General features: G+C 41.8%; 10 protein-coding genes across 27 annotated transcripts in view; 6 read left to right on the top strand and 4 right to left on the bottom strand.

Annotated features, from left to right (window-relative positions):
• The window catches only part of LOC138742111 (SID1 transmembrane family member 2-like), a 15,396-nt gene extending 10,888 nt beyond the window's left edge, over positions 1-4,508 (top strand). The window contains exons 6-9 of the mRNA XM_069896296.1: positions 1,497-1,564; positions 1,852-2,066; positions 3,125-3,416; positions 4,378-4,508. Coding sequence (XP_069752397.1) covers positions 1,497-1,564; positions 1,852-2,066; positions 3,125-3,416; positions 4,378-4,508 — 706 coding nt within the window. The remainder of the gene's footprint in view (positions 1-1,496; positions 1,565-1,851; positions 2,067-3,124; positions 3,417-4,377) is intronic.
• On the top strand, positions 3,331-50,522 carry LOC138741224 (SID1 transmembrane family member 2-like). Of its 2 annotated transcripts, XM_069894965.1 has the most exons (21): positions 3,331-3,416; positions 5,080-5,145; positions 5,970-6,066; positions 7,314-7,369; positions 11,049-11,108; positions 14,022-14,093; positions 16,544-16,615; positions 18,729-18,841; positions 20,345-20,418; positions 21,180-21,246; positions 23,332-23,405; positions 24,567-24,690; positions 25,990-26,107; positions 28,302-28,438; positions 29,447-29,555; positions 31,284-31,360; positions 33,470-33,516; positions 35,875-35,980; positions 38,575-38,685; positions 44,557-44,670; positions 46,517-50,522. In XM_069894965.1, the coding sequence occupies exons 2-21, from the start codon at positions 5,088-5,090 to the stop codon at positions 46,577-46,579; spliced, it is 1,749 nt and encodes a 582-aa protein (XP_069751066.1). In that variant the 5' UTR covers positions 3,331-3,416; positions 5,080-5,087; the 3' UTR covers positions 46,580-50,522. The 2 variants fall into 2 exon arrangements, with proteins under 2 accessions (XP_069751066.1, XP_069751067.1); XM_069894966.1 differs by lacking the exon at positions 11,049-11,108.
• A 10,786-nt stretch (positions 50,523-61,308) lies between these two features.
• On the top strand, positions 61,309-130,020 carry LOC138741223 (transgelin-like). 2 transcript variants are annotated; one of them, XM_069894964.1, is made up of 6 exons: positions 61,309-61,425; positions 61,542-61,672; positions 125,410-125,608; positions 126,339-126,513; positions 127,704-127,806; positions 128,802-130,020. In XM_069894964.1, the coding sequence occupies exons 3-6, from the start codon at positions 125,429-125,431 to the stop codon at positions 128,956-128,958; spliced, it is 615 nt and encodes a 204-aa protein (XP_069751065.1). In that variant the 5' UTR covers positions 61,309-61,425; positions 61,542-61,672; positions 125,410-125,428; the 3' UTR covers positions 128,959-130,020. The 2 variants fall into 2 exon arrangements, with proteins under 2 accessions (XP_069751065.1, XP_069751064.1); XM_069894963.1 differs by lacking the exons at positions 61,309-61,425; positions 61,542-61,672 and adding an exon at positions 114,552-114,660.
• LOC138742110 (palmitoyl-protein thioesterase ABHD10, mitochondrial-like) lies at positions 68,203-87,800 on the bottom strand. The gene is made up of 9 exons (XM_069896295.1): positions 87,763-87,800; positions 87,305-87,390; positions 86,413-86,568; positions 84,819-84,960; positions 83,877-83,939; positions 80,966-81,142; positions 75,345-75,456; positions 73,689-73,826; positions 68,203-68,958 (listed from the first exon to the last, which is right to left on the bottom strand). The coding sequence occupies exons 1-9, from the start codon at positions 87,798-87,800 to the stop codon at positions 68,611-68,613; spliced, it is 1,260 nt and encodes a 419-aa protein (XP_069752396.1). The 3' UTR covers positions 68,203-68,610.
• Positions 127,100-339,115, bottom strand: LOC138741221 (proprotein convertase subtilisin/kexin type 7-like). Of its 10 annotated transcripts, none has more exons than XR_011343405.1 (17): positions 338,728-339,104; positions 326,695-327,267; positions 323,704-323,838; positions 320,920-321,082; positions 316,695-316,785; positions 302,690-302,744; positions 279,070-279,208; positions 274,903-275,003; positions 204,469-204,636; positions 199,198-199,305; positions 198,238-198,340; positions 175,643-175,799; positions 162,463-162,557; positions 156,076-156,172; positions 154,586-154,703; positions 149,957-150,490; positions 127,100-128,379 (listed from the first exon to the last, which is right to left on the bottom strand). XR_011343405.1 is itself a non-coding variant. In XM_069894960.1 (16 exons), the coding sequence occupies exons 2-16, from the start codon at positions 326,824-326,826 to the stop codon at positions 150,101-150,103; spliced, it is 2,052 nt and encodes a 683-aa protein (XP_069751061.1). In that variant the 5' UTR covers positions 326,827-326,867; positions 338,728-339,115; the 3' UTR covers positions 143,103-150,100. The 10 variants fall into 10 exon arrangements, 6 of the variants coding, with proteins under 6 accessions (XP_069751061.1, XP_069751056.1, XP_069751059.1 ...); XR_011343402.1 differs by lacking the exon at positions 127,100-128,379 and adding an exon at positions 143,103-145,928 and having other exon boundaries at positions 147,613-150,490; XR_011343403.1 differs by lacking the exon at positions 127,100-128,379 and adding an exon at positions 143,103-145,928 and having other exon boundaries at positions 149,323-150,490.
• Positions 339,116-339,263: 148 nt separating this feature from the next.
• slc37a4a (solute carrier family 37 member 4a) lies at positions 339,264-383,798 on the top strand. Its single transcript, XM_069894962.1, has 9 exons — positions 339,264-339,368; positions 349,458-349,619; positions 351,838-352,070; positions 364,143-364,389; positions 366,266-366,424; positions 375,365-375,450; positions 377,884-377,997; positions 381,149-381,287; positions 382,551-383,798. Exons 2-9 carry the CDS (start codon positions 349,478-349,480, stop codon positions 382,715-382,717), a joined length of 1,287 nt encoding a protein of 428 aa, XP_069751063.1. The 5' UTR covers positions 339,264-339,368; positions 349,458-349,477; the 3' UTR covers positions 382,718-383,798.
• Positions 383,799-392,454: 8,656 nt separating this feature from the next.
• LOC138741220 (E3 ubiquitin-protein ligase DZIP3-like) lies at positions 392,455-475,802 on the bottom strand. 6 transcript variants are annotated; one of them, XM_069894949.1, is made up of 38 exons: positions 475,639-475,799; positions 471,591-471,730; positions 470,498-470,660; positions 461,487-461,577; positions 460,103-460,153; positions 453,928-454,057; positions 452,901-452,983; positions 450,737-450,831; positions 448,372-448,434; positions 445,593-445,647; positions 441,776-441,935; positions 440,496-440,532; positions 440,142-440,247; positions 438,192-438,246; positions 436,739-436,812; positions 434,814-434,845; positions 433,903-433,958; positions 431,341-431,652; positions 428,826-429,131; positions 425,491-426,174; positions 423,798-423,985; positions 420,382-420,453; positions 419,741-419,797; positions 417,400-417,464; positions 413,601-413,652; positions 412,376-412,486; positions 409,241-409,380; positions 408,156-408,224; positions 407,873-407,969; positions 406,626-406,729; positions 403,527-403,617; positions 401,354-401,455; positions 401,062-401,202; positions 399,480-399,616; positions 395,190-395,316; positions 394,851-394,994; positions 393,880-393,972; positions 392,455-392,854 (listed from the first exon to the last, which is right to left on the bottom strand). In XM_069894949.1, the coding sequence occupies exons 2-38, from the start codon at positions 471,610-471,612 to the stop codon at positions 392,774-392,776; spliced, it is 4,446 nt and encodes a 1,481-aa protein (XP_069751050.1). In that variant the 5' UTR covers positions 471,613-471,730; positions 475,639-475,799; the 3' UTR covers positions 392,455-392,773. The 6 variants fall into 6 exon arrangements, with proteins under 6 accessions (XP_069751050.1, XP_069751049.1, XP_069751051.1 ...); XM_069894948.1 differs by having other exon boundaries at positions 475,662-475,799; XM_069894950.1 differs by having other exon boundaries at positions 461,487-461,574; positions 475,662-475,799.
• A 1,861-nt stretch (positions 475,803-477,663) lies between these two features.
• Positions 477,664-501,659, top strand: cenatac (centrosomal AT-AC splicing factor). 2 transcript variants are annotated; one of them, XM_069894946.1, is made up of 12 exons: positions 477,817-477,879; positions 482,518-482,569; positions 488,997-489,163; positions 489,533-489,631; positions 490,372-490,438; positions 492,920-492,982; positions 495,687-495,748; positions 496,755-496,866; positions 498,689-498,728; positions 499,326-499,415; positions 501,148-501,280; positions 501,510-501,659. In XM_069894946.1, exons 2-12 carry the CDS (start codon positions 482,525-482,527, stop codon positions 501,568-501,570), a joined length of 939 nt encoding a protein of 312 aa, XP_069751047.1. In that variant the 5' UTR covers positions 477,817-477,879; positions 482,518-482,524; the 3' UTR covers positions 501,571-501,659. The 2 variants fall into 2 exon arrangements, with proteins under 2 accessions (XP_069751046.1, XP_069751047.1); XM_069894945.1 differs by lacking the exon at positions 482,518-482,569 and having other exon boundaries at positions 477,664-477,879.
• LOC138741218 (small ribosomal subunit protein eS25) lies at positions 500,049-508,695 on the bottom strand. The gene is made up of 5 exons (XM_069894947.1): positions 508,588-508,695; positions 506,968-507,060; positions 504,475-504,658; positions 502,660-502,758; positions 500,049-502,142 (listed from the first exon to the last, which is right to left on the bottom strand). The coding sequence occupies exons 1-4, from the start codon at positions 508,588-508,590 to the stop codon at positions 502,664-502,666; spliced, it is 375 nt and encodes a 124-aa protein (XP_069751048.1). The 5' UTR covers positions 508,591-508,695; the 3' UTR covers positions 500,049-502,142; positions 502,660-502,663.
• A 1,940-nt stretch (positions 508,696-510,635) lies between these two features.
• trappc4 (trafficking protein particle complex subunit 4) lies at positions 510,636-519,179 on the top strand. The gene is made up of 5 exons (XM_069894944.1): positions 510,636-510,848; positions 513,005-513,179; positions 514,493-514,596; positions 515,448-515,574; positions 516,997-519,179. Exons 1-5 carry the CDS (start codon positions 510,674-510,676, stop codon positions 517,073-517,075), a joined length of 660 nt encoding a protein of 219 aa, XP_069751045.1. The 5' UTR covers positions 510,636-510,673; the 3' UTR covers positions 517,076-519,179.
• Positions 519,180-548,450: the final 29,271 nt, after the last annotated feature.

Below are 548,450 nucleotides of genomic sequence, written 5' to 3'. Positions count from 1 at the left end.
CTTCTCCCCTCCCCCTACACACCCCCGGTTCCAAACAGAAGATGGTGGCATGAAGCCCAACCCCTTGCCCCGAGTTCCAATCCTAAAACCTGCGGCATTTGGCAGTGTTAGGAGACCCATCTGACAGTGAGCTGTTGAACCTGAGTCCTCACTGCCTGTTGGTCTAGACATGTAGGATACCATTGAACCATTGCAAGAAGAGCAAGGAATTCTCCCATTTGCTGGAAGGGCATTGCTCCCTCCATCAACTTAATCAAAAGAATTGGACACTCATTCATTTGATGTGAGAGGTAGATTGAGTGCAGTCTTTGGCAAAGTTGTGTATAGTTGAAAGCTACAGTTCACCAGATCAGATGCCAAGTTGATACAGCGGTGTTTTTGAATTTAAATTTAGACATGCAGCATGGTAACTTGCCCTTCCAGCCCATGCTCTCAATTACACCCAATTAACCTACAACCCCGGTACATTTTGAAGGATGAGAGAAAATCTGAGTGCCCAGAGGAAACCCACACAGACACGGGGAGAACGTACAAACTCCTTACAGATAGTGCAGGATTCAAACCCTTGTGGCTGGTAAAGTAACGGAGTTGTGCTATCCGCTATGCTAACTGCGCTGCCTTTCGTGTACAGAAGCAGTGATTGTGTCCAGAATAGACAGTTTTATTTGGAAAAGGCACAGGTCCATTGATGTCTGATGATTTCTTTAAAAAAAATTATTTATTAGAAAACCAATTAATAACCACAATTACATGATTAAAATATTAACAAATTATCAAAAACCTTCGTGGTTACATATTAAAAAAAAACTTAAAAGAAACGACAAGAAATCCTAAAGAGAAAAAAAATCCTAATCACCCCACCCCAAACCTTACCTCTCCCCTGAACCAAATTCTAACCCACTTACCCTCTCCCCCCCATAGCAAAAGAGACTAAAGAAATAGATAAGGAGAATAACTCAGATCATTTGTTTACTATATGATACGGAGATCTAGCAGCACTCATGACCAGCCTCAAATTTTCAGATTGAAATAATTCAAAGATTGGCTCCAAAACTTTTTAAATACATTATATTTATCCCATAAATTATAAGTTACCTTCTCCAATGGTATACAAGACTTTATTTCTGAATGCCATCTTTGTAAATTAAGTTCCATTTGGTCTTTCCATGAAACCCCTATACATTTTCTTGCTACTGCTAAAGCTAATCGCAAGAATGCCATTTGAAATTTATCTAATTTATTATCTAACTTCCCCAATTAAAAAGATCTTTGGATCTAGAAAAAAATTTATTTTCAAGATTTCTTGCAAAATATCTCTTAGTCTAAACACCCTTACCTTTCTCACAAGACCAAACTGAATGCAAAAATTTACCTTTTTGCTCATTGCATCGAAAACACAAATCTGAAGCACTCCGTTTGTATCTTCTCATTAATGTCTGATGATTGGTTTTATTCCTCTGGTCCTGATGGATTGAGTTTAAATCTCCCTCTGCGAGTTTTTGCTTGGCCCTCGTTCTGCGGTGTAATCACACCTGTTTGATCTCGATTGCAAGGAGGTTAAGATGTTAGCAAAAATAGCAGGGAAGTTAGGTGTTAGCCAAGCAGTCTATGTTGATCTAGCTGCCAAAACTTAAAAATTATTCAAATGAGGTGGAGATTCAATCATATTTTTGTACTTGGCAGAAGGTAGACAGTGAGATTTTAAGTGGGAGTCTGCCACTGGCCAATGTCAGTAACCATGTGGCTGGTCTAAGTTCCTGGAAATGGTGACCCTAGAGTGAAGAAGGAAGGGGGAGCTGGTGATGATAGTACCAAAAAAAAGGTGATCAGACTGTCTCTTGTTGGTGACAGTGTGTGGCATGGTGTTTCCTTGCTGCTTAGCAGCTCAAACCACTTCATCCGAGGCCTTGCATACCAATCAAACTCAATGGGCAAAGATCTTGAACGCTACCACAAAATGCTTCTGTATCGAGCAGCCCAAAACTTTCTGCAACAACACTTGGAAAAGTCAAATTTCAGCTGATGCATCACCGGTGTTTACGAAGCTGTCATCCTTGGGTGGCACAGTTAGTGTAGCAGTTAGTGCAATGCTGTTACAGCACCAACGATCTAGACCAGGGTTACAATCCTGTACTGTCTATAAGGAGTTTATATGTTTTCATCATGTCTACGTGGGTTTTCCCCAGGAGCTCTGGTTTCCTCCCACCATTCAAATATGTACCGGGGGTTTTAAGGTAATTGGATGGCACGGTCTCTTGTGCCGAAAGGGCCTGTTACCATGCCCTTTTTTTAAAAAAAAATTAAAAAATTGTGTCACAGCAGATCACTTGATTGACACCCACTCCACAACCTTAAATATTTCCTGCTCTCCACCACTGGTGCTGCAGTGGACACTATCAACAAGATGCACTGTAAGTATCTTTCACAACATCTCCCAGCCCCCCCAAACTCCAGCACTTAGAAGGCCAGGGCAACAGACAAGCAACAGGCAACCCTCTAAGCTGCACCATTATGTTATTGTCATTGGGTTCCATTAATGAACTGTTCTCGTTGTGTGGTGGAGATGAGAGAGCAACAGCAATTCATCACCTTGTCGCAGGCAGTTGGGGATGGGCAATATGATCTGACTTTGCCAGCAACGCCCATATCACCTTGATGAATAAAAACAACCAATAATATATAAACACAAAACTATAGATTTGGAATAAGTATCTAGCTACAAGGAGTGAGGAGACGAAGAAAGGAAAATTTTGACCGGATGAAGTAAAAACAACGCTGGAGAAACACAGCAGGTCAAACAGTGTATTTTATATAGCAAAGATAAAGATACATAACCAACGTATCAGGCTTGAGCCCTTCATCAAGGTATGAGCAAAATGTAGGCAGGCACCTGAAGGAAACTTGTCAGGTCAAATGGTGTACTTTATGTAGCAAAGAAAAAGATGCATGACCAATCCTTTGGGCTTGAGCCCTTCATCAATGTATGAACAAAATGTACATTTTGCTCACACTTTGAGCTCAAGCCTGAAGCGTTGGTTATGTGTGTCTATTATGTAAAGTACACTGTCTGATCTGCTGAGTTTCTCCAGCATTGTGTTTTTTAATTCAATCATGGTGTCTGCAGACTTTCGCGTTTTACTACTTGTTATCAGGTGGAATTCATCTTCAATCGGCGTGCACAAGTGTGAGGCATGGGATCTCACTCTCGCTCGCAAATGCACTTGCATTAATTTCTACGGAAGAAAATGATCAGCAGGCTCAAGACCTGCTCAGCTCTGTCATGATAATCAAGCACTTCCTGTTCTTGTCCCAACAGCGAAAGGATTTCAGGAACAGCAGCTTTTATGTAGTGGTGGTGGTGAAGACTGAGGACGAGGCATGTGGCGGTGCGCTGCCTTTCTACCCATTGAAAGAAGGTATGAATGAGGGAGGTGGTGGGGGGGGGTGGGGGTGGAGTTATGTTCATTAAACACAAGAACACATCTTATGCAAGAAGGTAGAGGACAGCACAGAGCACCTTGGGGTATTAGGATAAGGGATAAGAGGCACCTGGTTAACCCACCTAACCATAGACAAAAGGAGTCACAACCCAGCACTCTGACGAAATCGCACATTCTTCAGCACATCTTTGGTGAAATGCCCACGCCACTCTGCAGGAGTTTTATCAAATAATTTGACAACGTTGACCAGAACTTGAGCAGACCAGCTGCATGATGGTTACACGAGTAGGTCAGAATCTGGGTACTCTCTTCCAAGTGACTCACCTCCTGAAGCTCGAAAGCCTTTCTCTACCTAGAAGACGTGAAACTGGCTCCCACGTGCCTGGATGAGTTTGCTGCCCCTATAGTAAATTCTAACAACAAATTGTGGGATTTTTAAAATAAAAGTGCTCCTATATTAAGAGAATGCATTGATGGGTTTGAAACGCCACTTTCCAATTTTATTTAACTTGTGACTATTCCAGCTGGTGATGTATTTGTCACTGAGGTAGGTAGTTGTTGCCAGGTAGATGTTCTGAGGAGAGGGTTGTGACATCGACCAGTCTGCAGTGGCTTTTTGAAAGTACAGTATCTGGCCCCTATTGGGGATTGATAGATGCCGGATAAGAGAATGTTTAGGTTGCTTGAGATTGCCTTTGCATGGATTGCCAAACTAACTGTGCAGGTGTGCTAATTTTAAACTTTTGTATTTTTAAAAATATTTTTAAATCAACAAGTTTCTGGTATGGGTGCGTGGGTGGGTATGATAATTATAACAGTATCAAATCACAATGTTACAGAGTTTACAATATATGCAGATTATTATATAGTAAAGTTTTCTTAACTTTAGTATTATATATTTTTTGCTGGTTGTGGCTGCCGGTTGCTTGAATTCCAGATAATGGGGATTTTACTGTATTTTCATTAATCGGTCTTCCTCCAAGAGCTGACTGTGCTTTGAACGATTTTGAAGGTCAGTTGCCTTCCCTGGTTGAATGTTACTGTTGCATGGCTGAGAACAGCTTCTGACCTTGAGGAAACCTAGAACTGTGTAACACAAAGATTAAACTGTACCAAGAGCAAATCGGAATGCATGTCTGTGTCCTTTGATTGGAGGCAGTTCAAAGAAGGTTCACCATGATGATTACTGGAAAGGGGAGGAATCTGTGCCTTCTTGCCAGCCCCCTCTCCTCATTCTTTACCACCCACCCTTGCTGTCTGGCTCAATAAGATACATGATAAACTCTGCTTACAATGGAACTGAAATCTGTTTATCTTTCCACAGAGTATTTGCAGCATTTAATCCTTTTATCTCAGATTTCCAACATCACGTTTTTGATTTTATCCTCTGTTTGCTGCTAAACAGATTTCTGTTGCAAGGTTAAAAGACAATTGACCAGGGAAGGTTTGGTTCGAATATGGGTCAAACGCATGACAAGTGGGGTGAACACAGCAAGGCGGAGTCCAACTCAATCAGACCAAATGACCTGCTTCCTTGCTGCATAATTCAATGAATGAAAGAACCTGCAGAATGTTATTCTTGCAGCTCCACTGAAATCTTTGACCTGATGGTTACGCTTTTCCTCTCCTCTCTTTTCAGATGAGCCGATGGGTTTGGGGAATAGAACCAAAATCCTGAATGTGATTGTGGTGCCAGCTGTGAATTGTAAGCACATCAACTTGGACCACTTCCTTGGTTGGATAAAGTTTCTGAATGTAGCATGAGCTCTCTAACATTCAAAATAAGGCAACAGTATCCTTGACAGCCCACGCTTAGAAAATTGCTGCTCTCTAAGCCCTGTTTTGTTGGATACAGCTTTCTGTTTATTTTTCTAACCCATGCGGGATTGCTGGTATTTTCTACCTGACTCTGATTTCCCAGAACTGGGTGACTTTCCAGGTTGTTGGTCTGCTCAAGTTGAGCCCAAACCAGATCAGGAGTGGAACAGAGGGGCAAAATGGTTAGCATAGCGGTTAGCGCAAAGCTGTTGCAACGCCAGTGATCGGGACCAGGGTTTGAATCCCCCATTGTCTATAGGGAGTTTGCATGTTCTTCCAGTGTCTGCATGGATTTTCCCTGGGGCTCAAGTTTCCTCCCATTGTTCGAATTGTCTGGGGGTAATAGGTTAATTGGGTGTAATTGGATGGCACAGGCTTGTGGGCCAAAATGGCCTTTTGCCACTTCCTCCCCTTTAATTTGTATAGGTTCCATGACCTCACTGCTTGTGTTCCTTACTTCCAACAATTCTGTGCTTGTTTCCTGAGGAAAAAAAAAAGATCTCCCCTCCCCCCCCCCCCCCCCCCCCCACCTCACCCCCATCATTTCTTTTTGGCTCCATTCAAAGCTGACCGCTCTGATCTTTAATTATCTTTTCAATAATTAAACTGAGGATGACATGGGTCTTTGTTAATGCAAGAAAATACTATGTAAGATACACCAATTTCTTGGGAATCTTTTCAACCCTACAGTACTCCTATTTCCTCTTACAGCTGTGGCGTATGTTAAAGGAATATTCTTCAGTCTTGGGATTTTCCTTGCGTTTTACCTGCTCACGTTGTTGATTGCATGCTGGGAACATACATGTAGGTAAGAATGTTGGAAGTGCTTCAGATGTTTTGTGGAGACCTCTTTCACAGGAATGATCCAGTAATGACCCTTTTAAATCATCAAGACTGTTACTGGAATAAAAATTTTTTTTTGGCTGCGTTGGTCTATCTGCTGAGTGAGAGTTTGGAAAGGAACATATTCTCGGCTCTGGTTGGGATGGCTATGTTTGCTCTCACCTCTCAATCCATCCTCCCCATTGAACTTCAAACTAATGTCCATGTCTTGAATTTCAAAGAGCTGCACCTGTAACCAGCTACTTAGTACCCCCCACCCCCCCAACTGTGTAGATGTAAGGGAAAATGTAGGGCCAATCAATGCTTTTGGCTGCAGATGAGAGTCCAACATCAGACTCCCTGTAGAGGTCAGGTTGCCATGGAAAAGCAAGTTTGCATGTGGTCTGGTGAGGAGACAGCAGGCATTTAATCTGGAGTCCTACGTTTGACAATTTAAGCTGCCCTGTTTTAGTAAGGACCAGGAGTGATGCTGCCACTCTGGATCATGTTCAAAGAATTCCAGGCTATGTCTGATCATCTGGTTTCACCACCCTTCCTGCCTCCGCCCCCTCTGTCCTACCTCGAGTTAAAGTCTCGCCTCTGCAACTCTCACCCCTTCTGTCACCATCATTCTCTCTGTTCACTTCTGGAGGAGCTTGATGCTAGAAAGCTTCTTGGCTGGGAACTGTCTGGGAAATGCCAGCAGATTTATCCTGCTTCCCCTGGTGTTGATTTGGTGCAGCTTCATCAGCATTACACCAAGGGACTTGGCACTGTCAGGAGAAGAAGGGATGTGTAACAAGTGGGCCACATCCAAAATTGCTGTGGAAAGCTACAATTGGATGGCGCTGACACATCTCCATCACAGGAGGAGACTAGGGCGGATCTGGCTCACCGAAATGGGAAGGGGCTTGCTTGAGCAAAAATCCAAATCTTGACTCGCAAAGTAATTTTTATGCCTCATTTGGAATATGTTTCTGCTCTGCCAGATTACTACTGATTGGGAGCATGTCTGTCTAAATCAGTCTGTTGATCTACAGCACATAATGTAATGAAATGATTGATCATTAATGCTGGTGGGAATATTATCCACCAAGAGGGAGCGGTGGGAGTACATCCTGTTCTGCCCAGACCTGTGTCCATTGTAATGATAGCATGCTTGGCTTTAAAACGAGTGCAATCCGTGCCTCATTACTCTATGTACTGAACCTGTTCTTTAAATCTTCTCCATAGGCAACAAAAGAAAAGGGAGAGACTCCTGGGGAAAATCTCATCACCTGATCAGTGTGGTAACTAATAAAATAATTTTACTCTTTGTAAAATGGATCAATTTTTTTTTTATTAGCAGCTTACACAGAGGAACAATTTGCACCCATGCTTAGATGAAGCCTTCTGTGTAATTCTATACCTGTTAGCAGCAGAGCCTTATAGCATCTCGTGTGTGTGTGTGTGTGTGTGTGTGTGTGTGTGTGTGTGTGTGTGTGTAGGGGTATGGGTGTATGTGTGTGGGTATGGGTGTGTGTGGGTATGGGTGGGTATGGGTGTGTGTGGGTATGGGTGTGTGTGGGTATGGGTGTGTGTGGTTATGGGTGTGTGTGGGTATGGGTGTGTGTGTGGGTATGGGTGTGTGTGTGGGTATGGGTGTGTGTGTGGGTATGGGTGTGTGTGGGGGGTATGGGTGTGTGTGGGGGGTATGGGTGGGTGTGGGGGGTATGGGTGGGTGTGGGGGGTATGGGTGGGTGTGGGTATGGGTGCGTGTGGGGGTATGGGTGCGTGTGGGGGTATGGGTGCGTGTGGGGGTATGGGTGCGTGTGGGGGTATGGGTGCGTGTGGGGGTATGGGTGCGTGTGGGGGTATGGGTGCGTGTGGGGGGTATTGGTGCGTGGGGGGGGTATGGGTGCGTGGGGGGGGTATGGGTGCGTGTGGGGGTATGGGTACGTGGGGGGGGTATGGGTGCGTGGGGGGTATGGGTGCGTGGGGGGTATGGGTGCGTGGGGGGTATGGGTGCGTGGGGGGGGGTATGGGTGCGTGGGGGGGGGTATGGGTGCGTGGGGGGGGTATGGGTGCGTGGGGGGGGGTATGGGTGCGTGGGGGGGGTATGGGTGCGTGGGGGGGGTATGGGTGCGTGGGGGGGTATGGGTGCGTGGGGGGGGTATGGGTGCGTGGGGGGGTATGGGTGCGTGGGGGGGTATGGGTGCGTGGGGGGATGGGTGCGTGGGGGGGAGTATGGGTGCGTGGGGGGATGGGTGCGTGTGGGGGTATGGGTGCGTGTGGGGTATGGGTGCGTGTGGGGGTATGGGTGCGTGTGGGGGTATGGGTGCGTGTGGGGGTATGGGTGCGTGTGGGGGTATGGGTGCGTGTGGGGGTATGGGTGCGTGGGGGGGGTATGGGTGCGTGGGGGGGGTATGGGTGCGTGTGGGGGTATGGGTGCGTGTGGGGGTATGGGTGCGTGTGGGGGTATGGGTGCGTGGGGGGGGTATGGGTGCGTGGGGGGGGTATGGGTACGTGGGGGGGGTATGGGTGCGTGGGGGGTATGGGTGCGTGGGGGGTATGGGTGCGTGGGGGGTATGGGTGCATGGGGGGTATGGGTGCGTGGGGGGGGGTATGGGTGCGTGGGGGGGGTATGGGTGCGTGGGGGGGGTATGGGTGCGTGGGGGGGGGTATGGGTGCGTGGGGGGGGTATGGGTGCGTGGGGGGGTATGGGTGCGTGGGGGGGGTATGGGTGCGTGGGGGGGTATGGGTGCGTGGGGGGGTATGGGTGCGTGGGGGATGGGTGCGTGGGGGGGAGTATGGGTGCGTGGGGGGATGGGTGCGTGGGGGGGAGTATGGGTGCGTGGGGGGGGTATGGGTGCGTGGGGGGGTATGGGTGCGTGGGGGGGTATGGGTGCGTGGGGGGGTATGGGTGCGTGGGGGGGGTATGGGTGCGTGGGGGGGTATGGGTGCGTGGGGGGGGTATGGGTGCGTGGGGGGGGTATGGGTGCGTGGGGGGGGTATGGGTGCGTGGGGGGGGTATGGGTGCGTGGGGGGGGTATGGGTGCGTGGGGGGGGTATGGGTGCGTGGGGGGGGTATGGGTGCGTGGGGGGGGTATGGGTGCGTGGGGGGGGTATGGGTGCGTGGGGGGGGTATGGGTGCGTGGGGGGGGTATGGGTGCGTGGGGGGGGTATGGGTGCGTGGGGGGGGTATGGGTGCGTGGGGGGGGGTATGGGTGCGTGGGGGGGGTATGGGTGCGTGGGGGGGGTATGGGTGCGTGGGGGGGGTATGGGGGTGTGTGTTGTTTGAAATGTTGTTTACTGCAAATAGCAAAGCAGTTAGAGCAATGCTATTCCACCACCAGCGACCCAGGGTTTGAATCCAGTGCTGTATGTAAGGAGTTTGTATGTTCTCCCAGTGTCTGCTTGGATTTTCCCCAGTGCTCAGGTTTCCTCCCACCATTCAAAACATATGGGGTTGTAGGGCTAATTGAGAAGCACACGTTTAAATGGCCAGAAACTATTTCTACTGTGCTGTAAATAAAATTTAAATTAAAAAAAAATCAAATGGTAACAAGTCAGAGCAAGGTGCTTAATGACGAGTACATTCCTCATTGCAGGTTTGAAATGCAAGCATTCTGGTACATTGATAGCCTGGCCAGGTTAAGGATTTTGCAGAAGGACTTCCAAACCATTGGGGTCTGATTGAGCTCTATCTTGGGTTATTTGAGAGACTCTGGTAATCTGCAGATCATGCTGGAGCAGATCATGGATTGTGGTGGCATCCATATGATGAGGCATTTAACGAAAGTCTTTAGTGCATTACTGACGTACTTCCTTTTTAAAGTTGCAAAAGATTCCCAGTCACTAGACAGGAGCCTTGTCATAAAAAGCATATTGCCATAAAGAAGCCTGGTTTTCCACCCTCTGAACATTGTTAATATTTCTCAATTTTGGTAACCTTCTTTCTTCAATATTTTTATTAACTTGGAAATCTCGCATCCAAAAATGCAAAATTCAAGAAGATACATTATGCTTAAATCGTATCATTTCATCCAGGGCACTCCACATTTTAATCAAACAGATTATATTGTATTGATTTTTAAAAAAAAAAGGAAAATCTAAATCCACGACCAAGAAAGAAGGTGTTTGGCCAAAAAAATGACAATTCTTATCAGTGATAAATTATCTCATTAGTCAACATTTCTACCTTCATAATAAATCAAAGATTTATGAAAGTAATTCAAAAAGTGTTTGAAAATTTAAATTCAAATCAGAAATTAAGCATCTAATTTTCTCTAAGTTTAAATATGACATGATGTCATGTGGCCAATGAGCATGACTACGCAGGTAACATCCCTCCATCTGAGCAACACCACCCGTCTAGCCATAAGAGAAATAAAATGTAATATGTGTAGCTCAGAAATTATTAACGTTGTGTCACTCTCTTCAACAATAGCTATAAAGCAGTTAGGGGGGAATTAGGTTTAAAATGAACTTTTAAAAAGTGCAGAGAAAGTTTGAAATACTTTGTTCCAATATTTCTCAAGACTCTGACATGTTCAGAACATATGAATTAATGAAGCATCTCCATTGTTCCATTTATCACAATGAAGAGATACATCTACATAAAAGTAACCTTCTACTTTTATCCCTCTGAGATCTTGACTTTTTTTTCCCCAAGGGAAAGGCACGCCAAAATGCATACTATTCTCTTGTGAGGTTATTAAAATTATTCATCTCGAGTTTTGTAACCAAATAGCCCATATGCATTTTAAAAACCTTCTGAACTTCTATCATCTTCAATGAATGTGTACACACATCCCTGTGTTTCGACATTCCCTTTAAAATTGTACTATTGCTAATGTAATTCTTCCATTTCTCCTGTTCTATTTGTATAAGTCTGCTTCTGTTCCATTCCACTTTGTTCTTGTGACTAAAGGCTTTGGTATGTTTCTGTGTTGCAAGTATGGTTTCTCTTTTTCTTGTGTTTCTTAGCAGTAATCCTTCCCTTTTTGTATTTTCTGGCTGCTGGTCTCAATACAGATCCATTACTAGGTAAGACTCCATTTTCAGTTGCTTTGCAGTAAAGTACAGTGGCTCTAGCGACTGACTTGGGCAGGTAAACTTTCAGCCATCATGTTGGAGAGGTACTGGATTTCAATCTTTATTGCGCCACCTCTTCACCTGTCCTAACACAAACTGGTAGAAGGATTGGGAAGTTGTCAAGGGTGTTTATTTTTAAAAAAAGCTTTCTACTTGTTTGAATTACTGCAGCACCAAGAAGGTTGACAACTACCCATCCACTACCCTAAACATTAATTCCCTCCGTCCTTGTGCACAGTATCTGCAAGGTTTAGACCTACAGAACATTACAACACAGAAACTGGCCCTTTGCCCTTTCTAGTCTGTACTGAACTATTAGTTTGTCAAGTCCCATTGACCTGCACCCAGTGTCTACCATCGACAATGCGCATTGCTGTTACTTGTCCAGGCTAGTGTGACCTGTATCACCAAAGACCAGGCCAGCTCCTATGTGGGAGCATGTCCTTTGCAGGTCACACCCCATCCTGACTTGGATTCGTGTTGTAATTTCTCTATCTGCAATGAGTCTTGATCCTGGAACTCTGCCCTGAATAGCCCTATGGTGGCACCTTCACTGGAAGGGAGATGGCATTTCATTCCCACCTTCTGAATCTGGCAATGAATATTGGTTCCCTGCATCCTGAAAGGTGACTGGAGATGCTCAGTGGCACATTATCATAGGCATTTTTCCCATTTACTCTGGAAGTTATAAGAATGTGTTGGGTGATACCAGAGTCATTAAGTGCTTCCATAACTTTGGTTGCAGGCTGTTATTTTCTGTGCAACACAAATTACATGATGTTAAATCATAAAAATGACTTAAGCTGATTGCATGTTTTCTTTCTCCGCGTCACTGCTGCTTGAGGAGCAAGTGAACGGTGTTGGCCAATGTCAGTTGAATTTGCCATAATTGCTCACTCTCTGGAGCAAAATTGACCAGCTCCATTGATACAGACTGGAGCAGGAAATGGAACCGCTTTACTGGTGCATTACAGGTACTCTCTGGGAGTTAACTAACACGTGGTGTGCGTTCTGGGGCAAGTTGGCATTCACATTCTGGTGTTAAAGAAAGGAGAAATTTTCTACTGTCTTCACTGACAAGAGATCGCTGTTATCCAGTTGACGGTGTGATTGTGATTTAGTGATAATGAAGCTGATTCTTGTGTATGGATGTTGATCCATTCTTGCAAATGCAGTCAATGTATTAAAGGACTCATCCCACACCTTCCCCCCCCACCCCAGTCAGGAGGAAGATTCATGAGAGTGAGATCACGCAGCAACAGATTTGAGAACCGTTTCTTTTCCACTGCTGCCAGACTCCTGAACAAACTTTGCATCAATTAAACAACATTGCCTTTCCTCTGTTCTAACTGAGCCCACGGTGTAACTCTGCGCTTGTACAGCAATAAAAATGCAGTGTAGTGCATGTATGTATTGACAAGCAGGAATGCACGCAAAGTGAACTTTCTCACTGTACTTTGGCGGAGGTGACAATGATGTGAGCTCGATTGTTGTTGATCAATAAGCCCCTCTTACTGTAAATTAGAAGCCTAGTAGTTCATTTATGGAGAGTGCAGTGAATGAGCCCTTTGTTTTTGTACAGTGCCTGATCTTTGAGCATTAACTGCTGTACTTGTATTGCATTAAATCATGTGGAACATTAAGAAACCTATCAGTTGCTACTTGTTTTCGCAATGACTATACTTGGGCCCCATGATGCCAGTGACTATTTAATCTTGCCTTCTATCTCTTTTTAATATAGGATTCAGGATGACAGTACTTTTCATTTATACTTTGATTATTTTATTAAACATTAAATTTCTCCTTGAGAAATAATCAGACAAAAGGGATACCAAGGTGGAGAGGATTAACACCATGCAAATAAAGACAGCCTATTTGATTGGCATTCATTCTATTATCCTAAACATTCAATCCTTCCATTACACTATGGCTGCAATGTGTAGCAACTGTAGAAATGTACTTAAGTTAGTTGCTCGGGCCACCCAGATACCACATCCCAAACCTGTGCTGCCACCAGGGAAAACAGGGGCACCAGACAGATTGTTGCATCTCTGTATGCAAGTTTCACCCCGAGTAGTCCCTGTTGATTTATGCCATTATCTTTAATTTCCCACAAGCACAGGTATCACTTCTGTGTCTCCTGTATCAGAACCTTTAAGCACCTATCAGATCAAGCCTCTGAAGAGACTTGTAGCCAGGCTGAGGAACAAGCTTGGCTGTGTTTGCAAACCTCATTTTAAAGTGTTAATCTAGTTTCTTCTGGTCATGTGCCAGCTTTTTTGCTTTAACAATTCCCCCATTTATGTAAAAACACAGAAATGCGGGAGGTACTCTATCTTTACCTCCTATGGACACTGCCGAGTTCCTCCAGAATCTCTGTTTTTGCTTCATTCACAGCATCTGCAGATTTTAGTGTTTCACTTCCACGTTACATGTCTAGTATCTGAAACCTTGCTAATGAATTATTAGAGACAATTGCATTACATTTGTTGATGAACCAAACATGGACCTCTCAGGTGACCTTTTATCTGTTCCTTCCTGGCAGAGCATCAACACCAATCCTATTTACTGATCAGTTAAATCACTCAATAGAAAATCTGTTGTATGAAAGTCCAACTGGGTGAAGTCGTATACTAATGGGATTTTGGAAGTTTTAAATAATATGAGATTTGTATTTCCAGTTCAATGTTATTTTTGGTTTCAGTGGTGAACTGTTGGGTAGATCGTGCTACTGGTTTAAAAAAAACCGCTGGTAGCTAGAAGATGGAGGACTTCCTGTTATCAGAGACAGGACCATGCTTCCACATAGAATTGTATGTTCACATTCACCTGTTTCTTCTAACTCAGTACGATGTTTCATTTCAGCTGATAGTTATACTCCGCAGAGTCCTGACCTCTACACAGGAAGTTCTGTGCGTCACAACTATGGCTCCTTTGGTAAGTTGAGCTGTCTAATAATGTATAGGAGAGTGTTTGCTGTTTATGTAACCCAGAAACTCGTGGTTATTAATCCAGAGATGCGAGTTCCAATCATAGTGGGAAAATAAGATGGGGAATTTTAGCCAGGAAAATTAGATTCACTGAATTAAATACCTTGATTTAAAAAGCTACCATGAGTGTTGGTGACCGTGAAGCATGTTGTAAATATCCATTAGCTTTACTGCTGTTCAGGGAAGGATACCTGCTGTCTTTATCCAGTCTCGCTCCAGAATCTCTCAGCAAGGTCTACAATGTCCAAGTTTGGGGATTTATGCTTTTTTGAACCATGTTCCCATTGAGAAACCCTGCAAGGTGTCCCATATCAGAGCGCCGCAAAGGATCTCCAATGCAGCGAGGAAACCTGGAGTAAGACTAGACCATTCGGCCCATTGAGTCTTCTCTACTATTCAAATCATGCCTGATGTATTCTTCCTTTCAACTCCATTTTCTTGCCTTGAAGAAGACCTAATGAGTACTCAAGATGCATTTTGCTGATGACACCTACTATGGCCATTAGTCTTTGTATCCTTCTTCAATGCCCAACTTGCAATGAGGCAGAATGGCCATCATGTACCATTCAAGTGTCTTGGGATAAAATTCTACGTGATTGTCAAGTGCCCTGGCTAGAGTCACTCATTAATGGGGTCAAATGGGAAGGATGGCAGACTTTCCTCCATGAAGGTCATGATGAACCATTTGGGTTTTCCAAAATTCCAAGTGTGTCATGTCCATCTCAACTGATGCCAGCTTTTATTCTTGATTCTTAAATAATTGTAAATGCCCTCTCTGTTGTGTTTCGATTTGAGATATCAAATTCAATCTGGATTGGTAGCAAACTCCATGTTAATGATGGTGTTTTTAAATCAGGTTCTCATTAAATGTAATAGATCTTGAATATGAGGAACGCATTTATAAGATGTCTCTAAGTACCTGTGTGCTTATGAAAAGTGTTCAAGATCCACCCAAAATTAGTTGCAATCTCTGCTTTAAATTTGCCCAATGACCTGGTCACCACAGCCGTCTTGTGGCAACATATTCCACAGATTCACCACACTGAGTGAAGAAATTCCTCCTCATCTCGGTTTTGAAGAAAATTCCATATATTCTGAGGCTGTGGCCTCCGGTCCTCAACTCTCCCACTGAGAGGTGGGGTTGGGCTGTATTTGGTCTGTTTGATTTAGTGATTTGACACAATTGGATTCACGCAAAGAATGAAATGCGTTGGTACATGAAACTGGAGTCGCTTATAGATTTCCAACCCCGTAAGAGATTATTTAAAACAACTAAGATGTTAACATTAATCTGAGTTTCATGGTTACTTTTGCAAATAATTTATTGCTTCCAAGTTTTGCATGCTTAAGTAAAATTCTCAAACCAATATTAGATCAGCACTTGGGCCTACCCAGACCAGAAATCCAGTCTAGCTAGATAATGTCTTGAGGCTCATCAATTTATGCAAAGCTGCTCCAATTGTGTCAAACATGTAAATGTTTTTCACTGTAATAATGTATGACAGATTCTTGAGAAATTCTAGCAGGAATTAGATATTTTCTTCAGTTTTATAACATGCAGGGTTAAGTAACAGTGGCACCTTGGATTGGGATAGGCTTGGGCAAGGACTTCCTTCATCTGGAATTTTTGTTCCTCATTATGAAGTTCCCTCCTCAGCGCAACACCATTGTTAAGACAATGACTGCTCCTCACTTCCCCCAAAGAATCTACCAGGTTCATTTCAGCCATTGCAGCTACTGACAAGGTGCTGATGCATTACACCAGGAAATTTCCAAACCATTGGCATGTTTTGGTGTCTTGCATGGGGCAGCGGAATGAATGCATTTGTTGCTTTGGGTGGTGAAAACGGTTCAGATTTCTATTGCTCACCAATGTCTGGTAGGTCTTGAATTAAGTGAATGTCCAGCGAACATAGGGTTAGGGTTCTGACATGTGATTGACGCCACAGTTGGAAAGCCAAAAGATGTTCACCCAGTTGGTTCAGTCATGAAAGGCAGCCAGTGGTGCAGTGGGTAGAACTGCTGCCCCAGTGATCCAGATTTGGCCATGACCTTGGTGCCTTGGTGGAGTTTACTCCCTGTGTGACTGCATGAGCTTCTTTCTACATCTTAAAGACGTACAGGTTGGTGGGTTCATAAATGGTCCCTGGTGTATGTGTGACTGCTAGAATGTGAGGGGAGTTGATGAGAATGTGGAGACAGTTGTTTAAAAATGGATTAGTGTAAGCGGGTGGTTGGTCAGTACAGACTGCGGCTGAAGGATCTGTTTATTTGCCAAATGGTTCTGGAATTAACCCGCATCATTGGGACTCATCGTGGAGATGGGTGGTAGGTAGGGAGGGTTTGCAGTTATTCAAGATTTAATTCTAAGGGACTTATCTTCATTGTGTGTTGCAGAGAATGGCTCCATTCTTGGGTCAGAGGCCATTACAGACAGCGTGGAGTCTGATTCTACCTACGGGTACATGGGTAAGGTGATGATTCTTTATCACAGCAACAAGACAAAGTCCACCTCTTGCCCTAGGTTAACCCCATAACTCTGTCATCATGTACAAGCATGGTCCTGGTGGAAAGACTAATTTACAAGAAGATCACAGTGAGGCAAAAGCAATAAATCCTTTTTTTTCCCAAACAGTTGTGATTGAAAGTTCCAGGAATATTGGAAATGTCAGGGGGAAAATAAAACACAAAGGGCTGACAGTAGCGTGGGATAAGATGGTAGAGCTGCCAATATGACCAAGTTGGGTCAGTGACCTGGGATCTCAGCTGGTTCAGCTGTTACATAGTGTTGACCAGCAAGGTCAGAAAAGTTACTCTCACTCTAAATGTGGAGAGTGGTGTGTGCTCATGCTTAATTATATGCCTGTCACACTAACTTTGAGTTTCCAGCAGCAGTTTTTCATGTCCTGTAATCCTCAGGCAAGGTAACCGATTGTAGTTATTCTAGATTCAAGATTCTTTTATTGTCCTATAATAAACCAGAAAATGCAAGATTACACAAAATTTCCATTATTCTTCCGTAGTGGGGGGGGGGGGGGGTGGAAGCAATTGTAAAGACAGATATTCTCTGTCTTTAAATCGATTCACTTATCTCCATAAAAGGTACAAAGGAGGACTGACTGGTCGAACTCGCTCCATCTTCCATCCACCTGGGAGAGTAGACTCAGAGGTGGAGCAAAGTCGCTCCATCTCCTCTGTAAAAGGATTTCCACAGAATATGGCTCCAAAGGTGAGGGCTGATGATGTCATGATGGCGCAGTCAGCCCGTCACGCAAGAGTGTGAATTTTAAAGAACCCATATAGTCAAAAAAAGTGATTATGTTGCTCAAAAGATCTGCCTGAGTCCTAATTCTGCTTGCACAGATCTCCACTAGAGTTCGTACCTGATCTTTAGTCACCATTTTCAGTATAGGTCGCTTTCCCTTTCCGGCGGGCTGCACTTCTCACCCTGCCTCCTTCAGTTTCGGAAGCCGGCTCACAATTCACCGTTGCATAAAAGAACCACACGATCTGCATTTTTGGTCTTTAGTGTAAAAGGTAAATTCACTTTTTAAAAAAAAACTTGAGCAGGTGATTTTATGTATAAAAACCAAAATTCGCCATCAGCAGAAATTGCCTGGCACCTCTTAGTCAGTGGAAGAAGCAAAAGAGAGTCTCCCCAGAGTCAATACGTGACTATGGATTCACATCTAGTGCTCCACAGGCTCTGGAGCCACACAGCCTTCAGTCTAAACCATTGGCAACCCAATCTCCAGATCCAAACCTCTGACATGATCAGTGCCCTTGGCAGCCTCTTGCATCTCTGTTCCGGTGCCTGGTACTTCTTCAGCCAGTCTGCAGCCTGGTGTGAGTCCGTTGACTGCAATCACCAGTAGCTCACCACTTGTGTGGGTTATGGACTTGAGCTGGGCTGAAATTCATTGTGTGCATGCGAAAATCTGTTTCTGAGGTTGGAGTTGATGGGAAGCCAGATTTCTGATTGTATTAGAAACTTTCTTGACCAGAGTGGTCTACCGGTTTGCAATGTACCTAACAGTGAAGCAAAAGCAAAGGGTATTAAAGTTTCAGACACTGGGAGGTACTGTTTAATGGTAGCGCAGGTCAGTCATTTTTCTACAACAATGCCTCACTCACTCCTCTCCAGCATGTCTCTTGGAGAGAGGAAGAAATCTGTACCACAGAGGAGACTATTCAGACCACGCCAGCTGTGGGAAAGATGCCCAGGCCGATTTTTAGCTCTTGTTCATGACCACCAGTGTACTTTATTTAAGATGTGGATCATTTCTTCAGCTTAAGTTGTCCACACTAACCAAGGTGGCATTCTGTGCTGGTCCATTTACCTGGCATCTTTCTAAACCCTGCCTATCTGTTTCCTCAACCCCTATCAGTTCCTGATCTTGGATATTCCATCAGGTGATAGACTTTCCCCCACATTCCCTGGATTCTTTCTTTCTGTGGCTCCTGCTATTGATGCCATTGCGAATAGCAGACTTTCAGTACCCCATTAATCTGGGCCTCTGAACTTCGTCTCTGGAGTAGGTTGCATTTGCCCTATTTTACTCAACTACCTTGTTCCTTACAGAACGGCCACTGGGGAGCATCCGACCACACCTCGATTCTCTCAGCTCAGTTGAAGAAGATGAGTATGACACTCTGGCAGACATTGATTCCGATAAAAATGTCATCAGAACCAAGGTGCGTGAGTGGAATCAGCAGACTGCTTTAGTTAGATATTCGTTCTCGGGAAGCAGCTATTCTGTACCTGCAGGGGGTATTTGTTATTCAGCTCATCTGAAATAAAATGTAGGAAAATGGATTTTTTTTAAAAATTACCTTCAAACTTTGGGAAAGAGAGAATTTGCAATAAAACTCCTGTTATTTGGAATTCAAGCAACCAGCAAAAAAAAGCAGTTTTAAAAATACAGAAGTTCAAAATTGGTGCACCTCACCATTAGTTCATCAAATCAACTTATCTGGCATCTACCAATTCCCATAGGTGCCGGATACCAAGGGTTTAGGGTATAAGGAAGTGGCAAAGCCTGAGTTACTGTTGTAATGTAGAAAATACAGCAGGCTGTTTTTAGATTTGCTTATTTTAGAGAGTAACCATCATTTTAGACTAGAAATTAGTTTGCTTGTTTTTTCCACTGTAGCTTTACTTTCCTCACCAATATTTAAGTTTACTTGTCATATTATACCTGTTGCAGTGAGGAGGGGTCTTCTGAGTAGCCTAACAGGTAAACTCTAACATTCATAAAGCTATATAAAGCAGAAGAACAAGTAAAATTATAAAATGCAGAGTTAGAATGTGGGGGGGGGGGGGGGGGTGGAGATCAATATGAGGATTTGAGGAGCTGAATTATAGGGAAAGATTAAACAGGTTAGGACTTTATTCCCTGGAGTGTCAGTTGAAGTGGTGACTTTGGTCAGATACATGGATTGGAGGTATATGTAGGACTATGGTCCAGGTGCAGATTAATGGATTGAGGCAGAATAATAGTTAGGCACAGGCTAGATGGGCTGAAGGGCCTGTTTCTGTGCTGAAGTGTTTTATTGTACTTGTACCAAGCAAGAGCCTCCTCCCTGATGGGAGGGGGAAGAGAAGTGCGTGTTGGAGTTGTGCTGGGTCTTTCAGTATGTTGGCTGCCTTTCCTAGGCAGCAGAAGATGTAGATGGAGTCCATGTTGGTGTAATTTCACTACTTACTGCACCACCTTCTGATCTTAAGCAGCTGCCGCTCTGTACTGTGATGTATACTTTCAATGTAGAAATTTAAATTTGAACATAGAGCATGGTAACAGGCCCTTTCGACCCACAAGCCCATGCCACCCAATTACGCACAATTGAACTTCAATTCCAGTATGTTTTGAATGATGGGAGGAAACCAGAGCACCTGGAGGAAGCCCATGCAGACACTGGGAGAACGTACAAACTCCTTGCAGAGAGCGCTGGATTTGAACCCCAGTCATTGGTGCTGCAACAGTGTTACACTAACTGTGCCGTTGTTGAGGAATAGGTTTTAACCAATATATCACATGTTCAAAACACTATACAAACTAACAGACCAAGTGACTGAAATTTTATTTTTCACATTGGGAAAGGCATTACTTGTTGTTTGACGTTCTCAGGACAAGATAAAGGACAAGAAAAGAGCCACAGATACACATTTTTAATATTACTTCTCTTTTCTATTTGCAGAAGTTCCTGTACGTCTCTGATCTTTCCAGGAAGGACAAACGAGTTCTCAGCAAAAAATACAAGATCTATTTCTGGTTCGTCCCTTCTCCAATCTGGGGAATTTACCAAGTCTTTATCTTCTGCTCATTGTTGTAGCACTCCAGTGTTATCTCCCACCCCTCCTAAAGCCCAAGGATAAGTAGGTTGGGTGTATGCCAAGAAGAGGCAGCGAGGTTCACTCTGATTAAGTTTCAGATCAGCGGCGTGTGTGACGCTCAGATGGGGAAATGTCGGGAAAGCCTCTGCCTCCAGGGAAGCAACGCCTCTCTATTGCAGCACCGAAAGGATCCTGGTATTACAAAACAGCAGTGTGAGATCCCAGAGTATTAGGAGGCTTGTGCAAAGATGATGTACCTTGCTCCAGCAACCCTGTACCAAGTAAAATAAAAACAATTCAGCAGATCAGGCAACATCTGTGGACTGAGAAGCAGTTGATATTTTGGGTCTAAGACCCTTCATCGCATGTGACCTTTTGTGGCACCGTTTGCTGTGTGGCTATCCTGTGGCATGTGACTCCACAGATCCTATGCTGTGTGCCTACTGCATCATGTGACCACTGCCTGTGCTGAGCAATTAATGTCACCTTCATTGCATGGCATCTTTGTCTGATTTGATTGACCCTTCGTGATTCTGTGAAGTTTTACTTCAGGCAATATTACAGGTAGGAGATGGGCCCTCATTACGTCATGTTAGATCAGGGTGCTAGCATTAGTACTTCATGGTCTTTGCTCTCAGGATGTTAACAGAATGTGTCGGAGCATAATAATTACTTTATTGTCTTATTTCTATATGCCAGGAATATTGCAACTATTGCAGTTTTCTATGCCCTGCCAGTGATCCAACTAGTCATCACCTATCAGACGGTAAGTGGCTAAATTATGCACATAATTACAGGTCACTTCAATGATGGTATGTTGGAGGGGAGCGTTGGGAGTGCAAGTCATGGGTTGTGGGTTTTCAAGGGTCCAAACATTATTTTAAATGGGTGTTGCAGTTTTAAATCAGATTTTGCCATGGTGTTTGGGATGTCAATGCAAAGGGTTAGTGCATCACAAGTTTCAGAGGTAAAGCACCAACCTCTCTAAATTACCCCACACAGGAATCTGGTGTGTGCTCCAAAGGGCAATAGATGACTTAGAGCAAGCAAAGGGATGTAGCACTAAGACAGAACATTGGGCTCCATCACGTCATGTTCTCAGCACTGACATCAGCGAGGCAGACGATCAGGAGTTCAAACCCATCACTCTGTGTCTAAACATGGTTCTATTTCCTCTCCAGTTAATCCACTGGAGAACAGTAATATCTGGTTGCAACATAAACCAGGCATACTTGGGAAAGACATTAAGCTGAGGCCCCATCGGCTTTCTGAGGCATTTTGGAAAGATCTTCTGATGTCATTTTCAAAAATAAACAAGGAAGTTCTCCCTTTTGCTGGCGAATGTTTATCCTTCAGTTGGCGTCGCTGACGCAGATTATCTGGTCTTTATTGCGTAGAGTATGTGGGAGCTTGCTGTTTATGCTGTGACCACCATATTCCCACATGGGAACAGTGACTGTGCTTCAGGGTGTTACTTACAGACCAGGCAGCATCTTGCGTAAATACAGGTCTGTTGCTCTTTCACTGAGATCCCAAGCCCAACCAAAACTCTATTAGCTGATGGGAGCTGTGAAAAGAAAGTCCTGTTCACGGTGGCATCAAACCCCTGTTTCTGCCCTAAATTGCCTCATTTGCTCATCCTAGGCTGGTGCAGAAGAGAAGATTTGTGTTTATTCCAAAAAGCTAGAATTTATTAATAGTCAATTGTTGACAAAAAAGAAAAACGTTGAGGGTCTCTTCACACCTTTAATGTCATGTCAGTGCATTCCTACTAATGTACACTGTTGTACAAGACTCATCTGTGAAGCTCAAGGTACCTGATTTATGGCCCTTGTGCAATTTGTACAGTTAGTGGAGTTCAAGCTAGTACTCTGGGGTGCCCTATGGAGTGATGTAGAGGCCATGTCCCTGAATATTGGACATGGCTGTATTTTTACATGCAAAAACATTGAGGGGCATGGGGAGAGAGTGAGAATGCGGTATTGAGAGAGCATCCGCATCGATTGTGTTAAATGCAGACTTGAGCTTCAAGAGCCACATGGTTACCCCTGCTTCCAACTATCAGGCTTTCATATTCCATGCAGCCATTCTTGGCTATGGGCCACCACCATGCCCCCCCCCCACCAACAGGACTCTTGTCAAAGTTTATGGGCCCCTTTTCTTGTGAACCAGTCAAGATTAATTGGTTTCTTCTGTACTTCTATTGACTACATAAAAACATATTTATGATTTCAGTCCATGCCCCACTCCCTTAAATGTGCTATGGCCCTTGTTGAGAATGGGTAATGAAGCTGTGAACCATTGTCCATCTTTGACTGGCATGGACGAGTTTAGAACAGCCTTTTCTGTTGATCCATCTCCAACTGTTAAAGTGGACCTGAGGTTGCTTGAAACAAACCTAAATACAGGTGCAAAAACGAACATTTATTCACTTTGCAAAGTGTGAGAACTCCGATTATAGCAAGAAGCACTGCCACAAGTAGTTAGTCCCACTCCAAGAGAGTCTCCTCATGGCTTCCAAATCATTTCTTTTATACCTTCAGGCTCTTAGGTTTCTAGAACATTTGAACATGTAAGTACGAGCTCCTGAGAATTCTCTTGGGATTCATTAATCAGGGCTGTGTCCCTTGCCCAATGGTTTAGTCTTCAACCTTGCTGGATTATCAAAACGTGCCATGGAATGTTCTTCTATGATATTATTTTAGTTACTACTTTAAAACTTGTCATCGCACACCTGCTGTTTTGAAGCTGGATTTGTCAGTGCTGCGTTTAGGGAATTTTTTCGTGTTGCGATTCTGAGGAGCTGGTGTTCCAGTCGAACGATCTGATGTCAATTGTTTTCCTCTGACAGGTTTTCAATATCACGGGGAATCAGGATATCTGCTACTACAACTTCTTGTGTGCTCATCCTTTGGGGGTTCTGAGGTTAGTCATCATACCTACACTGTCATTGATGTGGTATCCTTGCTGAGGTTATGGTGTCAGCGGGAGGCCAGAAAGCAAAGTTTCTTCTGATTGGGTCAGTTGTTCTTTGGTTTTTGTCCTGGACTGCATCACAGGAAATGGTCATTGAGCTAGACAGCTCAAAACAGGCCATTTGGCTTGATGTATCCATGATGACCACCAGGTAGTTATACTAACCCCATTACCAACACCTGATCCATGGCTTTCCGTTTTGGATGCTGAGTGTCCTGGTGAGTTTCTCCAGCATGTTTGTGCATTGCACTGGACCCCAGCATCTGCAGATTTCCTTTTGTCAAGCAGGAAATTGTAAAACTCTGATCATTTGACAGTGTTTACACTTTTAAAATTTATATATACAGCACCAGCATAGTAAGAGGCCTTTTGGCCCAAGAGTCTTTGCCGCCCCAATTGCACCAAATTAATCTACAACCCCGGTGGATTTTGAGTGGTGGGAGGAAACTGGAGCACCTGGAGGAAACCCAGACAAACCTGGGGAAAACGTACAAACTCCTCACACACAGTGCTGCTTTCGAACCCCAGTCACTGGTGCTGTGACAGCGTTTCACTAACCGTGCTGCCCTATCCATGCATGGGATATGGGAAGCGATGGAACTTGCCAGCCAAGCCTAATAATGTGGTGCTGCATCACCTTACTGAGTTGCTGAGGTTGGAGATGTGGGTATTTCCATTGAGACTATAACACTGAAAAAGGCCTTTCAACCAACTGGACCTGTTCTTCCCATCTTCACAAATTCTTTATTGTTTCTACATTTTTGTCAACTTGCACAGACTCTACCACTGCCTGTGCACAGGAGCTAATGAATCCGCTAACCAGCAGGCCTTTGGGATATGAGAAGAAAATGAAGCCCCCCCACCCCACCCCCGGGAAACCCAGTTAGCAGAACGTGAGAGCACCACACAGCAACCCAGGTCTCTGGGTTTAGCTCTGCCAATTGTGGACCTGTACCACCCATTCCTCGTGTTCTTAAAGGGGACAAAGGCTGAATGGGGGACAACAGTCAATAGGATACAATATGATGTAGTCTGGAGTTGTGCCCTGTTTGTGCATCACTTCATCCTGCTTGTTGTCTTCGGATTGACTGTGCACTCTTCCATCAACAGTGCATTTAACAACATCCTGAGCAACCTCGGGTACCTGATGCTGGGTCTGTTGTTCCTGCTCATAGTCCTGCAACGTGAGATTCTACACAAAAGTGCCCTGATGCGGAACGACATCTGTGCTCTGGTACAAATTCAATCAACTTACTCTGTGTGGAACTACTGATTGTGGTTTAATGTGTTGGAAGTAAATGAACAGTTTAGGGAACATGTTGACATTTGGGAAAGCATATTATTCAACCTCCTTGTGGCACTTTTAACACTCAAATACTTAGTCTATTGAATGTCTTTGCAAAGTTACACATTTGTAACACATTTGCTTGAGGCAGCAATATCACACATTACAGAATTATTTATTCCAAGATCATACATTAAGATTCCAAAAAGTGTATCACCGTACCCAGAAAGCATCTAGTCTTGTGTACTGTTTTATAACTACTCCCCAAACACATAACCAGCAAAATGCACACACTATAATACACATAAGTGGCATCAGGATAAGAAATGTGAGCTTAGTAGAGTTCACTGGAATTCTTTTGCCTTTTTAATTCATTTTATTGCAACAAATTGTTCTCCAAATATTTCTTTCTTTCTTGGCCTCTTCAATTGTTTTACAAGCTTGATTATTTTTCTCCAAACTTTTCAGACTACCCCCTATATTTCTTTACTACGGGCTGAACCACTTTCCAGAAATCTACCAACAAAACACATAGCCTGAAGTTGTCTAACCTTGTCTTTTTTTTAGATCCTAAGGACTGCTGGTCTTTGAGGAACTTGTCTAGTATATCTTTCCTGCCCACAACTGCAAGGGCCCACAAACACTTATGAGAAGAGGAGCAGAAAATTTGTTTTAGAATTGCTCGAGTGCAGTTATATTTGAAGTGCATGCATCTCCCAAGGGTGTGGAATCCTTATGTGGAGCTAGTTGCCATGACGGCTGTGTAGCCCAAGTCATTGGGTACATTTGAAACCAAGTAAAAGCACAATGCTGGAGCAACTTGCCAGTCAAATAGTGTACTTTATATAGCAAAGATAAAGATACATAACCAACATTTCAGGCTTGAGCCCTTCATCAAGGTATGAGCAAAATGTAGGCAGTTGTCTTAACTCGGGCACTGTTATGTACTCTTTATCTTGTTATATAAACTGTTTGACCTGCTGAGTTTCTCCACTGTTGTGTTTTTACTTCAATCACTGTGTGCAGACTTTTATGTTTTACTCACATTTAAAACAGAGCTTAATAGATTTTGATTAGGAAGGGTTGAAAGTTGGTTGGAGAAATGGGGTTAAGAGGAAAAATGCAAGGAATTAAACATTACAGGATCAAACCTGATTAATTGAAACTGATTGTGGGGGCAGCAGGACAAGCTAGAGAATGACAGAGTTTATTAAAGTTTAAGCAATACTTTATCTCTCTGACTTGTAGGAATGTGGAATTCCCAAACATTTTGGGCTGTTTTATGCAATGGGAACTGCGCTTATGATGGAAGGTCTCCTCAGTGCCTGTTATCACGTGTGTCCCAACTACACAAACTTCCAGTTTGGTGAGTCTGCACTAAAGCACAAGGAATGTTGTGCTCAAGAGCATTGGGGCTGGACCTGGGACTTGTATTCAGCGCTTCACTTTGTTGATATTGAAAGCCATTTAAAAATCACCAACAACTGCCCATTGAATAGCATAAGATGCAGAAATGAACAGAAAACTGGGGTGGCACAGTTAGCATTAGCCTAGTGGTCAGCACAACGCTGTTACATCGGCAGCGACTGGGACCGGGACCAAGGTTTGAATCCAGAGCTGTCTGTAGGGAGTCTGTATGTTCTCCCCATGTCTGCGTGGGTTTTACCTGGGAAATCTGGTTTACTCCCACACTTCAAAAACGAACTGGGGATTGTAAGTTAATTGGGTAGCAAGGGCTCATGGGCCGAAATGGCCTGTTACTGTGCTGTATGTCTAAATTTTACTTAAAAATTAGAAAATAAATTTAAAATTTAAATTTAAAATTTAAAAACTTAACTGGGTAAACCCCCGTTTTGCATAAAGCAAAAAAAAAAACCTCAGCAGGTCAAGCAGCATCTGTGGAGGCAAAGGGATAGTTGGCCTCTTAGGTCATGACCCAGCACAAGGACAGAATGCTGTTTGACCCACTGAGTTCCTTAAGCAGACGATGAAAACTGGAGGCACTTTGTGGGTCAGGCAGTATCCAAGGCACGAGATGGACAGTCACCATTTTGGGACTCTATCGATACTGCAGCACGAAGAGGTGATATCCAATACATCAAGGGGGAAACTGAAGAAAAGGCTGGGGAGGGGAAAGAGGTTAGAAGATATTGGACTGGAGGTGGAGAGGACATGGATGTGGGTGGGGGGGGGAGGAGGGGGAGTTTGGAGAAAAGAAAGATTAGGAGGGATTAAAGGACCGGAAACTGTAATCAGATCGAAGTGGGGATTGTAGTAAAAGCACAATGCTGGAGAAATTCAACAGGTCAAACAGTGTATTTTCTACAGCAAAGGTAAAGACACATGACCAACGTTTTGGGCTTGAGCCCTTCATCAAAGTATGGAAAAATGTCGGCAGGCCTCCGAACAAAATGGTGGGGGGAGGGAAGCATGGTCATGAAAGCAGGAGGTAATGGTGGATGTGGGGCACAACAGCAAGTGGGGGAGGAGGGGTGGCTCTGTGAATAGAGATGGAAGGGAATTGAGAACTAAGGAAAAGAAGATGAAAGGAGAGGGAAGGGAAGGAGAATGGAGAATGGAGAGTGGGTCAGCAGAAACTGGAGAAATCGATGTTGATGCCATCTGGTTGGAGAGGGCCTAGATAGAAATTGAAGTATAGTTTTTCCAATTTATGATTGGGTCACGGTGGGAATGTACATGAGACCATGGACAGACCTGGGAGGAGAGGTGGGGGTTTCCTAAATTGGAAAGATCAATGTTCATGTCATTGGGTGTAAAGCTATCCAGGAAGATTAAGATGTATTGTTCCTAAAGCTTGGTTTAGGGCACACCCTGGTGATGGATAAGACCAAAGATCGATGTGTCTGTGTGCGAATGGTGAAGGGACTTGAAATGATTGGCCAAGTCGGCGTTTGATCTCACCACTGTTGAGGAGCCTGCTGTTTTTTTGGATTTTTTATGGGGGGCAAAGGCTGAATGGGGAAAAAACAGTCAAGAAGGTACAATATAATGTTAGGTTTATCTTTTGGTCAAGGCCTTCCAGTGATTTTCTTTTGCTGCAGATTCCAGCTTAAAAATGATTGTGGGTAGGGGTGAACACATTGGGGAGGGAGAAGAGAGCATCAAGGCTTCAGCAAGAGAACTGGAATCTGGTTTAGACTGAACTGCTCTCTGACCTCATTAAGCTTGGTAGATGTGTCCTGCCAGTTTGACAAGAAATGGTATATAATTGAAGGGATCAAAATCTAAAGATGACAGGTGAAAGATGAGAGGTAACTTAATCGGGGAATACAAGATTGAGGGGCATAGGAAGGGTGGACAACCAGCACCTTTTTTCCCTAGGGAGAATTTGGCAGGTTGATCAGCATTTGTAGGGACAAAGGGATGGTGATGCTTCAAGCAGAGAACTTTTATCGGGACCAGAGGAATTTCTCCAGCTTCCCAACTTCAGAGGGTCAAGATGGCAGTTAGGATAATGGCCATTGTATAGGCCCATTTGAAGTCTTCGTGGAGCAACCCTTTCTCTGTTGTTCTGAAGCTTCTTGCTTTTTGATATGCAGATACATCCTTCATGTATATGATAGCTGGCCTCTGTATGCTGAAACTCTACCAGAAGCGCCATCCAGACATCAATGCCAGTGCCTACTCCGCCTATGCCAGTCTTGCCTTGGTTATATTCATCTCAGTGTTGGGAGTGGTGAGTTCACCTTCTCTTTGAGAACCTTTTGGGTAAAGGAGTGAAAACAGAGTAATTGATGTAACACATGACAAGGAGGTATTGGATAATCCATGAGATGGTCTATTACAAGCTAAACAACTATGTTTATTGAATGCATTTTACTCTATGAAGGTTCATGTTGATGGAGAAATGTGTTTCATACCTAACAACCTTTCATTCTCATTCTAAGGCTCTTTAACACCATTTGGGTATCCAGGAGCTCAATGTGACCAGGTAGTCCACTTGACTGGGACCCCATATACTATCCTAAACATTCATTTCTTTCATCCCCAGTGCACATTGTCTGCAGCGTGTACCATCTATAAAATGCACTGTAATTGCTCATGCAGGATATTTCACAGGACCTCCCAGACCCATGGGTAGTAAGGGCATAGGAACATGAGCAGGTTTCACTCTCAAGATGCATGTCGTCATGATCTGGATATTGGAATTGCTTCATAGTTGCTGTGAGAATTCCTGTCCAACAGCATTGGGGAATGCTGGCATCCTTGCACTGCAGCAGTTTAAGAGACCTGCTCACCACCCCCTTCTGAAGGGAAATTCAGGATTATCAATGAATGCTAACGATGTCTAGATGCCGAAAAATAAAATGATTAAAAATAATATCACAGGCCCACCCTCAAAGTGGGAAAATGGAGGGAGGAATCTCACAGGAAAGACTGTATAGGAACAGAGACTTGGAGAATGCTGAATAACATTCATGCAAGTGACATTAGCATCACAAATTAAAATGCATTATTATCCCCAGCAGTTCCCCACCATCAATGTACTGAGAGTGACCCCCCCAAAAAAACTGAACTGCATGAGAACACCACCACTTGCTGATTCCCTTGCAGGTTGGAAATTGGAAACGATTCACTGATGCTTGATCAAGAAGTCTGTTTGTCCACCTTCACTGGACCACTGAAGATGAGATCCCCCAAAAAAATCAAACCGTGAAAGTCACTATTTCACTTTTATTTCCAGGTCTTTGGAAAGGATTACATTGTTTTCTGGGCAGTTTTCTCCTTTATTCACATCCTTGCAACCCTTTTGCTCAGCATACAGCTCTATTACGTGGGTCGCTGGAAGCTGGGTAAGTATCACTGCTCAAAGTGTACAGAACAACAAATACTCCCTCTGCTGTCGCCCCTGCTTCACATTTGGGCTCCTTGGGTAATGTCGGGCTCGTATCTGAAGTGGTATCATTGGATAAAGCAGACGGCCAACTCCTTTTTTCCAGATTGGGAGTAGCAAACACCAGAAGATATCTGTACAAAGTAAAGGGAGGAAAGTTTAGGGGTAAGTTTTTAAAACCGAGAGGGTAGTGAGTGCCTGGAATGCCTTGCCAGGGGTGGTGGTGGAGACTGATACAATAGGGGGATTTAAGAGACTCCTAGATAGGTAGATGGATGAAAGAAAATAAAAGGTTATGAGGTAGGGAGGGTTTTTTTTTGGTTGGAATATATAGATCAGCACAACATTGGAGGCCAAAGAGCCTGTACTGTGCTCTAGAGGTTGTATGAACCTCTCTCTCAGAATGGGCCTCTGCTTCAGTGTAAAGAGAGGCAACTGCATTTTTGAATGTCACCCATTGTAGTAAAACCTAGTCCTAACCTGAGATCAGCACCAATTCTGTCTATGGTAAGCTCAGCACTTAGCAATGTGATGAAGATCTGTTTGCTAGTGAAGTCGATCAAAGGTTATTCTGGTGACTAATGCTGGGATCTTTTGTCTCCATCTGAGAGAGCAGAAAGCCCCTCATTTTATTGTCTCATCTGAAAGATGGCGTGTCCGTCAGTGCAGCAATCCCCTGGTAACGCACTGAGGTATCCGCCTGGATGTGGGTGTTTGAGTTTCTGAAGTGGGACTTGAGCCTCCAATCTTCTGCCTGATCAACAAGACAACTATCCTCAAGTCAGCCATTCTCAGCCATGCTTCCCCACCCCACCACCCTCAGCCAGGACTCTGCTCAAAGTTTATGAACCCCCTTCCCTGTGAAGGAATCAAATTTTGGTTTCTCCCATACTTCTCTCCTACAGGCTACATTTTTAAAAAAAAAGAAAAATTATTTGTTGCATGAAACATAAAAGTACAAATAAGGCTTTAAATGTGCTGTGGCCTCCATTGAGAATAGCTGCTCTGAGCCACAGTGACACTGATGGGCAAGTCCTAAATTGACCGTGTAGTTGGGGCTCTACTTTTTAATATCTGACTTTTGAGCAAGTCGAAAACTAACTTCATTGTGGCTATTAAAGGTACAGCCCAGGGTTTGACCTCCCCCATACTTTGGCATGGACTTGAAAACCAGATACTCAGCTAAGTTGGACACTTGTGAGGTTGGACACTCACTTTCTGTACACAATGTTAGTTTAAACAGGAAGAAATGCATGTATTCATTTAACGCTTTATTGCTTCAAATGCTCAAGTGACTCTGCTAAAGTGTAGAGAATATTGTTACTTATACATATTCCCTCCTGAAGTAAACAGTGTAGTCTTGGTGTCCCATAGCATTTAACCTGGCATTTTTGTCAGCACAGATTCGGTAAATGTTCAGCACCCATTTCTAGTAGTCCTAGAGTGACACAGTGTGAAAATGGGTCCTTCAGCCCATTTCTTAAATGCTGACCAAAATATCTATTTGGACTAGTTTGGCCCATATCCTCTAAACAGAGTTGTTACAGCAGTTAAACACCCCTCCCAACATTCTTTTGGATATCACAATTTCGTGGCCCCACACCCAAGCAGTAATTGAAGTCCTGATGAGCACTGGTTCTCTTTGAAATTGGGCAGGATTTTAATTGGTGCACCTTTCCTTTTCCAGATGCTGGAATATGCAGAAGGATAATTCATGTCATTTACACTGATCACATTAGACAGTGCAGTGGACCTGCCTACATCGTAAGTGTTCTTTTGGAGATCTACAGCCACAGGCATTTTGTTTGCATTGAGCCCAGTTGTGCCATTGGTAATGACTTCCAAGTATTTGGTCATGGCTTTTTATGTGTGGCCTGTTGCTCATTGGATCTTCACCTCTGCTTCCCAATCTGCTGTCCCCTCTTCCACCCAGTGTACAGTCAGGTCTCTTGAGCTGCTAAGCATGTGTTTAAGCTTCAATGCAATGTTCCACTGCTCTGAAGGTTGGCAGAACTCCACGAATCTGTTCCATTCCCACTTTATATTTTAAAGTTTTCAACCACAATACGGTCAATTACAAAATTGTAAATGCATACATCAAATATTACTCATACATACTGTACATTGTGATTAATCCCCCACCCCCTCCCTCCTAAAATCCCCAACAGAAAAGAAAATAATAGAAATAGAAAGAATAAAATAGATATAGAGGATTACTTAGAAGTACTCTTCACAACACAATATCGTGTGTGTTTTTCTCTAATTTAATATTTAGTCTATTCAGTTAATTAAATTTAATATAAATAAATTACTTCTATTTATGTTAACTTACTATTCCTTTATATCTACCCAAACTATCCTCCAAAATAACACAAATCTTACTTCTGAGTTACTCCAACTCCTCTTGATATCCAGATATCGAGGAAAAAAGAAATAATAATGAATTAAACCATACTATTGATTAATACATAATTGATAATAAGTAATATATTTAAAATATATTCCCCATATATTTAAAGATTTCATCCACAATACAGTCAATTACAAAATTGTAAATGCATACATCAAATATTACTCATACATACAGTCTTTCTTTGGCTTGGCTTCGCGGACGAAGATTTATGGAGGGGGGTAAATGTCCACGTCAGCTGCAGGCTCGTTTGTGGCTGACAAGTCCGATGCGGGACAGGCAGACACGGTTGCAGCGGTTGCAGGGGAAAATTGGTGGGTTGGGGTTGGGTGTTGGGTTTTTCCTCCTTTGCCTTTTGTCAGTGAGGTGGGCTCTGCGATCTTCTTCAAAGGAGGTTGCTGCCCGCCAAACTGTGAGGCGCCAAGATGCACGGTTTGAGGCGATATCAGCCCACTGGCGGTGGTCAATGTGGCAGGCACCAAGAGATTTCTTTAGGCAGTCCTTGTACCTTTTCTTTGGTGCACCTCTGTCACGGTGGCCAGAGGAGAGCTCGCCATATAACACGATCTTGGGAAGGCGATGGTCCTCCATTCTGGAGACGTGACCCACCCAGCGCAGCTGGATCTTCAGCAGCGTGGACTCGATGCTGTCGACCTCTGCCATCTCGAGTACTTCGACGTTAGGGGTGTAAGCGCTCCAATGGATGTTGAGGATGGAGCGGAGACAACGCTGGTGGAAGCGTTCTAGGAGCCGTAGGTGATGCCGGTAGAGGACCCATGATTCGGAGCCGAACAGGAGTGTGGGTATGACAACAGCTCTGTATACGCTTATCTTTGTGAGGTTTTTCAGTTGGTTGTTTTTCCAGACTCTTTTGTGTAGTCTTCCAAAGGCGCTATTTGCCTTGGCGAGTCTGTTGTCTATCTCATTGTCGATCCTTGCATCTGATGAAATGGTGCAGCCGAGATAGGTAAACTGGTTGACCGTTTTGAGTTTTGTGTGCCCGATGGAGATGTGGGGGGGCTGGTAGTCATGGTGGGGAGCTGGCTGATGGAGGACCTCAGTTTTCTTCAGGCTGACTTCCAGGCCAAACATTTACATACAGTACATTGTGTTTAATTCCCCCACCTCATTTCCACTGCTCTGATGGTCTGCAGAACTCTAGGATTGCTCCAACCATTTTGATTGTTGTATCGTTTACAATTAATTCACAAGATACAGGTGTTAGCGGTAAGAACAGCTGCCACATTCTCTGAACCACTTGCTTGCACACCCCTGCCCCTCCTCTCCCAACTATGTCCAGTCTCCTTGAGCTTGATAAGAGAGAAAAGTGGATCATGGACAAAAGTAGCTAAAACGAGTGAAGTCATATTTTCATATTATTCATAACATTGCAGCTCTCAGTCGTACAGGCTTGTTTAAGATGCGTTGTCATTCTATTAAAGTCCTTTGCTTTCTGCTCACAGGATCGGATGGTGTTGTTGATCATGGGGAATATCATTAACTGGTCATTGTAAGTAAATTTAACGTTTTAAAATTTTATTTACATCATGGTAGAATTCAATTCTGGCTATTTAAACCCATGTCACCCAATTACACCCAAATTGACTGTACGTCTTGAAGGGTGGGAGTAAATCAGAGGTCCCGAGGGGGGAAACCCATGCAGCCACGGGGTGAAAGTACAAACTCTCGATAGACACTCAGATTCCAACCTAGACACTGGCGCTGTAATAACAATGCGCTAACTCTTCTGTTAGGAGACACTTGAGATGCTGGATTATGGTGCAAAAATAATCAGTTCGAGGAACTCAGCAGGTTGAGCAGTCTCCATGGGAAAGAAAAAAAAACTGTTGATGTTTTTAGTGCGAATGAAACGAGTGACCTGAAACATTGACAGTTTCTTTTCTCCCATTGATGTTGTTCGATCTGCTTAATTCTTGTTTTCCACCTATACTTATTTGTGTTTATCCCACCTGTGGGCATGTAGTTCTCCGATATTCCAGTCTATTCCTCTGAAGGGTTGAAGACAATGCCACACAGCAGATAAATGGGCCATTTGGCCCAATACCCACACTGATCAAAATGTCCCACCCCACTTGTCCTACCTGCCTGCGATTTGCCTATATCTCCCCAAGTCTATCCTATCCATTTATCTGTCCAATTTATTTATTTATTTGCTATAGCACCTACCTCAACCACCAGTCTGTTCCATACACCCACCATCTTCTGTGTATAATTTTTTTTTAAAGTTACCTCTCCGGTTACTATTAAATCTCTCCCTCCTCACTTTAAACCTGTAATTTCTTGTTACTATTTCCCAACACTGGGCAAAATACTTGTGTTCACCCAGTCAGTTCCTTTCATGATTTTGTCCACGACTGAGATCACTCCTCATCCTCCTGCACTCTAAGGAATAAAGTCTCCATCTACTCAACTCCTTCTACCTCAGGCCACACCAAGTCCTCGTAAATCTCCTCTGCACCCTCTCCAGCTTGACAACCTCTTTCCTATAGTGCACTGAACCCAGTGCTCCAGTTGGAGGCTCACCAATATCTTACACAACTGCAACATGACCTCCCAACCTCTGTACTGAATGTTGAAGGCCAATATGCCATAATCCTTTTTGATCACACTCTCTACCTGCGATTCTACTGTCAAGGTACTATATCCATACTCCTAGGTCCTTCTGCTCTACAACATTCCCCAGATCCCTACCATTTACTGTGTAGGTCCCAAATTGTAGCAGCTCACATTTTTCTCTGTTAGATTCCACTGCCATACCAATCAAAATCCTGCTGCAAATGTTGGGAACTGTCTTCATTAACTACAATAACACACTTTAGTGTAATCTTCAAACTTGCTAATCATGCCATGTTCGTTTTTAATCTGTTTCATTGATATAGATGACAGCACTGAACCCTGTGGCAACCACTCGTCACAGGCCTCCATTTTGAAAAACAGCCTTTCTACTTTCACCCTCTGCATTCTTCCATGAAGCCAAATTCTCTATCCCATGCAATCTAACCTTCTCCAGCAGCCAGCTGTGCGGAACCTTTCTGAATCCTTTTCTGAATTCCATATATACATCTATATCTCTGTCCTCACCATCCATCAAAAAAAGCTATTCAATTTGTGAGACGTGACTTCTCTGTTGCAAAACCGTGCTGAATATCCCTAATCGGCCCTTGTCCATCCAAGTTCGTGTCTATCTTCTCCCTCCAAATACCCTCCAGTAACTTACCCATCACGGATGTGAAGCTCATCGAACTGCAGTTGCCAGACTTTTCCCTGCAGCCCTACTGGAATAGCAGCACAACAGTCTTCTTTCACCTCAACTGTACTTGGTGAAAACTCATAAATCTCAACAAGGGCATCTACAATTTCCTCTAACTTTTATATCTGATCAGACCCAGATTTGTCTACTTCCATGTGCATCAGGACCTTCAGCACTTGCTCAACTGTAACATTGTCTAGTCCAGGCACAGCCAGTGACTGCTTTAAGTTCCCTCGTCTTTGATCTTGCCCATCTCCTGTGTTTGCTCCTCAGCTCCTGAAACTCCTCCAGGTATACACTTGATCCCAACTGCTTATAGCTATCCTGAGCCACCTCCTTGCTGAGAGTGTGTGATCCTTAAAATTTAAGTATATTGATAAAATGGTGCTTGGAGCTGGCCTGCCATAGCACTTGTTGAAAGGCAGTGATGGATTATCTTCTGACCTCTGGATGGTCGGTGTAATTGTATGGGGGAAAATGTCCAAACTTTAAGGACATGGTTATTCAGCAGCTTGTCCTGTGTTAAGATGCCTGCTCTTCCCTTCCCCTTCTGGTTTAATGAGAGACTAACTGAATTGCGCTGGGTTTATTTTTCAGAGCTGCATATGGACTAATTCTGAGACCCAAAGATTTTGCCTCTTACCTGCTGGCAATTGGGATCTGCAACTTGCTGTTATATTTTGCTTTTTACATCATCATGAAGGTAAGAGCATAGCTTTTATTATAAGGTTTTTGGAGTTCAGAAACCAGTCATTCAGTCAAGAGATATACTCCATGTGCATAAGAAATAGGAGCAGGAGTAGACCATTTGACCCATTGAGCCTACTCTGCCATTCAATGAGATCGTGGCTGATCCGATGATGGACTCAACCCCACCTACCTGTCTTTTCACCAAATCCCTCAATTCCCTTACTATGTAAAAAAAAATCTATCAAATCTTGTCTTAAATATATGAAACCTTCCATCCACCTCTTCATCTGACCTTCTCAACGATTCTCCCATCCCTTTTGCTTCTGGCCTTATCCATTTCCCTTTCATTATTCCTAGCACATTGAGATAGGTTCTTTTGCAAGCAGTCTAACAGGTTATATCTAATATTTGTACAGCTGTGTAACAAGCATAATTAATTTACTGAGCATAGAGTTTGTCTGAACCACTCCAGCTGGGGCCATGTTTCCTTTCCTGCTAACCAAGTTTGACCTGAATTCCCCATTAGATTTATTAATTTTTTTTGGACCTGGGCTTCAGTGGCGAGGCCAGCATTTATTGTCCATCCTGAACTGCTCTTGAGGAAGTGGTGGTGAGGCACCTTCTTGAGCTGCTGCTTGTCCTGGTTAATATTTTTCGCCCCATATCCCTCTGAACCTTTTCTATCCATGTACCTGTCTAAATATTCTTTAAATGTTGAAATTGTACCTACCTCCACTCCCTCTGGTAACTCGTTCCACATACCCACCAACCTCTGTTGGGGTTGGGGCGAAATGAGGGGTCCCTTATAAATCTTTCCCCTTTGACCTTAAATCTTGTACCATCTTGTTTTCTATTCCCCTACTCTGGAGTTGGTGGGGGGAAGAGAAAGGCCATGGCCCTTTATCTTGTATGTACCGCTCATGATTTTATAAACCTCTATAATTACCTCCGTCAGCCTCTGATGTTGCAGGGAGAAAAGCCCAACCTACCCATCCTTTCCTTGTAACTGAAGCCCTACAGTTCTATCAACACTCTCGAGGATCTTTACTGCACACTTTTTACAGGTTAAAATCATTCCTTTAGCTGAGTGACCAATATTCAAGATTCCTTTATTGCCGTGTAATAGTACTGAACACATAATATTACACTAAATTGCCTTTTTCCTGTCTCAAGACAAAGAGTTGCCATTAGTGTCATCGGCACTCCTTACAGAAAGAGAAGAAAAAGAGTTGCTGAGTATTGCACACTGTATTCAGTGTGGTCTCACCTGTACAGTTTAATATAATGTCACTGTGCTCTTGTACTCAGGAACACCTTCACCATCCCATCTGCCTGTGCAGCCACTTTCATGGAACTATGTACCCTGAATTCTTCGGGCAATTGATTTGTGTTGATATTTGCTGTTGAATGTCTGTTTCTGATGATATATTCAGCACTTTATCCAAGATTCCTGGATTTGACTACATCTTCTACACAGTTTATATGTAGATCCAAAGTTTTTCTCTGCTTTCCAAAATGAGGTTAATTTTTTTTGCCTTTATGGGTCCAACTAGCTTCTTAATTTCTTTTCAAGCTTGTCTCACAATATTAATTTTAATCTTGCTCATCTGATGAGAAATTGGTGCCATTGATTATTTGCCCTAGTATTTAGTTTGGACCAATAATATTGGGTTTCAGCATATATCCATTTGCTCACATTTGATCTTTGGCTCAGGAAGGCATCAAGCAGATGATGGACATCTCTCCGAAGTGTGCAGTGCAGTGAAAACCCATCAGCACATGTAAGACCTTTAGCCACTGTGCTACACAAATGGGAGCTTGAGGATCGGGTTTGTTGGAGATCCAATAGTCTGTTGATGTGGTCCATGATAAAGGAAAAGAGTGTCACATGGGACTCCTTGCAGTACGTGAGAAAGAGAACCTTCAGTGCTTCTGTAGCTGCACAGACTCCTGTTTGATTCATCGGCATCCCGTGCTCTAGATCCAAACCTCTGACATCATCAGGAAACCTTCAGTGTCTGAGGCCCTTCTTGCCCTAGGCACCCTCTTGAATACAGGCTCTGATATAGGGTTCCCATGAGCCAGTCTCCAGCAGCCCTCAGCCTGTGCGGGTCCCCTGATAGCGTCGCCTGCAGCTTGTATGGATCCCTCAGTCACTGAGCCCCATGCTGGTCCACTACTGTGGTCACCGTCCGGTAGGATTGGCTCCTCTTCGTCTCAATGGGGGAAAAAGGTCTTAAGCCAGCAGGACAGCGTCTTTAATGAATGAGAGGCCCATTCAATGGTCTGACAGCAGCAAAGAAATTATTCTTGAATCTAGAGATGTGTGTTTTCAGACTTGTGTATCCTCTGCCTGACAGGAGGGGCAGGAAGAGGAGAGTGTGACTGGGCTGGGACGTGTACTTTAAGATGCTGGGTGCATTGCCGAAAATGCTGGAGGTGAGGATAGAATGGCAGGGAACATTGGAAGGCCTGAGCTGAGTTCCCAATACTACAGTATTGGGAAGTATTTCACTACAAAGTGATGTCACAGCAGAGTGAATTTAATTGAGTATTCTCTGTCGAATTGTTGGATATTTTATGGCTGTTTGTTTCTTGTGTCCCCAGTTACGGAGTGGTGAGCACATCCGGCCTATTCCACTGATCTGTATCATCTGCACAGCTGTGGTCTGGGGTTTTGCTCTCTTTTTCTTCTTTCAAGGTCTCAGCACATGGCAGGTAAGATCATTACCTCTTAATCCAGTCGATTGCGATTCAGTTTGTCATTTTATTTCTGCATAACCCTGGAAGCTTCCTTCCTCACCTATGCTATCAGAACTTGATCCTGATGACAAACTACGAATACCACACCCTTCCTATCACAGATTATCTAACTAACTGAATTTTAGAAGCTTATTTTTCAGCACTTCTACAGGAATATAACATAAGTCTTAAAATTTTGAACCTTGTTTCCAAATCGGTCTCACCCATCCTTTTTATTTCCACAATCCCCTTCAATCTTACAACTATTTGTGATCTCCTGTCCCCTTCCAATTCTGCCTCTTGATTATCCCCAAATTTAACCTATCAGTGTCTTGAAGCTACAGTATCAAGAATAAAGGTAGAAAATGCTGGAAGCACTCAGCAGGATGGGCAGTGTTGAGTGAGGAGAGAAACAGAATTAGTGTTTTAGGTCAAGGATCAAAATGAGAAAACAAATGTCTTGAGTTGGAGAGAGAAGGGGAAGGGTGTAGAGAGCAGAGGCAATGGCTGTGATAGGGTGAATTAGATTGTGTCAAGTAAAATATAAATCCAATGAGATATAATTAGCATCCAACCAGAAGTTTAAAAATAGTGCTATGTACAAATAACTGTGTGCAAATAAAAACCAGTGCATTCAGCAAGCAAACAATTATAAAAATACTGACAATATAATTGATTGCAGTACCACTCAGCACTGTGATTTAAGCAGGGTCACAGCCACGGGGGTGGGGGGGGGGGTGGGGTGGAGTTCTTTTTGAGCCTGTTGGTTTGAGAGTGAAGAATCTTTGAGTGCTTATAGGATGGAAGAAGAGTAAAAAGTCCGTAGTTAGTGTGAAATGAATCCTTGATGATCCTCTTTTCCCTGTATTCCTGATATATGGTCTCAATGGTGGGCAATTGGATACTGATAATCAGTTGGGCAGTTTTCACCACCCGCTGAAGTGGTTTACAGTCCAATACAAGACAATTGCCATACCACAATGAGATACCATAGGTAAAGGTGCTCTCAATGGTACAGCAGTAAAAATCCATCAATATCCTGGGACAAAGCTGTACTTTCTCCATGCTCCACAGGAAATAAAGGGGCTGTTGCGATTTTGGATCAGGATGGAGGGGTTCAGGGACCAGGTGAGAACATTTGAAATGTGAACACCAAGGAATTGAAGTTTGATACAAGTTCCACTGCAACTCCATTGACGTAAATAGGAGCATGAGTGTAGCTTCCAGCACGCCTGAAGTCCACAATGATCTCCTTGGTATTCTGAGTGTTAAGTGCCAAGTTGTCGTCACACCAGGCGGCCAGGTGCTGGATCTTGTCCCTATAGGCTGTCTCATCATCATCCCCTCTGATCAGACAACCACCACGGTGTCATCTGCGAACTTGATATATGGAATTAGAATCAATTGCAGGAACGTAGTTATAGGTGAAAAGGGAATACAGGAAAAGGCTCAAGGTGAGAATGGAAGAGAAGAGATTGCCTAATTTAACAGATTGGGCCTTAGACTTTCTGACTAATAGACCCCAATTGCACGAGGATGAGCTGATACCAAGCTGGTGAAGTTTGGAGGGAATCACAGTACTGAATGTCAAACTAAAGTCAAGGAACAGTATTCTGACACAAGAGTTGGAGCTGTCAAGTTAGAGTGAAGTGCCATGGAAATGGCATTCTCAACCTATTGATGAGAGTCCAGAGTGATGGGCAAACAGGATTTCAAATGTGATAGAACCAGTCTCAAAGCACTTTGCAATGATGGGGGTGAGTGCAGTTGGACAGAAGTCATTCAGACTCGTGGCGGGGGGACGCTTCGGCATTGGCATGACGGTGGCAATCTTGAAGCTATCGGGAACAACTGTCTGGGTCAGGGACAGATTGAAAATGCCCATGAAGATCCGGCCAACTGTTCTGCACAGACTCTAAGCACACGGCCAGGTATACCACCTGGACCAGCTCCCTTCTGTACATTCACCCTCCTCAGGATGGCCCAAACATCAGAGGTGGAAAGTAAGAGAGGCAGTTCATCTGGAAGATCCACTTTGAAGCTGGAAGGGGGCACAGTACTAGGTGGTTTATAGTCTGTAATGATCTGTATGCCATGCCACATGCGCCGGGGGTCCGAGGAGATTAAATGCTCTTCACTCTTTTGTTTATATGTATGTTTATCCTGAGAGATTTCCCCTCCTTGGGTTGGCTCTGGCTGAGCTGTAAGTCTTCAAATCTCCAGATCTGAAAGCAAAATCTGTCTTTGAGCAGACCGTGAACCTCACTGTTCATACATGGTTCTTGATTAGCAAAAATTTTTATTTGTTTTTGTGATGTCATGCCATCCACACACTTGAGGACAGAGTTGGAATATAAATCAATATTAATCTGAGAGTTTGTGGTAGCATCTGTAGCAAACACACTTCAATCCGCATGTGAAAATGTTGCTGAAGACCAAAGTCAACTTAATAGGCTTCATTGTGGGTTTTACATATTTAATGACTGGGCTATACTTGGGGAAACAAATAATGAAAGATGGTCAGACTGTCCCAGGTGAGGGATGGTAGTGGTTTTGAAAGCATCAGCCATATTTGTATAAACATGATCTAAAGTTTTATTTCCCCTCATACATGATACATTTTGTTGTCATTGGTAGCAATTACTTTAAATATTGTCATTTGGGAACAGAGAAAGATTAAGAAAATAATAAAGCAAACTGAAACACTGGAGGTATGACAGAGACACAGTACATTCAAAAACTGGTCTAAATGTATTGTACCATGTATGAATGGCTGCAGCATTAGAAACAAGGTGGATGATCTTGGTGTACAGCTACAGGTTGAAGGTACAATGCTGTGGCCACTACGGAATTATGGCTGAAGGATTGATGTCATTGGGAGCTGAATGTTCAAGGATACACGGTGTATTGCAAGGATAAGCGGGGAGGTAGAGGGGGTGGCGTGGCTCTGCTGGTAAGCAACAATATTAAATCATTGGAAAGAAGGGACATTGGATCAGAAAAAGTAGAATCCTTACGGGTTGAGTTAAGGATTGGTAAAGTTAAAAGGACATTAATAGTTATATACAGGCCCCCAAACAGCAGGTGGGATGTGGATTAAAAAATACAACTGGAAATATATAAGGCATGTCAGAAGGACAGCATTACAATAATCATGGGGGATTTCAACATGAAAATAGATTGGGAAAGTCAGGTCGTAACGGGATCTCAGGAGAGCGAGAGTTTGTGGGATGCCTATGGGATGGTTTTTGGAGCAGCTTGTTGATGACCCCACCAGAGAATTGGCAGTTCTGGAATGGGTGCTGTGTAATGAACCAGAGATAATTAGAGAGCTTAAGGTAAAGGAGGAGGCAGTGATCACAATATGATTTAATTCACTTTGAAATTTGAAAGGGAGAGGCTGGGGTCCAATGTGTCAGTATTTTAGTGGAGTAAAGGAAATTGCAGTCACATGAGAGAGGAACTGGCCAAACACACTAATGGGGAAGGTCGTGGATCAGCAATGACTGGAGTTCATGCACAAAATGAGGAAAGTGCAGGAAAGGCATGTACAAAAATAAAGAAATTTGTAAATGGGGAAAAATGAAACAATTATGGCTGACGAAGGAAGTTAAAGCCAAAATAAAAGCAAAAGAGAGGGCATACAGGAAGTAAAAATAAGTGGGAAGATAGAGGTCTGGAAAACCTTTTTAAAAACAGAGAAAATAACTAGGAAGGAAAAGATAAATTATGAAAGGATGTTAGCAAGAAATATCAGAGGATACTAAACATTCTCATTCTTTAAATAAATAAATAGAGTAAAAGAATGACCAAAGTAGATAAAGACCGTTAGAGAATGATGCTGGAAAAATTGTAATGGGAGATGAGAAACTGGCAGAGGAACTGAATGAATATTTTGGATCACTCTTCACCGTGGAAGACATTAGAAGCATACCAGACTCTCATGGCTCTTTCAGAAGAAAAGTGTGACCAAGATCACAAGAATACTTGGGAAGCTAAATGGTCTAAGAGTAGACAAGTCTCCTGGACCAGATGGAATGCACCTTTGGTTCTGAGGGATAGCATTCAAGAGCAGGGATATAATGTTGAGACTCTGTGGAGGCATTTTTAATGATCTTCCAGTAATCAATGGATTCTGGCATGGTTCCGGTGGATTGGAGGATTGCAAATGACACTCCGCTGTTTAAGAAGGAAGTGAGGCAGCAGAAAGGAAATAATAGACCTATTAGCCTGACGACAGTGATTGGAAAACTGTTGGAGTCTATTGTCAGGGATGAGAATATAGAATATGTGGAAGTGCATGAAAAGTGAAGCCAAAGTTAGCATGGTTTCCTTAAGGGAAAAATCATGCCTGATTTTTTTTTTTAAGAGATCACAAGTGGGATAGACAGAGGAAATGCAGTGGACTTTCAAGAGGCCTTTGACAAGGTGCCACACATGACAAGAGTCTATGGAATTACAGGAAGGATAGAACATTGGGTGGTCAGCAAGAAACAGAGAAGGAATAAAGGGATCCTGTTCTGTTTGGCTACCAGTTACCAGTGGTGTTCTGCAAAGGTCAGTGTTGGGGCTGCTTCTTTTTGTATTTATTTAAAAAAAATTATATATATATAAATATAAATAATTTGGATAATTAAATAGATGGATTTGTGCCTAAATTAATGGTAAGGATACCAAAAGACTGTAGAGAGACTTGGATCGGTTAGGAGAATGGGCAAAGTGGTGGCAGATGAAATACAATGTTGGAAAGAGTAGGGTCATGCAATTTGGTAGAAAAAATAGACGGACAAACTTTTATTTAGAAGGGAGAACATTCAAAATTCAGAGATGCAAAGGGACTTGGGCGTCCTCGTGCAGGATACCCTAAAGGTTGACCTCCAGTTTGAGTTGATGGTGAAGAAGGCGAATGCAATGTTGACATTTATTTCTAGAGGGATAGCATTCAAGAGCAGGGATATAATGTTGAGACTCTGTAAAGCACTGGTGAGACCTCACTTGGTTAGTATGTACAGTTTTGGGTGCCTTGTTTGAAAAAAGACGTACTGGCATTGGAGAGGGTTTAGAGAAGTTTTACAAGAATGATACCAGGAATTAAGGAGTTAGCATATGAGGAGTGATTGTTGGCTCTTAGATCGCACTTGTTGGAGTACAGACGATTGCTGGGGGCGGGGGGCGGGGGGGGGGGGGTGGGGGTGTGATGGAGGTGCAATCTCAGAAGCTTTTTGAATGCCAAAAGACAGAGTAAATGTGGTAAGGATGTTTCCCTTGGTAGGGGATTCTAGGACAAGAAGGCATAGTTAAAGGATAAAAGGGCATCAATTTAAAACAGATGCAGAAAAATTTCTTTAGTCAAGAGGGTCATGAGTCTGTGGAATATGTTGCCACAGGTGGCTGTGGAAGCGAGGTTATTAGGTGCATTTAAGGCAGAGTTTGACAGTTTCTTGATTAGTGAGGGCATTAAGGTTTGCAGAGAGTGGGCCGAATGGGTGGATGAATCAGCTCATGATTAGAATGGTGGTGCAGACTGGATGCGCCAATGGGCATACTTCTGCTCCTGTATCTTGTGATGATGGATGAGGCTCTGTTCCTTCAGCTTACATTAGGGTTAGAGCAAATATCCAAGCCACCTTCAGGCTATCTGCATTGCGAACACTGAATGTGGCGCACTAACATCTGGAGTTCCGTGCCAAACCTCTCCCCTTTCTGCAATTGATCATCGTCCCTCCAATGCCGTATTTGGTGTGAATAATCTGCCTGTAAAGCACGTCATGTTGTTGATTAATGTAATATCTATGGTAGTTTCACATAACATTTCTGTGTGAACTTCTGTTTCCTTTCTCGCTGAAGAAAACTCCTGCTGAGTCCAGAGAGCACAACCGAGAATGTATCCTGCTCGAGTTCTTCGACGATCATGACATTTGGCACTTTTTGTCCTCCATTGCACTATTCGGCTCCTTCCTTGTAAGTAAACATCTCGTGATGAAGGGCTCCAGCCCAAATGCTGACATTTTTTTTCCCAACTGATCTGTTCGACCCTCACGCTCCAGGGTATTGGTGCTTCCATACCAGACTGTGATGCATCCGGTCAGCACATTTTCTACCACACCTCTCTGTAGAAATTTGACAGGGTTTTTGATGTTATGCCAAACCTCCTGAGGAAGTAGAGGCACAGACGTGCTTTCTTCACAATGTCATTGGTGTGTTGGGTCCAGGAAAATTTCCCCGAGATGGTGACTCCCAAGAAGTTAAATTTGCTCGCCCTCTCTGATTTTCCCCCCCAGTGATCACTGCATTGTATATCTCCGGCTTTCCTTTCTTGAAGTCAACAATCACCTCCTTAGTTTTGGTGACATTGAGTGCAAGTTTTCAATTTCCATCCTGTAACCTGATTCATTGTCTTCCATTATACAACCCACTATCTTGGTATTCTTTGGCTTGGCTTCGTGGACGAAGATTTATGGAGGGGTATGTCCACGTCTGCTGCAGTCCAGAGAGCACAACCGAGAATGTATCCTGCTCGAGTTCTTCGATGATCATGATCTTGGTATTACCAATCAGAGAAACTCCCAAAAGCAAAGAACAACACAGGCATTATTTACCAACTTTTTCAAACTTTTGAATTTGGTCTCTATGCTGTGCCCACAGATAGTTTGTAATTTTTCAAGGTGAGCAACCTCTGCAGATCGTGGTGCCTCTTCTAGAAATGAAATGGGGGGGGGGGGGTGAGGGGGGGAGAGCCCAGTGTGTCAGAAGTAGTTAATCAGTTACAGAGAGTGGTTGGTGTTTGACACTCTTTGACAGAGCTGCCTCCTCAGATTAGGAGTGTGTCGGCAAACGTTGGGGATCAGCAATTCTGCTGCCATTGAGGCACCTGGAGATGAGTTTGTGAGTTTCTTGCTGTTTAGTGTTCTGTCTCAAATAGGCTACCCAACAAAAACACAAAGCACAGCAGGTCAAACAGTGTCCTTTATATAGCAAAGATAAAAACACATAAGCAATGTTTTGGGCTTGAGCCCTTCATCAGTGTATGAGAGAATGCCAGCAGGCGTCTGAACAAAAGAGTGGGGGGAGGGGTGGTCATAAAGGCAGGAGGTAGAGAGGGAGGGGACAGCAGTGATCAAGGGGAGGAGGGTTAGCAGTGTGAAGGGAAGGAGAACTGGGAGGTGGGGGAGGAGGAAGAGGAGAGCAGGTTAGCAGAAACTGGAAAAGTCCTTGTTAATGCCATCTGGCTGGCTCTTCAGCCAGATGGCATTAACAAGGACTTTTCCAGTTTCTGCTAACCTGCTCTCCTCTTCCCCCTTCCTTACCTCCCAGTTCTCCCTCCCTTCACACTGTTATCCCTCCTCCCCTTGATCTCTGCTAACCCCTCCCTCCCTTTTCCACCTCCTGCCTTTATGACCACCCCTCCCCAATCCCACCCCCCTTGTTTGCATACCTGCCAACGTTGTTCCGTCCCTTGATGAAGGGCTCAAGCCCAGAGTGAGATCTGTTACCCTGGAGTCAAAGGAAGAGAAGCAGGATGCAGAGCAGTTAGGACACTGTTTGACCTGCTGAGTTTCTCCAGTTTCATGTTTTTTACTTCAACCAGGGTGTCTGCAGAATTTTGTGTTTTACTACTACCCAACATAAAGCTAAATAAAATCACAAATCCTGCAAGACTGAAATGAATGCAGAAACTTTTGGAAAGACTCAGCAGGTCAGGCAGTATCTGTGGAGGGAGCTAATGTTTTGGGTTGATTATGTTCTACTTATAACCACCTACCTCTAGTATCATCCTTGCAAATTTCAACATGTACCTCTTCCTCAGATCTTGCTGACCCTGGATGAAGACCTGGACAATGTACCAAGAGACAAAATCTATGTGTTCTAAGCTAGGCGGAGCTGATGTACGGAACAACGGCCACACTGTGGACTTACCTCCTTCACCTGAGTGAGATCTGTTACCCTGGAGTCAAAGGAAGAGAAGCAGGATGCAGAGCAGTTAGGAGTGAGCTCCAGAGGCAGTGGGGTTAATTATAATACTCTTGCCCCAAAGGCTGTCTTGTCCTGCTTTTCAAACATGTTTACTGTTTCTGATCTTTGCCTCAAATCATTACCCTTTGGCTCAAGAAAGACAATGTGATACTGAGATGTTGGGTTCTCCAGTGTTGATTGGTCATCAGTCCTTTAAGACAATGTCATTGCCATCTTGTTTTCCAATTTTACTTCTGCAAGGCTGCTTGTGTTTGAGGGGGAGAAAAAAAAGTTAATTTTATGCAAAGGTTTTAAAATTAAATTAGACTGTAATACTAAAAATGGCAACTATATTCTTCAATGGTAAACACATTTTATCATAATGCCAGTCCAAACCAAAGCCCGATGGCCAAGATGAATGAACGAGACCAGAGAAAGAAGGCATTCCTGGCTTTAGAAACCAAATAGTCCTTTTTGTTGCAGCCTCGCTCAGCGAGTGTTTAGTGGTCCAGGTGCTGGATTGACATTGTATCCTGTTCACTGGAGGTCGCACATCGAGTACAACCCAAAGATTATTTCCCTTCGAGCTCCTGGTGACCAATGGGGGCATCATTAGCTTTAGACACTTTGACAAAACTTGTGGCCAGTTCATTGGACACTGGAAAAAGTGGAATTCAGATCAGAAAAGCTGACTTGAAAGAATGACAGCAGATGATGAACATTGCCCTGCAGTGTTTGCCAGAGATCATTGGTAAAGTCTCAATCCAAAATCTTGCACAAAACTGGCACTCATTTTTTAATTTTTTCAAAAAGAATAATGAAATAATATTTATATGGTGCTTTTATACCATGTTGGTTTAGGATGGAAGTTGGCTTACACTGTATCAGTTCCTTCAAACAGACTAGACTTCTGCAAGTACAGGGTAGGTAAGTTTTAAAATTTGGATGCTGATTGGTAGTTGTTCAGAATTGAATTTCAGCAAATGTTGCTGTACTGTGTGTCATGGCAGTGCTACAGATGAGATTTGAATTTCCAGGCAATTTTACTTTTTGCTGGGTATAATTGGAAAATATTCTCTCCCCTACCTTCATGTTGACCATTTGAAGAATTTTCCCCAGACTTCAGAACTGTGTAAGCTCCTTTGTCGTCTGTTCCAAGGCTTAAAATTTCCCTTTAGCTATTGCGCTAACTTAATGTGGTTTGTCATAGTCATTTTTCGCAAAGTGTTGAGCTTCCCAGAACTTGACTGGGAGATGGTCACACAGATCTGAATGATATTGCACAATGGGCATTTCCAGTGCACTCCCTACGTTGGATTTCAAAACTTGTTTGTATACCCACTCACAAAGCCTCCTCTGTTTAGCTTTCTTGGCCCTACTGTAGTGGTAGGTATGCACCTGATAATTGCATGAGTGCAGCTTTAACCCACAGGCTGTCTTTAAATAGGCATTGACATTAGCAGTGATGACGATGTCCATTTGAGGATCCCTCTGATTGGAAATGTGATTATAGGGCTCCATGATGTTTCAGATGCCTGATTCCCTTTTTTTTTTACTGTAATTGCTCTTTGTGGAGCAAGTGATGTGATTTTGCACAAAATATCCCAAATGCCAATCTTTACAAAGTGTATAATTTATTATCGAAGATGTAAGTTTTCATCATTTGGAATTCTTGCAGCAATTAACTTGTTCTATATATAGTGCACCACCGTGAACTGCATTCATAAAATGCGCATTAGGGTGTTAGAGAATAATTCTTGCAAAGTTTCTGTGTGGTTTTGCAGAACAAGGATAATGGCTGAACCCCTTATTAAATGGATAGCCAGAATTTACTTTTTAGAAAGTAGAAAAGAGCATTTGTTGATATAAATGGAATGAATGCCACTGAATTAAATCTCAGTCCTATGGTTGGAGTTAGAATTACAATGTGCCTAAGTTTTCAGAACATTTTGATCTTGGCTGGTTCAGGAAATTGTTCAATGTTTTGAATGTTTATTTTTTAAGAAAATCCTTTCTTATGAGTTGAACTTTTTTATTTCCTTTTTGGTATTTTATATTTGCAGAGGCTCAGATTTCATTCAAGAGTGTATTGAGACAGTGAAAGAGGTTGCATATGTGGGGTTTAGTGAATCTAAATCTCTAGAAGTATTAGGATTTGGTCACAAGATTACAATTACAAGATTGACATGGCTGATTCCTTTTTTACACTTGAATTGTTCTTTGTGGAGCAAGTGTCCTGCTACCCCTCCCTACTGCCAATGAACCTTTAACTGGGCAAAACGTAGATGGGCAGGTCGACTTCTGGAGTTCATGAGGATGAGCAAACTATACATTTGTGGGGACCGAAGTGGTTATTTTGCTGTTTTTTTGGGAGGGGGGAGAATCACATTTTAGAAAGTTAAATACAAGGCCATCACCCACAAGATCAAAAGAGCATATTTTGGAGAGATGAAAATATGGAACTTGCATCCACAGAAAGGAATTGACTTGATTGGCACTACTGCATAACAGGAAGGTCTGAGAGGACAAGAGTGAGAGGATTGTACCAATTTAACTTGTACCACGGTCCAAGTAATCACTGACTTGAGTGGGTCACTCTGATTGCCCTGGTTTGATGTTGAATTGTATCAAACTTGCTGCTTTCAGCTGGGCTGCTTGGGAATAAAATGTTAGCCAGCCTTAAAACTTCAATGGCCAAATCCCACCCAATGCAGTTGGCAATGTTGGCTGCAGAAATGGCAAATTATGGACAAATGTTGAAGTGCTAATGCTCTGTACTTTTCTGGCTTCATTTCAGAATGGGTTTAGATCCCCTATTGTCTCTCACCTTAATATAGAAGGATGCAGAATAGCAGAGACAAGTTCTCACCTTAGAAAGGCTCTGTGCAAAACTCTAGCCATTGGAACAGGTAACTCACAGTGGAAAAAGTGGACTAGTTAGAATGTGCTGACTGGGATAGAACAAGGAGATGGACTAATGTGCATCCAAGACTACTTTGTATCAATGAGTGTGGCACTGGATCTACACCCACTCTGAGACCTGAACTTTTATCAGCAAAGACGTATTGTTCAGTCTTGTTTACAACCACAATCTTACAGAGATCACCAAATAGGGACAAAAGATGAGGACCTTCTCCATTTCGTTTAATATGCAATGCACATAACTATAGGCTGGGAGATGATGCATTGCTCACGATATTGTTCATGATGCCTTCTTGAACAAAAGTTATCATACCCAGGTTTATGAAACTATTCCAATGCAATCAAGGGAAGACTACTGGGGATCAGCAACTTTCAACAAAAGGTGAAGATTGTGGTGAATGGGTACTTTATTTCCTGCCTATTTCTGTTGTCAAACCATATGGTTTTTATGTTGTATGCCATAGCAGCATGTATGTGTCTGACTCAACAGCAGAGGCATTAAATATTATTGGGGTGGTGAGAGTCAAGATGTAGCTTTGCACTGTTCTATGTTGTTTAATTCCTGGGTGCTTTTCAAATATTTTGCAAAGTGGAGATATTTGATACCTTTTTTCAACAAGGCAATTAATCAGGATTGTGAAAAATTACAGATACATCTCATCCAAAGAACCGTCCATCCAATAGTTCAGACTGTTAATAGGGTTTCTGCACAATGGTCTTTGATCGTCCTGGCCTTTTCAGCCTTGTTAAGGTAAAAGGTTGAGGGGTTCATTTTGTTTACAAAGCACAAAAACAAAATCATGTCTTTGTGGCAAAGCAACCTTTGATTTTCAACCATTACTAAAATTTGTCTGATTAATTTTACTTCTGCTGCGATGTGTTATTTCAATGAAAGAGGTAATGTCACAGAAAATCATTATAATAAAAGTTAAAGTTTATTTTGTGTTTTTTTTTTAGTCTCTTGTTTCAGCTTTCCTACTGAATGTATAGCAGGAGCCACCATCTTGTAGTTTTGGGTTGATTCCGTACATTTATGACCTAGTCACTGAATTTGAAAATAGTAAGGTCTTTGTGTAAATGCAAGAAGCAGCAGCTTTCCAACCTGTTCTCCAGGACACTCACTATTTCTGTTCAATGGACTGGGAACTCGAGCCACTATGTAACTTTTCTGTTTGCCATAGCGAATCTCCACAGGGCAAATGTTCTAAAGGAGAATCAGCTGATTCCAAATAGCCCTTGGATCATATCAACAGGTGCTCTCCTTTGATATGATCAGGAACACATGGTTGCTTTACTGACATGCCAAGGAAGGTCAGATACTTGGGAGAAGTCAAAGGTGCCTTCAACAAACATTGATATGCAGGAATCCTGCAGGCAAGTCTTGTAAGTATTAATTTAAAGCTTTTAAAATTATAGATTATTTCTAATTTTTATAATGTAGAACTTTTATATACCAAATCCATTTGAGAGGTCAGTTAAATTCGACAGTGAGAGAGTTGGTCACCTTCGTACTTTCAGTAGAAATTTCCTTTTGCTTATTTTGCAGGTTTTCCATTCTTCTGCAGTGGAAAGATTTTGAATGTCCAAAATAAATGTACACTTTTTGTTGAATGCCAATCAAAATTATAGACCATAAAGAGCAGCAGAAATGGAACAATTCAGCCCATTGAGTCAGCTTCACCATCCAAATTGTGGCTGGTATATTGTATTCTCAACCCCATACTCCCATCTTTTCCCCCATAACCTTTTACTAATCAAGAACTATCAACCCTTGCCTTAAATATATCCAATGACAGCCTTTACATATTCATCACTTTTCCGCAAAAGAAGTTTCTTCTAGTCCCTTTGCAAAAATGTCATCCTTTTATTCTGACGCTGTGCCCTCTGGTCCTGGGTTCTCCCACTACTGGAAGCATCCTCTCCATGTCGACTCTGCTCAGGCCTTTCAGTATTAGGTCGGTTTCAGAGTTCCCCTCTTGCCCTCCAACGAGTACAGGCCCAGAGCCATCAAACACTCCCCATGTGTTAACCCTTTTATCCTCTGGATCATTCTCATAAGCCTCCTCTGGATCCTCAATGCCACTACATCTTTCCTTAAATAAAGAGCCCAAAATTGCTCACAATGCTTCAAATGAAGTGTGACCAAAACATCCTTGCTTTTATCTCCTGTCCTCTCAAAATGAATGCTAACCTAGCCATTACCTTCCTTACTACCAACTCAACCTGCAAGTTAACCTTGAGTAAATTCTGTACTTGGACTCCCAGTTCCTTTTGGACCTCTGCTTTCTGAATTCTCTCCCCATTTGGAATAGTGTTTTCATACATTTCTTCCTCCAAAGGTCATGACCATGCTGTATATCATCTGCTGCTACTTTTGCCCATTCTCTCACTGTCCAAGTCCCTCTGCAGACTCCCTGCTTCCTCAACAGTACTTTCCCTTCCACCTATCTGAGTATCAAGATAAGGCATATCAATAGATTTTATTTCATTTGCTACCATAACCACCTCCAATGTAAAAGCAAGTATTTCTCTATATACACAGGTAGACATTATGTTCTCTGAAATGGTTAATGTTACAGTAATATTAACAAATGATAAGAAGGTTGTATCCATTCCAGTCAGCTCCCAGGAACCAAATGAGGTACACAGACTTCAGTTTGTGTTGATCTGCTAAACATCCTTTGCAACATATTCAGAATCCAAGTTCCAATCAATCACTCATTTAATTTGTACAGTGTTATAAATGCACCCTGCTTCATAATTAAAATTGATTCCTTCTCCATGAAGCAGTTCACCATCCAATGTGATAACCGCGAACATGAATTTGATTTCATTTTCTGTACCATCCTCGTACTCGTCTTTCTGGATCCTGCACTGCTCCAGGAACAACAAGCTTCCACAACTGTACTTCACCTTTTGAATATGATATTCACTGGGCCACACTAATGGCAACTCTTTGTTAAGTACATTTTCCATTTTATTAAATGACAAAACAATCATGTACATGGTTCAACAATTCTGCCCTTCCTATTTCTTCCCTTCATCAGTTTCATTCCAATGGCATCCACTTTTGACATTTCCTTTAGTCATTTAACCTTTCCTGTTTTCCCTTATCACAAATCCTCTTTTTTTTTTGCATCAATTTAACAGTTGTTTATATTTTTACCACAGATCTAATGAAAAGCCAACTTGAACCTACAAGTGCCTTTTCGCTCTCCACTAACACTGCCCAATTAGTATTTTCAAACATTCATTTCTGATTTTTGCTTTGTGCATGCTCCACTTTCCCAAAGATGTAACTTCATTTGACAAACAAGAATCAGTCACCATCCCTTTATCGTTCTATTCACGCAACACTTTCAGTACAAGGGCAGCACCAGATCAAGGAGGTAGTTTACTGCCACCTTCGAGGATTATTGAGCTGAGAATAAATACTGGCCTTTTCAAATGCTCGAAATAGAATTAGTTTTAACCCATGCTTAGAAAAGGCTAATGTTCCTACTCTTCTGCAGGAACATTAAAGTTTACTCCCACATTTCATTAAACCCTGCACAAAGCTTTTGCAATAGTTTTTGTGTATATTAAAAAAAATTATAAAGCACTTGCATTTAAGGTGAGAGAGTAAAATTTAAAGATGTTCAGGGCAAGGTTTTTTTTTATATACATACAGTGGTGGGTGACTAGAACAGGCTGCCGATGAGTAGTGATGAACCAAATATTAGTAGCATTTAAGAGACTTTTAGATAGACAGATGATGATAGGGAATTGAGGGCCATGCATCATATGCAAACAGCAGTTTTACTTAAACTGGGGCAATGCAGGCAGCAGTTTTACTTAAACTTGGGCATCCTGTTTGTCATTGATACAAGGGTCTGTCATGCATTTGGTTCACAGACATAGGGGGCTGCCTTCTCCACCTGTTTTCTGGAGACAGGTAGTTGAGCCCTATGAAACAGGACTTGAGTCCTGCCTGTTCTTGTGTTGCACTGTTCTACATTCTTGTCAAAGATTGTGGGCAATTTAACATTCTTTTGTGGCATTGTAAAGGATTCTGGGACTTTTGCTGTAAAAAAAAAAAAAAATTCGCCAAGATGGAATGCAAAGGATTATGGGACTGTAGTTGTAGAAGTAACTAAGAGTTTCATTTCCCTAGAAATCAGTTGTAAACCCTCTCTTATCTGTAAGGGAGTACAAACCGCAAAACTTTGCAAGTTTCTGTTGAATTATTAAGGTAACTAACGAATTCCAATTTCATGAATAAATGTAAAGCTGTTTCCAATTAGCAAGAACATGTGAAACATGTAGACATTGATCCAATTTACTATATTAGTTGACCCCTTTTAGACTGGTCTTTGAGAAAGGACAAAGTACTAGAGAAGAGTCACTGACTTTTCCTATTGCCCCTTCTATCCCGCTATAAACTGTTTATATTTTAAACTGGTTCTGTGGTTCTGCAGTATTCTTTATTTACAGTTAAGTTTGCAGCATGGGCAAACATTTATGATAGCCTAGTCAGCAGGATCTAATCCGAGATTTCAGACAGAGTTGAAATGCACCTTCGGAACCCTTGAGCCCGTACTCCATAGCCAATTCCCAGGAACACTCTGGTTCCCTGCTGAGATCTGAAAAAGAACTAGAGAGTGAAGACAAGGTAAAAAGAAAAAAAAAGTGATTTTTGACTTTTTTTTGCATAGATCTGTTAGCCTGGGTAAAAGGTACTGTTAACTAATTTGGAAAGTAGGCTGGGGAAATGGAACAGACTATGGACTAAAGTGATGGGGTACAACAAATTTGTTAAGAATAGAATTCTGCTTATTATTGCATTGTTTGTTACTCTGGTTTAAAAAAAAAAATCTTATTGTGAGAATCATTTAGGAAAGCAGGTGAAGGAAATGGAACCAGCTCTGGACAAAAGTGATGGGGGCACCCCAGTATAGCAAATGTGTTATTTGCATCGAAACCATGGTAAAGACTGCCATTACTTGTCGGCAGTTGTGACTGAGAGACTAGGAAATAAAGTATGGCAGCAGGCAATAGGAGAGAGACCAATGGCAAACATTGATTTTTCTCTTGATGAGGACCATAATTATGATATTGTCCTGATTGGTCAGATTTGTGGGATAGAGAAGCTGCCAGGAAAGGCAGGACTCAAGTCCTGTTTCATAGGGCTCAACTACCTGTCTCCAGAAAACAGGTGGAGAAGGCAGCCCCCTATGTCTGTGAACCAAATGCATGACAGACCCTATGAAAAAAGGAATTATGGCCCACATCCTCTCCCATCTACCAATAACTTTTCAGTGTGTATGTGTTTGGGGGGGGGAGGGGGGAAGAGGATACTGGCATAGGGTCTGCCCTTCTGAACAAAGGAAGTAATTTAGGATATAGAATCAAATGAAGCTAGCCAACAGGATGAAGAATGTGGAACATGAGTGCTATAGCGAAAACAGAGCAATAACAAATGAAGCATGACAAGCAGGAGGAATAACACGTGTGTTATAATGTAGTTTGGGTTCCCAATTAAATGTCTGGCATATCAACCTTGCTTGGTAACCATAGTGAGGTGAATGATTGGCAGCTTCCGCCCTATCTATTGCCCTTTGTGCAGTATTTTTTTTTAAAGATTCTAAAATTAAACTTTTCTCTAGGAGTTACATAAACTAACCCCGCAAAGTAATTTGAATAAGCTGGATATTAAACTAGAAGGTGCTAAATGGAGGCTTTTAAGTATCATAACTGAAGCCCTGTAGTATGCATTACTCAATAATGAATTGATTAATTGTATTGAATTAAAAATTAAATAGGATATTTAAAGATCACAAATGGTTAAAATTAAAATGAGGAACATGGTATGTTGTAATATTTAGCAGTCCAGCAACATCTACAGAATGTGAAACTGAATTTGCATTTCAGATTAAGTCCTGATATTCCCTATAAAAATGGTAGCGAGCGTAGGAAAGTTGCACTGGGTCTGAAATACATACGCAATTTATAGAAAACAAACATGGGAAGATTGCAACTGGGACGGAATGCACACACATACAGGGTGCAAAAATTAAGTTTACACTCTCTGGCCCAACACCAACCCCCCCCCCAATTTTATAGAGAGAGACTTTTTGCTTTCCCTTCATGATTGACTGATCCATTCTTTTGCTTATCTGCTAATCTGTTTGTGCATGTGAAGTAAATTTTGTTGTGCCAGTGGTTGTTAACATGCATAATAGTACTCTATTACTTTACTATTACTATACGACACCGTGAGCAGGAAAGGGCTTTGGCAAATACTAGAGCGCATCGGATGTCCCCCAAAGTTCCTCAACATGATTATCCAACTGCACGAAAACCAACAAGGTCGGGTCAGATACAGCAATGAGCTCTCTGAACCCTTCTCCATTAACAATGGCGTGAAGCAAGGCTGTGTTCTCGCACCAACCCTCTTTTCAATCTTCTTCAGCATGATGCTGAACCAAGCCATGAAAGACCCCAACAATGAAGACGCTGTTTACATCCGGTACTGCACGGATGGCAGTCTCTTCAATCTGAGGCGCCTGCAAGCTCACACCAAGACACAAGAGAAACTTGTCCGTGAACTACTCTTTGCAGACGATGCCGCTTTAGTTGCCCATTCAGAGCCAGCTCTTCAGCGCTTGACGTCCTGCTTTGCGGAAACTGCCAAAATGTTTGGCCTGGAAGTCAGCCTGAAGAAAACTGAGGTCCTCCATCAGCCAGCTCCCCACCATGATTACCAGCCCCCCCACATCTCCATCGGGCACACAAAACTCAAAGCGGTCAACCAGTTTACCTATCTCGGCTGCACCATTTCATCAGATGCAAGGATCGACAATGAGATAGACAACAGACTCGCCAAGGCAAATAGCGCCTTTGGAAGACTACACAAAAGAGTCTGGAAAAACAACCAACTGAAAAACCTCACAAAGATAAGCGTATACAGAGCCGTTGTCATACCCACACTCCTGTTCGGCTCCGAATCATGGGTCCTCTACCGGCACCACCTACGGCTCCTAGAACGCTTCCACCAGCGTTGTCTCCGCTCCATCCTCAACATCCATTGGAGCGCTTACATCCCTAACGACGAAGTACTCGAGATGGCAGAGGTCGACAGCATCGAGTCCACGCTGCTGAAGATCCAGCTGCGCTGGATGGGTCACGTCTCCAGAATGGAGGACCATCGCCTTCCCAAGATCGTGTTATATGGCGAGCTCTCCACTGGCCACCGTGACAGAGGTGCACCAAAGAAAAGGTACAAGGACTGCCTAAAGAAATCTCTTGGTGCCTGCCACATTGACCACCGCCAGTGGGCTGATATCGCCTCAAACCGTGCATCTTGGCGCCTCACAGTTTGGCGGGCAGCAACCTCCTTTGAAGAAGACCGCAGAGCCTACCTCACTGACAAAAGGCAAAGGAGGAAAAACCCAACACCCAACCCCAACCAACCAATTTTCCCCTGCAACCGCTGCAATCGTGTCTGCCTGTCCCGCATCGGACTTGTCAGCCACAAACGAGCCTGCAGCTGACGTGGACTTTTTACCCCCTCCATAAATCTTCGTCCGCGAAGCCAAGCCAAAGAGCCAAAGAAGAAGTACTCTATTAAGAACACTCCTTTGTCATAAATCTGTCAGCTCCTTGTTAAACAGACCGAGAACAGATATATTGCCCACACCAGTGCCACAGATCCTGAATGAAATTTTTTTTGATATTTTGTATTTTTCCAGCCTTTTGAAAATCCGATAACTGAAATATTACATTCTCTTTCCATGTATTGATTTAGAGTCCTTATTTCCCATTCCTTACACCTTCCCCTCCCTATCCATTAAATTGTACAAATACTAAAATATAAAAATACAAACATACAAAAGCCACCTAAATATCAACAAAGACAACTATCCTCTTCGAAGCTAGAGGTCCCCTCTGATATGAAATTAAAAACTGGTTGGGGGGGGGGGGGGGGAATCATATGTCGCCTGCTCTACATTCCCTATTTCATATTCTTAATCCTTTACCTGCTGGGTCAGATTGTTTCTTTTCTCTAATTCAGTGGGGGTGGGGGGAGTTGTGATTTATATCTGGGCACCTCTGTGCCTCAGATATAGTTGCCAAACTTCAACGAATGTGTCATACCTCTTTTGTAAATTGTAGGAAATTTTCTCCAGGGGAATGCATCATTGTATTTCCATATTCCATTGTGCAATATTTAGCTGGGCGTCAGACTTCCACTTCCTGGCTCCTGACAAGGTGACCTTCACAAACTAAATTTGATGTTTCGACAGTCTAAACTGTACTTACCCAATATCCCCTAGAAGGTACATCTCTGGATCCTGTGGAAAATCCACCTTTGTAATTTTTTTCCGGGGTCCCCCAGGTCTTCCCAGAAGGCTCTCACCCTTCTACACAGCCAGGTGGAGTGGACAAAGGTTCCTACCTCCACATTGCACCTGAAGTATATTTCTGAAATGTCTGGCTTTGACTTGTAATTTTTGCAGTGTGAGGTACAACTGATGCAACCAAAAAAAAATTAGCATTCTTCTGGCATTAACAATTCCCATCAGGCTATTCAAACACAAATCTTCCCACCATCGTTGATCAATTGTTATGCCCAAGTCTGACTTCCATCTTTCCCTTGACCGATGTAAGCCTGGCTTGGGCCTTCATTTTGGATTATGGAAACATCCTAGAGAGAAATTGACACACAATCCCTTTTCAAATTAGAGTCTCCATGTCACTACAGTCAGGTAGAGTCATTGTTAGACCCAGTTTGTCCCTTAAGGAAGATCTTAATTGCAGAAAGCAGAAGAATGTTCTATTCGGTAACTCATAATTAGTCCTTGTCTGCTCGAATGGCATGAGCTGCCCTTGATAGTAACAATCCTCTGTACACCTGATCCCCTTCCAGCATCAGGTGGCCAGAATCTTATGCCCAAAGTATTAAATTGTTCTGGGTCAAGGGCATTTTAGGAGATAACCCCACCTGCAATCCAATATATCAATTTATTCTTTGCCACGTCTGGTACACGACTTATTATAGGGTTATGTTTTTTCAAAACAAATTCTCCTGTTATCTTTTCTCCTACTGTATGTAACCCAATTTGTGCCCAAGAAGGGGACCCCCCCATCCCTCAAAAAACCTTGCCTGGGACACCCAGTATTAGTTTTTTTTTAAAATCTGGCAATTTTAAGTCCCCCAAATTTATATTCCCATGTCAACTTTTCCATGATGACTCTAGAAACCTTGCCATTCCACATCCATTGAACATTTTAAAGAAGCACTGGGGCAACAAAATGGGCAGCGTTTGAAGATATTGTAGTCTTGGCATCACCTTAATTTTTTACACAGTTAACTTCCCACACAGGAGACATTTGCCCGTTTGTAATGATTTTAGCCTGGGGTTTCTAATGAAATGTCCTTACCCAGTTGATAAATGTTTGACCCAGTCCAGATTTCTCTAGTATCTTAAACAGAAAATCCCACTCCAATCTATCAAAGGTCTTCACATCCAAGGGTACTGCCATTCCCAGGTCCTCCCCTAACTAGCTTCGTTATTTGCTAATTGTCTCTTTTGAACAAATCCAACCTGATCCAGGTTTGTTAATTTCGGCAGATGTTTTGCCAACCTATTGGCCATTGTTTTTGCTATAATTTTAAAATCTAATATCAATAATGATATAGCCCTTTAGTAGAAGGGTTTCAATGGATCCCTGCCTTATTTTTTGGGATCACCATAATAATTGCTGTTCAAAAAGACTCTGGGAGGGTAAGTGTCTCCACCACCTGATCCACCACCTTAATAAGGAGGACCATTAAAAGGTCTTTGAATTTTATATAAAATTTGATGGGGAAACCGTCCTCTCCCAGCAATTTACCCACCTCAAGAGTGCTCAGAGTATGTATGATCTCTCCTCTAGAGAAGGGAGCGTCTAACTCCTTTCGATCCAAATTTGGTAGTTCCAATGAAAGCAAGAAAACATCTATTTTGGCAGGGTCCCCCCCCGATTCTTCTGATTAATACAGTTCTTTATAGAACTTACTAAATGTATCATTTATTTCTTTTGGCTTGTATAAAAATCTTGCATATATGCAGATGATATGAAAATAGGGGGAGTGGTGGATAGTGAGGTGGATTTTCTTGGATTATAGAAGGATTTGGTTTGTTTGGAAGAGTGGGCTGAAAGATGGCATATGGAATTCAATGTAGACAAGTGTGAGATGTTGCATTTCGGTAAAAATAACCAGAATAGGACATGTACAGTTAAGGGGAGGGCATTGAGGCACACAGAGAAGCAAAAGGACCTGGGGGTTATGGTACAGAGTTCACTGAAGGTGGATTCCCATGCAGACAAGGTGGGTAAGAAGGCATATGGTATGCTGGCCTTCATAAATCATAGCATAGAGTATAGGAGCTGGGAGGTGATGCTGCAGCTGTTAAAGGCATTGGTGAGGCCAGGTTTGGAGTACTGTGCTCAGTTCCGGTCTCCAAATTATAGAAAGGATATAGAAAAGGTGGAGAGGGTGCAGAGAAGGTTTACAAGGATGTTGCCTGGCTTACAGCATCTGAATTACAGGGAGAGATTAAGGAGACTGGGACTTTATTCATTGGAATGTAGACAACTGAGAGGGGACTTGGGAATAGATAGACTAGACATAAACAGACTCTTTCCCCTGAGGGCAGGGGAGGTTGGAACAAGAGGCCATGAGTTAAGGGTAAGGGGGCAACACTTAAGGAGAAATATTAGAGGTGGCATTTTTGCTCAGGGAATGAACTTCTGAATGAGATAGTTGCGTCAGGGACCCTTCTGTCATTTAAGAGAAGGTTGGATGTGTACATGGAGGTGAGAGGATTGGAGGGTTATTGGCGGTGAGCGGGAGGTTTGAGCTAGTGGAGTTGTTCTAGTGAACCAGTGCGGACTCGAATGGCCAACATGGCCTGTTTCCGCTCAGTATATGGTTATATATGTTAACATCTAAGTTGGTCATGAAATGATAAAAGGAGGGAATGTTAAAGTTTATGGGCAATTTAACATTATTTTGTGGCACTGTAAAGAATTCAAGGACTTTTGCTGTAAAAGTTGGACAACATAGAAGCTGTAGAAGTAACCAAGTTTTATTTTTGTAGAAGTAATTAAGAGTTTCATTTCCCTAGAAATGCTGTCATACAATTCAGTTGTAAAGCCTGTCTTATCTATAAGGGCTTATGAACTGCAAAATTCCACATCTGTGAGACATTAACTGTGACAGGTCGAGAATGAGTGATTAGAGGTAAGAATTAATTAAGGGGGGGGGGGTGTGGCGTGATGACGTAGGTAGAAGATGTGCAGAGACACCTCCCCCTGGCAGAACTATTAAAAACCAGTTTTTAAAGTTTTAAAAAATTTTTCAGAAAGTATTGAACACGTTGCTGAAATATCCTATAAGTAACTATGAAGAAAACAAAAGCACAAACAGCTAAAAAATAATTCCTAAACAGCTATCCAGCACAGAAGAATTTTGGGCCTTCCTTTGAAGTGGAACCTTTGGAGTCAATTCCTCCTTATCCCCGTCCATAGCACCAGTCCTCTGATAAGATTCATTCTACACCAGCGCAGACTTGGTGCAGTGCTGCAGAAGATGACGTCATCTTCCTCCAGACCAGGAGGAACAATCACGCATTTGCGAAACTTTGCGCATGTGCGTTACATCGAATGTGACCCGGGGGGGGGACACTCGACCTCTCACGGCCCAGCGATCCTGGACTGCCAGGAGGGGGGTCTGTATCCGCAGTCGGGCTGAAACTGTTTCAACATCAACGGAGGAAGAGGAAGGAGACACTGGAGGACTAGAAGATGATCAAGGTATGGAGGAGGAAGAAACCATTATATATAAGGGTAGGCCCATAGTTAAACAGGCTTTAAAGTTTAAAACTGATCCTCATTCAGATTCAATTTCACAAATTAATTTATCTAAACAGATTGAAAATTTGGCCATTCAGATGGGTCAAGGTTTTTCATCTGAAGGAACATCTTGGTGACATGAAGACATGGATGCAGCAAAGTGGTGGACAAAGTGCAAGATAAATTTAAGAAGATTGAAGAAGATTTGGTGAGAATTGATAATGTTTATTGTTGGAGATTTAATTCTTTACTGTTCAAAAATGTTGAATTTTGTAAATTTATAAGGGAATAATTAGCTTTTTTTGAAAATAAATATGGATTCAGTTGATAGTAAATTTGTTTTATGGGATGCTTTAAAAACTTATTTAAGGGGACAAATTATTAGTTATACTGCCAAAATTAAGAAACAACATGTAGCTGAAGTAAATAGATTGGAGGAGGAGATAGATTTTGGAAAAGAATTTACAGCAAAATTCTACAGAAGCTAAGAAAGTGCGTTTAGTTAATATGAAGTTGTGATGTAATTCATTACAAACTTATAAATTTGATAAATTATTACAGAGAACTAGACAAAGGTATTATGAATTGGGCAAAAGAGCTCAAAGTATTAGCTTAGCAGTTAAAAACAGAACAAGCTTCTAGAACAATAAATGCTATTAGATATGATTCAACAATTACATATAAACCTCAGGAAATTAATGATGTGTTTTGAAAATTTTATTAAAAATTGTATACTTCTGAAGTATTGGAGGATGAGGCCAAAACTGAATTTTTTAAAATCTGATTTGGATCTATCTTTTTTGAGTGATAAGGATATTAGGGATTTGGATGCTTCTCTTACTGTTAAAGAAGTAATAGATGCACTTCAATCTATGCCCAGTGGGAAGTCTCCAGGAATGATGATTTTACTTCTGAATTTTATAAAGAATTTCAGGATTTATTAATCCCTTTACTGATGGATGTACTGAAGCAGGCGACAGAAGTTTTCTTTTCCAGATTCTTTTTATAAAGCAGTTATTAGTTATTCTTAAGAAAGATAGGGATCCATTGAAAACAGTCTGTGGCAAAGGTTCTAGCTAATAGGTTAGCTAAATATTCACCAGGTTTAATTGATGTAGATCAGGCAGGTTTTATATTTAAAAAAAAATCAGTATTCAGCAGATAAAGTTGATTTCTTTAATGAATGTTTCTTGGGAGCAATCTAACCTACCAAAGTTTTTTTTTTCTCTCGACGCAGAGAAGGCCTTCGATAGAACAGAGTTTTTATTTAAAGTTTTTGGAGAAATTTAATTTTGCACCTTTTTTTTATTGGTTGGATAGAAGGCCTTGTATAGAAGTCGTGCTGCTAGAGTTGTGACAAATGGACAGTTATCTTCACCTTTTTATGTTAACTAGATTGACTAAGCAAGGCTACCCTTTGTCACCAGCTCTATCTGCATTATTGAACATTTGGCTCAGATGACTAGACAAGATAGTAATATTAAAGGTATTAAGGTGAAATCTGATGAATTTAAAATAAACTTGTTTGAGAATGATGTTTTGATATATTTAACAAACCCTTTGAATTTTTTTTGGTAATTCTTTATTTATCGCAATATGAACCATTTCAACCAATATATTTACAGATGCATCTCTTTAAATATTCAGTGATATTATCCTCCCTTCCCCCTACAAAAACAGGACATACAAAATACAATAAAACAATATACAAAAGGAATACAAACAAAAAAGATGTATCATCTACTTGTTTACATTAAATCTGATCGTGTTTATCTTCTTACCGTTTTAGGTGGTGGAGGTCCTAGGTCTGCTCATTCTGCCATGTTCCATATATGGTTCCCAGGTTTCCCCAATCATTATAACTTTGTCTTTTAAATTGTATGTGATTTATTTTTTTTCCCCAATGGGATACACTTAAACTTCCATTAATGTTTATAGTCATTTAGTCCAACGTGACCATCTTATATCTTTATTTTCACTTCTTTTCCACCTCCATGCCTTTTCCATTACTGTTTTTTAAGTTTTCCTTTTTAATCTCAATATATGACAACGCATTTAAGACATGAAATACCCCAACAATCCCCACAAGCAATAACCCTTTAACCCCAAATGAACCTCCCCTCCTTGGATTGCCTCCTGTCCCTTGACAGCAACCATAACTCCCCATTCCATTCGGTTTGCGAACTTACTTGGAAGCGTCAACCGATTTCGCAGTGACCCCCGAGAACACTATTTTCCTATGGTTATAACAAAGCTCTCTCTTTTTCCTTCTTCCCTTTCTCTTATCCATCTTTAAATCTTTATATATACATTATCTTTACTTTATATTTTTACATATTTTTGTATATTTTCTTGCCAGTCATTTTTCTTGTCCTGCAAATGTTCAGCAAATTCTTTGGCTTTCTTTGGGTCCGAGAACAGTCTATTCCTTTCCCCAGGAATGAATACCGCTGGATGTCTTAATATAAAGTTATACCCTTTCTTCCATAAGATTGTTTTTGCCGTGTTGAATTCCTTCCTCTTCTTTAAAATGTTCAAAGCTTATCTCTGTGTAAAATAAATAAATATTTTTTTTGGTCCCTTGTATTCCAATGGCTTATTGTCTTCTCTAACCTTCTTTCTTGCCTGCTCCAGTAGGTTTTCTCTTGTTAAATATCTTAGAAGTTTTACCAATATGGATCTCGGTTTTTGATGGGGTGGCAGTTTCGGTACTAGCGCTCTGTGCCCTTTCGATTTCTATTTCTTCATGCAAGTCTGTTATTCCCAGCACCTTCGGGATCCATCCTTTTATAAATTCCTTCTTTGCCTTCTTTCAGGCTCACTATTTTTATATTGTTTCACCTGCTGTAGTTTTCTAATACATCAATTTTTTGTGACAATAAATTTTGTCTCTTTAATTTTTTTTCACTCTCTTCCAACTTCCCTCTTAAATCATTTATCTCCATTTCTACAGCAGCTTCTCGTTCCTCCACATTTTCTACTCATTTCCCTATTTCAGTCATGACCAACTCTAAGCTTTGCATTCTGTCTTCATTTTTCTTTTGATTGAACTAAATTCTAATGATAGCCATTCTTTAATGACCTCATTTGTTCTTCAAAAAAGACTTTATCTAAACTTCGTCCTTCTTTCCTTTGAAATTCTTGGTCTTTTTCCTCCTCTTCTATGTCTGTATCATCTTTTCTTCTCTGAATCTTTGTATCTTCAATCCTTCTCTGGTGAGCTGCTTCTGTATCCTTGCTGGGCCTTCAGCTGGTGTGTCTCCTGTTGTTGGGCCCCCTGCCGCAGGCCGACCCGCTACCAGTCGCCCCATTGCCGCTTGTTCTTTTTCTCACTATTATTTTCTTCTTTACGCCCCGATACTGGGCGTCTCTCAGCTGGCCTCTCTTCAGCTGAGTTCCCTCCAATCGGCATTGACCTTTTCTTTTATTTGTCCACTGCGCATGTGCAGTTGCACACCTCTTCTTGGCTCTGAGAGCCATTTTTGAAGTCCCCCGGTCAGGAGGACATCGCTTCTCCACAGTGGCTCTCTGCTCCGTCGTGCAGGTAAGGCCTTCTTCTTTCTTCTTCACTGATTTTCCTCCTTCCCTTTTCTCTGTTGGGTGCCATCTTCTGTCTCTTCTCTGTAACTTTATATTTCTTTTCCTGTATTTTATGTTTGAGCTCTGTTTCACACTTTTTTTTTCTCTGAAGAGGGTTGTTTCCACCCGACCAGCCACTACTCCATCACGTGACTCCCCTACCCTTTGAATTCTTTGAGGAATTTGCATGATAGATTGGAGCAGAATGGTGAAATATCAGGTTATAAAATTAATTGGGAAAAGAGTGAGATTATGCCTTTATCTGAAATGGATTATTCTTTGTGTAGGCAGATTGTGAAATTTAAATGGTCAGATTGGATTAAGTATTTAGGTGTTTAGGTAGATTGTAATTATAGTCATTTATATGAATCAAATTATTTGTCTTTATTGTCAAAATTAAATACGATTTGAATCGGTGCAAAGATATATCTATTATTAATAGGATAAGTTAATTGTATTAAAATGAATATTTTTCCTCAAATTTAATATCTTTTTCAGTCCATCCCTTGTAAGATTCCTCAATTTTTAAAAAAGATTTAAATGCTTATGTGAGGAAATTTTTGTGGAAGGATAAATGGTAAGGGTGTCATTACAGAAATTAACTTGGAAATATGAATTAGGAGGCTTACAACTCCCTAATTTTCAAAATTATTATGTATCAGCACAATTTAAATTTATTAATATGATGTTTGAAGTGGATAAACCTTTGATATGGGCTAATATTGAATTATCTCAGATAGAGGAGAGGAAGATGGATCAGTTTATAGATAGAGTCCTAAATTAATGAGTAATTATAATTTACCTGTTTTGAAACATTTAATGGATTTATGGCATCGAGTCCACGCTGCTGAAGATCCAGTTGCGCTGGGTGGGTCACGTCTCCAGAATGGAGGACCATTGCCTTCCCAAGATCGTGTTATATGGCGAGCTCTCCACTGGCCACCGTGACAGAGGTGCACCAAAGAAAAGGTACAAGGACTGCCTAAAGAAATCTCTTGGTGCCTGCCACATTGACCACCGCCAGTGGGCTGATATCGCCTCAAACCGTGCATCTTGGCGCCTCACAGTTTGGCGGGCAGCAACCTCCTTTGAAGAAGACCGCAGAGCCCACCTCACTGACAAAAGGCAAAGGAGGAAAAACCCAACACCCAACCCCAACCAACCAATTTTCCCCTGCAACCGCTGCAACCGTGTCTGCCTGTCCCGCATCGGACTTGTCAGCCACAAACGAGCCTGCAGCTGACGTGGACTTTTACCCCCTCCATAAATCTTCGTCCGCGAAGCCAAGCCAAAGAAAAAGAATATTAAAATAAATGGTACTCAAACTTCTTTATCAAAATAAGCTTTTTCCTTTTACACTTAATAATCAACTTTTGAAGTTATGGGATCAAAAGGGTATTAAATTGGTGCAAGATTGTTATGAAGCAGGATATTTTAATTCTTTTTAAAGAATGAAAAAAATATGATATACTCTTTCTTATTATCAAATTAAAGCCTTATTGTCGGATAATTTTGGACGAACCTTACAGTTACTTAGACTAAGTTTGAAATTTTACTTACTGAAGGTGGCAAGAAGGAATTTATATCTGAGATGTATGCTTTATTACAGAATAAAATGGGAAAAATATTTAGCTTTATGTATTTCTCAGGGTGATTGGATGAATTTATGCAAGGATAGTATGACTAAAATTGTAAATGTAAGGTATTGATTGGTTTATTATAATTTTATTCATCAATTATATTTAACTCTGGAGAAATTAAATTTATATTTCCTTATTTCTTTGGATTTATGTTTTAGCTGTCATAAGGAGGTAGGTTCTTTTTTTACATTCTACGTGGTTATGTGAGACGGTGAAACCTTTTTGGAATAGATTTAAGGAACTTTTAGAAGATATTTTTGTTGGGCAATATTAAAAGGTTGAGTTTAGAATTAAAATTGTTTTTTTGAGATTGGCAATTACTTGGACAAATGAGACTAATTTGAGTATTCAGAGATGAGATCTTGTATTCTATTGGAAAAGATAACATATAATTTACATAATAATTATTCCTTTTTGGTAAAACTTGGAGCCCGTATTTGGATTACCTGGGTTGAATTATTAATTTAGTGGTGTTGCTCTGAACCATAGTAATTAATTTATGAATTTTGTGTTATGTGATCTCCTCTTTCTTTTTGAGATATTTTTTATGTATATATAAAGTTGTATCCATTATTGTATGTTTAACATATCTATCATGATTTAATAAACAAAATTTTCAAAAAAAATTAAGCCTTTGTAAGTTTCTGTTGAATGATCAATAACTATAATAAATTCCAATTTAAATGAACAAATGTAAAGCTGTTTCCAATTAGCAAGTGCATGTAGGCATTGATTCAATTTATTATACAAGTTGACCCCTTTTAGACTGATCTTTGAGAAAGGACAATGCATTAGAGAAGAGTTGGTGACTTTTCCTAGTTCTCCCACTAGCATTACTGCAGGTGAAGTAATAAACTGTTTATATTTTAAACTGGTTGTATCGTTCTCTGCTGTATTTATTTACAGGTAAGTTTGCAGCGCAGGCAAACTTTTACTTCCTGCTTCAAGCTTTTTATACTATGAGCTACCTCTTCATTTTAAGAAGGTGGGTATTATTTACCTCCATCCTGTTATTTTCATGCAAGTTAGATAAAATAGATATTATGGCAAATAAAGGGCTTGCCACATCAGAGGCTAAAGACCAAAATTCTGTTCATGGGTTAACATGGCTGCTGTTGGAACTCAACAGAACTCTGGCCCCATTTTGAATAGGAAGTGCAAAATGATTAATGATTCTCCATTTCCCAAAGTTAAACCTACTGTTACCTAGAAACACATTTCAATGAATCAAAACTAATGGCAGAGATAAACTTGTAACTATGTCCAGGGATTGAAGCAAGACAGATTTAATGCTGAGCAAACTCCCAAAACACTTTATGGTCAATTAAGTACTTCGAAGTGAAGTCTTATTAACACACTGTAGAAAACTGCCTCTTTCTTACCTCAGGGCCTCTTCTAAAACACAACAAAGAAATGTTAAAAGCTTTGTAAATATGTGCCATTCCCATTTGTTTGAGGAAGTTTTTCACTGGCTAAGTGAAAAGTGGAAAAACTATTTTGTGCAAGAATTGACCAAAAGTTATTTAAGATTCTGCATGGTGTTTTCATTTTCAACAATGCTCTGTTACACTGTAATAAAGACTTACATAATTTTTGCAGTAAGGTCATCACCGTTAACTAACAGCTTCATTTCCTTGCAGCACAGGAGAAAGACATTGGGTCCAACTATTATGCACCACCTCAAAGCAATCCCATTAATCTCATTCTCACAATTCCCCATGATCTTTTCTTTCTCAGGTGCCCATCAACTCTTCCCCCCCCCCACCGACCCACATTTGGGATAATTTACAGTAGCCAATTAACCTACAGCATGGAAGAAACAGGTGAATGTAAGGGGACTCCACGCAATTCCATAGAGGATGTACGGTGGGGAACTCTGTACAGACAGGACCTGGGGTCACGGGAGCTCAGGACAAGGATCATTAATTCAGTCCTTGCTTTTTGTTAACTTCTGTGCAAGGTCGTCAACAACAGACACAAGCAGGTTCAAGTCCTCAGTCTGCGACATGCGGTGGTCGCCATTCTTCCGTAGTATGATGTCAATGTCGTCACTTGCGAGCTGCTCCGCCACCCTGATGGAGTTCTGCCAAGGGACGAGGTCGTCCTTCATTCCATGGAGGAGCCGCACTGGGCAGGAGATTGGGATACTGCTCTGAAGCACACAGTGCTGCTCCTCTGCCTCCTTTATAAAGTCATGCTTAATGGTGTAGAAGCCATTGGCAGCGTACTTGCTTGGCATCTTGTACTGGCCTGTCGTCTCCACTTCCTTCCTCATCTATAGATCAAACCACAAGTCAGACACATTTAACAAACCCAGGGAAATTCTTTCCCATAAATGTCCAAGTATCTAGGGATCATTCACAAGGCCAGTACTTACAGCTGATTCCCCCAAGGTTTTGAGAGTTGCATTATGTACTTGCTTGAAACACAGCAGCTATTCTCATGAAGAAACTCACACGTTGCTCTTGAACAGGAACTTGTTACTTGCATCCATCAGCAAAAAAGATCCAGTACCATTGTTTCAGTTCAGGGGAACAAACAACATGGAGGGGGCATCTGCATATGATGGACCTTCTGCTCTTCTTGATGGTGGAGTTTTGGTTGGAAAGTTTAGCTTTGAAGATAGATCAACTTCACTGAGATTCTTTTTAGTAGAGCCAAAATTAAAAAACGGTAGGGCAAGAAGAGAGTGAAAAGGATAGGATACCCACCTTAATTGTACACTAATTATATCCAGCATGTATTTAAGGTAATTAAAGTTTCTGAAGGAAATAGTTTCCCCTAAGAGCAGATGGGGTCTGGAACTCACTGCCCAAGAGGCTTTTGAAGGCAGAAACTTTCATTGCATTTAAAAAGTAATTGGATAGGTGCATGGTGAGTTGGGATCTGCAGTATTACAAAACGAGTGCAGGAATATAACTAGGGTGGAAAATAACTCTTACTCCATCTAGGTAGGACGGAAATTGAATTTTCCATTCTCAGGTAGCCGCACACTTTGTGCTCTTTTCCCTCTGATCCATACAGGTTCTCCAAATATTCACTTCCCCCTCCTCTATGATGATTCCATCTGCTTTATTACTCATACAGTTTACTGCCCTTCACCTCTAGATTGATACACAAATATGGAGGGATATCTGTCATGTACAGGCACAGAGTTTTAGTTTGAATATGGGGATCCTGTTCAGCACAGACATAGGCTGAAGGGCCTGCTCCTCTGCTAATACTGTTCTATTTGTAGGATTACCTTTAATTTTAAAGATGGTTCATTTTGCTTTCAGATTTGTATAACTTTTTTTAAATGTTCTTTTTCAGTCAAAATGTGTTTCTTGTAAAAAAGGCAATATCAACTTTTTTTTTTATATATAATTTTCAATCCCCGTACATTAAAAGTTGCAAAATTCAAATTAGACATTTCTTTACCCTAATACATTCTTCACACTATTATAGAATATTGCTCCCCTTGCTAAAAAAAACCCTTGTAAATAAAATAACCCTTCCCCCCTTATATATATATATATATATATATATATATATATATAAAAAAAACCCCAATTAAAAAAAAATCTCAATCACAAACTACAATAATGTGGTAACTCCCTAAAAATCTGGGTGTGGTAAAACCCACTCGTGGCAGATGACTATCAAAAGCTTCAGTGCCATCCACCCCCCACCCCTGTCAAACTATTCCAAAGTACTTAATCAAACACATTCATCCCAATGATTCCAGTCCCAATGACAGTTCCGGATCTTCAATATCAAGAGGACTCTGTGTCAATTCAACCTTCTTCCCATTCCCATTTACCCTCCTTTTGGGTGACGATAATGGTAACCATCCACTTCCTCGTAAATCTGGTAACGAATTAGCAAAAATTTGAGACTGAAAATTTCCATAAAAGACTTTCAAATACAGCAGGATAACGAAAAGCCAATTTATAACCCTTTCTCCACAGTACTTCTTTAGCTGAATTAAATTCTCTACACCTCTTAATAATTTCTTGACTCAAATCATCATTTAAAAAAAAAACACTCTGTTGGCCTGAACCATCATTGGAGTCTGATTTTGTCGAGCCTTTTGAACTGCAATCCGGAATATCATTTCTCTATCCTGGTATCTCAAGCAGCGAATCAAAACTGCACATGGTGGTTGGCCCGGAAATGGCTTCTTCCTCAACGTCCTATGTGCCTGGTCCAATTCCAGACCATCTGGAAAAAAATTCACTACCCAGCACATCAGGAACCCAGTTCTTGAAAAATTTCACCGGATCTGGGCCTTTAATATCTTCTGGAAGAACTTTTTTTAAAAAATATATTATTCCTCCGACCTTGATTTTCTAAAGAATCAATCTTCAACAGTTCCTTCTTCTGAATCCCCCAATCCACAAAAGTATCTTCCACTTTTTCTCTATTTCATTCCACTTGATTTTACATTCATAAAAAGCTTCTTCAATTTTTTTGAAATTATCCTGTACAGTATCCACTGCCTTGAAACATCTATTAACATCACTTTTAACCATCTTCATATCATTCTTCACAGAAGACATTTCTTCACAAATATTATTCATTTTAATTTTCATTTCCATAAATGTCAACTATCTTTTAGCCTCCACGGATGCTGCCTGATCTGCTGAGTTCCTCTATTGTTTGTTTGTTTGTTTGCTCCATGTTCCAGCATCTGTGTTCTCTTTTGCTTCCAATGAGAATGCAAGCCATTTCTGGCTTGACACGTTTATAATGGGATGAATTATCCACGTGTGTGCTGCAGATTTGCCAACAGACACCACTGAGCACCCGAGCAACCACTTAAAAAGACCGAGTCTTCTTAAACAAAAAAGTCTTCAGACATTGCGATTGTAGTTTAATACACAAGAGTATTAGAGAAATTCAGCAGGTCACGCAGTGTTCATAGAAGGCAGATAGCATTTCAGTTCTGAGCCCTTCATCAAGCTTGTGCCAGAATGGAAAAGGTGGAGTGATCACTACAATCCACGTCCATCTGCTCAGCCACCAGATTCCACATCTTTCAAATGGCAGCTTTGTGACACATCACCCTCACCCAAAAATTAAAATTAAATGGTAATCCTACAAATAGAATAGTTTAGCACAGGAGAAAAAAAATCCTTCAGTCTGGGTCTGCGCTGAACATGCCCAAATCAAACTAAAACTCTGCTGCCTGCGCAAGACAAATACCTCTCCATATTCATGTGTCTATCTAGAAGCCTTTTAAACGCTACCTCTGAATTGGTTTCCACTAATACTACTAGCAGTTTGTTCCAGGCAGCCAGCATTCTGTAAAACATTTGTCCTGCACATCTCCCTTAAACTCCCACCACTGCCCCCTAACTTAAACACATCATCCAGTTTGCACCACTTTTACCCTGGGGAAATGATTCTGACGGTCTACCTTGTCAAAGCCTCTGTTTTATAAACTTAAAACTAATGAAAGGCATTACCTAAATGTTATACTGCCTTTTTCCAATTTGGGGAACAAAGGAAAATGATGTGGGTTGGTCTTGGTTGAGAATTTAAGATTGAACTTAACATGTTATTGTCCTATGTCTTGATGAGAAATGCTTTGTTACACAATACAAACACTGTAATGCAAGACTATCTCTGTACAGATTAGTCTTAATAAATAAGCAAGTTGACATGGCATATTATATTTTGAATGTGCGCAATGTCAAAATTTGACTGAAATTGTGCATTTGGAGAAGGTGTCAAGGAGTTCAGCAGACTGTCCATCCGTAATAAGTGTGAGGTACATAATTATACAAACTAAACAGAAATTGGATGAAATCAATCTCATTAAAGAGATATAGATGTAGAAATTTGAGCATCCAGAGGTGTGCTGGAAGACATAATATTGTACACATACAACCAGATTAATTGTGGGCTTGATCTAGCAAAATACTTATCTCCTTACTCATGATGTGTACAACATTAACCATACATTTATTGCCCGTCCCACTTTGCTCCTGAACAGAGAGGTTTAGAAGCCTGTAGTGGCATATTGGCAAACCCAGGTAAGGACCATGAATTTTCTACCCTGAAAATCATTGGTCAAGCAAATGGGTCTGCACAATTTGGTCATTTCTTGGCTAACTTTCCACTGCAAGGTCTATTTACTTAAATTTGTTACCAGGTGCCCTCATAGGATTTGAACTTCAGACTCTTGATTACTGATCCAGGTCTGATGGATGCTGGAAGGCACAAATGCTAGCCCTGAAGACTAACCACAAACCCAGCAGCACTCGTGATCCATGGCATCAGTCATTATTGTGTTTGTTACTTACATTCTTCCCTTCAAATCAGGTTACATCAGGAAGGGCTACGGCAGAGGTGGAACTAGGACATCCATGGGGATAGTGGCTTTGGTCAGGTCGTTAAATCAAGTCTTTGAGAGTGGGAGAGGTGAGGAGAAGCCAGGATCTCTACCCAAGAATGGTAGAACCTCCTTTGGAAACAGCACATCTAAAATATAGTTGTTCGAGGTGCACTCAGAATAAGAGTGGATTCCCAGACCACCCTTTGCAAGGGGAATAACATTATTCCTATGCGTGTGGGACATGGAAATTATTTTGATAGCATCTGTGCAACTTGTGAATGGTACCCAGAGAGGTGAAACCTGATCCATGAAAATCATGATAGTTAATTTTTTTTGACAAGTGGAGCACTGGTTCCAAAAAAATAGAGACATGCACTTGAATTTCTAGATCATGGTGTTTTGGGCACTTAATCTTAAAAATATCCAGAAATTTCTGTGCAATTTCAAATTAAGAAGAAAAGCATGAAAATAAATTAATGGATAAAGATTCTCTTGCACTTCACCTTTATAGTTCCCAAAGCATTTTTCAGGCAATGAAGTGTTGGGGAAATGTAGTCACTGTTGCAACTGAATTGACACTTACCAGAGAATCTGTCTTTCGAATTTATCCTCCAAGCAAAATGCATGGCATTCTGCAATATTCCAACTCCAGACATGCAAGTATTAAATGCAGTTTCTCTTACCTCTGGAGGGAGCTGTCTGAAAGCAGATACAAATTGATCCGCAGCAGTTGCTATGCCGACCATTCCCACCACCTTTTCCGGTCTGGCAAGGGAAGCCAGTAACATAAGCCATCCTCCCATGCTGGAGCCCACGAGAATCTGAAGCATCAAAGGCAGAGGAGACCCAACTGAGACATAAAAAACCTTACTTATATTTCAAAACAAACTTTGTAACAAACTTTAAAGAATCTGCGAAAAATGAAATTTCAGACATCTTCCCCATCAAACTGTGCTTAGGATTTCAACCAGAAATATTAACTGTTTCCCTCCCTGGATGCTGCCTGACTCAATGTTCTCTAGCAGTTTGTCCCTTTAGATTCCAGCACTGCAGATTCTTGTGTCACATTACATACATTGAAAGAGGAAGTGCAAAGGATCAAACAATCCTGCAATTCCTGCGTATTCTAACATACTACACAAATCTCTACACACTTCCAAAGACAGCTAATAAGCGGGCACATTGCTGTAACATAGGGTGCATGCAGCTGTTTATATACAGCGAAGACCCAGGTAATCCAGCTCAATAATGGAATGATGAATGAATATTGTCTCCGTGTCCCCTGGAAGGGTTCTTCTGCCCTCCTTAAAAAGACTGGTGGACAAGGTCTTGGTCAATTCCACCTCTGCACCACTGCAGTGATGGCCTTGATATTTGCAATCAAGTTTCAAGAGCAACAAAGTGCTTCCCACTAATGCATGATTGACAGTTACCAAGTCCATCTTTATCCAGATACAAGGCTGCTTTATTTTATAACCCAAACTTTCTTATCTTGAGACATTATAATTTATTAGAAGACTCTAGATAAATGTAAGCAGTCAAGAGATGGAGGAATGTTGATTAAAAAAACTATAAAGAACATTCAAAATTGGCTACTTAACATGTTCTGGTGAATTGCAATCATCTCCATTCATTATTTTCCACACATTCACTCTATCTGGGTAGTGACAATAACATTTATTGTTCAGCCTGAAGAGCCCAGGAAGTGAATTAAAAATTCATTAGCCACTGTGGTGAGATGTGAACGCAAGTCTGGCGCTTTCTAGTTTGGCTTCAGTTATTGGCTCCAGAACTACTTTAACCCTAAAACTTTGTTTTGTATGTAGTGCGCTCACACACAAAAGCTTCTCCCTCACTGGAGATGCCTTGTAAATTTCCCAGCAATATTATTGGGGGTGGGGGGTGGGGGGGAAGCAGTGATGGCTGTTTTGAGCAAGATGGTTCAAGTGCTATTTTACCCTCTGACCTGTCACATTTGACTAATGGTTACCTACTTCATAAACACAAGTTACTTCCACTGTGAAGATTAAGAAGCTTTCTGTGAAACATCCAAAGGAACAATGTCCCTTTAAGAATTACTGGTATATGTCATTCATGTTTGTTGATATAGAGAAAGGGTTTATCATAAAACAAATAGCACAGAAGCTTGTGCAAATTCACCTCACCAATGACTCTTAATTCAAAGCCCTTAACATTTTTCTTCTTTGTATATTTAGCTTTTGAAAGATCATATTGGAGTATTATTCTCAATTAACATAGGGAAAAGAAAGTTAATTTCAGCTCAGTGAATAAATAAAGTTAATAAAGGAGACCGAACAAAAGGGGTTCCCAATACTGACCTGTGGTCCTGTGGTAAGTTTGTCCAAAACTGACATTGTGTCATTCTTCCAATCTCCCAACAAACAATCCTCGAAATTTCCATCTGAGCTTCCACAGCCTGTATAATCAAACCTGAACAGAGAAACACCCAATATGGCAAATAAATTATTGCCCAATTTAAACAATATCTTTCTTGAAATGCCTCAGACTAAAATAGTTGTTGAATTTGATCCATATTGTAAGCACCTACAATTAAACCAAAAGGGTCAACTTTCTCTATTTAAAATGGCTGCAAAACAGTTGTCAGCTAATAATGGATTTTTTAAGTCAATATCAAAGTTGGAACTGGTAAGTAGGTGGCCTGATGGCACTCTTGCAGTGAAATACTGCACACTTGATTCAGCTGGGAATACTGGATAATTATATTCCATATCCCGCCATCACATTAAATGAAGATCATAAAACTTTTTTTTTGGCAATGCCTTTTGTCCAGTTTGTGAATACAACAATTCATTTAATCTCAGGTGGACAGACATATAACAAAAGATTAATCAAGGATTACCAATTGATAAAATATACATACATCAGTGGGCTGATGGAGGACAGCTGCCCATTTCATAGCACGTGCACCTATTTGGTCCCATGGAAATCAGAGCAAACCATTTTAGCAAATTACCACTGAATGTGAATAGTCTGATTTGACTAAAGCTTGCAGAAATATATTTTTTTAATTCCTTAAAAGGACAAATCAAATGCATTGAACCAATTGGCAACAAACTGCTGAATTACTGGCATCACAAAAAATATTGGGTACTTCTTTCCCCAATAATTAGCAAGTTAAACTTCCTTGCATGTGTCACATTATGCCCATGATGTGGATGGCACAACTATCACCAACCTTCTGCCCATTTTCATACACAGAAAAGCAGCAATTCATCATTAGAGAGAGAAAATAAATCAACCACCTTCCTATTTTATTTACAGGAAAAAGAAATTTCAGTCACTTCTTGGCTTTCAACTTCCATCAGAACCCATTACATAAAGAAAATTATATGTTGCTTGGTGAGGAGTGCACAGGGAAACCTCTCCCACTCATCACCACCTTGTCCCCTTGGGTCTGATTAGTGGCACATAGATGTTTAAAATTTATTAGGCAGATTTTGAACACTGTATGTTCATTTCTTTCTGATATCTACTCTGGTAATAACCTCACAGATGCAGAGTTGTAATGTAGAGTGCAATATAGTTTTCATTACTCTTTATCAGAAATAAACACCAATTTTAAAAGTGATTTGCAAAATGTGAAGTGTTCTGATCTTAACTACACTTTCTAACCACCCATTCATTACACAATAGAAACAAATACAGGCCTTTGGTTAGAGGAGCAGCAAACTCGAGTTCAAATGTGAAGGCACGAGGTTCAAGACCCATTCAAGAGATTTATAAATTTAATCTGGGGTAAATATTTATCTGGTGGGAGGTGCCATCCTGTTGATAAAAATATAAAACCAGGGTCTGACCACGTTCCATGGAGTGAACAGAAGTTCTCTCCTCAAGGAGAAGGACGGTCAACATTTATCCCACAACCATGAAATACAAATCTCAGCATCACTTTTCTGGACTAGATCTCTTTTAAATACTAAAATTCATCAAAGGTAGGTTGACCTGCCCCCCCCCCCTTTTTTTAAGCCTCATATTAACGGTTTTATGATGTATCGGATATACAAGTTGATCTCCCATTTTTGGGCTGTCTGTGCCTCCTACCAACAACCCAAAATTTATTACAACACCCCAATCAACAAAACTGTAAATTAAACAAGTAAAAAAAACACCTCGGCCTACTGGGCAAGAGCGTGGATCTCATTCTCCCAGCAGGAGCAGGAACTTTGGACCTATGGCCACCTTGTTCTCCCTAGCAGGAAGGTTGACCTCAGCCTACGAGGCAGAAGTGGCGACCTCAGGCTCTACAATTGTTTTGCATCAAGGGCTGGAAAACGCTGTTTTGTCAGGTTGTACAGATGATAATCTTTGTGATCAGCGTGTACATTGCCGTTGTCATACCTACGCTCCTGTTCGGCTCCGAATCATGGGTCCTTTACCGGCATCACCTATGGCTCCTAGAATGCTTCCATCAGCGTTGTCTCCGCTCCATCCTCAACATTCATTGGAATGACTTCATCACCAACATCGAAGTACTCGAGCTGGCAGAGTCCACAAGCATCGAATCCATGCTGCTGAAGGTGGGTCACGTCTCCAGAATGGAGGACCATCGCCTTCCCAAGATTGTGTTCTATGGCGAGCTCTCCACTGGCCACCGAGACAGAGGTGCACCAAAGAAGAGGTACAAGGACTGCTTAAAGAAATCTCTTGGTGCCTGCCACATTGACCACCGCCAGTGGGCTGATATCGCCTCCAACCGTGCATCTTGGCACCTCACAGTTCAGCGGGCAGCAACCTCCTTTGAAGAAGACCGCAGAGCCCACCTCACTGACAAAAGACAAAGGAGGAAAAACCCAACACCCAACCCCAACCAACCAATTTTCCCTTGCAACCGCTGCAACCGTGCCTGCCTGTCCCGCATCGGACTTGTCAGTCACCAACGAGCCTGCAGCAGACATGGACATACCCCTCCATAAATCTTCGTCCACGAAGCCAAGCCAAAGAAACAGATGATAATAAACTTACAACTCTCACTGCCATTACAGATAAAGAATTCCAACAGGTTAATTGCTTCCTGAATAAATGTCCCCTCCTTTCTGCCCTGAATAACAACCAATCCTCTATTTTGAGATTGTTATCTCAGTTGCTACACTCCCCAGAGAGAGGAAACACCTCTATATCTACCTGGACAAGTCCTTAAAAAATACTGTATTTTTCTGAAATCACTGAACACAATGCCTTTCAATCTCTCATCAAGAAAAAAAATTATTCTGCCTATTTTTTCCCACCAAAATGTGTTTATTGACTTGGTTTACTCTGATATTCATTCTCATTGAGTAAATTTTACTCTGATGTTCAACAGGATATTTACAGATCAAATATATTGTTGCAAATGCTCAGTAAAGCATGTAGAGTAGATTTAAAAGCAAATAATAAAAATGGTGACAGGCATTAAGTAACTCTCCAACAATTGTAATCAAAAATTATTTTTAATTTAAACGTGAAACATTTTAGACATTAGGTCAGTAAGACTGATGTGGCTGATCTCCATTTATTAGCCAATTTTATTCACAAGATTGGTCTCTTTAATTAAATGAGTTGGATGCAAGAACATCTGAATGTCAAAGGTGCAAGATAGTTCATTGAAATTTATTTCCTTCCACTCTGCAAATTTCTAACAAATTTGACTTTTTAAAAAATCCAATCTTAGTCCTTTTTCATAAAGATCTTTCTGTCTCACATCCCCAAATGCAGTATAGCAGCATGAATAATTCAGACTGATCTGTGCAAATCCAACCAAGACTGCTGGAGAATTTAAATTCTATAAATTTTGTTTAAAAAAGCTTAAGCTGAAAAAACACCAATATCAATAATGTGACCATGAAACTACTCGATGTCATTACCAAACCAAAATTTGATTCAGTAATGACCTTTAGGAAAGGAAATCTAACTTCCTTTCTGAGCCTGTTCTACATCTGAATCCAGACCAACAATAATACTATAATTATACTTGGCCTTGGTGAGACCACACACTTTCAGCATCATGCACTCCTTACCAAAGGGAATACACAGTAAAACACCGATAATCCAACACAACAATAATGCCACACAAAGATTTTTTGGATTACTTGAGATTATTTCAGTAAAGAAAATGGCAGTGTTGCCACTAGTGTAGACCTGGGGAGAGAGGGGAGTGGAAACACAGCACTCGCCAGCAGGGTCCTACAGCTGATGGCTCCGTACAGGCTTTAAAAGGCCGCTAAAGGATCTGATTGGGTTTCATTTAAAATCCTATAACTGCAGGATCCAGGTCCAAGGTCCAGGCAAGTGTTCGGCAGCAGTCTCTAAGGGTTGCAGTCTCTGGGAGAGCAGCAGACTGGGGCAGAGCACCAGCAACGTGGAAAACACCCTCCATTGAGGAATAGCAGAGGAAAGGACTCCAAGGACATTGAACATAGTGGGAGACCAGCGAGGGGCTTTGTGTCTAAAGGACAAGTACAGGCAGCGAGCTGTTGGCAACTTGCGGGCAAGGAACCCACACAGGCTGCTTGTGGTGGTGGCGTGTCAAAGGATCCAAACCAGGCTGCGGGCTGCTGGAGATTGGCTCATGAAAACCAAGTATCGGAACAGGGATGCCGAGAGGATCCTGAGAGGAACTCCTGAAGGCCCCTGGGCACTGAAGATTTCCTCATAATGTCAAGAGGTTTGGTTCTGGGCTCGGGTTGCCAATGCTTTGAACTGGAGTCTTGTGCAGCTGTAGAGGCTGCAGCAGCGCTGGAGGCGAATCCACAGACAGTGACTCTGGGGGGACTCCCTTTTGCTTTTCTTTCTTGATTGTAAAGAGCACCGGGCAATGCTAATGTTGAACCTCTGTCCGCCATAAGGCAATTTCATGTAATATTAGATTTCTGTGTTATTACGACATTAAATAGTACTTGATCTGATAATATGCCAAGATACTTCAAATTCACTTCCACCCAAAAAAAAAAACAAAAATGATTTTATACAATAGTATAGTAAATTTTCCAAACAACAGAGTTTAAAGGGAGTGTGAAACACAGGGTCCCGTAAACTTCAAAGGGAGCTTGGGAAGCAGCTGCTCAGGGAGTCAGATGCCAAACCATTCCAAATATTGGGAGAGCAGATAATCAAATATATACTGTGGAGGAAATGAATTCACCAAACCAATTTCTCTGATGACAGGACTATAAGATTGAGAGAGACTTGGACAACTAGGTCTCCAATTCTCTACAGTTTAGAAGAAGAATGTACAAAATACAGGTACTGACAAGGCTGGATGATTTCCCTTCCACAGAGTCCGGAACCTAGGACCATGTCCTCAGGATATCAATGACAGAAATGATTTAAAAAAAACCTCTTCACTCAGATGGTGGTGTAGCTATGAAATTCTCTCGCAGGAAGGTAGCGGAGGATGGATTGCCGAATATTTTTTATATTCCCAGACACAAAAGCCATCAAAGCGCATGGGAAGGAATACAATAATATGGTGTAGAGAGAGGATTTGCCAAAATCATATTGACAGGCAGAGTAGGCCTACTCGCTACCTTGACGAAAGGCTTAAGCCTGAAACATTGGTTATGTTTTTTTTAATCTTTGCTACATAAAGTAATTTTCCCCATCTTTACGGTTTTACTTCAATCACAGTATCTGGAGACTTTTGTGTTTGACGACTCTCAACCCTATTTTTTATTTAATGCAGATGCTGGAAATCTGAAATAAAATAGCAGAAATGTTTCTCGTCAAGCAGTTCAGTAGAAAAACTTCAAAACAGCAAAATTATGTTGCCTTTGCCCCATACCAACTGACCTCTTCCTGTAACTCTGTACTCCTTTACTGTTATACTTGTATTGCTCATGTCCAACTGGTTGCTTGCAGAACAACCTCTATCACTGTATCATGGTACGCATTACTTGAAAACAGTGTAAAACACATTTGTACTTTCAGAACTTTGAGACTCTACCTGACGAAGGAATAACCCGCTGAAATGCAAAATGCTTCCAAAGCCAACGCTTTCTCCCCGTTCATGTTGGATTTGAATCCCGAAAGGAATACAACTCCAGGATTTCGCCCGGAGATCCTGTGATAGGCCAGGCGTGGCAAGGGTAGCCTCGAGAGAAACTGAATGGATGACATGGCTCTGCAACATGAAAGAGAGAAAAATCAGGAAGTTTGTCATTGCCAAAACAAGGAAAATGTTACTCCTAGCTCAGTGGTGAGGCTCTACATCCCAGTTTCAGCAAGCCGGGTTTGATCCTGACCTCCAACCCTGTCTTTGGAGTTTACATGTTCTCCCTGTGAACACAAGTTTCTCCAGCTGTTCCAGCAAGAGGCACATGGGATGGTAGCTAAACTGGCCACAGTAAATTGCCACTAATATGTAGGCGAGTGATAAGATTCTGAAAAATGATAAGAATGTGGGGAGAATAAAATGGAAATGATGCCAATTAGTTTGAGTGAGTGCTTGCTGAATGATGCTATGATCAACCAATTTACAAGTGTCCAACCTTACTGGTTTTTCAAAAACAATTCCATTACCATCAGCAAGAAAGGAAAACTTCAGATCTTGATTGGCAAAATATCATTGTTAATATTTGCTCTGGTATGGACTGGAGTTTGAATATTTGCTGGGTTCAGATGCAGATGTGGAAGCCATGCAATCCCAACCCTAGATGATTTGATACAAATCTGATTTACCTGACATTTTTTTTTAAAAAAGAGCTCAAACCAAATGGTATGCTCCAAATGCAGTCTCAAAATGCCACAGAGCTTGCAAGTTAAATACCAAATTAATTCAAAACAGCAGGCAAATCAGATTCTTGTCACAAACTGAAAACAAAATAACTGCATTTTGATCCCATTTTTTAAAATATGAAACTATAATAGAATAAATGGATGCCAAATTGTGGTTCACGCTCCTCAAATATCCAGAATGCAAGCACAATAGTTCAAATAGCAGACTTGGTGGTACGAATAACCAGCATTTTCTAAATTTAACTCACAATGAACAGGCTGGTAACTGCCCTTGAGAAGGTGGTATTGAGCTTCCCTCTATTGACGTGATCACCAAATTATTGGAGAAATTATTATCATATATTAAGAAAAATAATAAGACACTATGACCAGTGCTGGTGTCTATAAGACAAATTAAATAATCAACTGCATAAATTTAATGGATTCTCTGAAGAATTTTGGCACAGAAAGAGGATCTGGGGTGTGGGTTGCTGATGGTTTGAACTGGATTCTATGAGGCTGCAGAGGGAGTGGGAGTTCTGAAGGCGAATCCATAAGATGCTCAATAGGCCCTTTCAAACTGCCGTGTGAAATGGGATTAACTGGACAATTTGCCTTGTTAGTTGCCCCAGTTATGTGGCAGTTAGAAAGGGTCCGATCTAGTCATACCTGTCGGAATCCAACTGGGTCCCTGACCTTCCTCAGAGGTAGTCAGGGAACGCAGTTAAACTTACTAGGGCCGACCCGCTTATTCCAGTGACCACGTGTCACCAGGCAGCCAGCATCTGAACATCTGGTAGAACTTCCAGTGAGTGCATGATACCCCTTAAATTGCCGGGTTGGCAATTTAATGGGTTGAACCCCCTGCGATTTAAAAGGTGCTTCTAGCACCTTTGCCCCAGTAATCACCCCAAGGAGGGCTACCCAGGTGCTACAATTTGAATGGGGCTATTGACTCTAAAGGGCCTCTCTTTTGCTTCTCTTCTTCCTATTGTTAGGAATGCTGGGCAATGTTCATGGGCACTCTTTGTTTGCCTTATGTCAGACAAAAGTTGAAATATATCATGTATTATGTGACAATAAAAGGAACCTTGAACAATCATATCTCAAGCATTTAAGGGCGAGCTTTACATTCTAACTTCCTTTCCCAGCTCCCAGTACATAAATTGATCATCCAATATTTTGTCCCTCTCCCTCCACGTAACCACCCCCCACCCCCTAACTCTCCCTCCCACGTCTATCCAACTCCCTTACCCAACATATCTGTCTCTCCAAATTCCCAACCCACAATGACACTCTCTCCCCATTGTTCGCTCCCTCAACTCTCTCCACATATTCGTTTGCCCCCACTCTCCTCCCACATTCGCCCACCCACTCTCTCCCCATTTGTTCGCTCCCACCACGTTTGCTCCCCCACTCTCTTCCCCCCCTCTCTACTAAATCCCTGCTCTACCTCCTCCTCTCCTCGATGCACCAAGCCGCTACTCTTCCCACCGTGGACCCAACCTTCTACTCTTTCCCCTCCCCACCCCGCGCACCCGGCCCTCTACTCGCCCCCCCCGCCCTCTACTCGCCCCCCCCGCCCTCTACTCGCCCCCCCCGCCCTCTACTCGCCCCCCCCGCCCTCTACTCGCCCCCCCGCCCTCTACTCGCCCCCCCGCCCTCTACTCGCCCCCCCCGCCCTCTACTCGCCCCCCCCGCCCTCTACTCGCCCCCCCCGCCCTCTACTCGCCCCCCCCGCCCTCTACTCGCCCCCCCCGCCCTCTACTCGACCCCCCGCCCTCTACTCGCCCCCCCCGCCCTCTACTCGCCCCCCCGCCCTCTACTCGCCCCCCCCGCCCTCTACTCGCCCCCCCCGCCCTCTACTCGCCCCCCCCGCCCTCTACTCGCCCCCCCGCCCTCTACTCGCCCCCCCCGCCCTCTACTCGCCCCCCCCGCCCTCTACTCGCCCCCCCCGCCCTCTACTCGCCCCCCCCCGCCCTCTACTCGCCCCCCCCGCCCTCTACTCGCCCCCCCCGCCCCCTACTCTCCCCCCCGCCCCCTACTCTCCCCCCGCCCCCTACTCTCCCCCCCGCCCCCTACTCTCCCCCCCGCCCCCTACTCTCCCCCCCGCCCCCTACTCTCCCCCCCGCCCTGTGTACCCAGCCGCCTTCTCCCCCACCTGCGGTTCGACCTTTCTGCACTCACACTTCACCAGCTCGCTGCTTCGCAGATCAGTTCCGGCAAGTCAGCGGGGACGCGCCTCCCTTCTCGCGGGGACGCGCCTGCCTTGTTCTGTCATTTCGTGAAGTCTGCTTGAGGTATGTCAATATTCAAAACAACTCATTTAAATTAATGATTCAATAACTAATTGTGAAAGTCAAGTGATTTTAATTCATTTACTTAATTTAGGCAAAGAATTGAATGAAGTTATTTATTTACTGCTGTTAAATTCTCAGATTGAGCATCAGAACTGGTCTGAGTGACATTATCACAGTGAAAGAAGATGCATTTGTGTGAATTGTGAAATGGTACTAAACATCTAACTGAGTATTTGTATCTATGGTGATTTATCAAGTGCAAATTTTGGAAAAGCGTTTCACACATTTGGTTATTCTTTCTGGAGCAGCTGGAAAGGTTCACAAGGAACATTAAGTTAACATCCACTCAATCAGCTTAAAGTTCACCAAATTATAATTTGCACAGCCCAGTCAATCCTTGTGTCACATTTGTGGCCCGAAATGTGAAGTTAATAAAACATCGAACACAAGTTTTATCAGGTAAACTTCTCAGTGTCTTTATTTTCCAGTTTCCTTTGTTCTCCTGCTTGTGCTCTTATCTCTCTCTCATACCACGTGACTTCCGGTACATCTCATACATTTTCATTATCATGACATCCCTCCTTTAATCAGAAATAAACTTTACCTTCACTTACCAATATCCCTCGGAAACCTACAAACATCGTAACTAATGGTAATACTATAACTCAACTACATAAAATTTACTTCCTACAGCACTCATTCATGCACTTTATGATATAAGATTAAATACTGTCCCAAAGTTCTTATTAAAACTATGGCACAAAGTCTTCGTATCGTTTGGGCACTTTCCGGTTTCGTTTCGGCCTGCCTGCGATATTGTCGTCGCTTCTCGGTTGTTCAATCTCAGCGTCGGACATACTGCTCGCCACGGTTTCGGGTGTTTCTGGCGCTCCAGTCACTTCATCAGGAGTGCTGGTAACTGCCTCTGGAACATCATCAGGTCTCTCAGTTTCAGCATCTCATATTGGCCTTTCAACCTCTTCGCTCGATGTATCTCTGGACTGGTACCTTTTTACACCTGATACATTTCTCTTATACAGGACTCCAGTCGGAGACTTGACTGTCACCATACTGCCACTTCTGGATACGACAGTATGGTAATAAGGTGTGTCTAGCTTACCACCAGTTTCATGCCTCACTAGAACATTATCTCGTGGCATGATGTCTGAGTACTTGGCTCCACATTTCGAATCTGTGTACAGCTTTGCTGCACCTTTCTTTTCAGCATCGTGGTCCCTCATCTCCTGGTCGTCTCGGATTTCCTTTATTTCTTGCGCTGTGCTTCTACTCAGCAATGGTTCTCCTCTCTCTTCTATGACCATAAACTCTGCTTCGGTGTACTTATCTCCAGCTTCAACAGTTCCAGTAAAAAATCCAATGGTCTGCAATGGCTTGGTTGCTGTGTATGGATACAGTTTCTTGGAATACTTCTTTGAGGTACAGATGATCTTTTTCCTTTTCAACTTCTCCCATAAATGTCGATCAATCACATTACTGTCACTGCCTGAGTCTACAATGACCTGCATTGTCACTCCACCAGTGATCACTGGGATCTTCTCATGATGCATATCATTCAACGTAAATTGGTAACAACTCTGTTCCTCCTGGGTATCATCATCGTCACCGACTATCTGGCAAATGGTATCTTTCTTTCCAGGATACTTTCCTTTCCCCCAGGCTTTGCCTTTGGAAGTTGTACTCTTCCTCTTCTGGTCTGCATTGGACTTGCTTTTGCACTTCTTTGCAAAGTGGTCCTTACCTCCACACTTTCTGCAAACTTTGCCTTTGGCCGGGCAATATGGGTCTTTTCCAAAGTGACCTCGGTTTCCACATCGATAACACTCCACGTCCTGTGTCGACGTATATCTTGGCTGATTATGGCGATGTGAGAGCCTCTTAATTTGCTGGCTTGAGTTGTCTTTCAGGGTCATGGTATGAAATTGCCCGTCAACAGCCTCTAATGCAGCAGCAATGGTTAAAGCATTGGTGAGTTCCAACTCACTCCCTCTTTCCAGTAGACGTCTTCTGAGTTTATCTGATCTACAGTGCTGTACGACTTGATCCAATAATTGGTTGTCCAAATCAGCTGGCATGTAATTGCATCCAACAGCTAGCTGGCGTAGTCTCGTCACGTACTGAGCAATTTTCTAGCCATCTTCTTGTCTCGTTCTCCAAAACAAATGGCGTTGAAATGTAGCATTCGGTGTCACTACATAGTGTGCATTTAATGCATCTACCGCTTTCCGGTATTCATCCTTTCTTCCAGTATTCAAAAGTGTCTTAAATGTTTCCCGAACTGCAGGTCCCACAGTGAAAAGAAGTAACGCCCTCCTCTGCGCTTTTTGTTCAACTGTACCGGTATCTAGAAATAGGCCACGACTGTCGTCGTAGGATTCAAATTCTTCCAGCCATGCCTTCCACTTCACACTTACAGTGCTTGCATCACCTGTTGGGTCAAAGTGAGCAATTCCACTATGTGTTAGAAAGTCACCGTCTGCCCCAGCCATGAGGAAATATTCCAGCCCCAAAGGTACTGAGTCACAGAGAAAATTCTTATCACCTTGAAGTTCTCTTTAATCCTCTGTAATCTTCTTTAGTCGTTAATTTTCTTCAAGCTTCTTTGATCCTCGTCGCCAATGTCACATTTGTGGCCCGAAATGTGAAGTTAATAAAACATCGAACACAAGTTTTATCAGGTAAACTTCTCAGTGTCTTTATTTTCCAGTTTCCTTTGTTCTCCTGCTTGTGCTCTTATCTCTCTCTCATACCACGTGACTTCCGGTACATCTCATACATATTCATTATCATGACACCTTGGAGTTTAAACTCACAACCTGAGTCAAGTTGACATGTTCACCATGAAACATATTAAACTGTGAATTGGATAATGTTGAAAACACTATTTTCTCAAAAGTTTCTGAACGAGGGTCTCATTTCTGAACACAAAACACAAAGGCACTTGGAGCAAATCTTAAGATATGTTTATGAATATGAAAGAATGGGACTGTAGAAAGAAACAAGCTGTTTCTAGTTATTGCGAAGTCTGCATCAAGGGAATAAGGTTAAGTGTGAGAGATTACCACTCTCAATACTCATTCCTCCCCAGCAATAGCACATTTAAGATTCAAGAATTTTTTATTGTCATGTAATTAAACAGATGAAATATTACATAAAATTTCATTTTTTCTACCACAAGGAAATGATTCCCCATCAGCAGAAATTGCCTGGCATCCCTTTCAATCAGGGAAAGAGAAACAAAAGGAAATCACCAAATGTCCATGGATTCATTTCCTTGCCCTCTGCAGCCACACAGATTAGTTCATCCATCAGCAATCTGAGCTCCAGATCCAAACCTCTAACACGATCAGGAAGCTTTCAGTGACCGAGGTCCCTCAAGCGCTCCTTCCACCCTCGGCATCCTCTCACGTCCCTGTTCCAATACTAGACCTGGTGCCCCTCAGCCATTCTCAAGTCAGTCTCCAGCAGCCCGCAGTCTTTTGTGAGTCATTTGACCACAAGTTACCAGTAGACCACAGCCTGCGTGGGTTCCTCTTCTCAAGTCACCAACAACTCGCTGCCTATGTGTTCTTCAGCCACCAAACCCCTCACTGGATCACCTCATAGTGACCACCCCATAGCATTGTCTCCCGTTTTTCTCCTTCTCATTGGGGGTTGTTTACCCTTGTCGTGGTGCCCTGAACTAGTCTTCTGCTTCTCCGTAGCTTACAACCCCTCGAAGCCACTGCCAAACACAAGCGCCGCCATCTTAGGCCAAGATTTTAAAAAAGCACACCATTGGCTCCTTTAACAGGTCATTTAAAGCCTGTATGGAACCTGCAGAGGAGTGCTGTGCTTCCACTCCCCACTCTACCCAGGCCTTCATCAGTAGCAGCACCACTGTAACATGTTGTAACATGTACCACGCACTATGATCATTCACCTCAGCTGCACTGACAATACTTCTCTTACACTCATGACTCTTCCATCAAGAGTGACAAGGGCCTCAGGCTCCTGGGATCACTGCCACCTTCAGGTTCCACTCTGATCAAAAACAATCCTGGCTGGGAATGATGCCATTCAGTGTTTAATTGTCACTGGGTCGAAACCCTGTTACTTCCTACCCCTTCAGTAGATAGCCCACAATGCATCAAGAAAGCAGTTCGTCACCTCCTTCCAACAGGCAATTCGGGATGTAAAATAAGTCATGATTTGTCAGTTTCAGTCCCATCTGCCAATGAAAGTAAAATAAACTTGAACAGAGAAGAGTTCTTTGTCCAGAGATTTGAAGCCGTGAATCTCACTATTAAAGAAAGTACGTGAATCGGTAGTTTTAGGAAAAATGGAAAGATGAAGGTTGTTTATTTTAAGGTCATTCATGGGGCTTGCAGTGAATATTCCAGACATGGAACATAGTGAAGCCATGGCTCTTGATGGTGCAGCTGTGTTCTCATTGTTTTCTTGTGTACATTTTAAGAAACAATTTAGAAACATGATTTCATTGCAAATGAAATAACTCTAAAGCCACTTTCTCGAGCAAAAACCAATAATTTTCAGCAAGAAACATCAGGGTAATCGGAGAACGTGGAACATGAAAGGATTAATGAACAGGAACTGGAAGGAAAAGAGCCTGGAATCTGGAGCTCCAGAGGAAGGTTACATGAAATCTTCATAAAAAGACTGGTGGAGCTGCACTTGAAGTATTGAATCCAATTCTAGTCCTAGGAAGGATGTGGAAGTTCTTAGGGAAGGTGCAGAAAAGATTCACTGGAATGTTTTCAGAGACAAAGGGGTTTATGGTTCCCCTTGGTCAAAGAAGACTGCTGGAGATCATGATAGATTTATACAGGCAAATAAATGGTAGAGATATCGCTCTCCCCTCCTACCCAATTATTGGATTATTTAAGCAAAAAGTACTCAGATTTTACATGAAGCTGAGAGAAAAGGCTTTGGGGTTTAAGAAGAATGGTAGTAGATCAGGAATGTGGTGCCTCCAGCAGTGATTGAAGCAGTCAATTGGGCTTTTAAAATGAAATCAAATAGGCAGGAGAGTTATAGGGATAGAGACGGAATCAACATGGAACCAACATAGATTCAATGGCTGAATGGTCTGTCTATTAATTCTTCAGAATGGATACAATTTAATTTTTAAAATTTTAGACATACACAATGGTAACAAGCCATTTCGGCCCACAAGTCCGTACTGCCCAATTTATACCCCATTAATCTCCACCGCTGGTACATTTTTGAACAGTGGGAGGAAACCAGAGCCCCTGGAGAAAACCCATGCAGACACAGGGAGAACATATAAACTCCTTACAGGCAGTGTGGGATTTGAACCTCGGTCCAGTCCCGATCACTGGCCTTGTAAAGACGTTGCACTAACCATTATACCAACCATGCCGCCATGATTGGGATTGAATGAAAAGGGAATGTTTCTAAACTCCACTCCTTCCCTTCCTCTTATCGGGCTGCATTTTTAACAGCTCTCCACCCTTCCCCATCATCTCTTTGCTCCTTTCTTCATCCACCTGTACTCATGCATCACCTGCCAGTCTGTGCTCCCCCATCCATTTATTTAGGTCTCCACCTGGTTCTTGCTTTTTCTGAAGAAGGGTTTTGGCCAGAAATTTCCCTGTCCATTGCTTTCCATGGATGCTGCCTGACCTGATAAGTTCTATCTTGTTATCGTCCTAAAGTTTGTTTTGCAGCTGAATTTTGGGAATTAAATATGGTTTTCTGCATTTAAAAAAAACATTTTTCAGGTGTCAGCCCACAATGGTATAAGAATGTAGATACAACCCAGGAAACATTGTACTGGGAACAAAGCAATTAACTGCTATAAGGGGCAAGATAAGATTGGCGTTATGGGTGATTAACAATTTAAGAACTGCTCAGCCTGGAGACAACATAACTCGCTTTTGAAAATATGCAACAATTTCAAATTACTACACTGTGGTCATGAAAGTATTCTCAGCATAAGATTTACTCAGAATGATAAAAATGTACTTGGGTGGGGGAAAGTATGCATGGTATTTTCATGGAAAAGATGGTTCACGTTCAAAAGAATTCCTCTGCAACTTTTTCAGTTAAAAAAAGCATCTACAAAATCAGAATCAGAATTTATTGTCAGGAAGAAGTCACAAAATTTGTTGTCTTGCAGCAGCGTAACAGAGCAAATATTTATATAAATCATCTTACAAAAAAGTCTAGCTTCTCCCAGTTTAAACTTGGCTTTATAAAGTCTAGCATTACAAACATACTAAAAGAAAAACAGAATGGGTCTGTTATTACAAAATAGAACTGGAATATGCTCAGTAATCTCACACATACAGTGATTTATTGATTTTTATATTCAGTGCTATCTTCTAATTATCTTTCCATAAAAACATAACAGATCAGGAGCAAATTGCAAGCGTATCAACCCTTGGAGATAAACAAGGTTTAACCCTTGAAGTTAAACCATTCTTATGTTGTGGAGTAAGTTTATATAGGCTAGCACAATATTGTGGGACAAATAGCCTGTTCTGAGCTGTAATGTTCTATATCTATGCTATTGAACAGCATTTACTCACATTAATCTTCTCATCAGTTTTCCAAGTGGTGGAACCACAAAACCAGAACTTATTATGGTTCATGAGGGTCAAAATGTCGAATTCTAGAAGTTTGGCAACATTAGCCTTTTTTACACTGAAAAGCCATGTACATGACCTGTCTCTGGAAGCCAGCTTGCTTGATCACACAGAACAGAAGAAAATCCGGGTTGAGGAGTCCTTTTACACAGCAAGCTGACTTACCGAAGCAAAAGAGGTGGGATGTGTAGCACAGCAGCTTCACAGCTCCCATGATCTGGGTTCAATAAAGATATAATCACTCTTTCTTTATGTAGGTTGAATGTTCTCCTGGAGAAAAAAATTTGGTTCGGTCATGTACTGAGCCAGTAAGTGGAAGAATCTTGGGGAGCAACTCTGCATTTCACACATGAAACGTCACGACCAACAATTTTATTTGGCTATTTATGGTTTTGTCTTTCTCAGTTCTCACGAAGATTATGCCTTAATCTTTCCCTTAATATGCTGTGACATTCTACCAAACTTCAGAATTCAACTGAGAAGCGGCTGGACCAGAAGCTCTGTGGTCTCTTTGTAGACATTGTTTCAGACAGCACTGCACAGAAATCTGTGGTGTCTGTACATGATGCATTTTAGGCATTTCACCCGCTCCCATCTCCTTGATAAAATATGATTTAAAATATCTCTCCAACAATTACCAGTCACTGACATCCTGAATATTTGTTTCTCTTCTATATTGTTGCATCTTTTGCAACTTCCTTTTGGAATCCTCTCAATCCACTTGCTGTAAAAATTGTGACTTAGTTAATTTGCCACTTGGGTCTGATGAAACCATCTGTAATAATTTATTGATATTGTCCTATATACTGAGATGATGATATATGCTGATTAATGTCCAGTGCAATATTAGTCCCATGTCGGCACTTTTTTTGTTCAATTTAAACAGTCCTAATCTTTGTGTAAAAGGTTACTGCCCTCTGTGTTTCTCAGTATTCCTTTAGAGCTGAACTGTATAGGAAGTAAAAATAAAATAAATATTTGTGTGGTTAGGACAGCACGGTTAAGGTGGCAGTTAACTTTACGGCTTGAGAACAACAGTGACCCAGGTTCTAATCTCGTGCCATTTGAAAGGAGTTTGTATGCTCTACCCGTGACCTGCATTTGCTTTCTCTAGGTCAGGGGTTCCCAACCTGGGGTACATGTACTCTTGCACTCTTCAGGGGGTATGTTGGGTCTGAGAAAATAACCACTACTGTACAATACATGGTGTTGTAATCTGCAGTCAGATTGCACAATGTTGTGTTTTTTTGATCCTTAATTTTTAGGGGTACACGGGAACCTATAAAATGCCCAAGGGGTACAGAGGAACAAAAAGGTTGGGAACCCCTGCTCTAGGTGTTCCGGTTTCTTCCAAAATGTATGGTAACATATTAATTATCAGTGTTCACCTTGCAATGGGACATTTGAGTATTAGTTACTTGTGGAAATCCCAGACCTGAAGTATGAAGTGGATTAGTGTAGTTGAAGTTACAATAACAACCTTTAAGGGAAGGGAAAGTTTGGGAGTGGAATTACATTCTCTGGCGCAGATGCTCCTGACCATGGAAGCTATAATATGTGTCGCTAAACCATGCTTTGTTTCCATCTACACACCATCAACGTAGTCATATTTTAAATTTCAGTTTACACGCTTCAATGCACCAAACAGAAACCGTACGATTTTAAAACTGGAATTACATCTATATAATAGAAACCACCTATCTATAAGTACAGAATATATATGTAAAAACTTGCCAGAGTTGTAAATCAGTAAAAAGAATCAGAAGGGAAAAAGATGACAGCTTCGAGTCTCTGAGGTCCACTAGAATTCACAGAGCAGGCTATATTAATAGCTATCTTTTGTAACCGTGGCCAGAAATGGTTTTTTTTAAACTTTATTTATTCGTTCAAGAAACAAATAGTACATAACATATACAACAATTAACCATAAACATAAATGTTAATTTTTATATATATATATAAAAGAAAAGAAAAGAAAAGGACCGCCCCCCCCCCTTCAGCCAACTCTCCTAAGGAGAGCCATAAAGAAAGAAAAAATATGAAGGAAAAATTAAACACACATATAATCAACATAACTTGAAATGTAAATATTCTGAATATAACAACCACTTATTAATAAAAAAACTATAGTTATCACGCGAAACATATGTAATTTTTTCCATTTTTTTTAACTTTATTTATTCGTTCAAAAAACAAATAGGCCAGAAATGTTAAATGAAGAACCGAACTCCCACTCTTGATTACCCAGAGTAATGAAATGACAGACAAAGAGGTTTCCCTTAACACTGTGCTCTTTACTTCATTTTCTCAAGACATTGACTATTTACACAAAATGGCGTAAACTATTTATAGTATTTACACAAGTGTGTGACTTCAAGTCACAAGGCAATCTCGTGGGTCCTGGTGACTGTGGGTCACTCTGATTAGGACTCACTAGCACCTCCCCCTTTGAGTTGTTACGCATACGAGTGTAGACTTGGGCCCACTTGGAAGGGCTTTACTGGTTTGCGAATTCTTTGTGAAGTTCGTACAGGTTCCTGTGATGCAGCAGGTAAAATCTCGTTTTCCTGTGATGGTTGTTCTTGGTTGGTCACTGGTTTCTGCAGTTCAAAAGTTTCCATCAGAGCATCCAAGTTGAGTTGATCATCTTTGTAGTCGGTTTGCCGTGTAAATTGGAATTCCTTTTTTTGAACTAAATACTGCTAATAGCGGCTTGTGATCTGTCAGAAGAGTGAATTGCTGTCCATAGAGCATTTTATGGAATTTCTTCACCGCAGCAATTGCTAGAGCCTCCTTTTCAATTTGTCCATAGTTACACTCTGCAACGGTTTGAGAGAGTGCTGCATGTGCTATGGGTTTTTGCTTCCCATCTGGAAGTATAGGTGAAATGACTGCACCCACCCCAGACTGTGATGCATATGAAGCTACAACAATCTCCAAGTTTGAATTGTAGTGCATCAAAAGAAGGTTCGATTTTAACATTGTCTTAACTCAATTAAACGACTCTTGACATTTTGAAGTCCAATTCCATTTGCTACCCTGTGTAAGAAGCTTGTTGAGTGGATCATGGAGTTTATGCATCTCCACCAAGAATGAACTATAATGACTTATAAGACCCAAAAATGAACGTAGCGTGATCACATCTTTGGGTGCAGGCAAACGCGTGATGGCATCAGTGTTTTGAGGATCTGGACGCCATCCATCTTCGTCAATGATGAAACTCAGATATTTCACTGATTTCATGAAAAAATACGCATTTTTCTGGACGCACTCAAAACCCATAGTCTCTGATACGGAACAAAACGCAATCAAGACAATCAAACAATTCGCGAGCATGTGCTCCCATGACCAGGATATCATGTAGGTACACTGCAACTCCCAGAACACCATTCAGCATTGTCTCTATGACCTGTTGTTAAATAGCTGGAGCAGTCTTCACTCCGAATGGTAGACGTGTATATCTGAACAGTTCTCAATGCGTGTTGATGGTCAGCAATTCTCTCGATTCGGCATCAACTTCCACCTGTAGATATGCCTCTGCTAAGTCGATCTTTGCAAAGCATTTGCCTCCATTCAGTTTTGCAAAAAGGTCATCAGGCAATGGCAGTGGCTATTAATGGTTGTCCAATGCTGCATTCAAACCAGTTGAAAAATCAGCATACAGACGTATGGATCCATTAGATTTCTTCACCACCACGATAGGTGCAGCCCATGACAAGTTATTGACTGGTTCAATCACTCCTTCATGTTGCAGTCATTCCAATTCATGCTCCACTTCTTGCAGTGCTGCATATGGGACACGTCGTTTTGTCTTGAAAGTTGGTTTCACATTTGGCAAAAGACAGAATTTTGCCTTTGTTTTAGTGCACCGTCCAAGGCCTTCGGAAAATAACTGTGCATGTGCATGAGCTGTTGCTTCAACTGTATCAGCAACTCTTGTGCTGCATTTGCCGCTGTTGGGGTATGTGCCACTTACAACTTTTGACAAATATCATTAAGTGGACCGGTCAAGTAGGTTCAACCTTCCAATCCAGTCGAGGCCCATGAGATCGAGGTTAGGACATTTTACCAAATAGCATGATCCATTCCCTTCTGCGCCGTTTAACCTGATGGAACAGTCAACTGAACCTAACAACTCCAGGATCCCCCCAGAAGTGTTCCGTGCTGTGTTTTTGGTTGGAGTCACCTCCGGCTGACCAATCTGTTTCCATGTTTTCTTTGATATTAGGGTTATAATCAGACCCTGTATCAATTTTCAGCCTCACTGGAATGCCGTTAATGTGCACCTTCGTGTATTTCCTGCATTTGGTGGTTGCCACCTTAAAAGTTGCTTCGGTTGGTTTCACTTTTGTGTGTGAAGCTAACTTAACGGGTGTTTTCCTTCTGTAGCTTTCTGGTTTATGTCCTTGACGCTTGCATTTATTGCAATGCTGCCGTCTGTACGGGCAGTCATGAGCGTAGTGCCAATCATCGCAGTTCCATCTGGCACTGGGTGGTTTGGCTGGGCAGGTCACACTTTTATTTGGTCTAGCAAGGTCTGCTGACTTGACTGTCTGTACACCACTTGAAGATGAATGCGCCGCTTCCACCATTTTGCTGTCATGTTTCAAATTAATTAAGCGTTGGCATTCGACGATTAATTTTCAAATGGTCATGTCAGATTCCTGCTCATCTTCACCAGCATTTGTGTTCTTAGGTCTACATCTTGGTGCGACCACATTCCTGCTGCAAAGACTAGACACTTGAATTGGTCTTCAGTCAGTGTAGAGAGTTTAAAACACTCACATTGTCAATTTACCATACTCACGTATGCCACGAAATCTTCAGTATCTCTCTTGGTCATTTTTAAACACTGATACCGAATGTTGAACAGTGAGATTTGTTCACTGAATATTTCTGCCATTACCTCAAGTGTTTCCCTGAAACTGAGCTACTGGGGAAGTTTTGGCAGAATGAAGTTTATGTAGCGCTTGTGTTCTCAAGTGCCGAACTTCCTCAACAACAGCCTAATCTTCCATGCCTCACTGAACTTGGAAAAATCTACTGAAAGCAAGTCTTCATACTTTCTATACCAAATGTCAAAAGTGCATGACGCCGAGTCATAATTAAACTCTGATAGAGTTAATTAATGCATCTGCAGAATTTGTTTTAGTGCAGGCTCATCTTCCTCAATGATTAAAGCTCCCACTGACATTTCTGCTGCCAGCTGGTCCATTAATTTTGATTGTATGAGCTCAAAACTCTCTTGTTGCTGTTTTAGGATGGCCTTGAGCTGTTCCATTGTAACTGACATTGTTGTTAAATTCAATTATCCAAGGTCCTCGTCGCCAAAATATGTTGTAACCGTAGCCAGAAATGTTAAATGAGGAACCGAACTCCCACTGTTGGTTACCCAGAGTAATGAAATGACAGACAGAGGTTTCCCTTAAAACTGTGCTCTTTACTTCGTTTTCTCAAGACATCAACTATTGACACAAAATGGCATAAACTATTTATAGTATTTACACAAGCTTGTGACTTCAAGTCACAAGGCAATCTCGTGGGTCCTGGTGACTGTGGGTCACTCTGATTGGGACTCCCTAGCACTATCCAATGACCATATTGCCATGTTAATAGTGTAGGGTGGTTGGAGTTAGTCAATCGATGTTGGTATCTACTGTAGCGGGAGTAATAAAATACCTTTTCAGATATACATTGTATCACTGTGTTAAAAAATAGTTTGGATTGGTGCCAAGATGGCCTGTTTAAAAGGACATTTTACCATTTTTCCAAATCAAGATGAATGCAATGATGCAACTGATGACATAATGCCAGGACCACTGGAGACACGATATGACTCCATAACTGCAAGCAAACAATATACAACAGAAACTAACTAGTACATAAGAATGGTGGTTCAGCTTCCAAAGTAAGGTGATTCTCACTATCTATAATCACTTCTCCCTCAATAGTCCTAAAAGATTTCATGAACACTGTGGCCAGCTTAGTTAGGCAGAGATTAATATCTTTAGGTAATTCAGGAAGATGACCTGAAATCTACGTGCTGTGAACTGAAATACAAATGGATGATGTTAATGCATGTTTCTAAAGATTACACCAAACAAGAATTGAGTGCAGTTCTTTCCAACCAATAGATGTAAAATTTGGAGCAAGTTACTGGTCTTGCTACCAGAGAGACATCAGTAATAACTATATTCAAAAATCAGGGGGAAGAAAGGATAATGAGGCCAATCAAAGGTTCAAGGTATGTTGAGCAAGAGGCTTCTTGTGACTTCAAAATTTGTGTGCATTATGGTTAACATCTTAAACTAATTGAAGAGTTTGGGGGGGGGGGAGGGGGAAACTATAAGCCTATCTTATTTTGACTAAAATCTCACAGTTATAATCATGAGTGCAAGGTGCAAAATAAACCAGTGGCCTTCAAAATATATTGTTTTATAGTGTAAAAATAAATCATTACCAACACAAAACTACGTGTGATTTTTGGGATGCCACACTGACCTGAATTTTTAAAGAATAATAACTTTTAAAATCAGGACAAGGCCACTTGTGGATTCACTTTCTTTAACAGCCTTCACACCTCACCACCTTCATTCGATCACTTTTGCTGAAAATCACTTGCAAGGTGCAAAATAAACCAGTGGCCTTCAAAATATATTGTTTTATAGTGTAAAAATAAATCATTACCAACACAAAACTACGTGTGATTTTTGGGATGCCACACTGACCTGAATTTTTAAAGAATAATAACTTTTAAAATCAGGACAAGGCCACTTGTGGATTCACTTTCTTTAACAGCCTTCACACCTCACCACCTTCATTCGATCACTTTTGCTGAAAATCACTTGCAGACATTCTCAGATGTTGAAAAACAAGTGCAATTTTTTTCTCCCTTTTTTTGAACTGCAACCTAAGCAATAAGGCCTCATTTAATTCCTCAATCACTCCCATGAAGAAACCTCTGAAGTGCTAGTTTGGATTTTGTGCTCTGCTCACTTTCAGAGTGGTGCTTGAACCTTTTTCTTTGCGTGATGAGGTTGTAATCTAAGGCAAAATTTGAAAATGAAGATTAGTTTTGGGTAATTTAACTGATCTTAAACTCATCACAAACTCTACCATTCCTGGGAAGGAAAGATCTTTACTTATGAGAGTAAAGAGATACAGAACAGTAGGAAAATGGAATCAAGACACTCATTAATCTTAATCTAATAGAACCACAGTAGCAGGACTGGATTAGTATTTGTAAGGAGATATCCCAATCTGAAAATTTAGGGTGGCTGTTACAGGAATATTATTCTCATGGGATTAGTTCAATTGCAGCAGTCTGTGTAAGGGGTTCGGGAGGGACCTTGAAGGGATAAGGTTTCTACTTTGCATGCAGTCAACTAAACGCAGGGTTGCTGGCATTTCAATAGGACGGGGAATCTTTTTCTCAGCAAACACTTTCACTTCTATTGATGGCATTCAGTGCCGAACTAAACCTTTCCAGAATCACATGGCTCCTGTGCTATTTCTAACACTTAAAGGTTCATCAGAAAACCAAACTAAATCAAATCAGATCAGATACTATTTATTGTCATGTAACAAAGCAGAAATGTCATATTACACAAAATTGCCTTTAGTCTGTCATAAAGCAGATAAAGTTTTGCCATAAGCATTGCCCGGCACTCTTTATGGTCAGAGAAAGAGAAGCAAAAGAGAGTCCCCTTCAGAGTCACCTTGTGTCAGTGGATTCACTTCCTGAGCTTCTGCAGCCTCTGTAGCCACACAAGACTCCAGTTCAGTTCAAACCATTGGCAATCCAAACTTTTGACATGATGATTTCTGATTGTTAGATGTATATTGTAGCCACCACCCTGATTACTCAGTCCTGGAATACTGCAGAAACATGGAAATAAAGAGCATTTAAAATTTGTTCTGCAACATCAATCTTAAAAGAATAAATAATCCAGACTTGGTTTTGAAATCTCCCCAGTTCATTTTCTTTAAGAAACAGCCTTTCTTTAACAAGGTTGTTTCATTCATTCTGGTGCGATTCATGGCAGTGCTGTGAACTATTACCTCCAAAAGGTCCCATTGAATCACTACTGACATAGGACTCCGTAATGGCCATTGATTGGTGTTCATTCCAGACCTCTCTATTCTGCTCTTCAATCCTCCGTTGATAGGGACTTTGTTTCCAGTACAGTTGGTTTGACTGAAGAATGTCTGGCAGTCACAGAAAAAAAAAACAAGATTTCAACCTTCTCACATCTTTCAGTTGAGAAGTTGAATTATCTGACTCTCAGCTGCATGCAAAATGCTTTCAGACTCCTGATGCAGAACCGAACCCTTCCAGTGCCAAATTGGAAGAGGGCATTTTCAATCCAGGTCCTTCCTCCTGTACCTGCTCTCAATTCCCAAGGATCAATCAGAAGATTTACTGAAGACACAAGTCATTAGGGCCTGTTTATTTGGTGCCGTCCCCTTGTTACCACGTCTCACTAATTTTCCAGCTGGTCTGCTTTTACACTTGAAGGGGTTTGTCCTTGTTTCCACGGCTTTAATGTATTTTATCTGGCATGGAAAATTCTTAGAAATATTTCAACCCCATATTAATATAAAGACAAGAATATCTTCCAGAAAGAAATCAGCTCTCAAAAGCCTGGACCAGTAGTTTTGCAAGAGGAAATCTTCTTCAGAAACACCATTAAATATTAAGATGTGAATCTGGCCTCTTTAGCCATCTGCTGGCAAAACAGTCTCCATCAAGACTAAAGACCATGTGATACACTGTGGCTATACATCATAAGCAGGATCAGATTGGATATGGTTTTGAATATTTAACATTGGGGTTCAGATGCCTGGTCCTAAAACATGAAAAGCTTGACTCTTCCAAGAAAGGACTTGACCTCGATATCCGAATCAGGGCATGGTGTACGTGCAACCATCCTTACTTTAAAATTTACAGAACCTCTCCTATTTTCTGGAATTTTATTTAAAAACAATTGGATACATCAGAGGAAAACAAAATATGATGGATCAATCAGTCTGCACATTCTGTTGTTTCATAGCTGATTTACACCCATTCCACTTATGTCATTCGATATCTACTACCATCGTAACTTCCCTTCCACACAACTGAACTTTTTTTCAGTCCTGAGGGATAACCATGGAGACTCTACAGGAAGTTAGCCTTCACGAACTGACGGCTGGGACTGTGTTCAAGGTTCCAAAGGAATGATCCTGGAGCAAAAGAATGCAGCGTTTGGCTGCCCTTTAACTTGCCCGGAATTCAAAACTGTCTGTTAGAAATCTGGACTGAGGCCGGATAATCTCATTTCATGCAGAACTCACACAGCTAATGAGCTGAGAAAACTTTCATTTTGAGTACACACTGGATCTGAGCACAGTCTTTGGTGGTGATTAGTGTCTATCCCACTCCATCTGTAGTACCTCTTCCCAGGTTGGTGTAGCAATTAAATGCACAAACTTTGTCAATTTGCCTATGATTATAAATAGGTTGAGATACTGGGGTAAAAAGAGAATGCTGGAGAAACTCAGCAGGTCAAACAGTAAACTTGATGTAGCAAAGATAAAGATACATAACCAATGTTTTGGGCTTGAGCCCTTCATTAGGTATGAGTAAAATGTAGGCAGTTGCCCAATTTCACTAATAAGTGACAGGAATTGTGCCTCCACTTATTCTCCCCACCTTCTCATCAACTTCTGCCAGATTCTATCACTCAGGTACCATTCAGGCCTGTTAACCAACCATCTGCTTTGGGATGCGGGAGTAAACTAAAGCGATGGTGGCAGACTCATGCAGTCACAGAGTTAGCGTGTACATTTCTCACAGACAGTGCCCAAGGTCAGGATTGGACTTCACTAGCTGCCTTACCCTGCCACCATTTCTTCCACTTTACAGAATTCATTCACTGCTGTCTAACACTTGTCCAAATGCTTCACTGTGATGTTCCAGTTCTTGCTGCCAATCCTGGTTGTATTGCTCAGTTGTCAAGTCTATTTTATTCTAGAAGGATTGCTGCACACTGGGCAGTAATCCTTAAATTATTAGGCTACTCCTGCTCCTATTTCTTATGTTCCGGTGTTCACAACACATTCTCTGCTCCTGACGTACAGCAGAAGTTAGCCTGGATTCCTGGAGGAGGCAATGAGAGTATCAGGAACCAAAATATTGGGCAATTCCCTCAGAGCAATATAAAAACAGCTTAGTCACCAGAGGACAAAAGTTAATGCTAACTCTCCAATTTAGGGGCAGATGTCAAGGTGTTAACTTCTATATAATTCACCCAATATCAAATATTTTCTTTGTTTTTGAATATTTTAGTTTTGACTTTTTTTTCAAAAATATACATACCTGTAGTAAAATGTTTAATATACAATATATTAAACTTATTTTTACAAACAACAACAAACAAAAACAAAAATAAAACTATCCCTCCCTTCATTCCTCCTGTACATACAGATCCGTTCACCTGTCAGAGCTTACATACATTTTAAATATATAGAGTACAACTGGGGCAACTATGTTTTTTCTATATATAACAGTTACTTTTATGGCCTTTTTATTTTTTTTATTACTGTATCTGGGCCCCTATGTGGTCCAGATATGGCTGCCAGACCTTTACAAAAGTGTTATATTTGTTCTTTAAGTTATATGTGATTTTCTTCATATGTATACAGCTGTTCATTTCTGCAGTCCATTGTGCTACAAGTAGAGGGGAGTCGGACTTGCAAGTGATTACAATACATTTTTTTGCTACCGCCAGTGCATTTTTATTGATTCAATTTATTACTTATTTCCATAAAATTACCTAGTAGATATAGCTCAGGATTGCCTGTGAAGGCCACTCCTATTATCCTGGTTAATTTTTCTGTGATTTGCCAAAATGGTCTCACATTCATGCATGACCATGTGGCATTTAGAAATGTTCCTGTCTCAGTCCTACATCTGAAATAGATTTCTGAATGTTCAGCTTCTGATCTTTGTAATTTCTATGAAATAACATATAATTGATGTAAAAAATTATACTAAACCAATTCATATCTTGCATTTATAATTGGTGCCATGCTGTCCTTGCACCAATCTGACCAGCTTCCTTCCAAAATCACCATACCCAAGTCCGACTCCCATCTTTCCCTTGACCTCTGTAATCCTGGTTTTATGCTTTTGCTCTGGAGAACACAGTACATTTTTGTAATAAATTTGCGTGTATATCCCATCCAGACCATTAGTCTCACGAATTTCAAGTGGGGTCAACGTTGGTCTCCATTTTTCTCTTAAGAATGATCTAAACTGGAGAAAACAGAAGGTCCCATTGGGCACTCCATATTTGTGTTTTAACTGTTCAAAGGACATAAGAGTTCCTTCCTTGTAATAGTCCTTAGTATACTTATGCCTTTGACATACCATGAATTTAATATTCTATTGCCTGTCTTCACAGGCAATAACATATTTTTACACAATGGTGCTTTTACTGATATCCCTACTTTTTTTCCTATACATTCATTAATTTCTTGCCATGTTCTGATCATATGTATTAGAATGGGATTATCCATTTTTTTAGTGATTTGACACTCCATTTATAGATAAAGTCCTTTGTTTCCCCCTCCTCCATTGAGTACATTCCCATTTGAACTCAAGACTGTGGGTTGTCTTCAGTGAAGTAGGCTGCGAGAAATCTATGCTGTGCAACTAGGTAATATTTTTTTGTAATCTGGAAGTCTAAGTCCTCCCAGCCTGTAGTCCTTTGTCAGTTTTTTCAATGCAATTCTTCGTATTATTCCATTGGAATTGTTTAATATGATTGTTTAGTAGCTTTAAAAAGTTTTTAGGTAATGGAATAGGCAGCGATTGAAAAAGGTATTTCAGTCTTGGCATCACTTTCATTTTGACGCAGTTAACCCTTCCCACCAAAGTAATCAGTAAGCCTCTCCATTTCTGTAGGTCTCTTTCTATTCTCCCAAGAAGAGGAATATAATTTAGTTTGTAAAGTTTGTAGATTTTGCAAGTTATTGCCAGTTGCTATTCCAAGATATTTTATTCCATTTAAATTTACTTCCTTTTTGGTATCTTTCATATTCAAAATTTGTTAATGGCATTATCTCAGATTTATCCATATTTATTTTGTAGCCTGATATTCTTCCACATTTTTCTAGTGTTCTTTGTAATTTTTCCAAAGATTTAGCTGGGTCTGATCAGCGAATAGACTGATTATGTGTTCTTCTTGCCCGACTTTGAAGCCCTTTATCTCCACCAGCAGTTCAATCGCTAAAATAAAAAGCGCTGGGGACAGGGGGCATCCCTGTCTGCTCAATCTACTCAAGGGGAACACTGCTGACATCTGATTATTTGTTAAAATTTTAGCTTGTGGTTTATGGTATAAAGTTTTTATCCAATTTATAAATGTTCTGTCTATACCAAATTTTTCCAGTGTTTTAAATAAAAAGGGCAATTCCAAACTGTTGAATGCTTTTTCCATGTCTAAGGAGACTGTAATACTTGGATTTCATTCAGATTTTGCTATGTGCATTATATTAAATAATCTTCCTAGACAATTTGAGGAATGACTTCCATTAACAAATCTTGCTTGATCCGTTTCTATCAGTTTTGGCAAGTATTGTCCTAACCTATTAGCCAACATTTTTGCTAGTATCTTGTAGTGAGCATTTAACAGGGATATTGGTCTATATGACAAAGTTTTTAAATGGGTCCTTGAGGTGAATGTCTTCCAAGCTACCTGTCTCCCCTCTGGCGAGCCTTGCTGTACTAACATTGGCTGTGAATTATCTCTGCTGTTAAGGACACTCCCCTTGGGTATAACTGTGTATCCACCTATTGTCTTTCATTATTGTACCATGAGTTTCTGCTAATAAAAGCCATGATTATTGTTTGACCACATTGTCTTCGTCTACTTCATCAACTGGCACTTCAATTTTATTAGCAGAAATGGATGCAGCACTCGAGCCAGAGCGGCTGATAATCGACCAGTCTGCCCCGAGGGCCAGAGAAATTTTCAACCACTGGATTGCTTGTTTCGATTACTACATGGCTCAAAACAACGTGGTCGATGAGGCGATACAGTGGGGCCACCTGAATTCTCTTCTGGGTGAGGTCCCTTTCGCTGTAGTGCAAGGAGCTACCACTCTGGCTATAGCCCGGGTGGATTGCCTGCTTACTCTGCAGCGCCACAGAATGTGGTGCTTGCTCAACACCAGTTGCTGACTAGATGCCAGAAACCCGGGGAAAGTGATGCTGTCTATGCCCTGGCCCTTGACTCGCTGGCAAACGAATGTGATGTCAGGGCAGTCAATGTGCAACAACACCACAATGCCTTGAAGCTGGATGGTTTTGTCAACGGGATTGACTCCAGTTACATCCGACAGAGGCTGCTGGAGACGAAGCCCTTAACCTACGACCGGGCAGTCACTCTAGCCAAAACACTGAGAAGTGCCGAGCGGTCCAGTGAAATGCCAGAAACTGAAAAGGAAACATCCAGGAGTGCTGGAACCCCAAAGGAAAGAAAAAGGCAAACTCCTGAAAAATGCTACTTCTGTGATAATAGCTGGCACCCCAGTCAGAAGTTCCTATTTTTCATATCTCTTTGAACTGTATGTGTTTATAAATTATAATAATAATAAAAAGTTTAGAAAAGAAAAAAAAAAGAAGTTCCTGGCTCGATTTGCTACCTGCAGCTATTGGGGGAAACTCGACCACTTCACTAAAGCGTGTAAGGCAAAAAGTACTCCCATTGATAAGAAGAAGAAGAGAAGAACCAAGAAAATGCACCCTGGAGCTGCAGAAATGGAAGACAATGGTGAAAAGGGGGAATCTTCAGACGAGCAGGCTGAATCGACCTCAAGTGATGGTGAGGTGAGATCCCTTGTGATAGCTCAATTGACTGTAAAGCTTGGGGGATGTTATGAACTGGAACAGTCGACTATGAAGGGGGAGGTAAATGGTGAGACTCTTGATTGTCTAATAGACTTGGGGAGTACTGACAGCTACATCCACAAGAGAGTTGCCAGAGCCTTAAATTTGCGGAGATATCCAGCAAACCGAAAGATATCGGTGGCTTGTAGTGAACTTACAAAAACTGTACAGGATGAGGGTAAAGTTACTTAAAATTTGCAGGGACATTGCCTTGCTGATGTGTGGCTCTTTATTATGCCGGAGCTCTGCGCCCCTGTGTTACTGGAGTTAGATATTCAATCTCAGATGAACAGTGTAGTGTTAAATTTCGGTGGGCCACTACCCACACTTACCATCCCCTGCGCTAGTTACTGTGGTCTGTCCACATTAAAGATCAAAGCTCCTTCCCTTTTCAGTGATTTATCCCGAGTGTCAGTCAATTGCCACTGCCATTCTTACACCAAAGAGGATCGTGAGTTTATCAAAGCAGAGACCCAGAGACTGCTTAAAGAGGGAGTAATTGAATTTAGTAAGAGTCCATGGCGGGCTCAAGTGGTATTTGTGAAAAATCACACTAAGAGACGACTGGCTATTGACTACAGCCAGACAATCAACCGTTACACGAACCTGAATGCCTACCCCCCGCCACGCATCAATGAAATGATTAATCAGATAGCGGAGTACACTTTGTATTGCGCTATCGACCTCAAAGCAGCTGATCACCAAATCCCCATTAAGAAAAGGGAATGGCCCTATAAGGCTTTTGAGGCTGATGGGAGTGGGGGGGGGGGGGAGGTTATACCAGTTTAAAAAGGTACCTTTTGGGGTCACTAATGGTGTGTCCGTGTTTCAGAGGGAAATGGATAAGATTATTAGGATGGATGAGTTACAGGGTACGTTTCCCTATCTGGATAATGTCACTATCTGTGGGAAAACACAGGCTGAGCACGACAACAACTTAAAGAAATTTTTAGCAACAGCTAAAGAACTCAACCTTACATTTAGTGAGGGCAAATGTGTGTTCAACGCAACAGAGCTACATTGTCCGCAAGGGTGAAATCCGCCCCAACCCAGAAAGAATGCCCCCCCTTAAGAAGTTACCACCTCCAGACTCAGCAAAAGCCCTTAAAAGGTGAATGGGATTATTTTCCTACTACTCCAAATGGTTTCGGGACTACGCCACGAAGGCACGCCCTCTGTTTGACACTAAATCTTTTCCTCTCTCTCCAATGGCCTTGAAAGCTTTCGAGAGAATTAAAGCTGATATTGCCAAAACTGCACTCTCGTCCATTGACGAGGATATCCCATTCCAAATGGAAACTGATGCCTCAGATTGTGCCTTGGCTGGAACCCTTAATCAAAAGGGCAGACCTGTGGCATTCTTCTCCCGCATGTTACGCGGACCTGAACTTAAACATCCTGCCATTGAAAAAGAAACCCAGGCTATTATTAAAGCTGTTCGCTACTGGAAACACTTTCTAGCCGGCAGAAAATTTACTCTTGTCACTAATCAGAAATCTGTAGCCTACATGTTCAGTACTAAACACAAAAGTAAAATCAAGAACGATAAGATGGCATGCTGGGGAATAGAACTCTCAATTTATAATTATGAGATCCAGTACAGACCGGGCAGGTTAAATGATCCCTCTGACGCATTGTCATGATCTGCTGCTGGTGCTCAGCTGGAGGGGCTAAAAGAGATCCATAGCAGACTGTGCCACCCAGGAGTCACGAGATTCTTCCACTACATAAGGGCTAACAACCTTCCTTGCTCTCTGGAAGAAGTCAGGAAACCAACTAAAAGCTGTCCCGTTTGCGCAGAATGCAAACCGCAATACTTCAAAGCTCTGGAGGCCACTCTCATCAAGGCAACCCGACCTTTTGAGAGGATTAGCTTAGATTTTAAAGGACCGATACCTTCCAACAACAAAAATGCATATTTCCTTACTGTAATTGATGAATATTCCAGGTTTCCCCTTGCGATACCCTGCCCTGACGTCTCGTCAGCATCTGTCATTAAGTTACTTGACTGAATTTTCAGCATTTTTGGTTTTCCCAATTACATTCATACCGATAGGGGCTCAGCATTCATGAGCACTGAACTGCGGCGAGCCCTGCTATAGAAGGGGATTGCCACCAGCCGTACCACGAGCTACAACACGCAGGGCAATGGGCAGGTCGAAAGGGCTAATGCTACAGTCTGAAAGACTGTTAATCTTGCTTTAAAAACACATGGTTACCCATGTGCTGCCTGAGGCACTACATTCTATTCAGTCTTTATTGTGTACTGCAACAAATCAAACACCTCATGAACGTATGTTTGCCTTTCCTAGGAAATCAGGAACTGTGATGGACTGGCCAGACTGTTTATCTGAGCCTGGAACCGTGCTGCTGAAGAGCCATGCTCGGGCACGTAAAACAGACACCCTAGTCCAACCAGTTCAGCTACTGCATACCAATCCCAACTACGCTCATGTTAAATTCCCAGACGGGTGTACTGACACTGTACCCCTAAGAGATCTGGCCTCGCCTGGTTCGCCCCTTCCTCACACCCCTACTCAGAGTGAGCCTAAGAGATTAGGCTCACCCCCCCCCCACCCAGCTTGTGACTCTTAGTAAGCTTTCAAATGGCCATGCTGAGGCTCCACTGCCTCATGCTGGCGATTCTGGAGTGGGTCCAGAAGTCAGTTCTTCCCACACTACAGACCCAGGAACTGTACCAGTTCCCAAGGTTGCAAAGGAGCCACCTGTTTTGAGAAGAAACACCAGAATTCATAAACAACCTGATAGGATGACATATTCATAAAACATCTCATTATATTTCGATTGCTTGCTTGATACTGGCGTATTTTGGCTGTTAGAGTATTCTCAATGCCAAACATGGTATCCATGTATCGCTTGCTTCAGTCTTTCCTAGCAGCTGTCCTTTTGATTTTAACCCTTCTCTGCCAGGGGGAGACTGTGGTGAATGTCTGCCAAGCTGCCTGTCTCCCCTCTGGCGAGCCTTGCTGTACTAACATTGGCTGTGCATTATCTTTACTGTTAAGGACACTCCCCTTGCGTATAACTGTGTATGCACCTATTGTCTTTCATTATTGTACCATGAGTTTCTGCTAATAAAAGCCACATCGTCTTTGTCTACTTCATCAACTGGCTCTTCAGTCCTTTTTTTATGATAATACTGTAATAATCACAATTGAGAATGATTCTGGGAGGGACTGTGTTTCCTCTGCTTGATCTAGGACATCCATTAACAGAGGCATTAATAATTCTTTGAATTGTCTATAAAACTCAGATAGAAATCCATCTTCCCCAGTGATTTATTAGCCGGTGGGTGTACAAAGCCTTTTTGATTTCTTCCCTTGTATAGGGGGTATCTAATTCTATCCTTTCTCTCTCTTCTAGTGTTTGAAGTTCAATATATGACAAAAATTCTTCCATTTCATTCTCGTCACCTAGTAATTCTGATTTGTATAGTATCATGCAGATTATTCTAAAAATTTCATTGATTTCTTTTTGTTTATATACTAGAGTAGCTGTCTGTTTTTAGGGCATTTATCATTCTTGCTGGCTCCTCTGCTTTAATAAGCCAAGCTAAAACTTTGTGCACTTATTCACCTAACTCATAGTATTGCTGTTTAGTTTTTAATATAGCTTTTTCTGTCCTATATGTTTGTATTGTATTTTATCTTAGCTTTTTATTCTGTATTCCTCTTGTAGTCCTGTTCTTTTATTTTTTTTTTCTAATTCTTTAATATCTTTCTCCAAACTCTTTACTTGTGCCATATGTTCCCTCTTAAGATTCTTTTTATAGGATATAATTTGTCCACTTAATTATGCTTTGAGCATGTCCCATATCAGAAAACTATTATTAGTGACAGCAGAATTGATTGACAAATTATTTCTATCTATCTCTTCATAACTTTGCAGAAGTCTGTTCCTTTAAGCAGTGTAGTATTCAGACGCCATCTGTATACATTCTCTTGCTTTTTCATTATTGCTATAGTTACTATTAGTGGTGAGTGGATTGATAGAAGCCTTGCTAGGTATTCTGTTTTTATCACTCTACTTTTTAACTGGGCAACCATTAAAAATAAGTCAATCCTTGTACGTGAGTCGTGCAGCCTTGAGTAAAAAGAGTAGTCTCTCTCTGTGGGATTTAATTGCCTCCATACATCGATAACATTTAGATCCCCCATATATGAAATTGTGGTTTTTGCTGCTTTCACCCTGCTATTGTTCTTGCAGATTTATCTAGAATTAGGTCTAAGCAAAAATTAAAGTCTCCTCCAACTAATATATTTTGTCTTCCCTCTGCTGTTTTTAAGAAGATATAAATTCTTCATTGTCATAATTTGGAGCATAAATATTCATAAATGTCCATGCTTCTCCATAAATTTTACAATGTACCATTACATACCTTCCGGCTTGATCAGTCAAGTATCTTCTATTAATATTGGTGTATTTTTATTAATTAGAATTGCCACCCCTCTTGCCTTTGAACCAAAGGAAGATAATATTATTTGTCCCATCCATCCTCCTTTTAATTTATCATGTTCCAATTTGGTAAGATGCGTTTTCTGCAAAAAGATTATATCCACTTTTAATTTCTATTGTATGCCAAGACCCTCTTCCTCTTCACCGTCCCATTTATCTCATTGATATTAAGATTAATAAACTTTAGTGTTTTATCCTTACCATTTTTCAAATATTGTATAACAATAAAATCTTTCCAATTTTTAAAATAATGTTGTAATATTTTCCTTTTCAAGAGACATTTTCAACATGTATATTTCCCCTTTAAGAAGCACACACACACACACACACACACACACACACACACACACACACACACACACACACACACACATCCCTAGCTCTGATGGTGATGTTAACAATCGGACCTGGAAGCCTGCAAAAAAAGCTCTCGGAATCTTCCAAAGAAGAAGAACCCCTCCCTTTAACACCATCTTTTAAACCCGCTCCTCTCCCAGCACCATCTCCCCCCCACCCCAAATTGGAGTTCTCACCTTGCTAATTTCCTGACCACCTTTCTATCTTTTCCGAGCTCTCCCTATAAACTACTGCAGTGTCTCACCAAAGGCTTAATCAAACTTGCTCGGGAGGTTCCGAGTGACGTCATGATGTCACAATGCAATGACGTCATTTGGAACGTGCAGGGTTTTTAAAAGCTGCAGGTGACTATTTGAATGAACGTCTTTTACTGAACTTCGACTTGACTATGTCTGATTATTTTCTTGTTCTTCATTTCGCTCTGCGACACAGTTGCTACATTACAATGATTTTTCTTTTGACAGTGAAAACAAGACTGTTCAGTACTACTAAATATAAATTAAAAAGTATGTCTTTCAATTGTCCCGCTTTGAAATGGTTTTTTCAATTTTTTTCAGCTGGAAACTTTAATTCTTTCATAACTTTCTTAAAAATTCTTTCACTTCTTTATTCTTGATTATCTTCTGAGACATCCATCCTCAAAGTTGCTGGGTGAATCATTGAATATTTAAGGTTTTTAGATCTCAGTTGTCTCTTTACCTCATCAAATTTCTTTCTTTGTTTGACCAGGGAAGGGCTAAAGTCCCGAAAAAAAGATTACTTTTGCATTATCCACCACAATTATTTTTTGAATATTCATATGCTGCTCCCAAGATTGCATCTCTCTCCAGGTAACTTAAAAGTCTTACCAGGACTGGTCGTGGTCGCTGTTCGCCAATTCTTCTGGGTCCGTGGGTCCGATGAGCCCTTTCAATTTGCAACTTTGCATTTAACTTATTTTGTCCCTTGTGAGATCCATGATTCAAAGAAACTCACCCCATCTTTTCCCTCTATTCTTTCTCTCAGTCCAATGATTCTTACATTGTTATGTCTGCTAAAGTTCTCTATATCTTGTCCATCAATGCTTTGTTTTGGATTTTTCTTCCAGTGCCTTTAGCCCGTCTGTTGATGTGTCCAGTTCAGCCTCCGAATGAGTCATTTGCTCCTTTAAATCTTCCACGACTTCTTTGATTTCCAATACCTTTTCCAATATGTCTCTCATCACTGATTCCTCACATTGAGAAACAGGCGCACAAAATTTCCATTTTGTTCAAAGATGATGGTTTTATATTGGGGTGACCCCCCCCCCCCCAACTACCAGCTCCGCTGGATTCAGCCGGTCCCAAGGCCCGTCCTGTGCCGCTCCTCATTGGGCTTTCACTCGATGTTCCTGGCTGAGCTGTTGCTTCTTCAGTTTTTGTTTTTGGTTCCCTTGGTCATTTAGGGTCAGTTTTATCCATTTTGGATGCTAAAATTCTGGTTTTGAGCTTTCTAACCATCTTTTTAATACTTTTTGTGGAGATCTCTTTCAAATCATGTCTGCTCGGCTCCTCAGCAAATGTCTTCAAACCAAGCTGGGCAAGATAACTCCTTAATTAAATCAATTAATTACATTTTCTGTGTTTAATAGAAAAGACTGAGCACTGGTCAATCTTTTTTTAAAAAAAGAAAATAATAGAATATTATAGGGTAGATACACATTTCTACAGGGTAGAACTGCCATTCTCAACCTTTTTTAGTCTATGCCCCCCCCCCAAGTACTCTGCTCAAAGTTTATAGGCCCCCTCCCCTGTGAAGCAGTCAAGTTTTAGATTCTTCCTTCTCGCCTACTGACTAAATAAAACACATAAAAATATTTATGTTACATGAAGTGAAAAGAAAACAAGGCTTTTACTTAAACATGTTGTGGCCCCCGTTGAGAATGGCTGGGATAGACATTGATACTTGTGAGGAGTCCAAAACAAGGAGCTGTAAAGACAAAAAGTGCAAGCATAACCCCAAACAAAAATGAGAAAGTGATCTTCTGTCAAACTGATATAAACAAGAATGCCACACAACTTCATATCATCATCCAGTCCAAAATCGGCATCTCACATTTATCATTGTTTAACTTTCCTTTTAACTATTTCTGATTTCCTCTCTTCACCCAATTATTCACCGTTTTTCAACCGATATCACTGCTATATGTCCCATTCACCTTCTCCCAGATCCAACTCCTTCACAGTTCTTTCTTCTGTTCTGCCCCATCCTTTCTACACTGTTTAAAATATATCCATCATGAGTGCTGCCTAACTTACTGCATCCCTTTCACTTTGAAAATATTTAACTTTCCCCAGCTCTGATTGGAAGGTCATCAATCTGAAACACAAACGGCATTTGTCTCGTGTGCCCCCTCTCTATGGATGCTGACTGAGTGTTTTCAGTTTTACTTTCAGATTTACAACATTTGCAGTATTTTACTTTAGGGTTAAAAATCCACTGGGGAGAGAGATCTTAATGAAAGTGTGGTAAGATTATGGAATGCATTTCCAAGGCACAGGAAGGACATGGAAAAGGAGCAGGAGGTGCTGATGGATGAGATGAGCATTTATTGTCATACACATGAGTGCACAAAAAGTTAGCAGTGTCTTTGGTTCATTGATTATTCAGGAATTTGATGGCAGTGGGGGAAAAACTGTCCTTATGCCACTGAGTGCTCATCTTTAGACTCCTGTACTTTTCCCCAATGATAGCAGAGAGAAGAGGGCTTGACCTGGGTGGTGGGGGGTCTTTGGGGATAGAGGCTGTTTTTTTAGCCTCATGTAGATGTCCATGATGGAGTGAAGTCTGGTGCCTGTGATGTCATAGGCTGAGTTAACAAGCCTCTAGAGTTTATTCTTTATTCAGGCAGTAGGCTCTTTCAGGTGGCCAGAATGCCTCAGTGTAAAGCCGCATATTCTACCCCTATGCGGCTGTTGAGGTACCCACCTGAATGTGCCGAACACGCCACCGAGGCACTGACACCAACTCTCCTCCAAGAGGGATAATCGGCGGATTGCGGGCTCCGCCGAGGCACCTGAATATGCAGCTACTGTAAGCGGCTGCCTGGGGGCGGGCTGATAACTCTAGCAGCCGATGACCCAACTCCCCCCACCACACGACCTGACAACCCCCTCCCCACTGCCCGACATCTCCCACCTGCCACCCCTGACCTGACGTTCCCTGTCGACCGCCCCGTCCTGATGTACCGCCAACCTCCCCTCCCCAGAAGGGCAGGGTCTGTCAGGCAAGGGGCCGGGGGGCTCTCAGGCAGTGGGGAGGGGGGATTCAGGCAGCGGGGAGAGGGGCTTCAGGCAGTGGGGAGGGTGACTTCAGGTAGCAGGGAGGGGGCTGTCGGGCAGTGGGGAGGGGGCGGCTGTTAGGCAGCAGGGTGGGGGCGGCCAGCGGGGGACATCGGGGCAAGGGCGGCCAGTGCGGGCTGCCACAGCCTAGCTGGCCACTCCTCAACTGCGGCCACTCTCTGCTGCTCAAAATGCGGTATAGTAATGGCAGTCTTCCCTGCCCATAAACCCCCACGCAGCTGGAACTGTGTGGGACACACAGAGCAGTTCCACCTACATGGGGGATTATGGGTAGGGAAGATGGCCATTGCTCTGCCGCATATTTATGACGGATGGCGCTTCGGCAAGTCACCCCGCCTCCATCAGATGTGGAGGTGCTACAAGGTGCCTCTGGATATCAATATCAGACCTTTTCAGATGGACCAGGCAACGCTGTAGCAGCCTTTTAGGGCTGCCACCTAAAAGGTGTCTTCAGGTTGGGATCCACTCCTGCTGCTGCCCTCAAGGTGTTTGATGCACCTGAAAGCAGCTAGTGATGCAACCAGCCAGTACACGAGAAGTTTAAAAGTGTCTGAACTTCCTCAGACACCTCACGAAGTTTATAGCCGCTGACGAGCCTTCTTTGTGATTGCATCAACGTGGAGGCTCTAGGACAAATCTGAGATGTTGACATCCAGGAATAGTCTTATTCTTCATAATCTTCACTCCATTAAGGACAACTTTAAGAGGTGGTGCCTTAAGAAATCAGCCTCTATCATCAAGGACCCTCATCATCCAGGTCTTTTCCCTTTCTCACTACTACCATCAGGAAGGAGCTACAGGAGCCTGAAGTCACATTCTCAACATTACAAAAACAGTCCCTTCCTCTCTGCCGTGAGTTTGCTGAAAGGACAACGAATCTATGAACACCACCTCACTTTTTTTTCCCCTTTTCGCACAGCTTATTTATTTTTTAAAATCTTGTATTTACAAAATTGAAATTTATCGTAATTTTTGCACAAAATTGCTGCAGCAAAAGCACAAATTTCATTAAACATAGGTGTTCTTTCCAATAAACCTGATTGTGATCGGATCGAGATGGAGGGGAAGGGGTTGGTCTGAGGCGTTAACAACGATTTGACTCAGAGCAACTTGAAAAAATAAAATTTACATTTACCCTCATGTGGAGTTAAATATCGCCTGAATCCAACAGCGGTGTGTGGCAGCAGGATCAACCAGCAGGCGACAGTCTGTCCGCGGATTTATGGCAGTACCAGCGACCCACCCGAAGAGTGGAGAAAGTGGCCACAATATCATCTGGGTCCTGGAAGGACCCAGAAGATACATTTGTTACTCGAAACATTTCAACAGTAAACAGAAAGCCACAACATGTGCTTGATCAGAACTTTAAAAAAAGACTGGTGGCAAACTTTTGCTCCACGTTAAGTGTCTCCTCTTTGAACCCAAGAACAAAACATCAATACAATTGAAGTGTTTCACAGCATGTGCACAGAGAAACACAGCGTCTCAATTGGGAAAAAACATAAACAAAATACTGTCACTCTGGAGAATTAACAAATATTTTTTGGGATACTTTTTTCTGATCAAAGATTGATTTAAAATACCTTCCCCCCCCCAAAAAAAAATCTATTTTCAGCTGTCCATAAATGGGCCTCGATGACACAACTTTCAATGCACTGGCTCAGAAGTGAGCATAAGTTTGGAATCTGGAGAATGTGTCAGTTTAAATGAACCAACCTCTCGCTTATTGAGCCTTTCACCAAATAAGGATTCTGGCCCAATACTCAGAGCCCATGTAAGGCGTTTCTTTCCTTTACTTAATAAACTGACGTCATGACGATAGGGAGACTTTTTAGCCGGTTCCAGGCACAAGCTTCGCACACTGTAGAAGCAGTGAACTCACCAACATCTGTCCGTCCTGTAATACGGTAAGTGTACACATCAGTGATTGAAATTTTGCCTTTTAGTTTCTCAAATGCAATTCGTATCTCGAAGTAGAATTTAATAGGTTTTTTTAAAAAAATCATAGCATTTTAACAGATTTAGCAATTAAAATTCATTAACTGGGCAACTCAGTCGCCTGGAACTTTGTCTCCGATCTTGGGCGTGGCGGACTGTTGGGATCCTTGAGAACACGGAACGTTCGCTGGAGACCTGGCAGTCAAAACCAGTTTATCAACGTGAAACTCTGATTCCAGTATGTATTTTTAGAGATATTTGGTTCTCAACAGGTTGCAAAAGAGAATTGTCAGTATCCCTACCTGAAAACAACTTTCACTGATAATTTGCCAAACAAACTGATTCTGAAAAACTCCTTGAACCAAACGCCTCTGACATCGGTGGGTCTTCGACCTCGACAGGTGGTCCTCTCTCTGCGGATGCCGGCCCACCTGCCCACGTTTCCTATTTCTGATGGGTTGCAATAGCCTGTAGGTTCTCTTTTGTACATTTTTTCTCCCCCATCGGATCTTTTTAATTCATGTTTTTTTTAAATGTTGCCTGACTTATCTTTGGGGTCTCCTGATCTCCCTCGCGTCCCGAGATGCTGGTTGCGACTGTGGGGCGGGTCCCGATGGGTTTGTCCGGTCGGAGTTGGGACATTGTGTGAACAGCGCAACGATCCCGCTTACCACTTATAATGCTTGCGATTGAGCCGGTGGGGATCCACAGGACTTTCTCTTATCCAAGAACCCCGGGGAAGTGCTCTGTGGAACCTCCTGTTTGTGCTAGTCAAAAGTCTCATAATTAGTCGCATCTCCCAACGTCCCCCATCAACTCGCTTTCTATCCCACCAATGCCTTGTAGTGGGACATCTTCATGCTGGGGGCACTACACTTGGCTGGGATTCGTACCCTCGCGCGGCCATCCACGCACATCAAGTGCCCACGCCTTCCTTTTCTCCCCCGAACAGGATTTCCATTGCACCAACACAATCGGTCGGGCAACATCAACCTGCCTCTTGTACACCCAACCTTGGCTCAAGACCCTACCATCAAGTATGCTTCCCAAAGATAGTAAGAACTGACATGAAAGGATCACAAAGGGGTGTCACAAGTTGTTGAATTTAGAGTAGGTGTAGCTGGGAAATTTGTCCAGAAGTCCAAAAAGTTTGAACTTGTAAACTGATACTTGGAATGGTGCATTTACAACCTCTCTTTATTGGGAGTTGAGTATCCACCGATCAAAGTTTACCTTGGTTTTACAACCATGCCCTTTTCTCCCTGAGCAGGGAGGACCCTGTTGCAGGGCAGAATCTATTCATTTCCTTCGACCCAATTGTGTGGGAGGTGTTGCCAAAGCCTCAGACTGCTGAGCCTCTTGGTACCAGGGATGGAGAAGGTTGCTGGTGACTGGTTTCCATGGCAAGTTTCAAGTGTTTGGCAGTCAATGACATGAAGTTGTGGTAATGTGCTGAATGAAGGAGTCCATCTATATATGGCAACTCAAATAGCAGCAAGACCAATCTGTTAGATTTTGACTTGGGCACTAGGATTTTTTTTAAAGTATCTTTAAGAACAGATGGACCTTGGTAAGATAACTTCTCCAAAAGTTGGCTTGGCTTTCCCATTCAAATCTCTGGAGTTTGCCGTGGTTTTTGGTAAGTAGGAAATAACCTCGAGGAGGAGCTACGGTTCAGGGTGGCATCCTCTCGAAAAGATCGTCTGACCTAATTTTGATGTCTGGGCAAAGAATCAAAATTGACAAAAGGAATATTCTTTTTAAAATACCATTAGCAGGGGGATATTGGAATTCATCACTGAAGGGTAATAGAAATTAAATTGTAGTGGTTAAAACAAACTGGATACTGCTATAAAACCTGCAAGGGGGGAGGGATTAATTAGATTTCTCTTGTCTGCAGCTGGTGTGGGCTTGATGGATTGGATTTTGCATGTGCACCATTGTCGAATGTTGTTGTGTTTCGGGCTGAATTAATCTTGGGAGATGTAGGTGATTAAATATACATGTTGTGCGGGGGTTGGGGGGGGTGGGTTGGTTAGGTTGGAGGGAAAGAAGCAGGACTTGCTATTTCCAGCATTTTTCTCCTGCAGTCTCTGGAGATGGCTGGAATGTTAACAGCATTTGAAAAGCTACTTCACAAATCCATGCTTTTTAATGAAAAATAAGCCATATAAATTTACTGTTTATATCATATTGTTGTGGGACCAGTTGATTCCTGACCATTGGAAGCCATGGAGTTTTTTTTTGTTTTTAAAGAATGTTCTTGGTGGAGCTTCATTTGTAAGAATGATTGTGTGGCTTTGACTCCAAATGTTGAGCCTTGAGGGTTTGGTAATGTGCCTTGGCATAAAATTACTAATCAACTTGAAAAGTTGAAAGGAACGGTGAACTGAATTAAGAGATCTGACCTCCAGAGGAAGTGACTCTCCTGGATTGCTGTAAACCAAATTGCACTTTCCCGGTACCATGAGACAGAAAGTCCCCGTTTGAAGCATGATGCCATGAAGTGAATATCACTACTGACCATCAATATTCAGCAAATTCTAAGACTGATACGACTAACATGTTCTTTGGTATCCTGCCACAAGCTGTGATCGTCATTGGGAAAAAAAATGGCTATCTGCTCTCCCAAGAGATATTGCAGGCATGACTTTGCATGTTATTTTGGATTTCCAGCATCTGGAATTTTGAGAAATTTGAAGATTTGCCAGAGGTCAAATAAATCCCACTCATACCAGGTGTGTAGCCATCCAGGCACAAAGGTAAAGGGATGGGCTGATACAGTATAAAAAGGATGGAATTCTGAACACAGATTTAAAATACAAAACATAAATTTTGATCTCCAATGAAAATGTATACTTCCTCCTTTCTCACTACTCTACTTAAAAAAAAAAAACAGAATGAAGAAATTAACCTCTCCAATAGGGGAATACTTGAAAATTCAACTGGACATCATCCAAATTTTTCACCACTTATCAAGGCACAGTTCGTTTCACAGTTAGTGCAGTGCTATTACAGCTCCCAACAACCAGAATCTGGTGCTGTCTATAAGGAGTTTATATTTTCTTCCTATGACCTGCATAGATTTTCCCTAAGTTTCTTTCCATCCTCCCAAAACGTATGGGGGCTTTCAGGTTATTAGGTTGTGAATGGGCAGCATGAGTGTCCATGGCCAGAATCTGCATCCACTGTGTAAGTAATTTAAAATGAAATTGAACACATTTTGCAAAAATGTTTTAATTGCAGTGCATGTTTATGACATGTCTAGGAATTGATCATTAAAATGGCCGTTTGTTATCTCAAGAATAAGCAGGAATATCCAGCAGTATGTATGGTTCAATGTGCATTATTTTTAAGTTTAATGATCTTCCAATGCTTGGGGTGCAGTGACAAATCCTGATTACTGATGCACAATCAATTAACCCAGAGACTGAAGAACAGGAACTAAAGGCTTTTATTAGCTCGAGATGGACAGCATAGCATCCCTTCAGTTGTTGGGTCACACTGACCCTGGCTCAAACTGGGGGCAGGGTCGTGGGGGATAAAGGGGAGGAGTCATGTGACCCGGCCAGTGAGAGCTGGGTCAAACATATAAGATCAAAGTATTTACATGCACAAGTGGTTTCACCACATTCACACCCTCGTTTAAAAAGAAGTCCCAGTGGGGGTGTGGTGCAGTCAGGTGCCATCATAAGTTCAGTCTATCTGGTTCCTTCTTGGTCAGCCCGGCTGGGGTCTTTGGCTTAGCTGGGGAGGTGGGCGCATTTGTGCCGGTAGGAGGGTTGGCTGAGGAGGTGGGAATAGTGATCGGAGGCCCTGGAGCACTAGAAGGGGGTTACTGACTGTTGGCTGAAGGGAAGGGGGGGATCGAGATGCTCCCACGTGTACCAGGTCCTGGATAGATGCTGTGTCCTTGCGTCTGTCCGGGAATGTCACGTAGGTTGGCGTGGAGCAGCTGAACCCTCTCAACTAGTGGGTTGGACTTGTTGGTCCTTGCATGCTTCCGCAGAAATACTGGCCCAGGGGATGTCAGCCAGGTGGGAAGGGCTGTTCCTGATGCCAATCTTCTGGGGAATTAAAGAGTGTCTCATTGATGGCCATACACAGGAGGGACCAGATAATGTGCAGGGCCTCTGGGAGGACTTCATGCCAGAGGAGGATGGGGAGACCCTTGGACTTTAAGGCCAGTGGTACTGCCTTCCAAAGCATGCTGTTTTTCCTCTCCTGGTGGCTCTTTGCGGTTATAGCTGGTGGTACAGCTAGAGGTAACGCCCTTGGACAGCAGGAAATAGTGTAGCTTGTCACTCCTGAAGGATGAACCCCTATCGCTGAGGCTGTAGCAGGGGTATCTGAAAATGCTGAACAGGTTGTTCAGAGCCTTTATGACTGTGGCTGTGACTATGTCCAGGCAGGGGATAATGAAAGGGAACCGCGAGGACTCATTAATGATGGTGAAGTACATGTTGCGGTTCATGGAGGGTAGGGGCTCTTTGAAGTCCATACTTAGGCATTCAAAGGGGTTGGTAGCCTTGATCAGGTGTGACTTGTCAGGCTGGTAGACTCAACAATTTTTGGTCAACGTCCTGTCGTCATCAATGGAATAAGGGAGGTTACGGGCCTTGATGAAATGGAATAAAAGAGTGATCCCAGGGTGGCAGAAACTGTCGTGTAGCAACTGCAGTCAATCCATCTGTGCACTGGCACATTTCCCCCGAGACAGGGTATTAGGAGACTCGTTGAGCTTTCCGGGTCAGTGCATTATGTCATAATTGTAGGTGGAGAGCTCGATTCTCCACTTAAGAATCTTATTGTTTTTGATTTTAGCCTGCTGCTCGTTGTTAAACATGAAGGCGACTGCCCGTTGGTCAGTCAGCAAGGTAAAATGTTTACCAGCGAGGTAATACCTCCAGTGCCATACTGCCTTAATGATGGCCTGAACCTCTTTCTCGATGTAGGAGTGCCAGATCTTGGGGCCCTGGAGAGTACATGAAAAGACGCTATGGGCCTGCCTGCCTGGTTAAGTGTGGCGGCCAGGGCAAAGTCCTGAAATGGGGTGGATTCGTTCACTGCGTGCATCGTGGCCTTTGCAATTCTGTTGAATGCCTCATGGGTTTCTGCCAACAGGGGGAAAACAGTGGCCCTGATGAGGGGACAGGCCTTTTCTGCATAGCTGGGGACTCATTGGGCATAGTAAGAGAAAAACCCCAGGCACCTTTTCAGGGCCTTGAGGCAGTGAGGAAGGGGGAGTTCCAACAGTGGGCGCATGCAGTCAGGGTCGAGGCTGATGACTCCATTCTCCAACCTGTACCCTAGTATAGCCAGGGGACGTGTGCTGAATACACACTTCCCTGTGTCATACGTCAGGTTAAGGAGCTACGCGGTGTGGAGAAATTTCTGGAGATTCCTGTCGTGGCTGCAGATTGTAACATTGTCAAGGTACAAGAAGGTGGCCTGTAACCTATGTTCATCCACCATCCGATCCATCTCGATTTGGAAGACAGACACTCCATTTGTGACCACAAATGGGGCTCTAAGGAAGTGGTACAGTCAACCATCTGCCTGAAGGGCAGTTTAAAGGAGGTCCTCAGGGCCTCCAGCTGGGTGAACCTGTTGAGGGTCTGGGAGTAATCTATGACCATGCGATGTTTCTCCCCGCTCTTTACTACCACTACTCTCCAGGGGTTCGTACTTTGTTCTATCACCCCCCCCACCCCCCCTCCCCCCCGTGAGGAGGTGTCTCACCTCTGACTTGATGAATGCTGCTGTATCGCCAACCTTTAGTGGCGACAGGCTTACAGGCGGGTGAGATTAACGAACAGGATGATGATGAGGTGGGGGGGGGATCCGGAGAGTGGAGAGGCCACATTGTAAGGCTGGCTTGGGGCTGCTGGTCGACCACGTGGGAAGAGGGCAACGTCCGGTTCGCGAATTGCTCGATACAGACTGTAGGGGGGGGGGGGTAGAAGAGAGTTGGGGCCCATCATTCTCCATAGTGACATTCTTTAAGATAGATTGGAAGTCTAACCCCAAGATGACAGGTGCACAGAGCTGTAGCAAAACTCGGACTATAAAATCTGTGTATACAGTACCTTGACCATCAGGGTTATTGTGCAGCTCCCACGAACCTTTGCCGATCATGAGGCTAGGGAAATGCTGAATTTCGCTGCCGTCACTTCCAGGGAGTATAGCTGTACAGTGTTGAGGTGAATGAAGCTCTTGGTGCTTCCACTGTCAAATAGGCACAAGGTGGGGTGGCCATTTATCTGGATGCTCATTGTGGGCCTGAAAAGTTGATGCAGTCAGCGTTGATCCAGGGTTACTGATGCCAACATCAGCTTGTCTGAGGGGTTCTGTCGTCTGACAAGATGGCATTCATAATGGCGGCCCCCATGGCTCACAAATGGCCCTGTCATCGCTCGCCGGAATTGAAGAAGGAGAAAGCGGAGGTGACATTGCCAGAAATGACAAGGGAGAAGTCGGAAGTGACATCATAGCGGTCGGTAGTCTCTGTAAGTGGTGGTCCCTCTTTGCATGTGGTGTTGCTGGGCTTGGGGCTCTGCTTTGACTTACAGACTTTCATAAAGTGCCCCTTTATTCCAGAAATTGGTGCAGGTGGCATCCTTGGCAGGGCAGTGTTTCCTCAGATGCTTGCCATGCCCACAGAAATAACATGCCGGGAGGTCACCGATGGCGGCGGGTCAGGTTGGAACAGGAGGCTTGTGATCCCACCTACTAAGATGGCGTCCCCACAAGGTGGCTGTGTGCTCTCTGGAGAATGATTCAGCATTGTAGATGGCCCCTTCCAGGGTATTCGCTTGCTCGATGGTTTGAGTTAGGCTCAATTATTTCTGTTTGAGTAGCCTTTGCCTCATGTAGTCGGAGCGGGAACCCACCACACAGGCGTCCCTCATCATTAGCTCTGGATGCTGTTCTGCAGTCACAGCTTGGCAGTTTTAGTCTCTTACAAGCTCCTGCAGGGCCCTGACAAAGACATTGAGTGTCTCCCTGGGTTGCTGCCTGCATGAGTGGAGTATGTGCCATGCATAGACCTCATTCACCTATACCTTGTATTGGTCTTTTAAAATGTCCATTGCGTCTCTGTTGTAAGTTTGGCAGTTCTGGACCATCTGGCAGACCCGGTGTCCAATATATGAGAGCAGTAGGTGGGACTTGTCTTCGTTGTCCTGGATCGCATCCGCGGAGTCTGAGAAATCTTTTGAAGCAGTGATGCCAGAGAGCGAATTTATCGGCCACTTCAGGTTCTCTTGGGTTGATTTCCAGGCAATCCAATTTCAGATACATATCCATGTTCTGAGGAAGCAAAAATTCTAGCTAATAAAATTGATGTACGATCAATTAACCCAAAGACTGAAGTACAGGAACTGAAGGCTTTTATTAGCTAGAGATGGACAGTATCCCTTGAGTTGCTGGCTCACACTGACCTGGGCTCGAACTGGGGGCAGGGTTGTGGCATGGCAGCCTTTATGGAGGATAAAGAGGAGGTGCCATGAGCCGGCCAGTGAGAGCAAGGTCGAACATATAAGGTCAAAGTATTTACATACACAGTGGTTTCACCACAATTACAAAACAGGGCATGGGTATGAGTTATTCCCTTTAAGGTATAATGTTGACTACAGTTTCAATGTAATTAATACACTTTTCTTAAATTGTCAATGAAAGGGTATGCCTGAATTCTGATCAACCAACTACACTATGTGACGCATTTGGAGCTTGAAGCCTTCCATTGAGTGCATTGTCGTGGAGTCAAATAAGTACCACGGATATCATTCAGGGCTCTGAACTTCAAAAATAAAGTCCAATGTGATATTTTGCATCCAAATCCTATGCATGTGATCTGTGAATGTACAACATCCAGATGGATGAAATGTTTCTCCATTGGTACACATTTTTGTTTTGAATCTAGCTCCTGTGTTAAGGATTGAAGATGTTTATGTGAAATTTCACCTCAAACTACAATTCAGTAGTCTTGTTTCAATGCACTGCATTAACTAACCTTTTCTGACAAATGCGGCATGGGTTAGACATGGTATTCAAATTAAAGGTTTTCATGGTCATCTGGCAAATGGATGTAAATTGGATGGTTCCACAGATGTCACTAATCTCAGTGAAATCCCATGGACAGTCTGTAGGTTTACAATATAGCTCACAGATTGCATTTAAACCAATCCAGCATTGCCATGAGACTCCAGTCCTTCTGCACCTTTGTTGGTGGGAGGACCGAGTTTTTGAAAAAACCTATTCTCAACTCAATTTATTGACATTAACTCATCCCAGAATCAGTAGCTAGTTTGGACCATTTCCACAGGCTGGTCTGAAATTTCCTGAAGACAAGCTCACTGGCTTCATCCAGGTGGATTCCTTAGCATCTCCCCTTTTTGGAAAACCCTGAAAATAATTTTAACTGGTTTATTCATCATTCATTTTCCAGAGACCTTTATGTCAGCCCTTGAAACACACAGAGTTTGAACCTGTGTCCTAGAATTGGATTCTTGCAGTTCAATTTAAAGAACGATAATGATTTTATTTTTCATGTCCTAGTATTTTTTTCTAACTTGGATCAAACAGATATTGGCATGACAACTGCTCTCTTCTCTGCTTATGAACTGTTGCATTTGTTTCCTACTGACCATATGGAAGTTATGCTCTGTCCAGAGCAAAGCCTTCTGAGACTTGCATGCACAATGCAATTCGACTTGTTGTGCTGTAGCCCCAATCATCTTCAGCTTTTTAATGGCCCCCTTTATATCAATACATTGCAAACAGCGATGTCTAATTATTAGCAAACTGTTCCATTCCATTTGCAACAAATTAGCTTATGAACTTGTGGACGTGCTAATAAATACTTCCTCCCACTTGTGTTACAGAAGGATCAAAGACTCTCCAACAAGCATCTAACTATTAACCATTGACAATGCATTGCCTGTACCCCACCATTAACACCCTGGGAGTTGTCATTTAGCCAGAAACTCAACTGGCAAACCATTGTGCATGAGAGGTGGTTGCAGACTGGGCATCCTGTGACTTACCTTGACTCTAAGTCGGGAAGGTGATGGGAAATTCTCTGCTTGCCTGCATTAATGCCAAGAACACTTGAGTTCAATGCTATGCATGATCACTTGATTGGAACACCATTTACCATCCTAAACATTCTCTCACTCTGCAACCAGTAAACAGTGGCTGAAGTGCCCACAAAATGCACTCATTACTTGCTTGGGCTTTTCAATCTCTCTAATCTGTTACCTCTGTCAAGAGGAAGGACAAGGGCTGTTGGCATTGGAACATGACTTGCCCTCAAGGATGCATAACATCCTGATATGGAAGGATGTAAGTGCTTTCTCATTTTCACTGTCTCCATATCCTGAAGTACCCAACCACCGTGGCTGCAGTGGTTCAATGTGATGACTCACCATCACTTTCTGAGGGTAGTAGGTTATGGGCAAAAAATTCTGACTCTAGAACTGATCCCCAGATATTGGAAAATGAACAAGTAGAAAAATCAGTGAGGTTCTGATCCCAGTCACTCAACAAGGAAATGGCTGGGGGAATTCCAGCTACTTTTGAAACACTTTATTTAAACAATAAATTCTCAAACTTTTAATTCAGTAAAAGATCTTGAACTGCATTAAAACCTCCAGCCAGCATTGTCCAGTGGTGGATTAACCAGTATTACATTGGGATTTTGTGGAATGGATCGGCCTTGTCATACATTGAACTTAAATTATCAGGCAGAAAATTTATCAATACTTATCTGGACCCTGATGCAAATAGGGTACATTGGTTTGAATATCATTGAAAGGAAACTAACTTTATTCAGTTGACTGTTTTCTGGACAAGGAAATATTTTGTTCATAATATAATCCTAATGCAATCTTATAAAAATTGTCTAAGATTTTCTGCAAGTTGCTTTATCCATGAGTGGTCTCATTGGAACCAAATGTTAATCATTTGTATAGTGTTCTGTTAGACAAAGCCATGTGAAATACAATACAGCATAAATCTCTTGGGAAGAGTACTTGTCAAGATGCTATATTACTGATACTAAATGAGCATCTCATTTTAAAGTATTAGGAAGAGGTGATGTTGGATACTGTGCATTGGTCCTTTTAGTATTTCATTCTCAAATTTATAACCTTTTGCCATTTTCCAATTTTAGTGAATCATTAGGTTCCTCCTGAAATATTAGGTTTGATGCAGTTTAAAAAAAAACACTCCACTCATTTGTGGTACATGTACACTTGCCACTCACTTTAACTAGCTAAGAACCTGAATTTTCCAGTACTAATTATTTAAAGACTCCTCTGGCATTTTTGTCAAGGGACTCCCAAAGATTATTTGGGCAAAACAATGTTTTGTCTGGACATTTTTGTGACTTCTTAATTTTTTTTCTTGTGGGCATGGAGCTTGCAGTAGCTCCCTATTTTCATTTTAAAGCTCTGCATTATTCATTGTTTATCCTGATGGAGAACAACTATTTTTAACTATAAAGTGGCAGAGTCCTGAGAAGAATAAATGGTACAGAATGCTGATGTTCTGATTACCATTAATTTTTTTAAAATTTGTGAATAAAATCAAGTTTATTGTTATCACTTAAAGATCTCCTGACTTGTGATCTGCCTAACATTTGTTTCATTGAGCCTTTAATGTAGCAGAGTATTGTACTTTAGTTAATCATGGGTCCCTAACTGTTTCTGTTGCAGACTTGACCAACCTATAAACATGGCCAACCAAGGACCCACATATGGACTTAGTAAATCCATTCAAAGTAAAATTGAGAAGAAGTATGAACCAGAACTGGAGGAGCGGCTAGTGGAATGGATTGTTGCCCAATGTGGGTCAGAAGTGGGTCGACCAGAGGCTGGAAGAGTAGGCTTCCAGGTTTGGCTTAAGGATGGAACTGTGAGTATTCCATTAACTACAATTTACTTGAGGTGATTGAAGGGTAGATCAGATCAGATGTGGCAGAGGATGTTTAAATATTGCATCCTCTACCACATCTAATCTGATCTACCCTTCAGATCCAAGGTAAGAGAAGTAAATAAAAAGTACTTCAGAATTTTAAAGAATTGATGCACATAAAATTGTACATCAACCTCTGATCTTGTGTACTTCATTCAGTAATGCATCGAAACTTTATTTGACCACTTAAGGCAGACGGGTAATTTTGGCCTCCCTTTGAAACTGAGAATGGGAAGGAAAGTTGAAGTCTTAATAAACAATGACTTTTGTTGAATGCCAGATTTTCAAGTAGACTAAGGGTCTACTCCCTTGGTTATAAATCAGTGTGCAAGGAATTAAGTGGGAAATTAGGAGAATTGATGAGAAAATCAATGATTCTTTATTAATTGTGCGGAAAAAATAGATGGACACCTGAGTGTTTCCAGCCTTGATTTTTTTTGTTCAGTTATTCAGACAACTCCTGTGGAAGGAGAAACTAACATTGATCACTCCTTGGATGCTACCCGACTAGTTGTGTATCTTGAGCACTTCCTGATGGCTGGCAATGGAACGTCAGTGCTGGAGTACCTTACCACATTTCAGTTGTTTCAGTTCAGTTTAATTTGTATAACTTGAGTTTGTCTGTTTATGATTCTTATTAACATCAACTGGGGTGTACTACCTTTTGCAGGTACTGAGCCATCTGATAAACAGTCTCTATTCCGAGGACCAGAAACCACTCAAGAAGATTCAGACCAGTGATAAGGCTTTCAAACAAATGGAGCAAGTTTCGCAATTTCTTATAGCTGCTGAAAAATATGGTGTCAATAAAACAGACATCTTCCAGACTGTGGACCTCTGGGAAGGTGAGAACAGTAATCAAACTCCTGAAGCTGAATTCCTTTATATTGATGCCAGTCTGAAAGTTCCTCTAACTATATTTAAGCTGACTATTGGCCATTGGAGTATTGATGGAAGGCAAGGTTATTTGGGACTTGTAGCAATCATTTTCAACCTTTTTTCTCGGCTACGCCCCTCCCTCTTCCAGGACTCAGATGGCCCCCTCATTTTTGTTTTCTTCCATACTTCTCTCCTATTGACTTCTTAAAAAAACTTTAAAAATATTTGTTACATGAGGTGAAAAGAAAATGAGGCTTTTACTTAAATGTGCTGTGGCTCCCAGGGTGGGCTGGAGCCCCCCTCCCCCACCCCATTGAGGATGGCTAATTTACAGCATGAACTTGTTCATGGCTATGGACATCACTCTCCATGTGAGCACTTATTGGTCATCCCAAATTGCTCCTAGCTAATTATTTCTGATTCCTTTATAAAGGGCAGTGAAGCATAGACCCACTAATGATCAACAGTTGGCCTAGGACAGTAATGTTGGTGATCCAAGTAGGGCATTTAAGAATAGTCGAGTGGTTTTGCATTTATACTGTTGATTTATTGCAGATTTAATTACATGGAATACAATTTTCCAGCTAAAATAGAATTTAAACTGATGCTAGTAGATGTGGTCACCAATCTAACATTTTGACCAACATTTTAGTGTATTTATGAATGGTTTCCAACTGGTGAACAACCAATTGTTGGAAATGACACATGGGAGATTAATCTATTAGCCTCAAGTGGTAGGAAGTTGTCTTTCTAAAGAGAATTGGGGTTAGGGGAGGAAGAAACAACACCTGTAGACCATAAATATGTTTGTGATCCATGTAGTCGAGGTTTGGATGTTGTGAGGGGAAACAGGTATTTGGCAGTGGTGTGAATAATCTATGATATTCTTCTGTCATGTGTCCAATAAATAAACATATAAGGCTCCAAATGAAAATGTAAAAACCTCCATTCTGAGCTTGCTTTAGGCAATCAAGGTGATAGCTGCGTGAGAGTTTTGAAGAATAGATCTAGCATGGATCAAGTGATTTGGCAGGTTGTTTGGAATTTTAATAGTTCCATTCATTCAGTGGTGCAGCTTTGCAGTGGAGTGGGCTATCATATTGAATCTTTTGTCCCAATATCAGACTGAAGCCAAACTTTTCCAATTGTCTTGTAGCAAAGGACTTGGCTGGAGTCCAAAGGACCCTCATGGCCTTGGGAAGTATTGCAGTAACAAAGAACGATGGACATTACCACGGTGATCTACAATGGTTTCACAAGTAAGTAGCAGATTTGTGCAGATGAGATATTTGACTAACTGCAAGGTGTGTGCACTTGGGTTGATGGATTTTTCAAAAGGAAATGAATCATAAAATTGATTAAAAAATTTTTGTCATCACTTCAGATTGCCCAAATGTTTGCTTTGTTATCACCAATTTGATATCCAAGGCTAAAGCATGAACCTCAGACCCTCTCCTACATAAACCTGCAACACATCATGCTTTTTATAGAATAAACTTTCACTGTCACTTTGAGTGTTCAACATTAATTTATTGAAATATTCCACAAATCTACTGTCTTCATGATGGGATCTAGCACCCCATAAATTTTGAATTCTGTCCTTGCATAATAATGACTGGCTCCATGACAAAATTCATTCCAGGGACATTTTTCAGGCTTGTTGGAATGTGATTTTGCATCTTTACTGAAGACTTGTTTTAGGGGCTGGTGATGGGTCCTTCTTGACAATTCATCACCTGGTCATCCTTCAAAAAATTGTTTGTGAATGCTTTGTCGTATGAGTTTGTAGACTTCTTGCTCCATGAGTGCTCCTTCATCTTGATGTTGCATCTCTTTTGTGTTAAAGGAGAAGAAAACTGCATAGTTTAGATTTCAATAAGGGTGTCATATGTAACAGTGGCATTTTAAATGTTGATCAGTGAAAGACTGCATAAAGATTGTAAAATGAGATTTGAAATTACGCACAAGTGAAATTTTTATACTTTTATCAAAGCAAAATCAATCTGGTAGGGGAACCCTGTGTGTTCAGCGGGAGGAAAAAGACTGGTTTCTACTTCATTTTTTACTTATTTGACTGTTTTTAACTATCTGCACCATTTATTCCCTGACAGTTTGAAAATTGCTTATGTTTGTTTCTGGGGCCCCGAGTTCCTTCAGCATTTCTGTGCTTTTACGACAATCACCGTATCTGCAAACTTTCACCTTTCACTGAGTTTCCATTGTTTGTTTGTTTCCTGTTTCTCCTCCGCTGCAGAAAAGCACAAGAGAACAAGCGTGAATTTACGGAAGAACAGCTGCGCCAGGGACAGAACATCATCGGCCTACAGATGGGAAGCAACCAGGGAGCATCACAGGCTGAAATGGGTGGCTATGGAAATATCAGGCAGATTATCAGCATGAAGAAAACCTAAACTGACCTCTCTGTAAAGCATGATTTTACCATTTCAAAGTCAAAAGTCCAAATGGCCCAAACACTAAAGCCTTTGAAGTAAATGGTGTGAGTTAGACAGGTAGTATTTATTTGGCAGTTTATTAAGGGTTTTTTTTTGTCCTTTTAAAGTCTTGTAATACTTATTTCTCTCCCCCGTCCTCCATCCAAATATGGGCTGCAATTTGGATAATTAATGTTTTCTCTAGTACCTGGATCTTTTCATCACTCATTTATATCTTTCATTAAAAAAAATTATTAAGGACTGCATGTCACACTGCTAACTTTTCACTTTGACCTTGACGTAGAATTGTATTACAGCATGCTGGCAAAGCTTATTGGTTGTATGGCTGAACCAATCTGCTTTGCAATACTTCAATTTAAATTTCCTCATCACTGTCTGTCTAGTGGATAAAGAAATATACTTTTTATAAAATACTGTATGAAGGTAGTTGGAAATTACTGTCTTTTTTTGAAAGATATCTTTGCAATAATTAGCACATTAATTTGGATCAATTAATGTTTTGTTGAATGGCCAAAAGAATTTGAATGGAACACCTGATCACCATGACGATGACTTCCTAATGGAAAAATCTCTTGCTGTTTGCTTTGGGTATGTTACCCTCGTATGTCGCTACCCTGTCACGTACACCACACTGCTGTGAGGGAAACTTTTTTTTTTAAATGATAAACTTTTTTTTTAAAGCTGCATCTGAAATGTATGTATTAAAAGTAACTTGCACGAGAATTTGACCAAAATTGCTTGTTTTGGCATTTAGACTGCAGTGTTACAACTGTCCTTGTCCTGAGGTCAATACATGGCTGTTGTGGGGTTAGTAATGGCGGGTTACCTTGTGGGAAGAATGTTCTTTGATCAGAAATTTATAATAACAAAACATTCTACTCGTGTCCCTGCTGAAAAATAACTTTTTGTTTCAATGTTGTACATTGATTTTATTTTAAATTGTCATCGGCCCTGTATTTTGTACATTATTTTGCTTGTCAATTGAAACCGTACCAACCTGAATAAAATTTAAGATGGAGATCCGTGGTTGCCACTGATTGGATACAATGAATTGGTTAGAGTTGCAATATATTTTTGTGATGCATACCACTAACTGAGGGGAAGAACGATTAGAGCAATGCTATTAAAGCGCCAACAACACAGGTTCAAATCCAGCCTTGTCTGTAAGGAATTTGTATGTTCTCTCCATGACTGAATGGATGTGATCTGGTTTCTTCCCACCCTTAAACTCTTGTGGGGGGGGGTGGGGTTGTAGGTCAATTGGTGTAGTTGTGAGGCACGAGCTCGTAAGCTGGAACAGCATGTTACTGTGCTAAACATTTGAATTTGATGTTAGGGAGGGGCTGGAGTTGGAAATCCTTTACAACCAGTCCTAGGACCGAATATTTCAATATCACTCCATCAGTCAAGTGGTCTATGGTTAACCAGTGTTGTCATTTAGTGCAGTAAAGTTGACCTCCTGGATGCCCAGGATGAGAGCAAGCTGCGTTTCACATTCAAAACAACATCAAGACCAGAAGAACACAGAAAAATGTCCAAGGGAGTTTTTTTTTAAAGTGTCATGGTGGAGTATTAGTCCATCTTGTGAGAATAAATCATGAGATAAGCAACTGCTGAGGTGAGACTGGAGTGAACAAGGAGCAATCATGAACATCCATATTAAAATGCATGAACCTAAAATCTGTCCTCGCTTTCAAGCAAAAGATTGGTATCTTTCTCCACCCAATTTCCAATTTATTGTGCACAAATTGACTGCCACATTTCTTATCTTGAAGTCCAGGTGTTTCTGATGACCCTAAGGATATGAAAGATGGTTTATAAATACACTTCCTTCACTTGGTGCAAAAAGGAATGAAAGTCAAAAACTAGGTGCTGGAAACTGTAACTTTCTATAGATGCTACCTGATGTGTTTGGTTTTCAGCAAGGAACCTCCGATTTCTATTCCATTTCACAACACGTACTACAAACAATACAGTGCTCCAACCCTCCTGCTGAAACAGCATTGTGCTTTCAGTCGGGAAGATTCCATGTTTGACACAACAAGGAATGGTTAAATGAAATTGATGCTCTCCACTCTCACTGCTACAGAGTTGTTGATGTGTAGTGGAGGGTGGTTGTTCCTGGTTCTCCTGAGTTTGGGCACCTGCTTACATTTTGCTCATGCCTTGATGAAGGGCTCAAGCCTGAAATGTTTATGTAAATTTATTTTTGCTCTATAAAGTACACTGTTTGACCTGCTGAGTTTTTTCAGCTTTGTGTTCTTACTTTTAAGTCTGTTTAAAGAGGCCATTTTGTTCACAGACTACAGATTAACTGGATTTTCCAGAGAAAAGTTAGTTATTAATAGATCCAGGTGCTACCATGGGACTAGGGGGTGGCTGAAATTTACTGTTTGTGCAAATGCTCAAGGCAAATCTTGCCATTAAGCTTAGGTCGATGATGGACGTTTGAAATTTATTTTTCTGTGGGCTGGAGTTTAGACAGGTGTGAGTGAAGAACTATAGAACTTGTGAAATTCAAGAAATGTTGTACAATTTATTCACGCTTGCAGAATTACTAACTTTCCTCGCTGTATTTCTGACCTCACTCCCTCATGATATCTCCATTCTCAGCCACTCTTGGGGTTGCCAATCAATCTTTCCCAGTCCCAGAAATCCCCCTTTCTACTGCAGATACTGCACACCACTTCCCTGGATAGATTATGTGAACCCATAAGGTGTGCTGACAAGGTTATTTGTTACTAAAGTTAACAAAACTACATCTGCAACAATTTTTTTTTAATATGCTATATATTTCAGTGTATGAGTAGAGTCCTGAAACCCCAAAAAAAACTCAAATAATTGGGGTCGACTTCTATGCTGGATATACTTTTGAGACCTTAAATTCAACTCAAAATCCAATCTGCACTAATCCGGTGTAGAAGTCAACCTTTGAAAAACCAAAAAAAAAACCCTGACTGCAACAGATTTTCATTGAGAACACAATTAGCACCCTTCAAAATCGCTATCATTGTCTGAAAACAACACATTTAGAACCCTTCAAAATCACTCTTGCCATCATCGTCTGAAGCAGACAGCAGCAAGCACATCTATACTTGCACTGTTTAAACAGCCATCATATGGGTCCCAGTCTCTATCTGATGAGGCGGTTTCAGCTTCATTGTCAGTGTCCCACAATAAATCACCTTCCATGTCATCAATTGCACAAAAGATACCGCACTTTTTAAATGATTTTATCAGTCTCTAACTTTGTCCCATGCCTTGAACATGAAGTTATATAGCACATCAATCGATGCAGGACTCATTGCCCCACCTTTTGTAAACTACTTTTCTGCACTCGACATCCAAATAGTCCATTTCTTGCATACGAGGTCTTTGAATGGCTTGTTCAAGCAGACATCGAGAGGTTGCAATATGGATGTCAAACCACCTGGGATAACTGCCATGTAAGTATTATGTAGTGCTAATCTACTTTTAGTGTTCTCAGTTAAGCAAACTCCATTCTTTGTGTAAACTGTCTGGCTGCTGGTTCCACTCATTATCTATCCACAGTTTTACACCATTTTTATCCATCCATCCTTTTTCATGAAAATGTACAAAAATACCTACAGGGAATTTCATTTTCAGTTAAATTTTGCATTTGAAGATGACTATGGGTCTTTTTCCCGTCAGCCATGCACGATAACACGGTAAATCTGGTCCTTTCGTGGCCTGTACTTCTGGTTTGCACAGTTTGAATGCCTTTCTGTTGCCTATCATGGGGGTTTTGTCTATGTTTCCAATATTTGCCAATGCAAACTGATGTTTCTGCTGGTTCCATATAATAAACTGGTGAAAACTTAATGATCAAAATCTTTCAGAAGTTTCTGTGCAATATTTGTTTTTTGGCATAATACCAGATTTTTCCTGTTCATGAAACGATTGCACCAGCTGACTGTAGCCTCAAAATCACCACTGAGGTCTAGGTGAGACTTGGCCCACTGCAGAGAAAATTTTCTTTATTTTATTTCAGGCGACTATGTAGCAATCTTACCTCTGTTCACGTACCGATTCTGCAATGTGATTTTCCATCTCTGGCCAATGAGTGATTCCTTTTCTTAACGAACATTGCCTTTTTGGTATGTTTCTTAAAGTCTTCTTTCTTGCAATTTCTACGAACTTCTCATATACATCAAATTTTCTGGTAGCAGCCCAGCTGTTGGTTTTCTTGGCCATTTCTATCACTTTCAACTTGAAGCTCACTTTATATTTTTGTTGTGTGCTGTGTTGTGTTGATGGATCCTCCATGATAGCTATCACCTCCAGCCAACGCCCAACAGATCAATCTGCATGATTTATGGGGTCAATGTATATACTGGTCAATGGCCCTTCTCAGGCATTGCGAGCTTTTGGAGTCAATTTAAATGCCAGTCAACAGGGCACCTCAGGCACCCAGAAAATTGAGGTTGACGTACACCGAATATACCATAAAACCCGTTAAATGAGGCTGAAAAATGGGGATTAACTTATATGGTATATAAAGTTTCTTCTCCTTCCCTCACACACAAAACCAAAGACCTGCTGAATTTATAATCACAAATGTTTTTTTAAAAATACATGTTTATAAGGGTTGTTTACAAATCTGCAGCAATTCTTTGAAATTCAGCTCATAGTTAAGGTTGGACCTCATAAGCTGAAGATATAAGAATGGGATTCTGCAACCTCAATATCAGCAAGGTCAAGTGAAGCCCAGGTGACTATTTCGCTGACCACCTTAAACAGTTGGTTGGTGCCACTTCAACTTCACTCCCCATTCTAACACTGACCCTCCATCCCAGTCTCCCACACTGACCTGAATGTCCCGCGTCTCCCACGTTGACCCGTGCATCCTGCATCTCCCACACTAACATATTCATTCATATCTCCCATACTGACCCGTCCATCCCCATCTGCCACACTCATCCATCCATCCTCACACTGACCCGTCCATCCTGTGACTCCCATGCTGACCCGTTCATCCTGCATCTCTCATACTCCAGGGTGAAGCCAAGCAGTGAGAACAGCACCTCCAAGTTCTTCAATCTTATGGTGTGAACATCAAATTTTTGAATTTCAGGTAACTCACACCTGTGTTCCCTTCTCTCTCCTGATCCGATCCCTTCCCACCAGCTCCTTGTTAGCCAGTTTGTTTGCAGTAATGGGTAAAATACCCCCCCGTGGAGAAGGAGAAGCAGAGATGACCCCAAGGATGGTGACCATGATGGCAGACCAGCAAGAGGCTCTGTGGCAAAAAGACACACAAAGGCAGTGAGTTGTTGATGACTTGCAGCCAAGGAGCTTGCACAGGCTACAGGCTGCTGGGAACTTGGGGGTGAAAGGACTCAGATCAGGCAGCGGGGTGCTGAAGACTGGCTCATAAGAACTGGATTTCGAGAGGGTGCTGAGGGTAAGCTCCCGAAGTGCCCTGGGTGCTGAAGGCTTCCTCATCCCGTCAGAGGTTTGGATCTGGGCTCGGGTTGCCAATGGTTTGAACTGAGCTGAAGTCTTGTGTGACTGCAGAGGCTGTCGAAGTGCTAGAGGAAAAACTACAAACACTCTGTGACTTGGGTGGGTGGGGGGGGGGGGGGACTCTCTTTTGCTTCCCTCTCTGACTGTAAGGGCACTGGTCAATGGTGATAACGAATCTTTGTCTGCCTTATGGAGACTAAAGGCAATTTTGTGTAATATTACATTTGTTTTATTACATGACCATAAATTGTATCTGATCAAATTCAATCATTAGTTATTTATTAGATTCCAGATTCCACTTCTCTTTGTTGTATTCACATCACTTCTGTCACTATCTCCACCTCCACATTGCACTCTAAAGAATATACTGGTATATAAAATTAACAACATCAAGCTTGCAGTGTATACTGTACATATTATACAGTGGATTAAGAGGCCAGTAGTGGTAAATGTGAAACAATTTACCTTGATAACTGCTCATCAGTCAAAAGGGTGGCAAGAAGACTTCTTCGTGAGGTGTGATCCTGTTCTTTGGAGGCATGTATTCTGACATGGATAGACTCAAGTGTTTTGAGATTTGTTTTCTTACCTTCACATTCAGGTCGTGAGCACCACTTTGTGAGCCAATTTTGTACTGATAAGCCAAGCTGACTTACAGTCCCCTCTGGTGCTGTTGTTGGCCTCCTCAGCAACGACGATGGAGAGAAGAGGTGGAAAATCTCGTGAAATGGTGCAAGAGTAACAAACTGTGTCTCAACGTGGACAAGTCTTAGGAGATGATCATGGATGCCAGAAGGACCACTCTCCACTAGACATCAATAACTCTGTAGTGGAGAGAGTGGAGGCCACCAAGTTCCTTGGAGTTCACTTAATTAATGACCTATCATGAACACTCACCTCTTCACTTGCCAGTTAGGAAACTGGAGCTGCAGCTGGATGAAATTCAGATCATTTGGGAGGCAGTGATAGAGAGGAATTTTAGGGAGGCAGTCACCCCTAAGAGCCAAGAGACAGGCAGCTTGGTGACTGTCAGGGGAGGCAAAGGGAAGAGGCAGATGCAGAATACCCCTGTGGCCATTCCTGTCAATAATAAGTATACCATTTTGGATTCTGTTGGTGGGGACGACCTATCAGGGACAAGTTGTAGTGTCATGTCTCTGGCACTGAGACTGGGCCCTCAGATCAGAAGGGAAGGAGGGAGGAGCAGAGTGCAGTAGTGATAGGGGATTCGATAGTTATGGGGGAAAGATAGGAAGTTCTTCAGGAGAGATCGAGTGTCTTGGATGGTCTGTTCCATCCTTGGTGCTAGGGTCCAAGATATCTTGGATTGACCTCTCCCGATTCTAAGGAGGGAGGATGAGCAGCAAGATGTCGTGGTCCATGTAGGGACCAATCATGTGGGTTGGAAAGGTGAGGAGGTCCTGCTAGGAGAGTTTAGGGAGTTAGGTGCAAAGTTGAAGGACCGGACCTCCAGAGTGGTAATCTCAGGATTGCTACCTGTGTGACGTGCTAGTGAGGCTAGAAACGGGAAGGTAACGCAGCTAAATATGTGGCTAAAGAGATGGTACAGGAGGGAGGGCTTCAGGTTTCTGGATAATTGGGCTCTGTTCCAGGGAAGGTGGGACCTGTTCTGATGGGATGGTTTGCACCTGAACTGGAGGGGGAACCAACATCCTTGACGGTAGGTTTGCTCCGGGGGGGGGGGGGGGGTTTAAACTATATTTGCAGGGGGAGGGGAACTAGATTGATAGAGCAGATAGTGAAGTGGAGGACGGTAAGGGTCTTGTGAAGACTGCATGTAAAGGCAGAAAGCAGATGTTTATACATGATAGAAATGATCTCAGGTGTATCTATTTCAATGCGAGGAATATTGTTGGTCAGGCAGATGAGCTTAGGGCATGGATTTGCACGTGGGATTATGACATTATAGCTATTAGTGTGATGGTTGGAGGAGGGGCAGGACTGGCAGCTCCATGTTCTGGGGTTCCAATGTTTCAGATATGATAGAGGGGAGGATGAAAGAGGGAGGAGTGGCATTGCTCATCAGGGAAAATATCACAGCTATGCTTAGACAGGACACCACTGTGAACTCACCTACAGAGGCCATATGGGTGGAGCTAAATCTGAGAGAATTAGAGGCGTAAATCTGTCGGGAGATAGCAGACTATTGTAAGAAACAGAAAGTTGTGATAGTAGGAGATTTTAATTTTCCACATATTGAATGCGACTCCCATACTGTAAAAGGACTGGATGGCTTGGAGTTTGTCGAATGTGTACAGAAAAGTTTTCTAGATCATTATGTAGAGGTACCAATGAGAGAGGATGCAATACTTGATTTCCTATTAGGAAACCAGGCAGGTCAGGTGGCAGAAGTCTGTGTAGATGAGCATTTTGGGTCCAATAACCATAATGTCATTAGTTTCAAGTCATGTCTCCAGAATGGAGGACCATCGCCTTCCCAAGATCGTGTTATATGGCGAGCTCTCCACTGGCCACCGTGACAGAGGTGCACCAAAGAAAAGGTACAAGGACTGCCTAAAGAAATCTCTTGGTGCCTGCCACATTGACCACCGCCAGTGGGCTGATAACGCCTCAAACCGTTCATCTTGGCGCCTACAGTTTGGCGGGCAGCAACCTCCTTGGAAGAAGACCGCAGAGCCCACCTCACTGACAAAAGACAAAGGAGGAAAAACCCAACCCCAACCAACCAATTTTCCCTTGCAACCGCTGCAACCGTGTCTGCCTGTCCCGCATCGGACTTGTCAGCCACAAACGAGCCTGCAGCTGACGTGGACTTTTTACCCCCTCCATAAATCTTCGTCCGCGAAGCCAAGCCAAAGAAAACATATGGATAAGGATAGGTCTGGTCCTCGAGTTGATGTTCTAAATTGGAGAAAGGCCAATTTTGTGGAAATGAAAAAGGATCTCAGAAGAGTCAATTGGAATAAGCTGTTTTCTGGCAAGGATGGATTCAGTAAGTGGAAGGCCTTCAAAGGTGAAATATTGAGGGTGCAGAGTTTGCATGTTCCTACCAGGATTAAAGGCAAAATTAACAGGTACAGGATACCTTGATTTTCAAGGGATATTGGTGATATGATTAAGAAGGTGTATAATCAGTATAGGTAACAAGGAACATGTGAGGTACTTTCGGAGAATAGACAATGTAAGAAAATACTAAAGAAAGAAACCAGGAAGGCATGAGATTGCTTTGGCAGATAATATGAAGGTAAATCTGAAGGGCTTCTACAAGAATATTAAGAGTAAGAGGATAATAATGGGCAAAATTAGTCCCCTAGAGGATCAGAGTGGTCAACTATGTGTGGAGCCTCACGAAATGGCGAGATCTTAAACAGTAATTTTTGCATCAGTATTTACTCAGGAAACTGGCATAGAGCATAAGGAAGGAAGGGAAACAAATAGAAGTGTCATGAAACTTATGGAGATTAAGGAGGAGGAGGTGTTTGCTGTCTTCAGGTAGACAAATCCCCTGGGTCAGATATAATATTCCCTTGGTCTTTGAGGGAGACAAGTGTTGAAATTGCAGGGGGCCTGTCGGAGATATTCAAAATGTCCTTAGCTATGGGAGAGGTGCTGGAGGATTGGAGAGTAGCTCATGTTGTCCCACTGTTTAAGAAAGGCTCAAAAGTAAACCTGATAACTATAGGCCAGTGAGCCTGACATCAGTAGTAGGTAAATTATTGGAAGGAGTTCTGAGAGATAGGATATATAGGTATTTGGACAGCTAATTAACGACAGTCAGCCTGGATTTGTACATGGTAGGTCATGTTTAACAAATCTTGTAGAGTTTTTGAGGAAGTTACCATGAAGGTAGATGAAGGAGAGGCTGTGGATATGGTCTACATGGACTTTAGTAAGGCCTTGGACAAGGTCCAACATGGAAGATTAGTTCAGAATGTTAAGGCATTAGGTATACATAGAGGGATTGTAAACTGGATTCAAAATAGTCTGTGTGGGGGAAAACAAAGAGTGGTAGTGAATGGTTGCTTCTCAGACTTGAGGCCTGTGATGAGTGGTGTGCCTCACAGATCTGTATTGGGACCATTGTTGTTTGTTGTCTATACCAATGACTAAGGTAGGCCGTATTAATGCAGTTAAAATTATAATGTAACCCAAGTTCTTACATCTATTTCAAGCAATTCCAGTTTTCAACCCAAAGTCTTTTTTTTATAATATTGATTCAAAAGTTTCTTCCTTTATTTGGAAGAACAAAAACTCTAGAATTAGTAAATTTCATTTACAAAAATTGGAAAAAAAATGGAGGTATGGCCCTGCCTGATTTTAGATTAACTGGACTGTTAATATTCGTTATCTAACTTTTTGGATTTTTTATTCTGACAAATTATGGGCAGTATTCAGTGGCCTCTTTATTGGGTACCTCTCTTCCATTTATTTTTTCCAAGATCAATAAGGACATATCTAATCCAATACTTAAACATATATCGTGAATCTGGTTCCAATTTAGGAATTTTTTTTATTTAAAAAACTTTGTTTTATTTAGTACTATCTCTCTCATAATTTTTTTTGACCATTCTTTCTCTACATGGAAAATCAAACATAGTTTATTTTTCAAATTTATTTAAGGAAGGTTGTTTAATGTCTTTTGAACAACTGGCAAGTAAACATGACTTACCAAATACTCATTTTTTTTGATATTTACAGTTTAGAAATTTTTTAAATACCATATTACCGAACTTTCCATTTGTATTATCCGCCAGATCTAGTGATAATATTTTTCAATTGAATCCTTCTCAGAAAGGATTAATTGGAATTATATATGATAGATTATTGAAATTACATCCAGTACTTTACAATAAGATTAAAAAGGCTTCGGAATTAGAACTGGCAAGACCCTTATCAGAGGATCTATGGGACAAGATTCTTAAACTGGTGAATAAATCTTCAATATCTGCCCAATATTCATTAATCCAATTCAAAGTGGTGCATCATGTTCACATGTTCAAAAATAATCTGTCTTGTATCTTTTCTAATATTAACTCTACTTGTGACAGATGCAAATCTGATATTGCGACATTGGCACATATGTTTTGGTCTTGTCCACCTTTAGAAATCTATTGGAAAGAAATTTTAAATATCTCTTTAACTATAATTCAGGTGGAGCTACGACCCAATCCAATAACTACTCTTTTTGGGGTTATTGAACCAGACATAGGGAGTTTTTCTGTACCTGTGCAACAGGTTGTGGCCTTCTCTACATTGTTGGCTAGAACAGCAATCTTATTCAAATGGAAATACCCTACACCAGGGGTGGCCAACCTTTTAATTTTAATTTTTTAATTTAGACATACAGCATGGTAACAGGCCATTTCGGCCCATGAGTCCATGCCGGGGGTGAAGGTTAATTGGGTGACACGGACTCATGGGCTGAAATGGCCTGTTACTGGGCTGTATGTCTAAATTTAAAATTTAAAATAAAAAAGTTGGCCACCCCTGCCTTAGACCTTCAACAGTGTTTCAATGGTTCTTTTATATTATGTCCTGTTTTAAGTACAGAAAAAATATTAGATATCATGTATTTGATTCATCGGTGAAATTTGAAGATACATGGTGACTTTATGTCTTATTTTCATTTGATGCAAATGTTTTTAATGTGATTAGATATAGTCACTCTTCCAGATGATATATAGTATCACCTTTAATTTTTGATTCACAGTAGGAACCAAAAGCTACAAAATGTACATAACCCTTGGGATAAGCTGGTTAGTTTTTTTTAAACATAGGGTAGGTTAGGTATATTTTTTTTCTGTCTTCTCCCAGTACAGTAGAGCGGGGACAAAGTTTATACTGTTTGAAGTTTTATCTTGAGGTGTGTGTGTGTGTGTGTGTGTGTGTGTGTGTGTGTGTGTGTGTGTGTGTGTGTGTGTGTGTGTGTGTGTGTGTGTCTATAGATATATATATATCTTTCTTTGGCTTGGCTTCGCGGACGAAGATTTATGGAGGGGGTAAAAAGTCCACGTCAGCTGCAGACTCGTTTGTGGCTGACAAGTCCGATGCGGGACAGGCAGACATGATTGCAGCGGTTGCAGGGGAAAATTGGTTGGTTGGGGATGGGTGTTGGGTTTTTCCTCCTTTGCCTTTTGTCAGTGAGGTAGGCTCTGCGGTCTTCTTCAAAGGAGGTTGCTGCCCGCCAAACTGTAGGCGCCAAGATGAACGGTTTGAGGCGATATCAGCCCACTGGCGGTGGTCAATGTGGCAGGCACCAAGAGATTTCTTTAGGCAGTCCTTGTACCTTTTCTTTGGTGCACCTCTGTCACGGTGGCCAGTGGAGAGCTCGCCATATAACACGATCTTGGGAAGGCGATGGTCCTCCATTCTGGAGACGTGACCCATCCAGCGCAGCTGGATCTTCAGCAGCGTGGACTCGATGCTGTCGACCTCTGCCATCTCGAGTACTTCGATGTTAGGGATGTAAGCGCTCCAATGGATGTTGAGGATGGAGCGGAGACAACGCTGGTGGAAGCGTTCTAGGAGCCGTAGGTGGTGCCGGTAGAGGACCCATGATTCGGAGCCGAACAGGAGTGTGGGTATGACAACGGCTCTGTATACGCTTATCTTTGTGAGGTTTTTCAGTTGGTTGTTTTTCCAGACTCTTTTGTGTAGTCTTCCAAAGGCGCTATTTGCCTTGGCGAGTCTGTTGTCTATCTCATTGTCGATCCTTGCATCTGATGAAATGGTGCAGCCGAGATAGGTAAACTGGTTGACCGTTTTGAGTTTTGTGTGCCTGATGGAGATGTGGGGGGGTGGTAATCATGGTGGGGAGCTGGCTGATGGAGGACCTCAGTTTTCTTCAGGCTGACTTCCAGGCCAAACATTTTGGCAGTTTCCGCAAAGCAGGACGTCAAGCGCTGAAGAGCTGGCTCTGAATGGGCAACTAAAGCGGCATCATCTGCAAAGAGTAGTTCACGGACAAGTTTCTCTTGTGTCTTGGTGTGAGCTTGCAGGCGCCTCAGATTGAAGAGACTGCCATCCGTGCGGTACCGGATGTAAACAGCGTCTTCATTGTTGGGGTCTTTCATGGCTTGGTTCAGCATCATGCTGAAGAAGATTGAAAAGAGGGTTGGTGCGAGAACACAGCCTTGCTTCACGCCATTGTTAATGGAGAAGGGTTCAGAGAGCTCATTGCTGTATCTGACCCGACCTTGTTGGTTTTCGTGCAGTTGGATAATCATGTTGAGGAACTTTGGGGGACATCCGATGCGCTCTAGTATTTGCCAAAGCCCTTTCCTGCTCACGGTGTCGAAGGCTTTGGTGAGGTCAACAAAGGTGATGTAGAGTCCTTTGTTTTGTTCTCTGCATTTTTCTTGGAGCTGTCTGAGGGCAAAGACCACGTCAGTAGTTCCTCTGTTTGCGCGAAAGCCGCACTGTGATTCTGGGAGAATATTCTCGGCGACACTAGGTATTATTCTATTTAGTAGAATCCTAGCGAAGATTTTGCCTGCAATGGAGAGCAACGTGATTCCCCTGTAGTTTGAGCAGTCTGATTTCTCGCCTTTGTTTTTGTACAGGGTGATGATGGTGGCATCACGAAGATCCTGAGGCAGTTTAGACACACATACACACACACACACACACACACACACACACACACACCTATCTGATACTGGTTTTTTTTTTTTTCAGTTTTGTTCCCTTTTATTCATTGTTCTGTATTTATTATTAAAAAAAACATTAAAAGGATTGAAAAGAAATCAAATGGCAGAGAGGATCACTGGTTTCTTCCTTCCTCCTATCGACGTGGTCTACCAGGATCGTCGACTGAAGTGGGTGCGCAAAATCATTGAGAACTTGTTCCACCCTGTACACAGCATTTTTCAGCTGCTCCGGTGGAAAAGAGATACATGAGTATCAGTGCCAGCACCACCAAACAGCTTCTTACCACGGACAGTGAGAACTGCTCACACTAATCACCTGAGACTCTCCTATTCACAAAACAGTATGTATTTAATTATTTGTGTATATGAATACTAGTCCACATTATGTATTGTCTGTCTGTATGTGTCTTGTGTCTGCATGTTTTCCACTGAGAGTCCTGTTACATCAGGTTGCCCTTGTACAATCAGGTGACAATAAATAACTTTCTGAAGGTATACCTATTCATGGAAGTGGAGAGCACTCCTGACTTATACCTTGTGGACAATTTAGGGGCTAGAAGAGATGATTCATTAAACTATTCAGACTCCAACAGGCTTGGCTAAAGGGGTTTCTTGGTCAGGTTACTGATGGGTGTGGGCGGGAATACAACAAAAACAATGCCATTTCATGCCAGAGCAAGGTAATTGGACTCTCCTGTTGGAGATGCCCATTGTCAGGCACTTGCAATCTGTGGTATCAGTTCAACGAAAAATGTAATTTCATTAAAGTCTTGCTTCTGAACACAGAGAAATTATAAACAGGCCTAGTACATGGTTATAAGAGATACATCAAGTCAAACCACCATGAGACAGTGTGGGAAATACTAGTAACAAACAATTTAAAAATTCTGAAGAACCACATACTTGTGCTGCTCTCACAATACATATTTTACATTTTCTTTGTAAACCAATGATTATGGTGATGTGTAAAGATCAGATACTGCATTAATTTTGCTTGAAATAAAAACTTTATTGCCTTTTGTTACTGTCACAGTATCACGGCTAGTACCATGTAATGTCACAGAACCAAAGCGATGAAGCTTTGCTTCTTTCTGAAACTCAATATACAAAATTTAAAGTTGTGAAGACCTCACAGCAAAACACTTTCTTGAACTATAATATCCTGCTACATCTCCTGGAACAAGCAAACATAGATCATAAATATAATTCATTATGATGTACAAGAGAATCAAGTCACTACATCTTAAAATTTATATAAATGACAAATTTTAGGCTTGCACCTTTTATCTGTTTTCCTACCAAAGCTTTTCTGGAAACAAAAAGCTGGCACTGAATTTAACTACGTACCTTCCCCCACCCTTACCCTGTTAAGAAAGAGTCAATGTCAACCTGATAATTTTTTCAGATAAAAGTATGGTCGTGCAGTGAATGGTAGTTGGAGTTCCCATTTCCCACTCCAACCTACATGCTGTGGCTCTTAAGAATTCTGTTAGTTCCCACTAAGTCAAAGGGATAACCTAGGATTAGCGCCTGAGGAACATTAAGCTCTTGGACTGTACAGAAATTCAAAAAGACATTTTGAATGCTGAAAGACCTGGACAGAGCAGATATGGCAAGATTGTTTCCCATGGTAGGGGAGTCTAGGACAAGAGGGCACAACTTCAGGATAAAAGAGTTGCAGAGAAATTTCTTTAGTCTGTGGAACTTGTTGCCACAGGCAGCTGCCAAAGAGAGGTTATTAGGTATATTTAAGGCTGACACTGACAGGTATTTGATTATTAAGGGGATCAAGGGTTACGGGGAGAAGGGTAGGGAGTGGGGTTGAATGGGAGGATGGATCAGATCATGATAGAATGGCAGAGCAGACTCAATGGCCTAATTGGCCTATATTCTGCTCCTATGTCTTGTGATCTTCTGATCCTATCTATAACATCTACTAGACAAGTGAAGACTGCCTCTCCCCAATGTACACCCAATGACCTTGGTTGCTTCTGCCCTATGCCAAGGTTATAAACAAATACGGTCTCATTTCTCCAGGCATGTTACATACCTCAACCATCTCTAGGACAGAGATTGCACAAAACTTTGTTGGCTATTCAATAAATAGATTTCTTAACATTAATCTCAGAGTGGGATGCTCATGTTAAGTTTTAGACATACAATATGTATGTAAAAAGTAATTTTTAAGCAGGATTAAAATGTGGTCAAAAAAATAGTAAAAGATATTTTTATCCCCCCACTGTTAAATTCTCAGTTGTTTTCAATTATAATTTTGATGTATTTACAATTTGATTCTAAGTTATCAGATGATATTATCACTCAGTTGAAACAACAGACCTGTTTAGTTTAACATTTTTTGAACATGCATTGAGCCACAATGTTCGCAATAAAGTGAAGCTCCTTGTTACATCATTTGCTGGCAAGGAACATTGCAGGCTATGGGACTCCCTTGAGGCACAGAATTATGTTTATTCCCCTAACTATGACTACTATATTCCCCTTTTCTCTCTCCAGCTGAATGCCCCCCTGTGCATGGTGCTTTGGACAGTTTGCTCATCCTCTCTTCGGTCCCCACCCTGATCCACATAGAGAACAGGAACCTGGTGCCTGTTGGGTTAGGGTTCAGCTATGTATGTGGGCAGCAGATTTTTACATGAAAATGTTAAGCAATGACTTACATTCATTGATCATCATAAATTTAATTGTCTTTATGAATGGTTTCAACATGACTCATATTCACTCAGGTCAATGTACTGATTGCACAAATTAAAATTTTAAAACATTTAATTTAGACATACATCATGGTAACAGGCCCTTCCGGCCCATAAGTCCGTGCCGTCCAAATACCCCAATTAACTTGCAATCTCCGTATGTTTTGAAAGGTGGGAAGAAACCAGAGCCCCCGGAAGAAACCCACGCAGAGTCAGGCTGTGGATCCTCTGGATCCTTCAATCTGCTGTATACTGAAATCACACTACCTTGACATTTGGCCAATGTAAAGTGGTAAGAGATATGACTATCTCCTGGCATAATGCATCTGGAAAACTCTCCCCCTCCCTGCAGTGTTTGGAGCTTAGACGACAGTTCATCAACCCTAAACCATGTTTCCCCCAGCAGCCAACACATGCTGCTGGTCTGGTCACCTTGCACCACAATGAGATCCACCAGTTCCCACATGCTATAACTACAACACAGTACCTGCCCAGCCATATGTTCCAATTCATTTGTTGTATTTATTAGTTTCAATAATTTGAATTTGTTTTTGTGATTTTATATGTGAAGTAGCTCCCATTGATAAGCAAGAAGTAAAACATGAAAGTTTGTAGACACCTTGGTTGAAGTAAAAACACGATGCTGGAGAAACTCAGCAAGTCAAACAGTGTACTTTATACAGCAAAGATAAAGGTAAATAATCAACATTTCAGGCTTGAGGCCTGCATGAAGTTATCTTCAGGGTGAAACTCTCTATGTTAGTGCACTAATTTCTTAACCATCTTTATGACTACAAGTCGAAGTCTCAGCCTTCCTATAATTTTAAGCAGTCTTTGCTGCTCTCGGTCTCGAATTCTTTGGCATCCCTGTGCCATCTGATATTATTAGTGCCCCTACATACAAATTCCATCCATTTTCACCTTGAATATGGATCGTCCTGCTGTATTTTATACATTTCCATGTTTTTCTCTCTGGCAATTAAAAAAAAATATCTCTGGATCTTACCGCTTCACAATGGCGTAGTGATTGATAGATGGAGATCATTTAGTGCCAGATTAGACAACCACATGATGTCATTTTGAAATATTTACTGATTACCTGAATGAAATAATAAATAAAAATTATGTACAGGCTACATCCTGATTCTATGGGTGCTATGAAAAAAAAATCTTATTGAGAGTCACTTGTACGTTGTTTGCATGCAGAACTGTTCGAACTGTTATAACTTGATTAGCATCTTATTCATTCCTGTGGCTTTGCAACTGCAGTATTACCATCTCCAAATGTGCTGCGGCAGTTCAGCATGGCTTCTCCAGCAATGTCAACACACAACTTCAACTGACTTGTAGGTCAAGGACAGCAATAGCAAGCAAACATAATCAGTTTCATTTCACTGGCCAGGACAAGCGCCATTCCGACTTGGAAAATACATTGCTCTTTCTTTGCTGCCTCATGGTCAAAGACATCTAGGGTTTAATTTACGGCATGGTGAGAATGTCTTCACCACAAATGCTCAGTGCTTTGAGTGGGTGGCTCACTATCAAGAAATGATAATGGGTGACAGACCATAAAGACAACAACCTCCATTTCCCACACAAATAAAGTAAAAGTGCATCTGCCTAAAAGAAGAGATGCCTACAGTTAAATCCACCCAGGCCTCAATGACAGACCATCAAATCACCCAGTGCACTGTCCACAGTCAAATATATCACTCTATGATACAAAGAGAGAGCAGCACAATCAATTGGCCTTCAACATAAAACAGGAGGCCCTGTATTCAATATCAACCTCAGTGCAAAATCAGTATGGCAAAACATATATTCAGTGCACCCAAGACTATTCTCACCTCCTCTATTAAAAAGCTCCTTTGTCTGTCTCTTTAATGTCCTGTTCATAGTGCACTGGTTGACACAGTTTCTTCTGTGTGGTATTTTATTATATTATAAAGCAATGGTTAACAATTCAGCTATATATGTGGGGAGTGGATTTTTACATGAAAATGTTAATCAGTGCATTCATAAAGACTAATGACTTACATTCATTCATGTCAATAAATTGATTGCACAAACTTAATTTAAAAAAAATGTAATTTAGACATATACAGGCCCTTCTGGCCCATGAGCCCGTGCCACCCAAAAACCCCAATTAACCTGCAACCCTCTATGTTTTGAAAGGTGGGAGGAAACTAGAGCACACAGGTGAATGTACAAACTCTTTATCAGCAGCGCCGGATCCAAACAGATTAAAATTTAAACCCCTGAAGAACTCTGCAATTCAGATATCTGGTTCCGCAAAACAACAGGCAACAGCTTAGCTGGTGCACACACTGCAATTACTTTCACAATTCGGTTCACAAAAACTCACAAAAGCAACCCTGAGTAACAGAGCAATGAGTCCAGTTTTCAAGAAGTTAGCAATTTAAAGAGAAATGTAGGCTCTGTAACATGGGCTGCTCAATTCATCAGAGGGCCAGCTGATACGGAAATCTTGGAATATTTCAAATTACCAACTTTCGCTGGCAATGGCAACAAGAAGCAAGTCCAATCTGATTGGCCCTGAATGTCAAGAGCCACGGGGATAAAAGCAGCCAGTGCTGGTAACTGGTTAAAAAAAAAATCACAAAGCTCAAAAACTCTAGGGAGTTTCTCATATCAGAAAATAGATGCCATAATGTATCAAAATAAGACAGGCCAAAAATTAACAGTATATACTTATGTAAAAGTCAAATTATAAAGACAAATTTTTAACGTTAAATTTATAGGGTCGATTATTACACACTTACCACTTTAGACTATGGTAAGTAGCTGCATCGATCGAGGCATGGAGATTTCTGATCGGCATGAGGCCAGCTGGTAACGGGTGGTAAGTCTGCGCTCAAGCTATCAGGAGCACCGACAGGTGGGCGGCTGGGGCCTAGTCGAGAGTCTGTGGTCAAGGCATCGGGAGCTCCAATGAACAGGCAGCCAAGACCAATGTGAGAGAATGCGGTTGAGGCATCAGGAGCTCTGATGGGCGGGCGGCCAGGGCCAAAAATAGGGGGAGGGGTCAACTTCGACATGGCATTGACTTTTATATGAGTATATAAAGTAAATGCATCAAATATGTTATTTGAATAACACCCTCCCTTGGCCTCTAAATTTCACGGCCAGTCTAACAGAAACTTGGAAGATACATTAGAGAATGGAGAGAATAAACCTCCCAGGCTCACTCCATCCTTATGCAACAGTTTCCTGAAGTAACTTCCCTGTGGCACATTGTATAACAATGACTGCACTTCAAAATTAAATCAGTTGTTCACAGCCTGTGTGACATGTTTCAATAGCAGGCCGTGCAGATGTTTCCTTGACTTTCGATGGGGCTCAACTGCCTTAAATCTGGATCAGAAATCCCAAATGATGCTGTGTTGGATCAGGGTGTTCTTTCACAGATGGAACGTTTACAGTTTTGGCAGAAAATGGCTGATTATGTCAGAACCAAAGAAAAACTTTCAGCATGACTTAGCAAAGATGACCATGCTGCTTTGAAACTTCATCCTCCTCCCCCAATAGATTTTCATGTCCTCATTAGTTTGGTCTGGTTCAGTGATAAAAGAGTGATGTTCGCCTGTATAATGCCAAAGTCCAAATCAGCTAGTGAATGGAATGCAATTCTGAAACTAGAAATATTATGGAAGCTCCAAGGACATATTTTTGAAAGCAACGGAAATACAAATCATTGATTCTGACTATCACTATGTCAAAGTTAATTGCAGATTTACCATGGCCCCTGAACAATTCTCACTGCAATCTGAATGTTTCGGTGTGGGTTGTCTTACTGAGGATAGACAAGAGAGACGAGTCATACCATACTAATAAAGTAACCGAATATCTCCTAGAAATTATTGCATTGTCTGATTATTTTGAAGCTAATTTACCTTTTTGTTTGAAAGAAAAAGACAAAAGCAATTGGATTAGGATAATTTCTGCACAATCAACCTGAGTTTTCTGAGGGATCCCATTGACAATTGCCATTTAGAACCCAAACCATATTATATGTGCCATTCTTCTAACTGGGATCAATGTACCAGTAACATTAATCTCAAGTACAGACACAGAACAGGATATTTTGGAACCACATTTCAATTAGACATGCCTGATCAGTAATGTTAAACAGTTTCCTTCTTGGTTAAGAGGATACAAAGTGAATTACTGTACTGACATTGATCGTCAGGGCCCGAATCACGAAGCAGTGCCTGCATTGGCAAGTTCTGTTTCAAATGATCCATTTCTCATTTGTGTATAACAAGTCTAGCAGCGAATATAAACTTCTCAATGCTGATCACAGTGAGAAGGAACGCAGGATTTTCAAGATTAAGTTTCATGGTCCACTGCGGCACCATCTCCAGAGGAGACTTGCATTTACATATCTGGACAACCTCTGCAAATTCATAACCAGCCAATATGCAGTTTTGAGATATCCCCAGATGTGGAAGTAAATACGACGCCTGTCTTACATTTCTGGCAGGGTTCAAAACTTGTCCTTGGCTGATTCTCTCAAACATTTGGAATGAGCCAGAATGAGGTCTCTGTGGATCTTCTACTCTCCTATGCCAACCAGTTTTAAGGTCAATTGCAAGTCTTCAGAAGCCTCCTACCTAAGGGCAAATGAGAGGGAAGCAAAAGACACAGAAGTGGCAAAAGCCACAATAGTGCCCCCAGGATACAATCATTCTCCAGCCATTATATGAATGTCAGAATATTTAACCCAGGAAGCTGCTGGTATAGAGAGAAAGAGAGATTGAGTCAAGGAGGGAGAGAGAAAGAAAAAGGGAAAGTGAAAGATAGAGAGAGAGATAAAAAATGAGGGGAAGGGGAGGGAAAGGAATGAGGAGAGGCAGGATTGAGAAGTGACAGAGAGGTAGGAGAGATGGGAGGAGGTGATGCAGGGACAGTGGGAAGGACAAGTATGAGTGAAGAGGTGGAAGAACAGAGGTTATGTGGGAAGTGCCAGAGGAGAAGCAAGAGAGGGGGGTCAAAGAAAGGGGGGGGGGGGGGAAAGAAGAGAGAGAGCGAGAAAAAAGAGAGAGTTGAGAGATAAGGACACGGTGTGGACAATTCTACATTATTAAATTATTAGTACTAATTCACCTGATGTCATTGGCAAGTAGAGAGTACTGTGGCAGGTAATGTCCAGATCCAATTTGTTGGTTCAGGGGTTCAGTTGCCAGTTTAAAAGCTCACTAAAGATTTTATGCTGCTTTATTTTCATCTGTACCATAAATGTATTGCTTGTTACGTCGTTTCATTGTCAAATGAACAAAGTAAAGAGGTGTTCTCTTTCTGCTCGTCTCGACGATCTGGGATTAACTGACCTTCACTTTGCCCAGTCTCAGTTAGAGTTAAGGCAACATTTTGTGCATTGTAACTGGGGCTCAGTTCCCTCATCTTAATCAGATTTCCTTCCTCGTTGTTTGATAGCTGTTGCTCTCCAGCCTCACTTTGCAATGGGATCGATTCAGATGCGTGCTTATCTGCTTCCACTTCACACAAGGTTCGGTAAGGTCCCCGGGGAGAGTTATTATACAGCAAGTTGAACTTGACGTCCTTCCTGGGGTAGAAAATAACCTCCAGGGTGTAATAAATGGACCAGAAAATGGTAAAGCATCCCAGGAGCAGCAGCATCTGAGAATAAAAACATTTTGTATTGTATTATTTCTTATTTCCCATTTCCCTTGGTTTGTCAATGGATTCATTTTGATATTTTCCTCCGCCACCTCCCCACCCCCCCGCTGATACCCAGATTTGTGTTGGGAGTAATACTTGACAAAGGGACCAGGCCCAAAACATTGGTTACCCTTTGCTTCCTATGGATGTTTGTGTACTGAACTCAACTCCAAAATCTGCAGATTTTCTTGTTTAAATCTGGGACAGACCCCATCCTCACCACCGCAATATCTTTGTGACGGAATCTAGGGAAACCACATTAGTGCAGATACGAGATGTCAAGAAGCCACAAACCGTCTAGAAAGGATCCCAGGTAGGTGTGAGGTAGGGGCACTGGAAACAAGATAAGCACTGCTCATGTGCAAGGTGAGAGAGGACCCACTGGTTGAGCTCCCACCTCAGCTCCAATGATCTGGTTCAATCTCACTGGAGAACCTCACCTGGTCCCTTAACACCAGTTCCATAGCCAAGAAAGCCCAGCAGTGCCTCTATGTCCTGGAAAGGCTGAGGAAAGTTCATCTTCCACCCTCCATCCTCAATACATTCTACAGAGGATGTATTGAGAGCATCCTGTGTAATGACGTCACTGCCTGGTTTGGAAACTATACCATCTCTGACTGCAAAAGGATAGTGAAGTCAGCAGAAAAGATCAGTGGGGGCTCTCTTCCTACCATGAAGATCATCTACCACACTCAATGCAGGTGAAAGCCAATAAACATTGTCAAGGTCTCCACATACCCCTCATGTAAACTGTTCTCCTTTCTGCCATCTGGTAGGCAGTACTGTAGCACTTTGGCCCTTATGTTCATATGAGGCAACACTGTTTACCCCAAGCCATCAGGTTCCTGAACTTCCAGAACATATGTGGATAATGTACCATGGACTTTTACTGTATACATCTTAATAATTTAATATTTCAATCTGTTTAACTTCTATTCTAACTTATATTTATGTAATATGCTCCATGGTCCTGGAGAAACCCTATCTCATCTTTACTGTGCCAGCATGGTATGAACGATAAATAAAGGTGACTTGAGTTCACATCTGTGGATTGCTTTAGAAATTTGTGAGTTTCCTCATGCGGCTCTAGTTTCCCCCCTCAACCCAATGATGCGTGGATTAGGGTTAAGGTGTGGTTGACAGGTTAACTGGCTGCTGTGTCACAGAGCATAGGTAGAAGCTGGGCGAGGTTGATGGGAGCGTGGGCCAAATACAAATAAGTTGAATGCAAATTGGTGCTTGATGGTCAGCAAACTCAATGATCAAAATGGACAATGACACTGCGATTCTATGACACTACAAAAGTGACACTGATTGGTTGAGCTGAACGACCTGTGGCTTTCTTTTTCATCTCATTGCCATTGAACTGTGATTTTGGAGGTCAATTTAGAGACCACTTCAGAGCCAACCACACTATGTTGGATCTGGAATTACATAAAGCAGACCAGCTATGGATGTTGTTCCCTTAGTGACAATAGGGACCTAAAATACATTTTAGGACAGTTTAGTAATTTTTTGGTTTAATTCCAAAATTAATTGAATCTCAACTCTCAAGCTTGTGCTGGAATTTGAACCTCTGGATTGCTAATCGAATAATTTACCCATTGTTCCACATAAGGCTAAGCTGCAGGTCTCACGCCTGCATATATGAGCAGCATTACTGGGGATCATGGACATTGTTTCCTGCAACAGTAGTTCTGAAGTTACAAACATACAAACACACTCTGTATGTGCCCAGGGTGATGAGGGTCATTTATGATGTTGCCTGGCTTATTGGATGGGAGGTCTGAGCCTGTGATTGACCTGGCTACCTTCTGCAACTTTCTGGGTACTCAAATAACCAAACCAGTCTGCGATGCAAATAGTCAGCATACTTTCCACAGTATTTGCCCCAAAACTGAGGAGGCTATTGTGGGTTAGCCATGAAGGGTTAGGGTTAGGTGGCCCTAGAGTTCCATATGGATGGACAGTGTATCATGGAATCATGGAACTGGGAAGCAGGCCATTTGGCCTAATATCCACGCCTACCAATAGGCACCTTTTCTGTATAAACACCATGGAACAGGGAAACAGTCCATTTGGCCCATTGTCCATGCCTACCAGTGGGCACCCTTACGGTATTAACAAACTCCATCGCCCAGCCTTCCTCCCTTCATGACATGAGTGAACCCAATATGAAAGGAAACCACTGGAGATGCTCAAAGCACTTAGTGCATCACAGGGTCCATGCCAGAACGTATGTTAGAGGGGGGCATTAGCGAGTTAGAGGGGGTTAGGGACCAACCTGCCTCTGGGGAGGGGGGTGTGGTGCTGACAGAATCCTGTCAACAGCGGGGGGCAGTGGGGGTGGGGGGGTGCTAGCAGGAACCTACCTGTTGTTGAGGATATCCATCCAATGAGGGACAAGGGGGTGCACTTTTCATTGCATCAAGCTTGTCACACACTAGTGACGGGGCCAGGGGTGGATGAAGAGTCATCAACCTAGATGTTACTGACGCGGGAGGGAGTGGGGTAGGTCTGAAGGCAGGAATGGCCACAATCGTAAGGGGGGGGGAACAGCACCTCATTTTGGGGGGGGGGGAATTCCCGCGGATGCCACCCCTTGGCAACAACCCTAGCTCATCATCAGATGAGAGGTTATTGACCTGAAGCATTCACCTTTAATTCTGTCTCCATAGCTGCTGAACACTTCCAGAATTTTCAGTTTTTATTGAAATTAACTATATAATTTGATGGCAGCACCAGATTTTTAGTCTGGATTTTATTTAATGACTTGAATTTATATTGCTCAGGGCAGGATGGGGGCTTGAACCCGAATCTCTGGATCAATGGTCCAGATCCTGGGGTGCTTACCCAGTAACAGCCACTTGCTGGCACAATACTTATCCATCAATGATGGCTGAAAAAATACTCTGGAAAAAGATAATTACCATGGGAATTACTCCAGTAGAATACTCTTGTCATCCATGGGATCGATAACTAATTTATAGTGTCAAAGATCATTTCCTAGTGATATGCAGACCTGTCACTGAGTTTGTGTGTGAAATATGCCCATTTGGTTGGGGAATGGACAAGCCCATAAAAGTCAAACCAGGATCATTCCAATAGGTCAACGAATGAATGATGTGACTTCAAGCTCCTTTCATAGAAGTACAATCTGACTCGCTAATGCAGGACTGAGCGAGAATCACGCCATTATGGAGACTTGCAATGGCAAATTTGCTTGGGGTCATCATATGCGATGTTGACTGAGATCCAATCCTCCCCCTACGGCCCTGGGAGAAGAGTGGGAGAACTTTTAGGTGTCCTGACTCATATTTTTCCCTTGATTAACCTCACTAAAACCAATTATAATGTTATTAGGTGTTTCAGGAAGCTTGTTGCATGCACGTTAACTGGCATACTTCTGACTTTTCAACAGTTGCTGTGGAGGAAATCAAAATCTTTTCCTTCTATTTTTTACAAAGTGGGGTGAGTTTAGGGAGACGTCAAAGTTAAATTTTGGTTTTACACAGAGAGTGCAAGGTGCCTGAAATGCATTGCTGGGAGTGGTGGCGGAGGCTGATACAATAGGACATTTACATAAGTCTTAGATAGGCACATGGATGTAAGAAAAATAGGGGGATATGGGTATGTGGTTGAGATGGTTACGGAGTAGTTTTATATAGGTTTGTGCTACATTTTAGGACAATGGGCTTGTTTTGTGCTGTAATGTTCTATTATTACAGGAAATGTCTAAACATCTTAAATAACACGGGTACCATCAACAGAAGTAACTGGTTTGTGACCAAATATCCATGAAAATTGGTCTAGAGTGTGATGCACAATGCATGCTGAGCAAAATGCTTCCTAGACAAGAGTACTCATGAAGAGCACATAGGCTGACTGCTCCACCCCAAACGTTAAGAGATAAGATACAGAATACAGAACTGACTCTACTGGTAATTGCCAAAGGATGACATTTTGTTGGACAGAACAATTCCTTTAATGAAGTTTAATGGTGTGAATCCATAAACAGGTGTAGAATGGGGTCTGTACTGTGATAAATGTTACCTTGAGCGTGTTGGGAGTCATATAATTCCATTCCTGGTCTGAGATCTCCAACCCCGGCGGACAAGGCAATGAAAAACTGTCATTCAGGAATTTTCCACTCATTGCTTCTTCAACAGCCCTTTGTAAAGTCAAGGAAACGCACAGTCAATCATGGCGGGATCTCAGCTATTAATGTGTTGAGCACAATTTGGATCAATGAACTCCATGAAGGCAAAACATGCTTTTATCTTTCAAGAATATAAGAGAGGAATGCATCATTCCTGATATTGGCAGGGTTAGCATGACGCTATTAAAGCGCCAGTAAACCAGGTTTGAGTCTGGTGCTGCAGAAAAGAGTTTGTATCTTCTCCTTGTGACCTGCGTGGGGTTTCTCCAGGTGTTCTGGATTTCCTTCCACCCTCCAAAACATACAGGGTTGTAGGTTAATTGGGTGCATGGATTTCAATGGCCAGACTCGGCTTCTACCATGTTAAAAATGAAATTTGTTATTTAGAAATTTAGTTAGGAACATCAATGGGACAACCAGTATTAAAAGTGTATCTGTTCAAGAAAAGATGATGTGATGTTGCAATCTGTAGGGTGGAGGTGCCTCCCATAGTGCTGCAGATACTTGAAGTTCTACAGGAATGCTCTGACCACTGTGCATCCATAGGAAGTAAAAGACAGTCGACGTTCCAGGACAGAGGCCTTCTCCAGGCATTCCAAGAATTAGACAGATGCTTGAATAAAAATGTGGGGGTGGGGAGGGAAGGAGAAGGAACACAGGCCAACAGGCAAGAGGTTATAGGTGAACGTAGGTGGGAAAGTAGAAGAGAAATGATGGGGAGAGGGCAGAGGACCAAGAAAGATAGATCTCTGATAGGAGAAGGAAGGGAAGGGGGTGGGGAAGGGAGACAGAGGAATGAGGAAGAGACTGGGGGAGAGGGTTTAAGGTAAATTAGAAGTCAATATTGATGCTGTCTGGTTGAAGCATGCTGAAACAAAATACAAGGTCTTGTTCCTCTAATTTGAGGGTGGCCTCAACCTGGCAGTACATTAGGCTGTGTACAGACATGTCAATAGGGTGTGGAAATTAAGAAATGGGTGATGGGAGGTCCTTGCTGCTGCAGTGTGCCACTGGGAGGACATGCAGCATCTGTGCAGGCAAAGGGATGCTGGGTGTTTTGAGACAAGACCCTGAATCAGGTATGATCCACTCTCTGTTCACAGAGCCACAAGACACTCATCTCAGTCACTTCTTTGAGAAGAGGAAAGAGGCATCTTTGGTCAACCAATGCCTGACCAAGACAACAGGTTTTGAGAAGGAAGGTCAAATTAGATTCATGATTACAAACAGTGAGATCCATGCAGTCTTCCTGTTTTAATTCATTCCCTCCCTGTTTTAATTCATTCCCTCCCTTTCTTTCTTTTCTTCCATCCACCCTTTGCCAACTGGGCTGGAAAGTCTTGGGTAAGAAAGTTATTCTGTGAACATTTGGAGAAGCATTTACCTCTGCCGTTCCTTGACATCTTCAAATGACCAGGAAGAACCATACAGCGTGAGCTGCCATTGATTGAGGAAGCCATTCTTTCGCTGAGGGTCAGTATCTGAGTAGATAGAGAGAGAGAGGATGACCATAATAATATCTCTTTGGATAAGAGCAATATGTAGATATGCTTAAATATTGTACTGTAGTGGCCGTGTAGTGGGCCGAGTGGGTGCACAGCGTGGCAACGCGAACTGTTGCCAGCGCAGTTCTGCAAGTGTGCAGAACCATAATACGGACGCTGCATATTTACTGCATGCGAGAGATACTGAGTGCCGAGGAACGGCACGTTGAGCTACTGAGTATCCTGCCGGAAGGCGCGGGACACTTACAAGGCTAAATTTAAAGCTGCTGGTCCCGTGGATCGGCAGCAATCTCATAGTGATGTCCCGCCTTGTCCCATAGAGCCCGGGACATGCAGTATATAAAAGAAGCCTGTAAACTCTGAATAAACCAGTCTTCAGTGGACAAGTCTGGTGCGTGTTTTTTGTATTACTTCAGTAGCTCTACCGTAGTAGCCACTACAGTACTTCATTAACAAATTCATGACTAAAAATATCTTCCAATTGTTTTACCTTAACGTATTAATCACCAAAATCCTGCATCTACCCTACTAAATCCCTTCCTACACCATCGGTGGAATTTTTTTGTATTTGTTGTAGTAGGAATTTTTTGAGAATTTTTGTTGTCAAATTGACAATCCTGTTTTACATATTTCTTGTTTATTACATCAGTAATACTTGCGTCCACAGACGACCTACAACAAACTGATGAATCATCTGTAGACTGCGGACCACAGGTTCAGTAATACTGCTTAATCTCTCCTCACATTCTCAGAATCAATTTGGTGAATCCTTGCTACGTTCCCTCTATTGTAACCATACCCTAGTTGCTAGATCACTATGTAATGTTTGAGCCGCAGTCTCACCAGGGTCCTGCGCAATTGTAATAAGGCGCCTTTATTTTTGGGCTCCATTGCTCTTGCAATAAAATCCAACATATTATTTGCCTTCCTGTTTGCTTGTTAAACCTGCATAATAATTGATGTGGTTCCTGTACTAGAACACAAGATCCCTCTGAACAACAAGATCTTTCTAACTCTGTTTTTTTTTACCAAAATTATGATGTAAAATTTTTCCACATTTTTGTCCATCTATCTCATTCTCATGACCTAGTCCCTGAAGCCTCTCCACATTATTCTTACAATGTATGTTGGCACCCAGTTTTGTATCATCGGCAAACCAGAATACATCACAATTAGTCCCCTCATTCAAATCATAGGTCATGAGGGACTGGGACAACAGCAACAATGCTTGTAGAATCCCAACTTGTCATAACCTCCTCACCCTGAAAGTGACCCATTCATTCTTGCCGTTTGTGGGAAGAGGGAATTTTACAAAATTAAAAGTATGACTGAACAGAGTTAAGAATCATTTTAAGAAAAGGAAATGATATTTGACAAATCTGTTACAGGTTTTTGAGACTATAACTGGTAAAACAGAAACAGAGAGATGATTAGAGGGTGTTGCTCTTCAGGGGCCTCAGTGCTTGAATTTGTATCCCTTTTTATTAAAAGTTAACATGCAATTACAGCAAGCAATAAAGAAGATCTCCTCAGGTGTTTGCGAAGGTCAGTATGACATCGTAAATTTTGGCAGATGAGTAATGGAAAGTGTGCTGACCAGCTGCATCACAGCCTGGTATGGGGGCAATAATATCTCTGATTAAAAAGCCCTGCAAAAGGTAGTGAACTTAGCCCAGTGTACCACAGGTAAAACTCTACCCACCACCGAGAAAATCGACAGGGAATGCTGCCCTCGGAGAGCAGCAGCAATCATCAAGGACCCACATCAGGATTTGTTCTCACTGCTGCCATCAGGGAAAAAATTGCAAGTGCCCAAGGCTCACACCACCAGGTTCAGAAACGGTTGCTACCCCTCCACCATCACACTCCAAAACAACAGACTCAATCAGAGACTCGTTTAAGGACTCTTAACTTTGCACATTATTTTTTTTACTGAATATTATTTTCTCTGTGTTTTCACAGTCAGTTTGTTCACATTTCTTTCTTTGTTTACATTTCTCTCATTTGTGTACATTTCTTTTTCTTGAGTACAGTTTGCACTACCAAAAAGTAGAAATTCTGTCTGGCCAACAGGAAAAAGAATCTCAGGGATGTATGTGATGACATGTGCTGTATGTACTCTGACAATAAATTTGAACTTTGGTCTGCTGGGGTGAGAATGCATGTTTTCAATCTGTTGACTAATTATCAAACCATATCACTATGCTATCATGTCCTCTAATTTTGGTGAATAATCTCTTGTATGGCACCCAAATTAAGCTTTCCTTTGGTCCAATATACCACATTCTCTGATCAACCCTCAGTGCCTATATTCTCAATAAAGGGACAGCAGTTTGGACAAACATTTGATGGTCTACTCCCCAGAAGAGGGTCAAAATGGCAGCCCCCAGAGATAAAAGAAAAAAAAGTGCATATCTCTTAATGAAAAAGTAATGGCTTGAGTCATGAGAGCACCAGTCACACACAGAAAGTGCCCGAGACATTTAGTCATTATGAGTTCATTGAAGGGCAGAACTGTCTTGTGATTTCATGTCTGGGAAATCAAATTTACAGCACAGAAGTGATGCATTGTCAGGGGCATTAAAAAGGACAAATCAAACTGAGAATCATCTCTGTGATATCACCAGGAAGAATATGGAATTTCCCCAATGGTTTGCACTCTACAAGATACCCCTGAATTCTTCCTCACTGCCTTTATTCTTCTTGATGTTTGTTCAGACTTCAATTGCCAAGCCAGTGCCATATGTGTTTTATCATCCAATTCATAACATCTCTGATTAGATCTTTGTATCAGTTTTTCAACTCTATATGTTTGTAATGTACTTTATTCCAATTTCAAAGTGAATATTTATTTCTCTTCTCTTTATTTTTACACTCCTTTTGCAATTCCTTTTCCAAAACTCCAATCTCCCATTCCATCCTCTTTGATGTGGCAAAATACTGTTATTTCAACTTTACTGTATAAATTATAATCTACCTTCTCAAAAAAACCTTAAATGCATCCCATAAAATAAACTTACTGGTAACAAAATCCTTATTTATTGAATTTGTTCCTTTATAAACTTACAAAACCCTTTGTCTTTCAATAATGACAAATTAAACCTCTAACGATAAGAAGATTGTTCCACCTCAGTTCCAACATATGTCAATAACATCAAAGAATGATCAAATAAAAGCCTAGGTTTATATTCAGTTTTCACCACGTTATCTATTAATTGCGTTGACATTAAGAAAAAAGTCAATTCTAGAATAAGTATCATATTGTGCCGAATAATACGAATAATCTTTACATTCATTTTCCTCCATACCTCAACTAAATCCAACTCCTTCATCAATAACGATAATTTCTTAACCATTTTTTTCTTATGTAACATTCTACCTGATTTGTCCATCGCTGGATCTAAACAATTAAAATCTCCACCTATTATCGTGTGGTCTTTAGACAAAGACATATTAAGCAAGACATCCTGAAAAAAGATCTCATCATCAATGTTTGGTGCATAAATATTCGCCAATGTCCAAGGTTCGGCAAAAATCTTACAATTAACTATCAATACTCTCCCTACCTTCTCATAAAATAAAAGGTAAATTCTCATGAATTCTCACTCTCTGCCACTGCTAAAGGCACAATAACTGATTACTAATTACCCTCCACCCTATCAACTCCATCTACATTTTCCTCTGCTTTGGAAAAGCAGCCAACATACCAAAAAGATTGATCTTCAAGAGTGTGAGATCACACGTCACCAGATTCAAGGATAGTTTCTTTCTTGCTGTTGTTAGACTTCTAAATGATCCCCTCCAGAATGAAATTATGTTGCCTTTGCTCTGCACTAACTGATCTCTCTCTGTAAATCTGCACTTTTGTGCTGTGTTTTATTTGCTGTTCTATGTATGGGATATCTTTCTGCACTGCTCACAAAGCAAACATTCTCACTGTACCTTGGCACACATTACAATAAACAAACTTGAATTTCCTTTCAGTGGTGGCTGACTGCCATTTTCACTTGTGTATTGGTTAAACTCCAGACCCTGTGAGTTCTCTCAAAAAGGATGCAAAAATTTCCGTGACACTATTTCTAAGGAAGTGCTAATATTTATCCTTTAACATATTATTAGGTCCACAAATTATTTGGTATGTCTCATATTGAGAGTTGTGGCCTCTTCTTGTACATAAAATGGCTGCTGTATTTCTTATATTCTACTAGTGATTAAATTCAAAGTTACTTCACCAGCTGTTAAATGTTGAGATGTCCTGAATTGTTTGTGAAAGATTCTACATTGATGCAGGCTTTCTTTTCTGTGACTTCACTTCATCATCCACCCAGCTGCCAGAATGATCAGTGAACAAAGCATACAATTTCAAATAGTTCCCTTATCTCTCACTAAAGAAAACAAAGGGAACAGGAACATGGGTTCATTAAAGATGAAAAATTACCAGTGAGCTGGGAGCCCACTCTTTATGGTTGAAAGTTCATCACCAAGAAAAGCGAAATAGAGTCTACAAGAGGACCAGGGTATGTAAGTACAGACCATGCCAGAAAATAAACAAAATAAAATAAAAGCTTGAGTAGTGGCCAATTATGTCCGTATCTCCAGAATACGACATGCTAGTGCATCAAATTTCCTCAGTGGAAATAAGGGATGGAGAGAGGACGAGACACAGACACATTTAAGCTCAGATTGCAGCTAGACAGTGTAAGATAAAACTAATGAAGACCAGATAAAAGTATAACAGCCGAAGGAAAGTTTAGCAGGGCCTGCATTTCAGCAAAGCCTGTACTCATGCTGCTCTCTGTAGAAATGGTTACCGTATATACTCATGTAAACGTCGGCAAAAATATCTGGAGTTTTCCATACAACTCGTGTAAAAGTTGATCCAAGACTCTCACCTCGGCACCAGCGTCACAAACACGCCTTGGCCCTAGCCATCTGCCCATTGGAGTTCCCAATGCCTCCGAGGACACAGATACTCACCGCGGACAAAAGTAGTATCCGTGTCATAGTCGACTCTTTAAATTTAAGATTAAAACACAGTCTACAAAATTTGACTTTTACACGAGTATATACGGTATATTCAAACTCACATTGAGGTGTCAATATGTTGCTTCTACAGCAGATTAACATCAACACCTATTTAAGATTTTTAAGAAAACAGATCAATCAACCTCTCCTAATGAGTCATTAGCTTTGGCAGGATTCAAACCTCCAATGCCACAAGAGGCTTAGTTCCCCACGCTAACACCACTGCCGGGAGCTGCATGTTTGTAAAAACACAGAAATGTTGGAGGAATTCAGCAGATCTTGCAACATCCATAGATACAGATATGTAACTGATGTTTTGGACCTGATGCCTTCTTCAACACCATACCTTGAAGGAGGCTCAGTCCTGAAACATCAGTCATCTTTTCACCCAGGGACGCTGCGAAACCTGCTGAGCTCCTCCAGCATTTCTACATTTTTACTACAATCACAGCGTCTCCAGACTTTCATGTTTCCCTGCATGCTTATGTAAGGATTGCAGTCGTGACTTGATTTCATCTCTGGTCGAATAGTTTTATTGAGATTCAAACATTTTCAGTTGTTCACACAAAACCCACACATGCTATCAGTCTTTGCACATTGAGCAGTCTGGTTTCTGCAGGGACTACACCACACAGCGGTCAACACATTACACATTTAGTTGAGGACTCTTTGTACTATGGATATATCTGCCGATGAGTCCCATCCAAAACATTACATTACCTTTGAATTTAATTAGTGTAGTCTGGGGGCATGGGGTGAACTTGGTTTACATGTTATATAGAATTAATAGCATTGGACAAATCTACCACTATCCTTGTCCCTTGTTTGTGGGAATGTACTAATGCTGAAGGCTCTGGGGAACAGGTACAACTGAGCAGTTGTATTGCAGTTTTCACCACTACTTACTCTGGATGTGGGATGAGCCTCACTCTGGCATTCTTCCAGTGAGGGAATAAAACTTCGAGGACATCGTCCTCAGCGGGATTAAGAAATTTCTGAGAACTCAGTGGATTCTGCTGCCTTCACATATCTGGCTGGGAAGTCATCGAGCCCAGTTGGCCATTCTTTCAATTGGTTGGAGCTAGGTCCTTGAAAGAGTTGCCCAGTTGATGCCCCGTTCCAAACTTCTTTCTCCGCTGGAGGAGGAGAATGGGACCTTCCTTTCACTTGGGCGATTCCAAGCCATCAAATGAAAAGCAATTTAATGATTCTATATTAATTTCCTGTGGCCCCACACTTACCCAGATCACGAATGATCAACTTGTAGATGCCTTGCGCCCTCTCACCCCAGCATCGCACGGTGGAATACATCCAGTCAGTGAAACCAGAGGCATCCCTGTAAGGGGGGAAAATAAGATTGTGGAGTCAATCAGCAAGCAGCTTCTACCTTCATCATGGAATGGTTTATCTGAGAGCTTCCTTGGCAAGTCTGTCAACACATCAGGACACAGGCTGTTAATTGGTTGAGTCCTTACTTTTTGTGCACTATTATTTTTATTTTTTATAGTAATGTTGTTAGATATTGAATGAAGATCTACCGGGACCAATGCCTGAAGAGGGCGCACAAAATCAGTGAACCGGTGTGGACTCGAAAGGCCAACATGGCCTGTTTCCGTTCCGTAAATGGTTATATGGTCTCTATGGCTACTGTTGGTACTCATTGAACTAGATTAAGTCCACTTCTTGACAGACATATGGGAATTTTTACACCTGCTTACAATTTGCCTTCTCATTAGGAATCTCGCATCAGACCTAGCAACACTTCCCTTTGCAGATAATATTGCATAGTTCCGTGAATTCTCTTGCTTTCACCATTTTAAATGTTTACTCCCTCAATCTCTGGAAATGGGAACCATCAGTTTTGCTCTGGGTATCATTCAAATTTGTCGAGGTTCCTTTAAAAAAAATCTCGCGTTGAACCCTCCTACACGTAAGTAACAATATTTTCGAATGGGAGAAATGGCATTTTGACCGTCACTATTTCTATCACTCGCTACAACTCTACTAGCCCGTACCATGTTCACCACTGGGCTGCATTAGTGACCTCTTACCGCAGCCAGAGAGAGAGGAAAAAACTAGCCCGTACCACGTTCATCACTGGGCTGCATTAGTGACCTCTTACCGCAGCCAGAGAGGCAAAAACTAGCCCGTACCACGTTCACCACTGGGCTGCATTAGTGACCTCTTACCACAGCCAGAGAGAGAGGCAAAAATTAGCCTATACCTCGTTCACTACTGGGCTGCATTAGTGACCTCTTACCACAGCCAGAGAGAGAGGCAAAAACTAGCCAGTACCACATTCACCACTGGGCTGCATTAGTGACCTCTTACCACAGCCAGAGAAGAGGCAAAAACTAGCCCGTACCACATTCACCACCGGGCTGCATTAGTGACCTCTTACCACAGCCAAAGAGAGAGGCAAAAACTAGCCAATACCACATTCACCACTGGACTGCTTTAGTGACCTCTTACCACAGCCAGAGAAGAGGCAAAAACTAGCCTCTGATAAGAGTTCAGGGGGTGTATGCTTTTGAATTTTTTCAACTGTTGAGTCTGATGTGAGGTGTGAGCAAATCCCAGATCCAATGAGGAAAACTCAAAGCACACCCACACCTTTTCTGTTCAATCCCGCTGGCCCACAGTGGAACATTTTAGCCCCTGCAAAATGTAGACTCCACCTCCATATAGTCATTAAAAGGATCAACAATTTTGTTTGTTTAAAAAAAAAGCAAGGTGTGACGTTGAGGATCCAACGTGAATCATCTCGAAGAATCACTAATGCACTCGAATTTAAACTTTCCCAATATTTGAAGCTTTTTAAAAATTATTTTCACCGCCTCTAATGGGAATTTTAATCAGGTTCTTTGTGATTATGTGTTTCTTTTTATTTCTACTGGCAGTTTTTTTTCTATATTGCCATGCAGCTTAGGAACAGTTTGGGGTTTAGATTAATTTTTTTTCCTTTTCCAATTTACCTATGAAAAATACTGTTGTGTAAGAAAAATATTTTTTCTCTGACATATCGAGCTTGTCTGCTCTAAGACAGTTTGTATTAGTTTTATGCTTCATTTCTTTATGTATGCATGTACTATTATATAAAAATATTGAAAAAGAAGAAATCACTAATACAGAAAGCGGGGCACACACGAGATATTCATCAAGATTTCAAATATCACAGCAAAGGACTGGGTTACAGAGATTGTTAAAATGAGGAATCACCAATTGTTATTGCTGGAACAGCTGGAACCCATGCATTCTAGATCATCATTTCCCATTGTGAAAGCATCCTCTTTTTTATTTCCCTTATATCCCTCTTGTATCTTTTGGCCTACATTTCAGAATCAGAATTTATTGTTATGGACAAGTCATGAAACTCGTTATTTTGCGGAAGCATCACGGTGCAAACATTCCTATTATCACCATCTTACAACATTATTATAAAAAGTACAAATAAAAGTGGATGAAAAGTAAGGCCGTGTCTTTGGTTCATTCTTGATTATTCAAGAATCTGATGGCCGTGGGGAAGAAGCAGTCCTTGTTGTGTTGAGTGCTTATCTTTAGGCGCCCGTACCTTTTTCCTGATGGTAGCAGAGTGAAGAGGGCATCGCCTTGGTGGTGGGGGTCTTTGAGGCTAGAGATTGCTTTTTTAAGCCACCGCCTTGATGGAGTGAAGTCTGGTGCCTGCGATATCACAGGCCGAGGTAACAACCCTCTGGAATTTATTCATGTCCCGAGAGGCATTTCCATACCAGACAGAATGCTCTACACTGTACACCCGTAGAAATTTACGAGAGTCTTCGGTGACATATTGAATCTCCTCAGACATCTCACAAAGAATAGCCGCTGGTGAGCCTTCTTTGTGATTACATTAACATAGAGGCTCCAGGACAGATCTTCGGAGGTGTTGACACCCAGGAATTTGAAGTTCTTGACCTTCTCCACTACTGAGCCCTCAGTGAGAACTGGGTCATGTTCCCCTGCCTTCCTCCGGAAGTCCACAATCAGCTCCTTGGTTTTCCTGACGTTGAGTGCAAGGTTGTGTCATTTCACCATTCAATGAGCTGATCTTTCTCCCTCCTATTTGATTCCTCATTGCCGTCTGTAATTCTGCCGATAACTGTGGTGTCATCTTCAAACTTGTAGATGGCATTGGAATTGTGCCTGATCACACAGTCACGGATGTATAATGAGTAGAGCAGTGGGCTAAGCTCACATCCTTGAAGAGTACCTATGTTGATAATTAGTGAGGAGGAGACATTGTTTCCAATTCATGCTGACTCTGGTCTTCAAATGAGAAAGTCAAGTTTCAGAGTGGGGTACAGAGGCCTAGAGTTTGTAGCTTCTCGACCAGCACTGAGGGAATAATGGTATTGAAGGTCGAGCTGTAGTTGATGAAGAGCAGCCGTAGGTATGAATCACTGTTTTCAATATGATCCAGAGATGCGTGGAGAGCCAACGATATTGCATCTGCTGTGGAGTGATTGTGATGAAAGGCATGAAAGGGTTCAGATCTTTGCTTACGTATGTGTTAATTCTGGCCTCGACCAGCCTCTTGAAGAACTTAATCACAGTAGATGATAGTGTTACTTGGCTTTAGTTGTTGAGGCAGCTCACACTACTCCTCTTGGGTACTGGGCTGATCATGTATCTGTCTCTGTCTCTAGCCTCCTCCAGAATTGCCACTTTGCTTCAGAGATGGCCTTCTACAGGTATTCCTGAACTCCCTGTAAAGATCTCCATCCCCGACCTTAAATGCCCTTGTCTTCAACCTCAGCAGGTTGTGAATTCTCTTATTCATCCAGGACTTTTGCTTGGAGAACACCCAGTATGTGTGCTTGGGCACACCCTCATCCACACAGATGTCAGTGACATCTGTAGCATATTCATTCAAGTCAATGGATGAGTTCTTGAATATGTTCCAGTCTACCAATTCAAAGCTGTCCTGCAGACACTCCTCTGCCTCCCTCGGCCAGTTGTAGTCTTCAGTCTCTGCTTCTACGCTGGGAGTAGAAGTACAGCCAGGTGATCAGACTTGCCATGATATGGCTCAGTATGCATTTTTCATGATGGTGTAGCAGTGGTCTCGCATGCGAATTGTTGGTGGTAGTTTGTCAGAGCCTTCTTCAGGTTGGCCTGACTGAAATCGTCCCTCAGTGATCGGGAAGGCATCAGGATGTGCTGTCTCATGGCTGTTTATCACAGTGCTCTGTTCCTCCAGTGCCTCATGTTAGCCTGGGGCAGAATGTACACTGTGACCAGGATGATGGCAGTGAACTCCCTCGACAGGTAGAATGGGTGGCACTTGATTGCAAGATGTTCCAGATTGGGGGACCAGGACTGGGACATGATCATCATGTCTGTGTACCATGATAAATTGATGATGACGCACATGCCACCTCCCCTGGTTTTTCCATACATCGATCAGCGTGATGGAGGGTGTAGCCCTTGGGCTGTAGCGCCATGTCTGGAATATCTGTGTTTAGCTATGTTTCTGTGAAGCACACCACGCAGTTCTCTCTGATGTTTTGGTCTGGCTTGGAGTTCATCAAGTTTGTTCTCCAAGGATTGTATGTTGGCCAGGAGGATGGTAGGGAGCGGAAGCTTCAGGTCCTGGCATCTCAGCTTGACCTGGAACCACCCCTCTGATTCCATGTGGTTGGGTCTTCCCGCTATGTTTAAATGGTCCATGCATTGCTCCTTTAAATCACCCATCACTTTTAAATGGCCAGATCGCTGGCTGTTTAAAACTTCCACGGAATTGTTGTTGTATGTGCATGAGTTGTTGTTGTACTTGCTTGATTTGTTTAAAACTTCCTTGAACCATCAAATTTGTTTGCCCAGCTCTGTGAACTTCCACTCCTCTGAACATCTTACCCAGGCTCAACCAATCATCACACTTCTGTCAAATCTCTTCTCGCCTTTCTTTGCTCCAAAGTGAACTAGTTCCTCCAGTATGAAAATAATGGAGTCAGAACCACAGACAAGCCGTAGGCCAGTGCTCCAGGGGGGAGCTTACAGTATAAAGTATCCTTCCCACACCAAAGTATGAAAGGATTCATCCCACTCCTGTTGAAGAGATTCACAAGTTTGAGATCACGCACCACTAGACTCCAGTACAGTTTCCTTTCCGACTTTATCACGCTCTACTATTTTTAAATGGTTGTTCTATGTTTGTGTTAACTAGCTGGAATGCTCACAAAACAAACTTTCTCACTGTAATTCTGAACACATAACAACAATTGTGCACTTGATAATGGTGACAGCACCCAGCTGTTATTATTCCCTCCCCTTCCAACCATTCTATTCAATTCAAATGGAGATTGAAGAATCCCATAATAATTCAAATGGAGAATAAAACAGCGATTATCTATGATGGATTAGACCAAACTGATGGCTGGTCACCAGCTCTAGAGAGACACCGATTGGCCGCATTTCCTCTTCTGCTCAGTATGTGTTGTGCTATTGCGTGGAAGCACCGTACTGGAGGTCAGAATGCGGCCCATCCAACCTCCTACTTTGACTCTGGATTTACCAAAGGTCAGTCACATGAGACCTCATCAAGATATTGAACGGACAATTTAATGGTTGTGATTTGTTAGGCAAAGGGTTAAAGGTTTATGGAAAAAGATAGTGTTGTCAAGGATCAAGCCTTAATGACAGAAAAAGAATGATGTGTAAGCAGTTGAATGTAGTCTGAGATTGAGCTGCTAAAAGAAGCACCTGTGTGGTCGACAGCTCAGCAGTGTATTTTGATGATGATGTAAGTAAGAACAAAACTCCTTCAAAGAAAAACAGCAGTGTGTAATTATGGTAAATCAGGCCTGTACGTGCTGCGTGTCTGTGATGTGCCTGTGTCTGTCAGTGGAGAGCTGTGTCTGTTTCAGACAGGACACTCTGCCCATTGTCAATGTTTGTTAATTCTTGTATTACCGCAATTAGCTTGTCTGAAGTACAGAGTAGCCACAGCTGGCCTTCATTTCTGCTTGGGGACTGGACTCTCATTTTCTTTGCCTCCTGGTTCAAACACGACTGTTTCCCAGGAGTGATAGTTCCTGTTCTCTATCATCGAGTGCTTTCTAGATGGTTCGTTGAAAAGTGATTAGTCATTTCAATACCAACAGGATTGCACATGTCAAGGGCCGATCTTTCTGCTCCCCCACCCCTCCCTGCTCTTTCACCACTAAACAATATGTTTACATCACCTTCTGAGTCCAAGTAGTGGCTGGCTTTCACCCTTGAAACATGTAACATAGACAAAAATCTATCCTACCATTGAGTGCAATCTCGTGTTGAAGACTTCTTTTCCATGGGGCAGATCACAGCTGGGCTTAATCCCATTCTTGCCAAAAACATGGACGCTCACCAGCAAAGATTGCTAGAGAACAATTAAGATGTAGAAAAGTTTTATTTATGTGAGGCCAGGGGGCTCCAATCCACTTATTGCCACATCAACAAGTACCATTACTGCCTCTAGTAAAAGTCCGCACCTCAGCTGAATCCATTTACGTAAATGATTGCATAGTGGTTACATTACTAGATTAGTTGGCAGAAATGGGCAGGTTGTGTAATAAGGAAAGATGGAACAAACTACGCTTGAATTTGCTGGAATTTAGAAGAGGGAGAGGAACGTTTGAGCCTGAGGGGGTCTTGAATCGGTGGATAGAGTGAGGATGTATCCACATACAGGCAAATGTCAAATAGACAGATTAAATGGAGGATGAGTTCATTCACTCAAATATCTTTTCAAAATTTTTGTTCAATCTTAATTGGCTTCGACAAGGTACCTGAATATTTGTTCTTGCCCTCACTGGGGAAAAAGGTCTCACAGAACCCAGCACAGGAACATGTCCTTCAGCCCACAAGTCTGTGCCAAATATTCTGTCCAAATTAAATTAAAGCACTGCTGCTTGCACACAATACATGTTCCCATTCATATTTATGTGTCTATCTAAAAACCTCTTAAGCACTTCAATTGTATCCACCATTACCACTGGCAGCCCATTCCAGGCAGCTACCATTCTCTGTATAAAAAAAAAATTGCCCAGTACATCCCATTTAAACTCTATCCCCTTCTCCTTAAAGTCTTCTAGAATGTCTCCTGAACTAATTTATTAAATTTTGGATTAATTTTTCTACAACTCAGATGTGCTTTGATGCATGTGTGCAACTCATGCTGCTACAGAAAGATTTTTTTAAATGGATCTGGCAATACGAATCCTCCAAAAAATTACCATACACTGAATGTTAGATTTTGGCCAACAACAAATCACTTGTCCTAACTTGGTGGGAAAAAGGTGCAAGTTTAAATTGTCATAGATTCTAAAGCAAGGCATTTGGATAGAGATACAGGTCGGAAATGAGCCTTTCGACCAACTGACTCCACGCTGACCATCAAACACTCATTAATCCCATTGTTCTTTTTCCTTGGCGCTTTCTCCCAAATTCTGCCACTCACATCCACACTTGTAATTTGCAGCAGACAAATGACTTCTAACCTGCATGTCTCTGGGATGAAGGAGAAAAAGGAAGCACCCCATGGGCACAGGAAGAATGTGCAGACTCCACACAGACAGCACCCAAGGTCAGGTTTGAACCCGGGTGTAGAGTGCGTCGAAAGAACCAAAGACTTGTTGATCCAAATCAAGTCTTTTATTAACTAAAAGACTGGAGCATATCACAAGGAGGTCGACCAGTCCAGAATGATCTGGTCTGGCTAGGAGCAATCCTTTTAGACCTGCCAGTAGGTGTGTCTACACTCGCAGCCAATCACAGTCATCCTACACTATCATCTGTACATATACACATTGGTGATAGAATCTGTACTATCACACCGGGGTCCTGGCACTGTGAGGCAGCAACTCAATCAGCTGTGCTGCCCAAAGCAAGAAATGGAACAGCAAATTTTGCACTGGAAATACTATAACAGTACTTGGGTTGGAAAAAGTGGTTAATGCATAAAAATCAACATTCAGATAACACCTTTAACTCAATATAAAGGTAGATGGTGTTTCAGACCAAATTCAATGCTCAGTTGCTTAAGAAGACATCATTGAGGACAGCAGAGAACAAGCCCTCTCGTCCATGTATATGGAGGCAGGTAACCAAAATCCAGGTCAATCAGACACAGAGAGGTTAAGGAAAGAAACTCCTGAGCTCAGGAGTTCAAAGGTAAAATCTATGGTAAGATGAAAGGAGAGAAGAATATGCAGAAAAAGGTTCACCCTTGGCAGCCTTCATTTTATGTTAATGCTTATATCTCCTGATTCAGAAACCAGGGGTTAAAAATTCCCCCCAAAATGGTGCTGTTCTGCTGAAAATCAAACTAGTTCTGTAAAAATACAGAAATACTGGAGGAACTCAGCAGATCTCCCAGTGCCCCTAGGAGGTAAAGAGAAGTAACCGTTTCTTCAAGCTATCCTCCAGCATTTTGGTGTTTTTACTACAATCACAGCGTCTGCAGACTTTCGTATTTCACTTATCTCTCAGTGAGTGGAGCAATTTTAAGTACATTGTTGGGGGATGCTTAGCAGAACATTTCATTCTTCATTTCTTAACACGAGTTCTGCTCTTCCCTGCACCATTTGTCTGACGTAGATCAGTGGGGTGACTTGCAAGATTTGTAAGCGGTGAGATTTTCAACCCATGTCTGAAAAATTACTGTTCTTATTTACTCATAGAATCTATGTGTTATCTCAAAGGACAACATTCAAACTCCATTCAAGGCCTTCCTTCTTCGGTTATGCAACCTCATGCTTGCCTGAATTGTTTTGTCTTTGGAAGTCAGGGTCGTCATGGTCCTGGCTTCAGGATCATTTCAGGCTCCTGTTGCTGATCTCCACCACACGTCACGGATTGTGGCGGCTCCACGCTGTGTTGGAGAGGTGCCCCATACTTACAGCGTCAAGGAGAGAAGACTACATCCACTCTTCATTTGGCCCACAGAGGCATTTGCCTTCATTGCAGGCTCCCCCAAATATCAGCTGTTCGGACTCGTGTCCATACAAGGAGCTCCCTGAGAATCCCGCAGAGACTCAGTACCTCCCAGTGACAAAGAGTAAGCATCCAGCGGGCATGGTTCTTCATCAGCTGCTCCAGGTCCCTTTACCCCTTCAGTTACTACAGCACCTGTTCATTCTGTACCCACGCTTCCCAGTGCATTGTGTAATATGTCCCTCAAAGAGATTTCTGCAAAGATCACATCTGTTGTGTTTGATAGAACGAATTGTTGAAAGTATTTATCTAGCAAAGGAAGAAAAATGTGCTCACCAAGCCTGTCTGATCCACTGAGATCCTCCAGTAGATTGTGTTTAGCTTCATATTTCAGCATCTTCAACCTCCTGTGAACCAGGATTCCTGCTGGGCAATATGCTATGCAGCAGAATTTTAGTGGGATATTGTTCACTTTGTGCACACTTTGCACATTGCAATCTTCCTTCCAGGTGCTCAGAAGTAGTGCGCTAATACATGAGCAGTAGTGTTCAAAGGTGTGTAACTCAAGCTCACAGACCAGAGTCCTGCTGCCTCTCAACACTAAGAGGCTGTGCTCAATAAAATAGCCTCTTAAATGTTTTATGGATGCATTGTTTCAGGATTAAACATGAATTGCATTGATGCATTGTAAGACAACATATTGAATTGATGGTACAATAAATGTCTAAAAGCATTCAATGTATATATTATGAATTAGGTATATATTTTTAAGTTAGAAAACAACTAGACACTATTTCCTCCCATCTACCTGGTCAGGGAATAGCATGGACAACTTGACTTTTGGTAGACTGGATGTCTACAATGTTGATTCTATGGTGTGAACTGGATGCAGGTTGGTGTCCTTCTGAGTTCAAAACTTTCTGCTTTCTCACTAATCCAGCATCTTTCTTGGGCTCCACCATCTGTCCCAACGCAGAAATGCTGGAGAAACTCAGCTGGTCTTGCAGCGTCAATGGGAGGTAAAGATATATTACCGATGTTTTGGACCTGAGCCCTTTCTCAATGTATGTGAAAAAATAGACCATCTGTTCAACCCCAGAAAACAATGCCACCCCCCACCTTAAGATTCCGCCCCACATTTAATGGCTCTGCACTCATTTCAAGAAACTGATCGTCCAGACTACAGCCCCAGCTTACCCACTTTCTTCCCCAACATGGCTACACTCTTGCACCAGGCTGCTAGCCAACTTAGTTTCCTTTGCTTGTCCCAATGGTGGAGCAAACAATGTGAAGGGCTTTGAGCATGTTGACTATTCATGGCCTGAAATATTGCACACAATGTTTGTACCTCACGCACAGCCGAATTTGTGGTGACAAGTCTTTAACAAAAGCATTCATTGGCATGCTGCATATTGCCCATCTAAAGGTATTGGAGAAAGTCAGCAGGTCACGCAACATCTATAGTAAAGGATAACCAACGCTTTTGATCTGAGTCCTTCAACAAGGTAGGAGCAAACAACAGGCAGGCACTTGACTTAATGTTTGTCTCAGGACTTAGTGAATATCTGTGCAAGGCCAGCACACTCTGCAATCGTCCCTCACTCTCAATGTGTCTGTTCAAACTAGCAGTCCTCGATATTCACCAGCTGCTAAATCAACATTATACAATGATTCCTCAGAACTGAGGAAGAACAATCCTATTATCACCAGATTGACGCCAACACTAATCTGGAGAAAAGAAAAACAATCCAGACAGACCTCATTTCAACCAATGTTTGGGTTTTGCAGACAATGTTCAAAGGTAGAATTTTGGAGCTCATAAATGAGAGAGAGAGAGAGAGAGAGAGAGAGAGAGAGAGAGAGAGAGAGAGAGTATAAATATGAGAGAGAGAGTGAACTAATATTTAACAGACGTAAAATTATCTCAGGGGAGTAAGAGAATAAGCTAGACAATTTATTTTCACAATGTCGACATTCTTTCAGATAACTTACTGAAACTAATTCGTTAAAACTTTAAGGAGTAAACTAATGAAAATCCCTGAGTGAACATGATCTCAAATCAATCCTCTCAACGTCCAGAGCCTTCAGTGTTGAAGACCTATTATTGCTGACATAAACACATAGTTTAATTAGGCCTAATAATCCCTCTGAAATGTTAGGAAGTAATTCGAGTCCAAAGTGTCAAAGCATTCTCAACCTCCAAAGATGAATGAAACTAACTCTTGAAACAGTTTTAAGGGAGTATCGACTTGCACAGTTCCTGTGAATGAACTGAGCATCCCACCAGCAGCTGAATGGGGATTGCATATCTGGAGATGATGCTGGAGATGAACCTTAATGATAAATGAAAACAGCTCTACAGCAAATGGCCAGATTCACCCCTGGAAATGCAAGCATGTCCTTGATTTGCAGCAGAGACTGCTCACAGAGCCTGTGCCAAATTAAACCTGGTGCACAATGCATTATGTTCTCTTTTCAAAGAGATTTTTACAGCTGTTAGGAAGTGTTTTCATTAAGATTTTTATGACTCTGTTTTGATTTAAACGTGTTTTTGTTCAATTTTTAATTATTTTGAAGATTTCACATCAAAAGGACATTCATGGGTGTTCCAAAGGCTGGAGAGGTGGCAATGACTGGAGGCTTAGCAACCATCTGGAAAAAGTCTCCTCATCTCTTGTGGGCAAGGCTTGCTCTGGCTGCCTTGAGACCTGGTGCTTCCTGACTGGGTTTACTTTCTTTAACCAGCATGTTTGGAGTTTATGAGTCTGAACCAGGCCAATGAGGATCATGATGAGACAGTGGCTTAGAGTTATACAGCACAGAAACAGGCCCTTCGGCACGTGTCCACGTTGGCCAGGTTTTCCACCTGAGCTAGTCCCATTTGCCTGTATTTAGTCCATATCCTTCTCTCCCATCAAGTTCTTGTCCAAATGCCTTCTGGCTGTAATTGTATCCTGCTTCCTCTGCCAGCTTGTTCCTTATATACACCACCCTTGGGGTCCTTAAAATGGTTTCCCTCTCACCTTAAACCCAAGACTTTGCGTTTAGACTCCACTAAAATACAGTGATCATTCTCCTTACCTATGCCCCAAAGATTGTACAAGGTCTCTATAACAAGCCTTTCAAACTCAGTAACATTGTTGTTAAGCTTTTCTGCACCCTTTCCATCTTAATGGTATTATTCCTATAATTAAACAGCCATAACTGCGCACAATACGCCAAATGTGTTCTCACTAAAATCTTGTACAGTCGTAATAAGATGCTCTAATTCCTTGAACTGAATCCTATGACTGATGAAGGTAAGTGAGCCTAATATTTTCTTCATCCCCCACCCCCCCTCTACTCTCTACCTGTCTTGCCACTTTCAAGGTACTGGGCGTGGTATTTAACATTAAAATCTGGGGCCAGGTTGTTTATGTAGATGGGAGATGGAATTGGTAGCTTGGTCTGAAGATACAACTGGCTATTGCATAACCTCATTCTGGTCTTGATGTAGATTCAGGACTAGAAAGAAATTCCCTCAAATCAACTTTTACCTGGTTTAAAGTAGCCCCTTTTAAATTGCAGTACCTGGGTAACCCTCTTGGGACCTGGGTGCAATTACTGGGGCAAAGGTGCTGGAAACATCTTTTAAATTGCAGGGGGATGGTCCCGTTAAATCGCCAACCCAGCAATTTAAGTGGGATCCCGCCTCCGTAATGATGTATCACACACTCACCAGAAGTATTGCCGAATGTTCAGATGTTGGATGCTTGGTTACACATGGACACAAGTGCTGACATCACTGGAATAAGTGGGTCAGCCATTTTCCTTTTCAAATCACCTGTGGACAAGACCTAGGTAAGTTTAACTGGGTTCCCTGACTACCTCTGAGGTAGGTCAGGGACCCGGATGCATTCCAATGGGGTTGACTGGGTCGGACCCTTTCTAATTGCTACATAACTGGGGCACAAATTGCCCAGTTAACCTCATTTTACAAGGCAGTTTGAAAGGACCTAATGACTTATTCAATTCATCAATAAACTAATAATGGACTGTATAAATTCATGAAGCAAACTCCATTTATTAAAGATCTATCTTCCACCATGTCATATTTTAATACAATCCGTGGCAATGAATGCAAATTTCAGAAATGTGTCTTCTGTTCTAGGCCCTAATTAAGAGATGTGGTTATGCATTCATGTTAAAATTTCACCTGGAAATCTATTGACTTCAAAAGATCTGAATTTCAGGAGTCAAAGAGTATACATCGTGTTCCTCAAGCAGAAGACAAATTTAACTTAAGTATACATCTAGATGGTCATCCACCTAGATTTCAAACGTGACCACGTACACCGTTCATTGTATAACACAGAGCAATAACACTCCACTTCCACTGGACCTTTTCACTCGTTGGCTAGCCCACCATTCTGATATTCTGATCCCAGCCCATTTTAGCCAGAGCATGATCCTCCATAATTTCTGGGAAGACTTCTCCACCAGCCCACTTACCTGTCCATGAGGCGCTTTGCTCCAATGAGTGATGACATGCCACTGGGGCAGTGCAGCGTCAGCTCCAGGGCTCCGCGGGCTGGATGCGATATGGTCACAGTCACTGCCACATGTTCGAGAGTCCTCATGCCCGACAAGTGCAAGTCATCGGCGGTTACTGTGGAGAACAAAATCCTTACATATGCAGCATAGTAAAAGGCCAATCAGCCCATTAGATCCATGCTGACACCTAGGAGAGCCAACACATCAGTCTCATTTTCCTTTCCTCTTACTTGACTTTTTATCTCACACTGGTTTAAAAAAAAATGGCGCAGGCACAGTTAACATAGTGGTTAGCACAATGCTGATACAGTGCCAGCGACCCAGGTTTGAATCCGGTGCTGTCTGCAAGTGGTTTGTATACTCTTCCCGTGTCTGTGTGGATTTCCTCCAGGTGCTCCTGTTTCCTCCTATCCTTCAAAAACATATGGGAGCTTGTAGGATAATTGGGTGGCACAGGCTCATGGGCCGGAGGACCGTGTTCCCATGGTGAATGTCTAAATATAAATTAACATACCCCATCAAATTGTATTTGATTGTTTTGCCTCTTACCAACACTAGAGCAATTTACAGCAACCTGTTAACTTTCCAACACAAGCTTTACAACTATAGAATATTACAGCATAGCAACAGGCCCTTCAGCCCTACTAGTCTATTCTGAACTATTTTTCTGCCTAGTCCCACTGACCTGCAACTGGTCCATTGCCCTCCAAATCCCTTCCATCCATGTACCTGTCCAAATTCTACTTAAATGTTAGAATTCAGTCCACATTCCACCCCTTCAGCTGGCAGCTAGTTCCACACTCCCACCACTCTGAGTGAAAAAGCCCCAAACTTCTCCCTTTTCTCACTTAACCCATGTCCTCTGGTTTGTATCTCACGTAACCGCAGTGGAAAAAGCCTGATGATGTGAGGCAGAAACAATAATTGTTGACCCACCATGCCATCTGTATTTAAAACTTGGGCAAGGAGTTACCCTGGTGAGCACAGGGTGTGAAAAGAAAAAAACAAAATGGTCCACATCTACAGCAAAGGGAGAAGACATTTATCCATGTTAACAAAAAGTGGAATGTGGAGTGGGTTTCTGTCCCCATCACCCATTCCTGCAGTCTCCACCACTCATTGAATGACAAACCCTTCTAAAGGAGAGAGTTCCAGGCTTTACATCATTGGTCGGTAATTGAGCCCCTCCCATGGTGGAAGCAGTGAGTGGTACACTTAAGTCTTGGTTGAAGGCTATTGACTTGAAATAGGAAAAATAGAGGGGAAGAAATGCATCTATTGCAATGCTGAATAATTGTCGGGTGTCCTGGCAATGGTCACTGATGTTGAATTGGCATTTTCATGGGAAATCTTTATTGGCATCAACTTTGACTGAATGACATCAGAATAATGCAATACCCATAATTGTGACACTTTCAACCACTTTCTCCATTGGCTCATTCCATATACCCCCGCCATCTTCTGAGTGAAAAAGGTGCCTCTTGAGTTCCCTCTTTCCTTAAACCCATGCCCTCTCATTTGAGACTCCCCCACTCTGGGAAAAACACTTTGACCATTCATTTTATCTATCTTTATCTATGCCCCTCATGATTTTATAAACCTCTAAAAAGAGAATGTGAAGACTCCATACCCGAGGTTGGGATTAAACCCCAATCTCTGGAGCTGTTAAGGTGGCAGCACTGAAATGGCCATTTTGAATTATAAATATTAATGGAATACATAACCAAATTAAACGGAAGAGGCTATTAAATTTACTGCAGGAAACGCATCTAATTGAAGTGGAACATAATAAATTAAAGAAAGACTGGGTTAACACGTAGCAGCAGCATCATATAATTCAAAAGCTAGAGGTGTAGCTATATTAATTAATAAAAATGTACCAATCAAAATAGAGGAGGAAATAATAGATCCAGTAGGGAGGTATGTAATGATAAAGTGGACAAAAGACTAGCAAAAAGAATAAAGTGGTCAAATGTATGGTTAAATCAATGCAGGAAATGAAACTTATGGATAAATGGAGGATGCAGCACCCAAGGGAAAAGGAATACTCATATTATTTGAGTAGGCATAAAACATACTCAAGGATTGATATGCTTTTGTTGTCGGCCCATATTCAAGGGAGAGTTAGGAAAATTGAATATAAAGCTAGATTGCTATCTGATCATTCACCCCTGTTATTAGCAATAGAACTGGAGGACATCCCACCAAGAACATATAGATGGAGATTAAACTCCATGCTACTTAAAAGGCAGGAATTTAGAGAGTTTATTGAACGCCAAATTAAAATGTACTTTGAAATAAATATGGAATCAGTGAAAGACAAATTTATATTATGGGATGCAATGAAAGCTTTCATTAGATGGCAGATAACAACTTATGTAACTAAGATGAAAAAGGACTACAATCAGGAAATAGAACAGTTAGAAAGGGAGATAGTAAGTACAGAAAAGGAACTAGCAACAAGGGATGATATAACAAAAAGAGAATTGGCAGACAAAAAAATATGAAACATTACAAACTTATAAGGTGGAGAAGAACATAATGAAAATAAAGCAAAAGTATTATGAACTAGGAGAAAAAACACACAAAATATTAGCCTGGCAACTTAAAACAGAACAAGGTAAAAGAATTGTATTGGCATCAAGGAAAAAGGACAAACAAATTACATATAATCCAATGGAGATTAATGAGAACTTCAAGGAATTTTATGAATACCAAACTGAGAATTAGGGGAAAGATGGTAAAATAGAAGAGTTTTTAGGTAAAATTGAACTGCCGAAATTGCAAGAAGAACAAAACAAACTGATAAAGCCATTTGAAATAGAGGAAGTACAGGATATATTAAAAAAGCTGCCGACCAATAAATCGCCTGGAGAGGATGAATTCCCAATAGAATTCTATAAAACATTTAAAGAGTTATTAATTCCTCCTCTCCTCGAAGTAATGAACCAGATAGAAGAAACACAAAACTTGCCAGATTCATGTAAGACAGCAATAAATACAGTAATACCAAAGATGGGGAAGGATCCACTAACATCAGTATCATATAGACCAATATCTCTACTTAATTCAGATTATAAGATCATAACAAAAAACAAGATCAAACTGGATTTATTAAGAAAAGACGAACAGTGGATAATGTCTGTAAATTTATTAATCTAATTCATGCAGTTCAAGGAAATAAGAAGCCAACAGTGGCTGTTGCTTTATATGCAGAAAATGCCTTTGACAGGGTAGAATGGAATTATTTATTCAAAGTATTACAGAGTTCAATCTACCAGAAAAATATATTAATTGGATTAAAGCATTATATAATGGACCATTGGCGAAGGTAACAGTAAATGGATATGTATCGAACCAATTAAAATTAAGTAGGTCAACTAGGCAGGGATGTTCATTATCTCCTTCACTGTTCGCTTTAGCAATAGAACCATTGGCAGAACTGATAAGAACACAAAATAAAATAAAAGGGATAAAAATAAAGAAGGAGTATAAAATCAGTTTATTTACAGATGACATCATAGTATACTTAACAGAACCAGAAATATCAATAAAAGAATTACATAAGAAATTGAAGGAATATGGAGAAATATCGGGATACAAGATCAACGCAAATAAAAATGAAGCGATGCCAATGAGTAATGCGGATTATACAGAATTTAAAAAAGAATCACCATTTAAATAGCAAACACAAGCAATTTGGTACCTAGGTATTAGGTTAGATAATAATTTAAGTCACTTTTACAAATTAAATTATCAGCCACTAATAAAGAAACTGCAGGAAGATTTAGAACATTGGAAAGAATTACCGTTAACGTTGATAGGAAGGGTAAATTGCATTAAAATGAATGTCTTCCCAAGGATACAATACTTAATTCAATTGTTAACAATTCCCTTAACAGAGAAATTCTTTAAATGAACTAAAGAGAATAATATGGAAATTTTTATGGAAAGGGGGAAACTGAGGATAGCGTTAGATAAATTAACAGAGAGGTTCAACCAAGGTAGTTTGCAGTTACCAAACTTTAAGAATTATTATAGAGCAGCACAATTAAGATATTTATTAGATTTTTATCAGACAAGGGAAAAACCAGATTGGACTAAGATAGAGCTAGATAAAATAGGAGAGATGGTACCAGAACATATACTTTATAAGTGGGATGAAAAGCTGGTATGATATAAAAGCTCACCAGTATTGCATCATTTACTCAATATATGGAAGAAGATTCATTTAGAAAGGAAAAAAAAAACAAATGACCAAATACCAAAATTATTATTGGTGCAAACTCAGCTAATCCCTTTTACAATAGATAACCTTTCCTTTAGAGAATGGGAGAGAAAAGAAATTTAAAAAATAGAAAATTGTTTTTTGGAAAATAATTTATTAACATTTGAACAAATGAAGTACAAATATGGAATAACTCATGGTACAATGTTTGCATACCATCAACTGAAACCCTACTTAAAGGATAAATTGGGAAACAGACTGAGATTACCAGAAGGAAGCAGCTTTGAATATGTGATTACAGACACAATGATAATTAAGAGATTTATAATGAACATGTACATCAAGCTGCAAGAGAAGGAAAATGATGAAATATGCTATAAACCCAAACAAAAGTGGGAAAAAGATTTAAACATAAAGATAAAAAATGAAACATGGGAAAAGTTATGTTCTGGAACTATGAAGAATATAATTAACACAAGGTTACGCATGATACAGTATAATTGGTTACATGGGTTACACGCCCCAAAAGTTAAAAAAAAATGGGATCCAAATTATCAGATAGATGTTTTCGCTGTAAGAAGGAAATAGGAACAACAGTACATGCAATTTGGGCATGTGAGAAAGTGAAAAAGTTTTGGGAAGATCTAAATCAGGTATTAAATAAAATCACAAAAAACATACCAAAAAATCCAAAGATCTCTCCTCTAAGTAATATAAGAAGTAAGGAATTAGGCCTCAAACTGGATGAAGCGCAAAAAAGACTTATTATAATAGCCTTAGCTATAGCAAAAAAATGTATAATGTCAACTTGGAAATCAGAAGAGAGCCTGAGAACACAGCAATGGTACATGGAAATGAATAAATGTATTCCATTGGAAAAAATAACATATTTTTTAAAAAAGTCACATTATTTGAACAAATTTGGGAACCGTACATGGAACACAACAGAGAGGACTTGCCTCAGACCTCCACCCCCTAAAATGATAAGAAGACAAAATGACTTGATCCAGTGTGTAAAACTAGATGACACATTTTTCTTGTTTATTTTTCATTGTGTGATGACATTGTTTAATGGTTTTATTGTATATGTTGAATGTTTATTGGTTTTGGCGGGGTGGAAAAGGGGGAGGGAAGGTAGGGGGGAGAAAAGGGGAGAAAATGCCACTGTGTATATTTAAGAGGGAAATGTTTTATGTATTTTGGTTGATATGGTTCACAGTGTGAAAAATAAAAAAATTATTTAAAACAAAGGTGGCAGCACTAATTGCTGCATCACTATGTCTCAATCAACACCTCACACACTAGTTTAAATTGTTAAATTTTGACATACAGCACAAAAACAGGCCCTTCTGGCTCACAAACCGATGCCATCCAAATATACAAATCTTTGGAGGGTGGGAGGAAACCAGAGCATTTAGAGGAAACCCATTCAGACATGGGGAGAATGTACAAACTCCTTACCCAACAGCGGCGGATTCGAACATGGGTTGTGCTAACCCAGTGTTTCTCTATCTTTCCACTCACATACCACTTTAAGTGATCCCTATGCCATCGGTGCTCTATGATTAGTAAGGGATTCTTAAGGTGGTATGTGAGTGGGAAGGGAAGGTTGAGAATCACTGCTCTAGACCGAATTGTTAGTGAAATATTTTGCTTGAGAAAAATTGTCATTGGCCCATTTCCTTTGGAGTTAGGAAACCGTGCACATAACGAGTCAATTGGGTACGAATAAAACAATGGTTTTCAAACTTTTTCTTTCCACCCACATACCACCTTAAGCAATCCCTTACTAATCACAGAGTACCTATGGCATAGGGAATATTTAAAGTGGTGAGAGGAAAGAAAAATGTTGAGAACCACTGCACTAATCACAATGCTAACTGTGCTGTTCCTGAAATTTACTTATTTCGGGGCCAAATTAAATGCAATATTCACCTCAATAGCTGGAGTGTCTGCACACCAAACACAATTTACTTGAACAAGCAGCGATGTTCTGAAAGTCCCAAATGCGCCATACAAATGCAGGTTACCCATTTAATGTCTTTTCAGACTGCAGAGGCTCACTTGTCAGGCGTTAGCATGAAGATTAGCCTCTGGTGGAGGATATTGGGCATCCACGAGACTGTACCTCAGTGCTTTGCACAGAAGCAGCAGAACAGGAAAGAAGCTTGGGAACATCCCAAACAAAAGTGAAACAACGGCATCTGAAGAAGTGGCTGAAAAACAAGGGAGGCAGGCAGCAGCCAAGACAAACAGCCATTGCAAAACTCAAAGAAAGCAAGCTCCTTCTCTGTGAAACCCATCTGCCATTTTCCTTGCACTGTTTTTACTCTGCACTAAAGGAGGGCAGCTTTTATAAAGAAGCCCCAAGCATTTGCCTGCAGTGGTTGGAATAATGAGTTGGCAATATCCCACAGATTTTATTTGATAATGCGAGTTCTGGGTGCTCTTTGACAGTCAGCCTCTTTTCTGCCATCCGTGTTTGGAGCAGAATCATTGCCTTAAATGGTCAACAGCCAGAGAGTAAGCTGGCTGACAACCAGCATCAGTGTTGTAGCAGCCTCTTGTTTAATTTAAAAGTTTGCATCACATTTCCTCCTTGATAAACTTTCAATAGAAACATTACTTTCGGCTGCCTTTAAGCCAAAAGTGATAAATTACAATTAGATATTAAAAAAAAACCAGTGGGCGGGCATGAGATCACTTGCCTTCTGGAAGTGATCCATCAAAGAAGGGCTTAGCTTTTACTTCATTCCAGAAGAAGTCAGATGACAGCTTCACTCCTCTGAAGACGTGCTCGGTTCCTGTCGTTGCGAGTTATCCAATGGTACTGCACTGAATTGGCTTATCCCAAGGTATCCTCAAGAAGGTGGTGCTGACCTATAGTCCTTCTGGTGAAGGCCTGACTGCAGAACCATTGGGTGGGGAGATCCATGCTTGAGGCCCAGAGATGGTTAAGGAAATGCAAAACATTTCCTCATCAAGAAGGGTTGAAGATTAAAGAGCAATCAACAGGTCACGGAATTCCCATTTGCCTACTATCCTTTTCCTTCTTAGTGGTACACATTCTGGGTTTGGAATACAGGTGAGAAAATGCAGTACATTTTGGAGATGGTACACATGTCATCACTGTAAGCCAATGGTAAAATATATATTTTTTTAAGAGATGTGTGGTGGAAAGTGTGCTGACTGGCTGTATCATGGTCTGGTATGGTGACACCAATATCCCTGATCTTAAAGTCCTGCAAAAGGTAATGGACTCAGCCCAGGATATCACAGGTAAATCCTTCCCCACCATTGAGAACATAGGGTACGCTTCCGTCGGCGAGTAACAGCCATCATCCACATTGCCCAGTGCACACTCTGTTCTCACTGCTACAATCAGGAAAGAGGAACAAGTGCCACAAGATTTGCACCACCAAGTCCAAAAACCGTCAATCAGGGATTCATTTAAGGAGTCTTACTTTTGCACTTTATTGATTTTTTTTCTCTCTCTCTGTATTACACAGTCAGTTTGCTTACATTTCTTTATTTGTTTACATATGTACACGGAGTACAGATTTTTTTTGCACTACCAATAAGTGGTAATTCTGCCTTGCCCACAGGAAAATTCTCAGGGTTGTATGTGATGTCATGTATGTACTCTGACAATAAATCTGAAATATTTAAGGTAATAGTTGAAATATTTAGGGTAGCAAGGTAGTAGCAGTTGCTTTGCTCCAGATAGTGTGAGGTTGTTGGGCTGAACCAACCTGGGAAAATACAGTGGCTTGAAGATATTGTGGAAGGGCTTTGAGGCTTTGAGACCTCACGTCAAGTATGGTGAGCTGTTTTGGGTTCTTCATTTAAGAAAGGATGTGCTGACATTAGAGAGGGTTCAGAGAAGGTTCACAAGAATGATTCCACAATTGAAAGTGTTATCATTTGAGGGTGACTACTTAGAACAGAGATGTGGAAGAATTTCTTTAGCTAGAGGGTGGAAAACGTGTGGGATTTGGGTGCAGTTGCAGAGGCCAAGTCATTGGGTGTATTTAAGGCAGAGATAGATAGGTTATTGATTAGCCAGGGCATCAAAGGTTATGGGGAGAGGTCAGGGCAGTAAGGCTGAGTGGAAAATAGATCAGGTCATAATTGAATGGTGGGCCAGATTTGTTTGGCTATATAGCCTATTTCTGCTCCTATGTCTTATGGTCACCACAACTATGGTCCAAACATGATCCAAAGAGCAGAGTTCCAGGTGCAAGATTAGATGAACTGCAGAACCTTACTAGGTGCAGTATTGAGGAGCTCTATTGTAACTTAGATTAATGAAGTTCCTCAGGGCAGTCTCCTTGTCATCAACCATCTTCATCTGCTTCATCAGTCATCTTCTTTCATCGTGATCAGAAGAGGTGGTACTAATTGATTGGACAATCTTCAACTCTGTTCTCAACTCCTGAACAATTGGACCACTCTGTGCCAGCAGGATAACATAACTGAGAAGTTGCAATTAACATTGTGCCACAAATATTCCTTCAAATCTCCACCAAGAGATTCCAACCACTTACCCTTGATGTAAATCACCAAGCCTCCCACCATTAATATCCTGAGGATCACCATTCACCAAAAAAAAAGTTGATGAGCCAGCCTTGTAAATACAGTGGCTACCAGTGGATGCAAGCGACCAGGTATCCTGTAGTGACTGGTCCAGCTTCTTACACCTCAAAGCCCTTCCACAACATCTACAAGCCAATGTATTTTCCCAGGTTGGTTCAGCTCAACAACCTCACACTATCTGGAGCAAAGCAGCTGATACTACCTTGCTACCCTAAATATTTCAACTATTACCTTAAATATTTCATACTTATTGTCAGAGTACATATATGACATCACATACAAGCTGGAACATCACATGCCTGCTCTTGTATTCTATTCCTCTTGAAATGAAAGCCAGAATTTTATATGCCTTCTTCACCATCATTTACCTTCAGGCTATCCTGCACGATGACTCACAAGTCCCCTTGCGTCTGGGAATTTTTCAATTTTTTTCCCATTTAGAAAACAGTCTGCCTGTTTATAAAGTGCAGCACCATCCATTTTTTGACTTGTGCCCATTGTCCTAATATGTCAAAGTCCTTCTGCAGTCCCAGTTTCCTCAACACTACCTGCTCCTCCATCTACCTTCATATCATCTGCAAGCTTGGCCTCAAAGCTAAAGATGAGAAGTGGCACCAAGTGGTCTTGGCAAAACCTAAACTAGATATCAATTGGCAGCCATGCCTTTAGCTACCAAGAGCCCAAGCTAGGTATTCCCTTATTTTCCAAGGGATTCCTTGAAACTCACTTAATTTTCTAAGATGGCTTGGTGACTTGTTCTTAAATACCATTCCCTTGGAGGGTCTTGGGACCTTACACATCGATTGTTGTTATTCTTTCCTGACAGTAGCAATAAATTACTAATGTCCATAAATCCATTTCCCATTGGTAGCTTTAAAGTATTAAGTAATGGTCTTTCATTGATTCCAATGGAATGATTCTTGGAAGGCGAGTACTAACATTACAATGTGCTTAGCACCAGGGATGGATTTCTTGGCCTGAATTTTATTCCCCCTAGTGTGCAGTTTAATGTTAACCAACAGTTGGAATCAGAGACAAACCAAACTTGGTAAAGACAGCAAATTTCCTTTTGTAAAGAACATTTGTGAAGCAAGTGGGTTTTTATATTAAGCATTTCATGGTCAACATTACTGATATTTCATTCCAAATTTATTCAATTAACCAAATTTAATTCCCAAACGATTACTCTCTCCACTTTCAGGGTGGACCAGTTTGTGAAGGAGTTAGCACAATGCTGTTACAGTACTAATGACCCAAGTTCGAATCTGGCACTGTCTCTAAGTAATTTGTGTGTACTCCCCATGTCTGCGTGGGTTTCCTCCGGGTGCTCCGGTTTCCTCCTACTGCTCAAAACATACTGGGATCATAGTCAATTGATGTATTTGTTGGGCATGGGATCGTGAGCTGGAAGGGTCTGTTACCTTGCTGTAGGTCTAAATTAAATTAAATTTCACTGAATTTTTAGTTCAGACCTTGAGCTTACGAGCCTGGTAACAATCAATATACAACCATTTCACTTCAACCCCATAACTGAGGATTCAAATAGGTGAGCACCTGGTTTGTTGTTCAATATTATGACTGCTAAATTATCACAGCTCCTTGACTCCTGATAGCCAATGTTATGCATTGGATTTTCTTAGCTCTATTTCACATTGAAAGGATCCATTCTACTGTATTTCACAAAGACAGCAGTAACCTGAAGGGTTAATCACAAAGTCTGCCTGAACTTTTCCAAATGAACAAACAGATGGGATGAATCTAAGCTGCTTTAGATACTTGTGCCAAGCATTTTTCAGATGCGATGAAATGACCACAAGGTTCACCAGAAAGAGAGACAGGGAAGGGAGAGGAAGAACTTCTGAACAAAGCATTAACCACTCGGATACTGACAATATTTTGCAGGAGCTTCTTTGCTATATTATATTGACAGTGGTGACCTGATTACCTCAGCTAGAGTTTGACATTGATTCAAATTTTTTGAATTCAGCCTTCTTTCTGATTCTTCTTGCATGAAGAGTTGAAAGGCTAAGCTGGGTATAAGCCCACCAGCCATGAAGCACCTCAAACCTGTAGTCAAGCTTCAGCCGAGAGCTCAACGGTTACTTTGCCACAGGAGTTTCACAACAGAGCATGACTACGTGTCAGTTGGCCCTGTACAAACCTATTGAGATAGGAGAATAATCTAAATGGGCTGCCTTTACCACATGAAGGGTTGCAGACTCCAGGGAGCAGCGGACTGGGTGCAGAGCAACAGAAACTACCCTTCCCCACCCCATCCCCCCTCCTCCATTGAGAAGGGGAAACAGAGGAGAGGACCTTACAGGGAAGGTGACAACAGCAGGCGGCTAGTGAGGGTCTCAGCAGCTGAGGAACCAAACAGGATGTGGGCGACTTGTGAGCAGATGACCCTCATGGGCTGTGGCCAGCTAGAGACTGGCACATGGGAACCAAGTATTGGAGCCAGGATTTGAGAGAGTGCTAAAGGGTTCCAAAGGGGCTTAGGTGCTGAAGGCTTCCTGATAGATCTGGAGCTCAGGTCTGTGTGGCTGTGGAGGTTGTGGGAGTGCTGAAGGGGAATCCATGGGCACTCAGTGACTCTGAAGGAAGTATCTTTTGCTCTGTTACTTGTACAGTAAGGGTTGCCGGACAACACTAATGGCAACTCTTTGTCTGCCTTATGGCAGGCAGAAAGCAATTTCATGTATTATTACATGTTCTGTACTATAACATGACAATAAAGGAATCTTGACCTTTTTTTCCTCCAATTTAAATCAGGGATAGGGGTTACATCCAAGTCTTCTAACCCCAACATATCCTTTGTCCAACATTCCGTCGTGACAATGAATAAGATTTCACTTTATATCATATGGTTAGATGTAAAAATGATGACATCATCATTGTTCCTGCTGCTCTTTTTTCCAACTGTGGTTAAACAACTACAGCCTTGGGTGTTTGGAAGTTACTTTAAACTCACTGCTCCTAGTCCAGATGAGTCAAAATCTTCAAAAGCAGTTTACCCAAGCCTTTGGCAGCAAGACCAGAGTCCTAACTTCAGCAGCAATCAAGGATCAATGTTCTTGTGAAACTGAGCAATTGCAGAGCTGTGTTAAATCCCAGGAGCTTGTGGCAGGGAGGAACATGCAGACTTTCACAGGCAATTAGTGATTGTTAGCTCCAGCGAATGCGCACATCCTGGCAGCCACACCTTCTGTTCTGGATGTTGGCGACACCAGGTGTAGAGCATGACGATGTTCCACTGGTTCTGTGCCAAAAGAAGATAAGTAGCAAACTTTTCCTAGTTGGTGTCTGCCGGGCAACCAAGTTACCAGTGTCTGTGACCGAGGATCCATGTACTCCAGTATGGAGTGCTAGTTGACATGGTATCTATGTATGTATTAAGCAGGATGGCCATGTATTGATTTTCAATTTATTTTAAAAAAAATTCATAAACATGTGCCATTTGGCCCACAGAGTCTTTACCGACTCACAAGAGCAATCCCCTTCTCTGTAACCAATTCTTCCCATATTCCCATCAATTCTACCAGCACCTACACGCAGGCAATTTGCAGTGGCACATTTATATACCAACCCACATGCTCTGCGGTGTGGAAGATAACCAGACCACTCAGCACATACACAGTTGAAGGGAGAATGCACAAACTCCACAAAGACAGCACCCGAGTTTACAACAGAACCCATGTCATTGGAACTGTCAGGCAGCAACAAGAAGTTTGGACATTTTTGCCAATCCTGTTAAATCCATGGGTTGGGGCCAAAGTCACAAGATAAAGGAACAGAATTAGGCCACTTAGCCCATTGAATCTGTTTTGCTATTCTACCCTAAGCTGAGATATACTCACACCTAGTTCCAATTGCCAGCCTTTTCCTTATATCCCCTGATGCTCCGACCTATTAGATACTTATCAATCTCCTGCTTAAACTCTCTTAGTGATCGGGCCTCCACCACTGTATGGGGCAATGAATTCCACAAATCCATGACCCTCTGACTAAAGAAGTTTTTTTCTCATCTGTTTTAAATGGATAACTAATTTTAAGATTATGCCCTCTTGTCCTTTATTCACCCACCAAAGGAAACATCTTATCTACATCCACTCTGTCAAAATCTTTCAAAATGTCTCTGAGATCCCCTCTCATTCTTCTATATATCAATGAATACAATCCAGAGCTGCCAAGCATTCCTCACACATTAGCCCTTTTATTCCAGGATTCATCCCAGTAAATCTCCTCTTTCAGAACTGCACATAGTACTCCAAATGAGGTCTTACCAGTGCCCCATAAAGCCTCATCAACATCTCTTTACTTTTGAAATGAATGTCAACATAACATTCACTTTCTTTACTACCGATCCAACCTGGTCATTAACTTTTAGGTTTCCTTGCACGAGGATGCCCAAGTCCCTTACGAGGTTTGAATTTTCTCCCCATCCAAATAGTACTCTGGTTGTTTAATTCTACTACCAAAATGTAGAACCATATATTTCTCAAAGTTGTATCTCATCTGCCATTTTTTTGCCCAGTCTCCTAATCTGTCTATATCCTTCTACAACTTTTCAGTTTCTTCAACACTTCCTGCTCTACCACCTATCTTAGTGTCATCTGCAAATTTGGCCACAAACTATTCAATTCACAATCCAAATCATTAATATAAATGGTAAACACTAGCATCTCCTGAAGAACACCACTTGTTACAGGCAGCCATCCTATCCATCTAATATTGTCCCTGTAATTCCATGGGCTCTTTTCTTATTAAAGCAGCCTCACATGCAGCACCTTATCAAAAGCCTTCTGAAAATCCAAATATACAACATCCACAGCCTCCCTTTTGTCCATCCTACCTGAGATTTCTTCAAAAGATTCTAATAGGGTGATCAGGCAGGGTCCACCCTTCAAAAAAAAAACATGCTGGCTTGGACCTATCCTGTCATAAATCTCTAGTCATTTCATATCACATCCTTGAGGATCAACTTGAATACCTTCCCAACCATTGACACCAGACTAATAGGCCTATAGTTCCCTTTTCTCTGTCTCCCACCTTTCTTAAATAGCAGAACCACACTGGCAACCTTCCAAACCTCTGGAATCAAGCCAGAGTCTATTGACCTCTGGAAACTCATCACCAATGGGTCCACGATTTCCACCTCTTTTAGAACCTGTGGGTGCACCTCATCAAGTCTGGGAGATTTATTAACTTTAATCCATTCATCTTGTCTATTCTATTTCTATGCCTCCAAATTGCATCTAATTCTACTCCCCAAAACCTCCGACTGTCAGGTATATTGCTAATGTCTTCCACAGTGAAGACTGATGTAAAATATTGATTAAGTGCCTCTGCCATCTCTTTATACCCGTTATAATTTCCCCAGCATCATTTTCAATCGGTCCTATGTCTATGCGGGTCTCTCTTTCACTCTTTTTTTAAACTCTTAATATCCTTTTTTTATATTGTTTGCCAGTCTCCTTTCATAATTCATCTTTTTTTTCCCCAATGACTTTCTTTGTCTCTTTCTGAAAGTTTCTAAAAGATTTCCAGTCCTCTTTTCCCACTAAATTTAGCTTCCTTGTATGCCCTCCCCTTTGCTTTTATCTTAGCCTTCACAGTTTTTGTTAGCCACATTGGTGCCATCTTTCCATTGACAAATTTCCTTTTCCTTGGAATATATCTATCCTGCATATTTTTAATACTTTAAAAATAGCTTCTAATCCTGCTCTGCCATCCCTCCAACTAGTTTGCTTTTCCAGTCAATTTGAGCCAGTTCATTTCTCATGCCACCGTAATTTCCTTTAGTCCACTGGAGAGAAAAAAAAACAATAACTACGGTGACATCTTTTCCTTTTCAAATTTGAAACTAAATTCAACCATGTTATGATCGCTACTTCCTAGAGGCTCGAATATCTTTCATTCCCTAAAGGCCTCAGGTTCATTGCACATCACCCAATCTAGAACTGCGGATCCCCTGGTTGGCTTATCAACAAGCTGTTCAAAAAAAGCCATCCCTTAAGCTTTCTACAAACTCTCTCTCCTGGGATCCAATAATTTCCTGTCCTTCCCAATTCGCTGTCATGTTAAAATCCCCAATAATTATTTTGGCATTATCCTTGTGACATGCCCTTTCTATTTCCAGCTGTAACTTATAGACCACTTCCCAGCTGATGTTTGGGGGACTGTATACAACTGCTAATATGGTTTTTTGACCCTTGTCATTTCTTAATTCAACCCATAATGATTCTATCACTGCTGACCCTATGTCCCTTCTTTCTATGGATTTAATGTCATTACCTACTGTCAGTCCCACACCTCCACCTCTGTCTGCCTATCTTTCCTATGCACTGTGTACCTTTGGATACTGAGTTCCCAATCGCATGCCTCATTGAGCCATGTAATAGCCACAATATCATATTTTCTAAGCTGAATCTATGCAAGCAGGTTATCTACTTTCTTTCTAATCCTATGTGCATTTAAGTAGTGCCCTTAGACCCACTACGAATATAATTTTTTCTGTATTCCTGTTGAACAGCACTTTCCCCTGCTTGCTCACCTGCCCTTCCTTTTTGTCAACATTGGCTGACTCTTTTCTATTTTTCTCTTTCTCTGTTTTAGCTCCCTGTCTCCCTATTATCCGAATCTCTTCACTCTCATTTTGATTCCCACCCCTTGCCAAATTCATTTAAACCCTCCCCAACATCTATAGCAAACCCTCCTGCCAGGATATCAGTCCCCTTCCAGTTCAGGTGCAGCCCACCCTTTTTGTCTGACCTCCCCCAGAAATGATCCCAATGATCTAGGAATCTGAAGTCCTGCCCCCTGCACCAACTCTTCAGCCACATATTTATCACCCATAACTTCCTATTTGCACCCTGTCTAGTGCATGGCACATGCAGCGCAGCAACCCTTGAGGTCTTACCTTTTAATTTCCTTCCTAACTCCCTAAATTCTCTCGAGAACCTCATCTCTACCCTTATCTATATCATTGTTCCCCATTTGGACCACAACATCCAGCTGCTCCCCCTCCTCTTCCAGAATGCTGTGGAGTCAATCAGCGACATCCCTGACCCTGGCACTTGGAGCAAAATACCAACTGGGAGTCTCAATCCATTCCAACAAACTTCCTAACCAACAAATCTCCTATTGCTAAGGCTCTCCTCTTCTCAGCCCTTCCCTTCTGAGCCAAGGTGTCAGCCTCGGTGCCATAGATTTGATCGCCTTGACTGGTCCTTCGTAGATCATTCCCACCATTTGTCGGTGGAAACGTCCAAAGGGATACTCTACACTACCTGTGCCTTCTTTTTACCTCCCCTGACAGTCACCCTCTGTGTCCTGTCTATTTGGGGTGACTACCTCCCTGTAACTCTTCTCGATGACTGCCTCAGCCTCCAGCTTTAGTTGCCAAACTCGGTCTGTAAGTAGCTGGAGCTAAATGCACTTTCTGCAGGTGTAATGGTCTGGGACAAGTATACCTTCCCAGATCTCCCACATCCCACAGCTGCAGCAATCTACAGCTCTAGATGACTCGATTAACTTGTATGATAAACTTCCTTACCTGGTCTTACCTCCCCAGTTTCAAGCAAGCAGCTCTCCTCAGTGACTGCTCAATAAAGGCACTGAGAGACAAAAGCACGATTTCAATGTCCCACTCTGTCCCTGGCCACTACCAAGACTGTTCCTTCTTTTACGTAACCTTAAGTCTATCAAAACAACTACTGTTCAGCTCTAGACAATTGTCACAATTTCTCAAACCTGCATTCAACTATCCAATCACAGCCTCAACATTTAACAGAAATGTAGGGTGGAGAAATTTACTGCAAGGTGTGTTAGAGTGACATATAGAATGTACATGGTGGAAGAATGCAGGTCAAACAACTGCCAATGCAAAAAAAAAAGTCCCCCAAATTTTATCAAACAAATACTGACATGAAACTACAAGATATTAGGACAAGTGACAAATGCCTTAGTTTTAAGGAATACATAGTGGTTTCAGGAGGGAATTTCAAAGCTTTAAATTTTGGCAGGTGAAGCCAGACAACCAAAAGTGGAGTGAGTAAGTTCAAGGATGATCCTGAATCCAGAACTAGAGGAGCACAAATATCTCAGGGTTGGCCTCTGGAAAGAATCACACAAAGAGGAAGGAGTGTTAACATAGGGGCTCTGATTGAGTCATTAACCTTTTGATATTTAGCACCTGGGTAGCCCTCCTGCGACCCAAGTGCGATTGCTGGAGGCATCTTTCAAATCACAGGGGGAGCGACCTATTAAATTGCCAACCCGGCGATTTAAGGGGGATCCCGCCCCCGTTATAATGCAGTGAATGACGTGTAATGCACACACCAGAAGTACTGCCGGAAGTTAAGAATCGAAGTCAAAATGGCAAACAATGCTGGCTGCCGCAGTGGCGCATGCACGCAAACGGTGACATCGCCGGAATAGGCAGGTCAGCCATTTTCCTTTTCAAATCGGCCATTGACAAGACCTAGGTAAGTTTTACTGGGTTCCCTGACTACTTCTAAGAGTCCCAGTTGGGTTGCGACAGAGTTGATCCGGTTGAACCTTTTCAAATTGCCGCATAACTGGCCGCTAACGTTGACCCTATTTTACATGGCAGCTTGAAAGGGCCTATTATTTACCCAGGAAAGGGAAACAAGAAAACAAAGAGCTTGTGGGGGGGGGTAAAAAGACCAAAAAAAACAAGGTTGAAGAGAGAGTGAACAACTCTATGTGTGTAAACAGCTGACTGTATGTATGTAAATAGGTGAGAGTGTGTATGTGTGTGTGTGTGAGAGAGAGAGAGAGAGAGAGAGAGAGAGAGAGAGAGAGAGATTGAGAAAAACAGAGGGACACAGAGATAAATTGGATAGAGATAGGGATATAAGGATATACAACTCCTACCACTTATTAGATCCACTTTGAAAACTCTAATTACTGGGCATAGTCTAGCAGCAATAAAAAAATGCTCTCAATCAGAATGTCAGAGATGCTAAATACTACCTGATCTTAAACTGAAACTATATACTTCTACAAACATTAGTAATGATACTTATAAATTGTTACAAAAACATTGCTGCTGCCCTCTTGTTGATAGATTGATGAATTAACATCTATCATTCATTCTTGAGAACTATCTTTTAACAGCGCACTTGATGAGATGTTAAGTCATATATTCGTTGATGACATAATGGGTTTTGCACAAAGTATAGATGGAAGCAATTAATTGGAAAAAGTAATTAGTGGATTAAACATCTCGACTTACTAGAGATCATACTGGAAGTAAAAAGAGTAAAACAAAGCACATTTATTTTTAGATATAGCACAACAACAGGCCCTTCCAGTCCACATGCCTGTACTACCCAAATACACCAATTAACCTATCAACACCATTTGTTTTTGAAGGGTAGGAGGAAACCAGATCACCCTGAAGAAACCTACGTAGACACACACACTCTTTACAGATGGTGCTGGTGCTATAATAGTATTGCTCTAACCGCTATGTTAACCATGCCCTCCTATAGTTAATAGTTAAAAACAGTAGTGGTCCAAAAGAATAGAGTTTTGTTTACGTAGATCAATAAAATGTATTTGAAGGGTACAGAACATAACGTAAGTTAGTCTTGGATAGATGCTCTCTTCATCTAGAATATGCAAGGGGGCTATGCTACAGCTAATCAAAGCGTAGCTTTGTCTAGAAAATGCTATAGAGGGGATCTATTAGCTTTGACAGAAAAGCAATGTCGATTCATGAGAATGATACTTTCTTATCAATGATTAAATTGTGAGAACAGATCGTATTGAACCAAAACACAAAAGGGAATTACTGAAAATCCTGGTAAGCTGAAATAAAAACAGAATATGTTGAGAATACTCAGCAGGTCAGATAGCATCAATGGTGAATGTTTCAGGCTAACCCTTAACTTGGTTTCCCCCTCCATTGTGAATACCTCCAGCATTCCATGTTTTAACAGGACAAACTACCATTTATTCACCTGAATTTAGTTATATTTTTAAATAATTAAGGGTGGAGAGCAAAAGCCTATTCCTGCTGCCTGGGGTCTAAACACAGCCATTCTCAATAGGGGCGGTATGGCTTCCCTGAGGGCGGGTAGGAAACGGTACATTTAAGGGGAGATACAGACTGAAATTATAAAATCTTTAAATGTTTTAATGTAGTCCGTAGGAGAGAAGTACGGAGAAACCAACTCAACTTGACTGCTTCACAGGGAAGGGGGGGGGGCAATAAACTTTAAGGGGAGTCCTCAGGAAGCCACAGCCAAAAAAAAAGGTTGAGAATGGTTGGTCTAAAGAATTCAAACCATGATTTTCAGAACCTGCAGTTAGCAAACCCTTCAACACAGAGAAGGTGATAAAGATTTGAAACTCTCTTCCCCAATTGACAAACAACAATAGGTGTATTGTTCATTTCTATGGAGACATTATTAGTTTCCCAAGATGAAAGGCTCAGAGGGAGTTGAATCACAGGTCAGCAATGATCTCACTGAGGGGGTGGAACAGGCTTGAGGGGCTAAATAGCCTCATGGTTCGCCTTTGTTCCAAGATAAATTACATAGGAGAAGTCATCTAAAAAATGCAGACCACAAGAAGAATTTGCTGGAAGTGTTCTCAGACATCAGATTATGTTAATTAAGGACACTTCATTAAATGCACACCATTTAAAGCTTTGAAATTCAACTATCACAGTGGTCTTCAGTCTTTGGGGTAGAGGAGAGGTGGGTGGGATTAGGAAGCTAGAGAAGGGCCAGTTTCCAATTTAACCCATCCCAAACTCCAAAAGAGTTGACTGCTCAGGGCAGGGCTGTGCACAGGAATTGAAATGTGACTGTTTTTGGAAAGATCAGTGAAATACATACTTAGTGCACACAGGTCAAATTATACAGGTGTGCACATTATTGCCAGAGGGATGATCTTCCCTCCCTTCTCACCACCTTGCACTCACCTTGAGCCCATGGATCTCAGTAATGTTGCTCTGAGGAAGTTGAAGACTATTTCCTTGCTCAGACCAGAGATAAAGAGATAAACGTAACAGCAAAATCAAATTCTGAAAATCAATTGACAAAATCTGATCGCACATTTGAAGGAAAGCAAAGAGACTTCAGAAGCTCACATTTCCAGAGCTTCTTTCAAGTCCTCCTGCACTAGCCCAAGAAAGTAGAGGGGGGCCCTCAGTTTAATCTTTCAAGATTAAGAGCCTCCAGTAGGTGACTGGATAATAGGCCAAGGCAACTGGATGGGGCTTAAACCCACAACCCTAACCCAAAAGGGAAACATGCTCCCAACCAAGTCATGGGGTCATAATGATGTAGTGTGAACACTAGACAGGGAATGCCATAACATGGTTGCAAGCTTTGCTGGTGTTTGTGACACAAAAGGAAGGCAAATGGATTAAAGATGGAGATGATGAGTTATTCCTTTTTCGATGGATAATTTATATTTAAAGATGTGGGAGTCTAAAGGTAAAAAGGTGATTGATGATTGTTTTGAAGATGGACAGTTTCTTTCTTTTACTAGACCGGGAAAAATTTGGGATTCCATTTAACTCTTTATTTGTATATTATCAAGTCTAAGCTTTGGTGATAGATAATTTTGGAAGAGAAATGATGTTACCTAAATTGACTAAGTTTGAGCTTTTAATTTTAGATACATTAAAAAGGGGATTTATTTCAGATATGTATGTTTTGTTACAAGACAAGATAAATAAACCAGATTTAAATAAATCTAGAATTAAATAGGAAGAAGATTTATCTTTTGATATATCTCAGGAGGAATGGGAAGATATGTGTCTAGATGGTGTGACTAAATTACTTAATGTAAGATATAGTTTAGCTAATTATAATTTTTTACATCAGTTGTATTTGACTCCTAAGAAGTTAAAAAGGTATGGCTTCAGTAGTTCAGATTTATGTTTTAGATGTGGACTTCATACTGGAACATTTGTACATGCAGTATGGCTTTGCAATAAAGTTCAACCATTTTGGGAAAAAATTAGAGTTTATTTGGAAAAATTATTTAAGATTAAATTATCATTAGATCCATTAATTATTTTGTTGGGTTATGCTGTATCTTTGACTGGTTTAGGGTTGGACAAGTTTCAGATGCTGTTTATTTGTTTAGCATTGGCAGTCGCGCGGAAATGTATTGCGATTACTTGGAAAGATCATCTTGAGTTAAATATAGCCCGTTGGCACAATGAGTTGAGGTATTTATATGGAGAAAATAACATATAATTTGCATGATAATTATTCTTTTTTTTTGTTCAGATGTGGTCACCTTATTTGGAAATTATGGGTTTAGAAGTATCTTGGTTTTTATTTCATATTGTAAGTTTGTAATATCACACAGCGTAAATAAGTAATTAACTGAGCTATGTTTTTTGCTCCCCTTGTGGGGTTTTTTTGTGGGAGAGGGGTGGGAGGGGGGAGGGTGGGTTTTGTTTGTTATTTTATTTTAACTTTGTTTTCTTTTTATATATATATGTATTTTAAAATTAAATTAAAGTTTTCAAAAAAAAAGATGGAGTTGGTGGTCCAATGGATGGGGGAAGCTGCATAAAGTTGCAGAGGGTGGGCGGCACCGTTAGCATAGCGGTCAGTGCAATGCCGTTATAGCGCCAATGATCAGGACCGGGTTTTGAATCCTAGGCTGTCTGTAAGAAGTTTGTACATTCTCTCTGTGTCTGCGTGGGTTTCCTTCCACTGTTCAAAACATATCAGAAGTTGTAGGTTAATTGGGTGTATTTGGATGGCACAGGCTTATAAGCTGAAAGGACCTGTTAACACGGTATATGTCCAAATTTAATATTAAAAGGGTGTAAAAAGGTGGAGGAGTGATGAGAGGAGAGGGCACTGAATTGATATACAAGAATCAGAATCAGAATCAGGATTTATTGTCATGAACAAGTCATGAAATAAAAAGTCACTGTATATGTGTGAAAAGAAATAGTGTATATCATGGCTAATGTGATTTATGGTGTAAAAAAAAACAAACAAGTCATGAAATTTGGTGTTTTGCAGCAGTATCATAGAGCAAACATTCATATTATAACCATCTTACGACATTAGTATAAAAAAATAAAAATAATAATAACAATAAAAGTGCATGAAAAATAAGGCAGTGTCTTCGGTTCATTGATTATTCAGGAATCTGATGGCAGCGGGGAAGAAGCTGTCCTTGTGTTGCTGAGTGTTCGTCTTTAGGCTCCTGCACCTTTTCCCTGATGGTAGCAGAGTGAAGAGGGAAAGTTTGAAATTGTAGAGCAGCAAGGAAAATTGGCTTGGAAAAGCTCAGATACCGTGAATAAGAAAGACGGGGCAGTGATTTAAGTTGATTGCCTCAAAGATTAGAAAGAGTTGGGGACTTTTTATTCACTCAGAGATTATGAGTTGTCTAGAACTCACCATTGTAAAGGACAAGTCAAGCAGAAACCCACATCGAAATGACAAAAGTATCTATCTGAGCACTGGAGCTGGCTACCATGAGCTGGAGAGGTCAATTTAAACTATCAAAGATATGATGGCCTGAACAGTCTTCTGTGGCCCAACATTCCACTACTCTTTAAGACCCAGGTGGGTGGCTATTTCCAGAACAAATTCACAGCAAACAAGGAGAAGAATGAAATGGGGGTGATGGTGAGCAATCAAAATCACAGTGGCCAAATTTTTCACCATTCCAAATACTCAAACAAAAGGTGTAGAGGCTCACTACTTACTGTTCCATGTAATCTCCAGCTTGTCAGGGTGTAAGGGGATGATCTTTTTCTCTTGTTCAATAGGGCTCGCATAAGAGCTGAGGAAGGGTACGGACTCCCAGATCTGCAGCAGAACATAGACACATGATTAAGCATTACCAAACAAAGGCACCTCATTATGTGGGTAAAATTGGTAACATTAGCAAGATATCCTGCCAGTAAGAAATTCCTGAGAGTTCCAAAAATTCAGAACCATTTGAAAGAAGAAAATGTTCCTCCTCTCAGTTTTAAAAGGTGACATCTTAACCTGAGATTAGGCTGTATTTTCAGATTCCCCAGAAGCAATAAGATCACTCCTCAGAATCAATGAGATCACGCAGTTTTGAATAAAATCGCCACTCGGTTTCAATAAGATCAAAGCTCAAAGTTAAAATTTATCGTTAGAGTCCATACATGACATCACATATACCCTGAGATTTTTTTTCCTGTAGGCGAGGCAGAATTACCACTTATTGGTAGTGCATGTAATTAAATGTAAACAAACTGAGTGTGCAATACAGAGAGAAAAATAATCAATAAAGTGCACAAGTAAGACTCCTTAAATGAGTCCCTAATTGAGTTTGTTGTTCAGGAGTCTGATGGTGGAGGGGAGCAACTGTTCCTGAATCTGGTGGTTTGAGTCTTGTGGCACCTTTTTCCTGATGTTGGGTGTTGTGGATCCTTGATGATCTCTCATTCTTTGAACTCCAAAGAGAAAAGGTCCAATCTTCCCAGTACATTTTATCTATTCATTCATCCTGGGAATCAAACTTACTTGTATTACATTCAAGGCAAGGATACCATTCCTTAAATAGGAGACTAGTGCTGAAAGCAGTGCTCCAGGTGTAATCTCATCAAAGCCCTACATAGGGCAAGACTGGCATATTTTTTCTCCACTCAGTCCTTTGCATTCAGAATGACCTCATCACCATAAGTACATACCTTTGCAGCGTTAACCATGCGCCAGGCATTAAGCAGGCCAAAACCATGCTGGTGACTGTGGCTGAATCCAGCTCCATTCACTTCCCATCCTGCAATGAGGTTATCAAACTAAAGGCAAGAAAAAAAAAACAATAAAAAGAATGAGGTTATAAGTGGATTTAAATATCAGACTATCAGTTAATTTATAGAAAGAAGAAGATAAAAAAAAGGACCCTAAAATTGCCAACAAAGAAGTATTCTTTGTAAAATTTAATTCCATTACTACACATGAAAGGGGGTCTTCAACCCAAAACATTAACTCTATTTCTTCTCCACAGATGTTGACTGGATTGCTGAGTGCTTGTATTGCTACTGGAAGGACATTCACCTTGGAATTCTCCTATAATCATGCATATCCATCACCATCCGGAAGGGAGAAGTTAATGAAAATGGGTCACCATTAGCTTAACAAGTGTTATAAATGGGAAGAGAGACTGAAAAGGAGATGAAATGTAAACAGGTGCTCATACTGAGTGTAGTGGTGGTTAAAATAGAGACATGAACCCTCGTTGTATTTAAACAGTTGTTGGATGTGAACTGTAGAGCTAATACTATTGGGTTTAAGCTTGGGAGCTCTTTATTCTTCAGCACAGACCATGGGCCAAGATGCCTTTTTTAATTTCATATATCCCAGCATTGCAGTGATACCCATATCATATGAATAAATAACTAAAAATATATATTTTTGTGGCATAGCCTGCCATCATCTCCTCAAAATATCAGCCTATGGGCCCTGTTCATAGTAGCAGCAACATTTCAGTGTGTCAGACAGCATCTGTGGAGGGAAATGGAGGGTTTGGAGATGGAAATAGTCTGGAGTCAAACTGTCGGCTCTCCACTCTGCAGCTTTCCATCTCCTCACCCCGTACTCTCTCCTTCCCGGCAATGGAGTGATACCCATATCGTATATGTAAATAAATAACTAAAAATATATATTGGTGTGGCACAGCAAGATCAGGACCTGTGTCGACATGGGATTCCTCTGGGTATCAAGTCAAGTTTATTGCACAAGTACAAGCAATGAAACAGTGTTCTCTGGTCCTCAGTGCAAAACATACAGATACACAACCAGACATAGCACACATACAAGCAGACAATAAATATGCAGGACAAAAATTCATGTATATACACATAGAAACAAATAAATAAATAGATAGACAAGTAGATATAGTTTTGTGAATATTAGTATCTCGGAGGATTAGTGTGAGCAGTTCCTTTGGTCGTTCAGCATTCTCATTGCCTGTGGGAAGAAGCTGTTCCTCAGCCTGGTGGTCCTGGCTCTGATACTCTTGTATCTCTTTCCTGACAGGAGCTCCAGTTTCCTACCCTGTTCCAAAGATGTATGGGGTTGGTAGGTTAATTGGTTGCAAGGTTGTCTTTGGGCAATATGGGGTTAGCGACCAGAAGTGTCTAAATCTAAATTAAAAAAATAATAAATCTCATATGCCATTGTTTACTTCCCTCTGAATTAGAAAAGTTATTCAAGTCTCCAAGATACTAAACTTATACTCCAGAGGCATGGTAAGGGAGAGCTGCACAGATGGGGGGGGGGGGTGGTTGTCTTTCAATTAAGACCTGAAAGCAAACTTGCTCCCAACTGAACAAAAAACTTGGCAATTATACATCCGTTAACCATTGTCAGTAAAATAGATGCTGGGGCAAGAGCCAGACTAAATGATATGACCAATAGTGAGCTTCCCATCAATCAAGGATCTGACCTTAGCCTTGGTTCTACTTTGCAGTCTGATCCCTGTAATCTTTGATTCCTTTGCCACCAATAAATCTGTCTCTGCCCCAAATATATCCTTTCCCTCAGCATCCACTGGGATAGAGAATCATGTAATAAAAATGTCAGTATGGGATCTCATTGTGCGATAATTAGATTATGTGTTTCAGGAATTCCAACAGCAAATCATTTCAAAGTGAAGTGGCTGTTAAGGGTATATTGAGGAGTGGAAAGCTGTTGCACGGAAATTTGGGAGATATTTGCTTGCAGCATTAAATGGGCTTAAAAATGAAGTTCCTCTGATGACAACATGCACCAAAACATGCATCAGGATAATGGTGAAAATATTTTTGTACACGAAAACACGATTATTAAAGATGAAATTCTCTCTTTTAATATTTCTTTCTTCTTTCTGAACCATATAAAGTCAGTAACACACAAATGTACTTTCCAAGCCTCCATCTTAGGTGCAGGCATTAAAACCCACAGGGAAACCTTCCATTTCTTCGAATCATTATGATACAAACTCCCCAAATTAAGTTTAAACCTGCACCTTCCAGTAAAAGCTACATACTTTGGTAGTTTTGAAAAAATTCAGGGACAATGACATTATTATGAAAACAAAGCCTTAAATCATGCATTAAAAATGCAGAAGGGTGGCACGGTTGGCATAGTGGTTAGTGCAACACCTTTACAGCGCTAGCAATCAGGACGGGGGTTTGAATCCCGTGCTGTCTGTAAGGAGTTTGTACATTCTCCCTATGTCTGCATGGGTTTTCTCCAGGGGATTCAGTTTCTTCCCACCGTTCGAAATGTACCGGGGGTGTTGTGGAGGTACACCACCGGCCTACTGCAGGGGGCAACACCTGTACCTGCAGGAGTGTACCGCTGGCCTACTCCAGGGGGCAACACCTGTACCTGCAGGAGTGCAAGGGGACAGGACAACACCTGGCCGGCTGTCAATCAGTCAGCCTGAAGGGATCAAGCCCCACCCGGTCAGGTGTCAATCACCCTCCAGGATATAAGCCTACGCCAGGCTCCTGAAGTCTCACTCAGAGTTACTGCAGCTACAGCCAGCCTGGGCCTGTGGAAGCCTTTGTGGATTAAAGCCTGTTGCACAGTCTTTACCTTGTGCATGTCTGATTCTGGCTAACAGCGCCCCACAGGTGTAGGTTAATATGGTGTAAATTGGATGGCACGGACTCATGGGCCGAAATGACCTGTTACCGTGCTGTATGTCTAAATTTAAAAACTAAAATTTAAATTTAAAATTTAAAAGATTACACATTGAGAAGTTTATTAGAAAAGGATTGTGGGAGGGGGTTGCAGTGAGGAAGCTAAAATGTTTGTGACATGTCTGATATTACAATCCTTTAAAGAGATGAAGAGAAAATGACAAAGGGAATATATATTACATATGAGAGAGAGACAGACAGAAAAGAGAAAGAGAGAGATAGATTGGAGAATGATTGAGACAGAAAGGAGAGGTATGGGGAAAGCAAAGAAAGGAAAGAGAAAGAAGTCATTGGGAGAGATGAAAAAGGAGAAAGTACAAGGTGAGGAGACAACAAGCTGCAGAGTGGAGAGTTAACATTTTAGACCGTCTCACACTTGCAAGTGATCCCAGAAATTAACCACCAATCAGCCTTTAAAGTGATAGTGTGAAAGCAAAATCAGCTCAACACCAGCGTCAGATGACGTTATCTCATGCCGGGGATTGACGGCCTCAAACCCAGGAAAATCCCTAGCATCTTCAGATTGCGTTGCAATCAGGCAAGTGTGAAACTGGCAATTGCATTGTGGGATTGAAATAATCCAAGTTTTTGCGTGAGTGCAGGAAAGAAAAGATTAAAATGGTATAATCTTTGCCATGGGAAAGTCGCAGTGGGGGAGAGAAAGAGAGGGCGAGGTAATAAATAGCATTAAACAGCAATAAATAGCAATAGCGGACAATTTTAAAACAGCATGGGAAAACTGTAGCACTATAGCACACAATTTCTAAAGAATGTGGGGATAAAAAACAATGGCGGACCTGACTTCCCAGAATGCCGTGCAGCATACACCCCTTTCTTTGCTGCATGGCATTCTGGGAGGGCAGGTCTGCCATTGCTTTTGCCCACAGTAGTTATAAATTGTACGTGATAGTGCTACCAACTTTTCCACACTATATAAATTGAGCACTATAGCACTAACAACTTTCCCATCCCGTTTAAAAATTGTCTGCTATTGCCACTTATTGCTAACACTTTCCCATGGTCCTTTATTAAGGTTCATATAGCTTGACATAACAACAACAGGGGCTGAGGGCTCATACTGTGCTGTAGATAAAGCTTAATTATGTTATAATTAGGCATGATTAATTTTGTTCAAATATAAGATCATAATACATTGATCAGGATTTAGGGCAGGTGCACCATCACTTGATGCGTCATGCCGTCACCGGTAGAAGGTAGAACCGGGGATGGCTCCTTGCAAGTGTGAAAGCATTCAGTGTCCCAGTTCAGAGTGGTCAAGTATGAAAAACCAAATCCCCATTCCTATCCCAGGACACTGAACAGCCAATTTAGTAGGATACAAATATGAAAGGGGCTTTTGACTCTAGACCATTTCCCTCCACAGATGCTGTCTGACACACTGAAATGCTGCTGTAGCTACTACGATCAGGGCCCATAGGCTGATATTTTGAGGAGATGATGGCAGGCATTAAGGAACTGGGAAGATAATCAATGAGACCAACCAACAGGCACCAGGAAGAGAGGATGGTAGGTCAGCAATGTTGGGGGGGGATGGGGGAGCAGGGGACTTAGAGAGGGCACAAGAAACATAGGGAGAGAACAGAGAATACAGTGGCTGGAGTTGGGTAGCAGAAGCAATTGACTGAAGGAACTCAGTCATAGTTCAGGGTGTTGACCCACATGAAGTCAGCACTTTCCACCCCTGGACTTGGGCCCTATTCATAGTAACTACAGCAACACGTGGCTCATTTACCAGCTGCTCCAAAAGGTTCTCAATGGGGATCATTGACAGGCTTCAACATCAGGCTTCAAGAATTTGGATGGAATGAAAGTTAAATATTACCATCTGTCCCAAAGTCAGTGTGCAGAATGGATTTCCTTGAATGATGTCAGAAATGAGGTGTATTTCTGATCACAAAAGATAAGAGAAGCTTGGTTTCTGTTCTCCCAGTAAAAGAAATCTGAGGACTGATGAGATAGAGGGCTTTAATAACATGAAATGGATTTGTAGGTCTCAGAGAAGGAACATACTGATTTGACTTGAGATGACCAAACTACTAAGTATGTTATAGAATAATGAAAACAGAATACTTCAAATGATTCATATGGATCCATTGTTACGTGCAAGAGTGAGGAAGAAAGGATTGGAAAGATGTGTTAATAGGATGAGATCGTGGGGGAGATTCAAACTGTATAAACACCGTATCAGTTTATTGGGTCAAATGCTGGATCTGAGCTGTAAATACCAAGCGCTGTGTGATCCATTCTTACCCGCATAGCTGTGAAGACAATGATGTGCTGCACATCCCGCCAGGTGAGACACGGACGAACCTGGAGCATCAACGCAACCATTCCCGCAGCCAGTGGTGCAGCAGCTGAGGTTCCAGTGTGACCATCTGTGCAGCCGGTGCCCTCCTGCATGTCCCAGTCAGAGGTTACCTGGACAGACACAGCAACAAAAGCATGGATGAAACATTAACAACAGGTACATCGCAGAGAAACGCAGATGCAGCAATCTTGAGCAAACAATGAGAAGAAGGAGAGTTCATGCCAAGTCCCTCCAGCTTCTCATTGTTTGTATCACAGAGAAAGTTGCGTTGGCTCGAACTAGGAAATCAGGATTTGGCACACCAGCTGCCTCTGATCATTGTATTTGTATCTTCCAAATCAGTAATGCGATCTCCAACTTGGAAGTTTCTGATTATAATCCCTTCTGGAGACAGAGAAAGGTTCTAAAGAAAAATTGGTCATTTGACCCTCAGATCTCTGTAGTCCAAATTCCAGTCTCTATTTAAGGAGATACTCACATTTACAAATCACAGGGCATTTCAAACCTGTGGCTGCTGTTATATAAACAGAGGCTACACCCATTTTGTGTGAGTTTCAACCAACAAAGAGCAAGACTGAAGGTTGTTCCTCATCCAGATAGATTTACAGACATCTTACATCCGTTTATCCAGTGGATTATGGCACTAATGGTTTTAGATGGAACTAATGCCTGCCAGTGGGAATGAATTCACAGACTTGCTGCTAGTGATACTCTGGTGGGTGCCACAAACCAATTTGGTGCCGTGGGGCTTGTCCACAACCAGCCCATAAGGTGCTTCCAACAATTCTATGCTATGAGTTACAAGCCGTGATGTGAGAATCAAGTTTGACAGGTTTGAGAAGTCTGACCACAGGTTGGTTCTAACAAATGACCTTTATTTTCCCATGAGGGAAAATCGCAGCAAGAATTGTGTTCACAGACACACACTCAGACAAGACGCATGCACATTCACATCGGACGCAACAACACTACTGCCATCTATAAAATATAGCCGAAATTTGAAACAACAGAACCCGCCACCCCTCAATCTCGTGCAGGTATGGCACTCCGATTAGCTATGACAGAAAGAAAAAAGTTATGATAGATTAGTACAGGTGCACCATAATAAGCCCCCAACCTATTACTGGCACACACTTTGTAATTGAATCATCTATGACTCATGAGCTAGAATGGAGCTTGGGTTCATCCTCAGGGGAAAAGAGACCCAGCTGCTCCACACGCTGGGCTTTATGCCCCCAGCCAGCCAGTGGCACCAGCTCAGGTATACCCAAAATAGGCAGGTGATTAAAGGAGCCAGTAGCAAGGTGTCTATTCTTTCAAAGGGTCCAATGGCAAGGCCAATGACAAGGTGTGTGCTCGCTGAGTGTGGTCTTGATCTTGACTGACAGATGTGGTGGCTTCCAAGCAGGTTCCTGCTGGAGGGGGTCACATGACCCTCCATACTACACAAGCACACAAAATCCTAGGTCATCCTTGATTTTGTTCCTCTGAAAAACCAATCCACATCTTTTCTCAATAGAGTTCAGCTGAACCACAATCGGAGTCACTATTTCAGAGACCCCATTTCCTGGAGAGCAGCAGCAATCATCAAGGATCCACACTATCCAGAACCTGCTCTGTTCTTGCTGCTGCCATCAGTGGAAGCGACAGGTACCACCAGGTTCAGGAACAGTTTCTCCCCCTTCCACCATCAGACTCCTTGTAGTGCACGTCGAAAGAACCAAAGCCTTGTTGATCCAAACCAAGGCTTTTATTAACTAAAAGACTAGAGCATATCACAAGTAGGTCGACCAGTCCAGAATGACCTGGTCTGGCTAGGAGCAATCCTTTAAGACCTGCCAGTAGGTGTGGCTACACTCTCAGCCAATCACAGTCATCCTACACTACCATCTGTACATATACACATTGGTGATGGAATCTGTACTATCACACTCCTCAACCACAAACTCAATCAGGGACACATTTAAGGCCTCTTACTTTGCACATTATTTATTAGTGAATATTTACTTTCTGTATTGCACAATTTTTTTGCACTGCCTTCTTGTTCACATTTCTCTTTTTTGTATACGTATCTTTTCTTGACTACAGTTTTTTTTTGCACTCCCAATAAGTAGAAGTTCTGCTTGCCCCACAGGAAAAAGAATCTCAGGGTTGTATGTGATGCCATGTATGTACAGATACAGTATCCTGTATCCGAACTGCTTGGCACCAGATATTATTTGGTTTTTAGTTTTTTTCCCCAGTTTTCGGAACAATGGAATCAAACAGCACAGTGGCATCAGCAGAATGCCTGTATCAGTGGTTAAACAACAGCACGCTTTTTAAGCGCCAACATGACACCACAAGTGGAAAATTCACTTGAAATAATGTTCAGTACTTACCAAAATAAAAACTATCTCTGCTTACAAAAGATAAATGCAGCACCAAAGACTAGAAATTCTCCACAAGGGCTAATTCAAACATTTCCTCCAGTGACATCTGCCTCATTAACAATGAAGTATTTGTCTTTTGCTGCCACCAGTCCCCGACCCCTCCCACCGCTGTTGCTGGTCTGCGACACCTCCCCACCGCCGCCGCCAGTCCTGACACCTCCCCATTGCAGCTGCCAGTCCCGACACCTCCCCACTGCAGCCACCAGTCCCGACACCTCCCCACTGCTGCCGGGCCTGACACCTCCCCACTGCTGTCGCTGGTCTGCGACACCTCCCCACCGCCACCACTGGTCCTGACACACTGCAGCCGCCAGTCCCAACACCTCCCTCAGGTTTGTGGAGGTAATACAGATCTTTGTATGTATGAAGTGTGTATGAATCAGAATTTATTGTCAAGAACATGTCATAAAATAAAATAGTGCCAGAAAAAGAAAAAATGACAAAGTGAGGTAGTGTCTGTGGTTCATTGTATGAATGTGTACAGTGTGAAAGGCTATACAACATTAAAAATTCAAAGTTCAGATTTAGAGTATATTCAATGGTATCACATACAACCCTAAGTTTCTTTTAGCTGAGCATGACAGAAAAGCCCTGGGTGAGTATAGGATGGGATGGTAAATGAAGAGAATGAGCTCTAAAGTCAAGGGTTATAAAGTCATAAAGAGTACAGAAATCAGCCTTTCAACTCCCAAGTCCATGATGCCCAACAGGCAACCACCCATTTATGCTAATCCCATTTTATTCTTCCCACATTCCTGTCAGTTCCCACCAGTTTCTGTCATTTATGGACCCACAAGGAACAATTTATAGCAGCAGTTTAACTCTCCAAACCTTGTCTTTAGGATATGGGAGGAAATCAAAGCACCCAGGGAAAACCCACACAGTCCCAGCAGAAGCCAGGATTGAAATCTTGGGCCAAAAGGCCTGCTCTAGAGTCACAGAGTCATACAGCATGGAAAAGGCCCATTGAACCAACTCAACCATGCTGAGCAAGTTGGCATTCTGGGCTAGTCCAATGTGGGCATTTTGTCCATATTCTATCACACAGTAAAACCCCTTGTATCTGGAATTCAAGCAACCGGCAGCCTCTAGCAACTGGCAAAAAACCAAGGAAAATAAATTTTAAAAAAATCAAATAAATACAAATAAAATAACAGGTAAAAAAAACGTACGTTTAAAATTCTCTCTGAAATAACACATAATAAATAACCCTTTGGCAAAGATGGGAACAAATATTCAGCCAGCGGAATCCCTTAGTTGTGCCTTGCTCGTAGCAACTGTTTATATAAAGTTGAGTGAATGGCGTCGTTCAGGATGGCTCTCGACATTGGGGTGACTCTTAAAGTGTTTCCTTATTCCCTGCATAGGAAGAATTGCCCTGGTCTGGGGCTTTAACTGTAAACTTGGAGAAGGGGGGGTGGGGGGTTTAATTATCCATGATGTTATTGTTCTTTTTGAGCGGCTCCATGGAGGGGGAGGAACCTGCAGATGCAGCGACAGTAAAATGTTTCAAAAGAATGTGACCAAAAATAAAATAAAATGCTTTAAGGCTTATATTTTCATGCGAGTGTATTTTCTTGTTAAGTGCAAGTACAGTATAGTAATTTCTTTCTTTTAAACTGTTTATTCTTAATGCAGGTGTATTAGATAGGCATTGTAAGAGTAAGTATCAAGCAACCAGAAAATACGATTATCTGGCATCTTCCAATCCCCAGAGGTGCTGGTTACCAGAGGTATGACAGGATCTTTCCAAATCTATTTTGAATGTCTAATTATAATTGCTCATACAGCTTCTTCTGCCAGCTTGTTTTAAATATAGACCACCCTCTGAGTGAAAAGTTTTCTCCTCAAAAACCTCTTAAATTTCTCCCCTCTCAACTTAAGCCCATGCCCTCTAGTTCTAAGATTTTCGAAGACTCTTGGAAAAAGGCTGTGAGCATTACATAAGAGACCATTGGCGAAGGTGACAGTAAATGGATATATATCGAACCAATTTAAATTAAGTAGGTCAACTAGGCAGGGATGTCCTCTATCTCCCTCACTGTTCACTTTAGCTATAGAACCCTTGGCAGAACTGATAAGAACAGAAAATAAAATAAAAGAGAAGGAATACAAAATCAGTCTCTTTGCAGATGACATCATAGTATACTTAACAGAAACAGAATTATCAATAAAAGAATTACATAAGAAATTGAAGGAATATGGAGAAATATCGGGGTACAAGATCAACGCAAATAAAACTGAAGTGATGCCAATAAATAATGCGGATTTCACAAAGTTTAAGAAAGAATCACCATTTAAATGGCAGACACAAGCAATCCGATACCTAGGTATTACACTAGATAATAATCTAGGCCATCTATACAAATTAAATGATCAGCAATTAATCAAGAAATTAAATTATCAGCAATTAATGGGACCCAACAGTATCAGATAGATCTTTTCGCTATAAGAAGGAAATAGGAACAACAGATGACTTAGAACATTGGAAAGATTTACCACAAACACTGATAGGAAGGGTAAATTGCATTAAAATGAATATCTTCCCAAGGATATTCCCTACTTCAATCGTTACCAATTCCCTATACAGAGAAATTCTTCAATGAGCTAAAGAAAATAATAAGGAAATTCTTATGGAAAGGGGGGAAACCGAAGATAGCGCGAGATAAATTAATAGAATGGTACAAACAAAGGGGCTTACAGCTACCAAACTTTAAGAATTATTATAGAGCAGCACAATTAAGATATTTATCAGATTTTTATCAAACAAGGGAAAAACCAGATTGGACCAAGTTAGAGCTAGATAAAATCGGGGAGAAGGTGCCAGAACATATACTTTATAAATGGGATGAAAAACTGGTGCAATATAGAAGTTTATCAGTACTGCACCATCTGCTCAACATTTGGAAGAAGATTCACGTAGAAAGGAAAAAAACAAATGACCAACTACCAAAATTATTATTGACGCAAAATCAACTAATCCCTTCCACAAAAGATAACCTTTCCTTTAGAGAATGGGAGAGAAAAGGGATTAAAAGAATAGAAAATTGTTGTTTGGGAAATAATTTATTATCTTTTGAACAAATGAAGTACAAATATGGAATAACTCATGGTACAATGTTTGCATACCATTAACTGAGAACCTACTTAAAGGATAAATTGGGAAGCAGGCTGAGGTTACCAGAAGGAAGCAGCTTTGAATATGTGATTACAGACACAATGATAATTAAAATTTTTATAACAAACATGTACATCAAGCTGCAAGAGAAAGAGAATGATGAAATAAGCTGTAAACCCAAACAAAAGTGGGAACAAGATCTAAACATAAAGGTAAAAAATGAAATATGGGAAAAGCTATGCTCCGGAACTATGAGAAATACAATAAAGACAAGGTTACGCATGATACAATATAATTGGTTACACAGGCTATATATCGCGCCTCAAAAGTTAAATAAATGGGACCCAACAGTATCAGATAGATGTTTTCACTGTAAGAAGGAAACGGGAACAACAGTACATGCAATTTGGGCATGTGAGAAAGTGGAAAAGTTTTGGGAAGATCTAAATCAGGTATTAAATAAAATCACAAAAAGCAACATACCAAAAAATCCAGAGATCTTTCTTCTAAGTAATATAAGAAGTAAAGAATTAGGCCTCAAACTGGATGAAGCACAAAAAAGATTTATTATGATAGCCTTAGCTGTTGCAAAAAAATGTATAATGTCAACCTGGAAATCAGAAGAGAGCCTGAGAGTACAGCAATGCTACATAGAAATTAATAAATGTATTCCCTTGGAAAAAATAACATAATTTAAAAAGTAAAGTTACATTATTTGAACAAATTTTGGAGCCGTACATGGAACATAACAGAGAGGGCCTACCATGGACTTCTACTCCCTAAAATGAGAAAATGATAGAATGAGAAGAAGACAAAATGAACTGACCCAGTGTGTAAAAGTAGATGAGACAATTTTCTTGTTTATTTTCATTGTGTGATGACATTGTTTAACGGGTTTATTGTATTGTATATGTTGAACATTTAGTGGGTAGGGAGGGGGTGGGAAGGAGGGAGGGAAGAGAGGGGGGAAAAAGGGGAGAAAATGACACTGTGTATATTCAAGAGGGAAATGTTTTTGTGTATTTTGGTTAATATGGTTCATAGTGTGAAAAATTTAAAAAAAAATTAAAAAGGCTGTGAACATTCAGTTTATCCATATCATGAGGGACATGACAATGATTCCCCAACTATGTAAAAATCTACCTGTAGGGGTGGAGAGCAAAAGTGACGATGGTGTCAATGGAACCACAAGTTTACTTGGGATGGATCATCTCTCATGGGTTTGATGCTACACACCCCACAAAGATTTGGTCTGCAAAATTGGCAAATCAACACCATTTTGCAAAAACCTCTTTGAACAGAGACAAATTAAAAAAAAAGAAATAAAACATATAAATGAAAATTCTCGTTAGGGATATGAAAAATCAAAATTGTGCATAAGTGGTGTTGCCAGGGTGCCCTGCAGTTTCCACCCTTTGAGTGAGACTGTGCAGGCGGGGAATGGATGTCACACCCAGAGCAAACAGCCAATGGAGCTTCACCATTACTCTGCTCCTCTCAATGACTTTTCCACACTGGTTTCCTGGCTCAGCATTCACGGAGAAGGTTCCCAAAAGTCTCATAAAAAACAACGACCAGGAAATTCTCCCTTGATGAGTAAGAGATTGTGCTTAAAATACTAAATATCGTGTGTTCTCTCTGACAATACTAAGGTTTGCTATTAACCTTAACATTAATACTTCATGATATTTGCCAAACAAAATCTAAGATGTGACATTGTTAATTTACAAGAGCACCAGAGTATAAAGAACTAATTTCCATCAAGTCAGCAATAACAATTCTGGCTGAGAAATTAATATTTTGACAGAGGGCCCTTTGTTGAATATCATTCCATCCCCACTGTCAGCTCTATATTAAAATCTTAAGCTTAACTGAATGGTTTTAAGATGCACAAATCAAAAAAATGTTTGGAGAGGATGAGCGGGTGTGGGTTCTTGGGAGTCGCTGTCTCGGGGGATCTTTCCTGGAACCAACACACCAATGGCATCACAAAGAAAGCCTCTACTTCCTCAGGAGTTTGCGGAGGAGCTAGTGGAGTTGTTCAAGTGAACCTGTATGGACTTGAAGGGCCGACATGGCCTGTTTCCGTGCTGTAAACGGTTATCGGTTATATGGTTAGAAAGCAAATGCGCAAAGAGAAAGACAATGTTTAAGATCATGGACATTTCTTCTGAACTATGAGGTTGTTTGGACTCATCCAGGTTATATTCATTTGCCCAATTTTTGTATTATTGTCATTAATATCCACTTTGCTTCCTGTTTAGACGCTAATATTCTAAGCAAGTAAAGAAATAAAGCTTACATTTTGTTGCACTTACTATAGCCACAGCCAAAGGCTCCATGTCCACAGATGCTGCATATCCCCTGCATGTTATGTTTTTAATCCCACGTCAGGCTATTGGGATTTTTTGTTATGCGGAATCTGAATGTGCTTTTAATTCGTTTTAATGTGTGAAAAATGGGTGAAATCCTATTTCAAAGTGAAATTTTTCTGACAGAAAAACGAGGCTTGCTTTTACATGGTGCCTCACTAGCTCTCAGCAAGTCAAAGCATTTTGCAGCTCACGATAGCATGGGCAGGTCAGCAGCCATCAACATGCAGTAAGCCTCCATCTGCTGCAATGTGACAAAGACGCCACCCCCCCCCCCCCACTTCTTTCAGAAGTGACAAGGAGAGATCGCTCTCCTGCTTTTATTTAGAACTTCAACAGGCAGCTGAGGGCATAGACCGGGTCTTGGATGAATACCTCATAAGAACCCCATCTGATATTCTCGCACTCCCTTGTACTACACTGGGTTCCTTGCCTAGAATTCTCTGAAGTAGAATTTGAACCTGCTATTTGAATCATAGATATGTCATTGCAAGGACTTTGATATTTATTGAAGAATCCCTACACTTTGGAAACATTTATTCAACTCCTCGGTACTCTTAACCTCAAACAGGAAATAGCAGAGATCAGAACAGTTTGAATTATGGACTAAAGAAGGAATTATAAAAAATACTCCAGCATTTGGACAACTCAAGAGTAAACATTAGCAGTCATAAGTTAAACAAGTACAGATCTGCAAGTGCATTGGAGGAAGTGCCTACCCTTGTAATTTCCTGTTGAAGGCTACTCAAGATATTGAATGATCTTCTGAGCATTTGGCCACCACTGAGGTGCATAGTATAAATCATATCTGACAACTGCCTGGACAGGATGCCTCAATCAACAGGAGATGATGACACTGGCTTGTGCTGTGCCTGACACAAAAAATTCTTGAGAGACAGAAAATGTAAAGATTTGGGTTCTTCACCTGTTTCACAGCAACAGAGACCATGAACTTTCAATGACTAAATACATACGACCATTTTTTATAGGTGTTAATTATATCTCCCAGTTAAAAAATACTAATCCTGTCTTCAAAGTTTATTGTAGGTGCTCACAGTATGCTTCCCCATTGTCCATCTCCCACATTGTAATGAGGCTGTATTGGCTAATCTTTTCTAATAAGTTCAAAGACCTAATCATCCCCCCCCCCACCCCACTACCCCCACTACACCATCAAATTAACACAGCCTGGCTCTACTTTATCATTGCGATTATGTTCAGCTTGAGTTCTTTTCCTGCATTTGCTGCACCACACCACTCTCATCACTCTTACATGCCATTTCTCCATCTATTAGTTATAGAGCTATTCTCCATTAATTTCTCCTTAAAATCTGAAAATGCTTTTCCAAATATAAACTGTGACCAAGGTTTTGATGTGTGGATAAGGTCATGACTTGGATAATATTTTCTACAATTCAAAACAAAGAAAAGCATTTTCCAAAGCTCTGTGAGGGCTTTATGGGACAGATGTTATGAGAATGTTTTTCTTTAACAATAAACCCTGAACTGGTGTAACGGTTTTATGTTGTTCTTCAGCCTGGAAACCTTCAGCATATAATTGCTGTAAACAGGATGCTTCTTCATTGTTAAAAGGATAATTGACTGCAGGAAACAGCATCTTAATGACCTCTCAGATGCTCCCACAATGTCTCCTGACAGTAAAATGAACAGCGACCAAAAATTAATAATAGTGACTCCATTTAATATGCCTGGGATGGGTAAAAAAAATTGGGATTTTCCTTCTTTTGTGTTACCTTGGCTGTGGGCTCTTCAGATTGAACAGTTTAAATCATTGCCATGGGCTACAAAAAAATGTTAAGAAACAGTGAGGGGAGCAGTGAATAAAGCAACTGTAATTAGATTTCTTTCTAAACCAGAAACTCCTGAATCTCTTAACTATGCTGGGTTGCTCTCTCGGGGTGAGTGGAACAAGCTTTCCTGAACCTTTGAAATGTGATTACTCTGAACATATTAGCTGGTTCATTAGCACAACAGATGCACCAAAGAAAGCATGTTTAATGCCATACTGCGTATGGATTACCTTTATCCTTCTACTGAAATTTAACACTGCTGCAGCTCTCAATTAATATTTTATGGTTCTTTGAAAAAGAATCAAATTCAGGGGTCAAACCCATTTTACTTTGCAGATGCAAGGGAATACTTTTGTCAGTGTTTTGTTCGAATATTCCTCTGCCGATGAAGCTTTAACAAACTCCCAATATTTCACAATGTGTTTTTTATATTACAGTTTGTATTTGGCTTTGGGGCCTCCTGAGTTGCAATTTTTTTTGTATATCTGGAAGTCTTTCCTCTTTTTAAGTACTGACATTAAGTATTCACAATTCTGAGGATCCAGTGTACACTCTGAGATTTCCAAGTGTTTGCCTAATTTTAGGGACCTACTGCAAACATTTACGGACTTCAATGAACCCCTACAAATATTAATGAACTCCTTGAGATCTTTTGCAGATGAAAATACATTTGACATCAACACACTTCCAAGGATCCTTTGCAAATATTTTCATACTCCCAGAATTGCTTTGTACATAATTTCCTGCAATAGCCTCCACTACTCTCTGGGATAGAGAGAATCCAAAGATTCACAATTCTTTAAGAGAAGAAAATGTTCTCCATTTTTGTCTGAAACTAGGGTCCTTAATTCTAGATTCCACCTCTGGGGGAAACACTTTCTCAGCACCAATCCTGTCAATAATCTTCCAGTAAGATCATCTCCCATTCTTCTTTATTCCAATGTGAATGGGGCCAACAGATTAACACCTTCATCCCAAGAACTAATCTAGTGAACCTCCTCTGCACTGTTGCCATTGCAAGAACAGACCTTCTAAAGTGGAGACCAAAACTGCTGGCCTCATTAAAACAGCATTGCCTGAGAGAAATATTCAAACGCCTGCTCTCCTTGAATGATGTAGTTATCGATGTTCTGCTGGATTAAAGAGTCTTTGAAGCAAGTTTTAAAACCTGTGATACAGATAAACATGATCTTTAAATGTGGAAGAAACAAGTCCTTCAACAAACTGTACATGTGCAATGGATTTATCCAGATAATTGCATGAAACATAAAGGGGAGAATATTGTATTGCATTGATAGAAATGAAAAAAAGAATTTCATGCCAAAGGCATAAAGGTTTCACTCAAAGGGACAGACTCTGTTGTGGTAGTTTCTTACCCAATTCTTTTAAAATGAAGCTTTGCCTTCATATATTTCCTGTCACTGCATGCTGACAAAAGATTTGACTGTCCATTTCCTGGCTTTCCCACTCCCACAGGATTGTGTCACTCTCATAACAAATCATCCTATCATAAAGGATGGCCTTTTCTAAACTGTAGGTGAGTTTGAAAATTGCAGAGAACTGGATCAGCGAGGACTTGAATCAAACAGGCGGAACAAGGGATGGTTTAGTGGTGTTGTAATCAGCTCTGAAGCCATCTGTCTCTTTCAATCAGCTGGAGTTTTAAAAACTGGATATGCAGGGAATTGATTAAAACCTTGTGGCATCTTTAGGGATTGGCCCAGATCAGCAGAGCCATTCTGAAAATTCCTGGAGTGTAGAGGAGAACATCAAAAAATAACCAGCATTTGAAGAATTTTACATCCCTCCTGATTATTAAATATATTGGCTAATTATTTGAAATATTTCACATTGCTGTCATTTCCATGCAAGAGATATCTGGACGTGAACTTCAAATCTACGAGGTATTTCTTGGATGCAAAAAAATGGAAATGAGCCAGGGAGTCAGAAAAAAATCTCCTTCCATAGTAGCACGAAATTTCAAAAGTTGTTAATTTACACATTTGTGCTATTTTTGAGCCAAAGAAACATTTAATTTTAATTACCATAACTGGTCTTATTTATAACTGAAAAAAAAACTGCAGATGCTGGAAATATTAAACATTGGAATCACTCAGCATGTCAGGCAGCATTCGAAGAAAGAGAAACAGATGAACCTTCAGGGTCTTTTCTGTTTTTATGATAAATATAGTTCCGCACAGTAGTCCATTTAACCTGCCTGACTCTCTTTGTTGATCATGACTCTGTTTCCCTTCCTTGTCCCATTCACTTTTAAGAAACAGTTTTGATCAGCAGTCTGAATCTGTACTGTGGTACAAGACGTTTTAAGAATAAAAGCTCAAATTATTTCACAGGAATGTAGTCAAACAAAAATAGTAATGCAAGATCACAGCAAGAAATATTTCAGCTGTTGGTCAAAACCTTGGCCAGAAAGATACATTTGGAAGAATTTATTGATGGGAAGAGAGAGAGAGAGCCACCCATTTCAATTTCCCATCCCATTCCCTTGCTGACATATATGCCCATGGTCTCATGTATTGTCAGACTGAGACCACCCGCAAATTGGAGGAACTGGCCACCCTCCAAACGGAGGGCATTAATATCAACTTCTCTGGCTTTCATTAAACCACCCCCCCCCCCCCCTCATTTTTACCCACGTTGCCACCTCCCAGCTTTGTCTCTCCCTTTCCTGTCTCTTTTTGCACAAACATGATCAATTCTTACCTCACCCTTTGTTGTATCCAATGAACACCTTTTGTTGGTCTGGATTCCTCCCCCCAGCCAGATTCTCTGAATTCTGAGATTTCCTGCTTTTGGCTCATTCTGCTTATTCCTTGAAAAAGGGCTCAGGCCCGAAATGTCAGCAATATATCTTTGCTTTTTATGGACACTAAAAAGACCGGCTGAGTTCCTCCAGCATTTTGATGTGTTTTTGCTATAATCACGGTGTCTGCAGACTTTCTTGTTTCATTCAACCAAGTTAGGAGACTGGTTAAATATTTAAAGGACCTAAATTGGAGACTCAGGGAACATGACTGGGCCTGCCATGTCACTCAAATGCCTGATACCAGACTCTCAAAGCTGCAGCACTGCAGGGTCTAAAATCACCTGAAGGATGCTCTCAAAATCCCCTGACGAAAATGTGACATCGTCACCCACTTATAGACCTCCCTCATCTGTAAATTTTAGGTGCAGCAAAAATCTAAAGAAAACAATGGAAGGAACCACACCACCATCCCATACTAATCCCACATGGGACTGGAGTGGATTCAATTCATCCTTAACCTCAAGGACTGCCCAAGAAGAATTCCATTGTGCCTTTATGCTACAACAATTTTACATCAGCATATTTTTATTTTGTATAAACACAAGCTGATCATTGCCAGCTTTCAAATTCCTTCAGTCCTCAACTCCCAAGAAGATAATTCTCATGAACAATTCTTGCAGACACTAGTCTTACTTTCCTTTCTATTTATGTGGTACCTACAAAGCAGGACTAACAATGACATTTATGTAAACATTTAAGAAGTACATTAGTTTGCCTTATTTATTCCAGAATGCCATGAATAATCCAACCCTGACCCATTGCACATAACCAGAAATATATTTACTGTACATACAAAATGTTATGACAAACAAAAAGACAAAGACTTTTACTGATGGTGGGGATATTTGAAAAACAATTAACATGTAAGGGGATTAAAATATTCTTTCTTTTTTTTTTAAATTTTTAAAAATTTTTCACACTATGAACCATATTAACCAAAATACACACAAACATTTCCCTCTTGAATATACACAGTGTCATTTTCTCCCCTTTTTCCCCCCTCCCTTCCTTCCCACCCCCCCTCCCTACCCACTAAATGTTCAACATATACAATGCAATAAACCCATTGAACAATGTCATCACACAATGAAAATAAACAAGAAAATTGTGTAATCTACTTTTAAACATTGGGTCAGTTCATTTCGTCTTCTTCTCATTCTATCATTTAGGGGAAAAGCTATGCTCCGGAACTATGAGAAATACAATAAACACGAGGTTACGCATGTTACAATATAATTGGTTACACAGGCTATATATCACACCCCAAAAGTTAAATAAATGGGACCCAACAGTATCAGATAGATGTTTTCGCTGTAAGAAGGAAACAGGAACAACAGTACATGCAATTTGGGCATGTGAGAAAGTGGAAAAGTTTTGGGAAGATCTAAATCGGGTATTAAATAAAATCACAAAAAGCAACATACCAAAAAATCCAGAGATCTTTCTTCTAAGTAATATAAGAAGTATTATATTATAAGAACTAGGCCTCAAATTGGATAAAGCGCAAAAAAGATTTATTATGATAGCCTTAGCTGTAGCAAAAAAATGTATAATGTCAACCTGGAAATCAGAAGAGAGCCTGAGAGTACAGCAATGGAATAAATTTATTCCATTGGAAAAAATAACATATAATTTAAAAAATAAAGTCACATTATTCGAACAAATTTGGGAACCAAACATGGAACACAACAGAGAGGGCCTACCGCGGACCTCCACCCCCTAAAATATTTTTTCTTGAACACATTTGTGACACTGTTGAATAATATGCTAAACTACAAGATGATCTACATGCACATCTTGGGTTTAAAGCAATGGTGCACCTTAAACATTAAGTAGGGCCAGATAGCAACTAACCAAACTGGAGTTGAGAATTTGATGCATACTTCAGCATCAACAATAATTTCAAAGCACCAATGACAATACAGACTCATTCATGAACAGACCTTCAAGAATGTTCACTATGGGTGAGCCATGAGAAGATGTTATCTACCACTGGCATTGTACTTGCACTGTCCCATGTCAAAGATTTAACATTAATCAACATCCAAGAACAAGTTGTGTTGTTATTACGGGGCATTTCATTTTAGTGGGACTGTCATTTTAAGGGCTAGTATAAGCTGTGACCATTCACAACTGTGGAGAGAACTGAGGTGACAATAACTCGTACTGCATGTACCAACTTTGTTACTTTTGAAGTGAAGCGAGGAAATGTTTTGCTTTTCCAGAGGGAGGTGGGAAGAGTCATGTGAGAGACACACTTAAAGGAACAGGCACTGTGTGATCAGCAGCCATTCTGTTCAAGGAACAGACCTTTCAAGCAACAGTCATCTGAAGGAACACTCGCTCTATGTGGTAAAGGACAATTTGTTTGTTTCTCTCTGTCAGGAGGAGTTTTGATCCCCATCGAGATCAAAATCCATGAGTAAACCAGGCAATTATAGGCCAGTGAACCTAATATCAGTAGTATGTAAATTATTGGAAGGAGTTCTGAGAGAGAGGATATATAGTTATTTGGACTCTCATCAGCTGATTAAGGCCAGTCAGCATGGATTTGTGCATGGTAGGTCATGTTTAACAAATCTTGTAGAGTTTTTTGAAGAAGTTACCAGGAAAGTTGATGAGGGAAAGGCTGTGGATGTTGACTATATGGACTTCAGTAAGGCCTTTGATAAGGTTCTACATGACAAATTGGTTCAGAAGGTTAGGACACTAAGTCTACATAGAGACGTTGCAAACTGGATTTGAAATTGGCTTGGTGGAAGAAAACAGAGAATGGTGGTGGATGGTTGCTTCTCATACTGGAGGTCTGTGTCTAGTGGAGTGCCTCAGGGATCTGTGTTGGGACCATTATTGTTTGTTTATCTATATAAATGATCTAGATAATAATGTGATGAATTGGATCACCAAGTTTGGTGATGACACAAAGATAGGAGACTGTGAGGAAAATTTTCAAAGCTTGCAGAGGGATCTAGACCAGCTGGGAAATTGGGCCAGTTAAAATGGATGATGGAGTTTAATGCATATAAGTGTGAGGTGTGGCTCTTTGGAAGAGCGAATCAGGCTAGGACATACACAATAAATAGTAGGCCATTGAGGAGTGCAGAGGAGCAAAGAGATCTGGGAAAACATATACATTGTTCCTTGAAAGTGGCGTTGCATGTGGACAGGGTTGTAAAGAAAGCTTTTGGCATCTTAGCCTTTATAAATCAAAGCATTGAGTTTAGAAGTTGGAATGTTATGTTGAAGATATTCAAATCATTGGTGAGGCCACACTTAAAATATTGTGTGCAGTTCTGGTCTCCCAGCAGCACGAAAGATATCAATAAGATAGAAAGAGTGCAGAGAAAATTTACTAAGATGTTGTCGGGTCTTCAGGAGTTGAATTACCGGGAAAGATTAAACAGGTTAGGACTATACTCCTTGGAACGAAAAAGAATGAGAGGAGACTTGATAGAGGTTTATAAAATTACGAAGGATATAGACAGAGTAGATGTGATTAGGATGTTTCCACTTAGGTTGGGGGAGATAATTACAAGCAGTCATAACTTTAGGCTAAAAGGGGAGAGGTATAAGGGGAACATTAGGGGAAAGTTTTTCTCTCAGAGAGTGGTAGAAGTGTGGAATGAGCTGCCATCTGATGTAGTGAATGCAGATTCAATCTTGAGTTTTAAAAATAAATTGGATAAATACATGGATAGGAGAGCATGTCAGTGGGACTACCTAGTTTTATTGGTCGGCACAGACCAGAAGGGTCAAATGGTTTGCTTTTTCTGTGCTGTAACGTTCTATAGTTCAAAGGAAGGGTCATTTTGAAGGGGAATTAGTGTACCACACCATGACCAAAAGAAAGGTCACTTTGAAAGGGGATTATTAAATCCCACTGTTACCAAAGGAAAGGGGACTTTGACCCATATTTGGGTATTGGTAGCAGGAGAAATACTGTATTTGGATCGTGACCATTGTGATAGTCATTTTGGGACTGACCCACGTCTGGAAGTATTGTGAAAGTCAATTGTTTTGTTTCCTCTACGAAAAGAAGAGTTGTGACCACCACTTGTCCGAAAGGACATTTGCTCTGAAAGTAACTAGACAAAGTTTTGTGAGTTTTCGGCAATCTGTCACTCATTCTCTCCCACTTCATTCGCAATCACTTCTTTGCATAATTTTAAGAGTCTTCGTGTCAACACTGGATTTCAAAGACAGACTTTGGAATAACTTTTCAGAATCGTGCTTTAGATGTAATGCTTTTGGGTATCTCACACACACATATCTATTTATGCTTAGTTTAGATAAGATGTAATATTATTAGTAATTAATTTTAAAATAAAACTGTCTTAGTGAATTTCTATTGCTGCTGGTCTGTGACGTAACATTATTAACAGAGACAAACATTTTCAATAAAAGAAAATACTTTTGGGTACATATGTATGTTGGCCTCTTCACTGGTGTAGAATAAAGGAAGTCACTCTAAGCTATAGGAATCTGAAAATTATTAACCTGAGCTTTCTTTGCACTAATCTTCAACCCACCTAACTAAAGTGGGCAAGATAATAACTCTAAGGATTAAACTAACCCTTTCAAATACATACCATTTTTGATGGTCTATCAGAATGTTAACCCATTCTTCTGAAGACATTACTGAGATTTTCAGGAGTTTGATCTCACTGTGAGAATTCCTCCTTTATTAAAAAGCAACTTAGCAAAATAAAGCTACTAACATGACATGGGTTATGAAATCTTAAAGGAAGTGACCAGAACAAGATGAAGCAATCAAGATGCCTTTATTATATTGGAAAGCAATGTTAGTTTTTCTCTCAAGCCTATTGCTAGGGCAACAACAACAACAGACCACAATATTACATCATGGTAGCCTTGGTACCAGACTTTGCTCCCTTCCTCTGCACGATGAATCACATTTAAAGGGGCCATCACCAAATCAAAACCTAGTCAGAAACCTCACCTGCTCTCACAAAATATTTTGTTTAATCTCTTTATTTGTTTAGGCAACGAGAAAGCCACACAGGAATTTATTGCCCGTTCTCAATCAGAACTTGACTGGGGCCGTTAAGAGTCTACCACCATAGTGGCTCTGGAGTTGCCAACGGACCAGAATGGGTAATTACCTGAAGGAAAACTGGTAAACCAAATGGTTGCTATTCCCCACACAAACTTTTCTTTAAAAAAATCCAGCCTTTATTTAATTACTTATATCCTACAGCTGATATCTCTAGATCAGTTGTCCAGACCCACTTTGCTGCTGCAGTACTTGCTCTTAGTATTATATGATGTGACACACGACTCTCGCAAAGGATAATGAATGGGTTCTGTTTCTACAGACGTTCTTGGGTCGATTTTATTCATGTGGAAAATACACACAAAAAAAGAATCATTCAACATGCCAATCATATCCTTGTCTCTCTCTTCAAAGTCTCTCTTACAACTCTGCATCTGCAATCCCTGCTGTTCTCAAGCTCTGCGAGGTCACAAATTGGAGGAACAAACTGAGTGCTCTCCAACCAGACGGCATTAATTTTGACTTCTCTGGTTTCCATTAGTTCCCTCCCCTGTCGCTCTCTCTCTTTTCACTCTCCCTGTCTCCTTTCCTCCAGCTCTCCAACTCCTTCCGTGTATGCTACCCCCCCATCACTTTCCATTTTTTTTCTGACCTCCCACCAATATCCACCTATAGCTTCTTGTCTGTGGGCCGATGTTCCCCCTTGCCCCTCCCCCCTCCCACAATGTTTTATTCAAGCACCTGCCTGCTTTTTGCTTATACCTTGATGAAAGGCTCAGGTCTGAAACATTGGTTATGCATCTTTCCCATAAAGAACTCTGTGTGACCTGCTGAACTCCTCCAGCATTTTTGTGTATTAAATGACAATCACAATGTCTGCAGACTTTCTTGCTCAACTCCAATCATACCACTACACTACTGTAATGAATGGCATCAAAAGCGCATTACAACTGTTATAAAAAGTGGAGGGAGAGGAAATTAGTTTTGCCGTTTAATATTCTTCTACCAAAGTAGATCTCACATTACTTTCACTTAACCTGGTCACATCATCTAAAAGCCTCTCTGCATTCACTTCAGATTCCCACTGCCCCTTGGCCTTATCAGCAGACATGAATACAGTAAATCCCCTGATATCCAGCACCTATGGGGATTAGTAGATGCCAGATAAGCAAATTTTATGGTTGCTTCAGACTGTGATGTGTGAATGGAGAACTAACAGCGATGCGCACCAATTTTAAACTTCCGTTATTTTTTACCTATTAATTTTCTGCAATTTTTTTTTCCCAGTTGCTTGAGGTTTCTGGTTGCTTAAATCATGAATACAGAGATTTTACTGTATATGATACTTGATCCCCTTACCCAAAGCAGCAACATAGATTGATAAAACCTGGGGACCCAGCTACTTCCTTGATGCCAGTTTGCTACCCTATACCTGAGAAATACAAAAGCTACAGATGCTGGAATCTTGAGTAAACAATGACAAGCTCCAGGAAATCAGTGGGTCCGGTAGTGTCCATGAATGGTCAGTGATAGGTGGAGCCACAAGGGAAGGGAATGATGAACAGATGGAACCAGGTGTGTGGGGGAGAGGGAAGGGGAAGGAGGAGAAAAGAGAGAAGAAAATTTGGTGGACAGGTAAAAGCTATTGGGTGGTGAGCAGAGGATGTGGTGGGGTTGGGGGATGAATTAGTGGAAACTGGAAAATTCAATGTTCATATCATTGGAGCCTCAGCAAAATTTGAGATGTTCCTCCAATCTCTGTGTGGCCTTTCCATAGCAATGGAGAAGATGGAGGGCAGGGGATCATTAAATTGACATGTGAACAGAAGTTTAAGAAGGCTGACAAAGGCTGATGAGTCATGTGGAATTTTCAGCTCTCCATACAGCCTTGAATCTTCCCTTCACCTCTGTCTAATGCAGTTGGAATCAATCAGTGCACTGTATCAAGATCCAAAAATGGCCATGCCTGAATAAAATCCATCACAAAGCTTCATATTAAGCAGCAAAAGTTTTGAGCCAGAAAATGAGTACGTCCTGTCGACATACCCAATTTAGAAACACAGAAAATAGGTACAGGAGTAGGCCATTTGGTCCTTCAAGCCTACACCACCATTCATTATGATTATGGCTGATAAGTACCCAGTTCCTTCCTTCTCCCCATACCCCCTAATCACCTTGGCCACAAGGGCTAAATCTATCCTACATTTAAATATTGACAAGGAACCAGCCTCAACTACTTCCTGTGGCAAAGAATTCCCCACATTTACCACTCTCTGAGAGAAGAAAATTTTCCTCATCTCAGTCCTAAAAAACTTCCCCCTTATCCTTAAACTATGGCCCTGGTTCTGGTTTTTCCCAGCATTGGAAACAACCTTCCTGCGTCTAGTCTGTCTAAACCCTTAACAATTTTGTACGTTTCTATAAGATCCCCCTCAATCTTCTAAATTCCAGAGAATACAAGCCCAGTCTATCCAACCTTTCTTCATATGCTCCATCCCCGGTGAACCTTCTCTGTACCCCCTCCAAGGCAAGGATATCCTTCCTCAGATAAGGCGACCAAAACTGCATGCAGTAGTACTCCACGTGTGGTCTCACCAAGGCCCAATACAGCTGCAGCAGGATCTCCCTTCTCCTGTACTCAAATTCTCTCGTTAAGAATGCCAACATACCATTCGCCCTCCTCACCGCATGCTGCACCTGCACGCCCACTTTCAACGACTGATGCACAGCAACACCCAAGTCTCGCTGCACCTCCCCTTTTCCTAAACAGATACCATTTAAATAATAATCCTCTTTCCTGTTCTTACGTCCAAAGTGGATAACTTCGCATTTATCCACATTATACTGCATCTGCCACGTCCTGGCCCACTCGCCTAACTTGTCCAAATCACCCTACACTCTCCTAGCATCCTCCACACAGCAACCCTGCCACCCAACTTTGTATCGTCTACAAATTTCGAGATACTGCTATCTATTCCCATATCTACAGTCATTTTTTATGTTCCCTGCCAGCTTCCTCTCATAATCCCTTTTACCTTTCCTAATTAATTATTTTGTCCTCCTCTGCAGAACTTCTCCCATTCATTAGGGATATTATTCTTTTAGGCTAATTTGTAAGCTCCTTCTTTGGATTTGACACTCTCTCGGATCTCCCGTGAGCCATGGATGCGCTACCCTCCTAGATTTATTCTTCGTACAAACTGGGAATTAAATTTTCTGTACTTGCTCCAAGCTATCCTTAGACAATTGCCATTGCATTTCTACCGTTAGCCCTTTAAGTACCATTTGACAATCTATTTTAGTCAATTCACATCTCATACCATTAAAGTTACCCCTCTTCAAGTTCAAAACCTTTATATCCGTATCAACTCTGTCACATTCCATCCTAATGAAGAATTCCATCATAATGTGATCACTCCTGCCCAAGGGGTTCCTCACCACAAGACTGCTAATTAACCCTTCTCCATTACTCAATACCCAGTCTAGAATGGCTCGTTCCCTCGTTGGTTCCTCAACATGCTGATTTAGAAAACAATCCTGCATACTTTGTAAGAAATCCTCTTTAACTTACCAATTTGGTTCACCCAATCTACTTGTAGATTAAAGTCACCCAATACAACTGCTGTCCCTTTGTTGCACACATTACCAATGTCCTTCGTGACTCCTTCACTAACCTCACTGCTCACGTGAAAACAATTATATCTGTTCTGGATCCTTAAATATCCTAAAGGTTAAAAAAAAATCTTTAGGTAGAAGTTTCCTCATTGTTTGTGCTCAACATGTGTTCATTCCACTTCGAAAATTCGTTCTCTTGGAATCAAATTCATAAACCTAGCTCTTCATGCATTTGCTTATTTAGTGCACAGAACTGAGGGAAAATTTCTATCCCACTGAGCATCTCCCAGTATATTCAGCCCATTGCTTTTGGACTAACATCCTGCTAGGTCTTCAGCTGGATCCACGAAGAAAAGGACAGCACGGTTAGCGCAACGCTCGTTACAGAACCAGCAACCCGGGTTGTTGGTAAAGAGTTTGTATGTTCTCCCCGTGTCTGCATGAGTTTCCTCTGCACATCTGCGTGCTCCTGTTGCCTACCACCCTTGAAAACATACCCAGGTTGTTGGTCAATTGAGTGCAATTGGGCGGCACAGGTTGGTGGGCCAAAAGGGACTGTTATTGAGCTGTATGTCTAAATTTTAAAAAAAACAAGACTAACCTGATCCTCCTGTTCCTTTCATGTTTTTTTTAATACAACCCCAATCCCTCACTGCTACTGGACACAGCTCAGAGAAACCCATATGGTTGCATCAACAACTCAACAAATTAACAAGTTTGGGCAGTTACCAAGGAAAAAATTAAATCAAATTAAGCCATGGGTCAGGTTTCAAAGTCCCGGCACCACCTACGGCTCCTAGAACGCTTCCACCAGCGTTGTCTCCGCTCCATCCTCAACATCCATTGGAGCGCTCACACCCCTAACGTCGAGGTACTCGAGATGGCAGAGGTCGACAGCATCGAGTCCACGCTGCTGAAGATCCAGCTGCGCTGGATGGGTCACGTCTCCAGAATGGAGGACCATCGCCTTCCCAAGATCGTATTATATGGCGAGCTCTCCACTGGCCACCGTGACAGAGGTGCACCAAAGAAAAGGTACAAGGACTGCCTAAAGAAATCTCTTGGTGCCTGCCACATTGACCACCGCCAGTGGGCTGATAACGCCTCAAACCGTGCATCTTGGCGCCTCACAGTTTGGCGGGCAGCAGCCTCCTTTGAAGAAGACCGCAGAGCCCACCTCACTGACAAAAGGCAAAGGAGGAAAAACCCAACACCCAACCCCAACCAACCAATTTTCCCTTGCAACCGCTGCAATCGTGTCTGCCTGTCCCGCATCGGACTGGTCAGCCACAAACGAGCCTGCAGCTGACGTGGACTTTTTACCCCCTCCATAAATCTTCGTCCGCGAAGCCAAGCCAAAGAAAGAAAGAAGAGAAGAAAAAAAAAAAAGAAGACATAATCCTGTGTGTGATTCTGCAGGACAACATATTTATCAACTTTCAAATCTTAGATATTCCCATGACAAAACTGTCCCTTCTTTCCCCCAAATAAAAATACATTTTTGAGGAGACTGAGACATAAAAATACACCATCATAGAAGTCACCTACTGACTTTACTGGATCATCGTAGCGACAGATTTAGACAGCAAACCACTAACACAAGGCCAGAGTGGAGGGGGTGCATGATCACCATGCAATCAGAGGATTCTTGGTAGGGGTGGGTATGATTGATAGATACTTTGGAAGGTGGAAGCCTGCAGAATAACAGGGGCTCAAATCCAGTGTTCTTTATTGTAGCTATTTTAGGAGTGCCAAATGCTGCTTGTTCCTGAAACAAAGCAATCTTAATTTTCCATGCAAAGCTCTAGCAGGAAGAAGCATGGGGAGTGGCGCAATTTTCATCTGCATCAGACATGCACATGAACTGAAAAACAAGGAAAATTTTGAGATGCTGGACATCTGAAATGAAACAGAAAAAATGGGAAAAACTCAGCAGGTTAGGCAGCACCCTGTGGAGAGAGAAACGGAGTTAATGTGTCAAGTTGAAAATCCTGATGAATGGTCTGAAACCCAAGAAAAAATTCATCCAAAATATTCCACTGTGTCCTACTGACTATGGTCAATTCGAGTGTTCATCGTCAGCCAGCTAAAAAAAAAACACCAATGTCCCATACCAGAATCCAAATATTCCTCTTTTTGATACGTCTCTCCTACTGCAAACAGGGTTAACGCCAGGAACTGCTCGAGTGAATTTCCAGAATATTTCAAGACAATCTAGAAATCAGATTTCACTTAGAAGCCAATCATATTGTGCTATTTGATGTGTAATCTAATCTTGAGCCAGTCATTCTTAACAGGGGCATAGACTGAAATCAAAATATATTTTAAATACATTTTTTAAATGCAGAAGTGATATACATAACAAGCCAACCAAATGTGACTGCTTCATAGCAAAAGGGACCCATAAAGTCTGAGCAAAGTCATGAGGGCATAGCCAAAAAAGATTGAGAATGACTGCTCGAGACAATAATTTTTTGAGCTATTTTCAGTACACTGCAAGAAAGTCGTGCTCTCAGGTCAACATGACATATCTGGTATCACCGTAGTCTTCACACTTCAAATCTTGTTGAAATGACACCAGAAACCCTGGCAAATTTCTACAGATGTGTGGTGGAAAGTGTGATAATGGACTGCATTGTGGTCTGGTACAGGGACACCAATGAGCATAAAGCCCTCCAAAAGGTAGTAGACACAGCCGAGGACATCACAGGCAAAATCCTCCCCACCATTGAGAACATCTACGGGAAACGCTGCTGTCAGAGAGCAGCAGCAATCATCAAGGACCCACACCACCCAGCACACGCTCTGTTCTCACTGCTGCCATCAGGAAAGAGGTATAGGTGCCACAAGATTCATAGAATAATACAGCACAGTATCGGCCCTTTGGCCCTCGATTTTGTACCGACCCATATATTCCTTCCTAAAAAAATGTACTAAACCCACCCTATGCTATAACCCTCTATTTTTCTTTCATCCATGTGCCTATCTAAGAATTTCTTAAATGCCTCCAATGTTTCAGCTTCCACCACCATCTCTGGCAAAGCATTCCAGGCACCCACAATTCTCTGTGTAAGAAAAAACATACCCCAATGTCTCCCCTAAACTTCCCTCCCTTAACTTTTTACATATATCCTCTGTTGTTTGCTGATCCTGTCCTGGGAAAAAGGTGCTAGCCGACCTCCCTATCTATACCTCTAATAATTTTGTAGACCTCTATCAAGTCTCCTCTCAACCTTCTACGCTCCAAAGAGAAAAGTCCCAGCTCTGCTAACCTTGCCTCATAAGACTTGTTTTCTAATCCAGGCACCCTCTCCGTAGCTTCCACATTCTTCCTATAATGAGGTAACCAAAACGGAACACAAATCTCACCAGAGATTTGTAGAGTTGCAACATGACTTCTCTAATTCTGAATTCAATCCCCCTATTAATGAAGCCCAGCATTCTGTAGGCCTTCTTAACTATCCTATCAACTAGTGTGGCAGCCTTGAGGATGTATGGATTTGAACTCAAGGTCATTCAAGGTTGCCCATTAAGTCCTTTGCTTTTTGATATAGTATTGGAACCATTAGCTGCATCTCTCCTACAGTGTAGAGAATTTAATGGCATAATTAGAGGAGAAAGTGAATATAAAGTATCACTTTACTGGTTTTTATTTCAAATCCTGAAATTTCTATACCAAACATATTCATTCTGTTTGATAGATTCAGTCAGTTCTCGGGTTATGAATTAAATTGACTTAAGAGTAAACTTCTACCCTCAGATTATTTGCAGGTTATTCCAACTTTCTGTTTAAAATAGTGAAAGAATATTTCCCATATTTAGGAATTACAATTATGAAAAGTTATAAAAACTTGTTGAAAGAGATTTTCTGACTATTATGCAATGAGAGTAATCTATCATTATCGGGTTGGTCAACCGTATCTATTACACAATGATGGGAAATATTAACTCTATTAAAATGAATATTTTAACTAAATATTTGTATCTTTTTCAAATGTTACCAATTTTTATGCCCAAATACTTTCTCAGCTTGCTGGATTTGGCTATTTCTACTTGTATATGGCAGGTGGGGGCGGGGGGGGGGGGGGGGGGGGTTGGCGGGGAAACCACGTATGAATAAAGCCCATCTTCAAAAGACCACATTAAATGCAGGATTACCACTTCCAGATTTTAGATTGTACTATAGGGTGATTAACACATGCAATTTACTTATATTTTTACATTTGGATAAGTCAGTGAAATGGAAATGCAGTTCCTTTATGCAGTTCTCCAAAAAAAACATACGTTAGTAATTTTAGGATCTTTTTTTATCATTTTCCTTTTCCAAATTTTCCATTGAGAAATAGATTGAGAATTTGGGTTCAATTTAGGAAATTCATCGGAATTGATGTCTTTTCACTGGCTTGTCCTATTATAGATTTCTTTGGCTTGGCTTCGCGGACGAAGATTTATGGAGGGGGTAAAAAGTCCACGTCAGCTGCAGGCTCGTTTGTGGCTGACAAGTCCGATGCGGGACAGGCAGACACGATTGCAGCGGTTGCACCTTTCTAAACCATCTGTTAGACATAGGTTTCGAGGAATGGCATATTATAGTTATTCAAAGTTTTAATGATCTCTTTACTCAACATAATTTTGCCTCTTTCGAACAATTATCAGCCAAATTTAATCTTTCCAATAGACACTTTTTCCATATATATATATTTACAAATTAGACATTTTGTTCAATCTAATCTTTTGGATTTTCTATGAATTTCCAACACTAATATTCTTGCTGTTTTTTAATTTATGTTTTGTTTCTATGATTGATTAATATCATATAATGATTTATTGGATTTAAGATCAGTCTCAGTGGCTGAGATTAAGAACGATTGGAAACGAGATTTGAACTTAACATTTTCAGATGGAGACTGGTACTCTCAACTTGATTAATGATTCCTCAATTTGTGCAAGACACTGCTTATTACAATTTAAGATGGCACATAAAACACATATGTCCAAACTTAAATGATCTTGTTTTTATGCAGATATTGATGCATTATGTGAGAAATGTAAAATTTTTGAAGCTTCTCTGATCTATACATTTTGGGAGAGCACAAATTTAGAGAGATTCTGGAAAGACATTTTCCAAACTTTATCAATGATTCTTAAGATGAATTTGGAACCTTGCCTATTAATTACTTTGTTTAGTTTTTCTCGTGATTCAGATAAACTTATATCGGCATCTCAGGAAAAAGTTTTAACTTTTACCATGTTGATAGCCAGACAAGTAATTCAGTCCCTACTCATACACAGCAGTTACATGATGTAATGTCCTATTTAAGTTCAGAGAATTCTGGAAAAGGTCTTGTGGACAGATGAGACCAAGATTAACCTGTATCTTTGGCTTGGCTTCGCGGACGAAGATTTATGGAGGGGGTAAAAAGTCCACGTCAGCTGCAGGCTCGTTTGTGGCTGACCAGTCCGATGCGGGACAGGCAGACACGATTGCAGCGGTTGCAAGGGAAAATTGGTTGGTTGGGGTTGGGTGTTGGGTTTTTCCTCCTTTGCCTTTTGTCAGTGAGGTGGGCTCTGCGGTCTTCTTCAAAGGAGGCTGCTGCCCGCCAAACTGTGAGGCGCCAAGATGCACGGTTTGAGGCGTTATCAGCCCACTGGCGGTGGTCAATGTGGCAGGCACCAAGAGATTTCTTTAGGCAGTCCTTGTACCTTTTCTTTGGTGCACCTCTGTCACGGTGGCCAGTGGAGAGCTCGCCATATAATACGATCTTGGGAAGGCGATGGTCCTCCATTCTGGAGACGTGACCCATCCAGCGCAGCTGGATCTTCAGCAGCGTGGACTCGATGCTGTCGACCTCTGCCATCTCGAGTACCTCGACGTTAGGGGTGTGAGCGCTCCAATGGATGTTGAGGATGGAGCAGAGACAACGCTGGTGGAAGCATTCTAGGAGCCGTAGGTGGTGCCGGTAGAGGACCCATGATTCGGAGCCGAACAGGAGTGTGGGTATGACAACGGCTCTGTATACGCTTATCTTTGTGAGGTTTTTCAGTTGGTTGTTTTTCCAGACTCTTTTGTGTAGTCTTCCAAAGGCGCTATTTGCCTTGGCGAGTCTGTTGTCTATCTCATTGTCGATCCTTGCATCTGATGAAATGGTGCAGCCGAGATAGGTAAACTGGTTGACCGTTTTGAGTTTTGTGTGCCCGATGGAGATTTAGTTGCCCATTCAGAGCCAGCTCTTCAGCGCTTGACGTCCTGCTTTGCGGAAACTGCCAAAATGTTTGGCCTGGAAGTCAGCCTGAAGAAAACTGAGGTCCTCCATCAGCCAGCTCCCCACCATGACTACCAGCCCCCCCACATCTCCATCGGGCACACAAAACTCAAAACGGTCAACCAGTTTAACCTGTATCAGAGTGATGGCAAAAGCAAAGTGTGGAGGCATAAAGGAGCTGCCCAAGATCCAAAGCATACCATCTCATCTGTGAAATGTGGTGGTGAAGGTGTTATGGCCTGGGCATGTATAGCTGCCACAGGTACTGGTGGACTTATCTCATTGATGATGTAACTCTTAATGGCAGAAGCAAAATGAATTCTGAGGTGTATAGAAGTATCTTATCTGCTCAAATTCGAGCAAATGCCTCCAAACTTATTCCATCCTACAGCAAGACAATGATCCCAAACATATTGCGAAAGTAGCAAAGGGATTTTCAAACTGGAAAACTGGAAAATTCTTGAATGACCAAGTCAGTCATCCAATCAAAATCCAATTAAGCACACCTTCAATATGTTGAAGAGAAAACTTAAGGGGACAAGCCCCGGAAACAAGCAGGAGCTGAAGATGGCTGCAGAAGAGCCTGGCGGAGCATCACCGGAGAAAATACTCAGCATCTGGTGATGTCTATGAATCACAGATTTTTGTGGCATGCAAAGATATGCAACAAAGTATTAAACAAGACTACTTTAATTACATAACATTGCTATGTCCCAAATATTATGGTGCCCTGAAATGAGTGGTCTATGCATAAAAAGTACTGTAATTTCAACATGGTCAAACCTAAATTTATGCAAATAACCTTGAATTCAATCTGGAATGTGCACTTTAATTACATGTTAATTGCTTGATTAGAAATTTAAAACTGTGGGGCACAAGGGCAAATAAAGGAAAAGAATGTCTTGGTTCCAAACATTATGGAGGGCAGTGTAAATCTGATTGCAACACAATTTCATGAGTGCATTAATAGACATGGCTGCCTTTGCTTTACAACCAGACAGTAAAGTTTCCCTCTGTTCTCCACTTAAATTAATTTTTTTTATATACAGCATGATTACAGGCCTTTCTGGCCCACGAGCCCATACCATCCAATTACACCCAATTGTCCTACAACCTCCAGTACGTTTTGAAGGGTGGGAGGAAACCGGAGCACTCGGAGGAAACCCATGCAGTCACAGGGAGAAAATACAAACTCTTACAGTCAGTCCAGATTCGAACCCTGGTTGTTGGCGCTGTAACATCATTGCACTAACTGCTACGCTAACTTCTAGCATAAGTATATGTAACAGATGGATGGGGAGGAGTGGGTGATGGGCAGGGGAAGGGGAAAGGCAGGCAAAAAGAATTATACAAAGTGAGCGAGCAAGAAAAATGGGGAACTTTTTTCCTTTATCCTCCTGATTCCTTCCCTTTTCTTTCCCCTGCCCATCACCTGCACCCTTCCTCCTGCTTCCCATGCCTTCCCATCCTTCTTTCTTCTAGCTCGCCACCCCTTCCCTTCCTCCCTTCAGCTCCCTACCCTTTCTCTTCCTTTCAGCTCTCCATCCCTTCCCTTCCACACCCCACCTCTTGCTTTCCTCCCTCCAGCTCCCCAATCCCTTCCCTTCAATCCTTCAGTCCACTCCCTTCCCTTCCCTCCTTCAGCTCCCCACCCCTTCCCTTCCTCCCTTCAGCTCCCCACTCCTTCCCTTCCTCCAGCTCCCTACCCCTTCCCTTCCTCCTTTCAGCAACTCCACATCCCTTCCCTTCCTCCGTTCAGCCCACCCCCATCCCTCCTTCAGCTCTCCACCCCTTCCCTTCCTCCCTTCAGCTCCCCACCCCTTCCCTTCCTCCCTCCAGCTCCCCTTCCTCCCTCCAGCTCCCCTTCCTCCCTCCAGCTCCCCACCCCTTTTCTTCCTCCCTCCAGCTCCCCAGCCCCTTCCCTTCCTCCCTCCCCCCCATAGAACCTCTTTCTCTGCCCTCTACCTCCATCCCCTTGCCTGTGTCTGCCTATATTTTGCTCATATCTTGATGAAGCCTGAAATGTTGGTTATGTATCTTTATCTTTGCCATAAAACATACACTGTTTGACCTGCAGAGTTTCTCCTGCATTGGGTTCTTACTTCAATCACCAATGTCTGCAGGCTTTATTTTACTCCAGAAATGGTCATTGGGTCAGGCAGAATCAGGGGAATAAGAAAGAGTTAAGGATGCAGATCGAAGATCCTTTGGCAGAATTTACTCCCAAACAGACCCTGACAGGGCACACAGACTGAAGACCAACTAGATGCTCTTTCCAGTGTAACTTTTCATGAAGTGAGGACAAGCTTGGGGGATCTGTGGGAAATTCTATGCTCCTTTTTGGTGCCAAAGACCTCTTATAACAAATTCTGAAGTGCTTCCCAATCCTTAGGCTTACTGCTTTTATTGGCAACATTTATAATACTATTTTTAAGTTCTCAGTTGCCATGCCTGAACCCAATTTTTTTTTTTTTTTAAATTGATTTTGTGTTTTGGGATTTATTCTTCTTCTTTACTTGTCTTGTCTTTCAGCATTGCTTCCTTGTCTATCAAAGCTCAGTTAACCTTATTCAGTCCTGATCAGCATGTTTGTGAGTATAGATTGGCTTTAAAATAACTTTATAAAAAATGCATTCATTGCAAACCTGAAATAAAAACAGAAAATGATGGAAACATTCAGTAGGTCAGATGATATCTGTGGAAGGAGAAACAATTAATAGTTCAGATGCCGAACTTTTCTCACAAGGCTGGAAAGGAAAAAAACGAAAGCAGCTTTCAATCGGGGAGAAGGTTGGAGAGGGATGGGTTGAATTGAGAGAATACATCTGATATGTTGAGTCCAATTTTGAGCAGTTTCCTGCACATTAAACTTCTTTGTCTGTGTGATGTGCTAGAAAATGCCCAGTGCACAAGTATATTACGTAATATTGGGCCACAGTAATGACAGCAGAAAGAATGGAGAAAAGGGAAACAAAAAAAAACTGCAGATGCCGGAGGAACTCAGTGGGTCAGGCAGTATTGTGACAGAGTATATAGATATGTTTTTGGAAGATAAATTGGGAAAGGTTTGTTAGTGTAGGTCACATACAAACACTTTAAAACAGATCTTATTTGAAATACTGGAGCTCTGCTAATGCTAGACATGTCAGGGCCTCAGAGCCTTTGCAAAAGCTTTGGAGAGTGCCCAAGAGACTTCACTAATGGATTGTTGTTTACAAAAAGACAATAGATGAAAGAGCTTGTTAGAGCTGCCTTCTGTCTGGAGTTGAGCTTGCTATTGTAGGAGGGTCATGTGGTTATGCAAGGTTATGTAAAACAGGCTTTCTTTCTTTCAGAGATAGAGCGAAAGAGACACAGAGATCAGTTCTAGAGTGCTACTGTCAGCAAAAGTAGCTGGGACTGGAATAGGACAAGCTGACAAGCTTGTGGAAAACCCCATTTGGCAGATGGGTTGTGAGTGCTTAGTTCAGCCTGGTCAAAGCCCTTGTAGTTCATGCAAGAGGAGAGGACCTGCTGTTTAGTGATTTACTTGGAATAAGTGAAACAAAAAGGAACTCTGTGGTGACCTGAAATAAAGAGGTTATTATCTGGAGATCCCTGAGGGGGCAAGTTTCTTCGGCAAGACACTGAAGTGGCTGGGTGTCCAACGTACAACAAATCTCGCTCTGAAAACCGACAAGAACCTTCCTGAGCTGTAACCATTTACCTTTCAAGCACCAAAGCCTGGTGAACTTTATAAATGTTAAATTCTGTGCACAGTATAAGAATTGCCTACAACCAGTGAACCTGGAGGAATGAGAAGTGAGAATGGACTGTGAATCAAATAACTTTTCTGAACTTACACACACATTACATACATGTGTGCTTAGAATTAGAAGGGGGTTAAGTTAGGTTAGTTAAGTCAATAGCGATAAGTTAAAGTGCGATTCTGTTTTCATGTTTCAAGATAATTAAAAGCAACTTTTGTTTAAGTAACCATTTGTCTTGGTGAATATCTATTGCTGCTGGGTTTTGGGGTCTTCTGGGCTTGTAACAGTATCCATGGGTAGAAATGGTCAGTCGACAGTTGAAAAGAAGGGTGTCTGACTTGCTGTGTACTTCTAGCATCTCAACTGTTCCAGAAAGAAAGGGTGACCCAAAGTAAGCCTTGTTGTTTAATTGCTTGATAAATCAAGTTCATGGCTTGTAACTGAGTCTTGTTCATACATTTGGTTAACAGCAGTAAAATGAGCAACTTTAGATAAAGAATGTAGGAAACAAGCTGAACTTGAATTGTAGGAGTCTGGACCTTGGGCTACAAAAGCTTGCAAACAGGATCACAAGGCAGTGCTGGTATCCATGACAGAGACAACACATATAACCATATAACCATTTACGGATGTCTGCACAAGTCTCAGATTGCCTATTTAAAATACTGTTAAAGAGGGGCCACATTTTATTCCAAAGCCAGCCTTGTTGGTTCAAGGCTACAAAGCTCCAAATTAAAAATTGTTTCACTTACTTACGGGGTAAATTAAATACAGCTCTGTAAGATTAATGTCTATATAAGGGAGGTTCCTGCAATCTGTCAGAGGCAGAACAAGAGATGAAAGCTGAAGCTACACTGAGCTGTTTGGGGTAACTCCCGTCTACCTAACTCAGACTGATTTTGGGGAGCTACCAATATGTTGAGCTTCTTTGGATGGCATCTTCACAGTAGTTTTGTATTTCTTCAGAGATTATTGCTAGAAGCCCAATGATGCAAGCCAGTAATTGTTAGGATACACATATCTCAGGACAGAGGGGTTCACTGTTTGACTATAAGGGGTAGAGTTCCTTCGAGTCTCTAATGAGACCTCAGCTTTTCATCAGCTTGTCATGCAGGGAGGTTGGGAAACAAAATGAGAGCAAAGCTAAAGCAAATGGTGTTCCAATGTGGGAACATCATGGTAGCTGGAATGCAAAAGTTGCAATGTGTTCATAATGATGCTAAATCCACAAAGGGATAAAGGGTCAAACGGATTTGGGTGTGCAATAATTGTTAAATACCTGTGCCCTGGGAAAAAAAAGGAAATCTAGAAAACTAATGGAATGTCGGTCTTTAATCTAAAGGTGGCGTAAATACAAGGATGAGATCCAATTGTGTTTAAAAATTTGGGCATCAACTTCGGGAAAGATAAATTGTTTTCAGACGGAAATCAGTTAAGGTTTTAAAATATTTCAATCCTGGGGATAATTTGAAAGCTGGCTCATGCATGCAAACAACTGTATGCATGCATGAGCCAGTTGTTTGATTTGATCTGATGGTGATGTTAAAAAGATGCAATGGATTCAATACGGAGAATTGTTTTCCTGGCTGGGAGGGAGACAGGACAAAATAAGAACACAAAATTAGAGCTGGATTATTTACAAGTTAAACTCTGGTGTGTTTTATTGATGTAAAGGGTGTAAAAATCAGGAAGCCAGTCACCCAAAAGGTTGTCAGTTTTGGGCTAACTAAAGTCCCCTAAATTTGAGTTAAACATGAATCAATTTGTTACACCAGGTATCTCTTTTTTTTCTTTCTTTGGCTTGGCTTCGCAGACGAAGATTTATGGAGGGGTAAAGTCCATGTCAGCTGCAAGCTCGTTTGTGGCTGACAAGTCCAATGCGGGACAGACAGACACAGTTGCAGCGGTTGCAAGGGAAAATTGGTTGGTTGGGGTTGGGTGTTGGGTTTTTCCTCCTTTGTCTTTTGACAGTGAGGTGGGCTCTGTGGTCTTCTTCAAAGGAAGTTGCTGCCCACCGAACTGTGAGGCGCCAAGATGCACGGTTTGAGGCGATATCAGCCCACTGGCGGTGGTCAATGTGGCAGGCACCAAGAGCTTTCTTTAGGCAGTCCTGTACCTCTTCTTTGGTGCACCAGGTATCTAATGATATGGGAAATGGCAAATAAATGATTCTGAGGCACAGAGCACCCCATGTCAAACACTAAAATGGAAGGGAATGGCACACTCTTGGCCCATGCAATTCAAAGCTTCAACCTTGGGAAAATCTGCAATTTATGCCTGTGCTTATTCCAGGTAAGTTCCAGTTTCCAGTGCTGGTGTGGGCCCAAGTCAGTGAAGTCCATCACTCAGCCTACTGCAGACCTTCTCCTCTTCTGCTCCAATCAACTCCTCGCAGGCACCACAAAATGCAATAAACCCCATTGCTCTTCAGTGGATCAGATGAATGAGGGATGAACCTCGCTGGTTGTTAGAGCTATTAGTTCAGCCAGATCTCACGCTGAGATAATCCCCACACTCCTGTCAATGGGCTCTCAAGACAGACTATGCCTGGAGCCATAATGATCTGGAATGGACCTAGCATTCTGGGGCAACAATAAGCGATCATGCAAGACTGCCATTTAAACTGAAGATGAGCACCAAACATGGCGACAAGATCTCTGGTGAAAAACACAGCTCTTTGGGATTAAACAGGACCAATATTCCCTCTAATTTTTAGTAGCCAGTGTGCGCAAAAATCTTAGGTTGTACAAACTTTTTTCTGTGACAAAAGTATGTGCACACTGAATGCTTGTGCAAATGAAAACTTGAAATTTTGGCACAGCCTATCTCTCATGGCTAATAAAACTGTATTGGCATGTTTTAATCTAATACAAATATGATTGCATTCTACGAAGTACATATTTAGTTAAGATTTTATTCTGTACTTTGTTCAGTTTGTTGTTCCATTAAATAATTATTTTAGCGAACTAACTTTTGTGTGCACGCTAATTTCCTTTGTGAGCTGGTTGCAAAATGTGTGTGCATGCACACAGCTTAGAGGAACAGTGACCCTTAGACAGACAGCGTGACAAGCAGGCTCTTCCAACTTAACCTGGTGGAGATGACTGCTAACACTGGCTGCTTCTGTCTTGTCACTGCCAAAGCCCAAGCCATCAAAGGTCTTTGTGGGATCACTAATAAACAAGGCTCAAATTTTGTTAACTGTTGCCCAAGATTCAGGAAATTAAAGACCACCGAGTTCAGGAACTGAGGAGCAAGCTCAATGGGAAATCAGGAGGGAAAAGGGGGACAGGAGGTAGCTCTGACGGAACTATTCAATATAGCTTGAGATTTTATGTACATAACAGGTAATCAGAAAAAAAAAAGGATCCCCCCCAGGAATCAATGCATTCAACTCTGTGTGGAGTCACAGATGGGCAAGATAACTAAGAAAGCTATATGGGAAGAAAAAAATGAGGTACGAGAGTAATCTAGCCAATAAGTATGTAAAGAGGAAAAAATTAGTTAAGACCAAAATTGGAACCATAAAAACAGAAAAGGGTGAAATTATTACAGTAAGAAGGAAATGTAATCAATAAGATATTTTGGATCTGTCTTCACCAGGGAAGATACAGGTCAAGGTCAGATGGGAGTAGAGGTCCTGCAGTATCAAAGGATTTGGTAGAAATTCCAACGGTAATGGAGGAATTGATGGAAATCCAGATTCAGAAGCATGTGGTCTGAAGGCTGATAAGTCCTCAGGACCTGATGGACTGCATCCCAGGGTGCTTAGGGTGGTTGCTCTTGAAATTGTGGATGCATTTGGTTGACATTTCCAATGTTCTATAGATTCAGGAGGGTGGATTGGAGGGTGGCTAATGTTGTACCGCTTTTCAAGAAAGGATGGAGGGTGAGAACGGGCAATTACAGACTGGTTAGCCTGACGTCAATGGTAGCAAAGATATTAGAATCTATTATAAAAGAAGAAATAACAGAACACTTAGATAAAAATAACAGCATCATTGCAAGTCAGCATGGATTTCAGAAGGAAAAATCATGCTTGGCTAATCTGAAATTTTTCGAGGATGTGACGAGGAGAGTGGACATTGGAGAGTCAGTGGATGTGGTGTACTTGGACTTTGATAAGGTTCCACATAGGAGATTATTGGGGGTAGGGTGCTGACATGGATAGAAAATTGACCCTGTACTCCTAGATTCCTCTGCTCTACACTACTCCCCAGATTCCCACCATTCACTGTGTAGTTTCTACCCATGTTGGGTAGGAACTGACAGGCAGGAAACAAAGAGCTGGAATTAACTGGTCACTTTCAGGATGGAAGGATGGAAGGCTTGGTGCTGGATCATCAGTTGTTTATCATATATATAAATTATTTAGATAAGGGGATTATAAATAACATTAGCAACTTTGCAGATGACACAAAACTGGGTGGCAGTGTGAAGTGTGGGGAGGATGTTAGAAACATGCAGGGGGACTTGGACAGATTAGGTGAGTGGGCGGATGCATGGAAGATGCAGTTTAATGTGGATAAATGTGAGGTTACCCACTTTGGTGCCAGGAAAAGGAAGGCAGATTATTATTTAAATGGAGTCAAGTTAGAGAGTGCGGAATTACAACGTAATCTAGATGTACTTATACATCAGTCACGAAAACTAGCATGCAGGTTCAACGAGCTGTGAAAAAAAAGCAAATGGCACGTTGGCCTTCATAAAAAGGGAATAGAGTATAGGAGTAAATATGTCCTTCTGCAGTTGTACAGGGCTCTGGTGAGACCACACCTGGAGTATTGTGTCCAGTTCTGGTCTCTTAACTTGAGAAAGGACATTCTCGCTATTGAGGGAGTGCAGAGTAGATTCACAAGGTTAGTTCTCAGGATGGCAGGATTGACGTATGTCGAAAGGTTGGATAAACTGGGGTTGTATACGTTGGAATTTAGAAGGATGAGGGGAGATATGATCGAGGTATATAAGATTATTAAGGGATTGGATGCGATAGAAACTGATTACATGTTTCTGATGTTGGGGAGACTAGGACTAGAGGCTATAGTTTAAGAATATAGGGAAGGCCCTTTAGGTCAGAGATGAGATTTTTTTTACCCAGAGAGTTGTTGGTCTGTGGAATGCTTTTCCACAGATGGTGGTAGAGGCGGGTTCTCTGGATAAATTCAAGAGGGAGTTAGATAAGGTTCTTGTGGACAGGGGAATTAAGGGTTATGGGGAGAAGAAAGGGACAGGGTATTGATAGTGGAAGATCAGCCATGATCTAAATGAATGGCGGTACTGGCTTGATGGGCTGAATGGCCTACTCCAGCATTTATTGTCTACTGTCTCCTTGATGGAAAGACAAGAATTTGGGGGGGGGGGGGGGGAAGAAACGGGGCATGAAAGTAGGGGGAATTCAGGGAATGAACTTGTGTATGACAGACAAACATCCTGGCCTGATCAGATATATCCAAGGACATTGTGGTAAGCTAGAGAGGAAATTACAAGTGCCCTGGCTGGGATTTTTGTACAGGTGAGGTGCCCCAAGACTGAAGGGTGGTAAATGTTGTGCTGCTTTGCAGGAAGGGTTGTAGGGTAGAGACTGGGAACTAAAGGCCAGTAAGCCTGACGTTTGTCGTTGGTAGGTTACTTGAGAGTGTTCAGAGGGAGAAAATATACACACACTTGCATGGACAAGGACTGATTATGGAGAGTCAGCACTGTTTTCTAAGTAGCAGTCCATGTCTTACAAATTAAATAGATTTTTATTTGAAGATGTGAGCAAAAAGTTTAATGAGGACAGATGTAGATATTGTCTATATGGATTTCAGAACAGCTGGCTTCTCTATGTTATAACGCATGGAATCCAAGGTGAGATAGCAGAATGGATAGAAAATTGGCTTCATGGAAGAAAGCAGGGGGTGATGGTAGAAAGTTGTTTTTTGGATTGGAGGCCTGTGACTAGTGGTGTGCATCAGGGTTTGATGCTGGGACCATTGCTGTTTGTCATCTATATCAATGATTTAGCTGAAAACATTCAGGGGATGATGCACAAGTTTGTGGATGACACTGAAGTGTCTGGCATTGTAGAGAGTGAAGATGATTGCCAAAGACTGTAGCAGGATCTTGATTAGTGGGCAGAGAACTGGTTGATGGAATTTAATACAGAGAAATGTGAGGTATTGCATTTCTGGAAGTCCAACATGGGTAGGAACTACACAGTGAATGGTGGGAATCTGGGGAGTAGTGTAGAGCAGAGGAATCTAGGAGTACAGGGACATTGAAAGTGGAATAATGGGTAGATAGGGTAGTCAAAAAGGCTTTTGGCATATTAGCCTTCATTATTCAGAGTTGGGAGGTCATGTTGCAGTTGTACAAGACATTGGTGAGGCCCTATTTGGGCTATTGTGTTCAGTTTTGTAACCATGCTGAAGGAAACATGTATCAAGCTGGATAGGGTGCAGAGAAGATTTACAAGGATGTTGAACCTGAAATGCAAATCTCTACTCATCCCGGGTGACTCTTCATCTTAAGACTTTGCCCCCAAGTTTTTGAATTCATCAGCAAGAAAAGCATTGTATCAGCATCCACCTTCTTAAAATCTTCCACTTTTCAATAACATCACCTCTCATTTTTCTAAACTCCACTAATTATGAACTCAATTTTTCTTCTTAAGACAACCCCTTCCTCAATCTAATCAGCTTTTGTGCCTCACTTCCAAAACAAGGAAGTATTGAAGTTTAGGATTGTATTCGCTCGAGTTCAGAAGAATGAGAGGAGATCTTATAGAAACATATAGGATTATGAAGGGTATGGATAGGATAGATGTAGGAAGGTTTTTTGAGCTGGCCGGGGAAACTAAAATGAGAGGACACAGTCTCAAGATTCGGGGGAGTAGATTTAGGACAGAGATGAGGAAAAATATTTTTTCCCAGAGAGTAGTGAATGTTTGGAATTCTCTAACCAGGGAAGTGGTTGAGGCTACCTCATTAAACATATTTAAAATTCGGTTAGATAAATTTTTACATGATAGAGGAATTAGGGGATATGGGGAGAAGGCAGGTAGGTGGAGTTAGGTCATAAATTAGATCAGCCATGATCATATTGAATGGCGGAGCAGGCTCGATGGGCCATTTTTGGCCTACTCCTGTTCCTACTTCCTATGTTCCTATGTAACTCTATCACTCATTATAGAAAGAAGCCAAAATACAAGAAGCCCTCTGGACCCCAGAGCACTTGTGACAAGAGTTTAACTTGTGGTATGAAGACCAACACCAATACTCCATTACATTCCTAATTACATGCCAGTTTTGCCTCCAAATCTCTCTGAATGTCAACACTTGGCAATACCACAGCATTTAAAGTATGTCGAGTTTCAGTTTCTTTCACCTGTCTCTAATTTTAAGTTCCCATTGATTGGGGCTGTGTGAACTTGAGAACAAGTTACTAAAGAGTTAAAAAAAAACTCAGGCGATCAGTCTGGCTGGGAGAGTGAGCCCCCTGTCCTCAGACAATGATCCATCTCAAATCATCCTGAGCACACTGAACACTGATCAGAATGATATGAAGATATTGTTTACTTAAGTGCAGTAAAAGCTTTAAAAAAATGTTGCTGATAGATCCAAAAAAAACTGGCTATCCGACAACTAAGTTTCAGGGGCTGTTTCGAATGGCAATGTACCAAAACACAGTTGCTGGAATAGTAAACAGCATTTGCTGGGATTTAGTTACAGAAAGTAAAAACCAGAATTGCTGGAGGAATTCAGCCAGTCTCACAGTGCCCATAGGAGGTAAAGATATATTATCGATGTTTCCTCAAGGTGTAAGCAGGCAAGGTGCCTATATTAAAAAGCTGGTGAAAATGGAAGAATGGAAGGGGGAAGGGTACAGACAAACGGTGTTAACTGGATATGATTGGAGGCAAAGAAAAGTGAGAATCGAGAGGGGGAAGGGGGTCATCAGCCAGTCTCACAGTGCCCATAGGAGGTAAAGATATATTATTGATGTTTCCTCAAGGTGTAAGCAGACAAGGTGCCTATATTAAAAAGCTGGTGAAAATGGAAGAATGGAAGGGGGAAGGGTACAGACAAACGGTGTTAACTGGATATGATTGAAGGCAAAGAAATGTGAGAATCGAGAGGGGGAAGGGGTCAGTTTTTGGCTCTATGAAGGAGTCAAAGAGAAAGAAGAGGGAGAGAGAGCTAGAGGAGACGAGGAAAAGATGGGAGGGGAGTGCTAATGGAAACCGGATAAATCAATGTTGATCCCATCTGGTTGGAGGGTGCCCTGACGGAATATGAGGTATTGTTCCTCCAATTTGCAAGTGGTCTCAGTCAGCCAGTGCATGAGACCATGGGCAGACATGTCAGCAAGGGAATGGGAAGGGGAATTAAAATGAGTTGCCACAGAGACAGAGCCGAGGTGATTGGTCACAGAAGGGACTGTTAGGAAACTGGACTGCAACATGCCAGAGAAGTGAGAGACAGGAGGACAATCAATGCAAGCTACAGGGGCAAAATAGAAAACTGTCCCATCTGTGACAAACTGAAAATCTTTAAGGGATTTAGAGTTCTGCAACACAGAAACAGCTACTTTCATACCACTTGTCCACGCTTACTGAGATAGTCCCATCTGCCTGCATTCAGCCTACAGACCGCTAAACCTTTTCTGTTCATGAAACTATCTAAATGTCTTTTTTGTTTCATTATTTCATTTTTGTTTCCATTACTCTTTTCAATAATGGAGCTGAAGTCGACAATACATGGGTCAGGACCATTTTTTTCGGGTTGCTTCTGTGGTTCTGTCTTGGTTTGGAGTGGGTGTTTCATTGTTACTGTTCTAGGAGTCTATACTAACTATGACGATGCAGTTATTTTTTAAATAAATAAATAAAAATAACTGTCTTTAGAACGTTACAACTGTTACCACAACTGTTCCATATACCCACCTCTCTCAGTGAGAAGAAGGTGCCTCTCAGGTCCATATTGTTCAATTAATCCCTCTCCCTTTCCCAACACATCCATTAGGAAAAAGTATCTTTGGTTAATTCCAGCTCTTGTTCAATGGTTCTGCCTCCAAGTTAAAAGGATATGGGATCAAACTCCACCCTGAAGTCCAGAGCAGTGCTGAGGGAGTGTAACACTAATACAATGCTCTTTCAGATGTGGTGCAGTGGAGGAGAGGTTAAATTAGTGGTTTTCAAACTTTTTTCTTTCCACTCATATACCACCCAAGTAATTACTTACTAATCACAGAGCACCTATGGCATGTGAATGGAAAGAAAAAGTTTGAAAAACACTGGGTGAAACCAAAGGCTTTGTTGCTGAATCTGAATAACCTCAAAGAATAGCAACCCTCCTCCCACACCCCCCCTCCCCGCCAATATTCATTCACATGAGGGATAGAGAAGGTGAACGAATGATCAGTTGCTGTTTATGAGATCTTACGTGAAGAGCAATTGCTATTTCCAACATCACAAATGTGACCACACTTTACATATTCTTTATTGTCTTTAGAACAACTGGAGTTATGAAACACAGGAAGCACATCAACCTTTCTTTTTGAGAAGTGGAAATCCTCTATCCTTCAGTTTCTTTCATCTTGGGTCTGGAATGTGATGACAGAGCAATGTGGACGGGCAGGGGATGAAGATATTTTGCTGACAGCAATTTGAGGCAGAAGGTGGTGGGGGGTGGGGGGAAGGAAGTGGTTGAGTTGCATCATGTGGAGAGTTTAAACCCATAGGTTATCAATCACTCACCAAATAGGGTTGGTAATTTCAAACAGCTGCCTTTCTTTCAGACCTGTGGTTTGCCAGAGTTGCCAACTTTCCAGGATTGTCCTGGAGCCTTCAGGAATCCATGATATCTTCACTGTTGCAGTTAACCAGAGGAAAAGCAATGTAGAGGTATTAAAAAGAAATACAGAAAATAATCTGTTGGAGGAACTTAGCAGGTCAGGCATATCCATGGAGGGAAATGGACAATTGACATCTTGGGCAAAATTAATCAATGCAAGTCCTGATTCGTAGGGTTTCGATCCACAACATTGACTGTCCATTTCACTCCACAGATGCTGCTTGGCCTGCTGAGTTCTTCCAGTCATTTGCTTCTCAGACTAGACTCCAGCATCAGCAGTTCTCTTGTGCCTCTATAAACCAACTCTGTGTAATTATTGGCTTTCTTTTATTAGCTATAGAAATAATAGCTGAGAAGGAGGTTGTTAGAGACAGAAGGTCCTGCCATGAAGGATGTGTAACTGGAGTTGGTAATCCATGGTACAGAGGAATAATACACGACGCAAATCAATCTCCAAGCAACAGACCCCCTCTAGTAAACAAATGAGAACAGTTAAAGTGGCAGGTGTACTCACTGCTCCAAGGCTGGTTAGAAAAGACATCATGAGTTATGGATTTTAAAGTTAACTTTGAGGTTTATGAGGATGGTTCAGTAATTTTGACTGAGTACACGAAATTCTAGCTTAAGATAATTTCATCTCATTTTTGTCATGCTCCATTGAATGAAGAATGTATTATATATTTCTTTCCATTACAAGGCCAATAAAGAAAACACATGTGGTCCCAACTCACCACAGAAAGTTCAGTGGTTAATTGTGCAGCCTTGCTTCTGGAGGAATAATATTGTGCTGTGTGTTTTGTTCTATGCCATTGATTAACAAGCCTGGATGGACACATCCCCAACGTGTTCAGATTCTGACCTTTGTGCTTTTGGCCACTGCACTTTACCAAAGTGCCTCATCTGCCAACTGGATATCTCTCACACCCTCAGGACTTAACACTTAAGTTAATAATTTCAGTAAACCACCCTTTCTAGCTTGTGTTACAGCTGGCTGACTGATGGTCATCAACCTACAATGTTAACTTTGTCTTTTTCCACAGATGCTGGCTGGCCTGCTGAGTACTTTCAGTAATTGCAGTGTTCAGTATCTCACGCTTCCAGCATGGTTTTATTTCCTCTCTCTTGTTTCTAGTCATCCATTCATTCCTTGTGCACACAAGCCTTCATTATCCTCAGTCAGCTCCACCTTTGTTGTTTGATCTTTGTTCTCTCCACCCCTACCCTTTTCTGCCACTGAAAAATGTTGGATTTTTTAACTTCTCTGAGTTCTGATAAAAGCTCATTGACTTGTAAGGTCAACTGCTTCTCTTTCCACAGATGCTGTCTGACCTGCTGAGTTTTGCCTCTATTCTATGTTTGCATTTCACACGAGGCTCACACCACAGCATGGAGAGTGCAATCCTGGCATGCGGCATGGAGAGCCCAGTCACCGAATGCGGAACGGAGTGTGCGGTCCCCTCAGAAAGCAGCATGTGATTGCACTGTGCCTGCACACAGCACAGAAAGTACATGGACCCAGTATAGGATACAGTTTATCAACATTTAGATCAATCCTCTCATGTATCCTTCAGCTCTTTGAAATTTTGGGAGGTTCATTTCAAACTACTCTACTGACTAATAAACTGTCCCTGAGGTTGTGCTCTTCTGCTTTTATCTGTTGAACCCTTTTGTAATGATATGTGTACATCGCAAACATCAGAGACAAGAGGAGAGGTTGGAACATCCTCTATGAAAGTAATCAACAAAAGAACAATATTGTGGCTGCAAAAATGTATAAATTAACATTGGTCAAGAATCATATGCCAAGCAACACTAATTAATCAGAACTGGACACTAAGCCACACTTTAGAGATTAACACAGAAAAAGAAAGGACCTCTGGAAAAAGGCTTGCATTTGTAAACAACATTAATGTACGTATAACATTTTTTTGTATAACAAAATGCTGCAAATGCAGAAACTCTGAAATAAAACATAAATTAGGGAAATGCACAGTGGAGCGGATGATAGGGGAAATGAATAATTCCAGGTTCATCAAACCTTCCTGAACTGTCTTTACTATTTGTGCTATTGAAGCATAGCTGCCAATATACAAACAGCAGGCTCCACATGAGCAGTGATACAACACAGGTAACCTGGCTTGGTATTATTGACCAAAGGATGAATATTGTTCCCAGGACTCGGGAACAATACAAGTGAAACTTTTATGTCCACTTCAATGAGCAGACATCAGATTTCAAATAGGATATTTTTTAAAAAGTTGAAGAACTCAGATGGCTAAGCATCAATGGAGGCAAAAACATGCGTCGATATTTTGGATCAAGACCCTGCATCAAGACGAAGAGGAAAGTCTCCCAATATTTGGCAATATAAGAGGGAGAGGCGGATCAGAAGTGGAAAAGGATAGGAACCATTCCTGGATCCATCTGTCCATCATTCTCTCCCAATCTGGTTCCACCCCTCCCTCATACTGCTAATGTTATCCTGTCGCCTCCACAGCTACTCCTTCACTTGCTGGGTTCTTCCAGCATTTTGCTATTAATACCAGATTCCAGCATCTGCAGACTGTTTTGTCTCCATGCCCTCTCTTGGGACTACAGTGGAGTGCCGGAGTAGGCATTTTATGTTCAAGTCTCCAGAGTGAAACGGGCCTACAAACTCTCCGCCAGTTGTGTAAAAATGATGGGCTTTTCCGAGCCTCTTAAAAGGAGAAATGAGAGCCAGACAGAACAAATTCCAGACCTTATTCATAAAGATAAACAGAACATACCTCAGAAACAAGCCAAATGATTTGGCATGGGCAGATGTTTAGTGATGATCCCATCCACTGGATGCTTCAGCGCTACCATCAGTGTTCAAATAGTGTGGCAAGACCCAGCAGTACAAGGCATCCCGTCCAGGGCATCCCGTCCAGGGCATCCCGTCCAGGGCATCCCGTCCAGGGCATCCCGTCCAGGGCATCCCGTCCAGGGAGCCAAGGCCAGCATTCAGGTTTATTGTACAAGTTTGGTATTGAAAGCGTACTGAAACCACTTCACATAAACACTCATATTGATTGAACCATTGCATCCCAGAGCCAGGGGTTTGTGTAAAATCAAGAACCCTGTCGAGGTCAGTGATTTAATTGCACTTTACAAAGATCAAAGTTAACTATGATTCCGACATCAAAGTGAAGGATTTCCTTGTGAGCTTTGGAACAGTGCCACAGAAGACAGTCAGGTCATAATCAGATCAGGTTTGTGGGAGCTTATTGTCTACAATACAGCGTTCCGACTATAAACACCAGGAAAGTCTTTTCAATAGCTATCAGGCTCTTGAACCTCCCCTTGTTACACCACAAAAGGACTGTCTGCACTATTGCAAAGTCACTTTTTTGCATTCGGATAAGAGAATAGTCACTGTATTTTTTTAAAATTTAGACTTAACATGGTAACAGGGCCCTTTTGGCCCATGAGCCTGTGCCGCCCAAAATCCCAATTGACTTACAATCTCCTTATGGTTTGAAGGGTGGGAGGAAACCTGAGAAGCCAGAGGAAATGGCAGACAGGGAAGAATGTTCAAACTTTTTACAGACAGCTCTGGATTCAAAACTGGGTTGCTGGCACCATGATAGGATTGTGGTAACTGCTGCACTAACCGTGCCACCACTGGATAATGGTGAGGTTGGGGAGAGAGAGTGACACCACCTTCCTACAGCCACAGGGGAATGTTCCAGAAGAAGGGATGGGATGGGTGGGAAGAGATAAGTAAACCAAGAAGAGTTCCAAAGAGAGCAAACCAAGAGGGGGAGAGGAAAGACAAATTAATTTAAACGTGCCTGTTGAAGAAGCATATTGTTCTTTGGCTTGGCTTCGTGCACGAAGATTAATGGAGGGGTAATGTCCACGTCAGCTGCAGGCTCGTTTGTGGCTGACAAGTCCGATGCGGGACAGGCAAACACAGTTGCAGCGGTTGCAAGGGAAAATTGGTTGGTTGGGGTTAGGTGTTGGGTCTTTCCTCCTTTGTCTTTTGTCAGTGAGGTGGGCTCTGCGGTCTTCTTCAAAGGAGGTTGCTGCCCACCGAACTGTGAGGCGCCAAGATACGCGGTTTGAAGCGATATCAGCCCACTGGCGGTGGTCAATGTGGCAGGCACCGAGATTTCCTTTTTTTTTTAATGGAAAAAAACACGTGTTTTACATGATAATTATTCTTTTTTTTTTTTTTTAATTTTTTATTTTTCACACCATAAATCACAATAGCCATGATATACATGCAGGCACCGAGATTTCTTTAGGCAGTCCTTGTACCTCTTCCTTGGTGCACCTCTGTCTCGGTGGCCAGTGGAGAGCTCGCCATATAACACGATCTTGGGAAAGCGATGGTCCTCCATTCTGGAGTCGTGACCTACCCAGCGCAGTTGGATCTTCAGCAGCGTGGATTCGATGCTGTTGGCCTCTGCCATCTCGAGTACTTCGATGTTGGTGATGAAGTCGCTCCAATGAATGTTGAGGATGGAGCGGAGACAACGCTGGTGGAAGTGTTCTAGGAGCCGTAGGTGATGCCGGTAGAGGACCCATGATTCGGAGCCGAACAGGAGCGTGGGTATGTATATGTTTATCTTTGTGAGGTTTTTCAGTTGGTTGTTTTTCCAGACTCTTTTGTGTAGTCTTCCAAAGGCGCTATTTGCCTTGGCGAGACTGTTGTCTATCTCGTTGTCGATCCTTGCATCCGATGAAATGGTGCAGCCGAGATAGGTAAACTGGTTGACCGTTTTGAGTTTTGTGTGCCCGATGGAGATTGGGGGGGGGGGGGGGTGGGGTGGTGGTAGTCATGGTGGGGAGCTGGCTGATGGAGGACCTCAGTTTTCTTCAGGCTGACTTCCAGGCCAAACATTTTGGCAGTTTCCGCAAAACAGGACGTCAAGCGCTGAAGAGCTGGCTCTGAATGGGCAACTAAAGCGGCATCGTCTGCAAAGAGTAGTTCACGGACAAGTTGCTCTTGTGTCTTGGTGTGAGCTTGCAGGCGCCTCAGATTGAAGAGACTGCCATCCGTGCGGTACCGGATGTAAACAGCGTCTTCATTGTTGGGGTCTTTCATGGCTTGGTTCAGCATCATGCTGAAGAAGATTGAAAAGAGGGTTGGTGCGAGAACGCAGCCTTGCTTCACGCCATTGTTAATGAAGAAGCATATATTGTCTATACAAATATGATCATCATTTTGCACACCACTTGTGTCACATGCCACCCTGCTGCACTGTATGATTTCAAAACTGACTTGTATCCATACATTCAATGCAAGTAGCTTATTCACTTTCCTGTTAGAGGTTTAAATATTTTAATGTGTCTAAAATGCACCTTAATTCTTGAGCCACATTTTGAGCTTTTTTATACTTACAGTAAAAACCATAGTATCTGGCACCTATGGGATTGGAAGATGCCGGATAAGTGTATTTTCCAGTTGTTTGATACTTTAACAATGCCTAACTAATACACTTGCATTAAAAATAAACAGTTTAACAGACAAAAAATACTATACTGTACTTACATTGAACAAACTACACTTGCATGAATAGACAAACCTCAAAGCTTTGTCGTTTATTTTCAGTCACATTCTTTGAAAACATTTAACCATTGCTGCATCTGCAGGTTCCTCCCCCTCTATGGAGATCCCTGAAGGATGAACAATAACTTTATAGATAATTCCCCTTTCCCCAGTTCACAGATAAAGCCTCTGACTGGAGCAACTTTTGCTAAGCAGGGATAAGGAGACACTTTAAGAGAGTCACCCCAATGGCAAGTGACATTTCAACCAGCTCTTCGCCCTGAGCGATGCCATTGCTATTTCACACAATGTTATTTGAACAACGGCAAGCAGCAAAGTACAACCAAGGCTCCGATCTTCGCCAAAGGTTCATGTGTTACTTCAGAGAGCATTTACTTTTACAATTTCTAACTTGTGTATTTTTTAATTATTATTTTATTCTTTTTAAATTTATTTTCCTTATTTTTTTTGCTGGATGCTTGAGGCTCACCTTGGGGTTTTACTGTATTTGGCAAGTACACTAGATAAAAAGGAAAAGGCCGTAGTGTTGTTCTGCTTGTAATGTGTGGGAAGGCCTTATCCCTCCTCCTCATAGATAATGAGGACAGTATATTTACTAATAGGCAATGAGCAGAGGTCAATGTCATTAATCAGTGCTTCTTGTGTAATGGTGGAGCTGCAGATTCCTGCTATTCCCATGGCACTAATAGACATATTCGTGCAGTTGGATAATCATGTTGAGGAACTTTGGGGGACATCCGATGCGCTCTAGTATTTGCCAAAGCCCTTTCCTGCTCACGGTGTCGAAGGCTTTGGTGAGGTCAACAAAGGTGATGTAGAGTCCTTTGTTTTGTTCTCTGCATTTTTCTTGGAGCTGTCTGAGGGCAAAGACCATGTCAGTAGTTCCTCTGTTTGCGCGAAAGCCGCACTGTGATTCTGGGAGAATATTCTCGGCGACACTAGGTATTATTCTATTTAGTAGAATCCTAGCGAAGATTTTGCCTGCAATGGAGAGCAACGTGATTCCCCTGTAGTTTGAGCAGTCTGATTTCTCGCCTTTGTTTTTGTACAGGGTGATGATGGTGGCATCACGAAGATCCTGAGGCAGTTTACCTTGGTCCCAACAAAGCTTGAAAAACTCATGCAGTTTGGCATGCAGAGTTTTGCCGCCAGCCTTCCAGACTTCTGGGGGGATTCCATCCATACCTGCTGCTTTGCCACTTTTCAGTTGTTCGATTGCCTTATATGTCTCATCCAGGGTGGGAACCTCATCCAGCTCTAGCCTTAGGGGCTGTTGAGGGAGCTGGAGCAGGGCGGAATCTTGGACTGAGCGGTTGGCACTGAAAAGAGATTGGAAGTGTTCTGACCATCGGTTGAGGATGGAGATCTTGTCGCTGAGGAGGACTTTGCCGTCTGAGCTGCGCAGCGGGCTTTGGACTTGGGGTGAGGGGCCGTACACAGCCTTTAGAGCCTCGTAGAAACCCCTGAAGTCGCCAATGTCCGCGCTGAGCTGGGTTCGTTTGGCGAGGCTAGTCCACCACTCATTTTGGATCTCCCGGAGTTTGCGCTGAAGATGGCTGCATGCGCGACGGAAGGCTTGTTTCTTCTCTGGACAGGACGGCTTTGTAAGGTGAGCCTGGTGGGCAGCTCGCTTCTTTGCCAGTAGCTCCTGGATTTCCTGGCTGTTTTCGTCAAACCAGTCCTTGTTTTTCCTGGAGGAGAAGCCCAGTACCTCTTCAGTGGATTGCAGTATGGTAGTCTTCAACTGATCCCAGAGGGTTTCAGGGGACGGGTCCGTGAGGCGGGTTGCATCGTCGAGCTTTGCTTTGAGGTTTGGGTCGGGTCAGATACAGCAATGAGCTCTCTGAACCCTTCTCCATTAACAATGGCGTGAAGCAAGGCTGTGTTCTGGCACCAACCCTCTTTTCAATCTTCTTCAGCATGATGCTGAACCAAGCCATGAAAGACCCCAACAATGAAGACGCTGTTTACATCCGGTACCGCACGGATGGCAGTCTCTTCAATCTGAGGCGCCTGCAAGCTCACACCAAGACACAAGAGAAACTTGTCCGTGAACTACTCTTTGCAGACGATGCCGCTTTAGTTGCCCATTCAGAGCCAGCTCTTCAGCGCTTGACGTCCTGCTTTGCGGAAACTGCCAAAATGTTTGGCCTGGAAGTCAGCCTGAAGAAAACTGAGGTCCTCCATCAGCCAGCTCCCCACCATGATTACAGCCCCCCCACATCTCCATCGGGCACACAAAACTCAAAACGGTCAACCAGTTTACCTATCTCGGCTGCACCATTTCATCAGATGCAAGGATCGACAATGAGATAGACAACAGACTCGCCAAGGCAAATAGCGCCTTTGGAAGACTACACAAAAGAGTCTGGAAAAACAACCAACTGAAAAACCTCACAAAGATTAGCGTATACAGAGCCGTTGTCATACCCACACTCCTGTTCGGCTCCGAATCATGGGTCCTCTACCGGCACCACCTACGGCTCCTAGAACGCTTCCACCAGCGTTGTCTCCGCTCCATCCTCAACATCCATTGGAGCGCTTACATCCCTAACGTCGAAGTACTCGAGATGGCAGAGGTCGACAGCATCGAGTCCACGCTGCTGAAGATCCAGCTGCGCTGGATGGGTCACGTCTCCAGAATGGAGGACCATCGCCTTCCCAAGATCGTGTTATATGGCGAGCTCTCCACTGGCCACCGTGACAGAGGTGCACCAAAGAAAAGGTACAAGGAATGCCTAAAGAAATCTCTTGGTGCCTGCCACATTGACCACCGCCAGTGGGCTGATAACGTCTCAAACCGTGCATCTTGGCGCCTCACAGTTTGGCGGGCAGCAACCTCCTTTGAAGAAGACCGCAGAGCCCACCTCACTGACAAAAGGCAAAGGAGGAAAAACCCAACACCCAACCCCAACCAACCAATTTTCCCCTGCAACCGCTGCAATCGTGTCTGCCCGTCCCGCATCGGACTTGTCAGCCACAAACGAGCCTGCAGCTGACGTGGACTTTTTTACCCCCTCCATAAATCTTCGTCCGCGAAGCCAAGCCAAAGAATAGACATATTACCAGCTGTAAAATGATACTTAGAGCTCAAGGCTGCAACACATGAGAGGTTGTGAACACAGATCACTGAAAGGTCAAGAACAGGTATAGGAACTGATCAAAAGGGCTAAATAATTGATGGTCTGTACATGTGAAACCCCAGCATTTCAGAGGTTGAAGCCAGGAGAAAGATGTCCAGGTCCTGATTAGATCAAACTCAAGTTACAGTGAGCATTTCCAGAGATCACTTGTTGGGTAGGACATGTTGATCTTGGAGAAAGTTCTGCATAGATTCACCAGAAAGAGACACCAAGTGTTAAATTATGAGATAGAATCAGGGCCTGCTGTTCCCTGAAATTTATAAGGATAAGAAGTGATTGGATCAAAGTCTACAAGATAGCAGAGGGAATCAAAAGGGAAGACGAAGAAAACCAGGAAAAAAGGGAAGGGCTCAAGCCCGAAACGTTGTTGATGTATCTTTACCTTTGCTACATAAAGGCACTGTTTGACCTGCTGAGTTTCTCCAGCATTTGTGTGTTTTTCATTTAACCACAGTGTCGACAGAATCCTGTGTTTTACCCAAGAAAACCATTTCTGTTGGTTGGGGAAACGAGGACACAAGCCTGGATATCCTGTTATTACCTTTTAATGGTGTTCAAACAGTATTGTTTGACACCCCAACAATGTTTGTGTAAGTATGATGAAGAGCAAGGACCTCAATTTGAAAAATGCCAGAACCGCTTGTTTTCATATTCCCAGACAAGTACTTCTATCCTCAATTAATGATGATGTGCTTAATTTATGATAATAATCCAATAAATAAAAGTACACTATTGATTCATTCTTAAACCCATCAGAACAATATTCGATTGCCCTTGACTGAAATACTATACAATAAAACCTGTTAAACTGGCAGCTTCAAGCAACTTACACCAAAAAAAAAATCACAGAAAAATATACTGAAGTTTAAAACTGGAGTGCAATCTAAAGCAACTGGAAAATTCACATCTGCCATCTAACAATCCCTATAGGTGCTTTACAGGTGTTTTACTCTAATTGCAGTTAACAATTTGTTGACCTGTTGCTCCACAAATGAGAACAATTTTCTTATATTCAGTCATGATTTATTTTGTTCATGTTTTGTGTTCCTGAGCCTGTGCTTCTCCCCCACCAATTTATTCAGGTATCTGCCCACATTTTGCTCACAGCTCGATGAAAGACTCAGCCCCAGAACATTGGTTGTGTATTTTTTTATCTTTCCTACATAAAGCATGCTGTTTGACCACTGGGTTTCTCCAGCATTGTGTTTTAACTCGACCATCAAACAAAGGCAGACATTTCAGAGCCTTACAGACAGTGCAGTATCTTTGGATCTTTGAAAGGATGTTGAAAGCAGTTCCGTTCATCCTCTGTCAACTCCTTCATTTGACCAGGAAAAACGCTGCAGTTGGAGTTCAACAAATTCAAAGCTTATCTCCCATAAAAACTGGCGCAAATTTGTGATCCAAATGTCTCTAAAGCAGATTTACTAACCATTGTTACATAGTTTTATGCAATTCTGCTGTTGCATTGACCACTTTACAATAATGACACTCAATTGGCTTTGACTTTTTAAGCGTTCGGAGGTCACAAAAGCCAATTTATTTAAAGACACAATCCATTTTTTCAGCTAATTGGATAAAACTATACTCCCATTGTGGATAAAGCAAGTGAATAAGGAGTTACAGTAACTGCCTGGGAGTAATTCAGTTTATTAAAAACTAGAGCAAAAAGATTCTTTTTGCCATCTTTTGAAGATCTTTAAAAGAACTGCATGATTACATTCAAGATGAGTCGAGCAATAATCTGCATGCAAGAATTAAAAGGGTAATGTAATATTCCTGTTGATAAATTGAAGCTCTAGCAATACGCCTCACTAATCCACATAAGGAAAATTTAAACAGTACATCATATAATAATTATTATTATTCAAGCACAAGTCCCAGAGTTGGTTGGCTGTTCAAAATAACATTTCAACATTAACCGTTACATTTCTAATGGCAACAGTACATCAGAATAGTGATGTTGGCACATTATTTAAATTAGTCACCTACAAAAGACTCAGGTTTAATTCCTGCTATTTTACCCTAAGTTTCAGCTCAATTAAACTTCAGAGCCCCAAGTACATCACTAGAAGTGCCACAGAGAAGGTTTTACTTCCAGAAACATCTCAGCAAATAGCATTCTTGTCACCAAATGCAGAGTTTGATTTCAGTGCATTAAACACAAACTCTAGGCAGAAGTTCAAAGACCTTACTGAAGGAAGAGTGCATGGTCAAAGGGTGTCTTGGAAAATACTACACTCACTGAGGGGCAGAGTCCACGCCAGAATGAGTGTTAGCAGGGGGCATTGGATAACCACGTGGAGGCATGCTCTTCTGCACTAAAACTAGCTCAGTGGTGGGTGGCTGGCAGTGCCAACGTGCCTCCGCACACTGTCCAGTCACACGCCACTGCCCCTATTAAATGCAGCACCAAGGTAATGATGTCATGTACATATTGCATGCATTACAACGCAACTTCCCTTCTGATGTCATGAACCTATGTATTTTTCCTTTCCTATTTCTATTTCATTTAAATTCATTTAGAGAACAAATAAGTTGGTAAGTTTTAATGATAAAAATATATTTTAATGAAAAAAAGCTTTGTGTTAAAGGCTTGGCCTGCGGGTGGGTGCGTCATCATGTGTGGTTGGGAGGGGAGTTGCCCGCAAATGCCCCCCCCCTTGGTGCCGACACTGCAGAGGGGAAGTGTCAAGGGAGCAGGCAGTGCAGATAGACTGAACAGAGTGAATACTACACTGTCAGTGGGACAGTCCTGAGAGAATGCAGTACAGAGGAAGCCCAGGACCAATGTGGGTGGGGGAAGAGAAAATAACAAATTAGTGAGGTATCACTGGAGAGAGAGAGAGAGAGAGAGAGAGAGAGAGAGAGAGTGTGAGAGAGAGAGACATCAAAGAGAACTGCAATGACAGAGAGGGTTGTTCTGTTGGAGACCAGTCCTGAGGGGTGGTGCGTGAGCACAGAACTGTACTGAAGGAGTGTGGCACTGTCAGAAATGTTCTATCAATAAGCCATCAAACTAAAGGCTCAGCTGCACTCTCAAGGGATGAGTAAAAGATGCCATGACACAATTTCAAACGAGGAGGAAGGTTTTCCCTGGCACCCTGGAATTTTTTTTTAAATTCTTGCAACTCCCTCAAAGAAATAAAAGATTTTCTAATTATTGTTACATTGCTAGTTGAGGGGGAGGGGGGTTCTGACAGAGATGGACTTCCATTATTCCTCACTTGTGAAGGACTTTGTTGTCATACATTTCAGCTTGGAAACAAGCCCTTCCGCCCAACTTATTCATGCTAACCAAGTTGTGCACCCAAGCTATTCCCATTGGCCTGCATTTAGCCCATTTGCCTCGAAACCCCTTTCTTATCCATTGGCTGTAAAATTCCTTGGTATGGTCATGGTAGATGCTCCATAAACTTAAATCTTTCATTTTATTGGATTTGGAATTTGGAACATCATTCTCATTCACCTTTAAACCAGTATGTGAAACACTACTTCCATTGTCTGAACCACATGCCCTTCCCATGCATTTTAAAAAAGCAATTCTCAGAAGACAGATTGTGGCAAAAATTCAGGTGTCTGACTATACTGTGGAATTAGTGAAAACAGCAAGTCAGCCTTCAGAACTCAAGCATCACTGCCCGAAATTAGAGTGAGTTCCTCAGGTTGGTTTACAGAAATTACTGCAATGGAACAGAGTGCAGCTGGCTCTGAGCTACATGAAGCTTGAGACCAGAAACTATAATCTAGCATCATTTTCCCCGAGAGTCTGTCCTGCATTACTTCGTAAGAGGAGAAAACTAATTTTCAATTGAACTTTTACAACACAAGCCCTCGCTTGAAAAGGTCACACTTGACAACTGGAAGCATAAAATGCAATAACATAAATGCTCAGTTAATAGATGGAGACGGGCCATTTAAATCTTTATGGATGAGATGGCACAAAAGATGACCATAACAAACCGCTACTTAACTTCATCGCAACAGCTTGCATTTCTGCCATAATACTTTCTAGCTGTGTGAATAACCAGCAGAGAGACACAGACCTTGATCAGGACTTCTTAATATGAGGAAAGGGGGTGTGTTATCATCCTAGTACTCTCTCCACAGGGTACAGTAATGACACAATCATGTTAGTGGTCTAATTTATTCAACTGAACCCCTGATCCAGATGTACGAATTTGCATCCCACCGTACCAGGTGGGAATTAATGTTTGAAACCAGCACTCTCCAAGAAATTTCTGTTCCGTGTATTCTTCCTATGATGCTGTTGCACTCAATTCATGGAAAATGCGTGGTAAACTTGCTGCCACTGAATCTCCGGCTTCTAAACATCCTTCCCTCCACTAGATCTTACACCTTTGAGTCTGAAGGTCATGGGTTCACTGCAGAGCCATAAATACAGACTACATTTGAGGTTCCCAAGCTGGATTGTTGGAGGGAGCAGCTCGAGGTGCAATAATAAAACTACTGACTACCCCACCCCCCAACCCAACAGCACATAAAAGATTTCCCCTTGTCGCTGCCTGGTGAGTTGGCCAAGCAACAGCATTAAAGTGAGTCATCCAGCCATTGACCTCCTTGCTAACTGAGGTGCTGAACACACATTGGTTACTGTGCTTTCATGCACTGGAGCAGTTGCCCCATTACAGGAAGGATCTGAAGACTTTGGAAAGGGCACAGGAGAAATTTCAGTGGATGATATCTGGATTAGAGGGTATGAAGGAGAGGTTGGACAAACTTCAGTTGTTTTCTCTGGAGAGGTTGAGGGGTGTAGTCACTGTCTGGTGAATTTGAGTATAGTTTGATAAGTTTATGCAGATACTCCCAGTACAAATGTAAACAGGAGAATTTATTAATGAAGAACAACTGGGACAAAACATGACAAAGAAGAAAACTGGAAAAAAGCACTAAGAGCAGAAGAATACTGAGTTGATTTCAAAATATGCTGCACGAAACCGCATAAGGAAATAATTGTGGAGATATTTTTTCTTCATTAATCAACATTAGCAAACATGCAATGACGAATCTGTGGACCCTCGTGGTGGTATTTTCATTGGTATGAGAGAAAAGTGTGTTGTCAAGCTAGACACATGTCCTAGAAGTACACGATTTATCCCATTTCTTTACTGTTCAACTTTTAATCACAGGAACATGCCGGTAAAAAAAACAGATGCAAAGAGTTCCTAGTTTTCAATTTGGAAAAGAAAGTTAGCACCACCCCACAGGAAAGCAGTAGAGCTGAATGCCCTGTGAGCAGGGATCTCATCTTGAAGGCAAATTATCTGTTATTTCTGTCACAAGAATCAAAGTCATCTTGACATGCTGTACATTCTCACCAGCTGCATCCTTGATAAGTGAATAAGTGTCATGACTTTTGGCAAAAGCTTCACAAAATAATAATGTAAAGTAATGCAGCCTGCAATTCTCTAGCAATGGTTGATAGTGTTCTATAGGAGGAGGAAACTGAGTCAATGATTACGCAGCAAGCATCATGTGTTCCGAAATCGAACAACCATCTAATTGACAAGAGGACTGACATTCAAAATTAGCACCTGATAATTCAACAGTCTGGGCAACTGCTCACTGAGCAAAGACCTCCCAAATTTTGAAAAGGCGGTGGGTGGGGGGTGAAATGTCTCATGGAGGATAGTTGGGGAAGCTATCTTTATCTGGTGAATAGGAGGACAGGCAAAGCTGGAGGAGTGCGATACACAAATGTGCTGGAGAAACTTAGCAGGTGACCCAGCATCCATAGGAGGTAAAGAGTAACCAACGTGGCAGGTTAACACTTTAGGTAAATGTTGGCTACCTTTTATTCCTGTGGATGCTGCGATCTAGCAAGTTTTTCCTGTGTATGCAGATTCTCCTGTTTAACTTCAAAGCCAGAGGCATGGAGGGTGATACAAGTCTCTAAGTGCAGGCAATGGGGAAAAAAAAGAGCTTGCATTTCAGTTGTGCTTTATTGCATCCCCGAAACATTAGAATGCAATTCATTTTACAGCAGTGAAAGTGACACGTACAAACTTTTGAAAGATTTAAAAGTTTCAGGGGAACCAAATACATTTCATAATCAATGAAATGCCTCTGACAAACTATGTAATTGCATCTTGGTGATCTTGACAATATACTAAAACATGATTTGGAATGAAGTTATTGCGACATGTTGGCAAATACTACGGTTAAATATCCCCCACCAGTTCCCACAAAAGGCAATGGAAGCAATGGAAGAGATGCACTGTGGGTTGCCCTGAACATCCAGGAATTCCTTATGCTGCTCTGAAGAAACCATATCAGATTGTTACAACTGGCTCAGAGGGCAGATGGGGTTTCTACATCTCACCCGAGAAAAAAAACAATTGTGAGAGTGCAGAACTCCAAACAGTTCAACACTGGACATTCAATTTAGATGACCGTCCAAGTGTGCAGATGATACTCAAACCCACAAGTTTCCCAGAAAGTGGTGCCCACTGATTTCATGTGAAGAAGAATACTAAACGCAGAAATGAGGTTAAAGATCTGCTAAGTCTGTAAAGGTGATAATTAAGAAAACAACTTCAACAATGTCATCAACTTGAAGTCATGCAAAAAAAAAAGACAAATATTACAGTTGATCCTCCAGCTGATTCTCCCTTCCCTCATCTCCATAGCTGCTGCTCTATAACCTTCAAATCTCTGCACTCTTTCCATTCTGGCCTCTTGAATATCCTCAAGCTTAAATGCTCCAACATTTTAGTCATGCCTTAAGCTGCTGGAACCCGACATTTAAACTTCTCTCCCAGTCCTTCCCACTCTCAGCCCCTCTTCCATTCCGAGACTCCCTAAAACCCAGCTCCACGAAAAACCTTTGATCACCTGTCCTGATATCTTCTAATGTGACTCCATATCAAGTTTTGTTTGATTATGCTCCATGGAAAATTTTGCTTTGTTAAGGCGACCAGATAAATGATAGCTATCCCTGTTGTTGACCACTAAAAAGAAACATCAGCACTCCAGAATGGTTATAAACCCATCCAAAGACTTTTATGTGACGTATGAATCTTGCTACCACATGAGACACGGAAACATTTCGGGAGGAGTCACGTGATGGAGTAGTGGCCGGACGGTGAACTCCAGCCCTCTCCAGAAAAGTCGGGAAAAACAAAGGAAAACACAAAGGCACAGAAATAAAAGTTACAGAAAAGTGAGTATAAAGGTGGAAAGAAGATGGCGACAAAAAAAGAAAAATCGAAAGCAACGGTAAGAAGAGAGGAAGAGAAGACAAAGGAGGAAAAAGGTGAAGGCCTTACCTGTCCGAAGAGGCCCGCGGTGGAGAGAGAAACCCGCTCCCTCAGGTCGGTAGATAATGGACTACAAAAATGGCTCGCTGAGCCGAGAAAAAGTGCGCAACCGCGCATGAAAAAAAACACACCGACGGGAGGGGGGACCAGCTGGGGAGTCGATCTCCACAGCTGGCAACGACAGCTGCAGAACACCTGCAGCAAGAAGGGACCACAGAAGACAATAGAAACAAGAAAGAAGAGAAGGAAAGGGCAACAAAGAAACAACAGATGGCCAACCCAGAGGAAGAAGAAGAGGAAGAGGAAGAGTACAGTGAAATAGAAGAAGAAAAGAAAGGCAAGATAAAGAAGGTACTTTCTCTTATTAAAGGATGCATGGAGTCATTTAAAGAATGGCAAACACAGGAATTTAATGATTTAAGAAAAAGAATAAACAACACAGAAGAGAAAATGAATAAAATAGAGATGACCTTAACAGAAATGGGAAAGAAAATGGACAAGATAGAAGAGCGGGCAGTAGCAGCAGAAATGGAGGTAGAGGACTTAAAAAAGAAATTGGAGGAATCTAATAAAAAAACTAAAGAGACACAAGAACTACTAGCTCAAAAAATAGATACAATGGAAAATTATAACAGAAGAAATAACATAAAGATAGTGGGCCTTAAGGAAGATGAAGAAGGCAAGAATATGAGGGAGTTAATAAAAGAGTGGATCCCTAAGACCCTAGGATGTCCAGAACTACAGCAAGAAATGGAAATAGAAAGGGCACATAGAGTATTGGCCTCTAAACCACAACCACAACAAAAACCAAGATCTATTGTAGTAAAATTCCTAAGATATACTACAAGAGAAAAGGTACTGGAGAAGACAATGGAAAAAGTAAGAGAGGGCAACAAACCACTGGAGTATAAAGGGCAAAAAATCTTCATTTATCCAGATATAAGGTTTGAACTCCTAAAGAAGAGAAAAGAGTTCAATACAGCAAAGGCGATTTTATGGAAGAAAGGGTATAAATTTATACTAAAGCATCCAGCGGTAATGAAAATATTTATTCCAGGACAACAAAACAGACTATTCTCGGATCCAGAAGAAGCACGAAAATTTGCAGAACAATTACAAAAATAGACTGAGGGAGGAAGACGGGTAATGAGAGTAAAAATGATCACGATTGATATGTATGTGGGTAAAGACAAAAATAGACTGAGGGATGAAGACGGGTAATGAGAGTAAAAATGATCACGATTGATATGTATGCGGGTAAAGAGGTATAAGAGTGAATAGAGACAATGTGCATACGTGAATGTATCTGTACTTAGAGGAAAATATAGATAGTATAGACAAGAATTAATAAGGGAAGGTAATGGAATAGAGAGAATAAGGAGGGAATTAAAAGATTGACCTTTGTAACATATGAAAAGTGAAATCTTTTCTGGGGGGGGCGGGGTGGGGGGAAATAGCGGTCACTGCAAAATCAGTTGACGCTTGCGAGTGGATTCGCAAATCCAAATGGAGAGGGGAGATGTGGTTGTCCGACAAGGGATAAAGGACAACTCAGGAGGGGAAGGGGAGATTGGGGATAAATAAGATAGAAATAGGAGAATAAGGAAAATGTTGGATGTTGTAGGAATGTTGTCTTATAAAGAGTTGAAAATAAGAAAACAGAAATGGAAAAGGAGGAAAGGTAATGATGGAAAAACGGAAAGAGAAGATAAACAAAATATAAAAGGGCTACGCTGAACTATATGTCTTTAAATATTAATGGAATACATAACCAAATTAAAAGGAAGAAACTACTAAATTTAAATGAATAAATGTATTCCATTAGAAAAAATAACATTTAGGTTAAGAAATAATATTGAAATATTCGAACAAGTATAGGAGCCTTACATTAAATACAATAGCGAAAACCTACCGGGGACAAACATTACCTAAGTTGATGGAAGGAGAAGGAAAGAAAAGAATGGACTCAGTAGAATTTCTGGTGTATTTTTGTTGAATGACAACATTGTCTGACTGGCTTAATGCAACCTAGATTGTATACCTAAAATGGATGACAGGGGGGGGGTGGGGGGGTGGCTTGGGAGGAGGGAGGGGGGGGAGAAAAAGTCACTGTATATGTGTGAAAAAGAAATAGTGTATATCATGGCTAATGTGATTTATGGTGTGAAAAATAAAAAATTTAAAAAAAAAGACAAGGAAACATTTCCAGAGAAAAGTAATTATGTTCTGCAAATAATGGATTTATTTATTTAGAGCTGTCTTTCTAAAATATTATAGTTTCCATGTGGCTGACAGAATTTAGAATGGGCATTTTCCTAATCTTGATCATGGTTTTATTTCTCAGTTCATCTGAAACCCAGCGTCTGAAGTGGTCAGCTTCCTTTTGCACTGACCTTGAATCTCTTCCAGACTGTTTCTTAACGAGACGACTTATCTCAGTGAATCTCAAGTAATTATCACAGGTGGTGCTGGTAGCACAATCTCCAGCGAGCAGCGGCTTAGAGGAAATTAAATAGTCCTGATTCTTTTCAATTTAGCAGCCCAGAGATTTCAACTTTGTCAGCTCCCCACCAACCATGCGCAGAACCTGGCTCCACTCCACAGATGGAGTTTACTGCCTCCCTTTCATGGAATAAAATGAGAAAGTCCTAGGAATCCTGAGTAGGTCATTCACAATCATGGAGTTTTACAGAACAGCCCTTTGACCCAACTTGTCCTTACTGGCCAAGTTGGCCACCAAAGCTCATCCTATTATCCTACATTTGGGCCATTTCCTCAAAATTTTTCTTATCCACAGACAGCCTAAATGTCTTTCAAATGTGACAATTGTACCCACCCCTACCACTTCCTCTGCAGTTTGTTCCACAAGCTTTTCCACCCTCTGTGTGATGAAGGTGCCCTTCAGGCCCATCAAAAATTATCCAAACATGTAATTAATCTCTCCCTGTGAACAAGGTACACCTTGGGTCCCTTTTAAATCTTTCCCCCTCACCTTAAATCTATGCCCTCTAGGTTTAGATTCTCCATTTTAGGAACAAGACTATGATTAACTAGACACCTAAAAGGTTTCCCCTGGGCCTCCGACAATCCAGGGGAAAAAGTCCCAACCTATCTGTCCTCTCCTTATAACCCAGGCCCCCGATACTAGTAACTTTCTTACGCATCTTTTCTGTGCCCTTTCTAGCTTAAAGCCATCTTTCTTATAGTTGGGACAAGCAGCATCAGTAGAAAGTGAAATAGTTAACAGTTCAGGTCTGAGATCCTTCGACAGAACTGAGAGAGAAACACAAGGTGAAAATTATAACAATTGTAGATGCTGGAAATCCAATTTTTAAAAAAACCCAGAAAATGCTGTAAAATCATGCAGGGCCACATCAGTGGGAAGAGAACTGAAATGTTTCTCAGTTTTTATTCCCCTCAGGTGTGACCTGAATTGTTGAGTATTTCCAGAATTTTCCGTTTTATAAAAGAGGGAAAAAAAAATTTGTTTCTGTTGCAAAGAAGATGAGGGAGGGATGACAAGTGGAACAAAAGGAACTTCTCTGATCAGGTGAAATAATGTGGCCTTTCAGAGTGAATTCACCCTGAAATTCATTATTCACTCATAAATCCAGCAAGGAATTCAGGAAGAACTCTATCCCATGTTTAGAAGATGGAGCCCGATTCCAGTTGCCATTGAGGTGCTGTAACATGCCTGGTACATTCTAATAATTCTACCAGTTGCAAATCTCCCGTCACCTTTATCATCAGTTAGTTTCTTGCTGAATAACGTACTGAAAAGACACTTTCAAATTGCAACACCTGGGAGGCCCTCCTGGGACCCGGGTGAGATTATTGGGTAGTGTGCCTCCTGTATCTTTCAAATAGCAGCCTAACCTACCTGTTAAATCGCCAACCAGCAATTTAAGGGGGATCTCACCCCTTCATTGGCATGGTGAGTGACGCAGGAATCCCCTGTTCCCTGTGTTCTTTCTGTCTGAAGTTCCAGAGTGACTGGGTGAGCCATTTCCCCTTTCGCATAGGCGGAGCAGGACAGCCGGGTAAGTTTTACTGGGTTCCCTGACCACCTCCAAGGTAGGTCTGGGATCCAGGTAGATTTTGACCAGCTTGCCCAGTTCGGCCCTTTCAAATAGCCCTGTACCTGGGTCTTCAACCAAGTAAATTGTCCTGTTAACCCCATTTTACAAAGCATTTTGAATGGGCCTGAAGGGACTGAGAAGTTATGAATGAAAACACATCAGACTACAACCAGAGTGATGATGGTTTGGGTTACTATGTGGAGAAGTACCCCCACTGCTAGCAACTGAGTTTACAATGCATTAACATTGGGGGACATTTATGATCTGATCTATATTCTCCTAAAGCGTGTGGGGTTGGGGGTGGTAAGATTTTACCAGCTTGGCTCAGCACATTATCTGAGTCAGAAAGGTTCGCATTATTGCACACATCCTCTGTACTGCACAATCGTGCACCAGATAGTAGGGTTAGGGTCAGACTGGCTGTGGTCAGATTGGGTCCTGAAAGAGCAGCCTCTTTCTCTGGGGAAATTTTGCCAGCCATTGTCTGTGATAAGGACTCCCACACAAGAGCCAAACTGTTTGATGACTAATCTTGGACAACATCCTATCTTTGCCAGCAGGACAGACTGATTCACTTCATCAGCCTCTCAGGTGGAGCTGACTTAAAGCAATAATTTTATATCTCCATGGAAACTGATAGCACCTTGTTCAAATATTGAACTTCAAATGTAACCTGGGCATGAAACAGAAATGCCTTTGTTCCTCTCAGTCTAGGAGCTGGTATGCACTCTGAGTGCATTTACCCATTACACCTGCGCTGTTAATGAGGAAACCTGCTTCCTCACTGACCTACATCAGAAGTTGTGGTGGTACACCACCAGCCTACTGCAGGGGGAAACCTCTGTACCTGCAGGAGTGTAAGGGGACAAGACAACACCTGGTCGGCTGTCAATCACCCTCCGGGATATAAGCCTGCGCTGGCCTCCCGAGGCCTCAGTCAAGAGTTGCTGCAGCCACAGCCAGCCTGGGTCTGTGGAAGTCTTTGTGGATTAAAGCCTGTTGTACAGTCTTTATCTTTGTGTGTGTCTGATTTTGGCTAACAGTGCACTGGCCAATAAAACTAGCGATCCACACTTCTTTGAGCTGTGCAAATATGCAGGAGCACCTGGGTACAGCACAGGAAGGATGTGCAAATGGTTAACATTCGAATCTGGTGCTGTCTGTAAGGAGTTTGTATGTTCTCCCTGTGTTTGCATGGGTTTTCCCCAGGTGCTCCCACCCATCAAAAACATACAGGGTTGTAGGGTAATTTGTGTGGAGTTGGGCGCCATGGTTTTAAATGGCTGGAATCAGCTTGTACTGTGCTGTAAATAAATTTAAAATTTACATTTAAAACTCCATACAGACAGCACCCGAGTTAAACAAGAAAATCTGCAAATGCTGGCGTCAAGTGCAATGCACAAATGAACTGGAGAAATTCAGCAGGTGACCTGGCATCCATGGGAAGTAAAGGGTAACCAGCATTTCGGGCCTGGCCTCTTAGCTAGGAATCATCAAAAATAAAATTCCAAGCAAGAGTGCTGGCTGGATTGTAATTTTTGTTTTGAAAACCTTCCTTATTTCTAACGCTCGAGCAGGTATAACTTTTTAATTGATCTTTTTTAATATTCTATCCATGCAGTAACTACAATTATTATACTAATACAGATATCAAAGAAAGCAAATTAATTACATACATGATGGTTTTCACCCCACCCCAAAACCCCTCCCTCCTACCCAACCAACCCCCCACCCAAGAAAAAAAAGTATACAAATTGAAAACAATGAAAAAGTTGATATGTATAAAAAGATAAGAAAGAAAAGAGAAAGTTAAAAAAAATCTTTGGATTGTGGTGGCCCCTCGCAGCCCCCTCGGGAAGCCTCACAAAATGGACGAATGCAATGATCCAGCAGTCTGCATGAGGCCTGCGGCACTGCCCTCCAATTAGCCACAACTAAAGGAGCCTAACTGGCCTATCAAGCATATGCACCAATCAGCGCTGAGGGGGCTTTGACCACATCCCTCAGTTTGAGAACAAGAGCAGGGCTGTGAGCCCAATAAAGCTCAGTGTTAACTATACTCAGCTGGGGTTCGTGTCATTCTTTCTGGGGTATAGTGTGTTCTTTCTGAGCTAACCTGCATGCAGCTATAACCTCTCCTATACTATAGGCTCTGCAGAGCCATAGCTTGTAGCAGCTGGGTACAGGATTGCAGAGAGAGAGGTCATGAAGTACAATTCATCAGTTCTAACATAAACATACAGAGGAGGATTCTGCAAGGCTAGTGGGATAAAACTAATTTAATTTAATCCCATTATTTGAGAATACGGTTGCCAGATTTGTAAAAACATAAAATATTTATTTCTTAAATTATAAGCAATTTTTTTTCCAAAGGAATACAACTTTGAATTTCAGCATGCCACCTTGGCATAGTTAAAGATGTATCCGATTTCCAAGTAATTGCAATACATTTTCTTGCTACCGCTAATGCCTATTTAACCAATTTCAATTGATAAACTGATAATTTCAGTTTAGGATTTGAACCTTCAATATTTCCCAATAAAAATAAATCAGGATTTAACAGGAAAAAAACTCCTGTAACTTGTTCCAAAAAGTTACCTATAGTCACCCAAAAGGGACATGCATTGGGACAAGACCACGTTGAATGTATAAAAACTACTACATCTTCACCACACCTAAAACATTGTCCTTTTTAATTAAATCTTTAGATCAGAATCAAGCTTTTGGTGTAATAAAGGAAGTTGGTAAGTACTTTGGCATCGATTGCCTCACTTCTCAAACTCCATCATGCCAAATGACAAATGTAAAAGGGTTTTCACTGGAGTAAGCCCAGCAGTGAAGATCAGCAATATTACAATGCTCTCAATGTGTTATAGGCTCTTGAAGGAGGAACACTAGGAGCTTGGAAACATGCCCACATTCTCCCCATGTTACTTGGTTTTCCTCTGGGTGCTCCAGTTTCCTCCTATATATCTAAAATGTGCTGGTAGTTCAGTGAGCTACTGTAAATTGTATTGTAAATGTAAGTCAAGGGCAAGAAAAATTAAAGAGGAAGCAGTGGGAAATTGAGAAAGTATAGATTGCAAGGGTACAGGGAAATAAGTGGAAGACTAGGGGTAATGTGGTTACTCTATTGCGAGCTGACATGGATCCAGTGAGCTGAAAGGCCACCTTCTGCAACAGAATAAGTAGCCTGCAATGGAGACTATATTCAGGCCAACTCGACAAAGTGATTAAGGTGATATCTTTAACTTTATTAACCAATATAAACAGTGTGTCGCACACTGTCCCTCTTCCTATACATTCTTACTCAAATTCTCAGCCACACTCTGGTCTCCAGATTTGAATCCCAACTATGTTCTGAGATTAAACCAGGCCATGAATCATTGAAAATGCATGTATTAGCAGCCTTGCTCTGGCCCCCCAGGTTCCCAACCTCAGTTCCTCTCCATCTATCAGTCTCTACTCTCTGTCCAGGCTCCTGACCACACACACACCACTCCCCACTTTCTTGACTCCATCACTAGCCATGCTCTGTTCTTTGACTCCAAAGCCACATTTGAGGTGATTAGAAGCCAGCATGATGAAGAACACTGTGAGAATACACAGTTTCCACCATTTGAGGCCTGGACACGACCTGCAGACTGCTCATAACAGCTGTGATAGGAAGTCCTTGAAGCTATTGGGAGTTGCGTGATGACCCAGGGACAGCTTGGTCCTGGGCATGATGGGTGAGGGGACACTCGTGGACGATGCATTTGAGGCACTGACCAACTCAAATAAAATTCAAGCCATTAGTTACCAAGAAAGCTTATCAAGAAGGTGTGGGGTGAATCAAGTCTGCAGACATTATGACTGTTATAAATACACAAAAGTCCTAAAGAAACTCAGCAGATCTCACATCGTCCACAGGAAGCAAAAATATACAACCAATGTTTCAGGCCTAAGCCATTCATCAAGCCCATACCTTGACAAAGGGCTCAGACCTAAAGCATATATCATACATCATTGTCTCCCATGAATGTTGCAGGACATACTAAACTTCTCCATAACTTTTCTGCATTCTCAAGAAAATATTGTTTTACATGAAGAGTGGTGCAGGATTTGGCAGCAGCACATCTTTAGGAATGTTCAGGAAATACACATATGAAAAAAGAATTCAATCGAGTTCAAATCCCCACTTATTCCCCCAAACTCTGCAGAAAAAAAAAAATCATAAAAGTGACTGCTGCAATGAGGCCAGACTGATGTCAGGATTTCCGAAACCACATCTGACAGCAGGAGGATTGAGCAAAGTGGGGGGGAGATTGGCAGTGAAAAAAGAAATCATAGGTCTATTTATCATAATTAAGTTATAAATACATCCACATCCTGCTTATTCAGCCAGTCCCACCTCGATCAGTTAAACTGCAGCACATGTGGAACTTTCATTATATTTGTTCATGATTCGTTTTTGATCCCAGTGTGATTAATGTCGGTGAGAGTGAGGAATCCAGTAGGACCACAAATGGTGATGGTAAAACTGCACACATGCCATTCCAGATGGCCAGACATGGCTTACAAATATTCAGCGTCTCCTTATTCTGCCAGAAACATTTCATCCTTGTACTTTATTCAAATACATGGCCAAATAGTAACAGGGAAGAGAGGGCGGTGAGGAGAAAAGAAGGGGAGGTAGAGGGGGAGAAGGGGGGAGGTAGAGGGGGAGAAGGGGGGAGGTAGAGGGGAGAAGAGGAGGTAGAGGTGGGGTAGAAGGGGGGTAGAGAAGGGGGTAGAAGAAAGAAACCGGAGACTCCAGAGAAAACCAACACAGACCCAGGGAGAATGTACAAACTCTTTACAGATAACGTGGAATTCAAATCCCGGTCCCCATTGCTGTAAAGGCATTGTACTAACTGCCACCCGTGCCATCCCCAAGAAGGAAGAAGAGGGCAGAGGGGGAGAAAGAGATGGGAAGAAAAAAGAGATGGGGAGATGTGGGGATGGGCGGGGGGTGAGATAGCCAAAGAAGAGGAGGATAAATGAGTGCGAGCCGGACAGGGACAGAGAAAGAAACTTTACCCAAAAGATAGAAAAATAATGCTCGGCAAAGATATCTCAAATTCTAACATGAACTATTCAAAATAACCCCGAATCAAAATCGGCATTATGCTCTCTGGGTTACAAAAATAAAACTTTTTTTTTAGTATATACACAATTTCAGTGCCAAACTGGTGATAATCCAGACTAAATGAGCAGCAGTGACGTCATGCTGAAAAGGAGAGACAGTGAAAGGCAGACGTTGTCAAGTGGTGAAGTTCTTCAGATTTTTAAACTGCTTTGACAATTGCACTAGTAGAAAAAAAGCAAATTGCCAGTTTGCTGAATTTTAAATATTAATGACCATTTTTTTTTGGATTGATGGCTTAAAGTGGAGCAAAGAGATGCAGATTGGATAGTTTCTGCTCATAGGTCAGAAAACCAGATTCCACTTGCTCATCTATCCACTTGGACCAATACGGAATCAGGTTGGGAACAGCTACCGATAAATAGCAATTGCAATCCTTGAATCTAAGTAATTCTCTGCCTAAGGAAGCAGTAGAAGCTGCCTCATTATATACATTTAATACCCAGCTGAATAGATTTTTGTATAGTCTGGGAATGGACGGGTTCTAGTAAAAAGACGGACAAGGGGAGCTGTGACCAGGGCGTCACAGATTCCTGCTCCTATTTCATACATTATCTCACATTTCTAACTCCGTTTTTTATTTTCGGTTGCTTACTGGAAATATATATTTGTCATTTCCTACTTGTATCAACCTTCCATCATACTGGACTAGCCCAGAATGCCACCTTGGTCAGTTGGGCCAAAGGGCTTGTTCCATGTGGCAGTTTATGGGGGGTGGGGCGGGGGAAATTAGATCAGCTGACTAAGGGAACCTTCATATAAACCATCTTTCTCTCACCCACCTTGTTCCCTGGAGAGATCACTGAATAACAATTAGTTTGCAAACCCTCCTGGAGTTTCCATACTTCCTTCCAATAATGGAAGGAGGACATTCAGCCCATCCAGTCCCTGCTAGTTTACAGAGTAATCCCACTCCTCCAATAAAATTCCTTCTAAACCAGCCATTCTCCACCTTTTTTTTAAGCTATGGCCCTCTTAGGACTCTCCTCAAAGTTTATTGGCCCACTTCCTTGTGAAGCAGTCGTTTAGTTGACTTCTTCAATAATTCTCTCCTACTGACGACATAAATAAAATACAAAATACTTTGATTTCAGTCTGTGGCCCTCTCCCTAAATCTGCTGTGGCTTCTAGGAGTGAGGGGGGAGGGAAGGAGTGGGGGGTGGGGGTGTACAGCCACCATTGAGAATGGTTGTAATGAACTATCCCCCACCACCAGATTCCACCACTCACTCAGTTACTGGGGAAAGTTGTAGTGACAAATTAACTTGCCAACCTGCACAACTTTTGGAGGTGGTTAAAAAAAATCTGGATCATCCTAGAGAAACCCACTTGGTCACGGAGAAAATATGCAAATTCCACAGGTTCACTGGCAGTATTAAAGCTGAATCTTTGGGCCTTTGAGGAATCAGCTCCACCATTCCTACTCAAATACAGCTTGTGGCAAACCTGGCACAAAACAAGGTCATTGCAGGATAACACTGATTCATGGGATTACTGCAACAGGTTTCGAGACTCCAGTTTTGAATGTGGAAACGAAATGTCTGAAGGGTTGTCCACTGTCAGCAGTGAGGATCCAAGGATTCTCAACAGTGAGCACCGCTGCCAAAAATGGACTTATTCTGGTTGTGAAACAAAGTTTTCAAATTTCAAAGGCAGGCTGCAATGTGAATCACAGCTAATGAACTAGAAATTTTTTTAAAAGTAGGTTGACATCTGAAAAATGGAATTTCAGACTGTCATGCCAAATTCAATTTCTTATTTATACCGTCTTAAATAAATAATATCCTGCTTAATCCACACATTGACCTTTCCAGAAAAATTTGAAATGAGATTTTCCATCCCATTTAACTCTCAGTTAATTCAAGGCCTGAAAGACTGCCAGTGAGGTACACTTTCCAAATCTGTGAAATGGGTGACCATATGACAGTAAACAGACAGTGGCAGAAAAACCTCACGAAGTAAATCTCTGCAATCCAACGCTCCAAAAAACCTTTGCCTAATTAGGCCTGCAGCTGAACTTTAATGACATTATCAAGTTCTAGAGGAATGAGATGGAAGTACAAATGCTTTCGAGTTTAAGAACGCGGCACTGCTTTTGCTTTTATAGAAAGCAAACTCTTGCGCGTAACGTTAAATGTCTGAGTAACCTAACATGAAACCTCTCTGAAGAATCTTAACTTTTTGCTCAGTTGGTGGTAAAACCACGAAGATAACTGTGGGTTGTGGTTACACTTACTTTGGGATCCCAGCCTTACTGAGGGAGTACTGTGTTGTTGGGGAGGACCTTAACCTTGTGCATTTGTCCCACATGGACAAACATTCCTCAGCATTACTCGATCTGTCTAACCCTCCCTCACTCTATCATCAAGTTGGTGCCTTACTGCTCCCCCGCCCAATGAAAAATTAATTCCCAGTGGCTCAACAATACAGCAGGTCGAGCCTGCTGATGCTGCATGGATTCAAATTGTAACCTCTGATAATAATGTCACAGAGTTTCCAAATTCTCCCTGTCACCCACAGGGTTTGTCCCACATCCCAAAGATTATTGTGCTTAAGTTAATTGAACACTGTGGAACATCGTACATTTTCCCTGTTGTGCTGGTAAGTGGCAGAATTGGGGGGGGGGGGGGGATGGGAATGGGAGAAGACGACTTTACAGGAGAACGGTGGAAGTAAGGTGCCACCCCGGACGTATGGGGCTGAAATGGTCCCGTGTTGTCAGGAAAAGGGTAATGATTTTCCCCTTTCGAAGGGCAGAGTAAAAAAAAAAGACAGATTGCTCCATTCCTTTTGTCCTTTATTACAAAAATTTAGAAACATATATAATGTCGGGGTCATTTTTCAAAATAGAAGTAAAAAAGCCAACAAATTGTCAAATATTAAAAACAAATGCTAGATATGAATGGTTAAACAGACAGCAATGTACAAAAGGGCTGGAGAAACTCTACGAAATACAAGGTATTCAGTATTTCAGAAATGACCCCTTCCTTGGGAATGAGGCACCAAAGATTCTTGCAAATTTCTATGATGGAGAGCATTCTGACTGGTTGCATCAATGTCTGGTATGGAGGTGCCAATGCACAAGACAGAAAAAAAAATGCAGACAGTTGTGAACTCATCGTTGGCATCAATCTTCACTCCATCAAGGACATCTACAAGAGGCAGTGTCTTAAGAAAGCACCCTCAATCCTCAAGGATCTTCATTACCCAGTTCATGCCCCTCTTCACTCTGCTACCATCGGGAAGGAGGTACAGGAGCCTAAAGACGAACGCCCAGTGAGACAAGGACAGTTTCTTCCCCTCTGCCATCTGATTTCTGAATGGACAGTGAACTGCAGACACTAGCTCATTTTCTCTTATTTTGTACTAATTCATTTATTTTTAAATGTAATTTATAGCCATATTTACCCTGTTATGCTCCCATAAAAACAACAAATTTCATGTCATGTTCATGACAATAAATTCTGATTCTGATTGGCTGGATACCACACAAAACTAGTCTTCCCGCTGCATTTCCGCGCATGTGGTAAATAGTCAATTCTATTCTATCTGGACTCTGGGCTTCAATGTGAGAATGGTGGAAAGTGGGCAGGGCTTGACTGCCTGCGTCCACCTAAAAGCAAAATTATCACACTTTTCACACAACACTCTCCAAGTATCATGTTGCCTTGAGAATGGAGAAAACCAAACGGAGATACAGAGTACAGAGATCTCACTGAGTTAACTGCATTGATAAACAAGTCGAGACATGCTTCAGAATCTATTCAGGTCATTATTACCGACAAAGTTTAGCTCATTTCAAGCGCTGTGTTCTGATGTAGGCATTGCCAAGAGCTACTGAAGGAAATCCTGGAAAGGAGGGATGCGCTATTTCTCAACTAGTCTGTGACCGACCACTGCAAGAATATTCTTTGCCACACTAACCCAAACAAATCTACTAACCATTATTATTAGCTCCTTTGTTCACTGTATTTCTCTATCAAGGTGGAAGAAATATATCACCCAGTATTAAATATTTGCAATTCCTCCTATCAGTTTATAAAACACAAAGTTCAGTGATCTTGAAAGTGGGACAAGATCTTTCCCTTGAGCTGTTTTAAGGAAGGAGACAGTAACTCTGCGCAAACTTACAATGCTTCTCATCATCTTGTCCCCACTGCTGAAGGTGACTGCCAGCATGGAGGCACATTCTTCTGCATAGAACGGCATGTGACCTTCTTCATCCACCGCCCCTGGAAAGAGACCGAACAGAGATAGATCAGAGCCAAAGAACCTCGGAACACAGTTCTTGACAATAGGCTCAGCACCAGGAGTTAAATCACAGCACCTCAGCTTTTCAAAACAGAGCAATAAATAATAATTACAGGTATATATAGTTTAAACCAAAAATGTGCCTGCAGCAACTAATGATTGCTATTTATCAATTTCATGTAAAAATGTATGAGAATGTTTTGCAGGCACATGGGCTGAAGGGCCTTTTCCTGTCCCACATCCTAATGACAATATAACTATGTTTAAATTTATTTAGACACACAGAACATTAAGATGCCCTTTCAGCACTCGAATCCATGCTACCCAATTACACCTAATTGACCTACTCCCTGTTACTTTTTTTTGAAGGGTAGGAAGAAACTGGTACACCCGGAGGAAATCCATGCAGACATGGGGAGAACGAACAAACTCCTTACAGACAGTGCAGGATTCGAACACGGTCCCAGTAGCTGGCACTGTAACAGCATTGCGCTAACTGCTACGCAACAGTGCTGCCCCTCTATTGAAATTATGGTACCTGTTCCTTCATGTTAACATCAGCTATCAGTATTTACCGTGATCTCCATCTGTGCAGAACCTTTGGAACACACTGCTTTTTAATCAACCCCAAATCCTGATCTTCTACACACCCTATTGAAGGTTGTGTCTTCAAGATTTTAAACTCTGGAAATCCCTCTAAAACCACTCTAACTCTTATTAACATGCTCCCTAAAACCCTCCACTTTGACCAATCTGTTGCCATCAATTTTGGTATCTCTTTATATAGCTGTCTGCCATTTTTTTTTGTTGGATCACATTCCTGTGATGCACCTTGTTTCTGTTGAAATTCAAGTTTATTGAGACATTCACCAAGGTGCAGTGATGAGATTTTGTTTTGCGAGCAGTCCAGTTAGACATTCCATGCCTAGTGCAGCATGCAAGGCACATAAATGCAGTTACAGAGATAGCAAGAAAGAAACTGTCTTGAATCTAGTGGTGTGTGATCTCACACTTATGAATCTTTTTTTCTGATGGGAAAGGGGGGGGGGATATTGGTGAAGAGAGTATGGCCAGGGAGGTATGAGTCTTTCAATATGTTGTCTGCTCTTGCAAGGAAGTGGCAAATATAGATGGAGCCGTTGAAGAGGGCTTGTGTGATGGTCTGAGCTGCACTCACAACTCTCTGCAGTTTCTTGCGGTCTTGGGCAGAGTAGTACCTGTACCAGGCAGCAATGAAGCCTGATAGGATACTTTCACCTGCAGAAGTTGTTAAGGGTTGCAGGTAAAATGGAATATTTCCACAGGTTTTTGAGGAAGTAGATATGCAGGCCCTCACATTGACATGGGTGGATCACGACAGGGTTGAAAATTGTTATTTCATCACTCTAATTTTCTCTCTCTTTCCTAATCTATCGAGTTTAAAGCTCAACGTCCTCTTCAGTAAACCTAAACAGATTGCAGGAAGCACAAGAAAATTCTAATGTAATTTCTTTCATACAAACTGCTTGATCTTCCTTGACATAATTGTATTCTCCACTTATAAGTCTCAATAAATTAATACAGAGCAATTGGGCACCAGAGATTTTTGATGCAAGCAGTTAAAACTACTCTTTTTGCTATTGTTCATTTTCAGTGGATACTTCAATCTGAAATATATGCTTGGATTCAAGGAAAAGACTGAGAAGTTAATTATATTTTCAGTCACTTGGTTCAGTATCTTGTACATTCAAAAAGAGCCAACATTTCAAATATAAAATATAAATACTAAATATAAAAACTGTCAGCATATATGCAAAAGAGATTACATCACTCCATAATGTTCACAATAAAGATCTACTTGCATTTATGTAGCTACTTTCCCATTCATTTCAAAAACCACAAAGTACCCCCTCCAAGTTAGAAAGATATCATTGTTCCTTCATTGCTGTAGGGTCTACATCCTGCAACTCCTTGCCCTGAAGAATGCAGCAACCATCTACTCGAGAAAGACTCCAGTGATAGAAGGTTGCAGCTCTCCACCACCTCCTCCCGGATAATAAATGGCAGTCTGATATCAAAAATGGACAAATGGAAAAAGTCACAGTTGCAGCCTTTGGCAATCGATCTGTGCACTGTAAATCTCACCATCAGGAATGGAATAACAAACAGATTCATTCCTATAAACTTTGGTATACTCCATGGTCACAACAACCACTTCAGCTGTGGTCCCGATACTTCATTTTCCTGCTGCTGCCAAGCTTCTCACAGATCAAGAATGTGCTGCCCAGGATCTTAGGAACTGAAATGGTGAGTTACTTTACACCTATGACTGTGTGGCTCGGAATAACAACAGCATCTACAAATTCAAATTTGTTGTTGATATGACGGTAGTGGGTTGTATAAAAAGGGGTGATGAGTCAGCACACAGGAGGGAGATTGAAAACTTGGCTGAATGGTGCACCACATCACTAAGGTGATGATTATTGACTTCAGGAAGAGAAAACCAGAGTTATACAATCCAGTGATCATTGGGGGATCAGAGGTGGAGAGGGTGAACAAATTTAAGTTCTTGGAAGTCACCATCTCGGAAGATCTTTCCTGGACCCAACACACCAATGGTTTAGTGAAGAAAGCACGTCAGCGTCTCTACTTCCTCAGGAGTTTACGGCGATTTGGTATAATATCGGAAAGCCTGGCAAATTTCTACAGATGTGTGGTGGAAAGTGTACTGACTGGCTGCATCACGGTCGGGTATGGGGACACAAACTGAGCATAAAGTAAAAGGTGGTTGACATAGCCCAGGACATCACTGGCAAAACCCTCCCCACTGCTGAGAACATCTACAGGGAACGCTGCCGTCGGAGAGCAGCAGCAATCATCAAGGATCCGCACCACCTAGCACACGCCCTGTTCTCGCTGCTGCCATCAGGAATGAGGTGTAGATGCCACAGTTGCAACCCTTCCATCATCAGACTCCTCATCAACAAACTTAATCAGGGACGTATTTAAGGACTCGTACTTCGCACTTGATTGTTTTTTCTCTTTCTCTGTATTGCTTAAATTTATTTGTTTACAGGGGCATGTTGTGTACAGTTTTTTTTTTGCACTACCAATAAGAGGTAATTCTACCAAACCCACAAGAAAAAAGAATCTCAGGGTTGTTTGTGATATCATGAATATACTCTGACAATAAATCTGAAAGGGCTAATGGTTGCCAGTTTAATCCAAGGCTAGGGTTGGGTCATCAGATCAGGAGCTGCAGGGAGGGTATGTAAAGTAAAAATTGAAAGGAATTGAAAAGGAGGATTAAAATAAAAATTGGATGGTGATGACAAGAATGACTTCAAAACATGAAGGGATAAATATAGGTTTTAACTTGGTGGAGTTCCACTCCAAAACTGGGTAATAAAGGGAAAGAAAAACACAAAAACTACACACGCTGAAACCTTGAATAATGAGGCACTGAGGAAACTCAGGCCGCACCCTCAGGCAGAAATGGTCAGTCAACATTTCAGGTCAAGACTGTCCTGACCCAAACTATTGACTGTCCCTTTCTATCCATGATGGTTGCCTGACCTGCTGGGTTCCTCCAGCAGCTCATCATTTGCACTGGGTAACAAAGACCCGATTTGTCCCATGAATGCTCAACCGTGGTCATCACTGGGATAACTTGGTCCCATTCCGCCGCACTCCTCCAAATGGTGTCAGATCACTGGGTGTGATGGAAACAACCTGGACATGGATGCCACTACATATCATTTCTCAACAGGTACATTATCAATGCGCGACACTGAAATAAATGACATCACTCAAAGAAAGACCCATGTATTACTCCTCACATTTACATTCTGAAAGTAATCTCAATATTTCATTTTTTGATCACCTTTTATTCTAGTATTTTGCAAGTTTGTACACAAGCATCCTGAACATGCACTCTGCTCCAATCATGCGCCAGACCCATTTGTTAAGTCATTAGAACATTGGCAAAGGAAATCAAGAATACTTTACCAAATGTTCCACTTTCCCTTGGCCTTGTTGTGTGATTCACCCAACATGAATCCAACTTACCAATGGTAACAGTATAGATGGAGTTTGCATAACCATCGTAGTTGCAGTTGTCCTCATACTGCCCTCCATTCCCACTGGCCACCACGAAAATACTTCCAAAGCCCCGGCGACCTGCCATAACACCATGCTGTAAAGCAGCCTATACAAGGGAGACAAGGAGTTATGGATCAACTATTGGCATGGAAAAAATCTCACATGTTAATGTCATCATCTTAAAGGATTAGAAAAACATATGGGATTGTCAATCTATTCTTTCAATAGCTTCTACATTTTCATCCCAATCAAAACTCTAATGGGGGAAGATTCCTGGAGCTCCAGATGACAGACCAGCTTAACCACCCTAAATGAGAAAAGAATGTCTGGTTTTCTTGTAAATGATGCTTTGCACATATATTCCAGTGAAGACTGCACAATGGCATCAAACAGCTAAAAAGGGCAAATGCAATACACAAATGTGTTGGAGGAACTCACCAGGTACCCGACAAAGAGCCCAGGCCCAAAACATTGGTTACCCTTTTAGTTCTTATGGATGCTGTGTGACCTGATAAGTTTCACAAGCACATTTGCGCATTGCATTAAACCCCAGGGCCTGCAGACCTTCCTACTTAACTCTGCTTAAAGGGCAAAATATACTTGGCTAAAAAAAAACAAGTGTGTGCAAAAAAACTCTCTTACAACAAGGCAAAAGGACAACCTGCATCTTTAAAGAAACGTTCATGGCTCTTTAAAATATCGAAGTAATTTACAATGAAGTAATTTAAGTGCAAGTACTTTTAAGTGCAAATAAAACAGCAAGAGTAGTAAACAACAAGCTTTTGCAAAGAGTGGTCTGGGAATTACTAGATAATCTGTTTTGGTGATATTGATAAGTGATAGAAATTGGCCAGGTAAGCTAATAGATAAAAACACACTGATGGAGAGACTCAGCAGGTCAATCTGTACTTTATGAAGCAATGTTTTGGGCTTGAGCCCTATATCAAGGTATGATAAAATGTCAGCAGGCATTCATGTTTTACTCAGGTAGTGTCAGGATCTCTTACTCCCACCTGAGAGAACAGACATGCCTTCTGTTTAATGTCTCATCCACAAGATCTCTGCAGTATGGCACTCCCGAATGACTGCAATGAAGTGTCAGTCTAGGCTTGTCAAAACATTCTTGCCAGAATTTTATCCAGGCAGTGCATCCCTTAGGATTACCAGCAAGACAGTTTGGAGTAACAAGAAGGCTGGAATTGTATTTATCAGATGGTTTTCACTACATCTGTTTGCAGTATGAATTTTTACGCTTCATAGATGCCTGTGGTGTTCGATACATGGCCCACCCTGTACAGGAAACTAGTCCCAATTCTTTCTCCCCCAACACTGCTTTCCTTTCAGTCTTTGTGGTCAAGGTTCCTTCATTGTTATGCAATAATACATTAAAATATTATATCTTCAAACTCCTCAATCAGGTCTTTGCCAGCTCTATGAAGCTCATTTGTGCAAAGTGGCACGTGACAGAATTGCTTGGCAATATACTGAAGATTTATTGAATCAAGACACGCAACTGAAGATTATGGGGAACTGTTTTAGAAGAGGAGATGAAGCATTGTCTGTTAGTTGTTTGTTCAAGGACCACTACAGAGTCACAAAACCAGAGATTTATTGTTAGTGCTAATTACATGACAGGACACAAAGAAAAATCGCAATAAAAATATTTCTTTGACACAGAGAATTTTCTCATACAAAGCACTGTTTGAATATCCCATAAATATTTCATTTTAAAAAAAGTTCAGTAGAATGACTACTCTCCCTTTAATACTGTACTCCAAAACAGACAGAATTTTTTTTAACATATAAAGATATGTGGTTCACTTGCTTGCTCTGATCTTTGATTGTTGGGTTAGATGACGCTGTTCCTATCATTAATGGAATTGATGCCAACACAACATTCCTATCGTTGAACCTCAGCCCTCTCAAAAAGCACACTCACGTAATTTAATCAGAAATGTAAAGCTACTGTTCCAAACCTTATTATGCGACCTTTCAGTTTTTTTTTGCTCAGCTCGCTCTGAAATCCTGCCCTTATACTGCTCCCTTTTCAAATTAGCCCATTTTCCATTCTTCTTTTGAAATGGAAAAATACAGACCTTACAACTTCCATCAGAGGCAGTTCAAAATTCTCCCTCTAATGTAACCAAGCTTGTTAAATAAACTTATCTTGGGGCATTTAATTTAGAACAAATTTCCCAAAAATGAACGTTAGCTCTGCCCTGATGGAATTTAAATTTAGCTATGTAGCACAGTAACAGGCCCTTCCGGCCCATGAGCCTGTGCCGCCCAATTGAACTAGAACCCCTGTATGTTTTGAAGGGTGGGAAGAAAATGAATCACCCAGAGGAATCCCACGCAGACATGCAGACAGCGCCAGAGTCAAACCCTTGTGGCTGGTGCTGGACTATGCTGTCCAAACTGCAGGGACAGCTGCAGAACCATGAAATGTAACCGGCAAATCAGGACGTGGTCCACCAAGCCTGCAGAATTCTTTTTGTCAACCTCGACCCCTTTTGCAAAATGCACCATCTTCCTCGAAACCTACTGACAAATTTTTGTTGGATTCCCTATTGGTCATCTTCCTGAACAGTGTTTCTGCTATCACTGGAACACCAGAGCCAACCTATATTTAAAGTGCTTTCAATGCAGCAATAAAAAAAAAGCTCAAAATTTTTGGTAGAAACAAAACATTGTTGCATGAAGGTACTTCAGGACTGATGGCTAAGGGTTCTTCAAGGAACATTGCAAAGAGAAGTGTAGGTTGGGCAGTATGTTTAGGGAGTGCAACTGGGGAACCTTTGGAATTCAGAATCAGTATTTATTATCATGAACATGTCATGAAATTCATTGCTTCGCGGCAGCGTCACAGGGTAAATGTTACCTTTAAAAATAAATGAATGAATTAGTGCAAAAATAAGAGAAGATGAGGTCGTGGCTGTGGTTCATTAATTGCAGAGGGGAAAAAGCTGTCCTTGTGCTGCTGGGTGTTTCTTCATCCCACACTCTTGTGGTTGAACAAAGAAATATATTCAACAGATATACAGCATAAAACAGGTCCTTTAACCCATCAAGACAGCACTGACCCATCATCCATTTAAACTAATCCTGCACTTAGCTCATTTTTTTTTTTCATTCTCCAGACATTTTATTTAGCTCCTAGATTCCACCACTCACCTACAGGTTAGGGTTAATACACTGTGCACAATTAACCTACCAACCCACACATCTTTGGAATGAGACGCAACCAGAGCACTCAAATTCAACAAACATGTTGCAGGTGAACAGGGAAACTCCATAGGTTAGGATTGAGCCTGGGTCTCTGGAGCGGCAAGGCCATGACTCCATTAGCAGCACCACTGCACCACTCAACTCTGAAATAAATATTTGGGAATAAGAGTATCAGAGGGAATTACAGAACAAGGATGGTAAAATCTTTGAATCCAGTTTCCATTGAACCCCCTCCCCCTTCTTCCCTTTGTCACCTTTCCCCCAGCTCAGTTTTTCTCTCTCTCTCTTCCCTTCATCTCCTTTCACATCTCCTTTCTCACCCTTCCTCTTATATCCAATTAACACCTTTTGGCTATTGGTCTGGACTTCTCCCCCTGCCATTCCTTATAATTTGTGTCTTTATTCAGATGCCTTCCTGCTTTTTGCTTCTACCCTGAAGAGGATCTCAGGCCCAAAATGTCAGTAATACAGTACATCCTCCAGAGGTTGCGTGGATTCCTCCCAGCATTTCTGTGTGCTTTTACTACAATTAAGTCACCTTTATTTATTGTTCATACCATGATGTACGATCATTTTCACAAAGATTGAAGTCATCTAAACTAAAGGCTTTTATTTGCAAGAGATGGACAGCATCCCTGTTATGGTCGCTCACACTGACCCAGACTCTGAGGGCAGGCTTGTGGCATGGCAGCCTTCATGGTGAAGAAAGGGAAGGAGTCATGAGCCAGCCAGTGAGAGCAGGGTCAACCAGGAAAGGTCATATAATTTACATATAATGAATATGCACAATAGCAGTTTCACTACATACCATCCTTGCACAGTAAAGACGAGCTAGCTAGCATATCTCCAGGACCACAGAGCATATTTACATAAACATGTTAGAATAGAAGTTAAACACATTGAAATATTAAGACGTGTACAGTAAAGGCCCACAGTACATTACTCACAAATATTCTGGGAATTCAGGAGCCTGATGGTTTGGGGGGAAAAAACTGTTGCCCAATCTGGACACAAGGGCCCGAGTGCTACAGTGCCTCCTACCAGATGGCAGAATGGAGAACAGTTTATATGAGGCGTGTGTGGAATCCTTCACAATGTCTATTGTTTTTCACCTGTATCGAGTGTTGTAGATGTCCTTCATGGTAGGAAGAGAGCCCGCAATGATTTTTTTCCCCACTGACTTTACTATCCACTCCAGGGCCTTGCGGTCCGAAGAGGTACAGGTTCCAAACTAGGCGGTGATGCAATTGCATGGGATGCTCTCAATACATCCTCGGCAGAATGTAGTGAGGACAGAGGGAGGGAGATTAACTTTCCTCAGCATTCACAAGAAGTAGAGGCGCTGCAGGGCTTTCTTGGCTAGATGAGACTCTCCACCAAGTGCTCTCCAAGGAACTTGATACTCTTGACGACCTCAACACTCGAGCTGTCAATGGTCAGCAGAGTGTGATCTCTCCGGGCCCTCTTGAAGTCAATCATCTCTTTTGTTTTATTAATGTTCAGATCCAGGTTGTTGGCTCTGCAACAGTCTGTTAGCAATTGCACGTCATCTCTGTACGCTGACTCCTCATTCTTACTAATCAGGCCCAGCATCTGCAGACTTTCGTGTTTCACTCAAGGATAATGTATACAGGATTTTAGGTTCCAGGAAAGTGGAGTGATCATATAATAAAGAGCTATACACCATAGAAACTGATCCTTCAGCCCAACTCATCCAACTAAGCTAGTTCTATTTGCCCACATTTTGGCCTTTATTGCCCCAAACCTTTCCTACCCAATCACCTGTCCAAATGTCTTTTAAATGTAAAATAGAAGCTACTTGTACCAAGGAGATGATTGTGGACTTCAGGATGAAGTCAGGGGAACACAACACAGTCCTCATCGAGGGCTCAGTAGTTGAGAGGGTCAAGAGCTTAAATTTCTGGGTGTCAACATCTCTGAGGATCTGTCCTGGAGCCATCAAATTGATGCATTCACAAAGGCGACTTTGTTAGGCATCTGAGATTTGGCATGTCACTGGAGACTCTTATAAACTTCTACAGGTGTAGTGTGGAGAGTATTCTGACCAGTTGCATCACAGCCTGGTATGGAGGCACCCTCTCTCATGAAAAGAATAAACCCCAGAGTGTTGTTAGCTATGTCCTGCGACATCACAGACACCAGACTTCACTCCATTGAGAACATCGACGTGAGGCGGTGTCTTAAAAAAAAAAGCACCTTTTTTCTCAACAATCCCCACAACCTCAGCCACACCCTTTTCACTCTGCTGCTATTTGGAAAAAGGTACGGGAACCCAAAGGCGAGCAACCAGCGGCACAAGGACAGCTTCTTCCCCACTGCCATCAGATTCCTGAATGATCAGTGAACCAAAGACACTGCCTTACTTTTCGTGCTCTATTATTATTATATTTTCTTTTACGATGATGTAGTAAGATTGTATAAAATGAGTATGATGCTGTACAAAACACCAAATTTCATGATTTCCTCATGACAATAAATTCTGAATCTACTTCTATTGTTTCCTCTGGCAGCTTTATCCACATAACCACCATCCTCTGTGTGAAAAGGTTGCCCACTGGGTCTCTTTTAAATGTCCTATCCCTCTCCCCCCCCCTCCTCCTCATATCCCCTCCACCAAGAAAAAAGACTCATGCCCCTCCTGATTTTGCATAGCTCTAAAAGGTCATCCCTTAGACTCCTATGCTCCAGGAAAAACTTAACCTCTCCAGTCCCTGAGACACCTTCATGAAATTTTTCTGCACCCGTTCCAACTTAATGACATCCCTTCTGGAGTTCAGAGACCAGGACTGCAAACAATGCACCAAATGTGGTCTCCCCACCATCTAATCCAGCCGCAATCTTATTGAATGTCAGTAAAAACCACAATGCTGGAGAAATTCAGCAGGCCAAACAATGATTATCTTGTGTTTCCATGATCCAGTTGGAGTGTGGAAGTGTATGCACAAGATGGGAAACAAGAGGAAAACACAAATTTCAGGCCTTTGGCATTCTTGGACGTATAAGAGGAATGCACTCATAGAAACATAGAAGATAGGAGCAGGAGTAGGTCATTCGACCCTTTGAGCCTGCTCCACCATTCAACGAGATCATGGCTGATCTTAAAGTTCAGTACCCCGTCCCCGCCTTCTCTCCGTAACCTTTAATACCCTTATACTGAAGAAATAGATCTAATTCCCTCTTAAATATATTTAATGAACCTGCCTCTACTGCCCTCTGTGGCAATGAATTCCACAGATTTACCACCCTCTGGGTAAAGAAATTCCTCCTCATCTCGGTCCTAAATGGTTTGCCTATTATCCTCGAACCATGGCCCCGGGTTCTGGATTTTCCCATCATTGGAAACATCCCATCTGCATCCATTCTGTCCAGTCCTGCCAGAATTTTATAGGTCTCTATGAGATCCCCTCTCAATCTTCTAAACTCCAGTGAGTACAATCCCAATTTGCGCAATCTTTCCTCATAAGTCATTCCTGCCAATCCAGGTATCAGCCTGGTGAATCGCCTCTGCACTCCCTCCATTGCAAGAACATCCTTCCTTAGATAAGGTGACCAAAACTGCACACAATACTCCAGGTGCGGTCTCACCAAGGCCCTGTACAGCTGCAGTAAGGTATCCTTGTTCCTATACTCAAACCCTCTTGATATGAAGGCCAACATACCATTTGCCTTTTTAACCGCCTGCTGTACCTGCATGCTCGCCTTCAGAGACTGATGTACAAGTACCCCTAGGTCTCTCTGCACTTCCCCATCTCTTAATCTATTGCCATTCAAATAGTAATCTGCCCTCCGGTTTGTATTACCAAAGTGGATAACCTCACATTTATCCACATTGTAGTGCATTTGCCATGTATCTGCCCAGTCCCTCAATTTATCCAAATCACACTGGAGCTTCCTGACCCCCTCTTCCGTGCACACAACCCCTCCTAGCTTAGTGTCATCTGCAAATTTGGAGATATTACATCCAATCCCCTCATCCAGATCATTAATGTAAATTGTGAACAGCTGGGGTCCCAGTACAGATCCCTGTGGCACCCCACTGGTCACCGCCTGCCACTCAGAAAATGAGCCATTTATCCCAACTCTCTGTCTTCTACCTGCCAGCCAGTTCTCAATCCACATCAATACTTTGCCCCCAATCCCATGAGCCTTGATTTTGGAAGCCAGTCGTTTATGTGGGACCTTATCGAAGGCCTTTTGGAAGTCCAGGTACACCACATCCACTGGCTCTCCCCCATCTATTTTACCTGTCACCATCTCAAAGAATTCCAATAGATTTGTCAAGCACGATTTACCTTTTATAAATCCATGTTGACTCCATCCGATCCCTTCTCTGCTAGTCATATGCTCCGCTATTACATCCTTAATAATGGATTCCATCATTTTGCCCACTACTGATGTAAGGCTTACCGGCCGATAATTCCCCGCTTTTTCTCTACCCCCCCCCTTTTTAAATAGTGGGGTAACATTAGCTACCCTCCAATCCATGGGTACTGATCCTGAGTCTATCGAGTTCTGGAAAATAATTCTTAAAGCATCTGCTATTTGAATGGCCACTTCCTTGAGTACCCTAGGATGTAGATTATCAGGCCCTTGGGATTTATCTGCCTTCAATCCCATCAATTTCCCCAAGACCATGTCCTTAGAGATACTGATTTCTTTCAGTTCCTCCCTTGCATTAGTCTCTATGTTCCCCAACATCCTTGGGAAGTTATTTGTATCCTCTCTTGTAAAACAGAACTAAAGTAAGAATTTAATTGGTCTGCCATTTCCTTATTCCCCATTATATATTCCCCTGATTCCGACTGCAAAGGACCTACTCTGGATTTCACCAATCTTTTCCTCTTGACATATTTATAAAAGCTTTTGCAGTCAGTTTTTATATTTGCCGCAAGCTTACTTTCGTAATTTATTTTTCCTCTCTTGATTAATCCCTTTGTCCTCCTTTGCTGCATCTTGAACTGCTCCCAGTCTTCGGTTGCGGTACTTTTTTTGGCCAATTGATATGCTCTCTCTTTGGACCCAATGCTGTCTCTAATTTCCCTTGTTATCCACGGTTGAGTCACCTTTTTTGGTTTATTTTTATGCCAAACTGGTATAAAAACTCCTGGAAAACATGCAAAAATTCATGTATTGTTTGTCTTGTATCTTTATCTTTGCTCTATAAAATAGTAGTAGCTTATCTATATAGTGCATTTAACACAACACATGTTGATTTAAAGTGCTGAATATACAATTAGGAATAAATTGGTTGTTATCTAAATGACAACAAGGCAGCCAAAATACACTGGCGCAGCCATCTTTTTCCAGACTACCCAACTTAGAACATTCATCATTTAAAACCCTAACCCATTCCTCCCGATCTCAGCAGTGAACAACTTCCCAATTTCAAATGAACAACGGTGCTACAAACACCAGACTTCAAAGAACAAGCGGCAAACACAAATAAGTTTGGTCACATTCCATTTGGATGTTACCAAAAGTCCAACAGCAGCCATCTTATGGCTGGTTTGCCAGCATCGACAGGACTTAGATAAAAGGACCCTATTTGACCTGCTGAGTTCCTCTAGAATTGTGTTTTTACCTCAACCACAGTGGCTGCAGACTTTCATGTTTTACTTAATGGACATCAGATTCTACTCAAGGAGCCATGTGATCTACTCATGGCTCCTAACAGGAGTTTGCTGTATACCATGTTGCCTTGCCACATAATAATATCAACTTTTCACAAGTGGCCAAATTGACTACAGAGCCATTTGGACTTGATGTTGCTGAATCAACAAAACTCCTTCCCTTTACAGCAGAGAATGCAGGAGTAACCTCCGTTGAGAAACCTGGTCCCACACCCTGCCAAATCTAATTATCTTCGGTGTAAAGCCTAATCAATGGAGAGAGCGAGCTCTGAAGCCCACCCAGGAGCCACCTCCTTTAGCGTAAACAGCCAGACAGGCAGGTAGGAGCATGTTCAACTACCACTGTGCGAATTTTGAGAGTGCTCATTGTTTAAGCGAAAGAAAATGCTTTGAATAAGAATGAGAGAGTAAGGAATTAGAATGTTTGAGAAAATATTGTGCCTCACAAATTTCTGATCATTGTCTCAAGTTAAACGAATTACAATTCCCTTTAAAAATGACCTAAGAAATAGCTTGTTTCCTTTGTTTCAACCCAATTGTTCAGGTTGGGGGAGGTGGGGGTGATCAGAACCAGCCGTCCAACAGCTGTTTCAATAATTGCCTTAATTATTTCTTTGCAAAAAAGGGAGAATAAATTCCACATAAAACTTCAGTCATGCCAAGTCATGTTCAGTTACAGCCAGCAGTTACTCTGAGAGAACACTGCATTGTAAGCAGACCCATCCAAACTCTCTTCCCTTACACCCACTAATCTGGGGGGAGACTTTTGATTAATATATTTGCCTCTCGACCAGACAGCCCCTCAGGGTCTGAGCACTCAGGAAAACTGCAAGGCCTTCCTTTCTTACTTTTGGCAATGGAGTTATTGATCGATTAATGAAGTGAATCAAATGCACCAAGTTATATGGGCCAAAAAAAAGCCTCCGCTTATTCCAGATTCTGGGCTTGGTTAGCCAAATGTTAGCTATGGTTAACTGCATTCTCACTTTAGAGTCAGAAGACAAGAGATTCAAGTTCAATTCTAGATTGCAGAAATCAGGGCTGGTTCTGAAGAAAAGAGCAAGTGCTGTATCAATTGCGCAAAACATTAAGGCCAATTGCCGGTTGCCCTTGCAAGTGACCAAAATAAATTCCACAGCACTAGGAAGTTATCCTGCCGTCAATACTCATCTTCAAGTCAACATACGTAATAGAAAGCAAATGACACTCATCAGTACCACAGTGCTGTTGCTAGGAGCATGCTCTGTTTAAGAGGCTGACATGATCCCTATTCAAAAAGCCAAGGTTGCCCGAAGATTGCAATGACGTAACGCAAACCTTTAAGATTAGAATTAATCCCAGAATGGAAGAATCAGAGGATAAAATTTGAGAGATTATGGACTTGTCTCAATCCTCCCGCATTGCCATTGCGGGTAGCTCCAGTTCATTGTCGCAGAGACCAAGATGCAGCAAGGATGCACGAGTTTCATCCCTTGGTACTGTATTGAACGTATGTCGGTATTTACTGTTGTCAGCCATGAATATTTTCTAGGGTTCAGCAACAACAGAAATTCCCATGAATGGGCCGTACACACTTTATAATCTGGAATGTACTTTTGCATAATATCTGAAAGGAGGTAGGTAAACATCACAACCTTTCCTCTGGTCTCCACTTCCATGCTTTATTGCTCCATTGTGTGGTTCCTTTGCCACAATCGATATACAAAGCAAGATTCAGGTTTTTGAATCAGCAAGTAGTTTAATTTAAATAGAGTGAATATCAAGTAACTAGACAACCAGGAATTATTGACATTAATAATTAATGATACCCCCACACTGTTATTTTGTCCTGTGTAAATGGATATTTAACAAAAACACTTGTTTGCCACTGTGAGGCATTGTTGTCTGAACCTACCCAGTCCTCCTGACTACAGAACAAGTTTAAGAACAGAGCTCTGCTGTAGCTAGAGAGATGAAGATGCAGTCTCTTAAAAAAAACTTTCCACATCTGAACCAAAAGAAAAAGCTGCAGCTGTTGAAAATCTGAAACAAAATGCCAGAAACCTGCAAAGTGTCGGTCAGCAACTGTGGAGAGAGAAAAAACAGTCGATGTTTCAGGTCAATGAAATATTGACTCTTTCCCCACTCTCCACAGATGCTGCCTGGTCTGCTGAGCATTTGCAGCACTTTCTGTCAGGTTTTTCTCTCTGTTTCACTCCAACTCTTGTGCCTCATTGCTTAGTGTGACCAAGAGGTGACGCAGGGTTTATTATATGGAGTAATACCAGGGCATCAGGATTTGAAGGGACGAAAATGACACTGAGCCAATGCAGACTTTGAAGCAATGAAAACATTCACCGATGTCAAAGCTGACACTTCTGACACATATTTTAAAAAATGAAAACAAAGTTCACAATTTCAGGTGAAAAGAGGAACAAAAAAAAAAATCAGAAAATCGGAAATAAATGCTCAAGGCCTTTACCATCTGGGGTCACAGTCTGATAACTGAGTCTAAATTCTTGATCCAATTAAGTGCTTTTAGTTGAAATTCCAACCAGTTCTTTCTTCTCTTTAGATGTTTGTAGTCAAGAGCTGACTGTTCTCTCTTTTTTTTCAGGATTCTTGGATCAAATCCCTTGGATAGAGTACTATAGATAAGTCACTGGATCAATGTCCATTTAGAACATTGAACAATCATATGGGTTTGAAGTCCACCTTGGCAGCTTGCAAGCAAATAAACCACTATAATGGCAGTGCAACCCTGGGCAGCAAGGAGCTGAGGCACAGTGCTCCTCCTCAGGGTCCGACAGCCCGTTGATTCGGCTGACAGTCCTATACAGGTTTTCAGCCTGTAGGGGGGTAGCAGTGTTTTATCTCAACATTGGCAGATCCATGCAGATCTGTGACCAAAATGGGGGCACCTGTGCTTGGCAGCAGGCCATGATGACTGCAGATTCCAGGGCACCAGAGCAGAAGACAACCACCCCCTTGCTCCGACAAGAAGGAAAAGCATGGGAGAGGATCCTGCAGGCAGGAGACCACAGCAGTGGACCAGTGTGGGGCTCAGTTGCTGAGGGATTTACGCCAGGTTGCTGGAGACTGGTTCATGGGAACCAGTGAAGGTACCAATAGCAAGCAAGGCTCCAACAGGTCCTCGGTTGTTGGCATCTCCTGATCACGTTGACCATTCAGAACCAGGAGCTTGGAGTCACCTCTGGAATGGACATGAGCTCATGTAGCTGCGAATCCACGAACACTGTGTCATTGAGGAGACTCTCTTTTGCTTCTCTTTCTCTTATTGGTGGGGCACCAGGCTAGTGGCATCTCTGTGTGTTTCTCAGCAAGCAAAAGTTAACAAATATTGTCTACTTATGAACATGACAATCAAATAATTTGGGAAACTGTTCCTTTGTCCAGGACTCATTGACCTGTTATAAATCAAGTCCTATTTAAAAGGAGAAGGCAATTTACTAAGGTGGAGTTTAAACAGCAATAGCCTCCAGCTTCCTGGATTTAGCACTGTAAAATTACTTTCCGATGAAGTAATAGTGTTCATTCAGTCCAATAAATGAATTCAAGAATGAAATAATCTGATTATCTTGTATTTCCATAATCCATTTGGAGTGTATGCACGAGATGTGAAATAAGAGAAAAACACAGTATTTCAGGCCTCTGGCATTCCTGAACGTACAAAAGAGACGCATTCCTGGAAAACATGCAGAAGTTCATGTATTGTAAAGGCTGGGTGCACTGCTTTGTAGGAATACCTTGTATTGAAATTCTGTGTGAAAGTGGCCTGTAATTTAGTTCTCGGTTTGTAAATTCAGTGAGAATCCCAAGAAATCAAAAGGAGTTACAGCAAAAAAAAAAATTGATGAATCAAAGATTTATCTTCAAGGGGCAGCACGGTTGGCACGAGGCTATTTCGGCATCAGTGACCCGGATTCAAATCTGGCGCCGTCTGTGTGGAGTTCACCCTGTGTCTGCATGGATTTTCCCCTGGATGCTCCAGTTACCTCTCCACTCCAAAATGTATGGGGTTATAGGTTAATTTGGGTGTAATTGGGAAGCACAGGTTTAATTGGCAGGAGTAAAACATGAAAGTCTACAGACTCTGTGATTGAAGTAAAAACCCTCCTCCCCACCACCATTTTGTTCGGGTGCTGCCTCCATTTTGCTCACACCTGAAATATTGGTTATGTATCTTCATTTTGCTACACAAAGTACACTGTCTGACCTGCTGAGTTTCTCCAGCATTGTGTTTGACCAGAATCACCTTCTACCATGCTGTAAATATATTTTTTAAATTTAAATATGAAGAATATCTATGGGAATAGGATATGGTAATGGACTTGGGCACAGGATTTAATGTGCAATGGAGCAGGCCAGAGGTGATACAAGCCCAGCTTCTGTTACTTGTTCATAGTCATGAGGAAATGAGCCAAGATAGAGGAGGGGGGACATATTTACAGTAGAACTTTGACAGTCTGGCACACTCAGAATGCTGTCATACCCATCACAATTATTTCCAGAATGTTACACAGCGTAAAAGTAAAATTTCCAATCAACCAGGCATGTTTAAAGGGAGGCAGGGAACGAGAACCCTGGTGTGTGACAAACACTGTTTGGTGAGCCATAGCAGAAACATTGGGGTTTCCAAATGATTTTTACTGTACAAATCATTTGTCATCATTTGCAGAGAAGTTACCAGGGGAGAGAGGTTAAAGAAAGACATGGCCACCCCAGCTACCTCAGCACAGCGCTGGAACTGGTGCCTCGAAGACATAGAACACATCAGCACAGTACAGGCCCTTCAGCCTCAATGTCACGTTAGGAAAACCTACTCCACAATGAAGTCCAAGACTGTCTTTACATCCTTTTACTGTGGAATAACTGGACAAATTCAGGTGAAAACTTCACAATTGAAGACATAACTTGCAACAGAAGTGCAGTCTTTTTTTGCTGATGGGAGAACCCACAAGCAGAACAACATTAAATTTTATTTAATGTACAGCAGTTTGTAGTGTCTTGGCAGTTAGAAGCTTTAAAAGTTTGATAAATGTGTCAGTTTGATTGTTGTTAAGTATGTTCTGTCATTTACGACCCAGGGATTCTAGTGCCATCAAATACAAAAGAGGACCTCTCTTTATCGGGTACACTCATTTGTTTTGAAACAACTTGACCTTGTATAACAAGCGTTCCATCTTTGAAATAGTTACTTGTTAATGCACCAGTGTCTCTGTATGCCAGCAGAATAAAACCGCCTTGGGGAACATTTATTAAACACAGGGTACATCACGTTTACTCGGAACTTGTATGTACAGCTTTTCTATAACTGTCTTTAAAAATGAGTATTTGTAAAGGATTGCAAACATCAAGCTGTGTTGCTTGAATGTGGCAAGGATGCACTGAACCTGTACCATCAACCTTGCTGCCGGCGGTCCTTCTCCCAGCTTTACAAGATCATCTGGGAAGAAAATGGAAAACAGCCAAACCATGGTTGTTGCCCCAGCTTGCTCAGACACCTTCTTGTTGGGAAGGCAAAGGCTCCCGGAAATGAAATTGTCAAAGCAACCTGAATACAAAGTCAATAGCAACAGTCAAGTGAAGCAAAGCAACTTAAAAACCTCAACCTTACTCTCATTTACCCACTTTCAACTCTAAAACCCCAATGTCTTTAGATTGCATTTAATTACCATATGAGCTCTTTTCCAATTGGGCTAGCAATTAATTAACATCATTACACCTTTGGTATGCAGCGAGATCATCTCCCTCTCTTAGGGAATATTTCTGGATCTGATCTGGAGAACAGCATCAAATTAAGCACTTTTACAACCAGATTGTAGTTTTTTTTAAGAACCAGACCTATGGCTCAGTTGGAAAGTCTGTGTTTCCGCCATGCAGCATTGAAAGCCACCCTGTGTGAGGTGTCATCTTTTGTACGATGGGTTAAATCAAGTTCCTGGCTGCACTGTCAAAAATAGCAAAGTGCTCTGCCCAAAATCACCAGGGGAGTTCTCCTCAGTGATCCAGCCCAAATCTTAATCAATATCAAGGGGAATAAAAAAGGACATTTGTACACAGTAACTATATTATTGTTTTAGAGGACTTGCGGTGCTCAAATTGGCTGCCATATTTCCTACATTTCAACACTGACTCTACTTCAAAGGTAGTTCATTGGTTAGAAACTAGTTGGAAATCCAAAACCTGCGAATAGTATTTTCCATTTTTGAAGTAAATGAGCTCCACCGCCCCCCCCCCCCCTCCCAGAATTTCACCCCACTTTCCACCCAGGGCTAATTAAGCAAACCAAACATGGCAGGAAGTGAAAGCACACTCTAACCAGGAAACCCCCTTCCTCACGAGTTGAAATAGATGTCATCCACTGTCTCCTTCTGCAAGCAGTGCAAGTGTGCGGCTGTGGCCATGGGAACACCCATGAATAACTATAGGTCAGAGCTCAGGATACCCCAGCATCACTGTTGTGGAGATTGGAGCTACGAGTGGGACAGGTGTGGTGCCTTCAAGGAGCATTGCAGGGGACAAGCCATAATGGGGAAGTTATTAGACCAGTATTTTTCAATCTGTGGTCCATAAACCTGGAAATGAGGTGAAGACAAATATTTGGGAAGGAGCTCAAGTTCACCAGTGCTTGCTCCATGGGTGGTCCATGGGTTTGTACAGGTGGTTCACAGCAAGTAAAGGAATGCTGAAGAGACCCTGCGTGTGAGAAAAGATTGAAAACCACTGTTCTACTCTAATATCTGTAGACTTGGATTAATGATACAGAGACAAATTCAAATCCCACGATGGATTCTGAGGAATTTAAGTTCAAATAAATAAACGTGAAGCTTGGCATCAGAAATGGAGAGTACGAGTTTACTAAATTCCAATTGGTTCATTCATGCTCTGAGGGAAGATAACCTACGGTCCCGAGCCCACATGAATGTATGCAACTCCAGGCACAGAATCAGCTCAACAAGGCACTCAGGGCACCAATGTTGATGAATGAATAACAGATTCACAAAAGGCTTAAATGGGATAAAGTGGACAATTGACTGATCAGGTCTGTATTAGTACAAGTACTCTCATCAAGAAATCCAACTAATCCCATTGGTTCCAACCTCACCCATGATCATACATTTTTTTCCTTTTAGTTGCACCTTTGAATCTGCACCCACAACTCTCCTTGGCAGATCCCAACCACTCACTGAGTTGAATAAAAATTCCTCACGTCACTTTTGGCCAGATTACAAATAGCCCTCAATTCCCCTCTTCCAGTTTTGAGCCCCTACATCAAGAACATCTGGAAATGTCCTGGTTACGGTGACTAGGGGAACCTCCTGTGCCATCTCACACAGCTCCACTCCACTTACTTGATGACACCATCCCATCACACACACCCAAGGTCAGAACCAGAATGAAGCTACCTCTACACTGTCCCATCACACACTCCCAGGTTCTGACCCAGAATTAAGCTACCTCCACATTGTCCCATCACACACTCCCAGGGTCAGACACAGAGGGAAGCTACCTCTACACTGTCCCATCACACACTTTCAGAGTCAGACACGGAGTGAAGCTTCCTCCACACTGACCCATCACACACTCCAAGGGTTAGACACAAAGTGAAGCTCCCTCACTGTCCCATCACACACCATCAGGGGCAGATACAGAATAAAGCTCTGATGACACTCCATTCTGAACATCCAGCACCTTCACTTGGATATTATGAGATCCACAACCACATCCAGAGGAGGGGAACACTCATATAAATGTTTAGTTGAGAAGGACTGGTTCCCCTTCTACATCTGCAAATGGGGTTTTATTCAAGGTTCATCTCCACTACTGGGGCTTCTATGGACAACCCTGAATGGTGCAGACAGGCCTAACACAATGGTGTAAGAGCAATTTAGGAGATTAAGCATCTCAGATAGAAGGTGGACTCCTCCTTTCCCTATTTGGGAAAACTATTTAACAAACATGCAGAGTTCCTGTCAAAACATAGTGCTATCTGCCCACAGACCTCAACAAATTTTTTTCAAAATGTCCAATACTCCAGTCTGGGTCACCCAACATTGTGAATTTAGCATGGAGTTTCAGCCAATTCCATTTAGCTCCCAAAAAAGGATTTTGGGTGTAGTTCAAGAGCACATAAAGGAAATAAATCTAGAGACTGCTGCATGGAACTTGTTAGGAGTCATGCAAGCAGGGTCAGCTGAAGTACAGACCAAATCTTCAGACAAATTTCATATGTTTTGGTCGTTTCCCAGAGGCTGATCATGGAAAAAACCTAATTAAAAAGTAGTAAGTTTTATTCAAAAAGCATTCAATATTGGAGCAATGACAGATTTGATCCCAGCATAACAGCTTTGATGAGGTATTAGACATTCACTGCTTGAATGGAAAGTGGGAGCTTGAGTAAAAACAAAGATGCTGGAGGAACTATCGGAGGATGTAATGCACTGAAGTGACAGGAAGCAGACACAAGATTCAAAGACTGAACAACAGGCTTTATTCAGTTTAAAGTCTCTGCTGTGGCTGTGTCCTGCTCCCAAGTGACTGACTGCGAGAGGGGCCGGATGTGGCTTATATCCCGGGTGGCTGATGGACAGCCGACCGGGTGGGATTTGGTCTATTCAGGTCGACTGATTGATAGCCGGCCAGGTGTTGTCTGTCCTCCAGTGATCTTCCTGCAGGTACAGTGGTCCCCCCCTGCAGTAGGCGAGTGGTGTATCACCACAGAGGAAAAGATATACAGTAAAACCTCATTAGAATGCGGTAGTTGGGGTCGAAGATTTCATATCGTGTTACGGCCGAGTCATGGAACAGATGCATATACGTCATGATTCAGGAAGCAGGAAAACAGAACACTGTGACTCAAACCCTATAATATGACCTTTAAGACCTTTAAACTCCACACAGTCCTTTATCCAAAACCCTTGGGGGACAGTGTGTTCTGAATTTCAGATTTTGGAAAGCCAGATTTAAGCCCACCCAATTTGTGCTGCCGTATCCCACACCCTTCCAGTCGCGCTGCCATTTCCCCACTCCTCGCCCGCCCGACTCATGCTGCCGGTCTCCGACTCATGCTGCCGGTCTCCCCCCTCGCCTGCCCGACGCCCGCTGCTGGTCTCCCTCGCTCGCCCGATGCGCACTGCCGATCTCTCGCCCTGCCAGTCTCCCCCCCCCACCCCCCCGCCCAACTCGCGCTGCCGGTCTCCCCCCTCGTGTGCCTGACTCACGCTGCTGGTCTCCCCCCCTCGCCCATCATAAGGATCCATTTTTGAGTTTGTGGCTGTTAGCCACTGTTAGCCTGGATTCCAAAAATCAATGTTTGGGGTCCACAGACACCCTTCCGCGGATTAATGAATCAGGTTCTAATGAGGTTTCACTGTATAACCGGCGTTTCGGGCCGTAGCCCTTCCTCAAGGAGGTATGGCTATTAATGAAGAATGAGTAGTTTAATTCAGTGTAAATCAAAAGGAAGTTACCTTCCATACATAATGATAAGCATCTATGCAAAGGGGTTGGGAAATTTCTCTGTGGGTACTGGAGGCTGAAACTTGCATCACATTTAACAAGTCACTTAACGTGCCACTGGGATTAACAGTCGAGCCATGCTTTCCTGGGTCACCACAAAGCTTAATGCTCTGACAACAGAGCAGGGCAGCAGGGGCTGCTTCAGAGAAGAGCTGTATCTTGCAGACCAATGCTTCACCTAAAGCGATGATGATGGCTCGGAGCTCAGTCATTAAGCCTGTGTAAGTGCAAGCCTGGTCTGCACCTCGACTATGGAGGTTTGGGTGCCTTTTTCTGAAAAAGCCACTTTTTTCAGAAAAGCTAGTTCTCACTGGTGAAACCCAACTCTGTCTTCAATGCAACAAAGTTGCTTCTGGTTCCGAAAGGAAAAAGCAGCTTGAAAAAGTCGACGATGGACCTGGCACAAAATTAATGGTTTACCTGACATTGAGCACAGGGCCAAGCCTTTCTGTTCCTGATGTCTATGCCATACACCATGCCAAATTAAACTAAACCTCTTCAGCCTTGACATGCGTCGATCTAAAAGCTTCTTAAATGTTACTATCATACCTGCTTCCACCACTACCCCTGGCAGACTGTTTCATATCACAAAACTTGCCTTGCACATCTTCCCTCATTTCTCCTTCTTACCTTAAAGCAGTAAACTCTTCCCTTCTATAGACTTCTGTGTCCCTGGGCAGTGGAATTATACCACCAACAAAGTCTCCATGAGGTTGCTATCCACCTGATCTAAGCCAGATATAATCCAGAACACTTCTCTTAAATCTCTTGCAGCCTACTTTTCTGTAAGGAGAACAAACTCAGCTTCTCCATCCTAACTTGACAAAAGATGCATCGCAGAACCATCGCAGCACGACTTTGTGTAAAAACTATATATAAAGCATCAGACATGAAGCTACTCAGAACAACTTAAACACTGCGAATTTAACCACTAACTCACCCCATCCATCAAGAGGAACACAATTATTTTTAAACTCCATGCTGAATCTTCCTGCTTCTGATATGATAGCAATATTGGTTCTGGTGAGATAACAATCTTCTGTCGATTGCATGAGTTCCATTCAATCCCAATGGGAATTTGGCATTTCACAACTGAAGAGGAATGAATGGCCAGTAAACTAATCAAGGGTAAGATAAGTGCATCACAAGATCTGTTGCAAAGAGACCTGTACTAACAGGCAGCTCTTGATCTCTTAAAGGAATCTTCTGGAGGAACCGAAGAGATCGAGCAGCATCAGCGGCAGGGAAATGTTTCGTGTAGAACCCTTCACTGCGATTCATGATCAAGTCCTGATGATTCGAGGGGTTTGGGTTTCAACCAGAAACATTGACACAATTCCTTCTCCCCACATCCTCACTCCAATTCACTGACGAGGTCCTCCGGCAGATTTTTTTGGGTCCAGATTTCAGCATGTGCAGCCTCTTGCCTCTCAATTTCATAATAAACCTGTTCTACCATTTCAGAAAGGGGGATATTTTGACCAAGCAGAGTGAATGTAATTGGTTAATTCTCCTGCTGATCAAGCTTGACAAAAATCCCACTAAAAGCGACTCAAATCTACTTCATGCCCACAATTTTAAAACAATTATCATTCACTCACTGCAACTTTCATGTGACCTTGCCCAACTTTTACTGTGGAAGGTTGCTGCTTCTATGCTCTTTACATTCATGTTTACTGAATAAACCAGTATGTTGGCATTACAGAAAAAGTTGTTGTGAATCATATCCACAACCCTCTTAAGTTTTCTATACACTCCATCAACATCTGACATGGAGTATCAGATTTTTTTTTAAAGCGCATTTTCAGCACAAGTTGAAATTGGATCAGGCTTTGCATTAAACATTGAATTCCCCATGCAAGCACTCTCTTTAGGTCTCCGTGACTGAAGGTGATGAACCACCCAGTGTCATGTCAGCAGTTCACACAAGAGAGAGAACGACAACAATAAGCACCGTTTAAAGCCACCACACAAATCAAAAATCAGTGAAGTACATCACTACAAGCAAGATGTTTCTTTGATGTTGGTTCAAGGAAAATATTGGGCAACTGAACAAAAAAGATTTTCCATCCTGAATGCTTTTGGACATGTTTTCTGGACTTTGGACTGCTGATCACGAAAATTGCCTTAAAATTTCCTTATCATGTACTTCTTTTAAAAAGATAGAACCTATTTTTGTGATTTCCTGTCACATTTCAAGTCCTCTTCAGATCTTGGTGCAGTCAGTGATGAACATGGTGAAAGGTTTCACCAGGGCACTGTGACCATGTAAAAGCAGTATCAGGGCAACTGGAAACCAACAATACTGGGTGATTATTGTTGGACACTGACACAAGAGGCATCAGATGCTGAGTACAAATGAAAATCAGTGGCAAAACATTTTTATGTCAGTTGAACTAACGCAAAGTCCCAGCATCATTATGTAATTAAACCTGCTAAATTCAATAAAGGTCAATGTAATGTTTTTCCAACTTCCTATGTGACACAACAAATCTGAAATTATCATTGTGTTCAGAATGAAGGTGTCCATCATAATCCCCAAATTTTTTCAGGAAGCAAATCTTTTGAAAAAAAATTGTTGTCCAGTGATAATCGAAACAGCACGATGGAATAACAGTTTCTGTATAAGGAGCCTCAGTTAAAGGCCTCATCTATAATACACTGCAGTACTCCCTCAGTAAGCCAATATGTCATTACTCAAATTTCTGGACTGCCCTTAAACAACAACCTTCTGAGTGCAGCTCAAAGGACTGACTTTGGAATAAAAAGGGGTTATTTTGTGAAACTGGCATTAAGGCAGAAGTGGACAGCTGTTGCCTCCTGCTTGCACCAACTAGAGGGCAGCTCCCTCCTGACTGAGGGCAAACTGCCCCTAGAGAGCAAGATAGGCACAATGTCCATTTTAAACTGCTCAAATTTAGGAAGAGCCTCTTTAATTATTCAGGGTTTCACAAATGCATTTGGCAAGGAGATATTGCTGAAGGTTTGGCTGTGTTCTGGCGCACTTATCAACATGTTTAAACCGGTTTGTGGTGGAGGAAACCAGCTGCTCCTCATAAAACACAAATATTAAGAATGGACTTGGACAGCTCTTGCCCTCCTCTTCCTATTCCCAGACTCAAAAAGGCAAGCTTCAGAAATCCACTCTCTCATGAAAGCAGACGCACAGAAACAAGATCCAGGCATTTGGAACTTGAATCCATCTCAGCCACAGCTTGCATCGATACAGCACACTCATTCCGCAATGCCCCAAAGCACCTTGCATGGGACCAATCCGACAAAATCCTACTCTTCACCAGTACCTACCATCAGTGGAATCTTCACACCTCTCAGATTTCCGTCTCCTTCCTAACATTTAGACCCAAACTCAGATTCACATTACCTCATCAGCACACTGATTTTCTTTCCTCTATTAAAAGTGGGGAATAAAAATTTGGCAAGCACCAGGGTGATCTTGGACAGATACCAGGCAGGCGGTCAACCCTTTGTGGCCATTGTACAATGAAGTGAGCAAGAGTTGGTTACTGCCCTTTATTCATTGTGCATTAAAGAACACAATCAGTTCTTATCTGAAGAAAAATATTGCCAGACCTCTAGACGTGCAAGAATGTTCACTTACTGGATGTGTATCTGATTGAAAAAAATTGTTGGCATGGTAACTCAACTGGACCAGCCATACAAGATGGGGATACAAGGGCAGGTCAGAAGCTGGGCATCCTGTGGTGAGTGGCTCATCATCCAGCCGCCTAATGCCTTTCAATCAGCATCAGAGAATTGCAGGCTATTCAACGCACAGAGACAGTGCTGACCAACAACCATTCATTTACACCACATGGGCGTTAGTCCCATATTTTCTCCCCAGATTACAACACTCACCCATACACGAGGGGAAATTTAGAGTGGCCAATTAACTCACTAGTCTGCACGTCTTTGTGACATGGGAGGAAGCTGAAGGTTGGGGATGAAACCAAGTCAGAGACTCTACTAGCTACACACACTCTGCCGAGCTACTCATCAATTGTCACCAAAGCAAAGCCAGGAGTGTAATAGGAATACCTCCCATCTGCTCGGGTGCACATATCTCCAGCCATGCTTGGAAAAGTCGGCACAACCCAGGAAACTTGATTGCACACCACCCGGTACCCAAAAATCATCATTCTTGCATCATGGCTGCAATGTATACAATCTGACTGCATCTCCTAAACCTGTCCTCTCCTCCAAGGGCAGCAGAAACATGGGTACATTATAAGGCCATAAGACATAGGAGTGGAATTAGGCGATTCGGCCCATCAAGTCTTCTCTGCCATTCCATCACGGCTGACTTAACACTCCACTTCAACCCGATTCTCCTACCTTCTCCCTACAACCCTTGATTTCCTTCACTACCACCCATTTTCTAAGTCACACACCATCCATTGCTGTTCCTTCCATCATCATTGCTTCTAAACTCTGGAAACCCCCCCCAGATAACATAATTCAGGAGTACCTTCACACCTCAAGGGCACAGCTCACTCACCAACTTTCAGGGTTGGGCAATAAATGCTGGCTTTGCCCAGATCCCAAAAAATAAAATGAAAAACAACACAAACAAAATACAATAACACACCCATCCCAAGGCATCATGGGACATGGTCTTCAGCAACATTTACGCTCTCTTGCTCACTAGTTGCCAACTCTTTGGTGCTATGCTGGGGTCTACCAGATCAATATTAAAGGTTTACCCTCCAGAACATTGAAGCAAACAACTTCAAAGAAAGTCTGGATAGAACATTAACACAGTATTTACATTTTCTGTTCAATTTGGCTCCTTTAATCAATTTCTTTTTTAAAATTTAGACATACAGCATGGTAACAGGCCCATGAGTCCGTTCACCCCAAATACACACAATTAACCTACAACCCTGTATGTTTTGAAGGGTGAGAGGAAACCTACACAGACACGGGGAGAACGTACAAACTCCCATACAGATAGTGCTGGATTCAAACCCAGGTCATTGGTGCTGTAGTAATGTTGCAATAACCGTATCTGCAAGTTATCAGAGATGTAAAATAAACATTTGGTGGGTTGATGTCTGGATAGAAGACCCTGCCTGAAGCTCAGCTGGAGAAACAGCACAAGCCAACTGAATCCCAACTTGCCTCTGTTTTGACCTGCTTATCCATTCACACATCCTCTGGGCTCTTACCTTCCCAAGTGGGTGGGGGCCATCCACAGTCTTCCCATCATCGTCTGGACCCCAGCTGTGGGAAACAAGAAATGGGGAATGGGTGACAGACACAAAACCACACCATTGGCAAGAAACCGGACAAGGTGGGAACATCAGAATCCAACTTGGCTTACCCAAGTTTAGTAAAAGCACAGAAATGCTGGAGGAACTCAGCAGGTCTCGTTGAGCTCATATGGACACTGTGAGACCTGCTGAGTTCCTCCAGCATTTCTGTGGTTTTAATATAATCGCAGAGTCTGCAGACTTTTGTGTTTCAATTCCCCAAGTCCAGCCCTTACAATTGTCTTCTTAATCAGAAAGGGAACAAAATTCTGAGGTAATTCCCTCACAGATCCCATCTAGCAAAAGGCATCAGCAGCGCGATGTCGGACGCAGTGGCCTCTCCAGGACACCGGTAGTTTCACTTTGTTTTTCTTTTAATTGCAGTTAAATAATTTAATTAAAGTGTTGTAGTGGCGGCTACACTGCTAACTGAAGGATCGCACAACCAGACGGGTTGAGTTTAGTGAGCAAAACTAATTTATTGCAGGCTGCCTGGCTGGTCTTATACTCCCAGCCCGGACCTGACTGAGAACCGCCCTGGGGGGCCCTGATGTCACCAGGGCATCATGTGGGTCACCAATTGCGGGCTTCTGAGCCCAGTGCCGAAGTTGGGAGGAAACTCCCAATTGCGCCATTTTGGCTGGCTGCCCCGCCACGTGCGTGACAAGTGGGGCTGGTTTGCCTGCCTAATGGCGTACGGCCACACAACCCCCCACCCCAGAACCGGCGCCAATGTCCTTTTTTGCCGGCAGCCCCCGTTTCTTAGGTTGGGCCACAACTACTGGCTCGATGGGGTCGAGGTGGGCTGGCTTTAACCTGTCCACTGTAAACAGTTCCCTCTTACTACCGACGTCCAGTGTGAAAGTGGATCCTGAATGCTGGAAGAGTTTGCACGGCCCTTCGTATGGTCTTTCTAGAGATGCTGTGGACGGACCCCGCCTGATAAAAATGTACTCTGCGGAATACAGCTCGCTGGAGATGTAGGAGGCCCATGTGCGGTGTCTGGGCGGCAGTGGGGGTGTGAGGGAGTCCTATTGGGTCTGGAGGCAGGGAAGTAGACCTTGCGGTGACTGCTGGGTGTTGTGAGGTGCGCTGACGAACTCACCGGGTAGGGCTAGCGGTGCATCGTAGACCAGTTCAGCTGATGACGCCTGTAGGTTTTCTTTGGGTGTCAGGAGCATCCAAGGCAGCTCGTCCACCCAGTCAGAGCCGGTGAGGTGGGCCATCAGTGCCAACTTAAAGTGGCGGTGCAATCGCTCGACTAGCCCATTGGCCTGAGGGTGATAGGCTGTGGTGTGATGTAGCTTGATCCCCAGCATGTTGCGAGCTGTGCCCAGAGCGCAGAGGTGAACTGGGCGCCCTGATTGCTGGTGAGGTGGTTCAGGATGCCAAAAGCACTCGGGAGCAGGAGTCCATGGAGGCGTCCAGCATCGAGTGGTGCGGTCTAGCACAGATAAATGGTAATGGTTACCTTGGGAAATGGGTAAGGGTCCGATGATGTCCACATGTATGTGGCTGAACCGTTCCCGGACGTGTTCAAAATCTTGTACGGGTATTCTGGTGTGCCTGTGCACCTTGGAAAGCTGGCAATGGGTGCAGGTTCTGGCCCAGTCCGCAATCTGCTTCCGAAGCCCATTCCAGACGAAACGTTCTGCCACCATACGGACCATGGACCTGATGAAAGGGTGGGAAAGGTCATGGATATGGTGGAAGACTTGCCTGCGCCACTGCTGGGGAACCACTGGACACAGGGTACCCATGCAGACATCGCACAGGACGGTGCACTCACCGAGAAGAGTCAGGAGGTCCTGGAACTGCAGGCCCGTGATGGCAGTCCTGAAAGCCCTCGTCTCCTCATCGGAATTCTGGTCCCAGGTGAGCTGGTTGAAGTTGAGGCCGGTGTCAGCGCACAAATGGCCAGTTGTGAGAGTGCGTTGGTGACCACGTTGTCTTTCCCCGCCTTGTGCCGAATGTCGATGGTGAACCCCGACATGAAGGAGAGGTGACGCTGCTAGCGGGCTGACGAGGGATCTCTTACCATAGCGAGCGCCTGAGTGAGGAGCTTGTGGTCGGTAAAAATGGTGAAAGGCCTCCCCTTCAAGAAATAGTGGAAATGACGCACTGCCAGGTACATGCCCAGCAACTCATGATTAAAAGCCCTATTCTTCCGCTCTGGCAGGCGAAGAAGTCGGCTAAAGAATGCCAGTGGTTTCCACTGTCCATTCACCTGCTGCTCCAGGATGGCGCCGATGGCTGTGGCAGAGGCATCGACGGAGAGCGCCATATGCAGGTCGGTGCGTGGGTGGACGAGCAGGGTAGCCTTCGCGAGGGCATCTTTCATGACTTTGAATGCCCTGCTGGCCTATAGTCCAGGCGAGTGTCTTGTCTCTGGCTGCGATGAGGGCGAAGAGCAGCTGCATGATGCGCGCAGCACCTGGAATGAAGTGGTTATAGAAATTGACCATACCCACGAACTCCTGTAGCCCCTTGAGGTTGTCCAGGCATGGGAACTCCCTGACTGCAGCGACTTTCATAGTGGCAGGTATAGCTCCTTCAGCTGGGATGATATGGCCCAGGAAATCCATGGACTCTTTCCCGAACTGGCATTTGGCCGGATTGATCGTTAGGCCGAGGTTGGCCAGTCGGGAGAAGAGGGTGCGCAGGTGAGACTTGTGTTGTGCCTGGTCTCTGCTGGTGACAAGAATGTCGTCCAGATAAATAAATACAAAATTCAAATCCCTGCCCACTGTGTCCATGAGGTGCTGGAAGGTCTGGGCGGCGTTCTTGAGCCCGAACGGCATGCATAGAGACTCGAACAAGCCGAAAGGGGTGAGGATGGCCATTTTGGGTATGTCCTCAGAGTGCACCAGGATCTGGTGATACCCACGCACCAGGTCGACCTTGGAGAATACCTTTGTGCCATGCAGGTTGGCCGTAAAGTCCTGGATGTGAGGGATCGGGTAACAGTCAGGTACTGTCGCGTCGTTAAGCCATCGATAATCTCTGCAGAGGTGCCAGCTGCTGGAGGCTTTCTGGACCAGGTGGAATGGTGAGGCCCAAGGACTGTTGGAGCGTCGAATGATCTCCAGCTCCTGCAGATGAGAGAACTCTTCTTTCGCTATCTGGAGCTTATCTGGCGTGAGCTGGTGTGCCTTGGCATGGACCGGCGGGCCTTGGGTAGGGATGTAATGAAATACCCCGTGGCGTAGTGAGGCGGCGGAGAACTGCAGCCTGAGGAGGGTCGGGAACTCATCCTTGGGCGTGTTGACCGTGGCCATCTGCGGCTGCTCTGTGGGGGAGGCATTGAGGCGAACAGATTGGAAGGTACGGGCATCTTCCAGTCGCCTACCTCGAATGTCGACCAGGAGTCCATGGGCAAGGAGGAAGTCGACACCCAGGATGGGCGTTGGGAGGGACAAAATGGTGAACCTCCATGAGAACGTCCGCTGGCCGATCTGGAAGTGAACAGTCTTGTCTCCATACGTTCGGATCTCCATTGAATTAGCTGCATGGAGGGGAGGTTCTCGAGGCCGGTTCCAGGACTCACTGTGGCTGAAATGATGCTGATTTGGGCCCCGGTCTCGACGAGGAAGCATCGGCCACTAACTGAATCCCGCAGTTAGAGAAGGCTGTGTTGTTGACCAGCCGCCGCAGCCATTAATAGCGGCTGGCCTGCTCATTTCCCTGGAATGAGCATGGCTGACGACACTTCCAAGCCTTGGCTCCCTAGCTGTGGTGGAAGGAGAGGCCTGAAGTGGATGGCTTGCTTCTGGCTATGCTCTTTGAGGCCCCCGCAGGGGCTGGGTGTTCCACCGCAGCGCTAGAGGAGGGCTTGGCGTATTCATGCCTGTGACTCGTAACCTGCTGAGCCCTCAGGAATCGTTCGAGCCATAGCTCCTGAGCCTTTTGAGTGACCTTCCTCGAGTCAATTAAGCTCTCCTGGGACAGCAATGGCCGGTTGTCTTCAGGCAAATGGTCGAGGAAGATGCGCTTGAAGAGTGGGCAGTTGGTGTGATCGCCAATGAGCACGAGCATCTCGTTCATCAACTCGGTTGGAGTTCTGTCCCCCAAGGCATCGAGGCACAGCATCTGAGCGGCATGCTGGCGCTTGGAGAGGCAGAGGGAGTCGGTGAGCACCCGCTTGATGGTCCCGTACTTATCTTCCACGATGGATGAGGTGCAGCACTCGTTTGGCAGTGGCCTGGTCCAGGGCGGCGACCACATGGTAGAACTTGGTCGAATCTGATGAAATCTGGCGGAGGTGAAACAGCTTCTGCGTGGCTGAACCAAATCTCCCGCTCCTAAATCCAGAAGTCAGGAAGCTTGATGGCTATAGCGTTGATCAAAGGGTCATTCATGTCGGGTTCAAATATGTTTGAACCTGTCGGGGTCATCAATTGTAGCAGTGGCTACACTACTAACTGAAGGATCGCACAACCAGATGGGTTGAGCTCAGTGAGCAAAACTGATTTATTGCAGGCTGCCTGGCTGGTCTTATACTCCCAGCCTGGACCTGGCTGAGAACCGCGCTGGGGAGCCCTGACGTCTCCGGGGTCTCACATGGGTCACCAAGCGCAGGCTTCTGAGCCCGGTGCCGAGGTCGGGAGGAAATCCCCGAACATCATTTTGGCCACTGCCCTATCGCGTGCGTGACAAGCAGAGCCGATTCGCCTGCCTAATGGCGTACCTCCACAATGTTATATAATTTTAGTTTATAAAGTCATGACTACAGTTTAAAATACTTCAAGTTAGTTAGAAATGTAGCAACTCACCTCTGGGAAGACCTCCAAGTCAAGTTACGCGACCACGGGCTATTGCGGGGACTAGGCCATACAGCCTTGGGATCACGGGGAAGGAAGCCATGTGCGAGGTGGAGAAAGTGCAGTAAGCAAGCAGGGGTCTGTGCTAGAGGCTGAGAGCAAACCCCTGCCACCCAGCTCTCCCATCCATTCTGCTCGCCAGCATCTGCTCCCTGGTGAACACAATGGATGACAGAGGGCCACGTGTGCGAGTACAGGGACTGCTGTCCTTTGGTCTTCACTGAAACATAGCTCAGCGACAGGGTCCCAGACACTGTCATTCAGCTGGACGGGCTCACCTTATTTCGGACCGACAGAGATGCTGCTCTGTGTGGAACAGCCCATGGCGGTGTCATTTGCGTTTACATCAACACGGAATGGTGTAAGGGTTCAGTATGAGTCTCCGGTCACTGCTCAAGGCTGGTGGAATTTGTGATTGTCAGATGCAGACCAATTTATCTACCACGGGAATTCACCACAGTCCTCATAGTAGGTGTGTACATCCCCCCATTACAAACACTAAGGAGGCGATCTGGGAACTGTACGAGGCAATGAACGAACTGCAGGCCATACACCCTGACGGAGTGATCATCATTGCTGGGGACTTCAATCAGGCAAACTTCAAGTCAGGTGTCATGGTCGTTCCACCTGTATCTGGACTTTGCTACGAGAGGGGTGAACATGTTGGACCTTGTGAACACAAACATCTCTGACACATATTGGGTGAAGCCCCAACCCCTCCTCGGATACTCAGACAACATCTCAGTACTGCTAATCCTAGCTCATAGATGCTCCAGACCAGTCCTGAAGCAGATTAAAACCTGGCCAGCCGAGGCCATTCAAGCACTTCAAAACTACTTTGAGCTCACTGACTGCCACATGTTCAAAGAAGCAGCAACTGTTGGTGACTGCATAAATCTGGAGTATACGGCAACAGTGACCAGCTCCATTAGTAAGTGCACTGATGACGTCACTGTCCCCAAGTCCATCACAACTTGCCCTAATCAGAAGCCATGGATGACTGCGGAGCTGTGGGTGCTGCTCAGAAAGCAAGACCCAAACTGTCTAAGACCATCAGGGAGGCAAAGCATGCGCAGTCCCAGTGCATTCAGTCACTTCCTGGACAGCAAGCACAGACGACGCACGTGAAGGGGATCCAAGATACCACAAACTACAAGACTACACCCTCTGTCTGTGCTGGTGATTCCTCCCTCCCAGATGAACTAAACAAATTCTTCGCATGGTTTGAGGCAAAAAACAATGTGGCAGTGGAGAAGAGCACCCCTCCTCCAAACAATCAGGTGCTGTGCCTTACAGTGGCCAATGTTATGAGACAACTAGGCAAAGTTAAACCAAGGAAAGCTGTTGGAACGGATAACATTCCGGGCAGAGTGCTCAGGGTTTGTGCGACACAGCAAGCAGATGTTCTCACTGACATCTTTAACATCTCCCTGGGTAGCGCTGTGGTCCCTACTTGCTTCAAAGCCGCCACCATTGTCCCTGTGCCAAAGAAGCCATCTGTGTCCTGCATTAATGATTATCGCTCTGTCGCACTCATGTCCATCATCATGAATTGCTTGTCATGGGGCACATCAGGCAACTGCTGCCCCCCTCATTGGACCCCCTGCAGTTTACATACAGATCCAACCGCTCCACAGACAATGCTATTGCCACCACCCTTCATCTAGCCCTCGCCCACTTGGAAAATAAAACTCATATGCTCAAATGCTGTTTATTGACTTCAGTTTGGCATTCAACATGATCATACCCAAGTACCTGATAAGGTAGTTGGGCCTGCTGGGTCTAAACACCTCCCTCTATAAATAGATTCTCAGCTTCCTGACAGGGAGACCTCAGGTGGTCTGGATCAGAAACAGCACCTCCAAGACCATCATACTGAGCACGGGGACTCCCCAGGGCAGCGTGCTCGATTCACTGCTGTTCATTCTGCTGACCCACAATTGTTTAGCCGAACACAGCTCGAACCACATCATCAAGTTCACTGACAACAAGACAGTGGTGGCCCTTATCAGTAAGAATGAGGAGGCAGCGTATAGAGACGAAGTGCAGACACTAACGGGCTGGTGCAGAGACTAACAGGCTGGTGCAGAGCAAACAACTTGTATCTGAACGTTTTTTAAAAATAATGGTTTTTGACTTTAGGAGGGCCTGGGGAGATCACGGTTCCCTGACCATTGACGCCTCTACCATTGAGGTCGTCAAGAGTATCGTTCCTTAGAAAATGGGAAAAAAAAGGGATTAAAAGAATAGAAAATTGTTTTTCAGGAAGTAGATTCTTATCCTTTGAACAAATGAGAGATAAGTACAATATAACGGGAGACACAGCGCTGGCATATTACCAACTGAGATCCTACTTGAAAGATAAATTAGGAAGCAACTTGAGTTTACCAGAGGGAAGTAACCTTGAATATGTGATTACAGATACAATGTTAATCAAAAGATTTATAAAAAATATGTATATTAAACTGCAAGAAAAGGAAAATGAGGAAACAAATGGTAAAACTAAACAAAAATGGGAACAAGATTTAAATATAAAGATAAAAAAGGAAACATGGGAGAAGTTATGCTCTGGAACGATGAGAAATACAATAAATACGAGGCTGCGTATGATACAATATAATTGGTTACACAGACTATACATTACACCGCAAAAGTTAAATAAATGGGACCCAACAGTATCTGATAGATGTTTTCGATGTAAAAAAGAAAGGGGAACAACAATTCATGCAATCTGGACATGTGAGAGAGTAGAAAAATTTTGGGATGATCTCAATCAGATATTAAATAAAATAACAGAAAACAATATACCAAAGAATCCAGAGATCTTTCTCCTAAGTAACATAAAAAATAAAGAATTTGGAATTGACTTGGAGGATGCACAAAAAAGATTTGTTAAGATAGCCCTAGCTGTAGCAAAAAAATGTATTATGTCAACCTGGAAATTGGAAGATAATTTGAAAATACAACAATGGTATATAGAAATGAATAAATGTATTCCATTAGAAAAAATAACATATAGTTTAAGAAATAATATTGAAATATTCGAACAAGTATGGGAGCCTTACATTAAATACAATAGCGAAAACCTACCGGGAACAAACATTACCTAAGTTGATGGAAGGAGAAGAGAAGAAAAAAATGGACTCAGTAGAATTTCTGGTGTATTTTTGTTGAATGACAACATTGTCTAACTGAATTAATGCAACCTAGATTGTATAACTAAAATGGATGAGAGGGGGGAGGGATGGGGGGGTGGCTTGGGAGGAGGGAGGGGGGAGGGAGAAAAAGTCACTGTAAATGTGTGGAAAAGAAAAAGTGTATATCATGGCTATTGTGATTTATGGTGTGAAAAATAAAAAATTTAAAAAAAAAAAAAAAAAAAAAAAAAAAAAAAAAAAAAAAGAGTATCGTTCCTTGGAGTGCATCTGGCAGAGAATCTCACCTGGTCCCTTAACACCAGCTCCATAGCCAAGAAAGTCCAGCAGCGCCTCTGCTTCCTGTGAAAGCTGAGGAAAGTTCATCTCCCACCCTCCATCCTCACTAAATTCTACAGAGGATGTATCGAGAGCATCCTGAGCAACTGCATCACTATCTGGTTTGGAAGCTGTCACACTTCGGACCACAAGATCCTGCAGAGGATAGTGAAGTCAGCGGAAAAGACCATTGGGGAACTTCTTCCTATCATGAAGGACACCTACAGCACTTGATGCAGGCAGAAAGCAATAAATATTGTGAAAGACACCGCACATCCCCCATGTAAACTGTTCTCCCTTCTGCCATCTGGAAGGAGGTACTGAAGCAGTCGGGCCCTTATGTTCAAAGTGGGAAACTAATTTTTTTCCCCACACCATCAGGCACCTGAACTACCATTATTGATGTGGATAGTGCACCATAGACTTTCAGTGTATACACCTTAATATTTTCATGTGTTAACTGCTTTCCTAACTTGTATCTATGTAAATATGCTCTGTGGTCCTGGAGAAACGCTACTTCATCCTACCATGTGAGCATGCCATGAACGATACAGAAAGGTGATTTGGCATCAGGAATTCAACTTTTTTTACAAATAGGAAAACTGGGCAAAGTAATGGGAAAGGTGACCAAGATGGCTTCCGAAATAATATCAGGATATTATTTGACGGACTGGGGGTGTTATTTCTCTCCAAGTATTAATCATTTGCCTCAAACACACCTTTTCAATTTGTGGGAGAGGAAAAGCGTGGTTTAAATTTGATCATCCCAAGACTAGACTTGCACACTTCATGAAGGCCAGAAGACTTTTTTTTGATCTCCTGGTTGCAATCCAATCCTCCTTCTGGAAGTTTATTTTTGTGGACAAATCAGGTAGGACACCTCCAGCCAATATTAAACTGGTTGGGTGATAGTGAAGGGTGTCAACTTCAATGACAGTCAAAATGTCAATGGCCCAGATCAGAAGATGAGGGACAGATTTTGTTTTGCTTTTTGATAATGGCCTCACCCTAAGTATTTAGTCAGAACCCTTATAAAATTACTTACAGAAAATGAACTGGCCAGGCTCCAGACAGAACATGTATAACCAAACCCAATGCACTGGAGGAACTCAGCAGGCCAAGCAGCATCTGTTATGTATAGCAAACGACAAGTTCCAGCAAATTGCTTAAACTGGAACGCCCTTATAGTTAAACCAAGGATGACATAACCCGCATAGCAAAAGCTTCCTTTCATGGCCCTAAATTGCCCCCAAGAGATGCTTGCAGGAAATTGAGCTTTGAAGTGGAATTTCTATAACAATGTAGGAAGTCTGACAGTTAACATTTGGAGAGCAAGCTCCCCCTGTTGGTGATATCACAGAGGCTCAATGGTTAAACAGGCCAGGCATGCATTGCCTTGTAGAATGCAATTCAACAATGGAGTTTGGGACAATTCTGGAAGGCAAATGTAGATTGCAGCATTTCCTGCTCATCCTGTGCATCAAGGCCAGTCTGGTTGGAAGTCTGGAGGAGACAGGTTGTGTTGGAGTGAGAGGTGTGGAGAAAAGGCTTGAAACAATGGCCAACCAAGATTCCTTTATTGACATATAATAAAACAAGTGTAATATTACACAAAATTTGCATTAGATTTCAGATTTATTGTTAGAGGACATACATGACATCACATACAACCCTGAGACTCAATTTTCTGTGGGCGAGGCAGAATTACCACTTTGGTAGTGCAAAAAACTGTACATAGCATATACATGAAAACAAAGAACTGTAAACAGATAATGAATGTAAACAAACTGACTGTGCAATAGAGAGAATTTTTAAAAAATCAATAAAGTGCACAAGTAAGAGTCTTTAAACGAGTCCCTGATTGAGTTTGTTGTTGAGGAGTAGCAGCTGTTCCTGAACCTGGTGGTGCGAGTCTTGTGGCACCTAGACCTCTTTCCTGATGGCAGCAGCGAGAGCAGAGCGTGTTCTGGGTAGTTTGGATCCTTGATGATTGCTGCTGCTCTCCAACAGCATCATTCCCAATAGTGGTGAGGGTTTTGCCTGTGATGTCTTGGGCTGTGTCCACTACATTTTAGAGGCCTTTACGCTCAGAGGTAATAGTCTGCCATAAGGTCAGCAGATTAGCCATCAGCAAAAATTGCCAGGCACCTCTTCCCGTCAGAGAAAAAGAAGCAAAAGAGAGTCCCCCAAAAGTCACTAAGTATCCGTGCATTCACCTCCAATACTCCCACATTCTCAACAGACACACAGACTTCAGACCAAACCATTGGAAATCTAATCTCCAGATCCAATCCTCTGACACAATCAGGAAGCCTCAATGCCCTTGGCACCCTCTTGCAACCCAGATTTAATAACTAGTACTCCTTCAGCCAGTATCGAGCAAGTCTGCAGCAGTCCACAGTCTGGTGTGTCCTTTGACTCGTGTCTGCACTGGGATACATTCTGTCTCCGCTTTAGGATAACAGTCGTTTTCCTCACTTCTTCGCTGTGGGGTTGGAAAGGGGAAGGCAATAGATCCTCCACCCAGGCTGGAATCACCGACAGTGACACCTGCAGCTCAGGTTCAACGCTGGAAACAACAGGAGGCCGTGCAGCGGCATCAGAGGTCAAGGGATTTACAGACACGTGATGTCTCTGGAAGGATTCTTTTTTTTCTTTTCCTTCTCTGACAGAGATGCTGGACTAGAGACACCCCATTGTATAGCTTTGCATGGCTGGAGGGCAGGCTTGGCGGATACAGGGGATAGTCCAGAGTCATCAGGCCCCAGCTCATTGGACAACCCACAGGAACAAGTAGAGCCAATCGGTCCTGACCACTCGCCCATCTCAAGGGATGGGCTCTTCTCTTCCTTTTCTCTGCAAAATGGCACCAGAGTGTGATGGCTGTGCCAGCCTTGGAGTTGCACACAAAGTGCATTTCACTGCATCTCAGTGGATGTAATAATTTTTTTAAAAAACCTCCGCAGTCCACCCAAACATTTTTCTGCTGACCTGTGGTAGGTCATTCTATATTCCCATCACCATCTGGGGGAAAATGTTTCCCATCAGATCGCCTTTACACCTTTTCCCCTCATCTTAAATCACCACGGTCTAGTTAGATTTCCCCTACTGTGGGGGGAAAAAAGGCTGAAACCATTCATTTATCTATGGCCCTCATGATTTCATAAACTTCTAGGGTCACCCCTCATTTCTTACACTCATTTGAGGGGGGTGGAGTCATCAAACAAATGAAGGAAAACACCATCTCCTCAATACTAATCCCATAAATGTCCAGACTCACTTCCAAATTCCCCCCCCCCAACCCCAACAAAGCCTCAGAGATGAGCTTAAGGCATGTGGGGGGGGGGAGGGGGTAACAATGGAAAACTTCCCAGCTCTCCTCACAAATAGACCCATGAGAACATAGGGAGTTCTTAGCCACGGAGGAGGGCAGTACACTCTCAGTACTCGACTGAGAGGTTTGAACTGAATTCTGTGATAAGGTTTGAATCCGTAGTCTTCCCCTTCAGGGCTGGAATGCTATCACCAACCGGGTAATGGTTGTATGCTACCAACAAAACTGCTGGATATTTTATTGAGCAGTAACCTCCATGCAACCCAACTTTTGGTGCAAGCCATCGATATTTTACCTGGTTTAGGTAAGGTCGCTCAGGAACCAGTGGCTTGAGCATGTTTGCAAAAGTGATGCCTTGGTTGTAGAAGACAGGTTGAAGACAAAACAGCAAGATAAGAGTAGGCACATCTACTAATTGCTTAAAATTGCTACAACACTTGCACTGCAACAGGATTTTACATTTCAAGGTAAAGAATGCTCTGAGACATTGGGCTTTAAGAAGACAAGTTTATAAAATTCCAGCTAACTCATGAAAACAATTTTGTTACTCTGTGCCTCCTTGGTGAATTTAAAAAGTGTTCAATGCTTAAATTCTGTCTACTGCAAAGGTTTGAGAAAATGCTGTCAATAAATTCTGGCCTATCAAACGCATTGCCGCTACTTTTCATGAATCCTCCTTCCATTTGGGAGAGACTTTGTGCAGTAGGTGCATTTGACCTAAATTTCCTCTCTCAAACTTTGACAAGGTACTACACGAGTAGGTGAACAAACATCAAGTTGAGCACAGGCAGTCTATCGTGACTGCATCAGCTGAACAAATCAAGTTGTCTTGCTAACAAACTGAGTGGTCTTTGCAAGTGGGTTTTCCAATCACTAGGGCAGGAGTAAATGTTTTTAAATAGCACCATCCACATTCCTTTCAGGAAGTCCTGAAGCATTTGGAGGGCAACAAAACCCAAAACAAGTGTACTCACTTATAAATCACTTAATGTGGAAGCCAATTTTTGCATGATGCTCTCACAAAATGCAACAGAAGAACAAGCCGTTAATCAATTGTCAGTGTTGACTGAAGGATTCATTCTATCCAGGTCACCAATTACATTACTGCAGGAACAAGCCATCTGGTCCCACACAGTCACAACACTATGCAATACAATTGTGGATTGATATCTAGAACTCTTTGGTATCCAGGCAAAAGATAAAAGGGTTGAATTTGCACTTCTCAATGCACTCATCCCACTGAAAAGTCCAAGTCTTTGAACACTACAGACAGGAGGGCTGGCCATTTAGTTCCTCAAGCCTTCAGTGTCACTCTATCATTATGGTTGATCTCCAAAACCATATTCTCACCACATCCCAAGACCCCCTCCCCCCCCCCCCCCCACCCCCCAAATATGCTTGGAAGTAAGAGTATAAAGATATGGGTTGGGACATAGTAACTCTACCTGTACTGACACTGATCCAAGCATGACACAAGGTCTGAGCCGTTCACAGAATCACACAGCAGAGAAGCAGGTCTTTCAGCCCAATTCATCCATGCCAGCCACACTGTCTATCTGAGCTAGTCCCATTTGCTTGCATTTGCCCCAAATTCCTCCAAATATTTTCTATCCAAGTACAGTCTTAATGTCTTTCGAATACACGATTGTCCCTGCCTCTACCACTCCACAGTCCCAACACTATGTCCCAAAACAAGGGAGAGCCTCTACAAGTCAGAGGAAAGTGTACATTGTTCCCAAAAGCTTCATATTATTGAAAAAAATCATGTTGGGTTATCAACAGCTGCAAGTCTCTGGCACCTGCCTACATTTTGCTCATACCTTGATGAAGGGCTCAACCCGAAACACTGATTATGCATCTTTAATGTATAAAGTACACTGTTTGACCTGCTGAATTTCTCCAGCTTTGTATTTTTACTCAATCACAGTGTCCATAGACTTTCAGGTTTTACATCCCAAAGACTGGCAGGTTGGTAGGATAATTTGTCACTGTAAGCTGCCCCTAGTGTGAAGGCGAGTTGTAGAATCCAAATATGGTAATTAATACGGCTGGTGTAAGTGTGCAGTGTGTGTAGTGGGCTGAAAGGCCTGTCTCTGTCCTGTACATTTCTCTGCCATCATGAGCCGATGATGACTTCTATAACATCACCATCTCTGTCCTCAAAGCAACACCTTCCAAATATGACATTCTAATTTGGTACTGAATAAACAACATCACTTGGCCCTGGAATATCACTGCCCCGCCCCACCCCCTGCCCCCCAACCACAAAGCTGCCCTTGGTCAGAGACACAAACCTGCAGCTGTAAATGTCGTTGATCTGAAAGTGTTTGTTGAAAGCAACTGCCTCAATACTGTCAGTCAAGGGTCCATCCAGTACACGGATACCTGTGGGAGAAAGGAGATCTCATCAGCAGTTACAAACTGGCAATCAGGCAAGTCTACATGATGAAGGGTCATTGACCTGAAGCATTAGCTTTTGAGAGCCCAACCTGTTGAGGATCCCCAACACCATCTATTTTTATTCCAGAGTTCCACCTGCAGGTTCTTCTTTGTCTATTGAATTAACTAGCACAGTATTTCTTAACCCGTAGTTTTCAATAACATGAAATATTCTGGCCATATTAAATATGTACAAATAGTTTGGAAATTTGACAACAAAACAAACATTCTCAAAAATGTTTCCCACCAAAACAAAAATTCCGGTGTCCTGGGAAGGGGCTCAAATTTTGCCAGCTCCTTCTCATCCACCTCCACCAGCGGTCCATGACTCTGTTATGGGTAGTCCATAGTAGTAAAGGATCCCATCACTCTACCACCTCATCAAGCTTGACAAAAGTCAGCTCTGAACTGCAGGATTTCTGTCTGTCTCTCTTGCCTTGACAGAATTCTGATGAGGGGTTATCGACCTGAACCATTGTCTCTTTTTCTCGGCACAGATGCTGCTCAATCAACTGAGTATCCCCAGGACTTCTGATTGTCATTTCAAAAGAACCTGGAGACTGGCAATAATACACAGGAAGAAACTCACAATAGGCATGGACAGGACGCCTGCAGATGCTGGGGTCTAATTCAGTACACAAACATGCCGAACAATCTCAGCAGGTCGTGCAGTATCCATGGGAAGTTGATGTTTCAGGCCTGAATCCTTCTTCGGGTCTGCCAAAAATCAGGAAGATGAATGTAGAGGGCTAGTACTAATTCTTTGGCTTGGCTTCGCGGACGAAGATTTATGGAGGGGGTAAATGTCCACGTCAGCTGCAGGCTCGTTTGTGGCTGACAAGTCTGATGTGGGACAGGCAGACACAGTTGCAGTGGTTGCAGGGGAAAATTGGTTGGTTGGGGTTGGGTGTTGGGTTTTTCCTCCTTTGTCTTTTGTCAGTGAGGTGGGCTCTGCGGTCTTCTTCAAAGGAGGTTGCTGCCCGCTGAACTGTGAGGCGCCAAGATGTACGGTTTGAGGCGATATCAGCCCACTGGCGATGGTCAATGTGGCAGGCACCAAGAGATTTCTTTAAGCAGTCCTTGTACCTCTTCTTTGGTGCACCTCTGTCACGGTGGCCAGTGGAGAGCTCGCCATATAACACTATCTTGGGAAGGCGATGGTCCTCCATTCTGGAGACGTGACCCACCCAGCGCAGCTGGATCTTCAGCAGCGTGGACTCGATACTGTCGGCCTCTGCCATCTCGAGTACTTCGATGTTAGGGATGAAGGCGTTCCAATGAATGTTGAGGATGGAGCGGAGACAACGCTGGTGGAAGCGTTCTAGGAGCCGTAGGTGATGCCGGTAGAGGACCCATGATTCGGAGCCGAACAGGAGTGTGGGTATGACAACGGCTCTGTATACGTTTATCTTTGTGAGGTTTTTCAGTTGGTTGTTTTTCCAGACTCATTTGTGTAGTCTTCCAAAGGCGCTATTTGCCTTGGCGAGTCTGTTGTCTATCTCGTTGTCGATCCTTGCATCTGATGAAATGGTGCAGCCGAGATAGGTAAACTGGTTGACCGTTTTGAGTTTTGTGTGCCCGATGGAGATGTGGGGGGGCTGGTAGTCATGGTGGAGCTGGCTGATGGAGGACCTCCGTTTTCTTCAGGCTGACTTCCAGGCCAAACATTTTGGCAGTTTCCGCAAAACAGGACGTCATGCGCTGGAGAGCTGGCTCTGAATGGGCAACTAAAGCGGTATCATCTGCAAAGAGTAGTTCACAGACAAGTTTCTCTTGTGTCTTGGTGTGAGCTTGCAGGCGCCTCAGATTGAAGAGACTGCCATCCGTGAGGTACCGGATGTAAACAGCGTCTTCATTGTTGGGGTCTTACACTGCATATAAAGAACTAAATTGTTAAGTGATCAAGCATCCACAGTCCATCAACACTCAAAGAGAGGGAAATCACCATGAATGAAGTATCGAGGTCAGCTTGTCATCAGATTTTGTAGTAAACACCACCACCTCCTGGCCAATCAATGGAATACAGTATTGATAATGCCCAGACACTTGGTGACTTATTTTACCCATTCATTCCACCAGTCCCATTGATTTACTTCATTGGTGAAGACCCTTCTATACACTTCTTCCAGTTCTTGACCTGGTCACACTTTGCCCAGTAACACTGATGTGATCCTCAATGGTGCTTCAGTCCATTTTCTTTCTCTGTTGCCTCACAATCAACTTGGAGCAATTTTTCAGGACTGAATTTTGGAAAAATCACCACACAAGACAATTCAGCTCATGATATCCATGCTAACCAACTTTCACTAGGACTCTGGAAGAACATTCAATCTGATTTTCTCCAGGACTGCACAGAACAGGTAAAAAAAAATGGAGGTGCTGCCAGAGCTGGTGTAATGGCAGCACTGCTGCAGGTGTGGGCCAACAGAGAGCTGGGCCCAAGTTGGCAGTGCCTGTTATTGACTGCGGTCACAAAGGATTACAGACTCCAGGGAAGCAGAGGACTTGTGCAGCACACCAGAAAACGGGGAGAGCACTCCCCGTTTGAGAAGGAAAAGTAGAGGAGATGACCCCCCATGGTGGTGGGTTAGCAAGGGATTCTGAGGCTGAAGAACACACAGGTGGCAGATTGTTGGTGACTCGAAATGAGGAACCCACATAGGCTGGAGGCTCATGGCAGGCTGCAGATCACTGGAGATTGGCTGAAGGGGTACCAGGCATCGGAACTAGGATATGAGAGGGTGCTGGATGCTTCATGATCATGTCAGATCGCATCTGGAGCTTGGGGTTGCTAATAGTTTGGACTGAAGGCTGTGTGGTTGTGAAGGCTGCAGAAACACTGTAGGTGAAGCCATGGACATTCAGTGACTCCGGGGGTGGGGGGAATCTCTTTTGCTTCTCTTTCTCTGGCTGAAGGGGCACTGGGCAATTTTTGCTGGTAGCAAATCTTTGTCTGGCTTACAGTAGACTAAAGGAAATTTTGTGTACTATCACATTTAATGCTTTATTAGATGACAGTAAAATATTCTTGACTACCCCAGCCCATTGGTCTTTCCCATACCCATGTAGTCTCCCAATACCTTGTCAAAATTTTAGCCGATTGCTTTACAACTACATCAGATTCCATGCACTTTCAGCCATATCGCAAAGTACTGCTTAAAAAAAATTATTCATCTCAGCTACTGCAGAATGATACATTGCACAGAACAGTATAGCTCACAATCTCTTTGCTGGCCCTGACACAATCTAAATTCAAACCATCTGTCCAAACAAGGTGTTCCGATTCCCTGCCAATTCATGTGCCAGTTTAAATACTTGTTAAACATTGCTCTGGATCGGCTTCCACCTTTTCTGCTGGCAGCATGTTCCAGGCATCCATCCTTCTTGGTGCAAAATAAAACTACATAAATCTTCTTTAAATCTTCCTGCTTTCATCATTAAGCAAAACCCTCTGGTGTTTGGCATTACTACCATGGGTAAAAGTACCCCATCAATGTCTCATCTTTTTTCTGACTTCTATCAGGCCTCTCTTCAGCCTCTGGAGAACCAGCAAAAACAATTCAAATCTGTCCATCCCTTCTTTAAATCTCAAACTTGAATCCAGGCAACACCCTGTTGAATCTCTTTTGCAGCCTCTCCAAAGCCTCCACAACCTTGCTGCTCACAACTGGAACTGCTCACAAACTCAAAAAGTGGCCTGACCAAAGTTTTACACAACTGTCTTTTGAAACTGTGCAAGTTCCAGTTTATTTCTTTGACTTTCCTTTCCAGCTAATGACAGCAAAGGTCAGGACACTTGTAGGTATGTGCTCTAGTTGCCCCAGTAGGATATCATTTAACTGCAGCATTGCCATCTACTGCTGAAACATGCAATTGCCCAAATCCTTCGGCTCACTCAAACCAAGTGCTCATGGCAAGGTTATCAGCTATTCAACTGCAGCAGACATTTGCAAGAAAACAGTGAGGAAGGTGTGGAGGGAGGAGAGAATAAAGATGGGTGGTGGGGGTGGCGGGGGGGGGGGGGGTTAAGAAAGGAAGAGAAAGCTTGTGCAGAAGCAGCAAACATGGGTACAAGATTACCTGCAATCCGGCTTCCGAAGGCCACACCGACTGCACAGAAGTTATTTGGGGCAGCAGCAATCTCACCAGCGCACCGAGTTCCATGGTGATTATCACTGTGCTCATCTGGGTGAGGCATGGGATCATCATCATTTGAATTCAGATCATAACTCCCTTCGGGAGACTGGCGACGGTTTAAAAGCAAAATACACAGGTTAATTACTTCTTCAGCAACTTCCCATATAAAACATCAAATCAGGTTGCGCAGCTGGGATAGGATGGCCAAAGCCATTTCCTGGTCGCCAGGAAGATCTCCATGACGAGGTACTTCATTCACTGTCTGGCCCAATGGGTATATGTTGCGGAGTGAATTATCATACACGCAGCATACTCTTGCTCAATACTAGTGTGGCTATCCAGTAAGCTACAGAGGTGGACCACCACTCAAAGCACCATGCAAACTTTCCTCCCCTTCCTAGACCATCCACATCTCTCACTGCTTAAGAACAGCAGCCAGCACACTGAAAGACCCACCACACCCCAGACACATTCTCTTCTTCCTCCTTCCATCAGGCAGAAGGATCACGAAGGTGAAAGCATGCACCTACAGGCTTAACAGCAATTTCTTCCCCACAGCCATCAGGCTCCTGAATGAACCCTGCAACATTGCTCTCAGCCTCCCCTTGTACATTGTCTTGTACTGCAACTATCCAATTTTGCTCATTCTTCTACTTTACATGGGCTGTATGAATTTTAGACCACTCACAGGAGAACCCTTCTGACTGCACAAGGTATATAATGTGATGAATACACTTTAACTTTATTCCGCCCTTTATTCAGGCTTTGGATTTTAACTTGGAACCTGTTGACATTCTTGGAAGAGGCACAGAGGGCTCGCTGTCGTGGCCAAGATCTTCCCACAACCACCAGGCAGATTCATTCAGCAGTCTCTCTGCACTCGAGAGCAATCACTCCACTGGAGTTGGGATCTCACAAGGACAAAGAGGAAGAGGTGTACTGTTTTATTATAGAGTAATCCGATTACTCATTTGTCTGAATTCTCGTTGTAGAATCCTACTTTCTCCAATCTCTCCTTAATGTTTAAACTCCCAAGTCTACGGACAGCACCAAGGTCACTCTCAACCTGCCTCACAGCTCCAGTGACCCAGGTTTGACCCCAAACTCTGTCTAGAATTTGCACGTTGTCCCTGTGAGAGTTTCTGCCCAGTGCTCCATTTTCCTCCAACATCCCAAAGACTTGTGGACTGGTAAGGTTTAATCAAGAACCTGGGAGAATGGGCAGAGAAGGAATTATGGGTCTGTGGGGAATAAAATGAGCAAGGGTAGGATTAGGTGGAAAATAAAATGGGTGAGCGATCGTGGGCAAAGATACAGCGAGGTGAAGGGACTGTTTCACTCTCTCTATCTCTCTGACCATATGTCGAGGTGCAGTGCACAAAATAGCTCCAGCTATGCTCTAACCTGGGTTTGCTCAGCCAAAGTACAACTTGTACACATCCACCAACAGGACAGCAAAGCATAAACATGGATCCCACTGTGCAGAATTACTGTGTCCTGAGATCCTGCACTGGGCCAGAGGATGAGGCTATCAGGAAAGACTTTCTTGCTGGAGCTAGAACATAGAACGCATATTATGGAAGATATCTTTCAACCATACTGACCCATAATGATAGGAATACTCTACACTACACATTACCTCCTGTACTTCCTTACAGCATAGGAGGCCATTGAGCCCAGTGAGTCTGTGATAGCTCAATCACATTCCCTTTAGATCCCTATCAACATCTTTCCCCACCCCCCCACCACCTGCCAATCTTACCACTTGCCTATAATCAAGCATTAATTTTCAATGAAAACACAATGATGAAGAAACTCAAGCACCATAATTTATATAGCAAAAGATAAAGATATATAACCAAGATTTCTGGCCTGAGCCCTTCATCAAGGTATGAGAAAAATGTAAGCAGTTGTCTGAAATAAAATGGTGGGGGCGGAGTACAGTGGATAAGGGAAGGAGGGCATGACAGTAAACAGGGGGAGAGGGGATAGCTCTGAGAATGGAGAGGGGAGGGGGGTGGAGAGCTGGAAGAAAGTAGACAGAAGAATGGGGAAGAGAGGGACAACGATTAGTGGTTGAGCATAAACCTGAGAAGTTCATGTTAATGCATCTACTTGGTGATTGCACCCCAGACGGAATATTAGGTGTTGGTCCTCCAATTTACAGATGGCCTTGGTTTAACAGTACCTTTACAATGGCCAAGTCATCTACAAACCAACAGGTCTCTGGAACGCAGAAGGAAGCTGGAGCACCAAGAAATGGATGCAGTTACTGGGAATAACAAGCATCTCCAGACAGACAGTTCCAGTGGTCAGGACTGAACTTGGATCACTGGAGTGTGAGGCAATAGCTGTGCCACGGTTTCCTCCTACCTTATCTAATTTCTTCCCTCATTGGTGATTCAGTATCATCTCCTGTTGATCAAGATTGGCGATTGGACCATTATAAGTGACATGATTTCATGCACACAATCTATATGCAACTATCCTGTGTCCTGGGTAATTTTCCTGGAGTATTGTCTGCTTTTTATGGAGAGAAGTAGATGCAGTTTCTTTTGCATGCTTCCCTGCTCTTTTCTGGATAAACCTTTGAACCATTTGCTTCAAAGGTTGTATTCTTCACCCCTCCTGATCATTCTCTAACAGTATGGTCAAATATGCACATTTCCTTCTTGCTCTCATGCATTTGCAGCCTTCTTTTAAATCCAAATATGTCACTGAACTTACATAATTAGTCTGTATGTCCCGTATTGTATACTGGACACCATCATCGACCACCACCACGGTCACTCCTTTGCCAGTGACATTGCGTTCCCACACTCCAGTGACGTTAATGTCCATTCCTTGCTTCCTGCGATTATGCTGCAAAGGAAGGTGTGTTTCGTCTAAATGCTGTGAAAATTTTATGGGATAGGAGCAGGTCAGCTCGAGATCAGAAGCTATAGCTGGTCGTGAATGCAGGTCAGAGCATCATGCAAACTTCCCTCCCTTCCACGAACTCCATCACCATCTAAAGGCAGCCAACATATTGAAGGACCCATCACACCCCGGACATATCCTATTCTTCCTCCTCCCATCAGGGAGAAGGATCAAGAGAGTGAAAGCTTAACAGGAGATGAGGAAAGATTGTTTTCTTCTCAGCTGGATTTTTAGTGGCCAACTACCTGGTGTCTTACAAGGTCTTTGTATCTCTTCCCACTTCGCCTGGCATCATCCTGTGGGCAAAGAATCTGAATTGGAGGTCATGTTGTGGGAAGGATGCGAACCTCAGTGTTGGTTTGCTGCAAGCATTCAGATAGTTTGAAAACAATTTATCTACTGGCTGCAAACATCACAAGTCTCTGCTGACTGTTTCCAATGGGTTAAGAGGAAAGAGCAATATTATTTTAGATTATTTTGGTGCAGACATCATGAGCTGAAGGGGTGATTGAGTTCTACAATTATGAGCTTTGGGTTGATTATTTTTTAGGTCACAGGCTAATAGGATCCAGATTCCTCTAAAGGCAGGTCTAAATATTGTCTTGAGACTTGTTGCAGGTGACTTGGAAGCCAACAAAAAAAAATTGCATTAATGTAGCACTTATGTGAAAACAGAAAACATGACATTAAATTTGTGTACAGCAATTGCCTATGATTAGCAAGAAAATAAGGTCAGATCATCTGTATTTTAGATATGTTATTTATCCAAGGGTCACATAAACAGCTGAGGAAAATAAAACAATAAACTTGCAGAATACTGCCTGGATTTGTCACAAATCCTCAATGAATAGGAATTAAGAGCTATTGGGCTCCATTTAACCTACTCTACCATTCAACAAGATGACAGGTGATCGGATTGTAATCTCAAGATTGCACACCAGTTTACCCCAGTAATCTTTCACCCCTTGCTTACTTCTGTCTGAAAATCAAAGTGTAAAAATAGAGGGCTATGGGTGTGATGTAGGAAAGGTTAAGATTGTTGGTTAGGTTTACAAAGGTCAGAACAACATCATGGGCTGAAGGACCTGTACTGTGCTGTAATGTTCTATGTCTACCCCCCACCACTCTTTTAGGTTAGATACAAACTATCACATCTTCACCTTAAACGAGTTTGCCCTTATTTTAAATCAGGAGCCTCTCTTTATTATCCTCTCCATGTCTACCCTGTCAACATCCCACAACCCTCTATATCCTATAGGTACATGTCTAGCTGCCTAACCTTTTAGAAGCAACTTACTCATTTTAGACATATAGCTTCTCTCAAATGCCTCCAAAATATTAACATCCTTCTTTAAAGAAAGAGATCAAACCCATTACCCCGGCTCACCAGCAAGGCAGAAGTCTGTCGTGTGTTGAAACAATGTTTAGGTAGGATCCTCAAGGCATTACATTTTCTTTTTGCAATTCAAATAGCTTTTTGAATCCATTTTAATCCAATGTTTAATTGTTTACACAGAGATGTGTGAATCATAGGTCAGCAACTTTCATTGGGCAAGTTTTAAAAGAGAAGAGAGAAAAATAAACTTGGGTTAATTTGTCAATGCTGACATGTGCAGAGAATGGAATGCCATGCATGCACCTCATTCTGTGCAGTGCCCAACGACAGGCATTGCCTCAATTCTCCATTGTGTAGTGTTGGTAACACCTCGCAAATCCAAGAATGTCACTATGTGGCAAGGAATAAGGCACCAGCTGCTTGACGTCATCGTTCAGGACACACATTCCCATTCTTTACCATCACTGGACCAGAACCCTGAAATCTCTCCCACGTGATCAGCACTGGGAGATGACCTGCAATTGGAAGTGCATCACTTGAAGGAGTTTCTGAAGAGATGCTGTTCTCATTATCATATCCCAAAAACAAACAGCATTTTTTTTTAAGTCAAGTCACTACCTTTTCCCACAACAAACCAGATGTCACAAAGGAAGCACCTTGGAATGTTCAAAAAAGTTCATTCTGTTTACCCAGGGAGACTGACCTGTGATTAGGAGAGGGATGGATTTCACCAGCCAAGGGGACACTCTGGAATAGAGTGATGATGAAGAATGGGAAGCCCAGATACGATTAACACTGGGAGGTTGGAGAGGTTTATTCAGCCATTACTTAGTGAGCACACTAACACTAGCCAAAAGGTACAAAAATACAAAAGCAAAATGCAGTAGATCTGAAAGAGAACCAGAAGACTGTGCAGGTTGTCCAAAAGCCTTACCAGCAAGGCCACTGGAATAATGAGAGAAATGAATTTTGAGATTTAGGTTTATTTATTGTCATGTGTACAGAGTGATTCAAAGTCCAGCAAAGAGTCACTGTGCTCCAGTGCCATCTTGGAACAAAAAGAAAGAAAGGGCAGCACAGTTAGCGTATAGGGCGGCATGGTTCAGGTAGCAGTTGGTGAGACGCTATTACAGCGACTCAGATTCGAATCTGGCACAGTATGCAAGTAGTTTCTACATTCTCCTCATGTCAGTGTGGGTTTCCTCGGGGTACTCCTGTTTCCTCCCACCCTTCAAATGTACAAGGGTTGTTGGTTAATTGGTGTATTTGGGAGCACAGGCTCATGGGCCACAAGGGCCTGTTACCATGCTGCAAGTCTAAATCTAAAATTTAGAGTCCCTTGAGAGACTGTGTAGTCAATGTTCACGCCAACTCCTCCGACGTTGCCAATGCCGTCACCCCTGTAACCGCCACAGCTTGTTCCCCCATGTTGTCCAGCAGTGAGGGGTAGGTGAATCACTTACCAGGTGCCACTGGAAAGGGTACTTTGGGTCATTGAAGTGCAGGCTCCGCTTAGACCGCTTCAGCAGCTTCTGCTCAGAATGCCACCTCACACGGTCATGTTGGGCAAGCAAGGCATTGATGGATTTCCTCATCCTCTGCGTCTCCTCCTCCAGGTCACCATGGCTACGTCGATCTGGAGGCAGAGCAAAGAGGTAATGGCCAGCCAGTTCCCCAATCTGCCCCCTGTTCTCCAGTTCCATGAACTCTGCAAGTTCGTCTGCAAGCTGATCCAATGACAATGCCTCACTTGTGCCAGAATCATTTCCAAGTGCTAGATGCACTGCCCAAGTCAAAGTTCCCTTTTTTTCTACATCCAATCCCTCATTCCTTCCCTTGTTAATTCCATCCACGTCATTAGCTTGAGGAGCCAATACCAAAGTCTCAATGTTCAGGGCTCTGGCAAATCCATTCTTTGTAGCCACTGGTAACCAGATGGAAAATATTGAAAAGCTCAAGAAGGTTGACAACAGGATCTCCATCATCACTCTCCATGGTGAGACCTTCCACTTCAGATGCTGCATCAGATCTGATCACTGCAACAAAAAGCAAACAAAACAAATAGAGACCTCATGCAAAAGAGATTGCTGTCAAAAAGACCAGGGAGTGGACTGGTACTGGAATTACTGGAGTCTCCTAACCCCCACCCTTTAAAGTGATCTACCGGGATTGTTATCTGAAGAGGGTTTGCAAGATCATTGAGGACACCTTCCACCCTGCACACTGCATTTTTAGCTGCTCCCGTCAGGAAAGAGATACAGGAATATCAGAGCCAGCACCACCAGGCTGAGGAGGTTTCTTCCCATGGGCAGTCAGAAAGCTGCATGATCAAAGGAACTGCCTACACTAACCATCCATTAGTGTATCTATGAATAATTGTCCAGCCTATGTATTGTTTATCTAAATGTGTGTTATATCTGGCTGTTTATCTGCGTGTTTGGCACCAAAGACCGGAGAACGATGTTTCATCATACTTGTGCAATCAGATGGCAATAAACTTGACTTGAACAACCTGGGATCGAGAGACATACATTCAATGGAACTCCTCCAATTTCTCTTGTGGCTCCTGGCCCCACTGCAGTTTCAGTTCAATCAGGTCATTTGTTAGCCCCAAGAACTTTAGGGGTTGAAGGTTCATGAAAGGTAGTCATGTGGAAAATCCACTCTGACTCCTCCCCCAAGGATGTATCAGAAACTTTAATTTCTCATCCTTCTGCTGCTTCTCAGAAAGTTAGCAAAAATAGCGTCAGGTTTCCAGTGTATACTGGCAACAGCTCACCAACATTTCCAGTCTCTTGCTTTTGTAATATTTTAATTATCATTTTAACATATTTAACAATCAACAATACTAAATGTAAAATGTCAAGAAAACCCTTCCCTCCGCCCTCTCTACAAGTCCTATTAAACAGAGAAAGAACGAAGATAAAGAAAAAAATTCATCCCATTGTCAGTGTCATATAAAACATATGGAGACACAATAATACAACAATGTTAAAATCTTTGCAGAGGTCTGCTGGCTAGCCAGTTCCAATCGTTACTCTATATTGGTGCCAGTGAGGCACCTATATGTTCTAAATAAGGCTGTCAAGATTTTTAGGAAGGTGTTATATCCATTCCTGTGATTGTACGTGACCTTTTCAAATGGGATGCAATCATCGTTATTCACCTCTGAAGATCATTTATCCATGAGTAGATGGGAGACAGACTTCCATGTGACTACTATGCATTTCCTGAACACAAGGCAATTTCTGTGAATTTAATTTGAGAATTAGTTGGTAATCTACCAATCGTGGTAAAGTTCCCCAGAAGATAAAGTCTCTGGATCTACTGGGAAGGTGAATCCCATTATCTTAGTTAGGGTATCACAGTCTTTTGATCCAACCCATAACTCTGCATGTCTGACACCCATTTCAGACAAGTAGAAAATGCCTCCTCAGTAAATGCACTAAATATTGGGAATCATGGTCTTTGCCCCCCACCTCCCCCCCCCCCCACCTGCCACCACTATCTTATCCATCCCTCTCCCTGTCAGAGGCTGAACCAGACAGGACACATCATTGGTGTTTCTGACCTGAGGAGAGGTTCCGCACTCAATTCCACTTGGCTACCAGACTGTCACTTCTCACCTCCAACTCAATGCCTACCTCAGCTCAACTACAATTGCTGAACCAAGTGCTCCCACGGCACCAGTGCCCCCACCAATCCAATCCTCCCACTTCCTCCAGTTTTTTTTGTTTTTTTTTTAAATTTTTTATTTTTTTTCCTCCAGCTTTAACACTTTCACTTTAAACGTCTGTTCTCTCATCTTTCAAAATCTGAACGAATCCAAAATTCTGCATGCTGTAGCCTGACTACCATAGGTCTGATCCACCACCATTCTCAGTGCCCTTCTACATATTATTTCACAGTTTCTTCTGACACAGGAGGTAATTCAGCCCTTTATATCAGTCATTCCCACAATCTAATTTGGCCCACGTTTCTTTGCAACTTATACTCTCTCAAAGAGTCATCAACTTTTTTGATACTCATAGTTAATGGTTAACATGGATGTTGTGGTCTGAAGAGTTTGGCTCTGTGCTTTATTTCTCTACGACTAACTGCTAAAGCCTTAGAAGCACTTGGCAACTCCCAGGTCCTTTCCAAACTTGGTTAGGGTTTGTTCCCTCCTAAGATGAATCCAAAATGAAAGCAAACAAGGAATAAAAATGCTACAAAGACAACAAGCAAATCAAAACATCCTCCACCAAATCATTTCAAACATTATTCTATTTAGCTAGATAAAATAGGGGAGAAGGTACCGGAACATATAGTTTATAAGTGGGTTGAAAAGCTGGTGCAATATAAAAGCTCACCAGCACTGCATCATTTACTCAATATATGGATGAAGATTCACTTAGAAAGGAAAAAAAACAAATTACCAACTACCAATATTATTATTGATGCAAAACCAGCTAATCCCTTTTACAATAGATAACCTTTCCTGTAGAGAATGGGAGAGAAAAGGAATTAAAAGAATAGAAAATTGTTTTTTGGGAAATAATTTATTATCATTTGAACAAATGAAGTACAAATATGGAATAACTCATGGTACAATGTTTGCATACCACCAACTGAAACCCTACTTAAAGGATAAATTGGGAAACAGACTGAGGTTACAAGAAGGAAGCAGCTTTGAATATGTGATTACAGACACAATGATAATTAAAAGATTTATAACGAACATGTACATCAAGCTGCAAGAGAAGAAAATGATGAAATAAGCTATAATCCCAAACAAAAGTGGGAAAAAGATTTAAACATAAAGATAAAAAATGAAACATGGGAAAAGTTATGCTCTGGAACTATGAAGAACATAATAAACTCAAGGTTATGCATGATACAGTATAATTAGTTACACAGGTTATAAATCACACCCCAAAAGTTAAAAAAATGGGACCCAACATTATCAGACAGATGTTTTGACTGTAAGAAGGAAATGGGAACAACAGTACAAGCAATTTGGGCATGTGAGAAAGTGAAAAAGACACAACAGAGACCTCCACCCCCTAAAATGATAGAATGCGAAGAAGACGAAGTGAACTGACCCAGTGTGTAAAAGTAGATGACACAATTTTCTTGTTTATTTTCATTGTGTGATGACATTGTTTAATGGTTTTATTGTATTGTATATTGTTGGAACCAAAGGGTTAAATAATCATGGAAAATATGCCTATGTACTATTCATTATGTATTCATTAATCCATTACTGTGTAACAATTTACTATTCACTTCAATTATACTGTTTAAGGACAAAAATGGGAACAAGATCTAAACATAAAGATAAAGAAGGAAACATGGGAGAAGTTATGCTCAGGAACTATGAGAAATACAATAAATATGAGGTTATGTATGATACAATATAACTGGATACACAGGCTATATATTACACCTCAAAAGTTAAATAAATGGGACCCAACAGTATCTGACAGATGTTTTCGCTGTAAAAAGGAAATGGGAACAACAATTCATACAATATGGACATGTGAGAAAGTGAAAAAATTTTGGGAAGATCTAAACCAGATATTAAATAAAATCACAAAAAGCAATATACCAAAAAACCCAGAGATCTTCCTCCTAAGTAACATAAAAAACAAAGAATTTGGACTTGATTTGGATGGTGCACAAAAAAGATTTGTTAGGATAGCCCTAGCTGTAGCAAAAAAATGTATTATGTCAGCCTGGAAATTAGAAGATAACTTGAGAATACAACAATGGTATATAGAAATGAATAAATGTATTCCATTAGAAAAAATAACATATAATTTAAGAAATAATATTACAATATTTGAACAAATATGGGAGCCATACATGAAACATAATAGAGAAAACCTACCAGGAACATCTACCACCTAAAATGACAGAAGGAGAAGAGAATGAAAAGAACTGACTCAGTGGAATTTCTTGTTTGTTTTTATTGAGTGACAACATTCTTTGATGGGTTTAATGTATCCTATTTTCTGAACTTTAAATGAATGGGAGGGGAGGGAGGGGAAGAGGGAGGGGGGGGGAAGAAAACGACACTGTATATGTTCAAGAGGGAAAATGTATGTATCTTGATCAATGTGGTTTATAGTGTGAAAAATAAAAATTTTTTTTAAATTATACTGTTTAAGGGAAATATTAATGTAATTAAGTAACAGCCACAGTATGTAGAAAAGTTGGCTGATTATAGTATGTGTAGAATTTGCTGCCTCCAAATACAAAGAGAGAAAATACTTTCATCCCCAAGGTTACACTTCTAATTGTAAAGCACACATGGGAGAAAAAGGATAGCAGATAGGAGAAGTTAGACAGGATGAGGTTGGAGGAACAGGGACAGTGATTTAGTCTGAAACAGGCCAATGACAGGAAGATAAGTGTATTGCAAGGATAAGTGATAAGAGTACCATGACTGAGAATGTCAGAGACAAAAAAAATGGATAAATCAATTTAGAAAGAAATAATTAAGTCATAAGGATACACAGGTGGTGTTGATTAGAACAGAAGACTATGGCCAGACGAGAACAAAGAAATAATTAGAAATATCTGGGGTATGAATTGACTTCTGATCAAAACAACAGGATGTTCTGGCCTTGGGGATTAAGATAAGAGGTCTACATCATCGATAAGTGCAGAGCAGGAAATTGCTTGAGATAAATTTTATGCAAGGAGTTTATCAAAGAAAGCCAACTCGTGGTCAATGTAACAATGTTGATCTATATAAACAGAAGAGACTGGACAGTAGGAGCCAGTCTTGGGGAATAGCTCACTGAGCAGGTGACCTATGAACTAACAACTGAACCAGAGCTCTGTAAGCTTTATTCCTGTACTATGTAATAAACTGATTGTGAAACCGAATACCTTCTCCTATCACTTCATTCAACGAGCACGCTGGACTCAGACGACACATAGACCAAATTGAGGGTAGGGTAAAGCCAGAGTCCGACAATATGTTGAACATTTAATGGGTTTGGAGGGGGGTGGGAAGGGAAGGTAGGGGGGAAAAAGGGGAGAAAATGCCACTGTGTATATTTAAGAGGGAAATGTTTGTATGTATTTTGATTGATATGGTTCAGTGTGAAAAATAAAAAAAAACAAAAAACATTACTCTATTTGACCCAACACACCCTCACCTAAAATTATTATAAAACCATTGACACCTTTTTTTCCTGCACAAAAAAAAAGCTTTGAAAGTTTTGGATAGGAATACCACCCAACTAAAAACTGGACCTTGTACTTTCATGTGTGGGTGTAAACTCCCTCGGGTAAATCACACAAGTGACAGTAAATGTACAGCACATGGTTCTGACTTAAATCACGAGTTCATGATAGATATCCCCTGTTTCTGAGTATCAGAAGATGGAGAACATCACACCAAAGGTCAGGATCCATATATGCATTGAAGAGCTCTGCTGAAAGATCAATGTTATTGCTATCGACTCCCCTGTCCTGACTTAAAAGCACTTCCCTTTTGCAGATGGCTGTGGGATCAACACTCATCGACTGCAACAACATTGGTCTGATCATTGTGTCAGAGTTGGTTCCCTACTCTTTGGACCAGTTCGAACATGCCAACCAAATTGACATTCTGGGCTAGTCCCATTTGCCCATATGCATCTAAACCCTTCCAATCCATTCATCAAAGTCATACCCACCTCCAATTTACTCTGGCAGTTTGTTCCAGATATGGCATTCCTCCCCACCCCACCCAGAGTGGAAAAAAAATGTCTCTTAGATCCCTCTCCTCATTAGTGCAGCATGACTTTGATTCTTTACCCTGGGGAAAAGAATCTGATTGTCCACCCCACTGCCCACCTGTTGGGTGTAATTGAGGCAGAGATTGATAGGTTTTTGATAAGCCAGGGGATCAAAGGTTATGGAGAGAAGACTAGGCAGTGGGATTGAGTGGGAAAATGGATCAGCTCAAGATTGAATGGTGGGGCAGACTCAAATGACCTATTTCTGCTCCCATATCTTACAGTCTTATAGAGGTCTTATAAACCCCTATCAGGTCACACCTCAGCCTCCTACACTCCAGAGAAAACAAATTAAGTTTGTCCAATCTCTCCATATAACTCATACCATCTAAACAAGTGGTTCTCAACCCTTCCCCCCCCCCCTCCACTCACATACCACCTTAAGTAATCCCCTACTAACCACAGAGCATCGATGTCACAGGTTAGTAAGGGATCACTTAAGGTGGTATGTGAGTGAAAAAAATAAGGTTGAGAACCACTGCTCTAAACCATACAACATCCTGGTAAATCTCTTCTGTCCCTATTCCAGAGCCTCCACATCCTTCCTGTACTGGGTTGATCAGAACTGTAGACATGATTTCAAGTGCAGCCAAACCAATCCATAATCGCTGCATGATATCCTTACTTGATGCTTGACTTCATTCGAGCACGGCATATCATATGCTTTCTTTATCACCCTATCCATTTACACATCATTACTTTTTAGATCCTTATTGTTAATTTACATTTGCGTTGGCTGCACCAAGTGTGTCCATCAGCACGTACTCCTGCAGGCTGGAATGTATCAATTCGCAGCATTCCCTTACCAACATCTCATTAGGCTGAAAGGCCAACAGGTTTCGGGCAGACCAAAGAGTGTCTTTCACGAGTTGATGGTCCTCCAGCAGTTCCTGACATTGGACACAGAGTATGTCCCTTGGAACAGACCATAAATTAAATCTTCACTGCTTGGAAAAATAGCTGAGTGAGCAGAAACCCACCGCAATCACTTGTGCAATGAGTTACTTGCGATGCTCAGCATTTAAGAGGACATTTTGTTACTTGTACAGGAGGAGGATGAGTCATCTTCCACAAATATTGTACTTGCAGATGCCAAGCTCAACACTATTTATAAATTTATAAATTAATAGTTCTGTTCTGCACCATCTCACAAATTCAGTAGAATTTGGCACATATACTCTACAGGAATAATTGACGAGGGGATATCTTGTCCCAACGTGAGATGGTGTAGAACAGAACAATTAATTTATAAATAGTGTAGAGCTTGGCATCTGCAAGTACAATATTTGTGGAAGATGACTCATCCTCCTCCTGTACAAGTAACAAAATGTCCTCTTAAATGCTGAGCACCGCAAGTAACTCATTGTGCAAAACATTTCACCCATTGCATGTCGTCCTTGAGGAGGAAACCTCTACATTTTCAAAGCCTTCGAGAAGAAATGCCAAGTCCCCAACTGGCTCCTAGTGGTGATAACTCCAAGTGGAGAATCAGCATTTGGATGCCATGCATCTGGAGCCCACTGAGACCCCGTGTAAGTGGCAGAAAATGCACATCACCTCACAAACTCCACCTCCAGCACCATCAGTGGGAGAATCTGTAGTTTCCAAATTGGCCTCATCAACTTCTTTAGAATCCTCAAAACCAGAAGTCTTGCCTTATTTTAATCAGAGGTTTCTAGATGACATTGTCAATGTTCTGTTTTTTTTTTAAATCAAAAAAAACCTCAGGATTTTTGCAAACAGAGAATAGCCTGACTTTTATTTAAATGCAAAAGTCGATGTTTTAATCCAGGATTTTTCCTTGTTTGAGGATTGCGTGCCCCAATTTACACTCATTTCACTTTTAAACCACGAGACCTTGAATCAATTCATTGAAGTTTCCAAAGAGGATGTTGTTACAAGGACAAACAGCTGCAGAGAAAATGTTGGTTTATTTCTTTATTTGGGAGATTTTGCTTTCATTGTCAATGCATTTCAGTTCCCTTTCAGGATCTCCCAGAACTCTACTGCCAATTAAATCACAGTTGTAATATGGGTATCATAGCAGCCAATGTCCAGGACACAACAAAGATCAAATAATCTGTTTCTTCAGCAACATTGTTAAGGGATGAACATTTGCCAGGGTGCAACACAAAAACACAAAACCAAAATACCCCTTTACACATACCAAACGCATACAAGTTCTCCACTGGCTTGTTAAGATGTTTTGACATCAATTTACATTTCTTCAGAGGAATGGAAAATATGTTCTTCCTTGGACAGTATTTTCCCAAATTCCAGAAAAGCACAAACAAGGAACTATATTTTTTCTTTGACTGACTGTGACATGACACCCTGCATTTTTGTCTTATTATTGCACTTCTTGCTTTATTAAATACAAGTTGATTTGTCTGAATTGCATGTGAACAAAAGCTTTTCAGTGACTCTTGGTACACGCAAATTCAAATGATTCAGTTCTTCAGCAATTAGTACCATAACAATTACAAGCAGCAAACCTTCAGACAGAGCATGCGGTGGGGGGGGGTGCACCCTGATGCTCGAGACTCCTGAAGCAAGCACACCGCGTTCAGTCACAGCAAGAGATTTTCAAGAAGAAAGAGAGAACACAGAGGATGTTTCAAGTTATCCTTGAAAGTCATAACCACATCAACTTCCTGACCCATGTATGCCGAAATTGGAACAGCAGCATTTTGGAATGCACTAATAATCTTTATTCATAATTTATAAAGCTGTGCAGAAACCAGGCACAAGCAATGGAATTAACATGAAGTATTCTAATCAACCCACCTATCCCTCATGCATCACCTGATGGATCCTACGTTTGCCACACCATCCACCACAGCACTCAAGGAACTGGAGTGGAAGTAATTTCTCTCTATTCCAAAATCTTATCTATACTGCTCACAATAACTGCTCACAATGCCAAGATACAAAAGGCAACCAATGCCTACATGACCAACAAGGGATATCAGGATCTCTGCAATCATTTTTACATCCAATTAAGTACTAAAGATACAATCACTTACAATGTAGGGACAAGGAGAAAACAAGCATAAATTAAAAGCAGCAATGTTCCACAAATGCAATTAAATAATTATATGATCTTTTTCAACAATCTTTTATAAGTATTAATAACACCAAGAACCATTCATCTGGTCTTCTTTGAAATAGGATTGTGTATCCACTTTAGAGGAGAACCAGGTCACAGTGTAACATGTTACTGCTACAGTTAAAAAAAAACAGCTTCTTCCCCTCCGCCATCAGATATCTCAATGGACAATGAACCACAGACACTTCTTATCTTCCTTTGCTCTAATTTATTTATTTTTAAAATTGTAATTTATAGCAATTTTGCATCAGTAAAATGTTGCCGAAAATGATGGATTTCACGTCACGTACATGACAATAAATTCTGATTCTGATGTTTCTTTTCTTTTGAAAGTGCTTTACCATATATATTGTGGAGATGGCTAAAAATCCTGGCAGAAAAATCAGCTTGGCAGAGTGAGTGACAAAAAAAAAGATAAAGAAGGGTATAATCTAGCAGGAGGTGACAAGAATGAAATGTGTAACAGGTTCATGTACTGAGAGAACAAATTGATAGCTTTGGAAGAGTTCATAAAATTCACTATTTTTACATGCACAAAACATTTTGCAGTAAGTGAAGAGAAACTGGGCCATACAGAAGATAAACTGTTGGAAACATAGAGGTTAACACAGCACTTTTACAGTGCCAGAGACCAGGGTTCAAATCTGGTGTTGTCTGCAAGGAGCTTGTATATTCTCCCCATGTCTGTACGGGTTTCCCCTGGATGCTCCAATTTCCTCCCACTATCCAGAAGTGTACAGGATTTATAGGTTAATTGTTGTATTTGGGTGGCACAGGCTTGTCGGCCGGAAGGACCTGCTACTGTGCTGCATCCCCAAATTAAATAACATAAAGCCTACAGCTCAACTCATCCATGGTAACCAAGATGCCTGATCAAGCTAGTTCCATTTGGCCCAATTTCCTCTAACCTTTCCTTCCCAATTCATGTCTAAATGTCTTACAACCTTTGTAATTGTACCTACTTGTATTACTTCCTCTCATATGTCATCCCATATACCCACTAATCTGTGTGTGGAAAAAGTGATCCCTTCGATCTCCTTTAAAATCTTTCCCCTCTCGCCTTACACCACATACAAATAAAAGGGTACCCTCGAAAATATTCTTTATAAAACTATAAATCAGCAAAGCCAAAAAGTCACACAAAAGAACAAGAGAATAATTTTCAGAAGTAAAACACGAAAGTCCGCAGACACCATCGTTGAAGTAAAAACACAAAGCTGGAGAAACTCAACAGGTCAAACAGTGTACTTTAAACAGCAAAGATACATAACCAACATTTCAGTCTTGAGCCCTTCATCAAGGTATGGAAAAATGTTAGCAGGCATCCAAACCAAGAGAACATAATTTTCAGAGATGTATACCACAGCAGCCGGGCTACTTAATGCAACTAAACAGAAGGCTTTAAATGGGTGGAATAAAGTACTAGTTGTGGATGGGGGGGTGGTTTGAAGAAGGGAATGGTAACCTTGGCATTCAGAGAAATTTAGCACATTAAAAATCAAGTTTTCATTGTATGGTCTCAAAAAAAAAATGCAGTTTAGTAAAACAAGGGTTCGGTTTGACTCGATTTTGCCAAGTTTTCAGTTGTAAAAGTAACCACTGAAGAGAAACTAGAAGTGATTTTTACCAAAATGATTCATTCAACTCGCTCCACTCAGTATTCCAAATTCTAATAAAGTAATTTCAATTTATAGCTAAATAAACAATGTTGTTCAAGGCCAAGAGCCTACCTGATATCACTATAGAGAAAATTTATACCAGAATCAAACAATCACATTTGGGGCCTGTTAAAACAGTCACAAAAACAGCAATAATCATTCTGTGGTGAGAAAAGCACTCTGCTGTGAAGTGATTATAATCGGATTTAATTTAGAATAAAGTTATCACCATCTAACTACAAGACGACAGCTTTCCATTTGCAGTTCCAATGAAGTGATGCACAGCTTTGGTGATGCAAGGGGGTGCATTGGACCAATGGGCAGCACGGTTAGTGCAATTAACGCTGTTACAGAGGTTTCGAATCTGGCACGATCTCCCCGCATTTGCATGGGTTTCTTCCAGCCGCTCCGGTTTCCCAACTTTCAAAATGCACTGGGGTTTTAGGTTAATTGGGGTCTTCGGGCAGCACAGGCTGTGAGCTGGAATGTAGGTCTAAATTTAACATTTGGAAGACTTTTCGATTACAGTTCCATCAACAGCAATGTATCTTGTAACAAATAGGAGCAGGATGGGCATCCAGTCAAACCTGTTCCCCCCCATTCAACAAAAGACCACAGCTGATGTGATAGTGGACTCACAGCTCCACTTACCCATCTGTTCGCAAAACCCTATCGCTTGAAAGTTCTATTTACAACTTAAATACATTCAACGAGCCGACCTCCACTGTTTCAGTTAGTTCCATACATTCACTACCCCCTCTGGGAGAAGCAGTTCTTCCTGATCCAGGTTTTAAAATCTTGTAGCTACAATTCCAGTTTAAAAAAAAACTTGAAACAAATCAACCCCCCCCCCCCCCCCCTCCAATTGCAAACTTTCTAGGGATGCAGGACGGGAGAGAAACTTTCTGGGTCTGGGCCCATGATGGAACTGCAGAGAAGAGGGGAGCTGCTCACCTGCTGCCGGCTCCGTTGCTGCATGGAGGGTGACAGCGAGGCGAAATACAGCCTGCGCAAAGATGTGTGCACTCCAGGGCCCGCCTGTCACCTCCTAGCTCGCCGCGGCTCCTGCTCTCTCCATTGTGTTCCGATGCGGAAGCCACCGCTCTCGTTCTCTCACCGGTCCCCTGCGCCCAGATGCTCCGCTGACAGCGACGTCAATTCCGGTGCAGTCCGGCCTCACTTCCGCCAGTAACAAAGATGGTCCACTCTCTATATTTTGGAGTCCGCTATTGACATAATTTCCGCCGATACCAGCCGTAAATATCAATCGCTTGATTGGTGGCCAGTCAAAAGAGCCTCCACTGTAACTTAGCGAATTAAATCGACGGTTCGCTGTGATGACACTACCATTGTGCAATAGAAGGCGGGTTTCCTCGCTTTCTCCCCCACCCCCCCTCCCTTCCTTGCAATCGAAAGGTGGGCACGAGCTCCTTGGCCTATTGCCACATAGAAGGGTGATTGACGGATTGGGTGGCCAATCATGGGTGGGCATCGGGCTCACTGGCGCAGATGCTGCATGTGAGACGGGAGAGTTGCTGGTGTGGATCCTGCGGGGGCGGACTGCTGCTGCAAGCTTGGGGCGTGCATTCACTCAGGTAGGACAATGTCCACAGAGGGAGGGAGGGGAGGGGAGGGGAGGGGAGGGAGGCTGAGCAAGTGGCTGACCAAGTGGCTGACCTGCAGCCGGCCGGGTTCCCTCTGTATTCCCAATCAGCTTCACTTCACTCGTGGGGTCTAACCTTGCACAAATGATGTGCCACGTAAATCCCTCAGCCCACAGAGGACATACTTAATGGGCTGTGGAGCAGCCTTGAATGAAATAAATGCCCATCTTTCTTGATAACTGAGGCTTAGTTTGGACTTTTGCAGCCGTTTATATAATGCAGTGACTGATCGGATAAAACTATTCCTCAGTTGTAGATTTTTTCTATCGTGAGCATGTAACGCAGTCAACTTTACCACCTATTACAAAACCTAAGTGCTTTGGAACTGAAGTGAAGGCATGCACTCGCTGAGTTGAAGGGGCTGGGGTCATTCCACCCTGCTTCTCAATCTCTGCCCACCACGTTTCGGTCTTCACTTTTTTTCAGACAACAGTGAATTCGTTTACTGTTGGGTTACTTCACCCAAGTAATGCATTAACTTTTTACTACCTGGTGCTTCCTTGCGTTTAATTAATCAGTGCTGTGATAATGAATTGATATTTTGAAAATGATTGTCATTTTGTATGTTTGCCATGTTTTACTAAACATAGACATGTGTATCTTTGTTGAATGTCAGCTATCTGTTACAGGTTATATTGTATATAAAGAGATGGATTGTGTGGGGTTTAGAGTAGGTCACTTCACAAACATACTTACAAACCACATCACATTTACAATGCCAGAGTTTTGTTCAAGCCAGACATCCAGGCTCCCAGTACCTTTGCAAAGACCATGAAATTGCTTTTGGAAGGAATTTTTAAAAGCAGGTGCAAATGGAAGTCAGGGCTCAAGTGCTGATAAAGATCTTTCAAGGATTGGGCTAGGTCTGGGGTTTTTTTGTGGGCAGAAAAAAACAAACCGGATTTTCACTTTTAGAGAGAGAGAGACAGCTTGCAGACTTGTTGAAAACCCTATTTTGAAGATGGGTTGTGAGTCCTCAGTTCAACTTGTTGAAACCCATTGTAGTCCTTACAAGAAGAAAGGGCTGGCTAGAGTGTTTCTCCTGAAATAAGGGGAGCAAGAGGAAATTGTGCGGCACCTTATCAAACGCTTTTTGGATTTCCAGAAACCGTTTGAGAAGGTGCCGCACAAGAGACTTATCAGTAAGTTACAGGAAAGTGGAGTCCGGGGAAGTATATTGACATGGATCGAAAATTGGTTGTCTGACAGGAGGCAGAGAGTCGGGATAAGTGGGAGTTTTTTAGGTTGGCAGAGGGTGGTAAGTGGCGTGCCGCAGGGGTCAGTGCTAGGCCCACAACTGTTCATCATTTACATTGATGACTTGGAGGAGGGGACAAAATGTGGTGTAGCCAAGTTTGGGGATGACACCAAATTGAGTGGAAGAGCAAATTGTAATGAGGATGTGGAGAGTCTGCAGAGGGATATAGTTAAGCTGGATGAGTGGGCAAAGGTCTGGCAGATGGAGTACAATGTTAGTAAGTGTGAGGTTATCCACTTTGGCAAGAAAAATAAAAGAGCTGAATATTATTTAAAGGGTGAAAAACTACAGCAGGCTGTTGTGCAGAGGGACTTGGGAGTGCATGTGCATGAATCGCAAAAAGTTAGGTTACAGGTGCAGCAGGTTATTAAGAAGGCAAATGGAATGTTGGCCTTCATCGCTAGAGGAATTGAATTCAGGAGTAGGGAGGTAATGTTGCAACTGTATAACGAACTGATGAGACTGCACCTGGAGTACTGTGTCCAGTTCTGGTCTCCGTATTTGAGGAAGGATATACTGGCTTTGGAGACGGTCCAGAGGAGGTTTACTAGGTTGATCCCTAGGATGAAGGGGTTGACTTGTGATGAAAGATTAAAACGTCTAGGATTGTATTCACTCGAGTTCAGAAGAATAAGAGGAGATCTTGTAGAAACATATAGGATTATGAAGGGTATGGATAGGATAGATGTAGGAAGGTTTTTTGAGCTGGCTGGGGAAACTAAAACGAGAGGACACAGTCTCAAGATTCGGGGGAGTAGATTTAGGACAGGGATGAGGAAAAATAGTTTTTCCCAGAGAGTAGTGAATGTTTGGAATTCTCTAACCATGGAAGTGGTTGAGGCTGCCTCATTAAACATATTTAAAATTTGGTTAGATAAATTTTTACATGATAGAAGAATTAGGGGATATGGGGAGAAGGCAGGTAGGTGGAGTTAGGTCATAAATTAGATCAGCCATGATCTTATTGAATGGCGGAGCAGGTTCGATGGGCCATTTTTGGCCTACTCCTGTTCCTACTTCCTATGTTCCTATGTTATGGTGACCTGGAAGAAGAGGTTATCATTTACATTAATGATTTGGATGATGGAGTAGTAATTTGGATTAGTAAATATGTAGATGATACAAAGGTAGGGGGAGTTGTGGATAGTGAAGATGGTTTTCAGGGACTGCAGAAGGATTTGGACTGCTTAGAAGGGTGGGCTGAAGGATGGCAGATGGAGTTTAATACTGATAAGTGTAAAGTCTTCATTTTGGGAAGAATAATCAAAACAGGACGTATGCAGTAAAGGGGAGGGCATTGAGGAATACTGAAGAGCAGAGAGATCTTGGAATAACAGTTCATCGTCCTTTGAAAGTGGATTCTCGTGTGGCTAGAGTTGTAAAGAAAGCTTTTGGCATGCTGGCCTTTATAAATCAACGCATCGAATATAGGAGCTGTGAGGTGATGTTGAGACTGTTCAAAGCTTTGGTGAGGCCAAATTTGGAATACTGTGTGCAGTTCTGGTCCCCAAGTTATAGGAAGGATATCAATAAGGTAGAGAGGATGCAGAGAATATTTACTAAAATGTTGCTTGCACTAGAGGAGTCAAGATGGCCTGTTTGCGTACTGTAATTGTTATTATGGAAAACCCATGATTGGGCAAGTTTCTTTGGCAAGACACCGAAGTGACTGATTGGAGGAAATCAGTTTGTGTGTGTCCAACAAGCAACAAATATCTCTCTGAAACCACCGATAACCTTCCTGAGCGATAACCATTTACCTTTAAGCACGAGAACCTGGTGAAATTTCATAAATGTTAAATTCTGTGCATGATACGAGAATTGCCTGATACCGGTGAACTTGGATAAGTGAATGACTGGACTATTAAAGCAAAGAACTTTCCTGAACATGTATACATTATGTACACGTGTGCTTAGAATTAGAAAGGGCTTAAGTTAATAGTAATAAATTAAAGTTTGATCCTGTTTTCATGTTTAAAGAAAATTAAAAGCAACTTTTGTTTAAGTAACCATTTGTGTTGGTGAATTTCTATTGCTGCTGAGTTTTGGGGTCCTCTGGTCTTGTAACATATCAAACAAATTTCAAATTGTGATAACAACCTAAACAATTATATTGCAAGTTGTATGGGTTAATAATTGTGACTAATTGAAGAACCACAAGTAAACAAAACAAGGAATTCAAGCGAAAGCTTTTCCTTGAGAAGTTTGAATGTGGAACTCTGTAAATATACCTGGTTTGGGATGGGGGGAAGTTGAGATGACAACTCTACAAAGGAGGAAATAAAAGGAAGGTTCTACTTTCCTAGCCCAACCAGAGGAAAGATGTAGAGTATTTGGAGGGGAGATGAAGAAAAAAAGTGTTTAGAATTTACTATCTTGTCACATGGAGGAGGCAGATAACCTTTAGTCCATAGAACAGTTTCTTCACCCCAGATGTCTGCACTGAACATGCTGACCAATTTGTATTGAAACTTTGCTGCTTGCACATATAAAGTTTTGGCTTCTTGCTATAAGTATCTGAATGGACGTTTGGTGTGAGGCAATTGACCAAGATCAGGGAACTATGATTAGATTGAATAGATTGTCTGACCAGCATAAGACGGTGGTCTACATAAATTTTTGTGTGTAAAACCTCTGTGATCTTTCTCTGTGGCAGATTAGGCTTGTGTGGAAAACAGAAAGAAGTACCAGCACAGACCACTGGGGTTGAATGGGGTATCAGCACGCTAACCTTTGAAGGTTACATTATTAGAATGTATAACTACATTTAGAGCAGAACATACATGAAGTTTTTTGTCGATTGTAAGGCAGACAGAGAGTTTCCACTTTGTCCAGTGCCCCTCACAGAAACCTACAGCACCTGGTGTTCCTTCCAATACTGGCCAGTCCTGAGCCTGCTTAGCTTCCAAGATCAAACAATCTCAGGCATCCTCAGGCTATGAGGTGCTGTATGTCACTTGTGGTAAGCCACTGTTTGTAGATTTAACTGTCTGACCATGCCAGTTGGCTGACTGTACCTGTGGCTCCTCCCACAGACTCCTGAATAAAGGTGACTGTTCCAGAGCCCCCTCCCCAGTTCAGGATAGACGACCAGCATGGACCTGCCTCCATTCTATTGTGAATAAAAGCCTACGAGTTTTACATAACTTCTTGTCTTTTGGAACTATTGATGGTACATCACTAGTTAAAATCAAAATTAACATATGCACTGGGATTTTAGAGTGTTACTGCTCAGTCAATACTTCTTGTTCATTTTTATTGCCGTTTTTCCTTATTCCTAACTAAAGGCTCAGCCCCGAACCATTGGTTACCTTTTGCTTCCTGTAGATGCTGTATAACCTGCTGAGTTTCTCCATTACGTTTGTGTATTGCCCTTGACTCCACAATCTGCAGATTTTATTCTTTAAAATGGCTTATTTACTTCTGGTGCTGCTGGCTGGGTCAGTATTTATTAGTTTAAGAAGATGGTGGTGAACTGACTCTTTGAATTACCACAGTCCTTGTGTTAAAGGTGATCCATCACTGCCGTTGAGTGGGAGTTCTGAGGTGCAGACCCAAAAGGGCTGAGGGATCTATAATGTATCTCAAAGCTAGAGTGGTGTGTGATTTATAGGGAGATCTATGGGTGATAATGTTTCCATGTGCCTGCTGCCTTGGTCCTTCTTGAGTAGAAGTCTTGGAGGTCCTTTCAGAGTAGGAGGGGTGTGTAACATTGTGTAGAGGGTGCAAACTGGAGCCATAGTGTATTGCTGTTGGAGGAAATGACTGTTTACAGTGTCAGATGGCCTTCCTTGTCCTGGATTACATAGGAAGCAGGCTGTTTGTGAGTCGAGGCGAGATACCCACTTAGAAATCGAACCAGGTTGTGGACTGCTGGAGATTGGCTGAAGGGTGCCGCGTATTGGAACCAAATGTGCCTGATCTTGTCAGAGGTATACATCTGGAGCTCAGGTAGCTGATTGAAGGCTGTGTGGCTGCAGGTGCATTGGACGTTCGGTGACCCTGGGGGACACTCTCTTAGGCTTTTTCTCTTTCTGAAAGGGGGTGCTGGGAAATTTTTGCTAATGGCAAATCTTTGTCTGCCTTACAGTAGACTAAAGGAAACCATGCAATATCACATATTCTGTTTTATTATATGACAATACAATCATCTTGAATTTTGAATTATGTCAAGCTTGGAACTTCATTCATCTAAGCAAGAGGAGAAATATTCAATCAGTCTTCAGACTTGTGCCTTGCGGTTGGGAGATGAGCTGTTTGCAGTTGAATATCCCTCTGTTTAATCTATGTAACAGCTGTGATTGTACAATTTTTAAGTGTACATGAGTGTTAAGACTTTTTACAGTTTTTCATAAATGCAGCTTCTTCCTTGCCTCACAGTTAGTTCCACTTTAAATTTATTGTTTTGAGGATATTGGCATATTCTGTTCCAATACTGTATGCAATAAGCTCTTTTTCTCATTTTAACTAGAAAATAGGTTGACGATGACGATACCCTTATGGTTAACAAAACAAAATGATGTGTCTTGATTAGTGTGCTCAGTCACTGAATCATCCAGATGTATAATACTGAAGCTCTTGATAATGTCTGTCACTCATTGACAGGTACCCTCAAAGCAGTTTGCAGCCCTGTTTTAAATAACCTTGTACCATTTTGAACAGCTGCTGAGGACTGATTGCCTTGTAGTATATCTTCTCATGTGTAACATCATTAAGATAACCAAGAGATCATCTTCTAAGAGCAGAATTAGCCTTCATTTGCATGTAACTCTATCCACTCTCTGGTCTGGTTTTCAACTGAGATAACTCTGTAGAGGTGGGAGCCAATTTGGATTTGATTTCATTTCCAGCCTTCGATTTGCATGGCTCACTGCAAAATCCTTCAGTACTCCAGCATTACATACCTCTTCACTTTATATAGTTGTGTCCATCTTATGGACACTTGATTTTGATACTCGTGATAATCCCACCTCTAGAAGTGACTGCAGCTGTGTAGAAAGGCTTATTTGAAGTTGTACTGTAATTTCTGAATTCTCTCATATGTGATTTTTTTTTTATTGTTTATCTGGAAATTTAAACTGACACAAAACATCTCACTGGTCCTCAAAAATGAACATGAAAATACTGCAGATGCTGGAAATTTGAATTACAAACCAAAAATATATACTGGAAACTCTCAGCAGGTCAGGGGTAGTAGCTGTGAAAAGGGAATCAGAGTTAATATTTCAAGTCCCAGATCCTTCATCACAACTGGGAAAGGGGAAACAATTTGGTTTGAGGTAGCATAAAACGTAGGGAAGGGATCAGTTCATCCAAGTTAAATCAAGTTTATTGTCATCTGTACAAGTACAATCTGACAAAACAGTGTTTGCTGGTCCTCGGTGCAAAGCACACAACCAGAAATAATATGCATACTGACAAACAATACATACTGTATGCAGGACAAGTATTCTTTAATACAAATAAATCAATAAAGATGAGAGTCTCGGATGGTTAGTGTGAGCAGTTCCTTTAGTCGTTCAGCATTTTCACTGCCCATGAGAAGAAACTGTTTCTCAGCCTGACGGTGCTGGCTCTGAGAATCCTGTGTCGCTTTCCTGATGGGAGCAGCCGAATGATTCTGTGTGCAGGGTAGATGGGGTCCTCAATGATTTTGCACACCCTCTTCAGACAACGATCCCGGTAGATCATGTTGATTGGGGGGGGTGGGGGGGGAACAGGCTCCAGTGATCCTCTCTGGCATTCTTATGGTCCTGTTGATAGACCTCCGATCCATTCCTCTGCTGCAACTGTACTGCATGGTAATGCAGCTGGCAAGGATGCTCTCAATAGAGCTCCTATAGAAGGGGAATAAAAAGTTTTATTGATGTTTCTGATTGAGACCCTGCATCCCCACTTCTGCCTGGTTTCAGAGTACTGCAAGGACCAGTGAGATGATATGTGAAAGTTGCTAAAGCATCCCATAGTTTTCAGCTCCCTCTTTCCATATGTGTTCCCACCAAAAATCATTGATTACTCTGCCATGAGGATTGGACAGGCAGGCTATCAGTTGAAACATTCTGAGAACCTCCGAGGAAGCCCCACTTATATAGTTTAGATCAGGGTTTCTTGTACTCCTTATTGTGCAGAGATTCTTGTTGTGGAATATTTCCTACAATTGAAGAAAATCTACAAAGATTAAAAAGGGTAAACAAAAAAAATGTTCGAAGCACATTTTAAGAGCTGTATGAATAGGAAGTGTTAAGTAGGAAATGGGCCAGATGCTGCCAAACGTGACAAGCGCAGAATGCCAGAGTGATCAGCTTGGATGCGTTGGGCTAAGGGTCTGTTTCACACTGGAAGACTCCACAGCCCAGATAAATGCCATTCAGCCCATTGCATTCAAAAGAGTGAAAATTCCACTATCCCAAATTCTGTAGATCATGGCTCCTCAATATGCAGCCTTGTTTTATTTTAAATGTAATGAAGAGTTTCTGCTTGTCCACCAAGGTGTGAGTTGCAAACCCTGACAGCCAGAGGGTTATACATTTTATTTGCCTCCTGCACCCCCCCCCTCCCACCGGCCTTGCTGCCTGCCTCCCCCCCCCCCCCCACCCACTTAACCTCCCTCTCCTGTCCCCGGCCTCGCTGCTCTGGTGAATAAATCAGTAGAGACCCTTGTAATTTTATATGTCTCCCCTCAGCCTCCACTCTTCCAAAGTAAACAGCTTTGGCTCAGCCAAAATATATTTAACTGCTTCTCTTTCCACTGATGTTGTCTAACCTCGCGAGTTTTTCCAGCATTTTCAGTTTTTATTTTATATTTCCAGTGTCTACAGTTTTTTTTGATTGTCCTGGCAAGACTCATAACCAAAGGTTGGACAGGAGATTAAATCTCGTGACAGCTTTAAATTAACAATGTAATTCACACTGGCCAAGGTCATAAAGGTTCTTTGGTTACAGCCAGATTCCTTAACCTTGCCTTCCTTGCCACAAGGTTTGATAAATCTATGTTTAAACACATTAGAATCGCAGGATTAAATGACTTAGCCTCAAATCTACTATAAAATTGATAAAATTATTGCTGTTCTGACTGAAATCTATGTTCCTGCCTACCTTGGATAACCTGGCACTCAGGCCCACAACATTGACTGCCTTTCACTTTCTATGAATGTTGCATAACCTGAGTTTCTTTTGTGTAGTGCTGTAGACACCAGCATCTGCAGGCTCTCTGGTTTACCTTTAAATCCATTGCTTATTCTGAATATATCAACCTCTATCCGAAAAATATTCCATCTTTCTTCCTCAAAGGGCAAGGGAAGCAGAGATCTAAAGGCACAACATTCTTTGAAGAGAAAATTTCCCTTTAGTAGAAACTCCTTTTTTTTCCCCAAAAGGATGCATCCATCCCTCAGAATCTTGTACATTTCAATGAAGTCCCTCCGATGCTTCTAAGCTCCCACAGATTTATTTATGCTCAACCCTCTCCAGTCTTAACTCTGTGAAGCATCCGACCTGGATGGAGTTCCTGGCCGAGTACTAAAGATCTGTGTGGATCAACTTACAAAGGTGTTCACAGATAACTTCAACATCTCAGTTGATAGAGGTTTATAAGATGCATAGATAGGGTGGACAGCCAGCACGTTTTTCCCAGGACAGGATCAACAAACACCAGAGGATGTGGACAAAGTGAAGGGGGTGAAGTTTAGGGGAGACGTCAGACTTGTTATTTATGCAGAAATTTGTGGGTGCCTGGAATGCCTTGCCGGGGATGGTGGTGGAGGCTGAAACATTAGGGGCATTTAAGAGTCTTAGATAGATACATGGATGAAAGGAAAATAGAGGGTTATGGGGTAGGGAGGGTTTAGTATTTTTTTTTGAGGGAATATGTGGGTCAGTACAACATCAAGGGCCAAAGGGCCTGTACTGTATTGTTCTTGTGTTCTAGGAAGGTTGTAGAACCATGTTGACTAAATGCAGACAAATGAGTCTAGGCCAGAATGCCAGTTTGGTCAACATGGACAAGTTGGGCAAAAGGAGCTGTTTCTATGCTGTACGACTTTGTGGAGATGAACTACAGATCAAGGAACAAATAGGCTTGCTCATGGTTCCATGAAGCTCTTCATTGAAATTGGTTGCAATCTCTTGAGCAGATGGTCCCGAATGATTTGGTAAAGCATGGTACCATTCTCAAAAAATGGACAAAATGGTTAACTGTCTCTCCCCCAATATGAGCTCAGTCAAGTGCATTTTGCTGTTGTGTCCCATTATGTAGAGACAGATTGAGTTAAGTTAAATAAGTTGTATTATTGCCCCTGAGCTACACTTTCAATTCTGTTTTATGGGCTCTCTGCTCTGCACTTTCAAACCATCCCATCCACCTCTATTGATCTGGTGTAATCATTAATACATCCTTGGTTTTTGCCATCTCTGCTTGCATTCAACTGCAGTGATTTTGTTATTCTTTCAGAGTAAGAATTCCGTCACTCTCTTGGACCCTTCCAGTTAATGTTTTGCCAGGACAACAAATAAAGAGCTTGTGACAAAATCAGTAACAAAATAAATGGCAGTAACATTGACAGGAATTGGACAGTAGAGTTTGCCTTTGTTTCTTTTGTCTCTTCTCCGTTATAATTTATCCCATTAGCTCTTAAACTGCTTGTTTATGAATCAACAAGCATTAGGTCATCACGTTTGATCGAACTATTGAGATAGAAACTGGTCACTGAATAAATTTTCAACATCACTATTTGGAGTACTTGCTTCTGACTTTTCACTTCCAGTTGGCCAAAGACTGAACAGAATGGCTGCCTATGGCTACTACCGGACAAGTGTCTTCACTGCCATGTTTGTGGGTTACACTCTGTATTACTTCAATCGAAAAACCTTCTCATTTGTGATGCCGTCTATCATGGAGGAAGTGACCTTGGAGAAGGACGATTTGGGTAAGTGTGCGAGCTTCTGGGTGTGAAATAACTGGGAACTAGTGGGGATGTGAGCCCAACATGATGCGAAGAAACATCAGGGTTGGTCGGGATGCGGATGTCCATTAATGGATATCTCTAGAGACAAAGACAGGACTGGCACTGTGGTGTTACAAGGAAAGCTCAGTAAATGGAAGCAAGAGGTTCTTGAGAGGAGCTGTGGAGGGATGGGAGGGACTTGGGAGTAAGTGGAGAGCGGAGGACTACACACCCACAAGGTAACAAGACTTATTGGTAGTAGTGCGGAATACACTTTTCTTTCACTGGACAAGGCACAGATTGAGAGAGCAGTGAGGCCATTGTGGGTATTTGGCAGGGCTAAAACAGGGAGAAGCTACATCACATGGTGAATAATTCATCAAGGTGTGAAGGAAAAATATTTGTACTCGATGAGTGATGTGAGTGTGAAACGGACTCACTGACAGGATGGAGGAGGGAGAAATCCTCATCTCATTTATATTTTTAGACAATGTTGGGGGGCTGGGGGAGAGATTAGCTGGAATAGATTTTTTTCTACCAGCTTGGATGTGATGGGCGAAAAGCTTCCTTGGAGTCGTACATTTTTTAGTGATTCATTCCACTGGGGGAGAGCTGCAATGTTGGAGATGTCATTTTAGATGTTAAACAGAAGTCTCGAATGATGTCTTCATGGTTGTACAGCACAAAATGGCATGTTTTGATGAAGAGCTAGGTTTTTACACACCAGCAAATATGGACATCATGACATGGGAGTCCATCGACTCCAATGTTGTCACTTGAATTATTCCCCTGCCTCTATTAATTTTTGCTTTGTGTAGCTAGAGCAGTCTGCAGAAGGTTCCTGTGTACAAATTGTCTGCTGTATTTCTGATATCAGTGGCAATATTTATGCTGCCTTGAGTCAAGGTGTAAAGGGTGCTATTTAATTTCTGTAATCCAAGTTTACAACCAGGGATTTGTAAGGGAGAAGAAAACTGATATCAGATATATAGCTTGTGTACCTGATGAGGAATAACTATTAGCTGGAAGATGTCTTAGATGTTGAGATGGCCAAGATCTAAGGCTGTAGGACCAGGAGTGTGTTGAGTTTTGTCTGGTCACCTTATTTCAGGAGGGAATGAATGGCTTGAGGATGATGTGGTAAACATTCACAGGAACTCCAGTGGAGGGGTTTGTTCTCCTTAAGCCAGGTGATTCAACAGGTGTCCAAAATCTTGAAAGGCCTATAAAATATAAAGAGACACTGATTATGTTCATGGAGTGATTGAGAAGTGGACTTCTTAGTCTGAAGGCATTTGGCATGAGATGAGGTGCAGAGCTAACAGTTGTGATCTGGAAGTCACTGGCAGGAATGTGTTTTTTAAAAAAAAACATTTGATTTTGGCTTCCTAAATTAAAAAAAAAGTTGCCTGACTCTAAAAGGTCAGCTTGGGACTGACTGACAGGCATCTACAGGATGCAAGCATGACATCAGCATGTCAAATGACTACCTACTTGCAGTACTTGTTCTACAAGATGATTGAGGGATGTGATTTGCATTGAAGCTGATTGCAGTAATTAAAACAGACATATATAGACTGACTGACAGACTGGTAGCAATTAGATCAATGTGATTAGTAATGTATTGTAGATGACAGACTGTTCTGTGCAGATTTATGCATTAATTGTAATGCATTCCCTGCAAACAGCAAGACAGATTTTCTTCCTAAAATGGCCTTTAGAAACACGCCTGAATCAATTTCTCCTGTAACAGCACTTAATATTTTGTCGTGAATTTAGTAATAGCCTGAGCTCAGCAGTTTGTGAGGAAGCAATATCTGAGTGGGTGTAGCAGTAACAAAAATCCATGCTGGCAGCAGGAGACCTCGTGGTTGTTTACTGACCATGAAGGTGAAAAACAGAAAGGAAAGAGAAGAATTTCTGGATTAAACTTTTAAGCCTGATCCTCCTTTGAAACAGTCCTAGGAATTGGAAGTATAGAAACATAAAAATCTTGAACAAGCAATAGATTCTGCCTAACAGGTTGGGTTCCTCCAGCATTTCACTGTTTGCGTGAGGATTTGGAGGTAGCTGTTTATTTGGCATTGCACAATATTCTTAACATAGAGCATGGGAACAACTTTAGTGGTGCTGTGAAATTGAGGAACTGACATTAACAAGGGATATAGGTGCAAACTGATCTTGACTTGTATTCCTTCAGGTATGATAACCAGCAGCCAATCTTTGGCCTATGCCATCAGCAAGTTTATCAGTGGAGTGCTCTCCGATCAGATCAGTGCTCGCCTGCTCTTCTGCACTGGCCTATTCCTAGTGGGAGGAATAAATGTCATCTTCTCCTGGAGTTCCACGGTCACTGCTTTCACTGTGCTCTGGTTCTTTAACGGACTAGCCCAAGGTTTTGGATGGCCACCCTGCGGGAAGATACTGCGCAAGGTACCAAAAAGCTGCTTAAACACCACAGCTTGCTCTTTATCCAGTGTTTTTTTTTGTCTGAGGACTCCAACGTTTAGTGGGGTGTCTGGGCCTCTCCCATGTAAAGGCTTCCATTTTAACAATAATTTGAATTTCTGTAGCACTTTCAAAAATCCAAGATGCTTGACAGAATTGTTATCAACCAAATTCACTTCCAAGGAGATATTTGGGCAGATGTCTAAAAGCTTGTAGTAAAAGGTGGATTTTAAGACCATAAGACATAGGAACAGAAATAAGATATTCAGCCCATTGAGCGCTCTGCCTTTCAATCATGAGCTGATCCATTTTCCCATTCAGCCTCACTGCCCAACTTTCTTACCTAACCTTTGATGCCCTGGCTAATCAAGGACCTATCAACCTCTGCCTTAAATATACCCAATGAGTTGCCCTCCACAACTGCCTGTGGCAACATATTCCTTCCCCCAAGCCTCCCACCTTGCCTTTTTATTCTGATGCCTGTTGACATTTTCCCATACCTTGATGAAGGGCTCAAGCCCAAAACGTTGGTTATGCATTTTTATCTTTGCGATATAAAGGACTCTGTTTGACCTGGTGAATTTCTCCAACATTGTATTTTTACTTCAACCACAGTGTCTGCAGACTTTCATATTTTACTTTTTTAATTTCTCCATATCTCTGTTCTAAGTGGACGTCCTTCAATTGTGAAGTTGAGGAGTGTTATAAAGGAGGAAAAAAGATAGAGAGGTTGAGGAAAGAAATTCTGCAGCTCAAGGCCTCTGGAGTTGGACAACAGTGGTTTAAAAAAAATTGAACTGGTGCTGATATTGCTGAAGTTTATAGGGCCAGGGGAGGAAAGAATGAATGTTTGACAATTATATAAAAAAAAATTTAGACATGCTGTATGGTACCAGGCCTTTCCAACCTATACTGCCCAATTATACCCAATTGACCTACAACCTCCCAGTGGTTTCCATTTTAGATATCCAAAATCAAAATGCTGCAGATGCTAGAAATACGAAATATAGAGAGATGCTCTTTGCCAACTGAAACATTCAATTTATTTCTTTATTTGCAAATGTTGCATATCCACTGAGGATCTCAAGCATTTTCTGCTTCTGTTGCTCTTCCAGGAAACCATGGAGATCTGTGACCATAGGAGTATTTAACAGTACACTGCTGCAGCCAAGTTTGGCACCTTGTATATTGTCCTCACATGTGTACAATGGCTGAGATATGGTTAGGTCACTCACTTGAGTATTACTGGTACCACATAACCCAGTACTACCTGTCACATGGTTGGGTGGTCAGCGACTAAACCGGCTCCCACAACAGGAAAGTGGCTAAACACCCTGCAGGATGAAAAATACCTGTGAAAGGGCGGACGAACCCTCTCGTAGGGTCAACGGCCATCTAACAAACATGTGCTGTGATGCACGGAAAGGACATCCCTTGCATCAAAGCTTGGTCTGGCCATTCACTGCAACAGAACTTCCCCCAGCTGTCTTGGACCTCACCATGCCACTGGATCCGGGAGGGGATGTTGAATGGGTGGATCTGGACTTCTGCAACCCCTACTCACTTAAATCCATTCATATATCCTTGCATCAAATCCCAGAAACTGACTGAAAGTAACCATCATCATCCTATGGGATGGATAGGCAGAAGAAGAAGTCAATGGCTGAGAACAGCAGCCAGTTTTCTTTTTGTCTCTGCTCTTAGCCTGAGCCAGTTGAACTTGCAGCACCTCTTCTATAGCTGTTATTGGCAGAGTTCAGTCAACTCTGCGTACCCAGCTCTCAAATCTACCATCTACCTGAATGTGGTCAACAACAAACTCGTGGGCGGAACCAAAAGCAGGAATTCCTGAAGTGAGAGCAACCCCTTGGTGTTGGTGAGCTGGATCAATTGGATCCATTCTGTAGCTAAAGGCCAATTAGCATGGTGACGGCCCAGCAGGATAGTTCCAAAGGGATTGGCTGATTTTCTTCCAAATTTCTTGGAATGCATCAGTCCATGGGAATGTAAAGAGAAGGCATGCAACCAAGTAGCCTGCCTGTGTCTGGGGAGAGGATAATGCCCTCTGACCCACTGAATTCACGCTATTGCTAATCCTTCATCCATCCAATTTATTCCCTGCAAATTCCCATCAGCCACCCATAGGAGTCTGCCAGGCACCTACCCACAAGAGGCCATGTGGGATGACAGCAAAGAAGTGGGGGAGGCTTGCGTGGACGTGGGGAGCATGCAAACTCCTCACAGTGGAAGAATGGATTGAAGCCAGGTCACTGGCATCATGAAGCAGTAGTTCCACCAGCTGCATCATCCTTTCCATCTGCCATGCCATGTGGTTAGCTCCTCAGTTTAAACTCAATGAAAAGCCTGCAGAATTTGAAGATTTTCTCCCTGTTGCTCCTTTTCCTACCACTCTCCCTGTAATTAACGATAACAAAATGGCCAGATTGGACCCACGCAGACAAGGGGAGAACATACAAACTCCTTACAGAGAAGGCCGAATACCAACCTGGATTGCCAGGCATTGCACTAACTGTGCCACCATTTGGAAAACAGAGCATAACATTGGGGGAAATCTTAAAGGGTTACCTCTAACAAGCAAGACCTGAAACAATACTTAGAACTTGGTCCCTTGACAGGCTCTCAGTGACTGACAGAGAAGGATGTGATTTGTACAAAGCCAGAGATGGAATAAGCATGAGTGGCTAAAAACTCATCTATTTTGTCTTCTTTCCCTTCATTCTCAGTTTGGTATATTTGTTCATAGAATTCCTTAAAGTCTTCATTGATCTCTGTTGGGTTCTATGTAATTTGTTTGTCCTTTTTCCTTGATGCCAATACAGTTCTTTTAGCTTGTTCTGTTTTAAGTTGCCAGGCTAGTATTTTGTGCGTTTTTTCTCCTCGCTCGTAATACTTCTGCTTTATTTTAATTGTTCTTCTCCACCTTGTACGTTTGTAATGTTACGTATTTTATTTTTTTGTCCGCCAATTCTCTTCTTTTCGTTGTATCTTCCCTTATTGCTAGTTCTTTTTCTGTACTTACTATTTCCCTTTCCAACTGTTCTATTTCCCAATTGTAGTCCTTTTTCATCTTAGTTACATAACTTATTATCTGCCCTCTGATAAAGGCTTTCATTGCATCCATAATATAAATTTGTCTTTCACTGATTCCGTAATTATTTCAAAGTACATTTTAATTTGGCGTTCAATAAATTCTCTAAATTCCTGTCTTTTAAGTAGCATGGAGTTTAAATTCCTTTCTTTTAAGTACCATGGAGTTTAATCTCCATCTATATGTTCTTGGTGGGATGTCCTCCAGTGCTATTGCTAATAACAGGGTTGAATGATCAGATAGCAATCTAGCTTTATGTTCAGTTTTCCTAACTCTCCCTAACAACAGGAACAGGTCAATCCTTGAGTATGTTTTATGTCTACTCGAATAATATGAGTATTCCTTCTCCCTTGGGTGCTGCCTCCATATATCCAAAAGTTGCATTTCCTGCATTGATTTAACCATAAATTTGGCCACTTTATTCTTTTTGCTAGTCTTTTGTCCAGTTTTATCCAACTTTGGGTCCAAATTAATGTTTATTGGGTCCAATAAATACCCTCCTATCAATATATTCCCTTGCGTATCTACAATCTTCAAAAAAATATCTTGCATAAACTTTTGATCCTCTTCATTAGGTGCATGTATATTGACCAAATTCCAGAATTCTGAACATATCTGACACTTTATCATTACATACCTCCCTGCTGGATCTATTATTTCCTCCTCTATTTTGACTGGTACATTTTTATTGATTAATATAGCTACACCTCTGGCTTTTGAATTATAAGATGTTGCCGTTACGTGCCCTACCCAGTTTCTCCTCAATTTATTATGTTCCACTTCAGTTAGATGTGTTTCCTGCACGAAAGCTGTATCTTTTCTTTTTTCAGTAAATTTAACAGCCTCTTCCTTTTGATTTGATTATGTATTCCATTAATATTTATAGTCATATAGTTCAACATGGCCATCTCATACTCTGTTTACACCTCATTTCCGCTTCCTCACCACCACCCTTTTCCCCATTTTAATCTCTGTTTTCCTTTTTTGAACTCAATGTATGACAACACTTCTAAAACATAAAATACTTCAATTATTCCCACATCTAAAATTCCCTTAACCCCAAGTGTCCCCCCCCTCCCTCTCTGAGTCGCCCTTTGTCCCTTGCTGGGCAACCACAATTCCCCTCTCCATTTGGATTGCAAACCCGTTGGCAAGTGTCAACTGATTTCGCAGTGACTGTTATTCTCTCCCACCCAGCCCCCTCCAGAAAAGACTTTTATCTTCACATTAAAACAAAGCTCACCCTCTTTTCTTCTCTTTTTTCCCCCTCTCCATTACTTCCCTTTTCTTTCCCTTCTTTAGTTCTTGTACATTATTTTTACATTTTATATGTAGTTTGTCGTCATTCTTTTAATGCTTTCATTTGTTCTTGAAAAAATTTTTTATCTATGTATTGTCCATTCATTTTACCTTCTATTCCTCTGTGCAGAGCTTGGTGTTCTTCTTCTGTGTCTGCTCTTGGGTTTGTGTCTTCTATTTCTCTTCCTTGCATCTGTGTCTCTTCTGACTTTCTTGTTGAGCTACTTGCCTCAGTTTGTTGGGTGTTTTTTTTTCATGGCTTCTTGTTGTTGGTCCTTTCCTGGGCTAGTTATCTGTTGGGCTTCCTGTTGCTGTTTTTCTTTCTTATCATTCCCTTTCCCGTTGCTTTCCTCTTCTTCCAGCTGAGAGCCCTGCTGTCGGGCATCTCTCAGCTGGTCGCACTGTGAACTTATATCCTCCCGTCGGTGTTTTCCTTTTCCTTGTGTGCATTGGTCAAGGAAACGCGCATGCACAGTTGCGCACTTCTGTTTGGCTCAGTGAGCCATTTTTTGCAGTCCCGCAGTCGGGAGGTCGCAACCCTGCAGGGTCTCCACTAACCTCGGGGAGAGGGCTCCTCTGTCCACGGCGGGTCCCTGCCTCTTCATGCAGGTAAGGCCTTCACCTTTCTCTTCCGGCATCTTTCCTTTTTTTTCCTGTTGTTTTTGGTTTTTCCTTCTTAGGTGCCATTTTCTTTCTTTTCTCCACACCTTTATCTTTTATTTGTGTTTTGTGTTTGTTGAACTTTGAGTTTTCTTCACTTTATTTCTTCTTTTCTGGAGAGGGCTGGTATTCTCCTACCGGCCACTACTCCATCACGTGACTCCTCAGCATGAGTGGCTGTGGTGGCACCCATCTAGCTCAGTAATTTGAAGAAATCCAAAACTTCTTTCCCATGATGTCCTGGGAAAACAGTGAGATGTCAGAGAAATTTAGCGGGCTTCTTATTGTTCAGGATTCTAGCACTTGCAGCTTTTGTGTTTGCCTGCGGTGTTTCAGGTGTTTTTTTTTCAAGCTGCCCAGGGCAGTGGGTGTGAGCTAAATGGTTCTAATCAAGGTAATAATGATGCAATCCCAAAATGTTTGGTTTTTCTGCAACATAAATACACTAATTGAACCTTGGAGAGCAGACTATGCTCAAAGGATGGTGAGTGGGGAAATGGTTGGTCTTGCCTCCCAGGTCCTGAAGGTTCAGACTCTTGCTGAGTTTCTCCAGCGCTTTTATGTTTTTACCCAGTGGCCACCCATTTCAGTTCCCCACCCCATTCCCATGCTGACATGTCTGTCCATGGTCTCATGCACTGCACAAATGAGACCACCTGCAAATTGGAGTAACAACACCCCATTTTCCATCTGGGCATCCTCCAACCAGATGGCATTAACTACAACCTATCCAGTTTCCGTTTACCCACCCCCGCCTCTCCCCTTTCCCTATCTCTATGATCTCTATGTCTCCTATCCTCTAGCACCCACCCCTCCAAATCTCCCTCTCTCTCCCTATTACTTTCTCCTTTCTTCCAGCCCTGAATTCACAGAGCTACCCCCTCCCCCGATCAATCATCAGCTTTTTTCCTGCCCCCCCCCCCCCCCCACCGATGTCCACCTATAGCCTCTTGCATGTTGGCCTGTGCTCCTCCGCCTGCCCTTTCTTACCCCCTGTCCCCAACTTTTTATTCAGGCGCCGTCTGCTTTTTGCTCCTCCCTTGACAAAGGGCTCAGACCTGAAAGGTTGGTTATGTATCTTTTTCTCAGATGCTGCGGGACCTGCTGTTGTGCATTTATTTACAGAGAGTTTAATTTCCTGCATTTGCCCTGGTTTCAGCTGGCAGGCTTTTGGAGAGGGTTAGTTTTTAGAATTTAGTTCTACAGAGATTCAAGGGATCACTGTAGAACTAACACAGGAGAAAATAACAGTTGGTGGCTGTGCTTTGCAGAACTATTGCAGAATCTTGAGCCCTGCTTAAAAAATTTCCTTGAAACTTGTTTCTCTAGCCACACATTTTAGCACCCTTGGGTACCCAAAACTCAATCCTGACTCAGTTCAGCACTTTGATCTGAGAACGATTAAAGGGGGGGGGGGGGTGGCGGAGGGGACAAACTCCTTCAGCCTCTGTACCACTCTCTCCTATAACCAGCCATTGTTCAAATGGCAATGGCAAACCTCTCTAGCAATATGTCAGGAGCTGTGATGTGCTTTGAGATGTTTTGAAAGGCATTGGAGAAAAGCAAATATTGCAAGAACTTTTTTCTAGAGTTACTGTCAGATCTATTTAGTTCCCAATCCACAACTGGTCTTTTTATTTTTAAATGGACAGAAGAGATGCTTGTTACAGCTTAACATGAAAATAGTTTTCAGCTAATCCAGGTTGAAGAAAATATTTTAAAAGTGAATTAATTACCCTAGAGATTTTCCGATCATATACCTCATTGACAGTGAAGCCATAGAAAGTCTTGGCTTCTATCCAAAATCACAATTATAGGATAAGAGAAGAAAAACTTCAGCTTTCTGTTTTTGGACCTGATCTAAGTACCCATGTAATTAAAACAGCATTACGCACGGTGGCACGCTTAGCGAAGTGGTTAGCACAATGTTGTGCCAGTGACCCAGGTTCAAATCTGGTGCTGTCTATAAGAAGTTGTATGCTCCCCCTGTGTCTGCGTGGGTTTCTTCCAGATGCTCCAGCTTCCTCCCATGTTCTAAAGGCGTATGGGTTGGTATGTTAATTGATCACATGGGTGCAACTGGGCAATGTGGGCACGTGGTCTTGTTACAATGCTGTATCTCTAAATTATATTAAAATGAAGCTGAGGGGTACAGAAATGTGAACCTTGCAGTCCAGAGAACACAACTTCCCAGTTCTGACGGAGGGTCTGCAATTGGGGATGTTAACTGTGTTTCTTTCCTCAGGTGAAACACCTGATCTGCTGAGAGTTTCCAATAGATTCTGTTTTTATTTTTATTTTATTCTGTCCTAAGCGAGGAACAATTAAAACCAAGTTGATTTATTCTTAACATGCAAAGCCTACACAGCAGTAACTGGCTTCTCCATCAATATTAAAAATAACCCAAGCCAAGTATCCCTATTTAATTTTGGCACCATCGGGACATTCTCTAGGTAACCTTACAGTTCAGGATAAGAGTTCAGAGTGTGACATTTGATGCAGTGGTATATTTAGAGAAAAGCTGTGAGATGCATATTCTTTGGCCCATGAGGAGACGCAATGCCATCCATAATGTTTGGGACAAACAGATTTTTTTTCCTTTATTTGCCCCTGTGCTCCACAGTTTTAAATTTGTGATAAACAAATCATGTGGTTAAAGTGCACATTACAGATTCTATTAAAGGTTATTTGTGTACCTTTTGGTTTGACCATATAGAAATTACAGCTCATTTTATACATAGTCCCCTCATTTCAGGGCACCATAATATTTGGGACATAGTAATGGTAATGCAGTCATGTTTACTACTTTGTTTCATATCACTTCCATGTAATGACTACTTCAAGTCTGTGATTCATTGACATCACTAGGTGCTGAGTGTCTTCTCTGGTGATGCTTTACCAGGCCTCTTCTGCAGCCATCTTCAGGTCCTACTTGTTTCAGCATATGGAAGGCATGTTCATTCAGATTTAGATCTGGTGACTGACTGACTTATCCATTCAAGAATTTTCAGTTTTTCATTTTCAAAAACTCCTTTCTTCCTTTAGCACAATGTTTGGGATCATTGTCTTGCTGTAGGGTGTAGTGCCGTCCAATGAGTTTGGAGGCATTGGTCGAACTTGAGCAGTATTTGCTCGAACTTTAGCAGTCTGTTTGGGATCATTGTCTTGCTGTAGGATGAAGTTCAAGTGCTTGAACTTGAGCAGATAAGATGTTTCTATAAACCTCTTAATTCATTTTGCTTCTGCCATCAGCAGTTACATCATTCGTGAAGATAAGTGCACTAAGGCCTGTAGCCGTCATACGTGCCCAGGCCACAAATGAGGTGGTATACTTTGGATCTTGGGCAGTTCCTTTACACCTCCACATTTTGCTCTTGCCATCGCTCTGGTACATATTGCTGTTGGTCTCATCTGTCCATAAGACCTTTTCCAAAATTCTGCAAGCTTTTTTAAATGCTTCTCGGCAAACTGTAATCTGGCCATCCTGTTTTTGTGGCTAACTAGTGGTTTGCATCTTGTAGTGTAGCCTCTATATTTCTGTTTATGAAGTCTTCTGTGGACAATAGTCATTGACATATCCACACCAACCTCCTGAAGAGTGTTTTTGATTGGCCAGGGAGGTGTTTGGGGATTTTTTTCATTATGATGAGTTTTCTTCTGTCCTCAGCAGAGGAGGTCTTTTGTGGACTATCAGCTCCTTTGCCATTACTGAGCTCACCATTACACTCTTTCTTCTTAATGATGTTCCAAACAGTTGATTTTGATAATCCTAGTGTTTGGGTGATATCTCTTTCTGTTTTGTTCTTGCTTTTCAGTCTCATAATGGCTTCTTTGACTTTCATTGGCACAATATAGCTTTGTTCATGGTAGGTTGTGTTAAACCAAGTGTTTTTCAAGGAGGTTACCAGGAACATTGACAAAGAAAAGGTTGTGGATGTTGTGTACATGGACTTTAATAAGGCCTTTGACAAGGTTCCACATGGGAAGTTAGTCAGGAAAGTTCAGACGTTAGGTATTCATGGTGAAGTAATGAACTGGATTCAACAATGGCTGGACGGGAGAAGCCAGAGAGGAGTGATGGATGATTGATTCTCAGGTTGGAGGCCTGTGGCTAGTGGTGCCTCAGGGACTGGTACTGGGACTATTGTTGTTTGTCATCTATATCAATGATCTGGATAATAATGTGGTAAAAAGGATCAGCAAGTTTGCAGATGACACTGAGATTGGAGGCATTATGGACAATGAAGAAGATTTTCAAAGTTTTCAGTGGAACCTGGACCAGCTGGAAGAATGGGCTGAAAAATGGCAGATGAAACTTAATGCATATAAGTGTGAGGTATTTCATTTTGGAAGGACAAACCAAGAAAGGAGATACACAGTAAATGGTAGGGAACTGAGGGAAACATTAGAACAGAGTGATTTGGGAATAAGATGTATAATTCCTTGAAAATTATGTCACAGGTGGATAGGGTTATAGAGAGCTTTTTGGCATATTGGCCTTCGTAAATCAAAGTATTAATAGGAGTAGGGATGTAATGGTAAAATTGTATAAGACATTGGTGAGGCCAAATTTGGAGTATGGTGTGCAGTTTTGGTCACCGAACACATGAAAGATATCAATAAGATGGAAAAAGTGCAGAGAAAATTTGCTAGGATGTTGTTGGGCCTTGAGGAACTGAGTTACAGGGAAAGATTAAACAGCTAAGGGCTTTATTTCCTAGAGTGTAGAAGAATGAGGGGAGATTTAAAATTATTTAAAATTATGAGAGGGTACACAGAGTAAATGTAGATAGGCTTTTTCCACTGAGGGCAGGTGACATACAAACCAGAGGACATGGGTTAAGAGTGAAAGGGGGAAATGTTTAGGGGAAAATGAGGGGGAACTTCTTCACACAGAGAGTTGTGGGAGTGTGGAACAAGCTGCCAGCTGAAGCGGTGAATGCAAAGTCAATTTTAACATTTAAGAAAAATTTGGGCAGGTACATGGATGGGAGAGGTATGCAGGTCAGTGGGAGTAGGCAAAACAAAAATGGTTCAGCACAGACTAGAGGGACCAAAGGGGCCTGTTTCTGTGCTGTAGTGTTCTCTGGTTCTAAGTCTGGTCCTCATGTTGAAAAATGGAAACTACAGACTCCAAAGATGATCACATGCTTATAAGCATCAATACTTATACCTGCACCAATGAATTAAACATACCTGTGTACTCACAAACACCTGTGAAGCTAAGTGTTCCAAAAACTACGGTGCCCTGAAATGAGGGGACTGTGTACAAAAAAAAAGTAAATTCTACATGGTCAAGCCAAAATGTACACAATAACCTTGAATAAAATCTGGAATATGTACTTTAATCACATGTAAATTGTTTGATTACAAATTTAAAATGGAGCATAGGGGCAAATAAAGGGGGAAAAAAAGTGTCCTTGTCCTGAACATTATGGAGAGCACTATTATGAACCCAGTTTACAGACCTTAATCCTGCAAATCTCTAGCTTGTTTATAAATTGGTGTAACTTGAAATTGCCACCATCCCAGTTGCACAGGCCTGCATCCTGAAGTCTGATCTGAGGCACGTTACCCTTTGGGTATTGCTTGCCAGTAGACCTGTGGGTTTGTATTTATCAATAGCCTCTCCTGTAGGAATTGCTACCTTGAAAAATAAGTCACAAGGTATGGAAGCAAAGTTTGAAGATGAAGGGTATCTTTGAATACGTATAAGGCCAGAAATAGTAAATGGGCCCTTGGGTTAATAATTCACCTGAACACTGGCATCTCTAAAAATACCAGACTCCCTCAGCACTTTTACAGGAGTATTGAGTTCGATTGGGTGACTCAGTTAGTGTAAGTGCAATGCTATTACATCACCAGCTCAATTGTATTATAGCACCAGTAACCCTGTTTGTAAGGAATTTGTACGCTAACCCTGTAACATATGCGGGGGTTACTCCACATGTTCCAGTTTCCTCCCACCCTCCAAAATGTATGGGGTTGGTGGGTTAATTAGACAGCAGGAGTTCTGTGGGCAAGAAGAACCTTCTACACTGCTGTATAATTTAAAAAATTGTGCCAAAGTCTGTGGAATGGGAAGAACCTGAGACCTATTGACTCAATTGTTGATGTGCAATCCACCAAGGTACACCTGGTATGAGAAGCATCAAATAAGATGTGTCAGAGACTGAATCTGACTTTGGAACAACTCTTGGTTCCTTTGTACTTCACGGGGCCTTCCAGTTGTATTGATTCTGGAGGCTAATTTTGCTTTGGTATTTATTCATCTTGAATTTTCTGTTCATTTTGTTACAGCAGAAAGACATCTGTCCAAAGTCTGCAGGAACCATTAGTATTTCAGTAAACAAGTAATATTTTTATGTAGGATATAATATTTATTTCCTGCATGTTACAGTTTTCAAGCAGAATACTGTAATTTATTTTTGACTTGGTAATTGAATTTGTTAACATTATTAAATATTTCATGAAATTTCAATTGCTTCATAAAGTTTGGATTTTGATCTGGAGATCCTCTATTTTGTCTAAAGAAGGTGTGGCCAAACCTTTTTGGTTGTGGGCCACATACTGAAAAATATAAGTAGTCACAAGCCAAACAATATTAAGCCCGATAATTTTTCAACTGCCGTCAGCTCCTTTAACAAGCCGTTTAAAGCCTGTACAGAGCTGACGGCAGTCGGACTGGGTGGTTGGACCCGGTAGAGGAGCAGTGAGACTTCACTCCCCGTGGGTCCACACCAGTGTTTGCAATTCCATTACAGCAGCTCCGGCAGCGCTGCCATTTTTTTCTATAATGAGCCACTTAAAAATGGTGGATAGTGGGTGGGGGGGCATAATTTGGCCAACCCTGGCCTAAAGGATCTCATTTGGAAAGGAAAGGTTGGAAATCAGCTGGAACCTCAGTCAGACCAAAAAGACGAAAACAAAATGCTTGTTTCATTTGTAGACTGGTGCATATTCTTCACTCTCTGCTTGTTTCTCCTCAGTGGTTTGAACCATCGCAGTTTGGAACATGGTGGGCTGTTTTGTCAACCAGCATGAACTTGGCAGGCAGCCTCGGTCCACTTGTCGCCACAACGATGGCTCTGAGCTACAGCTGGCGGGTCACCCTCTCCCTCTCTGGTTCCATCTCCATTGGGGCTGCATTCCTGTGCCTGTTGTTTATAGTCAATGAGCCTAGGGATGTAGGACTGCCCAACATTGAACCAGCGCCAAAGAAAGGAGGCAAGAAAGGTACTATCTTGTTACCCATTGGATCGGGTGGATAGGGGACTGTCACACCTCTCCTGTTATAGGAACATAGGAAGTAGGAACAGGAGTAGGCCAAAATTGGCCCATCGAGCCAAATTATCTAAAGGGTTGGGTGGATAGGGGGCTGTCACACCTATCCTGTTATCTAAAGGGTTGAGTGGATAGGGGGCTGTCACACGTATGCTGTTATCTGAAGGTTTGGGTGGATAGGGGGCTATCACACCTATCCTGGTATCTAAAGGGTTGGGTGGATAGGCGGCTGTCACACCTATCCTGTTATCTAAAGGGTTGGGTGGATAGGGGGCTGTAACACCTATCCTGTTATCTAAAGGGTTGGGTATAAAAGAGGCTGTCACACCTATCCTGTTACCTAAAGGGTTGCATGTATGGGGGACTGTCACACCTATTCTGTTATCTAATGGGTTGGGTGTATTGGTTGCAGTCACACCTATCCTGTTATCTAAATGTTGGGTGTATCGGGGGCTGTCACACCTATCCTGTTATCTTTTGGGTTAGGGTGTATCGGGGGCTGTCACACCTATCCTGTTATTTATAGGAGCAGGTGGATAGAGAATGTCACACCTACCCTCTATCAACTGAAGTTGATCTGAACTCATCTCGATAGAAAAAATAAGATCATGGCTAATAGAGCAACACATCCTAGTGTACTTTAAATGATTTTTTTTTTAAACTTACTAATATGATGTAAATGCTATAGATAAAATATTTATTGTTATAAATACAAGTACAATGTACAAATGCACTGAAATTCTTGCTGCAGCTATACAGGGAGAGAGTAATGTTCTGGTTAGGGTCGTTCCAGAACTTGATAGCTGCAAACCAACTACTGAAGATATGTTATGAAAGACCTACACAATCCAAATATTGTTTCAAACAATTTATTGTTATCTTTTCCTTTTTTTGTTTTGGTGATCACTGAGGAATTTGAATATTTATCGGGAAGAACATTTGTTGAACTATCTTGTAGTCCTGTTGGAAAATTCCTCCCAAAATCAAGGGGAAGTAGACAATGGGCATTCAGACATCTACTGGATGTGATGTGGCAAGGGAAGCTGGCATTGACTGCCCATTATTAATTTCAGTTGAGAGTCAGCAGAACAGTGATTAGAGCTCATGAGATTTGTCACCAGTGTGGGAAATGTAAAACGAATGATACCATCTTAGTTTGTGAAATTTGGAGATGGAGTTTAATTCTGAGTTTGGCCTGATCTGTGTACCTGGCCCTGAAGCTGCTGAATGTTAGCATGATGTCACATGTGTACCTGTTAAATCCCAAGTAATTTCAAGGAGAAAGCTGTGGTTAAAATGTAGCTTTTGGTCTTGATTAGAATAATTTGCAATCCATTTCATTTAACAAAAAAAAGGAAAATTTGAAATGAATGCAGAAAAATGGGACTCGCTTGGGTAGGTGGGACAACTTGAGCACCAGATCATTCTGTAACACACTTGATTGCAAGGTCTTTCCACGATGATCCTCTGGTGACAAACCAGGATAAAAATGTTCTTGTTGCATTTTACCGTATGAAGTGTTGACATGTAGTAAGTCAAAAACACGTACAAGATGAGGCAGATGTCTTGAGCACCAGATGTCCTGCACAAGATGAGGCAGATGTCTTGAGCACCAGATGTCCTGCACAAGATGAGGCAGATGTCTTGAGCACCAGATGTCCTGCACAAGATGAGGCAGATGTCTTGAGCACCAGATGTCCTGCACAAGATGAGGCAGATGTATTTTAAGGAAAAGCAGATTTTGTGAGCGATTACATAGTGAAACCATAATCAAATTTGTAGTTCTTATTGGTGTTTTGGTGTCTAATTATTCCCAATCTCTACACAGAATCCACTGGAGATGAGAGCACTTTGAAGGAACTGTTGCTAACCCCTTATCTGTGGGTCCTGAACTTTGGGTACCTGGTGGTGTTTGGAGTGAAGACCTGTTGCACTGATTGGGGACAGCTTTTCCTCATTCAAGAGAAGGGACAGTCTGCACTTATAGGTAAGCAGAGAGTTAGGGTTTGTATAGTTTGGAGTCACCAATAACACTGGATGATGAATATTTTGTTTCCTGAACACTTTTGGGTATATTTTAGGCTGCTGATCACAAAAATCACCTTAAAATTTTCCTATCACAAAGCGTTTTTTAGGTGTAGCCTATTTTTGTGATTTCCTGTCATAATATAAGTTGACTTCAAGCAGACAAAGCCATGGGAGGAGTCACGTGATGGAGTAGTGGCCGGACGGTGAACTCCAGCTCTCTCCAGAAAAGTCGGAAAAAACAAAGGAAAACACAAAGGCACAAAAATAAAAATTAAAGAAAAGTGAATATAAAGGTGGAAAGAAGATGGCGACGAAAAAAGAAAAATCGAAATCAACGGTAAGAAGAGAGGAAGAGAAGACAACGGAAGAAGGAGGAGAAGGCCTTACCTGTTCGAAGAGGCCCGTGGTGGAGAGAGAAACCCGCTCCCTCAGGTCGGTAGAAAGTGGACTACAAAAATGGCTCGCTGAGCCGAGTAAAAGTGCACAACCGCGCATGCAAAAAAACACACCGACGGGAGGGGTGACCAGCTGGGGAGTCGATCTCCACAGCCGGCAATGACAGCTGCAGAACACCTGCAGCAAGAGGAGAACATAGAAGACAACGAAAACAAGAAAGAAGAGAAGAAAAGGGCAACAAAGAAACAACAGATGGCCAACCCAGAGGAAGAGGAAGAGTACAGTGAAATAGAAGAAGAAGGGAAAGGCAAGATAAAGGATATACTTTCTCTTATTAAAGAATACATGGAGTCATTTAAAGAATGGCAAGCGCAAGAATTTAATGATTTAAGAAGAAGAATAAACAATACAGAAGAGAAAATGAATAAAATAGATATGACCTTAACAGAAATGGGAAAGAGAATGGACAAGATGGAAGAGCGGGAAGCAGCAGTAGAAATGGAGGTAGAGGACTTAAAAAAGAAATTAGAGGAATCTAATAAAAAAGTTATAGAGACACAAGAACTGTTAGCTCAGAAAATAGATATAATGCAAAATTATAACAGAAGAAATAACATAAAGATAGTGGGCCTTAAGGAAGATGAAGAAGGCAAGAATATGAGAGTTTATAAAAGATTGGATCCCAAGGATCCTAGGATGTCCAGAATTACAGCAAGATATGGAAATAGAAAGGGCACATAGAGCATTGGCCTTTAAACCACAACCACAACAAAAGCCAAGATCTATTTTAGTAAAATTCCTAAGATATACTACAAGAGAAAAGGTACTGGAGAAGACAATGGAAAAAGTAAGAGAGGGCAACAAGCCACTGGAGTACAAAGGGCAAAAAATCTTCATTTATCCAGATATAAGTTTTGAACTCCTGAAGAAGAGAAAGGAGTTCAATACAGCAAAGGCGATTTTATGGAAGAAAGGGTATAAATTTATACTAAAGCATCCAGCGGTATTGAAAATATTTATTCCAGGACAACAAAACAGACTACTCTCGGATCCAGAGGAAGCACGAAAATTTGCAGAACAATTACAAAATAGACTGAGGGATGAAGACGTGTAACGAGAGTACAAAAGACTGAGAACTAAAAAGACACATAAGTTTTGAACTCCTGAAGAAGAGAAAGGAGTTCAATACATCGAAAATGATCTTATGGAAAAAAAAAACTATTCTCGGATCCAGAGGAAGCAAGGAAATTTGCAGAACAACTACAAAACAACCAGAGAGACGAAGATATGTAATAAGAGTAAAAATGACCACGATTTATATGTATGTGGGTAAAGAGGTATATGTGTGTGTATGTATAATGTGCATACATGAATGTATCCGTATTTAGAGGAAAATATAGATAGTATAGACAAGAATTAATAAGGGAAGGAAATGGAATAGAGGGAATAAGGAGGGATCTAAAAGAGTGACCTTTGTTACATATGAAAAGTGAAATCTTTTCTGGGGGGGGCTGGGTGGGGAGGAGTTGCGGTCACTGCAAAATCAGCTGACGCTTGCGAGTGAATTCGCAAATCCAAATGGAGAGGGGAGATGTGGTTGTCCGACAAGGGATAAAGGACAACTCAGGAGGGGAAGGGGAGATTGGGGCTAAAGAAGTTTTAAATAGGAGAATAAGGAAAATGTTTGATGTTTTAGGAATGTTGTCTTATAAAGGGTTCAAAACAAGAAAACAGAAATGGATAAGAAGGAAAGGTAATGATGGAAAAACGGAAAGGGAAGATAAACAAAGTATAAAATGGCTACGTTGAACTATATGACTTTAAATATTAATGGAATACATAACCAAATTAAAGGGAAGAAACTGCTAAATTTACTGAAAAAAGAAAAAATTGATATAGCATTTGTGCAAGAAACACATTTAACTGAATTGGAGCACAAGAAATTAAAGAGAGATTGGGTAGGACACGTAACAGCAGCATCATATAATTCAAAAGCAAGAGGAGTAGCTATATTAATTAGTAAAAATGTGCCATTTAAAATAGAAGAGGAAATAATAGATCCAGCAGGGAGATATGTAATGATAAAATGTCAGATATATTCGGAGTTTTGGAATCTACTCAATGTATATTCACCTAACGAAGAAGATCAAAAGTTTATGCAAGATATCTTTTTGAAGGTAGCAGATATGCAAGGGAACATATTAATAGGAGGGGACTTCAACCTGAATTTGGATTCAAATATGGACAAAACTGGGGAAAAAAATTAACAGAAAAAATAAAGTAACCAAATTTATAATTAAATCGATGGAAGAAATGCAACTTTTGGATATATGGAGGAAACAACACCCAAAGGAAAAGGAATATTCATATTACTCGGCTAGACATAAAACATACTCAAGAATAGACCTATTTTTTGTTATCAGCTCGTATGCAAGATAGAGTAAGAAAAACAGAATATAAAGCTAGAATACTATCGGACCATTCACCCTTAATATTGACAGTAAAGTTAGAAGACATCCCTCCAAGAATGTATAGATGGAGATTAAACCCCATGTTACTTAAAAGGCAGGATTTTAGAGAATTTATTGAAAAACAAATAAAAATGTATTTTGAAATAAATATGGAATCAGTGGAAGATAAGTTTATACTATGGGATGCAATGAAAGCATTCATTCGAGGGCAAATAATAAGTTATGTAACCAAGATGAAGAAGGACTATAATCAGGAAACAGAGCAGTTGGAAAGGGAAATAGTAAATAGAGAAAAAGAATTAGCAATGAAGGAAGATACAACTAAAAGAAGAGAATTGGCGGATAAAAAAATAAAATATGAAACACTACAAACATATAAGGTGGAGAAGAATATAATGAAGACAAAACAGAAATATTATGAACTAGGTGAAAAAATGCACAAAATCCTAGCATGGCAGCTTAAGACAGAACAAGCTAAGAAAATGGTATTGGCATCAAGGAAAAAAGACAAACAAATTACATATAATCCAAAAGAAATTAAGGAAAACTTTAGAGAATTCTATGAACAATTATACCGAACTGAAAACGAAGGGAAAGGAGGGAAAATAGATGAATTTCTGACTAAAATTGAACTACCAAAACTACAAATAGAGGAACAAAATAAATTAACAGAGCCATTTGGAATAGTAGAAATACAAGAGATAATAAAAAAATTACCAAATAATAAGACACCAGGAGAGGATGGATTCCCAACAGAATTCTACAAAACATTTAAAGACTTATTAATTCCGCCCCTCCTGGAAGTAATCAACCAGATTGATAAAACACAAAGCTTACCAGATTCATGTAAAACAGCAATAATTACAGTAATACTAAAGCAAGGGAAAGATCCACTCTCACCAGCGTCATATAGACCAATATCTTTACTTAACACAGATTATAAGATAATAGCTAAACTATTAGCAAACAGATTAGCAGAGTATGTACCGAAAATGGTAAATTTAGACCAAACTGGATTTATCAAAAAAAGACTCACAACAGACAATATTTGTAAATTTATTAACTTAATTCATGCAGTAGAAGGGAATAAAGCACCTACAGTAGCAGTTGCTTTAGACGCAGAGAAGGCCTTTGACAGAGTAGAATGGAATTATTTGTTCAAAGTATTGCAAAAATTCAGTTTACCGGAGAAGTATATTAATTGGATTAAAGCATTATATAAAGGACCGTTAGCGAAAGTGACAGTAAATGGACATGTATCAAAGCAATTTAACTTAAGCAGGTCAACACGGCAGGGATGCCCACTATCACCTTTATTGTTTGCGTTAGCTATATAACCACTAGCAGAATTGATAAGAACAGATATTAATATAAAAGGAATAAAAATAAAAGACAAGGAATACAAAATCAGTCTATTTGCGGATGATATTATAGTGTACTTAACAGAACCAGAACTATCAATAAAAGAATTATATAAGAAATTGAAGGAATATGGAGAAGTGTCGGGTTACAAGATAAACGTAAATAAAAGTGAAGCAATGCCTATGAATAATGCGGATTTCTCAAAATTTAAGAAGGAATCACCATTTAGATGGCAAATGCAAGCAATAAGATACCTAGGTGTACAAATAAACAAAAATCTCGGCCAACTATATAAACTCAATTATAATCCACTAATGAAAAAATTACAGGACGATTTAGAGCATTGGAAAGATTTACCACTAACACTAATAGGAAGGATAAACTGTATTAAAATGAACATTTTTCCAAGGATATTATACTTATTTCAGGCATTGCCAATACAACTGACAGAAAAATCCTTCAAGGAGTTAAAGAAAATAATCAGGAAATTTTTATGGAGAGGGGGAAACTGAGGATAGCACTAGATAAATTAACAGAATGGTATAAACAAGGAGGCTTACAACTGCCAAACTTTAAAAATTATTATAGAGCCGCACAATTAAGATACCTATCAGATTTTTATCAAACAAGGGAAAAGCCAGATTGGACGAGATTAGAATTAGATAAAATAGGGGAAAAGATACCTGAACACATATTATATAAATGGGATGAAAAATTGGTACAACATAGAAGTTCTCCAGTATTACATCATCTCCTCAATATTTGGAAGAAGATTCATGTAGAAAGAAATAAAACAAATTATCAATTACCAAAGCTAATATTGACGCAAAACAAGTTACTCCCTTTTACAATAGATAACCTTTCCTTTAGAGAATGGGGAAAAAAAAGGATTAAAAGAATAGAAAATTGTTTTTCAGGAAATAGATTCTTATCCTTTGAACAAATGAAAGATAAGTACAATATAACTCAAGATACAGTGCTGGCATATTACCAATTGAGATCCTACTTTTTTTTTTTAATTTTTTTACATTTTTTATTTTTCACACCATAAATCACAATAGCCATGATATACACTTTTTCTTTAATTGAGATCCTACTTGAAGGATAAATTAGGAAGCAGCTTGAGTTTGCCAGAGGGAAGTAACCTTGAATATGTGATTACAGATACAATGATAATCAAAAGATTTATAACAAATATAATTAAACTGCAAGAAAAGGAGAATGAGGAAACAAATGGTAAAACTAAACAAAAATGGGAACAAGATTTAAATATAAAGATAAAAAAGGAAACATGGGAGAAGTTATGCTCCGGAACGATGAGAAATACAATAAATACGAGGTTGCATATGATACAATATAACTGGATATACAGGCTATACATTACACCTCAAAAGTTAAATAAATGTGACCCAACAGTATCTGATAGATGTTTTCGATGTAAAAAAAGAAATGGGAACAACAATTCATGCAATCTGGACATGTGAGAAAGTAAAAAAATTTTGGTAAGATCTAAATCAGATATTAAATAAAATAACAGAAAACAATATACCAAAGAATCCAGAGATCTTCCTCCTAAGTAACATAAAAAACAAAGAATTTGGAATTGATTTGGAGGATGCACAAAAAAGATTTGTTAAGATAGCTCTAGCCGTAGCAAAAAAATGTATTATGTCAACCTGGAAATTGGAAGATAATTTGAAAATACAACAATGGTATATAGAAATGAATAAATGTATTCCATTAGAAAAAATAACATATAGTTTAAGAAATAATATTGAAATATTCGAACAAATATGGGAGCCTTACATTAAATACAATAGCAAAAACCTACCGGGGACAATCATTACAATCAAGTTAACGGAAGGAAAAGGAAATGAAAAGAATGGACTCAGTAGAATTTCTGGTGTATTTTTATTGAATGACAACATTGTCTGACTGGTTTAATGTATCATAGATTGTATACCTTAAATGGACGGGAGGGGGGAGGTAGGGAGGGTGGGATGGGAGGAGGGAGGGGGGTGGAGAAAATGGCACTGTATGTGTGAAAAGGAAAAAGTGTGTACCATGGTTAATGTGATTTATGGTGTGAAAAATAAAAAAAATTTAAAAAAGCAGACAAAGCCATGAAGCGCAGCATGTCATTGAAAATTCATTTTCTGCATTGGCACTTGGGCTTCTTCCTTGCTGATCTTGGTGCAGTCAGTGACGAACATGGTGAAAGGTTTCACCAGGACACGGCGACCATGGAAAAGTGGTATCCAGCCCGGCATCAATATGTAATTAAACCTGCTAAATTCAATCAAAGTTAATTTATTGTTTCTCTAACTTCATACACGATAGAGCAAATCTGAAATTATCTTTGTGTTCAGATGAAGTTGTCTATAATAATCCCCTTTTGTTTTCAGGAAGCAAACAGTTTTGAAAAATATGTGTTGTACAGTGTAAGTTGTATGTGGTGCCATTTATGAATTCTGACAATAAATTTGAAGTTTTCTGTGCAAATATTTTTTTATTTCCTGTTCATGGTCATCATGTTACTATTGGCATATTTCAATTCCCTTCCAGAGAGTTACAGACTAGTGAAGTGCTCTGGAGGTGTAACCACTGTTGCATATCTCATTTTGTACAGGAAAATATTAACTGATTACTTCCACTTAATATGGAAAGGACAATATTAATGCCTTGCTTTACTGTTGCAGTCGAAAGGTAGCAGGCTGAACTAAACCCCAGGGTTAGTGAAGCAGCTAGTGCAATGCTGTTACAGTGTCAGTGACCAGACTTCAAATCTGCAGCTGTCTGTAAGGAGTTTGTATTTTCTCCCTGTGTCTACTTGGGTTTCCTCCAGGTGCTCTGGTTTTATCTCGCCCTTCAAAACACATGGGAGTTGCAGATTAATTGGGTGTGATTGAGCAGCAAAGCATTGTTACTGTGCTTTATGTCAGGGGAGGGGGGGGGAAAACTCCTTCAGGTTTTCACTGGATGCTGGCCTGAGTTATTATGGATAAATCTAGAGTGACACACACCCTCCTGACTCTGAGGCATGAGTTTGATCGACTTGGCTTCAATTGACACTAGTGCAGAGATGATGGGGGAAAAGTGTTTAAAGACAGCAATTCTGAATTTTAAAACCGTTATATTCCACACTACACACTTCTTCAATCAGCTACCAACACTGGAGTAGCTTGAAGCGCTGTTAATTCATTTGCAAGCAAATAACATTCCCACAATATCCCAATGTGGTCAAATTACCACTTTTCTCTGGTTTGTGGATGGAATATTGGCAAGGGAACTGCAAGTGGAGGCTTGGATCCTTTTAACATTCCCCCCCCCCCCCCACTCAGTTGCGGAAAGTACAAGACTTTCAGCAATGAAGCTCAGACCTTCATGCCAAAAGCATCATGGATTAGGAGCTTTAACTCCCAGCAGGAAGTTTAAACCCACGATTTTCTCACAGAACAGAAGGTGATCGGAATTTTGGGGCACCAACTGAATTCATCATATTGTTGTTGATGGAAACAAGCAGGCACTCCTAAGGTCACTGAAGACTTTCTCCTATATTCTGGGATTAGTGTTTAATTCGTTGGTGAATTGCTGGTCTTGTTTTGACTGCTAATGTATTTATTGGCTGTGGATAACTCATTAAATTTAGACATACAGCACGGTAACAGGCCCTTCCAGCCCATGAGCCTGTGCCACCCAAATACTCCAATTAACCTACCATCCTTGTACATTTTTTTTTGAGGGGTGGGAGGAATTAAGAGCAACCAAAAGAAACCCACACAGACACAGGGAGAACCAACAAACTCCTGACGGACAGCATTGGATATGAACCCAAATTACTGGCACTGTAATAATGTGGTGCTAACTTTGCTGCCCATTTTCCCAGGTCTGAGATTAACTTAATAGTCAGGTGATCACCACAATGAAATGCTGGATGGTCCATCCAGTCTTCCTACTGAAAGGATCAGCAGAGGTGTTAAGATACCAGCACAGAGCATTGGATGCAGTAAAGCCTCTGGTACCAAACAAGTTTTCAGCGTGAGTGCTGAAGACATGCTCCAGAAATACCCACGCCTGTGGCCAAGCAGTTCCAGTACATTTGCAACACATGGACAATTGCCCAGGTCTGATCTGATCACCCATTCCGTCTGCTCACGATCACCAGCAGAACGATGCCACTTGTTCTCTAACCTGCAAAGACAGTATTCCATTAAGGTTTTCCCAGGATCATGCGGCTCCAGCCCTCTCTGCAGTGTTGCTATAAACATGGACTGAAGAGCTGAATTCCAGAGGTGAGGCAAGAATGTCTGCTGTTGACACCCATTTGATCAAGTATGACCTCAAGAGGCCTTATAAAATGGAAGTCAATGTGAGCACTCCAGAACTAAGAATTTATCTTGGTCAAAGTAAAATGGTTGTCATTATTGGAACTCAATCATCCCAACAACAGGATGTCACTGAAGGAATTCCCTTGGACAGTGCCATAGGTTCAAACATCTCGACTTCATCAACTTACACCCTTCTTTCCATCATCATGTCAAAAGTGGGTTGGTAATGATCCCTTCAGGTTCAACCAGTTCATTCCAACCAAACCAAAGAGTGATCTTAAACCTTCCCTTTTTTTTTGGGCAGCCCCAAGCCATTGTTTTAATATCCTTTTGATCTTCCAGGGAGCTCGTTCATGAGTGCACTGGAAGTTGGCGGACTTCTGGGTAGTGTGGTTGCTGGATATCTGTCTGACAGAGCTGTTGCTCGGGTATGTATTGATGGAGCTCCACCGATATATCATGGGTTCATGATAGGAAAGGTGGCTAGCTAGGAAGGGGCAGTCGGCTTAATGCGATCTGTGTGAGTGTACCTTGGTGTCCTTGGATGATTTTAAATATTGGAAGTGTACTCAGCATTTCTCTGACGATCCTTTTCACCTCGTCCCAAGCCCATTGCTTGTTGGGTCTGCATAATAAACTGCATCATGTCCAAGGTTAAATTTAAAATTAGACCCACAGCACGGTAACAGGCCATTTCGGCCCATGAGTCCATGCTGCCAAATTTATACCCAATTAACCCACATCCCCAGTGCATTTCAAATAGCCAGGGAAAACCCACACAGACATGGGGAGAATGTACAAACTCTTGACAGATAGCGTGGGATTCAAACCCAGTCCCGATCACTTATGCTCTAAAGGCCTTCCACTAATCATTATGCCAGCCATGCCACCCTTCTGGCTTTTGAACACTAATTCCTCGAGTGGGGGGCAGAAAATGTTTACACTGGGTTAGAAAGATGGTCTTTGAAGAGCAGGAAACTAAAAAGCCCAGTAATACAAAATGCTGAGAATGCACGGGTCAGGGCCTGCTCGGTAAACTGCAGGCTTAGACAATGGAATCATAGGATCAGGGAAAATGAATGGTGGAGACGGTCAGTCAGCCCATCATGTGGATCCCAGTTGAGAAAGAGCTCTCTCTGTTTGAATCCCACCTTTAAGAATGTTGTCCATGGCCGAGGGGTTTGACATTGAAACTGTGCTATTGATTAATATGCAGTTCAGTTTTATTCACTTTACGAGCAAGAAATTCTGCAACCTTTTTCTTAATGCGATCTTTAGTGTCTGTTTTTGGATATCAGGCAGGCACCCCGTGGCAGAACAGAGATGTCTCTACACTGGGGAGGTTCTAGCTGTTCTCTTGAGTAGACGGGAAAGATTTCATGGCACATTACAAAGATCAGAAGGTAGTTCTTCCTAGTCTCATTGCCAACATTTATCCCTCATTTATTATTAACTTGAATTATTTTTTTGGTTTGTATCAAATTGCTGTGGGAACACAGAAATGCTGGAGGAATTCAGCAGGTGTCAGAAGGTCCATAGCATATAAGTATACATAACCGATGTTTTGGGCCTGAGCCCTTCTTTAAGATCCAAAATGTTGGTAGTATTTCTTTACCACCTATGGACACTGACTGAGTTCTTCTGGCATTCTGTGTTTACATGACAATCACAGTGTCATCAGACTGTTGTGTTTCACTGCATTCAATCTAGCATTGTTCCTACAGCTTTGATTTTTTGTTCCTTGATTTAACTTAAATCCTCGTCACCTTCTTGCCACATAATATCTCATGGTGATATGCTTTAGTTTGTTTTGTGAACTTAACATCCACTTGTTTGAAAGGATGTTCAAGGGGCTGGGTGGGGATTCCAACTGAGCCCAGAATATGGAGCTAAACATTTAATCCCGAAATGGGGCCTTGTGTGAAATGTTGCCATTTGATTGCCATTGTTTCTTCGCCCAAGATTTTCTTAACCTTGGGATACTGGTGCTAAATGTGTTCTTTTCTAGATGGGTAGCTGGTCGACAATCTGATTGAGCAAAAGATGTATAGTAAAATCCCTGATATCTGGCACATATGTGGATTTGTGGATGCCAGATAAGTGTATTTTACAGTTGCTTGAGACTTATAATACCTAACTAATACACCTGCATCAGAAAAAAAGACAAAAATACTATACTGCATGAATATATAAACCTCAAAGCTTTTTAGTTTATTTTCAATCACATTCTTTGAAAACATTGGACTGTCACTCCATCTGCAGGTTCCTTCCCCTCTACGGAGCCAACTAAAATACTAGCAATAACATTATAGATAATTATTCCCCTCATCTAGTTTACAGATAAAGCCTCTGACTGGGGTAGCTCTTACTAAGCAGGGATAAGGAGATGCTTTAGGAGAGTCACCCCAACGGTGAGCGGCATCAACCAGCTCTTCATGCTGGGTGACACGGTTTTATTCAAACACAACTTTATACAAACTTTATTCAAACAGCTGTTGTGAGCAAAGCATGACTAAGGCCCTCTGCTGCTAAATATTTGCTCCCATCTTCACCAAAGGTTTACATGTTACTTTTACTTTTTTAAACTTATGAATTTTTTTACCTATTATATATTTTTTTACTTATTTTCCTCAATTTTTTTTCCAGTTGCTTGAGGCTGTTGGTTGCTTGATTTCTTGATACCAGGATTTTGCAGTATTTCTGGGATATTAATTGCTTTACAACCCCCCAAAAATATTAGATCATCAAAAATTATTAAGCGTTCCATATTAAGCGCCTCTGTCATTTTTGTTAGTGTCCAGTTTCTCATTTTATTTATACAAACAAAGCATGCTATAAAGTTACCTGTCAATCTCCTTCAGAACGGTCTTCGAAGCCATGGCAATCCTCGACATGGACTGTTGCTCTCTATGATGGCAGGAATGGCCATTTCAATGTACCTCTTCAGAGTGACAGTAACTGCAGAGTCATCTAAGGTAACTACAATCATTATTTGTTTTGTTGTTGATAGTGTTCCCATTTCTGCCAGATATAAGTTGCTGTTGGTGGTTTCTCTCCATTGCTGAAGGTTTACTCCACAAACTACCTGACGCATCACAATAAGGGCAAATTCCACTGATGTCGGCCATAATGTAATTTGTATTCCCTGTCACCTTTGCAAAAGTTATGTAGGTGTTTGCTTCCTCAAAAGTAAGCCAATATTGCCCAAGTGAGGCAAACATTTATTTGACTTGAATGATCTAATAAAAACAGGGCAGTAACGGTTAGTGCAATGCTATTATCAGCGACTCTGGGTTCACATCCATCACTGTCTGTAAGGAGTTTCGACATTCTTCCTGTGTCTGCGTGCGTTTTCCCTGGGTGCTCCGGTTTCCTCCCACCTTCCAAAATGTATGGGGTTGTACGTTAATTTGGATGTAATTGGGCAGTAAGGTTTAAATGGCTGGCATCGGCTGAAAATAAAATTTAATTTAAAAATCCTATCTGGCTAGGACTGGTGGAGGGAAGGAATGTTGTTGGTGCTGGACTGTCATCTCCTGTAGCATAAACTTGCAAACCTTTGGCTGCAGTTTGCTTCACAGTAGACAATTGATCAGTGTTTAAAATAGTGAATTTTCTTTGATAGGTTGGATCAGGGCTGAAAAATGAATTTTAAAAATTCATAATCTTAAAAATGAGGTGGTCCATTTGAGTATGGAAATAGGAAGGGTTTCTTTCCTCCAATAATTGAAGAGGTCTAAACTCCTCCGAAAGGGCACGTGAATCTCTCACACTTGTCTTCAGATGAGTTTGCCTAATCTTCTGCAGTAAGCTTGCAGTATTGTATGAGCATGGCGTGGGAAGAAAGCAATATTATTTCCCTGAGTAATTACAGTGTGTGGGTGGCTGTTTTATCATTCAGATGAGATCAGTTGCTCTGAGGATCATAAGTGAAAAGTGAGGTAATATCATTGGGTGTTAGAGAATGGAGCAACTAAAAGGAGCACACAATCCTCCTGGATGAAAGTTGCCTTCCTGTTCTTTCCATGCATGGTCTGACTTTCTCCTTCTTGTTTGTCTTTCCTCGGGCGACTGAGTTCTGGACATTAATTTTCTTGCCTCGGACTCAAATCACTACCTTGACAGAAGATGAGGTCTCTCTCTTGCTCTCATCCTCCCTTGCTTCCCAATCTTGCTATTCCCATTTTTTTCTAAACCTCTCCCTGCAGAATCCTTGAAAATTCCTATTTTTTTTTATATTTGGGTAAACAGCTCTTTAAAAATTGTTCAATTTTCCTCCAAAAATCTGTCAAGATTGATTTGGACTTTCTGTCATTTTAACCTTTGAAATGGTGTGCTGGGATTTGTTCCAAACAATCGGTGTGGGTGAAATGCATTTTTAAAACAAAATAGACAGAATCTAATTGAATTATTAGTGTTCAAATGGATCAGTTGCTTAGAGCTGAATCTTCCCCCTATTTTCTTAAGGCCCCATCAAAGCAAAATGAGACTCTGACCTGACCTGTTTTATAACTTTTTTAATGGCACTAACACTCTTGCTGTTTGTCAAACTACCATAGTGAATATGATGTTCTATTTTTGAGGTTCCCAGAACAGTTCTGCTGGGTTTCCTATGCAGTGTCCAAGTCAGCACTCTGCATTCTATTACGTGTTACAAGGTTATGCAACTAGCTATTGACCCCAGTGGCCAGCTTTTGAAGGAAAGTACTGCAGTACTGGCTGCATTATTCCAGCTGGTAGGTAGTGTTGCTGTTTACACATGGCATGCTGCAATGATGACTCATTTCATTGTGACCTATGGAGTCGATGCGGGGCCCTTGAAGTCTTCACATCCACATGGGGTTTTCCACTTGCCAAGGACTTTTCATGCCCCCTTCTTTAATCATCGAACACTATAGCACAAAAATAGACCTTAATCTGTGCCAACTATAATTCTGTCTCTTCCCATCAACCTTTACCTGGACCATATAGCTCCAACCCTTTTAATCCAAATTTTCTTAAATATCGAAATCTCGCCTACATTCATCACTTTAGCGGGCAGCTCGTTCCACACATTCACCACCGTCTGCATGAAGATGTTCCCACTAATGTTCCATTTAAACGTGTCACCTTTCACCCTTAATCCATGGAAAAAGTCTGCTTGCATTTGCTCTATTCTCAACAGGGTCCCTACAGGTTGCCCAAAGGGCCACAGCACATTTAAGTAAAAGCCTTTTTTTTTTACCTCGGGTAACAAAATATTATGTGAGATGAAACCACTTTTTACCCTGGAACCTGTTCCTTTCTTGCACTCCTGATTTCTGTTTTATTCTTCTATCTGAGAAGTAGTGTACAATACCATTTGAACTACCAGCCAGCTAATCTTTAGGCTCTGGGAGGAGACCAGAGCAAGCGTGGGAAACCCTCGTAAACCCGACACCGAGCTGGCCAGGATTGATCTTGGGATGGTGGAGTGCAATGCAACAGCATCATGTGCTGCACTCCTGTGCAGGGGTGGGCAAGCCCTCGTAAGGGATCTCAGTGACCTGGTTGGGTTGATGAAGTGCTGTGCCGAAGGGGAGCAAATGCAAGTGGATTCCTGTCCATTGTCATGGCAATACTGACTCCCCCCCCCCCAGCTGGAGTAAGTAAGCTGACCTAACAGTCCATCCACTGTCGAGACCAGGACAATGATAGCACCATCACTTTGCAGCAGCACGGTTAGTGTAGTGGTTAGAGCAATGGCTTTATAGCACTGACAACCCAGGTTCGAACCTGGTGCTGTCCGTAAGGAGTTTGTACATTCTCCCAGTGTCTGCGTGGGTTTCCTCTGGGTGATCCGGTTTCTTCCCATCCTGGATTGGTCTTCTGAGGCATGGGTTCATGGGCCAGAAGGGCCTGTTACCGTGTTGTATGTCTAAATTGAAATTTAAAATTTCTAATGGCTTACCATCCTGCCTTGGATTGTGATATGTTCCTTCATGATCATTGGAACAAGGTTCAAGAGAGAGGCTCCCCACCAGTTTTAGGAGGGCATTTACAGGTGGGAAAGTAAATGCTGAACTTCCTATGGTCAATTGAAATATATTTGGGGGCTGTAATATTTAGTCATTTTTCTCCTTCACCCTTTATTTTTTTTTCTTCTAGTTATGGATTCTGTTGTTGGGAGCCGGTTTTGGATTCTGCTCTTACGGGCCCATTGCGCTGTTTGGGGTGATAGCTAATGAGTCTGCACCTTCTAATCTGTGTGGGACATCTCATGCCATTGTAGCTCTCATGGCAAATGGTAGGTCAAGAAGGAGGTATTTATTAAAACGGGTTATCTTGTGCAAGGCGCATTGACACAGTCAGCACTGCGCAATAAACAAATGGGCTTGAGATACTCAGCAGGTCAGGCAGGCCTGGTTACCCTTTATTTCCTATGGATGCTGCTTGAGCTGCTGAGTGTCTCCTGCACATTTGTGTATTGCCCTCGACCCCAGCATCTGCAGATTTTCTTGTTTACCTATAGTCACTGTCATGTGATCATCTTACCGCCAGTGTAGAACTTGGAGTTTCAGGTTGTCTTCTATGCTATGGAGGCCCTTGCATCCAGAGGGAATTTCGAATTGTAACTGACAAAGGGGCTGGAGAAATCCCTAAATAAGCAGCGCATGCTTGTAATCTGCAAAGTCCTCCGGCATCCAGACATCTTGGTGGGTAGGGCATTATCAGCCTTTAATGTCTTCACAGTCCCATCAATTCCCTGAATTATCTATTGACAAACCAAGCCTTGGGGTATGATTGATACCTCTTCAATTAGATGGGTGTGGGAACAAACAAAGAGTGGTGAATATCAGAATCAGAATGTATTGCCATGAACAAGTCATGAAATTCAGAATGTGGAATGAATATTGGCAGATACTAGGGTTTATATTCCTGTCCTACATTGCATTGGTGGATTGGGATCATTGTGTGTGAAAGCAGGCATTTGGGGCCTTGATTTAATATAAGATGTGTCTGATGGTCCAGTGCTCTGTCAGTTTGGAACAGGATGTCCACCTTTTGATTTTTGTTCTCTGGTCTTTGAGTACTCGATCCAACAAAAATGAACAAGAACATTATCAACACATTGCAAGCCACACTTTTACAATCACACAGCATTCTAGGTTTGTTGAACAGAACACCTGAGGTCACGCCCTCCTGTGTGGATGATGAGTTGGCTGATGGCAGGAGCCCAAAACCTACACTGCTCCACAATTTGTTACCAGCTGGCAGCTGCCACTATAATTGAAGCTTATTAAGTGATTTGTTAGTAATGAGGGTGTATTAGAACACATTATTATAAGGTAGAGGAATTTTGCCCTTGTGAAGTCTGGTCTGATGATACCTTCTCATGCTACTGAATGTCAAAACACAGTTGACTACTATATTGTTCAATTCAACTTGTGTTCTCATTCAGAAAGAATAGGTATACAATTCAAGCTGATTTAGTAATTTACATTTGAATTGGAAAATCGGTTTGTTCATTCCTTCACTGACAATCCATTCCTGTTTCTGTGTCCTGCAGTGGGGGGCTTTCTGGCTGGTCTCCCCTTCAGTGCCATCGCGAAGAACTACAGCTGGGACATGGCATTCTGGATTGTTGAGACCACATGCGCTCTCACCACTGTGGCCTTCTTCCTTCTGAGGAATATCCGGACTAAGATGGGCCGTCTTCCCAAGAAGGAAGATTAAAGATTCAGGAGTTCTCCTTCAGTAGCGATCCTTCTGCTTTGATCATAGTGAGAGCCCACAAGTGAGTTCACTTCTGCTCACCATTACTTTAAGTCCGTAGGCACTGGATTCCATTACAAAATTCCCACTTTTCATAAATCTGCGGTAAGGATCCCGAACATGTGGATCTTGGGACTTCTTTTTCTTTTTTTTTTTGAATCTGTAGATTTCTGCTAATTACACATTTATGTACAGAGTGTGCCAAGTTTGTTCAGTTCCTCTGATCTTGTATCTGGCCTGGGAAAGCATCATTTCCTTCCCAGCAGGAAGCCTGTGTAAGACCTTGCAGCAATCCTTTAGTGGAGGTCTTGGCTTATCTGCATTCTATCAGAAATTCCCACTAATAAATTGCTAACCAAGAATTAGTATCCCTCTCCCTGCCACTATTGTGTGCAGAGTTATCCAATCCAAGTCCCTTCACTAAAGTGAGACCTTCATCAGGCTACAGAGAATCGACAGTTGGCATCTGGGTGCAGACTGCGCCACTTCTGAGTTAAAGCAGATGGTGTTGTACTGTTGGTTTTAAATTAAATCCTCCGCCACTGGACTTTTCTTGCAGCACCCAGTGATCCGTGTCTTCTGTTCTTGGCAACACAATAAATGCTTCGCCCCCAATGTTGGACCTTTTAGGGTGAACAGTCTGCACAGCAACTGGCAGTTGCACATGGATGGGACTTGCAACTGTTGCTTTTTGAGCAGAGCCATTTTTAATAAATTCCTAAATTGTAGGCGTGTGTTACATTTTTGCTTCAGAGTCAAAATTGAGAGTTCATCCTCGACCAAAAATAGTGCGGCTTGAAAACGTGGGAATGTCATTCTGCAGAAGTGAATTTTCAATATCTTAACAAACTGAATCCCAATCTACTCAAGTGGACAGTTGAATTTTAAATATTTATCTCAGTCACTTGTCAGAAACTTCTTGGGGGTAATTATGTAAGTTTGCTGTGCACTTTAACTGCATCACAGACACTTTTCATTGGTTGTAAGGCTGTTTGGGATTTCTTGAGGTTATGAAATAATTAAAGAATTGTGTGAGTCTCAATGGTTGATTTGCCTTTCTAACCCCTTGTTCTGAGATGCGACCATGTCCCCGGTTCTAAACAAACTGTTCTCTCGCTATCCTGTCAGGATCAAGATTTTTGTTTCCGTAATCTCATTATTCTAACTCCAGAGAATCTAGAACTCATCTACTCGATCTCTCTTCATCCAGTGGTCCAGCTGATGGTTGGGCCAACTGTCTCTACCCAATGAGATCTCTCTGGTGGGACTGCCTACTGACTCTCAGTGATGCATTGCACAGAAACTATTTGGCATCATCTCGTGAGCTATTAACAATGTGGTACTACAGTGGTTTCCCCATTGCTGAGTTTTATTTCATTAGATCTTCAGTTCCCACTCCGCAGTCCAATGGACTTGAATAACTCTCACCTCCAGCTCTTCTTTCTGCTCAACCAAAAGATCCAAACATTGTCTATGCATTCTTTTTACCTCCCACAGCAAGGGATGATACATGGATAATCCAGGTACATCTTTTCAAAATAACTGTTTACATTGCAATTATAATTAGATTGGGACTTGTATTTGAGATGCCCAGTGCATTTGACAAATGTGGAATTGCTGTCAGAGTGCAATGAACAACACCACCTTTGATCTTTGCTGCCTGCCCTGCCATTTAAAATAATCAGGATTGATCATCTACCTCTGCTTCAATATTCATGGTGACTGAGGAAAGACGACCATTAGAGGTGAAGAATTCCATAGATTAGCTATCCTTTGAGAACCTCAAAGCTGTTTGATTTTTGAATTCTAAAGATGTATGGGATTTGGAGGTTAATACCTCACATGGCTGTAGTTGGGCAGTGTAGGCTCATGGGCCAGAAGGGCCTGTTACCGTGTTGTACACAAGCAGCTTAACGTCCACGTTACTTTCTGTGAAATTGGGTGTTATGCGATGTGGACATTGTGCGAATACCATATTATATACTTAGCAAAACTATATGGGATACTGGACTGTACCTGTAAACTTTTTATTTGTAAATAAGGATCAGTGTGGGGACAAACAGGGCTATGGGCAGAGAATGGGGAAATGGAATCACTGTGGGGACCAATACGGGGCTATGGGCAGGTAGCAGGGCAGTGGGATCAGTGAGTGGATCGACACGGGGCTGTGGGGAGAGAGCGGGACAGTGGGGTTAATGTGGGGACTGATACAGGGCTGTGGGGAGAGTGCAAGGCAGTGGGATTAATATGGGGACTGATACAGGGCTGTGGGGAGAGAGCAGGGCAATGGGATCACTGTGGGGACTGACACTGGGCTGTGGGGAGAATGCGGAGGCAGTGGGATCAATGTAGGGACTGATACAGGGCTGTGGAGAGAGTGGGGCAGTCAAATCAGTTTGGACACAGTACACAATTTCCTGAAGACTTGCGCATGATAACTGAATAATTATGGGACCACAGACATGTATGCTTCAAACCAATCTTCTAATCTGAGGTCATGACCTATGTTCTGGCTACACATCCACTCACTCCATCCTCTCAAGATCAAGAAATTAGTTTCAATTATCTTGTTCATGTGAACTCCATAGAATATAGAAGAGGTCAACTCGATCTTTCTTCATAGGACAATCCTCATCCTGGGAATCGATCGACTAAACCTTCAGTATATTTGCTGACTGGGGTTTTTATACATAAAAGATATGTAATCACCTACTCAAGTTTAAAATAAAAAGGCAAATTTACCTTTTGTGTTGACGTCCAAAAATGCGGATCGCGTGGTTGTTTTATGCAGGGGTGAATCGCAAGCCAGCTTCTGAAGGTGACGGAGGCAGGGCGAGAAGTGCAGTAGCACTGCCCGCCACCATGACATCAAACATGCACACCGGGAAGGGAAAGCAACCCATACAGAAAATGGCGACTGAAAAGCAGGTATGAGTGCTAGTGGAGATCTGTGCAAGCAGAATTTGGACTCGGAGATCTTTTGTGCAATGCAATTGCCTCTTTGACCACATGGGTTCTTTAAAAATTCGTGCTCTTGGGTCACAGGCTGACAGTGTCATCACGATGTCATCAGCTGTCCCCTTTGGAGTCGCATTCAGCGGAAATACTTTTAGGGAGGAGGTGGAGTGACTTCACTCCACCTCTGAGTCTACTCCCCCAGGTGGATGGAAGATGGAATGAGTTCAACCAGTCAGTCCTCCTTTGGACCTTTTATAGAAGGTAAGTGAAGCAATTTAAAGACAGACAATTGCTTTTTTTCCCCCACTATAAAAGGGCCTATAGATACGCTATTTCCACTGAAGGTAGGTAAGATTCAAACCAGAGGACATGTTAAGAGTGAAAGGGGAACAGTTTAGGGGGAATGTGACGGGGAGCTTCACACAGAGAGTGGTGGGGATGTGGAACAAGCTGCCAGCTGAAGTGGTGAACACTGGCTCAATTTTAACATTTAAGAGGAATTTAGACAGGTACAAGGATGGGAGAAGTATTGTGGACTATGGACTGGGTGGAGGTCAGTGGGACTAGGCAAAAAAAAGTTTGGCACAGACAAGGACCAAAGGGGCCTGTTTCTGTACTGTAGTGTTCTATGTTATTAATGGCTGATCATCAGATTCAGGGTTATGGAAAAATGCCCTTCGGCCCAATTCATCTTTACCTATTGATGCTCGTCCCATTTGCCAGCATTTGCCCCATATCCCCTCTAAACCTTTCCTCTCAATGTACCAGTCCAAATGTCATTTAAAGGTACCCATTTCTACCACCACCTCTGGCAGCTCGTTCTGTTAAAACCTCACCTGCAGCATAAACAGATGGGTTAAGTTTAACACAAAAATTATTAACAAATTAACAATAATAGAATTAGCTCAAGAAAGTTAACCCCAAACGTAAGCCTTTATGGCAACTCTACATTAACAGATCATTATAGTCCAAGCTCAAAATGCCTCAAAACAAAACCTCAAGTTAGTTACATCAAGTCCATCATTCAAAAAGGCACAGCTTGCAGAGTCTGGTCTTCAGGCTTGCGATTCTTAGTTTGCTTGCATGCTGGTCTTTTAGTTGGACATCAAGACACAAAGCTGTGATTGCTGTAGACTTGCGACTTCCCTGAGTTTTGAATGTGGCAATGAGCACCTTTTGATTTCATCACACAGGAATTCCCACCAGTGACCTCTTAGTCACTACATGAGATTCACAGAACACCCTGTCTTGGGTCATCAAATAACTCCTGTCACATGAAGTCCTCCTCTTGGAAGGGGACTGGGGAAGCCCATGTTGGACACACACGCACTCTGGGTATAAGACTGGCAAAATGCTATCAGATCAGCATTGCTGGCACCTGCAGACAAAGTAGCTCAGTCTTTCTCCCACTGAAACTACTGGGTGAGCACTCTGATGCTGACTGACTGCCCTCCAACTAAATGACAAACCCTTTCAAAAACTCAGCACGCTGGGCTCTTCAACTGCCCCAGTGCATACCTTCAGCTCCCCCTATTGTGGAGAGAGGTTGACTGCTGTGGGTGTGCTCTCTGTGAGCCCACCAGCTTCGAGTACGTTGTTCTCGTGCTTTTGACTACTTTTGAGCCACTTCAGCTCTTCATGGCAGCACATGATCCTTTCTTTCCCCTGTAGGTTCAGTCCTGTCCCTGGTCCTAAAATAAAATTGTCCAGGGTCCTTAAAAGTTCCATGTACCCACCACTGTGTAGAAAAATGCCCCTTTAAATCTTTCCTCTCACCTTAAATCTTTTCCCTCTAGTTTTACATTCCATTGCCCTGGGGAGGGGGGTGGGTGTACAGAATAAGACCATCTTCCCTGTCTGTGCCTGTCATAATTTATATATCCCCATAGAGTTACCCCTCAGCTTCCTTTGGTCCAGGGAAATTAGTCCCAACCTTTATTTGTCAACTTTATCCTCTGCTGCTAACTTTCACCATGACCTCAAATTCATTTGGTCCATCCCTGGTGACACTTTCCCCTTTCTTGATCTCTCTGTCTCCATCTCAGGAGACAAACTTTTAACAAACATACCAACTCCCACAACTACCTCGACTACACTTCTCACACCTAGTCCCCTGTAAGGATTCTATCCTTTCTCTGAATTCCTTCTCTCATGTCTGCTCCCAAGAGGTCTTCCAGTCCAGTCCACCTCCTTCAGAAAAGGTGGCTTCCACTCTACCACCACCAACTCTACCCTTACCCGCATCTCCTCCATTTCCCACACATCTGCTCTGGCCCCCTCTGCCCCCAGATGCAACAAAAACAGGATTCTTCTTGTCCTCACCTATCCCCTCACCAGGCAATGCATCTAACATATTATCCTCCACAATGTCCATTACCTACAACATAATCCCACCACCTACACATCTTCCCCTCTCCTCTCCTCTCTGCATTCTATAGGGACTGCTTCTTCTGTCACTCCCACGTCCACTCATCCTTTCCCATTAATTCTCCCCCCCACCCCCATCTTCGCACCATCCTCTTTGACCGCAGGGAATGCCACACTTGTGCTCACACCTTCTCACCTTTATTCGGGGCCACAGTCACTTCATATGAATCTACTGCCTCCGGTGCTCCTGTTGTGGCCTTCACTGCATCGGACTGATGACACAGACCAGGAGATCGCTTTGCTGAGCACCTTTGACAGGGATCTCCCAGTGGCCAACCATTTCAATTCTGCACCCCACTCTTGTGCTGATATGTCTGCCCACAGCCTCCTATACTGCCAAATCATGGGCGCCCATTAATTGAAGGAGCAATACCTAATATTCCGTCTGAGCATCCTTCAATTGAATGGCATTAACCAAATTCTCTGGTTTCTGCTAGACCACTCCCCATTCTCCCTCTTTCCTAACCCCGTTTCCTCCAGCTCTCCACTCCCTTCCCTCTATTCATGCAGTTATTTCCCCTCTCACCATTTTCTGCTGTGCCCTCCCTCCCTTATACATACCCATGACCTTTTACCTTTGGGCCTGTGCTCCTCCCCCTCCAACTCTCCCCACTATTTTATTCAGATACTTGCCTATATTTTGCTCCTACCTTAATGAAGGACTCAAGCCTGAAATGTTGGTTATGTATCTTTATCTTTGGTATATAAAGTTAACTGTTTGACCTGCTGAGTTTTTCCAGCATTGTGTTTTTAGAATCTCTATGTAACTCAAGCCCTCCAGTCCAGGCAATATTTCTCCCTAGTTTAAACACATTCTTTATATCATGTGGTGTCTGGAATTGTACACAATGCTCCACTTGTGGTCTAATGATTTGCACACTGTAACATGTCCCCACTGAGTGGTTTGGCCACTTGAAGGCAAGCAGACTGTAAGCCCTCTTCACCAATCTATTTACATACCCCCAATGTCTTGCTCTTCAGTAACACTCCCCAGGGCCCTGAATATCTTAGCAGCCTATACAGTAGAGAAATGAGACAGCAGCCATGTTCAGCATTCACTTTAATACCCAGTAATATTCATCAGGCTATGATTCCCAGATGTTCATTCACTATGTTATTAATATTTCATGTACTACAGCTGATTTTCAAAATACCTTTTTCCCCTTGTTAGTTGTATGACATACATTCAGGATGGTTTTAGCAAGATTAGTATTTCATGAACTTGCCTTCCATATTAATGCTGTAAATTTGTTATTTCCCAGATATTGTAAGATTGAAATGCCTCATGGCTACACTATATGCATTACATGTGCTTTCATAAATATGCAACTAACACTACAGTGAACTACTCCCACCAGTGTTTGCATTCCACATCATTTCTTAGCAGCCAGACTGATGCTACATTCTGGTCTTTCCTTCTCTCCACACACCACGTTCTTACCCCCCACCTCTTCCACTTCATCCACTATTTTTTTCATTTTTCTTGTTTTTCTAAAAGAAAAATGTTCTGGAAATTTTAGTTTTCAATACTGCCTGTTCCACATTTCCATAATTGGAATTAAAATCCAATTTTCATATCTATCAATTCAACGTTGTTCAGATCAAGCTTTTAAACTAGCTCCCATTTTCCTTTTCCATCAATGCCCCTATAACTTTCAAAGTTTGTACCACTCAATCCACTGTTTTTACTGTTCAGCAGTCTTGATATTCACTCTTGGCCTTAAATATCCACTTGCACCCCAACCACCTTTCATTTAAACCCATTCTACAGTTATGGGAGTTTGCTTTGTTTAGACCCAAGGCCCAGGTCTGTTTTGAGGACAGCCTGCTCCTAGAGAACAGCTGTTTTCTGGACATCTTAAAACATTGAGATTTTAATACATCAATTTCAAGGTGAAAATTGGGATTACGTGCTTGATCTGATTAATAACCCTTCATATAGGCACGGTATTATTTACTGCAATATAAATTTGTACATAGAATATATAATGTCGAAAGTTAGATGAGCTAGTTTGATCCACTATGTGACAAATGTAAAATTTTGAGACCCCTCTGATTCGTATGTTAGAAAATTAGATCTAATGTTAGAGGTCCAGGTTGAATTTGACAAGATATGGGGCCCATTCATCGACTATTATCATAATTTGATTACTTAGGCAGGGGGGCTCTGGGGATTTTCTATCCGATGTCAGAGGGCCTATACTCAATTCTTTACAATTTATTTGCTGGTGACTGTGTTTAGTGGGAGGGGTTAGATTAATATGCAATTTTTTTTCTTCTTTTGTTCATACTTTTGTTGGAAGAGATTGGTCTATTTAGATAATCGCAACGTATAATCTCAGTATTAGAATGTGCGGGGAAATTCTCATAAGGAAATTTCACAAGACCATGTGTGGTGGTACGCCATTAGACAGGCGAACCGGCCCCACTTGTCACGCATGTGGTGGTGCAGCCGGCCAAAATGGCGCCGTCGGGTTTCTTCCTGACCTCAGCACCGGGCTCAGAAGCCCGTGCTTGACAACCCACGTGATGCCCCGGTGACGTCGGGGCTCCCCCAGCACGGTTCTCAGCCAGGCAGTCTGCAATAAATCAGTTTTGCTCACTGAACTCAACCTGTCTGGTTGTGCGATCCTTCAGTTAGTAGTGTAGCCACTGCTACAAATGCATAATTTATATGACTCATTCTGCATTATATAAAGCAATATAATTAATATCTAAACAATATATACATGCAATATTTCTTTCAAATAAAAATATTTTTAAAAGGAAAATGTTTATCACATATTAATGTTTTAATTGTAAATGCTGAAGATGTTGCTATTAAAATAGGATGTTGCTACTAAAATCCTACTAGTTCATTTTTCAGTTTGCAGAGGTACTATTTTTCCATATGCAGTCACTTCATTGTATATGGCTTCTGAAACTTCCCTTTCTAAAAGATTGTTTAAGTAAGATGTACCTAAACTTTTACAGCTGTGAGGAGTTGGCTGGACTATCCAGAGATGTGGCTTTTTAAATATTCAATGTGAATAGTAATGAATAAATTTTGCTCTCTTGTTCATTGTTCGACTTCAGAGTGTTGACTGGGAGGATAGAAGGGACTGTCGTTAGTTGGTCCCCAAAAAGCCTAGAGGAGCATGCAGAACTGAAGCTTTCAAATTCTGTGGATTGCATTTGGGAATCAAATGATATTTTTTCCTCTGGAATAAGCAGGCTACAGGACAGAATCTTGGAGCCTGCAGCAGAGCTCAATGCTGACAATACTTTCTAGCTCTTGCAGACTTTGCCCATTAGTGTTTTGGATGGAAAGTGAGCAGATTATGACTGCAAAGGGAGGAAATTAAGGTTTTTAAATTTAGACATACAGCATACCCCAATTAACCTACAACCTCTGTACAACTTGAAGCCACGCAATCATGGGAAGAATGTATAAACTTACTAGTGCCGGATTTGAACCCTGGTCACTATTGGTATAATAGCATTGCACTAACCACTACACTAACCATGCTACCCATTTTTAAAAATGGTTCTCCATCTAGTTCTATTATTAAGAGATGCCAGCTTGCAATAAATTTGGCCACTCTGGGTTTCAATTGCAATTGACTATTTGCTAAGGAAAGAATATTTTCGTGAGTGACTGCACTAGATATCCTTCAATCTTCGATCCAATCTGCATTTTACGTACACCTGTTAAGCACCATTAAATACCAATGAGGTCATGTAAATGGGATCAAATGCATTCAATGGCCCTTTAGTGTAAAATGTAAATGTGGGAATGTGAAATTAATCATGTCTGATGACATTTCTACCTCTTGTAAATGGAGGTTATAGACAGTAAATGGAGCTCCTGGTCCATCTTTTCCTAGCGTTCAAAGAGAAAACCAGATTAAACTGAAGCAATAAATCAGCTGGAGGAACTCAGTGGGTTGAGCAGCATTAGTAGGAGACAAAAAAAAGATCAGTGTTTCAGGTCAGAACCTTCGCTCCTGAAAGGAGTGAAACACGAAAAAGTCTGTAGACACTGATTGTAGTTAAAATGGTGGAGGAACTCAGCTAGTCTGCTCCTCGACCTGCTGAGTTCCTCTGGCAGATTGTTTTGGGTTTTTTTGCTCCATTTTCCAGCAGCCGCAGTCTGTCGTGTCTCCAGATAAAAATGAAAGTGAGGCGCAAAATCTCATTCCTGCTCACAGACAGAGGAGGCTAACAGTGAGGAAACTAGAAGCAGGGGCCTGAAAGTAAATTCTTGTCTTCCTGAAGGAACTTTTTAAACTATGCAGATACATAGGCAGGACTGATGGAATGCAAACACTTAATTAACAATCTTCAACCATCTTTAATTATTAAACTGCATATGATTACTTTCCATCATCCATTATTAAAATACACTTCAGTTGAGGATGGTCGAGGAATCAGCATGCCTTTCACAAAATAATCTCTCCGTAAAGTAGAATGTCCTCTGCTAGGAACAGTCATAAAGTCAGAGGTTTTTTTTGTGTGGGTCCAATGGAATCCAAAAAAATGTCACGAATCACTCTGCTCTCGCCCAGTATCTTCGCAACAGTGTCGCTTCCATCTCAACCCCAGTGACTCGATTCTAAGCTGAGCTGGTCCACAGCCATTTCTGATCTGTGGTTAGGACTGGGAGAAGGAGGTTGCAAAACTGAGGGTGCAACTTGGGCACGTTTTCTGATCCTTCAACCACAAGGAGATGCACTGTATTCAAAAAGAAACATGGGAAATTGTGATGAGATTGAACATAAAAGCACGTATTGAGTATTTTGCAGCAGTTGTCCCAACAGGTGGAAAGACAATGCCTACAAGAGAAAAGTCTTGAGATAAAGATGTTGGTTGTATTTTAGAGCAAAGTACAGACCTTTCATCCCAAATATTCCTCCATCAATCTAACTCTTCCCAACTTTGCAGCCCATAAACATCTTCTTGCATGTAATTGACCATCTTTTAAATGTTCCTATTGTACCAATCTCCACCACTGACAATGCATTTCAGGCACCCAGAACTGTGTATTCATATATTAAAAAAATGCCTCTGAACTTTCCTCAACTCACCTTAATCAGATGTCCTTTGGTATTGACCACTGCTGCCCTGGGAAAAAAGTGCTGGCTATCCACCCAATCTATGCCTCTCATTCTTTGTCACGCTAAAGGTTCCTATTAGGTCAACTTTTCTAATTTTACTGAAAGACAGCAGAAAAAAACTGTTCTAGTAATTGTACAAACTTTTCTTTCTTTTGTGGCATCTCACCGGAGGCTTAATCAAACTGGCTCGGGAGGTTCCGAGTGACGACATTTGGAACGTGTGGGGTTTTCAAAAGTTGCAGGTGGCTGTTTGAGTAACGACTTTTACTGAATTTTGACTCAACTACATCTGATCATTTTCTCGTGTTTTTCTAAACTACCCTGGTTCCTTCCCTACACACCTCCGTGAGACAGTGAGAGTTTGTTGTCATATACATAAAGTCAATGAACAGACAAATTGAAATAGATAGTGAATGTTGGCAAATGGTCAAAGGAGTTTCAATGCCAGTTCTCCTCACCATCAGTCACTAGAAAGATAGAGCAGTGAAGGGCAACACAAACAGGGTTGCGATGGCAGTCATGTAACTGACGTGGGTTCATTGTGTTGGCAGAGACCACCAATGGGCTTTTTGGTCATGCAGCATCTGCTGAGGGGATTGATCCATCAGCAGTTGGAAGAGGAAAAAAAAGAGAATCCTTTACCTCTCGATGGTATTTGTGTCCACACTTCATCACAAAAAGGCGACTGCTGGTCAATTCTTCCTGGCAAATAACACAAGGATCTTCTTCCTCCTTCTAGGAAGCAAGGACAACATTAAACTGGCACTCAAAGGTCAACTCGCACTATAGGTTGGACTAAGATACTCTGCCCACAATGCATTGGACCTGCTCTGCTTGAGCTTGTGATGTAATGTTCATTGACACATCACTGGCAAGGTCAGGCTTTAGTGTTCTATCGCTAAGACCGCTGGATAGAAAGACCGTCAAATTAATGCTGACCTCCATCTTTGCTAGCGTGGTTGGTCAAATATCTGATTTAAAGCAGAGGTTCATAAGGATGTGGAAAGTATAGAGAGAAAGCAGAAAAATGGGGTTGAAAGAAAGAATATATCAGATGTGATTTAAACGGCGGAAAAGACCCAATGGGCAAAATGGCTCAATTCTGCTCCTTCTTCCATCTCTCAATGACTGGAATCCAATGAATCTTCCTTTTTTTTTTCTTTTTCTTTTTTTTTAATTTTTTTTTGTTCACGCCATAAATCACATTAGCCATGATATACACTATTTCTTTTTCAGAATCCAATGAATCTTCCTGATGGATTATTGCACAGTTAACTTTGTTTTTAGAGAACTGCATCTCGATAGTCCATATTCTTGTCTCAACTAAACATTTTGGCAATTGGCTTTTATTTTGGAATTCTGATATTAATATTCAGAAATGCATAACTTTGCATTTATCCTTATGGCTTGGATTTTTAAAAGCCCTATCCTCTCTCTCCTATTTAGATGTGCACATTGACTCAGACTTGCTACACTCCCAATTTGAAGCAGTCAGCACATCATCTTCCTGTTACTATTCCAAGACATTGGGGTAATGTATCTCCAGTGCAGCAATACATTCTCTCACCTCAGTCACATACAGGAGTTTAGAAACAACCCCAAGCCAATGATACCTGATGTCCAGGTTCAACACTGACTCCACCCTGGTGTTGTGAACCAGTCATAAATCCAAGGCGACTGACATGGGGATCCTTTGGGATATTCCTCCAGGAGGCCGTTGATGACGTTGGATCAGTTGCAAAATCCATATTTATATTCTGTGGGAAAACAAAACGATGCAATTAAGTGCAATCCCACATCTCATTACGCCAACTATTCACCAGGTCATCATGGCAATTCACCCCTGATTTCCCCCTCATCTCAATCACAAGGAAACGCAGATACTTTTTATTATTCAAAAGGTAGCGAAGCAGTAACAGGATTTAAAAAAAAAAACAGAACTTTACACTCACGCCAAGGTGTGGCTGTTGGTTCTTGATGAGGACTGATACTTGATTGATGATTTGTTCAAAGGACAGCCCAGACAACGAGTTGTTGTTCATCATCCTGACCTGTCGTAGAAAGATGATCATCATGTCCCTACCGGAAACAGTGAGCAAGTTAGTCCAGACTGACAAGAGCTGGGTAAAGATCCTGAGAAGCAGGGGGGCAAAATTCTGCCTGCATCTATTGCAGAGAAGTATCCAATAGAAGGAAGGGATCACATTTACCGCATATACTTACAATAGCTGAATTTTGGGGACCAAATTTTAGAGTAAAATTTAGGGGCTAACTATTACTGCGGTCAAAAAAAAAGAGAATCCTTTACCTCTCCACACTTCATCACAAAAAGGCGACTGCTGGTCAATTCTTCCTGGCAAATAACACAAGGATCTACTTTTGACCGCAGTAAGTACTTGAGTCGTTGGAGGAGTCAGGAGGTCAGATGGCCAGGAGCAGGTGGTAAGTCTGCATTTTCGGGGTGTCGGGAGCTCGCATGGGCGGGTGTCTGGGGCCTAGACGAGAGTCTGTGGTCAGAGTGACAGGAGTTCTGATGGGCAGGGCGGCTGGGGCGTCGGGAGCTCAATGGGCAGATGGCCCGGGTCTGGGCAAGAGACAGTAGTCAGGGCGTTGGTAGCTCGGATGTGCAGGCAGCCGGGATGTGGGTGAGGGAGGGTGGGGATGCGTCGGGAGCCAACGTTTACACAGTATCAACTAGTACATGTGTATATATGGTATGTAATGCGTCTTTATGCCTCAGCAACCCCAAGAACTTTACAGGTACATTTTAAATGTGATCACTTTTGTCACAGTGGCCAACAGAAATGGGAAAGGATTAATGACTGGATGCTCAAATTTAGAGTTTATCCTTCTCAACTTTATATTGACCATGACACTACAGAAAGCCCCTCCTTTCTTCAAATGATGCCCACATGAGACCGCAAATATCTAATAGTAAAAACATCGAGATGTGGAGGAACTCAACAGGTCTCGTACCTCTAGGAGGTAACGATATATAACCGGCGTTTCAGGCCTCAGCCCTTCTTCAAGGTATGATTAAAAAGCAGGCAGGTACAAGGCTGGGGAGAAGTAAAGGAAAGACAGGGGGAGGGGTACAGACCAACAGACAAAAGGTGATAATTGGATATGGATGGGACGGCAGGAGAGAGGAAAGGTGAGAATTAATAGTGGAAGGGGGTCAGCATTTCCAATAGTGTTGCACTCTGTTGGAGCTGACAGGACTGGGGATAGCAGTGATAGCAGGTGATAGCAGTGTTCATTTCTGGATATATCCCAGTGAAATAAATGGCATGTTAATCTAGAAATGATCTTTGAAGATTCAGATTTTTGGATCCACAAAATGTATTTATTTATTTAGAACTACAGCACAGAAACAGGCCTATGAGCCCATGCCACATAAATACACCCATGTGACCAATTTACCGACTAACCCGGTCTTTGGAATGTGGGAGGAAACTGGAGCATATGGAGGAAGCTCACAGAGTCACCGGGAAAATGTACAACACCTTACAGACAGCAGTGGATTTGAAACCGAGTTACTGGCACTGTAAGGGCATTGCGCTAGCCACTGTACACCCTTATAATCCATCCTCAGCTTCCATTTACTCCTCTTTGGAAGACATCTTCTAAACTGCCAGGTGTTTGTTCGGAAGAACTAAGCTTTTAGTAATTGGGGCTAATCATGTGCATTAAGATCAGCTCCACGGCATCTGAGCCAATATCCTCATTCCTCCCTCAGTATATACCAACAGAATATTTGCCCTTATGAAGCATCACAGTTTAGCCCAAATCACAGAGTCAGTCACGCAGCTTATAAACAAATCCTCCCCACGCCAACCAAAATGTCTCACCCACGCTAGTCCCACCTGCCAGTGTTTGGCCCATATCTCTCTCAACCCATCCTATCAATCCACCTGTCCAATTTCTTTAAGCATTGCAAACAGAGGGCAACATTTACATAGAACCTGCCCTGATTGCCTCCTCCGGCAGCCGATTCGATGCACCTACTACCCTCTGTGCAGGAGAAAAGTTACCCTCTGTCCACAGGCAGCAATCAGAGCTAGATCAGGAAGAACTTCAGAGAACCAATCCTTTTAATTAGCAATGCATGACCCCTGCTAGAACCCATGTGCAGGAAGATATTGAAAAGGTAGAGTCTTGCTAGGTTTCTCAAACTGATAATTCTACCTATCTGGGATTCCTGAAGAGCCATTTATTTGGATGAGATATGGCACAAATATTCTGCACCATTTGGTTTGTTGGGGGACTATATATAAAGGTCAAACCAAAATGAATATAAAAAACCTTGAATAAAATCTGGAATGTGCACTTTAATTATAACTGTGGAGCAGAGGGGTAAATAAAGGAAAAAAGCGAACATTATGGAGGGCAACGAATGTTCAACGTTGGTCACACCTCAGCTGAAGTACTGCATGCAGGATGCAACAGTGTAGGGGAAGGTGAGGAGAACGTGTCAGTTTTCCCTGCATTGGAGAAGGTGAAGAGGGGAAACAACTGAGGTATACAAAACTGTGGGGGTAAGGATAGGGTAGACATCAGGAGTCCCTTCTCCTCAGAGATAAACAAAATATGATGTAGATTTAGGATAAAGATTAGAGTCTGGGATTGACCTTACACCCAGAGAGTAGTGAGTATCAGGGATACACCACCAGAGAGGATGGCAGAGGCAAAGTCATCAGAGCTTTTAGAAAATGTCCAGATGAGCACAAAGGTTGAAGATGTTGTGGATAGTACAGAAGATTGTCATTGGTTACCACAGGATATTAGACAGGATGCAAAACTGGTTGGAGAAATGGCAGATGGAATTCATTCTGGTTAAGCGTGAAGTGTTGGATTTTGGAAGGTCGAACTTGAAGCTGGAGCAAGTGGTTCTTAACAGTCGAAATCCATAGATCTTTCAAGGTTGCCACGCAATTGATAGGGTCGTTAAGAAGGCATGCTAGTCAGGGGATTGAGGTCAAAAGCCATGAGGTAATGTTTCCACTCTATAACACACTTGGAATATTGTGTTCAATTCTGGTTGCCTCATTACAGGAAGGCGATGGAAACTCTGGAGAGGGTGTGGATGTTGCCTGGATTGGAGAATGTGTCTTACAAGGCATGTTTAACAGAGCTAGGGCTTTTTTCTTTGGAGTGAAAAAGGATGACAGATGAGTTAAAACAGGTCTGCAATATGATGAGAGGGTGGACAGTGTAAGGTAAAACATCATGAGATGGGAATGTGTAGGGAGTTACCCTGTACAGGGCAGTAACAAGAAGGGGAGGTGTCCTTGTACTCCTGTTAGGTAAAACATCATGAGATGGGACCGGAGAAGGAGTCACCCAGTACTAAGGAGTAACAGAATGCATCCTTGTACTTACAAGATAAGAGAGACATTGATGGATTGAGAGGCAGGAAGCTAGCAGGGAAAGGATAGCAACAGTTTTAGTCATTGGACAAGTAATGATATGATGATGTTCTAAGCATGTATCCAAGGGTATAAAAAATCACCATTTTGCTGATAACGGCAGAATGCATTCTCCGACTAACATGGTTAGTCGCAAGTGTTACAATCCGGTAATAAAGAACAAAGAACCCTGATTTCGACTCAGCCTGGTGTTTGTCTCACTCATTCATGAACAAAGCAGACCTAACAACAGCCAGGAGCTTTCTCCCAGAGCAATAGTAGCAAATACCATTTGCATAAGGGGTAAGGGGAGGAAAGTTTAAGGGAGACATCAGGGGTAATTTTTTTTAATATAAACCCACTGAGTAGTGGGTGCCTGGAATGCATTGCCAGGGGTGATAGTGGACGCTGGATAAATAGGGACATTTAAAAGACTCTGAGACAGGCACATGGATGTAAGAAAAATAGAGGCTGTGAGACAGGGAAGGTTTAGATTGTTGAGTAGGTTTATATAGGTCAGCACACATTGCTGGCCGAAGGGCCTGTACTGTGCTGTAAAGTTCTTTCATTGGTCAGGCAGAGAACTCAATGGGACAAGTGCAGGAAAATGTGGTTAATATAGCTAGGTGCCCATTGGCTGGCATGGATATGGTGGGCTGAATGGCCTGTTCCTGAAATGCTTATCTTCTCTCTCGAACAGGTTGACTGGGTGTTATGGGAAAGGGTTTTCAAACCCTAATGTCTGATTTTCACAGTCAGGTTTCTCAGCAAGTTATTCCATTGTGACGGTGCCCCTCACTCCAAGACATTACTTGCCCAGCTCCTGATGTTTACCTATTATGTTGTGGGAACAATTCAGTCAGTTTCTCAAGAAGACGCTCCAGGTGATTTTGATTGGAGGTCCCTCCTTGGCTGGGATTTCCTGGTCCAAGTGACGATGGCTGTGATGATAATCCAGGTGACATCGACCTCTGGAACAGAGTCAGATCAGAGCAGCATGAAAGTTGACAGCAGGTTTGAAAGCACACACCATGTTAATCTGACCTCTGCCTGACCTTGCACAAGGCTGCTCAGTCCCGCCAACAGGAAGGTGCCAAACTGTTGAAGCAGCTCTCCAAAATCTTTATCCCAGGGTCAAAAAGTCAAATACTTGAGGACGTGCATTGAAGGTGAAGGGGATGGGGTTTAAAGGAAATGCATGTGTAGGCAAGGTTTTCTTTACATAAAGTGGTAATGGAATGGGCTGCTGGGGTGGTGGTGGAAGCAGCCACAGTGGTTGGTAACATTTAAGAAGTAATCCTGACAATTTTCAGATGCTGGGGTCGAATGCAATACATGGAAGTGCTGAAGAAACTCAGCATGCAGAGCAAGTAACAGCCAGTCCACGTTATGGGGCCTGCGCCCTTCATCAGGCGCTTAGAATCACAGAGTCAACACCCACACTGACCAAAATGTCCCACCTGCCTGCATATCCCTCCAAACCCATCCTATCCATGTAATCATCCAATTTTTATCTTGGACATTGCAACTACATCTGGGATACTCTGGCAGACCATTACATACTCACACCACCCTTCTGTGTTTAAAATAAAAAGTTACCCTTCAGATTCCTGTTAAATCTCCCCACCCTCCTGCCTTAATCCTCTGGCTACTGATTCTCCCACACTGGAAAAAGATTCTGCATTCACCTGATCTATTCCCTTCATGATTTTTCACACCTCTATGAGATTATCCTTCATCCTCCTGTGCTCCATGGAATAAAGCCCCAGCCTGCTTAATCTCTCCCTTTCTACTAGACTCCAACTCATGGAAATATCCTTGTAGGTCCCCTCTTCAGCTTTACAACTTCTTTCCTATAGCAGTTATCAATGTGGAGCACAATATTCAAAATGGGTCCTCATCAATGTCTTATGCAACTTCCAACAGGGTTGAAGCCAGAGCACCGCTCTGGAGCGCAGCTCAATGTGGGATCAGAGGCTATCTTTGTTACCCAGAATTCCCTCATCCAGCTGGAACCGCTCTGCCAGTGCCCAACGAGTCGTCCAACTTTGTAGTCCTACAGTTCGCTGTCAATTATAAAACATGGCGACCACCAAAGCCAGGTCTCGCAAGACCTTCTTGTTGCAGTTTTTGGTGAGCTCTAGCATCTAAAAAATTTGCACTGCACCCCTGCCTCCCATCATCCATCCTCAAAACTCTCAACTTTTACTTCCTCTGATGCTGGATGTCCTGCTGAGTTTCTCCAGCACTTTTGTGTACTGCACTAAATCCCAGCACCTGCAAATTTCTTGTTTATCTCCAAGTGTTGAAAGCTGTTCTTTCAGAAGGCCCAACCACTTCTCCCCCTGACGGAATATTGGAAATTCCCGATCCTGCGAAATGCAAGAAATCCAAGCTCCCCAGTGGCTTGGCCTACCTGTGTAATTCCAAGCTGATTGTTCAATGGAACAATTCCTGGTGGAAACGCTGAGGGTGTGGTCATTGTTCCCTGAACGTTGCTATTCGAGGGAAATCCGTGTGAAGCCAAAAGCTCTTTCTGTTTTGTCATGTAAAGAAGCTGAAAACAAGTTGGTTGTTAAAAATAAAATTCATACAGCGGTCAAAGTCACAATGCATCTGTGTGTACATTTCAGCATTTTAAATTAACCACTTTAAAGAAAAGGTGTTCTTTGCATATTTAACATTTACAAAGGTGTATCAGTACTCACCATGAAATCGGACTGCGAGGGAGGGGGGAGTACAGGAACCTGTGGCATGTTACTCAGCTTGGCTCCATTCCGTATCAGGTCAATCTGTTCATTGAATGCACTCTTGAAAATACGAAGAAATGGGTAAACCTCGTCAAGTCAAATTTATCGTCATCTGATTACACAAGCACAACCTGATGAAGCAGTGTTCTCTGGTTCTCGGTGCAAAACAGACACACAACACACCCAGATAAACAATACATATGCAGGACAAGTATTTACATGTATAAATAAATTTTGTTTCATGAATAGGAGAGTCTCGGATGGTTAGTGCGAGCGGTTTCATTGGACATTCAACATTCTCACTGCCTGAGGGAAGAAGCTGTTCCTCAGCCTGGTGGTGCTGGCTCTCATACTCCCGAATCTCTTTCCCGACAGGAGCAGCTGAAAGTTGCTGTGTGTGGGGGTGGAACAGATCTTCAATGATTTAGCGTGCCCTCTTCAGACAACGATCCCAGTAGTTCATGTCATTTGGGCAGGGCGGTGGGGGTAGGGGGAGGGGTAGGGGAGGGAGACTCCAGTGATCCTCTCTGCCACTTTAATGGTCCTATGGATTGACCTCAATCCATTTCTCTGCAGCAACTGTACCACAGTGTGATGCAGCAGCCAGGATGATCTCGATAGTGCTCCTATAGAAGGTTAACGCGATTGTGACTGGTAGCTTTGCCTCCTTCAGTGTTCTCTGTTGCAGCTTCCTGACAAGTGAGGAGATAGTGTGCGTCCACGCTAGATCAATAGTTAAGTGGACTCCAAGGAACTCTCCACCGCAGGAGATAATCCTTACATATAAAAAGTAGTTTAAAGAACTCAGCTGGTCAATTTAATTAATTAATTTATTTAAAGCACAAAAGAAGTAAATTCCGACCATTTAAACCAATGTCGCCCAACTTTATCCAAATTAACCTGCAACCCGTACGTTTTGAATGGATGGGAAGAATCTGGAGGAAACCCATGCAGACACAGGGAGAATGTGCAAACTCCTTGCAGGTAGTTCTGGATTTGAATCTGGGTCACTGGCGCTGTAATAGCGTTGCACTAACCACTATGCCATCCATGCCACCCCTAGTTGATGGATTTTAGGATTTGAGCTAATCTTCAAACAGCATCTGCCAGTAATCTAGAGGACTGGACTATGTGCCAGTTGATTCTGGTTTAACAGATTAGGGAGAGCCTTCAAACATGTGCTTAATTTATGAATTGCAACTGTGAATATTTATTCCTCTGTTTCTATTTATTATCTTTTTGTTCTGCTCTGCACCATAGTAATATCATTTATACTCAATTCTCTAATTTTCAAAAATGCTTCTGCTTCATGGTCAATGACCATGACTCCACAAACCCCTGGGGAAGTGAATTCCAGAGATGGACTCGCCTTTCAGTAAGAATCCATTTTAAATGACCTTCCCCTTAATTTGTAACTACATGTGTTTGACTGAGATTCTTACATTTTAATGGAAACGTCAACCTTTCAAAACTCCAAAGAATACCGATTTAATTTCTTTAGTTCCTCATGATTGGGCAATTTTCTGGTTTTTGACTGGGGAAGAGATTGCTTCATGTAAAAGCCACATTTCTTCATGCATAAAATTTGTTCTATTACCTTTTAAATTCATTTTCAGGATGTGAGCATTGGTGGTAAGGTTGTGGATTAGCAAAGGGTTGCTTTGCCAACAGACCCTCCCAAGAGGCTTCAAGCAACCTGATGGAGCAGCAGGCTGACAGACTCCATGTTGGAGTTGAATGCATCCTCTCATTCCCATTCTGACTGACAGATTACAGATCTGGGTGGGTCTAGTGACCTTCGTCCCTTTGAAACCAAGATAGATGAGAATTTAAGCCAAGACCATATCTGGTTCTGTGCATCTAATCAGGAAACTCAGAACCACCCAAGCCCATTGGCTACCATAAGAAATGTAACAACAACCTTTGAAATCAGGGAACAAAGCACAAAGGCCACAAGCTCCGAGATCAGCACAAGTCATTGAACTTTAACGTTCATTTCAGTTAAAAGCTTAATTACTTTCACAAGTGATGGAACCATCAGAAATCAACAAATAAAGCCAATACTTTGGAGGAAACCCTTATGAAGCAAAAGGTTTTTAAAAAGGACCTCGAACATTGATTGACCACTCACCACCGTTTGGTGTATTTTTGACTTGACGTCAGCGAGCACCATTTCGTAGGCCATCATCGCAGCCTTGACATCAATCTGTACTGCAGGCCCACTGTGGACAAGTGAAACACACAAGAGGTTTGTGCAAACTCGCTCCTTCACAACAGTTACCAGTTCTGAAAAGAGCATGCATGTGCACAAATGTATCCTCAAACACACACACATTTACAAACACACACGTACATCTACACGTGTGCTCACACATTAGAAGAGTCAGATGCAACAAGTCTTGGGATCCTACTTCAATGACATAGTAGAGTGGTACATATTATTGAAACATTAACATCTTAAAGGTGGATGCTGAAAGCATTTCATCTGGTGGTGGAATCTAGAACCAGGAGCAGTCTTCTCCAGATAACTGGTCTCTCACTTAAGTCAGAGAAAAACAACAGTAAAACAGAGTATAGGCCCTTCAGCCCACCATGTTGTGCTGTCCTATATAAACCTACTCAACAATAGAATCTTTCACTACCTCACACCCATAACCTATTTTTTTTTTAAACATCCATGCCCCTATTGCATCAGCTTCCAGCACCCCTGGCAATGCATTCCATCTCACTCATCCAACTTTAATCCCATTTTCCCCACGACTGCGCAAAAAAAATTACCTCTAATGTCTCCCCTAAACTTGCCTCCCCTTACCTTAAATAGATCTCATCTGTTTGCTACTCCTGCCCTGGGAAAAGGGTGCTGGTTGTCTACCCTTTCTATGCCTCTCGTAATCTTGTAGACTTTAAGACATTAAGACATTTTTCCTTCTTTGCTCCAAAGAGAAAAGCTCTAGCTCTGTTAACTTTAAGACATGTTTTCCAATCCAGGCACCATCCTGGTAAATTTCCTTTGCACCCTCTCCAAAGCTTCCATAGCCTTCCTGTGATAAGGTGACTAGAATTGAACACAACATTCCGTATAGTCTAACCAGAGTTTTGTAAGCTGCAACATTACCTCACAGCTCTTGAACTCAATCGCCTGACTAATAAAGACCAGCATACCATAGGCCATCTTAACTACCCTACCAACCTGTTTGGTAACATTGACACACCTGTTGGATTTGGACCCTAAGGTCCCTAGGTTCTTCCAATGTTAAGAATCCTGCCATTACTCATGTACTCTACCTTTAAGTTTGACCTTCCAAAATACATCAATTCACACTTATCCAGATTGAGAAGAGATTTTTTTTGGAGTTCACCAGGATGTTGCCCAGAGGGAGAAGTATACCAACTTTGATTATTTTCCCTGGATAATTGAAGGCTGGGGTCAATCGAATGGAAGTTTATAAAATTATGAGGAGTTTAGATAGGGTGGACATGTCAAATATTAGACTCTGGCTTGTCCACTTCTCTCCATGGATACTGACTTACCTGATGAGCCCCTCCAACTTCTCAAGACTTTTTTTGGTTAGGATGGATTAATATGATTGAACAGGTTCCATCTTAGAGACAGATTCCCATGGATCTATGTCAACAACCTGATATCCCACTGGAATTCAATGATTGGAGTAATGTTGACTCATTACAAGCCAATCTTTGCTCAATTATAGAGAGATACAGAAGGAAGGAGGCTGTATGGCCCACTGAAGCTGCCTCTCAAGCACTCATATGCCCATAGCACTCATTTGACTTTAATCCCATTTTTTTTAAAAATCCTCCCCCCTCCCTCTCTCATCAACTTCCTGCTCCCATCCCAGGTTCAACCCCTTGGCTATAAACTGGGGGCAATAATATAGCAGCCAATTAACCTACCAAACCGCACATCTTTGGTATAAAAACCATAAGACATGGAGCAGAAATAGGATATTCAGCCCATTGAGTCCATCCTGCCATTCAATCATGAGTTGATCCATTTCCCCACTCAGGCCCACTGTGTCCCCATAATCCTGGCTAATTACGAACCTATCAATCTCTGCCTTAAATACATCCATTGACTTGGCCTCCACAACCATCTGTGGCAACAAATTCCACAGATTCACCACCCTTTGCTAAAGAGATTCCTCCGTATCTCTGTTCTAACCAGGTGCCCTTCAATCTTGAAGTTGTGCCCTGTTGTCTGGACTCTCCCATCATGGGGAACATCCTTCCGACACCTACTTTAGCTTGCTAAACCTCTGGTCTTTTCCTTCAGATCACGTTACCAAAGACCCACGAGAAGACTGCTTATGTATCCCTTCCCCCATACATTACTCAGGAAGGATAGGAGATTTTTCATTGACATATCCAGAATGCAATGGGCTATTGGACACTGGGGGTGGACAGGGCTGGGTGATTTAGTTCGTCTTTGAAAAAGGGAATTGGATAGAAAGTTTCGGGTCTGCATGAACAGTGGAGATAGGAACAATGTTCCACAATGATAGGAACAAGGTTATGTGCTGGGGTACGGTGAAAAGGCTCATTTTGCGTGCCACCGAGGAAGTCGAACCACCCTCATACAGCAGAGTAAAATACAATGCCCAGAGTCACGTGAGAGATAGCGAAGGTAAAGATACATAACGAGTGTTTCAGGTTTCATCAAGGTATGAGCAGGCGCCTGAGTATAATGGTGGGGGGGAGGGGTGGGGGAAGGAGCACAGGCCCACAGGCAGGGGATATATGGTCATAGAGCTCAAGGGCAGCAGGGAGTGCACATGGGGAGCAGCAAGAAAAGAATTCCTTCAGTCCTTGGCTGGACACGATTTCATCCTCCTGAATCTCCTTCTCAGTGGAAAGAGGCAGAAGTGAGTGTGGCCAGGGAAAGAGGAGTCCATTAGTGTGTGGGATGCTCTTCCAATGCATCAGAAGGTGCTGATGGAGTTGATGGAGAGTGGGGAGGTTTGTAGAGTGGCTTGAGCTATGCTCACGAATCCAAAGGATGGGGCCCTCCCTCCCCAACCCCCCCCGCCCTTCTGTGTTGTAATCCTTCCATCCTTCGATGAATCTGAATCCACTAAACTTCACTGCTAGATCCTGGAAGTTACATTTAGATGATACTGTGACTGATAACGGATGGTGCGCAGACGTCTTCAGGTCCAAGGACCTTCTGAGACTCTTTGTATCCAAAGCGAGCTGGAGGGACTCAGTTGCTTACCTCGCCAGCTTCTGTCTCAAGCCAGACAGTTTAACCTCGCCTTCCTTTGAAGCCTGCTCGAGAAAAGCAGTCCCTTTGTCACGCCTGCATTCCAGAACCTGGACCTAGGAAAGCAAACAAACACCAGGAGGTCAGAGAGCTTTTGGGCCTCCTGGTCTTGCCTTCATCCCCAATCTACTCACATCTGACAAGGGCCAGAGGAAGTCAGCATCCATGGGAAGTAAAAGGCAGTTGACGTTTTGGGCCTGAACCCTTCATCAAGAGAGTAGGAAACTGGAATAAAATGCTGGGGGAAGGGGAGTTGGAGGAGAGAAGAGGGAGGAAGGGGAAGGGGGAGGAACACAGGCTAATGCACGAGAAGCATTCGGTGCATTTTTGAAGAGAAAAGCTGAAAAGTGAAGGAGGAGAAGGCATCAAGCTGAAAAGGGTAGCTCTCTGACAGAAGATGGAAGGGAGATGAAGGGATGAGGGGAAGAGGGAGAGGGGACGGCATGGTAATGTTTTGGGAGCAGTATAGAGAAGATTTACCAAACAAACTAGGACAAGCACAGAAGAGGGTTTGAGCTTCTGGTGGATTAGTCAGGGTGGGCTTGAGGAGGGAGTCCATTCCTTCTCCTAATCCCTTGCGTCACTTGTAAACGGGAATAGGTCGGACAGGGGAGATATCCATTGGTGTTCCAACAAGCAAGAGGGGATGATTTGGAGCAGTTTCGAGGGTGGAGGAGGAGAGGATGTGGAAAGTCTAGAATGCAGGGTCATGTTTTAAAATGAAGAGACACTTCATAGTGGTTCTGCCTTGGGAAGTCTCCACCTAAAAGGGCAGTGGAAGGAAAGTCCTCAAATATTTTGGAGGCATTGGTAAATAGTTTCTTGACAAGCAGATGTCAGAGGTCAGACAAGAACACAGGCCATGTTACAAGCAGACCAGCCAACATCTCATTCAACGGTGGTTCAGTCGCTGGCCCACTCCTGATTTGTGTAATCGGTCAAAGAATGATGGCAAAATAAAAATAAACAGTTATTGCAGATCCAGCAAGCCTGAAATAGAGGCAAACAATGCTGACAATTCTCTATCAGTTGGGCAGCATTTATGGGAAGGGAAAAAGTTCATGTTTCCAGTCAGAGAGCCTTCATTAATTCCCTCTCTATGGATTCTGTCTGACCTGCTGAGTGTTTTCAGCATTTTCTGTTGAAGGTAAAAGCGAATACCTTGCTGAGGATGTAAGTGAACCAAATCGAGGACATACCTCAGCAGCCATCGCCCTTCTCATGGCTTCGATGAACTCGTCCTTGCTTTTTGCTGATTGCCTCTCCAGCCGGCACTTCTCCTGCGCCCAATGATCTCTGCAAAACAGCACAGAAAACATCCCCAATCATCACCCACTGTTGAAAGATCAACTAGTTGTTATGTTCCCAAAACTGCCTCCTTCATTTTTATCCAATAATTGAGTGAAATGAGTACATGGACTAGCAGGCCCCCTTCCTGGTATAACCGCCCATTTTCCAACCGGTCAGGCATCTGCTACTCACTGTTCCTGCTGGCCTTGTCTCTTCTGGTTCTCCAGCTCTTGATCTTGCGCCTGGATCTCTTTCTCCAACCTGCACAGAATTATTCCATTTACAGCTTGGCCCGTTGTCACAGTCAAACTATATCACAAGCACCATCACTCAGACCATGTGGATAATTATTTTACCAGCACATGCAGTAGACTGGGGAAAATCAGGCCACAGAGGCAACAGATGCACTGTTTAATCCTGTTAGCTTAACCATGGACAAGAATGGGAGGGCAATGGTTACTGCTCCAGACACGTTGTGAACCATTCCATATTGGAAGGGGTATGATCACCAATTCCCTAACACTATGGTCGCTGGCTGAAGACAGGCCAGAAACAATTTCAGGGCAATGGGGTCATTCAGCACACAACAGGCCCTTCAGCCCAACTTGACCATGCTTACCAAAATGGCATTATACATTCGTCTAAACTTTTATGATCTGTTTATCTGTCTAAATGCCTTTCAAGTGTTGTTGTTGTACCTGTTTCCATAACTTCCTCCGGCAGCTTATTCCAGATAAGGAACACCCTCAGAGTGAAAAAGTTGCCCCTCACATTCCTCTTAGTTCTCTCCCATCTCACATTCCAATTTTAGAACCGTCTAGCCTGGGAAATGAGTGTAAGCATTCACTTTATCCATGTCCCTTCCTGATTCTATAAACCTCAGTAAGGTCACCCCCCCCCCCCCCACCAATACTGTTGGGAATGAAGATCTAGCCTAACCAATCTCTCCTCCTACTTTGAGGCCTTTGGTCCCAAGGGCACCCTGGCGAGTGTCAGAGCACTCACTCACACCTTGACAGCTCAAAGCCTAATGTTTTGTGGGGTTATCAATGGATGGAGTTCCGAGTTTGTCCACTTGTAAAGGCAGAGGTGTCAGGCAAAAGGGAAATGATAAAGGAGGGAGGTTCTACAGATGGGAGCAGATGACAATGTCAGAGTAAAATTTCAGAGCTGGGTGTGTGCTGGAGCCTCATGAATGGGGAAACCAATGCATTGGGAGATGCCCCACTCAGGGAATCCCAAGCACTCAGCTAACCAGGACTCAAAACACCTCTTACTTATTCAGCAACTCCTCTTTGCTCCGAAGCACCTCCTGGAGGTCTTTGATCTGCTCCTGAAGAACCTTCTTGTCATGTTGCTGCGTTTTCTGCTCATTCTCCAGTTCCTGTTTCAGCGTCTGCACCTCCGCTGTTTGTTGCTAAAAGTGAAAAAAATAAACATAGGCATCAAGCAAGAGGCACAGTTAGCGTAGCGATTAGCACAACGCTGTTACAGCGTCAAGCATCCGATATTCAAATTCGGCACCAAAGTAAGGAGTTTGTATGCTCTCCCCGTGTCCTTGTAGTTTCCTCCGGGTTCTCCAATTTCCTCCCACCCTTCAAAACATACGAGGGTTATAGGTCAATTGCGTGTAATTGGGCGGCATAGGCTCATGGGCCGGAAGGACCTGTTACCATGCTGTGTGTCTACATTTAAAATTTAAAAAGTTTAAATATAAATCAATGCAGAATCAGAACCTATTGTCAAATTCGTTGTACCGCAGCAGCATTAGTGAAAATATTGATGCAATTACATTTCAAAATAAATAGAGTGCAAAAAAAGAAAAAAGTGAGGTAATGTCTGTGGTTCATTATCAATTCAGAAATCTGATGGCAGAGGGGAAGAAGCCATCCTTGTGGCGTTGGGTGCTCGACTTCAGGCTCCTGTACCTCCTTCCCAATAGTAGGAGCCCCCTACATTCCAACCCACTCTGTACTCAACGAGAGCCAGGCACTCTGCACTCCGACAGAGATGCTGGCTCCTTCCCCATCACATTCGGTGCCTTATCCAAACCCAAGGAGGTGGCCTCATCTCCAGCAGAGAGTGGACATGGTCCAAGTAAAAACACACAGGACTGCTGGAGGAACTCATCTGATGTTTTGGACCAAAGCCTTCTTCAAGGTAGAAGCAAGAAAAAACAGTAAGGAGCCTGGATAAAGATTGGAGAGAAAAAGGGGGAAGAATGAGAGGGGGAGGAGTCCAGACCAAAATCCAAAAGGTGTTAAGGGATATGATCAGAGGAAAGGTAATAATTGATTGTAGCTCTGTGAAAGGAGACAGAGGGAAAAGGGAAAGGAGAGATAGAGAGCTGGGGGAAAGGCGACAGGGGGAAGAAGATGGGCGAGGGGGAATTTAATGGAAACCAGAGAAGTCTAAATGCCATCCGGTTGGAGGGAGCCCAGACAGAAGATGAGGTGTTGCTCCTCTAATTTGCAGGTCGTCTCAGTCTGACAGCGCATGAGGTCAGCAAGGGAACGGGATGAAGAAGCCTTTCGGCATTACTAATGTGAAATCCACCACCAGGTGGCAGTCATCACCACCAAAGATCACCCTGTGGCCAAAAACAATCGCTTCAAATAGGCCCTTTCAAGCTGTCGTGTAAAATGAAGTTAACCTGGCAATTTTCCCAGTTAGCGCCCAACTCACCTGGTAGCTTGAAAGGGTCTGAGCCAGTCTGCATGGTCCAAATCCAACTGGGTCTCTGACCTACTTCAGAGGTAGTGAGGGAACCCAGTTAAAATTACCTAGGTCGTGTCCACCAGCAGCTTGAAAACAAGAATGGCCGACCCAGTTGTTTTGGTGACGTCAGTGGTTGCTTGCGTGCGTCTCCGGGCTGCATCTACTGAAATGTGCAGTGCTTACATCCTGCTCCTTCTCCAATGACTGCAGCATTTGCCTGACAGCAGTGGTCACAACAGTTGCCTGCTGTTCTACAGATCAGAGGAGTTGCTTAGCCAGGATGTGAAGATCATTCCCATTTGCTATTTGGACTTCGATTTGTCACTTCTGATAAGAGCGTGGCGCATCATTCAATGCATCATCATGGGGCAGGATCCCCCTTAAATTGCCGGGTTGGCAACTTAATGAGTCGATCCCCCTGCAGCTTAAAAGTGACTGGAAGCACCTTTGCCCCACTAATCACACCTGGGTCCCAGGAGGGCTACCCAGGTGCTGCAGCTTAAAAGTGCTCAATGACTAGGCCATACCCAGGGTGAACCCAACATCATACTCTCCTGTGAGATCAGAGACCAATTACAACCTCTCATCCAGGTCCATAGAATTGTGGAAAATAGGATTTGGAGCAGTAGCAAAAGGACTCTCTCCTAATTGGGACCATAGCCCTAGAGAGGACGATTCTCCACATCAGCTCGAAAGTGATGGCCGTTTCTGTGTCCACCTCTCTTTCAGGCAGAGAGTTCCAAGAGGGAAACACAGTAACCCACAAGCCGCCAGCGACATCCCACAAATGGATGCACAGATCGGATGGGTTGAGAGAGATGTGGGCCACAAACACAGCAGTGTGGGTGGGACATTTTGGTCAAGGTGGACACGTTGGGCTGAAGGCCCTAATTCCACACTATGTGACCCTGACCAGGGAGCCCAAGTAACAATAAACACAGAAGTGGTAGCATAATAAAGCGAATACTGGAGGAATTCTGTGGACCAGGCAGGTTGATGAAAACTTGCTGTCCTCTACTGGGGAAAAAATGCACTGGGATGATTGCTGGATATCCTCAAGTCAGAAAAGGCGAGGTTTCTACATCTTAAAGCAATTGAAGGCATTAGGTTAATGCAGAGAAGGGAAACTCCAGTGATTGAGTGGAGTTCTATAACAAGGAAACAGCCCATTCGGCATGACTTATCCACGCTGACCAAGTTCTCCAGCTAAGCTGCTGTCAGTTGCCTGTATTGGCCCCGATCCTCCTTCCTATCCACGTGCCTGTCTAAATGCCTCCTAAATTTTTCAACCACACCCATCTCTCCCACATCCTCTGGCAGCTCACTCCAAATGGCGCCTGTGTGGAAACATTGCTCTTTCCCCTTCGCTCTTCCCTACATCTATGCCCTCTAGTATTAGACTCCGCACTCTGGTTTGGAGACCACGACTTAATACCTTATCTCACCATTTTATAAACATCAGCGTCCTACGCTCCAGGGAGAAGAGTCCTAGCTTGTCATGGAAAGCAGAGTGTCTCAGCCCATTGTGAATCTTTTCTGTGTCCTTCCCTGCCACAGTAGAACATGGACACAGAGGAGGAAGAACAGACCCTTTTGTGCCGCACGATAACAAATTAAACTGGCTGGCGGAACAGGAGAGAGGGGCTGAATGGCCTCCTGCCACTCTCATTCCCACAGCCCTCTCTGGCACTGACCTTGTAGATCTCAAGCGTCTTGTTCTGCTGCTTCAACAGCTGCTGGTACTGGGAATCCTTCTCCTCGCACACCAGCTGCCACCTCTTCACTGCAGCCCCCAGCTCTGCAACCTGACAGGCAGACACCAACAGTGGATTAACTCTGGAACAGGTCACAGGGCCACACAAGCCTCCCCTCACCATCCATGCTGACCAGCAAGCATCATTCACACTGATCCCATTTCATCTCCATACTTCCTCACACCATTTGGCCAATAAAGACTTTGTCAATGCAATGGGAATACAAGAGACTCAATGAAAACAGAAAAGGTAAAGGTACCATTATTGTCATATAATACTACATTTAGAATGTAACATACATGAAATTCTTTAACTTTTGTCTACCTTAAGGCAGACAGAAAGTTGTCACTTTGTCCACCTTAAGGCAGCAGAAAGTTGTCACTTTGTCCAGTGCCCTTCACAGAAACCTACAGCACTAGGCAGTCTTCCCTCCTAGTACTGACCAGGCCTGAGCCTGCTTAGCTTCTGAGATCAGGCGTATTATGGCGGACGGCAGTATGGTCACAGATACCCTTGTCACACACAGAATTCACCAGTTGGGCCAAATGCTTAGCACAATATTGTTACAATACTGGGTTCGAATCTGGTGTTGTCAGTAAGGAATTTGTGAATTCTCTGCGCGTCTGCATGGGTTTCTTCGGGGTTAGTAGGTTAATTGGTTACCAGGGTGTATTTGGGAGACGTGGGTTTGTGAGCCAGACGACCCTGTCACTGTGTGTATCTGCAAATTAATCTACAAATCAGGAGCTGGAAAGCTAGAGAAGCTTAAATTGCTCCATTTCTGACTGCCACAGATACAACAGGCCAAACAGCCTCCAAATGTACCGTAAACCTTCATGACTGTGGGTTAAAGGCCATTCTGCGTCTCCAGCCAGCATCATCTTTCCACAGCTGGTTCTCTCAGCCTTCCCTTCTGTCCCATCACTGTGCCCAAACATCTGGCCACCTCAGTCCAACTTGGATGAAGAAGTCCAAATGCCACCCTCCTTCTTCATGGCCTTCTCCCCAGAGTTCTGTCAGAATCCCAGTTCCAGGAATCTCAGCTGATTAGAGGCTGGGTAATTGTGCCTCAGGCAACACATTGATCGGTTTCTGGCTATATCAAGAAAGCATCGTCTCAGGGAGTTCATCGATAGAATCTCAGGCAATCTGTAAGAATTCCTACCTCTTTCTTTCCCCACATTTCCTGATGAGATACCTGGGAAATATCCTCATCCCTGTGAGAGGACAAACAACACTCAGTATTTTATAATGTGGATGGAGGTTGGTGGGGGAGTGTGAGAGAGAGAAAAGAGAGAAAGGGGGGGAGAGAGAGAAAGGGGGGGAGAGAGAGAAAGGGGGGGAGAGAGAGAAAGGGGGGGAGAGAGAAAGGGGGGAGAGAGAGAAAGGGGGGAGAGAGAGAAAGGGGGGAGAGAGAGAAAGGGGGGAGAGAGAAAGGGGGGGAGAGAGAAAGGGGGGGAGAGAGAAAGGGGGGGAGAGAGAAAGGGGGGGGAGAGAGAAAGGGGGGAGAGAGAAAGGGGGGAGAGAGAAAGGGGGGAGAGAGAAAGGGGGGAGAGAGAAAGGGGGGAGAGAGAAAGGGGGGAGAGAGAAAGGGGGGAGAGAGAAAGGGGGGAGAGAGAAAAAGGGGGGAGAGAGAAAGGGGGGAGAGAGAAAGGGGGGAGAGAGAAAGGGGGGAGAGAGAAAGGGGGGAGAGAGAAAGGGGGGAGAGAGAAAGGGGGGAGAGAGAAAGGGGGGAGAGAGAAAGGGGGGAGAGAGAAAGGGGGGAGAGAGAAAGGGGGGAGAGAGAAAGGGGGGAGAGAGAAAGGGGGGAGAGAGAAAGGGGGGGAGAGAGAAAGGGGGGGAGAGAGAAAGGGGGGGAGAGAGAAAGGGGGGGAGAGAGAAAGGGGGGAGAGAGAAAGGGGGGAGAGAGAAAGGGGGGAGAGAGAAAGGGGGGAGAGAGAAAGGGGGGGAGAGAGAAAGGGGGGGAGAGAGAAAGGGGGGGAGAGAGAAAGGGGGGGAGAGAGAAAGGGGGGAGAGAGAAAGGGGGGAGAGAGAAAGGGGGGAGAGAGAAAGGGGGGAGAGAGAAAGGGGGGAGAGAGAAAGGGGGGAGAGAGAAAGGGGGGAGAGAGAAAGGGGGGAGAGAGAAAGGGGGGGAGAGAGAAAGGGGGGAGAGAGAAAGGGGGGAGAGAGAAAGGGGGGAGAGAGAAAGGGGGGGAGAGAGAAAGGGGGGGAGAGAGAAAGGGGGGGAGAGAGAAAGGGGGGGAGAGAGAAAGGGGGGGAGAGAGAAAGGGGGGGAGAGAGAAAGGGGGGGAGAGAGAAAGGGGGGGGAGAGAGAAAGGGGGGGAGAGAGAAAGGGGGGGAGAGAGAAAGGGGGGAGAGAGAAAGGGGGGGAGAGAGAAAGGGGGGGAGAGAGAAAGGGGGGGAGAGAGAAAGGGGGGAGAGAGAAAGGGGGGGAGAGAGAAAGGGGGAGAGAGAAAGGGGGGAGAGAGAAAGGGGGGAGAGAGAAAGGGGGGAGAGAGAAAGGGGGGAGAGAGAAAGGGGGGGAGAGAGAAAGGGGGGAGAGAGAAAGGGGGGGGAGAGAAAGGGGGGAGAGAGAAAGGGGGGGAGAGAAAGGGGGGGGAGAGAAAGGGGGGGGAGAGAAAGGGGGGGGAGAGAAAGGGGGGAGAGAGAAAGGGGGGAGAGAGAAAGGGGGGAGAGAGAAAGGGGGAGAGAGAAAGGGGGAGAGAGAAAGGGGGAGAGAGAAAGGGGGGAGAGAGAAAGGGGGGGAGAGAGAAAGGGGGGGAGAGAGAAAGGGGGGAGAGAGAAAGGGGGGAGAGAGAAAGGGGGAGAGAGAAAGGGGGGAGAGAGAAAGGGGGGAGAGAGAAAGGGGGGAGAGAGAAAGGGGGGAGAGAGAAAGGGGGGAGAGAGAAAGGGGGGAGAGAGAAAGGGGGGAGAGAGAAAGGGGGGAGAGAGAAAGGGGGGAGAGAGAAAGGGGGGAGAGAGAAAGGGGGGAGAGAGAAAGGGGGGAGAGAGAAAGGGGGGAGAGAGAAAGGGGGGGAGAGAGAAAGGGGGGAGAGAGAAAGGGGGGAGAGAGAAAGGGGGGAGAGAGAAAGGGGGGAGAGAGAAAGGGGGGGAGAGAGAAGGGGGGGGAGAGAGAAAGGGGGGGAGAGAGAAAGGGGGGGAGAGAGAAAGGGGGGGAGAGAGAAAGGGGGGGAGAGAGAAAGGGGGGAGAGAGAAAGGGGGGGGAGAGAGAAAGGGGGGGAGAGAGAAAGGGGGGGAGAGAGAAAGGGGGGGGAGAGAGAAAGGGGGGGGAGAGAGAAAGGGGGGGAGAGAGAAAGGGGGGGAGAGAGAAAGGGGGGGAGAGAGAAAGGGGGGGAGAGAGAAAGGGGGGGAGAGAGAAAGGGGGGGAGAGAGAAAGGGGGGGAGAGAGAAAGGGGGGGAGAGAGAAAGGGGGGGAGAGAGAAAGGGGGGGAGAGAGAAAGGGGGGGAGAGAGAAAGGGGGGGAGAGAGAAAGGGGGGGAGAGAGAAAGGGGGGGAGAGAGAAAGGGGGGGAGAGAGAAAGGGGGGGAGAGAGAAAGGGGGGAGAGAGAAAGGGGGGAGAGAGAAAGGGGGGAGAGAGAAAGGGGGGAGAGAGAAAGGGGGGAGAGAGAAAGGGGGGAGAGAGAAAGGGGAGAGAGAAAGGGGGGGAGAGAAAGGGGGGGAGAGAAAGGGGGGAGAGAAAGGGGGGGAGAGAAAGGGGGGGAGAGAAAGGGGGGAGGAGAAAGGGGGGGAGAGAAAGGAAAGCAGAGAGAGAGAAGGAAAGAGAGAGAGAGAAGGAAAGAGAGAGAGAAAAGGAAAGAGAGAGAGAAAAGGAAAGAGAGAGAGAAAAGGAAAGAGTGAAAAGGAAAGAGAGAGGGAAAAGGAAAGAGAGAGAGAAAAGGAAGGAGAGAGAGAAAAGGAAGGAGAGAGAGAAAAGGAAGGAGAGAGAGAAAAGGAAGGAGAGAGAGAAAAGGATGGAGAGAGTGAGAGAGAGAGAGAGAGAGAGAGAGATCGCCTCCTATTACAGCAAAACTATTGCACCAATTACACGATACATCTGGAGTCCATTTGCCTACATGAGTGTAGCACCAATAGCCCATGGGATGTTTGACACCATCCAGACAAAGCAGTTTCCAATCAGACATCCTTAACGTCCCTTCTTATGTCACCACGGCAGCGGGCACCATGTACGAAGTGCACTGCAGTCACTGGCCCAGCCACCTCCCAAACCTACAGCTTCTCCCATGGAGGACATGCCACCTACCAATTCCCCTCCAAGTGGGGCACCATCTTGACTTGCCAATGTCCAGAACCTGTGGGAGCACACTGCACTGGTTCAATCAGACAGGTCAGTGTGACCGACTCGCCTTGCGAAGTGTTGGGGGGGGTGGGGATATGTCATCAAGCTGAATGGTGCAGGAAGATTCACAGGAATATTAGCAGGCCATGTTACCAGGAGAGACTACATCGGCTGTTTTTTTTCCTCCCTGGAGCAAAGCAACTGAGGAGTGGGTATGTGAAACTGTGAGAGATACAGGGCAGGTGAACAGTCACATCCTTTTTCCCAGGGTAAAAGAATAAAAAACGAGAGGGCATGGATTTAAATGGAGAGGGGAAAGTTTAACAGGGGACCTGAGGGGAACTTTTAAAAGATAGGATGGTGGGAATGTGGCATGAGTTATCAGAAGACGTGGTCGATACGGGAACATGTACAAAGTTTAGAAGACAAAGTCAGAAATAGGATTTGGAGGGAGATAAGCCAAACACAGTCAAATGGGACTAGCTCAGGTAGGTAACGGTTTTTGGGAGGAATTGAGCTGTACAATCCACGATGATACTCAAGCCAGAGAGAGATGAGCAACAAATTCTGACTTTAGCAGTGATGCCTAGTTGTTGCAAAGGAATTGGTCTGTCAATACTTGTCTTATCACAGATGAGGAATGGCTTGGTCAAATAGTGGCTGGGAATGGACTTGATTGGCCGTGTACCTGTCCTCATCAGCTGTACTATCCAGATCCTTCTCACTGATGGTCTCAACGGGAGTCACGGACTTCTGGAAAACATTGTGCAGAAGAAAATGTTAACAGTTAACTTTGGAAAAAGCAACATAGAACCCACTGGCTAAGCAAGGAACTGACCGGTCAGGTGCTCTGTGGGGCCAAGTGCGACTCTGGCAACATTCCCCGGTCAAGGCTCAGGGGCCAAATGTACAGCAGTGGAGCTGGAGTCAGATGTGGCTGCATTGGAACGGAACAGAGGGCCACTCCCTATATGGCAACGGGCAGGCACATGGCATTCATTTCCCTCATGGCACGGGAGACCAGGCTGGTCACATTATCACCATCAACCATGGTCAATGCCAATCACATGGTCAATGTTCAGCTATGGGCAATGCTGGTCACAAGGTCAACACTTGTCACAAGGTCAATGCCAACCATGGTCAGCACTGGACACGCGGTCAATGTTCAGCTATGGGCAATGCTGGTCACCAGGTCAACACTGGTCACAAGATCAATGGCAACCATGGACAGCACTCGACACGTGGTCAATGTTCAGCTATGGGCAATGCTGGTCACAAGGTCAATGGCAACCATGGTCAGCACTCGACATGTGGTCAATGCTGGTCACCAGCCAATGCCGCCATGATCAATCTCAAACCCCTGGCATATGCTGGTCACCTGGTCAGTCAGCCATAGTTAACACTGGCCATGGTAGACCGGTCAGGGTCAACACTAGCTACCAGTGTTCACATTCTCACATTGACCTGTTATGGACCCTCTCACTCATCCCAATTTTCTCACCACCCACCCACATTCAGGGCAAATCTCAGCAGCCAATTAAATTTACCAGATGGGAACAAACATGGTCACAGGGAGATTGTGCAAACTCCACTCAGACTGCTGGTGTAGGGGTGGATGGGGGTAGGGGGGGGGATGGATCTGTATTGCATTGAACCTGATCACAGGAGCTGTGAGCCAGGAGGTCCATGACCCATCCCAGCATGGTGGGGGGGGGGGGGGGGGGGCAGGGGTGGTGGTGTGGAAACATCCTGTTTGCTGTTTGCTTAGTGTTAAGTCAGCTTGGTGACCACAGAGCTGACCCCACCACCCTCAATGCCCTCAGACAGGGGGGAGGAGGAGAGGGCATCTGACCGGAATTTCTGCTTCTTGAAAGCGAACATCTGAAGCGTTCAAACTGAAGGATTCTGCCCACTGGCCCTTCAGCTGCCAGCACCCTTAACCTTGGTATCTTCCCTCAAACCTCTCTCCTTAAATTAATATCTTCAACCAGAGTTGCGCTCTTAATGTCCTAACGTCTGCTGATGAGGCAGGATGCCGAATCTCAGTGTGCTAACATTCTGCTACATTAAAAAAAATACCCTCTCAACACAAGAACTAAAAAGAAAAAATGCTGGAAATTCTCAGCAGAACAGGCAACACCTGCAAGAAAAGAAACCGAACGGTTTATCTTTCCCCCGAATGTCACATAAGTATTTATCATATTTTCTGTTTTCATTTCCTACATTCACATCTGCAAATTTATTTTGCTTTTATATACAAAAGAAAAATGTTGCTTAAAAACCATATATACTTGTGTAAAAGTCAAATCTTGTATACCATTTTTTAAAACAATTATGGGGTTGACTACTTTTGACCGCGGTAAGTTTCTGCATCTTTGGAGGTGTTGGGAGTTCCAATGGGCAGACAACCAGAGCCAGGTGGGAAGCTCACGACTGAAGAGTTGGGAGCTCTGATGGGCGAGAGGCCGGGACTGAGGTGAGAGACTGGGTTGACTTTAACACATGATATATGGAATATACCAGGATTTTGGCCCAAAAATCGGTGCGTTGATTTTTATATGGTGTCGACTTTTGCACAAGTATATATGGTGAATATATTTACTACTTGTCGGTTGAATTATTGTCAAGAGTAGCCATTCTCAAGTTTTTTTTTTGGCTACAGCCCCCTTAGACCCTTGCTCTTAAGTTTACAGGCCGCCTTTCCTGTGAAGCAGTCAAATTTTGGTTTCTTCCATACTTCTCTCCTACCGACTAAAACAAAAAAAAATTATTTATGTTACGCGAGGTGAAAATAAGGCTTTTACTTAAATGTGCCCCGTTGAGAATGTCTGGTGTAGAGAAAGGGAGTGAAAAGGGCAAAGCAAAGGAATAATGAAAAAATAAAAGAGAATGAGAGGCAATGAGGGAAGAGAGAAAAGGGAAAATGAAAAGGAGAAACAATAGAAAAGAGGAGAGAGAGAGAGAGAGAGAGAAAGCAAAAAGGAAAGGTGAAAGATGGCTATCCATGGCACATCCTCCAAGGGATCTACCTTTTTAGCTTTGGTCTTTTTCTTCTTTTTCTTGCGGCTGTACTTCTGGGCATCACCCTGCAATTTAAAACATTTTTTTGGAAAGGTTTAGATCCTGCCATAAAATTCTTTGCAAGAGATCCAAGTGTGCACAGCGGGGAGGGTGGGGGTGTCTATCATCAGCACTGTGTCGGATGGGACAGGGGGAAATGTTCTCTCATCATGAGCCAACTATTGGATTCACATGCGGCAAGTCGGGGGCAGCTGTTTGGGCCAACTTCAATAAAATGATCTCATCAATGACCAAACGCGAGAGAGGCCACTCACCCCATCATGTCTGTGTTGGCTCTCCACAAGAGCCGTCAGCCCCAATTCCCTCCTACTTCCCCTGAAACTTTTCGGCCCTTCCAATATGGATTCTCATTCAAGAAACCCATGGCTAGCTACTACTGACCACTCCCTCTGTAAAGATATTTTTTTTTCTCCTCCTTTCCCAAGTACCCTATATCATGGTCCTCAGAGTCTTTGGTGCCACTTTCACCAGTGGGAACTCACTTAATCCAGACCTTTGAGTCCTCTCCAGGAGCTCTTTCCCAACCCCGGCTGCCCTGACTGCTTCACAAGATCGTCCCCACAGCCACAAGGGGAAAATGGTACTTTACCGCATATGTTGACTCAGGTGGCTGTGAACTTCCCTCGCCTTTCGCGGAGACTTGAAACGAAAGTGAAATCCCCTGCAGGAATTAGGAAAAAGAGAGAGAAAGATGAACTTTGAATAATGAGGAGTTCACCCACAGATCTTGAAATCACACGTTCAAAATTCTGCTACATTGATGGGGTTGAGTGAAGTATGGGCCGAATGCAGACAAATGGAACCAACTTGATGGTCCAAAGGACCTGTTTCAATGCTGCAAAGATCTATGACTTTATGACCATGGAAATCTCAAGGAAGGTGCACTGCAATTGCCAAAGGATCTCAGTCAAGTTTAGCAACGCAACCTGCAAGGCAACACTCTTGTGCCACTTTCTCCAAGCAACCAGCATCACTGCATACAGATTTTCAGGCCACAACCACATTACTCTTTTGATAATACAGAACCTTCCACATCTTGTTCTGCAATACTTTCCAGACAATAAGTTGTGGTCACCACGGTCACTCAGAAAACACGACAGCCAATCCGTGCACAGCAAGGTCCTCGTCAACAGTAATGTGATGGAATTTAAAAAAATTAAAACTGCAGGTGCTAGATTCCTAAACAAATCCAGTCTTGAAAAAGGTTCCTAACCAAAAGAGCTGGCTGTCTATTTCTCTCCCTGGATTCTGCCTGACCTGCTGAGACCCTCCAGCTTCTCGTTATTTGCGTAAGATTCCATTGTTTGCTCTTCTTGTGTGTCAACCTCTTCTGGAAGAAGGTACAGAAGCCCAAAGTCCAGCTCCTCTAGGCTCGGGAACAGTTTGTTCCCGCAATGGCTATCAGGCTCTTGAACCTTACATCCATAAACTACTCCAACATCTTTTAAAGAACTTCTGCACTATTGAAGGGCTTATGCTCGAAACGTTGGTTCTGCATCTTTACCTCCTATGTAAACTGCGAGACCTGCTGAGTTCCTCCAGCATTTCTGTGTTTTTACTACACTCACAGCATCTGCAGACTTCCAGGTTTCATTTCCTTCTGCACTATAACCTTGGATATCTATTTTCTGTCTTTTATGTTAAGTAATTTAATAAATACCATTGGAATTATTGTTTTACACCAAAGTACCAGTTTGGCTCTGGCAAGTAAGAATTTTGGTCCACATCTACACTGTGCTTGCATGAATGGCAATAAACTCATTATCATTATTTCTACAAAGACACAAATGCTGGAAGAATTCAGCTTGTCAAGCATCTTCTGGTGGGGAAAGTACAAGCCTTTCAGGTCATCAGAAAGCAGTGCAATAATGACCCAAAAATCTGCTTTCAGTGATGGTGATTGAAGAATTTAAAAAAAAATTATTTACAACATGGTAGAAGACGATTCCAGTCATTTAAACAGCGGTCATTTAAACACACGTCATCCAATTAACCTACAGGATTTGAAGGAAGGGAGGAAACTGGCCCATCTGGAGAAAAACAGGGAGAACATACAAACTCCTTCAAAATACTAAGCAGTTTGTTTGAGAGCCTGTCCATATGTTACTTATACCTTGATGAAGGGCTCAAGCCAGAAACAACGGTTATGTATCTTTACCTTTGCTATATAAAGTACACCATTTCACCTGCTGAGTTTCTCCAGCATTACATTTTTACTTCAATCACAGTGTTTGTAGACCTTCGGGTTTTGCTCCCCAGAGATGCAGTTCTTCTTCCAAATAGTTCTGCAGGGTCTTTTATTTTACTCCACCTGTGAGAGTAGACGTGGCCTTGGCTAAACACCATTCTGGATAACAGTTTCTCTAACAGAGCAGCACTTCCTCAGTATTGCAGAGCAGCATCTGCTCAAGGGTCTGCTGCAAGAGTTGAACCTGTACTCTCTCTCTCTCTGTCAGCATGACCACCCATTGAGTAACCACTGACCAGCATAAGTGGTGTGATAGGTTGCTGGCCTTTCACGCACCTAATAGGTAGAAATGGAGCTGGCAGTGGGCCAGGGAGAAGGTTAGGGCAGGTACAGATATCCCACAACAGTCCATTCATGCTGCCCTCCCTTTGGGCTATTTCATCTTTCAATTACCCTGTAATTGTCCTCTTTGCATGGCTGTATGAATGTTACAGATAACCCGTTGGTCTGCTCGCAGAATAATCCTTCTCATTGTACAATAAATTTAAAACTTTTTTTAAAATTATACAATTGGAGCAAGAGCAAACATGGGGAATGACACACTCAAAACGATCTGCTGAAGGAACACGGAAGGTCGAGCAGTGTCAGTGCAAGGTAAAAGTCGACGTTTCAGGCTGGGAGCCTTCATCAAGACTCAGTTTTAATGAAGGGATCTGACCCAAAACATTGACCACTCACTCACCCCCCCACCCCACCACCACCCCGACCTGCTCGGCCTGCCAAGTTTCTCCATTTGGTTGTTTTATGGTCCAGTTTCCAGCATCTTGTCTCAAAAGTAAAATGGCAGCCTGCTGGTGCTGCTGGTATGGACAAACCCAGAGAGAGGAATGGAGAACTGTGCTGATCCAAATGATCCAATCACCCAGTCTTTACGTCAACGGCTCTGCGCAGGCTTTAAACAGCCTGTTAAAGGAACCAATTATGTTTTTATTTAAAATCCTGCCTCCTCTGGCTCTGTGCCCAAGACGGTAGCGCCTGTGCTTGGCAGTGGCAGTGAAGAGTTGTAGACTCCAGGGGAGCAGCAGATGCAGGACGGCAGAAATAGGGAGAACACCCCCCCCTCCCCACCCCAACCATGGGAAGGAGAAGCCTAGGAGATGACCCGACAGGACAGCGACCATGGCAGTGGACCAGCGAGGGGCTCAGTGGCTAAGAGAGACCCACACAGGCTGTGGGCTGCTGGAGACTGGATGATGGGAACCAGGCATAAGAACTGGGATACAAGAGGGCAATGAAGGCAAGAAAGGTCTTGGGGACTGAAAGTCTCCTGATCGTATCGACAATTTGAATCTGGAGTTTGGTTTGCCAATGTATCGAATGGAGTTTAAGCAGCTATAGAGGCTGTGGGAGTGCTGGAGGGGAATCCACGGACACAGTGACTCTGAAGGGACTCTCTTTTGCTTCTCTTTCACTCATACTGTAAGGGGTGCCGGGCGACATTAATAGTGACTCTGTCTGCCTTAAGGCAGGCAGAAGCAAATTTTGTGTAATATTAAATGTCTGCCCTATAACATGACAATAAAGGAATACTGAATCTTGCATGCATCAACAGGGAATTACACTGTGGCTTGTACAGGCTTCAAAGGAACTTCCTGGTGAAGGTGTCTGCTTGGGAGATGGGCATCTATGGCGTGAACCTTTGGAGTTTAAGCCACCAGATGTCCATGTCCAGCAAACAAATGAAGTAGCCAAGAAATAAAAATCAAATGTAAAGAGTCAACAGAACAGCCAAGTCAAGCAAGAAACCCCTGTTCTACCTCTTCCGAGGCACCTTGGCCCAATGGAACCTCTCCTTCTCCGCCAGTCTCCACCTCCTTCTCCATCCCTTTCTCTTTTCTCCTGTCTGGTGTGACTGTGTCGATTGGAGGTGTGGGATTCTCTCTCCCTCCTGGAGGAGGCTCCGCTTTGATCTCCCCTATCCTTACCATTTCCTTCATCTTTGTCTCTGCAACAATAAGGAACAGTCAGAAGTTAGAATAAAATTAACAAGACGAACAAGAGAGGGGAAATCATTCAGTCCAACACATTCATGATGGATGAAAAACGGTATTCAAGCCTTATCCCTCTTCTCTCATCCTGTGGCAAGTTAAGTGATAAATCAGATTTTTTTTAAAATTTACAGCCAATGAATTATTTCTAAAGTGCATTCTTGTAGTTTAGAAAGTATGTAGCATAGCATGTTCCCACAGAGAGCAATGCGATGGAAAAGAAATAGTTAAAAAAAAACCCTGGTATCTGGCACCTATATGGATTGGTAGATGCTGGATAAGTGAATATTCTGGTTGCTTGAGACTGCAAGTTGCACGATTGGCAAACTAAAGGTGAGATGTGCCAATTTTAAACTTTTGTATTTTTGACCTATTTATTTTCCACAATTTTTTAAGCCGGTTGCTTCAGGCTGCTGGTTGCTTGAATTCCCGATAAAAGGGGTTTTACAGTAACAGGAGTTTATACATTCTCCCACTGGCCACCTAGGTTTCCTCCGAGTACTCCAGTTTCTTCCCACGTTGCAAAGATGTACAGTGCTAGCAGATAAATTGGCCACATAAGCATGTTTGGGTGGTGTCGGCCGGTAGGGTCTGTGTCCGTACTATATATTTAAATTAACATTAAAAACTAAAATAAAAGGAAAAGTTTATGCCTTGCCCCACAAATGTTGCACAACATTGGACCATGCATGGAGATGTCTCCTGGCCATTGCATGCTCCGCCAAGCTCCATATTCCCAATTCAGTCAACAGACTCTCATATATTGGCTTTATCACTTCGTGTGGTTATCCTGCAGAAGAAGAGAACTCCTCCAGCTTTTTAACAGGCAGGCCATAGCACAGGACTGGTGTGGACAGTCTGAAGTGCTGCCCTCTGTTTTCCACCTTCTTACTACCCACCTACTGCTGCTTAGAGGGCTACGAGAATCAGCGAAATGCAATTTACCTCTAACAAGCCGGCACTTTCTCAGTACCGCACTGGAGTTTCAAGCACATTCGATAGTCCCTTGATATGAACTTGAGAGAAAAGCTCAGCAAGTCAGGCAGTCTCTGTGGAAAGAGAAACAGTGAAAGTTTCAGACCAGTCAGGTTTCATCAGAGCTAGAGAGGTGAGAAAGATTTCTCACTTCTGATAAAGCGCCACTGACTTGCAGCATCCGCCCTGCTTCTCTTCGACAGATGCTGCCTGACCTTCTGAGTGTTTCTTATGTCAGTTGTCCAGCATCACCAGTTTTTTGATTTTTAGGGGAAAAACCTGTCTTGTAAAAGCAAGATGCCAATACATGTGGAGCAATACAAGAAGGATAAAAGTGAAACCAATAACACAAACATTTCAGATCAAGAGGGATCATTCCATTACATTATTGCACGGGACGCATTGGTATATCTGGAAACCTTCGATATGGCAGCAGGTATCCAATGTCACAGGGTTGTGAGAGGAAAGGTATCAGATTGGTCCTTACGTAGGTGAGCTTTCATAGTCATCATGTACTGTGCGGTCAACTCCGAGCACTGCTTTCCTAAGAGTTCTGCTATCAGCTTGTAATCCTTCCACAGCATGTAACTAGGTGAGAACATTATGTCCTCAATCTCCTCGTGATCCTTCCCGAGCCGGCACAGGCACTGCTTTGCCTCGCCCCACATTGCTAAGAATTCCTCCTCTGGCACACCTGGGTCCCTCAGCAGCAGCCTCCTCCGTAGGAAGAGCAGGCGGAGGAGACTGGCCGCTTTGGAGTGATCGTCAGGAGGAGGCTCCACTCGCCAGCCTTTCTTCGGCTGTGGGAAAGACTTGATGTGCATCATCAGGAAGATGACGAGGGTGATGTCGTACTTCTGGAACTCCAGGCGGGAAGGCCTTTGTGGATACAGCAGCCCCCAGTCAGAGTGGGAAGCAAAGATGAACTGGAACTCCCTGAAATACCGGTGCAGTTCTGCTTTCTTCAGCTTCCTTATTTCCGCCTGGAGATTGCTGGGCGACAAGCGATCGGTAAAAAGCTTCTGTGCCACACGTGTCCCCTCCAAGACTATGAGGTACAAAAGGCGGAAGAAGTTGCAGTGCGAGTTTCGTTCATCTGCTGGGAGGTCCTCACGCCTTCGCAGCCTTTTAAGAGGAATGTATCTTTTGAAACGAGGTATGTATCCATCACCTAAGGGACAAAAGGGCAACTGTGATTCACTGAAGAGTTCAAAGATGTTGCAATAGTGAATGAAGCAATCATAAAGAAGTAAAACACCATGGTTGAAGTAAAAACACAATACTAGAGAAACTCAGCGGATCAAAGAGTGCACTTTATATAACAAAGATAAAGAGTACATAACCAATGTTTTGGGCTCGAGCCCTTCATCAAGGTATGAGCAAGTGGCTGATCAAAATGGTAAGGGGAGGGGCAGGGGAGGAGCACAGTCCCACAGGCAGGAGATAATAGGTAGATAAAGAAGGGAGGGCACACCAGCAAACAGGGGGAGCATTTCCGTCTGGGCCCTCTCCAACCAGATAGCATTCACATCGATTTCTCCAGTTTCTGCTCACCCATTCCCCTTCTCTTCCCCATCCCTCCTTTCCTCCAGTTCTCCACCCCCTTTCCTCTCCATTCACAGACACACCCCCTCCATCCCTTATTCACCTATTACCTCCTGCCTTTGGGACTGTTCTGCTCTCTCTGGCCCTCACCATCCACGACTTTATTCAGATGCCTGCCTACATTTTGCTCATACCTTGATGAAGGGCTCAAGCCTGAAACATTGGTTATATATCTTTATCTTTGCTATATAAAGTACAATTTGACCTGCTCAGTTTCTCCAACGTTGCGTTTTCACAATTGTAAAGGAGGCTATTCAGTCCACTGTATTCATGGCCAGCATCAATTAACCCCATTCCATTTTAATGAATACTGCAGTTATAAAGGAGGCCATTTAAACAATTAAATCCCTATTCCTTTCCTACAATCCTGAAAGTTTTACTCATCCACCCCCATTCTCCTTTGTGTGTTCTGATTGGATCTGCTTTTACCTCCCTATTAGGTTCTGTGACAGAATATATAGATATGTTTTTGAGACTTAAATTGGGAAAGGCTTGTTAGAGTAGGTTGTATACAAACACTTTAAAGCAGATCTTATTTGAAATACTGGAGTTCTGCTAATGCTAGACATGTCAGGGCCTCAGAGCCTTTGCAAGAGCTTTGAAGAGTACTCAAGTGACTTCACTAATGGATCGTTGTTTACAAAAGGCAACAGATGAAAGAGCTTGTTGGAGCCACATATTGTCTGGAGGAGAGCTTGCTGTTGTAAGAGAGTCATGTGGTTTTGCAAGCAGTGAGAGTCAAACAGGCTTTCTCTGAGAGAGAGAGAGAGAGAGAGAGAGAGAGAGAGAGAGAGAGAGAGAGAGAGAGAGAGAGAGAGAGAGAGAGAGAGATCAGATATTCAGTGTTACAGCCAGCAGCTGGGACTGGAACAGGACAAGCTGGCAAGCTTATAGAAAGCTCCATTTTGGGAGACACACTGGTCAAAGCCCTTGTGGGTCATGCAAGAGGAGAGGACTGGCTGTCTAATGGTTCACTTGGAATAAGTGAAACAAGAAGGAACTCTGTGGTGACCTGAAATAAAGAGGTTATCATCTAGAAAACCCTGATGGAGCAAGTTTCTTTGGCAAGACACTGAAGTGGCTGATGGAAGTAAATGTACAACAAATCTCTCTCTGAAAACTGACAAGAACCTTCCTGAGTGGTAACCATTTATCTTTCAAGCACCAAAGCCTGGTGAACTTTATAAATGTTAAAATCTGTGCACAGTATAACAATTGCCTGCATTCAATGAACTTGGAGGAATGAGAAGTGAGATTGGACTGTAAATCAAAGAACTTTTCTGAACTTACACACACATTACATACACGTGTGCTTAGAATTAGAAGGGGGTTATCTTAGGTTAAGTAAGTCAATAGTGATAAGTTAAAGTTTGATTCTATTTTCATGTGTAAAGATAATTAAAAGTAACTTTTGTTTAAGTAATCATTTGTCTTGGTGAATATCTATTGCTGTTGGGTTTATGGGTCACCTGGGTTTGTTATAGTTCTATCTCATTGCCTGAAAGAAATAAACCTCTTGAGTTCCTCTCTCCTCATAAAATACAACCATTCGATTCTGCTGTCCCTGTCAGCTAACACTTTTTATATCATTAATGGTTCTTTTTTAAATATTCTTCCATCATGTTGCCCTTGTTTTGTACTCATTGACCTTTTGATCATTGTAATTGCACACTCTGCCATTGGACTTTTGTCCTCCTCTATGCTGCTGTACGGATATTATAGTTAGATTGCTCGCAGAAGAACCCTACTCATTGTTCTAGGTAGAATGTGACATACCAAATTAAACTTAAACGTATACAGTTAGAAATAGAAGATGCAGCTTAGGGTGCAGAAAGATAGGTGGGAGGCAAACATCAGCAGTGATCACATGGGCTGAAGGGTGTTTATCTCTGCTGGATGCAGGCTAGGGTCTTGGATCATTTCCAGGAACAACCAACCCAGAACCTATTCAAGCATTAAAAGTCACCACTGCAACTTAACCTAGTGTTCACATTCCTTTCAGGACACCCGGAAGTACCTCACAGCCAATTAAATATTTCTGGAGGTTATTATATGGCAAGGAGTACAGGAGCCAAATTGTCCAGCTAAGAGACAGAATAATCTTTCAATAACGTGAAAGAGGGATTGCTGTTTATGAGGACAGTAAAATAAAAACCTGAATAAAAGTTAACCAGCAAGGATTTCCAACTTATCCCGTATTCATCCCAGCTCACTTACGCAGCTTTTCAAATTCCTGCTGGAACTCATCCAGGCATTTCTTCAGTGTTGGGAAAGATCTTCGTTCTTCTTCTAGAAGGAAAACAAAATCAGCCTTCTCAGCAGCCGACTTCATGTAGACAATGACTTCCAGCAGCCGTTGGCCTCTGTGCAGGGGTGAGGTTTTCATCAGTAGGTCATTCTCCACATCTGTCAGAATATTTTGTGACTGCAGACTATAAATAAGGTCCCGTAAAGGAATACCACTCAGTGGTTCTGCCAAAAACTCCAGGTGCAGATACAGGAAACTGTCAGCACAGCTGTTCCCTTTAAATAAAGAAAAACAACTGAATAACATTGGACTTTAGTGTGGACATCTAGAGAGATACAGCCCACTAGGTTCATGTCAACAACTAAACACCTTGTACAATGCACAAAGTTCTGGAAAAACCTAGCAGGTCACACAGCATCCATAAAAAATGAAAGACAGTCAGCATTTTAGGCCTGAGCCCTTCATCAGGAATGTCTTTTACTTCCTTAGGATGTTGCGTGACCTGGTGAGTTTATCCAGCACTTTTGTGCATTGCACAAGACCCTAGCATATTCTCTTGTTTAAATGCCCATTAATACCAATCCTATTCCAACTCACTTTATTCCTCATGCAATTTTATTGACCTCCCTCAGATTCTACCACACGTCTGCACATTAGGGGCAATGTACAGTGGATAATTAACCTCCTAAACCACTTGTAATGTGCGAAGAAACCAGAGAACCTGGTCATGGGGAGAATGTGCAAACTCCACACCGACGGAACCTGAGAACAGGCCTGGACCCAGGTCCCTGGTGCTGTGAAGTGGTGGCTCTACTAGTTATGCCACAATGGCAGCCTCGACCATTTTAAATACAGGAGCTGACAACTTAGAAATCTAGTCAATGTTCCTCTACATTAACTTTCATTTCATTGAATAATCAGCCTATCCTTCACTAAATTAATGAAATATACACAGTATCCAATCATCAATAAATACTGCAAAACATTTTATTTTTACTACTAGTTGAAAAATGCTTTAAAAATATATGGGAGAATTTGCACAAATTCAGATTTCTATGTCAGGCTGCTTGAACATTGCCTCAATCTTGTTGAACGCACATGTGGACAACTTCAATTTTCTCAGGATGTTGGGGGGGGGGGTGGGGGGAGGTGGAGTGATTGGATCCACGGGAAATGGAACACTTTACATGGAAAGATGTGTGATCAAGGCTCGTACAACACTGTGCCAGAATCTCCAGTCTTAACAAAGGTGGGGGCACATCTGCTGATGAGTGACCAAACAGCAATCCAAGGTGCTGGGGAGATTAACACTTCAATACCTGGTGCCGTACACACATTCCTAAGGACTGTAACAGGTCCAAACCCTCAAGTCCTGCAGGAACACCAATCCCAGACATTAGACACTAATCCTCAGTTGCAGAAAAGTACTGTTCTCCATTCAATGTGGAATTTCTCTAGCTCTGTGCATCAATCATAATTAGATGTATCTGCTTGCAATACTCATTGCTGCAGGGATGGAAACCATGTCCTGACGTAAATCTATCTGGAACAAAGTTGAGAGGTTATGTGGCAACTCTACAAATCTATGGTGAGACCTCACTTAAAATGTCGTGTTCAGTTCTGGACACCTCATTACAGGAAGGATCTGGAAGCTATGGAGAGGGCGCAGAGGGGATTTACCAGAATGTTGCCTGGATTTTAAAGTAAATCTTATGAGGCAAGGTTAGCAGAGCTAGGACTGTTCTCTTGGATTGTAAAAGGACAAGAAGTATCTTAAGAGAGGTCTATAAGATTCTGAGAGGCACAGATAAGGTAGACGACCAGAACCTTTTTTTTTCCCACCACCCAGGGCCAGAGTAGCAAACACCAGAGGATATCTGTACAAAATGAAGGGAGGAAAGTTTAGGGGAGACATCAGGAATGAGTTTTATTTCTTTACAGAGAGTTGTAGGTACCTGGAATGCCTTGCCCGAGGTGGTGGTGGAGACTGAAACATTAGGGGTGTTTAAGAGACTCTTAAGACAGACACATGGATGGGTTTTGATTTTTTTTGGTAGGAACATATAGGTTGGCATGACATTGAGGGCTGAAGGGCCTGTACTGAGCTGTAGTGTTCCCCTTTCTAATGTAACTTGGTCAGGAGACAATGCTGATGTGTTTTCACGCACAATCCTCAGTTTGCTGTGCCTTTCTAATCCTTTCTGTAACCAAAAAACATTAGTACATGGTTAAGAACTGCCATTCTCAACAGGGAGCACAACACATTTAGGCTTGCTTTCTTTTCACCTTTCATACACAAATTTTAATTTTTTTTTAATGTAGTTGGTAGGAGAGAAGTATGGAAGAAACCAAAACTTGTTAGCTTCACAGGGAATTTTGAGCAGAGTCCTAAGGCAGCCATAGCCCAGAAAAAGTTTGAGAATAGCTGGTCTACAAGGCCAACTGATTGAGTGAAGGCAGTCACCAGGTAGACAACCAACGTACCCATTTCCTCCAGATTCTGGGCCCACTTGGAAAGTTCTGGCTTCAGACCATCAATTGCAACCAGCACTGAAGTGAACTTGCGAATTTCCAGGTTGGAGTTCTTATTCAATACAATTCGAAGAAGGACATCAAGTTTTGATGGCCCAGTGCTCTGCTTCTCCACCTCCTCTTGGTCACCTTTGGAGAGGAACTTCTTCAATTTCAAGCGATACAGCAGGAACGAGATGTCCTCTACTCCTTGAGTGATCAGTTCCTGCTGTGCATGCACTGCCCTCCACAGTCGACACTTTGAAGGGTCAAAGACAATCTTATCTGGAGACAAAACAGATGAATGTTAGGTTAGAATGAATGACTTGGTACCTTGCATTTGCACACACACAGACAGACATGGACACGTGCAAGGACAATGCGCACACAGAAACAAATACTGGATGTTTCATGGTCAATTTGGACAAGATAGCTCCTGCTTCAATGAGCTGAGTTTGGAGTGGGAATCAGTGCCGGATTAACGTAGTAGCAAAAGTAGCACATAGTACGGGCCCTGCATTTTCAACGGCCCCGCACCAAATGCTTGCTCCATTACTGTAGTACTGCAGTCGCTCGATTAATATAACTGCAGTTATTTTTATATATGTATATCACGGTTGTTTCTGGATGATTATAACAGCGCCAAATCAAAGAACAGATAAATAAATGTTTAAGAGAAAGGCACGGATGCAAAAGAATTAACATGCCCATTCTAACGCTTGGAAAGTTTAACTTAAAACTAGTTATCAAAAAATACGCATCGAGTGAAATCTTCATTCGGATGATAATCAAATGGCTTTACGTGCTTAGTGAGAACGAAAATGAGAAATTGTTTAGTTCAATTGTTCGAAAGTACATAATATTGATTTTTAATTTTTCACACCGAATCATAAATCAGTGAGAAATCCAGTGATAACTGTAAGATTAAGCATTGGATCCTGCCTCTGTCGATTTCCCCCACAGATCCCTGATCAATTACACTTCCATTTCTTCACCTCCAAAACAATTTCCAAGATAGATCTCGCTGCAGCTCAGAATTCTGAATCAGGGCTACCCGTATCCAATTCAAGTCCATTGATAAAGAGGTTTTTTGTAAAAGAAAATGCATCAGCAAATTTTAAGAACTGGTCACGATATTTTGAACTAAAAGATCAAGCTAAAGATACTCCTTGCTGTTGATGCAACACCAGGGCTGTTACATTCACTTACTGGGGGAATCCACATTGATGCTGTCCTTGGGGTTCCTGATGCAATGCTCCAAGTGGACACCGTCTTTCAGACAATGTCTCCCTTTTTATTCAAACCCAACATTTTGGTGGACTGGCCTATCTCTCGTCCCTGAAGCAAGAGCGGGGGGGGGGGTGTTTGCATGATACCGCAGAGACGGGTGCTGGTACCGATGGCCAGGCAGGCCTCCAGCCACTTATAGAGCATCTGACAAGTCCCTTTGCTGGAGTTTCTGCTGCCCACCAACTGATATTCGGCAGAAAACTCTTTGTCCTTCACCCTGCCGCCTCTCCACTTTGCCTGGCCACCAACTCCCCTTGAAACCTGCTTCATCTGCGTAAGTTTGTATCCATTCATAAAATGCACGAGGCTGCATTTGCAATGATTTATCGTTTTGAGTTCATCTCTCTCCTCTGAATTTAGCTTTCCTTGGCATTTGGTTCCTATTTGCCCCTTTCAAATTTTGTATTCAGGTTTCTTTGATGGACGAGGAGAAAGGTTTCCTACTGGCGTAGGCTTTGGAAAATCAGACTTTAGATTCCAGACCCAAGAACCAGAAGAGCGATGAGGAAATTGTATTTTTTACTAAGTGGTCTAATGGGAAATGGAAACTTTCGACAGTGAATTGGATGTAGACTCACAAAGGAAAACCTGATGAGCATATGGTCTTTCAAAGGGCTGGAATGGGCAACATGTCTCTTAAGAAGCCATTACATTATATCACCAGCCTCCATCTGCTGTTCTCAGAGTGCAGTGAAGAGATTCTGAAAACACTTTTTGTCACTCTGCTCACAGAGACACTGACACTCTTTTTATTTTGATGGTGCCAGTTTAACGCTTAGAGTCATGGAACTTGGATATTGACAGTGATCCCTCAGACAAAGTACAAACACACATATAAACAAATCTGAACTCTTGCCAGATTAATTTCAATAGGATTTATAAAGAGTATAACAAAGCAATAAATTCATTTCAAAGTTATAACAAAGTAAGTACTAACTTATTTTAAAAATGTGGCCTTGATTTTCAGTGTATTGGTTGGAGATGTGGATCATTCACCACCAGATTCAATGAGTTTCTTTGCCACTGTTATCAGACTCCTGAATGAACCTCACATTTATAAAATACGAGCTAATCTCATTCTATAATGCAATTTTACTACTGTGCCATGTTAACTTGCTGGATTGTGCACAAAACAAACTCTCTCACTATTCCTCAGCGTACATGACAATAAACTTGAACCTGATATGCAGGGAAAAAAAATGGAAATAAACAAATAGATGGGAGGTAGGCTCAGAATCAACTTGCCTGCACTTTTTAGTTCAGTCAGAAGTTTTTTTCTGGAACTGTTGTCCTCTTCATGTCTGAAGTACAGAGATATGTGATGGTTCTTAAAACATTTAATGCACATTTATCCCCTTCTTTGCCTTATCTGTTGGTACCAGTTTCCTGTTGGATTGGTGCTGTAGTGACTTATGGAGTGCAACCCCTTCAAGCAAAGGTAAGATGGGTTTCCACTCCTTCCCTGCCAGACCCATCACCACTTTGTCCAAAGTCATCTGGATATCACATGAGGGTGGTGGGTATTTTATGGCAACTTTAAAAAAGACATTTAGACAGGTACATGGATAGGAAACAATTAGGAAATATGCGAAACACGCGCAAATAAAACTAGCTTAGACAATTTGGGTCAACATGGACAAATTGGGCTGATGGGCCTGTTTTCGTGATGCATAACTCAATGATTGAGTTTCCTGAGTTAACATGCTACACATCAAGGAATCAAAATTTACTGCTGTGTGTTGTGAGTGGAGGGGGTTCAATAACCCAACTAGATTTCTTGATATTAGCAGGACATTTCCCAACATGCCCCAGTTTGATCAATGTCTCAATAACTCGGTTTATGAGGCGGGTGAGCATACAGGCCATTTACAAGCCAGTCAACAGAGATGCTGCTAATTCAGGAACAAAGTGAGAAAAGCAGAAATCTCTCCAGATCTCCCAGCTGGAGACGGCAGGTAGCAGAGAATGTGCCCAACAGCTGGAGACATCGCCACAGAGAGGATGCTGGGTAAAGGCAACTGGGAGCAACCTGGGATTCCTGTTTGAGAACAGTGAGCATCTGAAAGACCTGTTGCCTTGGACAGGAGGTGGGGGAGACAGTTAGGACAACCGGTTGTAATTCATTAACAGAATGGAAATTTTCCACTTCCACTTACTGTTCAGTGGGATCCAGAGGAAGCTCTTCGCACTAAAAAAAAAGTTGAAATATCAAGCAATTATTTGAACTTGTTTTTTTTAAAAATCACCATCACAGCATTACTGGTGAAAAGGGGCTAGGGCTGTTGTACTTTGTTCACCCTCAATAACCCTAAATTCTCTCCAATGCACCATTCAATATAATTAGAAGCTGTTACCCCCAGCTCCTTGACCACAGCCCATCTCAAGTGTTCATCACTCATTGTTGAAAACTTACTAACACTAGTGTAGAAGTTGTTTTGCTATGAGCTTGCATTCATGACCATTTTAATTCGGATTTGCTTATAAAAGATGTAAAGGTTCCATCATTGTTATGGAATACTACATTTAGAATGTAACATACATTAAATTCTTTAACTTTTGTCTACCGTAAGGCAGACAGAGAGTTGCCATTTGTCCAGCACCCCTCACAGAAACCAACAGCACCTGGTGTTCCTAGGTGGTCTCCCCTCCAAGTACTGACCAGGCCTGAGCCGGCTTAGCTTCCGAGATCAGGCATATTCAGGCTTCTGTGGAAGATGGGGAAAGAGAACAAGGAGAAGATCATCTTGTTCCTCCCTCCAATGTCACCTAATCAGCTGAGTGCTTTCTGCAAATTTGTGATTTTATTTTCAGCTCCCAGCATCTGGAGTTTTATTTGATGTTCAGCTTTCAATGTCCCTTAGAGCTGAAAGGTGGGTGGCTCAGTTTTTGTTCTGATGCACAGGATATGTTCATCAATGGCAGTGCCAGTATTTAAAGTCCTTGAATAGAGTGGCCTGGGGCCTCTTCAGAGGAAAGTTAAGAATCATCCACATTGTTGGGAACCTGCTGAGTTCTTTGACTAAAGGATGTTAGTGAAACATTACATTTTGACAACAATGCAGAAACTTAACCGTCACTGTTACAAATAAAAGTAAATCACGAAAATCTGTATAATATTATTATCTGTATTCATTATTTTATATGAAGACAATTTAATTTTTAATTTAGACATTCAGAACAGTAACAGGTCCTTCTGGCCCACGAGCCCGTGCCACCCAAATACCACAATTAACTTACAATCCATGTACGTTTGAAGGGTGGGAGGAAACTCACGCATACAAACTTCTTACAGAAAGTGCCAGATCGAACCCTGGAACGTTGGTGCTGTAATACCGTTGTGCTAACCACTATCCTAACCATGCCTTTCTCTAATATTGTAATAATAATATTAACTTGTATTCTGTCTGGGCACCCTCTGACCAGATAGCATTAACAACCACTTCTCCGGTTGCCATTACCCTCCCTGTCATTTGCCTTCACCTATCCTTATGTCTCCTTTTTCTCTCTCTCTCTTTCCTTAGCTCTACATTCACAGGGTCGCCCTCCTTCCCGCAATCAAATCTTACCTTTCCTCTCCTGTCCTCCTATCCATGACCAATTATTGCCTTTTGTTTGTTGATCTGTGCTCCTTCCACCCACCCCCCCCACCCGCCCTTTCTTCCCTTCTCCCTCAACTTATCCAGGCGCCTGCCTGCTTTTTATTCATACCTTGAAGAAGGGTTCATACCCATAAATGTCTCCCATGGACGCTGTGAGACCTGTTGAGCCTCACCAGCATTTTTGTGTTTTACTACAATCACAGCATCTGCAGACTTACCATTTTTTATTCCTAACTAAAAGATTAACAATAATCTAATATTCTTGGTGACCATCATGGAAAAGCTAATCACATTACTCCCTCACATTGCCATCAGACCATCCAATGTGCGACAGGCTTAAACTTCCGAATACTATTTTGCATACCATTCTACAGATAGACACAGGCCTGACAAATGTCTGGCAAATCTTCCCAAATTTGACATGAGTAAATGTGGAGGGGGGAAAGGAAAGGCCCTCAACAGAACAAACAGCAAGATTTTACCGCATTTATCTTTTCAGTTCTGGGAGCAGACTTCTGGCTTTCAATACTTGTTTCCGACTCTTCAGGGTGTTCATCTGGAACAAACGTATCAACGTAGTCGTGACTGTCCAAAACAACACAGTAGCTCTGAGGAAAGACCGTCTCGAAAGGGGACATGAGTCACAGCAGAAATTATGGGCTTCCAAGGCACTCTTGTTTGTAGATATTGGGTAAGAGATAGAAAGGGGAAGTGTGGGGTTGAGGCACCATTAGGTTGGAAGCTGTCGAGAAGGCATCTCCTGATGTAATGAGAACTGTGACAGTGGCCTGATATTGGTTGGTGGGGGTCATGGTCCAGGGATTTCCCGCTCTCATTCCATCTTTCACTCACATTTCCCAATATGGTCCCTCCCCTTCCTTTCTCCCCCCTCATTTCCATGTGGTTTCTCATTACTTCTCTGTTGTCACCTTTTCATCTTACAGACTCCAGCATCACCAACCAGTCTCCACCTATCACTCACCCCCCCCCCCCCACCACCACTGTGTACGAATCATTTTCATCTATCTGACATCTTTGTTTCTCTTGCCTCCCTCTCCCTGGCCATTAACTGCCCTGTCCGTCACCCTTGTTCACCAATCCCCCACTGGCCCTAACCAACCCTTCCCACTCTCTCCCTTCTACACTCAGTCTTGACAAAGGGTTCTGTCCCAAAGCATTGACCATTTTTTCTCCCACTGAAGATGCTCATCCAGTAAATCATTTTTCCTGCTTAGAATATGGTTGCTTCCTTTGGAAGGAGACTGAGACCAAGTTTTAATTATGCTGGTTCAAATTACAAGACTTGAACAGGGTAAACAGTTAAGGTACAAGTCCCTTAGCACAGAATCAAAATGGAGAAATGATGGTGAAACTCAGCCGGTCTCACAGCGTCCATAGGAGGTCAAGATATATATATGACATTTCGAGCCTCAAGGTATGGTAATATATCCATGCCTTCTATGGATGTTGCGAGACCGGCTGAGTTCCTCCAGCATTTCAGTTTTGACTACAATCACAGTAACTGCAGACTTTTTTGTTTCACTCCCTTAGCACAGAGATCAGTGACTGCAGAGCACAGGGGATATATATTTGATACATTTTGGAGAAAGATTAGAGCTCTGCAACTCGGTGATTGTCAGGATGTAGAAATTTTCATCGTACATAATCAGCACTTGGATGAACTAGAAGCGCCATGACCCACAGGATATGGGGTCTGTGCTGGCAGGTGGAATTAAACTGCATAAGCTTATTTCCTACCGCCACAGACATAATGGACCATGCCCATCTTCCATGCATTATGTTTTCCATCATTCTATGAAGGCAGCTGATATTTTGGAACTTGTATTTGATAAATTCAGTAAAATGATAATCATTTGGGAAAATCAGGTTCAGTACAGGAAGTGTATGTGACAGACACCTTGCATTTTGACTCACCAGAAACCATGCAGTTTGTTTTGGTTAAGTTATCAATCAGATTTTCCCAAGCTTCCTGGGGAAAAATGAAACAGGAATACGTTAAACTTTCTCCAGTCCTGCTTTGCTGAGTACCAGTTATCTCTGGAGGCAAACATCCTTTGCTATAAAGAATTTATGTCCTTTAAGGTTTTAATTTTCAAGTAAATAAATTGTTCATTCTCTCTCTCTCTCTCTCTCTCTCTCTCTCTCTCCCCCCATCACCACCCACTCCTCCCCTCCCGCCCCACAAAACCCCAGACCTGAACTCTGTTCACTCTCCCCAATTTCATGGGAAGAGATGAGCAAAACAAACTTCAGGCCAGATGTGGAGTTGTTAGGGAAGAAAAGCACAGGCTGAGCAAAGCATTGCACGTGACCTCATGTAGGGTTTTAAATGCTGAAAATTGAAAAGATTTGGAGTGCAAGAAGTTGGATTATTTCATTGCATACTTGCCATTACCTGGCCAATATGAAAGCATCCTGTCCAGGTGCTTCACAGCTTGGTACAAGAACTGCTCTGTCCAAGACTGCAAGAAACTGTGAACACAAATCAGACCCTCACACAAAACCAACCTTGCTTCCATCTACACCACCCGTTGAATCAGAAACAATGCCAATGTTTTAAATGACTCATCTCACCCCAGCCACACTCTCCATTCCCTCATCCCGAGGGGCAAAAGATACACCAATTTGAAAACCAAACATTCAACTTCAAGGTCAGTTTCTTTCCTGCTGCAATTGGACTTCTAAATGGACCTCTCACTGGTCAAAGATGATGACCCTCCACGGTTTAACTGTATTTTCGCTCTATACCCACATTTTGTCCCAGTCACTCTATACCCCGCACTCTTTGAAGCTCTGTTATTAACTTCAGCTTTATCATTGCTCTTCCTGCTGTACTCAAGCAAGGATGGTCTTCTCTGGAGAGCACGCAAAACAAAGCTTTTTTTCCTTTATCTGTGTATTCGTGACAATAAACAATTCAATACCCTTCAACGACATGCAATTAAATGTCATTCTGCAGGTACTTCCAGTGGAAGAGGTGGCTCTAGATTGGCAAAGTACAGTAAAAACCCCCATATGTGGAATTCAAGAAACTGGCAAAAAAGGTAGAAATAAATAATTAGATTGACAGAGAAATAGATAGATAGAGAGATAGATAAATAGAGAGATTAAATAATGCGGAGGTTTAAAATAGGCTCGTCTTGCCGTTAATTGGCTAATCACGCAGCATGCAATTTCAAGGGAAAAGTTCATTTATCCAGCATCTACCATTCCACAGAGGTGCCAGATACTGGGGGTTTTACTGTGTTATGCAAACGAATTGGATGGAAGAGGTTGAAATATCTGTGATCAGAGAGAAAATTCAAGGATCTCGAACCAGGGATTTCAGGTGTTCCATTGAGAAACTTTTTGACACTCGAGGCAGAAATAGTAAACATGCTTCCACAGATGGCAATGAATCCTGGGCCAATAGTTACAGAGACAGATTCTACAGTAGGGAAACAGGCCACTTGGCCAAATTGTTCATGCTTACCAATTATCTACCCAAACTTGTCCCTTTTCCTTGTTCAACCCATATCCCTCTAAACCAATGGCTCTCAAGCTTTTTTATTTCCACTCACATGCCACCTTAAGTAAGAGGTTACTTAAGTAGACATGTGAGTGGGGAAAAAGGTAGAAAAATCCTGCTCTAAATCTTTCCCATCCAAGGTCTCAAGATCTTTTATCAATTATAATTATCCCCGACTTCACCATTTCCTCTGTGTCAAAAAAGTTATATAAGATTTAAAAATTTTCCCCCTCTCACCTTCAATCTGTGCCTCTCATTTTAGACCTGCCTATCCAGGGAATTTAATTTTAAACCTGAGATTTCTTGTTAACAGGATATTAAACTATATTTGGCACCTTTACATTGCCCAAGCATACCTGGAATTTAGCCCCTTTGTCATTTCCGACAGACTCTTCCCCTTCCAAAGACTCGACATCTGTATCCGAACCCAGCTCGTCGCCACTGGCGACCATCGCCTTTTTACTGAATAGAGCCAGAAAGGAAAATTAAAGAGAATGCGTTGCAATGAGAGGTGGAAAAAAGGGGCAGGAATACAGAAAGCAGAGAGCCAAGGGGATGTTCAAAACAAAAATGATTTGTTTACTTCAGAGAAATCAAAATGGATAAAATGCAAGGCTACTGCAATATCCAAAGTGGAGAAATTGCTCAATTTATATTTTAAAATTGACCATTTACTCCCTCTTATTGGAGAATAATTTGGATTCACTTGCCTTGAACTGTGTTGCTTGGCTGTTGCTTCACAGTTATCTGTGAAAATGGAATAACACCAGTCACACAGGAGTTCCTGCAACTCCCACTTCTCGAAATGTTCCTCACTTACAATTATGACCAGGCTTTTAGCCACCTGTCTATATCTCCACCTATGGCATGGTATTGAGGATAAGCTTGGAGGCTCTACTCGTTGGGAGGCACGACGTATATGCCATCCGAGGCTGCACGAGGAGGGATTCGGCTGGTCAAAATGCTGAAGGAACTCAGCTGGCCTCGCGGTGTCCATAAGATATATTACTGACATTTCTGGACGGAGATTTTCCTCAAGGTATGAGTGGGAAAAAAAAGTGAATTAAAGGCTGGGGAAAGAAAGGGGGAAGAATGGGAGGGATGGAGCACAGACCAACAAACAAAAGGTGTTACCTGTAAATGATAAGAGGAGAAAAATCATTTTGGCTCTGTGAAAGGAGACAGAGGGAAAGAAGGGGGGAGGGAGAAAAAGAGAGAGAAGGAAAGCAGATGGGGGAAGAAGGTTGGGGGGATGTTTTAACAGAAACTGGAGAACTTATGTTAATCACATCCAGTTGGAGGGTGCCCAGATGGGCTCACCACTCAACCGCTATTCCAAGCCACCTTCCATGTGTTGGTTAATGTGCGAAAAGTGTGTGATGGCTCTGGAGTTAGAGGGATGAATGAGGGATCTCAATGAAACATACCTGATATTGAAAGAGCTAAGTAGAGTCCAGTAGTGGGATAGTCTAAGGCCAGAAGGCATGGCCTCAGAATAAAGGATGTCCCTTCACAGCAGAGACGAAGAGCATTTTCTTCAGCCAGAGGGTGGTGAATCTATGGAATTCGTTGCCACAGGTGGCATTGGAAGCCCAATCATTATGGGTGCATTTAAAGTGGAGGTTGACGGGTTTTTGATTATCCAGGGTGTCAAAGGTTATGGGGAGAAGGCAGGACAATGAAGTTGAGAGGAAAAAATACATCGGCCATGATGTGGATGGTGTAGTAGATCAATGGGCTGAATGGTCTCATTCTGCTTCTACATTTTATGGTCTTACTTCTGACCTGTAGGGTCGAAGGGTGCCCAGAAATCTAGTTTTAACTCTGCCAAACTACAACTTATCCTATTACATTTTATTCCCAAGAGTAAGCAATCCAAAAATTAGGAACAGGTATTCAGAATCTATTATAATCCACGCTGACGCACTCCCCGTGCATCACACTGAATCAATAAGGAAGATCTTCATGGCAAGCAGAGAAACGTAGTTACCTTTTCTCTTCATTTCCTCTTGAATTTCACTCCGCTGTTCCTGCAGCACAGTGATGTCACTTCCTCCCACCAGACAGAGGTCAATGCCTCTCCTGTTCACGACTAAAGCATGGTCTGGGTATCCCGCTGATAAGAGGCCTTTCGCACACAAGTAATGACCCTGCAGAGAGTACAACTAGATATCAAACCAAGAGGTCACCGGGAGAAAGAAAGAAAGGGACGAACGCCCAAATGATAGTCCAGACTGCAAATCATCAGGTCAACAAAGAAAAGCAGAAGGACATCTTTAATTAGATTTTTGCTGGTGCATTGGGTACCTCCCCACAATTTTTCATTAAAGAAATCTAGCAACCTTCACAAAAACTATCTAATGTTGGTTGTAAAATAGATTTCACAAATCACTGTGTGCAGAGTGAACTATCGTATATTTTGGTGTTCAAGTCGAGTCATGAAACAAAAAAAACTCTCAAAAAAAAAAAAAAAATGGAGGTTGACATACGCCAGATATGCTTTTGAGACCTTAAATTCAGCTCCAAAACATATCTGGCATATAAGTCAACCCACGAAAAACAAATTTGGCGTATAATTCAACCCATGAAAAACCAAAAAACGAAGCCGTCTGCGACAGATTTCCATCGAGATTTTTATTAAAACAAAAGGACAATTGGATACTTCCAAAAAAATCACTCTCACTATCATCGTCTGAGGCAAAGATGGCGGCAAACACGTCCATACTACACTGTTTAAACAGTCATCATATGGGTCCCAGTCTGTATCTGATGAGGCGGTTTCAGCTTCGTCATCAATGTCCCACAGTAAATCATCTTCCATGACATCAATTGCAATGATATACCACATTTTTTAAATAATATTATCATAATCTCTACTTTAACTTTGTCCCATGGCTTCAGCATGAAGTTACACAGCATATAAAGTGATGCAGCACACATTGCCCCGCCTTTGCATTAAGAGGCAAGATTAGCAGAGCTGGGACTGTTCTCTTGGAGGGGTGAACATGGTGGACCTCTGACATATCGGGTGAAGCTCCAACCCTACCTCGGATATTCAGACGACATCTCTGTAATGCTAATCCTAGCTCATAGATGCTCCAGGCCAGTCCTGAAGCAGATTAAAACCTGGCCAGCCGAGGCCATTCATGCACTTCAAAACTACTTTGAGCTCACTGACTGGCACATGTTCAAAGAAGCAGCAACTGTTGGTGACTGCATAAATCTGGAGTATATGGCAACAGTGACCAGCTCCATTAGTAAGTGCACTGATGACGTCACTGTGCCCAAGTCCATCACTACTCGCTCTAATGAGAAGCCACGGATGACTGTGGAGCTGTGGGTGCTGCTCAAAAACCGAGATGCGGCCTTCAGAGTGGGCAACAAGGCAAGACCCAAACTGTCTAAGGCCATCAGGGAGGCAAAGCAGGTGCAGTCCCAGTGCATTCACAGTCACTTCCTGGTCAGCAAGGACACAACGCACATGAAGGGGATCCAAGATATCACGAACGACAAGACTACACCATCTGTCTGTGCTGGTGATGCCTCCCTCCCAGATGAACTAAACAACTTCTACACACGGTTTGAGGCAAAAAAACAATGTGGCAGCAGAGAAAAGCATCCCTCCTCCAAGCGATCAGTTGCTGATGTTAAGAGAGAAGCCAAGGAAAGCTGTTGGACCGGATAACATTCTGGGCAGAGTGCTCAGGGTTTGTGCGACACAGCTAGCAGATATTCTCACCAACAACTTTAACATCTCCCTGGGTAGCGCTGTGGTCCCTACATGCTTCAAAGCCACCACCATTGTCCTTGTGCCAAAGAAGCCGTCTGTGTCCTGTCTTAATGATTACCTGCCTGTCGCACTCATGTCCATCATCATGAATTGCTTCGAGAGGCTCGTCATGGGGCACATCAGGCACCTGCTTCCCCTCCCCCTCATTGGACCCCCTGCAGTTCATATACAGATCCAACCGCTCCACGGACAATGCTATTGCCACCGTCCTTCATCTAGCCCTCACCCACTTGGAAAATAAAAACTCATATGTTTGAATGCTGTTCATTGATTTCAGTTGAGCATTCAACATGATCATACCTCAGTATCTGATAAGGAAGTTGGGCCTGCTTGGCCTAAACAAGTGGATTCTCGACTTCCTAACAGGGAGACCTCAGGTGGTCCAGATTGGAAATAGCACCTTCAGTCTATCACACTGAGCATGCCCCACATTTGCACTTGAAGATTACCATGGGTCTTAACTTTGTCCTGTTGGCCATTCATGATAACACCACGGTAAACCTGGTCCTTTTGTGGCCTGTACTTTTCCATTCCACTGTTCTATTGCCTATTATGTCATAATTTGTGGGGGGTTTCATCCATGTTTCTGATATTTGCCAATACAAACTGGGGTTCCTGGTGATTCTATATAATAAACTGGTGAAAACTTGCAACTTGATGATCAAGATCTTTTGGTAGTTTCTGTGTGATTTTTATTGGCATAATACCAGATTTTTCCTGTTCATGAAACGATTGCACCAGCCTACTGTAGCCTCAAAATCATCACTGAGTCCTGGGTGTATATTGCCCCACTGCAGTGCAAATGTTCTTATTTTATTTCGGGTGACTATGTAGCAATCTTGCCTCTGTTCACATACACATTCTGCAACGTGATTTTCCGACTCTGGCCAATGAGTGATTCATTTTCTCAACGAACATTGGCTTTTTAGTATCTTTCTTAAAGTCTCTTCTTTCTTCCTCCATTCTTTAACCAACTTCTCATATACATCAAATTTTCTTGCAGCAGCCCAGTTGTTGGTTTTCTTGGCCATTTCTATCATTTTCAACTTAAAGCTCGCTTCATATTTTCGTTGGGAGTTGCGTTGTGTCAATGGATCCTCCATAGATAGCAATCAGCTCCAGCCAATACCCAGCAAATCAATCCATGCAATCTTTGGTGGAGGTTGGCGGGGGGGGTTTGACTTATATGCCAGTCAATGGGCCAACTCAGGCACCAAAAAATTGGGGTCGACTTATATGTCAGATATACTATAAAAACCCTCAAAATAAGGCTGAAAATGGGGTCGACTTATACACCAGTCAACTTATATGCCTAAATATATGGTAGCCACTATGAGTCACAGAGTTTTGGGAAGTTTTGGGACACTTCATAAAAGTTCTTGTCCCCATCGTGAGCACCAAAATGAACATGCATCTTTGTACAAAAGGTTATCAATAAAACATAAATTAACCTTTGAGAACAGGTTCTACTGAACTTCTAACGATGACTGGAGGGTTGAATATAAGCTCTTCTGAAATATGTAAAAGGTTTGTGTGGATTTTTACCAAGTAATGAGATCTTGTATTGAAAGCTGTTATTTTGTAAAGGTCTGTTCATGTTTATATGTCCTGTGGTAAAAGGTGCAATGAGAACATTTGTTTAGCAAGAAGCCTGGCTAGACATCGCATACATAGTGCAGCAGATAGAGTTATACTTAGAGATCAGTTGATATCAAGCAAAAGCAACATAATTTTTTGTGTAAGGTTCATTCGGTAGTCTGTTAACAATGGGAAAGAAGTTGTCCCTTGATCTGGTGGTGAGTGATCTCACACTTGTGAATCTTCTTCCCAATGGAAGGGGATTGAAGGAAGTCAGTGAAAAGGATGAGGGAACTGTTTGTCCAGAGCCTATGTTCCATTTTCCCTTCTTCCTCATTGTAAGCACAAGTCTAGCATAGATATTAAGTTTAATGTGCAAAACAGGCCAGCAATAAACTATACAGGTTTACATCTCCCCACATGCAAGGTTGTCACTTGCCTTAAAATAACCTGGCTTCAGGACGGTTGCTCGGATACTGTCCAGGATAGCCATTCTGACAGAACAGGAAAAGAACGTCATCGCTGTGCAACTGCGTCAGACACTTCATTCCTGAAAGAAAATTCTAGAGACTCTGCTGAAACTGCCAACTTGCTCCCGACTTCACACCCAAAAGAGCAAGACATCATACATAACTTTGAACTGCCATCAACAAAGATAGAATTGCATTTTGGCGGTAAGGTTCATTATCCCAGGACATGAGATTTACATCTCATGGAAGACTTTGGAAATATGGTCACCAGTTCAATTTTAAATATAGACATATAGCATGGTAACAGGCCCTCCTGGGTCCATGAGCCCGTGCCACCCAATTACATTCAATTAATCTACAACCCCTGTACTTTTTGAAAGGTGGGAGGAAACTGGAGCACCCGGAGGAAACCCACAGAGACACGGGGAGGACGTACAAACTCCTGACAGACAGCACCGGATTTGAACCAGTCACTGGCGCTGTAACAGTGTTGTGCTAACTATGCCGCCCTAAAATGAAGTGTGTGCACAAGATTCCGTAAACAGTTGACTGATCAAAAAAAGGAGAAGTGCTGGGAGAACTCAGCAAGTTTCGCAGAGTCCATAGGAGGTATGGGCTTTTCGGGCCTGAGCCATTCCTCAAGTGGGAAGCTCCCTGTTCTGTGAATCACAGTTAGGGGATCTTTTACATTCATCTGAGAGAGAGTGAAATATTACCGGTAAGTGAAGGAGATTATTCAGTTTATAAAAATATTATTAATTTGAAGTGGACTGATCGAATTAAATATCTGGGTATAATTTTGAATGTTAATTATCAATCTTTATATAAATTAAATTATGCTCCGTTAATGAAAAAAATTGAAACTGATTTGATTAAATGGAAAGATTTACCTATTAATTTAATGGGAAGGATAAATACAATTAAGATGAATATCTTTCTGCGTATACAATATTTGTTTCAATCTATTCCGTATTTACTTGATAAAATTTTTTTTTGAGATTTGACTAAAATGGTTAAGGAGTTTTTATGCAGGGGTAAATTTTTGAGAGTAGTTTGAATAAATTAACTTGGAAATATGAGTTAGGGGGACTACGTTTACCACATTTTCAAAATTATTATGAGGCAGCCCAACTTAAATTTATTAGTTCATTGATGGATTTGGTACAGCCTCCTAGTTGGGCTAAAATTGAGATGGCAAGTATTTCTGAATTTGAAATACATCAATTTTTGATTAGGTGGAATATAAATTTGTTACAACAATATAATGTGCCTATACTAAAACATTTAATGAAGTTATGGATAAAGAAAAATAAAATGATAGGCTCTAGGGGTAAATTATTGGCTTCGACTCCGTTGTATAATAATCAACATTTCTTTTTCAATACATAATCAAAGTTTATTGCATTGGAGATTTAAAGGTGTGAAAAATTTGGGAGATTGTTTTAAAGAGGGTAAGTTTTTATCTTTTAATTAGATGAGGGAAGATTTTGGTATTGATAAGAATTCTTTATTATCAAATTCGATCTTTGGTAAAATGTATGTTTGGTAGAGATATGATTTTACCTAAAATGACTAAATTTGAGACTTTTCTTATGAAGGTACCAGAGAAGGGTTATATTTCATTTATCTATCAAATATTACAGGATGGTACGGATAAAAAGGGTTGGGATAGATCTAAAATTAAATGGGAAGCGGATATTGGTTTTATTTTTTCTGAAGAGGATTGGTTAGATATCTGTTATGATAGTGTAACTAGATTGATAAATGTACATTATGCAATGATTAATTACAATTTTTACATCAATTATATTTGACACCTGAAAAATTAAAAAAATATGGTTTTAATGAATCAGATTTGTGTTTTAGATGTGGTGATACGGTTGGAACATTTTTTCATGCTGTTTGGTTATGTATACATATACAATCTTTTTTGAAGAAAATTCAATCGTTTTTAGAATATCTGTATAAGATTAAAATAGTTTTAGATCCAACAGTATTTTTATTGGGTAGTTTGCAACCTCTGAAAGGTTTGGGATTAGATAAATTCCAGCTTGCTTTTGTATATTTAGCTTTATCCGTATCGAAAAAATGTATTGCTAGTACGTGGAAAGATACAAATATGATTGATATTAATAGATGGCATAATGAGATGAAATATTGTTTAATAATGGAAAAATACGTGTTTTGCATGATAATTATAATTTTTTTATTAATAAGTGGCTCTTATACTCAGAATATTTACATTTCAATTTATATTGATTAGATTTTAATATGTATATTTAACTTTTTCTTTAATATTCTTTTTTTTTTATGGCTCTCCTTAGGAGAGTTGGCTGGGGGGGATCTTTTTTTCTTTTCTTTTCTTTTTTTTTCTATATAAAAAACGTTCATGTTCATGTTTAATTGCTGTATATGTCATATATTATTTGTTTTTTGAACGAATAAATAAAGTTTAAAAAAAAAATTCATCTGAGAGAGGAGATGGAGCCTTGGTTTGACATAAACCATAAATAAGGGAGCTCTGACTGTGCCGCACTTTTGTGACCTTCAGACCGCATAATGGAGTCTACAACAGTTAATGACTTGAACACGTGGTAATGATGATGCTACTGTGAATAAATAATAAGATCTATTTGCATTGGTCTATGGCATCAATGCAGTGGCGACCTTGCCAAAGTATGTTCTAATAAACTGAAGCTTAAAGATCGCCCACTCATTACAAGCAAAGTGCTTCACAGCATGACTCACCGGTAATCATTCAACTGCAGGTAACAATAGGCCCGTCGACAGTACAAGTGATGGTTATACGGACTGAAAAAGGAAAGAAAGAGAGAGAGAAGGGTGGGAGAAATGATGCAATCCCGTTATTACTGGTACATTATTACACAACCCACTATCCATCAGAATACGAGGGGATGAGTGAAAAGGAGCCAAATCCCCACGACCGGGACCAGTCGCCTGTAAAAACTTTAAAGTTAACATTACAGTTACACCAATATATCAACAGAAAGGTGCACAATACATTACAGAGGTGCCTAAAACTCAAGGGCATAGGACAAAGTGAGAGGGTGATGGAGACAGGTAATTCTACAACACTGAAGAAGCGTCGGGGTCATCATTTGAATCGCCAGGGTTTAAAGACAAAAAGCCAAGTGCTGGCAAATGAGATGCCTATCACTAGATAACAATGCTCAGCATGGATATGATGGGGTGCAGGTATCGCATCCAATCTGGAGGATTCTGTCACTTCATGCATTGTGTAATGGAAGTCACGCTGAAGGATTTCTGAAAATAGTTCCACTTAATTAAGAAGATGATTGCTGAAGGTTTCAGGTCCCACTTTTCTCATACACACACGCTCAATGGAAACAATCCTGGGGCACAGAAGCACAGAGGCCATTCAGACCCTCATCCTGTTCTACCATTCAATAGTAAAACATGAACATCTGCAGACACTGTGAAGCAACTCAGTGACCTACTGAGTTTCTCCAGCATTGTGTTTTTACTGCCTGCCTTGCTCCATATTCTGTGGGTAATGAAAAATTAGCACTGATCCAGCATCATTCAGTTTGTGGAGAAGAACATCAAACTTCAGCAGACTCGGTCTCTGTCTCCAGAAATGTTCACTAATTTCCCTCATGAGATCTCAAAGTCTGATTTTAGATTCCTATCCTGCGATAGCTCTCCTCATATTAGCTTATAAATTCCAGGAATACTACTTTAGTTTGTGTAATCTTTCCTCAAAGCCTAACCCCAGGGGGTTCAAATCTTACTCCACTGTACTCCCTTCCAATAGCAATGTGATCTCCCTGGGTTCACAGTACACTGGGTGTGATGTGGCTGGGGTCAATATAAAGATAAAGGTTACCAACAACATGCAGCCAGTTCAAATAATTCAACTTTTCAACTTCTCTACCCTTGACACAGCTGAGAATCCTCACACAATCTTAAACAGAACCAGTTCAACCAACACCAGCCGCCCAAGCTACAGTGCAGCTCCAAGTAGAGCAGCTCAAGGACAAATATCACTAATTGTTGATGCATCTGATCCCAACTGGGGAAGGAGGCAACAATACAACATTCATGTTTGTTGGCACCTAGTAGTCTTCAAGGACAGGTGTAAAAACTGGCTCAAATACAACCTAGAAGGCAAACTAAACACAATCAGAGCTGGCTCACTGTCCAAGATGCCATTTGATTGAGCAAAACAGAAGTTCCTGCAGCACATTTGTACTCCACTCAACCCCAGCGTTTGCAGAATTTCTTGTTTAACTCCCTTTTCTTTTGAAAATTTTTTATTGAGTTTAACATACAAAGTCTACTAATATAAAGTTTAACTCCCAGGGTCAGTACCTTTGGGAAGGGCAGAAACTGGATAACTGGGATGTTCTGAGGGACAATTGCAGCTGATAAGACTCTCAGTGCAGTGAAAGGCTCCCATGGTTTTGCCTGAAACTCACTGGTCTCTTCCATCACTGAGTGCTGCAGATCGACACACTCAAAGGACCAAGATTATCCATTCATGGAGGCATTAAAGCAGGGTACAGGGGTCTGTGATGGGGTGGGGGCACATTTTGGGGGGGGGGGGGGTTCCCCTTCATTAAGCACTAAATAGCTGAAAGGTATGTGAGCACATCCCCCTTTAATGACTTGCTTCAAGGTGGTGTCCAGGTGGTAATTGATGATGCATTTATGTTAAGTAACGGAAATAACAGGACTTCCGACGTACACGATTACTCGCTCTGTCTTACTTAGTGCTGAATCTTTCAGGAACAAAGTCAATTTTGAAATAAAAGTTTGCAGTGTCATCGTCTTAGTGAGTGACTCCACCTGGTGCTCACTGACCATCTAGTACGAGTTGTCAACCAACTAGCAGTACCTGAGGTCCAAGATTACATGTCTTGGGTCACTGTCAAATGATGCAAAGAATGAATGGGGAAAGGCCACAGTTAAAGCTTATTTTGCCATTGCACACCAAGGCATTGGAATGGGGGTGTAAACCCCCTGGCCTGCTTACTGAAGAAATGTGTGCAAAAGTGAAAGCAACAGGATGCTGATGCTAGGCAAATGAAATGATGCAGCTTGTGCTCTGATGAGTCACAGTGAACAGTACCTTACTTCCACTGCCTTGCTGTACGTGAGGATGGCAGCTGTGAAGTCACTGATGTTCACCTCATCTTCTGCTTTCCACTGAAGATGGTCAATCTTCTAACGAAATAGACACAACCAGAGTCAAGCTCTGCAAGTTTCTGAGCCTTTTCCCACATGCACCACATCCAGTGCTTTGGTGGAGTCAATATAAAGTACGTGGTCAGAGCTGTATGCCACTATTTGATGTCTACAGTGGTGGCAAACAGATCTCATTTAATAAACATCACCATCAAACTCCAAATTCTATCACAGCCGCCTGTCCTTGCAGACCCCTTGCAATAAGATAACCCTACCTCAATCCACAACACCTGCTAAAGGAGCGTTTTATTTTAAATTCTGAAACGAGACGTCTATACCCAAGATGGCAGTGCCTGTGCTGAGCAGCATACCACAAGGGGTTGCAGACACCAGGAAAGCAGTGGACTGGTGAAGGGCACCAGAAACGGGGAAAATGGGGAGAACACCCCGGACAGGAAGAAGCGAGGGAGACGACCCTAAAGGACGGTGATCACAGCAGTGGACCAGCGAAGGAGGCGAGGGGTTCACCGGATATGAATCCACAAAGGCTGCGGGCTCGTGGAGACTGGTTCATAGGAATCCAAGAGGGTGCTGAGAGAAAGAGGGGCTCCCAAAGGGTCTCAGATACTGAAAGCTTCCTGAGCTCGAGTTGCCAATGAACTGGAGTCTATGTGGCTGCAGAGGTCATGGGTGTGCGAGAGGCAAATCCACGGACACTCAGTCTCCGAGGGGATTCGGCTTTGCTTCTCTTTCTCCTATTGTTAGGAGCTCTGGGCAATGCTGATGCTTTGTTTACCTTATGGCAGACAAAAGATGAAATATATCCTATGCATTAATTTTTTTCATGTTACATGTCAATAAAAGGAACCTTTGATATATTTTTATTTCATTAGCTTCTAAATGCATTAATCTCTAAAACCATCTTGTGTAGATTCCATAAGATCATGGTGTGTAGAATATGGATGCTAGTTCTATGTTCTATTTATGTTGTTCTATGTTCTATTTATTGGGGAGGCAGGGTCTAAAGGTTGGTACAACATTGTGGGCCGAAGGGGCCTGTACTATGAGGTACTGTTCTACGATCTCATCCACCTCATTAATGCTAATTTCATGTCCAGTCTATATGTAGATTTAATCTGATTACTGAATTACCACTATTATATGTAACCTCTGATTTCTTAACTTTGCCAATATTTGTTGGTCTGTAAACAGCACTCAAAGTTTTCTAATTGTTCGCTCCACTTAAACCGAAATGAATTCTACATCCTGATCTGTTGAGCCAAGATTGTTTCTCAGTACTGCACTCATACCCTCTATTATTAAGTATCTAACTTCCTTTTCAACTTTTTGCCTCTGCTTTTCTGATGCCATGAGAAGGCAAGTAAGAGAATGAAAATACTATATATACTTGTGTAACAGTGAGTATTTTGGACCAATTTTTTGGGTCAAATTTTTGACTGTGGTAAGTACCCGCATCATTCAAGGCGTCAGGAGCTCGCATGGCTGGTATCGGGTGGTGAGTTGGGATATCGGAGCTCAGTTGGGAGAGCGGTTGGGGCCTAGGAGAGAGTCTGTGGCCGAAGTGTTGGGAGCTCCAATGGGCGGGTGGCTGGGGTGAGGGTCTGCATTTTGGGCATCAGAGCTCCTGTGGGTGGGCGGCCAGGGAAAGGATCTACTGTTGGGACATCAGGAACACTGATGGGCAGGCGGGAGCTTGGATGGACGGCCAGTCGGAGTGTCAGAAGCTTGAATGGGTGGGCGGTCAGGGGTCGTGAGATTGGATGGGATGAACGGGTGGGCAGGGAATTAGGAGATTGAATAGGCAGCTCATCAGGGTGTCATGAGCTTGGATGGGCTTACGGTTGGGGCATTATGAACTTGGATGGGTGGGCTGTCAGGGCCAAAAATAGAGGAGTCAACTTTTACATGGGTCATGTAGAAAACACATGATTTATAGCTCAAAAGGTGTGGTGGGGGGGGGGGGGGGGGGTGGGGGGGGTCAACTATTACACGAGTGTAAACAGTAGAGGTTACAGAAACTTTCCGGTGATTGATGTGGCATGCAGAGCTGAGGTGCCATTCCCTAATCCTCAGACCAAAGTACTGACCTGGTTATTGCATTCACAATTTATTTCAAAATTATTCAGCAGAGAATCCCCGTCGTCAGCAAATTTCTTTATATAATCTTCAACTAAAAGAAGGAACAGAAAGACATTACAGGCAGCATGTGAATAACATTGGGTACTTAGAAAAGCACGACATGTTCCCTGAATACTGAGCTGATAAATGTGCCATTTATCTTTAAATAAGGTGCACTCCTGCAGTTCCATCAGTGAATGCACAGAGCAGTCATTAAAGCAAGATTACTAGAACCACGTGACCAGGTATTTCCCTGTTCAGGTTCATGCTGGGTAAAACTGTGGCAAATGGATCTCCATCTGTTCAAATGCAAGGTCGTCTACTTCAGATCTGAAACTCACATTACTTTCGAAATGGCAAAAATATAGAAACAGGAGGTCAAATTATGGGCAAGTACAACAGATAGTCAATACCGTTAATGGAAACAAAACATGCACTGCTGGGGAAACTCAGTGGGGCCAAGCCTTTCTCTTTATCTTACACTTTAGGAAATGAGATATGCAAGCCAAATACTTTATCACCCTCCCAGATAGAGCATGATACACAATGATAATCAAGTCATTATCCAATCATTGTGTAGATGAATTCTCTGTCAATGAGGCTGCAACAAATCTAAACTCTGGGCCTTGAAATCTGAGTAAGGAAATGGATTGGGGTTCCTTAGTCCAAAGTTGGCCATCGCTTCTGAGACTGCTACATCTACCACATATCCCATCATAAACTGCACGCCCAAAATACTGAAACCCAGCAAAAGCCAGGATTCATTAATGTAAACTTAGTCTGCAATAATTCTGAATTAAAGTGAACTGAACAACACAACAGAATATTTAAGGAGTGAAGCACAAAAGTCTGCAGATGCTGTGATTGTAGTAAAACGACAGAAATGCTGGAAGAACTCAACAGATCTCGCAGTCTCCATAGGAGGTAGATATATATTCGATATAGAATCTGTTTTGTTAATGTACTGGTTTCAGCACCACCGAGAACAACACTTACAGTGAGCTAGTAGAATTGTAAGAGCTGTGTTCCTTTGAAGGTCTATCCAGTGGGGGGCTATGTTGTCAATGGGAATTTGCTTTATTAAAGGCTTAGCACAGCAAATGATATCCTTCAGTTCGACGTCACCCTGGAAGCAAAGCAGAAGGCAGAAAGAAACTGTAAATGTTCAAATGAAAGCAAAATGCTGGAAATACTTAACAGGTCAGGCAGCATCTCAGGGGAAATTTAAAAAAGCAAGTAGGCTTCAAGCCTTGATGAAGGGTTCCAACCCAAAATGCTGACCATTCTTTTTCTCCCACTGATGTTGATCAGCTCTGATTGCTTTTAGTGTGGATTCCAGCATCTGCAGTCTTGTGTCTCCAAGGTTTCAAGCTGTGGAGCTTGATTTATAGTTGATTCATTGTAATTCTGCCCAAATACATTGGTCACCCACTGAGGTGATGCAACTGAATGTGACCAATTCTGGTCCAAGCACTTGTGTGCAAGGACAAACGATGCCCTTTGCTGAGGAGTTTGGATGTCTCTACCAAATTTCTGCAGGTGCACAGTGGAAACCATACTGACCGGATGAGTCCCAATAGCTTGGTTGGAAATGCCCAGGAACGCAGAAGGTAGCAAGCGTAGCCAGGACCATCACCGTCTCTGACCTTCTATCCATTAAAGACATCTATGAGGTGCTGCCTCAAGAAAGAAGCCAACATCATAAAGGAGCCTCATCACCCTGGCCGCATTCTCTTCTCACTGCTACCTTCGGGGAGAAGGTACAGAGGCTTGAAAACCAGCACCTCGAGGTTCAAGAACAGTTTCTTTCCAACAGCTCGCAGGCTCTTGAACCTCCCTTGATATACTAATCACCAACTGTTCTCCCATCTCAAAAAGGACTCTCTGCAGTATTATAGTGCCACTTTTGTTATGGTAACTGAATACTTATTGTCCATCTTTTGTATTTATTATCTTGTTTAATTAATGTACAACATTATATTTGTTTTCTTTTTCTTAATGAGCACCTGTTTGGCTGCAGTAAGAATGTCAGTGTAAATGTACATTGTACAATGTATATGACAATAAACTCAATGCCATTATCCAGCTAGTCTGATAGCTCCTACAGCCAAACTGTCTGCCAGCTGAGGGATTTAGGCATAAAATAGAAACTACAGCTTGACGTAAAATGGCTGATACAACATCCACTGTGGGAATGTGGGAAAAAAAGCACTTCTGCAAACAAATCACCAAGGCAACACTGGCAAAACTCTCCCGTATCCAAAATGAAATCTCCGTTGAGATGGAAACAGCAATTTGTCATCTGTTATTAACCACAATATAAATTTAAATCAGCGTGATTAATAGAATAATTAGATTATGACATGTGATGTTTATACAATGAATGCTTTACTGCACTTACATAATTAACAGCAGGCAATCCAGTTGGGACAATGGAAGATTACCAAAGGCAAATGACCGGATGCCATTTAGTAGCAATGAATGTGCCCCAAGACCTCAGAAGCTGGAGAGGAGTCACGTGATGGAGTAGTGGCCGGACAGTGAACTCCAGCCCTCTCCAGAAAAGTCGGGAAAAACAAAGGAAAACACAAAGGCACAGAAATAAAAGTGAAAAAAAAGTGAGTATAAAGGTGGAAAGAAGATGGCGACAAAAAAAGAAAAATCGAAAGCAACGGTAAGAAGAGAGGAAGAGAAGACAACGGAGGAAGAAGGTGAAGGCCTTACCTGTTCGAAGAGGCCCGCGGTGGAGAGAGAGACCCGCTCCCTCAGGTCGGTAGATAATGGACTACAAAAATGGCTCGCTGAGCCAAGAAAAAGTGCGCAACCGCGCATGAAAAAAAACACACCGACGGGAGGGGGGACCAGCTGGGGAGTCGATCTCCACAGCCGGCAACGACAGCTGCAGAACACCTGCAGCTAGAAGAGACCACAGAAGACAATGGAAACAAGAAAGAAGAGAAGGAAAGGGCAACAAAGAAACAACAGATGGCCAACCCAGAGGAAGAAGAAGAGGAAGAGGAAGAGTACAGTGAAATAGAAGAAGAAGAAGAGAAAGGCAAGATAAAGGAGGTACTTTCTCTTATTAAAGGATACATGGAGTCATTTAAAGAATGGCAAACACAGGAATTTAATGATTTAAGAAAAAGAATAAACAACACAGAAGAGAAAATGAATAAAATAGATATGACCTTAACAGAAATGGGAAAGAAAATGGACAAGATGGAAGAGCGGGCAGTAGCAGCAGAAATGGAGGTAGAAGACTTAAAAAAGAAATTGGAGAAATCTAATAAAAAAGCGATAGAGACACAAGAACTGTTAGCTCAAAAAATAGATATAATGGAAAATTATAACAGAAGAAATAACATAAAGATAGTGGGCCTTAAGGAAGATGAAGAAGGCAAGAATATGAGGGAGTTTATAAAAGATTGGATCCCTAAGACCCTAGGATGTCCAGAACTACAGCAAGAAATGGAAATAGAAAGGGCACATAGAGCATTGGCCTCCAAACCACAGCCACAACAAAAACCAAGATCTATTGTAGTAAAATTCCTAAGATATACTACAAGAGAAAAGGTACTGGAGAAGACAATGGAAAAAGTAAGAGAGGGCAACAAACCACTGGAGTATAAAGGGCAAAAAATCTTCATTTATCCAGATATAAGTTTTGAACTCCTAAAGAAGAGAAAAGAGTTCAATACAGCAAAGACCTCAGAAGCTTACAGCAAAGGAGGAGACCATTTGGCACAGCAATTTAGACTGATGCAAGCATTCCACCTTTGAGTGCTCAGTTGTGCCGAAGGTTTCTGCATCCACCATCCTTTCAACAGAGAGTTTCACCCATCACCTTCACCCATCACCAACTCCTTATAATCCATCTGCCAATCTCCTTGAGTCTATTAAGACTTGCTACTTAAGCTTCTGAAAAGGAAAACAAGTCTTCTCATTCGCTGCGTCCAGGGCTCCCAAAATCATCTTAATTAAGCTTCCCTTCAATCTCCTCTACTCCAGAGAGATCATCCTAACTAAACTCATCTTGCAACAGAATCTCAACTACCTGGTAACTTCCCTCTTGAAAATAAAAAAAATTGAGAACATCCAAAATTAAATGAATTTAATCGGCTGCAAAATGGCAGATGGAATTTAATGCAAACAAGTGTGAGGTGTTGCACTTTGAGAGGACAAACCAAGGTAGGATTTGCATGGTAGATGGCAGGGCCCTGCAAAGTGCAGTAGAACAGAGGGATCTCAGAATACAGATGCACAATTCCTTGAAAGTGGCATCACAGGTAGATAGGGTCACAAAGAGAGCTTTGGCACAGTGACCTCCGATAATCAAGATCTTGAATACACAAGTTGGGATGTTATGTTGAAGTTTTATAAAATTTTGCTGAGGTCAAATTTGATATATTGCATGGAATTTTGGTCAGCTACTTACAGCAAAGATATTAATAATATTAAAAGAGTTAAGAGAAAAATTACAATGATATTGTTCTGACCAGGAACAGAGTTATCGGGAAAGATTGAATAGGTGAGGACTTTATTCCTTGGAGCGTCGGAGAATGAGGGGCGACTTGATAGAGGTACAGGTATTCCCCGCTTTACAAAACTAGAGCGTTCCTATGAAACCTTTCATAAGCAAAAATGGCATAAAGTGAGGCCCCATTCATTACTATTGAAGGCTAGTTTCGTTAAAGCGAAAACCCATTCGAATCCTTTTGTAAAAGCGAACATAGATTTCTTTGTAAAAGCAAATTTTTGTAAAGCAAGTATTCATAAAACGGGGTATACCTGTATAAAAAATTAGGGTAAATGCAAGCACGGTTTTTCCACTGAGGTTGGGTGAATGAGCAGACATGGATTAAGGGTAAAAGGTGAAATGTTTAAGGGGAACTTCTTCACTCAGATATGGTGAGGATGTGGACAGATGCTGCCTGACCTGTTGAGTATTGCCAGTTTGTTCCTACTTCAGCAAGACTGTTAAAATTTTTAAAAAGTATTTAATAGCATGGAACTTCAAGAGCCTGTTTGTCTTTGTCCAAAAGACAAAGCAAAGATCATCAAAAAGATCTGAAAGAGATAAAGAATAATTGCAGTATTCCACTGAAAGAATGGTGGAAACAGATTCAATGGAACATTTATAAAGGAATCAGATGCATCTTTAAATAGGAAAATCTATACTAAGGAATAGAATTAAGTGGATCACTCTGAAACACAAGCACAGAGGACCAAACAGCTACTCGTGTTATCCTCTCCAGCAGCAATTGGGAGGGACACAAACAAATGGGTTAAGTTTAACACAATTTGATTACCAAACTAACAATAAGAGAATTAACCCGAACACCAGACTTAATGGCAACTCTATATAAACAAGATTATTATACAGTGTATGTGGGAAAAAACCCAGACCATTACAGTCCAGGCTGAAATGCCCCCAAAAAATCACTAAAATTCCCAAAACAATACCCCCACATCAGTCATGTCAAGAAGGAAAAGCTCACGGGTCAGTCTCCAGGCTTGGGACTATTTGTTTCCTTGCCCACTGGTCTTTTTGTTTGAGGCTGTATCCAGATGACCATGGTCCCTATAGACTTTCAACCCTGTCAGGGGAACACAAGACTGCCTTGAGGTTTCAATGTGGCCACAACCACCTTTACCCAAGAATTTTCACAATGACCTCCTGGTCACCACATGAGGCACATGTCTCCAAAGCACTCCAAGTAACCTTAGCTACTTTCAAGTGCTCGGACGCAGATAATACCCTATTGGGGGAGTGCAGGTGGGATGTTCAAGTGGCTGTGGAGAAGATGCCTTTCTGTCACCTGAATGTGCCAGCTGAAGGAGAGCCGCGTCCGAGCGAACGCCGGCTCCTGTGGACTGTGGCCATAGTCCCACTGCTGCTTTCAGGTGCAACGGGGGATTCTCGGAGCCGGAGATTATACCTACAGGAGGAGGGTTAGGTAAGTGCTCCTCCTAGCCGGGCTCTCCACTTTCAGCTGGCCACCCGACAGCCGCATAGGTGGCTTTACATTGGGGTATTTTGGCCACCTGAAAGTACCTCTTCTTTTCCACAAATCCTCTTCTTTGGACACCTTGGTTTGAATGGTTGTCACAAAAAGTCCTCCTGTTGAAAGGGGACGGGTGAGACACTGGCCAATTCCGCACACACTCTGCGTATCAGTTTCCCAAACTGCTGTCAGGACAACAGTCCTGTGACACCCATGGATAAAGTAGCTCAGTCTTACTTTTCCAACTGAAACTACTGGGTGAGCACACTGACATACCGCTCCAGACAGCAGTGCTAGCATCCGTGAACAAAGCTGCCGGGCGAGCACTCACCATCAGACTGACTGCCTGCAGTCCAATCCACCCCAACCAACTGCTCCAGAATACGCACACTGGGGTTTTAAATTGCTCAGCACTGCCTGCCTTTCTCCCCATTGGTGGAGAGAGGTTAACAGCTGCAGGCTCGCTCTCCTGCGAGCCCACGGACTTCCAGTGCGTGATTCCCATGCTTTGACAGCTGTCAAAATTCTGTAGTGGTAGCCCAGCGCTACTACACCTCCTAGCAGCTGCCAAATCCCCTGCAGTAGGTTCAGTCCTGTCCTCAGTCAAAAATAAAATTATCCAAGGTCCATTTGTGTATCAAAGTCACTGATATTAAACTTTTGAACCTACTAATTAACAAGAGGCTCCAGGACCCTGTTAAGATGCACAATCGGAGAATAACCTGAGACAATCACCTGAATGTTTACCCTTCTCTCACTTAAGGAGACCTACAGCTTCTGCAGTTGAAGACAAATGAAAAAGCAAAATCGCTCACATCTGTGGAGTGACAATGTTTGGAAATATTCACAATTTCTTTCACCGTAGATACTGCCTGGCTTGCTGAGTGGTTCCAGTATTTTCGGTTTTTATTTCTGAATCAGGTTAAGTCCTTTGCAAACAAGGGACACATGTGTAGCCAGGGGAAAATTCACACTCTGCCACCCCTGTTGTACAACAGGCCACTGACTGCTCTGGGCATTAACAATACTGTACAACGTGGTTAAAAACTCATCTCCTTGGGATGGGAGCCCCGTTTCCCCAAATATCCAACCAGGTGTCTCCTACATGGTGCTGGAATACAGCTGAACAAAGGGGGCTTCATTCAGCTCCACAGTCGATCTCTCACCTTCGTTTGTTCAAAGGTCTTTAGGAGGGCAGCAACAAATGCATTCTGATTCTGAAATAGAATCAAAACAGAAAATCAGGCCAGGAATGTGCAATGTTCCAGGCAACACCATAGTTTTGGACGTTTGTCATTTAGAAATCTGGTTGTGTCCACTGCTGTCCCAGCTCATTTGACTTGGTAGCCAACATCCCAACTTCAGAACAGAAAAAGATCCATCCCTTGACACAGCCCATCAATCAGAGGACGGTCTGGTAATCACCCTCCATCTGTTTTATACTCAGACACAGCCTATCCCAGCCATTCTCAAACTTTTGGCTTTGACTTCCCTTGGACTCTGCTCAAAGTTTGTGGGCCCCCTTCCCTGTAAAGTAGTCAAATTTTGGTTTATTCCACACTTCTCTCCTGCATTAAAACATATTAATGTGAAAAGAAAAGAAACCTTTTACTTAAATGTGCTGTGGGCCCCAGAGGGGGCTGTCGGGCACCCAGCTGAAAATGGCTGAACGAGAGGACTGTCTGGTAATCACCTTCCATCCCCATTTTGTAGACTGACCTACAGAAAATAAGGCCATAAAACGTAAGAGCAGAATTAGGCCATTCAGCCCATCGAAACTGCTCCATCATTCAAACACGGCCCATTGAGTCTACTCCACCATCCAAATCATGGCCAATGTATTTTTCCTTTCAACCCCATTTTCCTGCCTTCTCTCCATAACCTTTGGCACCATTACTAACAAAGAACCCATCATTTTAAATACACCCCATGACTTGGCCTTCACAGCCGTTGGATGCAACAAATTCCACAGATTCACTACCCTGAATAAGCTTCTCCTCATCTCTATTCTAAAGGACACCCTTTAATTCCCAAGGCCGCTCTCAGACTCTCACACTTCTGGAAACAACTCCTCCACGTCCATTTCACACAATCCTTTCCACATCCAGTAGATCCCCTCTCATCATTCCAAACTCCAGTGAGTACTGGCCCAAGCCTATCAAACGCTCCTCTCATCCCTAGGATCATTCTCAGCAATACATGTTGATTTTATGATTTTGTCCTCTCCAAAAGAATTTACTACTGGGCGATGAAGTCGAGAGTTACATTTGATCGTTGAGGACTTCTATGCTTTAATATTGAATAAGGATTCACTGCCCAGGAGACCAGAGTTTCCTAGAGGCTGTTGATTCAGAGGCTCTGGAGAGGAGAGAGGGAAACTAAATGGGTCAACATATCGATGACAGAAACCTCTTCTGTTCATCCTGGGACATTGAAGAGTTATGTGTCAAGGTACTTTAATCATCAGGAAGTCATTACTAATATTTATTTCCCAGTACAACAACAGTTGTAGTGTAATTTATTTTCCCCAAGACGGAAATTGCAACTTACACATTTCTTCTTCATCTCACCATAAAGGGTCCAGAAGATTTCCATTGTATGGATCACAGTTAAATCCACCGCTTCATCTTTGCAATTCCTGCTGGATCAAAAGCAAATGAGCTCAATCCAAAATCATACCAAAACCTCTTGATATCTCCAGTGAAGAAGCTGAACCATTCAGGGGTCTTCCATGGTCCTTTCTAACACTGGGAATTTCCACTCCCACCTCATTTAATGCCTGATATTAAAAAGGGTGGCACAGTTAATGCAATGCTGCTACAGGATTTGACTGGAGTTCAAATCCGGCGCCGTTTGCAAGGAGTTTTTACGTTCTCCCAGTATCTGTGCGAGTTTTCTCCCACCATTAAAAACGTACTGTGTTTATAGATTAATTGGGTGTAATTAGACGGTATGGGCTCATGGGCAAAAGGGCCTGTTAACGTGCTTTATGTCTAAATATCAAAATTTCATGAATATGAGGCTTCATCATGAAGTGATCACAGAACAATGGGAAAAATCCATATTACATCCCTATTTTAAGCCGCCTTCTCTCTTCTCCAATTCCAGAATCCTCCAACCCCACCAGTCAGCTCCGAGGGTAGACTGTTCATTCCGCAGGAGGAGGGAGAAAGTCTATAATGCATTAGCTGCTTTTCTGAGGCAGTGTCGATGCAGTTGATGGCAGGGAGGGGGTTTGTGTGATGTTCTGAGCTATTTTATATCCACTTACAAATTCAAGGGCAGCTTTATTACCATCCGATTGCACAAGTACAACCCAATGAAACAGCGTTCTCCAGTCTGTGGTGCAAAAACATGCAAACATACATATAGACATAACAATACATATGCAATTCGTATATATGTATATAAAATAAATAAATATTGTTTAATAAATAGTAGAGTCTCAGAGGGTTTGTATGAATACAATACAACTCCAATTATCCAAAATACTTATTTATGCGAAAAAAAATTGGACCCGGAAGTGACGTCTGTTCAGATAAATGGGGATATCTGAAACAATCAGAAATCCTCAGTTTTCCAAAAAGTTTTTGGAACCGAACCAACCTCACAGGCTAAAAAAAATTCACCAGACATGAATTTAGAAAGACGATTGTCCTAGTTTCAGGTAACTCCATCCCCCCTTTCCATTTCTTTATCTTCCCCTATTAACTTTTCTGTCCAACTCTCTCTCTCTCAAACTGTGTGCCTGTCTCCCAGCCGCAAGCGGTCAGAAGAATCCCTTGTCCCGGCGTCATCAAGAAAAGCAGTCCCCGGGCAGGTGCAGGGACCTCGGTGGGGAGGTACCAGTAATCAGTGGCAGAGGTTTTGGGGGGGGGGGGGGGGGGAGTGTGCAGGCGAAGATTGCGTCTGTGTCAGGCTCCAACATCAAGAACCAGAACGCAAAGCCGGAACAAACCCACCGGGAGACAGAAATCAGCCGACTCACCAATGAGTGTTCCCCCAGCCTGGGAAGCCTCCCCGGAGATCAGTGGCAGTGGTTGGGACGTGTAGGGGATCAACGGTGGTAGTTGGGAGGTCTCAGTGATTGTAGCGGCATTATGGCCAGCATTTTGTTGGTGAGAATTAAACAGTATTTTAATGCTTAAAAAGCCTTCCCTTGTTGTTTATTGTTGTTTAAACATTGATACAAGTGATTTACTGTTACTACTAGGCTGTTTTTAAAAAATGACCAGTTATCCGAAAAAATTCAGTCATCCGAAATAGGTCCGTTCCCGACCATTTTTAATAATCGGCGTTATACTGTAGTTCATTCACTCGTTCAGCAATTTCTCTGCCTGTAGAAAGAAGCTGTTTCTCAACCTGGTGGAGCTCGCTCTGATACTCCTGTATCTCTTTACCAACATGACTATCTGAAAGATGTGTGCGGGGTGGTGGGGGCCTTAATGATTTTTTCACCCCTCTTCAAACAACGATCCTGGTAGATCATGTCAATGGGGAAGGGGTGGGGGGAGAGACCCCAATGATCCTCGCTTTGAGCTCTACAGCCACTGCAACTCACGGTGATGCAGCTAGCCAGGACTCTCTTGATAGAGCTCCTGTAGAAAGTGACAGGATGGTGGCCAGTAGCCTTGCCCACCCCTGTCTTCTCAGGAATTGCAATCACTGTTGTGCCTTTCTGACAACTGAGGGGTGTTATGTGTTGACTATAGCTCACTACTTAAGTAGACTCCGAGGAACTTGGTGCACTCTATTCCCTCCACTACTGAGCTATTAAAGTGCAGGTGGAGGGTGGTCGTCTAGCTCCTCATGATGTCCACGGTCATCTTCTTTGTCTTGTCCTCGTTAAGAGTTAGATTGTTGTTCTCGCAAATAGTCTCAACGGTGTTCGCACAGGCCAGCACCTCTTTGTGCTCACCTTCCCCAGACCCGCTACCCAGTGTACTCGGGAGAAGTCAAACCCATGATTTTCCAACTTGGAGACAAGGGAAATTAGCAAAATGGGGGCAAGAGACCAGTTCCCAGCAGAAATGAGAACAATGTGTGTTTTGAAATGAAATGCTAATACAAGGTTGTTCACAGGTACCTTACATCAGCTGTCACCAGATCCCCTATTTGTCATATTGGCAAAAAAAATATCAGAGGGAGTTGTAATCTAACAATGGAGAGAAAATAAGTGACTGTTGAAATTACAGGTCCATCTTCTAGCAGTGCTGCGTGCTGGAACACTCACCCACGCTGTACAATAGCATAATCTGCCCACTCAGTTCCAAACTTGGCAATCTCCCAAACACTATAGTCTATGAAGAGAAGAAAGCAAAATACACACAGGTTGCAAACACTCTTTACCCCTGCTCCCATGGATTCACAACATGTTCAGAATCCAGGGAGGAGACCAACCTCTTGCTTGAATTTGAGCAACGAGGCTGGAAATATGAGAGGGGCCACTCTTTATCATGTGGAATAGGGAAAGGAAACAGGGATGACTTCACTTGGAAGTCACCATTGACCTTAGCAATTATAAACTAGACTATTGATTAACAGACAGTAGTTCCCACCATAGCAGCTCAAGTAATTAAATTTGAATTTATTTGTAATTTGATAATTTATCCACCAATGCCACACCACACTGTTGGATTGAGAATAAATGAGATTCAGGGCAACACTACTGACCTTCAACAATGCATCACCATGTGATCTTCTACATCTACTTATGGCAAATGAGAAGCCGCTGAATTGTTGTTGAAACCCACCTGCTTCACTAACAATCTTCAGAAAAAGGTCAGCCAATTCTTCACCCTCTGGCTTGTGTGGCTGGAAATGAGGAGTTGGTTTGGGAATAAAAATGAAGCTGGCAACTCTGGGGACATTCGTATATCACAAAATGGTCACACAAATTTCCTCGCTTGTCAGGATGGCACAACAGTGATTGCACTTCCTGAAATGACAGAAGCGAGCAAGGATACTGGCCACCATTATGTCACACTTCTACCGGAGCTCCATTGAGAGTGTCCTGGACAGCTGCATCAGAGTGTGGTACGGTTGGATGCTGCAGAGAAATGGATTGGAAGTTAATCCACAGGACCAGAAGAATGGCAGAGAAGATCACTGGAGCCTCCCTTCTGCTCTGCCCTGCCCCCCAACATTGACGTGATCTACCAGGATCGTTGGTCAGCTGCTCCCGATGGAAAGAGATACACGAGTATCAGACCCAAGCTGCGGAACAGCTTCTTCTGTAATATATGCATCTGCATATATATTGCTTGTCTGTATGCATGTCTAGTTGTGGGTCTTGCATTGAGGATCAGAAAACGCTGTTTTGTCGGGTTGTACTTGTGCAATCAGATGACAATAAACTTGACAATCAATAAACAAGTTTTCTGAAGTGAGCTCTCAACCCCAGGGGTCTCTAATGACTCACTATTATACACAAAATCAGGCAAAGCTGAGATGTTCGCATCTATGACCACAGAGTGAGGATGCATAAAGGCACATCAGAGAAATCACTCCACCTGCCCAACACAAGTCTATCCTTTGCAAACATCCTCAAAAAAAACAGTATATCAAACAGATGTGACCTCAACCACCAAGCAGGAAATAGCAGCAGAAGCTCAGGGAAAACATCCCTGGTTTTAAAGCAGCGGTTGATAGGTTCTTGATTAGCCAGGGTGTCAAAAGTTACGGGGAGAGAGAAGGCAGGAGATTGGGGTGAAAGGAAAAATACATCAGCCATAATTTAAATGGCAGAGCCGACACAATGGGCTAAATGGCCTATTTCTGCTCCCAAGTTTTGTGGTTTCTCTCAAGTCACACAGCCCCCAGATGAGCACACAGCAGCTACTTGTTGGATCGAGATTTTATAACTAAAGCTTTGTGGAATCACCTCCCTCGTTCTGGATAATTGGGAAGATAACACTGGGGCATTAAAGAGAGAGATTTCTCCATTTCATTCATTGATTAGAGAAAGACTGGGAATGGAAATAAAGCTATTTAATCAGCAGGCAAAATAACAGGAGTGGGTGGGTGCAAAATTGAGATCAGCACAAGGTTCTGATGAAAATGGTCACTACCTCAGCTTCTAAGTATTTCCAACTTTTTTTAAAAGATTTTATTTCATAACCAAAGTACCTGTACAGCACCCTAAAATGTGCTCCTAAAGACCCCAGCAAGTAGAATCTGGCCTGAGTCTCAGAATGTGTTATCGAGGCTGGTGAGCAAAAGTTTGTCTAAAGAGAAGAAGGAAGGAAAGAGGCAATGGAGTCAACAGAGGGAATGTAAAACCTTGAGAAGTCAGCCAGTTGAAGACAGAGTCACCAATCATGGATCAATTAAAAAGCAGGGATACAGTGGAGGGTTAAAGTGCTCCAGTAGATATTTAATTAGGCTTGAAACACTAAAGGTCACAAATTTGGTTTCTTACTATTAATTTCAGTTCTAAATGATCAAAGGTGGACCCTCCCTCCCATCCTCTCCTCCACCCCCCCCTCCCCACAGAGAGAAATGTTCCCAAGTCTGGTGCTGGGTCACTGCAGAAATTCAGCTGGGCACCTCCCACCATGACTTGCTGTCCCCCCCCCCCATCAACACCAATTCCACAGAGGACACACATCAAGTACCATTTCCTGTGCAACACTCCTCTCAAAGCACGGTTGAGGAGAATAGTTCACGATGTCCCAGGTGGCAGTGGTCATTAAGCGCTGCCATTTCAATAGCACCACATTGCACTGGCACCTTACCAAGGCAAGTTTTATGACACATCCTATGCCCTCAGCATAACAACCACCCCATTCTCAACCCTGACACCCATGTGCCTTATCTCCTCCTATTACATCCGTTCACCATCCCATGGCCCAATTCTTCAACCTCCCCCTCTCATACCCTAAAACACTGACTGCTTGATCTTTCACCAATATTTTCTACCAACCTTCCTCCTCAGGGCACCAATCTCCAGCCAAACACACTCACTCACTCCACAGAGCCCAACCAGGTCTCAAATATAAAGTGCTCACCACACCACCACCCCATCCACTGCACTACCCTGGCTACAAAGCCTGATGGGATTTCCAATCACAGTCCTCTCTCAAACCCTTCCCAAGTATTCTCGCCGAGACTCAGACCTAACTTCACCCCTTATAAAACGTGGTTGAGCTGAATGATGTTGACAGCAGATGCCCCAAGACCTGAACAGTGGTTAACATATGTGCAAACAACTACAGAGCACTTATTACAGCATGTAACAAGTTCTAGACCCAAATCTCAACAGCGAAATGTAGGAGTTTATTTGCAAAGGTCAAAAAGCTGTTTTTATAATGTGAGCATCAAGTATTGGCTGCAAAACTTGCTACTCTCCTACACATTCCCACTTTACTCAGGCCAGATTCCATCTCAGCATGCAACAGATCCTGCCTGGGCTATGCCACCAAGATATAGCCCCTAATCGCATAGGGGCTAAATCTGAGACCAGATGCTCAGCAGAAGTCATTTGCTACATGTGGAAATGAGAGAGTTTTTGGAAGCTGATTGCTGAGATCAGCTTTATAGCAGAAGAGTGAATGTATGAATAAATACCATTCCAAATACATCTTCAAATTTTCATAACACACCACAGTAATAGGTTGGGTATCAAATAACGATGGAATGGAACTGGAGACTGCAAGTTTGGTGGCATAACAACCCCTTTCTCTCTCTCAACATCAATAAGATGAAGGAGATGATCAAGGAAGAGAAGGGACAGAGTCCACACTCCTGTCCATATTAATGATGGTGAAGTCAGAAGAATAGATAGCTTCAAGTTCTGAGGAACAAATATCTTCAATGACCTGACTTGATGATGGTAAAGAAGGTGCACCAATGCCTCTACTTCCTTAGAAGATGAAGGAAGTTCAGCATGTCCCCATTATCCCTCAACAACGTCTACAGGTGTACCGTGTAGAACATGGATGTGCCACAGCATGGTGTGCAAGCTGCTCATCTCAAGCTTGGAAGAAGCTGCAGAAGGTGGTGACTGCAGTTCAGAACATCCCTCCCCTCTATGGACTCCATCTACACCTCACATTGCCTAGGAAAAGCAGCCAATAGACTGCAGGACCCATCACATCTTGGATATACTCTCTTCTCCCTTCTCCCATCAGGAAGAAGGCTTATAGTACTAAACCAACAGGCTTAAAAACATCAGATCCTTTAACAGTGCTATCATGCAGCCCTTGCTTGGTGCTAATTGATCTTTCTTTTCATTGGAATCCTACTCTCTGTAATTCTTTGTTCTTTACATACCTATATGAATGCGAATCCAAATCTTTCTTCGTCAATTGTCATTTAAGAGGTTAGATGAATACATGGATGTGAGGGGGTTAGAGGGTTGTGGGCAAGGGAGTGGGTAGGTGGAACTAGTGCGGACTAGAAGGGCCAATATGGCCTGTTTCCGTACTGTAAATTGTTATATGGTTATATGGAGAGATAACTTGTTGGTTTGCTCACAGAATAACCCTTCTGATTGTACTACATATTTTGTGATGTAAACAAATTTTTTTTAACATCATGGGAAACCAGTTTTTATTTCTCATTCCTAACTTTCTTTAAGCCGTAGTGAACTAAAAGAGAGAGCTGTTAAGAGTCAACTGTACTGTTGAGGCTTGGTAAGGAGACAGACTTTCTTCCCTGAGAACAGAAGTGAGGAAGAGCCATGACTCACTGTTTTAAAGGAGAGGTTTTGGTGAACGAGGTTACCTCTGGCATTGAGAGCAGGCTGGGAACTTGTGTTTTTCATTACTTGAGGTTTATCTTGACAGCAACTGCAGCAAAGAGCTGGCACAGCTCTCGGTATCAAAGTCAGGGCCACCCTTGCCTCGGGATCCTCAGTTTCCATTGCTGAGATGTGCCATACACAACTCATTGCTATCCCTCACCACGGGACTTACACTCATCACAGAGAGCTCCTCTGCAAAGTGCAGAGGCTTCAAGGTTTACAATCATCGGGTGATAAAGCATGGGCCCTTCAACTCAATTTGTCCATGCTGACCAAGCTGTTGATCTGAGTTGGTCCCATTTGGCTGCATTTGGCCCATATCCCTCTAAACCATTTCCATCCATGTACTTGTCCAAATACCTTTTGAAAATTGTAATTACAACCTCCACAACCACTTCCTCTGGCAGCTCATTCCATATATCAACCTCCTTGCATAAATATTTTCTATATTTCATTACAACACAGGAGTCTATTTGACCCGTTAAATCTATGCTGGCTCACCAACTCCACTCCTGCACTAACTTTCTCTGCAACCTATTCTCTCCATATTCCCATCAATTCTACCACCCACCTGCATTTCAGACGAATTACAATGGCCAATTAACCTGATGACCCACATGTCTTTGAGATGTGGGAGGAAAGCAGAGCACTTGGAGGAAACCCACACAGTCAGTGAAAAGATGCAACTTCTGCACAGAGAGCAGCTGTAGTCAGGATGGAATTGGGGGTCGCTGAAGTGAGGTAGCAGCTCTACTAATATTGTGCTGTCCAACTTTGTTGAAAATGACCTGCATTCACTCCTGAAAGGTGTATTTGGCTGCAGGGTTCCCAAAGTGTAGGCATTCACAAAATGTACACATAATTTTACAGACAACTTCCCATCAACTTCCTGCCAGGAATGTCATCTCTTTTGCCAGTTAACTTTCTCCTGATTTTTAAGCATTTCTGATCTGATGAATAACAAATGGGATATTCTGCTGGTTTCTTTTAAAGTGAAAGGAAGTATGCCAAAACCACCTCGACATCAGATGACTGGGATCACAGTTTGGGTCGGAAATTACTTGGCAGAAAGTTGTGGAACACCCTTCAACTTACTGAGGGAAGGATGTGCCTCATTCTCTAAATACTCAGCTCAAACACACAGCAAAATTAAAAGCTGAATTTTCTAAGTAAGGAGAGTGTTAGCTGTGAATCAAATAACTTGGTTGAAAATCTGTCCTGAAACAAATGTTGGCCAGTATATCACCACTGATGTCATTTGGGGGAGCTAAATGCCAGAGAAACATTGCTGGAACACAGAAATTACTTGCAGGAAAATGTCCATCGTCAGTTTTTTTAAATATCAACATTTACATAGAAATGTGTAATTTGTTAATGCAATTTTTTCTCTGGACAATCTGGCCTTTTTGATTATTGTGCACAAATTTCTAGGCCACTGTCTTATCCAATTAACTGCATCATACCATGTACCGTTAGGCAAAGAAGACCATATGGCCCAACACAACTGTGCAATCGCGCTGAAAAACCTGCCACTTATAGCCCTTCGACATTCATCACAGGCTGCAATGCATCATTACAAATCTAATTACATCACAGTTTAAATGATAAATTAAAATGATCTGTCTGGCTTTTTGGCAGGGACTTGGCTCTCTTTATTATCAAAAGGTAATAAAGGATAAATAAACATCCACAGTTGTAGTCAGTGCAAGGAAAAAAGGGTGATGTTTCAAAAGTGCAGACAGAGCTTGGTTAGGGTTAGGGTGTACGTCTATCTCCTTGCTGATGTACTGTGAGTCAAGTCTTTAAATAGACTTACACTTTTTTACTGAGCAGCAATCCTTCCTGGGCCCACTTGAGGAATCTTGTTGGCTCATGTTGCTGGCTGAAGAGAAACTCATCAAACACATTTATAAAAGCGAGGTGGCAATGCTGTAGGTAATGTTCTGAAGGCATCTTGCACCAGTCGAAAGCCATCTCACCTACAAGGGTCAAGCGAAAAGAGGCATCAAACACTAACAGGATTCAAAAGACAAGAAATTCAGTCATCAGCGTCATCAACTTACAGAGTAATACTACCGGCATTTCATTCATGACATCTCAGAGAGCTTTGTAGATACTGAAGTGTAGCAAATGCAATAGGTACTATGTGCAAAAGCTCCAACAAGCAGCAATTTGGGCCAACGTGCGCACTAACATGAAATGGGTGGAGAAATAGGTTTCTCAAACTTGCTTTGACATACAGTACAATCACTACTGTAATCATGGTCTTGTCCACTCAAGGTAACCCCTTCATTCTCTTGCTTACCAAGAATCTATCAGTCCTGATGCATCGTCTCAGCCACAATTGCTGACCATTTCTACAAATGCTGCCTGACACCAACCACCGCACCCCCAGCTTCTCCAGCAGCTTGTTTTTCACTCATGAATCCATCCATGACTGCCATAAAATCATGCAACATCTCTCTTTCCAGCACTTTAAGGAAGATGCTCTCCCTGGTAATGGAGGGATACACACAGGACTCTGAGGATAACCCCCCCCCCAACAGCTTATCCTTAAAGCATCCCACACTGGCCTATAGGGAAGTAGATTCACAGATTTAAGGGCACTGAATGAACCTTTCACCATTAAAATTATGTGGCCTTTGCTCTGTGCAAACTGGTCTCTGCAACTGCACTTCTGAGGGGCATTTTACTTGCTGTATTATGTATGGAATGACTAACTCGACTGCTCAAAAAATGCAAACTCTCTCACTGCACCTTGGTACATGTGAAAATAAATTTGAACTTGGAAGTATTAGGGAATCCTAAGGAATAGCAAATGATTGGAAAAGTAGCAGGTAACAGTCAACATCAATTCTGTAACATATTTTATATTTGAAAAAGATCTCCAAATTTAAAATAACACTTACCAACTGATATTGAAGACTTCATGACCACAGTTTTCTGCGAGTCAAATTTTTTAAAAATGAAGATAGTTTAAGATCTTCACTTTCGCTCCATGTAAAGCCCAAATCTTCAAGATAAAAGCAGGAAAATATCCAAAAAAATTCTATGGAGAAAGAAAATTAGTTTAAAAACTTTTTTTTCTGAAATTAACCAAAAATGTATTTGTGCTTGCATAAAGATACAGGATGTTATTCAGTATACTAATAGTTGGAAATAAGTATCTACATCAGAACTGAACACAAGAGTTACATGGCAAGAAAATCCTGTTATTAAAGGTACTCCCATTTGTTTGACAATGGATAAGAACAGAAAAAACATGGACCAGGTTGGTTATAACTGTGTTCAAGCCAGTAAATTGTAGGCTCAAGTCTCAGTGCATAGTTGATGCACACTTTGGGACTCCTGCACATTTTGAGGTACCAACCATTAAATTAAAGCTTGTCGGTCTGTGACAAAATTTATCCTTCCACTGACAACACCAAAATGGGTTATCTGATCATTATCATGTTGCTATTTGTGGGTCCTTGCTGCTTTGCTCTGTGAAGTGGTTGAGTTTTCAGTGATTGCACTTCAACAGTAGAACTCCAGGACTGTGAGAAATAAATGCAAGTCTTCCTCATTTTTAGCAAGTGTATCCTGAGCACGTCTGTACACAAATCATGTTATAACTTGCCTTTATATTGCGCCTTTAATATAAAACAAGGTGTTCCAGAAGAGCATTGACAAAAGCACCAAGTAGAATTTAAGAAGTTTTAGGGTAGTGGCCATGGAGCTTCAGAGTAGAGAAACAGATAAAACTGATGGACACCCTAAACCAGGAACATGCAAAGTGCCAGAACAGCAGGAGCATCGAGATCATGAACTGGCTAAAATCACAAAGGTTGGGAGAGGTGAAGATACCCAGGGATTTTAACACTAGCACTGAACATTTTAAAATCAATGTAACAAAGACCTCATGTAGGTCAGATGGTTGAACTGCATACAATGTGGGTCATGATGCAAAGCTTTGGTTCCCAGTCTGTGCAGAACAAGGTTGTCTCTACCAGGGGAAGAATGGGCACAATGGGCTTTGGTGATGATAGGGACCATTGTTTGGCCTGTTCAAAACAAGTATGTTCACTACAGGCAAGATTAAACTCAATGTGGTTCAATCAATATGGTACATGCTGACTGAATAACAGCCATCTGGACAAGGGTGTGAGTCAATTGCTTAAATGGATGTGATTGATGCAAAGGTCCATCCACTCTTCTCCCTGGGACCAAGGTTCAGCTTAAATCACATGAGGAAATAAAGAGGAAGAAACAAAGATGAGATCTTGACTTTACATTGCCCATTCTACTCAAGGGCTGAAACACATTTGGAAGTGCAGTCACTATAAGTGAATTTATCCATTAATAGCCAAAGATTTACAGTTAACAATCTGTTGCTTCAGTGATTATAAAGTCCAGGGCACAGGGCAGAACACATCTGCAACCATTTTTTGAATAGTTTTATGGGTTGACTTCAATTTAACATCTCACCCTGAAGGTGGCACCTGTGGTAGTATTACAACGGAAAGTCAAACTGGATTAGATTTGATGTCCTGTGCTCAGGCCTTAAATCCTCCATCCTCTCGAGGTGAAACTAAAAACTTTGAACTTGGTTTTACTCCGAGTCTTTTTATAGGTCACACCCCTACAACATCCTTGATAAGAAGGTGGTCAGATGAACAGTTAATCAATATATCACTTGGTTTAGGACACCTAGGTCAGGAGTGAGGTGTGGACTGGAGTTTTATTTTCCCCTTAACCTGGATGTCAACTTGAAGAGAACCAATGATTGACATCTTCCGATGGCTTCTTAGCAAAGACACCCTCTTACCCTCACAAGAACATGAAACGTGCCTTTTAAGAAGATCCTCCTCTTGCTTAGCTGGTCTACTTTCATAAAAGCAGAAATACAACACATGGCTACTCACAATCACAATCCAAAACATGCAAGTAATATTCATGTGTATGCAATGAGATTGAAAGGTGGCAAATGATTCCTCAATGAACACATATAGATAAGATGGTTAGTGCTGGCACAGGTAAGATCACAATGAGAAGCTAATGTCCTAAATCCTAAATTACCAATCCAAACCCAATTGCATTCTTCCAAAGACAAAGCTAGGTCAGATCAGTAGCGATCAAGAAATCCACTGGGATTTGCCAAATAAAACCATGCGAAGGGCTACGGCATCACTTTTCTGAGAGAGGGTTTCCTGGACTGTATTCACCATCCTTTCCTCCAACTTGCTTTGTTGCATGTAAATCCTTTCAAAAATATCTCCACTGACTTATTGCACTTTCACATGAGGTCATAAAAACATTCACCTCAGTAGCACCTTTCCCATTTAGATTCAAAGACTAACCAATAATAGAGATCATGTTTCAAGAATACAAGAAGCAGGTGCCTTGAGCCTGTGCTGTCATTTAACAAGTCCTTTCACCCCAACACCACTTTTCTACATTAACACATCTGCCTTGATTTCTCCTGCATCCAAAAATCTGTCGATCTTAGTGTGGAATGAAATCAACGACCAACCAACTCACCATAACCCTCTGGGTTGGAAACCTCCAAAGATTCATCATCTCGATGCGAGAAGAATTTCTCTGTTTCATCCCTAAACTGCCCACACCTTTTTTTGAGACTCTGACCTAGTTCGAGACTCCAGCATTCCAATGAATGGCTCCTCATCATGTTCTTACCCATATTACCCCCAAGCCTCTTATCCATCCACACCAGGGGAATTGTTGTTCCACATCTCCCCTATCCAATAATTGTGTCATTTGGCAAGCCAGCTCTCTGTCATCAAAGCCTCCATAAAGAATTTAGGCCTAGCTTTCCAGTTCTCCTCATGCAATAACTCAGTCTTAAGTTAAAATTTTCTTAAGTTAAAGGAGGTCATGTTTTACATGATAGTCGAGGTGCAGTTTCATCAAGGTCCTATTTAATCTTTGCAAATCCTTCAACAATAAAGACTCTTTACAGCCTGCTGTGCACATGTTGGCATTGAGAGGCTTGTGTATAAAAACATCCACATTCCTGTGAGCATCTTTCAGCATTTAAAATTAGCCGGCATTTCTATTGTTTTTCTGTTGAAACAGAACACCCCATATTTTCCACCTGCCTCTATCTTTTTCAGGCCTCCCCTATTACACACCTCTTAAATGTTAGGTTGTCAGCAAATTCGGCAATGTTACATTTCGTCCCCTCAGACCAACCTTTGATATACATTACAAATAGTTGGGGCCCAGGCACTGATCCCCGTGGCATTCTGTAGTTAATGCAAGAAGGGTCCATTTATTTCTGTCAACCAACTCTCACTCCGCGTTGGTATTTTCCTCCAACCTCGCCTGCTCAAACCCTGTGCATCTTATTGACCTCATTGAAAGCCATCTGCGAATCCAAAAGCACCACATCATCCACAACTGCCAAATATACCTCGGAGAACTCCAACAGATTAGTCAAACTGACCCTGTTCGATGACTATGTCATTATTTTCCAAGTATGATGCTGACGGCAACGCCACAGATCCCTCCCGACACCCACCAAGGTGACCATCAAAATCACACGATTCAAGTTGCAAAGCAAATCACAGCGGGGGCAAAAAAAAAACACGCCGAGCTGTAGGTTTCAGAGAAAGGGAATTCCCTGGGATACCACAGTCGGAACTCCTCTCATTCCTTACCGAACTATTCGGATTACCCTTGACTCAAGCAAGGACTTTCAGAAGAGAGGGAGAAGGGAGAAGTGAAATCGCCACGTTGTGGGTGTCGCTGCACGCCGGTGGGGTTTCAAGTGACATTGGGATGCACAAAGGGACGGGGCACATAAAAATAAGCAGGGATCCTAAACATGCTGCCGATACCTTTCCCTTCCCCCCCCCCCCCCTCCCCTCCCCTCCCCGCGCACGCCTTCCGCCGGGGTATCCCGTGCCCACCACTCGCTACAAAGCCCGGGGACTTGGCTCCACGCTCGGCTCTTACGGGCAAGGTGCTCTCTCCCTCACCAGCTATCGTTCCAAATCCTGGCCACTGTTGTCCCCCTCTCTTCTCCTTCTCCCTCTCTCCGGCGTTCCCACTAAAGAGAGAGAGAGAGAGAGAGAGCCACAGACAGAGGGAGAGAATAGGGATACACACTCGCAAACTGAAACTCAAGCTATCGCGAGATTTGAACACTTCCGCAAAAGGGACCTTCTCCCGTGATTTGCTGCTGCGCTGAAATGCGGCTTTCCCCTAGAGTTTTTACCGTGCTCGTTGCTCGGTTTACATGCTTCCGTGTTCAGTTCCACAGCTACAGCTCGAGTTTCCCTTGCACTGGCTGTCGCTCCGCCTCCGCGCTAGTTAAGTGTTTGTTACAGTCTGTCCCTTCCAGGCACATCAGGGTTAATCATATGCGGTATCTTCCCTTGATGAAGAGCTCAAGCCCGAAACGTGGGTTATGTATCTTTCTCTTTGCTACCCTGTTCGACCTGCTGAGTTTCTCCAGTTTTGTGTTTTTACTTCAACCGTGGTGACTGCAGACTTTCATGTTTTCCATGAGAGAGAACGAGAGGGAATGGGACGGGGAAAGAAGATTAGGGGGAGAGGGGGGGGGGGGGGACACGGAAACGGGAGAAGTCGATGTTGATTGCATTCCTTTGGAGGGTCCTCGGATGGAAGATGATGTGTTGTTCCGCCAATTTGCGAGTGGTCTCAGTCTGGCAGTGCACGAGACCATAGGCAAACATGTCAGTAGGGGAATGGGAAGAGGAATTGAAATGGGTGGTGCTTTACAAAGCGATCTCCCAATTTCCATTCAATCTCTCCGATGGAGTGGGGCTCTATAGTGGCGGACAGACCCAAGGTGCTTTATAAAGCGATCTCCCAGTTTCCATTCAATCTCTCCGATGGAGTGGGAGCACCGGATTCAGTAGATGACCCCTGCAGATTCACAAGCGAAGTGTTGCTTCACTTGGAAGGGCTATTTGGGCACCTGAATGATGGTGAGGGAAGAGGTGTGGGCACAGGTGGAGCATCTCCTGCGGTCACAGGGGGAGGTGCCAAGTAGATGAATGGTGGGGAGGGAGGAGTGAATGAGGGAGTCAGTTCCAACCGATGCACAGAGGGGAAGAAAGATGTGTCTAGTGGCGGGATCACAAAGCAGGTGGCGGAAATGGTGAAGGATATGTTGGACAGGTTGGCTGAGGGGGGGGGGGGTTCTTTATATAAAAAAAGTTCATGTTCACGTTTAAATACACTATTTGTTTTTTGAATGAATAAATAAAGTTTTTAAAAAAATGATATGTTGGACAGGGAGGCTCGTGCTGAAGACAAGGGGAATCCTCTTGGGGTGGAGGGAGCCAAGGCAGATGTGTGGGTAATGAAGGATATGCGGGTGATGGCCGAGTTAATGGTGGTAGAGGTTTTTTTTCAAATTTTAAATTTAGACATACAGCACAGTAACAGGCCATTTCGGCCCACAAGTCCATGCTACCCAATTTACATCCCATTAACTTACATTCCCAGTACATTTGGAATGGTGGGAGAAAACTGGAGTCCCCAAAGAAAACCCACGTCCACTCAGGGAGACAGTGCGGGATTTGAACTATGATCTAGTCCTGATCGCTGGCGCTGGAAAGGTGTTACGCTAACTGCTGTGCCAGCATTCCACAAATGCTGCTGAGAGGTTACATAATTTTCTGGTTCGAAGAAATGGAATTCCCTTCCTTTATCTTCCTGATAAGATAAGGGTAAGATGTGCATAAAAATACACAACCAAATTTTGGGGAGTTCTGTGCAGCAGGATAGCCGACACCACTGGAAAGAGACAACTTTAAATGTTTCAGATCGTGCTTTCAAGTAAATACCCTAAAACAGGTTGTCTTTTTATTTGACGCTCCATGGTGTCTTTTCTCTCACCCAACTGTCCATGGAAAACACAAAAATAACTTTTCTGCAGCACTCGCGCTATCCAAATGCAGCTTGTGCTTGTTGTGATCTTGCTGCGTCGGGTCATTCAGGGCAGGTGGCGCTGTGGGCGGTGCCAATCCCCCTTTCAAGGGGGAATTTCCTGGAATATCCGGTCGGGAAGATGACGGCCTCGTGATGGGGAACAAGAAGAAAGCGGCGGAGGGTCCGTTTTACTGTGCCGTGTGCAGGCAGACCTCCTTCAGCGGCCGGAGCCACGTCTACGGCTTGAAGCACCAGGAGAAGCTCGGGGCGCTGCTCGGCCGCTTCCTGCAGAAGGTGAGGGGGCCCGGAGGGGGGGTGAATGGGAAGAGAATCGGGGAGAGGGGGGGGAGAGAATGGGGGAGAGGGGGGGAGAATGGGGGGAGAATGGGGAGAGGGGGGGAGAATGGGGGAGGGGGGGAGAGGAGGGAGAATGGGGGGAGAGGAGGGGAGAATGGGGGGAGAGGAGGGGAGAATGGGGGAGAGGAGGGGAGAATGGGGGAGAGGAGGGGAGAATGGGGGGAGAGGAGGGGAGAATGGGGGGAGAGGAGGGGAGAATGGGGGGAGAGGAGGGGAGAATGGGGGGAGAGGAGGGGAGAATGGGGAGGGGTGGGAGAATGGGGAGGGGGGGGGAGAATGGGGAGGGGGGGGGAGAATGGGGGGAGAGGGGGGGGAGAATGGGGGGAGAGGGGGGGAGAATGTTTCCCCCCAACCCAGCCCTCGTCCTTTTTTTTTTGAAGACTTTATTTAAAATTTTATAACATGAATGCAATAGAGAATTACATTTAAAGAAAAAAAATTAAAATAGTATGATTACAATATTACATCAGAAAACTACACAAAATAACCCCCCCCCCCCCGTTAATTGTAACACAATATTAATAGTCTAACTTAAAGTTAGTCCAACCCTCTCCCCCCCCCCCACCCCCCAAATAAAGAGTGTTAATAAAATTAACAATATTATGTATGGAAAAAAATACCCACTTACAAAAAAAGAGATAAAACTTAACCTAAAAAAATTCTAACAACAAAAAAAATTGTCAATACTAAAATATCACGCTTAAACATATATTTAAATCAAACTTAAATGCATATAATTAGCAAACGGAGTCCACTTTAACTTATAAAAAGACATCTTATCCTGAATTGAAAAAGATATCCTTTCCATAGTCAAACAAAATTTCATTTCCAAATACTACTTATCTAAAGTTAGTATATTTCTATCTTTCCAAGTAAGTGCTATACATTTCTTAGCCACGACTAAAGCTAAATAGATAAATGAAATCTGATAATCCTCTAAACCTAAATCAATTAATGATTGCATGTTCCCTAATAAAAATATATCGGGATCTAATACAAGATGGATATTGTATAAACTGTTAAAAATAGATTGAATACCTTTCCAAAACTGTTGCAATCGATCACAAAGCCAAAGAGTATGCAAAAAGGTATTGGCCGTCTGATCACATCGAAAACAAGAATCCAACTTACTAAGACCAAATTTTTTTAATTTCTCAGGCGTTAAATATAGCTGATAAATAAAATTATAATTAATCATCACTAGTCTAGCATTAATTAATTTCCGAATTCTATTCTGACAAATTTCCATCCAAGCTTCTTCAGCTATTTTATGTCCTAAATCTTTTTCCCGTTTCAACTTATCTTTATCCCAGTCTTTTTTACTATCAATTTCTTGTAAAATACAACACAAATCAGATATATATTCCTTTTTTGGTATTGAAAGTACATATTCTTCAAAACTAGATTCAGGCAATAAAATCATATGTCGACCACATAACTTTTTTACAAAAGATCTTAATTGATAATATACAAATATAGAATTTGCACTAATACCATATTTCCTTTGTAATTCGTTAAAGGGACAAAAACAACCCTCAGAAAAACAATCAGATAATTTTTTTATTCCCTTCTTTTCCCATTGTTTCAAAGTGGCATTGGAGACCGTAAAAGGAACAAGTTGATTATTATATAATGGCAATCTTCCAGAATATATATTTTTAAGTCCCAATTTTTTAACTTGTCCATAAATTCAATAAGTGTTTCAATATTGGTACATCATAAGTTCATAATAAATTTTTATTCCATCGAAACAAAAACTCATGAGGAAATATTTCTAAAATAACCGCCATTTCTATCTTTACCCAACTAGGTGGGTCATCCATATTCATTAATGCACTAAGAAATTTGAATTGAGCTGCTTCATAATAATGCTGAAAATTCAGTAATCTTAAACCTCCAAGTTGAAAATCCCACATCAATTTTCTCATTGCTACTCGGAAATTTTCCCTTCCATAAGAATTCTCTAATCGCTTTATGTAAGTCCTTAAAAAAAACTTTTTTTAAAATAAGGAATTGATTGAAACAAATATTGTATTCTACGAAAAATATTCATTTTTATGGTATTAATCCTCCAAGTAAACCTCCAACCTAATCAAATCTAATTTAATCCTTTTTATTAAAGGAAAATAATTAATTGAATATAATTCTTGAAATTCTGTATTAACATTAATTCCTAAATATTTAATTTGTGTAGTCCACCTCAAATTTGTAATATTTTTATATACTGAATAATCATTACAAATTGGCAAAATTTCACTTTTAGCCCCAATTTACTTTGTCACCAGATAATTGGCCATAAATTTCTAACATTCTTGAATTGCAGGTAAAGAAGTATCCGGATCCACCAAATATAATAAAACATCATCAGCAAATAAATTAATCTTGTGTTCCTCATTCAGAACTCTCATACCTTTAACATTTCATTTTGACGTATTAATTGTGCTAAAGGTTCAATAAATATAGCAAATAAAGCAGGTGACAACGGACATCCTTGTCTAGTAGATCTTGTCAAACTAAAAGATTCTGAAATTTGGCCATTAACAGCAATTCTAGCCTTCGGGCTATTATATAAAGCCTTTATCAACCAATAAATGAAAACAAAATTTCTCAAGTACTTTGAACAGAAACTTCCATTCACTCTGTCAAAAGCCTTTTCTGCATCAAATGAAACCACTATTGGATAATTTAACTGAAATTTAGATTTATTTATCAAGGTTATTAACCGTAAAATATTATCTGACGCATACCTATTTTTTATAATCCCGTTTGATCACCATGTATAATTAGCCCTCGTCCGTCGGGTAATTCCCCCCCCCAGCCCTCGTCCGTCGGGTATTCCCCCCCGGCCCTCGTCCGTCGGGTATTCCCCCCCCGGCCCTCGTCCGTCGGTATTCCCCCCCCGGCCCTCGTCCGTCGGGTATTCCCCCCCCGGCCCTCGTCCGTCGGGTATTCCCCCCCCGGCCCTCGTCCGTCGGGTATTCCCCCCCCGGCCCTCGTCCGTCGGGTATTCCCCCCCCGGCCCTCGTCGTCGGGTATTCCCCCCCGGCCCTCGTCCGTCGGGTATTCCCCCCCCGGCCCTCGTCCGTCGGGTATTCCCCCCCCGGCCCTCGTCCGTCGGGTATTCCCCCCCCCGGCCCTCGTCCGTCGGGTATTCCCCCCCGGCCCTCGTCCGTCGGGTATTCCCCCCCCGGCCCTCGTCCGTCGGGTATTCCCCCCCGGCCCTCGTCCGTCGGGTATTCCCCCCCGGCCCTCGTCCGTCGGGTATTCCCCCCCGGCCCTCGTCCGTCGGGTATTCCCCCCCGGCCCTCGTCCGTCGGGTATTCCCCCCCGGCCCTCGTCCGTCGGGTATTCCCCCCCGGCCCTCGTCCGTCGGGTATTCCCCCCGGCCCTCGTCCGTCGGGTATTCCCCCCCGGCCCTCGTCCGTCGGGTATTCCCCCCCGGCCCTCGTCCGTCGGGTATTCCCACCCGGCCCTCGTCCGTCGGGTATTCCCCCCCGGCCCTCGTCCGTCGGGTATTCCCCCCCGGCCCTCGTCCGTCGGGTATTCCCCCCCGGCCCTCGTCCGTCGGTATTCCCCCCCGGCCCTCGTCCGTCGGGTATTCCCCCCCGGCCTCGTCCGTCGGGTATTCCCCCCGGCCCTCGTCCGTCGGGTATGCCCCCCCGGCCCTCGTCCGTCGGGTATGCCCCCCCGGCTCGTCCGTCGGGTATGCCCCCCCGGCCCTCGTCCGTCGGGTATGCCCCCCCGGCCCTCGTCCGTCGGGTATGCCCCCCGCCCTCGTCCGTCGGGTATCCCCCCCCGCCCTCGTCCGTCGGGTATTCCCCCCCCCCAGCCCTCGTCCGTCGGGTATTCCCCCCCCCAGCCCTCGTCCGTCGGGTGTCCTCTTCTCCCCAACACCCGTCCATCTGACTTGCCCCATTTTTTATTTGCTGAGTCACTTAGAAAAGAGGACCACACTGGAATCTGAGTTACTGTTTGCACCTTGTGGGATGAAGATTTTAATTTAGAGATACAGCACGATACAGGCTCTTCTGACCTACAAGCCCAGATACATCCATGTGACCAATTAACCTATTCACCCTGTACGTTCATGGAACATGTCACGTAAATGATTGACAATCATAATAAATGGATTGGAGAGTCCAGAAAGCGATGTGGGTGATCTTGTGGATGAATCCCAAAAGGTTAACGTTCTGGGGCATCAAGTAATTAAGAAGGCATTAAAATAGAATTGCAGTTAAACTCCAATAAATGGTATTTGATTGTTTAGAAATCTGAATTGCATGACTTCTGACTTGTTAATTCCCCAGGATATGAATTTAGGGTCCAGACTGGAGACCGGGCTAGATTTGGGATACAGGTGTGGCAAATGTAGGTTATGTTTGTGGTTGGTGCTGGGGTCTGGACTGCTTGTAAAAACACAAAAATACTGGCTCTGTGATATTTTACACTGCAAGCCGGCTTCCAAAGCAAAGGAGGCGGGGCATTTATCACATTGACGTTGGTGTCAACTGTGACGTAAAACGTGCATGCTCAGAAGTATCACTGCTGTGCACTCAAAATTAATTTGAATTTTAGATTTGCCATGGAGCGCTACGCTTCGTCGCTGGCCGCACCTGTTATGGAATGGGTTAGTAAAATTATGATAAAATGTATCTTAAAAAGTGTAGATTGGGGGGGGGTTAGTTCAGGTCGCAGTTCACAACAAACATCTCGAGGCACTTTCAGGTGGCCAATTGCCCTGCTTGTAAAGCCACATATTTTGGCAAAATATGGCTGTGGGAAGCCCACGTGAATGTGCAGGTGGCGCCTACAAGGTGAGCTTGGTAACCCTCCTCCCAGAGAGATAATCCCCGCAGCACGGTGGCCTCCCCAGCTATCTGAATGCAGCCAGCTAAAAGCGGCTGCGTTCGGATGACAGTCAGCTCGCCAGCGACTGACAGCTCCGCTCCCAGTCCCCACACTGTTGGGCGGCTGGCATGGGCTGTAATGTGGGGACTGATTTTGGGAGTGGGGGAGAAGGGGGCTGGCGAAACAATGCCGGTACCCAACTCAACCGCCTCCTCCTCCCCCGCCGGCCGCTCCAGTGCCGCCTCCTTCCTCCCCCCCACCCCCCAGCGCGGCTGCTCCAGCCCCGTGAGTGGGAAGAGACTGGGGCAGTGGAATCAGTGTGGGGACGTCCCCGCCAGCTGACAGCCAGCCATCCTGATTTGATAGCCCAAGGGACAGGAGCTGGAATGCGCTCAGATGCGCATCCCGGCGCAGCTGTCTTTTCAGGTGGCCAGCGCTGCGCTTTCAACGCTGCCACCTGAAATGTAACTTAAAGGTCGCTTCTGTTTCTTCAGGCGCATTCTTATGGAGAGTGCACCTGAAAAGCCTTCAGTTACATTTCACAAACATCTCATTTGAAATGCAAAAACCTGTATAGATGGAGCCTTCATGTCTGCCATTGACTTGACAGAAACCATGAAAAGTTCCTGTGAAAACTTCACAGGTAGGTGTTAATTAAACTGATGTTGTAGGATTGAAATAGACTATTATCTTTAAAGGAATAGCATGTTTGAACAGATGTCCAGGCTCAGAAACCGATTAATCTTTTATTGCTAAACTGGTGCCAGTGATCTAAGTTTCTGGTTGAAGTCCGCTGTTCTAAGAGGAATCATGTGGTTTTGCAAAAGAAAAAGACATGTCATTCTTTGGGGAGAAAGAGACAGTAAATGTTACTGCAGGAGTTGGTGTTGAAGACTGCAAGTTTGCAGATCTGCTGCAAGACCTCATTTCAAGACTGGTTTTGAGTTCCAAGTTCAGCCTATTATAAATCTCTGTAGTCGGTTACAGAGACTGTGGCTGATTATTGTGTTTCTCCTGAAAAGGAGGAAAAAGAAAAACTTTGTGGTGACCTGGAAGAGGAGGTTATTTTTTGGAAAAACCCACGAGGGAGCAAGTTTCTTCGGTAAGACACTGAAGTGGCTGATTGAAGAAGATCAGTTTGTATGTCTCCAATGAACAATAAATATCTCTTTGAAACCAGCAAAGACCTTCCAGAGCAGTAACAATTTAAGATAAAGCATCAGAGCCTGGTGAATATTCTAAATGTTGAATTCTGTGCACAGAATGGAACATTGCCTGAAACCAGTGAGCTTGGAGAAGTGAAAAGTGAATGATTGAACAGTGAAAAAGAACTTTCCTGAACACATACACTTAAAATGAAAGTAACAAGTTAAATATCTATCTTATGTATGAAGAAAATTTAAAACCTTTTTAAGTAACCATTGTCTTGGTGAATATCTGTTGCTGCTGGGTTTGAATTTAATTTTTTTGGAGTCTCCTGGGCTCGTAACAGTACCTGCCGTGGCAAATTGGTGAGTTTGGAACCCAAGGGTCCACACACACACCCCCCCACACACCCACTTTTAAACGTTGTATCTTCAGGCCTCTTTACTCGCAATTCTTTTGATGAGATGTCTTGAGATCTACCTTTTGAGCCACTACTGTATCTTCTGTGACAAGGAGAATACAATTCCTGTCTTCCCAAAATCAAATCTTTTTATCTGTTTTCCACATGATAAATCTGCCCTGTTTTAAAATACAGTGAATGTGGCAATTTTCTTGCACGATGAATTCACAAACCCAGACAAGGGTTAAACAAAGTGGCCTATCAAAAATGGACCCAGTAGAATTCTGTCCTCTTTTTCCAAAGAGACATCAAAGTGGTCTCCTTATTTCAAAAGCCACTTATTCTGTGTTGCCTTTTTTCCAGGAGTAACACACAACAGCACCTACTCTGGTTACAATAATTCAACCCTGTCTTTCACAAGGTTCCAACCCTTGTGGGTCACAGAGATTTAACTTCTGTACTCTCCATGCTGAACTGGATCAAAAATGTGAGTTACATCAGTGAAGTCAGTCCCAATTCTTGGAAACCACATAACTCAATTTTATTTCTACCAAAATTCTGTTCCTTTTTTAAAACCACTTTATATCCATAGCAACCTCTGACCTCCTCTCTGTACAAGTGGCTTTGTTTAAAAGCAGATGGCTTCTTATTGAGTACTTGGATACTTCCATTTTAAGAACCACTTGAGATCCATTAGCTCTGTGTTTCCAAGACTCTGGGACTTCCAAGAATGAACTCAATAGTTCTGTGTAAATGTGTGTGACCCTGTACCAGACCACATCTAACTTACCAAGAATACATATTTAGATAAAAATATAGTTTTAACATTAAACTAAGAATTCATTTTAACACCTATCTGTTACAATACATACAGCACCGTATTTGCAATAGAGACTCTGGCACTGTAATAGCATTGCATTAAATGCAACGCTCACTGTGATATTCTATGTTATCATTCTCTTCTAACCTAGTTGTCTGCCTATCTCTTAACTTCTGTTACATTTCTGTTTTCATCAATTCCTCCTGCGATGAAGCTGTTGCCTCCTTGATTGGTTGCTTGTTCAGCAAAGGTAATGAGATTCTAGTACCTCATCAAAATTGTCACCATTCATACTTAAACCCTAATTTTTTTTAAATGGTTTGGGAAAGTGACTGCAAGGGAGACAAGATCTAAATCTGATCTTTTCCTGCAAGGCATGTATGTATTTGATGTCAGTAACATGAATAATAGCAGAAAGTGTCACTGTATATGTGTGAAAAAGAAAAAGTGTATATCATGGCTAACGTGATTTATGGTGTGAAAAATAAAAAATTAAAAAAAAATAATAGCAGAAAGTACCCTAATGTTTTCCTACCATTTTGTTCTAAGATGCTTGCTGTGGTGTTCACAGGTGAGTTCAATTTGTGATGAAGTGGTGACACCAGTCTAGAACCTAATGGCTTGTTCACTGAGTAAATACTCAGAAATTGCATGTCCTGATGACTTGAACTCAATCGAAGGCTAATGGTTCCAGTTCACCAGTTTCCTCGGCCCTTTCAAAATCTACCTAAAACTTGCTATTGAGAGTCATGTGAAATTGAGCAGTCAGAAACTGATGTCAGTTGTATAAACACTTTCTGATTTAGAAGATTTGCAAAGTTTCTGACACTGTTGGTGTAATTCCAGCAACCCAGGTTCAAATCTGACACTGTTTTGTAAGGACCGTTCTCCCTGTTTTTGTGTGGGTGTCTTCAGATGCCCTGGTTTCTTCCTACCCTCCAAAATGTATGGGGGTTGTAGGACATTTGGGTGGCATTGGTTTGTAGGCTGGAAGAGCCTGTTACTATTGTAGTGTGTCTAAATTAAAAGTGAACCCTGCTGGTCAAAGAACAATTTAGTTCATTCTTCTGTAAATTGCTATTCAAGGGTATACTGAGAACACCATTTACTTAATCTGAATTCAAATATCAATTTGGAGATGCCCCTCATATGTTTGATTTAAAAAAAAAAATCATTCTAATTCATCTGCTTTTAGGTTGTTATTTCCATTTTGTTGACTTGTATCATTCAATCATAGAAATCAGTCCATTACCAACGCATAAGCATCAAGTTTCTGCCATTTGCTGTTCTTAAACTTCAGAACATAATTAAAAACAGTGTTCTGATTATAACTGGTAAATTATTATTCCAAAGTTTAAAGAAGCAAACAACCTAGATGTTTAGCCTGCTAAGAGATGTATAAATGTACATTTATATTTGTACCTTTAGCTTGCAATAGATTATCAAAGTACTCAGCACTTAAGGTTCTTTTACTCTATTGTCAACACACAATTTGAAATTTCTTAATTTAATTTTAATTGAAGTTTTGCACTTTTAAAAGTTCCATTTCTATTTTAGAAGTGGAGGAAGATAGCCCAGACTTTTATTCTAAAAACATTTGTGTACATTCATCCATAAAATGAAACCAATTTTCACTCAGTTCCAAGGTCATTCAGTATTCAACCTCCAGCTTGCTATAACTGTAATTTTGTTTGCCTTAAAAATAGTCTGCATTTATAGACAAATTCTCGCCTATGAAACAAGATGTTGTTTCTGTGTTTAATGCCACATGCAATAGTTAGATAAATACCTTTCATTATTTATACTTGACAGTGAAGATTGTTACAAGCCCAGAGGACCCCAAAACCTAGCAGCAATAGATATTCACCAAGACAAATGGTTACTTAAACAAAAGTTGCTTTTAATTATCTTTAAACATGAAAATAGAATCACACTTTAACTTATCACTATTGACTTAACTAACCTAACTTAACCCCCTTCTAATTCTAAGCGCACGTGAATGTAATGTGTATGTTAGTTCAGAAAAGTTCTTTGATTCACAGCCCAATCTTACTTCTCATTCCTCCAAGTTCACTGGTTGCAGGCAATTCCTATAATGTGCACAGAATTTAACATTTATAAAATTCACCAGGCTTTGGTGCTTGAAAGGTAAATGGTTACTGCTCAAGAAGGTTATTGTCAGTTTTCAGAGAGAGATTTGTTGTTCGCTGGACACCCAAAACGGATTCCTTTTTAATCAACCATTTTAGTGTCTTGCTGGAGAAACTTGCCCCCTCAAGATTTTCCAGATGATAACATCTTTCTTTCAGATCACCACAGAGTTCCTTTTTGTTTCTCTTAATTCAAGTGAAACATTAAGACAGCCAGTCCTCTCCTCTTGCATCAACCACAAGGGCTTTGACCAGGCTGAGCTAAGCATTCTCAACCTGTCTTCCAAATGGGGTTTTCCACAAGCTTACCAGCTTGTCCTGTTCCATTCCCAGCTGCTGCTGCTGACTGTAAAGCTGCAGAACTGATTCTTTCTCTCTCTCTCTCTCTCTCACACACACACACAAAACCTGTTTTACTCTTTCTACTTGCAAAACCACATGATCCTCCTAGAATAACAAGTTCCACTCCAGACAGTCTGCGACTCTGACAAATTTTTTCATCTGTTGCCTTTTTATAAACAACAATCCATTACTGAAGTTTCTTGCGCACTCTCCAAAGCTTTTGCAAAGGATCTGGGGCTGACATGTTTAGCATGAGCAGAGCTCCAGTATTTTAAATAAGATCTATTTTAAAGTGTTTATATGTGACCTACACTAAAAAAACTTTCCCCAATTTATCTCCCAAAAACATATCTACCTACAATACAAACACAACATAATCTGTCACAAGATTCAAAATAATTTCATGGGGTGACTATCAAATGTCCAATGTCTGACAAACTGGAAATTCCACACTTGCAAGAACAGAATAAAAATGATAAATTGCACACTAATAGCAAAACTCTTAATATATTTCCCTAACAAAATCCTCTTGATCTCCATTTTGGAATTGACCCAGCCTCAACATCTTATTTTTGGAGCAGGGAGTTTCAATCATCCTAAGCACCTTAACTGGAAAACCCTTTCTCTTTTTAATTGCTCCTTTAATCCCTCAGTCTGCTACTTGTGTTACTCTAGGTGAGCTTGCCCCAAACTTACACAGAATTCTTTGCATAAGATTTACTTCTTTTATATATATATATATATAAAAATTTTTAAAAATAAATTAATGCAACAGAAAATAGGAGCTGGAGTTCACAACACAGACCTTCAAGCTCATTCTGTTGTTCAATACAAACATGGCTTTTCCTCTGTCTCAAGATCATGTCATTGTGCTCTCTATATATACCTTGGTCCAGAAACCTATGATCTCCTTTTGAAATTTATTTAATGACATTATTTGTACTTTCTTCTGCAGTAGAGGATGTCACAGGTTCACCACATTCTGAAGAAATTTCTCTTTATCTCAGTCCTAAATATCTTGCTTGTATTCAGAGATCCACTTTGTTCTCCCCAGTTAAGGGAAATACTCTTTCCACCTCCTGTCTGTCTTGCACTGTGAGAGATTGGTGTTTCATTGGGATTTCCACCAACATTTTTCTAAACTCCAGAGAAAATGTGTCTAATCAACTTCACCTCTAATTATTTGTCTTGCCATCCCAGGAACTTCTCTTTGTCTATGGGTAATGTATCTCTTTTATGGATAAGGAAACCAAAGGTACATTAGATACTCCAGATCTGGTCTTGCATGGGTCATTGATGATTGCTCATCATCACCAGACAGGACCTAAAGGTGATTGCTTTCCCCTAGGTTGAAGAGGCACGGAAGGTTCTTTCAGATGTAATAGTGGAGAAATATGACTTCACCCAGCATGAACAGAATTTCTGGTGCTTTTGTTGTAATGGAGACGTGAAGAAGCACATTACAAATGGAAGCCTTGCAGTGCTGCATGGAGGACTGCTGGAACACTTTGCAAGGTTAGATTTCTGTAATTTAAATGAAATTAAATCATGTGCCATGGTAACAGGCCCTTTTGGCCCACGACCTTATGCACCCAATTGACATACAGCTCGGTATGTTTTGGAGGATGAGAGGAAACCCATGCAGACACTGGGAGAATATACAGACTTCATACAGACAGCTCTGGATTCAAACCTCATTCGCTGGTGTTATAACAGCATTGTGTTAATCTTTACGCTGCTCTCCTTCCTGATTTGTGGTGTGTAGCCACAGGGAAAGAAGTCATACCACCACGGTTATAAAATTACATGTGTGACTTGAAGGAAGTTTTTGCTTCTCATATGATGGTGTTCAACAATGGTTAATTTTTAAAAATTTTTTGGCAGCTTGGAACACTTTAAACAAACCAACAAGTTCTGGTGGGAAAATAAAGCTGACAAAAAGTTGAAAGAGAAGTTTCTCCTCTCTGCTGATACTTATGAAAGGTAAGCAATGAATTTCGTATTGCCAAAAAATGAGGTTTGCATAAATCAGGAATATTAGGGGCCCGATCAATAAGTTTCCATATTGTCCAAAGGTTTCAATAGTATGAATTTGTTGTTCATTGCTCTTTCAGTCCCCTCGAGTTTGTTTGCTGTGATGGGTGAATGTTCAAATCATATTGGACAGAAGGAATCACTGTTTAGGTTAGAGCAGGGCAGAGAATTATCAATGGGTAAGCCTAGTTCCTACAGGTACACTTCGAGCTAAAGAGCCAGAGGCTTGAATGGTTTTTGCACTGCTATTGCAATGGGTGCCTGTGTGACCATTGAATGTAACCTAACAAGCAAATTGCACCCACTCTAATACCATCCTATAGAGACATAGATAAAAGGAAAATTTCAGGCTCTCTCCTGCAGCCATCTCATATCATGATCTGCCAGAATGACACCCACAAACAAAAAGACAAAAATGCATGTTTGTAAAATTTGGGGTAACTGGGGGATGCAGGTTTCCTAAGAAATTGCACTCCAACTCTCAAGGATGTTGAAACAAGTTTCTTAAGATCAAGAGCCACTCACCTGTCAGAGCTGTCAGTTGAGAGAGATTTGTGGTTGTGGATGTGTCCCACTTCCTTGATTGGCCTCCAGTTACAAAGACCCTCATCAGGAAGGAAGAAGGACACACTTAAAAATGGGATTAAACATTAACATCCAAGTTTTTTCACTATTTTCTTTTCATTAAGGTTCAAAATGATTGTTGCAAAGGCAGTGGAAAACTACGAAGAGAAGGAGGATGAATATATTAAACAGGTATTTGCTGTTTAAATTGCTATGTGTGAGACTATTTTTATTAACGAGAGATCAGCTGTGATTCTGGGTACTATTCCCTCTTGACTTGGGTGTATTCCCTTGGTTGGATAGAAAAGATTGCATGGCATTCTTTGAAAAAGGATAGTAGCAATCTCTACTTTTCACTCCTTAACCAACATCAGTTTTAAAAACCTTGCTAGTCATTGTTCATAGGCTCTTTGTTGTATTTTTTTTAACAAAGCCTTTGTTATACAAATTGTGTGCTAATTCCTTCCATTTTGAAGTGGCAACACTTTTTTTTAAAAAAGCAATTTTGCCTGTTAAACTTTTGAAAATTCTGAGGTTTTTGAAAGGCGCTCTGAATTAAAGCTTTTTGTTCATTACTGCATATATTGCTCATGTTAGTGACACTGTGGGAAGGTCGAAAGTGTTGCTGTGGAGACTAAAGATGATGGGAAAATTGGTGGGTACATCATTCAACTTCTCCATGTAACACCTCAGAGTGTGTCTCTTTAAATTATAGATGGTGCATGGTTACGAGAGGCTTAGTGGGAGAGGTTTGGGGTGGAATAAATGGTTTGTTTTCCAAAATGTTTGTAGCTTCTCTTAACCTTTAAAACATTTGGGATAATTGGCTCCTGAATCTATGTAAAAGAACATATTTCGAGAAAAATCAGTGATATTATTCAAGTGTATACAGAGCATGGAGAGGTAGATTTTAAAACAAACCTTGGATAACTAGATGCTTTTATGACCTGGTATTTAATCCAATTGGGATTGTACAGAGAAGTGGTGCTGGCTAGAAAACTCCTGTGCTGAGGTTTTACTGTTGCAGATAAATTTGGTCTGATATCTGACTAAGGTACTGGAGTAGCAATCAGTTTGATATTAATGTATCTGTAGGAATTCCTTTGTTTACTAATTTAACAAAGACATTGAGTCCTTTTTTTCTGCTTTGAATAAATTATTGTTTTTACGTGTGTGTGTGTGTGTGTGTGTGTGTGTGAGTGTGTGTGAGTGTGTGTGAGTGTGTGTGAGTGTGTGTGAGTGTGTGTGAGTGTGTGTGAGTGTGTGTGAGTGTGTGTGAGTGTGTGTGAGTGTGTGTGAGTGTGTGTGAGTGTGTGTGAGTGTGTGTGAGTGTGTGTGAGTGTGTGTGTGAGTGTGTGTGTGAGTGTGTGTGTGAGTGTGTGTGTGAGTGTGTGTGTGAGTGTGTGTGTGAGTGTGTGTGTGAGTGTGTGTGTGAGTGTGTGTGTGAGTGTGTGTGTGAGTGTGTGTGTGAGTGTGTGTGTGAGTGTGTGTGTGAGTGTGTGTGTGAGTGTGTGTGTGAGTGTGTGTGTGAGTGTGTGTGTGAGTGTGTGTGTGAGTGTGTGTGTGAGTGTGTGTGTGAGTGTGTGTGTGAGTGTGTGTGTGAGTGTGTGTGTGAGTGTGTGTGTGAGTGTGTGTGTGAGTGTGTGTGTGAGTGTGTGTGTGAGTGTGTGTGTGAGTGTGTGTGTGGAGTGTGTGTGTGAGTGTGTGTGTGAGTGTGTGTGTGAGTGTGTGTGTGAGTGTGTGTGTGAGTGTGTGTGTGAGTGTGTGTGTGAGTGTGTGTGTGAGTGTGTGTGTGAGTGTGTGTGTGAGTGTGTGTGTGAGTGTGTGTGTGAGTGTGTGTGTGAGTGTGTGTGTGAGTGTGTGTGTGAGGTGTGTGTGTGAGTGTGTGTGTGAGTGTGTGTGGTGAGTGTGTGTGTGAGTGTGTGTGTGAGTGTGTGTGTGAGTGTGTGTGTGAGTGTGTGTGTGAGTGTGTGTGTGAGTGTGTGTGAGTGTGTGTGTGAGTGTGTGTGTGAGTGTGTGTGTGTGTGTGTGTGTGTGAGTGTGTGTGTGAGTGTGTGTGTGGAGTGTGTGGTGAGTGTGTGTGTGAGTGTGTGTGTGAGTGTGTGTGTGAGTGTGTGTGTGAGTGTGTGTGTGAGTGTGTGTGTGAGTGTGTGTGTGAGTGTGTGTGTGAGTGTGTGTGTGAGTGTGTGTGTGTGTGTGTGTGAGTGTGTGTGAGTGTGTGTGTGAGTGTGTGTGTGGTTGTGTGTGTGAGTGTGTGTGTGAGTGTGTGTGTGAGTGTGTGTGTGAGTGTGTGTGTGAGTGTGTGTGTGAGTGTGTGTGTGAGTGTGTGTGTGAGTGTGTGGGTGAGTGTGTGTGTGAGGGTGTGTGTGAGTGTGTGTGTGAGTGTGTGTGGTGTGTGTGGGGTGAGTGTGTGTGTGAGTGTGTGTGTGAGGTGTGTTGTGTGTGTGTGTGTGGTGTGTGTGTGTGTGAGTGTGTGTGTGTGTGTGTGAGTGTGTGTGTGTGTGTGTGTGAGTGTGTGTGTGAGTGTGTGTGTGAGTGTGTGTGTGAGTGTGGTGTGTGTGAGGTGTGTGTGGTGAGTGTGGTGAGTGTGTGTAACGGCTTGCAAATTGGGACATTTTTTTCTATTCTAGTCTCTTGAGTTTTACACCTTTGTCATTTCCTACATTTTTATAGGAGGCAGAATTCTTTCGAGAAATGGATCGGAGAAGGCAAGAGGTGGTGCAGGCTGCCGTTGAGGTTGGTTTTACCTGGATGACCCTGAACCGTATCCATGGCAACTGTCGTATTTTATATCAATTGATCTATAAATTATACAATGATCCTGACAGACCTAAATTGTTTATCAGCGATGTTAGTGTGGAGTTGAGCTGTAAGATGTAGTATGTTTGAGTCCAAGTGCTATTTTAACTCTTCTTCCTTGGGGCATCAGTGAAGTTGACCTCCTGAGGTCATGAAGGGTTCAGCATAAAGCCCAAGGAACTGAGATTATTGCTGTCCACCCATGCTCCTACCTCGAATTTCTCGTATCTTGATGTTATGTGAGGGCAAGGTTTGATTTGACATGGCACTGCTCCACTAGGGAACTATTACAGAATTTACCTACTTGGGTGAGACAGTACTGTGGGATCTATCCTGCCACATGGAACTGAAAATCTAAAGTGACAATGTTCTGCACTCTATTCCCACCAAACTGAGATGATTCTGACCTGATGTCTCAACTACCAGAAAAAAAACCCACAAAGTTGGACAAAGATAGAGCAAATGTTTAAGGAAAAATCTCCAGGAAGAAGGGAAACTCTTAACAGCTAAATTGCTTTTTTTTTAAAAAATACTTTGGTTTCCTCTAATTGCTATCTTTTGATTTTTTTTTCTCTTCTTAATACAATGGCTATCATCCATACAATACTTCATCCCGCATAAGTTTGTAGGAAACGCAAAGCGAAATGGATTTCAAACAGATGGCCCCTGTGCATTGGGACAATTTACCTTAAATGTGTTTGCAGTTTGTATGGATTCCATCCTATCTGTGTACATTTGATCAAGAAAATTTGCAAATGATGTTTCGTTCTTCTATACTGGTTGTTCCAAGTTTTCGCCTTTGGTTTCAAAATCAAGCATCCTGAATTGATTGTATTTAGGATTCATCGCATTAAGCACAATGAAAATGGATTGGTTGAAATAAGAGAGATTTAACAATAGCAGAGTAGTTACTGAAACAATATCCTTCATTACAGCTAGAAGGTTGATTCCAAATCTACATTTTTGAGAGTTGTTACACAGATCAGTCTACCTGTTTTTTTTAAACAAATGTATTTAGATGTTGATCAAACTTTATAGACATTGTGTTTTCCGTCAGTTTTTTTTTGTATGGTGTTTGGAACAGTATAATGCATGTCCTCTCTGTTACATAAAGAAAGACCTAGTGATATAACTATAGTAATCCATAAAAATAACATTATACTTGTTGCAATTGGTCATCATAAAATATAAATATTTGCTAAGGTCTTGCATTGAAACACAAGTTTTTAAGTTTGGGGAAACAATGCAAAATTGATTGTTTTTGGCTGCCAATCTACTGCCCTGAATTTACTATTGATTATATGATTCTAAATACCTGACCCAAATTGCCTTGGATTTGCATTTCATTTGTTACACATTTCAAGTAGGAGTTTAGACTTTTTTTGCATTTAAGAGTGGAGGGTTTACATCAGGGGTGGCCAAACCTTTTTTGGTTGTGGGTCACAAAGAGTGGAGGGTTTACATCAGGGGTGGCCAAACCTTTTTTGGTTGTGGGTCACAAAGAAAAATATAAGAAGTCTCGAGCCAAATTATATCAAGCCTGGCAGTTTTCAACCAGTTACATTGTAAGAAAAACTGTTCTTAGACCAGAAAACCCCAGTGCCATTGAAAATTAATTTTCTGTCAAAATAACTTGCAACACTACTGAACAGTTTAACTGTTGATATCACAAAAGTTTATTGATAGGTTCATATATTTCTGTATTGATTTTTAATTTAAATGAATACTTTTTAAAACTCATTCAAAAAGCAAGGCAAAATAAAAGGCTGGGTGCAAAATAAGACCACAAAAAAAAGAACAAGGGACAAGGCAGTTTCCAACATCCCTCCAAAACTCTCATTGAATATATTTTATAGTCCCAAGTGTCCACCTTAATGATTATGATACAATGTGTAAATCTGTAGTTAGCTGTTGAAGATAAGCTATTAAAGTTAACAGATTCCTTGCAAGTCAAACACATTTATTTTTCTACTGTGTCTGAAATTCTTGGCACTCCCTTGCTATTTTCTGTTTTTTTTAGTTCTGCCATGTTTAATCAACTGAGGGAAACATTTTTATTGATGAATAACATTGTAATGGTCAGTCTAGTAGTTGTTCAAAATGGCAGCAACATCTAGTGTTGAAACTAAGTGCAGTGTACATGCAGTGCAGTTTATTGTTAAAGACTATTTCTAATGAGCCATTTTCCATTTTATTTTTTAAAATTCATCCTGGGCCACTTAAAAATGGGCAATGGGCCGTAGTTTGGCAACCCCTGCTGTATTTACATCTTTGTGTTGCAAATGTCTCTCAGTTGGACCATTGGACTGTCTGGTATGCATGAAAGGGGCTGATGTGTCCAGTCCTAAATCTGACAATGCAATTGAGAATGAATTCCTAGCAACAAGGTTGATATCTACACAGTGCAAGGAGTGTTCACGTAATGTAGAATGTGTGGTGAATTAATCTCAAAGATTGTTCTAATCTGGGACAATTAAACAAAATATTAATTATGTAGACCGCTATTGTGAATGCATGAAATCTGCAGAGTATTTTGCAGATCCAAAATTTGGTTTATTAACCTTCTCTCGTGTAGTAGTCATCTTAACATAGTATTTTAAGCTGTAAGAAGAAATATTGATTTTTCCTGAATCAAAACCAGCCACAGACAGAGCCGAATTCTCTCGATGGACTCCCAGTGTTAGCAGCCAATCATTATGATGGGTAAGAATATTTTGCTTTTGTTTTCTTATAGAACTGTTTAAATTGTCACAGACTTCTGCCTGTGAGCAGTTTTCATCAAAAACAACAAATGGCTTTGGAACGATTTAAAAAAAAAGAAAGGTCTCACTCCTGATCACCCATTTTGAGAAAGTATAAAATGAAGAAGAACGGGTTCGGGATCTCTGGTGTAGCGTTCTCCTTTCAACTATTTGCTGATAATCAAAACTCAAACGTAAAGATTCTTCCTGTCTGGGATGACATTAACATGTTGGATGATTGCTGGCTGTGATGTAGTAATATAAATCAAGCGTAATTGGTTTAATCCTAAATTTGACAATCATCCCAGATTATTTATAGTGCCTGGAGAATCTTCTGGGATGGAATTCCTCCCTAAACTTGCTTTTGAACTGATAACATTTGATCAATCAGAATCTGAGATGGGGACAAAGATTGGTATTCTGATGTTCAGTCACAAGTTATCCATGATGGAAGAGGCTTAATGAGAGAAATGGTCTGATTGTGTTGCTATATTCCTTGTATAGTCTTGGGAGTACCAGTTTCCCTATTACCTGAACTTTAAAGACTCATGATATTAAAAATGATCTTCATTCACTGTTGTGATCCTCTTGTCCCAACAAAGGCACATCTAGATTATCAGAGCAGAAGGAAAACTTATATCAGTGGGGGATGAAAGCTCTTGGGAAAGGAACTATGCAGCAAACTTTTTTAAAATCAACTTTAGCATGAAAAAGGCTGCTGAGAATACTTAGTGATCTGGTAGTTAATTCCAGAGGGTTGATAGAAGTGGTGAAAATAAAAATGTTCTGATAGATTCTTGATTTCTTTCATTTGCTGATATTGATTGCCCATAGCAGTCAAGCTTAGGCCTAATAGCCTGGTACTGCTGCAAGTATGTATAAATGCTTCCCACTCCCCCAAAATTATTAATCTCAGTTAAGGAAAAGAGAATAGCATATTTTACAGAATATATTTATTTCTTTGCAAGTCTCGGAAGCAACAACGCTGAAGCAATGGAACCTGGGTCAAGTGGAGTGAATTACACTGGTCATTCTGGCAATATGACAAATGGACAGACCTTGACTTTCATTGGTAACCAGGTGATGTGCCCGCATGCAGTAAATTTCAACCAAGTGCTAATACTTCGTAGACAGTGTAGTATTTCACCATCAAATACACTGATATAATCTTGATGAAGGGCTGAGGCCCAAAATGTTGGTTGTACAGTGTATCTTTGCCTCCTATGGATGCTGCAGGACCTGCTGAGTTTTCTAGCACTTATAGATATTAAATATAAACTGTACTGTGGCCAAAGTTGCTATACCTAATTCAATTCCATTGGACAGTGGAAGTGAATTACTCATTTACACTGGGATTGAAGGGAAATTTGCAACCCATTCTTGATGTTCTTGGCTTTCAAAGATGATTATTTCAAGGGAATAAGGAATACAATGTTGTGCCAGCTCGCTGGTTTTTGCCAATGAGCCCACTTGAATTGGAAGGTTGTATGAAAATACAGTACACGTAGTCCTCAAAAGAAATTCAGGAGGTCATGTAGCATCCATCGACAGCAAAAGGCCTGAATCCTTCTTGGGGTGCTGAAAACCAGGAAGATGCTCATACAGTTTAATATGGGGGGTGAGGGAAGGGGGTGGGATGGTTGGGGAGAAAGGAGTATTCACATGGTGAGAGATTGAGCAAGATGTGGTAGTGGATGAGTCATTGAAAACATCATCCAGATGTAGTAGGTGATTAGGAAGGTAAATGGTATATTGGTCCTTATTATATGGGTTCTTGTTGAAATTACATTAAGTATTGTGTACTTTTGACCTTGTGTAAAAAGGGTGTTTGCCAGAGAAGTGCTGTGAAGATTCTGTAAATGCATTTCAGGAATAACATAATTGGAAGAGATGAGGTAGACTGGTGTATATCCTGTAGTGTTTATTGGAATGAGATTTATTGTACATTTTGTTGAGCTCTGGAAAAATGTTAAGTTTCAATGGGCACGATACAGGGAGGATGTTTCCTCTGGTTAAGGAATTTAAAATCAAAGATTATAAGGAACGTGCTGTTAGCTAAGAGGGCAGCTCGGTCGGTTAGCATGACTTGCAGCTCCAGAGACCCAAGTTCCAATCTGGTGCTCTCTAAGGAGTTTGTATGTTCTGTTTGCATAGGTTGCCTCCCACTCTTCAGAAACTTAAAGGGTTATAGATTAATTGGGATATTTGGGCGGCATGGGCTCTTGAGCCAGAAGGGCTTGTTATCATACTGTATGTCTAAATTTAATTTAAATTCAAAGATTGTTGAATGTTTGGAATTATCCAACACAGGGCTGTGGAGGCTTAGTCATTGCATTTATTCATAGCAGAAATGAATGTAGTTCTGGATATTAAGGAAATCCAAGGATGAGAAGATAATAAAACAAATAGCAATTGGGTAGAAGATTGGCCATGATCTTGATGAATGGCAGAACAAGCCCTAATGATCAAATATACTGCTCTTGATTGTTCTGTTATCAGCATTCCAATCCTAAGCATAAACCAATTATTTTCTGGCTTTTAAAAATGTTTGTGGAAAATTACTCCAGTTTAAAGTTGTATTTCTGAAAATAAATAGATCAACAATTCTCTTTAAAGGAAAGGAACATTTTTAGACTTTTGCGAATTAATTTTGGTCAGCAATTTTGAGTGTTGAAAATCTTCACAAATTGCATTTGATGTGGAGTGAGTGAATATAAATGTAACCGACTTTTGAAGTGTGGTCATGTGGATTTGAAAACTAATACCTCTATTATCCATATAAATTTATGAATGTTTTTGCTATTTATTGATTTGGAATAAACTCAAAGTTTCATAAATTTTCAAGTTATAGCTATGTTAGTTTAGTTTAGAACTTTCACCTAATGTTTTGTTGACTTTTTAGTTCCAGATATCCAAATCAGAAGCTGGGAATATACATACAGGTGATTATTTACTTTGTTGATTTTTAATATTCTGTAATCTTGTAGGGTACAATTTAACGACTTGGTCAAAAAAATGATTATAATCTGCAGGGAGGATAGTGATAGCCTGTGAACAAATACTTCCAAGCAGGACAAGTTATTAAACAGGTTATTACTCATCTGTGATTATTTTAAAACTGTAAAATACAGTAAAAATAACTCAGCAGGCCAGGTCCATCTGTAAAGAGAAACAAATGCTACCTGACCACCCCTTTTCAACTCCCCCACCCCCCACCATCAGCATGCTGTACATTGCAGTTCTTTGATTTGCAGTGTGTAAAATGGAGTTGACTTGAATTTGTAAATTAACTCTTTAAGAACTAAATATTTTTTTATTTGGTTATTTTCTTTTGGAATTGTCTAATTTCTTCCCTCTTATGGTTCGACTAATCCTCTACAGTCCATGTCTTTTATCTGTGAGCAGCTAATTCATTAATTGTGGATATCATAAATACAAATTACCCTACCCACTTAACTGATTTTGTTATGCATGACCATATTCCATTTAAAACCTTGCATTAGTGATTGAACATTAATGTATTCTACATCTGACTTCAGGTGCAATACCACCCTGGCTTCTTGATGAGGAGGATCCAGATACTGCATCAAAACCAATAGGACCTTCTTATGAAGAGTTCCTCCAACAAAGTATGTGCTTGACATTCTGACTGAGCACTTTTTTTAATTCTGGTGATTTGAGCAGCAATAGCAAGACCAGCATTTATTTTTGTGCCAGATTGTCATGGAGAACTGCTAATTAACTACTGATGTTATGAAAAGATTTCAATAAATATTTGAAGTCAATTGTGGCCTGTAGGGGAAATGAAACTTGTCTAGATTTTTCTAGAGTTGCGGGCATAAGCTTTCTATGCTGCAACAACTTGAAAGTTCAGTTTTTTTTGTTCTCAGCAATTCAGTAACTTGGGTGTTAAAACAAATTGCAGATTCAATATTTTGTAACCAGTTACCGAGGCAAAAATATTGGATGATAATTGAATTGGCCAATATAGTTTTTAAAAAGTTGTGGATTTGATTAATGGCATTTTTAACTGTTAAAGCATATAGATTAGACCAGTAAAGTCCTGCAACACCAATCACTCAACTCTTAAAATAAAACTTTTCAGATTATTCAAGGCAGGGGTGGGCCACATATAGAAAAATAAGGAGTAATGGGTCAAACAATATATAACCCTGACAATTTTCAACCAATTACACTGCAAAAAAGTGTTTTTAGACCAGAAACCTGTGCTATCAAAATAACTATACAATGCTTCTGAACGGTTTAACTGTTGACATATCGTAGTTTATTGATGTGTTCACATTACAGTATATGCATTTCTGCTCTTAAAATGTATATTATTACAGTAAAACTCTCCTCGAAATACAGTGCAAAATTACAGGGGAAAAGATCAAAAAAGCTCAATGCAATCTCCCAACTTTTCTCCACAACTCTCAATGAATACCACCTTGACGATTATGATCTATAAATTTATAGATAGGCTAAGTTAAGGTCCCTTATAAATCAAAAACAATTCCCCTTGACTTCTGGGGCCGGCATATTGATTTTCCCTCCTTGTCTTTTCGCTTCTGCGATGTTTAATCAACTGTGGTTGTTTCCATTGATTAACATTGCAGAAGTTAGTCTAGTAATTGTTTAATCACTGACATCTAGTGATGAAACCAAGTACAGTTTATTTTGTCTACATCAGTGGTTCTCAACCTTTTTCTTTCTGCTTGCATACCACTAAGTATTCCCCATGCCAAAGGTGCTCCATGATTAGTAAGGGATTGCTTAAGGTGGTAGTTTGAAAACCACTTTTAATTGTACCTAATTGACTCATTATGTGCACAGTTCCAAAACTCCAAAGGAAATGGGCTAATGACAATTTTTCTCAAGCAAAATATTTCAGTAACAAGAGTCTAGAGCAGTGATTCTCAACCTTCAAGCAATCCTTTTCTAATCAGAGCACTGATGGCATAGTGGTATGTGAGTGGAAAGAAAAAGGTTGAGAACCTTTAATCTATGTTCTAACAGACCATATTCCATTTTATTTTTAAAATTCATCCCAGGCTACAAAAATAGGCTGCAGTTGGCCCAGGGCCATAGCTTGGCCACCCTGATTCAAGGGTATTCTGCAGCCATAAAACTTTTTCCTTTAATTCTGGGCACCAAGTTTGTTTGCAATATCATTGGCTTCACAAGACCTTGAATTCCTCCTTTGTTATATTGCCTGTTGTAAAGCTTTTTAATGCATTTCACATTTTGTCTGTAATATCAGTTCTGTGAAGCACTTGGAGTAAATATAGATGCAAGGAAGTGTTTTCTCTGTACTTGTCAATGACATCAGTTCTTTCCCTGGTACTTTTCAATTTTTTTTAGGAGAGAGAGAGAAACTGAAGAAACTTCCTCCAAATAGAGTTGGTGCAAATTTCAACCACTTGTCAGAAACTGATGATTCCTGGTTGCCTTCATTTGGCAGAGTATGGAATGATGGCAGGAGGTGGCAATCCAGGTAAGATTGCTCAGTGGTTATGCCCTACCTTTTAAATATGAAAGATCCTCACTAAACCCCCAACTAGTCATCTCTTCCCATTCTCCCAAAAGGACAAACTTTTTTTCACCTAAGCCATTCCGTAGGTTTGGCTTTGAGTGGTTGTTTCAATACTTTTTTTTAATGTACATAGAAATGAATGTTTGACGACTACTTCATTCCCCAATTATGATTCTTTTTAATTTTATAGGCACCAGTTCCGGCTTGAGGAAGGCAAGAAAAACAGAAAGCGGAAAAGAGATAACCAGTAGAAAAATTGAAGTATTTAAACTGGAAATGTGAATTTTTGTAAACTTAACTAAATTGTATGTATACTTAAATTATAATAATTGATGTAATACTTTGACAGCCTATTGCTTTGCTTGGGTTATATACACTAGGATACATGAACAGTTTCTCCCAAACTTGTGAATATATTTCCTTCATTGCTGAAAGGAGAAAGTGTAGCCCTTTTGAATTTACAAAATCAAATACTAATATTTAAATTTAAAAGGGTTACTGTTCATCTCCGACACCCTGCATACAGCATAGTTTTGAACTAATACCCAAATATTTCTACCTATGCATTTGCACTACACAATATTTTATTAACGAACAGCATTAGAAATTGTTCCAATAAGCAAACAACTCCTCTACATTGAATGCATGTGGTCGTGCACTAAAGGTGACCCTGGGAGGTTTAAAAAGGTTGCACTGATACAAATGGAAAGTAACCTCCCCACTCAAAGAATAAATTCAATCACAACTCAAAATGTGCCAAATAAATTTACACTTTATTTTTTTTAAGCTTTCTAATATCTTCATTTGTAATTCATCCCAGCATCTGAAAAAGAAGTCACAAGAGTAATCAGGTTCACTTAGTAGAAAACCTAGACCAATTTTATTCCAAGTGTAACAAGGGGAAACCCGATAATTAAATGCAGAGTTGGCATTCAGCCTCTTGCCTACTTACCATGGACATTTAGCTATAAAGGCTTTTAGGCTGTGCCTCATATTTAGTGACCAAGTATATTTCCAAAGAAATAATAAATCTTGTATAGCCACCTCTGATTTGAACATTTCTGCTAGGAGGAACCAACTGTAGCCACACAATCATACCCTATAAATACCCTTCCTAAATGTTATTTTCATGGGAAGTTTAATTATTTCACCTAGATACCTTTCCAGTGAATCCCCAAAGTGATTCTGGCTACAGACCTTAACTGCTAAGGGGAGAAAGGATTCTTACATTCCCCACCCCAAGACAAAACTATCACCACTGAGAAACTCAAACCCAAGAACAGCCTTCAGACTAAAACAAATGAACTGAAAAATATAGCCCATTAAGACAAACATGTCACCTGCTTATGCATCATCCGCAGCCGCTGGTGCATCTCCTCCCTTGGTGTTTCGTGTATAGATAACTTGTGCTCTGTGTTTACACACCAGCTTGATCATACCTGCAAAAACAAACCTGGTGAGAAACTCACCCCACGATCACTCAATTGTGACAAATCAAAATCTCTGCCATAGCCTTGGTTCAAATGTAAATCAGATCTTGAATACATGGTGGTTTAGAAGGTATGAAACAGATAAAAAATGGTGCTCCACTTGGTAATAAATATGAACCACTGAATCAACCACTATTAAAACAGAAGCTTTTTTAGATAGCTGAATTGAAACGGTTGGATAGTGTGAAGAAATTTTCCAGGAGTGGGAAAGTTTCAGACCAGAGGGCACATACTCAAAATAAAGATTCCTTTAGAATAGATGTAAAATTTCAACAGCCAGCAGATGGAGAATCTGTAGAATTCAATGCCTCAGAAGGCCATGGTATTTAAGGGAGAAGTTGATAGGTTCTTGGTTAACATGGGTATCAAAAGTTATGAGGAGAAAAATACACTGATTGGAATAGCGCAGCAGAATCTGTGGGCCCAACAGATTCGACATAATCCTACATCTTAAGAGTGGGGGGGACAAATTTTGCTCTACAAAACTGTTTGTCTACCAAGTATAATTTCCATTCTTTGTTACCTCTGGGTCATCTGCTGGAACTCCCTGAAAATATTATGGAAGGCCACATGAGATCTTATGAGTCATTGGCCAATCAGGGTTGGTACAAAACAGCTGTAAGGTCAGAAGGGTAACAGATTTAATTTCAACATACAGCCATTTTAGCCTTCTAGCCATGCAATTACACCCAATTGACCTACAACTCAATATGCTTTGAAGGGAACCAAAGCACCTGGAGGAAACCCACAAAGATATGGGGAGAACATACAAACTCCTTACATACAGCACCAGATTCAAACTCCAGTTGCTGGCGCTGTAACAGCATTGCTCTAACTGTGCTGCCATTTTGATTACAAAATCAAAAATTATTAACAAATCAAACAAGCCACATAAAATCAACCTATTCACAGATGATATGTTAGTATATTTGATGGACCATAGGGTCATCGGTCAGGCCAAGGATCACACTGGAGGATTTATGAGGTCTCGGGGTACAAGGTAAATCTGACAAAGGGAATATAGACAATATCAACAGGGAAGTCAATTCAAATGACCGCAAGAAGCATTAAATATCTGGGGATAAAAGTAGACCTGGATTTACACAACGATCTCCCTTTGCTCCAGAAGATTGGAGGACCTCAGTAGATGGAGAACTCTTCCCATAACTTTGATGGGCAGTTAACTGTGTTAAGGTGATGTGAAGGCTACAATATCTATTTCAGTTGTTACCCATTCCATTCCCCTAGGGCTTCTTTTAGATGCTCAGCAGATCTGTCAGTAAATTCCTGTGGAACAGTGGCTAGAATCTCCATGGAAAAATTGACTTGGGATGACAAATGGGGGGAAGGGGGGAGTTAAAATTGCCAGATTTCATTACTGGACAGCCTCACCATTTGAGGAAGGTGATGAAAACAATGTCATACTGGTGTTGGAAGAGACTGCATTGTGTATTTGAATTTATATGAATATGAAAATCAAAAATATTCAAAAAAATCAAACAAACTAAATTACTAACATTGATGGCTGTACACATAATTTGCAAACATGCAAGTTTCTAACAGCAAACAATTCTCTACAGTAGATGACAATGGTGTAGATGACAATGGCTTGTCCTCTACCACTTTCTCCAGCATCACATCACAAGAAAGTAATTATACAATTACCCTTTGAAAGGAGTTCTTGAAGGGCAGCTCTGGCAAGGGAACCTCTGATCTTTAATCTTTCAGAGACGACAGCAGGCGTAATCAGTTTGTAGTTGGGGACCTCTTTCAAAAGTTTATCATAGGTGGCTTTGTCAAACAGAACCAGGTTGTTCAGCTTGTCTCTCACTTTTCCCTTTGACCACTTCTGCTCAATTAAACAGGATTGACATCAACATTTCATTTGAATTAAATTATCAACAGAAAAGCCAATATACCAGTTCACATCTAAATCACGCAACCCACGTCAACCAGCCATTGGAGGGCAAGAGTCTAACAAAGATTTAGTTTTCACGAATGCATACTGCCCTGCTGAGCATTTTCTGCATTTCATTGATTTGATATTAAACAAATTAAAAGTATCTGGGTTTCTGCACTTGAGTGTTGGAGAGTAGGCAGCATATAACATTGTTGACATTATTGCACCCTGATCTGCAGGTGTGGGTATTGGCCATTAAGCCCTTCATGCCAGCTCTGCCATTCAATGTTCTTTTACCTCATCATATTGAAGTGCTAATCCTACATCCCTCATAGCCCCCTTCTCTGACCTCAATTCCTATATTCAAAAATCTTTGTTCAAAATAATGAGGCCACCTCTATTAGAGCAGCAAATTCCTAAATCACTGTACTCTGGGAGAATTAGTGACTTGTGTCATAGCCACCATGAATCTTGAGGCTATGTTCCTAGTTCAGGTCTCACCAGTGGAAACAATCTCTCATCTATTCATTTCCTAATTTTATACATTTCTATTAAATCCTTATATTGTCCTGGGTTCCTCAATCTCTCCACATAAGCTAACTGCCTCGTTTCCAGAAAGTCAACTTCCTCTACTTCCAAAGCCAGCATATCTTTTCTGAAGCAAGAATGCCAGAATTACACACTGCAAGTGTGGATTCACCAGGATGCTACAGTTGCACGTCTCCCTGCTCTTAAATTCAATCCTTCTACCAACGAAGGCCAATATCCCATGTTGCCATCTTAATTATCCCTTGTAACAGTAAACCTTTTGGTGATTCACATACTAGCACTCCCAGGTCTCTAAGCACAACAGTATATATACTTCAATTTTTCATCTGTTTAAAAAATAACCCAAAAGTTCAATTTTTTTCTTTGAAATTGGATGATCTCACACTGACCAATATTGCACTTCTACTAGATCATTGCCCACTCACTGAACCACTACATCTCCCTGCAGACCCTGTCCTGCACAGTTTTCTTTTCCACTCAATGTAATGTTATCACTGAATTTGGACCCCATCTCCAAATTATTTGTGCATCTTGTGGTCTTGGCACCAATTCTGTAGCTCAATATTTTTTATACTAATTTTCTGCTTTGTGGTCCATCCAATTCTTTATGCAGGTCTTCTGTGCATCACTTTATCAAGAACCTCTGGAAACAGTACACCACATTCACCTTCCTCTCTCTCAACTGTACGTTATACTGTATTCTCAAAGAACTCCAATAAATTAATTAAACACAACCCACCCATTCATGCTGCATCTGCCTGTTGGAACATTTTTTATTCAGCTGTCTTTCTACCTTAATGAAAACTTCAAGTATTTCCCCCAACTACAGACAGCAGGTTAACTAACGCAGTTACTCAAATATTAATAAAGCACTGAGAAAGAGATGAGCAAACTAGGAACAAGGTGGTAACCACTCACACCAAGGCAATACTAAACAACCTGCAATTGAAATATCCCAGGCTAAGCAAAAGTGAGGCACATGGAGGTAAAGAAGAAATCTGTAGATGCCAGGATCTAGTGCAATACTCAAAAGTACTGGAGTTTCCACACAAAACACAAGGCTGTCAACAGTTCAGATTTTCAGAACACCTGAAGAGATCAACACCAACAGCCTTGTGCTTTGTTTGGATGTTGCGTGACCTGCTGAGTTTCTCTAGCACTTTTGTGTACTGGAATGACAAAGCACAACCTTGTCACAAATCCTCTTCTACACCTTCTTAGTGTGGGTTGGGGGTGTTTAAATTTCTCTCTATTGAATTAATGCCATCTTGATTATTGCAGTCTTTACACACTACAATCTTTTACATTTTAAAATATTTGACATATACATTTTTTTATTATCCTGTAGCTACATACAGAAATAAGCTGTACTGGAACATCATGTCCACCAACTATTGTTTGCTTTACAAGACAATTGATCAATTATTTAAAAAATTAAACTCAAATATCCAGCTTTAATCTTTAAATTGTATTCTTCCAATTCTTAGTGTCTAGCTATTTTTAAAATAGGAATCTGAAAAACAAAAACCCATAAGAAAATGTGGAGACATGGAGCCAGAATGAACACATCTGCTGGACAACTTTTCAAACACAGACCCTTAGCACACAAAACAAACCCATTTCATACTCACATTTAACATTTCCTTACCTCAATCAACGGTTATTTTGGATTACAGCTCAAAGTAGTGCAAGAATTATTTAGTGCATACCTTTTTCTTGGCCTTGCCTCCAGTCTTGTTCACTGGATCTTTGTCCTTTTTGCCTTTACTCCCATCTTTCTTCTTCTTGTCATCTTTAGGAGGCTAAAAACAAAATAGGTTTATTTTGGTGCACCTGCAATCCAATTTCAAAGTCAATGTTATCCCCAATGAGCTGGCTGTTTGATCAATCCATTTCCCATATAGCTAATCTTCTTTCTCAGCACTGCTCTTGGATTAACAGATCCATTGGTCTCCATGAACAAAAGGTTAGGACTCAGATCAGACATCCACAGAGAGAGATGGTCAATCAACATTCAGATGAAAGAACCCAACCCAAAACACTGACTTAATAAAAAACCTCAACACTGGAGAAACTTAGGTCAGACAATGTACTTTACATTTGCAAAGATAGATACATGATCCATGTTTTGAGCTCAAGCGCTTCATCAATATATGAACAAAATTTGGGCAAGCACCCGAATTCAGGCACGTGCCTACATTTTGTTCATCCTTGAAGGGCTCAAGCCCGAAATATTGGTTGCTTATCTTTACTATATTAAGTACACTGTTTGACTACTGAGTTTCTCCAGCATTATTTTTACTTCAAATCAGTGTCTGCACACTTTTGTGTTTTACTCCTGAAACACTGACTGCCCATGTCTCCATGGATGCTACCTGACCCACTGAGTTCATCCAATTTGTTTGTTCAAGATTCCAGTATTTCCATAGTTTTTATGCTTCTCAAGTATTAAATACAGCCCTTCAATTCATTTGCAGGAACGAAAGGCTAGGTGCAGATCCATATCTTGCCCATGCCGCTGGAGCAAGAATTTCAACCCATTTGCACAAAGAACATTACAGCACAGTACAGGCCCTTCAGCCCTCAATGTGGTGCTGTCCTATCTGTTCCTACCCAAAAACTTAAAACTCTTTCAGCCTCATTACCCTCTATTTTTCTTTCATCCGTGTGCCTAAGTCTCTTAAATGCCCCTAATGTTTCAGCCTGCTCCACCACCCCTTGCAAGGCATTCCAGGTACCCACAACTGTAAACAAAAAACTTACCCCCTGATGTCTCCCCTAAACTTTGAGGCCTTCACTTTGTATAGATTTCCCCTGGTGTTTGCTACTCTCACCCTGGGAAATAAACGGTGCTGGCCGTCAACCTCTCAATCTTGTAGGCCCCGACTAAGTGTCCTCTCATTCTTCTTCATTCTAACTAGAAAAGTCCCATCTTTGCTAACCTTGCCTCACAAGATTTATTCTGGCAAATCTCCATAGCTTCCACATCCTTCTCCAATGAGGTGACCAGAGATTTGTAGAGCTGCCTATTGTACTTCTATATAGGCCAATCAATTCTCGCACACACGGGCCTAGCCGTGAGGTTGAGCCCCTACTCCAGACTTCCCACCAATTCCAACCCACTCCCAGTGGCACGTTTTCCAGGGAAGGTCAGGCCAGCCCGCAACAACGCCGGGGCCTAGGGAACCCGCCACCCGGCCACTTCCTCCTCTTCCAGCCGGTGCAGCGGCTCCTCCCTGGCCCGGGGCTTTGCGCTCCGGGTTACAGCCACCCTTGGAAGCCTGGCCTCGGCCAAGCCCGGGCCCAGACGCAACAGCCGACTCCCTCACCATGCTGCCGCTTCAAATGGTCGCAGCGAAAGGAAGAGCCCGTGCACCGGCAGCCCGGGAAACCCTGCGCCGTCGCCACATCCGGTCCAGGCGTCACGCAACTTCCGCTTTGAATTGGGACCACGGGCGCGACGACCTGTTTCAGACGTGGATGCAGAGTGAAGATCAGCGCATCAAAAATAGAGATGGCGGTGCACCTCCTGCTCCCAGCTCATTATTTAACAGCAGCAATGAGAGAACCATAAAGGGCAGCAAAAGTTATGGGTAGAAGGGCGGGCGGTGGGAAAAGCATGAGCATAAGCATGATTCCAGACTTGAATGACCTATTTCTGCTCTTGTGCCTTATGGTCTATGACTTGGGAGACTATTACTGTGAATATTTATTCTTTTTATCATTATTCTCTCTTGTTCTGTCTTGGCACGTTGTGGTAATTTAATTTATACTATTGTTACCTACCTGTGGCGGCAGTAAGTAGAATTTCGGGACATGGCACCAATCCACGAGGAAAGTCCAACTTTCCACCTTTAGACTACACAATAATATACACAATCTCTCCAAGGCCCCAGTTAATTGTAGTAAAGCATCTTGTACTGAAATTCTCCTTATAAAGGCCCAAAACACTCATCTTCCTCATTACTTCCTGCATCCGCGCATTGACTTCCATTAACTTGTTTACAAAGTCTTTTACCGTACGATGTGCCAAATAGCCCACTTTAGTTCCTATTTATGTTAAAGATTTTTTTCAGATTTATTGATAGAGAATATACATGACATCACATACAAAATAAATGCTAAGATTCATTTTTCCTGGGGGTGAGGCTGAGTGAAACACGCAAGTCTGCAGATGCATTGATCGGAGTAAAAACACAGAAATGCTGGAGGATCTCAGCCGGTCTCGCAGCATCCATAGGAGGTAAAGATATTATTACCAACGTTCTGGGTCTGAGCCCTTCTTCAAGCCCTGTTGTACTCAAGTCCATCAGCATGAAGTGCTTCGAGAGGCTCGTCATGGGGCACATCAAGCTCCTGCTGTTCCTGTCACTCGACCCTCTACAGTTCACATGCAGACGCACCATTGAACCATCTAGTCCTCACCCACCTGGAAAACAAGGTTGTTTGAATGTTGTTGATTGACTTCAGCTCGGCATTCAACACAATCATATCTCAGTATGAGCCTGCTGGGTCTAAACACCTCCCTCTGCAATTGGATGATTGCGACGGACAGAGTTGAGGTGCTCAACAAAGCGATCTCCCAGACTGCGTCCAGTCCCTGATAGAGCCGACCACAATGGGAGCACCACTTCCTTTAATTTTATGAGCATTTATTTTGCCCTTACAATGAGTTATGATGTCTTCTCATGAGTAGCTCCCAGGACTCAAAATTGAAAGGTTTGAATCTTATCCCAAAGATGAGCATAAATATATGGCTGATACTTTTGAACAGCATTGTCAAAATAACCTTCTTTCAAACAAGGTATTCAAAAGAGATAGCTCTTTTTTTTTTGGGAGGCTTCAGCTCGAAATGTCCACTGATGCTGAGTTCCTTCAGCAGATTGTGTCTCGCTTCAGATTCCAGTAACTTCAGTGTCCCTATTGTGGGTCTCCAGTAATGTTACTTGTTCTGTTACTTGTAAACAATTCTTTGTCACCTATTTTTTAAAAAACACCAGCATTCTACCTTGATGAAGGGCTCAAGCCCGAATCGTCGGTTATATATCGTTATCTTTACTCCTCAGAGACCTACTGAGTTTCTCCAGCATTGTGTTATTACTTCAACCATGCATCTGCAGGCTTTAGTGTTTTAGTTCAGGATAATTATGGTCGACAAAGGTTTTTTTTAAAAAAACCCTCCATGCCACCGCCCCAGCTCCCCCAGGAGCGGCGAAATTCCTTGACGATGCGCATTGCCAAGTGCTCCGCTGCAGGTGACGCTCCTCCCGGGTGGCCACAGGCCATTAGCGCACATCTGGGACCACCCCACCACGCTTCCCAGAGTCCCCGGCGATGCCCTCGGGTGTCAGCCGGCACGCTCATGCGCAGCTGCAGCCGGGGACTCCATTTCCCGGCGGCCTGTGCGCTGTAGCCATGGTGGTGTTCAGTGTTTATGTCGTGAATAAGGCAGGCGGCTTAGTTTACCAGTACGACAATTATTCGCCTCGCACCGATGTGGAGAAAACGTTTAGCTACCCGCTGGACCTGGTGCTGAAGGTGTACGATGAGCGGGTGGTGGTGTCTTTCGGCCAGAGGGATGGCATTAAAGGTGAGAGCGAGCCGGAGGAGAGAGGCCGGCGGCGCCGTCTGTGACTGGGAAACGCCCCGGTCAGTCGGGCCTAGACCGGGCCCGGTGGGAGGGGATAGGAATGAAGTTAACATGTTACTCAGGAACATTGCAATGACGCAGCTTCCAAAGAAGCTGAGCGAACTGTTGAATCGACTTTCAAGTCTATCGTATAATGACCAAAAGATCCCTTTCGTCTATTGGCGACATTTACTGGGCGTCTCGTTTAAACAGAGCTCAAAGAATTGTGAGGACCCTTTCCATCCAACACGCGCACCTAACCCTAACCCCCTTCCCCCTCCAAAAAAAACACCAGAAAGGAGATACAGGAGCATCAAAACCAGGACTGCCAGGTTGGGAAATAGCTGCTTCCTGATTACTGCAATCAAGTAAATCATCCCCATTCGTTTTATATATTTTAAAATTGTATATTTTTCAATACTGTATATGAATATTAGTACACTGTATGTACTCTGGTCTGGAGAAATGCTGTTTTGTTGTTGTATATGTAAAGTTAGATTGTTAAGGAGGACCTTTGGTTATTTTAAAACCAATACAATGGCACAAACAGATTTTTTAAATCACTTTGCAAAGTGTGAGAACTCTATTACTGCAAGAAGCAAATTATTTTTTTATGCATTCCGACTCCAAGGTTTCTAGAACATTCAAACAGACTGTCCATATAAGTACTCTTTCTTAAAATTCTCTTGGGATTCATTAAGCAAGGTCATGTCCCTTACCCAATAGTTAATAGTCTTTTACTACCTTACCGAATAAAGACATTTAGCTGATAACATGAAAGAAATCAATGCAGCTGGCTTCTCTTTCAGGCAACATTTTAAAACTTGCATTCTCAAGATAATAAGCTTTAACTTGAATGGTCTACGACATGGAAAAGAGCTCATTGGTCCCACTCTTCCACATTGACCATTATGGAATGCAAGGACTTGTTAAATGTGCAAATGCACAGTTTATAATAATTAAGTCTGGGGAGCTAAAAAGGACAAATAGCAATGAGGGGATGTATTGGCAAAAATGAAAATGTGGCTTTTAAGTATTGAGATTGCCTGCTTCAGGTTAGATATGTATATAGACGGGAAAGGAATGAAGGGTTAAGGGTTGAGTGTAGGTTAGGTGGGAATAGAAGGGCTAAGTTTCTACGCTGTAATTGCTAGATGATTATTTATATTTTTTAATATAATTTAAAAATAATTATTAATATATATATTAATAAAAAGTGAAAAGTATATATATATATATATATAGAGAGAGGTATATAGAGAGAAATATATATGGTTAATATTTGAGGACACAATTTTCAGAATAGATAAGAGGAAATCAAGAAGGTGGTGACATTACTGAAGGGGACAGGTAATTTGAACATAAAGATGCAAACAGGGATAAGCCATATGGCTCCTGCTTTTCCATTCAGGAAGATTGTGGCAAATATTTTATCTTTGTGCCACTTTCCTATAATCCCTATCAATATTTTTAAAAGAGATTATTCCTTTATTGAATACAATTAAGTCTATTTTTTTGTGGAGATTGGGTGGCAATATTGATTGGGAGAAGTATTGAAAGAAGGTTTTCAGGTGGCAAACTCACTGGTCATTTGGTTTTGTTGACTGTCTTTAAATTGAAGGTTGTAGATTCAGCCTGAAAGTTCAGAACATATCCTGTGAGTGTCAAGTCAAATGGATGTTTCTTCTGAATCTGTGTTTCTGATGAGAACTCTAGAATCACAATTTATTGTCATGAACACATCACAAAGTTTGTTGTTTTGCAGCAGGATTGCAGTACAAATATTTGTTAGTTAGATTTCAAAAATAAATACATAAATAAATAATATGAAAAGATAGGATAAAGAGAGGTTTTGTGTGTGGATCATTGTTCATTCAGAAATCTGATGGCCGGGAAGAAAAAGCTGTCCTTGTGCCACTGGGTATTCCTCAACATCGCAATCGGTTTAATCAGCTGTGAAACATCCTGCTGGATTTTTAAGAATTGCACAGAATTTTCTCAATTTCCTTTCCAATATCTAGTCCCAACATACTTTGTTCAAAAAGAGTGCTGCAAATGGTGCTTGGGCAACATTGGTTTGGTGTTTCACTTTTTAATTTTCTGCTTTCTTTTTGCAGTTGGATATGCTGTGCTCTCAGTCAATGGGATGGACGTTAATGGAAGGTACATGGCTGACAACAGGGATGTGCTGGAATATCTGAACACCTCTTTTAACTACCCTTTGGCAATTCGGTTTGGACGGCCTCGTTTGACATCCAATGAGAAATTAATGTTGGCCTCCATGTTTCACTCGTAAGTTTAATGGCACAAAACAATTTGGTGTAACCTAGACAGCCTTAATGCTGTGGTCATCTGTATGTCCAGATTTGTTGCTGATGGTGTGAAACACAAGTCTAGACACTGTGATTAAAGTCAAAACACAGAAATGCTGAAGGTACTCAGCCAGTCTCGCAGCATCCTTGGGAGATAAAGGTCTATTACCAGCATTTCGGTTGAGGATGGCCTCTGGCCCGAAGCATCAGTAATATATCTTTACCTCCTGTGGACACTGCAAGATGGCAGAGTTTCTCTAGCATTCCTGTTTTGATTGCAGTTGATGGTTGTTACAAGATCAAACCAGAAACTACAAAGAAGGCATATCACACAGGGGTAAAGATAAACAATTACTTTATTAACAAAAAATTCACCTTCAAACTTAAATTCAAAATCCTACCCCCCCCCCTTATAACAATGCCCATTGGTTACTATGCAAAACTAATAAATTCCCCATCCTAAATATTAACATGTGTAATTAAAGTCTAAGATACATTTCCAACCAGCCCACAGAAAAACAGACACAAAACAAACACAAAACGCACAAGACTAACAAAACTTTGATCTCAACCGAAGCAAAGATCATAAACAAAATTCTGTTTGTATGGTAAACTGAAGCCAAAAGATCTTTGTGAGAGAGAGAGCACAAAATTCGAAGTTGTCTTGTGCTGCTTGCAGAGAGAGGAACAATGGCTTGGTCCGGATCCTTCTGGCTGCCTTCAGAATGTTCATCCTTTTTGAAATCCCAACATTCTAAACTGTTCTCCAGACCATGACTCATGCTCTGGGCCTTCTTCCACCAACTCCACAGCACCACCCAGTGGTGGTTTATCGTCCAAGTCCAGAAATTTTTTTTCATTTTCTGCACATGCTCAGTCTGTCTACCACTCTCTCAACAGTCCACCTTCACCTTGGCTCTCTAAAACAAACTGTCACTTTTTAAACATAAAACCACACAACACATAGGCCAATACACAACACAGAACTGTGTAACAATGGTGGCTGGGAGGAGGATGCAGAAAAACTTCAAGGGGACATAGACAAGTGAATGGGTAAAATCAAGGGTAGATGGTTATGGGGTTAAAGAAGAGTCTGCAGAGCTGGGTCACAAAATGTGTTCAGTGATGTTTCAATTAAATATTAGATAGAATAAGCATGTACATTCTCTACAAAATATTTTGGCATTAATATTGGTGCTGGTGAAAATTTCCTCAACTTTTTATTGAGGGGGTTATTTTGAAAGATTTTATACTTGACGCAGGTCTTAAAATGACTTTTATTTCTGTTCTCAGGTTGTTTGCCATTGGTTCCCAGTTGTCTCCAGAGCCTGGGAGCTCTGGGATTGAAGTGCTTGAAACCGACACCTTCAAACTGCATTGTTTTCAAACCCTAACAGGTGAATAGCGGTGGGCATTATTTTCTCTTTTTGAATCTTCAGGTTACTTGATCCATATCCTTTCCATAACACAGGAAGCTTGCATTTTTGAGGCCAGGACATCCATTTTGTTATCTTTATTCAGAAACTTTTGTGGTTTTAATAAGTGAGAAACTGTTTCTCATTGGTTGGTTATTTTCTAACCAGATGAACCAGCCTGAAGGAGCCTGGAAGTTTTAGAAAAGGTGTGTCCCTCTGTATTATTTCAGGACTGAGACATTTAGGCTTCAAGGTTAAATAGGAGAGATTAGGGTGTTTCACCTTGGTGCGTAGATGATCGGGAGGGGATTGATAGAGATTTAAAAGATGATGACTGGGGTGAAAGAGGATGTACTTAAAATAATGGGACTGTGTGGTGGTTTGAGGAAAAAAGTGGCAATGATCTGGACCAGAATCACTTTGTAAGGGAGCTGGGTAGGAAAGATTGTATTTCTGACATACAAGCCAGATGGGAAAGAATACCCAATAAGATAAGAAACTTTTAATTTTAATGTAGCTATTTGTTTTGATCTGCATTATTTTACCGGAAAAGAAAGTGGAGCTTGATGGGAAAATATATGCAGGTGAAAGAGCAATGTGGTTGATTAGAAAGTGGCATTACCGAGGAGACACAAAGGGTGAAAGGTTTCTTATTTTTTATCATGGGTGGTTCTGGTTTTTTTCATTACGAATCCTGTACTGATTTTCATTAAAATAACCTAGACCTTTCGTGATTTAAAAAAAAAAAAAAAAATTTTTTTTGGAAAGTTAACTGCTGAGATTCCTCTGTAAAATGTATTCCATGTTTATTCCCATTTTCTCCTCCATTAAAGGAATTAAGTTCATCGTGTTGGCTGACCCTCGACAAGCTGGAATTGATTCCCTCCTACGGAAAATTTATGAAATTTATTCGGACTATGCTCTTAAAAACCCATTTTACTCTCTCGAGATGCCAATCAGGTAGGTGGGTCTGCAAGCAGGGATTGTGGACTTTATATCAGGGGAAAAAAAGAGTCAAGGCTTTGCATAGTAAAGTGTTGCCACAGATTTAAACCTGAACTTTCTTTTGTCAGCCACCTGAGCTGTTGCTTTATTTATAAATTGGTTAACAACCTGAAGAAAACTGCTGGGATAACAGGAAGAAGTGTGAGATCAGCAATCATTAGCTTCACTGCTTGTGTTTGTTATCTGTTCTCGCTCAAATTCCTGTCTTGATTCTGTTGAGGAACTCCACTCAGAAAATGTGATGTGTGTAAGAAAATGCATATTTTGTGGATTGATTCTTGAAAAAATGGGGCAAATTTTTGGGGAAAATTCTGCAGATTTGTTTCATCACAATGGCTTGAGACTGGTTATGAATAAATGATCTACTTTAAGACTAGTGGTGGCCTCCATTTTGTGTTTGTGCAGATGACTTAATTGGATATACTCTGGGTGCAGGGGTGTGCTACACCCCTGCCAATCCTACCAAAACCAAAATGGTATTTGGCAGGGCCTTGGACACAGCTCCTGAGTCTTGGGGACAGGCAACAGTCCAAATGAAGAAAGTGACAATTTAAAAACTGCAAATATTTGTTTAAAAATATATCTTTTGTACTTTTTATTTGTTCTTTTTCATGATCTCAGTGTCGCAGGCATTTATTGGCCATTCATAATCATCTTGGAGAAGGTGATGGTGAACCAATTTCTTGAATCACTGCAGTCCAAAACATGATTCAGATTATGTAGTTGGTGTCAGATGAAGTCTAATTGGGTGGCACAAACTGATGTTCGAAGACACTCATGGGGGTGGGGGCGGAGACGTGGGTGCCATACCTGCCAGGATCCTCCTACATGTGCTGCTGTCACACTTCCTCTCACTTCAACTTAACCGATAAACGCACATTCTTACGGCCCATGGAGACGAAACCAAGTCAAACTTGTTCTGCGGGTGGCTAGTGCGGGGACACAATAACTCATTGGGGGGGGGGAATGGCTTGCAAATGCTCCCCTCCCCCGCCATCTCATGACACCATGCCTTATAGTAAGCAGAGAACCTGGAGGGACTCGATGAGAAAAGAATCCCCACCCAAAATATTGTTGAATTCAGATGCTTGCAGTTTCTAAGATATCTAATTTAGATTGTGACAGTACCACAATTGGCAATTTATGGACATGACTTGTGAAATTGCCCCATGTCATTAATTTTCTCTTGTGGGCAGGTTGTTCCTGGAGGATTTATACAAACACTTGTACAAGCTACTTGCTTACAATTGGCAGCCTCACCAATCCAATATTCATATAGTGATTTTTTTTTTCCCCTGGGATGGTGGGTTATTAGGTTGAAATCTTGATGAAATTCAGAACTGAACCATTCACTGTTTAAATGCCTTTTATCTTCAGGTGTGATCTCTTTGAACAGAATTTGAAAGTGGCTTTGGAAGTAGCTGAAAAAGCTGGAACATTTGGAGCAACATCTTGACCTTGATCACTGATGCTTTAGACCAAAGGTGGCCAACCTTTTAATTTTTAATTTAGATATACAGCATAGTAACAGGCTATTTTGGCCCAGGAGTCTGTGTCACCCAATTTACCTACATCCCCGGTACGTATTTGTGGGCCAAAATGACCTGTTACGGTGTTGTATGACTAAATTAAAAAAAAGGGTGGCCACCCCTGCTTTAGACTCTTCAAAAGGTTGGTACATTGGGCTACTGTGTATATATTTTGCATCTGAAGCACTGAAAATAATACAGTAATGTACATAGGCAATAAATACACTGAAAGCAACTGATTATTCTCTCTTTCAATTCCATCACACAACAACTTGTTTTCTGTGCACCTTCAGAAAGGATTCATTGTTCATTGGGGTAGGTTTCTGCCTTTCCAGCCCATGTAAGGTTTTAGGCACCAGAAGTTCTTTTACTTGAGGTCAGTGTCCCTTTTTGGTGGAATAACAAGTATTGCATTTATTTAGTGCCTTACAAATGTTGCAAAATCACTTGTCAATTAATTATTTTAAAGTGACAATTTGCATTCAAAAACCCTCAACTATCAATCTGATAATTTAGTTGAGTGATTGCCCAAAACACTGCAGGTAGCATTCCTACTTCCCTGCAGAATACTCCTTTGCACTTGCTGTACAAATTGAATTACTATTGTGTAATACAGTCATAGTAAGGGAAGGTGTGGGGGGGAGGGGAGTTTAGTGCTTGTATCTCTGCTTGTATAAGGCAGCACAGGATACCATGCGTGCATTTGCAAATTAATATAAAAATGCTTTATTTTTCTATCCCTCTTCCATACTTCGTTGCAGTAATTTTTATCCTGTTTGGTTAATCAGCCATGTTCTTCCTATCTGCTTCAATTGCTGCAGACTTGGTGTCAATCTCCATGCAAAAATTCTCACAACTATCAATGTATCATTTAGTTGAGTGATGCAAGTTTCCTGAAATCCTGCAGAGAACATTCCTTTTTCTCTGCAGAATACATCTTTGGAAACTTTCACTCCTTAAGAGAGCAAGAATGTTCTTTTTTTTTAATTTTAAATTTAGACATGCAGCCCTTTTGGCCCACGAGCCTGTGCCACCAATCACACCCGATTGACCTACACCCCTGGTATGTTTTGAAGGGTGGGAGAAAACCCATGAAGGCAAGGGAAGAACGTACAAACTCCTTGTAATGATACAACCCTTGGGGTGGGAGAAAGAGTTTAGTGCTTGAATCACTATTGTGTAATACAGTGACACAGAATACTTGAAGCAAATTTACAGTGGAACAGAGTAGCATGGTCATTGACACAGAAGAGTAATGCAGTGTGTTATATATTACACAAACATAACACACAAGATAACAGGCATCATATCCAATTAAAAGCAAGTTGTTCTCTGCTACTTGCCTATACTATCCTTACTTCTGAACCCTGGTTCTGTTCTACAAGATGCCATCCATGCAATTTACTGCAATACCATGCTTGCATTTGCAAATTAATAGAAAAAGCCTTATTTTTTTTCAACTGCCACCCTCACCCTTCTATTATTTGTGTTTGGCTAAATTTTTTTAAACCTGCCTCTCAGACAATACTTCCAACTTCCAATTAATACTCTGGATTAAAAAAAAATTCCTCAAACACTCATTGTTTCGTGTTCTTGCACTAAATCTGTGCCTTCTGGATTTTGGTACTTTTGTTACGAGGGATAGGACTTGAGGTAATGAGGCTGTGGGGAGCTGGCAACTGGAGTCGAGGGTTTTGTACCAGACTGTGGACTGTTGGAGATTGGCTGAAGTTATTGGAATTGGGATGTACTGAAGGTTTCCTGGAAGTTTGGATCTGGAGCTTGGGCTGCTGATGGTTTGGACAGGACCCTAAGTTGCTGTGGAGACTGGCAGTGCTGGAGGCAAATCCATGGACACTTGGTGTCTGTGAGGGGACTTTATTTTGCTTTGCTTTCTTTGACTGTAAGAGGCACTTCAGGCAATTTCTGCCAAAGTTGAATCTGTCAGCCTTATGGCAGACTAAAGCAAATTCTGTAATATTGGACTGTTTTTATTACATTACAATAAAGGAATCTTGATTATATCTCCTATATCTGTCTGACCTTGGATTATACCTATCTCAAGGAGATGCCAGTGTGTGGAATGAAACAAAGTAAAACACAAAAGTCTGGTCCGAAAATCCGGACTGCTCGAGGATTGGGTTGGTCTGGATTTTTGGGCATCTACGGCAGTTCTTTTCAAATTTAAGGAGGAACAAAGATTATTCATTAGCAAATACAAGCAATTTTAAAGAAAAATAAAGTCAACAAACGTGGTCGTTTGTTGCCGCTGTGCATCTTTAGTGCTTACGCATGCAATACAAAAATCCCGCTAAATTTAAAGAGTTTTTGAAAAGTCTGGATTACTGGATGGTCCAGATTTCTGGCATCTGGAATTTTGGACCTACTGCATGTAACCAATGTTTCAAACTTGAACCCTTCATCAAGGTGTGAGGTAGGCAGGCTTGTTGATATTTTGCCATACTTTGATGAAGGGTTCAAGCCAAAATCATTGGATATATACATAAAGTACCCTGTTTGACTTGCTGAGTTTCTCCAGCATTGTATTTTTTACTACGAATGAAAATGAGTTCGGGGAACTCGATAATTCAGGCAGCATTCCTGGAGAGAAATTATGAGTTTGTTTCAGGTTCAGACCCAAAACATTGACTGTCCATTTCCCTCCACAGATACTGCTTTACCTGCAGTTTGAACCCCTCCTTCCAGTTGTTTGCTTGAGATTCCTGCATCTGCAGTTCTTGTACAAACCATGAACTGCTAGGGAAATTCAACAGTATCAGTGGGTAGAAAAGGTCAGACAACGTTTATGGTCAGGACCCTTTATCCAGACCAATAAATCTGAAGTGACATTTTATTTCTCTCCAGTTCCTGTGCTTTGAACGTGCATCAATATACCTGCCACATGAGGGCAGAGTATTCACAAGGACATAATAATGCCACGAACTCCAGTTTCCAGCATCTGCAGACTTCTTTAGTTAGCTCTTTCTGCGGTGCTTCAATTAGAAAAGTTTTCCAGCAGAGATGAGCAGGTTAAGCACATGTATAAATTTATGCTGTTTGCAACAACTTGCAGGGAAATGCCATGCTTGTTGTTATTCCTGCTCCAGGTACGTTTCTCTAATGTGATACATGACATTTAACTGCTTAGTTTCTTGTCTAACTTCCTCTTCTTCTTTATGGCGTGTCGCTCACCTCAAATAAATTTTGAAAACCACTTTGAACTGCAACCAGTTACAAATCAGGTGTGGGTGCACCTGACCAATGCCAGCAGAATGTCAAATTGTATGTTTTTTATTGCATGAATGCTCTTTTAACATAGAGAAGTTTCAAAATTGTGCTGTGTAAATGAAGTATTCTGCAACTGACCATCGAGCAGACAATAGGTACTGCGGAATCATATTCCTACCACACCGTGTTTCTATTGAAATTGAGCTCTGAGTGTGATAGTACAGACCTATCACCAATGTATATAGTTACACTATCTCGAGTATGTAATGACTGTGCTTACAGCGATTGGCTGAGAGCTTAGCCATACCTACTGTCTGGGCCTTAAAGGGTTGTGTCCCTAGCCAGGTCAGATCATTCCAGACTGGTTGGCCACCTGCGAAGAGCTCCTGTCTTTCTGTCTTTTGCTAATAAAAGCCTTGGTTTGGATCAACAAGCCTTTGGTTCTTTCGACGAGCTCTACACTGAGTTAACTGGATTACCATTTCCCACCTCCAGTTGCACGCCATCTCCCCTTCACATCGATTACAGCTCTTCCTCCTGTCGGTGATAACCTCGCCCATCTCTTTGTTGTGACTGGAAATGTTAATCTTTCATACTTCATTATCCAACAGCATGATCATTGGAGCAATGAGAGTTTTGCCTGCTGGCCAGAGCACTGGGCTGTGCTCTTAATTTACCTTGCTGGTAATCCATGATCAACATCCGTTCGACACAAACTACCAAACTTAGCACACGGTGACTCATCTGATTTGAGATCACGAATTTGTGTGGCCTGAGAAGCTGGTGAGGCGGAACGTACTGGCTGCCTGCAGGGCCATGACAGCAAAGCTCTGTCCTGAGCAACCCCCGACCCTTTGAACTGAGAATCAGCAATCTCTACTGTCTGTGGCAATAATACAAGCTTCACAAGAGAAAGCAGCACATTTTGATGTCATTTTCGTTTTGTTTGCATAATCACCCATGTTCTTCCATCCTGCTTCATCTGCCGCATACTTGGACGCAAGCTGCATTCTGTTCTACAATATGCCAATCCATGTAATTTCTTGCAATACCTTGCTTGCATTTGCAAATTAATATGTTTCCATTATTTTTTTAAACCGTCCCTCCTCCTCTGCGTTTGTCTAAATGTTTTTTAAACCTGCCTTCATTAATGTTACAGACCCAGAGAACCCCAAAATCCAGCAGCATTAGAAATTCACCAAGACAAATGGTTACTTAAACAAGTCATTTTTAAATTTTATTTAAATGTAAAAACAAGATCAAACTTTAACTTATTACTATTAACAACCCCCTTCTAATTCTAAGTTCACGTGTATGTAATATGTATAAGTTCAGAAAAGTTATTTGATTCACTGTCCAATTTCACTTCTCACTCTTCCAAGTTCATCAGTATCAGGCAATTCTTGATTTGTGCACAGAATTTAACATGAATTTTCACCAGGCTCTGGTGCTTAAAGATAATTGGTTACTGCTCAGGAAGGTTCTTGTTGGTTTCAAAGAGAGATTTGTTGCTCGTTGGACACACACAAACTGATTCCCTCCGATCAACCACCGAAGAAATTTGCCCCATCAGGGTTTTCCAAATGATCGCCTCTTCTTTCAGGTGAAACACTCTAGCCAACCATTTTCTCTTGTATGGACTACAAGGGATTTTAACAGGCTGAACTCAGCTCAACAACCTGTCTTCAAAATGGGGTTTCAACAAGCTGCCAGCAGAAACCAGTTCTCTCTCTCTGCTTGCAAAACCACATGACCTTAGAGCAGCAAACTGCAACCAGACAGATTGCGGAACCAGAACTTCTGAGTACATTCATCTATTGCTTTCAAAACAATAATCCGTTACTCCACAGCACGTCCAATTAATACCCATTTGTGAAGTCTGTATAGGCATTCTTCAAGATTTTTGCAAAGGCACTTGGAGCCTGGACTCTGGCTTGAGCAAAGCTCTGGAATTTTAAATGAGATCTGTTTTGTGAAGCGTTTGTGTGTTAAATGACCTACACTACCCCCACAATCTATCTCCTTCAAAAAAAATCTATATTCAATATAAAATGATATAATCTGACACACTGCTCCTCAGAAAATACTTCCAAATTTCAATTCTTCAGTGGATTGAAAAAAAAATTCTTCCTGAAACACTTCTGCCCTTCTGTGCCTTCTAGAATTTGGTACGTGTTATGGGGGATAGGTATCATCCAAGTGCAGAGAGGCCTATCTCAAGGGGACAGCAATGTGTAAGAATGAAAAGGAGTTTGATTTGCGAGGGAGCTCAACATGTCAGGCAGCATTCACGGAGATGAAATGGACAGTTTGTTGCTGGTCTGGACTGAAAATATTTCCCTCCACGGACACTGGCTGGCCTGCTGAATACCTTCCAGCTTTCATTTTTTGCTGTCATTTTCATCCAGTTTGCCTAATTATTCCCTGTGCTGCTCACTGGGGGTCCAAAACAAAATGTTGCCAAAGAACAAAAATTTCTGATACTTATGCATTTACCTTGCAAGTGTTTAAAATAACTTTACATGATAAAAGAAACACAAACCAATTAGAGATGATGTTAACTATCAAGTGAAAAAATAATGGTAGTTCTTGGAAGAACCCATGTTATACCCGTGGTGCAGGGAGGGGGCCGGGCTTGCCTGGGGCCAAGGTGAAATTGCAAGGCATAGTGACTCTTGACGTGGACGGTCGCTGCAGTTCTGCTCAGGGCTGGACTAGGTGGAGCCTTGCCGGTCATGAGCATATGTTACAGGTGATTAGTCACGATGTAGGGCATTGGTAGATGCTGGATAAGTGGATTTACAGTTGCTTGAGATTTACTCTTACAATACCAAACTAAATTTATCCATTACCTCATGATCTGCTGATTTCTGCTTACCCGACAAATCTAATATATATATTTTTTTGTCAGTTGCATCAGACTGCCGGTGCTTGAATTGCAGATATCAGGGACTTTACTTGGATCTGTGGGACTGGTTGGGCCCTGGAAAAAATGTTGTGATTCTTTCTGGCAGCAGGTCAGAAACCATGAGATAGGGCATCATTATCATAATCTATGAGCAGATGGAGGAGATCATTAAATAGTGACAGATGTCCCTTTTGACAGACCTTGGCACTGCTGAGTCAAAGGGCTCATGCCATTTAAAAAAAAATTATAGATCAGGCGCTTATCATGTGATCCAAAGAGGTAGGTTTTCTATTCATATGTGTGAATTCTTAGACAACACATGGATGAACGAAAAGGTTATTTACTTTCAAGTTGTAAACAGCATCATAAGGCAGGCCATGAGGTAGCAAGTCTCCATTACAGCTCTTGCATACTGTGTGTCAGCCCCCTGCTGGCATCCAAGTCTAATCTAACTGTAAGGCATTGGTAGTTGCCATGCAAACATGATCACTATCATTACATTTCCCTTTTATAAAAAACAAAAGTAGCTTACTTTTAATTAACATGTTTTCTTTGTATAACTGCAATTTTAACCTTAACACCAGGAACTTGCATTTTCATTATCAACATTAACATTTTTAAAACTTGTTTTGTGTGTTCACATTTACATACACTAAATTTTGAAGAGCGAATAAGACAGCATTACTTCATTCTATAACAGGAGTCTTTAAATTTGCTCAGTGAGTCTCTTAGGAGGATTCACCTGTCTTGATGATCTCCTGATTGATTGTCCTTGAATCTGAGTTGTTGCTTCAGATGATGTCTTCTCAGATGTGCATTCAGGTTGTTCAACAGTATCCATCTTTCCATCTACTGTGGCTGGTCCCATTTGAAGATCTCGATGATATCTTCACAGAACAGTACCTTCATCTGTCTGAATGGTGTATGATCTTGGCCGGACTTCACTAAGGACAGTTCCCTTCTGAGTCCATAAGTTTGTTTTATCTTTTAGCATTACTTGGTCACCAGTGCAGAGTTTTTTTGTTCCTCTGTCAAAGTAATACTTTTGCTTTTCTTTCTGTTGTTCTTTGAACTTCCTCACTTTCTCCCCCTCTTAAGGAGTTGTGCTGATGACACACCACACTCGAGAAGCGCTGTGCGGTATACTAGCATGCTCTGGTAGAAGTCTCTTCCACTGTCTTTTGCCTTGTTCATCAGTCTTTTCACTTTACTGATTTTTCCACTAGACCATTGGACTGTGGAAAAAGAGGACTTGATGTGGTGTGTACAAAGTCCCACACTTTGGCAAACTGTTGGAACATTAAATTGCAAAACTGGGGTCCATTGTCTGTGAAGACCTCGCTTGCCACGCCTTATCTGGAGAACATGGATTTCATACCTGTTATTACAGCATCTATAGTGGTGGTGTTCAGTTTACACACCTCTGGATACAGAGCTAATGCTCTGTGAGCCCTTTCTATTTCCATTTCTTCCTGTATTTCTGTCGTTCCAAGGACTTTTTATAAATTCCTTCATGTCTGTGCTTTCTTCACCCTCCTTCAGGCCCACTATTTTTATGTTGTTTTGTCTAACTATAATTTTCCAACGTATCAATTTTCTGAGATAACAATTCTTGCGTCTCTTTAATTTTTTTGTCACTTTCTTCCAATTTTTCTCTTAAGTCATTTACTTCCATTTCTACAGCTGTTTCCCACTCTTCCACATTCTCTACTCTTTTCCCTATTTCTGTCATTACCAGTTCTAACCTTTGCATTTTATTTTCTGTTCTTTTCATTTTCCCTTTAATTGCATTAAATTCTAATGCTAACCATTCTTTTAATTACCTCATTTGTTCTTAAAAAAAAACGTTATCTATATTCTGTCCATCAGTTTTACCTTCTATTTCTCTTTATCCATCAGTTTTACCTTCTATTTTTCTTTGTCCATCTGTTTTACCTTCTGTTTCTCTTTGTCCATCTGTTTTACCTTCTATTTCTCTGTGAAGATCTTGGTCTTCTTCTTCCTCTTTTTCTGTGTCTGTACCTGTGTTGGTGTCTTCTTCTTCTCTGTCTGTGTCTCTTCTGTTTTTCCTGTGGATCTGCTTGCATCTCTTTGTCGGGCCTCATCTTGCTGGGCCTCTTGTTGCTGGTCCTCCTCTCTTGGGCTACTCCTCTGATGTGCCTCCTGCCGTTGATCATCTTGCCGGTCGTCTCTCTCCCATGTCGCTCCCTTCTCTGCTGTCTTTCTTATCTTCCAGCTGAGGGCCCTGGTGTCGGGCGTCCCTCAACTGTTCATGCTGTGGCTGCCTGCTCCTTTGCTTGGCCCCCCTCCCACCGGTGTCCTCCTTTTCCCTTGTTTCCGTTACTTTTGTTTGGTTCCGAGAGCCATTTTTGAAGTCCACCGGCAGATGAGTCGCGACTCCGCAGGGTAGGCACTGACCTCTGGGGTCGGGCGTTCCTCGCCACCACAGTGTCCTGTTCCTTCATGCAGGTAAGGCCTTTTTCTTTCTTCTTCAGTGATTTTTCTACTTTTATTCCAGTTTTTATTTTCTCTTTCTTGGATGCCATCCTCCTTCTCTGTAACTTTATCTTCTCTGTCTTCTATTTTATTTTTGTTGTGCTTAGTCTTTTTATAACTTTTTTCCTGTTTTCCTGGAGAGGGCTGGTTTTCCCGACTGGCTACTACTCCACCACGTGACTCCTCGTTATATCATTGTTGATTCTTGGCTTGGCCAGTACATCACCTCTCATGCTCTTTTCTTTCACTTTTTGATTCCTAGATATCCTCCATGGATCCTTTTTAGCATATCTTTTCTCAGACTTTTTGGGATAAGGATTTTGCTTCCTTTGTCTTCAACCACTGATCGTTCCAGTACTCTGAAACATCAGGTGAGCAGTCCTGCTTCATGTTGGGCCATTCATCCAAGATGTTTTTCTCAGTTATCACAGAGTTTCATCTTTGTTTGTCTCTGACTTTATGAGCTCCATTTTTGCATCAGATATGGGCAGTACACTTGTGATCGTGTCCATGAAGGCATTTACATCTTCATTCATTTTGGTGTTTGTGGGCTCTCTCATGTCAATAGCTTTAGACAACGTGTCTGCTGTGTACCTTAGCTTACCCGGAGTGTACACTACATTCAGTGTAGAGCATTACAGCCTGATCATCATTCTTTATATTTTAAGTGGACATCCATTTAATGGCTTATGCTGATTGCTTGTCCTGACACAAACTGATGAAATCTTTCACAGGTATATGTAATGCTGAACAGCTCCTTTTCAATGTGAGCGTCTGTCATTGAATGTGATGCATACGCAATGGGTTGCCAGTCATCATATTTTTGCAGAAGAACTGCATCGAGCCCACTATGTGATGCGTCTGATAATATTTTGATGGGTCTTGCTGGGTCGTAAAACCTCAGAACTGGTTCCTCTGTGAGCAATTTCTTTAGTTCACTCCATGACTTTTCATGGTCATGATCCCACTCCCATTAATTGTTCTTTTCTGTTAGTCTTCTCAATAGAGCCGTCTTTTCTGAGAAGTTGGATACGAATTTACCCATATAGTTGACCATTCCATTAAACCTCTGTACGTCCTTTTTGCATTGTGGTCTTGGCATGTTCCCAATGGCGGACACGTTTCTGGGATCTGGTCTGATGCCCTCACTGCCAATAACATGTCTTACAAATGTTAGTTCTGTCACCCCAAGCTGGCATTTATCTCTATGCAGCTTCAGGTTTGGTTTCCTTGTTGCTTCCAGAACTTTCCTTAGTCTCTCATCATGCTCTATTCTCATGGTTCCCCATAATATGATGTCATCCATTGAGATGTCAACACTCTCCAGGTGCTCATAGACCATATGGATAGTTTTGTGATACACTTCAGGAGCTGAGGCAATTCCGAATGGTAACCTTAGGAATCAGTATCTCCCAAATGGACTATTGAATGTGCATAGTCTTGAACTTGCTTCATCCAATTTTAACTGCCAAAATCCTGATGATGCATCTAACTTTCTGAAAAACTTTTCATTTGCAAACTGTGACATAATTTCTTCACACATCGGAAGCTTAAAGTGTCCTCTCTTTATTGCTCTGTTTAGATCTCTTGGATCCAAGCAAATTCTAAGCTTTCCATTCTTTTTGTCCACAACAATGAGTGGCTCATCTATCTTCTGAATCACGTTCAGGCTTTCCATCCTGTCCAACTCTGCTTTTAGTTGCTTTTGAAGCACAAATGGAACTTTTCTGCATGGATGTATTATTGGTGGCACATGTTGATCCACTCTGATCATGTGTTCTCCAGGAAGGCAGCCTAAACCCTGAAATATATCATTGTACTTTTTCATGAGTTTATCATAGACTGTAACTCTTTCACTTTTCATAACGAGGACTCTTTTTACCTGGTTCAGTTTCTCACAGGCTGTTAAACCTAGTATGGCCTGTACATCCTTTGGTACCATGATGAATGTTAGCATTTGCTCTTTGTCCTTGTGTTTCATTTTGACCATGCATTCTTGCCCTGGTATATTGGCACCTGAATATCCTGTCACCTTCACTTTTGTTCCATACGGCTTTGGTCTGGGTCTAATCTTCTTAAAATCAGTCTCTAATATTACATTAATTTGTGCTCCAGTATCCAATTTAACTGAAATGTTTATGTCATTCATTTTTAATCTCAACACCCAGTCACTGTTTTCTTTCTTGTTTTCAGTCACATCTACATAGAATTCCTCTATCTCCCTTTCACCTACGGCATGAACTTTGCTTTGTTGCACAATGGACATAATGGTTGCTTTTGTTGTACATATTGCATGTTTTTTTTAATTTGTATTTTTCACACTATGAACCATACCTCTTGAATATACACAGTGTCATTTTCTCCCCTTTTCCCCCCTCTCCACCCACTCAACGTTCAACATATATGATACATTAAACAATGTCATCACACATGTTTTACCATATGATGGACACTTCTTTGGTAGGTGTTGTGTACCTCATCGACAACATGGCTTTCAATTGTCCCTTTCATTTTTGTTCGCTGACCACGTCTCTCTTTCCACTCTGGTGCACTTTTTGTTAAACAGTTTATGTCTGTCCTTGCTCACTCCATCCATGTTGCAGCTAGTTTCACTGAACAGCTCTTTTGCCTACATTTTTACACTTTCTGTAGTCCAACAGAATGCTATGGGTGTTTCCAGGTCTGGACTTTACTCTCTTAGCAGTCTTTCCCATAGACTATTATCTGGAATACCACACACAAGTCTGTCTTTTATCAGTGAGTCGGTCAGTCCACCAAATTCACACGTTTTGCTTCTGTTTCTCAATTCAGTCACATACCGATCAATACTTTATTCAATTTTCTGGGCACACGTGAAAAATTTGTGCCTCTCAAACATCACGTTACATTTAGGTATGCAGCATGTCTCAAACTTTTCCATTATTTTTTTCCAGTTTCATTTTGTTTCCTTCATTACCCACAATGTGTAAGAAAACGGATACTTACACTTTATCAGTTTTTTCATCAGCTCCGACTACCACTAAATACAATCCAAAACCAATTAAACAATGTCATCACACATGTTTTAGCATATGCTGGACACTTCTTTGGTAGGTGTTGTGTACCTTATCGACAACATGGCTTTTGATTGTCCCTTTCATTTTTGTTCGCTGGCCACATCTCTCTTTCCACTCTGGTGCCCTTTTTGTTAAACAGTTTATGTCTGTTCTTGCTCACTGTTTGAATCTGTTCCAATTTTCAACCACATTACCTGACAGCTGAAGTTTCGCTGGTGGATGTAATCCTTCCATTTTTCATTTTGTTATCTTCTCTTCACTGATCAGTTGATGACTTTAGATTTTATCTTTTAAAATACTTCCTCTTAATTTCCTTCATCCCACTTCTGACACCATGTTTCATCTTGTATTCGTATGAGTGAGTTCTTAGTCAACACACAGATGAAGGAAAAGATTCTTTACTTTAAATTTGTTGTAAACACCACCCTGAGGCTGCAAGTCTTCATTATTGCTCTTGCATATTGTGTCAGCCCACTGCTGGCAGCCAAGTCCAACCAAACAGTAAGGCATTGCTAGTTGATCACTATCGTTACAGTAGGAATGACCCTAAAATTAAGATACAGGTAGCCCCTCCCTCCCTCCCCAGTCCCTGTTTGAAGGAATACTACAATACAACTCTGAGAACTCACAATTCAACCATTGAAAAATGTTGATGACATTTGACTCACAGAGCCTCATTTCCTGCATTTCCTTCCACAGGCTCTGGTTCCTGTGATTCATTTAGAAAGGAATGAATCACATCATCCTACAGAAGCTGTGATTGTAGTGAAAACACACAGAAATGCTGGAAGAACTCAGCTGGTTTTGCAATGTCCACAGGAGGTAAAGATATTACTGACATTTCAGGCCAGACCCTTCTTCAAGGTTCCATTTAGACTTAACTGGATCAGTTTGGCATGCTCCCTTTAAACCTAATGAATTCATTGAAATTTTGTTTATTTCCCTGTGTCACAACAAACAAAAAAAGTGAACTAAAAGTGTGTTGAGTATTGCAAGGGTCTGGAAAATCTTATTTCAGGATCGCCAAAATGCCAAGAGTGCTGGATGAAGAGAGATTTACTGCAATCATACTAGCATCTTGTTCCAGTCCAAATGTTAACAAGTGCATATAATCTACAACAAGTTATAAAGTGAGTAGAGGAACAGTCTGGTGGAGGAACTCAGCAGGTTGAACAGCATCAGTGGAAGAAAAAGAATTGTCAATGTTTCATGTTTGAATACTTCATCAAGATTAGATTTTCCAATTTCAGATCATCTATACACCCGATTGCTTACCTCCTACACATTCATTTGTTTCCCAAGCTGCCTTCTCCCATTCTTCAGTTCTCCCATCCCCTTTCATACCCCATCTGGTTCCATCTGCCTATCATCTCTTCCCCATCTGATTCCAATCTTTGACCAGCCTCTGTCTCACCTCAATCCCGTTCATTTGGATCTATCTACCCATTATCTTCACCCCCATCTTGCTCCACCCATCACATAAGAACCAGAAAGAGGAGTAATAGGGAACCTGGCCTGTCAACCTTGCTCTACCACTGAATAACATTATGGCTGATCTGGTCATGAGTTCAGCTCCAGTCTCCATGTTATCCCCTTCCATATTGCTTTAAGCTTGAAATCTTGTTCCCTCTCAGTCTAATGAAGAGTCTTCACCTGACTGCACAAGGTTTTTTTTTCAAATTTTATTTAAAAGATTTTTTTAAAAACAAAATACAATCAAATAACAGCAAGAAATTTTTAGATACATTAAAAAAACCCTCCCCACCCTCCCATCCTTTCAGCCAGTTCCCTTAAGGGGAGCCAAATACAAAAACAAAACAGAATATTTTGAATATTTCAAAATATTTTCAAATTCATATAGTCCAAATAAGAAGACCATTTATGAACAAAGAAGGAATAATTATCATGTAATTACATGTATTTTTTTCAAACGGAATACAAGCTCTTAATTCATTATACCATCGTACTATATTAATCTCCACATTATCTTTCCAAGTACTAGCTATACATTTTTGTGCTACAGATAACGCTAAATGAACAAATGCAATTTGAAATTTATCCAACCCCAATCCCTTCAATGAAACCATATAGCCTAACAAAAAAATCGATGGTTCTAATGGTAATTTAATCTTAAATAATTTTTCCAAGACCAATCTAATTCCTTCCCAAAATGGTTGTACTTTAACACAAGACCAAACAGCATGTAAAAAAGTTCCAGTACATAGTCCACTTCGAAAACAAGAGTCCGAATTACTAAACCCATATTTTTCCCCCAATTTCTCTGGAGTCAAATATAACTGATGTAAAAAAATTATAATTAACCATTCCATATCTTACATTCGTCAATTTAGTTACACTGTCATGACACATAACCTCCCATTTGTCTTCAGGGAAAATATAAGTTAAATCACTTCCCAATTTAAGCCTAGATTTCTCCCATTCCGGTTTATCCGTACTATCTTGTAACAATTGATACATATCTGAAATATAACCTTTCTTTGGTATAGAGGAAATCAAAGACTCAAATTTCATCAACATAGATAAATTCATCTCTTTACCATAATTCTCTTTTATCAAAGCTCTGAGTTGATAGTACACAAATAAAGAATTTACAGATATATCAAATTTCTCCCTCAATTGATTAAAGGAAATAAACTGTCCATCTTCAAACCAATCCTGAACTATCTTTATACCCTTAGAATTCCATCTCTTTAAATGATTATTAAACATTGAAAAGGGAATAAGTTGATTATGGTATAATGGAGTTTGAATTGATCATTTACCCTTCGACCCTAAAACCATATTCCTTTTACCCCATATCTTTAACAAGTGCTTTAATACCGGCATATTACATTCCCACAATAAATTCATATTCCATTTAAATATATTAACTGATGTACCTCAACTTCAGAAATACAAGCCATTTCCACCTTCGCCCAACTCGGAGGTTGATCCATATCCATCAGTCTACTAACAAATTTCAACTGAGCTGCTTCATAATAATTTTGAAAATGAGGTAATTGAAGACCACCCAATGCATATTTCTATGTAAGTTTATGTAAAGCTACTCGTGCTAATTTCCCCTTCCATAAAAATTCCCCTACCATGCTATTCAAATCTTGAATGAAACTCTTTGAAAGTAAACAAGGTATCGACTGAAACAAATATTGGATTTGAGGAAAAATATTCATTTTAATACAATTTACTCAACTAATCAACGTTAATGGAAGATCTTTCCATTTAACCAAATCCATTTTAATCCTTTTTAATAAAGGAACATAATTTAATTTATATAAAGATTGGTAATCTGCATTTACTGTTACTCCCAAATATTTAATTCTATCTGACCATTTCAATTTTATAATATTTTTATATTCTGAATAATCTGCATCCCCAACTGGTAATATTTCACTCTTATCCCAATTTACCTTATATCCAGATAACTCTCCAAATTTCAGCAAGCAATCTTGCAAATATTTCAAAGACTGCTCCGGTTCTGTCAAATAGACCAACACATCATGCACAAATAAATTAATCTTATATTCATCATCTGCAATTCTCATCTCTTTAATCTTATCATTCTGTCGTATTGTCTGAGCTAATGGTTCAATAGCCAATGCAAACAAGACTGGTGATAATGGACAACCTTGCCAAGTCGACCGCATTAATTTAAATGGAAAAGCGATTTGACCATTTGTCACCACCCTAGCAATTGGGTTTTTATATAAAGCTCTAACCCAACCAATAAAATTCCATTCAACCCTATCAAAAGCTTTTTCCGCATCCAGTGGTTGGGTTGCTGTCTAGATGCATTGACTAATGTAATCAATCTAAGAATGTTATCAGATGCATTTCTATTCTTAATAAAACCTGTTTGATCTACATATATCAACTGAAGTAAATATTTAGCAAGTCTATTCACTAATACTTTCGCCATAATTTTATAATCTACATTTAGTAAAGAAATAGGCCTATACGAAGATACTTTCGATGTATCCCTATCTTTCTTTAAAATCACAGTAATTATAGCACTCGAACAAGATTCTGGCAACACCTGATCTTCAGTTATTTGCTGTAGAACATCTCCAAATACCGAGGATAAATCTTCATAAAATACTTTATAAAATTCAGCTGAAAATCCATCATTCCCCGGTGACTTTCCATTCAGCATCTCTTGTATAGCTTCTTTAATCTCAAAATCTGTAAATGGAGCTTCTAATTCCCTAACCTCCTCCTCTCCTAAAACAGGTAAATTTAATTTAGATAAATAAGAAACAATAGAACCAACTTCCTGCTTTCCCTCAGAAGTATATAATTGTTGATAAAATGAGTAAAACTGGTCATTAATTTCCTGAGGTTTATAGGTAACTATTGAATTCTTTTTAACAAAGAATTTTAACAATTCTACTATAAAATATTACTCCCATTTCTAATTCTTTTTAACAGCATTAATAATTTGGGATGTCTGTTCTATTTTTAATTGCCATACTAACACCTTATGAGCCCTCTCACCTTTTGTAATAACGTTGCTTAGATTGACTAATTAAACGCTCATACTGATAGGTTTGTGGTGTGTTATAATGTAATTTCAACTTCGCTAAAGCTGTCTTTTTATCTTCTGTAACATTTTTCTGAAATTCCTTTTCCAACTCAGTAATTTGTTTCTCCAATGTTAAGCTTTCTGCCTCACGTTGTTTTTTAATTTTCATAATATAACTAATAATTTTCCCACGTAAGTATGCTTTCAAAGCGTCCCATAAGACAAAAGTACTACTTACTATATTAATATTTTCATCCAGAAATAAAGCAATCTGTTCCTTAACAAGAGTAACAAATTCTGGTTTCTTTAATAGCATTGTATTAAGCCGCCTCAGCCACAAACGAGCCTGCAGCTGACGTGGACATTACCCCTCCATAAATCTTCGTCCGCAAAGCCAAGCCAAAGAAAGAAAAGGAAAAGATAAGACAATTGCATCACTTCTGGACTTGCACAAGAGAAATACAACATAGAATGATCCGATATGACCTGCCTTTTATATTTGGCTTGGAGTACTCTACCTTGTAAATGTGCCGATACCAAAAAAAATCTATTCTAGAAAATGAATCATGTTTAAATGAATGAAAGGAGAAATCCTTCTCTGTAGGATTAACTCTCGTTCAAATATCAAATTCAAATCTTTCATCAAGGCCCTATTTGTATTGCTGTCTTTGATTTCTTTATACTTTTCTGAGACCTATCCAACAAAGGATCTAAAGTACAGTTAAAATCTCCCCAAACGAAAATATTTTCCTTGGCCTGATTTAACAAGAAAAAAGCCTCCGACATAAACCTTTCATCATCCACATTAGGTACGTAGATATTTAACAAAGTAAAAATTTTACAATTCAACCTCAAAACCCTCCCTGCATTACCTTCAAAGGATTCTAATTCAAACGGTAATTTCTTATGAATTCAGATCGCTACACCTCTCGCCTTGGAAGTAAAAGAAGAAAATCTCTCTTCAATTTCATATGTTCTTTTTAAGTCAAATGTGTCTCTGGCAAAAAAGCAATATCGACTTTCATTTTTTTTTATATAAACCAAAACTCATTTATGCTTAATAGGATTATTCAATCCCTGAACATTAAAAGTTGCAAAGTTCAAGTTAGACATTTCCATATAAATTCTACTATAAAATATTACTCCCCTTTCTAATTCCCTAAATACCCTAAACCCCCTCCCCAAAAAAAACCACAAAAACAAAAACAAAAAAATATATAAACCTCCCCTCAGTAAACTACTAAAAAGTAGTAACTCCCTAAAAATCTGGTTGTGGTAAAACCCACTAGTGGCAGACGACTATCAGGTCTCAGTGTCATCCAGCGCCCCCCAATCAGACTTTCACAAAGTAATTATTCAGATATATTCAACCCAGCGATTCCAATCCCAATGATTGTTCCGGGTCTTCAATATCAAGACTTTTCATCAATTCAACCTTCTTTCCATTCTTTCCATTCCCATTTCCATTTCCCCTCTTTTTAGGTGACGATAATGGCGACTGACCATTTCCTCGCAAATCTAGCAATGAATTAGCAAAAATTAATGCATCATGATCATTTTCAAAAAATTGAGACTGAAAATTTCCATAAAAAACTTTAAGTACACCCGGGTAACGAAAGGCAAACTTGTAACCCTTTTGCCACAACACTTCTTTAGCTGAGTTAAATTCTTACCGGCATCTAATAATTTCTTGACTCAAATCTGCATAGAAAAACACTCTGTTATTCTGAACCATCATTGGAGTCTGATTTTCCCATGCCTTCTGCACCGCAACTTGTAATATAATTTCTCTATCTTGATATTTCAAACAACAATTCAAAACTGCCCTCGGTGGTTGACCTGGAAACTTTTTTCCTCAATGCTCTATGTGCTCGATCCAACTCTAGACCACCCGGAAAAAATTTCTTGCCCAGTATCTCAGGAATCCATTTCTTAAAAAACTTTACTGGATCTGTACCTTCCATATTTTCTGGGAGACTTACTATTTTTACATTATTTCATCGACTTTGATTCTCTAATGAGTCAATCTTTTTCAGTAATTCCTTCTTCTGAATCCCCCAATCCACGAAAGAATCCTCCACTTTCTCCATTTTTTTCTCTATTACGATCCACTTGGTTCTTACATTCAAAAAAAGCTTCTTTGATTTTTAAAAAACTATCCTGTACAGTGTCCATTGTTTTTATACATCTACTAACATCACTTTTAACTACAGTCATATCTGTCTTTTTTTTTTAATTTAATTTTTTATTTTTCACACCATAAATCACGTTAGCCATGATATACACTTTTTCTTTTTCACACATATACAGTGACTTTTTCTCCCCCCCCTCCTCCCAAGCCACCCCCCACCCCCCCCCTCATCCAAATCTTTTTTGTGCACCATCCAAATCGAGTCCAAATTCTTTGTTTTTTATGTTACTTAGGAGGAAGATCTCTGGGTTTTTTGGTATATTGCTTTTTGTGATTTTATTTAATATCTGGTTTAGATCTTCCAAAACTTTTTTCACTTTCTCACATGTCCAAATTGCATGAATTGTTGTTCCCATTTCCTTTTTACAGCGAAAACATCTGTCAGATACTGTTGGGTCCCATTTATTTAACTTTTGAGGTGTAATGTATAGCCTGTGTATCCAGTTATATTGTATCATATGTAACCTCGTGTTTATTGTATTTCTCATAGTTCCTGAGCATAACTTCTCCCATGTTTCATTCATTATCTTTATGTTTAGATCTTGTTCCCATTTTTGTTTAGTTTTACCATTTGTTTCCTCATTCTCCTTTTTTTGTAGTTTAATATACATGTTTGTTACAAATATTTTGATTATCATTGTGTCTGTAATCACATATTCAAAATTACTTCCCTCTGGTAACCTCAGACTGCTTCCCAATTTGTCCTTCAAGTAGGATTTCAGTTGGTAGTATGCCAACATTGTATCGTGAGTTATATTATATTTATCCTTCATTTGTTCAAAGGATAATAATTTATTTCCCGAAAAACATTTTTCTATTCTTTTGATCCCTTTTTACTCCCATTCTCTAAAGGAAAGGTTATCTATTGTAAAAGGGATTAGCTGATTTTGCGTCAGTATTAGTTTTGGTAGTTGGTAATTTGTTTTATTCCTTTCTATATGAATCTTCTTCCAAATGTTGAGCAGATGATGCAATACTGGAGAATTCCTACGTTGTACCAATTTTTCATCCTATTTATATAATATATGTTCAGGTATCTTCCCCCCTCTTTTATCTAGTTCTAATCTAGTCCAATCTGGCTTTTCCCTTGTTTGATAAAAATCTGATAGGTATCTTAATTGTGCGGCTCTATAATAATTTTTAAAGTTTGGTAGTTGTAAGCCTCCTTGTTTATACCATTCTGTTAATTTATCTAGTGCTATCCTCGGTTTCCCCCCTTTCCATAAAAATTTCCTTATTATTTTCTTTAACTCCTTGAAGAATTTCTTTGTTAAGCGTATTGGTAATGCCTGAAATAGGTATTGTATCCTTGGGAAAATTTTCATTTTAATACAGTTTATCTTTCCTATCAGTGTTAGTGGTAAGTCTTTCCAATGCTCTAAGTCGTCTTGTAATTTTTTCATTAGTGGATAATAATTGAGTTTATATAGATGGCCGAGGTTTTTATTTATTTGTATACCAAGGTATCGCATTGCTTGCGTTTGCCATCTGAATGGTGATTCTTTCTTAAATTTTGAGAAATCCGCATTATTTATTGGCATTGCTTCACTTTTATTTGCGTTAATCTTGTACCCCGACACTTCTCCATATTCCTTCAATTTCCTATGTAATTCCTTTATTGATATTTCTGGTTCTGCTAAGAATACTATAATGTCATCTGCAAATAAACTGATTTTATATTCCTTGTCTTTTATTTTTATCCCTTTTATTTTATTTTCTGTTCTTAACAGTTCTGCTAGTGGTTCTATGGCTAATGTGAACAATGAGGGAGATAGTGCCTTGTTGATCTGCTTAAGTTAAATTGTTTTGATATATATCCATTTACTGTTACTTTCACCAATGGCCCCTTATATAATGCTTTAATCCAATTAATATATTTCTCTGGTAAGCTGAATTTTTGTAGTACTTTGAATAAATAATTCCATTCTACTCTGTCAAAGGCCTCTGCGTCTAAAGCAACCGTTACTTTTGGAGCTTTATTTCCTTCTACTGCATGAATTAAGTTAATAAATTTACAGATATTGTCTGTTGTTCGTCTTCTTTAATAAATCCAGTTTGGTATAGATTTACTATTTTTGGTACATAATCTGTTTGCTAATAGTTTAGCTGTCTGCCTGTCCCGCATCGGACTTGTCAGCCACAAACGAGCCTGCAGTTGACGTGGTCATTTACCCCCTCCATAAATATTCGTCCGCGAAGCCAAGCCAAAGAAGAAGCTATTATCTTATAATCTGTGTTAAGTAAAGATATTGGTCTATATGACGCTGGTGCCAGTGGATCTTTCCCTGTCTTTGGTATTACTGTAATTAATGCTGTTTTGCATGAATCTGGTAAGCTTTGTGTTTTGTCAATCTGGTTGATTACTTCCAGAAGGGGAGGAATTAATAAATCTTTAAATGTTTTGTAGAATTCTATTGGGATCCATCCTCTCCTGGTGTTTTATTATTCGGTAGTTTTTTTATTATCTCTTGTATTTCTTCTATTTCAAATGGTTCTGTTAATTTATTTTCTTCCTCTGTAATTTCGGTAGTTCAATTTTAGTTAAAAATTCATCTATTTTGTCTTCTTTCCCTTCGTTTTCAGTTTGATATAATTGTTCGTAGAATTCTCTGAAGTTTTCATTAATCTCCGTTGGATTATATGTGATTTGCTTGTCTTTTTTCCTTAATGCCAATACCATTCTCTTAGTTTGTTCTGCCTTAAGCTGCCACACTAGAATTTTGTGCATTTTTTCTCCTTGTTCATAATATTTCTGTTTTGTCTTCATTATGTTCTTCTCCACCTTATGTGTTTGTAGTGTTTCATATTTTATTTTTTTATCTGCCAATTCTCTTATTTTAGTTGTGTCTTCCTTCATTGCTAATTCTTTTTCTATATTTACTATTTCCCTTTCCAACTGCTCTGTTTCCTGATTGTAGTCCTTCATCTTAGTTACATAACTTATTATTTGCTCTCTGATGAACGCTTTCATTGCGTCCCATAGTATAAACTTATCTTTCACTGATTCCGTATTTATTTCAAAGTACATTTTAATTTGTCGTTCAATTAATTCTCTAAAATCCTGCCTTTTAAGTAGCATGGAGTTTAATCTCCATCTATACATTCTTGGAGGGATGTCCTCTAACTCTATTGCCAATATCAGGGGTGAGTGGTCCGATAATATTCTAGCTTTATATTCTGTTTTTCTAACTCTGTCTTGCATGCGAGCTGATAACAGGAATAGGTCTATTCTTGAGTATGTTTTATGTCTACCCGAATAATATGAATATTCCTTTTCCTTTGGGTGTTGTTTCCTCCATATATCCAAAAGTTGCATTTCTTGCATCGATTTAATTATAAATTTGGTTTCTTTGTTCTTTCTGTTAATTTTTTCCCCAGTTTTATCCATGATTGAATCCAAATTAAGGTTGAAATCCCCTCCTATTAGTATGTTCCCTTGCGTGTCTGTTATCTTCAAAAAAATATCTTGCATAAATTTTTGATCTTCTTTCTTAGGTGAAGATACATTGAATAATTTCCAAAACTCCGAATATATCTGACATTTTATCATTACATATCTTCCTGCTGGATCTATTATTTCCTCTTCTATTTTGATTGGTACATTTTTACTGATTAATATAGCTACTCCTCTAGCTTTTGAAATATATGATGCTACTGTTACATGTCCTATCCAATCTCTCTTTAATTTCTTGTGTTCCACTTCAGTTAAGTGTGTTTCTTGTACAAATGCTATATCAATTTTTTCTTTTTTCAGTAAATTTAGCAGTTTCTTCCTTTTGATTTGGTTATGTATTCCATTAATATTTAAAGTCATATAGTTCAACATAGTCATTTCATACTTTGTTTATCTTTCCTTTCCGTTTCCTCATCATCACCTTTCCTTCTTATCCATTTCTGCTTTCTTTTTTTGAACACTTTATAAGACAACATTTCTAAAACATAAAACATTTCCCTTATTCTCCTTTCTAAAATTCCTTTAACCCCACTATCCCCTCACCTTCCTGAGTTGCCCTTTGTCCCTTGTCAGGCAACCACATCTCCCCTCTCCATTTGGATTTACGAATTCACTCGCAAGCGTCAACTGATTTCGCAGTGACCGTAACTCTTCCCCACCTAGCCCCTCCAGAAATAATTTTAAACTTCATATATAACAAAGGTCACTCTCTTAATTCCCCCCATACTTCCTTTCTTCCCTTTTTAGTTCTTACCTATGTTCTATTTTTTAAAATATATACATACACACATACACACACACATATATATATATGTGTGTGTGTATGTGTGTATGTATATATTTATATATATATATATATATATACATACACACATACATATAGTTTGTTGTCATTTTTGTTCTCGTTACATATCTTCCTCTCTCTGTTTCTTTAGTAGTTGTTGAGCAAATTTTCTTGCTTCCTCTGGATCCAAGAATAGTCTGTTTTGCTGCCCTGGAATAACTATTTTAAGTACCGCTGGATACTTTAGCATAAATTTATATCCTTTTTTTGCATAGGATTGTTTTTGCTGTATTAAACTCCTTCCTCTTCTTCAGGAGTTCAAAACTTATATCTCGATAGAAAAAAAATTTTTGACCTTTGTATTCCAGTGGTTTTTTGTCTTCTCTTATTTTCTTCATTGCTTTCTCCAATATATTTTCTCTTGTTGTAGAATTACTAGAATTTACTAGAATGGATCTTGGTTTTTGTTGTGGTTGTGGTTTAGGGGCTAATGTTCTGTGTGCCCTTTCTATTTCCATTTCTTCCTGTAATTCTGGTCTTCCTAGGACCCTGGGGATCCATTCGTTTATAAATTCTCTCATATTCTTGCCTTTTTCATCTTCCTTAAGGCCCACTATCTTTATATTGTTTCTTCTATTATAATTTTCCATTATATCTATCTTCTGAGCTAACAGCTCTTGTGTCTCTTTAACTTTTTTTATCAGATTCTTCTAATTTCTTTTTTAAGTCATCTACTTCCATTTCTATGGCTGTTTCTCGTTCTTCCACCTTGTCTACTCTTTTTCCAATATCTGACATGATAATCTCAAATCTATTCATTTTTTCTTCTGTACTTTTTACTCTTTATTTTATTTCACTGAATTCTTGTGATTGCCATTCTTTTACTGATTCCATATATTCTTTAAAAAAAATATATCCATGTACTTGCCCTTCCCTTCATCTTCCATTTTTCTGTGTTCTTCCTCTTCTTCTTCTGAGTCCATTCCAGGATCTGTGTCCTTTACCTCTGTCTCTTCTGGTTTTCTTGTTGGTTTGTTTGTTTTATTTTGTTGGGTATTTTTAGTCTTCTTATTTTTACTAGAAGTGTCTTGATGCTGGTCTTCTTCCTCTGGGTTGGTCATCTGTTGTTTCTTTGATTTCTTTTTACTCTCTTCTTTCTTGTTCTCGTTATTTTCTGTGTTTTCCTCTTGCTGCTTTGTTGTGGTTGTCAATTTCAGCTGTGGAGATTGACTCTTCAGCTGGTCCCCCCTCCCGTCAGTGTTATTTTTGTCTTGCGCATCGCACATGCGCGACTCCTCGCGCATGCGCGGTTGCGCACTTTTGTTTGGCTCCGTGAGCCATTTTTGTAGTCCCTAGTTCGGGGCTTCAACTGACCTTAGGGAGCGGGCTTCTCTCTCCGCGGCGGGCCTCCTCGGACAGGTAAGGCCTTCACCTTCTTCTTCCGACGTCCTTTCTTCTCTTCTTCCCGTTGATTTTGGCTTTTCTTTTTTCGCTGCCATTTTCTCCACATCTTTACTTTCACTTTATTTTGGTTTTTGTGTTTGTGCCTTTGTTTTTTCACTGTTTTTTTTTCACTTTTCTGGAGAGGGCTGGAGTTTCCCGACTGGCCACTATTCCATCATGTGACTCCTCCGTGGAGCTGCATGATGTGGTCAGTAAACTAGAGACAACCCACCCTGATGCACTACAAATCTTAGACAATGTCTTTAACCAGGCCTAAGTCAAGAAATCCCTGCCCATCTACCACCAACATGTAACCTGCTGTACCATAGGTCCCAGCAAACTTGATCACCGCTACACCAAAAAAGAAAGCCTACCGTTCTTTCCTGAGACCGCATTTTGGCAAGTCAGATCACCTGGCTGTGCTCCTTCTGCCTTCATAGAGACAAAGCCTAAAATGAAAGGCTCCATAGCTCAGGACAGCTAAAAGGTGGTCGCAGGAGGCTGAAGAACTACTAAAGGACTTCCTCGAGCCAACGGATTGGGTGGTATTCAAGGACTCAGTTGAGAAACTGAACTATTACACCTGGGCTGTCACATCCTTTATCAAAACAGCTATGGATAAGTGTTGTTTTGCCTCAAACCAGCAACAATAGATGACACAATTCAAAAGGTTTAAATGTTATCTCTAAATTTATTAATGACTATATTAATTAATTAATATTAGCAATATAATGTCAACCCAATTAACCCCACTATAAGCATCTATAAGAAATATACAGATATATATTTATAAACAGTGTGTATGTAAAAGAAAACCTAGACCATTACCATCTGTGCCCAATAGTCATAACCATATAACCATTTACGGAACGGAAACAGGCCATGTTGGCCTTTCAAGTCCACACTGGTTGCATCCTTACAGAATTTGTTGACTTACTACGTTTGAACACAGAAGAATTGCCACTCCCACTTCATAGAAATAATCAGAAATGAAGGCCATTCAGCCCATAGTTTCCATACTGGTCCAAAATAGATTTCCAGATAATATTGCATCTCAGCTCCTGGCCCATCACCTGATAGGTTACAGCTCCCAAAAAGTCCCTTCTGCCACTAGATGCAGTCAGTCAAGCAAATCAATCCAAAAGGACAGTCCACATAATTCAATCTCAAAGCTCCAAATTCAGGTTTTTGTTTAACTGAATAACCAAAGTTGAACATTGGAGAGAGAAATTACTGATGCAGTGTTGCTATAAGCTTATAAATCCTTTTTCAAGGCTTACTTGGATGACTTCCTTTGGTTCTCCAATTGTGGTTTATAACTCTTCATTAAGTTATGAGGCATGTGCCTCTCACGTAGCTCTCCAGTTGGTCTACGCTGCTCCAACTGCCATTCTGAACATTCCATTCTCTCCCTATCTGCACAGCTCGACCCAGCTGTACCACAAGTCACGCAAAGTTCCCAGAATTCCATACTTTATGATGACAGTCAAAAACAGGGAGTCTCCACCAAATCATTTAGGGTTTTCCCCAACCAGAAGCCCTGGATGAACAATGAAACGTGGAACCTGCTGAGAGCCAGATTACAGAGATTTAAGTCCAGAGATCCATATCAATACAGCAGGAGCAGGTATGACCTGCAAAAAACTATCTCCCGGGTGATGTGGAGATTCCAGATGAAAATGGAAACGACAGAGGACAGCCGACAGCTGTGGCATAACCTGCTACAAAACCAAATCTAATGAAGCAGCAGACAGCAAAGCTTCTCTCCCATGGAAACTCTCAATGCCTTCATCACTTGATTTGATGTCAGTAACAGAAAAGGAACACCCATCCGCACACCTACATCCTCCGATGATCCCATCCTGTTCATACCTGAGGTCGTCATGCATGCTACCTTCAGGAAAGTGAATCCAAGAAAAACATTTAGCTTGGATGGAGTACCTGGCTGAGTATTAAAAATCTGTACTGACCATGTATTCATGGATATCTTCAACATCTCAATTAGACAGGGCATGGTACCCAGCTGTTTCAAACAGGTGACAATTATACCGGTGCCCAAGAAGAGCGTAGTAACCTGATTTAATAACTATTGACCAGTAGCACTTACAATATCAAGTGTTTTGAAAGGTTGGTGTTAAAGCATAACAGGTCCTGACTGAGTGGCAATATGGATATGTTCCAGTTTGCCTATTGTAACAACAGGTCTACAGCGGATGCCATTTCACTGGTTTGACACAAAGCCCTGGAACACCTGTACAATAAAGATGCATTCATCAGGATGCTCTTTATCGTCTGCAGTTCAGCATTTATCACCATCATCTCCTCAAAACTGATCAGCGAACTCCAAGTCCTGGAACTCAACACCCACAGTGAAATTGCATCATTGATTTTCTCACCTCCAGACCACAATCAGTGAAGATTGGTAAGAACATCTCCTCAACAATCTCCACCAGTACTGGTGCACCACAGTGCTGCGTTCTTAGACCTCTTGCTCTACTCACTTTACACCTATGGCTGTGTAGTTTGGAATGACAATAATCACATATACAAATTTGCTGACAATACCATGGTAGTGGGTTGTATAAAGAAAGATTCAGCATACAGCAGGGAGATTGGCTGAATGGTGCACCAACAACAACCTTGCACTCAATGTCACCAAAACTAAAGAGCTGATTGTTGACTTCAGAAAGGGAAAACCAGAGCTATACAATCCAGTGATCACTGGGGGATCCGAGATGGAGAGTGTGAGCAAATTTCTTGGGAATAACTATCTCAGAGGATCTTTTCTTGGACCCACACACCAATGGCATCGCGAAGAAAGCACGTCAGCGTCTCTACCTCCTCAGGAGTTTGCGGAAGTTTTGTATGACACCAGAAATCCTGGCAGATTTCTAACAGGTGTGTGGTGGTAAGTGTGCTGACTGGCTGATCACAGTTTGGTATGGGGACACCATTACCCATGAGGGTAAAGCTCTCCAAAAGGTAGTGGACCCAGCAAGACATCACAGGCAAAACCCTCCCCACTATCAAAGACATCTACAGGGAACACTGCTATCGGAGGGCAGCATCAATCATCAAGCATCAAGCACCCACTCTATTCTTGCTGTTGCCATCAGGAAAGAGGTATAGATGCCAAAAGACTTGCACGAACAATTTCAGGAATAGCTGCTATCCCTCCACCAAAAGACTCTTCAACAATAAGCTCAATCAGGGACTCATTTAAGGACTCTTACTTGTGCACTATATTGATCTTTTTAATTCTCTCTGTATGTGTTTACATTCATTACATTTCTTGATTTATTTACCTGTATATGCTGTGTACAGTTTTTTTTCCCACTACCAATAAGTGATAATTGTGTCTCACTCACAGAAAAAAGAATCTCAGGGTTATATGTGATGTCATGTATGTACTCTGAGAATACATCTGAAATCTGAAGGCAGGCAAAGGTTCGTCATCAGCAGAAATTGCCCAGCACAGTCAGAGAAAGAGAAGCACTGAGTGTCCATGGATTCACCTCCAGCGCTTCTGCAGCCACACAGTTTTTAGTCCAAAGAATCAACAACCTGAGCTCCAGATATAAACCTCTGACATGATCAGGAAGTGTTCAGCAGACTTGGCACCCTCTCACATCTTGTATCAGGGTTCCATCCTGATACAATTTGCTTAGTCCGATGAGTTCCTCCAGTAGATTGTGTTTTTTTTTGCTCCAGATTCCAACATCCATAGTCTCTCGTGTGTCTCCAGTGCTGTAGGTCTGTTGCTTTAAACCAGTGAGAAGCATATAGATGGGTTCCTGGGAGTGACTGCTCCTATTTTCTTGCATCCTTGCATCCTTGTATGGCTGAGCCACCTATGGTGCCCAGAATCTTGACTGTATCCCAACTATCACCAAAGGAACACCAATACTACCCATCTGACCCACATTCCTGTTCAGCCAGCACATTGTTCAATTGTAAAGTTGAGATGGTATTTGGGACCCACACAGGTTGCGGGAAACTTACAGTTGGGTGACTTGCATTGGTTGCAGGCTGCTAGACACCAGCTCATGGGAACCAGGTATCAGAGTAGAGATTTGAGGGAGTGCCGAGGGCAAGCAGGGCTTCTGAAGGGCCTTGGTGCTGAAGGCTTTCTGATTGTGTTGGAGGTTTGGACTGGGAGCTCGCTTTACCGACGATTCGAATCAGACTCCTGAGCGGCTGCAGAGGCTGTGGGAGCGCTGGAGGTGTATACACAGAAACCCTGTAACCCTGTAGGGACTCTCCTTTGCTTCCCTTTCTATTATTGTAAGTGGCACAAGGTAACACTAATCAGACAAAATAAACAAAAAGACAAACAATACATAATATGGTCAAGTATTCATCTATACAAACAAATCAATACATATTATTTTGATAAATATAAGAGTCTCATATGGTTAGTGTGAGCAGTTCTTTGGTCATTCAGTATTCTCTATGCCCGTGGGAAGAAGCTGTTTCTCAGCCTGGCATTGTTGGCTCTGATACTGCTGTATCCCTTTCCAACATGAGCAGCTGAAAGATGATGTGTGTGGGTGGAAGGGGTCCTCAATGATTTTACGTGCCCTCTTCAGACAATGATCCCCGTAGATCACGTCGATGTGGTGGTGTGGGGGGGGGGGGGGGGTGAGGGAGACTCCAGTGATCCTCTCTGCCACTCTGATCCATTTCTCTGAAGCAACCGTACCACACCACGATGCAGCCTGATGTAATTACCACAATTCCTTGGCTGCTAATCCTTGTCAAATTTATCACTTTAAGTACCTCTGCAGTTTATCTATCTTTCATTAAATCTCAAATTATAAACCTGATTCCCCTCTTCCAGTTGCTCTCCAAATAGTTTAAATTAAGATTCCTTTTTTGTCATGTACTACTAGTATTGCATGGCATCCCCAACAATAATAGAAAGAGAAATTATTAATGAGAGATTTGAATTTAACAGATGCATGGAGGAGATTTTATCCTAGAGAAAATAATTATTCTTTTTATTCAAGTAGACATGATTCTTATTCTAGAATTGATTTATTTTTAATTTTAGCACAGATGCAAGGTAGGACTTTACAAGTGGAATACAAAATGAGAATTTTGTCTGATCATTCATCTTTATTAATGACGATTGTGAAGCCTGATAAAGAGATGGAGAATGAATCCATTATTACTAAAAATAATGAATTTTTGTGATTTTATTAGAAGACAAATTCAGATATGTTGTGATACAAACTGAAACACTGAGAATGACAAGTGTGTAATATGAAAATGTATTTGAGAGGGCAAATTATAATTTTTTCCTCAAAAATCAAAAAAGACTATATGAAAGAGATAGATCGATTATAAAAAAAATAATTGTTTTGGAAAGGGATCTTCAAAGGAGAGGTTCTGAAGATAAATGTAGACAAATAATTAACAAAAAACATTAGAATAATACATTACAAACTTACAGAACAGAGAAAGCAATTACAAGAACTAAACAGAGGTGTTATGAATTAGGCAAACGATCACATAAAGTACTTGCATGGCAACTAAAATGTGGAGCAGATTTTGAGAATGATTCTTGTAATTAAGAATGACTCCAATATTTGTCGCCAGCCCTATTTGCATTGGTCATGGAACCATTAGCTCAGGCTATCAGGCAGAATGAGAATATTACAGGTATAAGGATCGGAGAGGATGAATATAAGATTAATTTATTTGCTGATGATGTTTTGATATATTTAACTAATCTGGATCAATCTTTAATTTATTTCCAAAATTGTTTAGAATTATATGGTAAATTATCTGGATATAAAGTGAATTGGGATAAAAGTGAAATACTGCCAATTTCTGAAGGAAATTACAATCAATGTAGACAAATTAGTAAATTTCAATGGACTGATAAAATTAAGTACTTAGGGATAATGATTGATGTAAATTTTCAATAATTGTAAAATTTAAATTATGTACCTTTAATGAGAAAGATTAAAGCAGATTTGACTAAATGGAAAGATTTACCTTTAACTTTAATAGGTCGAGTATATTGTATAAAGATGAATATTTTTCCGTGAATTCAATATTTGTTTCAATTGATTCCTTGTTCTCTTCAGAAATCCTTTTTTCAAGATTTAAATAAAGTAGTTCGAGAATTTTTATGGAAAGGAAAATTAGCAAGAGTAGCGATGCATAAATTGGCAGTATGCTTTGGGAGGTTTGCAATTACCTAATTTCATATGTTAGATGTTTTGAATCCTCCTAGTTGGGCGAGGAATTAGCTGCGATATTGGAATCTTGTCCTCATCAGTTTGTATTTAAATGGAATACTGTTTTATTACAGAAATATAATGTACCAATTTTGAAACATTGATTAAAAATTTGGACTAAAAGGAATTTATTAATAGGATCAAAAGGTAGTCTATCACTTCAAACCCCAATATATCAAAAAAAATTGATTCCTTTTTCATTGAATAATAGAGTTTTAGAAGATTGGTAGATTAAAGGAATAAAAAGATTGCAGGATTGTTTTGAAGAAGATAAATTCTTATCATTTAGTCAGCTTAAAGAGAAATTTGGGATTTTAGACAATTCTCTTTGTTTATTATCAAATTAGGGCATTAGTGAAAGCTAATTTTGGAAGAGAAATGAAAATTTCTAAGTTAACTAAATTTGAATTTATGGTTTCATATTTTTCAGATAAAGGTTTTATATCAGAGATGTATGCATTATTACAAGATACTATGGTTAAAAAAATTTAGATACATCTAGGATTAAATGGGATCATGATTTAAGTTGTGAGATTAGTCAGGTGGATTGGGAAAATAAGTGTTATGATGGGTTGACTAAATTAATTAATGTAAGATATAGTATGGTTAATTATAATTTTTTGCATCAGTTATATTTAACCCCTGAAAAATTGAAAAAATATGGATTTAGTAATTCAGATCTTTTTTTTAGGTGTGGACTATGTGTTGGAACATTCCTACCTTCTGTTTGGTTTTGTGATAAAGTTCATCCTTTTCTGGTTTAAAATTAGGATTTTTCTTCAAAATTTGTTTAAAATTCAATTTCCTTTAGATCCAAAAATTTTTTTGTTAGGCTATTTTACTCCATTAGTGGACTTGGGGTTGGATAAGTTTCAGACAGCGTTTATTTGTCTAACATTGACAGTTGCTCGTAAATGTATTGCTATGTCTTGGAAAGATGAAGCAGAGTTAAAT

The sequence above is a fragment of the Narcine bancroftii genome, chromosome 8 (assembly GCF_036971445.1).
Source record: "Narcine bancroftii isolate sNarBan1 chromosome 8, sNarBan1.hap1, whole genome shotgun sequence".
Taxonomy (NCBI): Eukaryota; Metazoa; Chordata; class Chondrichthyes; order Torpediniformes; family Narcinidae; genus Narcine; species Narcine bancroftii.
Note: the sequence above shows the minus strand (reverse complement) of the source record. Positions and strands in the feature narration are given on the sequence as shown.

Bases quoted from the DNA above. Each gene is read 5' to 3' on its own strand.
- LOC138741218 (XM_069894947.1), bottom strand. The intron at 504,659-506,967 runs GTATGCACTAAA...TTAATTGAGCAG, and splicing joins GAGGCAAGGCCAAGAAAAAG to AAGTGGTCAAAGGGAAAAGT. The intron at 502,759-504,474 runs GTAATTGTATAA...TTGTTTTTGCAG, and splicing joins TCAAGAACTCCTTTCAAAGG to GTATGATCAAGCTGGTGTGT.
- LOC138742110 (XM_069896295.1), bottom strand. From the start codon at position 87,800: ATGGCGGCGCTTGTGTTTGGCAGTGGCTTCGAGGGGTT. The intron at 87,391-87,762 runs GTAAGCTACGGA...TGATCGTGTTAG, and splicing joins GGCAGTGGCTTCGAGGGGTT to AGGTTTGGATCTGGAGCTCA. The intron at 68,959-73,688 runs GTAAGAGAAACT...TTTGATCTATAG, and splicing joins TCAGACAGCTCCCTCCAGAG to ATGAGGAAGGAAGTGGAGAC.
- LOC138741221 (XM_069894955.1), bottom strand. From the start codon at position 327,255: ATGCAGCATCTGAAGTGGAAGGTCTCACCATGGAGAGTGATGATGGAG. The intron at 321,083-323,703 runs GTAAGTTCAGTG...AACCGTCGCCAG, and splicing joins GGGACATACAGACTAATTAT to TCTCCCGAAGGGAGTTATGA. The intron at 150,491-154,585 runs GTAACATTTATC...TTTTATTCTCAG, and splicing joins TGACTCCCAACACGCTCAAG to ATGCTGCTGCTCCTGGGATG.
- LOC138741223 (XM_069894963.1), top strand. From the start codon at position 114,566: ATGACGATAGGGAGACTTTTTAGCCGGTTCCAGGCACAAGCTTCGCAC. The intron at 114,661-125,409 runs GTAAGTGTACAC...TTTCTGTTGCAG, and splicing joins TCTGTCCGTCCTGTAATACG to ACTTGACCAACCTATAAACA. The intron at 126,514-127,703 runs GTGAGAACAGTA...ATTGTCTTGTAG, and splicing joins GACTGTGGACCTCTGGGAAG to CAAAGGACTTGGCTGGAGTC.
- LOC138741220 (XM_069894949.1), bottom strand. From the start codon at position 471,612: ATGAAGTCTTCAATATCAGTTG. The intron at 441,936-445,592 runs GCAAGTGACAAC...TACTCTCTGCAG, and splicing joins TGAAGCCAGGTTATTTTAAG to GGTCATTACTTGTGTGCGAA. The intron at 395,317-399,479 runs GTAAACATCAGG...TGTTTCCGGTAG, and splicing joins TTGTTCCCACAACATAATAG to GGACATGATGATCATCTTTC.
- trappc4 (XM_069894944.1), top strand. From the start codon at position 510,674: ATGGTGGTGTTCAGTGTTTATGTCGTGAATAAGGCAGGCGGCTTAGTT. The intron at 510,849-513,004 runs GTGAGAGCGAGC...TTCTTTTTGCAG, and splicing joins CCAGAGGGATGGCATTAAAG to TTGGATATGCTGTGCTCTCA. The intron at 515,575-516,996 runs GTAGGTGGGTCT...TTTTATCTTCAG, and splicing joins TCTCTCGAGATGCCAATCAG to GTGTGATCTCTTTGAACAGA.
- LOC138741224 (XM_069894965.1), top strand. From the start codon at position 5,088: ATGGGTTTGGGGAATAGAACCAAAATCCTGAATGTGATTGTGGTGCCA. The intron at 24,691-25,989 runs GTACAAATTCAA...TCTGACTTGTAG, and splicing joins GGAACGACATCTGTGCTCTG to GAATGTGGAATTCCCAAACA. The intron at 38,686-44,556 runs GTAAGATCATTA...TTCTCGCTGAAG, and splicing joins AAGGTCTCAGCACATGGCAG to AAAACTCCTGCTGAGTCCAG.
- cenatac (XM_069894945.1), top strand. From the start codon at position 477,739: ATGGGGAACAAGAAGAAAGCGGCGGAGGGTCCGTTTTACTGTGCCGTG. The intron at 490,439-492,919 runs GTATTTGCTGTT...ACATTTTTATAG, and splicing joins AGGATGAATATATTAAACAG to GAGGCAGAATTCTTTCGAGA. The intron at 498,729-499,325 runs GTGATTATTTAC...ATCTGACTTCAG, and splicing joins AGCTGGGAATATACATACAG to GTGCAATACCACCCTGGCTT.
- slc37a4a (XM_069894962.1), top strand. From the start codon at position 349,478: ATGGCTGCCTATGGCTACTACCGGACAAGTGTCTTCACTGCCATGTTT. The intron at 352,071-364,142 runs GTACCAAAAAGC...GTTTCTCCTCAG, and splicing joins GCGGGAAGATACTGCGCAAG to TGGTTTGAACCATCGCAGTT. The intron at 364,390-366,265 runs GTACTATCTTGT...ATCTCTACACAG, and splicing joins AAAGAAAGGAGGCAAGAAAG to AATCCACTGGAGATGAGAGC.